Source organism: Oreochromis aureus, linkage group 12 (genome assembly GCF_013358895.1).
Source record: "Oreochromis aureus strain Israel breed Guangdong linkage group 12, ZZ_aureus, whole genome shotgun sequence".
Lineage (NCBI taxonomy): Eukaryota > Metazoa > Chordata > Actinopteri > Cichliformes > Cichlidae > Oreochromis > Oreochromis aureus.
The window spans coordinates 27,257,192-27,833,907 of NC_052953.1; the positions used below are offsets into that span (position 1 = coordinate 27,257,192).

General features: G+C 41.2%; 15 protein-coding genes and 3 long non-coding RNA genes across 30 annotated transcripts; 8 read left to right on the forward strand and 10 right to left on the reverse strand.

Moving 5' to 3' along the window:
• Positions 1 to 2,048: 2,048 nt before the first annotated feature.
• On the reverse strand, positions 2,049 to 12,205 carry angptl2b (angiopoietin-like 2b). 3 transcript variants are annotated; one of them, XM_031743813.2, is made up of 5 exons: positions 11,594 to 12,205; positions 6,301 to 7,205; positions 4,417 to 4,610; positions 3,190 to 3,460; positions 2,049 to 3,089 (listed from the first exon to the last, which is right to left on the reverse strand). In XM_031743813.2, the coding sequence occupies exons 2-5, from the start codon at positions 7,187 to 7,189 to the stop codon at positions 2,890 to 2,892; spliced, it is 1,554 nt and encodes a 517-aa protein (XP_031599673.1). In that variant the 5' UTR covers positions 7,190 to 7,205; positions 11,594 to 12,205; the 3' UTR covers positions 2,049 to 2,889. The 3 variants fall into 3 exon arrangements, with proteins under 3 accessions (XP_031599673.1, XP_039476222.1, XP_039476223.1); XM_039620288.1 differs by lacking the exon at positions 11,594 to 12,205 and adding an exon at positions 11,272 to 11,416; XM_039620289.1 differs by lacking the exon at positions 11,594 to 12,205 and adding an exon at positions 7,401 to 7,898.
• A 32,141-nt stretch (positions 12,206 to 44,346) lies between these two features.
• On the reverse strand, positions 44,347 to 89,086 carry hmcn2 (hemicentin 2). The gene is made up of 81 exons (XM_039620284.1): positions 88,672 to 89,086; positions 87,050 to 87,120; positions 86,498 to 86,656; positions 85,841 to 85,963; positions 82,272 to 82,443; positions 82,046 to 82,152; positions 81,839 to 81,959; positions 81,482 to 81,745; positions 81,241 to 81,385; positions 80,693 to 80,814; positions 80,253 to 80,525; positions 79,673 to 79,814; positions 79,215 to 79,342; positions 77,822 to 77,935; positions 77,571 to 77,729; positions 77,278 to 77,472; positions 76,202 to 76,297; positions 75,950 to 76,077; positions 75,705 to 75,849; positions 74,893 to 75,005; positions 73,294 to 73,453; positions 73,044 to 73,203; positions 69,761 to 69,888; positions 69,010 to 69,261; positions 67,963 to 68,046; positions 66,022 to 66,213; positions 65,798 to 65,928; positions 65,480 to 65,624; positions 65,231 to 65,357; positions 64,980 to 65,137; positions 64,224 to 64,502; positions 64,006 to 64,148; positions 63,227 to 63,377; positions 62,908 to 63,126; positions 62,708 to 62,821; positions 62,413 to 62,600; positions 62,217 to 62,313; positions 61,976 to 62,137; positions 61,737 to 61,850; positions 61,346 to 61,542; positions 60,964 to 61,045; positions 60,744 to 60,875; positions 60,508 to 60,651; positions 60,269 to 60,428; positions 59,772 to 59,896; positions 59,508 to 59,691; positions 59,311 to 59,408; positions 58,951 to 59,229; positions 58,684 to 58,874; positions 58,351 to 58,432; positions 57,513 to 57,649; positions 57,273 to 57,414; positions 55,457 to 55,601; positions 55,216 to 55,343; positions 54,930 to 55,086; positions 54,700 to 54,821; positions 54,445 to 54,609; positions 54,247 to 54,354; positions 54,023 to 54,157; positions 53,644 to 53,778; positions 53,247 to 53,516; positions 52,986 to 53,176; positions 52,678 to 52,891; positions 52,399 to 52,533; positions 52,109 to 52,299; positions 51,334 to 51,415; positions 50,885 to 51,055; positions 50,151 to 50,303; positions 49,810 to 49,947; positions 49,303 to 49,424; positions 48,926 to 49,166; positions 48,763 to 48,822; positions 48,540 to 48,659; positions 48,281 to 48,415; positions 47,967 to 48,086; positions 47,540 to 47,665; positions 46,650 to 46,778; positions 46,263 to 46,556; positions 46,048 to 46,167; positions 45,835 to 45,961; positions 44,347 to 45,707 (listed from the first exon to the last, which is right to left on the reverse strand). Exons 1-81 carry the CDS (start codon positions 88,928 to 88,930, stop codon positions 45,329 to 45,331), a joined length of 12,606 nt encoding a protein of 4,201 aa, XP_039476218.1. The 5' UTR covers positions 88,931 to 89,086; the 3' UTR covers positions 44,347 to 45,328.
• Positions 89,087 to 90,111: 1,025 nt separating this feature from the next.
• Positions 90,112 to 106,001, reverse strand: LOC116323443 (neuronal calcium sensor 1). Of its 5 annotated transcripts, XM_031743779.2 has the most exons (11): positions 105,737 to 106,000; positions 105,527 to 105,649; positions 104,956 to 105,076; positions 103,787 to 103,929; positions 100,605 to 100,629; positions 95,224 to 95,362; positions 93,371 to 93,449; positions 93,098 to 93,186; positions 92,932 to 93,009; positions 92,246 to 92,353; positions 90,112 to 92,132 (listed from the first exon to the last, which is right to left on the reverse strand). In XM_031743779.2, the coding sequence occupies exons 4-10, from the start codon at positions 103,848 to 103,850 to the stop codon at positions 92,255 to 92,257; spliced, it is 573 nt and encodes a 190-aa protein (XP_031599639.1). In that variant the 5' UTR covers positions 103,851 to 103,929; positions 104,956 to 105,076; positions 105,527 to 105,649; positions 105,737 to 106,000; the 3' UTR covers positions 90,112 to 92,132; positions 92,246 to 92,254. The 5 variants fall into 5 exon arrangements, with proteins under 5 accessions (XP_031599639.1, XP_039476867.1, XP_031599645.1 ...); XM_039620933.1 differs by having other exon boundaries at positions 90,112 to 90,958; positions 105,527 to 106,001; XM_031743785.2 differs by lacking the exon at positions 105,527 to 105,649.
• Positions 106,002 to 112,856: 6,855 nt separating this feature from the next.
• adamts13 (ADAM metallopeptidase with thrombospondin type 1 motif, 13) lies at positions 112,857 to 124,282 on the forward strand. The gene is made up of 29 exons (XM_031743761.2): positions 112,857 to 113,024; positions 113,324 to 113,384; positions 113,508 to 113,641; positions 113,931 to 114,014; positions 114,257 to 114,381; positions 114,477 to 114,623; positions 115,112 to 115,246; positions 115,457 to 115,607; positions 115,707 to 115,811; positions 115,893 to 116,044; positions 116,134 to 116,197; positions 116,528 to 116,654; positions 116,752 to 116,900; positions 116,986 to 117,106; positions 117,347 to 117,427; positions 117,504 to 117,685; positions 117,775 to 117,931; positions 118,676 to 118,805; positions 118,883 to 119,062; positions 119,150 to 119,348; positions 119,428 to 119,530; positions 119,608 to 119,737; positions 119,836 to 120,012; positions 120,100 to 120,304; positions 120,507 to 120,810; positions 120,897 to 121,040; positions 121,130 to 121,309; positions 123,194 to 123,369; positions 123,476 to 124,282. Exons 1-29 carry the CDS (start codon positions 112,944 to 112,946, stop codon positions 123,629 to 123,631), a joined length of 4,140 nt encoding a protein of 1,379 aa, XP_031599621.1. The 5' UTR covers positions 112,857 to 112,943; the 3' UTR covers positions 123,632 to 124,282.
• Positions 124,282 to 129,694, reverse strand: zgc:154046 (uncharacterized protein LOC562075 homolog). Its single transcript, XM_031743769.2, has 14 exons — positions 129,515 to 129,694; positions 128,083 to 128,352; positions 127,777 to 127,895; positions 127,075 to 127,128; positions 126,772 to 126,937; positions 126,470 to 126,644; positions 126,185 to 126,363; positions 125,987 to 126,087; positions 125,780 to 125,899; positions 125,557 to 125,679; positions 125,334 to 125,469; positions 125,184 to 125,246; positions 124,947 to 125,084; positions 124,282 to 124,833 (listed from the first exon to the last, which is right to left on the reverse strand). Exons 1-14 carry the CDS (start codon positions 129,539 to 129,541, stop codon positions 124,618 to 124,620), a joined length of 1,887 nt encoding a protein of 628 aa, XP_031599629.2. The 5' UTR covers positions 129,542 to 129,694; the 3' UTR covers positions 124,282 to 124,617.
• Positions 129,695 to 130,504: 810 nt separating this feature from the next.
• On the reverse strand, positions 130,505 to 131,497 carry LOC116322927 (immediate early response gene 5-like protein). The gene has a single exon (XM_031743149.2). The coding sequence runs from the start codon at positions 131,459 to 131,461 to the stop codon at positions 130,583 to 130,585; it is 879 nt and encodes a 292-aa protein (XP_031599009.1). The 5' UTR covers positions 131,462 to 131,497; the 3' UTR covers positions 130,505 to 130,582.
• A 21,520-nt stretch (positions 131,498 to 153,017) lies between these two features.
• Positions 153,018 to 165,237, reverse strand: asb6 (ankyrin repeat and SOCS box containing 6). 3 transcript variants are annotated; one of them, XM_031743751.2, is made up of 8 exons: positions 165,101 to 165,237; positions 164,779 to 164,860; positions 160,138 to 160,277; positions 159,844 to 160,019; positions 157,184 to 157,290; positions 156,976 to 157,084; positions 156,794 to 156,880; positions 153,018 to 154,285 (listed from the first exon to the last, which is right to left on the reverse strand). In XM_031743751.2, exons 3-8 carry the CDS (start codon positions 160,245 to 160,247, stop codon positions 153,564 to 153,566), a joined length of 1,311 nt encoding a protein of 436 aa, XP_031599611.1. In that variant the 5' UTR covers positions 160,248 to 160,277; positions 164,779 to 164,860; positions 165,101 to 165,237; the 3' UTR covers positions 153,018 to 153,563. The 3 variants fall into 3 exon arrangements, with proteins under 3 accessions (XP_031599611.1, XP_031599581.1, XP_031599594.1); XM_031743721.2 differs by lacking the exons at positions 164,779 to 164,860; positions 165,101 to 165,237 and adding an exon at positions 160,650 to 160,787; XM_031743734.2 differs by lacking the exons at positions 164,779 to 164,860; positions 165,101 to 165,237 and adding an exon at positions 160,594 to 160,612.
• A 7,311-nt stretch (positions 165,238 to 172,548) lies between these two features.
• On the forward strand, positions 172,549 to 307,844 carry si:dkeyp-14d3.1 (transmembrane protein 132C). Its single transcript, XM_039621294.1, has 7 exons — positions 172,549 to 173,357; positions 196,971 to 197,856; positions 240,553 to 240,699; positions 277,873 to 278,059; positions 293,631 to 293,774; positions 301,684 to 301,892; positions 307,691 to 307,844. Exons 1-7 carry the CDS (start codon positions 173,231 to 173,233, stop codon positions 307,842 to 307,844), a joined length of 1,854 nt encoding a protein of 617 aa, XP_039477228.1. The 5' UTR covers positions 172,549 to 173,230.
• Positions 307,845 to 307,910: 66 nt separating this feature from the next.
• LOC120442981 (transmembrane protein 132C-like) lies at positions 307,911 to 317,544 on the forward strand. The gene is made up of 3 exons (XM_039620465.1): positions 307,911 to 308,108; positions 311,723 to 311,914; positions 315,354 to 317,544. Exons 1-3 carry the CDS (start codon positions 307,911 to 307,913, stop codon positions 316,518 to 316,520), a joined length of 1,557 nt encoding a protein of 518 aa, XP_039476399.1. The 3' UTR covers positions 316,521 to 317,544.
• A 5,989-nt stretch (positions 317,545 to 323,533) lies between these two features.
• On the reverse strand, positions 323,534 to 351,855 carry slc15a4 (solute carrier family 15 member 4). Its single transcript, XM_031743696.2, has 9 exons — positions 351,679 to 351,855; positions 350,856 to 351,487; positions 347,557 to 347,849; positions 346,808 to 346,946; positions 346,508 to 346,588; positions 342,881 to 343,061; positions 339,794 to 339,952; positions 335,519 to 335,677; positions 323,534 to 325,321 (listed from the first exon to the last, which is right to left on the reverse strand). The coding sequence occupies exons 2-9, from the start codon at positions 351,432 to 351,434 to the stop codon at positions 325,170 to 325,172; spliced, it is 1,743 nt and encodes a 580-aa protein (XP_031599556.1). The 5' UTR covers positions 351,435 to 351,487; positions 351,679 to 351,855; the 3' UTR covers positions 323,534 to 325,169.
• A 376-nt stretch (positions 351,856 to 352,231) lies between these two features.
• Positions 352,232 to 377,815, forward strand: glt1d1 (glycosyltransferase 1 domain containing 1). Its single transcript, XM_031743706.2, has 12 exons — positions 352,232 to 352,508; positions 352,929 to 353,080; positions 353,224 to 353,329; positions 356,235 to 356,286; positions 357,333 to 357,369; positions 357,805 to 357,861; positions 370,417 to 370,515; positions 372,300 to 372,349; positions 374,468 to 374,511; positions 374,954 to 375,074; positions 375,563 to 375,661; positions 377,387 to 377,815. Exons 1-12 carry the CDS (start codon positions 352,441 to 352,443, stop codon positions 377,531 to 377,533), a joined length of 1,032 nt encoding a protein of 343 aa, XP_031599566.1. The 5' UTR covers positions 352,232 to 352,440; the 3' UTR covers positions 377,534 to 377,815.
• A 706-nt stretch (positions 377,816 to 378,521) lies between these two features.
• Positions 378,522 to 432,130, reverse strand: LOC116323493 (transmembrane protein 132D). 2 transcript variants are annotated; one of them, XM_039620539.1, is made up of 10 exons: positions 432,006 to 432,130; positions 428,548 to 428,623; positions 402,069 to 402,945; positions 393,687 to 393,824; positions 386,640 to 386,832; positions 384,633 to 384,776; positions 381,343 to 381,548; positions 380,810 to 381,074; positions 380,459 to 380,650; positions 378,522 to 380,371 (listed from the first exon to the last, which is right to left on the reverse strand). In XM_039620539.1, the coding sequence occupies exons 2-10, from the start codon at positions 428,573 to 428,575 to the stop codon at positions 379,058 to 379,060; spliced, it is 3,357 nt and encodes a 1,118-aa protein (XP_039476473.1). In that variant the 5' UTR covers positions 428,576 to 428,623; positions 432,006 to 432,130; the 3' UTR covers positions 378,522 to 379,057. The 2 variants fall into 2 exon arrangements, with proteins under 2 accessions (XP_039476473.1, XP_039476472.1); XM_039620538.1 differs by lacking the exons at positions 428,548 to 428,623; positions 432,006 to 432,130 and adding an exon at positions 407,807 to 407,998.
• Positions 397,061 to 399,688, forward strand: LOC120443008. The gene is made up of 3 exons (XR_005615058.1): positions 397,061 to 397,235; positions 398,418 to 398,479; positions 398,672 to 399,688. It is a non-coding gene; the product is annotated as an uncharacterized LOC120443008 (long non-coding RNA).
• On the forward strand, positions 404,086 to 404,902 carry LOC120443009. Its single transcript, XR_005615059.1, has 3 exons — positions 404,086 to 404,149; positions 404,474 to 404,798; positions 404,884 to 404,902. It is a non-coding gene; the product is annotated as an uncharacterized LOC120443009 (long non-coding RNA).
• A 10,540-nt stretch (positions 432,131 to 442,670) lies between the features above and the next one.
• On the forward strand, positions 442,671 to 445,825 carry fzd10 (frizzled class receptor 10). Its single transcript, XM_031743678.2, has one exon. It carries the CDS (start codon positions 443,376 to 443,378, stop codon positions 445,125 to 445,127), a length of 1,752 nt encoding a protein of 583 aa, XP_031599538.1. The 5' UTR covers positions 442,671 to 443,375; the 3' UTR covers positions 445,128 to 445,825.
• Positions 445,826 to 465,122: 19,297 nt separating this feature from the next.
• Positions 465,123 to 465,936, reverse strand: LOC120443104. Of its 2 annotated transcripts, none has more exons than XR_005615142.1 (3): positions 465,713 to 465,936; positions 465,518 to 465,585; positions 465,123 to 465,317 (listed from the first exon to the last, which is right to left on the reverse strand). It is a non-coding gene; the product is annotated as an uncharacterized LOC120443104 (long non-coding RNA). The 2 variants fall into 2 exon arrangements; XR_005615141.1 differs by having other exon boundaries at positions 465,518 to 465,589.
• Positions 465,937 to 466,068: 132 nt separating this feature from the next.
• On the forward strand, positions 466,069 to 476,845 carry piwil1 (piwi-like RNA-mediated gene silencing 1). Its single transcript, XM_031743136.2, has 21 exons — positions 466,069 to 466,208; positions 466,631 to 466,742; positions 469,042 to 469,147; positions 469,448 to 469,576; positions 469,679 to 469,893; positions 470,215 to 470,336; positions 470,566 to 470,646; positions 470,744 to 470,941; positions 471,066 to 471,174; positions 471,425 to 471,551; positions 471,828 to 471,945; positions 472,294 to 472,408; positions 472,488 to 472,675; positions 472,831 to 472,903; positions 473,124 to 473,324; positions 473,689 to 473,792; positions 473,947 to 474,017; positions 474,104 to 474,257; positions 474,546 to 474,671; positions 474,807 to 474,954; positions 476,382 to 476,845. The coding sequence occupies exons 2-21, from the start codon at positions 466,674 to 466,676 to the stop codon at positions 476,496 to 476,498; spliced, it is 2,571 nt and encodes an 856-aa protein (XP_031598996.1). The 5' UTR covers positions 466,069 to 466,208; positions 466,631 to 466,673; the 3' UTR covers positions 476,499 to 476,845.
• A 75-nt stretch (positions 476,846 to 476,920) lies between these two features.
• Positions 476,921 to 555,187, reverse strand: rimbp2 (RIMS binding protein 2). 3 transcript variants are annotated; one of them, XM_039621022.1, is made up of 26 exons: positions 555,081 to 555,187; positions 519,046 to 519,129; positions 512,730 to 512,819; positions 510,303 to 510,425; positions 508,837 to 508,941; positions 507,098 to 507,148; positions 506,662 to 506,682; positions 503,264 to 503,468; positions 501,259 to 501,407; positions 500,452 to 500,531; positions 499,772 to 499,881; positions 498,805 to 499,686; positions 496,294 to 496,445; positions 495,129 to 495,782; positions 494,750 to 494,899; positions 494,278 to 494,439; positions 490,834 to 490,942; positions 490,155 to 490,280; positions 488,630 to 488,811; positions 487,118 to 487,286; positions 486,873 to 486,935; positions 486,437 to 486,540; positions 485,028 to 485,054; positions 484,419 to 484,490; positions 481,520 to 481,654; positions 476,921 to 479,195 (listed from the first exon to the last, which is right to left on the reverse strand). In XM_039621022.1, exons 5-26 carry the CDS (start codon positions 508,936 to 508,938, stop codon positions 478,998 to 479,000), a joined length of 3,903 nt encoding a protein of 1,300 aa, XP_039476956.1. In that variant the 5' UTR covers positions 508,939 to 508,941; positions 510,303 to 510,425; positions 512,730 to 512,819; positions 519,046 to 519,129; positions 555,081 to 555,187; the 3' UTR covers positions 476,921 to 478,997. The 3 variants fall into 3 exon arrangements, with proteins under 3 accessions (XP_039476956.1, XP_039476957.1, XP_039476958.1); XM_039621023.1 differs by lacking the exons at positions 485,028 to 485,054; positions 486,873 to 486,935; positions 490,155 to 490,280; ... (1 more) ...; positions 519,046 to 519,129; positions 555,081 to 555,187 and having other exon boundaries at positions 479,069 to 480,626; positions 510,303 to 510,414; XM_039621024.1 differs by lacking the exons at positions 485,028 to 485,054; positions 486,873 to 486,935; positions 490,155 to 490,280; ... (2 more) ...; positions 519,046 to 519,129; positions 555,081 to 555,187 and having other exon boundaries at positions 479,069 to 480,626; positions 498,820 to 499,686; positions 510,303 to 510,414.
• Between the last annotated feature and the right edge of the window lie 21,529 nt (positions 555,188 to 576,716).

The window sequence follows — 576,716 nt, forward strand, 5'->3', positions numbered from 1 at the left end:
ACAGCCACTGGAAAATGGAAAAAGGATACAGTGGAAAAGTCACCTCCCCTTCACAGTCCTTTCATAATTCTGGATGTCAAAACATTTAACATCCTGAACACAAGTGTTGACATCTTCCGTTCAAGGATGTTTTATGCTCAGAACGTTTGTCACACAGGAGTTCTGATAGAAGAATTTCTTTAAGCCTATAATTCACCTCAATTTGTTCATCATATTTAGTTGAGCTCTAAATAATTAGTGGTTAATTACAACTTATGTGACTTGGACAGTCCCCTTGGTGGACGTGTCTGTTTTGCTCTGAGTAAAAGCATGAAATGTGCATGGTTGATTTCCCCCAGAGAGAAATTTGTTCGGTGGTTTTTATTGGTATGACTACATTAACTCCAACATTGACGTGAAACGGCTGCTGGTGGTGGTGGTGGGGTGGTGGGGTGGGGTGGGGGGGGGGACAGGAAACAAAAAAGTTTTTCAATTGAAAACACAAGGACACTGACTTTTACAGATGTGAAACAACAATGGACGCCAAGTTTGAAGGTTCAGGTTAGAAGGTTCAGGAAATGTGGTTCTTTTTGTGCTGAGCGAGCGCTATGTCAGCTCAAGGTTTTCCATGTTGGTTGAGGAGTTGGGGCCACCCTTACTGAAGGTTTTCCATAGTGGTGAGTCCTCAGACATACCCGGCATCCAAAGAGTCTGTCGTCTGTGTTTATGGAGACGATGAAACACCATCCTGTGTTTTACCACGATTAGGTTAATTGACAAAGCAGATTTAAACTGGTTATAAGATGTAATTGCTGTAAAAAAAATGGTGTTAGTCTAACTGGGAAGACTGGAGGACTTGGTACAGAGTAAAATTTACTGTCCCATCCATCTTTACTAAGTACATAGCTTATAATGTTTCAGTCACTGGGATGAATGCCTTCCTTTGTCCCATCCACAGCCTCTTTGTTATGAAGCAGAAAGCTTTTTAACTTTTGACTTATAAGCCAGATATAACAGCCAATGTTTGTCAGTTTAATGTTGAACAAGTGTCTTGGCTGCTGTCACATATTCATATATCTTTACTTTGGCAGCGCAAAATGCTAACATGGTAAATTTTGAAGTGAGGCAATTTAAACCGCAAATGGCAAAGATTTCCTCCGTAATAATCGGTCTCAATAGACAATCTTCGATTATCTTTGAAGCTGTCAGTCACAGGAATTTAGTTTAAATTGATTTGAAATGCTCTGCGTTCTGTCCAGACCCTTTTCAGCTACAATTTGATCTCAAATATGACATTAATGGAGTTTGGTTCATGTCAGTGTTGAGTCGTTTTTGCTTTGTTTTCCAGCTGTCTTTGGAAATCTCATTGACACATAGCGAGATAAAGGTGGTTTCTGCTGTCAGAGTAAGGGGCTGCTGGATGCATTAGTTTTACGAGCCTGTCACATTCCATTAGTCATATTTGGTACGCTAACTCTTCGTCCTATGCAAATGCTTTCTTGACAGTGTTTGAAGCATCTTGTTTTTAAGCTTTTTAATGATGTTATGCAAGCTGCTGAGTTGTTTTAGAGCAAATTAAAGCAAAACAGAATGTGGTTATTGCAGTAAAAGACATCATAAAAGCAAATTTGTGAAAAGAACTGTATGCTGCAAGGTAGCAATTATGATGAACATAAAATACTGGCACGGTGAGCACAGGACTCAGAAGAAGTTTAAACGAGCAATACTCCACTTATAAGTCAGTTATTGGGGTAATTTGCTTAGAAACCTTTTACGTAGATGAACATTTATCCGCAGTAAAAACACAAAGTATTTTGCACAGCTATTCTAATGAATGTTGCTCAGATTATTAGGTTATATCTTATAAGCCACATTCTTAATGCTTCGGTATAATAAGGAACATCTGATGATTATACACTATGTGATGGTTAAGCTTTTAGAAGTGTCTTAATCATAGAAAGTTGCATTAAAAAGGAAAAAACCTTGTCTTGTTGACTGTACATTATGACTACTCAGTGCCTACTCGCTGACGTTACTGACCCACGAGGCACAAATAACAGAAACATGCACAAGCTGTACATATTTTATTGCAATTACAAGTGTCATGACAATTTTTAATACATTATTTTACAATTTTCATATGTACAAACGCAATTTGTTGGATCTGCTGACATCAACAAACCACGAGATTTATACAGTAAATACAGTGCTTGATTTATACAAGCAAATTTTATGATACCTGCTCAAGCTATTCAAGATTTCAAAATGTATATAAAAAAGAGTTTAACTTAAAAAAATGTTCCATAAAATACTGTCGATCAGGCTTTTGTACTCGCTAACAGTTTAAGGTTTATTTAAAAAATAAAAAACAAGACAGAGACAGAGAGAGAAGAGGAAAAGAGGAGATGAACTGTGCAGTTTTCAAATTGGAAAAGAAAAAAAAACTGGCCAAAAAAATCAAGGCTCTATTACAAGTTAATAAATCTAACTGTTTCTACAAATTGCACTTTTGAAAAATGAATGAAATAAAAAAAAAGATCACTGGATACGTTTCCTGTGTCAACACTATATATTGTAGGGTCCCTAACTTAAAGCTACTCCCTCACATCCTAAAGAGTCACCTAAGGTTCTTGTCTCTATAATAACTTCTGAGCAATGAGCATGCCTTCATTTGTCTCATATTTTACACTCAGAATGTACACACCTCAGAAAAAGCAGGGAGCAAATTTGTAACGTTGTTATGGAGATGAGTATTGCCCTAATGTTGGATATTGCACTTTTATCTCAATTTACCTTGACCTGGTTTTAGTCCCCCCCCCCACCACCAAAAAAAAAAAAAAAAAGAATAATAATGGCCTGTAAATAGTTTGCTTAGGGAGGCATACAGTATAGTATATGTTCCTTGGACGCTCAGTGGAAGGTGTTGGGGTTTGGACGGATCATCATGACTACTTTCTTTAATGAGTAAGCTCCTCCTCTGAACTCTGCCCAGTAGACTCCATCTTGGTAGCGGCTGCGGTAGTGTCCTCCTCTGTACCAAACTCCATTCAGATTAGAATGGGCACAAGAGTTGTACCACCAGCCTCCCTTCTGGTAATGGGCACAATTTCCTTAAAAACATGGAAAATAAACGAGAAACAGTCAAGCTATGCTCGTAAACATGGAAAAATTATTGGAGCTAATCTGCCGGAACGTCACCCAGATTTATACCTGTATACACATCGTGGTCTCTGTCCAGTGTTGTGAACTGTTTGCCGTTGTGCCAGGTCAGCGAGTCTCCAGCATTTCCATGGTAGCGGCCCACCCTCAGCTTGTAGAAATCAGCTTCAGACTCCACCCTGAAGCTGGCATACTCCGCAAACACCTTTCTGCCAGACCAGTCCTCCAGCGTGACCAGCAGTTTGTAGTTTCCCTGGTTAGTCAGCCAGTAGATGTTCTCTAGACCCAGCCAGTACTCGCCGTCAATATTGCCAAAACCTTGCTGTGAAGTGCAGTGATAAGAAAAAAAACATTATCAGTACAATTAGTAAATCCTTTCTGAATGTTGTTTGAAATGCTTTGAACGGTTAGATTGGACGGCCGGGGGGGATGATTCAGGGTCGTTGCTCCTGCTCTGGAGATAATTGTGAGTTTTATCTCTCTTTTCTTTTCTTTTTTTCTTTTTTTTCGTGGTTGTTTATCGTCAAGGAACATTATCATAAATGGACCCTTTGAGTCGAATTTATAGCTTCAGTCAGTTTTCCAGATTTCCACTGTTATTTTGTTATTGAGAATGCAGCAGGATACAGTGCATTTAGTGTGAAAGCCAACATACTTGATCCTGGCTCGCCACTATTTTCTGGCTCTGGTCATATTATAAGTTGGTTTGTGGTGTTTCAAATTGTGGAAACACTTCTTTTGATGAGTGCACAAAGGCAATTTGAGATCTTGTGTGGTTTAGAGGTTTTTTCGCAAAAGTTTCTTTTGTTCCTCTGAGCTAAGATTTAATCAGGAGTCACGGCCTATAAATGTTTACCTATGAACTCCGTCTTCCACTGTAAGAGGTTTCCCATTCAAGAGATAGATTAAATTAGTTCCCCTGGGTAAGTGGTAATGTTCTCCACAGCCCTCCATAGCCATTTATCTGATAGTTCTGATGTAATATTCAAAAAGTATTTTTCCAGAATGTCAGTAATGATAATACAACACACTAACATGACTTCCAAATGCAATCCAGTAGTTTTGTATGTGTGAATTTGTCTCAGAAGACCACTGAATGTTGCTGAAATTAATGAGTTATTAGGCTGTGACGTATGCAGGGGCAATTAGACACATGGAGAGCTTAACAGTCACCTATTCATTGGTCACTGACATCTGGTTAATGTCAAAACACCCTACATAAGTAACCAGCTTCCCTCCAGACCATGAAGTCCTTGATCTTTTGTGAAGTTATCGCACCTTGTATGTCTCCCAGTTCCTGAAAAAGTTGACAGAGCCGTCCACCCTCCTCTGAATCACAGTCCAGCCGCCTGGGTCGTGCCTCTGGTCACACCACACTTGCATAAGTCGGTTGGCATTCTCTGGCTTCACCAGGTACATGCCACTGGTTGCGTGTCCGTCTTCTAGGGCCTGCAGACAGTCTCTAAACGGGCCTAGACAGAAAGATTAAAGCATGATGTGTACACAGCATGTAAAATACACTCAGTTGCAAGTCTTTGCTCAAAGGTTAAGAGTCAGAAAAAGAGAAAAACTCAGAGTGACACAAAGAGTTACTGTACTTTACCACAGGGAATCCCAGTTTTCTGCACAGGCTCTCATTTTAACAGTAGAATTGACTTTGGCTTCTACTATCACAAGGGAAATGGCTGCTGATTGCACAGCCAAAAGAAACACTGGCATGAGGGCAAAGGGAATCCTGACTACTGAGTGATGAAACAATAGCAAAGAAGTTTCAGTCATGTATAACACGTTAGAGTTTCGTGTGTGTTTATATTACCAAGACGTTAATGTTATTGCAGAGGGGAAAGAAACTGCACAGAACAGCCTGAGCAGCATCAAAACTGCATTATTTTTCAGCAGCTGTATCTACCCTAATTTGAACATGTGCCTGTATTTCTTCCAAGCATAGCAAATATGGTAAAAACACTCATCTGCAAAAATGTTAAAATGTATTTAAGTTCTCAAGATTGCATGCTTGAGCGGTTCGCTAACTGGCCCGTGTTACAGTTTTTAAATGCAAAAAGAAAGACAATTATGGGCCGCACGGAGCATTGGAGGTGGTGGATGAGGTCCATCAGTGTTTTACAAGAGGAAAAAAAGGAAGCATATGAAAGAAAGAAGCAAAGAACGTGTTGTTATACACATGTTTCTGGTTTCAAGAAATCACTGTGGATGATATCTGTTTCATAGTCCACTCTTAGCCACCCATTTACTCTCAGGAATGTCTGTGTTGGGCCGATACAAGCCAGAAAGTTGCCCTGCCCTGCCCTTGCTCTGTTCTGCCTGATAAAGTCTGCTTCTTCAGTGGAACATATGACTGATTCTTGCCTGGTTCAGCTGGAACAAATGACATCATTGACTCAGGGTATCTCTTTCTGTTTGTAGTTACACCCTCCTTTTTTTGTGTGTAAGACTTCATCCTCATGTTTTCTGTTTGCCTTTCAAATCCCTGTCTTCCTCTCTTTACTTCTTCATGGTGTGTAGCTTTCTGTTACGGTTTTGAATAACTTTTTGGGGTGTTAGTTGCATGACCGTGGGCAGGAAATTACTTGCCTCCTTTCAAAAATTGATACAAAGGCTACTGTTCACATGCAGCCTGGTGAAAAGTGGCATGCAGTGGCACGAAATGTCAACGGAAAACGCTCCCACTGGAAACGCTGGGAATAGTCCGTTGTTTTTCCACCAAATGAAAGTCTTTTAATAAAAAGGAGTGGCGGTGTACTATTCATTGCAACTGATCCCACCAAATGCCCTTTGCATCAATTCTTAAATCTGCACACACATGTTCAAAAGGACAATGGGCTTAGGGCCAGGTATCCATTTAGGCACACACAGTTAGCCATACTTGTGTTTTTATGCGGGTTAAATCGTGGCAATTTGATGATATGCATCTGAAAAGGCAGAAGACAACAGCGTTTCTGTTCTCACGGCCAGCTCTCTCCTCTAGGAATGTGTGGGACAAATTTAAATTCGCTATGACTACGAAGAATGGGTGTTAATGATTAAGAGGTTCACTCACAAACACCGTCTTTGTTTGCGAAGGCTGTTTGTCATGGCAGCTGGTTTGTTTTGGTACCAATGCATCAAATACAAATGTTTTCTGTTGGACTCTGTTAGACTCACCAGAGGGCTTGTCAGTGGTAGATGGGCTGTGCGTACCAGTGGGCATTGTTGGAAGAACTGGTGGAAGAGACTTTTGGTCACTCTGGATTTCATTGCTGATTGGGTTGTTGATGCGTGGGATTACAGGCGGCTGGTAGGGCTTGTTAATAGGAGGTGAGGGCTGTGGTGGTGGCTGAGGCCGCGGCTGGGGCTGGGGCACGGGAACATGGCGAGGAAGAGTTCGGCTCCGGCACTGCTCCTCCAACACGGCAATGAGAGCCGACTGGTTGGTGGCTAAAGAAGCCAAGTGCTGATATTTGTGCTCGAGATCTTTGTATCGACTGGTGAGCTGTTGCATCTCAGAGGTTTGGTTGAGGATCTTGTTCTCCATCTGTGCCAGTTCTAGCGCATTGTCTCTCTTCCTGATGATCTCGTGGAGCAGCTGCATGTACAGCTGAGTGACCCTGGAGTTCATGTTTCGACTCTCTTTCCTCAGAAGCTTGACCTCGTTGACGATGCCCCCATCCACCTCGACCAACTGCTGCAGGGTCTCGATCTGCCTCTTCTGTTTCTGTAGTTCCACATTAAGCAGCTCTAACTCTTGTTTGTTGACCCGGTTCTCCAGCATGGCCTCTGGCTCCTTGGAGTTGACACAGATGGCTCCAGTCACTTTTTGTTGAGGTACAATGAAAGTGTAGGAACATTTGTCCTGCTGCTGGTCAGCTGGAGCACGTTTGCTCCTTCCTGCGTAGATAAAATCTCTTTCCAGACCCTCCTCGCTGCTCTCAAATTCTTGGGTACTGCCCCTGCCACGGCTGCCGTCTGAGCGACTCCCCAACGTCTGCTGGACTCCACAGGCTAGTCCATAAACTAGAAGGAGCCCTAGCAGGACCACTGAAGGGGGCTCCATGAGTTAGCGTCCAACTCTAAAGAATGCAAGTAAGAAAATGGAAAACATGGAGATGTTTAGGGGGAAACTATCAAACTGTTGAGCAGAAGACTGCTGCTCACACCTATGCTCAATTTGCTACTTCTAGATTTAAAAGCACAAATAGGAATAAACCAAAACCTTATTTTGATACAATATCAAGAGAATCTTGACGTTAACATATGTTCATTACCAGAAAGAGCTTGCCCATCAAGATACACTGGTTTTATCTTCATTAACCGCAAGAAACAAACGGATACAGAAGCAGCATCCATACAGATGAAAGAAAATGGCTCACTTGCCCTGCTGAGTGTCACAGATGCATTATATTCATGCGTAATCCATAAATCTGAGTGTCTCAGTGTCTTTGCTGTTCATATCACTGCTGGCGTGAGCAGACACTGTTGCTTTGCCTCTGGCTTTAAGTGTAATTTACAAAATATGCCGAGCCTGGTTTGTTTAAATTGAAGTCCGAGCTTCAAAACCAATACATGCAAACGTGGTTTGAGAGTTACTAACACACCTCACTGCCCCGAACAATGATGTGCTGATCTCTTTAGTTAATTAAGTCGCTGGTAGGAGCGTGTGCTTAGCTTAGTTTGTCGTTCTGGCTGTGGCTCCGCTTGAGCGACTGCCACCGCTTGTCCCTTACGCACTCCAACATGCATCTGTTCCACTCTGCAGGCCTGGACATCTTTGCTCATGGAAAATTTGAGACACCACCAGATGATGCTATTCAAAGCTCTGTTTAAAGTATTGAGCATGTTGCATCAGTTCTGTGTATATATAGCTCCTACCAAAACTGGGAAATTGGTTGCATTCAGACGATTAATCATAAGTCATGAAGGAAATTCGTCTTAATTTGCAGACTTAAGAAACGCGTCTGTTTCTGCTTTGACCGCGAGACTGAAAGCTTACTTTAGCATTCAGCATGAATATGAATGAATAAAGGTAGCTAATATTATCCTGATCTTTGCTTGATTGAATCTGAGATAAAGTTCAGTTTAGAAAATCATATTTCCTGTGTGTAATTAAGCATTTCCTCAAGGGTTCAGGAGAATTAAAATATCAGCTATTCCTCTAGAATTCATTTATTCTATTAGTAAAATAAATTTTCAGAGTTTTTGAAGATCTGGGGGAATGTGCTACTGGTTGTTAAGGTAAATGTAACTCCTGCATAAGGATAACAAGGCCTGTAACTCCTTGGGCAGCATAATTGAAAGCTGCTGCATATTGGATTACAGAGGGGTCCTGTTTAACACCTCCTCGGAGTCAAAGTGGGCCGGCCTAATCATAAAGCGTTACAGAGAAACCTATATTGGCTGTGTAACCATTGCCAGCCATCAGGACTTCCATTACACATTTGTTATTGCTTATCTTTGTGTAAAGGACCATCTAACATATAACGGTGAGCACAAAATTGGGAAGAGAGCAGAAATGTTTTTGTCTTGTTAATCCGGGCGTGTAGCCAGCGCATTAGATTGGAGACATGGAGAAGAGAAATGCAGCACTGTCCAAGATCATGACCCTTGGCACATTTGACTCTTCTGGCTTTATCTGTCTAGAATCGAATGTGTAAACACTTTCTTACTGGGAAAAAAAAAAGTCATGGAAATGATCTTCTGCACAGTTCATGCTAGTCTTATGTAACCTGTGTTTTTGATGTCATCGTTTACCCAGCCAGAACATTTTTTAAAAAATTACAGTACAAAAGAGCATAAGGTCTCAGAGGTACTTTGGTAATACAATACTTTAAAGCACTCGTCACCTATGCAAAAAAAATAAAAATAAAATAAATATGTGCACAGTTTCTTCTTTAGATAAAGCACGAAACTCTTCTGTCTTTCAGAAAAGCGAATCCATCTGACAAAGCCCGGCTCAGCGAGGGCATCTCTGCAATCGCTGATTGATGCCGAAATTGTAGTGTCAAAATATTTTTCACACTATCAGGTCTGACAGATATAGTCTTAAAGTCTTACAGATCAAAGCCTGAAGAAGTGACTAATAATAGCTTACAAGTAAGCCTGCGGCATGATAATAGAGCAGCTCAGGGCCTGTCCTGCAATGTGCTGATGACTGTATTTGTCCACGGCTCCTGCGGTTTCTCCCCCCCTGGAACATGAGCTCTGTCTCAGAGAAATGCAGTGTGATTTGCCCCTGCTGTGGAGGACTCCCATTTTGGACGTAGTTAGCCTGGAATCTCCTGCTCTAGGCTTCTCTACACTTCAAAGCTGAGGGGAAAATGTTTGCAGCTTGCGGTGAAACGTGTGTTCGCAAGTGTAATGCAGTCTGTGCATGTCTATGAATGTTTTTTTCCCTCGTTAATGTGTTTTCTAATAACAACACTTGCTGGCTTTCAGTATCCCGGGGACAATAGCCAGTCTCATCTGCCCCAGCAGAGGCAGCATGTTATTACCTTATCCATAGGCTGCCAGGGGGATCAGCGGAAAAGCCTATACCTCCTTATATGCTGTTAAAACCCCCATGGACTTTATAGTCCTAAGATCAGTCCACCTAAACAAGCAGCTACTGACCAGCAAACGCTGCAATTATTGAGTGGTGCTTAAAAGTGCCATATCCATACATACTCTGCTCTATGCCTGAAGGCATGTGATTGAATGAAATGAGTGAGCCTTCTCATAGCAGTATGATTGGCAGCTCCTCTTAGGTAATTTCCTCAAGTCTGCTTCACACCAACATGTTTTGGTTTTACTGTTTTCAGGTGGTAAGTCTGTGTTTACACGACTCCTCTTTCTGGATTTTACTCCGTGTTAAATTAAGTGTGATGGGTGGGTGAAGGGGGCGAGGTCACTGTGTCTCTGACCAGCGCCGTGGTCATGCTCAGCACATATTAATTAGAAGGTGGGCTGCCTTGCTCCGGCTGGCCCATGCCTCTCACCCCAGCCCCTCTCATTTCAGAGTGAGCATGGCATTCCAAACATTCTTCGTCACCTCATTAGAGCGAGCCGCCATACTCACACCGAGAGTCAGTGGCAGTGGCGGAACCGAGAGCGCCGGACCCTGTAGATGGAGGACCACTACTACGCCCCCACCGCCCGCCCCTCGTCATCTACCTATAAGACGCTGCTGACCCACTTCATTCATTGTCCTGCTTTCTGTGTGACTGCATCACAATCACACCATCATCATCACCCTCAACAGGAGATCACAACACGGCTACACAGCATCTCATTTGGCAGTTGCCAAAAAACAAGCGGACACTTTGCCGCGTGGCTTTGTGCTGCGTCTTCAAATTAGCGCCATCGCTGCAGAGAACTGGCAGAGTCTCCTGCATGACACCCAATAAGTGTTGGATCAGAGTCAAATTCAATCTGCTCATGGTAATCTGCACTATTGCTTTACCTTGAGGCGAACCTTATTCTTTCCTCAAGCATGTAATCCTTATGAGCGTGTAACATGTCATTTGAGGCATGATTAACCCCAGTTACCAGCTCGGCATTTATTTTTGTAATTTTCACTGTCTACTGAAAAGTGGAGATAAAGTTGTTTTTTTTGAATGTAGGTTTTGTTCCACTCGATGCTCTTTTTTTTCCCCTCTCTTGTGATTTCAGACGGGGAGGCAGGGGGTCTTGGGAATTGTTTCGATAAGTTCCAGCATTCTACCTCAAAGCCCCCTTATCCAAACACCACCCTGGCAACAGAAACAAAGACGAGATTCAACCGCCTGCTTCCCTGTCCTCTTGAGTCCAGGGGAACATCCTGAAGCTGCAGTGTGCTTAACATAGTAAAGTTGTCCTTTTTTTTCTCCCCCCTCTTCATAAATGAGCAGTTATTTATAGATAATAAAAAGAAGTCTTGTGTCCGGCACCATCATAAAGGGCTCTTCATACATAAAACACGTACAGGGCATGTCCCTTCATTTTAAACTTTAAGCCCCCTGTGTTTTGAAAAAAACAGAGGATTTTTTTTCCTAATGAGTAATAAAGAGGTACTTCACTATAGAAGCTCACTCACCAGCATCCCCCTGTGCTGAATTAACCTCGCCTTGGCCAAATCTGTCATAGTCAGCATCAGCCCAGTTAGTCACCATAAAGCATAATTACCTTTTGGCTACAGGCAGTGAGTCAGATGACGGATGCTGCGTGATGACTGCTGAATTCAGGATTGGGCAGAAATCATTAAACCAAGTACAGAAGTCTGACTTCATCCTGCTGTAACAAAGCGAGCTTAACCACACTACTAGAACTAGTTAATGAGTCCACTCACAACTCGCTACCTCACGAAAAGTAATTTGCTTTTCTCTGGAAGATAATGTGTTACACGTAAAAACGAGCAAAGTCATTTTTGAATGAATGCAACACCCTGTTGAAATAAAACAGACCCTAAGGTAACTGCAGATTCATGACAAGGTTACATCATGCTTACGAGATAATTGCACAATACTGGTGAGGCTCCTTCAGTTCCTTTGCCCTCCTGCCAGACTTGTCTGAAGTTTCTTATGGTTGAACGTCATCCCAAGGGTGAAACCTGCACCCCCGCGTAGTCCTCTCTGCGCTCTGCCTGTCTATAGTTACTCAGCCTTTTCTCACCTTGGTCCACTCCACCGGTGGAAAGGTGGCGTTTCAAAGCCTATTGTTGTAATTGTTAAAAAGTTTAAAAAAAAGACTGTCAGTAACAGCCAAACAGAACGTCAAGTTGAAACTAATCTTCAAATATTAAGGAGATTGCTCCCAAATCCACTTTAACAAAAAAAAAAAAAAAAAAGTTGTGAAGAGAAAAAAGCGACAGCTGGTAACGTCAGCCAGGTGGCAGAGGTAGTTTCCTGATCGGCAGTGAGAGTCTGAGGCAGGTTGTGTGCTGCCCGTGGCCCGTTAGGAGAGGACTGTCACTTTCCTGTGGGCTGAATCCATCACTTCTGCCTCACAGCTCTAAGAGGCTGTCTCTCTCCACTGCACCTCTCTCTCTCTCACCCACCCGCTCTCTCTCTCTCTTTCTCTCTCTCGTCTGTGCTTTTAAATGATGAAAAATCCTGTAGTAGTTTCAGTAGTCAGAGCCCCGCACCCCCACCCTCAGCACACACACTTAAAATGAACACATTCTTTTTTTAAAGCAACAGCCTTCTGTCTTCTACCCCTCCCCCCATGGCACAGAAGAGATTCACAATCACGCACAACACAAGCTACACACTCACACACACTCTACTCAGATTTCCAACCCCTGCCCCCTGGCTACTGGTTCACCACCACTACCACCACTATTTCTGGCTTGGATTGCACGGTTCTCCTGGTGTTGGACAGCAGGGCCGTCAGACTGATCACATCCTTACTGAGCGTGAATGAGCGCTCGTCCTGAGAAAGAGCCTGACGGATGGGAAGCAGATCCAGGTGTTTGACTGAAGCCAGGTCTGCTTCACATCGTGGACATGACGTGTTTGAAGCAGGCTGGATTCCTGCATTGTGAACTACATGCTGCTCAGAGATAGTAAAAATGAATTAACTTCAGGAGTGTATCAATCATACGGTGCTAAACATGAGGACATGAAAAACACGATGATGTGCGTGTGGAGAGCGCTGCCAGCAATCTACAAATTCCTCAATTGGTCTCATGTGGCTGGTTGTCTGTTGTTCTTGTGTTGTCTTCCTGTTTTGCATTTTGCCCTGCCAGTAATGTGGGATTCCTGTCTCTACTAAGATTATTGCCATTTCATAATTTTGTATTCAAAGCAAGGACATATCATAGAAACACATACAGCGCCATAATTACAGAGGAATTTATCCTTCTCTTGCTGCTCTTAATCTAATTTCTTCTTCTTCTTAAAACTGTAGTCGGCTATTTAAATTGTTTCAAACCAGCTTGTATTATAAAGACGTGCTAACTGTTAATCTGGCCAATATTCAGGGGTGGTTCATTTTTTAGCATTGGACAATGTGACAGTGAGGTGATCACATCCTATCTAATGACAGGCCAGCGGCAGTCAGCAAAGCCAAAACCGACTTATAGTGATTTATGACTCACATATTGCTGCATCTCTAAACTTGCAGATGGGCTTCATTGTCAATCATCTTCTTTTAACTGTCTTCGAGCCTTTTTTAGGCCTTAGCGAATAAAAAGATGGTATCACTACTGTAAGTATTCATTTTCTCATGCTTTGAATAATTAAATAGTATATGTGCAAACATCATTGTGTTTTTCTGACGCTGTGTTGTCTAAAGTTGTCAGTTCTGCTGCTGGGTTTGTTTTACGGGATGTCTTATTCTCCCTTCTGGAATATAAACCTTAAATATGTTGCAGATGGCGACTACCTTTTATGTGCGTTAACGAACCTGTAAAAGTGTTGGGATGCATATAAAAAGGAAAGAATGGGGAAGAAATTCATGAAGTTTCTGCAACATAGCTTTAATTCAAGAGTTAAGTAGCAGACGAGGACACGTCCAAATGCACTCATTCTAAATAAAGAGGCCACAAGTGGTGTGCAAGTTAATAGCTGAAGTCTTACAGTTATAGGACCCCCCCCCCCTTTTTTTTTTTTGTTCTTAATTATGTATGCAGCTGTTCCAGTAATTGTGTATGCTAAAATCAGCATTTTCCATTGTGTTATTTGGTTATCCATGTTAAGTTCCTTTTAAGCCTGCAGATTTAAACATTGGCTTCAATACACTTCTGAAATCAAGGCTGTTGCACGGTTTTCATTCTCTCCGAGGAATAGGCTAATCATAAAAAAGTCATACCTCAGTTTTGGGAAATGTCTCAGTGCATTATTAAATAACTTCTAGCAAGAAAGGAAAAAAGTTATGCACATCAGGCACTGTTGAACCTTGCTCATGTTTCATGCATTTTTGCAGTTAATAAAAAGAAATTACTGCAAACTGCTGCGTGCTGAAAGTACAACGAGTAACAGAGAAAGAAATCAAGCAAAAGACAACAAATATTTGAATATGTGTAATGGTTAACCTCATCACCACAATAAGCAGCATGGTACTGTTGATATATTTGCTTCACATTCTTCTGTCGGTTTCTTTGCACAGATCACGTGTGGTTCAGTGTTTACAGGCTGACAGATGTTGATTTCAGTTTCTTCCTAAAGTGAATAGAACAGTCTAAATGTTCCTCCTGAGGACACAGTGGGAATGTAAAACTGCGTTTGTGGAGCAAAGTTGCTGGCAAAAGATACTGGACCGGCAACATCCTGGATTAAGCCAGACTGATGGAGTAGTCACTCATTTGACAAAATAATCCCTTAAAGGGATTTGTGATCAAAGAAACTGTGATTCCACTTAGATCTCATGGATCACATGTTACACCGGCATTTTTTTTAATGCCCTCCTTGTTTTCTTCCCTGTCTTATATGACAGCTGCAGCTGAATGTGGTCAGCACATGAATGACAGTGCTTTCAGCGTTTTTGACTGACTCATTGTTGAATCTCATCCAAAACCACCGTGTTGGTGCAGTGATTAGGTCTCTTTCCATCTCTAATCTCTAGCAGGTGGGAGGAAGACTGAAGTCAGTGGGAAAATGTTGCGCCCATGCTGAAATGGTGACCAATCAATGCATTTTAAAGCTGCTACCACATGGGAGAGAGTGCGGAAAGGATCTTCAGTTTGGAAATGTTTCACAGATGGCCTCCTATGTTGGTGAATGAGTTAATAATTTGAAAGCCTGGTTGCTTGCCAATACATCATTTAGGGTTTTTCAGGTTTTGCAGCAAGAAAGTTCCTGTTATTACTAGAAATGGAGTCGAGTTTGACAGTGTCTATTTCTTGATTTAAAGGTAAGTTTTTCTGGTTCTTTTTGCTGACATTTGGTGAATGTTGTAAATAGGTTAACAGCTGTAGCAGGATATGTCCTTCAATGTGCATATCAAACAAATATGCTTTCTTGCATCAGTGATGCTCAAAAGCCGAAAAGCCAGATGATGTATTTATTACTTCTTTTGTCATTATTATCGGGTTGTCCTAAAAGCACCCTGTAAAGTCATCATTTGATGAAAAGAGTATTGACAGGGACGAGAAAGAGAGAGCATTTTTCTCCCATATTAGTTTCTCCTCATTGCCTTACTGTAAATCTAATTTAAAACGCTGCTCCCCACATACATGGTCTTGAATACTCAGGCCCCATCTTATCTTATTGGCTGTATAGTGTCGTATAACCCCAACAGAGCATTGTACTTACAGCGAGCAGGCTTACTTGTGGTTCCTACAGAATGTAAAAGTAAAATAGGAGGCAGAGCCTTCAGCTTTCAGGCCCCTCATTAGAGGAATAAAGAGACAGACCAGCGTCTGCTTTTAAATTAAGCTCAAAGCTTTCCTTTTTGACAAAGAGCCTGGTTGTGCTGGAGGTTTCTTTCTGCTAAAAGGGAGGTTTTCCTTCCCACTGTCGCCAAGTGCTGCTGTATTATTACAGTATCTCTACCTTACAATATAAAGCTCCTTGAGGTGGCTGCTGTTGTTGTGATGTGGTGCTATATAAATAAAATTGAATTGAAGCGAAATGAACTGCTGTATAGAACATTTTGGATCTGTTTAAGATAAAAAATGTAGCTTCTTCTTCTCTTAGACATGTTCCTGCAGCAACTTGGAACACATGTCCACACACATATGAGGAAATGGAAAGAAACAGCTAAAAACAGCTTTTTCATATAAGCAAACTATTCTAGTACCCATGTGTTTCAAATATTACAACATATTGTATTTAAAAGATTTGCGTTGTCCTGACTTGAATGATGATGCTGTTGATTATGAAAGCTTATTGAAAGAGAACTGTAGTCCTCTACTTTGATAGAAATATTACTGGCCAAAATACAAGTGCTACAGTTTTCAATAAAACAGAGCTTCAGGATTACATCAATAGACATGTTTTTTTCCTTTTTTTTCCATTAGCTGATGTTTCATCAACAGCAGTTTCCCTTGAGAACTGGAAGGAAAAGCATGACATCATGTTTTCCCCTCCTTTTTAGTAACTTTGAAGGCAATTAAATCTTATCGCTGTCTCATACAACATAACATGCTGTGGAATCAATTCAGACTTTAAGAGTTTAACATTAGTGGCGCAGTGAGACATTATTAAATGCAAAAGATGTACGAAAAGTGCACATTGACCAAACATGTGACCAAACACTTTGCTCTGGTCGGATCAGAAAACATCGCTACAGAAGCCTTTGTGCAGATGCAGCTTTGTTACCGAACCTGTGCTGCCATGTTCATTTTAGAGAGAAGAGGCTTTCTCACAGCAGCTCTTCCAAATAAGTTGTTTGGCCCTTTTCTAACTGTACTGTCATGAAATTTAACATTTAACTGAGGCCTGTAAAGTCTAGAGTAGAGGGTCATTGACACATAATGACACACTTATGATATTTTTTCCTAATTTTTCCACCGACTAATGACCAGATCATTTGTTATTACATTTTAATATATCTAAAAAAATTAGAATTGGCATACTGTGTACTTTTATGTACTCTGGGTGACCCAGGATGTTTCTCATGACATAGGAAAAAAATCTATAACTAGCGACTCATTTATTTAGATTTGGGTCACACGTCACCTTTATACCCTGTTTGTACTTAATGTTGGGTTTTTGCCTCAAGTTGTGAAAGCATCTTGCACTTTACTTGAAAGTACTTTATTGGAGGTTGTTAAAGTAGTTACTTTTTTAGGAAGCAGACGTGCTCTTGCTCTCAGACATGCCTGGGCTTGTCCCCTTGTTGCATGCACTAGGGAACGTAAACGCATGGTGCTTTCTTAGTTTTAGCTTGCCTGACAACAATTAAAACCCTAGTTAGTACAGTTGTGTTTAGTCAGTTTTCTCTGTTAAACCCTAGCTTCTGCTTCAGGCTCTGTACACGCCCAGATAAAACGGGGCATCTGATGTCTAACTACTGGCTCAGCAATTTTATCAGAGGGAGGAGCAATTAATACAAATAAGGGAAGCACATAATGTTGCAGAGGATTCATAATATTGTCAATATAGTGTTAGGGTCATTACTCAAAAAAAGTAATGCATTACACATTACTTGTAAGATTTCTTAAAAGTAATGCAGTATGTTACTTAATTACTTGCCGGAAAAAGTAATTTGTTATGATACTCTTTACATTTCTTTCGCTTCACTCCATAAAATGACCTCAAATGTATTGTCAAATAATTCATTAGTAATTATTAACAAATTGATATAAATCTGAGGCTTTATTCCTTTAGGGACTTTATCCTAAAGAGTACCCACATGCAATCTTTCCTTTGCTTTGAACATATAAACATGAAGCCACACAATCAGCCCAAAGAGGCTTCAAAGTGATCAGACCAGTGATTATTTTAGAAACTCGAACAGGTAGAAATGGCGGCTGCAGCCTGACTGCTCATCACTTCCTTTATTATCTGTTGACGATCAGGCTCTGGCTGCTGGGTTGTGGTCGGCATGCTGTCAGCATTAAAATAGCTCTGGATTCTTGGCTAGCTTTGTGTTACCATGCTGTCCTTGCAGATAGTTGCAAAGAATCCAAGTTCTGTTAGCACTATAATGCGACTGTATATGTCCTGGATGCAGTTTTCATTTTAACATCACGCTCTTGTTTTTTTTGTGTGATACAAATAAAAGTAATGTCCATATATCACCTCCTCAGATGACCTAGATCACTCTGCCATTTTCCTCCTTCGCAAACTGAAATCAGCTAATTGTAGTACAAATACACAGGAAGACAAAAGCATGTTTGTTTGTTTAGTTAAAATAGTTACAAATTACTATTAAGGTCATGCATTCTTCAATATGTAGTGAAAGTGCAGATATATAACCAGAATGAATTTGATTAAACAAATTACCACAATTTGGTATTTATTTAGGAAAATACCACAATTATGACTCTGAGCCCCCATGAGGATATGAACAAAGGACTATATTTCTACAGGAACCAGATATTTGAACTTTAATGGATAAAATTCTTTGAGGAATTTGAAACATTAAATGATCCCAGGTCTGTACCAGCTCTGCCAGGCTGCTCTGCATGAGAGGTTAGGAATTATAAATAAAGTAGAAAAGACTTACGAAGCTGTTAGGGGCATTGTATTCATGGGGAAAGGCTCCTGTATCTTTTAATGGATATCAACCAGGTTGTTAAACTTATATTGTCTTCTTGATTGTTAAGTTTCAGGGTCGCGGTTTGGTTTAAATTTGAAACCTTAGATATTAATGACTCTAAACTAAAGCTTCACAGGAAGATGTTTCTAGTGCACTTTCATTAATGGATTTTATTACATTGAAGTCAGCAGTTTATTACTCAAACATAAAATGTACGTCAGGTAGTTGTCCCATTTACTTTCATCCTTTTTTGACAAAATATTAATATGTTTTCACAACATGTATCTGTATTTCTTTGCAAATCAGATCATTTAAGTTACTGATTTGTATCTTGGCAGTTAGTGTACGTCCCTAGCAGATGTGTCTCCATAGAGACCTTTGTTTAAACGCAGTCTTGTACAGGCCAGCTTCTCTCCCTGTCTGCCTGGCATGACGGATGGGTCTGTGGTGACCTGCGTCAACCTTGTCACCCCCGGCTTGTTGCTTCTTTGTTATCAGTGTTTGATTGACAAGCTTATTAGAGCCGTGATTTCGCCTTTGTAAACTGCTGCTGTAACAGCCTTTTTTGACACATCTCTCCACTCTAATGAGATGGCACTCCAACAAAGCCATTAAAACATAAATATTCATATTTTCATAAATATGATGTGGTATGGAAAGAGTCTGCTTAATTATTCCATGGCCTTGCTGTGTAGGGCTTACTGTTCCCTGTGGTTGGGCCTACAAGGACCGTTCTGTTGGGAGGAAAACTTTGAGTTTTATGATCCGAGTGGAAAGAATGGGACTGGCTCGGGATTTTGTCGAGCTCACCCCAACTGTTGCACAAAACCGCCAAATGAGACTAGTAAATATTCAACGTGTGAGAATTCAGAGGAACAGGATTTCATTCAGACTTCATTATTCTGACGTTGAAGGAATGAGCAACCTGTGTGGCCCCGTCTGAAATTCACTCGACGTTATTCATGTGGCGATTTAACGGTGTAACGGTCTAACAATGCGTTTACTGCTAATAACATAAAGAGATCTGTCCACATGTGCAGCTTGTGACCAAACTTCAGGAATTCAGAAGTTACTAACTTTGCCTGATCTTCACCTTTTCCCTGTTTCTAAACCCTAAATAATCTCAATAAGCTATAAATACATCTTGTCTCGTGACATTGAATTTAAAGATTGATGTTACCGTATGTATTTTTCCAGAGCATTAAAGATTTGTTGTGTGCTTTCCAGACAAGTCTGGTCTTCCTTACATCACTTGGAAAGAATCCAAAGGAGCACTCAGGTAAAGGCTTTTGCAGGTGCTGTGCCTTGGGATCCATGGATGCAGAGCAGGACAACAAATAAAGATCAAGTTGAAAATATAATTAAGTGTGACCTAATGTGCGGGTGAAAAGCAATCCCACTTGTTTTCTACGGGTGTTATACATGGATAAGTTTTAATAGGCCGTCCCGGTGGCCTGTCAAAAGCTTGACAGGGAATGTGTTTCACACATAACACATATAGCTCTGTCATTAGTGCAGGCTGGCTGTGGTGCAGTTCAGATTTCACAGCTCACTATGAAATTGGTGAGTCTCTGCGTGAATTATGTCAGCAGCATATTTGACCTACTTTTCCAGCTCGATGACCATTATTTCCACAGTTACAGCGAATGCCCCCTAAAACTCACCTGGTAGAACAAATAGTATACTAGGTAATCACTACATACAGTATATATATGCGTGTCTGTGGGTGTATTAGCAATTAAACCAGCCATTAGAGGCCCACAAGCCAGTGCAATCCTATAGTGCTGGTCCCAGGTCTGGATAAATAGGGAGGGTTGTGTCAGAAAGGGCATCTGGCGAAAAATCGTGGCCAAATCAAACATGTGGATCATAAAAAATGAAATTTCCGTGACCAATTGGACAGAGCCCGGGTTAACAACTACTGTCTCTACTGCTGGACAACAGGGTGCAAGTGGAAACTGTGCTACTATTGGCAAAGGAAAATGGGGAGGTATGTTGAGGTCAGGCAGGACTCTCTGTGGACTATGATGTTTGCAGACGACATTATGATGTGTAGTGAGAGTAGGGCGCAGGTGGAAGAGAGCCTGGAGAGCAGGAGGTATTCTCTAAAGGGAAGATGAATTTTCCAGTTTTTTCCGACTGTTGCATTGATCACTGTTTAAATGTTATCTTTTTGTCTTTTTCCAATCTTATTGAACATTTTTAGGACACATTTCTTTTAATAAGCTCGATAAATCCTGGAATCATTGTCTGGTTCCTTCTAGTTTCCTCTAGTTTTGCCTCCTTTATTTGTGAAAACTGTATTCTGCTGCTATATTTTTAGGTTCAGGTCCACTAGACTTAATGGCTGAAGTTCTGGATGAAAAGCAGCCTGAGGAAAGATTGGAAAGGCACCCTGCCGCAGCATGGCCCATAGCTCATTTCATTACTGTTTATGGAAATACTGATGATAGCAGGGCCACCCCCAGAACCCCAGGAGGCCTGGGGGTGCCTTTAAAACTCCATACAACTATGCTATACTGCCTAACACATTAGTAGCAGCACTAGGGAGACATTATGTCAAAGAAGTCAGGAGTTTATGGAGTGTATGGGCATATTCCAATGTAAGGAACTTTGTTGAAAATTTGCAGCCTCCACTTTGTCAGAGAAGTTCTTATTAATAATGTCCTTTGCGCAAAAAATGGTAGGAAGTCTTTTTTAATACCACTTCAAAATAATTCTGCTTTTATGACAAAGACTTACATACTTATTTTGTTACACATCATAAAATATGTGTTTGTCCAAATATTTGATTGTCACTCCACTTTCAGGAACAGTATCAGGCTTTCTACACCTTCATGCTGCACAATGATGATCATCAGTTACCAGTTATTAGTGTTAGTAAGTAGATGGAAAACCAGCATTTTATACTGATACTATCATTATTATGTATACTAAACTATACATTTGCAAGTCAAAATTTTGGCATCACCTGTCAAACACAGGACAGCTCGTTCACTCGAGCTGCAGATGAACTCAGTTTGTGACATAGTAGGCTTCAAGTTTGACATGTTTACATGCGATGTGTAAATAAAAATATTGCATTTGAATTAATGAATAACAATAAAAATATTGGTAAGGCTATTGATTTAATAATTGTGTTCTCCTATAACAGGCTGGTGATAAAAGTTTTAAAAGCTAGTAGACATGTTAAAAAAATGCAAAAGAAGACATTATATGTAGACTATTACATTTAGACAAAATTAAAGAGAAAATTAATTTAGAGAAACAGTAAAGATGAGACTTGATATACAAGTTGTTTTTAAAAGGGAAGAAACAGATGCAGAGTTGCATCAACTACACTTACAGATTTATTGTCATCCCACAAATCAAAGGCAGCTGTAAGCACCAATACTGAATGTATTGAATTCATTGTGATCAGTTTGATGATGATGAATATTGAACAACATGGGATTCATCATTTGACTTTTTTTCCTAACAAAATCTGAAATATTGGAATCTTAGAATATTTAAAATAATGAACAAGCAAAGCACAAAAAATGCAACATTATTCATGGATTATGGCTTTTATTCGTATTTTTATTCTTCTTTTCTTTGTATCGTAAACTTCAGCCTTAATGACGAGATTTCCAAATGAAAGCCATTGACCTGAAAGTCCCAGGGTAGACCTACTCCGGTTTATGTGACTACATTCAGTCAAGCGTGGCCTTTTCCATTCCTTCAGTAGAGTACGTGTGTGTTTGTGTGATTCTCGTAAAAACGTTAACACTGCTGTGAGTATTAAGTTCTTGCTAACCTACTAAATTTAAATCTGTGCTACTAATGAGCTCTAAAGCACTGGTAATTAAAACTTAGTAGATGCTTTTTATGAATTATTTTTATTGTCAGGCCTTTTAAAGTTTGAACTTGCATAACAAATGAAAAAAGTCTCAGTAAAGCGTTCGACCACCAGCCGTCTTCAGAACAGCTGTTACATTTAACATATGTGAAACCTTCTGAGTGCTGAAGGATAATGACCTGAATCTAAACCTGATACCCAAATAAGGTCTTTAGCAAAGTCTACCAGCCGGGATTAATGTCGCCATTAGTTAGCCTGGACAGCTTGTGAAATCGGGAAAGAATGCTAAATACCAGCACTAAATGTTGTAAAATGTAAATTCCAAAATCCCAACTCTTACTATAAAAATAAAGTAATTATGCATTAAACATTGAAGATCAAATCAAATCAAATCAAATCACCTTTATTGTCACATCACATGTGCAGGTACACTGGTACAGTACATGCAGTGAAATTCTTGTGTGTGCAAGCTTCACAAGCAACAGAGTTGTGCAAAATACAATAACGTGCAACAAGCAAAATATAAAAATGGTTAATCTAAAAAGTAATAAATATATGTACCATATATAAAGGTATATACATTACTGAATGTGTGTACTAAATATGTTTTCTCACGTGTGTGTGTGTGTGTGTGTGTGTGAGTGTGTATATACATGTTTTACAAATGAAATAGAGTAAACAATAAAATAAGATATATAAAATATAAAATATACAGAGGTAGGTATGCAAAACAGTGGCATTAATGTACAGTATGGAGTGCATAATGTTGAAGTTCCAGTAGTGAGGGTGAGGTGTCTATGACGTGTTCAGCAGTCTGATGGCCTGGTGGAAAAAGCTGTCTCTCAGTCTGCTGGTACGGGACAGGATGCTGCAGAACCTCCTTCCTGATGGAAGTAGTCTGAAGAGTTTATGGCTGGGGTGACTGGAGTCCTTGATGATCCTCCCGCTTTCCTCAGGCACCGCTTCCTGTAGATGTCTTGGAGGGAGGGAAGCTCACCTCCAATTATCCGTTCAGCACACCGCACTACTCTCTGGAAGCTTTGCGGTTGTAAGCGGTGGTGTTGCCATACCAGGTGGTGATGCATCCAGTGAGGATGCTCTCAATGGCACAGCGATAGAAGGTCCTGAGGATGGGGGGGCTCATGCCGAATCTTTTCAGTCTCCTGAGAAAGAAGAGGCGCTGCTGCGCCTTCTTCACTGTCTTGTTTATGTGTACTGACCACGTAAGATCCTCAGCCAGATGTACACCAAGGAAGCGGAAGCTGCTCATCCACAGCGGCGCCGTTGATGGTGATGGGGTGTGTACTCCTCTGCACCTCCGGAAGTCCACTATCAGCTCCTTTGTCTTTGCGACGTTGAGGGTGAGATGGTTGTCTTGACACCAGTGGGTCAGGCGCTGACCTCCTCCCTGTAGGCTGTCTCATCACCGTTGGTGATAAGACCCACCACTGTAGTGTCGTCCGCAAACTTCACAATGATGTTGGAGTTGTTAGTGGCCGTGCAGTCGTAGGTGTAGAGTGAGTACAGGAGAGGGCTCAGTACACACACCCTGTGGAGCGCCAGTGTTCAGTGTGATGGGGGATGAGGTGGTGCTGCCCAGTCTGACCACTTGGCGTCTGTCAGACAGGAAGTTAAGGATCCAGCTGCAGAGGAGCTGCTCAGTCCTAGATCCTGCAGTTTCCTGTCCAGCTTCGAGGAGCGATGGTGTTGAATGCTGAGCTGTAATCTACAAACAGCATTCTCACATACGTGTCTCTCTTCTCCAGGTGTGACAGGGCAGCATGGAGTGTCAGGGCTATGGCATCATCAGTGGACCTGTTTGGCGGTATGCGAACTGTAGAGGGTCCAGTGAGTCGGGTAGTGCGGAGCAGATGAAGTCCCTGACCAGCTTCTCAAGCATTTGCTCACGATGGGGTCAGGGCTACAGGTCGCCAGTCGTTCAATGATGAGATGGTGGAGGATTTGGGTACAGGGACGATGGTGGCCATTTTGAAGCAGGCTGGGACTACAGACAGAGAGAGGAAAGGTTGAAGATATGTGTAAACACTCCAGCCAGCTGAGCGCGCATGACTTGAGGACGCGGCCGGGAATCCCGTCCGGATGCGTGGGTTCACTCTCCTGAAGTACATCCTCCTCAGACACAGTGTGCGCACTGAGCGTCATCATGGTGCGCACACTGTCCGGTCTCCTGGTGTTCGCTGTGTCGAAAAGTATAATTTAGATTTCAATTTTGTATTTGGTTTAAATAATATGTGAGCCAGTGTAATGAATAACAACATGCCTGGGCTGCTAAAACGAATGAATAGTGGATTTAATGCCTGACCATTTACACCTTCATTTAGCTTTATTAACATTAGATGCGATTTAACATCACATCTATTGCTAGACTGCCTGAATGCTAATACCTGGGAATCATAACATGGTCATATAATAATATCAGATGTAACAGTTTGATGGGTTTGACATAAACACAGCATTAAAAAAGTGGCTGGCTGTGGATCTTCCATTAGAAAGAGTTGCACAGATTACAGTGACATCTGAAGGGGAAGCAACAAAAGGAAACTGTTCATTTTTAACCACATGTTGCAATCTCAGTGGTTCTTGTGTTGATTAAACAATGGTCAGCACTTCCTGGCAACCTCCAGTTGCTAGGGAGAAATGTGTATTTCCTCACCAGGAGGCGGGAGGTTGATGGAAGATGCCGATTGCCACCTGTAGGTTGTGTGAAAGATTCCTGTTTGTCTGCAAACACTTACTTTTGTAACAGAGTACATGACACTGAAGTATCAGGTTGATGACAAAATGAACATAAGATGTAGAAGTAAATCAAAAGAATTGGGATTTATGATTAATTTAAAAAGAACGTATTATTAAAGTTACTAATCGCTGTAACTGTGACAATGTGCAAAGTTTTGTTCAAATTGAGCCACTCATTAAAGGGAGATAGAGTACATACACATATATACACTACAGGGTGGGCCATTTATATGGATATACCGTAATAAAATGGGAATGGTTGGTGATATTAAAGTCCTGTTTGTGGCACATTAGTATATGTGAGGGGGCAAACTCCTCAAGATGGGTGGTGACCATGGTGGCCATTTAGAAGTCGGCCATCTTGGATACAACTTTTGTTTTTTCAATAGGAAGAGGGCCATGTGACACATCAAACTTATTGGTAATGTCACAAGAAAAACAATGGTGTGCTTGGTTTCAACGTAACTTTATTCTTTCATGAGTTATTTACAAGTTTCTGACCACTTATAACATGTGTTCAATGTGCTGCCCATTGTGTTGGATTGTCAATGCAACCCTCTTCTCCCACTCTTCACACACTGATAGCAACACCGCAGGAGAAATGCCAGCACAGGCATCCAGTATCCGTAGTTTCAGGTGCTGCACATCTCGTATCTTCACACCATAGACAACTGCCTTCAGATGACCCCAAAGATAAAAGTCTAAGGGGGTCAGATCAGGAGACCTTGGGGGCCATTCAACTGGCCCACGACAACCAATCCACTTTCCAGGAAACTGTTCATCTAGGAATGCTCAGACCTGGCACCCATAATGTGGTGGTGCACCATCTTGCTGGAAAAAATGGTAAATGGCCTGTATTTATATAGTGCTTTAATAGTCCCTAAGGACCCCAAAGCGCTTTACATATCCAGTCATCCACCCATTCACGCACTGGTGATGGCAAGCTACATTGTAGCCACAGCCACCCTGGGGCGCACTGACAGAGGCGAGGCTGCCGGACACTGGCGCCACCGGGCCCTCTGACCACCACCAGTAGGCAACAGGTGAAGTGTCTTGCCCAAGGACACAACGACCGAGACTGTCCAAGGCAGGGGCTCGAACCGGCAACCTTCCGATTACAAGGCGAACTCCCAACTCTTGAGCCACGATCGCCCAGAAACTCAGGGAACGTGCCAGCTTCAGTGCATAAAGAGGGAAACACATCATCATGTAGCAATTTCAAATATCCAGTGGCCTTGAGGTTTCCATTGATGAAGAATGGACCCACTATCGTTGTACCCCATATGCCACACCAAACCATCACTTTTGTTGTTCCAACAGTCTTGGGGGGATCCATCCAATGTGGGTTATTGTCAGACCAATAGCGGTGGTTTTGTTTGTTAACTTCACCATTCACATAAAAGTTTGCCTCATCACTGAACAAAATCTTCTGCGTGAACTGAGGGTCCTGTTCCAATTTTTGTTTTGCCCATTCTGCAAATTCTGTGCGCCGATCTGGGTCATCCTCGTTGAGATGCTGCAGTAGCTGGAGTTTGAAAGGGTGCCATTTGTGAGTAGCTAATATCCGCCGAAGGGATATTCGACTAATGCCACTCTCCAGTGACATGCGGCGAGTGCTACGCTGTGGGCTCTTGCTGAATGAAGCTAGGACAGCCACTGATGTTTCATCATTAGTGACAGTTTTCTTGCGTCCACATTTTGGCAAATCCAACACTGAACCAGTTTCACGAAACTTAGCAAGCAGTTTGCTAACTGTAGCATGGGAGATGGGTGGTCTCGTAGGGTGATTGCATTGAAATCTGCTGCAATGACCCGGCTACTGCATTCACCAGATATCAACACAATTTCGATCCGGTCCTCACGTGTTAACCTCTTCGACATGTCAATGGCTATGAACAAAGAGAAACTTGTAAATAACTCATGAAAGAATAAAGTTACGTTGAAACCAAGCACGCCATTGTTTTTCTTGTGACATTACCAATAAGTTTGATGTGTCACATGGCCCTCTTCCTATTGAAAAAACAAAAGTTGTATCCAAGATGGCCGACTTCTAAATGGCCACCATGGTCACCCCCCATCTTGAGGAGTTTGCCCCCTCACATATACTAATGTGCCACAAACAGGACTTTAATATCACCAACCATTTAGATTTTATTACGGTGTATCTATATAAATGGCCCACCCTGTACAGTCATTACAGTAAAATAAAGCAATGCTCAAATTTCTTTTTAATTAATTAGTTAATTAGGTTAAAACTGCACTTGAGGCGACTTTTGTTGTGATTTGGTGCTATATAAATAAAATTGAATTGAATTGAATTGAGGCAGCACGGTGGCACGGTGGTTAGCACTGTTGCCGCACAGCAAGAAGGTCCTGAGTTTAATTCCACCATCAGGCCAGGGTCTTTCTGTGTGGAGTTTGCATGTTCTCCCCGTGTTTGCGTGGGTTCCCTCCGGGTACTCCGGCTTCCTCCCACCATCCAAAGACATGCAGCTTGTGGGGATAGGTTAATTGGATAATCGAAATTGTCACTAGGTGTGAATGTGAGTGTGAATGGTTGTCTGTCCCTGTGTGTTGGCCCTGCGACAGACTGGCGACCTGTCCAGGGTGTACCCCGCCTCTCGCCCTATGACAGCTGGGATAGGCTCCAGCGCCCCCCGCGACCCTGAAAAGGATAAGCGGAAGCGAATGGATGGATGGATGAATTGAACTGAACTTAATTAAATTAGAAAAAAGACCATTTTTTCTTGCACATGAAATTTCATTTATTTGTTCAATTTACTCACGCACGATAGGCATTTGTTTATAAAATGTTCAAAAACAACAGAAAGACATTTCTATCTAATAGAGTAACATAAAATGATTGCCTTGTCTGTGTGGAGACTGGTTATGGTTTCAAGCATAGTCACCTCCCCCAGAAGTCGACTCTGAACCAGGAAAAGGTACCACAGAGAGAAGCCCAACAGTTTGCCCATGAGCCGGCACTTCAATCATGAGGAAAAACATCCTTTTAAATAAAAGAAACCTTTGTAAGAACCAGATTCGGGGTGGGCCATCCACCTTGATCAGTTGGGGTTAGAGCCATGTCCCCCACCACAAGGTAAGGAAGCATGTTTCTCCCAAATACTGACTTTTGTAGTAACAGACACCCCTCATAGAGAAATGTGGCTCAAGAGGTACAACCGGATAGTCAACTAATCAAAAGGTTGGCGGTTTGTTCCCCGGGGCTCCTCCAGTCAACTAAAAACATCAAAAAGAGTGACATACATGGGGCAGACTATTTTACTCAAATTTCTTTAAACACTGTCAAATCATAGAACTTACACAATCAGCCTGTGTGACCTGACAGTTTTCTATACTCAGCACTTAAGAGCTTAATATGAGACTCTGTGACTGAATGTCCCTCTGAGCAGAACTCACAGGCAAAAACCGTTCAGTTATCATCCCCTGTTGTGACACTGACTCAGATAATCAGCTGTGTGTGATCAGACTTTTCTTGCACCTACTTTCATTGAAGCAGGTCTGCTAGAATTGCACTCTTGCGAGTTTTAGTGCATCCCTTTGCATGCAGGTTTTCATCACACATCACCACTCTTTAATTCCACTAGGACCTTGACTGTGGCATGTCCACAAACATTCAAACTATTCAGTAATTATGTAAAGGCATCAAGCATAAGAGTGTTTGGCTTCTCGCTGATTTGTACATATTTTGATTTCTCAGTGGCCTTACCTTTCCACGAGGTATTTTCCGCAATACAACCCAGCAGGAAGTAAAAGTGGATTAGATTTTCTGTTTACTGTCCCCGTGGTGATTTTTTGTTAGACAGCGTACAAATCATTTGTTATGGTTTCCTCTGTGAAAACAGTAGTTAATCAGTAGCCGGAAAGCTTTGGCTCTCTCGATGTCAAAAACAGAAGGGAGTCATTTCGCTTTGAAGGAAGCGCTACTTGCTCCACTTGTTTTGATGACTTCTCCATGTGTGAAGTGCAAGTATTCGATTGAACATGGGAAGCTTTCCACACAGGGCAACGAAACCTCATGACACGTCAGTGTCATCTATTAGGACTCTGCTGGCGGGAGGTATAAGAGTCACCTGAAAGCTCAAAGTTCAATGAACGTTTTAAATGGTCTGGGTGAGCACATCTTAGTTTAGTACAGACTAATATAACCATTACCTGAGGGTTTTTCTTTGCTGTTCCTGCCATTCTGCATAATGTGCGGGCCAATACAAAAGCCCACTTTAGAGGAAGATGGAAAAAGAGTAGCGGAGGATGGGGGCCAAGCGGTTTGCTGTGGTGAGGTAAAATTGCAGACGAAAGCATATCTCCTAATCACGCAGCCCAGAGGATGGAAGAGGAGGAATCCTCTTACTGTTATTGTTTCCCATGTTCTTCCATCCCCAGTAATATTTTCCAGATTAAAGCATGCTCTTTGCCCTCGCTGAAAAGACGGACCCAAATTTCACAGGAGAAAACCAAAGGAACCGCAAAAAACGACCGGGAGAACCCATGTCTGCTCGAGACTTAATACTTTTATACGATAAAGTCCTACAGATGAGCTTCTGGCATAGAAACGGCCGTATTCTTCTTTAATTTATTGGATTCAACAGCTCACACTGATGTAATGTGATTTCAAGCTTTATAGTTACAGTAATGAGTAGATGCCTTCGGAAAGATTTTATAAGACTCTTACACCACGGGTCTTACAGCTCAGAGAAATCTGGATACAAAATGTTTACTAGTATAACCTAAACGTGGCTCGAGTGGAACAGTGAGGCATTTCCTGGACCACATCAGAAAACGAGACAAGCTTAATTACCACACGCTTCTGAACAAACACATGTATACACTTAGTTCCCCATTCAGCACAGACTGCTTTCAGAGGCCAGTGTTGAGCTCATAATTTGGCTGAGTGTCTGCAAGCTTTTTTGTCTCGTTCGTTCAGACTACCTCATAAGAACAGTCTTCCAATCCCGCTTTGGACATGCATGTTTAGTTTGGAAGTTTAGCTTGGGAATCATTTCTGAACATGCAAAGTCAAGTCCTTTCAGCTCTGCCTCTTCGTCATTGCAGCTATGATCAGGAAAGAGGTTTGATTTTGGTTAGCTGAACAGGCAGATCTCAAGGACAAAGTTTCATCTCTGTAAGCTGAAACTTTTCCTTTGAAAATTTTCTGAAGTGCGAAGTGTTTACTAGTGAAATGCCACCGGCTTCCTGCACATGAATGTGCACAGGGCACACTTGACTGCGACAAGTGTTTAATTTCCGGCGAGCGGCGGAGCTCGTTGCCATAATTACTGTCCATTTGACAGGTCGTTGTAAATGTCGCATGTCATTCCCGAGGACCTGATGCCGTGACATAAAACGCCTGCTGAAACTACTCAAAAGTTACATTCATCCAGCAACAGCAATCAAATGAAACTTTTTATTACTCGTACTTTCCCTTCACAGCACTGGCAGTCGGTTTCACTGTGGAACAATAGGGTGCCTGTCGATCGAATTGTCTCAAAAGGAAAACTTTATAACGTTTGCTGTTCCTCCAGAGCCATGCAGCAAATTTCTTTTCCAAGAGCTCTGTTCGTATAACCTTACTTGGATGACCTTAAGGTACCGGATTGCAATGTACTCAGTCGAAAAAACTCCATGGCTTTTGTTTCAACCGTTGCTCTAGTCAGACACTTAATCAGCCCTAAACTCTCATTTGCACGGCTATTTGTAGCAGATGCTGTACTTGATTACTCCCCAATTTGTGGACTAGAAGAATAAAGTAGAGTAATTCATGGTCTGTTCATTTGCAAAAACATAGCTGGTAGCCTGCTGCATAAAGATTATTTTAAATGCGGATCATTATGCTTGTGTTATGTTACCTCTGTCTTAATACCTTAAATTGAAGGTGCTTAACCACAGTTACCTAATGTTTGTCTGTCGTGGCTTCCCTGAGCCAGCCTTAACAACTTAGCCAATATTTAGTCAGCTATTTCCACTGGTCAGGCAGTGCATAGCCATTAAAAAGACTGGAGCCCCAGACAGACAGTATTACACCAGTGTGTCTGTTCAGGCAACATCCTCAGATTATGTAAACACTGTACGTTGTAGTGCTGAGTCTCCTGTCAGCATAGAAGTCTGCTTCTGCCATCTGTGACAAAGACTGTTATCTACTATGTGTGCTTCACAAAACCAATATCAGAGTATTTAAATTTACTTAGTGTACTTTTTACTGCCAGCTTTTCAGCAGCCTGATTTAACATTCTCAAACCCAATTTCCCTTTTAAATCTTTTAATTGTGTGCATGTGTGCATTAAACATTTAATTAAGCTGTGAATCAGCCCTCGTTATGCAATCCATCATTTGTAGTTTTAGGTAATCGCAGCTATCAGTGGTTGTTTGCCTCCTATACAACATGCGGAAGTGGTTAGAGGGAGTCAACAGGAGACAGCTGTCTGCTCATTCAGCTAAATAATTCTTTGATATTTCTTTGTATTGTAGATTTTCCTTATTGCTAGCTTTCTTTATTCTTCTCTGAGAGAGACAGACTAACAGTACTGTGCACAAGTCTTGAGCCACCCTTTCTTTCTGTTTAGCTTCTTGTCATTCTTAAAGTGGAAAACAATAGTTGAGCAATAGTTCTCCAGGATTTCTGATGGTCTTCTTCTTTTTCTTTGTACTTCTTTGTACATTGGCTGCTTTCACACTCGTTTTCAGTCCAGACTTTGTACTTGACCATTTTTAAAAAAATAAGAGTTTTGTGTTAAGCCACTTTACAGTCATTTAAGCATAAAAAAGGCACCTAAGTTAAGGGATGGTTGTGTCTACACACAACAGGCAATGAAACAATCTAAAATTGCATCTTTAAGCAATTTGTTACAAGCAGCCTGTCATCAAAAGAAATAATTTTTTCTAATCTCTTTGGTTAAATCTATGAGAATTGTATGGAAGCCTGTTTCTGCACACATATATATATATATATATATATATATATATATATATATATATATATATATATATATATATATATATATATATATATATATATATATATATATATATATATATATATCCATAACTCGAAATTTTGAGAAAAGTAACTCGAAATTTCGAGTTTGCACTGCCACTGAGTAATCTACGTGAATTATGTAATTTCCTTGTTACCCGGAAGCTGTAGCCCTCAGCTACAAATGCTACAGCTAAGCTACCAGTATTACAGCCAGTCATGAATGCACTAATTGCTGAGTATTTTCAGCGTGGCTTCACAAATGATGAAATCCTTGTGTTATTAGCTGAATCACATGACGTTACTATCAGCAAACGTACTCTCGAAAGCGCCAATTTGTTGCTATACATTGGTAGCTCACAATCAGGTTTTAAGTGCTCATTCCTCTGCTCCATATCCTTCCAGGTACCAAGAAAATGAGATAATTCAAGTAATTTCCAGTTACTTTTCTCAAAATTTCAAGTTAATAAGTCGAAATTTCAGGAAAATAACTCGGAATTTTGACTTATTAACTCGAAATTTCGAGAACGATAACTCCAAATTTCAAGTTATGGATACTTTTGTTTTGATTCCCAAGAATCTATTAAAACTAGACATAAGTCAGCAACTGGATAAGTGAAGGCCAAAACACTGAGCATCAGGCCTCCAAACATAAATAAATAAATAAACAACAACAACAAAAATCTACAGCAGATTATCCTCAAGAAATAGGGGAAAAAATCCAACAAAGTCCTGACCCAGGACCTGAGCGATGTATTTGGCCCTTCAGCTGATCCATGAAGTGACCTCAGTGGAAGAGTGGCTGTCAGGAAACCTAAAGGATGGGAAACAGGGAGAAAAGACTGAAGTATAGCAAATTACACAAGAACTAGACTGAATGACTAGACTGTTTTGAACACAAGTACCAAGGAGTTAGGAGCCAGTGGTTGAAAAATGGTTGAAATTATGAAAGCAGAAAAGCATGGTCAGATTTTCATCCACCGTGCAAGACAATCTAGAAAGCATCTGATTGGCAACAGCTTCCTCTTTCAGCATGACAATGATCCCAAACATATGGCCAATGCACTAAAAGCACACGTGGACAGCAAAAACGCAATTGAACACTATCAGTCATGGATCATGGATCAGTCATGCATCAAGATTATTGGAGCAGTGTGGGATCAGACAGAGAACAGAACAAAAGGCAGAAACATCCAAAGAAGTGCTTTGAATATATTTCAAGAAGTCTGGAGAACTATTACCGAAGACTGCTTAAAGAAATAAGAAGAAAGCATGCCAGAGTTCAGCCTGTGTTAAAAAATAAAGGTGGTCATACCAAATACTGACTTTCAGGCTTGTTAGAATTGTTCAAACTCCAATGTTTTCCTTATATACTGTATTTCTATGTGTGTGTTTGCACATGTTTGCACAAGTCACTGTGCCTGTTTCTCAATTTCTGAGCAATCTATTTGAGGTAAAGCTAGCTGGATTGTCAACATTTTTTTCTTCCACAAGCTATTTGCCATTCCATAACAGCAAAGCAAGGATGTCCTTGTTATGGAACTTCCAGAGACACTACTGAGAGTAAAGACAGCAGCTTCTCCCTCAGCAGCAGGTATTCAGCTCAGCCATGCTGGAATGCCAGCGTGGTTGGCATGCTGGTCATGCTGTAGAATGAAGTTTGGACCAATAATCATCTACTTCCTGACTGTATTGCGTGAAGGATAATAATCTAAACGTCTAAAGTGCCTAAGACCTTTGCCCTGTACTGTATATTCACCATGTGCTATGTTCTAGTTTAATTTAAATAATTACAGGAAACAGTGTTTGCAGGTTTTTAAATTCTTTCCTGTGGTTGAAGAACCACTTGGCTTAAGCGTGGCCTTTGGACATCTGAAACCCGACCTGTCCCCGTGCATGTACACCAAAACACTGCAAACCAAAATTAAACTTTTAGCTAACTCAGGTGTAAAGTTAGACTTTAGCCACTATAAAGTTGCAACACTTTGAGACGGGAGAGTTTATCCCTCAGCAGTTAAAGTCATTACAACCTCTTTGCTACAGGTTGGAACTTTAGCCCCGAACAATGAACCTGGAGAGCTGATGGAAAAGCCATCTCTACTGAGACTGGTTTTATTGCTTTCCAGGCCTGCTTTCCCCCCTATGAGGTAATTTTGGAGGAATGTCCCAGAGAGTAAAGTAAAAGTCAGGTCAGAGTACTTGACCTGTTTGTTTTGAGCCTAACTCTTGCAACTTTCCTTTTTTTGGAAACAAAGCTAAGAAGCTTAAATTTCTTGACTCCTGACTTTACTAGTGCGCTAACATCGAGCTTGTAAAAGAACAGTGCTTGTGTCAGCACCCAGGGTGTGTATCAAATGAATGTAAGACCTGTCTTGGGGGAAGCCTTCATTGAGGTTGTAAAATTGAGTCACTGACTTGTAGGTGAGGGTACTGTAAGCATTGGCTAAAATCGCTCAGTTTCGTATTTTACACACTGACAAGGTTCATAGTAGTGTGTGAAATATAACAGCTTAGCCTTGTGATAATATACCTAGAAATAAATCCTCCCCAGTTAACAGTTTGGTTTAATTCCTGGCAATAAATAAAATAGAGAACATGTATCTCTAGAGTCTTAAAACAAGTCCACAGAAGAAGTGCAAACTGCTTCTGCTGATATCACAGAGAGTGGGTTTTACAGTAGTTTGGCCTGGGACATTTTCACCAACTGTGGGCAGTGCGCAGTGTAGCTGTTTTTCATTAAATTTAAGTCGGATCGTTTGTCATAAACTCAACGGCGCAACATATTTGCAAAAAGGATGGCAAGGCATAAGGAAAAGCTGTGTTAATACTTCATGTTGTTAACCAGATGTGATCAAAGAGGCAAACAGTACATGCTGTAACAGCCTAATTCTGATAAGTCAGTCTGGTATAGGTGCTGCTGTTTATTCAAAAGGGGCATTGCATATTAATTCACATAAGTACTTAAATGCATCATGTAAATGTGCTAGATTTTGCCACACAAGCTAAATTTCAGTCTAAGGAGCTTGGAAAGAAAAGCGTCTGGACTTCTTTAAGTTGCTTGAAAAAGCAACTTTTTTTCAAGCAACTTAAAGAAGTCCAGACGCTTTTCTTTCCAAGCTCCTTAGACTACAATGACCTGGATGACTGAGAACCTTCACAGACAAGCTACATTTCACATTTTCATATCTAAAATAAAAGACATACCTACATAACACTGTTACACCTCACTATGACAAAAACATAAGATTTATTAAATTGCGGCCGTACCATGAAGAATTTTATACCCATTTTATCAAATGCTGTAATATGCAGTTGGTACCGCTCACCGAGGCGCTGCTCTTTTTTTGGCCTCTTCATCTTTGATTTGTGTTGCTGTTTACTATAAAAGCTCGCGTGATCACTGGCCGTCCGTTTATATTTACTGTAGCAACGGATAAGCTCGATCCTGACTGTCAACGTCTGAAAGTCTGAACACGATGTTGTCTCCGGTCGTTGTATGTTTTCATGTTTATAGAGAGGAGGACAGTTGTAATCATTCGGGGCAGAAGTTTTTAAAATGAGTCAGCTGTTTATCCAAGTATTTGGATAAAGTTCAGCTGTCTGATCACTAATGACATTGGCCGGTTTTGACTTTATTTACTAAATACTCCTAGAAAAATGTTGCGCCTCTACCTCAGTGCATTTCTGAAGCGAGGAGTAATGTGTTATGGAAACAAAGATCACTTCCATTTAAACTCGTGACATCACGTGTCAAAGGATTTCAGCTTCTTATGGCGTCTGTCTTCATTTGTAGGTACAGCAGAGCTCTAAACTTACACTGTGATTCTTTGAATAGTTAAGTGATTTCCTAAACTTGGGATGTGAGACGTGGCAAAAACAAATATTAAAATTAAGCTGTTTAGTCAAATATGCCACAAAGAGTTTCTCCATTTTCTGGGGATATTGTGTGTGGCGCTTACAAGTGCTAACCGTGCTATATGATAAGGTTGATGAAATATTTTAGGCTTTAGATTGGTAACTTCTTTTCTTTTTTTTAAGAAATTACAACATAATTACCCGAATGTGCTGATTTATTGTCCACAGCTGACTTCTATTTGTCATTCTTTTTTGGTTGTTTATCTCTCTGGTCACTCGCTGCTACGTGTCATTTGCAACAACAAAGAAACAGCAGAGCGGTTGCAGTTCGTTGCCATGGACAGGATTTCATGCAACACCCATGAACGGTTATGTCTCATACTAGAGCCATGAGTCTTTGTTGGCTCTGTCCGTGTTGTAAAATGTGGAGAGGACAAGCTAAATATAAACGTGTATTGGATTTCAAGAAGCACGAAATGGACGGTGCTGAGAGGAAAGCCGGAGAGCACACCGTGGCTGGTCCCATGGCACCGTCTGTGATGGATGGCTGTCAGCCCCTTCAGTGCCACCCCATTTCCTGGGTCACACCACTGGAGGTCACGTCTCTCTGGAAGTCAGCCACCAGAACTCTCAGCTCCATGACGGGAAAAGCTCGGATACATCTTTGAAACTCATAAACTGTTGAATAGAGCCAAAGCAACAAAATGTAAATGTTGCACTAAATGGCTGCCAAGACAAACAGTGTTTGTACTGCGGGATGGTGTCTTCGTGGTTTTCTCCAAGACTTCTTCTTGAAAAATATACAACACTGACTGACTCTCAGATGTGGTATAGTGTGTCTTTATTGGAACCATATAAGGCCCATTCTTTTCTTATGAGGTAATTCTGTTTGCAGCTATATAGGGGGGGTGTATCCAGTGATGTCACCCCGTAATTTACTCTATGCTGTCTTCACAGATTTGCTGATGGTCTATGTAGTGTCTGACTTCTCATCAGAGGCAGGAAATGACCAGTTATGGCTGCAACTGTTGCTGCTGCTTATGAAGAGTCCTTAAAGACTTCATTAGTTCTTTTTAAAGCACGGCGACACATGTTCAGCTCGTACTTAACTAAATGATTTAAAAGCAGTGTTAGTACCGTCTAAAATATGAGAGTAGCTTTTTCAAATCATTATGCAACCGGTTGTTCAGAGTCATAACCGCTTTTTCCCCGTAGACGCTGAACGGAAGACTCTTGGCTTATCCTGAACCTCTTTGTTGCAAAGCTATTTATAATGTTGATATTTCCATTTCGTCCCGTTCCAGGCTGTAGATGAAATGAATGGAGTGTCGCACTCTGCCAGCTGCTGCTTGCTGGTGTTGATTGCACTGAATATGTGTAATAAAGTCAACTCTGAAGTTGGAAAGCACCAAGTGTCTGCAGATTGGGGACCAGATGTCAAAAAGACCTAAAATGAACAGCATGACCTTTGAAAAAGTCATTTCACAAGTGTGTGATTACAGGCGTGGAGCAGAGGGGCATCTGGTTGATAGCGAGGGAGTTTTTCCTCCCCACTGTCTCCAAGCGCCTGCTCACAGAGGGTCATCTGATTGCTGGGGCTTCTTTCTAATATTGTAGCATCTTTGCCTTTATGATATAAAGGTCGCCAAGGCAACTGTTGTTGTGATTTGGTGCAATATAAGTAAAACTGAATTGAAATGGCCTATGCTCATATTGGTAAAGTAGCTTATATATTATAACAATATGGAATACACTTTGTAAAATTAACAAAACGTATGTGTTATGTCTTACTCAGGGAGTAAATCTTGATTTGCAGTCACACGTCTAAGCAACTATATTTCTGTAACCAAAACACCAAAACTTGCAATGTAGCATGTGACTTGTTGCAAGGGTGGGGCTGACGGGGGGTTGAAGATGGCTTCTATAGCCTCGGGGGTTCATCTCAGCATTACTGCCTCTGGCTTTGGGCTGTAAAGCACTTCTTTAGTATCAGTCCAACACAGCATGGGGTGTGTCTAAAAGTCATCGCTGGAGCAAGATTGACAATTACCTATCCTGTCAGGGCTGTAGATCTAAGCAGAGTGATTATGTAACAACTGTGGGTCTGACCTCACTAATGGTGCAGACACAAAATATCCTGAGGGAGCAAAGAGTGCTTGTGCCGCCAACTATTTAAACTGGTGGGGGTTGCAAGTTGTTTAGTTGGCGGATAAAATAAAAGTCTTTTTATCTGGAGCTTTAAACTAGATATCTACACACAGCAGAGCCTTTTCTCTCTGCTCACTATCGAGGGGCATACCTGGCTATCTAAGTACTGGATTTATCATGACAAGAGTTCAGTTGCTGAAAAGTCTTATTGTTGCCTGCTGTTGCTGAATGTGGCATTAATGAGAGTAGTGCGGTTGAGCTGGAACAGCTGAGCTGAAAGGCTGTAGAGAATAGCACAGAGGGCTCATAATTATCACTGGATTTCTCACAGTGAGTTAAGGCAGTTACATCATTTATTACTATATTGATTATAGCAGCTTTATAAGTCTCACTGTCTTTGTGTAATTCTCTATAATTATGTAGTTATAGCGGTTACTGAATTATGCGCAATTAAAACAACAAAATTCAGTTCATGCACGTTACTACTCTTAGTGGTGTGCTGCGTTGCTTTATTTTGCTTGGACCTCTTTGTGCAAGTGGTTATATAAGAGTTTTATTCAATTGAGCCTGGAAAGTCTTTTTTCTAGGAAGAAATGTGAATGTGAGGAAGAAGAAAATCTGGCGTCTGATGTCCTGCTATAATGCCAGGACTGATGTGAATGACATTAAATGTCGAATCGAACCCAAAACAGTAGCTTTGAGACTTTTGTGTAAGAGTGTGTATGTGGTGGTCTTTATACCTATTTCCTTCTGTAGCAACAAAATGTTTGATTTGGTACAACGCCCTCCCACTCCCGCTCCCATCTGCAGTCCCGTGGAGTAATGGAAGGAAGCAGGGCTTGGCTGGCAGATTGGGTAGCAGGATGGATGGAACTACTGTGGTGAACTCTGTGGGGATGAAGTCAGTGTCTGGCTCGCATTAAATCTCTACCAGACACATTCAGTCAACCAACAGCTAGATTCCAGCCAACATGCTTAGAACACATGAAGGTGTTAGCCTAGATCAAGACAAGCTGATGTCTCTGTTGCATGTGTTGGAGGAGCGCTGTGGGTGGCTGGAAGAGCGTCCCAGTAATGATATCACTGGCTATTCTACAGAGAGCCACGTGATGTCTTATACAGCGCTGTAAAAGGTAAAGACCAGTTCAAAACTTATTAATGTTCTTGGCAAGCTGCTCACTGACGTGTGCAGGAAATATTGTCAAGCTAGTTGAAAAGAATGATGTCAATGAATATGCCACACAGCGTTTGTTTTATTGCCCCGGTGAGAGGAGAGATGGCTTTGAGGGCTTCACTGGTGCAGACTTTGTAAGCTCGTGGACACGTCTGACACGTCTGCCCGAGATATCAGCCTCTGATCACGATTAGCCCTTTTTCCATGCAAAAAAAAAAAAAAAAAATTAAATAAATAAATAAATCAACATTTTATCCTTTCTAACAACTGCCTTAGTGACAGAAAGTTCACTTAGCACCACAAAAATTAAGCTAAAATATGTGAGTGCACGTGCATTATAAATAACCTTTTAAATACAAAATTACCCAAATTATTATTTATGGACCATGTCTGCATTATTCCACACTTACCTATTTTCCTCTGGCTTACTTTTATGAAGATTTTCTTTTTTTATGTATGTATGCTCATCTGCTGCTATGGCAACAAGTAAATATTGCCATGTCATGCTTTTCATCTGTGCACAAGTGGTTTCCAGGAGGGCACAGGGTAATGTTCTGGTTAATACTATACTGCGTATGTATGTTGATTATCACATTTATTGGCAGTACAGCTATATGGAGCAAGAAACTTAAAATGTCATCTGGAAAATAGATTTCAATTTCATAAATTGGTCTCCACACTTGAGTGCTATGCTGACAAAGTATGTGCTAACAAAATGCATTAATGGCTCTCAAGCATGTTGCCAGCATCTTTATATTCACACAGTTACTGCAGTGTGCAGCATGATTACATTTGCATTAGTTGGGCTTTCGGTGACCCTCATCCTCTGTTTCAACTTCATGCAGCGATTCGGTGCCAGACAATCTGATCTAAACTTTACATTTTAAGATGTCTAACAATAATGATGTATATGCAAGCAATACTCACTGTTTGGTGAATTAGCTCAGACTACACTTTTGCTCATGGACATCCTCCATTGCGCTTTTACCAGTAGTTCAGTCGCCACTTCATAGTATTACTCAGTCTCTCCACAGATGCTGGTGACCATATGAATGTGGGACATTAGTCATATTCCTTACTGGTTTGGATTCCAGTTGTGTCTGATGTTAAATAAAAGGGTGTCATTGAAAAACGCAAAAAAAAAAAAAATGTCTGGAAAACTTCTTGCACCAACTTTTATGGATACAGGCTCTTTCAACGCACACAGAATCAGCCATGCTTTTCTTGCAAATTCTTGAGTTTTTCCTTCAATTGCCAATGTTAAAAAATTCAAAGTTACTTTAAAGGTATAATTAGCAGTCTTTTGAGGTTATTCAAAAGCAAAAATAATATCGTGCAAGGATTAAATGTATAAATGTAGAATTTTGTGCACCCCATCCCCCTTACTTTAGTGTTCCCGGTCAGTTTTAACAGCTCATAAATTGACATAACAAACATTTTTCACCAACAAATTCAGTTCAGTGGTCATTCAATGGTCGTTCAGTGGGTTATTCATTTATTTGGTCATTCACTGGGCCATTCAGGGGGTCAGAGGCCAAAGGGAGTGGGGTTGGGGGGGCTGGATTCCCATTCAATTCCTATGGCGGTCACTTTTGACTGGGAACGCCACAGATGTGACAAAGTTGATTAAAACACTCAAAATTCAATGAAAGATGTGCTCATAACTTTTTTATGTTCAAGTTCATAGTGTGGAGGATGTCATAAGGCCTTGAGGCAATCAGATGTAAAACACAATATTTATGAGTGTTTTAATTTGTAAATCGCTCAGATTTGACCTGAACACAACAGGAAGGTTTTAAGAATACACAGGAACAAATTTGTGGAAACCGAGATGTTGTCCCATCATCTTGAACCCAGTGGCCGAGATGGACAGGGCCGTTTCACCTAAGTGCGTATTAAGTTTGTGGCGAGGGAACGGCCACATATGCGGTAACCTGAAAAAGAAAACAAGACAAGGAAATAACTCACAGGTAAGAAAACAGAGCTCAGTTGACTGCAATCTGTTATCTACTGCCATCTAGTGGTGAGATTTTACAAGCTCTGCCTTTAATTATGAATGTTAGACTATTCAAGGCTACATGAATTGCATTAAATTTAAGTTTGAATCGTGAAGCTGCTCACGGATTAAACACAAAATCATCTGAATACAAAACAGCAATTTTGTAAGTCGTTAACTTTGCTTACAAAGCCAAACATTAAGCAAGTTCAACAATACAAGACATATACCGGCCAGCCTCTTCTGTTATTCCCTAATATCACTTTTCCGAGTCTCTGTCTGCTCACAAAAGGAGGACCAAGTTGAAAAGCTGAATCTGGCAAGTTTTTATTGAGCCAAGTTTTGGTCAGAAGAAAGCAACAATTCCTTATCTGCTTTCAGTCTTAGCCAGAGAAGGTCTAATTTATTGTCCATGGAGCTAAAGCTGGCTCAGTCAGTGTACCATAAAAAGTACTGTGAGTGTAATATTTGGAGGTAAAATGGTAACATATTATTGCCTTAACTCTTTTGTTGCCATTTCTGGACAGTTGAACTAGATATAAAAACACAGCATTGACACATTATCAGCTTATAAAAAAATGTATTATCAAACCAGCGCTTGCTCGCACACCCTACGGATGGCGAGCAACTTTTACTTTCATACGGCGTGAAGTTTGAAATATTAAAACCACTTGTCTAACATTGTGTAGCGCTCCCTCATCCCTACAAAACAGCTCTTTTACCACCGGTGCACTGACGAGGAACCTCCTGGTGTGTCCTGTGGTGTCTGGAGCCGTTCCTGAGCACTTTGTTTTATAGCAAATTGGAGTTTATTTCGGTGGTACACATATGAGTAACATCCACAAGAAATCCAGAGATACTGCCCTATAAGAAGATGATCAATGTTCCTTTTCTCATGTCAGTGGTTTTAATATCTGACATTCATCCTCCCATTAACTGCGTTTTTTATTCCACTGACTTCTGAGAAAATCTCTTTATCTGCTAAATATTCCAGTGTGTTCACCAGATGCTAACTTTCTCAGTATACTGATGCTCGACAGGTAGTTTGAAATACATTTATCGTTATATTTTTTTGAATAAAACCAGCTGCCTGCATCTGGAAAAGAGAGCTTAAAGACTCAAAAGAAAAGCTCTGCAGGGAGCTTGAGAGTTGAATAATAATTCTTTGTGAGTTCATCATGAGCTAAACCCTTCATATTACACACTGTCATTTTTGTTTAAAATATGGACTAGTTCAGCCCTTTTTTTGGTCTTTTTAAATATTTTTCAGGATGTGAAAGTTTTCTGAGTGATTAAACAGCGGCTGATTTGTGCGTGAAGCAAAATCTAGGACAAAGTGAAATGTTTGACAAGAGTTTGACTCGAAGAATTCTTTTGTTTGCAGGTTTAATTTGTTAATTATGGTTATGCTCCGAGCTTCATTGCTTATACCTACTAATAGGCAGCAGTGTTGTGCTCATTAGCGAGTGGAGCACAGCAAGTCCCCATTTCTCCTGACATCCTGACTGTGTAAAGCAGTAGGGGAGATGGTACTGGTAGCCATCGCTCAGCCTTAAGCATTCATTCCCACTAATACTTTGTGTTTTATAGAAAAAGGGAAAACTGCCTTCAGTCTGCCTTACAGCGCTTTTTTTTTTTTTTTTTTTTTTTTAACATGTGTTACAGGGAATTAGTGATACTTAATGAAGGATAAGCTTCCAAGTTTGTGTGCAGTCCTGCTGTTTTTTTCTCTGAAAGAAATGGGAGAAGGAAACGTAATTTTTCCTCATTTCAATGCTATTTTTAATTATTTGCTACCACTGCTCGTTCTATTTACACATATCTGTTAAAAATTCCAGTGGTAGCACTGCTTTAGTTATTGCCCATGCTTCAGAAATATTAAAGACTCGGCACAGATGGTTTTAATTAGCCTTGCATGCACCATAGTCAAAAAGAATGAAGTTTAATGCCTGTTTGTTTAGAAACTCATGCAGCATGGAACATAATGGGACAGTATTCACAGGACTGCGTTTTTAAAAAAAGGAAACATTTTTACATAATAGTAATGTTAGTATTGCTACATGACAGATTTTGGCTTTAACAGACTCCAACATTATTTCGTCAGATCAATTCTCTTGTAAATGTTGCAACAAGTACTAAATCTTCACAAACGACATCAGCTTTGTACTCACTAGTTATTCCTAACATGCAGTCACGGCTAATGAGCACATCATAGAAAACAACCTGAGGCAACTGCACACACACACAACACTGAAGCATCAACAAACACGCTTCCCCCGGTACAGCTCAGGCCAGCTTTCCTTGACCTTCTCTATTACTCATTTCGGGGAAATGAACAGCAAAGAAATGGGCTCTGTATTCCAGATGAGCACATCATAGGTTTCAGGAGAAACCGTGTACGATGTGGGAGGGCTAATATAAACATCTCTCCTGTAAACTTCGAGCTGCCCAGTGCGATTTGGGTTTTGTCATTTATGACCAGCAGCTCAACATCTGAGATTAATGACGGCCAAGAGAGCACCGTTACCCAGCAGCGAGGACTTTAGAGATGATCCGCGAGTGGATCTTTTTAAAACGGGCTAAATCCTGCTCCATCTACAGAGCAGCTGAGGTATTACCTCAGGCAAAGGCTATTTACTGGAGATTTCCTGTTTTCCAAAGTGAAGAATCTATGATTCATATGACTTCCTTGTTTTGATTACAGTGCTGAAAGATTCTTGATTTAAAGCATATTTTGTCCAAAGCAAATTTTATGTTGCAGATGGGGGACAAATTAAAAGAACAAAAAAAAGCAGGAAGTTTCTTGGTGTTGGGCCATCACGTGGTGTTAGAACAGCTTTACTGTATTGGCATTGACTCTACTGGAGGGATGGTTGAGATCTGGCCACTGTGAAGCTGATGAGCTAAATCATGACCCATCATGGCCTGTAGATGGGGATATTATCATTCTGGAAAAGATCACTCTCATCAGTACAGAAGTATTGTTTTGCAACAATATAATAATTTTGATTAATTTTGTATTGGTCGGACTCTGTTATCCCTGAGTATATCCTGTTAGATTTGACCCCTTCCTGATTGACATATAAAACTGCTTTTTTAATGTAAAAAATCCAGGTTAAATAAAGGTCTGGACTGAGATCACCAAAAAGTAATAATGATATAACAAGATTAAGCTCAAACACTCAAAGTTCAATGGAAGATCTAGAAAGCTGAATTCTTCTTGCCTCATTAAAGGGAGGATTTTCTCAGTATGCTCCCCACAGTTGAAGTTTGTTTTTGAGTTCTAGGATGATTTTTTCTTCCTCAACAGAAGATAATTAAAACTATGGTGGTACGGCAGTAAGATAGACAAAAACAAAATTGTGGTCCATTTTATTTCTGTGAATATTTGACATTCATTTACAGCAACAGGGACATACTGTACTTAAACTGCACTTTATGGTTTTCAGGTTACGTTCCTTTTCAGATTTGTACAACAGCGGCACATATTTGACTACTGAACACCATCGATAACTTTCAATACAGTGCTCTGTGGCGTGAAAGCAGGAGAGGCATGCTAGTTTGTAGCGCCACGCTGGAGAAAATGTAAGTGCAGTCCAACTGTGCTTCATTATTGTTAATAACTATATTACCTTTGTAAAATCAGCACCAATTACATCACTTGTAATGGTATCGCCAAAATACATTCAGAATAGCACCTTTACAATTTACGTGACAACAAAACGTAAGAAAAGAGTACAAAAATATTAAGATAGATGAAAGACTGTTGTTAGCTAGTTACAATGTGCCGTTACAATGCCAGTAGATCCTTAATAAGTCAAACTCTCTGTGACAGGAAGTTTTATTAACCAGTGATGTGTTCAAATTCCTTAAATAAATTAAAATAATAGGGGTAACATTGTACAGTTTCGTAGCTGTGATAGTAGCTTAGCAGCAGGCTTGTATTTCCAAGTACATGCTGCAAACAAGTTTTTATATGAAAAGGAATTTCTCCCAGTAATAGAAATGCAACACTTTAAACTAACATACAAAATGTTTGATAGCAGAACATAAAAAAAGTTCCTGGTAGTTCCTGATACATTCTGAATTTTCAGATGTGAATTAGATAGATGCGCTCTCTGCATTTTTTAACCCCAAAGTGGGTGCAGGGTAATGAAATGAACTTCAGATGTCTTCCGAACAGGATGTTCTGCTCTGTGATCAAAAGATCCCACAGAAGCCAAGATTTGGAACAGGACGTTTCCTGCTATGATTCAGTCGCAAGTCAAGATACACAATAATTATCCACTTGCTAACATCCTGGGGGGGGCAGAGTCATGTGGAAAGCAGCATGGACGATCAGTAGGGGTAGGGTGAGACGGAAATGTAGATGATAAAGATGCTCTGGTAGGTAATGCGGCCTTGCAGCGATATAGTGGTGGCCTGCACCTTGAGCCTCACTAGTCCCGGTCTGTCCAGAACCTGCAGGGTGTAGATGATCCCTCTGCCGGCCTCGTCTCTGATACCGAACACCTGGCCCAGCCCGCCTGCCTCCGGTTCTTGCTCAAGTATGGTAAAGGATGTGCGCTCCTGCAGGATGCCAGACTCTGAGAAAGCTGACAGTCGTACCACGTTGTGATTGGCTGGAATGCCGGAGGGAAGAGTGAGCAGCTTATACTGCAGGAGCAGAGGAGAGCCTCCTGTGGCACAATCCAGCGAGCAAGGCCTGTAACAGGTCCTTTAAAAGTTGGCCAAAAAAAAAAATATATATTATTAATTCATATAATGAACTTAATTTTGCATTTGTGTGGCATCTATAACTTAATTAATAACCCTGTATAACACTTATTAATGTTGCAAATTACCCGGGTCTTCTTCCACTCTGGTAGGATGCAGGGCAGGGTGTATCCAGACACTGGTAACCTCCTCGGGTGTTAAAACACATCTGGTTGCGTCCACACTGGATGCCTTGTTCTACACACTCATCAATGTCTAAGAGAAAGAGAGGGGATAAGAATATAGCTGTAATAATTTGAGGGGAAGGTGGAAGCTTTAAAACAGTTTAAGGAGACATTTACCTTTACAGCTTCGGCCGTTGGGTAGCAGCTGGTATCCTGGGGGACACACGCACTGGAAACTGCCAATCGTATTTCGGCACTCATGTTGGCACGGTTTCCTGAGCAGACACTCGTCCACATCTGTAAGTGGAAAACAACAGAACATCGTCAGGGCTCATATTGTAAGATTCCTTTGTTATTTTACATCTTTTAAAGTCTTTTTGATTTCAACTTACCAACACACTTGCCGTCTCTGTTGGTGTGCCCGACAGGACAGCTCTGCCTGGTGATGCGAGATACTCCATGGGAACGGGAGAGGATTGGCCTGCCGAGGGATGACACCAGCTGTGGGACGAGTCTCGCCCTGACTCTGGTTCCGTTTGTGAAGGTGTGCCCTCTCTCAAGCCCTGCGCAGGAGCGCCCATCGCCGAGTAGCACGGTCCCAGGGGGGCACAGACACCTGAAGCTGCCCGGAACATTGCGGCACTGATATGCGCAGGGATTCGGCGTTTGCAGACACTCGTCGATGTCTGGAAATGAAAAACAAAAGTTAAGTAGTGATTTGTGCTTCCGTTGGGTGTGATGTTTAGGGGTTTTTTTTGTTAAACAAACGTAATAATCACCCAAACATGGAAGCCCAACTCCCTGGGATTGATAGCCTCTGGGACACACGCATCCATAACCTCCGACTGTGTTGCGACAGATCTGAGTGTAGCGACACATGTGACTTCCATCCTGGCATTCGTCAATATCTGAAAAATGTCCAGATCAAAAAAGGATGATATTCACACAGGCATATCCAGCTATACCTTAATGATAGATTAAGGTTAATGGTTATATTGACAAAACCGATAACTTTAGTTTGCTTTTCCTCACTTTGGCTAAATAAATGTTGATTTTAGCCTGGATTATGTGTCTTGTTCTTCTTGTATTTTTCCTGAAATTATAATTTTCTCTTTATTAAAAAAACAAAAGTCCATCTACACACGTCTGTGTTTAGTGATTGCTCCTACACAGCAAACACTGCCTCTTTTACATGAGTGCACTCAGCTAGATTGGGATGACCTGAGCTAATATGCGTGTTAATGCTGACTGCGATTGCTGACGTAAAGCCAAATAATGAGAAGACATCCTGAGTACATTAAAGCTGCTGTGTAGTAGTGTCTACCATAAACTCTGTTGCATTTTGCTACAGAAGAAGGTTTTGTTTTTGCAGCAGTGGATTTACAGTTCATAAAATCATTTGCTCTCTATTTGGCCTCTTTTGACCAGTGATCAGTGGTTTTTTTGGCTTTCAAAAGAATTACAGGGGGTTTCATTTCCACTTATTAGGAAAACCATTTTAGCAAATTCACGATACAGTGTTGAAGGGTTGGAGGTAGAAGCCAAATCTGAGTTTTTCAAGGCATAAATGAGTTCATGCTGTCAGTAAATAGATTAAGCAGTGATTAATGAACAGGAACTGTTAAATGCAGCAATGTCTAAATAAATAAAGTGGATAAAAGCTGCTTACCCACGCAGGCCCCATTCTCTGCTTTGGTCATTCCAGCTGGGCAGCTGTCGAAACACTGGTATCCTCCTTCTGTGTTACGGCACTGCTGGTGAGCCGGGCATACGTTCCTCGTGCATTCATTGATGTCTGCAAATATCGGAGCTGTTAGTAAATATTCTGCAGGGCCTGCATCACTGCAGATGCTGTACCAATGGAAAATACATCCAAGGGGAATAAACAGGCTTTCCAACAGTATAAGTATAAGAAGCAGCATTACAACAAAGAAATAACTGAACACAAACTTCCTTACTTTTTGTGCTAAGTTTGTATATTAAAAAATGCAGTTGGGCATAGTCTTATCTTTTGAAATCTTCTCTAGCATAACTCAATAAGAATTCAAATAATTTAAGGTAGGCAGGTAGTTTCCGTTCTTTTTATCTCAACTGACCAATGCAGTGACGTCCTGACAGCTGGTATCCAGGGTGGCAAACACAGCGGTAGGAACCCAGAGTATTGAGGCACTGGTGCTGGCACGGGGAGACAGCGGACTCTTGGCACTCATCTACATCTAAAAGACCAATTTGACACATACAGCGCGGCTTTATCGCTGCTTAACATGTAAACTGCTTGGCAAGAAATTAGATTTTTATTATTGTTGCAGGTGCAAATATAATAAAATATTACATAAACAGGAAAATAATGAGACGTTTATGCCTCCATATGAAATGCTGGACATTTTAACAGTGATTAACAGCTGCTTGCCTTCACAGCTGGTTCCTGTGATGCTGGCCTTAAATCCTGGTCCACACTTGGCCTGGCAGCGATACGTTCCCACTGTGTTGACACACTGCTGGTTGTAGTGGCACATGTGTGAGCCTTGGGAACACTCATCGATATCTGCATGAGGGAAAGAGTGAGATCATTTTAGATTTACTTAAGTAGGACATTATCTCTGTGCACTGTGTATTGTAATATTGTATATTGCAATGCTTAATCACCCAGCAGGTTTTCTTTGTCTTACCTTGGCATACATTGGTGTCTGCAGAAATGGTGAAGCCAGACGGGCAGGTACAGGAAAAGCCTCCCATAATGTTGTTACACGAATGAGAGCAGGGAGACTGGAGTGCACACTCATCTTCATCTAATAAGAATGCATTTGATCATAATAATAAAATAGAACAGTCCCATGTTCAAATAAATGGTGTTAAAAAATGATTGAGGTATTAAAAAAAAGTGCAGCATACCAGCACAGTAGGAGGTGGTGTCAAGAGCGAAACCTTTAGGGCATGCGTCTTCATAACCATCTGCAAACACAGAGTCCATGCAGTGTTAGGCTTTCCAACAGATCCTGGATTTCATATAAAGTCGGGTTTAAATTGCTGGAATTTGTTTTGTATTTTTGCAGACCTGGTACGTGTAGGCTGGCAGTAATATGGAAGTCCAAAGTGAGCGTAAACATGTTGTAGGCACTATTCATCCCAGAAACCTTGAGCAGTTGGAGCACAGGACCCTGGCGCTCTTCCTGGCCCTCGTAAATAATTGTGTGATTACAACGCAGCACCATGGGGCTTCCTCCTCTCTGGTGGGTTTGCGATGACCACGAGTACAGCTGCCCTTGGCCCGTCTGCACATATGACTCATCGAACTCCTGCGGGGCAGGAGTGAAATCGGGTCACACAAACTGAAGAGGATCGGAGGTGTGAAACTAAAGTGGCATGTCTTTAAGTCAGGATTTGATCTGAAAGATCTTTAAATACACATTGCGATGAAAGCTGTGAACACACCTGAAGGCTCATGTGAGATGATGATAATGAAGGAGGAACAAATCCGTTAATTACTATGTCAATTAGCAAAACACCCTCTGAATCCAGACCTCGGGCAACATGAGTCAAACGTAGGATTTCCCCTGTTAGAAGAGATTAAAAAACCAAAAACCAAAACACTGTAAATCCACTTAAAACCACAAGGGAGCGTGCTGTAACTGCTTAGAAGCACAAGCCTTCATGTTCAGTGTATGTGACTGCTAGTAAGTGCTGCCATCTACTGGCTGTTTTACAAAAGAGCGCATAATGGACATGAAAAACTCCACATTTGTTGTTGTTCCTGTAAAATCACACCACAGCTTACAGGAAAATACACAAAAATAAAAAGAGTTGAACAAAACTTAAGCCGAGTATTTTCATCTATTAAATATGCAGTGCATTATCTTAAATGAACAAATCAAAAGCTTTAAATATTAACTGGCATATGCACGGAAAACAAAGCAAAAATGTGTAGAAGGCAAAGCTCACCAGTCTCGAACTCCAGCTGAGACTCCTGTCTGAACTGGCCCTGAGTGAAAGCGTAGCCATTTCTGGCTGCTCCATTCTGCAGCACGGTGGTCCAGTAGATGGGTGCAAACACAGACACCAGCACCCGCAGCAAGGGACCTACAACAAGACAGCATTAGCTCTGTGCTTCTGCTGCTCTGCTACACATCAACATGTGATTTGAACAAGATTGGGAATGCATCCCCAAGAATTCAACTCTTTCTAGTAAAATTCAGCGTGACCCCTGTTTAATGAAGCGGTAACTGTATGAGGCTGAGGTCAACAGCAACCAATGGTACACTATGGAACATGTCATCACTCACCCACAGTGGGAGGAATATTGTCAAGGCGTGCCTGCACAGTGCTGCTCCCCTCGTCATCGTTGTCTGTAATGTTGGCCTCCAGGTAGGACACACCAAACTCTCTGTCATTGACCATTCCTATCAGGCTGCCTCTAGTCCTGCGTGGAACCTCACCTGTCAGCACCAAAATACGTTTAAATAAGCTACATTAACTGTAATTCATTAATATCAGGTTGTGCTAAACGCTCCCTGAAAGTGTTTAAAGTTACTGACATGGACTGGAAAGAGAGAGCATACTTCTGTGTTTAGACACCACTCCTCATTTAATTATTACTTATTATTAATCTCTGGCTCTCTTCCATATTGCGTCTCTTGTCCTGTCTTCCTCCCCTCACCCCCAACTGGTCACAACAGATGACTGCCCCTCCTTGAGCCTGGTTGTGCTGGAGGTTTCTACCTGTTAAAAGGGAGTTTTTCCTTCCCACTGTCACCAAGTGCTTGTTTTTCTCTGTATTATTTTTAGTTCTTATGGTACTGAGCTAACTTGAGGCGACTGATGTTGTGATCTGGCGCTGTATATATAAAATTGAATTGAAGGGTTGAATAATGAAATATTTTGCAGTTATTGGCAACAGCCAAGATTGCAAATACTGAGATAATATATTTTAATTTTCAAATTTCCTCAAGCATTACACAGACATATTTTTTTTGGAGGCATCAAAATGAATTGAAATGAATAACAAAGAAACTGGTACCTGGACACAAGCCGACCTGACATTTTCTAGAGTCGATACTGGGGCCGCTGCATGATCGGCCACCATTAGCTGGTTCTGGGTTGTTGCATAGTCTGATTCGCTCTTGGAAGCCTTGGCCACAGGTGCTACTGCATGGTCCCCACTCCTGCCAGCTAGAGTAGCCTCCATTGACTAAGAGAGGAAGAGAAGAAAAGAATTTTCAACAGTGGGTCCTCAGGAAGTTCATTTGCACAAGTTATGTTGTGCAAACTTGTTGTTGTCCAAAGGAAGGGAGCACTTGCAGCACATGAAAGCAACAGACATGAATAAGTGAACACGGGGGGAAACTAACATTTTAAAGTCGTTCTTAAAAGTGGATTGGAGGCAGTTTGGGAAGTACATTATGGTACAAACTTGTTTGAATTTTTTATTTCATAACCCGTTAAATAAATCATATAGACAGAACTCACTCTGAACCTTGAGGGTTATGGTCCTCTCAGCTGTTCCAGCCTCACTTTCAGCCACGCACTGATACTCCCCTTCATCTGCAGCCTGTAGATCAACCAGGTAGAGATTTAGCTGATTATCTAATTATCTAAGGAACAGTTATCCTTTAATAGGACTACAAACCTTCAAGACAAACATATCTCTAAATTGGGTACAGTTTTACAGTTTAGGGAAATTACCATACAAGCAAACAAAATCTGACATTTCAATGGGGCAGTTGACTTTATTCCGTTGAGTTGTTTGTCATAATTAATATTACAGGGACAGAGAGAGGAAATTTCATAATAAGAGCACTCTGCGGGAAGGACAGTCATCTGTCTGTGAGAAAGTCTCAGCTGCAGGCTGTGCAATTACAGCAGCAGTTAGAGACCATAATAAGGTTAGAGGCTACGGAAAGAGGGGCAGAGTCTGGGAACATACAGCATTCTGTTTGTTTCTTCCCTCTGTTCCTAATGCTGTTAGCCTCTCCGGCTGAACTGAATCTGATTTAGATGGAAGCAGGACACTACAGGACAGTCACACGCTGTTCCTCTACCCAAGGGGATTGTAGATGAAGCTCAGATGGGATGAATAAAGCGGCGCTGTTCTACTCAGACTGCGTGATGGAGCCTTCTTGCGCAGACTACATCGGAAAATGTTTCATGCCAGAGTGAGCTAGGCTTGACAAAACTTGTTTAGAAGCAGGATTACTGCTTAAAAGAATAGAAATAGGAGGAGAAAAGAAACTGTTATATTTACAGTGGTGCTGTAAATGACCAGAGATCCGTTGTGGAGGGTTTGCATTCGGAGGAAGCGAGGTAGCGGTTTTCCATTTCTGAGCCAGCGGAGGACAGGGCTGGGGTCTCCGTGGACGGGACAGTCAAGCACAGCAGAGCCACCCTGAATGACTGTCTGAGACATGTGGGCTTCACCCTTCAACACCGGAGGCTCTGGAAACACATAGCATGTGTATTTTCAGATAAAATGTGTCATAATGTAAATATCTATAGAAAGTTCAGTGAGTGGGAATCCTCGAGGATAAATCTCACCTCTGATACGGACGAACGAGAGCGCTCTAATGGAACCCACGCTGTTTGCTGCTATGCACACGTAGGTCCCAGCATCACTCCGAGTCACATTCTCAATGATGATGGAGCTCCTGCCTGCCTCATCTACAGTGGCACCTGCAACAGTTTTGCAGTTTTACACCACAGTTTTATTTTAAATTAGGCTTTTTTTTAACTGAATGCATTACACATGATTACAAATACAGTAACCTGTGTAGCAATTATGAGCTGTTTAACTGAAGAAAAAAAGGAAAACACTACCTGCATAGGGACTGTTGTTGACAGTCCAGGAGATAGTAGGAGAAGGCGTTCCCTGAGCATGGCACGATAAGGCAAGAGTCTGCCCTTTGTTTAACGTTGCATCGCCTGGCAGCTCCTTGAATGCAGGCCTCATATTGATGGTCAGTCGGGTGTCTTGCCTCGCAGAGCCTGCTGCGTTGGTGGCTACGCATGTAAACACACCAGTGTCTCCTGACTGTTGAAGGAAAGAAGCAGCAGCTGAGTGTTGCACTCAGAACTACAGAGAGATGCATAATAAAGTGCAGAGAAAGCATGACATAGAGGCTAACCTCAGCCCTCTCAATGATCAGCTCTCCTGATCGTAGGACGGTGAATTTGCCGGGGAGGTTGGGCACCACGCTGCCATCCTTCTCCCATGACACCTTGGGCTCTGGTGAACCCTGAGCAGCACAGGGCAGCAGAGCCTGAAATCCTTGGATAACTGACAGTTGAGTCTGTGTAGGAGCAATCAAGGGTGGGACTGAAAAGAGACACCACTATTAACACAAACATGTTACGACACAGCGCAGCTTGTAAAGTGCTTCACTCACCTTGAATGAGCAGCCTCATATCATGGCTGGCTCTGCCGGCGGGGTTTTTAGCAGTACACGTGTAAAGACCCGCGTCACTGCGCTGGGTAGAAATAATAGCCAGAGTTCCATTGGAGAAGACGCGCACATGAGCGCCATCAAGCACAGGCCTCCTCTCTTTGTGCCAGGTGACTTCAGGCAGAGGCTGCCCATCAGCTATGCACTCCAGGCTGACTGGCTGGCCTAGCACAGCCATGTACTCGACATGAGGCACGCTCAACACTGGTGGAACTGCAGAAACATAAGATGAGCAGATATTTATTTGCAAATTTCCTAAAATTTGGGGGGGAATTAGGGATAACAACTTGAGACATTACATAATGTTAATCCCGCTGGTGAAAGCAAAACTCTGCATTACCTTGAAGGACTAATTTTGTCCGGCCCACAGCTACACCAGCTTCATTCTTTGCCAGGCACTGATAGGTCCCCGCATCACCAAGCGTCACACGGGAAAACTTCAGAGCTCCGTTCGGGAGCACAGCCAGCCTGTGACCTAGACACACAGTCACATGAAAATTAATGGCCCACATGAGACAGGTCAAATTAAACCGACTGCATGATGACATTGCTGTCCTATCTGTAAAAAGTAAAAACAAATAGATTCCTGTTGGAGTACGGCTTAGTTGCTGTTAAATGTGTTGGATTCTAATATATGAAAACTGTGCAGAATTACAGCAATGTTTATCTATCTGTCTCTTTACAAATAAGGATTTTGCTCATATTTTTTGTACCGTTACCTGTTGCTATGGGAACTCCCTCTCTTTGCCAGGTGATTGATGGTCTGGGGAAGCCCTGAACCTCACAGGGGAGAACAGTCCCGTGATTCAGCACTACTTGTACCTCTTCTGCCATTGGCCTGATCTCTGGCAGCTCTGTGTGTGGAAGACCGAACACTGTGTCATATGGTTTCATACATTTTAACATAAACATGATAAGATAACATTTGTCCTTGGAGGCCTACCATGCACCGAGAGAGAGATGTGTTTGTGAGCCACTCCAGCTGGGTTTCTGGCTGAGCATGTATATTTGCCAGCATGACTGGGCAAAGCAGCAGTTATCTCCAACTCTCCTGCATTAAAGTGAGTACAAAGAACATGTGTTTACAGAGGACCGTGATGTATGAAAATGTAAGGAAACAGCAACTGGTGTGCTGCTTTACCAGTGGGAAGGACGCGGTAGCTTCCTCCTCTGGAGCTCAGTTTGGCTCCACCCTTCGTCCAGGTGACAGTGGGCATTGGCCGTCCTTGTATGTGACAAGGCAACACGACAGGAGACATTTTCACAGCTTTAACTGCCGTGACATCATCTTCAATAGATGGAGGGACTACGGGAGAGAACAGCAAATTTGTGGGCTGAATTATGTGAACCGGCATTCTACAGGCGGCTGATTTTCACAAAACTTTAAAATCAATACCTTGCAGGATGACCTCGATGACTCTGCGCTCCTCTCCAACATCATTGACTGCAGTGCACTCAAAATAACCTTCATCCTCATTGGCTGGGGACAAAAGAACCAGAGACCCTGAGGACAGTAACCTGAACAGATAAGCAGAACTGCATCAGCTTTGAAGTTTTTATAGCTGTACGAGTTGCACTGCATACCAATTGTGTATTTGAAGCGTACAGGCATAGCTTTGTCTATACCTGTATGCACCAGGCTGCTGGCTGATATCCAGGGGAGTGCCATTCCTCTTCCAGGATACTTTAGGAGAAGGTATACCTGCAGCCTCACAGCTAAGCAGGGCTCTCATACCAGTGGTTACTGTCACGTTGAATGGACCCGGACTGATTGAGGGACCCACTAATAAGACACAGAAGACCCTCAGCTCAATAGAAATGCTGTTTTAACAATAACAAATTGTGCTAAAAGCTAAATCTGCTGGCATCCCCAAAATCTTCACGAGCTAAGTACTGCTTATACTGTCTTTACCAAATACACGAAGATCCACTCCTCGGTGATCCGAGCCAGCCTGGTTGGACACAGTGCAGTAGTAGCGACCTGCGTTATTCAGCTGAGCTGCATGTACGCGCAACGAGCCCTCTGATAATATGGTGTATCTGAAATGCACGAAAGATGAATGAATTGGGGATACACCGTGTCTGTGTTTGACAGATACAGTCGAGTGTGACTTATACAATTACAGACGCCTACGAGAAATCTCAGGACGTACTTATTGTTATCTTGACGCACGGGGAAGCCGTCTTTCCTCCACATGACCACAGGTGAGGAGTCGCCTTCGACTTCACAGGGTAAAACTGCATCCTGGCCAATATGTACAGTCACCACTGAGCTGCTCTCCCTTATTACAGGTGGTACTGGAAGTAAAGAGACAGAATCTTGTTGTGTTTAGCATATAAAACTCTTTTTTTTTCTCCCCAGACATGAATGTTGAACGACACACCAAACACTTATTTCCCTTAAAACCACCCTGAACTCACAAACAGTGGTTTCAGTTGACACTTGCTTGAGTAGGTGGCTCTTTTTAAGCCTCTCTTCAAATGATGCCATGTAACTTGTTACTACATATTACTTCTAATTCTTTACTCAGCCTCCTAAATAAACTTCTTGAACTTTGCTCCAGCTACCCACCTACAGTCAACCTTAAAAAAGTGGCAGCATTAAAAGTTGAAATAGGACGGGGGAATTTCTCTTTCATCTCTATTAGTCCTCACACATATAAATATTTAGGAATCTGGATCACGTGCAAGTACAAAGTTACTTCCCACCTTTCTAAATTAATACAACACAGAGATTTGATTGCTTCCTCACAAAGTGATTGCACATGTCACCCAAACTTTGTGCAAACAGTTGCAGTCTGTTGCAGACAGGTTGCCAACAGTCTGACCGAGTCTTTGTTAATGAGCAAAACTCAAGGGGACTCAACTCAACTGACTGCCAGTTGGTTGTATTTTAGTTTTATTCCTATAGAGCAGGAATGCTGCTGAGGTCAAATATGTCATCTTTATTCCAGAGTTATCCCAGTTGATTGCTGTATTATCAGCTATAATAGTAAATATAACAGAAACATTTATGGCAGGTTTCAGTAGCAGTGTTGGTATATTTGACAACCTCATTATCCAGCAGGAAAAGTGAATTGAGAAAACCTTATCTTATTGGATAAAAAAGTTTAACTTTGATAACATGATTAGCAGATGAAAAAGGGGATAAATCACAATATATGTGCAATATTCAACACTCAGCATATCACAATAGTATTGCATTGTGAAGAATTGTGATAATATCATACTGTGGGGTGTCTGGGGTTTCCACCTCAAACAATGAATTAGGCTTCTGTTCTATTGTACTGCAGAGCCTCAGCTACAACTAGCTACTCTTTGCATGTATCTATGACCTTCTTATGTAAGTTCAAAATGAGTTGTGATAATGTATTAAAGTGACAGCTCATTTAGCTCTTTTAAACATTTGTTTGTTTTTTCTAACAGGCATTTCAGAAACTAGTGGCTCCATGGTGTAGTGGTTAACACATTTGTCTTACATGTAGATCCCCGGTTTGAGACCAGGAGGAGATAGAAACCCAGCCTCAGGGGCTCACGAGGTATCGTACTTGCATTTGTCTTATTCCAAGACTGGATCAATAAGAGGGTTACACCACAAAGGTCATCCACTGTTTGGTTATGTTTGGGGGTTTTTTAATCTGTGACAAATCAAAGCATCCAGATTTATTCACTGTGGCAACCCCTGATAAATATGGGAGCAGCTCAGCGCGCCAGTCATTCATAGCTCACTAACACTTTTACTGCAAAACATTTTTAGAAGCAGCTCCATTGTCTGCAGTGTTTGGCATGGCCCCAAAGAATGGCCCACATGCTGGTACTTTGGTCTTTCACTGTCTCCTTGATAACTTGGACTGGTTACTAACTGCAGTAACTGGCAACTTGCTGAGTTAAATATTTGGTTGTCATGTGTTTATGTCTACGGTTCAAAAGTTCAACAGTTTAAAAACAAGATATGACAAGTAGACTTACAGAGAATTTCCACAGTGAAGAAGAGACTGCTGCTTCCAGCTATGTTGGTAACCACACAGCTATACTGGCCGCTATCCTCAGACCTGACTTCCTGTATCTCCAGGTACTGACCCCCTGCCAGCTGCTGGATACGACCACCCAGCTGATACAACAGAAGGAAAGGAAAGATAGAATACGCAAGTCAAAGAGCAGATCAATACTTTTAATAGTTGATGACTTTTCTGAGTTCACATTCTGTACCTGCAGTTTGGTTTCACCCTTGTACCACTCTATGTCTGGAGGAGGGTCGCTGTCAGCCAGGCACTCCAGAGTGAGGTGACCGTTAACCGGCACTGTCAATGTCCTCACATCACCGGAGCCAAGGAGTGTCGGTGGTACTGGAACACAACCACTGACCATTAAGATTTATGTGATCCACAATAACAGCAAAAAAAAGGAAAGTAAAAGAAAAAAAAAAGTGCTGTGAGCCTGAAGTGCTCCTTCAGGAAGAGCTCGGTAAAGTTATGAGGCCGTGTGGAACAGATGAAGTCAGAATGTAGATCGGGGACAGATATAAAAAGCATGTGTTTTCACTTAAAAAAAGACATTACTAAAAAAAAGTGCTATAAAAATGTGTGCCACACAGTTTTGAATCATCTAGAAGAGTATGTCTTAATTATAGGAAAGGGGAAAAGAAACACCATGAATTTGGGAAAACACTGATCTAAGCAGTCTGGCAGGTCTTAACTGCATTGTGTATGATTATATTTATAGAAGCATCATTTTACTCGAATATTAACAAGTGGAATAAATGGTGAGTAGTGCACACTCATAAATTAAAGTCAGGCCATCAATAAAAACCCAAGAAAATGCACCCTGCGCTGCATGCATGTCATATTGCGTGCAAAAGAGCGGGGATGATATACAAGCGGTGCAAGTCTGTTTTTCACTTGTGTAAAAATCCAGACTTTTATTCCTGATCGCACACAGAGCTTTATTCATGCAGTACCAGGTGCAAAGAGAGGAGGAAGTTAAGTGAAAAGGGGGGCATGACATATTTCTCCCATGCTGAATAATCTCCAAGAACAGCTTGTGTCACCTTGGACCCGGACCCAGTGGTTTTTTCCATCCTCTCCGGCTAGGCTGCTGGCCAAGCAGGTGTACAGACCTGCATCCTCGACCTTTAAGGAGACAATATCAATCAGCTTGAGTGGTTCTTGCATGACAATGCTTTATTTAAAATTCACACTCAACTAAAGTGACAACTAAGGTTTAAAAAAATGGGTATGTTTTTCTGTTTGTTTGTTTTTTTAACAGGACTGATTGCTTAGAAAAAGTCTTAGCGACATACATTGTCTTAAATAAAGTTTTACCCCTTAAATTGCCAATCTCAGGAGAACATGTGCTCGCACGGTCAGTCTGTAATTTATACCTGAACTTTGCTAATCCTGATAAAGTTTCCGTCCTGCTGAACGATATCAGATCTCTCCATGGGCCGACCATCCTTGAGCCAGCTGAGGGTAGGAGGTGGGACTCCCACAGCAGAGCACTCCAGCTCAAGTGGACTATTAACTGCTATGGTGAGCTCTTCTGGTGAGTTGGAGCTGGCTATCTTTGGAGGCTCTGCATTAAAAAGCAAAATGTGTTAGCTTATTTTCTTTAATACAGATAAAAATAAATGAAAAGAGGGTGATCGTACCAAGCACGGTGAGGTTGAAGCTCTTGGTACTGCTTCCAGCCTGGTTACTAGCCACGCAGCTGTAAAAGCCCGCATCTGAGGGGGCCACGTCAGGAAGCTGCAGTCTTGTCTCCTGTCCATCCAGCAGCAGGTTGCGGTGAAGGGACAGCGGCTGTCCGTCTTTCATCCACGTTAGCGTCGGAGGGGGGACGCCACGTGCTTCACAGGATAAAGTCACCAAGGATCCCTGGATTACTGAAACTGGCTCCACCGGTTCGACGTGATTCACACCAGGGGGCACTGCAGACCATAAACACAGAGTGTGAAACCCCTCCGACCCAGCATGTTCTGTTTTCATGTTATCTACTGTTGGGATTGTACCTTGGACTTGGACATCATAGCTGAGCTCTGCAAGACCAGCTTGACTGCGTGCCACACACGTGTAAACTCCAGAATCAGACAGCTGCACAGGAGAAATCCTTTTTTTTTTTTTTAATGAAGAAAGAGAACACTTAGAATGACCTCATCCACCAACCTGTAATCTTTTTACAACACAGTCTGTAATCATCTTAACTGACCTCAGCAAAGAGTCACCGGAGAGGAGGCGAGCGCGTGGAGAGAGGAGCAGCGGATGCCCATTCTTCAGCCAGCTGATCTGAGGCGGGGGGTTTCCTGCTGCCTGACACTCCAGCATCAAGGCGCTGTCCTGCGTGACCTGCACCTCTCTGGGGATGGTGGTCTCACCAGAAATAGATGGCGGTACTGCCACAGATGAAATAGACTGTGAAGAAATCGCTCAGAAACTTAACGCAGATAAACAAAGCGAAGGGTGAAAAACCAACCTAGCGCAAAGACGGTGTAGATTTTGCTCTCCTGGCCGGCCGAATTCACAGCCAGGCAGGTGTACGTCCCAGAATCCTCAGGACTCAGGCGCAGCAAAGTCAGTGTGCTGCCATCGGAGGTCACGCTGCCAGAGAACAAGCACGCTTTGTTTTCACATCCATTTTTCTCTATTATTTGTCCACATTTGAACTCCTCATTATCACCCACATCCCACAGTTTTCTCACAGTCGCATGCAGATACATAAACACAGTCGCTTTCTGTCTGATGACCACATAAGCTGGCGAACAGCTGTGAAGCAGCTGCTGTTACAGTTTTTCATGATCTAACCGGGCAAGAGACTATAAACCGTTTGTTCGTCGTGCACATCATTCTCTGTGTTTCTGATTAACGGTGACACTTTCCCAAACCCTTAATGAAGGCTGCTCATCGATTCAAATATTTACCATTGTTATGATTACTTCACACTTCACAGAGCGGGGCCTGAGAATGACTTACGCAATGTGACGGGCATCCGATCCCTCCAGAGTCACTCCATCTTTCAGCCAGCTGAGGCGAGGTGTGGGGATTCCATTTGCTCTGCACTCCAGGATCAGCTCCTCTCCTCTGGGTGCACTCACTTCAGCTGGGAGGTCAGAGTCCAGGATGGTTGGGGAGACTGAGTGGGGCAGAGATTACTGTTAAACACCTCTTGAAATCATTTCTCTCATAACACACGCTTTAAGAAACCTTGTTACCCTGCACGGTGACTGTGTACTCTTTTCGTGTTTCTCCCTCGCTGTTCTTGGCCACACAAGTGTATGTTCCGGCGTGAGACAGGCTGAGAGGCCCCAGCTCCAGCCTGGTGCCTCGAACAGACCACTGCCACTGCAGGCTGCTTTCTGGAAACCACACAGATCCACTTAATCTAGCTGTGACACCCTTTGGCATGTCTGCATTTCTCCACATTTCCATGTCACTCCCTCCCACTTACCAATAGGGGTTCCATCTTTAAGCCAAGAGATGCTGGGAACGGGTACGCCTGTGGCCTCACATAGCAGAGCCACGTGGGAGCCCAGGCTATAATTTAGAGACTCTCGAAGAGGTCCATCCAGGACAGGTGGAACTGTCAATATATATTTATGACAATTTAGTCCATTAAAGACATTTGTCTATAGCAATTTTGTTCCAAAATACTACAGAGTGATTTTTACCATGAACCGTCAGCCTAAAGGTCCTGTCTGCCTGTCCAGCCACATTGGACACTTTGCAAGTGTACGTGCCAATATCTCCCATCTAGTAACCACAAAGGAAAAAATTGTGAGTTGTGTTTTCTTTTACAAGTTATAATCCAAAGGGATTCATGATTATTTTATTTTGGGAACACCGGCTTCAAATGCATTCAGATGGGTGATCTCAGCTCCAGCCTGTTAGAATTAGTCAGAATTATCTCAGGGGTTTTAAATGCACCAGATAAAGGAACAGTGAGTGCAGTGAAAATATGTATACATTACACATCAGCACGCTGTTGAAAACCCCTTAAAATCCTTTTTTATGTTTTGTTTGCAGTCATAAAAAATGTGTGATGAGTCTGACCTGGACTCCTATTATCTCCAGCTGGTACCGATCCATCTTTAGTCCGTTGCCTGCAGCCAACTGTAGCCCATTCTTGTACCACGTGACTTCAGGCTCGGGGAAGCCGTGGGCTTCGCATCGCAAGGTGACTGAGGAGCCAACCTGAGGGGTCACCGAGTCCGACTCAGCATCGTGCCGGGGCTTCAGGGTGGGCACCACTGTTGGTTTGCACATTCAGAGAGGACATGATCTCAGTTTGATTCATTCAGAATTCGAATGAGTCACTCCTGAACTCTTCTCAGTCACAGCTGGCTTGAGATAAACAGATTTTTTTTGCCAGGCAGTGTTTTGGGATTTGATCATCTGTATATGTGGCTGAATTGTGCAGATGGGTCACAGTGTGTTTGCTCACCATAAACACTGAGGAGAATACTCTTCTGGTCTTGCCCTGCTGAGTTGGTGGCTGTGCAAACATATTGCCCTGCATCTTCCAGTCTGGCCCGGGGCAACTGTAGCATCTGGCCACCTATTACATATATATAGGCAATATATCAAATAATGATATGAAATATCAGTGCAAGAATTAGATTCTACCTAATATAATGCTTCTGATTGAAGGATTTGGGTATTGAAGATGGCCCAGGGGCTAACCTGGCAGAATGTGAATGCTGGTGCTGAAATGGAGGACTTGCCCATCTTTGGTCCAGGTAATCTCTGGAGGAGGGTATGCTTGGACGTCACACAGCAAAGACGCCATGTGGCCCTCTGTCACACTAACCTCCTCCTCTTTAGGGCCAGTTATTCTAGGAGGGACTGGAAGAAGAGAAGAGAGTTTCATTTCACAATATCACAGTAAAGACTTTTTGGGGGTTTGTTAGTTTATTTTTTTTACCTTGAACAGTCAGACTGAAGAGCTTCTCAACTGTTCCGACCTTGTTCTCCGCTACACACGAATACCCAGCCATGTCTGAAACCTGGACACTGAGAAGCTGTAAGTTAGGACACAAGCGTTATTCTTCGCTACAGAACGTTACGGTCGGATCTGTCTATTTGCTGGCAACAGTGCACAAAGGTCAGCGATAACTAACTTGAAGCTGAGTCCCATCCTCGCTGATGTGGTGCTGTGAGTCCGTGTGCACCGGCTGCCCTTCTCTCAGCCAGGAGACGACTGGAGCTGGGTGTCCAATCACGTCGCAGTGTAGAACCACGGTGCTGTTAACCACTGCTCCCATCTCCTCCATAAACTCCTTTGATGCTCCAGTAATAACAGGAGGGACTATGGAAGTTAAACACAACTGAAATTATTAAGTTACATCTCTATAATCACAGATTTTATTGCAAACATTTTAATTACAAATAACTTAGGTATATGTACTCACTTACCTAGAATCTCCAGATCAAAGTGCATGCGATCCTCCCCTGCCTCATTAACAGCCAGACATGTATACCTTCCAGCATCCTCCTTCTGCACTCGGGCAATTTGTAGCACTTGTCCCCCTGTCATACATTAAAAATGACTCCTCAGTTACACATAACAACTGCACTAATGGTTTTACATGAGGTTTTACAGAGTTTTCCCTGACCTGGAAGGAGCACCACTCCATCTGCAGAGGTTAACTTTTTCCCATCTCTATACCAGCTGAGCTTGGGAGGGGGAATGGCATTGCTCTCACAGGACAGGCTGATTTGATGCCCTAGCACAACTTCCCGCTTCTCCACCACGTTCTCATCATTAAAGTCGTCTTCGTGTCCCAAACCCCAGGATGCTTCCCTGTTATTCACCCGGTGGAAAATCGGAGGGACTAGAGAGACAGCGGCACATTAGAGCTGGATCGCTTTCTATACAAAGGTTTAAAATGAAGTGTTTTTCTAGCTCTTATATACTGAATTAACCAAACACACCTTGAATAGTTACACGAAAGTCTCTCTTGTCCTCTCCTGCAGAGTTGGTGACCACACAGGTGTACTGACCCTCGTGGGATAGCATGGCATTCTCTATGTGCAGGAAGTGGCCGCTCTCTTTAATGCCAGCGTGGATGTTTCCAGTCAGCAGCTAAAAACACAAAGAAAATACACAGTTAATGTGAAGTATTGCTCGCAGGAACCTGTGGGTTGATGAATAAATAAAACAGACTATCTCTGATACTTTACACTGTTCAAAAGTGCTCTTTAAGCTCGATGGAGCCTCCTTAAGATTTGTTGCTTCTTTGAACTACTGTGTCAAGAAAATATTTAGCAGATCTTTAAATGTGGCTTAAAAACACCCAAGACATACAGAGCTTCCACCCACACTCAGAAAGAAAATCATATTTTACATCATCTTTAATCCAATTCCTGCTTCTCATATTGTAGGCCCTGCAGAATATTCATACACGCACACTCGCATACTGAACAGAATAAAGGACACAGCACATCAAAACACAGTAGGTCAAGAAAGAAACAAAAAAAGAAATCGCACAGTGTTTTATGTCTTGAGGTTTAATCACTGGATTCTTCCTCTATGTCTATAATTAACTGGCTTACTCATCACACTAAATAAGGCGAGTGGAGGTGGGTTGTGCAAGAGGGTTGCTGTAATTCATACCAGTTGCCAATAGAGGCTGGCAGAGGTTAGAACTTGTTCCACTGAAAACACATTTTGATTTTAGGAAGCACAGCTTTTAACGGTGACACACACGGACCTGTCCGTCTTTGAACCACTGGACTTTGGGCTCGGGGAAACCTTTGGCGAGGCAGGACAGAGTTAAGCTCCCGTTGATCCGCACTTTCTGTTCCTGACCGCCAAATGTTAGGGAGGTAGAGTCTCCTTCTATCTGCGGTGGGACTGAAGAGATGAAAACGTTAAAAATCAAATCCCTCCTTGACTTTTCACCGTGTTAGAGATGCACACGTCTCTTACCCAGAACACTGAGTGAATAGTGCTTGATGGCAGTGCCAGCTGGATTTGTAGCCCTGCAGGTGTAGAGGCCGCTGCTGTCTCCCTGTGCCGAACCCAGCCGCAGGGCCTGCCCACCGCGGGTGTATGTCAGCTGGGGAGTGGACACGATGGGGTGATTGTCCTTGAGCCAGGTGATGCTGGGTGTGGGCGAGCCCTCGACGTCGCAGGGGAGGACTGCAGGGAAACCCAGCACCACTGACACCTCTGATGTCTCAGTAGTCCCCTTAATAGTGGGAGGGGCTGGAGTAAAAACAGAGAACACATTCATGTTTAACAGCCAAATCATTTTTTACTGGTACACAGTACAGAATAAACAGAGCAACAGGCGAATGCTGTGTTTTTGTGTAGGAAACCTTCTAAAAGAGAAATGCAGCGTGTGGTACTCTGGGCTATTACAGCACCTGACAGAGAAATGTCCACATAAAGAGATTCAATATGTGCACATCGACCACATGGCTAAATACAATGTTAACTTATGTTACTATAGAGGCTGGGCATTCACATGAGTTATATATGATGCCTCGCAATTCTCTTTCTCAGAGTGTTGCCATAACAGCAGCAATTTAGGGAAAAATGCCAGACTAATATCCTGAATCTATACAACTGTTTTGCTTTTTGTTTTGTTTTTTCTTAGGTGTTAAATCAATAAGTGATGTTGAATTCAGGTGAGTGTAGTTGGAGGTTTACATTTTGTTAAAAAAAAATGTTCAAAACAACCTTGGACGTTGAGTCTGAATTGGCGCATCTGAGTTCCTGCGTCGTTACTGGCCAGACACTGGTAAAGGCCCTGGTCTCTCGGTCTTACTGACTTCACCTTCAGCACCTGGCCATCTTCCAGAAACTCCACATGAGGGTCTCCGTCGCGGGACAGAACCCTGGAGAAAGAACGGAAAGGATGATCGAATCAATTCAGTGCATCCTGCATCCTGTGTACGCTGCTGAATGTCACGTCGATAAGAGCTTCTTACTCTCCGTCGCGGCTCCATTCCACTCTTGGCGCTGGTTTTCCACTAACCCGACACTGAAACTCCACCTCCTGGCCCAGTACCACAGTTAACTCCTGCATTCGAGACGTTCCTGAGATCACAGGTGGAGCTGGCAAAAAACACCACATACTCAGTGACTAGTTTGCATTAGGAATGAATGCTGAATGTGTATCTTATCACAGATCCCCAAACTGATCTCTCTTGCCTATACCTTCCTCTTAAATAGCTCACCTTGCACCACTATGATATATTGTCTTTGGGTCTCTCCTGCTGAGTTTTGAGCTGTGCAGGCAAACTGTCCTGCATGTTCAGGCTGAACTCTGTAGATTCTGAGCAGCCTATTTCCGTTCTGAAGATACACCCCAGGGCTGTCCACCTGCACATACACAAATCAGCTTGAGTGCATCCACACTGTTTAAATGTTATTGAAATAATTGCCACTTGGTGGCATTGTACTGCTAGAGATGGACAAGATAGCATTTACAGTAAAAATATGTAACCTGGCTTTTAGATTTTTCTGTAAATGGGAATCCAGGATGACACACTCACAGCTTTGCCATCTTTAGTCCAGGTGATTGTTGGAGAGGGGATCCCAAAGGCGTCACATCCCAGCGTGAGAGGCTGCTTCAAGGTGACAGTGAGGTTCAGCGGTTGGCCATTATCTTGAATTTCAGGGGGAACTAAGACAGCACAGAAAGAAAGGTTTATGGACCATCAATATGTGCAAAATATAGTTTTAACAGCAGGAAAATAGTCATAACATAAGTTCTCACCATTCACTTTTAGCCTGGTCTTTCTCTCCACAGAGCCTGCCTCATTAACTGCCACACACTTGAAGTCCCCACTGTGGCTGGCAGACGCTGCGCTAATTACAAGAGCTCCATCCCTCGCCACGGAAAAGTCGGGCTGTTCGGGGTGTATCTCCAGGCCATTCTTGAACCAGCGTACTTTGGGATTAGGCGAACCTGCAGGTGCAGCGACAAGAAAAGCGAGTGAGGATAAAATGAGCTTTATTGATCATATCGGACAGAAAGAAAAGTTACTTCCATCTCTTCTTTTGTGCAGGATAACCTAACGGGCAAGCAGCCCAGACTACAAAAAAAAGCCAGCTCTCTACATTTATCTGTTGGACAGCAGGACAGCAGGGAGTGGATGCCAAAATGGTTAGAGTCCTTGTCGCCTGCAGGCTTAAGATTTCAAGGTCAAAGTCACATAAAAAAAGTAAAACACTGCATAGAGGAGTAACGGAGGATGTAATATTTAAAATGCAGACATAAAGATTTATTGCTAAACACTGGGATGAGTGTGAGTAGAGAGAGTAAGAGCAGTAAGAAAGGGAGTGGTTGAACAAGTGGTTCAAAGACACTGGCGTGTTTCCTCAGGAGCCTTAAAAACACATGTGTTTGGTGGATTATTGGGTGGAAATAGAGCTAGAAATGCCCGACAGAAGAAAACTGGATCAGGGACAAGGTGGAGAATTTTAAAAAGCTTTGTACCCCCAAAAATCCCCACAACAGATTCCCTAACAGACTAACAGAGCAGCACAGAGCCACACTCCCTCGATTTACAGAGGTGTCACATACACAAACACCACTTGAAAAATCAACCGCAGCACCCTTCCTTCTCGATCCCCCAAAAAGCCGGAGGAGACGCAGCACAACCAAAGGTGATGTTACTGTCTGTTTCCTCTCAGAACACGTGTTTACAGTTAAGGAGCTCTGAAGCAAATTCATTATCTCATTGCTGCGGGAAATGCATACAGATGTTGTGTTTTAGATGTTAACAGATCTCATTAGCAGGCTCTGAATTTATTTGCCGGGGCTGACGAAGTCGGAGATTATCTCTTCCATGTGTTTCTCCAATAATTACCTCTATCAAATGCAATGTGCTCGTTGGTGAATTAATAATTTCCTTCTGGCAGAGACTGTGCTTTTTTCCCCTCGTGCAGATAGATCTCAAAGAAAAAAAAGGACCAAAGAAAGTGGGCATCCTCGTTTGGTGCTGCAGGCTGACTGCCTCTCCGGCCCGTCAAGAGCATCAAGCATTTCTGTATTTCTGTGCTTGGTACTGTCAACCCGTCCGTATGACTCGGAAGAAAGGCGAGGCCAGCGAGGCTTCGTCTTTCTCTTCCTGTGCTTCATGGCGCACCTCAGACATCTCTGTCCTTTATTTGCCAGAAGCAGCCTGTAATTAGGATTCCGCTCCCAGCAGGCCCGACACACAGGAAAGCAGATGTGGCTCACAGAGGCAGGAGGCAGACTGATGTTCCAGCTGTTGCTCCACATTAGACGCAGTCCTCACCTCCTCTCATTGAGCTGGTTACCATGGCACAGCTCCACACAAACAATACCTGTTTGCGCGGGCTGCCACTGAGTAGTCGTCAGTGCAGATGGAGACGCGACACCGACGCTTGCCGCGTTTTGATAAAGCAGCAGGTCCTCCACATCCCTACAGAATGCCTCTCGTTCGCAAATGGACGTTGGGAAACAGAGACAACGGCATGCCTCTGGGTGCTGCAGAGAAAAGAAGCTTCTCCTTTTAAGATGGCAACTAGGAGTCTGTGGTGACAGTGAAACATTCTTTTGATTGTGCACAAAAACACATCACTGTCCTACATATAACATTGATTTCTCTCTTTTTTTTCTCCTTTCTGTGTTACAGAAACAAACCTGAAAGATGACAGAGTTCAGACTCATCTGTGAATCATTCCATACCTTTAGCGGGGCAAGGGATGATGACCTTGCTGTTTGCGACTTTCTCCATGATAACATCTCCAGGTTCGGCAAAGGATGGGGCTTCTGTGGGTACAGAATATAATGTTAAGTGCTAGTTCAAAGTGCAAGGGCAGCTAATAAATAAGAGGTGAAATGACAATTAGTTTTTAGGTTTCTGAGTAAGAAGAAGCCTCAATAGGATCTAAATAGGATTTGAAAAACCGAACAGATTCTCCCCAATGACCAGAGCGTGCATCATGCTTTGACAGCATGAGCCAGGCTGACCTCTTTTTCTTATCTCTTTAATCAGACAGTCACATTGAGATCGAGATCATTTTTTAAGACAGACCCCAAAAAATGCAACACAAAGTGACAGGACCACACAAACGGCACATGCAAGTCAAACTGAAACCAACAAGTCAAGCGTGAAATAGAGAGAATCAAAGCAATTACAGGGGTTACTGCAGAAAGAAACAACAGCTGTTAAAGCCTGAACATCTGTAAGAAGAATGGAAAAATCCAGTTTTTTGCTTTTAAAAGATGAGTTTTGGTTTAGGAGAAGTTAGAATGTCCCTGTGCGCTTGATCTCCTTGATGTTGAAAATGAGTAAATGATTAAGTAGGGAAGCTGGGAAAGCATCAAAGGCAGACTGCAGATGAGTAAGAGCGTGTGTCAGAGAGGAACAAGGGCATGGAAATATAAAAGGGGACTGATCGGGAAGAATAATATTATTTATATATCACGTAAATAACAACAAGAAGGCTTGATTCAGTACAAATGGACACGAGTCTGAGTTCTTAACCCAAAGTCATCTCCCTTTGTGAATGTTTGTCAGACGGTCAAATAGCTCACTGTTTGGCAGTTTGTATGGTCCATGTGCACCTAAAGTGAATGTGCCTCTAAACAAATGCACCATTAGTGAACCTTCATATGACCAGTGATAGTGAATAGTTATTCAGATTTATCATAGAAAACAACCATGAGTCACGATTTAACAGTTCTTCAAGTGAACAAGCAGGTCTGAGGAATTGAACTCGTGACATTCACCAAGAATTTCCAGCTTGATCTCCAAGGTCTCCTGTCCTGCACTGTTCGAGGCCACACACCGGTAGGCGCCCTGGTCGGCGAGGCTGACCTGCTGGATCCTCAGGGGTGTAACATTCTTGACCCCAACAGGTGATCCATTGCGAAACCAGCTGATCTCAGGGCTCGGCTCTCCTTGCACTACACATGGTAGAGTCACTGTTTGGCCGAGCAGGGCTTTCAGGAGGGAGGGTGCTGGCTGAATCCTGGGTTTAGCTGAGGACAAAACAAATATCCTAAATATTAGGTCCACATAGTTTTGAACATTGACACAAACTTTATCATATTCAAGTTACAGGCTGTCCAGATGCTGTAGCTTTGAATAATCTCCAGTCCCTTTTTCCTGCTTAATTTATGAAGAAATAACAAAGGGATGGCCCACAACTACCCATGAACAACTGATTTTGCATCAACTGTCAAACCTGAAATGAAAAAAACATAGAAAAATGAATGAAATTCCCCAGCTGTTAATGCAATATTCAAGCTCTTAAAAAACCCACAGCAGCTTTCAGCCCATCATAAAACCGTAACTTGAATATGTTATGGCAAATGGCTTAAAAGTAGCAAAAATCTGTGTGCAAAAATATTTGGAAGTGTATTTATACACACGTCTCACATATAAGTGATATATTCACACAGAAACTTAAAAGATTTTGGCTGAACAAACAAAAAGTTTCCACAAACTCCAACTTTTACTGAAACCCTGTGGAGTTACCTTGAATGTGTAAATTGTAGCTTAGGGACGTGTTGCCTGCTGGGTTTTCTGCAGTGCAGGTGTACAGTTTACTATCAATCAGGCGCACATCAGTGATCCTCAGAGAGCCTGAAGGCAAAACAGTGAACCTGGGGAGTGGTTAGGGGTCAAGGGCAAAGACATGGAGAAAACACAGAACTTTATGAGTCACTGAAAATCTACAGCCGCTGTGTTCTGATAAAATAGGTGTGCCTGTTTTCTCTTTCTCTCCTATATCCCCTACATTTCGAAGCATGCATATACAAATAAAAATATAAATAAATAACTGCTGGGACAGGGATAACAAACAACATGGGCTCAGGGAAACTTCCAGAAATCGCTATCTATGAATACAGTTCACAGTGGCATCCACAAATGCAGGTCGAAGCTCTTTCATGCAAAGAAGAAGCCGTATGTGAGCATGATCCAGAAACACCGCCACCTCCTGCGGGCCAGAACTCCTTTAAAACTGACTGAGGAAAAGTGGAAAACTGTTCAGTGTTCAGATGAATCAAGACTTTAAATTCTTTTTTGGAGAAAATGGACACTAAAATCTCTGCAGTGAAAAAGAGGGGGGGCGTCTGGCTTGTTATCAGCACTCAGTTCAGAATCCTGCAGGGGGGTGCAATAGTAAAAGTGGCAGCTTGCACATCTGGAAAGCTAGAATCAATGCTGAAAGATTTCAGAGAAACTTTGTACCAGATGATGTCTTTTTCAGGGATGGTCTTGCACATTTCAGCAAAACAATACTAAACTGCACACTGCATCTATTACAATGACTTCATAGCAGAAGAGTCTGGGTGTTGAACTGCAATCCAAAACATTTACCAACTGGAAACATCTGGCATTATGAAGTGAGAAACATGACAAAGAAGATCTAGGACTGCTGAGCAGCTAGAATCCTATATCAGATAAGAATGAGGCAACATTCCTCTCCAAAAAGTCCCACAGCTGGTCTCTTCAGCTCCCAGATGTTTATGGACTGCTGTTAAAAGAAGAGGGAATGCTACACAGTGGTAAACATGGCCCTGCTCCAATTTTTCTAGATTTGTTGCTGCCATTAAATTCAGAATTAGCTCATATTTTGTCAGAGTTTAAACATTTGATATGTTTTCTGTGCTGTATTGTAAATAAAATGTGGGTTTATGAGAGATGCAAATCATTATGTTCTGTTTGACATTTTATACAGCGTCCAAACTTTTTTTTTTTTTGGTATTTGGGTTGTACAACAAGTATCAGAGCGTTTGACAGGTATACATAAATTGAATTATGCTGTCAAACACTTAGTGGTCCTTATTCAATTATGTTGTTTTGTTGAAATGGAAAAAGAAAATGTGTGAGGGTTAGAGTTAGAAAAGAGCAAATACTAGCCGGAGTCTGAACCTCATCCAGAGCTAAGTACTCCCCCAATGAGTTGCTGTTTTCACGTTTACGATTGTCTGGGATAATTACAATGTGAAAGGGTCAGCAGTGTTTGACCTGATGATATCACCATGGGAAAGGTTGTAGGTTCAAAAAGATCAATGCGGATTTTTCTGTTTGCGTGTGCAGCTATTGTGCGTTTACGAGCGCGGGGTCAGGAAATACAGATAAAGTGAAAATCAAAAGGTTGACTTAATGGTGGAGCTCGAATGAAAGGTCGCACAGGTCTCCAAAGTCAAAGCGTCATCCTTCCTGGGACCAACTAGGTTCAAAGCAACGTTTTGGCCCAACTTGCCATTTGTTTTTTTGATGTTTGTCAAAGTCAAACAAGTGGACAGATGGTGGTCATCACATACACTCCAGTACACAACCTCAACTCCAAAGTCAGGCCTTGCTGCAAACCGCCACCACCCCCAAAAAAACAACAGCAGAAGCAACTGTAGGTTAAAGGAGTTAAATGTGGGTCAGCAACTTTAAAGGAGGGTGTGGTAACCTGAAATGCTCCAGAAGCTATCCAGCTGTACAAATGTATAATATACAGCAATGTAAACACACCTCTGCGATTTATCTTTGAGAAGTGTGTCTGCTAAGCAACCAAATTCTAACAATAACACGCCCGTCTAAGTGGAAACGGGCTAGAAGCACAAAGAGCTCTGTATTTTAGACGCACATATGGTGTAATGTCTTTCACCCACCCCCCACCTCCCCAAACAGCCGTAGGAGAGACGACAGCATCCAGCTCGAAAACCGAAAGGCGGCCTCTGCGGTGGTCGATCTGAGCTCAGGCTACAGCGGTGCTGCTCCGCGTGACATGAACCGCCCCTCTCGCTCATCCATCACTCCCCACATTGGTGTCATCTGTGTACACAGTGCGACTGGCCAAAGACTAACTGGGACAAATTGGCCTCATCAGGATCAGGTCTCCTGTGACCAAATCTTCTGACTCAGTATTGAAAAAAGGAAAGAGAAAAACAAAAAACTCCCTGCCTGGTACTAGTCTAAATACATGGATACGAGATAAATATCATCTCCCACTGTTTAAGTTATTTTAAAAATCAGCACCCCTCAGTTATTTCCTCCGAACCGCAGAGTGTAGCTTAAAGGAGTTAATGTTCCTTTACAGACCCTGCTCCTTCCATAGGTCCCTGCGTATGCAAAGCATGACGCTGGGTTTGTTCACAGGGATGTGTTATTCTCATCAGACAGGACGAGTAAAGAGTCAGCATGTTGTTTTACTGCCGAAACACCCCGGGGAATCTGAACATCAGACAGACACAGCTTGTATCTCTTCCACTGTCAGTTCACTTTCCGCCCCTCTTCCTGGCACCCCCTCCCTCCAACGCCACCCCCCACCATTTCCTTCTTCCTGACCCCACACAAGTCATACTGTATCTGAGTCACCACGGCTTTCAACTCCCTCTGTCATTCTTCTATCTGCGCTAAATGATTCGGCCTGGTGTCTGGCCCAAAGAGTCTGTCTGTCATCCATCCAGCTCGTGTCTCGGGGCAGCCTGCCTGCTTGCCTGTCTGCGCCCAGAGTGACCACACATGAAAGCCAGGAATCAGGCAGCCATGTGGGACCAGATGTTCCTCCTCGGTTTAGCCAACTGGTGATGCCCGCACACAGCTCTCTGGTCTCTGCTGCCTCTGCCTGGCCGCTCTTCCAGAGGCATTACGACATGTTAGCAGAAGCTTTGAACAACAGCCAGAGCTCTTTGTAAAAGCTGACTCAGGTGTTAGTTAAGTCAGAGGTAAAGTATGGTTAGTGCTTTTGGATTATGTCAGCTTATATTTGAGACGTTTTACTGCATGATTGTCGGGGTGAGGTAAGGCTTCCTCTTACCCAGCTGTGACGGGGGGGATGGGATGCCCATTTCGGCTCCATGTGACTAACGGGGAAGGACTCCCTTCAGCCTCACACGGGAGAACAACCTCTGCCCCCACCTCTGCAGCCATGTTTACTGTGTTGTCGTGACCAGTCACGCCCATTATCTTTGGCACAGCTTGAACACAACAAAAGAACTTGTTAGACGACCACACAGGCACTTCCTTTACAATTCCAAACGCAAACTGTTTGCCTCCGTTCGCCTTACTATTGACACTCAGCTGGATCTCGCGGCTAGCATAGCCCACAGGACTGGTGGCAGTGCAGATGTAGATGCCTGCGTCTTCGGCGGAGGGGTTGGGGATGTGGAGGTGTCCCTCAGAGTCAGACTGAAGAGCGGAGCTGTCCCTTGGCAGGGGCTGCCTCCCCTGGCAGAATAAGATCAGACAGAACATATTATATTAGAAAAGTCCTCCACACAAGCATGCGCATGGATGTTAAGATTAGTTCAAGGTTTACAACCCAACCTTTGATGTCTAATGGAATTACTGGCCACCCCTTTGGATTGCTCTCTATCTGCAGCGTGCACACACAAGAATCGAGGCAGCTGCGCATCCACTCGCTCTGAACATTAAAGCGCTTTAACAGATACACTTTTATCTGACAAGAAGGTAAATTTACTTGACTCTAGAGTAACATTTTGAAAATGTTAGGGGAAAGGCCGGGTGGAATATAAATCCGGCTCAGTTCAGCAACATGTAGACAACAACAGCATGCTGACCTCACTCAGCAGTACGGGGTATGTAATAGTGGCAGGGTATTTCATCGGCCATGTTTTTGTTGCCTTTAAAGAAAAGATGATATCACTGCAGTTCCTAATTTCAGTGGTGGAAGAGAAACAGATGCATTAACAGTATACAAACTGCCGCTTCTGCTTCACTACACGTCAAAGATAAATGTACACTTTTTACCGGGCAATATTTATCTCACAGCTTTAGCAACATTACAAATTATTAATCAGTTATATTGCAGCGGCTGTCAAAGGCAACGCTGCAGTACCGCACAAGCTGTAATAAGATCTGTTTTTGCATTCTGGATGGATCGAGAGCGTCGGCTTAGCACCGCCTGGTTGCACATAAACTTTTGTGTTTTCTTCTTGTGATATGATGAAGTGTTGTACTAGGAGGGGATGCGGGAAAGTCTTTAAATAGCTTCCTAAGGTACAATAAAAACAGAGTGATTTCCACCAGTCAAGCAGCAATATAGTAAAGTTGCCATGGTTACTTCCCTCCCTGGTCAGGTTAATCAAGTCTTGATTGCAGTGGAAACTGTTTTTGTTGGTGGTGTTTTGTTTTGTTTTGTTTTTTTGCGTTCTGACAAATCAAAGAAAAGGCCAGGAGGGGAAAAAAAGAAAACTGTTTGAATAAGCCAAAAAAATGTAATTGTATTTATGTAAATGTAATCACAGTAAGTGAAGGCGATTTGAAGTGCCACAGATGTTTGTGTAAAATTAAAAAAAATATCCCGAGTAACTCACTGTGCCTCAAAATGAATTCAGAATTAAAAACCTTTTTCATTATCAGTCATTTCACACTGATTTGATTCTGTTTTTATTAATATCGTTATGCTTGTATTGACTGGCACGGTCCAAGATTGCACTCTTATGGATAATCTAGATCCCATCACCGCTGGGTATTGATCTTTGCCGTTGCCTGATAGTGATAATTATTTCCAAAGTGCTAATAATGACTCATTGTAAGCTGAACTGATACAAAGGGGTGACCTTGGACTAGACGGTGCTGTGGAAGAACGAGCCAGCTAGTCACGCTTGATTTACTGAGCTGAAGCCAAAGGTTGCGAGTGTTACCTTGGACCAGACAACATCTGGTTTGGGAACGCCGGTGGCTTCGCATGATAGCCTGATGGCTACACCCTCATTGGCTATGTAGTGGTACGGACCAGCGCTGATCTCTGGGGGCACTGTGGAAGAATAAGGTCATAAAACACAGCTGTCTGACTGAGCGTGAAGAAGCGATCCGCTGCTGCATTATCACCGGCCTCAGCTGACCAGCAGCATCAGCGTTTGAGGCATTTCTTCATTACAAACTGATGATGAACCATGATCCTGGCTGTCTGTCATTACATGCTCATGACCCCATTTATCAAAGCATGCAATAAAGCAGGCCCTCTCTCTGTGATGACAACAGGTGGTTGATTCATTCAAAAATTGTTTTCCATGCTGAGTTGGCACATTTTTGGCTTAATTGTCCAATTATATGGCCTGTGGTTGCAAACTTTGCACTGAGAAAGTGTATTCAGTGAGCGAAAGGGTCTACTTTTAGATTAGGTTCATATATTTTCTTGCTGATATTTCATTAGTGCACATTAAATATGACGATAGAACCAGATGTAGGAGATGTAAATTTAGTTTAGCTTGGATTATGGAAGATTAGTATAAAGACTTGAAGAAGTGGGAAACAACTAACCTGGCTGTGCCAAAAATGTAAATTACACACACAATTTGGGATTTTTCAGGGGGTTATTTACTACAATAATTTGAGTCAATTACTTTCTGGAGTATCTCCAAGACTATAAGCCTATCTTAGCTGCTTGTGCTTATTGTCTGCTGGCTTTGATTTTATTGGTAATGTGAGTGTTACTATTCCTTTACTCTCCTACCGTGAACCTCCAGGCTGACTGTGATGTTGGCGGAGCCTGCCACATTAACCGCAGTGCACACATAAATCCCAGTGTCCTCTGGGATGGCTCTTTCGATGTACAAACTGCCATCGCTCCTCAAGAACATCCTTCTGTTCAGCTGGAACTGTGCAAACGAAAAAAATAAAAATATTCCTGTCACACACAAACGCAGATATGATCCATGGGAGAGGCAGATTTGAGTTTGATGGTTTTGCCAGCCTTACAGGTTTTCCATTCTTGGACCAGTGTCTTTCTGGAAGAGGAATTCCATCCAACAACATGCAAGGAATACTAAGTGACTGACCGCTCCCGGTGGTGATCACTGGGGCAACTTGGGCCAAGAGAGGTGGCTCTGCAAGAAAAAGGATTTGAAAAGATTACTAAACAACAAGAGCAGGAATATATGTCTTACAGCCACAGTGTCCTACTGTGTGTTTCTGCTGAAATACATATATGGGATCACAAAAAGAGCCTACCCAGTCCAGTGACACTAACTCTGGCCTCAGATTTGATGGTTCCAAACTGGTTCTTGGCCTCGCAGATGTATAGGCCTTCATCATCCAGCCAGACACCTACAGTCAAACACACATCATTGAAAAATGCACCCCGCTGCACATTACAATACATCTGAGAGTCATCACACTTACCAAGAAAGAAAACAGTCTATCTAAAAAAAACAAAATAAGTTCATCCTAATAGCAGCTAAGACCCCTACTCAGTAACAAGTGGTATTATTGGCCTGACAGTGCTGTAATTAGGAGCTAAAAATAGAAAATAACAGGATTAATGGGTTTGGCTCAGCTGCTATCCTGCTGTCTCACTCAGTAAATTCTCTTGAGATCACATCTTGGAAGATCAACATATGTTTCAATTCTTCTGTTCTAGCAAATATTGAAGGATGCCAGGATAAAGCATTGAGGGTAACCTGTGAGGAGCACGATTCAAGGAGATACTGGCGTTTGAGCACTACGCAATATGAACAGAAACATTTCTGAAACTGCAGGTAAAAAAAAAAAATAAAGCCATCTGTAGCAGATGGAGCCAATCAGGTCAGAGGGCAGCCGCAAATGGAAACAGTGACAGAAACGGCCCATGTAAATATGTCTGTTCCTGTCCAATATTATATTTCACACTATAAACATTTAGTCTCAGGAGCACAAAGCATCACGGTATGTGGCTAAGAATAGTCATGTTTCAGGCTGAAATATCCTCCAGAGCTCACAGCTTTGATCCCCCTGGCCTGATGAGGACAAAGAGAGACGCCTTCTCTTGCCAAATAATTAACAGCATTTTAAGGAGTCTTTTCACAGAGCAGAGATAATGCTTTTAGCAGGATGGATATTCGAGAGGCATCGGTTTACTGTAACTTTACCGATGGCAATGACATCCCGCCTCTCCCGCCTCTTAAGAAAATGTTAGCTGAATTTAATATGATACTCTTCTATATATACTTGCAAAATTTGAGTCATGCCAGTTAGAGCAGGGAAACCGTGAGGCTGCCGCACAGCACACCAAAGCTCTTTGCTGTGATAGTGTTTCGTGGATAACTCACTCTGGATTAGAAGATGCCCGTTCTCCAGCTGCATTGCTTTACTGTGGCTGTCTGTCCGCATGAGAATCTGTCTGCCATCCTGTCTGCGCCAGGTCACCGTCGGCTGCGGGAATCCCCGGGCAGTGCAGGGGAGGGTGATATTCTCCCCGACATTGGCTGTCACGTCAGCCGGTGCCTCGGAAAACAATGGACCCGCTGTGGAAGGAAGAGTGGTGCCAGATGGATGTTTTTTTCCTTTGTATAAATGTGAGAGAAATACAAGTTTTATGTGGAAAACTGTAGTGTGGTCTCACCTCCAACCACCAGACTAACAGTGCCAGAGGAGGTTCCAGCAGAGCTGCTCGCCACACAGCTGTACTGACCAGCGTCGACCTCCTGCACCCCACGAATGTGCAGCGTCCCGCGATGTATGTCCTGCTCAACAAAAGGGGCAGAGCCCACCTCGAGCTCACCTGGAAGTACAAGCAATATAAGCCTGTTGTCCTCTAACAGAGACATCACCACAGTCATTTTAATAAAAGCAGTGTGTATGGAGTTAACTCACCTTTGAACCAGTGGACAAGAGGGGATGGAAAGCCTGTGGCCTGACACTCGAGAGTTGCATCACCACCAGCAGTCACCAGCACAACCTGCTGTACCACTGTTATTCTTGGTGCCTCTGCAGAAGAAAAAAATCAGTGGGATGTACTTTTTATTCCAGGGATGTCAAACTCATTTTACATCATAGGCCTCGGGACTTTGATTTTAAACGGGCCAGACCAGTGAAAATCCCCTTTCTATCAGTGCAAAGGAGTTTAACTGCACATTTAATCCCTGCGATATCTCAATGTAAGAAAAAAAAGTGCAATTTCAACAGTGCGTCTCAGTTTTTCCACGTGATAAAGAAATGCTGCTATAGTAAAATAAAGAAATTTGTCAGCACGACTTTTTGGACTTAAACTGTAACAAATAAATGTGTACAGTTACAGAAGTACTGATAGTTTGTGGCCCAGATTGTCCTGTGGTTTTAAAGTGGGGTATTTTTGTTAAGTCACAGAAAATTTTCTACTTTATTCATTTGTTTATTTAATGGTTTAATTGTAATTAACTGCTTAATTGTTTATCTATTACTGCATTACTTTGGTTTAGTATGAATGGCTGTCAGGGAGGTCTATCAGTAGGACAAGCTGTGATATTTATGGAAATACAGCTTAAAGTCCAAAATTTATGCCCTCCTTCTAAAGATGTCTGGTGGGCCGGATTTGTTGGGCCAATTCTGCCCCCCGGGCCTTATGTTAGGCCCCCCTGTTTTTAGTTTATAGCAATGCACCGGCCTTTCATGCAGCAGGACTGTATGTAAACAGTAATGTGCTGTTTGTTTATACCAGCAAGGCCATCAGAAAAACCCTGATGTGAATGTAAAAATGATGCTTATACTTTAGACCCAGGCAGCTGAGCTGAAAGGATGAGATGATCTACTGTGTTATAAGGTTTTCACTGATTTGACAGATCAGTGTTGTTAAAAATGACATTCAGAGACAAGTGCGTATAATACCAGCAAGCCCCAGGAAAATGCTGCCATAATCCATCAGTGTTACGGTTTCTGTCAAGCACTAACTGACAGCCGTGAGTGAAACTTCAGGCCCACAACTGTCAGCGCTCACCAAACAAGGAGAGAAACATCACGTCGTGTGAGACAGAGCTGTATGTGGCCACGCTCGCTTGCTGTATGCTCGACTCTATCCTGCTGAATATCATTAAAAGAAATGCGCCTTAAAAACAGTCAACACGGGCAAAAATGCGTCGTGTCACTGGAAGTTAAAAATGAAGTCAGAAGAGAAGCAATTATTCAGAACAGAAACTTTAACAACTCCGAATGACGAAAGGCTAATTCCAGCAACAATATATCTTGGCGCTGGCATCCTCAACCAGACATCTGTCGGGATGTGTTGACTTACCCGCATAACTAAGTGACACAGACTGAGAGGCAGTCCCAGCCTCGTTGCTTGCCAGACATGTGTAGTTCCCAGCATCCTCTGGGAGGGCCCCTTTAATGGTTAGAACTCCATGCTGGTTCAGACTGAACCTGTAGCGTACAGTGGACAGGATTCATGTTTGTTGATACTTTTTGTTGATTACAAGCGCAGATGTAAAACAGAGATCCATCTCTCTGAATCTTTATGCTGCTGTTTGGTGTCACAGGAGAAATTCGTGTGTGTGCAAATGTATATTTCACTGCTGACATATAAAATACTTGTGGTTTGGAAAAAAAAAAAGTTTCGACATGAATAGATGTAAATTTCCAAAGCGATGCAAACAAGATGTGGCGATGGCTCATGTAGGTCAAGTGGAACGTAATGACTCTCTGAGTCTTTTGTGCCAGAGGTGCCGAGTGGGCTGAGAGTTCCCCTCTTACCTCGGCCGATTAGTTAGGAACACGTTGCCTTGGCTCCAGAAGAGCCGGGGAGGGGGGGAGCCGGACGCCGAGCAGACCAGGCGGATCTCATCGCCTCGGGAGAAAGCCAGGGACTGCGGGTGCACTACCACAGAAGGAGCCTCTGCAGTTGAAATCAAAGGAAGGCAAAAAATTAAAAAAAAAATAAAAAGCAGACGATGACTCAGGGCCTTGTCACAGGCTGCATGATGTCATTTATAGCTATCACAAGCTTAACAAGAGCAAACTTGATGCTGTGGGCTGCAAAGCAATTACAAAAACACTCCATGTCTGACTTCATAACTACAGGATATTCTTGAAGACATATTTATTTGCCTGTTTGTTGAAATCATTGCAAATATCTGAGTGCATTCCCTCAGTACAAGCCACACTTTTCAACACGCATAAGTCTTTGCTGATGAGAAAAGGAAGTGGCTTAATCTGATTGCAAGGAGGTCGAGGCAATAATGGAAAACAGATGACGGGGGCCCGCGAGGATCCGTTAAGCCCCGCCGCGTTAAATGTTTAAGCAGATGAGCCGCCGGGTATTGGGCTATCATACCTGGGACGTGGAGCCACACGGCGATTCTGCTGTCTCCGTAGGCGTTGGTTGCCACGCAGCGGTACTCCCCGGCATCCTGAGCCCGCACCTCGCTGATCTGCAGGAAAGAATTGGGCAGCAGCTTCACCCTCCCTGCCCGTGCCCGGATAGCATGGCCCCCTCGGTGCCAGGTCAAATTGTGGCGCATGTTTCCCTCCACCTGACAGGACAGCACAGCCACGCCTCCCACAGAAGATGTCACATTCACCGGGGGCTTCAAGACCGGAGGAGGATCTGTTTTAGTGAGTGCAGACAATGTTTAAAACAAATATTTGTGCAGACATGCTTTTTACCTGGTTTATGTCTAAAAGATAAAGCAGAGCTTTGTATCTAAATGGCTGGAACGCACCCACGTCCAACTGAAGGGGAGTGTGCGCTTGCATTGTTGTTGTATGACATACCTCTAACAGTTAACTGTGTTACAGCCCACCCCTGCCCTGCGCTGCTCTGCGCCATACACTCATACGGGCCTTCGTCCTCGGCTGATGCCTTTGGAATTTCCCATGATGCAACGGCAGAATACCTGAAGCAAAGACACGTTTGGTTTATTGGCCAGCACATTTACCTCTTTTTTTATGTCACACCCAGTGGCTCTTTGGCACATCCACGCACTGGAAATAATTTTCATCAAAAGTCAGCTGCACTTCATGAAAGTAATTCAAGCCAGAGCGTCAACACCAAGAAGAAATAGTTGCTTTGTTAAATTGAGTATGTGATGTTTATAAAATCAACTGTGTATATATCCACTTGTTGACGGATGAACCAATAAAATGCAAGAGTGAGGGAGCACTAATGCTTTACAGGCATGCCCACTAGTAAGAGTAGGGAGTGACTTAATTAATGCTTTTAAATGAGGTAATAGGCGCGCGAAGCTTCGGGGATCTGAGGGAATCGGAAGGAAGGCGAGCCAAATGTTATGGAGTGCTGAGCAAATAGAGAAGAGACTCACTGAAAGAACCTCTCCTCTCCCAGTGTAATTCCACTTCTGGTGAATCTTAGTCTGTAGGGAATGTCACTCTTTACAGAGCAGCCAATCACAGCTGGCTGCATATAAACGCCCTTCACTACAGTAGGCATGCTCACAGCTGGAGGATCTGCACAAGGGAGGAAACAAAGGTTAAAGGCTATAAAGAGATTGATGAGGTATGGGAGACACTGCAGTGTGGCTTTGGTGAAGAGGGATGTCTTGCCTGGAACGATGTTGGTGTAGGAGACGCTGGACAGCCTCTGGAAGCGGTAGCCCTCTTCGTCTTTGCCCGTTACCTTGATGAAGAAGCTCTGGGAAGGGGTGCGGAATTCTGGGAGACTCCACAGGCCTTGTTTTCCAAGGTCAGAGGGCAGCGGTACAGGGATCGTTCGCAAGGAGCGGCCTGAGCCTGACACGAGCTCCACATGGCTCAGATGACCTGGAGGCTTCAGGCCAGTGCATTTCAGTAAAACATGGGATGGGAGTCCTGAAGGACAAAGGAAGATCAGCATGAGGTAATTTTCCGCACATGGTCTCGGTCAAATCAAAGGCAAAGAGCTAACAGACACATGCCAGACACCTTTTATCGGCCTCTCTCTCGTGTGGTTGAACTCTGTAACAGGTACGCTGGAGAAGCCTGCACGGAAGTCGAGACTGCTGACTCCTGTAACCCTCAGAGTGTGACGCCCACTACAGCTTATCTTTAGAGCGAAACGTGTGAAGTAAACTCAGCATCATAAAAAAGTCAGACAAAACACATTTGCGATTTATTCACCAAAATAAATACCTTCAGTTTCCAGGCCCCGGGTCTAGGAAACTTGAGGTTTATGACACGAGCTGAGTTGGGAATATTCAAGAGTTCTTTAAGGCCCTGCTCTACACCAACTACCCGACCTTGGAAAAGGAGACAAAAACAGACGTTATTTCAAAGAAAAACATGACTTTCTTTAAAAGCACTGATAATGCTAGGAGTAGATAAGAATAAATAGAAAAAGCAGGAATGAGTTTTCTACCCAAAGGATCGCTGAGCTGGATTTCTGGTGCTGGTCCACTGAGTGACACCGTGACCTCTCTGAGGCTCGGGTCAAAGGGTACTTCCCAGTTGTTTTCCTGGGCACTGTCATGATTGGAGGACAGAAGGTGGACCTTCATGGCCTGAACTGTTTCCTCTACCCACTTTAAAACCTGGCAGAAGGCAAAACACAGCATTTGCAGGAGCACAACCAAGCAAGATATTCCTGAGTGCATTAATCAAACTGTCAGAGAGGCAAACTTCAAAAGGCAGGAGAGGGACAGGAAGGACGCACTGGCCTTAACTCCGAAAGCCCCCACCAAGCCCTTGCCTTTCCCTGTTCTTCGTCTTTCGGACTATTCTTTCATCACAAAACTATTCCTGAGACGGATTTTGCCTAAACAAAGGAAAAGTGAAGCAGCTCAGCTGTCAAACTGATAACATACAGTTTTCTGCACTCTCAAGCACGGATTCCCAGAAAAAGTGTCTCTCACAGTGGAAGCCTGTCAGGCAGCAGTACCGCTGCAGCGGCGCAGGTTTTATTAATCATAAAGCTTGTTCCTCAGAAAGCAAAGCGGAAGCGGTGGATCGGGTTGTGGGAACCGCCGTGGTTTTGAATTAAACTTAAGCATTAAACTGAATCAGCCTGACAAAAATGGGAAAGATCATTCATGGTCAGAGGCCATTTCACACTTTTCTGCTGAAAGGTTTAAGCTGAAGAAGTCTGATGAGGTCAGACTGTGACTCTCTTCTTAGTCATTCCACCACTTTGAGCAAAGATTACAGAAAGGTTGAGCAAGCTGATTGTACATAATGGTAAAAACAGTCATTACTTAGACTTTAATTTCCCTCAGCAGCTCTCCACAGGAATCTGTGATGTTACAGGATTTCAGCTTTGACAGGTGCTTGACCCTCTGGGTGTAATCATCAGTGAGGTACTGATTAAAAATACAGTTTCTCTTTTGTTTTCTCTCAAATCAAAACAGAAGCACAGCAAAAGCCCACTGACTTTTCACAGAGTCCTATTTCAGCGGTCACAGCAAACTAAATGTCGTCCATCTTCCAAACGCTTAACAAGCAGCTGCTGTCTAATATTTGTTTTCACCTCGTATTGAGAGGCATCACAGTTTAACTGTGCCTGTAATGAAGCCAAATGAAAACATTTCCTCGGCAGGCCCTTCAGAGATGAGGCCAACACCAACACGTTTTACGACACAGACGTAAAAATGAAACAGGGAAAGCCTTTGATAATTTAATTATCAGCCCTCGACTTCTCCTCTATCGGGTCTGCAAGGTCCTGACAGCAGCTGGTTCCTCTTGCCATTTTACAACTGGAAACAGCTGTAATGTCTGCCACATGTGCAGTCATCACAGTCAGAGCAGGAAACTGCTTAGAAGTGACCTACATCTATGTCTGTGTCTTATGCGGTAGAGCAAAGAGGAGTGGGCATTTCTCTGCCCTCGGACCTCAGATGAAAGAGAAGAAGAGCCCAGAGGTGGTGTCGGCTCACTGTCTGGGCTGGCCTGCGGGGTCTAGAAGAGCATGCCGAGCGCCGTAGCCTCTCCCTGGCTCTACCACTGGGAATGCAAAGGACCTTAAGTCCCCGTGAAACCTCATCCAGCGTGTCTCAGATGAACAGGCTTACAGGGCTGTAACAGGAAAGACCCCCTGCTGCTATTCATAGAAGCATGACAGATGGGCCAGAGAAGAAGTGTTTCCTAAAGCTGGGGTGATGGCGTATTCCCCACACCGATTCAGGTACATTACCTGAAGAAGAAAATGCATGACCACGCCGCTGTTAGGTAGAACAGCTTGCCTCCAGACCTCCCAGCGGACTAGAGGTCAGCGCTGTCTTTACGCTGGTATAAACACAGCATTTACCGGATATTTGCATGAAGATGGCCCGCTCCAAATCAAGGTTATTAAAGTAAACGAGACCCAGACAAATCCCCTGCTCCTTGTGGGAGTTTCCACATAGAGAGGCTCAGCTACACGATAAGCAGTGCTTTTGTTTAGCCGGACTGTGGGTAAAAGTTACCTAGATTTTATGCCTGGCAACCATTACCATTGCCATTTCCCTTAACTGGCTGCAGCACCCATAATCAGAAAAGACCCCGAGGCTAATCTTATAAACAACTCATCAAGGTGCTCGAGTTATCCATGTGTGCATCACATCACATCACCCAGTATCTGGAAGATAAAACATCACATTCCTCATTGTTCTTCAGCACTTTAGGGCAGCATCAACTGGAAGAACGCAGATATTTTTAAATGTTCAACACTTTAAAGACAGCGGTTCTCATTGCCTGTGCTCCGTGTCACCATTTTCACTCACTGATCATAACCAATCAAAATTTAAAGCGCGTAAAGAGCGCGTTACACAGAGCTGACAATAAGCTGTTGTGCGAGGACCTGGAGCCAATTCCACTGGGCAGCTGTGTTGGAAGAAGGGAAACCATGAAAGATCACATCCGGGGATTAGAGAGTAAAATAAGCAGTCTGTTTTCTCTCCGCTGGCCCCCCTGGAGACCACAAAAAGACATTGTATATTTCATTTGGCTGCACATTATTAAACTGCTATTAATGGCGAATATTTTGGTTAGATTTGTACTACTTCTGAGGATTTTTAAGGGATTAAAGGATTTGCATTAATTTGGTAAAAGCATGCCACCCAGGAGCTAAAAAAATCATACAGGTTAAAAAAAGAGAAGCGACTGACAGACACTCAGCGTAAATCCAAGAAGGAAAAAAAAAGCATGTTTATATGACAATGTACACAAAGACTATGTTCAAAATAATAGGGCTACATTAGCACAAAGCCATCTGGTGTTGAGGTATAAGGTCTAGACTGCATTTGGTCCCCTGTTCCCTTAATACGACAACACTAAAATGACTTTTAAGCACTCCTTAAACAGCTGGTAGGATTATGGAGTGATAATGAAACGAGCTGACACACACACACACACACACACACACACACACACACACACACACACACTGTATGTCTAGCTATATGCAAGCATGACTTGACAGGAAACAGACCCCCCCCCATACACACACAAAGACCCACACAAACACATCTGAGTTCAGAGGTTCAGTGGGCCACCAGTGTGCAGAGCTGTTGGCTCCAGCTCAGCGCTGCCCAGCCATCTCCTGTGTTGACATGTAGGATACCAGTGTCTCTTCCAGAGGAAACTCTGGCTTCTTTTACGTCTGCTTGGGAAGTGAGCCCCGCTGTCTTTGGCTTCTGAGACTCGGCTCCTGTTACATGCTGCTTCCGATATAAAGGAACCACCAGCCCGTATCGTATGACCAGGAAGTTTAATATCAGCACTGGAATCATTTGATTACGCTAAATGAATTCCTCATTATCATCTATTATCGGTGGGTCAGATGGGAGTTGATGTTGTTCTGCTCCTGCTCTCCTCTGTTATTAGAAAATATCACCCCTTTCATATTCAAATACACTAGAGAGTTCCAATTTAGGGGCTAATTCATTATGTGTGAGGGCTTAATGGGGGTTCGGTGGCCAGTCGTCAGAGCGCACGTTTACTCTGTCTTGCTCTCACCTCGTTGACCTGCTGCTTATCCAAGTGAAAGATTTGCCCAGAGGAGGTGGCGGCGATCTCCTCGTACGCCCTGTAACCAGGCTGAGAGCGGTCTCCACAGTCCCCGGTCAACACAAATACTACCTGGGAACGAAGAGGACAGAGGAGTTAAGAGGATTACATTTGTTGAGTGTTTGCTTTCTGCTGAGTCGCTTTCACTTTGCTCCAAATGCTCACTGTCATGCATCATGTAGGGGCTGAGACGGAGCAACTTTCCTGCACTCAGCTGATCCCGGGAACTTCTTTGGAATGCAGATGGGTTTTATTTACAGCATTGCTGTTGTATCCCTTTTGTGACAGCGTGCAATAAATGCGGAGACTCTAAAGACAGTGTGGGCTGGGGCTCGTGCTTGTAGGCTCAACAGTGTTCCAGATAACATCAGTTAAATGGCATCTTGATCATTATGGGAGTATTCAGCACCAGTGAATACAAATGAGATGCTTGTGGGCATGTTGTTATTTTCTTTTAATCAGTTTGCATACCATAGATTTGATCAAAGAGGAGCCTGCATCTATTGGATGTTTGACATTAAATAAAGAGCACACATTGGAATGATTTAGTATGTATCAGTTTTGTCCTGATGTATAAGAGGATTGTTTAAATTTCCTGCCTTGTACCTGTGATTGACGGAGTTGCACCAGTTGCAGAACATCTCTCTTCAGGCGGTAGTCTTTGGCCCTGGCATCAGTAAACACATAGATAAAGGATCCAGGCAGGGAAACCTCCAATGCTTTCTTTATGGCTCCGATACTCATTTCAGGGCAGTCGCCTCCACCCTGTGTGATAGAATCATATTTGCTTAAAAACCCCAGAAAAAAATCATATATTTATATTTTTTAAATGTTCATTCAGATATCGTGTTGTTGAACACATCCATTTTTGGGAGAGACACATCAAATGTTGCTTAAATACGTTTAAATCACTACCCATGAAAGCAGCAATAATTTACTTTTGAAAGAAGAAAGAACCAGTCCCATAAACGATGTGCTTTATATGAGTAAACATTTGAATAACTGTTCAATTCAGTACAATCTGGGGTTCTTAACCTTCTACAGATGTGCTACTTATCATAATTACAGTTTTAGGGGCTGGCAATCCACATACTGTTCACCATAATCTAAAGTGTTCATTCGTACAGAATGATTAATTCATGCAATCTGTGTCCGAACCTGGACAAACAGCTCTTGCAGATCCTGCTGGAACTTCTTTGGGTCGGTGGTGATGGACACGGGGCCGATATCTGTCAGATTAAAAATATACATCAAAAAAAAATCCCTTTCTGTGAAGAAAATCAAACCCAGTCAGCCGGTTCTGTTCTGATTTCTGACGAGTGTATGCCTATACAGAACAGGATAATCATCGCAACCACAAAACGCCTATGGTCTGGAATTTTTAGAAGGGAGAGCGTTTGTTTGTTTCCTCTTAGCAGCTTTGCCCTTATGAGCAGCGGAAAAGCATACAGCATCAAAAACCCTATTAAGCCAAAGCACATTTTATCAAGGCCAGAATGATGCCCCACAGCCTTTGTGCACCACATGAATATCAATCACACATCACAGGGCACAAGAGAGGCCGTGCTGACAAAATTACAGCGTAACATTTTGTTTTACACAAATCACTAAAAATCTGGCGACAGTTTGCACGATGACGGAATAATCATTTTCCAGACCTAAACATGATGGATAAAAGCCTGTCAGGGCCTGACACTTATTTGGATGTCTTCTGGGGCCAAACTACAGAACAGTAAACATTAACCAGTGCAGAGGGAATGCATTGTGTTGCTGCCCTCCATAAACACGAGCACTTCATCACAGTTATTACAGAAAAAGACCCTCATCCAGTCTTGTATACCTCATGATTTTGGTGTGTCATTGCTCCTTATTCCAACTGTCAAATATAATTTTGAAGTATCTTTGTGAGACTAATGATACAGAGTTTGCAGACATGTGTCAGGGCCATGACATTTCTAATTCATTCGCGGCGTTTTCTCCAGCTGCTTTCAAGTGCTTGTCGACCTCTCACGGGTGCCTGAGAGGAAACACCGACGGCACTGTCACGCCTCTTCGTCAGCCACAGAGGGCTTCTCTGGGATCTTGGAAGTTTACATGGTCCCAAAGGGCAGAGGCGCATTAAACACAGACAAAATGTGTGGCGTTAGGGTAGGCAACCCCCACAACTCCCCCCCCCGGCTGGCCAGTGGGGGGGCTGCGAGGCAGAAGAGGGAGGAGAGACAGGAGTGGGGTGGGGTGAGTGTGGGGTGGCGATTGGGGTAATTACACACAAGCAGACAGCATATGCTTCCCATCAGCGCACAAACACCCTCCCCCCATTGGAGCACTCTTATTTTCAAGCTGCAGCTTTCCCGTATAGAAAGGGAGATGCTGGGGGGTGGGATGAAGAGCCTTACCTGTCCCCAAGACCCACTGGGAGCTCACATATCTCCCCCTGCTTGACGTCTTGCATCAGTTTCACTTCTCTCTACAAGTGGGCTTCCACTGAAGCCGCTATGCAGCAGCACACGTTCTGAGATGCGTTGCAAGTAAAAGTGTGTAAATGGCAGATATAAATAGCAAATCAGTGCAAGGCGCGGAAACTATAAAAATACCACGCTCTCTTTGTAGTAATGCAAGAAAATATTTTCTTTTGAAGTCAGATGCTCCAATAAATTATAATCATATTCATGAATCAACGAACACATACGCATTCCATACTTCCACTTTCACGAAAAAAAGTTTCTTAAGTTATGGCTCCTTAGTTAAAGAACAAACTTGTGTTATAGGTGAAAAAGTACCTGGGTCGTGGAAGGGGACCAGGACAAAGTTTTTAATGGGTCTGGTCCTCCGGCTGAGCGTCTTCTCCAGGATCCGTGAGGCGCCCTCTATCACCTGTTTCAGATCGTCGTACATGGAGCCGGTAACATCGAACACAAAGGCCAGGGTAGAGGCGCTGTCATCGGATTCATCACCCGTCTCAACGCGGGGGTCTGCCAAAAGTCTGTGCGCGCTCACTGAGAGCGCCAAGACTAAGCACTTTAATAAGGCACCGGCCATTTTCCAAATTTACTGCATCTGTCTTTTGGAATAAGGCAAGTCATATATTTAAAAAAGTATCACAAAGTTTTAAAAAGTTTTGATTTCGAAGCCGCCCAAATGACTCTGGCACTGCTTCTAGTAGATTTAGAACAACGCGGCTCAGCTGAAACACTTCAAAATCCAGTGCTGAATACTTCCACGGGAGTACATCCGTGCGTAAAGTTTGGAGGAGCATGTGGACTGGCTCTGCGTTGGAGAGCCCCAGGAGAGCTGGTGCTCTGACGCTTCAAACGGGGGCGGAGATGGGTATTAAAAAGTTCCCGGGACCCAACCTGTTTTTTTTCTCCTTTCCTTCGTGTGTTTGTGTGAAAGAGTGTGTGTGTAACTCGACCCCACTGTGACTTCCAGGCTTCTTTAACCCTATTCAACATTTCCCGTCAGTTTATTTTTCTCTTCAATCGCGGTGGGCCCCTGGAGACGCACTTTTTAACAGCTTTCCCCGTGTTACCAGCGGGGCCTGGCGTCTTTATTTTGGACGTGTCGAGAACATTGTCTCAGTAACAGCCTCGTTTTTATAAATAGCCATAGTTTATATTCAGCTGACACCAACCTAATTTTATACATAGCCCACCCTGACAAATATCTCCTTGACATATGAATGAAGCGCAATGTCACTGTGCTTCTTTTCTTTTTTGCTGATGTGGCTGAAATGTTATTGATCATTAAAAGTGTTATCCTCATAGACTTCGTGCCCAGCTATGATACATCTTGTTTAATGTGATCAGACGTCACAGAGGAAGCCACCACCCACCCCCTGACCTTACAAATGCAAATATGTCAGCTCCTTCTTCCAAAGTAAGCTGCCTAAAACCAGAACATTTCTTTTAAGACAAGAAACTGATTGTTCACATAAAAACACACTCGTGTTTTACTGCACTTAAGTTACACATGCTACATTTGAAACTTAGGCTGAATAAAAAAAAAAAATGAATCAAACATATACCCAACAGAAAGAAACAGTTTCAGGTCAAGGCCCCAGACCCTTCCTCCTCTTGAATACACCTGCATCTGTCCTTCATGAAAAGGGGGGGAATAAAAGACTAGAAAAGAAAGAAAGAAAGCGGGTCTGAGCAGGCCCGGCAACCCAGCAACTTTAAAAGACACGAGCCCCACCCATTAAACCCATCAATGCCAAGACATCAGAGTTTTATGCACTTCATTGTTCATCACATAACTACACAGTGCAGGCTTATACCACAGAGCAAGCTGGCATGTTAGAATCTGTGTTATAGAGCATTACAGGCACTAAAGCTTGACATGACACCTTCCCTTAACAGTGGTACAGCAGTGCAGAACTGGACTGATAATAAATTACATTTTAATCACAAAGCATCAGGGTCTGTGCAAACTTGGGTTACTTCTTGAGAGTTGATTAAGATTTGTAAAGTTTAAAATATTACAAATAAACACATGAGCAACAGTCATTCTACAAAGCAGCCCCTTAAAGTTATTAAAAGCTGTTATATATATATATATATATATATATATTAAAAAATGAAAGTTTTCTATCCATTACAAACTAAGGATACAGTAATAGAAAAGATAGCCACTTAAATGCATTTTATTCTGTGCTCTTATACTGTTAATCAACAGAAAAATGACATTTAGAATTAAGTAAATTATCATTTGCATAAGGCATAAAAATCAGTGAAGCTGAAAAACATCTTAATGCCCAAAATAAAACAATCCAATGGAGAAAAAAAAGGCATCAATACATGCGCAGGTCTCACACAGAACAAATACCAAGCAGACAACTGCGACCACAGAGCTCACAAAAGCTTCACAGTCAGAAATGATGTCTGTTTGTGCCTCTCAGTGACCACGGCTTTGTGTTGCTGAGGGTGCTCTTCAAAGAAATACTGAGCTTCAATTCGGCTGCCGTAAGAACCGGGCTGGGCTGCTTGGCCGGGCCATTCGAGAGGCGGGGGTATCTCTGCAGCAGCGCGAACAACAGCAGGGAAACTGAACCACGATGGGATGCACGAGCTGCAAACACAGCAAAATAATCCATAGAAAACTCTGTGCTACTTCAAAATTCCTCCTCACATGAAAAAACAAAACAAAACCCCTGCTCTCTCGAGAAAAGGAAACCTCGGGGCGTGACAAAAATGAGAATCGGGCAACAATAATGAAAAATACAGTGCAATACATTTCAACAACCTTTGATTTAAAAATAAAACTTCATTCCATATTTATGAGGAAATTCCCATAAATGCAGCAAAAAAAAAAGCAGAAAATAAATTACCATTATATTTACATTATATAATACACACTATACTGCTTTGTATCTTTAAGTTAGTGTTCACATTATCACAAAAGTAACACTTTCTTCCCCCCCGACAGATTCTCCTGTGGTTTAGAGTCTCTCTGTGTGGTGATGAAGCAGCAGCAGCACAGTTCCTCTGAGTGAGCCGTTCACTTTGCATCTGCCGCTTTACAGCGTGTGAACAAGATGCACATGAACATTTCCACAGGAATTTAGTTCCTTGGACTACATAATACTCCAAAGTCAACAATTACTCAAGCGTGTAACGCAGTACCGCGTAGCTGCAGAAGCACGCACAAATGACGGAGGGTTTTGCCGACAGGTTTGGATTCGCTATAACATCAGACGATATATTTGTTCACAGTCCGCTATTGGAAACGCAGACGGGCAGATACTTGGGAGTAGAAAAGTTTGCAATCCGCTTCTGGGTGATCGACTTAAAATGTGGCTTCCTCCCATTACTGGTGTGATGGTGCTGCACTGGTGTGTAACGGGCAGTGGGGGGAAGCTGAGTGGGATCCATCTGAGGTGTAAGAGGGATGTGAATGGAGCAGTTGTGCTATGATACCAGGTTGTGTTCAGAGCATGCTGGGTAATCACTAACAGAGCTGCTGTGTTACTAAAAAAAAAAAAAAAAAAGTCTTCACAAGCTCACTTCACAGTTGACAAAACGCTGAGCAGGATGTCAGCAACAATTGGCAGCGGCCAGTGCATTACATTAGCCAGTGAGAGGAGGCCCCGTCTCGCTCTTCGTTCAGCGCTGCAAGAATATTTGATTGCCAGTAAACAAATGAGCCAGATGAATAATTCATAAGAACAAATTCAAGAGCAGAAAGTGGCTTCTTCACTTTGGTTTCAACCCGCAGACTGAAGTTCCTTTCTGTATTCTTTGCTCTGAAGAAATAGGAATTACACAGCATTACTGTGAGGCTAAAGCATGACCGGGGATTGAAAAATCACCCATGCGGGTAGGTATGCAGGTAGCAACTGATTAATACCCCACTCACCTTACATTCCTACACAAGTCCATCATAGAGTGACAATGCCTGAACAATAGAGGGATCTGCCTTTGATCCTTCCTGAAACTCCTGCAGAGTCAGCTTCCCGTCTGCATTCTGCAACACCACACAAAAACAAAAAAATATATCAAGCTGAAGCCCTGTGATGCTTTTACACACACCTTCCAGCAGGGGGCAAAAAAGCATCTCAGGCCATGTCATGTTGCCCCTATTCTATGCTGTTGGGACTGATGTTTGGTTCACTGCACTTGGACAGTCGCCACTCTCAGCTAATACAAATCACTAAGTGCTGCTGTGCTGCACAGTTACTCCTATGGGCTGATCTTGGCAGTAGTGAGCTGACAAGCACGCCCATGCAGGCTGCATCTCATCTTTCACTAAAGCTGAGTAGATTCTTGGAGCTGACAGAGCGGGCACTAGCACTGAGGGCTAGAGGTGGAGGAGAATATATATATATATATATGTTTATAGACTGCAGGCGGTGTTAGTGACACTGTGATGAATACACCTAACACCTCTAAACTTAACAGCATCCATATCAAAGCCCCGAGGGTGGCAACAAAGGTAGACGAAGGCCCTATTAAAGTTAAACTCATGACTATATCAATGTCAGTCTCAATGAATATCAGATATTGCTCTATCACTATTTACATCGCTAGTACTCAAACACTGACCTTATCCATCATTGCAAAAATACGGTCCACACGTTTCTCTGGTGTGTTTTCTTCCTCTGGCAACTCCACAGTGTTCCCCTACGACATCAGCAACATCACAATGCTTCATATGGTGTTTGCATTTGAACAAGTCAGGATTAGATCTCTAATGTTCGGGAAAACTTACCACCATCTGATATATGGCATCTACAATGTTCAACATCTCGTCTCGGGTTATGTAGCCATCATTGTCGAGATCATATAATTTAAAAGCCCCTGTACAAAGACAAGAAGTTAAAATATGTGAGCTTCATGTGGGTGAAGAGGAGGATAAATATGGTCACACTTTGTCACAGGTTTAAAAAGTAAGTCCAGGTTTTATTTGCCGTTTTTCTCTCTAGAAGTCTGTGCTCCTGTCATTTAAATGTTAACAAGTAGAGAGGAGATTCCATCTTCTTACATCGCAGCTTTTCATCTAGAGTCCCCCGGGAAGTCACTGACAAGGCCTGGATGAACTCGGAGAACTCGATGCGTCCATCCTGCAGAGCGACCGAGAGAGGGGAGAGAAAGAGAGTGATGGGAAATGGCCCAGAGACAAGACGAGGCTCTCACTTCACACTTGCAGTGGCTGTACTTTCACAAACTCTGTCCTGTTCTTTTCATGATGTCCTTGCTGGATTCTTCTGAAAATGGGGCCAGACGTTTGCTCCAAGTCAGATGCTATTTTTTGCCTCGCACCTGGCTCTCTCCTGAGGTAGAAATATGTCACCTCTGGTCATTAGTAAGAAGAATGCTACTGGCTCAAAGTCTAAAAATTACAGCACGCAAACATACGACCACAACATACGGGGAGCAAAGACGCCTCGCATTTTCCAGTCATTTCACATCATGAATGGACGTGAGTGATCATTCTGTCCAACGGGGTAGGAACTGTTCCACTCTGAAATTTAGTTTTCTCTAAGCGTTGTTAAAATGTGATTCGCTGAGCTCAAAAAAAAAAAGAAAGACCAATTACACTTTTAAATCTGTGGCCACTCTTTGTGCACCAAAGAGAGATCTGCTGACTTGATTCTAAATCATAAAAACACAACTCAAAGTTTCTCAGATGCCATTAACTCAAACCAATCCATCAAGTTATGACTTCCTGTCTCAAGCAGCTGACGGAGTCTGTCGTCTTCCTACATTCTGCTAAGTCAGCTGCCCACTGCGAGTTTAGCCACAGTATTCTTTCAATCGGGGAAAAAAAGCCTGGTGTTTTCGTGCCCCTCAGGGTCAGCTAATACCATCTTTACCAGACAGCTGACTAGACAGAAAATGCTAAAGTCATGTATTGCAGACCACACAAGTCCCAAAAACTGCTAGGATCAATGCATTCTCTAACTACGGGGTGCGTAATGCTAATGAAGGTCACAGATAAACATCAGATGAAGGCGATTGTGTGATCTTCCTGACACAAAGCCTCTTAACTCAAGTCAATACACCTCCGGGGGGCTCAGCAGCTTCCTGCGAGCTGCTCTTCTACAGTCTGTGTCCCCAAACACAATCACAATGATCATGTACAGCTACAGTGAGGTGGATTACTTCAGACAAATGTATCTATCTTGTCGGCTTTGCCAATATATCCTCCAACCCTCACCCCATAAAGAGAACAGCACATTCTCTGGGTTACAATTATAGGTTATTATAGACACAAGGACTCCTCTGCAGCTCGTTGCATAGTGCTCCTTTTCAGCAAAAAGAAGGGGTACCTAGTGTTTTGTTAATAATATCTTTAACTAAGTGTAAAATATATCAAATTTCTTTTTTTACTAATGTTGCCAGAAATACACAATGGGAGCATATCTGCAGAATATCTGCACTGGCACTGCTAGACTCTTCAGTTGTATGTAATGTACACGTCCCTATGAGGGAATAATTTAATTACATTTTTGCCTATAATTTTTATGACAATGCCCAAAACAAACAGCTCTCATTCAAAAACTGTGTGTATACAGATGTGAGAGACTACAGCTCTAAGGGGGGGAAAAATACAACAATGATGGCACTGGAATAATAATTAAAACAAAAAAGATTACAACGCTTCTCTTTTATTCTGCTCAGTAGTCCCCAGATGTTCACAAAGAAAGAGATGCTGTTCTCACAAACTGACATGATCTGAACAAAAACCTCCAGATTAGCTCTCTCCTCAGACTCCTTTTATCTAACGGCAATGCCAGCCCCAAATGATCATATTACTGTGAACTAGCAAGGGTATTTTAATATTTCCCGACGCTCCCTAAAAGGCTAATAAAACACATGAATTTATTTACAAACCTTATTTTCATCAAACACATTGAAGACAAAGGAGGCAAACTTTGTGGGATCTCCAAAAGGGAAAAACTGCTTGTATATCTTCTGAAAACCCACAGCATCCAACTGCCCACTCGGGCAATCTTTGATGAAACCTTTGTACCTAAAAAGAAAAACAGAGCGCACTGTGAGATGATTTTAAAAAGTAATACAGTCTTATGCAATGCAACCATATGAAACGAGAATTCATAATCAAGACTAGAACGGACAGCAGCAGTAGACTGAAGTCACCTCCTCACTCTTACCATAGGCATTACTGATTCAGTCTGAAAGAGTGCGCTAGATCAAAAAGGTAAAGTGCAAAGCTATTCGTCTCATTCACAGATAAGACGATCGCCTTAATCCAATAGCAAGCCCAGGGTGGTTAACTCTAATCAAATTACTCTCTGCTCCTCTTTTGATAATATGCGTGGCTGATAGATAAGTCTGAGAGCTTCCTCTTGCCCTCTGGAAATACCATATCTGGAGAGCGACTTAACATCTCTATTAGCCTAAATATAGAAGCATTTCATAAGCAATTTCAAGCGCAATCACTCAAAGGTAGGCAGTTTTCTTGTATGTCTTCATAAGGGAAGTCTGCATCCACAGAGTCTAACTACACAGGAACAGGTTAGGGAGCAAGTAAGCGAGATTTAGTCTTTACAAAAATAAATCTTAGATGAATAGTAGGAGGAGGAGGACATGACAGGGAAATAATAACACTCTAGTTATAAAAAGCATTGCAAAAAGCTTTTCCTCTTAATCAACGGCATAAATGACGCAAGTTCACACAAGGGAGCACTGCGTGTTCGTCTCTGCTTCAGCTCTGGCTGTTCGTAATAAGACTGGGCTATAATTAAGGCCAGAGAAAGCGCGTTCTGATGAAGAATGAAGGCCAGGGCCGATCTTTTCCACTCACACTCTGACTCCTCACTCCTCTTAAACTCTTTTACTTTTAATCTGCCCGGGAGATAATGAAGCCAGCTCCTTACAGTCAAAGAAATAGGCAAGGAGCTTTGAGGAGCAGCTGGGAAAAAGTTCAGCGAGAAGAAAAGCGAGAAGAGAGCGGAACCACGAAATTCTCATATATGAATTATCTGGAGTTATATGCAGGGAAAAAAAAAGAAAGCCTAGCTTAACTATGCAGGCTATAACCTAATTGGTATTCAAAGAACCGAACGCGCAATACATATCGTAATCCACAGCCGACCTATTTCACCTGAATTCTTTTGTCATTTTTAATGCTTGACGGGGGAATATCAAAGAAAAGACTGAAGACAATGTAATGTGCACTATCATACTGTACATACAGTGCACATGTTCAAGCACAGAGCATTACAAGTACAAAAACTATATACGGTAGTACATTTGCATTCAAATTCTCCGTTTACTGCTTTCAGGCACTGAAGACTGTATCATAGGTACACCCACAGTGAGAGAAAATATGAATTCATTAAATCACATCTAAAATAAATATTTTTATTCTGTCAATATCATATCTAGTTTGCTCTTTTTTTTTTAATAATGCCAGATCAGGAGGGTCAAATATCAGCAAATTTTAGCTCATCGCAAACAAGCAAAAATAAATTAGCACTCTCATATTGATGCATGCGCTTAAAGATGCGCTGGCATCTGTTTTCTAATAAGTAACAAGACACTGCATGGCAAAAATCACAGTTTGGAAATGTGTGGAGAATCGTGGCAGAAAGGCTGTTTTATATCCTTCTCTGTCCAGAGGATAAATGAATTCACTGAGATGAATTCGAAGATAAGCAAAAATTATGTCATCCAGACACTTTGTTGCTCTGCGTTTTGAGCCATTATGCACGGCAAAAAGAAGGCTTTTAGAAGGGCAACCCATCAATTTTACACACAAAGGTTCAGTTCCCCCATCAGGAGCATTTCTCGGTCTATGAAAGAACATCTTCGGTGGTTTAAAAGGAACTTTATAGAAAAAAAGAACTGAGTGACTGATGATGTAGTTTGGGTTTTCTCGACTTTAGCTCGAGCCTTAAAATTTAACAAAAAGCCTGTGTTGCAAGCAGGAGGTATGGCATTTAAGAGGAGAAAGCATTTAAGACGCAAGTGCAGTCTAATGGAAGGTGATTTTCTGTTGGGAAATGGATGAAAGGATAGGTCGGACTCGGCTGCTTTAATTTTGAACACTTTTTAAATTTTTTCCTCTTTCAGATGACTCAATCTTTTTTTAATGCAATGCTAAAATCACTTGAGTACCTCAGTGTTGCGTAAATAAGGATTTTTCCCCCCCTTTTTGCAAATCATAAGGAATTACCGTCTTAGAAAAGCATCTTCCAGTAATTTAGCACATCTACAACATTTTCAAGGTTTCAAAATGTGAGAACACCTGACTACAGTGTCTATAGTAGTATTTCCTCAGACCTGTAAATATACCTGCATGCAAAACTAATCCAGTGACCTTTAAGCAGTTAATGGCAACAGGCCAACAATTAAAAAATAATTTCTTACACATGATAAAATAAAAGAGCTCTAATGATGCAGTACTGCATTTCATCTTATGATTATTATTACAGCTCCATAGTGTTTCAGTTTTAATGGCTGAATATTTAAATAATTAACTATTTAATTCAAGTGCAATCAGTTGTGCATCAACCAGACAGCCACTTAACTGTAACATTAACATAACAACGGCAAGAATAAGTCAGACTACTAAGCCTGCACCTTTTTTTGTTAAACATTTTGCTAGCATCAAATTAAAAGAAAAATCATCATAAAACAACTTGAAACGCTGTCTTTGCACAATTTCCATAAAAAGCAGGCTTTAAACAGTGAAGTGCACCTTTACTGACGTTTTGCACAGCATCCCAAACTTTGGGAAACACATCAACTATACAACAGCTAATTTACAAATGCACCGTACACTCATAAACTGTAGATACAGTGGATACAGTAAGCACCGCACCAATGTGTAAACATGTTTGCAGTGTCAGCTGCTCATAATACGAATCACTTTCATTTGCCAAGAACACGTCATGTACAAGAGATCCTACTTGGTGACATTAGTGCTAAGACACACACACGTTCAGCCTGTACTTGAAGCGGTGTAATAGTGTAACTACGCGCTGTACTTGTGGGGACGTGACATTGTGGATCAGACCACTCTCGGGTGCTGGGACGAAGATAAGATATTTATTTCCTGGCACTGGTTGCGTTCTTTGGCATCTACCACGGTGGCTTGGTACTGTGCAGGATGTTTCTTTTGCTCCTGCCTAGCTGGCAGGGAACATCACTGAGCTATGGCATTTAGTTATTGATTTCAGGTAGGCCGCGGGCATACTAATGATGTTCCCTTAGAGGAGAATTAGAAAGGAGAATAAATTTAATGCACAACACAGGCATTTATCTAACCTTGCTAATTCTTCTGTGTCTGTGCTTGTGCTCTAATTACACGCCATCTGGCATTCCCCCTGGTAAAATTCCCTCTCATCCCTCACACTCAGCCGTGTTGATTGCTACTGATCTTCAAGTGAGGGCTCGTGCAAACTTTCCTGTGAAAGACAGCGAGAGCGATGGCGAGCTAGCTGGCTGCACAGCCGGCGGGGTGGAGGTTTGGGGAGGGGAGGGTTTCCGCCCCAGTGCACTCAGGCAGCCCTAGAGACAGGCCAGCTCGAAGGCTCTGGACCTGCCAATGTCCAGTGATATCTAATGCCGCTGTACTACTGCTGTGTGCTGTGGCTCCCTTTCCCCCTGCGAAAAAACTCCCCAACAGGAAACATGAAGAGCAACTAGCTCTAAAGGCAAAGCTCTTTTCATGCATGTGGAATTAGGTCATGAAATGCAAACGCAAAAAGGAGGAGAACTAAAATGTGAACATGGAAGAGTCGTCACTTCATTACGGAGCTCTTTCTTCCGATTTACGGTCTACTTTGATTCGGATTTTCAAAGAAATAATAGCCCAATAGCACCATGCGGCAAACAAAAGAGATGACTGTGCTCACGCTTGAATCATCTCCGCTAATGAAGAAAGCATTGTTTCTTATCCATCTGCCAGCGGCTGTCAAATTGTCCCTTCACAAAAACATCCATAAATTCACACCTTAACAATAAAAGCAGATTGCTCTGGGCCCACTTTTATTCGATATCCTGGCTTAAAGTGTCTTTGTTTTATGAATTTGCTTCGTTTTGACACATTGAGGTGCATGTTTTAACGCTGTTAACACAGACTGGGATCAGACAAAGGCTAGACCTCTATGAGCCCATCTTGGCTCAGGTCACAGTGACTAATAGGGACAGAATCTGACAGGAAGGATTACTAATGAGCAACCTTGTGTAGGTTTTGTGGCCAAGTAGTCATGACCGCCTGAAAGTGAAACAACCTTGCACCCCTGCCATTCCTCTGTTATCAGACATCCCTTTTGCAAACAGAGCAAAAAGGTTGTGGAGGAATGCATCATGGAAATGTTTGTATCAGTATTATCAGCCTTCAAAGTCATTCTGTCTCAGTTAGGCTTCAAAGTCAATCTATTTTCAGAACTCATCTGTCTTCAGGGAAGTGTGAGGGAGATGGCTCCAAATCGACTTTCAAAGCAAATCCAGCAACACTGTTTGCTGACTCAAGAAAACGAATCCTGAGAAGGGATACATCGAAAAGGGGGTTTTCCAGCTGGGTCAAGGTAAGACTTCCTGACCCTTTTGAGACCTGGGACATGCAACGATGCCGACCTCGTCAATCTGTCAAAGTCACTGTGTTTACCTGATCGTGATGCACACCTTTCACTTTACGTGCCAAAGAATTGTTTCCCTCATGACGACGACAGCTCTCAACATTTCTCAACATCGACTCTAATTGAGTGTGACTGCATTTGTAAATATCTTTCTCCAGTGTGTATTTGTCTGTTTGTGTATGCTGCACGTCACTGCCCCTGCCCCTCGCACAAAGGCTGAGAGAGATAGAGAGTGCGGATGGTCTAAATAAGGAGCGCATCATAGGTAAATGCCTTTTGCAAATTAGAAACACGGCCAGCAAGATGCTATTATTTCTCACATTATTGCAATTAAAGGCATTCTCCAAAGACAACCATGCTATCAGTGAGCCCCGCAATTCATGAAGAGACACTTTGAGTCAAAATTTTGTGCCTGCCAATCTGTTAATACAGCTTGCAGTTTGGATTTGTGGTGTGTTAAAATGACACAGTATCTTTTATATAAAAAACATGAAACCAGCACATTCAGATGCTGTCAGATTAATGCGAAGGAGTAAACCCGAAAGGAGCGCCTAACTCCTGCGAGCTTTGTCACTGAAGACGCTGCTAAATGCTAATATTTGACTAGCCCCACATCAACAAAGGAAAAAAAAAATCTCATTAAAAATGCATGCACACACTTACCACTGCTGCACCTCCTTCTCTGTAACTGTAAGAGAAATAAAGAGTGACATTAGCGAGATACAAAACTTAGCAACACAATAGAGGAGCCTGGTAGCCAACCATATTGGTATTGGGCTTTCAAACATGTTTTATGCAACAACAACATAAAAAACATTAAGTTTCAACATGCAATTATTGGAATACAGCTTTTGTTTTGCTGGAAGTAGAATTCATTAATTCTAGTATATCCTGTATAGCGGTAGACAAGTGGGAGTAAACCCTAGAGAGCCACAAAAAGACGAGGAAAGCAGAGGGAATGAAGGTCAGCCACTGATTTAAGAAGAAGAACTGTTTATGTGGCAGGATGTGTTATCATGCCCACACAAGCACTACTATCTGCCAGTATCTAATCAACCATTCCCACATGCCTTTCCCTTGTCTCTTTACTTTCTCTCAAGTAACCAAAGTAATTTTCAGCCTCTTGGCTCCTGGGATTACTAATGAAAAAAAGGGCTGGAAATCAATAGCATTAGTTTAACCAGGTGGTCTTTTGAGAGGCACTCTGAACTCATGTTGCTGCTGCTGCAGCAAGCTGACAATAGATGCTGTCTACCGCCACTTCTGTTTGGCCCGGGGGAAAGTAAAAGGCTTTTAAAGACAACAAAACGACAGTAACTTAATCGCTATTTTCATCTACTGTAATGTTTAACCTTGAGCAGCTCATAGCCATGGTTACTAGCCAGGTAAAACACAGAGAGGGTAAAAAGCATTGAGTAAGCAAGGCTACATTCTCCTGTAAACAAAAACTAAAAAATTACATTATCCAGCAGTCTCACAGGAGACAGAGAAATTTAAAAAAATCTTCACAACAAATCTGGGAAAAAAGAAAGGAAACACCTGAAACACAAAACATGAAATTTACCCAATGTTTGTGATAATGCGACTACCTCAGATCAAGAGCAAAACAATACAGGGACTACTGATAAGGAGGTCTGCATATATCTCCATCTCAATTTGTTCTGCTCAGCATTTTAACCGAGAAACTCATCCTGTGACCATTTTCTGGTCAATAAATGACAGGGTCAATCTCACTACTTTTAGCCAAGCCAAGCTAGCATTAAATTGGCCTCAAAAGCCATTGCTGCAGTCAGAAATTGAGGCAATTTACCATGGCTGCGATTTAATAAAAAACCATGTTACATAACTCAGTCAGCGGCAATGGGCAATAATGCAATCAGCCAGTTGCAGGAGGGTGCGGGGCCCACTCAGTCGTTGGCCCTGCAGGGTCTAGCTAGAACACATTCAGCTTGTGCCTCCATCGCTATGAGTGTCATCGTCTCTTTTCACTTCAAAAAAAGAAAAAGAAAAAAAATCTTCATGCTGATACATGGGCCTATGCTACATCCTGCAGACATTTTAATAGGATAGCTGGTCCTTCCATGTAATGCCAGAACAGTCATTCAGGGAAGCATTTATGGGGAGAAGCAAGTTTGCAACTATTCCCTACTGTTTTCCACTAAAGAGCAGAAAAATCACTCACTAGTGAGAGCTGTTGCACAGCCTACTATTGTCTCTGAAATTGTTTTACCGACAATAACAAAAAAATTCCAAAAATGTGCTCATAAGAAATTTTCTAAAATACAATAAAGCCAGATGTCAGCATTTATTCCTTTAAATAAATAGGCCTCAATTCTGGCCTTGCCTTGCTGTATACCTTTTAACACAAATTATTTTCTGTGCAAAACATCCTGCATCTTTTACCAGACACACACACAAACAGAAACACAAACAGAGGGGCACAGGGAAATTTACTGAGTCCCCAATCTGTCAAGGACCAAAGGAAAGCATTGACTAAAATGGCAGACTACGCTTCTCATGGGAGCGCAAGAGAAAGAGGCAACAGGATGAAGGAAAGCAGAAACGATAGTCTCAAGTCAAGCAACAACAGTAGCAACAAGAGAACGATCACGCTGGGAGAGAAAAGCTCAGAGCCCCTCTCAGCGATGCTAACCAGATAAGATCCTAATTATACTATTCCATTCCCTGCTCAAAGAGGGCGGTTAGGGGGAAAAGCAAAAGAGACAGGGTGAAAGGTTAAGAGAGAATGAGAAAGCCAGTCAGAGAGGGGGAGAGAGCGAGAGAGAGAAAGGGACAGCAGCAAGCAGTCCAGCCCAGCATGAAGTCTAATCTTCCTCCACAGCAATTTCCTGCTACAACAGCCTTCCTTGGTTCTGCTGTGGAGAGACCCACCACACAAATAACACTGTCATTAAGCAGCCAGGGGATGTCAACTCCCACCCACACCTGCACACCACGGTGCTCAAATAATAATAATAATAATAATAATAGCAATGCTGTGCTCCAAAAATAACACACAAGTGGTTAATATAGTGGATACCAAGCAGACATTGCTGGTGGTAATTAGAAATGTGATCCAAAGTGATAGCTGAGCAGACATTGGTAAGCAACGGCTGGTAAGATGGTAGAAATACAGTCAATTTGCACCCTAATGCATCAACGGGAACAACAATAGAAGATATAATTACAAAGTCACACCTTCACTACAGTTTTTGATTGGAGGGTCAGTCCCCTTTCTGTGAGCCCACCCCATCCATCGATCTTGATGCAGGAATGCAATTTATAAGTGTAGCAGCACAAGCACGGCGTGAATTGATTTACCCTTTGTATGTTTAAATTTATCAATGTCTGTCACATTAGAAGTAGAAAATACAGCATGTTTACAAGCGCAACACATAAAACCACACGCTCATCTGTAAAGAAAAGCTATCATTGCAGCTGCCGCAAACTCTACTATGTCCTCAGCGTAACTTAAAGACGCCGGTTGCAACTTTTTACTCAGCCTTAGCTGAGTAATGTCTGCGATACATTCAAAAATCTGAAATTTGAAACAAATGAGGAGATCGTTCGCAACTGACATCTGCTCTGTCAGTGGTGAAAAATGTATAGCATCCCAAAGCATCCCAGCAGGCAGCATTATTTACTGTTAAGCCTGTGTGGTGCACAGTGGGTGGAAAATGAGATTAGCAAACCGCAGCAATAAACTCTGTATTATGTATTCCTATTGCAAGCTGTATGTTCTTTAACCTCAGGCCAACAGGCTATGACAAGCTCACAGAAAAAGTTTCTGCAAAGTTTTTCTTTGTAAGAACAAGCAAAAAACAAACACACTTTCAGTTACTCACAGTAGGTTTTCCTTGTCAACTCCTCTACCACCTCTGGCTTGAGCTTGCTGTTGGATTTACCCATGATCTTCAGCTCTCTTCGACGCCTCCAAATCCACGCTGGCACGTATCACCTGTTACTACGTCCTCGGCAGTCTGCTCCTCTGCCAAAACACGCAAGAGAAGTGGGGCCAGTTTAGGTGCGAAGACACGGGTGAGATAGGAGAAAGACACTTTTATTTGAGTTTGCTTTGACAGAAAAAGAAATAAAACACTCCCATTCACGCTAATCGTTCTGTGTATATCACTCTAGCTGTGGTCATGATCTGCTCAGCCATCAGCACTCCACACAGACGAGTCAAACCCCAGGGGACCACGTGAAGAGGACCCAGCAGGTTGTTGAGTCTATACGAGCGCTGCGGAGCGCCTATGTGTCCGCCTCATTTCTTCACAGCAGCCCGTGGGCGAAGAGTGGCGTTTGGACGCGTTGCTACCTTCGTCCTTGGATACAAGAGTCACTCAGTGGCTGGGTTAAGCACGCTCGCTCCCTCACAGTCATTCTCTGTTCTTCTCACTCCTCCCACCCCTCCTTTCCCACCACTATCTCTATTGCTCAGGGTAAGTTACTGTAGAAAAAGAGTCCTCCCTCTTGACAGCTGAGATAAGGAGGTGTGTAAACTAAAATACAATGAACAGAGCTCGACTTGGATGCCCCCCGCTGCACTTTGCGCTCACTCTAAAACGTTAGCTCTAATCCTTGGAATTTACACAGACACCACAGTGAAAAGAAACAGTTTTAAAAGGATTCAGTAATAATTTCTAGGGGGGAAAAAAAGAAGATACCAGAAAGACGCCAAGTCTGTTCACGGTTCTACAGCTCTGATGCCAACTGAACAGCACAAAAGAGATCCGGTGCTGCTCTTAAAATAAGCATGTGAGCTGTCTACCAAGTTTAGATGTGTATTTGAAGAGTGACAGTTTTCTTTTTTTTCTCCTCCATTCTGACTCATAATTCTCCCTCCTTTTCTGGCCTCATGACAACACGGCATGGTGATTTCTTCCTCTCTGTCACAGAGATGGGGATAATGGAATTTCTTTGTACCGTGGGCCGGGCGTTGGCATGCACTGACGGTTAACCACAGCAGCTGTCTGAGCCACAGAATTAGAAGACTACTGTACGCACTATGCACCTTCACTGCAAACATCTGTACTCTGCGTCCACGGCCAGCGATGTCTTTGCGAGGGATGCCACGCTGGTAATCACCATTTTGCGTTTGCTCAAGCCTTCTGGTCCTGGATATTACACAGACACTATGAAAATAAACAAACAGACAGCAGTTACAAAGGGAATGACAGGCATGTGCTGTGTTTCATGAGAAATGGACTGGACTGTCACCTAGAGCCACAGACACATGGGCACTTGACTGGAAAAACACTCAAAACAAGACGACCTTTCTAGTGTCTGCCTAAGCTGCTGAGTGTAGCCAGCAGGCATCAGACAATATGCAGCTAGAAGAGTGCTGTCAATTTAACTGTAGAGGCTGCTATTAAAGTATTCTGCGTTAAATCAGCACAGCCTAAACGAGCAGAAAATGAAGTCACGTTGTTAAATGACTGATTCAAACAGCTGGCTAAGACAAAACAGCACAACTAAAATACATACATTCTCAACAAACGTATAGCCTGGTTAAAACCCTCGAAAAGCGCTTTGTTTTTATTAATTTCAACGTGTTTTGATTGACAGCAGCGAGAAATACATACAGTCGCGGCAGCAGCAGGTGGGATGTTGCCTGGCAGTACCATAGCAACCCTCAGTTTATGGCTACAGTGCGGGAAGCTAGTCATTGTACTCGAAACGTTTGGTACCCATGCTGTTCCGTGTAGCTAGTTGACAAGGAAAAAAAAAACAGAAAACACACCTTTAAATGAATAAAGAAAAAAACGTTCCCATATAAAGCGGCTTCTGGTTACCTTAGCCACAAAAGCGGAAAGTCGCGGTGAAAAGAAATAATTTGCCCCACAGCAGAAAGCCGCTGTCCGACGCCGTCTTCCTTCGCCGAGTTCCGGAGCGAGCGACTCGCTGCTGCGCGGATGGCCGTCCGTGCTGCTCTGATGCCGCCGTCAGGGAGTGACGTTGCTGCCTCTGCTGCATGGCCCCGACCAACTCAGCTCAGTGCCAGAGACACTGACGTCGCGGTACCACTGGACACACACTGACTCTTTGTGTGCTTTGAGAGCCTTTACACGTGTCACCGGGCACACAGCGAGAGGTTAACTTTTCGACTCACATTCACATTATATGTAACGTTGTTTACAGGTCAGTCTGCCTGCCCAGTTTTACACACAAAAAAATAAATAAAGAAAAGGTAGAAAGTGGTGGCGGGGTGTCTTGTTTTTCTTTATAACACTCAAATTAGCCACTTACCCTTTTTTAATGCCTAATCACTGCACTGGATTCAAAGTTAGTGTTTGTAACTTGTGAAATCTGAGTTTGTTGTTCAAACGGACAAAAATTAATTGTGGCAAAGGGTTGTATTAAAAAGGAATAAGTTAGATTTTTAACATAAATATCAAAGTTCCTTAAGTAAAGGGGCTAAAACGATTCGGAATAATCTAACTTTTAGTCCTTCGTCGAGGTCAGTCAAGGTTGAGCAACACTACAATTCCCACAATGCCATTGGCAGTCCTGCGTTTGAGGTAAAATTCCAAATTTACATGATATCTGATTTACAGCGTTTGGCCCAAGTAACTACCGTTAATAATATCGGTTTGTATAAAGATCACTTTTTTAATGTGAAGTAAAGAAAAGTTTATTTATTCATTTATTTATTTATTTATTGCTATGTTTAAAAATAGCTACAAAGTAATCCACTTCCATATCTGCACTTGTTTAAACTTTTCAGTATTCTCACACCAAACTAAATAACACAGAAATGATTAGCATTTGTTAATGGCGTTTCTCATTATCACATCATACATATTCAATGACTCATTTAAAAAAAACACCTAAAATCAATGGCATTTTAAATGCAAGCTATTTTCAATCATTTCAAATGTCAGCAGCAGAGCAGCCCATACTCAAAAAAAGATCACCTGCCTCTTTTGCTCTCTCTGTTCTCTCTCTTTCCTCCATTAACAGTGAATTGTCAGACTTAATGTTAATGGTTGATAACACGGCAGGTAGCCAAGTTACACACTGAAATAGTTTTTGTGTTTCGTGATATGTTTGGTTTAGTTTTTTAAAGCTTGGTTACAAAACGAAAACATCAAGTCATGTTTGGAGAGACTGATCTGCTAGCTTGTTAAAAAGCCCATCTACAGTCTCAAAGCCTCCCTAGGGCAGCAAGCCGTTCAAACAATGGGGTGTGAATAAATGATGTGTGTAAGTGGGTCGTTACATTTTCAGCAAAAGGCTGCTGAATCACTGCTGAGTATGAACTTTAACACTCACAGGCCTTTGGTCAAAATTAAAATAACTTCACCAGAGGGCTTCAGCATAATGACAACACGAGTTAAAGCGTGACCACCATGGAAACGTGAGAGGGAATATTCTGAGGTCCCCCTGTTGGTGAAGCGGCTACTGATGCCATAGTCTGCTGCTTGATAGGTATGCAGGTGCACACATTCTCTAAACATAACACCATACATGCTATTACATATATGGTTTTATGTTATGTTCTTGAGAAGACAAATGTGTGTGCTCACTGCTTTTCACTTGCTTTCTCATCAGGACCCAGACTATCCAATAACTGTTCAGTGAATCCAAGTACTCTTATATTTATCCATCCATGCATCTTCTCTCGCTTACCCAATTCAAGGTCGCAGTGGAGCCTTTCCCAGTGAGAAGTGGAGTACACACTGTACTGATGCAGACCGGTATTGTTATTTATTCCTTTCATATCTTAACTGTGAAATGTGTTAAGGGCCACTTACAGAACATTATTTAACTTTTGCCAGGTTCTATAGGGCTTTGTAATGAGTTTCACATAAGCAGACACACACATACACACACTCGGCCGTGGAGCTGGAATGCAAGGAGCAAGTTAGTTCAGTGTCCTCCCCAAAAACACTACTAGTGTGGAGGGCTCAGGCATCAGAAGTTTATCAAAGCTTATACATAGCTGAATACATGTATATCACTTATGAGTGAGTTATTTTTAGTAACATAAAATGTTGACAGTCTGATTCAACCATAGTTAAAAAAAATATTGTGGTCACTGCGAAGAAAAATACTGTTACTACTGAAAATACGTTCGTAAGGTACTATATTAACTTTGTAAGGTAGGGTCAAGTTTTTGACCTTCACAGAGAAAGTCTGGGTTCAAAATACAGCGAATTATGCTTAATAAGGTTTGCTAAAAATACAAATTTCAGGGCAAAAGGAAAATGTGACTGCAGACAACTTTCTCCAACACATGTATCTCCCACAGAGAGGCTCGCCCGACTTGTCTGCTTTTCTCCGCAGCACAGTTTTGAAGCTGAATACAGACTGGGATGTTTTTTATTGCACATCTTCATATCTGACTGTGCACACACAAGCTCTAATGACAGATTTGCAGGTCTTGTACACGTCCACAAAAATTAAGAGACATTTACAAATTTGACTAGAGAGAGATTGGGAGACATCTGTGCACAGGTTTGCAAATAAAGGTGGTAGAGTAAAAGCCTCATTATTCATCAGTTGTTTAGGGAGTAAAGTTTGTTAGCCTTGGGGGTAGGGATGTGCATGATTTCTAATATTAGTCACTGAGCTACAAAAAAAGAAAAGGTTATCTTTTTTTGGGGGTTATAATATGATGGATGGTCTTGGAAGAATGCCCATCCCTTCTTGGCAACCACGCTTATATGGTGGTGCAGTTGCTGCTGGTGTCAACATAGACTGTATTTAAAAAGTGGGCTTGGTTTCCGGGTCTGAAAAATGACACGTAAAAAGTGAAAGGGGGGTGGGGGGGTCGTTTTGTTACCAAAACAAGAAAGATTTCAGTAATCTCTGTGGGAAATACAAACCTTCAGTTGCTTGATCTATGAGCCCAGCGAATACTTTCCTAATGAGTTTTATGGTCTCAGTGGCTAGTTTATTAAACACAGCATGATGTTCATTCTAGAAATGATGCTCCCTGTTAAAACACAGCAATAAAGCAGCATTTGCCTTGGGGCAGGCCTACCTTGTGATTGGTAATTTCTTACCCTACGAGTGGGCCTGTTTTTGGCCACACCCAACTACGACTGGTTTCAAAATGCTAAGATGTTATCTATCACCTCAGCCCTTGAGATGAAATTTTACTAAGCAATGGGTGAATTCTCAGTGGTTGCATACATCTCTTATGTACAGTCTGTGTGTGCAACTCATTTATGTTATTAAAACAAACTGCACAATCCACCCCATTTTTTAAAGATTGTTCCTTCTTTTCCCAAAATTCATGAAACTATATCTTCTGTTAAATTACATGCATAATCTAACCAAAAGACAAACAATCCACAGTAGAAGGTCTGTGGCAGAAGTAAATAAAACTGAAAGCTTGAGAGTGGGATTGTAAATTGAGACACCATACCAGCAAACTTCAGGTAAGGTGTATCCAAACATAGGCTACTATAATTACTGATCTGGAGATTGCAGGGCCCTGCTGGGAAAGAGAACAAGATGGGAATAAGGGAAAATGATTTCAGATACATTACTTGCTAAAAGATGGGGAAAGGAATTTTAATTGGTCTGAAGAAAAAAGATTAATGCGCTGCAGTTTTCATTTATTGATTTTTATACTGAAGGACGCGAGGACGAGTCATGTAACCAGAAGGCTCATTTGTATTTTTGCTCCCGATTCCTCTTACTCATGCTCGAGTCCAAACTTTGCAGTCAGACATCTCCATGCGTAGCTTATTAAAATTCAACTCCCCCGAGCGTCGTGTAAACAGATGTTCAGCTATTGGATTTGTTCATTAACAACTGCCACGCCATCATTCTATAGCCCGATAGGAGCTTTCTGTTAATTCATGGGAGGGTTGGATCAAAATGTAGGCTGTCTGACTTGGCCATCTTAGTATTCAGTATCCTTCCCCGCAGTTCCTTATTGCAGTCAACTGCAGTTACAGTAGCCCCGTAGGAATAGAGAGAACAAGGCTGAGAAATAGAGAAAGAGGCCATGACAAAAATGGGGCAAATTGCTCTAAGATTTTTTTGCTCTTTCTGGATCGTTTAGAACTTTAGAAGCCTTGTTGAGTTTACTAAACTAAAGTCTGCATCTTGTATCAAGTTCAGTCTAAATGCTGTCTTATGTTTGTCTAATTTTAGATCACTATGTTGAAGTTAACTTCAGTAGGTATTGCAGCAGGTAATAAGGTAAGGTTTGCATTGTCTGGATCTGTTTGAAAGGCAATTGCATTACCATTGCACCACCCAGCTGTATGCTTATACATACAGTATCTGCTTTGTGATATCACAGACTTTTAAACTAGTGTTTTTGCTGCTGCTGTCGGCCTTGTGTGATAATTCTTTTTTTGTCCATATCTGTGATGCCACACATTTTAGGTAATAAAACAGTCATGGCGTAGAAAACTCGACTGCCAGAGTGAGACATGAAAATTCTGCTCCTATAGTCATTTACCTTCCAAACAGGACAACATAACAGAATAATGCATTCATCAAACACTGCTTCACTTCACATCACGCCATTATTGAAACACATATTACAAAAGCACCTCCCCTGAAAATGATTGTTCATAATCACTTGCAGATTATAGCCGTTTATCAGAAACCACACACCACGATCATTAAGGCATCACCATCAGCAGCACAGTGGCATCATTAAATGCTGGCGCAACGTCGGCATCCCTGTGATATGCTGACATATGCTAAAACAGCTGGGGGGCTCCTGGAAGAAATGCCACGGCCAGGCAAATGACTGCACATTTCGAGTTTCAGCACCCTCCGTACTGCCTTGCAAATGCTGGAAAACTATCATATCGGGGCTGACAGTATAGCATCAACGCAACATTTGTCTTAATTAGCAGATGGAACACTAAAAGGGAGGAGAAACTCCACCAGCAGGAGGAAATATTCTTAGGTTTACAGATTTTCCAGAGAGAGAGAGAGAGACACCCATGCATAAATTGAGGACATAAATGTTCAGAGGAACGTCAATATGTTTGAAAAACAGATGTTACAGGGCCATTCTGCTGGTACTTTTATGCATGAAGGTAACTTTGATTCAGCATCTGATACATCACTGTGACAATTTTATAAATAGTCCAGTACTTAAGTCTGAACAGAAATGCAGCTTTACTGAGACATGAAAGGTGTGCTATATTTATGCCAGGACGTTACAGCTGATAACTTGCAGAAAAAAGTCAGGCCAGAAGATTCTGTTCAATCAGCCACTAAAACTAACATACTTGATCTGCCATCGGTGCTTTTCCTCAACATAAAATTTTGGTGATGGACTGTCATAAAGAGGCAGGTGAACATTTCTGTTGTTGTTGTTGTCGTTGCACACACGAATCTTTGCGACTCTGTGACAGATGGATGGAATGACAAAGAGCAGCAGATGAGCGACAATCCTTTTATGCACAAGCCAGAGCCACTCTACTTAAATGCATCTCAAAATTAAACACTGCGAGGCTGGACTTCACAGTGAAAAACCCCCAGTTTACCAAATGTCTTTCCAAAATGTCGTAATGCGTGACATGCAGTTTAACATGACTTTAATATAGTTTCTAGCAATAAGATAACTACAAGTGGGGCACAAAAAAAGTGATCTAACAGAGATTACTTTCTATGAACATTTTTCAAGCCATAAACAGCTTCCTCCTTCCTCAGTAATTACAACCAAACAAAATTTTCCTGAGGCTTCATCTGCTGTGCCCACTTGTGTATCCCATATGGCTAGATATATATAATTTAGGACATCATGAATATACAATTCATGCCCTCCTCAGAGTGAGCAGGCATGAGAATCTGACGACGCTCATCACAGTCTGTTGTGCTCGGCAAATCTAGCATGGCATTGAGGTTTTAGTGGAGCAGCGACGCTGGTGTAATGCTTGTGACACCCAGCTGTTAATTCAGACTGACAACAGGCAGATATCTGGCCGACTAATGGCAGATGGGGCTTGAATCCTAGTTTTGCAGAGATAAACTATACCCCCAGAGGAAGGAAGGGGATGGAGAGGAACAGAGAGAGAGAGTGAGAGAGGAAGGGGGTCAAATGCTATTTCCACAACATTTCGGAGTTTATGTAAGGAGTGGAATACATTCTGCTTATACTTGAATCTTTTTCATAGCAGGATGAGAAACATTAATCAGCAGAGGAAACCAGCGTTGTGTTAAAAGTCAGATGAAATCTGATAAGTTCATTGTTACTGTATTCATGTCATCAAAGGAATGTCAAAGCATAAAGTTATATTTAAAATGGCTTTCCTCCACCAAGTGTTAAAAAAAGCGCTAAAAATAGTTGGAGAGAAGAAAGTCTTTCTTCTGACCCAATTTAAACTGTAAAGGAAATTAATTATAGCCACAGACCAAAGTTAATAGATTGTCTAGTGTTGCTTAAATTGAGCTGTTTTATTGCTTACACTGTGAATCTTCGGCCCTCACAAATAAGCAGCTTAACGCTGGTTTTATCTCTGTGGTGAACATGAGGGATGTTAGTTTGTTACACTCTTGTGGAGTAGCCCTTATGCTCCTGCTCCCTCCCAGTTACTTTCATTTTATCCACAGGATCATGTGTGCCCTCTAATGGCTACAACAGGTAACAAACTTCACAATTACTTGTAATAAATGCAGCACAATTCATTTATTGTCTGGGAAAGGCCTATAAATATGGTGGGGTGTCTAAAGGTGGACATTTGGTTGCTAAATAAAGCGAGGAAGCTGCCATCACTGCAAATACAAAAACTCTCGGTGGGTTGTCATAGCTTTTATCACTCAGTGACAAAAGGCAAGAAATGACACATATTAGTCATAGCACACACTGAGAGAGCCAACCAATAAGAGCTGTCCTCTTGGTCTCCAACCCAAAAAAAAAAAAACAGCAAATGACGCGTGACGCTCATCAACTTTGTCCCTACTGTTTACATAAACACATACTCACAGACTCTTGGCTCTGTCCTGGCTGAGTAGGAGGATCACATATTGTCCTGGTGTTAAAGCGGAGCAGGTAGACACACAGGAAGAGGGAGAAACATGGTTTTTATGACTCTGTTCTGTCTGCTGCTGCTGCTGCGGCCTGGCTTAAGCGCACTAATGATTTCTCCATTGGAAAAGGTAGGTGGAAAGCTGCGGGTGAACAGGAGCACTGCGGTTAGTCATTCCACTGCTCGGAACTTCTGCAAAGTACATTGAACTCTTCAACTTTAAGCTGTTTATCATCCTGCGAAAAACCCACAAGCTACAGAGTCATAACTATGGTTTACTGGATTTACATGCTGACTGCTAACAAGCAAAAGTGTCTTTAAAGTATTTTCATGGTTTTTTTTTTTGGTGTTTGACCCACATGTCTAAATTTAGTTACACAGCATTAATTTAACTACTAGATGTGAACAAAGTTTTGTTCCTTTCAAAAGCCTTTTCATCACTCGACCAGTCCAGGAGCACTTTCCTATCCAGGTTCTTCTCATTCCACAGGTATGTGTGTCAATGGAAGCTTGAATATACACATGGCAACAAAATGAGAAAAACTATATACACAACCACTGGCACACAGACAGGTTATGATTCTGTGTCTGCACTGTTTTCTTCTCATCTCAGTAAGTGAGCGACTGCGTCGGGCAGCTGTGGTGCCTGATATCACCCATCTGGAGCTACTGGTAGTGGTCGGGCCTGATGTCCAGCAGGTCCACAGGCAGGACACAGAAAGATACATCCTCACCAACCTCAACATTGTAAGCCTGATCACACACATGCAAAAGACATTAGAGCTAGTGGATGGGAATGTTTACTGGAATAATCTGTAAATGGAGCTGTGAGGATGATATAGGGAGGAATCAGCAGATAATGAAAGAGGTGTTAAAAGCAACAAGTCAAAGACAGTAATGTGTTCTGAAGTTGTACCTTATCTACTGAATTCTTTCCATAGTCTGGCCTGGTGTAAGTGCTCTGCAATTCTATAGTCCCAATACACTGAAAGTGATGAAATATAATAATTGGACTTACATTTCAATTTCCACCCAGGCCTCAGAGCTGTTGAGAGACATGACCCTGGGCGCCAACATGAGGGTGCACCTGGTCCGCATGATCATCCTGTCAGAGCCAGAGGTAAGAGGCTTTCTGTTATGACTCCAGCTCATTATAGTTAAGTCACAAACGACCAAATATTAGATATAGCTTTTTAGCACAATAATCTGAAGTTCTACAATGTTTGTGTAAGTTATTGTCACATCTATAGCTTCTTAAGCTGCTGCTGCTGTTATCCATAGTGACTCTGAATGTGAGCAACATGATTAAAAGTTTCAGTGCAAAGTACTTTAATTCTCTTGTTACATTTGGCCATGTTTTAGCCAGAGATCCAGCTGTCTACCAACATCACTTCTTCTCTCAGAAGTGTGTGTGACTGGGGCAGAAGGATTAACCCTTCAAATGACACGGACCCGCTACACGCAGATCTTCTACTGTACATTACAAGGTATGTTAACTGTCTGTATCTGGTTATAAAAGGATGTTTTATTATCTTGCAGATGAGCAAAGTGATATTTTTTTTTGCTTTACCATCACAATCAGGTATGACCTGGTGTTGCCTGATGGAAACAAGCAGGTCAGGGGAGTAACACAGCTCGGTGGGGCTTGCTCCAGTGAATGGAGCTGTGTGATTACAGAGGACACTGGCTTTGACCTGGGAATCACCATCGCTCATGAAATTGGCCACAGGTAAAATGGATAATCCACGGGACCTAAAATGTATTTTTTAGTTTGTAGCTGTGTCTAATTTGGGCCATTCCTTATTATTTCTGTCATTTTGAAATTATCAAACAGTATAATTCAGTTTAATTGCTTTTCCCCCCCTTAAGTTCAGTCAGAGATAAATTTTTGTCTTTCCAGGAAATGTTTTCAATGTTTCCAAGAAATTCTGCACAAATCACAGACCCATAAAAAAAGCTTTAATGGTACTGTGCAGTTTAATTCAGCTCATAACACTCACTATAGTCACCATACTGGACTGTGATTGACAGTTTAAATGGTGCTTTACATGCTTCAAGACTGTTTTACCATAATTGTTTGCTCTGGTATTCTTGGCAATTTAAAATACCTTTAAATGTCACCAGCCGGGGAATGTCATCTTTTCACAACCGCATGCTAACAGCATCCTACACTATGGTTACTTTAACATCTTTTATGCTTGATTGTATTTCACCCAGCTTTGGAATCAACCATGACGGAGTAGCAAACACCTGCAGCAGGAGTGGGTTCATGATGGCCTCTGACGGAGGCTACAACAGTGTGGATTTGACCTGGTCTCCCTGCAGCAGACAGCAGCTTCTTACATTCTTCAGGTGGGCCAACCCGTTCAGAGCAGCTGTGCAAGAAATGCCTTTCATTTATCATGCACATCTGGCACTACTGAATATGGTATTTAATCTTGAAGTCGTGTCTTTATATCTGCCACAGAGGTTGGTCCTTAAAACTTAATTTATGAAGTCTTCAGTCTTTCAGCGTGATATAATGTCAGCACGTTGGGTTTTCTCATCCGTTGGTATTCCCAGTGAAGGGAAGGCGGAGTGTGTAAAAGATCTCCCTGCAATGGAAGGATCCCTGCAAGACTGGAAGCCTGGGCTCTACTATGGCGTGGATGACCAGTGTCGTATAGCTTTTGGTAGCACTGCGAAAGCCTGCTCTTTCACCAATAATGACCTGGTATGTCACCAGCTTCATGGCACAGGATGGGATTTCACATCGGAAATCGACATTACCACATTTTCAGTTTGTTAACAACATTTTTCTCCTTTCCATCAGCCAGCTTGTCGTTTTCTGTCTTGCCACGTCAATCTAGACGACAATAGCTCCTGCAAACGGCTCTTAGTGCCACTTCTGGATGGGACAGAGTGCGGTCCTAATCAGGTATAGCTCTGCAGGCACCAGAGAGTCATCACTTTCCCAAACAGTAGCGTGTTTTTCACGGGACGCAATCCTCTCTTCTAGTGGTGTCTAAAGGGGCGCTGTGTGTCTCCAGATGATCTCAGCTCCCCTGATGTGGTTCACGGCTCCTGGTCCGGCTGGTCTGAGTTTTCTTCCTGCTCGAGGACGTGTGGTGGCGGAGTCGCACTTCGTACGCGGCAATGTAACAACCCAAGGTTAACAAATGGATGCGTCAGTAAAAACATTGTGCTGAACTTCTTCTTAAGAACATGTGTGACTTCGGTGTGTCGTGTTTAATTTTCAGACCTGCATTTGGAGGGAATGATTGTGAGGGCCCAGATATTGAGGCTGAACTTTGTAACCAGCAAGTAAGTACTTACCGGCTATGTTTACATTGGGCCTCCATACAGTAGGTCAATATTGTTTAATCAATGGAACACTGCACCCAAAATCATTCTCAGCTTTGAATGAGCTTTTCTTAGTAGTTTGCAGCTCATAACTTCAACAGAAATGATTAAATGTCTTAGAATGATGGGAAAATAAGTCATGCACATGTGAAAATAAGAGCATGGGACAAATCAGCTATTCTTCAAATTCAGCTTACTGCCAGAATATCCTTACTGTAATTTGGGCTTGGCGGTGCAAACTTGAATTATTAGGAGAAAATAACACTTTTCTTACCATCTACCTTATTGCAGCCTTGTGAGCGCACTCAACTTAATTTCATGGCAGAGCAGTGCTCCCAGACAGATAACCATCCCCTCTACCTGCCACCAAACAGTGCTTCCTTCTACACATGGATCCCTGCATTAGGCTTCACACAGGGTAGGTCTAAGCAAACTTGATTTGTTTTTTCTTTAGAGCAAAATGTGGAAAAATGTGTACACCTAACATTTCCTATTCTTATTCTTATCCTAACCAGGGGATGAACAGTGCAGATATATGTGCCAGTCAGATGGAGAAAACTTCATAGTGAGCCGTGGCTCTCAGTTTGTGGATGGTACTCGCTGTGAGACAGACAGCCCCCTTCCCTTCGGCGCTACAGCAGCTTGTTTGAGAGGCAGATGCCAGGTAGGGATGGGTTAATGAGGCTAAATATATCAGGGATCAAATGCCATATTCCTCTTTCTGTGCTCTTTCTTTAATGTCTGATCAGCTATTTGGCTGTGACGGTGTCCTGCACTCTGGAAAAGTAAGGGATATCTGTGGGGTGTGTGGTGGAAATGGGTCATCCTGCAGGCTGATATCTGACTCCTACAGTGGTGGTCAGGCCAGAGGTAACAAACCAAGTGCCATTCATTTAAGTTATTTGTAAAGCAAATATGTTTTCCTGCTTTTTGAAATCTTACATAACAGCAAATTTAATGCCTTTGGGGTGTGAAAGGTTTTTTTTTTTCTTTACCAGTTTGAACCAGACGATTAAATGCAAGAGTGATAAAAAAAAAAGAATTAATGGCATTAATAACTGCTGTATTATCGTGCATCAGTTATAAATCAGCGTTTTGTTTTTGTTTCAGAGTACATCACCTTTGTCTCGGTGCCAGTAAATGCCACACAGGTTCATATTGTCAACAGGGCACCTCTCTTCACTCATATGGGTGAGTGGCATCACTGGACAGGAGATTTACATTTCTATAAGACCACCTTAACAGGATTAAAACTTTGCATCCACAGCTGTAAAGGCTGGGGAGAAGTACATTGTGTCTGGAATGGGCAGCATGGCTCTGAATATGACCCACCCTTCCCCGCTGGATGAAAACCGCCTGGAGTACCGAATCCATCTAACACCTGACCTTTTGCCTGAGATGGAGGAGCTGCTCGTGCCTGGGCCTCTGCAACAGCAGATAAAAGTACAGGTCAGGAGAGGAAACGTTACTAAACTGTTCACGCGGCTTTGTGCAACTGTCATAGTGATTTTTTTTGGGGGGGGGGGTTCTCACTGTAGATCTATCGCAAATATGGAAAAGAATACGGAGAAAAAACAAATCCGAACATTAGCTACCAGTTCTATGTGCCTACCAGAAACAGCAGCCAAATGGATGTCTTACCCAAAGGCAAATGGTCTGTTTTCACAACACCCTGCTCTGTGTCTTGTGGATCAGGTAAGTAACTTAACGAAGAAAGTGACAAAAGAAATACTGTTGTAGACGGGGATCATTTGAGACCTTGAGAGACTGTGTAGTGTTTGCTTTTTTGTTTGGGAAACAGATGTCTTTTGCAAGTAAGATGCCATATTGAAAGCATTTGTATAATAGTATTTAGCAGTGGCTGTCAAACTCTGGTGTGCGCTCCCTACTGAGAGCTTAGATGATTAGGGAAAACAATGAAGTGGAACTAAGTTGAATGAAAATCATTTAGTTGGCAACATAAATAAAAAGGTTGCTAACGCTATCATAGTAATCTTTACTTGACTAAAGTTCATATTTTTTTGCTAAAGAGTGACAAAAGGTGTACCAGTCTCTGGTGCAATGTTAACAGAACATCCCAATTCTTCTACATGATAAAGAGATGATGCTGTAGTAAATGAAAGAATACAGGCCCAGACTGTCTTGTTAATTTACAGATAATGTCCTACTTGTTTATTTTACTGTGAATTTTTCTGTCATTTAATTGTTTATCTGTTATTTCACTACTTTGGTGTAGCATGAAGGCTGTGGGGGAGGTCTTTATAAGTAGGAAAAGTTGTAAAATTCATGAAAATACAGTTAGAAGTGCATAATTTACACCCTGGATGAATTGGGGTCTTTGCCTTATGTTTGACACCTGATGTAGACTATAGGAGGCTACAACTGTTAAATCCAAGGTCTTGTAAACGTTTGCCTCTTCCACCTTTCACCCCTCAACAGGTGTTCGGAGGCATGTTTATATTTGTGCAGATGAAGAGACCAGCAAACCTTTGGAGGAACATGACTGTTTAACACCCCGTCCAACCACACCGCTCTACACAACCTGTCATCTTGCACCCTGTCCCCCCAGGTTGGGTTCATACTCAGCTTCTTTTGACATAGAGTGCTCAGCACAAACTAGCACATGTAAAATGTACTATTTTACAGATGGACTGCAGGGACGTTTGGGCCTTGTAGCGCCTCCTGTGGTGGGGGAGAAAGAGTGCGTCCTGTAAGGTGTGTTCAGAAACATGGATCTGATGTGGTGAAGGTTCCAGATTCCAAATGTTCACCTGATACAGCTCCGCACGCTATTGAAAAATGTAACCTGCAGCACTGTCCTGCCAGGTATGACATCTGCATTGTAATGCTGATTATTAGAGTCACAGAGTGTGAACAGTTAACACTGTAAATCTTCTGTCTGTGCGTTTACAGATGGCACGCGTCAGAGCCAGGGAATTGTTCGGCAATCTGCGGGCCAGGAGAAGCAAAACGGATCGTATTGTGTGTCCGACCTGAAGGTGGCGTGGATGTTGAAGTCGATCAAAGTTTTTGTTCAAAGCAGATTAAACCTCCCGATTCTGTGCCCTGCGTGGTAGACGTGTGTCCCATTGGGTGGGAATCAGACCGAGAGGTAAAATCAACGATAACTTGAACTCCAGTGTCTTTAAAGAATGTGAAACATCTCTACAATTGTTGTCTTTCTTGACCAGGAACAACCCAGTCTAAAGTCTGGTTTGTTACCACGCTCTAGTCAGCCTCGTGTGTATGTGTGGAGCCCTGTTATTAGCCCGTGTTCAAAGACCTGCGGCAATGGTAAGTCCTCCTTTAGTCAGAAACAGCGCTGTCTACTCAGATGTAGTAACTCAAAGTCCACTGATTATGTGCTGTAGGAACTTTGCAGGTGTGGTTTTCTTGTGTGGACCATCAAACCACACTGGGAGTGCCTGACTTCCACTGTGATGCCTCTACTAAACCTCATCCCAAGTCTGAGATATGCAGCACCTTACCCTGCCCTCCTGTGTGAGATACTGTAGTAACCATAGAGATGTGTAGAAAGTAGGATGCAGATTTGAAATAAATGTTTTAAAATTACAGGATATTTTTCTTATAACAACCAGGTGGCGCTCTAAGCAAGGAGTCTGCAGTGTTACGTGTGGAGGAGGGGTAGCAAACAGGGTGCTGTACTGTGCCCGGGAAGCAGAAGGGGAGGAGGTGGTTGTGGAAGATTCAGAGTGCAGTAACTTTCCCAAGCCCACAGCAGTGGTATCATGTAACACTCACAGCTGCCCAGCAAGGTGAAGATCACACAAAATGCAAACCTGAAATCGATTTTTGCAACAGCAAAAAAAATAATCAGCTCCCCACCACTGTCACTTGTCCAGGTGGAAGGTATTCAGGACGTTACCCTGCTCAGTCTCCTGTGACCTAGGTGTAGCTCAGAGGGTTGTGTCTTGTGTCCAGTTTATCCACGGCAAGGAGAGTGTGGTGGCAGAGGGAAACTGCCATGCAGCTGTCAAACCAGCCATCACAGTGCCCTGCTTGGCACAAGTCTGCACCTTTAGGTGGGAGGTGAAGCCGTGGAGCCAGGTACGTCACAAGATGAGGATGGCTAATAGATAGAAATGGGATGAAATAATCTCTTTTGAACCTGTTTTTTTTCTCCCCTGTCCACTGCTTCGCTGAATACCGAGCACTATATTGATGTCTCATTATGGGTGATATTGCTAACATTGTGAAATTTCCTTGTCATAAGTGTTGTGTTTCTCTCAAGTGTTGTGTTTCTCTCAAGTGTTCAGTATCCTGTGGCTATGGTATCCAATCCAGAGCTGTGTCCTGCATGGGCCCCTCTAAGCCAGAGCCCCTCAGCCCCCTGATTTGCATGCACATGCCCAAGCCAATCACCATCCAGGGCTGCTACACGGGCAGCTGCAGAGATGTGCCATCCACATCAGCCACTCCTCTGCATTCCACTCCAAGCCCTAAAAACATATCACAGCACCGCATACGCCAACTATCTCCTAGTCCAACAGAGGCCTTCACCATCCCAGTGACCCCAGTGGCTACCACAACACTCACTCCAACCCATAAATCAAGTCAGTAGGCATAAATACTTTAAGAGCTCACGAAGAACTGAAGGCAAAGCACTATTATTAATATTATAACATCTGCTCCTGTCTAGGTGCATGTGGACAGCTACTGCTGGAGGAATCAGGCACAGTGGATTTGACTGATGTGACAGATCGCTGTGTGGTATCCATAGGCCGACCCTTGGATGAGGTCATTCACATTAAAGTGGTGTCCAGCTCCCTGGACTGCAGAAAAAGTTGGTTCTATTAATAAGACTAATACTGCTACTTTCTGTGCAAAGGCTGCTGCAGCAAAGTAAATGCAACTCTGCGTGCGTGTTTACAGAGGAGTATGTGGCATTTTTCGACCGACTGGCATTTATGAGGAAGTGCGCGCATGTGGGAGGTACTGAACTGACCACCAGAACAAATGTCCTGCTGGTGCGTCAAAATCTGCTCACGCCAGGGAGCGGGGTTGTGTTTACGTACAGTTCACAGAAAAATAAGAAGAGGAGCCACCATCAAGGTAAGACGGTGCTTGAACAGAACTAGGAATTTTTTGCAGAAGGAATTTTTTGCAGACGGATTGTCAAATATCATGAAAGATAGGATTGTGATTAATGAAAGAGCATCCTTCATTTGCTGTTTGAATGGATGCAGCAACAAGTGAATTGAAACTTATTCACTTAAACTGAATTAACAGAGATTTGCAAGCCTGTACACAAGTCTTAAGCCACCCCTCACTACGTCTGCCAAGAAGGTTGTTGTTTGGTAGCGTTTGCATGTGTGTCACTCTCTTTCTACAGGGGGGCACAGCGGGTCATGTTAGCAATCCATTAAAAATTTATGTTACATCCACCAAGATCGTCAACTGAAGTTAAAGTTAATAATTTGGTTGAAAATTGACAAAAAGCCATACAACTTAGAAACTATGATTCTTTGGTGGTTTACGTTGTCGACATATAGAAAGTACCATACTAAGATTAAAAATATAATGTCTCATTTGACCTCTCCTTAAAGCTTGATAGATTGATTTGAAGGTCAAAATGATTTAAAACTGCCGTATATTTCTTACTGCCTTTGTTTACATTGACAACATACGGGCAAATAGGGAATGACATGTGGGAATTTTCAATATCATGTTACTTTGGACCGCTGACCTCTTCTTCAAGGTCAAATGAGGTCAAACTCTCCAGTCATTAACAAATCAATACCTATTATCCATTACCTACTCCTAAATAACAAAAGCCTGCACTTTGCACTTGTTTTTACTTGAATACATTTTTAGTGCAATATGTTTAAAAAGAAGAAAGAAAACTAAATTAATACATACAAAATTCATTTACTATTTCCTTAGAAGTAAATACTGAGAGTGAGCTGCCATGATTGAGGTTTGCACTCTTATTTTCCTTCCAAAGAGTCGGATGTATGTGTAATTTTCAAAAGTCATCATGAGGAAAAACTGGAGGAAAGTGGAATCTACTGTTCACTGAAGCCTCATTAGAAATGCTCTCAGTGGAAGACTGGCTTTCAAGAAGCCATTCTTAAGGAAGGGAAACATGGAGACAATTTTGAGCTATGCCAACTTATACAAGAAATGGACTGATGATCAGTGCCAGCAGGTCTGAATCTAAACCAGAACTATTTAGTTCAAATTATTGTCAGCATGTCAGAGGTCAGCAGAGAGGTGCAACAGTGAATCGTGGCTTCACCTCCCCAGAGCTGGGACCCTCAACATTATTGAAGCAGTGTGGAATTATCCTGGCAAACAACAGATCAAAACATCCAAAGAAGGGCTCTGAATCTCCTTCAAGAAGCCTGAAGAACTATTCCTGAAGACTACTTTAAACTGAAAGAAAGCTTGCCTAAGAGGGTGTGGAAAAATAAAAGTAATAATACCAAACCTAATTAGAAATGTACAGGCACTGTTTTATACCTTATATAATGTATATATTACATGCGTGCATGTTTGCACATCTTCAGTAAATTTCTGCACCTATTTCCCATTTTTCCCAACAAAATATCAAGGAGTGAGGTTTGGCTCAAGACTTTTGCACAGTACTGTATGACGCAGTGAGAATACTTCCACAGTCTAACGCAACCAGAAACAAAAACCCTGCAATACATAATGTCAGATGAGAATACTGTAACTTTTTTTTTGCTTTTGCCTTCGATAGAGTGAGACTGTTTTAAGATTTCCAGCTATATGTGCTGTTTTGTTCATATCCTTTCCATCCACCATGCAGGTGGGAAGGATGTGATATTCTAGCTATGAACAATTAATTCACAGCTATAATATTCTTTGTTAGACAACTGTAAATTTTATTGCAATTGCACTAAACTGCACACAGTCTGTAGTGATGATAAGTTGTTAACCAACGATCCAATGCGCTTCATATTTGCCCCTCAGATTGCGACATTCAGCTGTTCTCCCCCAGCGGTGTGTTTGAGAATCCAATAACGTCCAGCACTAACCACACCTGTCGAGTGCTCATCAACGCCCCTCCCTCAGTGAAGATCAGAATCCAAGCACTACACATAGGATTAGTATTCAACACCACAAACTCCCAGTCTACATACATTACGGTGCGAACAAGCTCTCTAACATGTGTTGGTTCAATATGCTGCGTATCTTACACGGACAAAAAGCGCACGAGTATAACTACTGCAATATTCTTGTTGTGTTGTTCAGATCCGGGACATGGATGTCTTAAAGACCAACGTGTTTAAAGGTAACCAGCTGTTTCAGTGGCACTCATCAGGAAATATGGCTGAGGTTGAATTTCACGGAGACTACCTGCATTCTGAAGGAAGCTTCAGAGCTCGATATTCATTTGTGCGCCTTTGATACCAGATACTGTTTTTAACAATGTTCACTTTTGCTGTGTTGAGAAGAAAGAGTTAAAGGTATAATATGCAGCAGTCATCAGTTATGTATTTTCTATAAACTGAACACAACATTTATATTTGGCCCCTCCTCTCTGGCTCCACAAAGCGAGAGGGAGCAGCGGTGCTCACGTGAGCTGAAAAAGGTGAAAGATGAAAAGGAGCGGTGTTAACAAGAACGAAGCTGTGACTCAAATAGCTGTGAAATGAAATGTTATCTGTGATAACGTGATTGTTTCGCAGCACTTTTCATTCTAAATCGCAACTGTGAAGGGAGGTGCTGCATTGCTGGGTTTTGTGGGAATGCACCTGAAGCGCATGCTCCATGATGGCTGCTGTTGCCTCTGGCTCCGCTCAGACCCACCGAACAGAAGGACCTCTGCGGCTTTTTATGACACAGACAGCGGAGAAGACAGACAGTGACAGTAATGCCCCTCGTTCTACATTTTTACTTACTTATTTACTTACCACCGTACAGTTCTTGTGGTTCATAACTGCATATTATATCTTCAAGTGAAAGTGAAATGAAAAAGGATCTTTAAGTAGATCCTTTTTCATTAACTGTTATAACTATATGCAATTTTGACCTTAAATAAACAATAAACAAACCAAAGCACTCAAAATCTTTAACTTAAGCAAGGACAAAGTCATTTGAAAGATAGCACACAGAACTGCTGAAGTATAAAAAAGGAGAGCATACTTATACTATTACAGTTAGTGAATAATGCTCATCTAAAGTTCACACACACACGCCTATATATATCTCTATCTCAAAGGCAGTACACTGATAGTCACACGGTAAACTTCCCATAATCCCTTTGAAAACTGGTTTCCTCATAGCTCCAACACACTCAGTCCATTGCACGCCTGTGTCAGTGTGGCATTGTTCCAGGTTCAGCCACAGCCCGGCGGGGGCACAAAAACACCGTGCCAGGTTCCTGTGTGGGATCACTGCTTGGCTGTAGCTGTGTCTTCCAAGAGAGCTCTCATGTCCAACAGTGCTTCCTCTACAGCCTGGGCAAAGTTGGCAGCATTTGTCTCCTCGCAGCTGTTAAAGGCTGTGATGGCGATGTTGATGTGCTCATCCATGGGATTGTAACACACTCCATAGCCATCTGGCACCATTGGACCAAAGCACATCACACAGTCTGTCTTGGAGCCAACCTGGACATCAAGACGGGAGAGATGAGGGCAAACACGCAAGTAAACAAATATTACAACACATTATGCTTTGCTCAGCAGTAACAGACTGTGGCTTTTCTTAGATGCAAATATACCTGGCTGGTGGAGAGATTAAAATGATTAGCCACAGCATAAGAGGTGTCCATAAATATCTCAGGTATAGAGGTCAGGTCTTCTATGCTCTGCCTCTTGAGCCCAAGGAGGTGTCTGTCAATGGCCTGCCCATGAATTGCCTGAAAAAGCAATGGTGAGCATGTTAAAGTGATATTTATCAAGTAGTTAAAAAGTGGTTGTTTTGGGGATTTTTTAAACTGATAAACTCCAGCACTCACGTTGTACGTGTTTTCTTTATGTGTCTGAATGGCCTTCTGCAGCAGTGCCAGCTTCTCTGAGCTCTGTTTGAACATTTACTGCTCAGTTTTAACCATCACATGTTTTAAAAGTTACATCGCTAATGAGATCCCAATCATTTTTACTAGTACCTGTTTAGCTGGGTCTTGCATTGCCTGGACAAATTCAAGTGAGTCTGCAGTAGTTGAGCGGATTGCATCTGTTCGCCCATATTTGAACATTCTTAAGGAAGCACTCTCATAGGTAGAGCAGCAAATATTATAGATCCTGGATTGGGGGGGGAAAAAGTATATCATCATCAAACAGTATATCCCACGTGACTTTTTCCCCCTTTCAAGAGAGCGGACGTCTCACCTGAAGTACGCCAGCTGAAGAGCCATTTGCACAAAGGCATCTGGACTGAGCTTATGCTTCTTTGGCACATTTTTTCCAAAGTGAGAAAACAGAAGCACTTTCACATCCAAGTCTTGTACCATTCTGACAAAAATAAGAAAAGAGGGAGTCAAAGAAAATGTCTGACATCATAGCCCAAATGACAACAACAAAAACTACATTCTGACTGCACAGCATGACATACATGTTCATATTTTGTTTGGCCTTCTCAATATCTCTCTTGACCTCGGGCGTAATGTTAAAACGCAGCTTCTGGGGCATGGGCAGGGGAATCATGGGAGCGCGACGGAACTGAGTCCTCTGCCTGTTGAGAAAAACGTGACCCGCCGAATCAGTGTGAGCTCATCATAAACACGAAGAAACACTAGTCTAAAATCTGAAATAAACTTACATGTATTTAATAACGTAATCGATGAGAAACACAATGGGTGGACCCTCAGCAGGTGCATGTTCATACACCAGTCCACATGCACCGTCTTCACCAACAATGAACTGAGGACGATTTGCAGGTACATTCAAATTCTCAACCATTGCCAGAATCCTGTTTATTACTTTGGATCCGTGAGTCATTGCGCTCTCTTAAACTGACCTGTAACGTCTTATCAAACCAGCGGTTGCCACTGTTCCAACGAGCACCTCCTCCATGCAGAATCTGGGCAGCCACGCGGCTCAGATACAAGTCATCAGACACCCGCAGCATTGGAGCATCCAAACAAACTGTAAAAATACTTTTCTGGATGGCACGGACTGAGTCTTTATTCGTCCTATCTGAGAAGAAAAAAAAGGGGAAAAGGAACTTGTGAATCATAAGATTCTGAAAAAAATGCTTTCTAGCTATAGAGTACATCTAGCTGATACTGTGGCTTGTCCTCACCCTTAATCAGGTTATTATAGGCTTTTCCCCAAGTGTTGCGGTGCTGTGATGTGAGGATGCCAATCGGTTCTTTGTTAGTCTGCAAAGAGGAGTTCCAGATCTTCTCCAGCTGCATGTAAATCTGATCCACTGTTAGTGGAGTGCCATCACTGTTGTACACATCTAGGACAAAAAACTAGAAGAGAAGCCAGGTTCATTCAGTAACAGATTTAGTTTATTACTCCTTTTCTTCATAATGACTATAAAAAAAAAAATCAGGATCTTTATAAATGAAGAAAGAACAGCAGTGCCATCTAGAGTACCTGAAAGTTGTGGACCACAGTGATGTGAGTCGGAGGTGTTTTTCCTCTGGTGTGATTTACAACGGTATCTCTCTTTGGTCCAGGAATACGACAGGAAGACAGGATCTGGTAATACTGGTCCATACAAAGAGGCTTCCCACTCAAATACTCTACAGGCAGAGTCTGACTACAACACAGTAACTAATATTATTCATTTGCAGTTTTGAAAAAAACAAACCAAACAAAAGACAGCTGCAGGCCATGGTGATAATGAGCTTATTGCTACAGCAGTGCAATGTTTGTATTGATTTCAGGCAAACTCACGTGTCAATCATTTTTTTAAAGTCCAAAACTCCTGCAATTAATTTGGCAGCAAACCTGCAAAAAATAATAATAAAAAAAATAATAAGACATATTATAAATTACTACACATAATGATCAGTGTATGCTTTGTTTTGCATCAATGCTCCAAAAGCCAGCGCTCATAAACAGTGTTCACAGATGGAACAAAATCAGTCATGAACTATGAATGGAGACGAACACAGTTAAATTCTTAGAAGCTAAAAGTAAAAACAAAACAAAAACAAGCCCTGGCTTGTTTACCACAGTCTAATATGTTTGGCACATATATTCTTATCATCTTCATTGTTATTTTTGCATTACATCTCCATGGTGCCCGTATGTTCACTGCATATCCCATGGGTCACAGCATTCAAAAACAGCTGAGCAATGGTATGAGAAGCCCTGGGGCTTTAAATAGCCAGCATGTGGAGGGAAGACTGTGCAAAGGTCAGCTTAAAATGAGCTTGTACTGTAACTTCAACACAAAGTAAATCACTTTTTAACACTTTTTAACAGCTTAATGGCTGCGCTTATATTCAGACAATTAAACTTTATAACCGGTACTGCTGGAGCCCCGAAAATTTACTGCACGCATTACAAGTGCTGTTTTTTTTTTAGTGTTTGTGGGCCTGTGATTATTAAGATAAGCAGTTTGGATACTGTGAGTGCATGATGGTTTCTCACCTCATTTGACCTTGACGATCATGAAAGTGCATCTGGGGCAGGACTACTCCAGGGCTGGTGTAAACTGCCACCGGCATACGGCAATCCAGGTAGGCCGACTGCATCCACCATTCTGTTAACTACACAAAGACAGCTGTAGTCAGACCAGGGCGAAAAAAGAATTACTTTAATTTCTTAAACAGCCAAATTAAACATGTATTTAGTGTATGTAATTACAAAAGACATAGATTATTCTATCAAAAGACTGCTTTTACACTCATGATGTCTACGCTGATACATAAAAGTTAAATAAATCCAATTATCTACCCAGTTGTCCGTCTTGCGTGCCCGCCTTTCCAGTCCCTTTTGAAGCCTTTCTCCTACGCCACCCTTAAGGAACTCCTGCACCACCTTCCTGGTGTGATCCATCTCCTCGTCACTGACGAGGGGCTCCAAAACTGCGAGGTAGCGCTCACACGTTTGCTTCAAGGGTGGCACAGGAAGCTTAGGCAAACCCTCTTGGTGTGTCAGGGGCCTTGCAAGGATCTGCGTTACGGGTCTGACTAGGTGACATGTCTTCACCATACCTGGCCGCATCTATAAGATAATATCTTGTTAAGTTAAAAACTCTTCTGTTTTTTCTGCTATTACACATTAAATTGGAAAAGTATTAGAAATGGATTTAGAAAGTCTAGAAAGTTGAAGGTGTCATCGCTATTTGAAGTGGCTCAGTATTGTAGCCCAACAGACAGTTAAATATATAAATAGCCCAGTACATTGATACATGAGTGTGAATACTGAAATGTAATCTTACTGATAATCTCACTGGGGCTTGTTAAACCTGCAGATTAATTGAATCTCTTTAACCTCAAGTGTCAACATGTTGTTAAGTGCATGCAATCTAAGACTGCAGACATTAATGAGTCGCTGCAAACAGGTTTAAGCAAGAACCAGCTTCAGGGGTTGTGAACAACGGTAAATAACTTAAACAGGCTCGTGCTTTACAGTGAGATGGTGATTTGGTGCATGAAAACGGACACCAAAACAACCGACAGAAGCAGCTATACTATTCGGACTAACTGGTGTTAGTCTCTGCCAGCTTATAAATAGGTTGACACAGTTGAACCTTCGGATGGGAGCTACGACAAAAACAAATCAATATAAAGTCGTTATGCGATGTATTGACCAAAATTAAGAAGATACAGTCATATGAGATCCCATTTGATTTAATATTACTCCAAATAAGGTTAAAAAAAATGTACGCATATTTACGTCAAGCTGGAACACGACAATGAACTTCCGGTTAGCGATATCAAAATAAAGTTATTGCTAAATATTTTAGTGTATTTATTGCACGCCACGACAGAAAAGATGCAAGAATGTGGATAATACTGGGGGGATGACTCTGAGTCGACTAAAACTGCCGTCACATTGCTGTTTCCCATGTCACGCACTAAGCTAACGCTAAGTTATTCTATGCTACGCTAAGCTAACGCTATGCAAAATGTTAGCTAACCCCCTCCCCCCCCAAAAATATAAATACTCCGTTATATTCCTTAACGCACAATTTAAATGCACACGTCGGGTGGACGTAAGTTACATTTTAACCTAATGTTGCCACATTGTTGCTATTCTGCACAGCGCCCCTCCCTCTTCACTCACTCACTTGACCTGATGTCGTAAAATCAAACATAACGTTACTGCACTTTTTTAACACGCACTTAAAACACACGCAAAGGGGAGACAAAGGAGGACTCACCGCGGCTCTGACAAAAACACCCAGCATCTTGTCAGACGGACGCGCTAAAAACTTGGACTGTCCCGGGAATATAGATGGGGAAACCCTCGGGCAGACATGTCTCAAGGACAAGCACTCTGCGCTCAGCTGTCCGCCCCCCGTCGGATACAGCAAGCAAAACAAGCGCTCTCTCTCTACGAAAAGTCGTGTTTTTCTAGGTGGAGTTTGGCACACGTGAGACTGCTGTTTCAAAACAAATAATTACACTAAACCTCTTCCCGCATGAAAGCTTCCTCAGCTCATTGTTTTATTCATTTTTAGGGAAAAATTGATTCAAATGCTCCATGAGAGCTGCTAATAAGCATTTGTCTTTTGCTACTTCTGGTTATTGTGTTCAGAAATTGCATATTAATACCTCCAAGTTCAGTGAAATGATGGCACATTTACTACTACTACTGATAATAATAACTGTAATAATAATAATACTAAGAAGAAGAAGAAGAAGAACAAAAATACAAGATCTGTCTGTATTGCTGACGGCTGTGCTCTCTTTCCATGTAATCGGGATCAGAAAGTACAATTTCAAGTCAATGCATTTGTGTTTTTAGACTGTTTGTTTTATTGATTAATCAAAGCAGGCCCTGATATAAATATATATTTACATAATAATAAGAAGAATAAGAATTCTCGTTGAACTGTTGCACGAAGCTGCACAGATCTTCTCTGGCCACATGGTGGTAGTCGTCCAACATCTTTCCAAGGAGAAAACAGCATTCACTTATTTCTCCAGGAAATACAAACCAATGACTCCGGTTTCCCCGCAGAAAAAAATAATAATAAAAAATCACCACCACAAAATAATATTTAAATAAAGGTTACAGTTTAGTCATGCTGTGTAGAAATTATTCGGACTAGCACAGGAAATGTCAATGTGCAAAAAGTAATGGAAATGCATATGACCATTCTGTATAATTTCAGCACTGTTTATGTATAAAAAGTCCAAGAGAGAACTGCAGTCGTGTCATGATTTATTTAAAAGCAGCAAAATAAAACGATACAAAGAAATTAAAAAACACACAGTCATACATATCAAAATGCTTCGATTGCTCTGGTCCAGCCGCTGCCTGTTAACAGCGTGTGTTTTAAACAAATTGTTTGAGTGGCGAATATTTGCTCAAGGTCCGTTTGCTGCCAACTCACAAACTCAGATAGCCCACCTGAGCCCAGCACCGAGATCAGGTTGGAGATATTTGTGCTGTCCAACTGGTCAGAGTCTGAATGTGAATCATCATCACTCCTCATTCTTTTACACGGCACTGGCGCAAAGTCTGGCAAATAAAACTCTGGATCAACGATATGATAACTTATGTCAATCTTTCGCTTTTTTGTGTAGCACTGCGCGCCCTGCGGCTGTTTGGGCTGCGCGCAACAGTCTGTGTGGAAGTATCCGTTCGTGACAGTAGTCACCACATGGGTGTCCAAGTCCAGGACAGTCTTTTGGTTGGCTTGCGTGTTCGGGATAGATAACTCCCAGGAGGATTTGTCCGCACAGCTCCAACAGGCGTCCGAAACCATGAGGTCAGAGTCACTCGGTGAATCCATTGCGCAGGCAGATGCGCCTTGGTGCGCCACCTCTGCAGGCTGACCGTTGGGCTGGTGCGCTCCGCAGTGCCAAGTGTCCGACTCAACCCCAGTAAAGTTGCAGTAGAAGTCATCAGCCAACTCCGTGAAGCTCCCCGTCCATTCGAGGTATTCTTGCCTTTCTCGGACTACGGTTACATCCTCGTACGGATTCGTCCTCTGCATCTGCGACAAGTTTTTGCTCATGTAGAACTGCCTGGCGTTTCTCAGTACGTACGTTACCAGTAAGTTCTTGTGGAGCTTGATGCCTCCTCTCTGCGTCCTGGAGCTTTGGATTTTCCTCAAAGAAATGGAGATCAGATTCTGTGCTTCAAATGCACACTCCATCCTCAGTCGGGCCACCCTTTCTTTGCTCTCGGTCTCTCAAATCGTTTGTTTCCAAACTAGAGAAATAGTGATGCCTTTAGTTGAGATTCCTATCAGATTCGTGTAGACTGTGTCCATAGCGCTCCATGTCTTCCCAGTAAGGGCATGGATTTGCAACTCTCATCTTTCCTTGCCACGCCCTCCCGTACACATTGTCCAATGGGAGGGAGGAGGTGCTTCTGTTATACGCAAATATCACTACTAGCCTCATTCAAAATGCACGTAGGAGCAGGCAAGCTGGATTTCACTAAATATGATCTTTTTAAATCTCAGTGCAGACAAATAAGAGACTTTAGAGTCCGCACTATAACAAAAAGCAGTGGAAGGTGGAAGAACAAGCAGAGCCGAATGTAGCAGGGTAGTACAATAGAGTGAGATAGTGTAATGGGATGTAATTTATCTATAAATATAACATGTAATAACATGTAATAACAAATAAGAAAAATATTAGATGATGTAGATGTAGAATATAAGTAGAGAGTATGAACATTAAAACAGGGTTAAGCTTGGATTTTTTTATATCAACATTTTCTACTTTACTCAGATTCTTGGATGACTGTTCCATTTATCTTATTATTTTCCAAAACAGTTTATTACTTTATCATTTTATATACTGAGGATTCTTTGTCTACTATATTGTTACATTTTATATTACCATGTGCTACCACAGTACAACACTATACTATACTACATTTTATGGCTGCTTGATGGCAAAAATCACAATTACACTTAACAGGATCCAAGCTGAGATTATCACGATTGAACCCAATAGATAAAAAACTGATGCTATTATTTATTTAACTGTCTTTTAAACACCTGATTTATGAGAACTTAATTCAAGAAACTGCCCTAATTCCACAAAATCAACTAAATAAATACAATTTAAGAAATAATAAGGTGAACTTAGGAAGTTTGGGATGGAACAATATCACTATATTATATGGTATACTGCAATATAATATGATATGACACTATAAAACATGGTACTATGTCACGCTATACTACATTATACTATAGTAATCCAAAGTTAGCTCCAAAGCTTTTTGGACAAAGATGCCACTTTTATGATTTTGCCTCTGTACATCACCATGATGAATTTTAAATTAAACAATCAAGATTCAGATTTTCAGCTTTGATTCAATACGTTTAACAAAAGTATTACATTAACTGTTAAGGAATTAAAACCATTTTCATATATACATATATTTAGTCCCCCATTTTTAGACGTGCAAAAGTAAATGGACAAACCAAGAAGATTTGTTTTAATATTTGGATGAAAATCATTTGCAATCAATGACTGCCCGAATCCTAGAACACATGGATACACCCAAAATGCTGTGTTTCCTCCTTTGAGATGTTCTGCCAGGTCTTTACTGAAGCTGCCATCAGTTGCTACTTGTTTGTGGCTCTTTCTGCCTTCAGTTTTATATTTAACAACTGAAAAGCATGCTCTACTGGGTCCGGATCAAGTGACTGACTTGCTCAGTGAAGTATATCCCATTTCTTTGTCTTCAGAAACTCTTGGGTTTCTTTTGCAGTTTCCTTTGGCTCATTATCCAGTGTTGTCTGATCAGTTTTGAAGCATTTGGTTGTATCCAGCAGTAAGTATAGCCCTGTACACTTCAGAGTACTTCAGTACACTTCATAATACTACTTTTATAAGCAGTCTACTTCAATCAATAAACACTAGTTACTCGGTTCAATTGGCAGCCATGTCCATGGCATAATAATGCTTTTCCTAACCTTTCCATTTCCATATTTTTCTTTCCCCATCATTCTGGTACAAGTTAATCTTGGTTCATTTTTAAAATAACTTATTTTTTCCAGAACTGTGCAAGTTTTTTTTAAATGTCTTCTGGTAAAGTCTGTCCCTCTTGCCCTTGAGTGTAACCAAGTGGTTTGCATCATCTTGTAAATCCTCTGTATTTGTATTCACGAAGGTCTGCCTTGATTGTAGACACTGAGAATGATGCACTTACCTTCTCAAGACTAATCGTGATGACGTTAGATGGCTGTAATTCTTAAACAGTTAATGTAAAATGTTTGTTAAACCCTTTGAATTAAAGTTGAAAATCTGTGTAGCGTATGGTTTCTCTCCATTTATGCTCTATAAAAATCACCTCTACAATTTATTTATTTAATTATTTATTTATGTATATCTTTTATTCTGACATTTTCCCCACTAGCATTTCACTCATATTGCCATTGAGCTATATGTTACTGTATTGAGTTTACTTGTCTCATTTTTTCTTTGATTGTAACACATAAAGCCCCTCTGCACATTTAGTTTGCCTGCTTTTTGTGTTAGTATATTAATTACAAATGTGCTCGGTGATTTTGTTTTGAAAAAAAGTACTTTCTTTGTTAGAGACTCACAGTTACAGTTACAGGTATCCGATCTCCCAGTTTTCCCTAAAGCCACTTTTACTCTGTCTTTCAATACACTAGAATATGCTGCCCATTATAAAGTAAGCTGTAGTTTACAGGATTATTCTTATTTCACATTAATATAATAAACCTATTATCTGTGCTCTGATTAAACCAAGGCACTTTAACAGTCTAGGATCTATGTTTTATATTCTATGTTACTTGATGATGATGAAAAGGTTGGGTATGGGAACATGACTATATTCTATGTAACTGTATGAAGAACGTAATGTAACAAGTCACTGTACCAAATTCAAGAATGATATAAATATGTTGTTACTTGTGTTACAAGGTTCTTCACTCCTCTGTGCACATGGCGGAAAGAAAAGAAAGAAACAAATCATTTTTTTGATTTGGTTTCAGTTTCTGTGCAGGAGGAGGGCCATGGTGGAGTGGTACAGCGATACAGGTTGTGATGAGTGGAGCCATGGACATTACTTTTATGGTTTTTTGCACAAAAGGATGAAACCATGATGGTAAAGTTGAAGCTGCATCCAGGACATAAACAATCACATTATAGTGCTTACAAAACTTCAGCTCTTTGCATGCATCTGCACAGACAGCATGCAAACACAAAGATAGCCAAGAAGCCAGATTGATTTTAATGCTGAGTGCATGCTGACCCCAGCCCAGCAGCCAGAGCCTGATCTTCAACAGGTAAAAAAAAGCAGTGATGAGCAGTCCGGCTTGAAGTCTGTGTTTCTATCTGTTCATGTTTCTAAACTAGGACCACTCTCTTTGGGCTGGTTTTTACCTTTTCTTTCTGTTGTTACCTTTTTGATCAAACATAAGCCTAAAAGAAAGATGTTATGAGAAAGTCTTGTAACGAGCAGTCTAACTACTTTAATTTTTTTTTTTTTTAAAGTAATGTGTAATACATTACTTCCGATTCTGCTTCCTAAGGGTCTGCTCCATTTTCTCCTCCTGCCACATCTCTGCCAGTTGAGCTTATTTTTTGCGATTCTATCTTGATGCTAGATTCCACCTGCAAGTAATTTCAGTGGTATGGGTGGGTGGCTCCTTCACTAAGTCTAAGCCCCATCTAACGCTACCAGTCTTGCTCTGTTTTAATCAGGTCACCCATTCCCTTCGCAGTCTTATAGATTTCAGTTCCAAGAAAGCTTAATGCACATAGAAGTAGCCAAACAACTAGCCGTCCCGTTCATTCCACTGCAACCTCCCATTCCTGCCACTGCTCTCAAGAATCAAGTTTTTGCTCTGATCACTCATGAGACAGAACCAGTCCACTTAATCTAATCCGGTAATCATTTGAAGACTCTTTCATTCTACATTTTTGCTTCCCCAGAGACCCCTCTGATCCTTGGTTATCCATGGCTAAAGAAACACAACCCCCATATAGACTGGTCTGGTGATAAGATTGCAAGCTTTTCTGTCTTGCCAACTGCCTAAAATCGGCGCTACCTTCCGGTTCACACAAACGTCCCTCACCAATCATTCCATCCCCCATATCTGTCCTCCAACCCTAAAGAGTACCATAACCTCCAAGAAGTTTTTAATAAAGACAAAGCCTTGTCACTTCCCTCTCACAGGCCCTACGATTGTGCCACTGACCTTCTCCCCGGGGCTCTGTTACCCTCTAGCTGCCTCAACAACCTGTCTCAGTGAGGCAATGGAAAAATATATTTGTGCGTCATTGGCTGCCAGCATCATCCATCCTTCCTCCTCCCTGGTAGGAGCTGACTTCTTCTTCATTGCCAAGAAAGGTAAGACGCCTGTATTTATTATAGGGGATTAAAAAACATTACAGTTAAAAACAAGTGTCCATTACCACTCATCAGCGCCGCTTTTGAACCCGTCCACAGGGCCACTATTTTCGCCAAACTAGACCCTGAAACATTTATCACTTCGTTCAAATGAGGGAAGAGGATACATGAAAGACTGAATTTAATATGCCATTGGGACATTTTGAGTACTTGGTGATGCATTTGTAAATGATGTGTTGAGGTATTTTTTTGAACATTTTTGTCTTTGTATATTTAAATTACTTTTTTTATTTTTTCCATGTCGCTTGAGGAATATCGGATCCATGTTCATAGTGTCCTACAACGTCTCCTGGAGAACTGCCTGTACGTCACGGCAGAGAAGTGTGAATTTCACTCTTCCTTGATCTCTTTTCTGGGTTATATCTTGGCAGGAGGACAGACCCCATGAAGATACGGCGGAAAAAAAAAAAAGTCCCACTCCCACGTCTCTAAACCATCTTCAGCGTTTTCTTGGATTTGCCAACTTCTACCACCATTTTATCAGGAACTACAGTCAGGTAGCCACAGCTCTTACTCATCTCAACTCTACCAAAATCCCCTTTGTTTGGTCCCCAGAAAGTTGAGGCAGCTTTGTCAAACCGAAACAACTCTTCACCTCTGTACCCGTCCTTGTCCACCCAGATATCGTGAAGCAGTTTATTGTGGAGGTGGACGCCTCCGATTCAGGTGCTGAGGCTGTGCTCTCTCAGCAGTCTGGGCCTCAAGGTAAGCTGCAGCCTTGTGCTTTTTTCTCTCACTGACTAACACCCACAGAACAAAATTATGATGTGCGAGATCGTGAGTTACTCGCTGTCAAGTTAGCCTTAGAGGAATTGCCACGTTGGCTGGGAGGAACCGAACAACTGTTTATTATTTGGACCAACCATAACTTACCCTAAAGCCACCAAGAGGCTCAATGCTCACCAGACTCACTGGTCCTTGTTTTCTGGCCTCTTCAATTTCTCAGTGTCTTATCATCCAGGTTCCAGAAATATAAAATCCACCGCACTAGCCCTTCGATTCTCTTCCAACAACAACCAGTCAGAACCTGAGAACATCCTCCCATCATCATGCAGAGTGAGCTCCCTCACCCGGGGAATCGAGGAGACAATTCACCAGGCTCTTCTGGATGAACCAGACCCGGGTTTCAGCCCTCCCAATAGACACTATGTTCTCACATCTGCCCGCTCCGCCATCATTAATTGGATCAACGACCCTCTGGCCTTCTCCAACCATTCGCCATCCCTTGGATCAGCAGCATCACAGTGCTGACCGCCGCCAGATGCCTGCTTCCAGGTTTGAACCCGGACGGAAGGCATAGTTCACCACATACTCCCGTCTCACCATTGTTTATTCTTGTGATTACAATAAAACATGTGAAAACCTTACACTGCTGCCAGATACTTTTTCCTCGGTTCTCAGGAGGATATAACAGGAGAGTTAAAGACCCAAAAAGCTCATGTCATGGGCTTTCTTGCTTCCGCTTGCAAAGACCATAAAAAGGTTTAAAAAAGAAGAAGCAATGCAACATGATTAATATACAAATGAAGTAGAATAAAAATACACATAAAGTGTCTGATCATTACCAAATCAGTGGCTAATATGAAACCAAATATATAATAATTTATATAAGGTACTGCCATTTAATTTTTTTTTTTATAGTGGAACAGAAATCTGGGGTTAGGGACTCTTTACACTTTGACACTGTCACCAGTGTTATAAACTGTTTTTTGTAACCCCAAATCCATGCAGAGAGGTGGCAAACGTAAGATGTATAATGCATTAACGATATTTCTATGTGCAAAATTAGGATAATTGTTTAAGAAAAAAGACGTGAATCAAACTCGGTACTGTAAAATACAACATAATACTCTTCTGTTAAACTAAATTCCTGAGCCAGCACACGCGCCAATTTGCACTTTACAGTATTAACAGAGCATGATACCCATAATAGTGACTGTCATCCTGATCCACCTATTTGGCAGGAAATCAAAGTCACATCCAGGTGTTGAGCATGATGTAAGCCATCTGTGTCTATGTGTACATACAAACAGATGTGGGGCACAGATGTCAGATAATTTCTCTACAAAGAGCTTTTAGACACATCAGAGTTAATTCACACTAGACCTGCTGTTAGAGGCAATCCTAATAATATAACTGTTAGTGTCAGACTGTACATTCACAATTTACTGAGTGCAAAGCCACTCTAAATCCACGGTGTATCTGGTCACACTAAGTTGGCTTTTAAAGAATTGTATTAGCACAAGCTACTATAGCACAGCATACTAACCCAAATGTACACAGTTCACATTTTCTTTGTTATTTATTCTGTTAAGTTAAATTACTGTAAGCAGGGAAATTTCTTGAATTAAATTCAAGGAATGCCACTGATAAACGTTCACTGAGCAACTGGGTTAAATTATTGTTCTTTCAGTTCTGACCATAATAATTGTTATTGTTATATTTGCCATAATCAGGCAGCCACAAAGTATAGTATAGTATAGCTTTAGGGAATATACGGTGGCTGTGGCTCAGGAGGTAGAGCAGGTCATCTAGTCATCGGAAGGCTGGTGGTTTGATCCTTGGCTGGTACGGTCAGGATGCCAAAGTATCCTTGAGCAGGATGCAGAAGATGCTTCTGATGTGTTCATTTTAGTGTGAATGCAAGATAGAAAGCACTTAGATGCAGAAAAGAAATAAATGGATTAATTTACCAAATTTAATATACAGTTAGCTCCATGAGGTTTCCCCACATTGGAATTTAAATCAAACAATCAATATGTGACTAAAGTACAGACTTTCAAATTTAATTCAAGGGGTTAAACAAAAATTTGTCATAAACTGATTAGAAATTGCAATTATTGTTATAGACAATCCCTCAGTCTGAGAGGCTGAAAAGAACCTGGATAACTGACTGACAGTTTCATGGTCCCTTGTTATTTCATGTCAAATAAAGCAGATTTAATATCTGAAGATTATTCAGAGTTTGTATTTCATAGCTTTGCAGTGTAGGAAAAACTTAAGAAGTGTTCAAATAACCAATCTAGTACATTCTTAAAAAAGAAGGAATGCACTGGCCAGCTCAGCAACACCAAAAGTCCTGAAAGACCACAGAAGACATTGAAAGTGCTTGATGACAGACTTATGTCCACGGTTAAGAAAGACAACTTTTCACCAGCTAACCAAGTCAAGAACACTCAGTGCTTATATTTAAACTTCTGTTTGTTTTTGCAATTACTTTTGAGCCTTTGAAAATAAGGGACTCTTTATAAAAATAGGCATAATTGCTAAGCAGTTAATGCTAAGTTTTTGTAAAACCCTTAGAATTAAAGCTGAAACTCTTCACTTCAATCACATTTTAGTTGTGTGAATTAAAATCCATTGTGCTGGTGTCCAAAGGCAAAACTGTAAAAATTGTGTCTTTGTCCAACATTTTTATATGTATATATGTACAATATATGCATAGTGATATTGGAACTAACTGCAGAATATAACGACATAATTTATAAATCTATTCATACAGATCCCATAGACCACCTACAGTTGATAAAATGTCATTACTATGCAGTAGGTTAAATAGTTGAAAACTGAGCTACTGAATTTGATACAAAAGTGTGAAAGAGAAGGCACACATTTATGTTTGGAAAATTTTTAATCACAGCAAATATTCCTGGACATTTTCAAACTATTTCTAGAGACATTGTGAGGCTCTTTTATTTATCAGTGGTTTGTCGTTACTTCATACAGCTACAATTTGACTACCACTGAGACCAAAAGATAGATATGAGTTCATCTTCTGTTTTTACAAAAAATTTTGTACTTCTGTTTGTAAAATTTTCAATAACTTTAAGCATAAAGTTATTGAATAAATATGTAAAATCCATGCAGATACTTTGAACATGGATTTTTTGTACTGTAACAGTAACAATCTGATATTTTTATCCCAGATTTCCCCTTAATGTTGACAAAATACTATAAACACTGGCTATACAATGTCAAGTAACACAGACACACTACGAATTACCGCTTAAAAAGCTATCACAGAGCTGAGTTGACATGAATACAGTAAACATAAACAAACCTTTAAAAGTAAGTGAAACCAAAGTTTAAAAAGTGCTGTAAGCATTACTTCCAGCTTTCCATTAGACAAGCATTTTTGTGTTTCCAGTTAACACTTAAAAAATAACTAATAATGTATTATTATAGTGCACGCTTTAAGTGATAAATTTTAAATAATATTCAGTATGAAGTAGTAAACCTCACTCAAACATTTTGTTGACGGGCCATTCTGATGTTAGGGTTATATGGATTCATTTCATTTTTCACCTCAAGATTCTACCAAAAACAATACGCCATAATCAGAAAAGTGAAAAAAAATTGCTTGAAATTCTTGCAAATAAAACATGTACACAAGTATTTACTGCCTTTGCCATGAAACTTGAAATTGAGCTGTTTCCTGTTTTCAATGATCATTTGTCAGATGTTTGATTGGAGTCCACCTGTGGTTAATTTCAGTTTATTGGACATGATTTGAAAAGGCAGACACCTGTCTATATAAGGTCTGATATTTCACAGTGCACGAACCAAGCCATGAATTCCAAGGAATTCTCTGTAGATCTACAAAACAGTATGACATATACAGCACTTGCTGCCTGGCCCATCTAAGCACCTGAGATAGAAGGTCCTTAGTAACCAAGAACCCGATGGTCACTCTGACACCGGTCCAATGTTCATCTGTAGAGATAGGACAACCTTTCGAAGGAGAACCATTTCTGCAGCACTCCACCAGTCAGGCCTGTGTGGTCAAGAGGTGTGACAGAAGCCACTCCTCAGTGAAAGGCACATGACAGCCCACCTGGAGATTGCCAAAAGGCACCTGAAACACTCTCAGATCATGAGAAACAAAATTGTCTGGTCTGATGAAACAAAGATTGAACTCTCTGACCTGAATGACAAGCGTCATATTTGGAGGAAACCAGGCACCACTCATCTCCTGGCCAGTACCATCCCTACAGAAATGGTAGTGGCAGCATCATGCTATGTTTTAGGAACTGGGAGTCAAGTCAGGGTTTAGTGAAAATGAATGCAGCAATGTACAGAGACATCCTCGATGATAACCTGCTCTAGAGCGCTCTGGACCTCGGACTGGGAAGAAGCTTCATCTTCCAGCATGACAATGACTCTGAGGGCACAGCCAAGATATCCAAGGAGTGGCTTTGGGACCACTATGTTTATGTCCTTGAGTGGCCCAGCCAGAGCCCAGACTTGAACCCAACTGAACATCTCCGATGAAGAAACTGACCCAAAATAGTTGTTTCAAGCTTGTAGCATTATACTCAAAAAGACTCGAGACTGTAATTGTCACCAAAGCTGCTTCAAAGTAATTAGCAAACATCTATGAATTGTCATGTACACATCATATTTTTTATCGTTATTAAATTTGCAAACTTTTTCCACTTGTCATTATGGGGATATTGTGTGTAGAATTTTGAGGTGAAAAATAAATTTAGTCCATTTTTAAATAAAGTTATAATATGGAACAAGTGAAGCACTGTAAACACACAGAAGATGAAAGTTCTTGGTAAAATTGTCATGCATTAGTTCTCTATTCTATTAAAAGATGATTTTAAATTTCACAAACTGTGGACTCCACACCCCACACATAACTAATCTTAAAATTAGACAGATATAGGAGTGAGCTTGAAGTGTTTTGCTTATCGATAAACAGTTAGTTGTTGAGTTGGGCTCAAACAGCAAAGAATCACTAGTAAACAAAGAGAATTCACTCTCTCCACAGTGCTTCTTCTTAAACTCTAAGCTGAGATGTGCAGCTCTGTAGAAGATGCACACAATTACTTCAGAGGCGGGGTGCATTATTTACATATGCAATATGCATAAGCAAGGTTACTGTGAGGGTGAAATAACCGCGAGATAGAGGGAGGGAAACGAGGAGGGGTTTTGTGTGTGTGTACTTGCTTGTGTGGGGTGGTGATGGAGAGAAGGTGTGTGGGGTAAGGGGAGGGAGGGAGGGGGGGGAGGCAGAAAATTGGTGTTATCAATATTTAACCAAGCCTTCCAGCATATTTATGGCAGACAATAGAGCAGACATGCAACTGTCTCATATGAGTGGAAGTATATTTATTACAGACTGAAATAGAGGCTGTAAATAGGATGTTCATTGATATAAATCCTTTGCCACACTTTCACGAAACCATCGAGGATCCCATCACTTGGTACACTAGGCTTACAGTGGATTTTTACTAAAACTATTAATGCACTCCTATGAAAAAGTATTTGCGTCCTTCCTAATTTATTTTTTGTTGTGTTTCAGACCATCAAACATATTTAAATATTAGACAAAGAAAACCTGTTTAGATATAAAATTAAGTTTTTAAATGGTGATGTCATTCATTGATAGAAAAAAGTTATCAAACCTACCCGGCCCTATCTGAAAAAGTAATTGCCCCCTAAATCTAATAACTGGTTCTGCCACCACTGACAGCAAGAATTGCAACCAAGCTTGGCAATGAGTCTTTCACATTGCTGTGGAGGAATTTTAGCCCAATCTCCTTTGCAGAATTGTTTCAATTCAGACACGTTAGAGGGTTTTCAAGCAAGAACAGCAATGTTTAAGGCTAAAGCATCTTAATTGGATTGAAGTCGTTTTGAGCCATTCAGAGGTGGACTTGCTGGTGTGTTTTGGATCATTGTCCTGCTGCACAACCCAAGTGTGCTTAAGCTTCAGGGCATGAACTGAAGGCCGGACATTAACTAGTAAAGAGCAGAATTCATGGTTCCATCAATAATGGCAAGGCGTCCAGATCCTGGAGCAGCAAAGCAGCTTCAGACCATCACACTACCACTGAAATGCTGTGGTAGTTTTTCTCCAGATGCAACAGGATTCAAACCTTCCAAAGAGTTTAACTTGTGTTTCATCAGTCCAGAGAATATTTCCCCCAAAGTCTTGGGGTTCATCAAGATGTTTTTTTTGGCAAATTTAAGATGAGCCTTTGTGTTCTTTTTGATCAGCAGTGGTTTTCACATTGGAGCTCTCCCATTGATGCCATTTTTGCTCAGTTTCTTTCTTATTATTGAACTCTGACCTTTACCAGGACAAATGAGGTTTGTAATTCTTTAGATGTTGTTCTGGGTCCTGTTGTGACCTCCTGGATGAGTCGATGCACTCTTTGAGTTCTTTTGGTAGCCCTGCAACTCTTGTGAACAACTGTTCCAAGTTTTCTCCATTTGTGTATAATGGGTCTCTCCATGGTTGACTAGAGTCCAAAAGCCTTAGAAATGGCTTTCCAACCATTTCCAGACTGATAGGTGTCACTGACTTTGTTTCTCAGCTTTTTTTCAGATCATGGCATGATGCGTTGCTTTTTGAGATCTTTTAGCCTGCTTCACTTTGTCAGACTGATTGTATTTCAGTGATTTCTTGAATCAGCAGGTCTGGCAGTAATCAGGCCTTGGTGTGGCTAGCTTTCAAAAAAAAAAAAAGTGGTTAATCACAGTTAATTTATGATTTAAAGGGAGTAACTACTTTTTCACATAGGCTCAGGTAGTTTTAGATAACTTAACCCTAAACTTAACCCTTAATAAATGAAATCATCATTTAAAAACTGCATTTGTATTTATTTGGGTTATCTTTATCTAATATTAAAACATGTAAGTGTGACAAATATCCAAATATCTAATTGCACATCATGATTATCAAATGCAATACAAATATTCATTAGGAAGTTTCTTTCTACATGTGGCAAACAGATGTATGTAATTCAATCAGTTTGAGGGAGAAAAAAAAGATCTAAAAAAGCTATGAAAAGAGGGAGAAGAAATAAAATGTCTGGAGCTTTTCTTTTTTTTTTTTTTTTCACAGACCCATGGCCTCTCAGAAAATGTTTCCATGTGTTGTGTCTGAGCACACTGAGAGCAAAGAAGGAAAACATTCTCTCCTCCAAACCACATGCAACAGATTCTTTCTGAAGCCAAATAAATCAACCCTTCGCTTCAGATCATGTGACACTTTTTGTGCTTTGTGTTATTCCCAACATATCCTGTTTCACCCCCCCACCCCCACGCACCCACCCACCTCAAGCAGCACACACACATACACCATCAGAGTTTCCATTTCCTGTGCGTAAGATCACCTGTACAGACAGAATGGCGTGCTTCAATGCGACATGCTCAGGCAGGAAAACAGGAAAGGGAGTTCAAGGGTGTCCAACATGAAATACTCGCAGAGTTAGGGGAAACCCAGCGCTCATGGCAGCACTCCAGTTTCTGGAGACAGTAAGTAAAGTTTCATCAGTTTTTTTGTTTTTTTTTGCTTTAGCACTGCCATCATGTGCTCTACTTCTGCTTGTGCAAGAGTGCTGTAGAAGCATGATCTGCCTGTTCCAAAACAATACATACTGTATATTTCAGTGTAAGTTAATGGGATCACAAGGCAATACAGAATACAGTCCGACATTTTACATTTTGCCCTTTCCATTACTTACATGTAAGATCTCTATCACTCTATAGTGTGAATGATAAATTTGTATGTTCCTATGCCTAACAGATGGTTAGCTTAGCTTAGCATAAGTTTTAGAAATAAATGAAAAGCCTGCCTGTCTAAAGGTAAAGATTGTTGCTTTATTGCAAGACTGTACTGAAGCACAGCTGTAATCCTGCTCTAATGCTAACAAAGATGATGCTACATTGTAATCTAGGAAGTGTGATAGGTCTTTCTCCACCTGATTTTTAATTAGTTGACTGATTAATACCACCTGCATATTATTGCGTTCCCGTGACACATAAACAACTGTGTTATGTTTGGGCATAAATCTACAGTGGATCATTTGGATACTGTGGGTTGTGAATTTAATTGTATCTATAATTCAGTTTTATTTATATAGTGCCAACTTTCTACAACAGTCACCTCATGGCACTTTAAATTGTAAGGTAAAACCCTACTATAACAGAGAGTAAACTCTGACAACTCAACAACAATGAGACAACCCCCTTTGAGCAAGCAATTGGTGACAGTGGAAAGGAAAAACTCCCTTTTAAGAGGAAGAAACCTCCAACAAAACCAGGCTCAGGGAGGGGCAGTCATCTGCTGAGATTAATAATAACTAATGATTAAATGCAAAGTGGGTCATAAACACAGAGAGTGAAAACAGGTAAGTGAAGAAGGAATGCTCAGTGGATGATGGGAACCCCCCAGCAGCAGGCCTATTGCAGAATAACTCAAGGAAGGTTCAGGGTCATCTGATACAGCCTAACTATATCTGTTATCAAAAAGGAAAGTTTTAAGTCTAATCCTAAAAGCATAGTCTGTCTCCCGAATCCAAACTGGGAGCTGGTTCCACAGAAGAGGGGCCTGAACACTGAAGGCTTTGTGTCCCATACTGCTTTTAAATACACTGGGAACTAAAATGAAGCCCGCAGTCTGAGAGTGAAGTGGTCTTTTGGTTTATTAATAAAGACTGTCTATATGAGGAGGAGGACTTTAAATTTGATTCTGGATTCAGCAGGGAGCCCATGAAGAGAAGCTAATATGGGGGAACTACAGTCTTTCTGTGAATGGCTCATGGGATTGGGATCTGTTGGGTTTGGAAAACGAGACAATGTCTTCAGGTCTTTTTCATGATCCTTGAGCCATTCCTGAGCAGGTTTTACAGTATTGCAGGGCATGTTGCCCTATGCTAATGCTGTCAGAGTGTGCTTGTTCTGTAACAATGCTGAAGTCAATACCAGGAACCAAGGTTTCCCAGCAGAACACTGTAAAGTAATTTTAATATTATGAATGATTACGATTACTGTCACCTGTTTGAATTCTGACTTTGAACCTGCATATTGTGCTCTCAAAAATTCCCCAATGGATTTTTTTTTTAAATTCCAAGTTATGAATACGTCAGTAGGACACACTTGTGTGAGGTAATAATATGGTGTATGGTGATTCAAAGTACAAACGATTTTTTTGAACCACAAAGCTCAAACTGAAACCACCAATACATTTAAAATGTCCAACCAACAGCCCTGTCACAGGGTAACCTGGTATGTCTCTAGAGGACTAAGGCTACATATAGCCCACAAAATGCTAGAATGGCAATTTCTATTGTTTTATTACATCTTGTCGGCAAAATAGAGTTATTGTTTTAGTTGTGAATGTGATGCTAATGCGGCTGTAGACCATTCCTTCTTCAGGTGTGTTTGAAGTCCTAAGTAGGTGAAATAAAATGAGTATTTCTGGTAATCCTCCTAAGCATTTCCTAAGTCATCATTTCATACTATAAAATAATTACACAATGGGCCCATGTATTTAGAATAATTTATTGCAAAGTTGGCTTATCAGTATTACCAGAATGCTTTAAGGTTGCTCTGTTTTATGTTGCCACCATCTTTGAGGTCCAGACTGCCATACAGGAAATAGTCTCTTTATACTAGGAGGGAATTAGGATCTTACTAAGTAGTTAGAAACACAGGAGAGTTTGATAGTCTTTTAATCACTGTCAATAAACTTCTGTATTTGTGATTTTTGTATAGAAGCCTCAGAAGTGATAAACAGAATATCTTTGTCATGTTTTGGGTAAGAGTGTATAGTATAAGCTAACTGATTAATGCTTTTTTAACAGTTTTAAGTTTGTTTGTAGAAGCTCCTTTTTGGTTGTTCGTACCACCAACCTGTCCTGGCTATCAGTATTTCTTTTTTTATAAATAAATCACATGCGGGTGAAGAGAATCCTTGACTCCAACTGTGCTTCCTCCACCGCATTTGCAACCCAAAGCTCTAAATTAAAAGAATGATGAAATTTAAAAAAACTGAAATAGGAAAAAGATAAAATGTTGAATGATACACAAACAACAAAGTAATTAATTGCACATTTTCTCAAAATGTTGTCATATTTTTCCATGTCTAAATCTATCCAAATTCAATGTAGTAACATCATTTTTTTTTTCTTTTAAGTATGTAATATAAAAATGTGAATTTCTTTAAAAATATATTTAAAACAGGTCTTATGGCAATGAGAGTCATAAAACCTGTCCAGCTCCTCGACATTTAGAGGAGCTGGACTTCGATAAACCTGCTTCTTGAGCAGTGAAAATGTACCTCCTTGCAAAGTCTGCCTTTGTCTGCCTTTAGATGTGTTTGGCTGTTTAGTAAGTCAGAGTTAAAAACTTAATAATCAACCACAACAGAGAACAATGCCTCAACCAATCACAGTGTCCCTCCGTTTTATCCAGTCTACCACCAACAAATGGATGTTCACTTCAGCGGTTCTAAAATGCAATGTTCCATGTTTTGTAGATGCAAAAGGAGCTGAGGGTAATGACACACAGTGACAATGATGTTGTTTTCTTGCTAAGTTTTTGCTAAAGCTCTGCAAGTATAAAGCTTGAAATGGCACGGTTAGCTTAGCATAAAAAATTATCCTAGCCATGTTCTGATTAAATATAAAAAAGTAAATGTGATTACAAGCAAGTCTAAATTTCACTAATTAATACATTTTATTTAGTTTAGTGAATGTTGAACTATTTTGTAAACCCCCCCCCAAATCCCATTTATAAGTTTAACTTAGCGTGCAAAATTGTAACCTTGTAGTTCTTGCTATATGCGACATGCCATACTGATCAATCGTCCCTGTTCTTTGTACGGTAGCACACAGCTCCCCTGTGAATCTGACAGCCATCCCTAGCCCATTTACTGTCAAATGGGGTCTGCTCGCATTGCCTGAGCTCAGATGCAGATTTATGCCAGAGCAATGCCGGTTCTTGCATATTAGATGAAAGCCTTGTTTGCATATACCCGCTCTCGCCCTCCCCTCTCCTCCTACCCTCATCCCCCCTCTTTCTCGCTCTTCCTTTTTTCTGAGGCGTCACTTTAATATGTATGCAAATGGGCTGCGCTCCACGGGCAGATATGTGTGGAGTCCTGTCCTGCAGTCAGGAGGTGTAGGAGAGATTGTGTTTGTATTTATGAGGCATGGGCCCTGCCGCTCTTGGGAGAGAAAACGTTGCGAGTAGTGTGGTGGAGGCTCTGCAGTGCAGGCAGAATGCAGATATGCCAATAACAGAGGTCATGGTTGTCACTAATGATAAGAAGAGACAATTAGACAATAGCGTAGCTGTAATGCAACCTCCCCTTACACACTCTTATATGCACACACAAACAAACAAACACCTAGGCTTAGACATTGCCTTCTCTGGTAGGAGGCAAGCTCGCAGACCCTTCTTGAATGTTCGGTACATTGCAGCAGCTCTCCTCCGCCTCGGCGTTGCCTGAGCTGGATTGGGGAGAGATCTGGGTATTTGGTGTGGGTAAAAGACCAATCTATTGATCATGTGCATCCCTCAAGGGGTCAGGGATCACTGTTGGGGGCTGAGGCAGAGGGAGACAAGGTCAGGTCACCTGTGAGGGAGGCACCTCTGACCATTTCATCAGCCCCATGCTTCTCAGACAGGCCTCAACAGAAGACGATCAATAAAGTCTCAGCAGACGCGGAAATAAGTGTGTGTTGTCTAAAATTTCCTGTTGCACGTGTGCCCCGCGAAATCAGAAGAAAGATCTGGTTTCAAAGAAAAAGAATCTCATATCAGGCGAGAGTTGTAAATTGCAGGAAAAAAAAAACTGAATGAAAATAACAGTGAATGCCCAGTGTTGAAGACATAATAATATCTTGGCTTGGTGCCAATCAGTGATCTACTAAGGCACACACACACACACACACACACACACACACACACACACACGACTGTGTGCAAATCAAATGTCGGTTTCCCCTCTCTCTCTCTCCCTCACACACACACACTCTCTCTCTCACACACACACCCTTCCTCCATCATGAATAAACCATACTGTGTCTATGAGTCATATACCACCCCCACATCCCTCTCTAACCCACTCCCCCTATTCGCTGCTGCAAGAGTAAAAAACGCTAATTAACGTGATGGCTAGCTCCAGCTCCTGTCAGCAGCTTGTGGGGGCCTCTCAACCAGCAGCCAGGCTCTGCTGGCCTCTGGTTTTAGCTGCTCTCTCCCCAGCCGCCATCTCTGGAGAACCAGGGGCCCCTCATTCATATTCAGACCCAGTCTCAGGCACCTGGAAGCTGCCAGCACCACCACCACCAGCACCACACAACCAACCCCCATAGTGTCTATCACCAACCCCCTCTAGCCCAGCTCCTGTCAATACTGGATCAGCCCCCCCCCATACTGTTGTTAGAAGACACCCACAGAATCCACCGACTGGCCCCACCCTTCCCAGATATATAGGCACACCATTTATTATTATTAATATTATATATATGCATTTTTTTCTTTTAATTAAAGAAGAATCAAATTGGAACAGGAGCACAAACCGAGCAACTCCCATTTAGGAGAAGTGAGGGCTACAAACTCCATCTAGGAGATGACACAACCCAACTGATGGGTTGAATCACCCAACAGTGGAGAGAAAGAGAGAGAGAGAGGGAGAGCAGTGGCGAACGAGCTCGGTTACCATGACAACGGAGCCGGGAGAGCAAGAAACAGGAACATACAGAATCTGTTTCTGCTGAGACTTGCACATGTGGCACAGAGCTGCCTTTCCTCTGAGAAGAAGTGAAGGGGAGGTGTGTGTGTGTGTGTGTGTGTGTGCGCGCCCTTATGAAACATGCATGCCTGCCTCTCTGCAACTAAACTCACTTTTCTGCCCTAGTCGCAGAGTGACTCACAAAATACAAGCCATTATGGCGAAACTGAAGCACACAACCCAGTGTTTAGTGGCAGGTTTTTCTTTTTTTATTTATTCCCATCTGCTGAACAGTGCGAGGAAAAAGCTGCTAAGCAGTTAAGATACGATATAAAATATATACAGGCAAGTAAAGGCAACATTTTCCCCTCTATTTTCCTTTCCCTGTGCCTCTCCGCCGCTCCCCTTCTGCCTTTCTTTTCTCTTTCCCTCTTGCTCCCTCTTTCTACAGGCTCAGTCTAACCTCCCCCTCCCCTTTCCTCAAGGGAATAAAGGTCGTAACGCAAATGATTACTCAAACCCGAGTTGCCATAGAAACGCAGTCATGTGACTGGAGCAGGCATGCATAGACCACAACAAAGAGGTGGATCAGGAACCAAGCGCTGGAAAGAGCTGGAGCTCGCCTTACTGGTGCCTCAGTGCATTTCACTCAAATTCGAGCCCCTTTAAAAATAATAGTGATAAATAAATAAATAAAAATGAAACGCACAGAGGGAGAAAAACGGCACTAAAAAGAACTAGCAGCTAAAGGCTGCAGTGAATCTGGGCTGTAACACCGCAGTGTGCCATATATCGTACCATTCACTAGAATACCAAGGGTGTGTCCTATTCATCATGTCCTTCTTGGAGGCTGAGCTCAGGCGCCAGTAGTCTGGAATTTCTGTGAAATGGCGTCAGTTGTTGTAGAAATGCAGAGGGTGGTGGACTGGAGAGCTTCTAAAATAGGAGCTGGATTGTGAGGCTGAAAAGTTGTCCGCGTTATACACTTTCAATAACGGCTCTCCCTCAAAGAGGAAAACAAGTTTTGTGTCAGTGCTGCTCTGGTTACATGTCTGAGTTACTCTATTTCCAAAGAGGAGGCTTTAAAAACCCTACTGGTGCACAAACAGATTTTGGAACAGTATCTATGAAAAAAAAGGGGGGGGGGGATCCATGGTAAAAGCTGAAAATAGATAAAATATTTGTTCATGATGGAAGGACACAAGTCAGACTGTGCCGCTGTAAAGCAGGAACCAGCACCTGGAGCACAATGAGGAAGGTGGCTTGCCCCAACAGGATTCAGCTGTCCTACATCCAATCAAGCCCCATTGAGATTAAGTCCCACCAGCTCGATATGAACCCCATGGCCTGCAACCATCTCTCTCTCTCTCGCTCTGACCAACCAGCAGCCCCCTCCCCTCCATAAGAGTATGTGCACAAACACACGCACACAACATCCCAGCACCGAGTCAAAGCTACACGCTCAAGAGTCTTGTGTGGAGGCAAGAGATAAAGTATATACAGTCTGGAAGGCAGCGTGATTGCAAGAAATACGTTGGTATCCAAATTCGTCTTGGTGTTAGCAGCCATTAATTTCAGTGCACTTCAGCAGAGCGAGAAGAAGGGGTACATGTTTGTCTGATGAAGTCACCACATCTGTGGGTATGAGCACTGTGTGTTTCGATGTCTACGCTCTCTTTCCCTCTCCCACACTCTTCTTCTCACCAATTAAACACACACACAATATGAAGATGCCTGGGCAAAAAGATAAATAAAGCCAAAACAAAACACACAAACACCCAATCTAAAGGGGTGTGACTGCACGGTGTGAAACCCCCTCCAGCTCCCAACCCCTTCACTGACTGCTGGCCATTTCCCTCCAAAGTCCACCTCAACTCCCATGAGGCTTCAGGCAGCAGCTGAGTGTTCAGTGATGTCTGCAATTATCCCGCGTCTAGACATTGTCTAGTGGAAGACAAGGAGATCCTGCACAGGCTGCTCTCCACAGAGGAAAAGGCCCCGGATAGACCGGAACGTCTCTCAGCCGGTGACGTAGTGGTTAATGAAAAGGTTAAGGGCAAGCTGGGAACTCAGCCAGGGAGCACAGACATGAAGGGAAATATAAAGTCATATATGTAATTTTGATCACAATACCTTTATGTGGTCCTTACAGGCAAAAAAGAGTTTGTTCAGAAAATGCGCCTTTATATGAATAAAATTAATTACTTGAAGATTTCTGACATTTCCTTTCCTGGCATCAGATATTCAGGTATCCCTGTGTCCTTTAGTGTTCTGTTAAAGAGTTCAAAAGAAACTGATGGGGTCAGTGACTGTTTAAGGCTAAAAGAAATAAAGAATTGCAAAAGCAATTAGCAAAAATTTTTATCTTTGCATAAATATGTCAACATCCCAAGCATGAAATAAGAGAATTCAGATTTTTCTTTATTCCAACATGCTGTGAGTCACTTTTTTTTAAATTTATAAAACATGCAGCTCTAATGGCACCAGCCCTCATAAATCCATTCTGATATTGAACTCTGTAGAATTGTTTTGGAAGCTCTTGTCTCTCAGACAGAGTGGTCTGAAGTGAATAAAGGAACTACAAAACAAGCAAAAACACGCAGCAGTTCGCAGCAGAGGTTGAAGGATATAATGAGCTGTGGTGAAAGAAGGCTATGAGAGAATGAGCAGGTGTGGTGGGGAAAGACCCATGGGCTTCAGGGAGAGAATAGATCAATAACTAATTTCAGTACAGAGCTTCACTCGCACCGTTTTCCAATAAATGCTGGATGGAGAATGCTGCCTTAGCCCTCTCCCTCCCTGCCCCCTACTATCTCTATTCTATCACCTTCTACAAGCAAAAGGATTGGACTCTATGGAAGAAGCCTGTTCCTTTTATTTTATTTTTTTTTAAACTCCCCCGCCACCACTGTTGTCATTTTTGGTTGGGCGGATTATGTCCCTGCTGCCAGTGTATAGTATAAATTCAGCCTAATATTACCATTTCCATGTGTCCTCCATGACGACCGCTCTCACAACCATTCCACATATGGCGTCTCTGTATCTTTAATGTCTTTTTTTTCCCTCCACTGTTCTGCCTCCTGCATCTCCCTCCCACTCTTCCCCTCATTCGACCAGGGCCAGTGTTGAGGTTTTGTCAAGAGTGTGCAGGGAGATTCAGACAGACAGGAGAGTGAAGCGTGTGTCATGCAGGGCTGCTGCTGCAGCTCTTCTCCTCAGAGGCTGTGACCTAGATAACCAAGAGGAGCTGGAGCGCCTGCAAGCCTTGGAGCCACTCCAGCTTCAGCAATGTCAGGAAGGGGTTAGTTGTATAACACAATGTCCTATTTAGTTTGCTACTCACACACACGCATGGATGCATACACATATGTAAGCAACGGTTCCCTGTACCATCATCGCTTGCTTCTTTACAGACTGTTTGCCTGTTACCAAAGCCATGGGTGGAAAGAATGGGTTTAGCACAAGTGCGACAGTGTAAAGGGGGGTATACTGGGCCCTCAATTCATCAGAATTTAACCATAAGCATTCAAAAAAAAAAAAAAAAGCCAGGTAAAACTTTCCACCTCAGCAGCCACCAAAGCTACATTATGTCACATACACATCTAGGGGCGCGCTCCTTCTGCTGTGCCTTATTTTAGCATCCACTCGAATGATGCTTGCGGTTTGAGTGCATCCATGAGGAAAACGTGTACCACCAATTATCCTGTTATTTACCGGTACACTGTCACAGTCACATTCAGAGCTGCACTGCCACTACCTGGGCAATTAAAGGCACTAACGTGTAAACAAATGCAAAACAAAAACTGCTACACAAAGCAATCAGGTCGCAGCTGGTGGAAGGTTTTTTTTTTATTGTTATTATTGTTGTCATTACATCTTCATATTAAGCTTGAAATTACACAAATTCTACAGTATATCACCGTCACGTTGAAGATCTAAAATATAGATGGACCCTACTGTGCTGGAACAACTTCAATAGGTTGCACTGTGAATAGTTAAATCTTCCAAAGTCTGAGCTAACTTTGAAAATGCAGGAGCAACACTGCCATCTGGTGGCTTTCATATTGTGCTGCATTTTCTTTTTTTATAAACGCATCTATGTTTCTCCTCTACAGTATTTCCCTGTGGCAGTGACAACTCAAAGACTAATCTGTACAAATGCAACATTGTAAATAAAGTAAACATATACACAATTTTGTCTGTAAATCTGGCACAGGCAACACAGATTTGGAAATTAAACAAAGGCCTCAATGATATGTTAGACTTCGCTTCACTTATCACATCCTAAAATATTTTACACAAATTATTACAGAGTTTGTTCAGTCTTTCACTTCAGATTTTAAGCAACACAAATAGTAGTAAGCAGTTTATACCGTCAGCGCTGGCTCTGCTGGGGCTTGAAGCAGTCCCAGCCAGACTTTGGAGTGTACGTGTGCTCGGGAAGAAGAAAGTATTTGAGTCTGTCTGGTAGTGGTAAGGCTTTGACTCTGTCTTCCAGCGGCCAGGGCTTCAGGCGGTCCCTTATAAATACCCTACAGAGGCATCGCAGAGCAGGGGGGCTTGCTTCACGCTCTGCTACGTGCTTGTGCAGGTCTAGTAGAGCCTGAGCGTACGGGTGAGACTCCTGACCAGGCATGGGGAGCTGCAGCCCGCAAGAGAGATGCAGCGTGGGGCTGTGAACCTTCACCAGGTCGAGCAACATCTCTGCCTGCTCCAGGAGCTCGGCCGCGTGAGTTTGATCAGAGCACTGCTGCAGGGCTGTTTGGAGCCTCTGGAAAAGAAGGCTATAACCTGACCAACAGGAGTCACTGTGATTGGAGCAAACCAAAGACGCGCCGCTCTGAATTAAGAGCACAGCCAAGGGGAAGAGCAGGTCAAAGTACTCCAGGCTCGTCTGCGTCAGGGAGGGCTCTCCATCCTCATTCAGACAGCAGCTGGGGTCCACGCCGTGAGCCAGCAGTAGCTGTGTGGTTTTCAGGCAGAAGTTACCAATCTGAGCAGCATCCTCCACCGAAGCCTCCAGCGCCTCCTTCACCAGAAACACCAATGACGACTCAACTGTTTCACCGTCTACAGTCGCAGCACGAACGTCAGCACCTTCGGAAAAGGAAGCATCTCTCAGCACTTATCCAGATTACAACACAGGCTTAAATTTGTAACACTTCTGAAACTGAGACAACTCAGTATTTACTGGTTAATTTAGGGGTTATTTGAAAAGTCTTAGTAGAGTACTTCCTGTTATATCTATTTGCGCATGTTTAAAAAAAACGTATTCTCATTTTTAGGCTTAGGCTCCAAAAACTAATCCCACATCTATTATCATGCAAATTGCCAGCATCAGATACAGGCCCTCCCTGGTGTTCAGAACGGTTTCAGATATCTTGAGAATCAAACAAAAAACATGAGCTGGCCTCTTTTGCTGTCTGTATTTGCACAGTTTCTCTTGCTGTGTAAATACCGTTTGGCTTTTGATCTTTATCCCTCCATTATTTGCAAATACGACTTTGCTCTTCCAGTGTTTAATAAGTGACAACAGGGCTTATGTTAACCTTGTGCAGCCAAAAAACTGACATCCTAATTTAGATCTTTCTCATGTGACTCTTCCAAAGTAACAGCTGATCTTTTAAATTAGCAACATTTTTAATAAAGGCTGAATACATTCTTAATTCAACTATATGTAAATAAATAAATCTACTCAGAATGATTCTGATAATAACAATATTCTAATATATTATTATTATCAACATCATCATCATCATATTTTGATGTAAAATAAAAAGCAATGCGTGTCGAGTTTCCTAGTAACATTTACTGTTTACACACATTTTTTATATGAAGGCTGTTTTATGATGACCCAGAGCTATACAGGGGACTGTGGTTAGATAAAAGATGAACAATGACTGCAGGGCTGAATGGGCCAGGGTGGGATACTGAGATGTGGAGCAGCAGAGAACCGTAGCTGAGTGAACAGAGTCCAGAGTGTGGAGAACTAATCCAAGCAAATAAAGAGTGAAATCTGGAGCAGAGCAGCTGAAACGTGTGGGTATCATGGCCCGGAGAGCAGAGCTGATGAGGTGAAAGGCTGCAGAGTTGAGACGGAGCAGTGTGGACGATGGATGAGAGAGAGACCGCAGGATGGGTGGAAGAGGAGGCTGAGGTGGACGGTGTGATAAACTTTGCTCTACTTTTACAAATTCTTAAAATAAAAATGACTCTCTTATTTTGTTCTGGACAGCAGTGTGGTTAATTTTAAAATGTAGGCAATCCATTTCGCAGTGAGCGGTCTGTCTTTTATACCTTCTTTATTTTAGCATAATAATACCAATACTGTATCTGAAATTCATTTTTAACTTTTCCATATTGTTTAGCCCTGCGACAGACTGGAGACCTGCCCCGTTCTCCTATGACAGCTGCGATTTAAACACAGCGCAACTCTGAATTAGACAAGTGGAAGAAAACGGATGGATGCTTGGATTATGTTCTTCTTCTATAGTCATTAATTTATTTAGATGTCATAGGTATTGTCGTATCCTTTGTTTATTACATTATATGTATTTTACCCTTACAATTGTTTAAAGAACTAATAAACCCCCTGCAATGTAATCTTAAATAATAAATTCGTGAGATCTTATAATTAAAAAAATTAGATGGAAAATAACAATTTCACCTTTTCAAGAAATGACTGCTTTTCCAATACTGATATTACTGCATGACAAAGAGACATGAAAAGGACAGACAGAGGCTAAACACTCGGTTTCATGTGCAACTCTTTGTATGTTAGAACTTCGCTCTTCTCTGCAGCTGACTGATGGACCAATAACATCACCAGCAATAGTGGCTCACTGCAGGCAGACGGACCATGCCTGGACTGGAGTGGACAGACACTACCTCTGCTGGACCATAAAAGAAGCTTTAGTGTTGATGTTGATGACTATGCATCCTGGAATGCTGGAAATTCCCATTTGTCTTTGAGAAGTAGATATCTAAAATCCACTCTTGAATTACACTTAAAGGAAAAAACGCTAAAACAGAATTGGCCACAGTGAAAATGTCAGTAATAGCTGGGGGCCACTTTAGAGCAAAAAAAAGCAAACAAAAAAAACCCAAAACATTCTCATGTGTAGGTTTTTTATATAATATAAAATTCATTGGTTTACACAAAAATGTCCAAGCCTTGTTTGGCCTTTTGGAGGACAAACTTAAGTGTTTATTACACCCGCTTCCAAACACCTGAACCAGACGAGATCAAAAAAGAGAAAAGAGAAAAGTCCCAACCCTATAGTCACTGTGCACATGAAAATACTTGTAAGTGTGTGAAGTTTAATGATAAATTTAAGCCTCGGCCTACAGAAGATGAAACCTTTTATGGCTAAAAAAAGTCACTAGTCAGTTGCTTCATGCTGGGATCTCAGCACAAGCTCTGCTCCACTTTCAATTTTCTGTTAAGAATCAGATCCACGGTTTATTCCAGGTTCAAAATGAGCGCAGGTGGCAAAAAGCCTGTATGCAGCGTTTTAGCTGTGATGCTGCTTGAGGAAGAATTTGAATGACCAAAAGCAGATGAGAAGGAAAAGTGTTGCCTGGAGTGCGTTTTAGAGTCAGTACCTCTCTCAAGTAGCAGCTGGATGTTCTCCGTGTTGTGCACGGTGATTCCATCGCTGCTCGCCAAAGCATGGAGCAGAGGTGTTTTCCCTTTGAAGACAAGATCAAAGCAATCGCCTTTCAGAATGACTGAATAAGGGAATGAATGGAAATTTTACAATTAAGGTTGGCCATCGTAAACTCACCGTGTTTATCCCTTGCATTCACATCAGCACCCAGGTCCAGCAAGGCGAGCAGGCAGGGCAGTCTCTCTGACTCCTCACTGGCAAGGTCCAAGGGACTGCTCTCATGGATCTACAGAAATAACACACAGTTTACAGAGAATCCATCTACTGATAAAAAAAAAAAGACCGAATCAATCAAAAGAGAAGTCATGGATTCCTGTTTACTCACTCTGTCCCTCTTTTCAATGTCTGCTCCGTGCCCGGCCAGCAGCTTCACCATGTTTGGCCTGTTCCTCAAAACTGCTATGTGTAGTGGATTGTAGTATGAAACTGGGTCTTGAGAAATGAAAACAAATATTTTTGTGTATAAAACAAAGTCTTCATTACAGAGATGAAAAGTACCAGACAGGCGAGGATTTGACAATATAGCACTGTTCCTAAATGAGTGTGGGCAAAGCTATAAAAGTTACTGTACACTTACACACATATAGAGTATAAAACCGAACACAGAGAGCATGAGCAATAAAAGAAAAACTGTAACAGACAAGCAAAATGAGAGATCACAAAAAGACATGAAGAGACAGGAGTAAACACTTGAAAAACAGCTAAATGTGAGGCATACTGCACAGTATGTGGGAGCATTTGTTGCTGGCGAGAGGACTTTATGAAATGTGAGAGGTGAATGAAGCAGCCTCTGCAAGAATTCCCTAATTATACCCCTGGGAAAAACACATGCTTGAAACCAGCAGAGGTCACCACAGCATAGTTAGGCTTAGTCTGGAAGGTTTAATCACAGTAGAAAAACATGCTGCACTTCCCACTAGTATATAGACGATAACTGGCTCATTATGCATGTGTTACTTGTTACGTGTAGAAGAATGGCAGTGGTCTCATGTTTGTATAAGTCATTAAACGTAATCTGTAATGAACTATCCCAGGAGGGAATGAGATGAATATTAGAAAGCCAAAAACAGTATTCAGCACTTTGAATATCATTTGCGACAGCTTGCAAAATTTCAGTTGCAAGAAACAAATGTGCTATTGGGCCGGGGGGGGGGGGCTGGCCACTCCCCAAAATTTGCATATTTGTTTTTCATATTCACCCATTTTCAGGGATAACAACTTTAATAGCAGGAAATTACGTAGGCATATAATTCTTTTCTTTATCTCTTTTTTGCCATATTTTTCAAGTATCCAATATTTAACAACAGCATAATAAAAAAAAACGGGAAATTGTGTGTTTAGTGTGCCACCCATATGGCCATTCCTATGAAAGAATTTTTAAGGCGTCCCTGTCATTAATAACGTGATACAAATATGTTTGAAGGCAAATAACTGGCTATAGTTCATTGCCTAACAAACATTTCTGTTGCTTACCGGCACATTGGGAGTGTTGGATTTGGTTATTTTGTGTCAGCAACCAAATCAGTAGCACAGAAATGACACACACACACTTTTTTTCCAGGCTTTTGAAAACAGAAGGTAAACTATCCAGAGCAGTGGAGACTGCTGCAAAAATGCAGTGCTGCCAGCATCGTGACCTGGAGCTTGAACCACAGAGGCTGCTGCTAATGACAGCTGCCATCTCCTAGTGATGTCCCTTCCTGCAGTCTGGGCCTACATCAGCTCACTTATGATGCTTGAACACACATCTTAGTAATACGCTCACTGACAAAAGACTGAGCGGACCTGAATCTGATGTTCTGAAGTACACGTATCATGATATGACATATCATGATCACTGAACGACACAGGAAATCATTCCTGCCCATGGCCATCTCCCTGTATAACTCCTCCATCTAATACACTGTAAACACTGCAACAGTTACATTCTTTTTGCACACGCTCTTTCTACTCTGTAATATTCCTGTCAACATTTGTGATATTTATTTATAATCACCTCTGTCAATCCTTGATTTTTATTATTTAGTGATTTGTATATATTGTGCTATTTCTTAAATCCGTAACATACCGTATTGTTAAATAGTCTAGTCTGTTTCTGTTATTTATACTGGAGCAACTGTAACCCATATAATTTCCTTAGGGATTAATAAAGTATACAGATTCTGATATTGGAACTGCTGCGGAAAATTTTGCTAGAATGGCAAGACACTGAATGAACTCCAAACTGCCAAGAAAACTATTCCAATTTGTTTTCTCATCCTACAGAGTTTGTATTGTAGCAGCTTGCTTGCTCTTGTTGGTACATACGCTTGATTAGAGCCGGACCAACATAGGATTTTTAAGACCGATATTGATATACGATGATTTATGATGACAATGCACTCATTGTTGTGTCTGTAGTGCTCTAAAAATGAAGTTGCAGAGTGCCCTCTGGTGGATAAGTGATTCAAAATCAACAATCACACCTTGGTTGAAGAGTGTTTCTTTCATCTCTGCTTTTTTAAATTTTTATTTATCAGCCATCATTATTGGCAATAAAGATACATGTGCAAATAGCCAACATCAGGCTTGTGTTTACTATCGTACTGTCTTTGTGCCAATGAATGTGGAATCCTGTTTAAATGCACAATTCTCTAGCCTATAGCCAGCATAGATGTTATGATATTTTTGGGTAACCAGAATTTCACTGTGGTATGGGTGCTGGTAAAGTTGGGTTTTCGGGGGGGAAAAGCCATGAATCAGTCTCTCTCTGCCTTGCTCATTAAGTTGCATGTTGCTAAAATGCATGAGCAACTGTCACTTAAATGTTGTATGAACCAGACTGGCAACAAGACTACTGGATCATAGGAGGAAAAAAAATGACATTAAGCACAGTCATAAAATGATCTCTCTCTCTCTTTGGCAAGGTTTAATAAACAAATGTGTATACAGTGTCAAGTTAAAAACATTCACATCATCTAAAACACACCCCAAACTGTTACTAACCTTCAAAGTTGAGATCAGCTCCGTAGCGTAGGAGGATTTTTGCTGGCTGCACCAGACCCCGCTCTGCCATTTTGAACAAGGCATAGCTGATCCCCTCCACAAACACCTCTGACTGGGATTCTTGCTCCAGAAGCTCCACCAGAGACCTAGAAATTGCGGATTCTTCCTCAGAACTCCTGACAGGAGGAGAAAGAAGCACCTTATATGTAATGTGTTGTGTGTTATCTGATACACAATTAATTACGGCAGTGTAGCACTGCCAAAAGAGGACTGTAACCGAATAGCCAGGTTTACCTTTCCTCGCCAATGTCATCTCGTTCTTCCAGTCCAATAACACACATGACAGCATCTACCAGCGGCTGATACTCATAAATTATCCTGCGAAATCCATGGAGGAAAGGCATGGCTCTGCCTCGGTGATCCTAGGTTAGCTCCTAAAAGCATAAAAGAAATGCTGTGTGCTGAGGGTGTGTCAGTCTAACAGAGAACGCAACGCAGATATCAAAGTTTATCTCCTGAGTACAGCTGACAAACGTATTCATATCGTGGGTGACACGTCACAGTAACAGGCTAACGCAGTGGTTTTAAAATCCTTCATATAAAATAATATTTACTCCTAATACCGATTAGTTAGCTGGACCCGTGCAGTTAACGTTAGCTGACCGTTTGTCTAACATACGCTAACCGCAACGACAGTTATGTTATAAAAATGGCGACAAAAGTGTCGCAGTCAATGGCAGCATGACTTCCCAAATGTATCACTTCCTAACTTGCTAAATTATAAATAAATGTCTTAGCGAAATTACTTTTAAAAGAGAGGAAAGTCACTCAGAGCAGACTCCCTTCAAAACAGGAAGCTTTCCTCACGCCAGCATCCGTCCGACGCTGTTTTCATTCCCATTTAAAATACAAGCCTAAACAAGGTTCCTCTTTCGAGTCCGTGTCCTTCAATCAAAAATGAGTAACTAAGCAAACACACTGCACCACTTCAGTTATTGAAACATAGACATTTATTGAGAATTTAAATGCCAAATAGTGATTTCGGGTATTTAAAGGTTAATTAGTGTATAATCAGGCCTTCCCGCAATCTGAGGCGTTTTCATTATAATCAATTATAACTACATAGGAGCAGGCGCTGGTTTCTGGAAACCATCCATCTTTAATACAGCTGCAGACACGGACATGGCTTTTCCACCTAATAGCTTTTTATGTATGTGGCTAAAGATCAACCACATACATAGTATGTCTTATAAGTCACTTTTAAGTCACTTTTAATTTGATAATCACAAACTGTGTGATTTCAAACTGTGTATGATTATTTAACATTTATATTTTGCACATCTCCTCATTTATATTTTCCTCATCTCCTTATTATTGTCATTGTTTCTTCCACCATGCACCCTCATTTTTAATTCATCCTTTTCCTCCTCACCTCAAGCCTCATCTCCTGATATGGTTGCAATTACTTATTGTCAGCAGATTAGACATGCAACCCACCTGTCTCAGGACAAGCTGACTAAACAGTAAGAACAGCTGGTTAGCAATGTTCGAGCTATGGTTAGGCTTGAGTGTACTAAAAATCACAACTTTCCCTCTTATTATTAACAGCTTGATTAAATACTGACAGCATATAATCACTATAGATGTAACTGTAGCAAGTATTAAGCACTTGAACTTTGAGGGGTAAGAAAACAGAATTCAATTGACTGCAGTCTCCAACATACTGACATCTATTGGTGATGATTTACACATTGTAGCTTTAAGTAAAATGCTTTTGTTGTTGACTTATGATCTGTCAAATATATTTTTCAAGAATGATATTGAGTTATTTTGTGGTAGAAATAACATTCCTGTCACAGGTAGAAACTGTAGATTTTTTTATGCCAATTTATCCGGTGTTATTGACATTAAAAATATTCTTTTCAAAAGGTATCTCGTGAAGAGGGCAACAAATACAACCAGTTACCACCAGTGGTATAAAACAATCAGCAAGTGCAAAAAATAAAAACATACAAGTATGACTGTAAGGAAGTCTGCTGGAAAACTAACAGAGATATTGGAAGGGAAAGACAGGCCGCTCAGTCCTAAAGAGAAAACTCTTGCACCAGCAGCCATTGTGACTGAAGCAGAACTTCCAAGAGGGACCTTCTTACTTTGGGTCAATATTAGCAACATTTTTTAATTAACTGTAACGGATCCAAAAATGTTTTTGTATCCCGGTGACTATTGTAATTATTTTGAATAATTCTTCAAAACTTTAGGGTCACTGCCAAGTAATGAGACTTTAAAAGTACCTCGTCTATGAGCTCTGATAAGCCACAGGCTCGGTTTTTGATTGTAGATTTAATTGATTGCAGCATGATGTTGATTTCTATTATCATTATTATTATTGTTATTTTCAATTATGGCTCCAAGTAGAATCAAAATGAGGATAAAGCATGCTGTGTTTTAGTGCAGACCTACCTTGTGATTGACAAGCCTGTATCATACGGACATGCACCTTCCTGCCATTTCTCAGTCAGTTAAACCCCTGCTTTTTAAAACACAATACTGGCAGTGCCCAAAATGCTCAGTTCATTAATTAATGAGTGATGGTGCATGGTGACTGTGTACACTTTTTTTTATACACACCCTTAAGAGTCTGATAATAAACTTTAACTTTAGCAAAGGTTTACTTGGAAAGCTGCACAATTTCCTTTTTTTAACTCCTTTCCAAACAGACAATACTATCGGGAAAGATTCCAGGATTTTCCTCAAACATGTGTGTCCAGTTCAGTCTATTTGTTTATTATTTTATGTCACAAATCAGTCTTTGTTTCTGATGGTAACTGTCATGTATTTATCAAACCATACCAACTTCCATCCAACGATCAAGTGCCTGATTAGCATTAGCGTGTTTCCTTTGATATTCTTACTGACCAACATAATATTTCTCCCACCAACACGAGCAGTTCTAAAACACTTTCTTTTGTCCATATGGCACATTACTCCAGGACGGCAGCTTTCGCATTTGTGACAATTTCTCCATTATGCCGACAGCATCTGGTTGTTAACAGTTGCCTTTGTCCTGTTTAGCAAACAACCCCCTGCTGAGTCGGAGTTTGTTGACAGATGGCTCACTTTGAGAACCACAGAGGAAAGCCTTCTCTCTCACAGGATGTCATTTTTAGCGCATGTGTTTGTGTGTCTGACTTTAAACATCACCCGTCCCAACGACTGCACGCATGTTAATCCAGTTTTTGTTGCTGACACACTGTCTCAAACCATTACAAAATGGTGCAAAAAATGCTGAGGAAGACAAATTAGCTATACAAGCATATTCTTTTTGTAGTTTTAAATAAATAAAAAAAACAGGGAAAGTAAATTTTTTTGATTAATATGTTAAAATTAGTGAACAAATACACAGCTAAAAGAAATTAAATGAACAGTTTGAAATCACATTAGATCTCAGTGGGAAACAAATCATGCTGGATAGCTATACTGACATTGACTGGGTAGTCTGTTAGCGTTTGAGGGAAATGAAAATGATCAACCTACAGAGGGCTGAACTCAAACACAACCCAAAAAAACCCAAAGCGAAAATTTCATTTTGCTGAATTTCATTGCAGCAACTCAAAATGGTACTCAGTAGTTTTTATGGCCCTCACATGCTTGCATGCTTGGCAACATCTGAGCATGCTTCTAAAGAGATTGTGGATTGTGTCCTGGGGGATCTCCTCCCAGATCTGGACCAGATCATCACTGAGCTCCTGAACAGTCTGAGGTTCAACCTGGCAGTGTCAGATGGACCTAGTATGAGAGGTGTTGTATGAGAGGTGTGACAGCCAGTCAGTGGTATCAGTTCCTTCATCCTCCAGAATATGCCTGCATACTCTTGTCACATGAGTCTGGGCATTGTCATGCACCAGGAGGAACCCAAGGCGCATTGCACCAATGCAGGGTCTGACAATGAGCCCAATCATGCTGAACGATGTCACAGGCAGCATAATGCTTTCCACAGCTTTTCCAGACCCTTACACATCTGTCACATGTGCTTAGGATGACACCGGTGGACCTGCCAGCTGGGCACCAGAGTTCCAGAAAATTGAGCACAGGGCCCACCAGAGGATGTCGAGATCTCAGGCCAACCTACATAAAGTCTGTTTCTGATTGTCTGGTAAGAGACATTCATAACACCGGACTTTTGGAGGTCATTTTGTAGCTCTGGCAGTGCTCTTCCTGCTCCTCCTTGCACAAAGCAGCACATACTGCTCCTGCTGATGGGTTAAGGACCTTCTATGACCCTGTCCAGCGCTCCCAGAGTAATAGCCTGTCTCCTGGAATATTCTCCACGCTCTCAATACTGTGCTGGGAGACACAGCAAACATTCTGGCAGTGGCATGTATTGATGTGCCACCCTGGAGGAGTTGGACCTCTGTAGGGTCCAGGTATCGCCTTGTGTTATCAATAGTGACACTGATCCTCACCAAATGCAAAATTAGTGAAAAAACAGGCAGAAAAGATGAGAAGAGAAAAAATGTCCCTGACATCATCAGTAAAACTACTCATTTTTGGGGGGATGGTTCATTGTTGTCCTAGTGCACCTGGTATTAATTTCATTAACACTAAAGCGGCTGAAACTGATTAACAACCCCCTATGCTACTTAACTGACCAGATCAATATCCCAGCAGTTTAACTGACTCAATGCTTTACTCTGATTAAAAAGCGGTCCTTTCATTTTTTGAGCATTGTACATAACTCAAGGGTGACTTTATTATTTTGAAGATGTTTAGGTTTAGAGTACTGTTTGATTGCTGTCTAAATAACTGTTGATACAAATTCTGCCTTTAGGTGGCAGCAGAGCAGCATCGGCACACAAACTGCACCCTAGACCTGTTATTATACATCACATGCATGAGTGAATGGTTTTAAATGCGCATGAAAGCAAACACAACCTATCATGTAGATGTGGACTTGAGCAGAATCTCAAACAAGCATCACAGGGAGACTCTCTCCGGCATCCGGCGGGCTTGTCCTCTAGAGCGGAAACAGAATGCAATAGTTTAATCAAAGTTTGATTAATTCTAATTTTGTCACTTTCAAGACAATTACTGTTTTCACATCCAAGTAACCCGATCAATAAGGCGTTGTTCCCTGAACGGATGGCAGCCTGTTCATAATCTCTCTAATGAGGGTGAAGTCTCTTTTGCTGTTTTCCAGCCACACTTAATTTACTCTGGATTTTCAAGGCGTGCGCTCATGAATAAACTTCCTTACCTTTCCTTTCACAAAACTGCCGCTGACAAGTTAAGTCTTTGTGCGCACACCTGTCAGAGCTCCCCGGTGAAGCAGACAAGCTATTTTTCCAACTCTCACCATGTGGTCACGGGAGCATACTGCTTCTTGTTAGACGACAGTACAGGCAGGTGGCACAACGCACATCACGCATTAGACCGTGAAAAAAAAGTGTTTTTCAAACGCAGGACCCCCCTCCCAGGTATCAGGCTCAGCATTAATGCATGTTCTTGAGGAAGTTTACAAACCTCACTACGGCACCACCGATGTCACTGTTGTTCTCAAAGCACGGCATGTCAGGTCCCCACAGGTATCAACACATGACACTTGAAATAGCTTTAGGAGAACAGCTCTGAGCCACTTTCACAAGAACGCCGTAGGAGAAAAAATGAATTTGCAAAACACTCATTCACAGTGATACAGTCATTTAAGCGCCCACGGTCCCGTGTGTGATGAAACGCCTCAGTGGGATTCCAGGTACTGAAGAGTAATGATCGTAGTTAAGAGCAAAGCTTTGTCAAAAATATCATCCTTTGTGCTGTTTGTCCTTTTCTTGACGTCTAATTTTGAGCTGGATTGGAGGGCGTGAGGCAAACCGGGAGGAAGAAAAGAGGGGAGATAACTGCAGTTCCATTCCTATACGAGTAAATTGGCTCTATATTAAATTTTGGCCTCATCTATCAAAACAAAGAACGGTATCGAAATTACTTTGTTGGCCACAAATCGTTGGCAGCAGATTGAGCCTCTCTTGAAACAAGGCCATCATTTATCTGGTTCGCATTTCCTCTTGAGGTGAAAGGAAGCGGGACACAATAAGACTTTTATTTGTTCCCCGGGTGATAGATGTGACCCCCCTTGAACCCGTGATTACGAGATTACCGAGAGTAGAATAAGAATCTATTAAACATTTAGACCTGTTGGTTCCCTTTAGGTACACTTTCTTTTCATCAAATAGTGCTGTCAGGGGAGCTGTAGACAGGGGAGTCTCCCAACACTGAGGAGATTTACACAGCTACAGCATTCTGGGCTACGCCAAGCATTGTAATTTGTCCCCGGAGGGTGATACATAAAGGAAAAGTTAATTAGCATGGATGCAAAGTACTTTTAAGATGTAATAAAACCGAGCGCGCACAGAATTCCTCCAGAAAAAGTTGCACGCTCTGAGTTGAAAGGTGAGAGAATACCAGAGGTGAAGGTGACGATGAAGGCAGTGAAATGATAATAGAGTGGCAAAGCATTGTGGGTTTGGTTCCCTCTGTGCCACTGTGAGAGCTGGAATTATCAGACCAGCAGGTCTGGGCCTAATATCCTTTTGTGCTGGCAGCGTATTGCTGAGTGAAGATTGTGGGTAGAAATAATCAGCCCTTTTAAAGGTCAGAGGAAGTTAAGCGCACCCAAAGTAGACCATGACACATTCTGGCTGATAAGAAATGACTGTGTGTTAAGAAGAATGAGAGGAGTTCACCTTGTCTCATTTATGCTATCGTGATTGCTCAGCTGTCAGTCAAATATAATGGCACATTTGCAGCTAACCCAACAGCAACAATAGGAGCTGCTTAGCTCGGGCCAATGTACTTTGAGGCAAACAGTGTAATTCACTGAGGTATTAACGGTGGTGGTCACTACAGTTCAAAAGCACTGTAACTTTTGTCTTTTAGGTGTTACAGCATGACATTTAAAAACTTCAAAGCAGGTGGCGATAACGACAACACTTCATTTAAAGGTACAGTGCGTAAAATATCACCACAAGATGTCACTAAATTGCAAATTGCAGTCAGATGAATTCTGTATTCTTACTCCAATTCAATTCAATTTAATTAAATTTAGTGTAATTTTTATAGCACCAAATCACAACAGCAGCCTTTACTGTAAAGTAAAAGGCTTGCAATAGTACAGAGAAAACTCCAATAATCAAATGCCTCCATCTGGGCAAACACTTGGCTCTTGAAAAAGTCCTTTTAACAGGATGAAACCGCCAGCAGAACCAGGCTCACTGAGGGGTCATCTGTTGGTCATCTGTTGTGACCTGTTGGGGGTGAGGGGAGGAAGACAGGACAAAAGATGCTGTGGAGCAGAGCCAGAGATTAAAAATAAGAAAATATTAAATCCAGACAGGTATATAAACGCATAGTGAGTGACAAAAGTAAGTGAAGAAGAAACACTCAGTGCATCATTGGAAGACCCCAGCAGCCTAGACCTACAGCAGAAAAACTCAAGGGAGGATTCAGGGACACCTGATCCAGCCGGACTATAAGCTTTATCAAAAAGGAAAATTTCAAGCCTAATCTTAAAAGTAGAGAGGGTGTCTACCTCCTACATCCAAACAGGAAGCTGGTTCCACAGAGTATTTAGTTTTAAATACTCTAAGAACCAAAAGTAAGCCAGTGGTCTGAGAGTGATGTGCTCAGTCTGGGTGACATGCTACTATGAGGTCTTTAAGATAAGACTGGGCCTGGTTTTTCAAGACCTTATATCTGAGGAGAAAGATTTTAAATTCGATTTTGGATTTAACAGTGAGACAGTGAAGAATGCCAAAATGGGGGAAACATGATCTCTCTTTCTAGTTCCTGTCAGTACTCTCTCTGCAGCATTTTGGATTGAATGAAGGCTTTTCGGGGAGCTTTTAGGACAACCTGATAATAATGAATTACAAAATTCAAGCGCATAATCCTTCCTACGGTGGCTGCTGTAGGACAAACAACTCATTCATCTGTAGTGAGTGTATGCTCTCAGAATGTAATCAAACTGTTTATCGGAGGGAAAGTGTGATTTTAAGATACTTGAGCCTAACATTAGCTGGCACAGTGTTAGCTTATAACCAGCTGTTGTTAGCTGGCTCATTGTCAGCTGCAGAAACGGGAGGGTTGGATGTCTAATTTTCTAACAGTTGCAACAGTATCAGATATAAGTACACACGTTTATCTAAGTTTTGGTGTGTTAAAGCCTTGACTTCAGGCTAGGAGGAAGAGGATGAAAACACAGAAATGTCAAATGTCTACATATTGCTTGAAAGAGCTATTTGTGATTATTAAATTAAAAGTTACTTATAAGGCATAGTACATATGCTGCTGGTTTCTCAGCATAAAATTAGATGGAATGACGATGCTCATTTAGGCCACTGTATTTAAGATAGCAGGGCAACATGGTACCTTGCACAAACCGGTACCTGCTCCTATGTAATTTTAATAGACTAATGATGTGACTGAGAACCCCGGCACACTGAACTCTTTTATGATGACTTGGTAGGACAGAGGATAGCCTGTTTTATTGTTTTGTTGTGTTTTTTTAATACCAGTTGGCCTTATAATTCACAAAAAGAATACTGCGTTATATTAAATAAAACTTTAAACTAATGATTGAGACAGTAAAGTGCTTGGATAAGTATTTACTGAGGCTTTAAATAAAGTGAGAGGTCAGACAGACTTCTGTTCAGTCTCTGGAATATATATAGATTATTTTTCTGTGAATTCAAAGCTTTTCAATGGAAAAAAACAAAATGAGATCCACTCAGCCAAAACAGTAAAGTTCTGGCCCCCAAAATCAAATCATGCATTCACAGAAATAATTAAAATAAATGCTGTGACGTTTTTGACAGCCGGCCACCCAGACTTAAACTACTTCCCAGGAAGCAGTGTGGCACATAACCCCTGTAGTGTTTTAGTTTTTACACGTTCAAAGAGCAAGACATAAAACATTAGTGAGCTTTAAAGCTAATTGCAGGTAGATTTCTGAAGACACAACCATGCTTGCTGTATACCCATTATTTGCCATTCTTTGCAATCAGCAAGCCAGCAGAGCATGCACATATGAGTGGGATCAATAACGCTTCATTAGAAAGCAAATATGTCTATTACCTAAGCGTACAAGTGTAAAACTACTATAAATCTAAGTAATGTACATGAGAGGCATAAGGTTTTGTCTTCTTTGTTCTGTTTCCACTTACTGAATTCTTGAATTTATGTTATTGTGAGGCACAAACGTTGCTTTCAGGAGAGTTTAGGCAGCAAAATAAAGGACAAATGAGGCTAGTGACCTATTCAGGACTGAAGGTCACTCTTTGCCTTCCCTTTGGGCATCAGTCTTGAAAACAGAGTGACAGCCCCAGAGAGGCTGATAAGTAAATACAGTTTTAATGGTCTGTGAATGGCTGGTGGTAATCTGTGCAGGCCACGAGTGGGCAAGGCACAGAGGGCGATGGGGCATTCTGCAGCGGTTATTATAAATGCTATCATAGATCAGATAGGCCAGAGGAGGAGAATGAAAGGTGGTGATGAATTTGGGCCTTCTGTCGACCAAATGACTAGAGGACAAGCTGCTGAGGTAGGTTAAGGTCATGAATGAAGGATATCACCCAAAAAGAAGACACAACGGACAATTCATTATGTATAATGCAGAGGACAGAATAGTACATATCTCAGGGGACCGGCTGCAGGTCACAGGGTGACAATGTCAAAAAAAGAAAAGGAAAAAAAGGACACAGTCTGCTTCAACTTGTCCATTTGGTACAGTCCGCAAAAGTTTTAAGCACCGAAAGCAAAATGAGTCTACTATAATTAGTTTTATGTGTCAATTAAGTTAAAAGGAAGTGCTGCAGATAGAAAAAAACTGAAGGCAACCATTTGCCTTTAAAGCAGTTCTAGGTAAAGGTTTATGGTACTTGGCAGGAAGGTTTTTCTGCAGTTCTTCTGTGGATTTTGAGCTGTTTAATTTGCTTCTTTTTTGTGTGATTCCAGACTGACTTCATGACGTTATGGAGGTCATGCAATCTGTAATAAGCTTTTCCTTCTACTTCTTGCCTCACAACGATGGTTGTTTATGAATCTGGTGGTATTTTTGGGCCGTCATGCTGCAGAATGAATCTTATAGTGAGACTTGAATTGTATTGAGTGATGGATTAGAATATAAAATGTTTGCACAGTGCTGTATATTATATAGCCACAAGTATTTTTTTCCCCTTCTTCTTGGCAGAAAAGCCGTGCCATTACAGGAAACAAAACTGCTTAACATTCCAAAGTCAAATGCGTTGATAGGTAACTGAAAGTGGAAATATAGTTTGTTGTATCTAAACGTGTCTGGCATTTCAGTCTTGGGTCTATTTCCAAGGCATGAAAGCTTACAGATCTTTTTCAAGACATCAAAGGGTTGAGACCTTTTTGCAGACATCAAAGTCTTAAGACCTGTCCTCGGAGAGGTCTAAACGGCACATCTGTCAAGACAAAATCGCTCGTATTTTTGCCTCTTAGACATCTCTTTAAACAATGCCTGCAATAGCACTGCCTTGTTTGAAAACTCCAGTTTTCCAAATCAAATGTGCCTTATCGACTTTTGGAAAGAGATGGATAGTATGTGAGCTTTCACAGCAGTCAATGTTTTGGTCATTTTAGCTCAGGAAATGGACTTACCATGTGCAGAACCGAGAGGGGCTCTGCTTATTTAATGACTTGCACAGCTATATACGATGTAACCAAAGCCAGTCGGGGTCTGTCTGGTGCGCCCTGTGATTTCCAGCCGTCGAACATTTAAGTGAGTGTCAGGTCCTAGAAGGGGGTTACTTTTGGACAGCTACCAGCATTTGTGTGAGTGCTTTTCCAGCCCACCATTACAGCTACAGCTAGGGAAGTGACTGTTCTACATCAACACTTTTGTTCCCTGTACCTCTAATGCTTTTTGCAGCTGTACCAGAGTGAACTTTTTTCCCAGCATCAAATTGCATGCATTAAGAAGGAAGTAAAGTCTCAGTTCCTTAAGCAAAAATGGAATTTGAAGTGAACCAGAACGGGCGACTTAATACAGAAGCTTTAACGATGATTTAGTGCTGAAAGATGTTTCAAACTCTCTGGTACCTGCACAGAACACTCACAGCACTGAACCAGAATAACCAGGACTACAATAGGTATATGCTGTGTGTGAATGGAGGTATTGTGTAGTTTTCTTGTGCATTTAGACCTTGAACTTTAGACCTCAACTTAGTAGTTAACCTGAAATAAGTGGAGCTGAGATACAATGTCATAAACTTTAAAGTAAACTGCACCCGAGTAATGTTAGAGTTGACTGAATAATAAGTGTTGGTTCTCTTTGTTTCTTAAAAAAATGCCAAAACTACGCTTTTCCCACAGTCGAAATGAAAACCAGTGTTATAGGTGATACTTTACAGCGATCACAGCACTTACAGGCAGGGACAGTGATGAAACGCATCTTGTGGAAACGAATGACTGCACTGTTGGTGAGTCATCTCATACATCTCTATTTAGTCTTCATGGATTTTTCTTTATCTTTCCTTCACAACACCGTCTAATCTGCTTAGAGAGGGAGGGAAAAAACTGCTGTGGGGTTCATGGTTTAATCAATTACCAGATTACAGTAATAATCCATATTTTAGTTCATTTTCTGGGTTGCAATTATGATGAATTCACTGGCAGCCGCAATTATGTCCCTATCAATGGAAGTGGAACAAAAGCAATGTCAAATAACACCAGCACTGTATACTGCTAAGTCAAATTGCATTGGAACTGATATGTCAACGCCGGCTTGTTTGCTGGACTGCTTGCAGGGAAATATATATATATATATATGTATATATATATATATATATATATATATATATATATATATATATATATATATAAATTTCTAATCTTTATTATATTAGATGGCTCTGCAGAAAAGGGCCATTTGTGGTAGAGCGGAATACATGTTCCTCGTGGCCCTGAATGGGAATAAGTATGGAAAATGGAATGAATAAATGAATGGAGATGGCTCAGTGGAAATTGTGTGAAAATGCAACAAAGGAGCGAGAAACTCGGTGAGCACTGCAGCCATATCTGAACCTACTGCGGTGATTGAGTGCATCTCTCTCAGGATGCAGACACCATACCACGAATGATGTCATCAGACTGGTGCTTTTTACTTTTCTTCACCCACTGTCATTTCTTTTTTCCCTAATTGTATTTAAATATTAATTACCCGCAGCGTTAAATGTTTGCGTTACCAAACACGAGCGGCACAAGTTTTTCAGTTCACTCGTCGTGCCGCACAGGGTCGCTGGTGCCTGACAAGTGGCGCAATCGTGCAATAAATTCGAAATGTCCGATGACAACTTTTAAAATAATTGTTTTTGCACGCGAAGGGCAGCGACGTCACCAGAGGGGGACGTGTTGGTTATTTAACACAACTGTCTGATTTTGATTTAAAACGGACAGGGTGGACAGTTTAGTTTTTTTTCGTTGTTGTTGTTGTTGTTATTTTTAGGAAGATGCTTTAATGCAAACTCAGCTGGTCAAAAGTAATGAATTAAAATATGTTTACTCCCGGCATCAATGGGATATGATGTTCCTGGAGCGCCAAACGCCCCCGCTCTGTGTCTGTTATGTCTTTCCTTCTGGTCCCCTCGACGCGCATTGGACGGGGTGACAATGCGTAAGCTCCACAAACTGCAGTCTGTCTGCATAAACACAGAAGAACGATGACTTGAATCCGGACTTTCGCTGAATATACGAATCACCTGGTGCCAAAGTATCATTAGAAGTGGAAGCTGAAGGCTGAATACGGACCTCTTGCGCGCTCTCCTCTGGCTCATGTTGCGTGCAGCTGGAGTTGCGCTCAGGACTTCACGAAAGGCCGTCTGGGTGTGGATGTACGCTGATCTATGCCGGGACTTGAACTTTTGTACTTTTAGATAATTCGCCATAACACGAGGATGGACGGAAAGTATCGGACTTTACGCACTACAGCCAGCTTCAGGAGCCCGGTGATGCAGAAAGAAGGGAGCAGGAAAAACTGACCGGCTGAGGACAGAGGATTTCTGCGCTTCTTGGGATTAAAAAAAAAAAATCGCTATAAAACAAACACAAAATCGTTGTGAAAATGTGTCACAACTGGTCTTTCGCCAGTAATCTAAGCGTTATCTCTTCTAAAAAGAAAAATGCTGGAGAGACCGAACCAAAGCTGAAGTTCCTTCTCTTCAGTTCTTGAATTTTCCTGACAAAAACAAGTACATCAGACTTTGAAAACTGCTCACTCGAACTATGATTGTTCAGCGTTTGGAAACTACCGATTGCAGCATGAAAAGACGTGTTTTCATTCTTCATTTTTAGAAACCACGCTGCACGTAGGATGCTCTTCTTTGAACTAACACGCATCGGCTTGCGCACTAATTTTGAGGGGAATTCGTGTTTTTTAACGGCTCAGAGAAACATGTTGCACATCCTTGCGCTTCAGTCGGTGGTGTTACTTTTGGGAGGTAAGCATTTTAAACCTTTTAGCCTATGTGTTTTGAAGCCCACTGTGCCGACTGAGGAGCCAGGCTTTAGTTAAACAAAGATTTCAAGTAAGTTTAATACGAACTGAGCCACGTAGCATGATTTTTGTCACACAGGGGACCGCGTGAGATACACGGGGATGCAGGGTAGCGAACATCCTGCTTGTCTCATCTGCGTGTACGCTTACATTCCCCAACAAGAATTATAGTTCAGATGTGTTCAGTCATATATTATGGATTCCGAAGACCTCGCTGCAGTGGCTCTGCACCTGTACGATGAACCCAGAGCAGCTCTGGCTTTAAATAACACTTATCTCATCAATATTTCAACATGACAAGGATTATCTTGTGCAACAGAAGCACTGGGGTTGTATTGACTCTTGACTTAAGTTATTACATAAAATTCATCTCCAAGCCCATATTTATTTCATGGGAAAACTTAGGAGAGTTGCACTGGCGAGAAATCTTCATATAGCTTCAAAGCACAACATCAGTCCCAATCTCTTTGAGGTGTCACTTAATATGTTTTTAGTAGGAATTTCTGCGTTTTATATGGATTCTCGGTGGGGGGGAGAAAAAGGTGATTTAAATGTCATTTTCCACATTGCATCAGTCAATTAGTGCCACTGGGAGGAGAACAGCAGCATCCTTTTTGACTGCCTGGCGGCCAGGATATACAGATCTGAAGGCAGCTGGTGGTCTGGCTAATGAATCCCTTCTGTCTTGTGGGAAAAGGGTTTAAACTAAAATGCGATCTGGAAATTTTAACCGGTCCTCCAATGGGACTTTTTCTCCAGATGATGCCTGGCTCTAGCAGCTTTCCAGCATACCCAAAAGAATAGTTTTTCACGGCATGTCTTTAATTAAAAGCAAAACTTTTTTTCCTCCCTTTTTTTTCTTGTGCAAATGAAAGAAACAACAACACATTTTTCAGTGAATGAATATGCAATCCTTGTTCACTGCAGTGAGACCTAGAATCACAATCTTATTGTAATTACATAGAATCTGCAGCCGGCAGTGTATCTGTTATGGTCTAAGAAACACTTGCGCTGATTCCCTGCAGAATTAAAGGTCATAGTTTCCAGAAACAATCTTTCCAAAATTGCATCTTACAAGTCCATTGTGCATGTGCGCCTCGGTGATACATCTTGGAGCTCATGAGGATTATTCTTATGTAACAGCACCTCTCTTTCCAGTGCTGGCTCACTGGCTTGAAGTATACTGTAATGATATTTGCCATGTGCTAAGGCCTTACACAGTGTGATCCTAATTGAGGATTGTGTGTCATAAACCTGCAGGACACAGCTTCTTACTGCGAATAGTGATGAAAATTGATAACACACTCCAGGAAATGAGAGGATCAGATCCGTGCTAGAAAAATGCCTGCGCAGCATAATAAGCCACGATTAGGGATGGAAACCTGGTGTTCTAGTGTGACTGTGATAAAAAAACCTTTGTTTCAACAACTGCAAATGATATCAGGGTATAGAGTTTCCTGGCCCTAAAATATTCAAAGCAAATCTGCGGAATAAAATGTTATTATGATAAAAGGATGGAGACTTAACATTTTTTGTATGTTTTGCGAATATAAAAAACATACAAAACAAGTGTCCTGTCCTCTAATTGAAGCCACCAGGTGCGTTCCAGTGGGACATCTCAGTGGGATTCCCGAGAAGAATTTTCAATCTTCCCTCCTTTCGTTTTATCCTTGAGCTTAACAAGATCCAAAAGGAGATCAAGCAAGGATAGCCTTCGGTCTACATCCTTAAGCACTAAGCACACAGCCCATGCTGTCTCTTGTTGCTGCCATGTGTCTGTCCTCATGCCTCGGCATCTCCATCAAGAGGATTGAAGTCGTCCTGTAGAAATTTTATTTCAGAACATTTACTTACCCAGCCGAGATTCTTAAACTCTCTCTCAGTGGAGAGTTTTTATCTGTGATTGTCTTCAGAAACATCCACTGCTGTGGTTCCTCGCCCCAGTGCTGTGGCACACATCCAGCTCTACTTCTTTTGCCCCTGGCAGTCCTGTAAACCCTGCAATTCATGTCCTCGATCAAGAAAAAAAATGAGCCAGAGAGGTGAAATACAGTCTTTATGGAGAACAATTTTTAGCATTCGCGGTTTGATTGATGGACTGATTATGTTTGTCTTTAAGCTGTACCGCTAAATTGTGAGTGGCATGTGTTTGTCTGGATCCTTTCATGTGTCTGCGTCTCATTTCGTTAGGCTCAACACTGTCTGATTGAAATTCAGCTGGAGTTTTGACGTGGAATTGAACACATTGTCCACTCAAGCAAAAGGTTTGATTTCATCAACAATCGGGTGGATATTTTCAAGTCAGCTTCGATTCCACTGCACTGAAAATTTTTTAGTTTTAGATCTTTGACAGCTTTTTAATTATATTTGTAACCAAAGCATATTGAAGTAAATGAGTCTGAGTCTTAAGTGGCCATGTGCTGGATAAACCCCCTAATGTCATTTCTTTTTCTTTTTTTGTTGCCATTCATCAGTTATGGTGTTGATTTAGAGATCAGAAAGAAATGAAAGGAACAGTAGTGGCTTTTTTAATTTCTAATTTTTTGTATTTATTTTTTTATCAAGCCTATCTGTGCATCGCTTTCACTGTGGTGCACAAAGTCGGTTGAATTTTACAACAGAGGACACTGATAAAAAAAAGCCGTCGCCCCCCAGCCCCCCACCCCTTCTCTCAAATCCAATTTGGCTTGGGTGCTTTCCGTGGTTTCCCTTCATGGAAGGAGAAAGGAAAAGAAAATCACAGTAGTAGTTTGGCATGAGATGTGTTTAAACTCCGCCGTGGTTTTCATTTCCAGCACTCGCAAGTGATTTATACCATACGTTTGTGTGTCAAAATCTGCACCTTTGTTTGCTTAATGACTGTTTTATGAAGCACGCTGAGTAGGTGGACTGTCATCTAAATCCCTCGTACTGTTCTTTTACGCTCATTATACTTAAAGTGCGTGTGGGAGGCATGCAGCTTTCCAATCACTGAGTCGAAAGAGGGTGTTTGCCCCTGCAAGTTCAAAAACATCAGTCTAATGTCCTGTAATGTTTCCACAAAGCACATCTGCCCTCCTTAATTGGCTCTTTGTAACTGCTGTGATCTCGCATTCAATCAATTTTCATAATTTGGGGAGGCGAATGGTGGAAACCTGTGTAAAAGCTTTTAAAAAGAGGGGATGTGAATGTGCGATGAACACGCTGATGCAGGGTTTGTTTTCTTTCATCGGTGAATAGTTGAATAGTGTCTCTGTTGGCTGAGGTCACGGTGAGACCGTGTGCTCGACACTAAGAGTGGTGAAAACGAGGGGAAACTGCAAACCGTTCCACTTATTTTTATTGTAAATAAAAGAATTTGTCATTATTGACGGGCTAAAGCTGCATCGGTAACTAATTTAGGATTGAGCTCGTTGACATGCACATGACCTCGCTGACCCTTTGGGCTAAATGCTAACATTGGCATTTTGATAGCTCGCAGTGACAACAACTTTTGCACCAGTATATCAATGTGGATGTTGAGATATTTGACTGGGAAAGTATAAACTTTCTCCTCTTGCTAAAGGCGTTCTTGTATACTACTAAATCCAGAGGGTCATTAAATTCATCGGGATTCCTCCACTGGGATGTATCGTCATGCATTTGTTTATAGAATGCCGCTGTAATCCATCCTCTAGACATATCAATCAAAGGGATTACGACCAGTTCATTAAGTACACCTTTTCAACTGCTTGTTAATGCAGCTACCTAATCAGCCAATCACATGAAAGCAACTCAGTGCATTAAGGTATGTAGATATGCGAAAGAGGACCTGCTGAAGTTCAAACCGAGCATCGGAATCGGGGAAGAAAAGTAATTTAAGTGGTTAGTCTGAGTATTTCAGAAACTGCTGATCTACAGGGATTTTCCCACACAACCGTGTCTAGGGGTTTATAGAAAGTGGTCTTGAAAAGAGAAAACGTCTAGCATTTCTCTGGGTGAAAATGCCTTCTTGATGCCTGAGGTCAGAGGGGAATAGCCAGACTGCTTCGAGCAGATAGTGAGGCACAGGAACTCAAACAGCCACTCATTAGAAGCAGGGTATACAGAAGAGCATCTCTGAACACAGATAGGCTACAGCAACAGAAGAATGCACCAGGTGTCGGTCATGACGGCTGAGAACAGAAAACTGAGGCTACAATTCACACAAGATCACCAAAGTTGGACAGTCCGGTCCGACAGGTCTCGATTTCTATTGCGACGTTTGGATGGTAGGGTCAGAATTTGGTGTAAATATCACGAACGCCTGGATCCGTCTTGTTTTCTATCAGCAGTTTAAGCTGCTGGTGGTGTAATGGTGTGGGGGATATTTTTGTTGCACACATCGGATCCCTTAATACCAACAGATCATTGTGTAAATGCCACAGCCTACCTGAGTATTGTTGTTGACCATGTATGACCACAGTGTACCTGTCTTCTGGTAATGGCAATGTATTATAACAAAAATCAAACAATCTGAAACTGGTTTCTTGAACTTGACTCTGAGTTTAAGAGCACTCAGTCTCCACAGTCACCAGATCTCAATCCGATACAGCACCTTTGGGATGTGGTGGAACAGGAGACTCTTATCATGGAATCTGCAGCAACTGTGTGATGCTTTCACCTCAATATGGACCAAAATCTCTGAGGAATGTTTCCAGCACCTCGTTGAATCTGTGTCGTTAAGAAATAAGGAAGCTCTGAAGGCAAAAGGGAGTCCAACCTGGCATTAGCAAGGTGTAGCTAAGAGGCTGGTGAGTGCAGTCTCTATCCCTCCAAGAAGATACTTAACACATCCTCTAAAAATTTTCATTCATTTGCTTGGAAAAAGAAGAATTCAGTTCCTCTGTTCTCTAAAATGTTGTAAACAACAGCAAACATATGTCTTGATGTTGTAGGTTTACTCAGTGGGCTTTAATGCAAATGCAACAGGGTAATGTTACAAAACATTTTTAAACAATTTATGACTCTAAGGGTGCGAAGAAACTCCCCCACAAGGTCTGCTCGAGCATCTTAACACTGTCGTGATAGGACGTTTTATTCCTTGCAGATACCATCCCTTAAAATTCACAGTCCATTTTCATTTTTCTACCGTAGCCCTGTCTCCTTACTGCAAATGTTGTTGCATCCTTTCATTGTAGGTGCATATTTTTATTCTACATGAAAGGGAAGGGGGAGAAAAAAACCCCATTTGCACTATGTACGGTTATGTGAAAGCTCCTGAATCATGAGATATTCCGACACACCAGACCAAGAAGCAGATTATGCTATTATATTCAATGCATTAATAAAATTCCATCAGCCCAGGAGCTTTTGGGGGGAGACAGCATGACACAATATTAGATATTTGTGTAATATATCCTGCATTAAGGCTTAAACAATATGGACGAGTTCGACAACTTCTTTGCAAGTGCAAATGTGAAAATGGGGAAAAAAGCAGAGATTTGTTCAGTCACAAACTCAATATATATATTTTCTATTATATTTCAATCCACCAGACATTTATTATATGTACTTTTTACTGTATCTTTTTTTCTTTGTCTGTGTAAAAACACTTCTATAACTCTGGTTGGTTATTCATATTTGATTTGAATGCTCTCGGGCAGGTGGTGGGACAAAAGCCTGTCACCATGTCTGAGAGACTCTGGCTCTCGGTTGTACGCTGGGATGTCGCCGCCTATCAGACGCACCAGACCTTAATGCATTAGAGGCAATGATCTGACAGGTACATATTGTCAGGGCCCATTGACTTCTTTGTGGCGTGGCTGATTGATTGCTGAGATTATGTTAAAATAGGAGCCGGTGCGACTCTTTGTGATTCAGAGCGGTGCGCTCATGCAGCAGAATGCCGAACGGCGCTTTCCAAACTACCACAGAATTTTAATTTTAAAACATATTAGTTTTGTCCCTTGAGCAGTTTGTTCTGTTTTTGTATAATCACCGTAGTCTGTAGATATAACAACACACGGCAGCGAGTTTGTTGTGCGCTCTCATCTGTGACACAAAACCAATATAAAGCTGCATGATGAATGAATTATGGTGGGTGACAGCACCTTTCTTAATTTCAAACAAAAAGCCTAATATGAGCCTTTCTTTGGATAAATAACAAAATAAAAAAAATAAATCAGCATATTTATTATCTGTGAAGTTGTTCCTGTTCCTCCTTTTCTCTTTAGCGTGACATTGGAGTGCAGCTCCATGGTGACTGACTTTGACTAAAATTTGTTTCTGTTCAAAATAATGATACCGACAGCACGGCTGTGACTCAAAGTTGCGCATATTTTCCTGTTTTTCGTTCTCATTACCGACAGTAGTGACTTATAGTTGCTAAATGGTTATTTATTGGCACAAAGGCGCTGTCGAGGGACTAAAAATGAGAAAATGCAGTTCAGAAATGTTAGAGACAGTAGCTCAATTACAAAGTCACCCACTAGAGAAATATTACATAAACAGTGTTCATAGTGTGCATTCAAATTGGGGCAACTGGGGTGAAAGAGAGTTTAAAGTCACTTTTAAATGTGTGGTGCTCATTAAATAAGTTGAATTTTTTTTTTTGCTGCTTTTGATTTTGAAGACAATCTTTCCACACCGAAAAAAAAGAAAATTGCTCCACAGAATAATCATTTGTTCATGCACTGCAACTCAGTTAAATGCAAATGACTTGAAGTACACTTTGACCATTGCCTAGATGGTACTTGGTGTAATTGGAATGCCAACGTATGTGTGCGTCCCCAATCAGTCTTGACACAATCACTGCTTCCTAATCAGTGAAAAAGTAATGGCCACCTCGGAGTACAATCAGTGTACAAGTTAGTCTGGCAGGAGTGGCTGTAACTTAATGAAGCCCCTTGAGTGAACTGAGTCAGTGGAAGACAAGGAAAAGAAAAATTCCTCGACTTTATGGCTCTGGCAACGATATTGATGTTCAGAGGCAGATGTAGCAAAGATGTATTTTCACGTGACGGATTTCTCTTGCTGTCCAGAAGCCTGAGGTCTTCGTTTTTTGTCAGCCTAGGGCGTTCATGAGTGGACAGTGAGCTGATGACGGGTGAGGGTTAGAGATGTCCAGTCACGGCGTAGAATTTGTGGCAATAGTGAGTCATTGTTCCTTGTGGCGCTCTGTGATGTCACCGCGGCCAACAGGGGCAAGGCTGGCTGTTGGCACATCCTGCAACGTGCTATCTGTGCCTGCAGATTCTCCTCTTAACCCCAAAGCCCTCAATTTCACACAAATTGGAAAGAGCCACACCAAGTGGAGACAGAATGACCCCAATGATAACGAAGGATTAGCCTATTTTCTTTTCAGTTTAATTCAAATTGGGAATACAACTGTATAGATTTATTAACGGACGACTGAATGCTGACTTTTCCAGCCGCTCGGAATTTTGATTAGTTGTCATATTATTTTATTAACCCTGCATTGCTTTATGGATGGCAGTGTTGGCTGAACTGAAATATCTCGCCACATTGTTGAACAGACATTTATGTTGCGCTTATGACTGGACTTTCCATCTAACACCCACAGCAGGTCACACTCTTTTTCTTGTTTGCTGAAACACAATTAGGTCCACAAGTATTTGGACAGATGTGACTGAAGTGCAGAGGGGTTGAACAAAAATTTTCCATTAACTGTGTAGGAATTACAGACATGAATCTCTATGATATAGATTTTTTAGAGACTTAAAACTAATCGGATACTTGCATGGTGTTGCAGTTTCATGCCCATCCATGTGAGGCTTGTTCCCTTCAGTGTTTTCATTTGCAGGTATTTACTGGAATTTTATAAGCTGCAACCATATTGGGAGCGATTTGCTTGCAAGCTAACAGCTATAGGTAACCCTTACTACCAGGTCGTATGCCAAGCACTGGTATTTTTCTAGAAGTTACACAATGCCATTAAGTGGGTGAAGCAAGAATAACTTAAAGTTTCCTCCCTAAGAGACTTAGAGGTGAATTATGGTATGTGTAATGGGTTAGAAGTTTAAAAATGTAAGCTGGAGGCGCATTATTGACTGTGCTGAAGGTGAATAAAACTTTAGAATTGACCCTAAACTTTATTGGCAGGCCATGTAGAGAGGCTAATATTAGCTGTCTTTACCTCCTTTAAAAGCCCAGCAGCACTTTCTTTCTTTCTTTTTCTTTTTTTTACAGCAGTATAAGGATAAGTGTAACATGGATTTTAATTTATAACACCATCATGCCACCACAAATCTCCCCACCATTATGTGTGATCATTTTACAATGATCTTTTCAGTTTCTTGTGTTACAACAGTAGCAAGCAGCTGCCCTCTCACTTCAACCTCCTCCACTTCCTGGCTCTGATCCACTGACAGTGATGCAGGCCTTGATATGATTCGTTCTGAGGACATGCTCACTATTGCTTTGTATGAGCCAGAGATAAGTGCGAACAAGCACTTTGCAAGTGTTTTTTTTCCCCCTGCTGGGCTGCATTTGATTACTATTGCCACCTTGTTTCATGCTGTTTTTGTGCATCCTCGCTGAACCTTGAAGATTGTAGTGTGAAGGCCCTGTAATTAGATGTTCTGGGAGTATGGCAACTGCTAAAATTCAGAGTGATGTAATCTGCACTCCATACTTAATTGCTCATGCCATGTGTAGGATGGTTTGTTTAACCGGCAACAGTAAAGGAACCGCATGTTTTCTTTGCCAACGGATGCTTTCCAAAATCGGTCTAAATATGGAATTTCACTGTCTGGTTGTATTTCTTACAGAACGCCTGTACCTAACACTTATATTGCTGTTACAGAATAAATGTATGTTATTCTATGAAGTGTGTTAGCCTACTGGAAGCAGCATTGCCTCTTCAATTATATGCATGCCAAAAAATTTATTGTAGATGATGTGGGCCCCTTTTAATTATGTGGTGGGAGTCTCTCATCATGCTTTACTGTGTGCACCATCAACTTATAGCAGAGAAAACTAATATTACAAGTACTCTTTGTTTAATATAGCAAAGGGATCTTGTTGACAAGTTGCGGGACAGTGGAGCAGGAGATTTACAGATTGGTGCTGGTCTGTTGTGTTGAAGAGAGAGCTGAGTGTAAAGGTAAGCTTCAGATTTACTTCTGGATTTATGTTCCTATCTTCACCTATGTGCAACAGCTGTGGGTAGTGACCGAAAGAAGAAGATTGGGAATTAGTGTAGCAGAAATGAGCTTCCTTCAAAGGGTATGTCGGGTCAGTTATAGAGATAGGGTGAGGAGTCCGACCTTTCGGGATCGGCTTGGAGTAGAGTCGCTGCTCCTCAGCATCAAAAGGAGCGAGGTGATGTGGCTCGGGCATCTGTCTTCAAAGCCTCTTGGATACATCCAAAACACCTAGTAGGTGAGGTCCATTTACTACTGGGAGAGACAATACATCTGGGCTACCTTGTGAATACCTTGGTATTCCCTCTTGGATGAGCTGGAGGAAGTGGTTGGGGAAAGGGAAATTTGGGCTTCTTTTGCCAATGACATTACACACAGTACCGATTGGTGGCCGACATGAATAAAGTGGATAAAATGGGTTTCAAATGGAAACAGCCATAGCTAGAAGTAACCATCAGATGATGGGTAGACTGTGGTCATAAAGGGATGGAGATGGTCAGCAGCAATACTCAGGTACTGGTGGTTAATCAATACTCAGTTGGTAGTAAAAAGGACCCAAAATGTGCCAAGAAAATATTTTTCACTCCAGTACCAGCATGAACCATTGATACAAGATGGATCCGTGCTTCTATGTCGCTCATCCTATCATCATTGATCATCATCAATGTCGTAACAAAACTCGAGACTCATCACAGCAGGCAGATTTTTCTAATCTTCTACTGTGCAGTTTTGGTGAGCTGATGTGCATTGGAGCCTTCGTTTCCTGACAGGAGTGGCACCCACTGTGTTCTTCTGCCGCTTCAAGGTTTGACATGTTGTGCATCCAGAGACGCTTTGCTACCTTGGCTGTAACGAGTGTTTTTTTTCCTGTCGGCTGAAAGTCTGACCAGTCTCCTCGGATCTCTGGCATCAACAATCCCTCCCGCTTACTCGATATTTTGTCTTTTTGGACCATCCTCTGTAAACCGTAGAGATGGTTTTGTGGGAAGATCCCAGCAGATCGATAGTTTCTGAAATACTGAGACCAGCCTGGCCTCTTGCAAAACCACTTAAATCACTTTTCTGTCGGCTTCTCATGCTTGAGTTGATCTTCAGCAGGTAGTCTTGGCCATGTCTATTTGCCTGATGCATTGAGCTGCTGCCATATGATTGGTTGATTATTTCATTACACCAATGGGGAGTTGAAAAGGTGTACCTAATGAAGGTACGTCTGGGTGTATGTGCCATGATGGTTCGCCATCTTGACGGCAACCAGGTAGTTTTGAAACAAAAGTAAAAAGTAGCTGGAAAAGTACAACATAAAACAGCTGCACACGGCAGGTCTTGTACTATCTAGCTTTTTTTTTTTCATAGCTGGAAACCAACGTCAAAAGAAATTTTCAGGATATGGCCTGCAGATCGACAAAGGCAAGTCGAGTGAGAAATATGTCAGAAAGTATATGGTGAGCTGACCAGCAGATAGGTGGGCTGATCTCTGAGACATAAGCCTCTTGTGAATAAAGATAGATGAGAACTGAAGAATCATTCTGTCTTGCTGCAATATAACACAGTAAACTAAGCCCTAAGACAAACACTAAGAAAGTGAAAAGCTAAGTCGAGCTCCTTTCTCACTCAAAAGCATACACAGGACATAAAACCTGAAAGCATAAGGAGAATTCCATCAATTATTTGATAAGGGATCTAGAGTCGCAGACAATTTCACAGAAGAAACTGGGAAGTGAACTTGTGATTTATTTTTGCTATATCGCTTCATGTTCTAAGAAATAGAGCCATGCTCTAACGACTGGATGGCGGCAATACATAAAGCACCAGGAACCCAGTGCAGAAGCTGGGTTTAATCATATTAATGGCATTGGTATGACCGAATCAAGTGTGCACGTTTACACACACCCTGGTTAGGGATTCTCCTACATGTCTGCTTTTATCTGCTGATAGCACTCTTTCCTGAATCCACAATAAAAGCAGCGACATCCCAGCCTGCTCTGAGGCTGCCGTCTATTTAATTAGGTAATAATCATTTTGTTTGAACGAGACCCAGCATAACAATTACAACTACAGGTGAAACCAAGTCTTGATTCATTATTCGACAAACCGAGTCATGATGTACAGTATGAACAACTTAATGAAAAACAACACAAAACCTCAAAAAAAGGCCACAGCACGCCAGCACAACACCATTGTTCCAAAACCAATATTTGCTTGTGGTGTTTTGATTGCCCAGATTGTTTTACTCCTATAGTGATCTGGCAACCGCGAAAGCCAGAAAATAACCCAGTCAGTTTGTTAGCCAGGGGACTGTTGCTTACGTTCCATTCGGGGCTTTGTTTTGCTTTGTTTTCTTTCCTTTGCGTTCGCTCTCTGCTTGTTGCTCAAGAAAGGTTTGTGGTTAGGGGTAAAATATAGCCCTTCACAACCTTAAACCTGCAAGTTAAAAAAATTACACTCACCTAAGGGATTTAAATTCAATGCCAAGGGACTCTTTACTTCCTGATAAAACCTGTGCACAGCAGCGCTGCTAAATAGCATGTTTTTTGGTTGGTTTTTTAAGTGAACAACTTAATTCATGAAGGGGAAACAGGTGTGTCAAAAGGATGCAGTTAGACAGCCTGTTTTAGCCCTGCAAGTGCTCTAACCTCAACTGTCTTATAGTAGATGAGCGACTCAGGAGAAGTAACCCAGAAAGTTGATAAGGAATAGGTGATAACATGCTCCTCTACTTCCAAAGAGGATGCAGCTTGTGAAATGCTGTTTATGCATTTTCTATGTCACAATGAATCACAGGTATGATATTTCTGTTTATATATATATACAAATGCATCCTGGTTAATTCTGAGCTTAATGAGTCAGCCAGCTGTCCAGAGCCAAAGGACAAAACGTTCAGAGCGCATGTTGGCTTAATGACAAATCTAAATGGCACAGAAAGGTCTCTTTAGAGAATATGGTCACATTGTAGATGACTGCCATTCTCATGCATGATTCATTGCCCCAAAAGAATAGCTTGGATGAACTAGATAAGTAAAGTATGTGTAATAATTTCGAGGATTAATTGAATATGCTGAGGGCCACCTTTTGCTTTACGTTCCTTGTTTCAGTAACAGTGTTTCATAAAATGCTGGCTGCCTAACAATGAAAAAACCCCATAAAATAAAATAAATAACAACAACAAAAAGCGGCACTTTTGCTCAGACCATTGAGGATTAATTCAAAGCGACTTTTAGTTTTGCCTCTAGAGCAACTCTGCATCCGAGAAATGTTTGTAGAATTAAAATTATAATTAGTTTCTATTTCTCCGACACATTAGAAAGCCCACTTTTTTTGTAGCTGGCTTAAGAGGAATCGTCTAGTCTTCCTGGATTCCTGCACACTAGCCGGGAGGTGCAGACTGGGTTGATGTCAATCACTGAAATAAAGTTTAGCTTGGCAGCTCTACGGGGAGGCTTTGAAAACAAAATGTACCCCGTGTTGCTGATTTCGAAATATTTCTTTAAAACAAACAGATTTTTTTTCCCACTGGTGTGAAAACCCTCCGCTTTTCCCTCTGATCTTGTCTGAAATAGAAACATTTCTCTCTCCCCCCCAGTCACTTTAATGGCTTTCTTTCCCTGGTCCCAAATAGAGCAATTTGTTCATGGAGTTAGTTCCTGTTTTGACAGGTTTTAGGTTAAACTGCAGATTTAAAGCCAGTCCATCTGAGGCTGCAATAAAAGCTCTTTTGAAAAGGGAATGAGGCAGTTTGGGGTGAATGGACACTTCTTATAAAGAAAAAAAGAGAACATGGATTAACAGTTTCAGAGCTAATGCAATATAACACACTCTAGCACTGACCTTGCTGTATGTATAGTACAGCAATTTGCACACTTCACTGCATAGGAAAAAAAAGTGATATTCAGAGAAATATAACAGAGGTGTAAATGAAGGAAGTGTACTTACCGCCATAATTCATTGTTATTTAGGTGGCTTTGTCTCTGACCCTCCGTATGGCTTAACATAGCTTGTGCAGCACTGAGATAGGCAGAAACGAGGGACCTTGAGCAGTTTCCAGAGGTGGAAAGGCAAAGATAGAGAGTCACATGGCATCTGTGCAGAGTGGAGCATGAACCACTGCTGCAGCTGTGCCATCCTGAACTAACCAGGACAGATGATTAGTCATCACTGCATCGCATACGTTTCTCTGGGTTAAACACTCACAAGTCAGAATAAATATGTAGAGTAACTGTTCAGCAGTTAAAACAAACATTGGATTTTTCTGTGCTGTATCTGTGTAGTCGTTTAATGGACAGCGACGTGACGTTGGAGCTAGGCTGTGTTTTCAGCATAGCGTTAGTTCTTGGCCTCGGAATCAGTTTCAGGCAGCAATCTAGGCAGATCAGCTGATCTGAAAGCCAGCCAGCATCATTTGAGGGCTCAGCTGATATACCTTTGCTCATCCTGCCATATGGTAGGATGAACTGCTTCTGCCTCGGTGTGTTGGCCATCACCCATGCTGGTTTTTGAAGGCAAAAGTCATCATATTTGGAAGAGAGAGTGGGAGTTAACCAGTTAGTTAGCTGCAATCACAAACTCTACAGGTGCAGCACACATCGCTGCTAATTAATATTAAGATAAAAAATGATAGATAAAAGATAAAGTAATCCAATTTCACTAAAACAGAAGTAAATATCTCGTGGTCAGAGGTCCAGTTAAATTGCTTGAATTAGCTGAAGTGACGTCTAGGACAAAGTGACTGGTTTCAGTATCCCAGCAGCTGGACACTTATTTTAAATCTTACTAGTGTGCAAATGAGAGCCAGTACTGTGCAAAAGTCTTGACTCACCCTTCATTTCTTTATGTTTTGATAGGAAATTTGGAAGGAGATGTAGTGATTTATTGAAGCATGCAAACATACATGGAAATACAGTAAACAAAGCAAAAAGAGAGTTTGTACAGTTCTAACAAGCTCAAAAGTCAGTATTTGTCATGACCACATTCCTTCTTCAACACAGCCTGAAGTCTCTTAGGCAGCTTTCTTGTATAGATGTTTCTGCTTTTTGTTCCATTCTGTTAGCACTACCTGGTTTGGTAGAACAAAAAAAACAACTGTTTTCTATATTCAAACAAATTTAGAGTGTTTCATTGTGGCTGGATTTTCTTTTAAATAAATGCAACCTTGTCGGAAAATCTAAATGTACTATTTTTCAAGTTTGAGAGGAAGCTGTGTTGTATGAGGAGAAACCTAAACATTCACAGGCGCTAGGCTATGAAACTCTTTCAATGAAGGGATTTTGGAAGAAAACCTTCTGTCTGTATTGATTTAATTAACTTATGGATTTTCGTATCATCTTTAGGTTCCTGAGCAAACATTTAAAGCCCTGAGGTTTTGGCTTCAACAAATTTTAAGTATCAACAGTTCACCGTGAGATCTTTTTGCAGTGGACCGTGGTTGAGCTTTAAAGTTATGCTTGCTGGGTTTTTTAAACTTTTTATTGATATATCTTAACCCTGAGAGCTGAAAAGTGTGTTTTGGCTTGATTCTCACCAACGTTCATTTTCCTTTTTTTTAAACAGAGGCAGCCTCTCATTCCTCCCACTCATCAAAGAGGCATAGTACTTCATTTTCATACTGCAGTATCACAGACAGGCGTCAACACCCATAATCAATCACCGTTGCTTGTGTGGAAAATTCCATTAATTGGCTTTTCTTTGGTCTCCTGATTTGGTGCAGTGTTAACATGATCACACTTTGAGAGGAAATTCTGCCTAGAGTACAAAACTCGCTCGGCTAATTGTGCCCAGTCCTATTTGCTGTGTAATTGCTGTATCACTTTTACCCTCGCTGTGCTATCTTCAGTTGGTGGCCAGAAAGTCTTTGTTGGATTTGTGTCCGCTTGTTTTTCTACCTCAACATTACACGTTCCTCCGCACTTACAAAGAGGCCGACTGACTCTTCCCTGTGAGTGCCTCTGTAGTTAGCCTGATTTACGATATCGCTCCGCAATAAAGGCCCGTGTGAGGGGGAAAGATTCATTAAGGAGCCCAGTTTATGTTTCGGAGAACTCCGGAGGGACCGTGGGAATACTGATTGGCACACAGATGTGCGCTTGTCTCATCCTACCAACCAAAGCCAAAAGCTCTCAGCCCCTTTCCCCTTGCACCGTGTGCACTGGATTGCACAAAGGAGGTGCTGTTTGCTGCCTGCAGGATGCCTGGGATACTCAGAGTTCTTGCCACTCAAATTTGCACTCTCCTGCTGTGATAAGACTATTCCAGACGTATCAGACCTGCTCGCAGCACCTGCAGGCCTTTCTCAGCATCCTTTAATGACATCCCCACTGACCTTCCCAGCCACTAGCAGCACGACCTATTTGGGTTCATCTCTTCCATCCACAACTTTACCAAATAGGCCAGCGGGCACGGCATTGCAGTGTTTACTCTTCATCGGTCAATACTCTTTAATCCCCAAGATGAGGCTTTCTCTCATGAACTCAAAATAGCTCATCCTCCTCCCCAGTGAAGCCACAGGCCCATTACTCTTTATTAGCTCTTAGCGTCTTAAATGTGGCCATCCATTAGAGGAGTGGCAACAAACATCCCCAACTGATCAAGCTCAGTAAGCTGGCAGGACACACACAGACCGATACGCATTCGCTAATTTAAACTGACCCTTAATCAGGAATAATTATTGTGGAATGAAACAGCTTGTGTCCGAGATAAAGAAGACTCACCTGCACAGCATCGTCCCTGTGAAGATTCCCAAACTTTCCGCGGTCTCCATACCTCCCTCCCCCATGACTCTTGCTTACCAGCTCGGCAGTCTCCACAGACCTCTGCCTGAATGATTTCTTTTCTATGGAGGCTGACATGGAGTAATACCATACTGTGTCATATATTGATTCTTCTTCCAGTCCCTCTTTCTTGAATTTCTTAGCGGCTCAAAAGCATAAATCATCTGCAAATGATCCTCGAAGGAAATATTGTATTTATTATTCTTGACACATGGTCACAAATTCAATAAGCCTTATTAATTGAACATGGTGAGAAATATGATGTGGGTAATTCAATGGGACCAGAGAGCTTTCTCTCATCCCTCATATTTAAGACTGTCCTGTTTGGCATTCAGGGCAAAGTCCAGGAATGATTCAGGGTCACGGCGAGGGTCAGGGAGAGTGTAATCGTAAGCCTCGACAACCGCTCGTTTTCGCGATGTGATTGACTGTTTTTTGTTTGTTTGTTTTTTCGTGGAAAACCACATAAAGGCCACCAGCACCAGAAACCCTTTTGTATTTCACTCTTGTGTGAGGGATGATTAAAACGCAAGCGCAGTAACACCAACCTCTCTGTTGCTCTATTCACTGTTGTTCAGTATTTCTGAAGCTTTCTGTCCTTGCTTCTTATTTCTTTTTCTTCTTGACATGTTTGACGAAGCCGAAATACAAGCAAGGCCAGGCAACCAGGCAGCCATTCACTGCTATGTCCACCCATATTATTACAGCCAGAAGTGGGCAGCAGGGACGTGGCCTCACCTTTTCTGGGGCCCTCTATTGTGGCTCTTCATTTTCTCAGTCTCTGTGAGTGTGAAAGCTGCTCTCCGCTCCGCTTCTCCTATTCCAGCTCTACATATCCTAGCATGAGCCCCAGTGGAAGGATGAGTGAGTTTGTATGAGGCTAGGTGTAGGCAGGGTGCTGCTTGGCTAGTTAGAGCTCATCTGGGACCTGGCTTTCTTACCTCTGCACAGCCATGCAGAAAGAAAAACCCTTTCCACCGGTCACCTTAGAAACTAGAAACGTAAGGTGACTGTACGTGCAAGAGTGGCATCAGATAAGTGACAGCCAAAGCAACTGGAACTAAAGGTTTTTTGGAAAGCTACCACATGCTGCATGTCGCACACTGCTTCAGAAACTAGTTTGTACAGGAAGTAGACCAGTTCAAAGATGATTAATCATTTTCCTACGAGTGAATTAAGGATTTTCTTCCAACATTAAGTTTATACCAAGCTTATTTATAGGATTCATTAATTAAATAAATAAATCTTCAATTTTATGGACTTTTAGTTGCATTTTACCCAAAATTATTGCTAAAGTTTGTTTTTAAAAATCCAGGCAGGATGAAAGAGGTTAACTAACTCACATACAGAGGAGGATTGTCATCACCTCGCGTGGCTTAGAAATGAATCACCTACTTACGAGCAGACAAAAGGCGCTTTTATAATTTCCAATTAAAAACTCGAAGAGAAAAAAGTGATTCAGACATGTGAATTTCGAAGGCACTCTGTCTCAGCATAATGTGGGCAATCCTTTTACAATTTAATGCCACACAATGGGGAAATTTAATTATAAATGATGTGGATCATGAAGTGTGTGCTGAAATAGACATTTTTCTCAGTTGAATTATCTTGATTTGTCTTTGTCTTTGCATTTTTTCCACCCGCTGAAACTTCTCTCTCTTACCCCCAACCTGGAGAAAGAAGAAAGAAAGATGATTTGCCAATTTTATGCCTTTAACTTTCTGCATTGACATAACAATTCCAGGAGCGCAGTTACAGTACTGATACTCTAATAGCGAGAGCACGCTGTAATTAATGTGTGAAGCTTTTACTGTAATGTTTTACAACATTATTTTCATTCAGTTTTTTTTTTCTTCTGACCAAAAGCTGGAAAATGTGGAAATTGCTCTTTCTGTGGCCTACGCACCGAGTCAGGATTATAGTATTACTCCGCCTCATGACATAAAAACAATTAAAGAAGACCTCACTGGAATCTTCTTTTTTAAAGGTTTATTAAAGTTCATTTGTAGTGCTTCCTGAGACTGTCACAAAATAGAGGAAGAATAATAGAAGTTTTAAAAGCTGAAGCCAGAATCCAGCGGGGGAATTAAACTTCTAAAAAAAACCCTAAGATATTAATCCTGCTGTCACGTCAACACTGATTTCCTGTCCTTAATAGAGGGAGAATTAAGTTTTCTGATGCTGCTTAAGGGTTTATTTCCATCAGCAAAACTCATCAAAACAGTGAGGAAAACCAATCATTTTTTTAAAAGTTACTTGAGAATGATTGCGCATGATAAGCATCTTAAAATTGTAATATTGTGCAATTCTTATTTTGCGTAGCGTTGAAAATAACGGTTGCACTTTATGAGCTCGGCTGGTCTGAAATGTTGGTGATGAACCTCCAATTCATGGTCAGCATTTACCAGCAAGCTAAATGGTTACACTTGTCCGTTAGAAGCGTCTCTTTTAAATGAGCTGATTACTGCAAAGTTAGCTCGACATCCTCACAATCAACATCAGTGTAGTTTGACACTTATGGACTGTTTTCATCTGTGTGACTGCAAAAGTGGACTGAGCCATTAACCTTTGAAAGGCAGCAGGCTGTTAGATACAACCAGCTCAGTTATGCAGTTGTCTTTTCAGTAAAAGTTGGCATGCTGTTCTAATAATTATGAATGATTTTTAAATTAAAGGGTTTTTGAAGCTCCTGCTCTTGAAGGGGTCTCCGAGATTTAGCTGATAAAAAGTTTGCTAAAAGATTTCCTCTGAATTTTGAATGTGGAACGTTTACTCCACTGGAACTGCAGTACCTGCTACGCTATATATTGCTGTATCAAGTCTAGCCTCTGTTGCAAAGTGGGGGAAATAGTGGGTGGAAAGTTGGTGACAGAAGGAGCTGCAGCTTGGAGAGGGCCCACACAGACTCCAAAAGAATTACTTTGTTTAAAAGGCAGTGCCTTAAGCAATGTTCTCTCAGGGTCCAGATATCTGAGTCAAATCCCTGCTGCACAAAACAGCAAAGCACTACTAGAGTTAGTAGGGTTGTACTCTGTTCAATTTCTCCTCCCTGGAACAAAGGAGCGAGTGATTCATCTTAAAATAGCTTTGTATGATTTATTAATTCCGATCCATGACACAGGCTTGCTGATTCTCATTATTTTGGATTTGGGTTAGAGATTTACAGACTTTATTTGGCTTGAGGTAGAATTATTTTCCAGTTTATGAATTCATTGTCAGTTTTCAGGCACCGGTCCTAAACAAGGTTTGCATGCTTATGTTTACACAGGGTGAAATAGCATAAGCACTGCAAACAGTCGTGGTTTAACAAAGAAGTTACCCTACATGTGGCACGCAGCTGATCTCGAGTGTTTGATGCAGATATACAAAGGTCTGAGATTTTATTACATTTCCATATTTTTTGTCCTATTTCATCCTCCCCACCAGACTAACTAATTTAGTTAAGGAGAAGTCTTTGTTTTTAATCATGCAGAATACTTGGTAAGCTTGCTCAGCTTTCTTTTTTAAAGCATTATATCATTTTATTCAGAAGCTCCTTTACTTGTAATTTGCTTGTAATAATGATCCATCTTGTCTGGTTCTTGTATTACCAAGAGCAGCCTTACTGAAGATTAACTGAATCACTTAACCTTTAGTACCCTTTTTCCCAAAAGACCTGCAGTGCTATATTAAATGTAAATAAAACCAAATTCAATATTTTTCAAATGAAACCCTGTATTTAACTAAAATAAAAGAAGAACAAAGAAAATAGATCAATTTTTGAAACTGGGACATTTTATTGTCACGCTTTAAAGAAAGTCGACCCTTTTTCAAATGTCTTTTTTATGTATCAGGAAATTTAAAAAACAAACAAACAAAGAAAAAACAATCTGGTGCTTTTTTGAAATAGGTAAAGACAATCTCAGAAGAACAACACACACTTACTGCTTCCATATGAATTAAGAGGGGAAGTAGCATCCAGACTCTGATGAATGCACTTAATTAACAAGCATGAATATTGATTAGTTAAAGTTTTGACATTTTGCTGATCTGAAGCGTTCAGGTGTGTGTTAAAACAGTCCCAAGACGGAAAGACTTCAGCAGCAATTGTTGCTGCCCATCAATTTGGGAACTGTTTTAAGGCCATTTCCAAACACAGCATATCGGCATAAACACCTCATAGCAGCTGTCAGCACTGTGGTGGGGGGGTGATGATCAGCCACCAGGCCCGGGCAGCTCGCAGTCATTGAGTTGACCATGTAATCGTCTGTATACCAAAGTATTCTAGAGCCAAATGCGAGGCCATATGTTTGACAACTAACATTTGAGGAGATTTGGATGTTATTGTAGAAACACAATAAAGATTTCTGGCACAACTTCACCTACCTCCAAGGGGCATAGAGAAGAGTCAATGTCTAAAGAAGCTCCAGCAACACTTGTGGTATGAAGAAGAACAAGGTTATTACTTGATAAATTAGTTTTAACCAACAGTCCTGATCAGAGCCATCACCATAATCAGACATGAGACAGAACAACGATCCCAGCACAGCAGCAAATCTACACCAAAATGACTGGAACATAAAATAATTAAGGTTAGAAGTCAACACAGTTGAAATGCTGTTGGAGGACTTTAAGAGAGCTGTGCATAAATGCCTGCAAACGTCAATGAGCTGAAGTAAGGTTGTAAAGAAGAGTGGACGGAGACGTCTGTATAATCATATGAGAGACTGACTGAGGTCGTTCAGAAAGCAAACGCTTCGAGTGAAGTTTCTAAATGTAGTTCTACAAGCAATTGAATCATGGGGTGTACAGTCACGGCCAACAGTCATTTTTTTATTTATATGGCAATAAAAGTTTTTGAAGCATATGAAGTCCTTATCATTGCTCTTCATTGATAGAAGTAAAAATGTATAATTTAATTAAAAACTGAACTCATGACTGTGCTTAGGTTCTCACACACTGCCTCTGCATTTTGACTTAGGTTTAAAGTAATATTGTTGTTCATCTGGGCTGTATGTAATATTTTTATTATGTGGTGTAAACCCATGTGTAACAGACCCGATGACATTACAATGCTTTTCAGCATATTTTATGTACACTTATCACACGGTTGCTGTATACATACAACTCAGTCGGCTGCAGCTCACAGCCCAACAGGACAGGACCCAGTACAGATTTTAAAGCCGGCGGGGCATGATTGCGGATGCCGTGCAGGTGCATCCGCCCTCCCCGCTGACCCCGCCACACCACCTTGAATCTAACAGGTACATCTTCTTTTGACTATGACTGGGTGGCTGTTGCAGAATAACTTTTGCTGCTATTAAGATGATGACTTTTCCAGAGAACGCCGTGCTTATTTCAGCATTCAAAAATTAAAAGGGGGTTAGGGGGACTACCCAGCTCCTAAACCTCATAAAAGAAGAAATAATGCAAGATATGATTATAAAATGATCATTTTAAAAAATGAAGTAGACAAAAACATCAAATCTTTCCACATTTGAGGCTTTATTTTGTATTTAATACAGTTTATACAGCATGTTTTGGAAAATTTTAAATGAATGTAAATTTCTGGCTGGAAATAGTTTCTGAATAATGGACCACTATTGTTATTATTATTATTATTATTTAACTTGCTTGAAGACAGATTTTTTTTCTTCATTCGTATATAAAAGCACACACATGAGTCGCCTGCATTTCTTTGTGCCAACAGTGAAAGCATTAAGTCACATTTCAACATGGTGCGAGGAGAGGTGCTCAATGCAGAGAGCTCTTTGCTCTCACCTTCTCTGACACATGAGGGCTCAGTCAGGAGAGTGAGAGTAATGTTGCTTCCCAGGAACCAGAGAATGAATCGGTCACTGACTGGGCTATAAAGCTTTTCTTCTGCCAGCAGTGTGATGGCACGTATACAACAACGCTTCATGCCAGCAGTTGACACAAAGCTCCCGCTTGGTCAGGAAAAACACAAATTGCTCAATGTTGTTCTGCAGCTCAGAAATCTGTGTTTCCTGCTGTAAAGACCAAGTTTTTACAAAGTGATTCTTTAAGTGGGACCATTTCTGCACGCTTTGAGGTTTGGACACTGCCTGCTTCTCTCCATCCCACGGTAGGAGAGCAGCATTAAGGCCGACAGGAGCACCGTGAAGTCCAAATCCTTGTCTGATTTGTAACCTGCTGGGACGTTTGATTTACAAGGGTGATCAGAGGAAAGAAATCCTCCAGCAGCCAGCATGAGGATGAAAGTGTGCTAAGGAAGTGTAATCATGTAGCCGATTGCTCTGGAGAAGAAGGTCAAAGCACACGCTTGTTGTCATTAAAACCTTCTTTATGTGTTCTGTGAAGTTCCTCGGGTTATAAGAATAGTATTGTCAGTCTCTATGGACTTCTTGTGATTTAGAAAGCTGGTTTTAATTGTAATTATAATTACTTTTTAACTGATTTTATATTGAACCTCATAGGCTATGGTATACTGATAAATGGATAATTCGATGCTGCACATTCCTAATTAAAGCGCACAGATAATGTGGGGTTTCTAGTGGTATAATTGCAGCAAAATTCAGGAATATAAATATATAAATGTAGTGCATACATTTAGAGGTTGGGGGCCAGAATGGTATACTTATTAATTAACTGCAAAAATTGTGCCTCATTATTATTTCTCATTACTGGTTAATTGCTTCATTGTTTCACCACTAATTCTAACATGTTGCAGAGAAAATCTGTCTCGATAATCTTCTCAGATGTCTAAATCTCCTTGTCCTTTTTCAGGCTTTTTAAAATACAATTACAGCACACAAGCATTTAATTCTTACAGCAATCTAAAGTCATTCCACTGCCAAATGCCAACAATACACACTAGGGAGACGACTGAGAGACTTTAAATGGCACGAAAACTCACGCTCGGTCATACAAAAAATACGGCACTGTAAAACACAGAAATTCAATTAAGTCATCTTTTCGTATTAATCTAAATCTGTTTTTATTCATATAAAAGCCTTTTCTCTTTAAATGCCCGTTCAGAGGATTCAGACCCTTTAAAACATGTGAATATGAACCACCCACGAGTCTTTAGAGTCAAAATAATGAATCTAATGAAATAAATGTGAAGATTTCTTACACCTCACTAAATGAACAGTACTCCTAGCGTCCATTTTTTTCTATCAAAACTCTCCTGAGACATCCTTGCTTTATAGTATGAAGAAAATATTTAGAGTCTTAGCTTACAGTGAGGATTTTATACGTATTAAGTGTACTAAAAACAAGGAAAAGAAACATGTAAGGAGGTAACTGATGCTGTCCTTTTACAATAAATGCATTCATTCAGTGTCTGCTGCCCGTGATACATGCTCTTTGTGTCAGTCGAAGAATCAACAGCTCTGACTTATTTAGTAGAAAGAAACACATCTTTTTTTAATTTCACTGAAATTCACTTATTCAGCTGATTCATGTTTTCAGAAGTCAAATAACAATACTGGACTAATGAGTCGATCAAGCTTCATTCATTCAGAAGACCTTGAATCCTTACATGACTTAGTGTATGTGATCTATCAGAGATATGTGTAGTTACAACACTTTTCTTGCACGTTCAAAATGCTCCTTCTAGTTTCTGCTTTTGCTTTATTTGTGTCTTTCTACATCATCTTGGCAAAATAGGTTATGAAATCAGTTCTATTATAAGGCTACACTGACTGGCTTCTCTCTTCTGTCTTTTAGTAACCGACTGTCGAGTCTTAGACGGGTTGCAGAGATATTCCTCTATCCCCACGTACCTGCCTGTCAACTATCAGCTCCTCAATGCTGACTTGGGATTTTTCCTGAAGGAGGCCAACCAGGACTTCATGAGGAACTCTAGCCTGGTGTCTCGGACCGAGCCCTTCTTCATCTACCAGGCCAGAAGTTTGCCCTCTGTGAACGCCAGCTATGGGCCCCTCTCTGTGGAGCAGCCTGTCCCCTTAGAGCTCCTGCAGAGCCCGGGGACCTTTCCTGCCTCTTCTCTTTTTACCTTTAACTGGAAGGTGCAGACCTTTATCATGAATTCCCGAATTCACTTGACCAAGCCCAAAGTCCAGGTGTTGTTCTATGTCGCAGGCAGGGACTGGGATGACTACAGTGCCATCGACAAGCTGCCCTGTGTGCACATGTTTGCTTTCCATGAAACCCAGGAGGTACGTGGTACTTGCCAGCTGAGGGGGGAGCTGGGACTGTGTGTGGCTGAGCTGGAGCCACTGGCCAGCTGGTTCAGCCCACCTAGCGTCGTGCCAGGACGCCAGAGGAATCACGAAGTGTCCGAGGGCACCCCAGTGGAGCTCTACTACGTGCTGCAGTCCACAGACGCAGGGTGCCACTCAGATGAATCCAGAAAGGACAATTTCATCCGCACAAGTCAGGAAGGGCTGTTTGGTTCCTATACTTCAACGCCTTTGAGGAGGATTGGCGGTGTGAGGCTCTACCAGAACCCCACTGAGCCACCTCTTGCTGAACACAGGCTGGATAATAACTTTATGGTCTTGGTGCCAGCCACACCCATGAGGCAGAGGGAAACTGGCTCTGCTTTTATCACCGTGTCAGCCTACTCTCCTGTGGAGATGTTTACTCTCAGGTAAGAACATATTTCTTTCTGTTGTTCAATAAAATGTCTTACTGAAGAGTTTTTTCTGTCAGTCTCAGATAGTGGGGTTCTGCAGCCAGTGTCTCCTGACTCCCGTGTTATTCTTTCAGTATATTCCTTCTTAAAAATGTGGACATTATTCTTAAAAAACATTAATAAGGCCTGGTGTCACCTCACTGAAACCCTGGAACAGCTGGAACATAGCAGAATCGGTTTTCCTTTCTCCTCCCTCCCTGCTCGTTTCATCTGTTCTTCTCGCCCTCCACGGTCACCCGTGTCGGGTTTCATTGCAATATAGCTGTTCTCCATTTTTTGTAATTTTCTTAAGTCAAAAATAAAATAATGATTGATCTCAGCTTATCAACGCCACCTGTTAACCGAGGTAAGCAGTAATTGCTCTGCTGCTGTACTCAACTGATCAAATCATTATTGATTGCGAAGTCAGCTGGCAACATTAATGTAGCACACAGCCTAATGACGACGACTTCATTTCGTGATTGGCTGCACTGGGATACAGAATAAATGACTGGAAAGAGTTTGAGGAGAGTTGTCCTCTTTCATGAAGGTATTTTTGCAAGAAAAAGTGTCAGGTAGCTAACAGCTCCTTGACATTTGTGGTAAAATGATTTCATTGACCGTTTTTTGTGGCCATGTAAGAAATGTAATGTAATTTAACCCTTTTGGGGGTGAAACCTGTCACCAAGAAAACCAAAGGAGTTTGTGGTCCACGCCAGGAAACAAGCGATACCAGGCTGTCACGTTACGTTTTTTATTGTTGTTTTTTTTTACCGTGACTAGACGAATTCATGCTTACATTGTTACTCAAACTTAATGTAATTATTACACATTGTTCATTATTTTTCCTTAAAATAAACCATTACATTGCTTAATTCACTCCCAGAGCAGCTCACTACACTACTCCTTATTATTTTTGCATTGCTCTGTAAAATGACCTGAAATGCAGTCACATAATTGTCAACAATATAAACTTGAGGCTACAGTCCCAAATGCCGACACATAATCCTATCCTAATGAGGGCATACATACAGTCTTTTTTTTAATGTTTATGCATGAACACCAAAAACAACGTAAAGCAAAGATGAAATCAGGACCAAAGAGACTTTAAGGTCATCGTACAATGATTGCACGTCAGTGCTGCAAGTCAGACTGCTCATCATAGCTTTTGTTACTGCTGAAGATCAGGATCTGGGTGCTGAGCTGGGGTCAGCTTTAGCATCACTCTGGGTTGTTGGCTAGCTTTGTGTTAGCATGTTGTCTAACACAAGACATTATCTTCAGCATTAATGTGTGTTCGTCTGATGAATATTGTCAGGATCAGTATGTTGTCTTGTCCATAATTTTTGTTGCCTTTTCTTTTTCTTTTAAACGATCAAACAGTAAAATATCGTCTGTAAACATTAGATGGACCAAACTTCATAGCAGGGATACACGATACCAGAAATAATATAATATTAACAGACGTAGATTTACAGAATTCTCAGTTCCTTTGTTAAAAAGTTGTTTTAACTACCGACATGCTGTTTATTAAAAATGTTTACATTTTATTTTGTTGAGAGCTCACAGACCAAAATGTTAGCATGGTTGTTGATTGCACATTACTGTTACTATAAGGCATAAGTTTAATTTTGTGCTAGTATTTTTTCAATGTTAGTCATTACAAACTTTTTTGCCCATGAAACATGGCTGATTTTTGGCAGTGCCAGCTTTCACAAAAAGTATATTTTTAGGTAACATGTAATTTAGGACATAATGAGGTGGATAATTTATAACGATACTGCTTCATGAAGAACAGATTTGGATGCTGGTCTTTTAGGTGCTTTGCTGAATTTAATCCCTTGGTCTGAAAACCACGACAGCATTGCTTGCATATCACCTCAATTTATCAATGATCATCCCTTGGTCACCCACATCATCCCTCCATGCCTGACTCTGCCTTTCTTACCCACGTCAAGGACAGAGCTACTGCGAGAGTTGACTAGAATGGACTAGAAAACTTGTAGGTGTATGCTGTCTCTCCCTGTTCAGAAGAATTGTAACCTTCACTGCCTACAGTACTAAAAAACACAAGTGCCATTGTGTTTTCAGAATTCTGATTTTTTTAAAAAGTTAAATTAAGGTAAATACCAGTTCTGGTGACATCCCAATTCATCGTGGTGTCATCTAAATTTCTTCAAGAAAGCAAAAAAAGTTTATTTCCTAAAATGTTTTTCACATTTGTTGTGAGTCTGTGTGAGTAAACTGACATGTTGCTGCAACACAATACCAGACTTGTTATATACAGTGCCCTTCCAGAGCAGACTGAAATTTTAGCTGCGGAAAGCTTTGAGATCAAATCGAGACAATGAGGCCCTCTCTGAGCTGTCGTTTCAAGATATTTATATGAGAACAGCACATAAACCAAACTGAAAAGAAAGCAAGCAAAAACAGTTGTGTGTTAGCGTACCTTTAGACTGTGCACTTCATAGCCTATACAAGGTATAAATTATATGCTTTGTAAAATTGACTTCTATGTTATAATAACTATATTATAGCTGTTTTTATTTCGCCTTCCACAACCTCATAACTTTTTTCTAGCTAGCCACATATATCTTCAGTAAGTACAGGAAGAGCCGGGTTATCTCTCAGAAATGCAGTGATTCAGTGAAGCTGCTGATAGGTACTAATTACAGTGAACAGATGAGACAAAATGATTTAGATAATTAACATGTGATGCAAATGAGGATGCCATTAATTAAAATGCATGTCCATTAGTGTAATGACTGAAGGCGATCTTAATCACACTGGTTTAGAACATTTATAAACCTCCAGAGATGCTCTAACAAGGGGTCAAACCAATTCATCAAACTATGTAAAAAGGAAAACTAACTAGGTGTAACGCAATATTAAAATGAAGCGTACCGATCCTTATATCAAGCTGTAGCACTCTTAGTGTGCACTAATAAAAAAAACAATTTCCCAAGCTTATAACAAAAATGCACAGAACATGTTTTAGGGACAGAATTGGAGCTGAGGTAAACAAGTTAACGGAGCTTGTATTGTTTAGTTTTAACAAGCCAAAGAAAATTTCCAGACTTGCCCTTCTCGTGCTTCGTTTAATCGCCTACTAGTTGTCCCGAAGTGATAAGCATTGATAACTTTCTTTTTCCAAACTGCGAAAGTCTGAATGAGTTCTTTCATCAGTCAAATGAACAGGCCAGGCTGGCCGCAGAGGCAGTGCCTGTGGTGTTTTTTTTATTTGGCAGCGTTACGCATGGCAGGCGCAGGTTGGCCATCTGAGAGCGACAGATATGAAAAGGCCTCTGTGTGGTCCTAGGTGATAAGGCTGTCCTCATACATGCATTTGTTAGGACACTTAATCACCAGAGCGAGAAGACTTTGATCTCTATATTCACAACATCATTATCATTTGTGTACTACGCACTTCTATGTCAGCCATTGTTGGCTGTATCCGCGAATGCAGAATGATCGTGTGAAATCAGTCAAACAGACCCTCGGCTCTATGTTAGTTTAAAATGTTTATTAGATCCCTGCTCTTTAAAAGCAAAATCCGGGGGTTAGTTCTGCATGCTCATAAATTTATGCACACTATTTGCACAAAAATCCTCTTCTTCTCAATGGACATGATGAAAAAGATCAAATTTAAATGAAAGTTGAAATGGTCATTGAGCCCTTCAGTCATTCTTTCCTCTTCTCCAATTCAGTTTTCACCTTACTGTGCTCCATTATGCTGAAAGGTTCACGCTGTGATAGATATTATGCAATGAAAGCTAATTTGGAATATTCTTAATAGCCAATCATCCGGCCAATTTATTGCATTGTGAATGCACAGCAGGGTATGGCTTGCTGGGGCATTTCTCTGTTGACATGCTACTTTTAATTTGATGGGTTCTGATTTGATTCGACCTCCTCTGTGTTAATAGGCTCTGTCACTCAGGAACTGGAAAGTTTTGCTTATTTTTATTGTAGCTTACTTTCCTCAAACGCGGACAGATTTTGGTGTGGAGCATATCGTCGCTGCTTGTAGTTACTATCATCAGTCATCCTGACATGAGCACATTTCTATTTCCTGTCCCCTCTCCCTTTGATAAGCCATCATCCACTGGAAAAAAACAAAATGGTTTAAATGTCAAATGAAAGAGAAAATGGCCTGAATTATTCTAGAAAAAGACCATTATAGCTAACATTTTAAAACCCATTACCACCATCTTACATGCACAAGGTGGAGGTATCTAGTTTGGAGGGCACCATGTTTAAAATATTCCAGGGGCAGTGCAATTTACTTTGGAATAGAAGAGTCTTTACCAAATGCTCCTTTTAATTTGATGAACTGTTGAATTATTGAAAACATGCATCATCCGAGGAAAAAAAGAAATGGAAAAATTGGAAACTACCCGTCCTTGGACAGCCGACATTTTTGTGAAAATATTTAACCACATAAGGTTCAGTTAGTACCATACAAGTGCTCCTTTTAAAATTCGAGTAATGTACAAGAGACTTGAAAAAAGGATGTTAAAGCAGAGGAAGCACAAAACTGCAGTTTTGTTGTGGCCACTTGAACCAGGCTCCAAATGCATGTCAGCGCCCATAGACTCCCATGTTAAAATGCCCAAATTTAGTGCCTTAAAATCATGTTTACAGTCTATTGTTTCGATCTCATGACATTTACGAGGGATGAATTTTTAATTTATAGCTCATCCACCTGGATACTAGAGGTAGGGGCATGGCCACTTTAATTAACAGTTCCTCTAGATGTCTCCTAGACCCCAACCGTCATGTAATGCAGAGATTGGGGTGGTGTGGAGGCACGCTTAAACAACAAAAAAAACAGCCCTTTATTAGATGTCCAAAACATAAATCAGCCTGTAAAACCCAAACTATTAAAAAAACAAACACGAGGTGAAGCAACAGGATGAAAGATTAACATACCCTGAGATACTGAACAAAGGAACAACAGGACTATATAAACTCGCACACTGAGGGCTAATTGGGTTTACACACAGCCGGGGGAAACAAGACACAGTGGCATCATCTCAATCACAGGGGAGGAAGTAAAAGTAGATACAAGACACAGGAGACAACTAACCAGCAGTTAGTTAAACAGGAAGCAAGAAATGATAACTATCAGGGAAACTCAGACAGAAAAGTCAACTTAAAAAGGGACAAAAACATAAAGAAAACACAGATGGGAAAAACAAAATGAAGGAAGGACCCCCAATAAATGAAGGTACTGAACATAATATTTCTGACATATTTGTAATGTTGATGCATTTTTATTTGAGTCATCCAACAAACATATTTAACTGTGGGCTGTGTGGTGCAAGTTTGGTGAAATTTCAGTATGTTATCAAACAGTTATTTAGCTCTAATGTGTGTTAGCAGACATGTGCATCTCTGCTGAGCACCAATACGGTTTATGGATGCAACTTGCTAGCTAAGCGTGCTCATCCAAATGTTGTAAACTGTGGCACCGAACAGCTAACATGACAGTGGCAAAAATGCTTAAAATGTTGGGTCCAAAACAGTGGGTGACATCACAGTGGCTACAATCTCCTCTTAAAAGTTTATATAGTGTACACAAATTTAAATGAAATTTAAACATCTCAAACCACATCAGTTCTCCCAGCTCGGTTTCAAAATATTGAAATACTCCCTGGTGAAATTTTCTGTCTGTAGTACGATTTTTGGGAGAATAATAAAGAAGAAGAAGCAACAGCGGCTAAAACAAAGACTACCTACTTAATTGTTAACATGCTTCAAAAAACATTTTGAATGTCAATATTTTAGAGGTGCTTTAATATAGATAAATGGCATAAGACATGTAGCTGACACAGCATTAACTTTATTGTGTTCAAACAAAGATTGAGGTAAAAAAAAATGTAATTGAAAGTAATAGGCAGTAATTAGAGACCGCGGAAAGAAATCTGACAAAAGAAAGTAGAAGCACTATAAACACAATTACAGGGCGACAGGTCTGACTGCTGCTGAACAGTTTTCTGGGTGAAACTCTAAGTGGCAGTCGTGCTGCTGTATCTCATCAGACGTTGTAAGTCGTCATCCAGCAGAAAGCTATTATTCCACAAACGCATTCGAGTAAGTGTTAGATTGCTTTTTCATTACACCATAAACCATTATTTACACCAAGCTTAAAAGTTTACTCTACATGCAGCTACTTCATTACCAGATGATATAAAGGTAGAGATTTTAAACTCCTCAACGGGGTTTAAGATGTGTTGTGGATGTTAATTGATATAATCAAAGAATAGGTTGTTGTGAACAAAGCTGGATTAAGCAGGATTAACTATTTGATTGCTGTGGATTGCATAGCTGTACGCCTGCTTTAGCGCGCCCCCACTTTGTTAGGTTTGGGAGAGAAACTGTTTCAAATCATATTCCTTTCTCATGAGGCTGTTTTATCATGAACAGCAGTCGCTCTTTGCAGTGTCTTAAAGACATTTGTGCAAACTAGCAGCCTTTTGCAAAGGAGAGCCAAATGAAAGAAAAGACATTGAAAAGGCACTTTAAACTCATTAAATTTAACATGCCAGTAATGTATAAGATGAAGTCATTATCATAATATGTTTTCTGGCATCACTGTGCAAGCTACTTAGTTTGTTAGGTGTCACTGATAATTCATCATTATCTCCCAGTATTATATGCTTCATATGCAAATCAAATGCAATGAAGGAAATTATTTTAAAGGATATTTTCCTGCTGCAGTCTCCAGCGATATAAAGTGAGAACCCAGAGCACAAAAGGAAATTGCTCTATTTTCTGTCTTGGTGCAATGCTGCCGTGCAGCATGAGTCACTGTATGGTGAGGGCTATTACATGTACATCGTCCTGCCTGCTGGACTTTGCTATTATTTTACCAAAAGATTTCGTCTATTTAAGTGACACATTTCCTGAGAGCAGAGCTTCTTCGGCACATATACACTCATTCTCATTTCTTTCCATGTAGACAGACAAAAAGTAACATACTGCTGTAATTCGGGAACAAAGGATCACACACAGACACAACTGGTGATGGATTGGAGATGTATTATTAACACCGGAGTGGAGATTGGGGCTTGTCTGCTCATTTCGTGCAGCGTTTACTGCAAAGTAAGCAACGACTGAGCGTGACTGCATGTTGACCAATGCAAGACGTAGCCTCACTTCTTCCGAAAGTAACAACTGCCATTTTTCTTCTCCTTCTCAAACTTGCAGTCTTCAACCTCCGCTGACATAGAGTCAAGCGGATCGAGGCACTCACTTGAGGCAATTATAAAATTTTTAGTGCACCTTTCTCCGGGCTTTGTACAACTTTTTTTCAAACAGGCACTAGTACTTCATAACACGTGTAAGATGTGTAAAATGGGGAGAAGTTCCCATTTAATACAAAGAGAAAAACACCTATTTCATGAATATCTAAAAATAAAACAGCAGTGGTACAATGTGGTTTGAAATTAATATTTAAAGGAGGCAAAGAGTTCAGAAGGGCGTGCCTCACATAAAATCTTAGCTTGATAGATGAACTATATTTTTCATGGAGACACCACAGAAGAAATCAGACAGGAATTAGTGTGATAGCAAATTTATTAGACACCACGCAGACAACTGACGCTGAGTGTAGACTTTAAATAATCAAAGATAAGCAAATGTTACTAGTTTGTTCTAAGAGAATCACATCATTATTACAGTTTTGTCCAATCAAGAACTTAAATCTGTCAAAGTTAATATGAAATGTTTCAACTTGAGGAAGAGGTTCCCCTAAAAACTGATACCCAAAAACCTCCTTTGGGTATCGATGCTGTTAAATTGGCAGAGACTTGTGCAAAACCAGTAGATGAGACACGAATTGTCATCTGTGCAACCACAAATATTGTTGCATTTGTTACATTTGTTACCCGTGCTTTCTCTGCGTGGCAGCTGGACTACAAAAGGGTGTTGTGGCTGCTTCGTGTGCGCCTGTGCGTGTTGCACAGATGTGCAGGTGTGTACACTTGACTGAGTACACACGGCTGAATGTCTCAGCTGTGTGCCAGGCAGATAAACACCGCTGATCTTCTGCATGCAGTTTGTTTAATAGTGTGCCTCCCGTGGAGAACATCCTACCAAACATTTGTTTTCGAACAGATTTCAATAAAGCTGTCAGCGAATTTGCAATAACACTGGGCATCCATTTGTGCGTCTGTGTGTGAACAGGAGTGCCTCGGTGCGCGTTTGTGCTAGTAGGCGAGTGCTCGTGCCTGCAGAGACGTGTTTGCGCGCGAGCACCCTGCTATGCTCGCACCCTCCTATGCTCGCACCGTTAATACCGAAAGCTCCACGAGTGGCTGTGATGGAATCAATTTGCATCTTCTTTAAAAGGCAGTGCATCAGTGAACAAATTACCTACCATCACGCTTCATTATGTGTACTGATGGACAACAGTGACTAATGTATGCAAGAACCAGTGGCCTAAAATATCAGCTGTGGTGGGATTGAGTGTACAAAATCATTATGCCAAAAAGGGTTAAAAACCTGACCTGAGGTAGGCTATTATCCAAAATACTATCTTTGAAAGAGTGGAAGGTAGGATTTAATTTTCCAAAAGGCACAGTTTCCTTGTATTACATTGTCTACTACAAAATTTTAAGAGTAAGCGCAATCTTTCTGGAAATAAAAGAGAAACATGCAGTACAAGTCCAGTAAGTCGCACACAATTAATCAGTCAGAAATAAGGCCCCAAAACAGCCCATGAGATACATAAACATAATAAAGCTATGAAGAAGTGATAAGAACAAAGACAATATGGCAAAAGACAGTCACATATTACACATATTATTACGTTATTATGCATATTATTATTATTTGGTCAATATGACTGGAGAACAGCTATGGTATTAATAAAGGTTAGACTATTTGAAACATTTGAAAGCTGGAAAAATGTCAACTGTGCCATTAAGATATGGGAGAATGTGATGGATTATTCTGCAATGAGTGCTTTTTCTTCGCTCTCCTCTTTTCACTCTCTGTGTTTACTCTGCATTTAATAATTAGTTATTAATCTCTGTTCCACAGTGTGTGTTTTGTCCCATCTCCCTACACTCACACCAGTCTGATGACTTGCTGAGCCTGGTTCTGCTGGAGGTTTCTTCCTGTGAAAAGGGAGTTTTTCCTTCCCACTGTCGCCAAGTGCTTGTTCGTAGGGGCTTGTCTGATTGTCGAGTTTTCTCCATATTATTATATTACAGTATAAAGCACCTTGAGGCGACTGTTGCTGTTACTTATATAAATAACACTGAATTGAAATCATTCATTCTTTCAGCCGTAGTGGCCTTTAATGATCTGAGAGCAAGTACAGAAGAAATATGAAAATAGAATTCAAATACAGGCTTAGATTAGGCTCAGTGTGAATTTGATATGAAGCCCACAAGTACAAAAATTTGATCTGTTTTAGGATCATATTGAAGCTTTGAAGAATAATAAAGTTATAAAACTGTAACCAACAGGAAACAAGAAATCAAAGAATGAGGTCATGTACAGGAGTCTGCCTTTATTACTGATGCTCACTGGGGGAAACACAAGGACGTTATTAAAAACTTTATGCCCTCTTACTTATCTTCCAGGAATAGTGACACTGTTGAGATGTGATGCTCACAGTGTTGTCTGTGATGTGATATGCGATGACCCCGATGGAGGTCGCGGGCTAAAATGAGTGTCTCGAGGAATAAAGTTGTTCTTTATAATACAAGTACTGCTGTAGCTTTAACCTCTTTGGGCCACAACTACTGTCAGAACTAAGACGCAAAGCATTGTTTCTAATTACGATTTTGTATTTCAATTATTGCACCAGTTATTTTTCCAGTGAATTTCTTCAGATTGTTAGAGCGTTAAAAACAGTTTCAAAAACATCACAATTTCTGAAATCCCAAGGTTTGCATCTAAGAAAAACTGTCTCTCATATTAATTTACAAGGATATAAAAAGTGAAAAAAGAAGCAGTCGCTAATACTTGAGGGGCCGGGACCATGGAAATTAATTTTCTGTAAGCCCGCCTTCACTTTATCAAGCGGTTCACATGGGACAAAAGTGTCAGGATATTTGCTTCTAAATGTCTCTGTATATTAATTTGCACATTAACAGAGTCACTGATTCTCTTAAATCTTCATACTACAAACAATGCACTCTGGAGTAAAGACAGATCGAATCGCAAGTCAGGTCCTCTTAAATCATGCTGTATCAGCTCCAGGCTTGTAGCTGCAGACCACTAATGGCTGAAGAGAAAAGTCTCAATAAAACAGAAATAAATGAGCCTTTACTGAGGTTGAGAAATAAAAAAGCAGCGGGAGGCCTCCCTCTTTTCGCATAAGACCCCAACGTGCAGACCAAGGCACTGGTCACATCCTCATATCAGATTCATTATAGTCCAATCTCATTTGAAAGCCATCATCCCCAGCTATAAACAGGCACTGAATCAGCAGCTGCTGGGGTGCTTCTGCAGGGGAGAGCATGTGATGAAAGAATAAGAAAATGCCTTGTCATTTGTTGGCAGGCATTGAAGCCGTAAGCCATTTTCCTAAAACAGCTTATCCATTTGAAAGTGGAAGAAAGAATTACTCTGGGGAACAGATATAGATGATTAAGACGAAACGTATCTGAGAAAAGGACTTCAAACATGCATTAAATAAATCTTGTCAGACGTCTCCGCGTTGTTATGAGTAATTTCTTTGTAGTTTGTTTATATTTAGCCTGTGAGAGGTTTCGGTGTGATTTGGCAGCCGACTACAGGTAACGTTCGCGTTTCCAGTCGGCTAATAGCATCAGCAGCAGAGTCCTCGTTGGAGGCGATGATACGCGAAAAAAGTAGAAATAAAATAAATAAAGAATGTTAACAAAAAAAAGAATAAACTACCCCGGTGTACAGCTCTTGTGAATTTAAAAGAGCTGATTTCTTTTTATGTAGTAAAGAGTCTCCTCGTGTGTTCAGTATGCGTCGCGGCGGGTGCTACAAGGTGTCAAACATCGCCCCATCTTGTGCTGAGTTTGCTGATTTTAAATTTGGCTCATTAAGTTTGTTAGATTTTTATTAGCTTGTAGAGAGTCTGGCCTTGGCTCGGTGAGGTTCTGTTAACAAACACAGCTGCCAAAAGCTGGGTACACCGAGAGGCAGCAGCAGAGCAGAGGGATACTAAACTCCAGCATATACACCCCATTGTTCCCACACTGCTCCGTGGGGGGGCTCCTATTATCTGTCTGGGATCCTTGTGATAGCTCCCTTAGTGAAAATACAGGGTTGTAAACCCACGAATGGCTTTCATATATTGACCGTATACCACTGGATGTGTGATGGGATTACATCATATAGTTTTTTTTACACTGCATGTGTTTATTGCCCAGTAAAACTTGTTTAGAAGGAAACATAAATGTATAGTAAAGAAACAGCAGCTTTTTTAAAGACACAGTATTTATAAGCTCTAAGCTATAGAAATCTATACAGCATCTTCTCTGCCGGCGTGCGCACAGTTCCACTTTCAACCTTATAGTGTCCTCTGTGGACAAATCCGTGGCCAGCACAGGTCCGGATGGAAGAAAGGAGTTTCTCTCGATTTATCATTATCTGATTGTTGGTATATTTTGCGAGGAGGTAGCGGTTATTGGGTTGGGAGTCACATAATCCAACAACCTGTTTTTTCCACAGGGAGCATCAATCCTGTGTAGCTGCGTGTGGCCAGACAAATACTCTGAGACTGCGTAATTGCAGGGCTTTGCTGGTTGCCTCGGGTGTTTGTGGAGCCCATGCAAGAATCATATAATGGGCTTTGAGATGTCTCTCCGGTGTGCATTCGAGATCCTATCACAACATAAGCCTCGATATGCTGCTGCCTGTACTATAGACAGTCATTGCCGGCTATAAAATAAGCAAATTTGTCTTGTTTAGTTACATTTGTCCTAATAAAAGTAGGGCAAATATAGCGAATAAACAGAAGAAAGAACCAAAGGATTCAGGAAATAGCCTACTGACAATTAAGACATAAATATCACACCCTAGACTTTATGTTAGACTCTGTTAGCGAATAATTTTATGCTTGTGTCTCTTTCTGTTCAAATCAGTGGTTACATTTGTAACCGCCTTGTACAAATGTTACTCATAAGACTAGCATGTTATTTGGATGTCGATGAATACGAAATACATTAAACCTCACAGTAAAATATCCTGCTGGAAGGCTAATAGAGGCCAAGCTCTCACTACTGATGAATATATTGACAAGAACAGAGCCTCAGAGATCACAATACATTTCCCGCTCCCTACATTATACATGCAGCGGTAATTATGTCTTTGTAGAATGACTGAATTAAATTACAATTATTCCTTCTATCTGTTATTCAGTCCTAATTAACTGGTAGGTTTTATTCAATCCACTGCCTTTTACTTAGACTTTCCTTTGCCCCTCACACTTTTATTCCCTTCTAAGCGCAAACATGATCAAAGCAGTTTTCTTATAATTAATTACAGTCTCTAAGCTAGGGCCCCACTTTAGCCTGTAGTTTCATGTTTAATTTAGGGTCAGTAATTCGTAGATTCTTCCAAGCGCACAGTAACAGTTATCTATATTCAATTCTGACTTTAATCTTGTTGTAAACTAAATTATATTGATATTATTAAGAAGGATTTAAATGGCATCGAGAGGCACACTCACCTCTGACCACATCCCTTACATAGCACACTTATTGTAATAAGATTCGACTAAAAGATCGTGCATTCATTGCCCTCATGATGACCCGAGAAATATAGCATATAACACCCAAACCTTATCTCTTTGGCTCAGTTTGACTGTATTGTCCATTAAATTGTGAATGATGCTCAGCTTATTAGCGGTCGGGAAGTACAGAGATATGATTTAATGCTGTTTCTTGGAGGGAACACAATAAGACTAAATTGAATGGTTTCCTTATTCACTTTCACGGACTTTAATGTGCCCTTAAAACTCTATAATTGGCACTGTAACTGGTCATATTATATCCTCCCTGACACTTGTAGCCACTTGTTCGTTGACAGTGGCTAATTATCTCACATAGTTGCATTCTGGAGGTTGTGGGATGTAAATAAAAAGTAGTCAGCAGTTAAAAACATGGTGATTCTCAAGGGCTGTCTCACTCCTCTGTAGTTCAGACTTCCAGATAAGAAGAGACACCAGTAAAATTATAGGACTATCCTTCCACTGTGTATAAGGAGTAATTTAATCACTATTAGTAGTCAGAAATTGGAAAGACTTAAGGCCATATTTTTGTGTGTGGATAAATTATTTAAAAGCCTTAATTCGAAATAGCCCCATGACAGTATTTTCTTAAAGGATTTTTTAAAGTAAGTGAGATGAGAAGATCAATAAGACTTTCATCTCTTTACACCAAATCTGATGCCAGATATCTTAGCTTAGCTCAGCACGGGTGGAAAGTGTTAGCTCATCTCTGCTCAGAGATAACAAAACACTTGAGCTCATTAATTAGGAGAGTATCCTGTTCATGTAATCCTCATAAAAACAACACATTGTGTTTCAAGCATCGTCCTGTATATCACTATATCCATGGTCTGCATCGAGTCTTGCTTTGGGCTTTTATTTAATCATTATCTTCACAGATGACCTTGAGTTCAGGTTCAGTGGTTTAAGCATTGAACTGATGACACTTTACAACAGATTTATGTATTGCAATGGTGTTACTCCTCAAGCTGCAAACTGAGCATTTTGTACACCCTAATGTGCAAAACTATCCTAAGAAAAACACAGAACCAAATGTCCCAAACAATGCAAGTAATTTTAAAGCTAACTCTTAGAATCAGCTTAAGAGACAAATGTACCCAATTGCACGGTTTAGATTTCTTTGTCATGGATGGCCTGTTGTATAAATTCTTAGTGATTTGGCCTTTTGGGAGGCATCATGCTGTGCAATGTATGAAAAGCCCAAGGACACTAGCTCTTCTGGGACTGAAATAATCAGCGTCTGCTGGGTTTTTTTTTGTTGTTTTTTTGATGTGTTAATTTAAATTCCAGAAAGCACTTGAAGTCCAGCCAAAAGGCAAACAGGGACACTTTACATTTATTTTGTGTTGATTTTTCTATACTTGTGACAGTAAAACCTGCACCGTTTTTGCTGCCTGCTGCATTTTATTGTAAAACTTTGCATGACTTACCTGGTTTTATCTAGCTCGGGCAGAAGCGTCGCGGTATTTAGGGTGGATGTGCCTCCATTACCCTTTTTATGATCTTCATATTGGATTTCTTTAGGTCAAAAAAAATAAAAAATGTGGTTTGCACATAATGTCTGTCCCAATTCTGATGACTGCTGTGCAAAATCGTGCTGCCGGAAAGCACTTCATATGTATTATTTACACAGTTCGCCCCCACAATGTGCCGTAATTAGTGTGTATCTGGTTGATCCAGAGATCAGGAAAGTCAAATGTAGCAGCAGCTCTGCTCTGTACAGATAGAAGCGCAGCCCCCTGTGATCACAACCCCCTGTCACAGGGCACGGGCCCTCCTCCTCAGATCCGCATCAAATCAATGGTGTCAGACACAGTGCCATTATACTTCCATACAGTAGACAGATTTTCCCCTCTTCCTTTCTTGCTTATAGCTGCTTTGCAGTGGGAGTACCAAGCATGTTCTGAATGCCTAATACTAATGTGTCCTGACATTCAAATTATAAGATCAGTTTCTATATGTATGCGTGTGCTATACAACACCATGCAGTTGTTCTGACACCATGCACTCAAACCACCACTCAGACTCATGCACTGTAGTCCTGTCTTAATTAGGATGCCAGAAACCCTTTGTGTTAAAATGCAGTTCACATGTTTTAATTAAAAATGAATCAGAAACACTTGCAAATCCAGACTAATTGTCTAGTTTTTCCATGTTTCCATAGCTACCAAGTCTTCTCCAACCAGGAAGTCAAATGGAATTCAGAGCTATTCTTTTTTTTGTGACCACTGACTAACCCATTCGTTCAAAAAGCAGCTCCACAATGAAAGTGAATAAAGAACATATTCAGGTAAAATTACCTGTAAGCACAATGCCACCCACATTCATTGCAACAGTTAGCAAACCCCCCATCCGGCGGATATGTGAGCATCCTGGGATTTGTGCTCATCTTTTCATTCATGTTGTATATTTCAACTATTTCTCCTAAATATATATTTGTCACAAATCTGTTGCTAAAATTAGAGACTGTGTCTCAAAATTCTGCTCATTTTCACTTCAAAAGGGCGAATAGACCAGATAAAACCTTCAGCCTCTTGTTGAGCCTGACTTGAAAGAATCTGGAGTATATCAAATGTCAGGAGGGGGGCACGAACGTCTGAATAAAATGTCAGAACAATCCTTCCAAATCTTGTTGAGACGTTTCATTGTAGTATCCCTCCATAGAGCCATGACTGTACTGTAGAATGACTTCAATTATTTCTTCTGCTCCAATATTAGTGAAGGAATTGGTCCCCATCATGGGAAGCTCCGTGCTGACTTATTTTAAACGTGACAAAGCTCCTGCTCAGAGGGCCACATCAGCTGCATGATAAAGGAAATCTGCAATACGTCTTTACCTCCTCAAATCAACAGCAGTGTTGCTGGAGAGCAGCGGTGACTGAAAAAAAATGTCATCAAGGAAGACGAGTGTTCATACAGGCTGCCTCAGTGATTAAAATGACAATCTGTTTGTGCTCACAGCTTGATTGCTGGCAGTCTGTAGCTTCAGGGAGCTTCGCCCAATCTTTAGTTATCTGTGAATTCTCCACAGTGAAATTTGTCATCAAGTCTATATTTCATTAGAACAGCTCAGGTCCTTAAAAGGCCTTACATTTAAATTGTCATTCTTGTTTTGCTGTTGTTAATTTGTCAGGTAAAGCTGGGTTTGTGACCTTGCATTATGTGCTTAATATGCTTAATTTACTATAAAGCTTGGTAACATTTACAATAATAATTCTTAATAAATGGTAGGTGCATAGTTAATAACATTTTATTCTTAACAATCAATTTGTTATAGAAGTTAGCTGGTTTGTAAACCACTCTATAAATATGATTTAGTTGTTATTATAAACTTAAAACTGATATTTTTAAGACTTTGCAAATGGTTAATAAATTGATGCAGTGCATCTATAAGCAGGATGTGAACTATATGTTATATGGGTGTGTGGGTATGGGTATGTGTTTTATCTAACATATCCTTCCGTCTCCTGGAATTATGCTCACATGCGTCCTGTATCTTTGGCTTTGTTGATTAATTTTAATATACCATCAAGCTGCCAGGGATTCCAGATGAAATGTAGTCTCTGTGACTAAATTTACATGCAGCATCCCTTTTAAATCAGCATAAACATAAAATGATCAGTAATCACTGACAAGTAATTACCAGATATGGTATATAAGATGTGATGTGTGATATAGCTCAGAAACATTAGCATTAATATTAATTATTTAGTAAACATTGGCAAAATTGTTTACAATAAAATAACTATTTAATAGTTTATGTAACGTGATCTTCAGACCTTGTTTGCTGTTTCTGGAGGACATGAAGTTTCAGACTTTGTAGGAGGCAGATTACATGACATCCAGTAACGAAAAACAAGGCGGATGTCCATCCATCCATTGTCTTACATTTGTCCTTATCTAGGTTGTGGGGTGGGTGGACTGGAGCTCAGGAGGCAGAGCCGGTCATCTACTGATCGGAAGGTTGGTGGTTCGATTCCTGGCTCCTCCAGCATGCATATAAATATGCTGGCATATAAATATGCACACTGTGTAAATACATCCCAAATATCCCTGGGAAAGATACTAACCCAAGTTACTCTCTGATGAAAAGAGCAGGCAGATGAATGTGTGTGAATGCTTAAATAGAAGGCACTTTTTTAAAAAAGCATAGAAGAAAGTGTGAAAGAAAGAATAGGTAATAAGGTAATGATAAGGCAATAAGAATCAGTCCATTTACCATACGCCAGTGAGAGGTGGGATACACCCTGGACACGTTGCCAGTCTATCACAGGGCTACCACAGAGAGACAGACAACAATTCACACCTATGGGCAATTTAGAATCAGCAATTAACCTAATCCCACCAATTGCATGTCTTTGGACTGTGGGAGAAAGCCAGAGTGCCTGGAGAGAACCCACGCAAACACAGGGAGAACATGCAAACTCCACACAGAAAGGCCCGGCCAGTTGATGGAGTCGAACTCAGGACCTTCTTGCAATGAGGCAAACCACTAGTGCCAACCACCACGATAAATTGCATTGCCACAAAACTGTTGCTTCACATCCTGCTTACTTGACTAACTTCTAATCTGAGTTTATATACAGGTGGTTATTATAAAGTCTTATCCACTTACAAAGGAGATGTAAGTGTGTGTGTGTATGTGTGTGTCAAATATACTATTTTAATCAGCCATTTCCTCATTCGCTCACTCCCCTGATGGAAATGGAGCAGAAATCTACATTATCAAAATGCAAGCTCCCTTCCTTACATTTCATCCTCTTCCTCCTGTAATAACCTTTGGAAGAAACTGTTATTAACCTGAAGAGCCCCTGTTCTTGTAAAAGGAATATGGAGGTAGAATGTGAAATGACTTAAAGATTAGATATGCCAGGAAGTCACACAGGGATAATGTAATATTTGGCTTGAACTTGCAGTGTAGTGCTTGGGCTTCTTGTTTAAATGAGTGATTTGATGGAGATGTTGTGCCTCGCCTTTGCTGAACAGTATATCTTGATAATGCAAACATGCTTCCCGAGTATAAATTAAATGCTCTTCTTCTTGCATCTCAGTGCGCTGGATCTACATCTGCCTCGGTGTTTACAGCCTCTACCCCAACACCTCGGGATTTGACCACTCAGATGCTGAACTCTGGCATTTTACATGCACTTCTAGATTTGGTTATGTTATTCAACTGTCTGGCATTTCCAAAGGTCACAACCTTTACTTGTTCATTTGGTGCTTTTGATGTCAATGTTTCTGTGTTCAACATGAGTTTTCCCGGGACAGATGTCAGAGGTCTGGGCCTTGTTAGGGCAGCAGAAGGGGCTGATCGGTACGATTGATCAATCCTCAGCAGGTCCTGTGTGATCTTTTCTGCCTCTCACTCCCTCCTTTAACTGCCAAGCCTAATCAATGCACCAGTGGTTCATCCAAGACAGAAGTAGAGAATTAAAGGTCCAACTGTGGCAAGATGTGCAAATCAGGGGCCATAAGAAGAGAAAACACCAAATCCCTGATCCCAGTCTTCTCCCTCAAAAATTCAAAATTCTGCGCCTCGGATCTTTACACCGTACGCTACAATGTGCGCCTTTCCTATAGAGAGCAGACCTGTCCTGTATGGTGTGTATTTTCCATAGAGAGACACTGAGAATATGACAGGTCCTCCTGTAGCATTAGGCATTATCTGACAGTGGGGAAAGAAAAGCAGAGCAAAGTGGTTGGTCTGAGTGGCTAAAGACTGAGAGTGATGAACCGCGGTGGCCTCTTTCTCTCCTGTGAAAGGAGGCTGGGCTCATCCTGCAGCAGGAAGGTTAAGGATTTATCATTGACCAGAAAATTCAAGTGTGTGTGTGATCAGGGTGGCTGGCCCAGCTCTGGGCTAAATGGAAGACTAATGGATAGAGGGAGCGAGCCTGACGGGCTCTGAGGAGCCCTGTTCGCTCTCCCTCCACCTGTCATCCATCACATTTCCAGCTGATACTGGGAGATAGCTGTGCCACACTGGTGGTGGGGGGGGGGCAAAAAGAGCAGGCAGAATGAGGGACAGCACCAGCTGGACGAGGACAGGGACACAGATGTGGCTACTACATGTCTTTAGGAGCAGTCGGTGTTTAGCAGCCATTTTCATCCCCAGATGGAGGAAGAGAGAAGCCTGTCTGTTTGGGGAAGGATGATACCACAGGCTGTGCTCAAACTACAAGTACTCTAACAAGACTAAGTTGACAATCAGTGCACTCAAACAGCATTCAGAGTACATCTTCAGGGCTAATTAGATTTTCCAAAATATCAATGAGCTGTTTGTATTATCCCGCAACACCTAAATGGATGAAAGAGGCTAAAATGAATGGGAGAGAAGGAGGCGAATGGCTTAGTGACTATTAGTATTGAAGCTTATGTAAGTAAATTAGAGCTCTTTGTGTTTTTATCAGTAAAAAGGATATAATGCCATTCATACAACGGGGTCAAGGTTCAGCTGTTTTCTCCCAGCGAGGAAGCTTTATAGGAACCTTTTCACATATCACTGGCTGTCCTTTCTCTTTGGGAGACAGTGACACACACGTGCACACACACACACACACACGCACACAAAAGCCAGTGAAATGGCTTTTTAAAGTCCTTTTATATCAGCTCAGATTAGAGTTCTTTTAAAACAGATGTCACCTTGAGGGCAAAGAAAAGAGATTATAAATTATTTGATCACCTCTCTACCACGAATCTTTTACCATGGTCGTGCCACAGTCCTTAGATTTAACGTCAGAAATAGTATCCCTTCAAAGTTAATGCTTAGCTTGGCTTTTCAAATAAAACGGGGAACAAGTGATTAAAAATCTAGATCAAAAGGAAATGATTTGATCATGAAATGCAGTCCCATTGTGCAGTGGACTGGAAACTAAAGCATTCTATTGTTTGGTAATTTAAGAGAATGGTATCTGCCACCGAGCACAAATCAGGGAATGTCCATCCATACATGCATCCATTTTCTTCCACTTATCCAATTCTGGGTTGTAGGGAGGCTGAAGCCTAGCCTGGCTGCTATTGGGCCATGGGCAGGATATACCCTCGACTGGTCACACTCACACCTACGGGCAATTTAGAATAATCAGTTAACGTACATCAGAGTACACAAAAAGAACAAGCTCACACAGAAATGCTTCGGCTAGATGGTAGATTCATGCCCATGACCTTCTTGCTGTAATACAACTGTGCGACCCTACCATGGCATGTGCTGGTTTTTATTGTATAATATATTTAGTTAGGTGATCTAGCTGTCCATAAAAGTTTCAAAAGCTATGGCAGAATTTCTATAGGCAATCCAGATGATTTTTTATATCTTTACCTGCTTCTTAAAATACAGTTTTCTCCTCTCCTTAAAAACAGAAACTTTGCTCCTCCTCCTTGTGAGTCTTTTGGGAATTTAATCAAGCCTGATTAATTTGGAGGAGCAGGTCTGACTGGTTCTTCATCCAATCAGAAAATCTACATATTTTCACATCAAAGGCTGCTATGACAACACACAAGTGTCGGGTTAATTAGGTTAATTAGCCCAACACTTCAGGTTGATTATTGGTCTCACCTTTGATACCTTGACTAGGCAATCAAAGGAGAATCCGAAATCCTCAAAATGAAGCAATTTCTATATGCAGTCTGAATATAAATCCAGACTAATGCTTGTAATTTAGAGACTGACATTTATCAAGTCTTCTGTGCACTTTCAGCTTATTGCACAATTAAAAAAAATATTTCAGAAAATCTGTGGGGAAAAAAAATAAAACATAATTATTGTCTATTTTTGGTTTTGCTTCAAGTACAGCTTCAGCAGACTCTGATGAGAAAAGGAAGTTGAAGAGCTGATGTAAAACTGCCAACTCAGATATTAAAAATGTTTCTTCATGTAATTTCTGCCGCCCACCGGTTTGGACCAAAGTCAGTCTCCCTTCTCGTATTCTCTCCCTCACCTTTTCTGGTTTTTAGTGTATCATCTTGTATGGCGGTGGCTCTTGACACTTTTGTGTACTGTGGCTGTTAAAATGCAAATTTCACAGGATTCAGCTTTCCTGTTCTGTCGGCAATTTACAGTATGACGTCCCCATCTCCTTGCCGCTGAGCAGAGATGTGAGTGTCAGCTATATCCATCCTCCTGAGCCTCTGTAAAATACCTTTTTGCACAGACTGCAGCACTGTTCCTTTCAGGCTCTGAGGCACGGCGACCAGCGCTTGTTACAAGCACCTTACTCTTGGGTCTCGAATGTTTTAGGCCCTGACATTGTTTGCACATCTGCTGTATGTGTTTTAAGGTGATGGTAGTTCAGGGAAAACCTTAAGCTGTGCTGTTTCCTAGATGCATTCAGATAGCTGTGATAGCTCATCTCCTGTGTAAACACTGGGAGACTTCAAGACCCTTTACAGCAAGAATAAATCTCAGACAAAACAAGCCCCTGAAAGACAGTGGCATGATAGTATATTCACGTCACACTCTTTTGTAATGCCAAAATGAACATTATGCAGGGCACCTTGCCACCTTTAGAGTGCATACAACAAGGGCAGGGCGCTATCTGGCTGATGTAAAGTTTTTAATGCGGACCTGCTGCATTTATTAGACGTGTGGTGATCGGAGACATGTCTGCCCATTGCAGATGTTCTGATAGAATTGGTCCTTTCCCAAGAGGAAAGTGTCTCCTCAGCGGTAGTTTGTTATTTGCGGCGCTAAAATATGCACAGAAGCGCTAAGAATACATCTCTTTCTTTGTGGAGTTCCCTGTTGCCGCTGTGTAGAGTTTCATCAAAGATGCTGGAACAACATTGGCATTTTGTAAACACGTGGGATTAATTGTCACAGTCTCATTAACTCACAGTATGTAGAGTAAACAGCCTTAGCTAAGGTGAAATGAAGCGTACTGCAAATAATGTGCACTTAGCAAGTGGAAACACTGTGCATCTGTGTGTGTGTGTGGGTGGGGGGGCGCCGGCTGGCTCAAGGTTGCTTACAGATAATAAGTGGAAATGACAATTGAATGTCAGGAACAGGACAGGATTAACAATTTAGAGACTGAGAGGAACACTTCCTTTTCTCTCCTTTCAGCCCTATCGTGACACCGACTCATACAGATGAAAGAATGAAATAACTAGCCATGAAATAAATATCAATGCATGTGCATCCCTACGTCTCATAGAGTATCAGGTTGTTACACATTCTTGACAACCTTGTGCATTAAATCGTCTCTTCAGTAAGTACAAGAAGGTGTAGCTGTGTTTCAGCATATGCAGCTTATCTGGATAGCTTTTTGGTTATCTCTCCCACATGCTCCACCCTTTTCTGTCCTCTGCCACGTCGGACTACAGATTGTGTCTTTAATATGAGCCGAGCAAAGGCACTGAATAATTCATGCTTCATATTGTCACCTCATACTAATGTGTGTATGGTGTAGTAATGAGAAGGGAAATTGTAGCACTTACAAGTCGATAAACACGGCTTCTTTTTAAGTACTCTAAGCGTAGCCCAGCATTGCAATAGCCACTTCTTTTTAACTTCCTCTTGCTGAGGTCTTCAGAGCCACTGAAGCTGTGTTGTACCATTCATTTTTATTCAAAGCCATAAGAGATACTTTATTTCCATCAGAGAGTTAGATAAGAAAACCCAAGATTGGAGACTGATCCATTGTGATCAGCGCTGTTTGTCCCGAGTGGTCGTTGTTGTTGTCAGCGTCACATCGCTGAGGTTCTTACAATGCTACTCGGGCTTCTCTCAGGCTCACGGATGAACAATCGCCGTGCCACTTTTTGGTGTGCTTAGGGATTTCATTGTGAGTTATGCTGACATGCTTTGACATGTAATTTACTTCAACCTGCAATAACTGATTGTATTTTAGCCAACTGGGGGCTGTGGAAACAAGCTGAGCAGAGCACTGATGTATTACCCTAGAAAGTTAATATGGCAAAATTGTTAGCAAACAGCTGTTTAGTTACACATTCAGCAGTTACAGAGCAGCATTAGCATTTATTCAGGATTCCTGTTTCTGGTCACCGGAAAAATCCTATTATTCACTGTCTGTCTGTTTTCCGTCTCCTCTCGCTCCTGAGAAATGTCTGATACTTTAGCTTCTAATGGTCCATGAGCTACACACCAAATTTGACTGTCTGCTGTTTTCAAGCAGTCACAGTTCCTCTTTAGTAAGAAAACTAAGACTGATCCAACGTAGTAATGCTAATGCCCATATAACCAAATCAGTGAGCTGAAAGATGCTGAAAGACTGCGCAGAGATGAGAGGAGCTGTAGAGGCTGGCGATAATTATCCACGGGTTCATCACTGCAAGCAGCGCCTCATTTGAGTCTGTGCTTATGCAAAAATATTGATTATAGCGGCTTTAACAATAAGTACTTTGATGTAGTCTGTGTATTATCTGTCATGATGATTTGTCTGGAGTCTTTTCAGACAGTGTTGCCAAAATGCCTCGCAAAAAAACCAACAACCCTCTAATCTCTTAAGAAAAGTAGAGCACATGCACATTCCTGAAAAGTGTTCCAGGGCCTCTGCTGTTGGAAAAGAAACTGGTCTAAGTCTGTCTCAGCCCCTTTCATGGTGAAATTCTCTGTGTACGGGCCTAGCAGAAGCTCTTGTTCTTTGATTCTGTCAGGCTTTTATGTAAAATATGTGAGATCTTAAATGCTTGGGGGAAGATGTTCCTTTTAAAGGCATTCAAAAACCAGGAAACCGTTATTATCTTTGTCTCAGCTGTAGCTTTCAAGACTTGTGCTGTTTGCTTCAGTCAGTTCAAACAAAGCTGGTGTGGATGCACGTCAGCAGTGCTGATTTTGATGTCAAAACCTGATGTTTGCACGCGCAGGTGAAACACACCGGTAAACACGAGAGGTTCGTCGCCTATCTTTCGATATCGTTGCGTGTGTGTTTGTGTGCGTGTGTGAGTCAGAGTGAGAATCCTGAAGGACACTCATCTGCCCCGGTGGGGTGGGAGAGAGCTTTTGTGCCTTAAGCGCTTTAAGGGCTGCTGCTCTGTCAGGTGAGTCTATCGGGTGTCCTCAGCTGTCGACCACATACACAGGACAAGGACACAAGCGTTGCTGCCCACTTCAACGCAGCTCCTCCTGGGTTTGTCATAGGCTTTGTCACCTGTCAGTCACGGCTGTGTAATATATTGTCAAGTGCACAGGGCAAGGGCACAGCAAGCTGTGCTTATAATTAACTCTGCAGAAGACCTTTGAGTCATATAATGGGGGTCAGCACACCCCACTGTAATTTTGGCATTGGCGAAGAATTGTCCTCCATGTGGAGCCGTGTGATTAAAATGACATACTGTGGGTTTCCAGGCAGCAGCGGTGGAGGGGGTGGAGCGAGGTGTTCCATCACCACTTATTAGGAAAGGTCATCTAGAATAGCTGTTTGTGATTTGGGAAAATAGCCCAAAATTGCAAACTGAGAGGACGTTTTGGATGTCCCATTTGGAAAGCTTTGTGGTCCTGGTGTTGACCCAACGTGCCTGCACAGTCAGAATCACATGCGCTACAATAAAGTCGGAAAACTGAATGGTTATCGCTAGGCGACTAAGTGGGACACATTGTGACTGTATTAGTGTGTATATGTCACCATGGCATTTTTATTTTTGGTCGTCATCATGTGTAGAAAAGTCTAAGCTACAACGAGGATGAAGACAACAGTGAAAACTAGAAAGGACAGAGTGCTGGGGTTCCTTCTGAAGCCAAAAGTGAACACACTATTGCTCCTTCACATCTTCAAATACAGCTCAAGTGGCCGAAGTGATTATGATTACTTTGATAACCCGGGGGCCAAGTGGGTAATATTTCAGCATTAAGCTATATTCATCTCCATGACAACTGATCAAGTGTCCCCTGATGAAACCACAATATGTCATTACAAGCTTCAGGAATAATTAATAAATGGGGCAAATAAGGATAAAAATGAGTTAAAGTGAGTTATATCAACTACATATGATGTGGCACTGTAGTGTCACTCTTAAGTAAAAGAGAATTTCACCAAACTTGGGACGTTTTCCTGAGTGATTTTATTGCCTCGTCGCTGTTTTCGCTTTATGGCCGGTGACTTTACTACAGCTGCAGCAGGTAGCTACTTAAATTCATAGAAAGGAAAGAAAAATTCAGTTTAACCCGATGTATGATATAAGGGCTATTGGGGCATCAAAGCTGTTTTTTTTATTACTTTTGAGGTGAGGATATTTAGTAGCGTCTTTCTTTATGTTTTAAGCCTTTTTCAGTTTTGATGATTATGGCTTATAGCTTATGAAAATCAGAACCCATATTTCCTTAGATTCATGTTTTTAATAAAGGGATTTACAGTACAGAAACGTGTGTTCATTTCTACACTCATTACTTGGTTGGAGCTCCTTTACCATGAACTACCTACGCCATCACAGTGATGTGGCTGCAATTAGGTCGTGGCACACCCGAGGTGCTGCTGAAGCCCAGGTTGCGCTCATAGTGGCCTTCAGCTCATCTGTGTTGTTGGGTCAGGTGTTTCTCATCTTCTTCTTGACAGTCCCCATGGATCCTCCTTTCGGGTGAAATCAGGCGAGCTGGCTGTCCAATCAAGTAGTGCAATAACATGGTCAGCAAACCAGTTGGTTTTGGCGCTGTGGGCAGGTGCTAAGTCCTGTTAGAAACTGATGAAGGGCATTAAAACCTCCTAGTGTACAGCTGTGTTGACTTTGGACATGATAAAACACACTGAACCAACCACCACCACCACAACCAGCAGATGACAGGGCAACCCAAATCCTCATAGACTGAGGCAGCCTCACACTGGACTTCAAACACCTTGGATTATGTACTTGTCTGCTCTAGGACTTTGATTTCCCAGTGCAGTAAAAAATTTACTTTCATATGAAAAGTATGGACTTGAACCGCTGCGTAACAGTCCAGTTCTTTTTTTCTCTTTCCTGAGCCCAGGTAAGACACGTCTGACATTGTCTCTGGCTCAGGAGTGGTTGATATTAGGAATGTGGCAGCTGCAGCCCTTTTCCCGAAGACGTCTGTGAGCGGTGATTCTTGATGCACTGACACCAGCCTCGGTCCTTTCCTTTGAAGCTCTCTCCCTTTTCCTATCACACTTTTCCCTTCCAGCCAACTTTCTATTAATATGCTTCAATAGAGCACTCGGCGAACAGCCGGCCTTTGCAGCCCTGACCTTCTGTGGCTTATATATCAACAATGGATCCTCGTGAATGGCTGATCGTCACCTGGACAACTGTCAAGTCAGCAGTGCTCCCCGTGATTGTGGTTGCCTGTACTGTTCTAGACTGAGACATAAACAGCATTTATACTGTCTGAATTATAGTTATAACTCAAATATGAAATGAAATAGTCTAATAAATTAAGATATTGGATTTTTGATCTTCTTGAGCTAAAAGCCATAATCATTAAAATTATAACAAAAAAGCCCTATTTCAGTTTGCATGTCATGAAGGTCTAGATACCCATTTGGCAAAGAAAGAAAAAAATATAGCATTCTTATTAACCTTCCTAGACATTTTTCTCATGCGACATTAATCAAATTAAGCATATGAATATATAATAGAAAATAAATAATGAAGGAAAAATTTAAAAAATTTTAAATTAAATAAAAAAATCCATATGATATAGAGATCTGACAGCAAAATGTGATGTCGTGTCTAAAGTGTTTTGCTCACACAGGTAACTTCCTGGTGGCAAGAGTAGTCAGCTTACACTGCATGGACTAGTAGCAGTTGGATGACAGCGATACAGCAGCTTAGGTGCCAACTGTGCAGTATGAATTGAGTCTTTAATAGACTGCAATGCCTTCTCTCCGTGGTGTAGTATGCTGTTAGTGGCTCTGTCGTTTTGCATGATTTGAAAAGTTCTGTCGTTACATTAGCGGCCAGTGTCTCCTTCTAATCCCATTTGCGTGGTGGTAACAAACAAGGCGCCGGCAGAGCTGCTCAGCTGAAAGAACAGGGAATCCATGCTTTATACGAAGCACCCCTAATTCAATTGACATTACTGGCTGGCTTTAATGGATTTTACCTGGTGAGCCCGAAAATTGAATATTTTAAAGCATATCAACTCCTTTGGAGTAACTGAAGAGAAGAAGTGCAATTTTCATTTTGTGAGCATTCGGTAATGAGAGGGCGACATAACTGAGATTGTAATCTATTCCTCAGGTTTGATTTGATTCATTTGATTTGTCTTCTGTAATGCGGTGTCCCTCTCACCTGCAGTTTGGGCTTTTATCTCCCTCAAGTCATTTGATGTTTTTCACCACTGCGTTTTATCCCCGGAGCACAGCCTTACACAGACACAAAGATAAATACTTACCGCATGCACAGCACTCCAACCTTTTGTACACCTCGGCTCTAGCTTCAGTCACGTCTTTCCGTGATGAGTCAAACTTTTTTTTTTCGGTGTCATCTCATTGAGCGTCTGAGGTTGTTATTGTTTTGTCTCTCACTGTGTTGATCTCTGTGTGAGGTGGGCGGCCGTCCTTCCCCTGCTCTCTCTGTAAAGGTCAGTGAGCTGTAGATGAAGTTGTGTCGATCAGATGAGTGTCATAGGCTGACAGCTAATTTTCATCAAAGCAACTATGGGTGAGGCAGGTGAATCACAAAGTCTGTTGTCTCTCTCTAAGGATTCTCCACTACTTATCAAGCTTACTGACTCACTGTGTGGTCCTGCATCTGCTCACATCTTCAGTTTATTGCCCCTATAAAAGGTTGTAATGCACCTGTAACACCACTTTATAGGCGATAGAGGCTACAGAGGAAGCAGGAAAGGAAATGGAAATTTTTCATTTCTAGAGCAACCTTGTCTGATAATCTGCACACTCCAGCCTTTGTTCCTCTCTGTGGTTTTTTTTGCTCTCTTTCCTCTTCTCTTCCTCTTTGCTTGTTCTCCAAACATAGTTTGCATTGATTTATTCTCTTTCACCAATTAAAAGCAATTTTGCAAGCATTAGAGTAAGCCATGCCGGGGGCCGTTTACTGCGGCAGGCTGTTCATTACCTCATTGTGTGTGTGCCTGTCTGCTCCTCTGTGAAAACTCCTGGGTGCCTCTGTTATGCTTATTCACTCGCTGAATGTGTCTGCACAAGCATTAGCCTACAAGTGTGTGAGTGCAAACATGTGCACTTGCATGCGTGTTTAGCTCTACATGAGCAGATGGGTGCAGGTTCGTATCAGAGATTCCCTGCACGCGCGGGGCATTAGCTTTCTGCTTGCAGGCTAAATCCTCATGTTGTTGAAGCGGTGTCAGTTGCCTCTGCCGCAACACAAAGCTTATCTTTTACCAACTCCCGTACCCCTTGGGAAGGGGAGACCTGGCGACAGGGTGGGGAATCAGGGAATATGAGAAAGCGGGCAGGAAGCCACGGGTTGGTGTAAATAACCCCGGGCTCTAGGGGAAGGTTAAGGAGCTGACTCTATGCTGAATACTAAGCATTAGCCCTGAAGGACCGAGTGCCCCTGCACCTCTCCTGTCTTCTTCACGCTGACAGAGCTCTGTACCACCATGCCAGTCATCAAATCACTGTGTCACTGCGTACAGGTTTAATTTGAAGTGCCGCACAATCTGGTGTCACTGCCTCGATGGTGTTCCTGCTGCATAATAAGTGGCGCTGCTCCAGGGTCATCATGCAACTGATCAATTACATTTTAGTGATGTCATAGCTTTGTGACCCCATTCAGGTGAATTCTGCTCTCATTCCCTTTCTTCCAGTTAATATTCTTTGCCTGGTCGTTCACACATGCACGGTTGGCTTTTTTAGAGGACAGCACACGAGTGTGTTTCCATACACTGTACATTAGCTGTATTCCCGCAATCCCTCCCTCTGCAAAGCCAAAGAGCTATGCAAATGGACATCAATGACTCCCACATTACCCCTGTGAGGATTTTGTTACTCTACCCTGTAACTACCCTCCCCGATTTTCTCCCAGAACGGCTGCCAAAGGCCAGCAAACGTCTCCCGCTACTCTTTGTATTTTCCCTCAAGTCACAAAGCTGTCACATCACAGCTACATAATTGTCAGCTGCAGTGTTGGTCCTGGAGCGACATCAATTCTGGTGTTGTTGAAATAACTCCAGCATGGCAATATCAGATCAACTGCCAGTAACCCTTTTGGAGGACATTTGCAGTTTTACCACATTGGTGTACCTGTGTTTTTTGTTTGTGTTTTTAAACGAAATTCTGCGTTTCTCAGTGTGCTCGTCCAGTTGTGAAGACAAAACAATTTTTTGGACCAATTCAGTTAATTTTGTCGCTCTTTGGCTTTAGATATACTTTGCCTTGTTCAGCACTTGATCATTTGCAGGATGAAAAATTTAGTAGCACTTGCGAAATAAATGGTTGCTACACTAAAATAGGACACACGCGCACACACACACACAAAAATGCAGTGCCAGGATATGATACTAATTTCTGTTCTTAATCACAATCTTAATTTTCTCAGCCAGACTTCAGCAGCTGGAGTTCATAAGAGCTGCTTGACTTTACTTATCATGCACTTAGGTGTGCACACATACTTGGAAATAAAGTATGCATATCTATTTTGAAATTAGTTTTTAGCAGTCGGTACAACGCTGGAGCCAAGTAACAAGTCTGAGTGATAAACTGTGAGCTTTTCTAAGGTACCTTTGGAAGTCTGCCATGTTTTCTTGTATTTAGCACTGACATAAATGTGCACCTACAGTTGCAGCTTGTTTAGGGCTATTGTCCAAAAAGACAGAAGTAATTTTCTTGACGACTCACACACTTTGCATAGTGAGTTTCAGTTTCTTCCTACATTCTGGTCCCAAAGTGCAGAACAACAAGATTTAAAAACAACTCCAGCGGCCATCACTCAGATGAACAAATTATAGCTTTGTTACATTGTGGGTTTTATGACGCTCAAAATTATTACTTGTTCTTCTTTAGTTTGTACTTTGCTTATTTGTCATCTGTTGTGTCTGTATTCAGAGTGTAAATGTCAGGATCACGACTGTAGAAGGCGTGACTGCTGTATCTACAGGTACAAATAATTGGAAATAAAGTATCTGAATTTCACGACCTCACCTCCAAACACGCTCCTTCCAGTTCTTTTCTATATATGATCCCCCAGTTCTACAAGCTGTTCATTCTTGTTTATGTGCCCCACCCTCCCTCCCCTTTTCAGTTCTTTTGCTGCTTCACTTCTGTTTAGGACATGGGGATCTGCCAGGCCCAGGAGCCGCTGCCAGTCCCCTTTGAGGCCTTCCCCAAACCGTAGCTCATTTCATGTTTAAGCCATTCACCTTTATCTACTAAAACACTGTCAAACCTAAAATGAGGACGTGGCCCCAGCAAGTGAAAGTAAGCTGAACATGAACCTGATCTGAAAGATCTAAAATCTACTTACGTAAACCAAAGTTAGGATCCTTACCCTTATGTCTGATTTAGACTTCTGTCTTTATATACTTGTATAAATAAGTATTATAAATAAGTAGCCGATGTTATTGTCCACATTTATGCTTGTGTGTGGTTACGTTTTATTACCGTGTGGTCATGTACTGATTTGTCATGTACTTTGTTGTATTCATGTTTTGTCAGAGGCTGACATATTTGTCCCTCATGTCTGTGTAGGTTCTCAGTCATCCAGGGCCATGGTAATCTAAGAAGCTTGGAAAGAAAAGCGACTGAACTTCTTTAAGTTTCTTGAAGATGTTTCACCTCTCCTCCGAGAAGCTTTTTCAATTCTAAGGCCAAATGGTGGAGAGTCCCAGGTATTTAAGCCCTAGTGGGAGTTGTCCCTTAAGAGAGTCGTTGCCCCACTATTGATCATGTGTCTCGTCAGAGCCAAGCTGTGAAAGAGGGTGTTTGCCATTATCAGCAGAGGTTTTGGGTGAAACTACTGTGAGACCTTGCCTCACCCGATCATGTGACTTATTAGCCCTATCTTGACTTATTGAGATTCAACTGACGCAAGATGCGAGTGGGTGTTAAGGCGTCTGGGAAGGGATCTCAAAACTGGACTGTAGGTGGAAGACAGCTGGTGCCATAAGCTGCCACCTACAGTCCAAGGATGGTCGTTCACAGCGACATACATGGCTTTTTTCACTCCTCTTTCAAACCATCAGTCTTCTCTGTCTGACAAGTGAACACTGGCATCCTCGAAAGAGTGACCTTGATCCTATAGATGCAGATGTACAGCTGAGTCTTGTCCTCTCAAGTTTTTCCACTTCTTCGTACATTCCCTTATGTCCATTTTGTTAGTTACAACAATCTCCCTCAAGATATCTGCTGACATTTTCATTTAGGTTATAATTGGTATTCTTTATGCTGAGATGATGACCGTTACTCTCTCAGCGATGAATTCAAAAACTGAGGTGAAAAATTGGTTCGAAACACGCAGGAGGAATCAACTGGCCAATCACAATAGTTGCGGGCTCCTATGACGTGACGTGTAATTACATTTCTCAGTTATGTGAAAGGTTACGGCTTAGGGTTAAAAGGGGTTTCGGGTTACATCATAAGTTACGGCGCAGGTTTCCTTCTGAAGCATAAATCAGGCATTACTCATCCTTTGGACCGTTTGGCTCTCTCCCATCTGCTGCATGAAGCCAGAGGTGAGACATCAATATGTGAGCAACAGAGCCCATAACCATCAGTACTGCTTCCCATTTACTAGTCGTGTGTGGGCATTGTTCTTTTTATTTCCCCAATTTTTTAAAACTGGAAATAAAATGAAAATGAGCTAAAAAGGTAAAAAGTGTGCAGTTCGGTCTCTTGCCAAGGGTACCACTGTGATTATCTCTTTGTCACAGGCCCGGCCTGTGAGTGTGCACACGTTCAAGCCATACACGCATGAGTACACGTGTGCTCGTGTGCACGCACGTTTTCAGTGCCAATCTTGCTTTTTTGCTCAAAATGAAAGGCATCATGTTTGTCTACACGCGTTCATCTGCAGATTAGCCCGTGGCTGCCTGCTTGGCCCCATGCAGGAGAGAGTGGAAATACACACTTTCCAGCAGCCTTTGTTGTGCCAACTACCGGCTCGCAAAAACATCAACCCCTCTACCTTAATATTTTTCAACAAGGGGATGATACTCCAATTCACAGAGCTGTTTCACAAGCTTTCAGGCTGAGTCAAGCGATATTATTGAATGAGATTAGTTCCAATTTATTCTGGCTTTATAGAAAACCTTGTATCCAATGAAACCGGAGGAAAATGTGTGCAAATATAAGTCCTAAAGTATCTGAGTAAACACATCCAAGTATTTTTGAATCTATTGCTCCGTTCTGCTTTTTCCCCCCCTGCATGTGTTTTTTTTTCTCTTGCTGTGCACTTGGATGTCATGAAAATCCAATTAGGTGGACTCATTCTGTGAGAACACCACAAAACCACACTCCATGATGGCCATCATATGAATTCTTCATATGGGATTTTAGATGCTCCCCTCTCTTTGCACACACCGTGTCTACACAAAAGATAGAGTAATTGGCAAACAGATCTCCATACAAAATGCTTTTCCCCTCTCCTTTATGGGCTCTCAGCATAACAATGGGCACTTCTGTAATCTCTGCTGTGTGATTCTGAAATGAAAAACCAATCAAATGTGTCTCCTGTTGGGCGAATACTACTGTATGTAGAGCAGGTTGCAGGCATTTAGTGGCTCCCCCATTGACACATGAGCCAAAGAAACATAATAGTCTAATGTATTTGATTGTTTTAGACTTTTTAGAGGTTTTTTTTCAGCCTTTTGTTTACAGTCCTTTTGTAAATCAAATAAAAGCTCAAATATTTCTTGTACGTTCATTGGCCACTTTATTATGTATGCCCATTCAACTGTGATTGTTTCAGCCAATCACATGGCAGCAAGTCAGTGCATTTCTGCACGGAGACATGTTCACGACAACCCGCTGGAGCATCAAACTAAGCATCAGAAAAAGGGTGATTTAAGTTTTGGTACTAGATGGGCTGATCTCAGTATTTCAAAAACCAGTGATTTACTGGGATTTTCTGCACAACCATCTCTAGAGTTTACAGAGAATGGTTTGAAAAAGGGAAAATAATCCAGTGAACGGCAGATCTTTGGACCAAAAGGTCTTGTTGATGTGACTACTCATTACAACAAAGGTGTGCAGAAGAGCATCATGGGCAACAGCAGCAGAAGACCACACCATGTGTAACTGAGGCTACAATGAAAGCACAGATCCATCCAGCCTTGTATCAACACTCCAGGTAATGGTGTGGGGGTTATTTTCTTGGCCCACTTTGAAGACTTTAGTACCGGTTGAGCATTGTTTAACCACCACAGTCTACATGGGTACTGTGGTTGGTCATGTCCATCGCTTTATGTTAGCTAGATAGCAGACAGAGAAAAGTGCTTGTATGAATGTGTGTGTGAATGGATGACTGAGACATGTTGTATAAAGTACTTTAAGTGCTTATAACCACAGTTTTCCCATCTTCTGAGGGCTGCTTCAAGCAAACTGGTTTCTTGAACATGACATTGGGTTGCGGTCAAAAGGCCTCCACAGTCGCCAGATCTCAACCCAGTAGTGCACATTTTGGGATACAGTGCATCATGGATGTGGTGCTATCAAATCTGCAGCAACTGTGATGCTATCGTGTCAATATGGACCCAAATGAATGAGCACAGCGCATTGTTTTAACAATACCATGAAGAACTTCGGAGTTCTGAAGCCAATCCAGGTGTAACTAATGTGTGTGTGTGTGTGTATGTTCCTCGGAGGGGGCTCTCTGCACCGGGGCTGTGATCGACCGTGGCTGCTGGGGCTCTGTGGGTCTTCTCAGCCTGGCTGGGGGGCTTCTTTGCCTCCCTCCTGCTGTGTGCCCAGCCTGGAGGCTGCGGTCTGTGACCGGCTCCTGGTGCAGACGGCTCCCTGTGATAGTGTTTCCTCACCTGGCTATGTGTGTGGGGGGGGAGGAATGTGTGTATTCATGATCGTTTATGTTAATGAGAGTGGGGGGAGTGAGTGGGGGGGGAGGAGCTGCTTTTAACCATGTAAAGCACTTTGCGCTACATTTTTTTTTTTTTTGTATGAAAAGTGCTTTATAAATAAAGATTGATTGATTGATTGATTATTGATGGGGAATCCTTTTGTGCTGACATTATGGTGCTCTCAAGAAGAGCAAAGTAATTGTTCTTATTATATTTTTATTGACTTAAAAAAAGGTTGACAGTGAGAGTTAAGGTCTGTGTCATTAAATTAGTTATGAACATTTTGGTTTTATCACTGTCAATCTCTGAGTCTGCGTACATCACAGGACATTTTCAATAACGCGTGTTAGGATTATTTGTAATCCACGCTATCAGAAGATCTTTTTTCTTTGCTGTTGAGAAGCCAGGAGCAGCGCCACGGGATAGTGCAGTCATGCTCTGTGGCTTCTGATGTATTGACTCAGTCGCTCTGCTGCTTCTTTTACCCTTTATCTTTGTCACTGTTTTTGTACTTACCCAAACAGTGTTTCTTTCCTTGAAGAGTGAATTAAAAGAAACAAGACTCAAAGTCTATACAACAAAACTCTGTGATGTTGCACAGCGGCGCTTTGACTTTAAAAGAACCAGTCCATCCTCCTGAATACCCCTGACCGACGCCCCCTTTTCAAAGATCTGGGAGAACTCATCTAAAAATCTGAAAACATTTCTACTTAAAGATGATTGTACAAATTGTTTTAAAAAATGAAGACAAAATTCAATTTTTCTGTTAAATATACCCAACTCTTTGAAGGAGCTAGCTAAGAAGCTAACATTAGCGTGCTAAAATGCTAAAAATCACAGTATTATCATAAAGATGCTAACCAGAGCCCTGCAATATAAAGCAAGTTCAGCACACCCAGAATATCTTTCTGTTGCCTTGCTTCTCTGATCCTAACACTGACAGTCAGGATATGCAGTCACACAAAGCTGGTTATGAACTTCCTAAGTTTATCCAGGATTTGGATGCAGCGTGTTTCCATGAAATTCCATCACAATTACTGGTAAGTATACTGGTAACAGAGTGACTGATTTTATACAGGAACATTAAACTACATGATAGGGTGGGGCAAGGTCTAACAATGAGTTCACCTGAAACCTTGGCTAATTGTGACCCTCACCTGTTTTCACACCTTGGCTCGTGTGATTAGGCAGAGGATCAATAGGAGGTCCATGACGCTCTTAGGGACACTCCTAATAGGGCTTAAAAATCTGGGACTCTTCACCAGTCGCTCTTAAAAGTGAAGAAGCTTCTCGGATGAGACGTGAAAAACCTCCAAGAAACTTAAAGAAAACCAGATGCTGTTCTTTCCAAGCTCCTTAGCAAGTTTTGTCATAATGTTGCCAGTTTTTGGACCCAAGCAGCAGACTCAGACCCCTACTAAAAATGTTTAATTACAGTGGGCAAATGATTAAAGCCAGTAATTAAGGTTATTTGGTGGAGAGTAGGCAGACAGGTGAGGTACAGGCAAATCTGTAGATCCCCAGAGAATGGTTTGCTACATGAATAGCGAAGGCTGGTGAATGGCCATGAGCGCTTGACTCTCCACAGAAACATAGATAGCCTACAGAGTGAACTCCAGATGAGGAACTTGGAGACAAACAGGGGCCCAAGGTCATTGGACAAATTTCTTAGAAATAAGCGCTAAACCATGGTGGATTGCGGAGAATTGTAGCCACAGACCAGTCTGCCTCTCCATCTGAGACAATAGAAAGTGAAAGAGCCCCCAGACCCTGAAAGGTTAAATATGTAATACGTACTTAAAGAAACACTGCTGCTGCAGACAAAGCAGGGGGATGTGTGTGTGTGTGAGAGGAACAGTACTGTAGACTAGAACAGCACCCAAGTGTGCAGCTTTAACAGCTTTGGTCAGTGAGATTGGGAACAAGCAGACTGTGTAAGTTAACAGTATCAAAATATCACAACTCTATCATTAAGCAACGGGAGAATCTGCTGTACTGTAATCAAGTAATTCATTAATTTAACATTTAAACGACAGTTTTTGTTTTTAAACTCTCAGCTGCAGCCTCGGTGATGTTTAACAGTCAGAAGGCACCTGCTGATCTCTAACCTGGAAGTTACCATAGCGATATACCCAGGTAAGATGTGAACCACAGTGGTAGTACAGACAACCCAGAGGTAACCCTGAAGTTACCTGGATAAGACAACAATGAGCCTGGTTGTGATGGAGGTTTGTTATTTAAAAAGGGAGTTTTTCTTCCCACTGTTGCCAGGTGTTTGCTCAAAGGGGGTCATTTGATTTTTGGGATTTTCTCTGTATTTCTCTTTAGAGTCTTTACCTTATGATATAAAGCACATTAAGGCATCTGCTGTTGTGATTTGGAGTTATATAAATAACATTTAGTTAAATTGATACTTGGACTTGGTTTGCTGTGCTTGCTGAGCTAGACAAATATAGCCTGTGTCCTCTTCTCCATGCTAACAATAAAGTTCTCAACAAACACAGGACAGGGGCTTTCCTCAGAGCAACTTGGGCACATTGCATAGCAAACATGATTCTGCATGGCAGTCTATCTGATAGCTGCTAAGATATTTTGCAGAATAAGTAAAAACTCTGACCTGATGGCTAAACAAAAGGCCTCTAGGTGTCTTGGTAGTCTTGAGCAATCCGTTCATTGGATGCCAAGCTAGCTATTATGACATAAAAGGATGGTAGCTAACATCAATAAGCAAAGCAAACTAACAGAGGGAGAGGTTCTGATGTTAATTCCACTATATAAGCATTTACACTACATGACCCCTACATGAACTCTGTGTCACATACGCAAACAAAAAATCAGCAAAAAGCATAAAAATAAAAACCATTTTTTTTGTTTTTGCTAAGAATCAGCAAAAGTTTTAAAGCCTTACTGTGTCTTTGTGAAACAGAATCCGTGTGTTTCGATATGTCGCTTTGGGATTTACGTGTGGGTGTTTGGCCTGATTTTTCTTTTTTTTTTTTGCATTATTATTATCATTGTTTTAGTTTTGGTTTTTCAATTCCTTGGCATGTCGTATATGCGTGTGTGTTCGTTCCGATCTCTGCTCTTGCAGCAGTTATGTTCTACGAAGTAGCAAACTCATAGATGAGGCAACGCTTTTTACTGTTCAACCATTACAAAGTACTGTCCTCCTGCTGTCTCTCTGCCATTCCCTCACACTGCAGCTTCCCTCTTTTCTATATTTCCCACTGAGCTCTTGCATTCCCTCCACACTGTTTATGTAGGCGGGATGGCACAATAAAACAGGGAAAGCTTCCTTGGGGAGCTGCTGATTGCGGATGCATATGGTTCTCAGAGGAGTCAGTGGAGTGAAATGGTCAGAATAGGTCACCAAGCCCTGTGATGCAAGTGAGCCAAGAGCAGCCCAGCAGAGACTGATGGAAACAGGCCACGGAGGTAAGAGGAGTGCAGCCTCAGTTGTGGGACACAGAACGCTGCATAGGGACTATCGTCAGTCTCAACCTTATTGGATTTCCCCCGGAAATGTTTATTTCTCTCACTGCCCTGCTGAGAAGTAGCTCTCCTACTTAGCTCATCACTATTTATTAAAGGAGCCCCTGAGGAGTCTGAGCATATAATCAGGTCTGAGGGAAAATGGCTGGCAGAGAGAGCAACGGATTCTAGGCAGAAATAAGAGGCTAGAATTTACAGTACCTGCAGCTCCTTCGCTTTATCTGAGAAAGAGTGATGATTGTATGTGTGTCGGAAAGGAATGAGTCACAACTCACAGCGTTAACTAATTAGATTACAGGTTAAATGTAAACTTTAATCCTTTATAATGTTTACAAAGAGGTTACATCAAACATTGTTTGGTAAAAAAATATATAGTCGAGCATTTATTCTGTTGCTTACAGGAAAGGTTAAAAATGTCTGAATTGTCATTTTACACTTTTCACTGCAAGCACAAATAGTTTGAATAGTTCTCTGTTCTCTCATAAAAGGATTGGTTTCTAAAATCTCAAAAGGACTTAAATTCACACCGTCGCAGTGCTTTCTTTGACCGATCATATAGTTATCGAAGTAACTGAGAGACAGACAGCATTTTCAAAGCGCTCATGTTTTACTCCCTCTGCCAGTCTTCCATAGTCAGGTGAATGATTGCACCACAGACAGTATTAAACATAGGTGTGTTGTTTTCAAGTCATAAATAGTAAGCCAATGTGGAAGTACCTTAAACCTGCGTTCTGTGTGAAGGCCATCAGATGGCGATAGCTGTGGTTAAAAAAAAAGAAAATTTTTAGCTCATATTGAACAAAAAATAAAAAGTATTTTTGAAACCTTGGCTGTGTGTTTCAAAGTGGAGGGCTATTTGTGCCACGACATGCGTTGTTAGCCAATCTGTGTGTGGATATCTTGCAGCCAAAATGGTCACGGTGGAAACGCTCATTCATAAGTCTTTAAAACATGACTTCAGAAACCAGTGGGTGGTGTCACGCTAGCTACATCCATCTTTTATGCTGTGTGTGGATTTGACAGATATAGCTAACAACATAAGGTCAGTATGTCCCTCTGCTTGATCAAATCTAGCCTCAAACTTGTCATATATTCTCATATTTCCTGACAGTGCCAATCAGCAAAGCCTTCGGGATGAGGCTTGGGTTGAAAAGCGCCTCTTAGCTGATTTGATTTTTTTTTTTCTTCCTTTTTGAATTTGCACTCACTCATCTGCCATTTAAATCAGTGCCTACAGTCAACAGACTACCTAATGTGTGGCTGCTTGACTCTCAGCTGTATTTTTGGCTTTTTCTGGTTTAAATATGTGTTTTAGGACTTTTCGGCTTTACTGCCCATTTCAAAAGTGGTAAAAAAATAGTAAATTACAATCATTTTTTCATCACTAGCTTGATGAAAAAATGTAAATACCTTACTTATAGCTATGTTACTTATTTCCTTTTTACAGCATAAATAGAAGGCTGTGATTTGAAAACTACAAATCACAGCCTGCATCCATTACTCTCATTACTCAGTCCTTTTGGCTCTGACTTACAGTACTGTGGTATAAATGAAGACTTGTCAGGGTCTCTTAGAGTCGCTGACACTTTGAAGAAGTTGCATCTTACGTCACTTTAAACTGCCAGCTAAACGCTCTTTTCCTCTGTTCTCTTTCTTCCCACTGTGGGCTGTTGTCTCTTTCCTCCCCCTGTAGTTGTGTAATATTTAATATTCAGAACATTCAGTCACAGTTCAGTGCTGTGGCTGCACAGGAGACATATTTAGTGACTGAGGAGAGCCCAGATGCATTGATATAAAGTGTTCTCTCCTTCACTTTTGAGGGGAGTGTCAGCTTGTCAAACTTTGAGAAGGATTGCTTTCTGACTTGTACTTCATTCTTTACTGGAGTCCTGTCATACAGCTGTGTGATTAAGTTTAGCTTGAAATTTGTAATGCAAGCAAAAAAACACATAAAAAATAACGCAAGCATAAAGATGACTCATGCATTTTTACAGCAGCCTATATATATATTAGTGTTTATTTTCAACTATGTTTATGTCACCGCTCTGTAGGGATGGGAATATTGCTGCATGGATTTTTAAACTCTTTTCATGCCAACTTATGTTGCAATTTCCTGACTGTTCCTCTAATATCCACTGCAGAATCACGCTCTGGACTTTTCTGAGATGACTTGACAAGTATTGAATGGATTAACATGGCATTTTAGTATTGATTTCCATGTATTTCTATTTTGATTTTATTTCCTGCATTACAATTAGCAGATTAGAACACCCACACCTAGTAAACAACGAACTGGCACCAATTCTTTACACCACATCTGACTTTGGCTGTAGCATAAGTTTGGTATGTTTATAATTGTCCTGCCATAATGAAACTATCCTGTACTGTTCTTTCTTTTAGTTTAAATTAGTAATGTTAGCATTATGTTTTTTAAAAAAGTGCATTTTGATGAGGATTATTTACATGGAGAATGCCTGACTGAGGTTTCAGCATAAATCCAGAAGTCACTAAGATTGAATGTGAGCTATTTAACCTGCAGGTGACTCTTACACTGACTGGTTCAAGCCCAAAGTGATCATTAAGTCAATAAAAGACACTTCAACCGCACTCCAACAACTGCTCTGTGAGCTCGGATATGGTCTGCGGAGTAATGACTGGTTCCCCTCTGGGACTGAAAACATTGTGAGACCTCACTAGAAGCCACTGATAGACATCCTGATCACTCAAGTGTAAAGAAACCAGATACAAGACCCTGCTGCACCCACTGGGACCTGTGGAGGACTGTACACGAGCTTTTTGTGTTGTGTTACCACTGCCTGAAAGTTTTACCACAGCATTGTCTTTCTCTCTGGTCTAAGCAGTGAATCTAGTTTTAATGGGAAAAAAACCTAGTGTATGATTAATCCTTTAAGAGCGGCATCAAGCTTTTATTTTGGGATGTTCTCTGTGATTGCATAACAACATGCAGTGGTAAATCTTTTTTTTTTTGATGTAGCTACTTTCCCTCCATCTGTGATTTCACACTGTTTCCGAGTATTTCAACAACCGGGATCTTTTTGTATTCCCTCAAAGGAAATACATAATAGCCTTGTAGCCAACATTGTGGACAAATATATTGTATCATGGCCACTTTTTGTTATGAGCTATTACTCACTCTTACTGCAGTGGTACACAAACATGAGTATGAATTTTATTATTCTACAAAAGCCTGATGATAATATAACAAGCAGCAGAGCTGGTACCGTAGGGCCAGTACAGTTTGTATTTATCTATTTTTTGTGCAGTTTGTAGCTTGAACGCCTGCAAGTAAAATAAATACTGTGAGAATTACATTCCTCACCGGATTTCTGAGAAGAGCAGCACTTTTCAGGGGCACCTTGGTGATTTTTAGTGCTGAATCGATCTCTGCCAGTTTACAGATTTAACAAATAATGTTCAAATCAATTAGGGGCAAAAATATCCAGAAGAAAAAGGATTCTTAGGCTTTTCTTTCTTGTCAGTGTTGCCAGTTTCTCACAGAGGATGCCACACAACTGCTGTAAACAGGCTGATTATTAAAGTTTCACTAGTTTTCCTTTAAATGTAAGTGCATTAGAGTAGCCTTATGCTCCTATTTAGAGTATTGGTATTCCTGTAGTATTAATTCACTAATCTTCAGTCGTCTTTCCTTTGCTTGATAAAGGCTGCAGAGCATCAGCTGAATAATGGCGTGACACCAACACATGCATTTTGTCAACGTGTTGCATCCTATTAAGATGACCCACAGGAGACTGCTCCTCATGTATGGATGCTCACTAAAATGCTACACAACAATCACTAAAACAATGGAGAAGTTGAAATCACAAAACAATAAGAGAAAATAATTAAAAATATAGAACTTGATTAAAACATAATTCTAAATATCTAAAGCTAACATCTTATACTCTTGACAGAATGACACTGGTGAAAAGGCTAAAGAGCAAAGGTGAGCTTTGAAAGCTATTAGAGAAGCAAACAACCTGACCTGAAGTGTTTTAGTGTTTCAGAGCTGCAGCTGCGAGGGGCTGACTGGCTGTAGAAACCAGTCTGGGACCATTAACAGCTGCTGATCAGCTGGTCTAAGTATTCAACAAGGGGTATAAAACTGTAATTTCTCTGCAAATACTCAAGGAAAAGCCTATGCAAGCATTTATATGTGAACAAAAGGCATTTAAAGTGAATCCTTTACCTCACAGGTAGCCAAAATAGGCAAAATATATGTTTGCCAGATACTTAGGAGTTCACTCTGTTGCAGCTGACTGTGCAACGACTGCCTTTTATTCACAAACCTGCAATTTGTCGGCGGATCTCACGATTCACTGTACTCTGAGCACGGTCTGAAAGATGGCAACCTATCACTGCATCGTCCAAAAATTGGATAGTCTGATCGAGACTAAACATGCGACTTTGTAGAAAACGCTATAAATGTTCTATATGATCTCATCTATATGCGCACATCTCAAAAGGGAAGCAGCTGGCAGAAAGACATCAAATTATCTTGGAAACACAGCGACACAAAGAAATATTATTTCACACACGCGCGCACAAACACACGGAGTATGCGCACTCTCACAGAGCTGCCTTAAGTGTGTTTATCTTTGTTCCTATAGAGAGTTGAAGAATACCATCTGTCATATTACCCATTTCACTTCTCACATATAACCGCTCTCACAACATGAGACGATATTACATCAAAGAAAGAGGCTTGACTTAGGAGGGCCGCTATATTCATTGGCATGGAGACATGCAATTGCATTTTAAAGTGCAGTAACAAATTCAGGATGAAAGCAAAGCCCTATCTTTGGTCTCATCTGCCAACCTGGTATGGATTGGATGGGGAAAGTGATTGGACCTTCTGTTATAATTTAGTCTTCTCTTCAATCTTGGAACTTTGCTGCCACTATCCGATAAAATCGTACGGGGCCGGGGCCATGTTATTGATTGAAACATTAGCCTAAACATATTTTATGTCAGCACTTTTACCTTTAAATCAGTCTCTGTTCAGAGGATGTGCTTTATAATCTGGGTTATGTTCAACAAAGACTTTGATTTATTTTATGTTCTTTTATTTCCTTTGGACTTTTTTTTTTGTTCTTTGTAGCCCGCTAAGCCAAGGACATTGATGCTGTAATTTTGCCACAGTCAAAAAAACCTTTTTATAAATTTTCTTTCAGACTGCAAGGGAGTGAATCTATTACTGATGGAGGCGAGGAACGGAGAGGAATAGCATAATGATACAGTCACATCCCACTTGATGTCATGGCAAACAGCACATTTACCACAGATGGCACATCCCGGCGAGGCTTTGCTTTGTTCGTTTTGATACATTTTCAATCAAATCCTGGTGAGAGTGTAGAAAAACGCGCACACGAAGGATGCACAAATATGAAATAACACACATTTTTACAACCAGCTGAAGGCACACTGGTGATGAACAGAACAGAATGACCAAAAAAAAGATTCATCCTGTAACTCGTAGATGTACAACAACATATGCAATCACTGTGCATGTTTTTCTTTGCTTTCTCCACAGAGTGAAGTTAAAAGAAGGCGTGGCATTCCTCGGCGCTCGCCCCAGCAACCCCACTCAGTGGATAGTCAGTCAAGATGTGAGGAGCGAAGGCCACCGAGTGGTGACTCTCCACTGCCGCAGGAAGGAGTCCAGCTATGATCAGCAAAGGTCAGCCCATAAAGTGCTTTTCTTTGAATGACTATATCGAGTTTGGGAGAACGGCCTCTTACTGACTTGTAAACATCTTCATGACCTTCAATTACAAGACGTTAAAGTAAGTTCCTCACTGACGACAGCTTTCAGTATGTGTGTTTTTTTTTTTTAATGTGTTCATAACTACTGAAATCAACAGCCTGACTTCACATTAGCCGCTAAAAAGGTAGTTGTCACTTTTCGGATGTGCACAATTTGAGTTGGTAGCATCAGTTAGATGGCTTCAGTGGGCTTATCTCCAGAGTGATTTTTACTGTCGAATTAAAAAGTTGCTGATCATTCACATTTGGAAGGAGACACACACGCACTCACAGGCACCGTGTGAATGGTTATTTAAGCGATGTTCTCTTTGCTCAAATGACACACTTGACTTGACATAAAGGCCACGTCTGTTGACACAACTGTGGAGAGAGAAAAGTTAATCGACTATTGCAGCATCCCCTCCTCCGTCTCTCTCTCTCGTTCCCTCGTGCTGTCGTTTTTATTTGCGTACTTACTTTCTCCACTAGCAGGCCTCAAAGTTGTTTTGGTCATTTCCCATCTGCATTCACATCCTTAAACTAATCTGGCAGATAGGAACGTGATCGCCAGCACAAGAGGAGGGGGGGTAGAAAAAAGGTTGCCGCGTTAATTAAGTGCTGATTGAAGGCCTTTGTGCGTTTTAATGGTTTTTCCTTCTCGGATCAGGAAGTAGTTTTAATAAATCTAACTTTCTAGTGACAGGTGTAATTTTATGGATTAGAGGCAGATGTGAAGCTGGGGAAGGCTTACTTATTCGCTCTTAAGCTTTCGTTCCACTTAGCAAATTCTAAACCACTCCCTTAAGAAAACAAGACTCCTGACATTGCAACTGCAACTTTATAATCAAAGTTGTGCAGGGGTTATTTAAGTGTAGAGCAGCCTGTGAAACATGTGTAATTTAAAGCTGCTGGTCCAGTGATTTTTTTTTAGACATGTTACTATTAGTGGATCATTACAAGGAGTGATTGTAGGCTAACTGCAGTGTTACAGCACATAAAACAAAGACAGCTGCGCGTGCCGTTGAATAGCTGCGCGTCTAAAATTAGTGGCATCTAATAAATATTTTCTTTAATAGATGTGTCGTTGTGAATCTGCACAGCCACATATAGGCCAGGAGCTGAGTCATGCTGTGTCTGTTGCAGATGCTTATGCTCAGATTTCAGTGGCCTTTTTATGTGAGGATTTAATATTTTTACTTCTCAGAACAGACAGTACATTTTTGGACTTTATTAACAGCCAGTTTCAAACATGAACTGCCCCGAGAACTCAAAGTCGCCTCCGCACTGAAAAAAACTTTTCAGACGCTCCATTCAGTCGCATAATAAGGTTTGACAGCTCAGTCTTATCATTATGTTTGCGTCTGTCTCTTCCAGCCTATTTTTACTCACATAGAAATAATGGTGAAAATATCTTAGGCTAACATGTTTGTTATCATGACCGAATAAGATATTAAATGCACTTTGAGGCAGCCGAAAGCTGAAATTGATTTCTGTTTGGGAAGTTTTTTGCTGCTATAAAGCTTGTGAGATTTTAAAGGACTAGAGTTGATCTTATATCGTATTTTGCTACAAACCTGAATACTAAAATGCATTTTGGATCTCTGTAGTACAGTTGTGATCAGACGTTTACATATGCTCATCACAGGCATCAGTGCTTTGCTAATTTGGGGCTTTTAATGATTTTTTTGAACTGTTTTTTTTTCATACATCTTCAGTGACTTTAAAAATCAAGAATTAGGTGGAACCATTAAGAATTTGTTTTGAATTTTCTCTGATCCACACAGGATGTGGTTAAATGTCCTTTCCTAAGTTGCAACTCAACCACCACCACGCTTAGGCTTAAAATCCTCACCTTTACTACTTTAAACATACCTCTTGTCATTGTCTTGTCTGACCATAAAACTTATCACTAAAAGACATTTGGCTTCCCCATGTGTGGAAAGCTATAAGTTTCAGTCGAGCTTCAAGGTGTCAGTTTAGGAGTAGATGCCTCCTTCTTGGTTGGCCTCTCTCATTCTACTGTGACTGGCTTCACTGTGGACAGTGATGCTGTTGTCCAACATGGTAGGCTTGAGCCTTGATGGTTATTCGTGAACACTCTAACCAATTTCCTCTCATCAGAGGGGTCTTCTTCACGACCTTGGCAAAGTACTTTACCTTCAGTTTTTTGAAAGGATGTGTTGGAATCAGAAGTCATTCAGAAATAGATTCCAGATGGTTTGTGTAAATCTATGATTCTCCTTCTTAGATCTTCACTGAGGTTTTTGGACTTTTCCATTGTTCTGAGTATCAGTCAATCCTGTCAAAGCGCTGTCAAACAAATCCTTTATGTGCCGGCAGAGAGAAACTATGAGCTGTAGTCAATCATGATTGCTAATGAGAAGCTAAGATTTAAATGAGTTTGAGTATGCGTTTGTCCCTGTGCAGAAAAGAGAAAATTCAAAATAAAGTCAAACATGCGAACATATAGATTTGTTTTCTGCTCTTGGCTCTGCTTGATGAGCATGAGAGCAAATATCCTTAATATGGTAACATGTGAGCACAGAGGCCCACCAAGCTAGTGTTCAAATCTTCTGTTTGGAAGGGGCAACCAATCAGAGTAAAGTTGGCTTGATGCGTCTTCTTTCATATGGTGGATGAACGGAGCGACTTCACCAGTCAGTATAAGAAAAGCAAGGATTATTTTGAACTTTGACTCATACAAAGCTACTTTAGAAGTCTCCAAGAATAAGGAAGCTTTTAAAGGTAGCATGGGTACCAGATGAAACTCGGAGGTCATGTTTCATTTGTTTTAGCTGAATTCATCTGGACTCCTTCCAGTTTATACAAATGTCCTCACAGCACTGCCTACAGATGCCACATGTTTTTTAAGATGACTTTTTATAGGTCTAATTATTGTAGGTCCAGTAAGCATTTTGGTCTAAGACTGTGGATGACACCCTTTAGAAGTCAAAACTGACCTGAGAGCTTGCACGCTAATCTGCATTTGTGCATTTGTCTCGTCATATGAGGCTAGCTCAAAGGTGTTTTCCTTCAAGGTCACTTCTCAACTTGAATTTCAACAATTCTGTCAAAGTTTATCCAACTGCATGCTTCGCCTTAGAAACTTATATTTTCATGCACCATATATACTTTGCTTTACTTATGGGTCTAAGCAGAGCTACAACAACAGCCTAAGTAGGACTGAGCAGCAACACTTGGCAGCTGGCTCCTCCTTCCCTCCGGAGCTATTTTCCTCCTTTATGCAGGTTTCATTCTCTCCACACTATTCCGCGACCTCACCGTCTCTCTCACCCACACATACACATGCTCCATTACAGTAGTAAAATCATGTTTTATTGATTTACTAAGTGAAGAAGCCAGAGACAAGAGTGAGCATATCTAGTCTAATCCCAGCTGTTTGGGCCATGTACATTGGGCTGCTCCTTAATCTCCACAGCTGTCAAAGTCACTTCACAGAGAAGACCAAAGAGGCCCCATGATGGCTATACAATGCACAATGCTCCAATTTTTCTTTCGTCTGGTCCTCCCCGCTCAGAGTGTTTTCAATGAAGCTCTTTTAAAAGGGGATTAAACATTGCTATCTCATCTGTTGAGCTGTCATTCAGTCTGCTTTGGTCTCTCCTCCGCTGCTTCCGTGCGGAGGGGAGGATGAGGGATGTGAATGGTACAGGTCAAACAAGTGAGGATCCCATTTGCATTTTAAAGTTGTTTTTGAACAACAGGATGTATACACCATTATCCAAATATGAGTTAAGCACTCACTTGAGCATTTAGTTATACTTCTTCACTGCGACTCTGGAAAGCCTTTCTTCTGTAAGAATAGAGTCTGTTTTCAATTGAAAGTTTTCCTCATCTTTTAAAAGAAAATGTCCGTATCCCTGCGTAGGTTACAGTTAACGATGGAGCAAATTAGACCCGTACTAATCAAAAATATGTTCCATTTACTACCAAAGTGCTTAGACCAGTCTTACATCTCAAAAGTGTGGATTTCATTGTACCCACAAGTTCACTGTACATGTACAATTACAATAAAGGGTCATTCTATTCTATTTTATTCTATTCTGTTTTTGTTTGCTACTACGTTATACTGCTGCACACTCAAAAGTCAGCAGAACAGTGTCCTGTGCAATTTCCTGGACATTTTGAGTCATTTCTCTTTCCTGTACCTTGTGTCTGATTACACGTGTTCTTTAACCATTAGGATGCAGCCCTGAAGTCACGTTTCTCATGACGATGTGTGGAAAACAGAATCATTTCTGAATAGAAGATAAATCTGAAAAAAATCTAATGATTGGCCAATTACTATGTTTGTGCACTCTCAAACATTTATGACAAGCATTCAAATTTTCCATTGAATATAAAGGATTTATTTAGAAATTTAGAAGAGTGTGCTCACCTGGCTCTGCAGCTCTTATTTAAATCAGTGCATTATGCTAACAAATACACAAGTTGTTAGTAAAATGCTCTCATGATTTTACCAATGTCGGGTTGTTGACTTCACAAACAGGCTGCAAAGGGACAAGGCAGGAACACAGACTTTTAATCATCGTTTTACATGCCATTTTTACAAATGAATAATTTGCACTGTCACTCTACCTTGGACTGCTTCCTAGACTTGAGTGTCTTTGAATAACGTCCGTGGAGCTGCTAATTGAAGCCTGTACATATGTTTGCCGTGACGGGGGTCCAGTTTCGATGCGTGCATGAAAGCACGACATTACAGACGGTGTGTCAGGTGTACACTATGTGCCGGTTCAGCCACTCGCTTTAAGCGGCTCGCCCTGGCCAGCTGAGTCCCTACTTTGTACACGTTCCCACCTGATGCTCTGACCACACCTGACTCCCTGTGACTACACGTGTAGCAAATACATGAAAAAGACTGCTTTCGCTCAACCTTCATTTTTTTGTATCACCATCTGATTTACAACTACAAATCTAATTTAAAATAGATAGATAATATGATTTTTGAACTTCTTCTCCTAAGCTCAGACATGGGTTTACTGGTTTACACACTAATAAGCCCAATAAATTATCCCTAGTTTGATCCCGGGAGGAGGCGTAAATCCCTTCGGGGGTTGTGTCAAGAAGGGCATCTGGTGCAAAAATCTGCCAAATCAAATCTGCAGGGTTACCTGCTGTGGTGAACCCTTGTGAATAAGGGAGCAGCTGAAAGTAGCTATTCTTCTTAGAAGTTGTTGAATTTGATCAAGATGAACAGCTGAATCTGTTCCTCAGCTTTGCAGACTGAATTTTCCTATGGAAATGCAAACCTGTGCACTTTTCCCTGATCGGCAGCATCTCCACCAATAAAAGCAATAGCGAGGTGACAGCTGTTCATCAAGGGTTGCTACAGTGAGAAGATGCGGTGTGCTTTTAACTGGAAACAACGGAGCTGAATTCTCCCTAAAGCCACCAAAGGAAAAGCTGACGGCAGGTCTTTCCAATTCAATGCACAGAAACAAAAACAACAAAAACACCACACAGTGATTCTTGAGAGAAGGGACAAAACAGGTTTTAATTTTCTAAAATATATTTTTTGATTTTTCAAAAACACATTTATATATAATTGTTACACAAAGTTTTGGCTGTCTCACCATGTTTTGGTACAATCTCCCAGGTGTAACATTTTTTAATAATTTATGTTTTTGCTGGAGAAGTGCAAGGTTTTTGTCAACACCGTCAGACACAAAGAAATGCAAAAATATATATTTTAAATTAAATTGTTTCAGCTATTTTGACTATTAGCAGCTTCTCTATTCTATTCTTTATGCACATATGTTTTCAAAGTAATTATACCACATTTAAAAGTAAGATTGTTTTGGCTTTTTATTATTAGAGTTACAGTCATACATATTTTCAGAAGCTTGTATTTAATCTGTATAAGAAACAATCATATTAAGCAGAATGCAAATTACACGTTTATTGAGAAAATTACATGTTTTTATTGGAAGATCATGAGGGAGGAAAATATATGGTTCTCCAAAAGAGAAAAATAAACAAAAACTCCATATTATGGAGTTGACAAGGTGCTGACGGTGTTGACACACTAGTAGAAAACAAGATATTATTTCTTTCAAAATGACCATTAAACCTTAACAACCTTTGTAATATCACAAGACACATTATAACAATTCTGTTTTTGCACATGTCAAGTTCTACATCTTAATAGTTCACCAGCAAATAGCTGCCTGCTACTCCTTGATTCCTAAAGTACTCTGTGGTTGTGTGTTTAGACCCTGCTGTACTTATTCTCCTTTTGTTTCTCTGTGCTTTCTTCCAAAACCTTCTCTTCTGCCTTTTTTCTCTTTCTTTCAGATCACTGATGTTCTTTATTTTTCTCTTTTTCACTCTTTCTCCATCTTTCCTTTATGAGAAACTCTTTCTTCAACTCAGGCTGGCTGTTAATTTTTCTCTCCTTCTTTTTTAATCCTCCCTGTTCCTTCTCTTTCGTTCCTCTACTGACAGGTTCCTCTTTGCTATTCTAGCCTGAAATGTACCATTTTGTAATTACTATAGTTTTTCTGAACCTGATGCTTTTTTACAGATTAAGAATGAATATTCACAACACAATTATGCATTAAGCAATAGAGATGCTATCCGGTCTTTAAGTCTGATGTCATTAGCCGTTTCCAGGTCCAAACTCCGCTGCAGATCCCAAAGTCAAAGGAACTCTGCGGCATCACTGAGCGTTACAAACTGTCCAAGTTCTTTCATCTTTAATAAAATGATCAGTGTGGCTGCTCTACCAGGTGTAACATCCAGGCATCCATGAAAACAGAATATATGAACTTCCAACATAAATGAAGACAGAAAACTAAACAGCAGTGACTATTGTCAGGTTACTGAAGTTGGGCTAGCTCCTATATTTTGATGTGCTACATGATCGCTAGCGACACAGCTATGTTAGCATAATATAAACACAGTGAAGCTGGAGGATGAATGCTAACTTTTTTCCACTTGATAAAAGTTAACGTGAGGGTTCGCGATGGTTAGGCTGACAGTGATCACTGACTGTTTTTAGGGGCTTGTTTAGATGTAATAGAACAAGATAAAAAGCATTAAAACATTTTAACAGCACAACAGGCTTAATAAACACAGAGTAGTTTAGGCCCGGAAGCAGGATTCATACATCATCACTTAAAGACCAGCTCTCGGGGCACAGCTAGCTCAGTAGATGCCACATGATCGGAAGGTTGGGCGTTCAAATCCAACGAACAGCGCATATCCTGGATTTGTAGCTGCCCACTGCATCACTGAGTGAATGGGTTAAATGCAGAGGACTAAGCATTTTCCTACAGGATTAATAATGTATACATAAACAATGAGATTCAAGATGAGGCAAATTTGATAATATTTGACAGATCTGTAAAGCAGAAATATCAGTAAAATACACAGGAAGTAATATATCTGAAATATTAGTTAAAAAAAAATAACTTAATATAAATATAGCGCACTTTTGTGGCATTTGTCAACACCATTAGAAAAAGGGTCAACACCGTCAGACAAAAATCCTGATGGTGTTGACGTCTGATGGTGTTGACAAAATACCCTACTTTCTCTCATAACACATGTTTTTCTGACAGAAGCCATCTTGTTTTTCATCATTTGCTTATGGCTTCTACAATCTACCTAAATTAAGCTCTTTTTACAAAAAAAATAATTAAGTCTTGCATTACATCGACTTTGGTGTTGACGCACTATGGTTGTGACACAGAGTTTTATCAGAAAGGTATGCAATAAATGAAATAAAAATAAAAAAAATTATCACAGCAGTGACCTTATGGCATGTGTATCAAACAGGAAGTGGTAAAGGGGTCCTCAGAGTGTAAGCTACCCACAATAATTCCTGATTTTTTTGTACTTTTAAAAAAATCTGATGGTGTTGACAAAAACTCTGGACATGATTTTAATCACTTAAAAAATATGTAAAAATAAATTTTCAATTGCATATTTTGATATTATATAAGGTACTGACTTAAATACTTAGTGACGAGAGCCATGATGTTTAATTTTACATTACTTTTAATGTTTTTTTCTGTATTTTAATATTATCACACCAGCTTCTGGACAATGGATTTTTAAGGTACAGGTAATGTATTATACCATTTAAAATAAATATATATGTATAAAAAATGCAAAATCATCTTTTGTTGTATAAAAATTGCCTTGGTTTGTCTTTTAGGCAGTTGGGTTTACACTTGTATGCATATTTTTAACCACAAAATTGGGTTTTATCTGCCGGACATGTTTTGTCCCTTATCTCAAGAATCACTGCACAGTGAGATAAGAGCTGTTCACATTATTGTTATGAAAAAAGTCAAATCAGATCTGCCCCAGCTGTGCTGTGTCACATAACACATTACCTTATAACTCAGTTCCTAAAGAGTTTGTACGTTAGTGGTTTTCTATTTCTATGGTTGCTATTTTGAAGCCAACAAAAAAGCAAAAGGGTAAAAAAAAATGAATGAACTCGCCTTGTCATAGTCAAGACTTCAGCTATCAAAACCAATGTATTTTGACCTGAAATGAGAAGCGTGCTTTTTCTCTCTGCACAAAGACAAGGATGCAAATTTTTGGGGTAGAAAAATATGTCACTTTTCTCTCTGCATACCTTCGATGTGCCAAGCAGCAGCACCAAGAACAGGCTTGGCCCCTTTTCCATATTTCTCTGCTCTTTGTTGTTTGTCATCCTGTGTTCTTAATGAATAATTGATATACTGTAAGAAGAATGATTTTTCTCTTATAGACACTTCCTGTTGTGTTTATGTGATGGGAGATGACAGTCTTGGATCTTAAGTGGGCATTTATGGCCTCATTTATATGTAAATTATTATTTAACCTTACATCCACCGCCCTTTCTCTGACAGGTTGAGATTCTTAGTGATGGGGCTACAAAGACAAAAATGCCCATGTGGAGTGCACATGTTACTGGGTGAAATGCACTAGATTGAAAGCTTTCCTTTGTCTTCATTAAAGGTGAGCTCATTCAAAACGAAAGCAGTCCTGCTTCTTCAGCATGTCACAAGGCATAAGTGGAGACCTCGGTAAAAGTGCCATGTCCAGCCCTTGGTTGTTCATTATGACTGTCTGGGTGCAGATGTAGCTCTCTTGAGAGCCACCACTTCATTAATCGCCCACACCACACCCAGTCGAGGGTCGGCAGGCAGTTCACTCATTACAGCCATTTCACGAGGGAGCCAGTCCAAGTAGGAGGCGGGGAGGGGGATATAGTATATATCTAAAAATCTTGTTTAATTTAATAACGGTCTCATCGCAGCCTGTTTTATATTGTCTGAATCACATTTGCATAGAGTTTGGATTAATATAATTACATTCGGCATTCATCCATTTTGCTATAAAGACACGTGACTTTTCCACTAAAGCAGCAGCTTGTAAATCTCATCAGTGTGAATACTTAGGATCCCAGAAGGAAAGAAATCACACAGCTGTGTAATAACGGGTGAGATTTTGTAGCGCCCCCACAATTTATCTCCATTTCAAAGTTTAGAAAACCTTTAAAACAGGATTATTTATTGTTTGTGTCATTTATTGCAAAACTGAAATGAAACAAAGGCCTCGAGATAGCTGTTATAGTCTTCAAGGCCCCCTGGAAGAACATTAAGCATGTGTGGTCCTTGTCATACTTGGGGCTTCAAAGAAATTCATACTTATATGTGTGTGTTTAGATAGATAGATAGATAGATAGATAGATAGATAGATAGATAGATAGATAGATAGATAGATAGATAGATAGATAGATAGATAGATAGATAGATAGATAGATAGATAGATAGATAGATAGATAGATAGATAGATTATCTATCTATCTGACTTACATATGAAAGAATTGTCTGAACAAATGAAGTTTTGTTAGGGTTCAGCAGTCCTGAGAATGAGCCACATGTTGTAGACTTTATGCTGTATAATACTGCATAAATCGAGGCTGAAATGAAATTGCCTAATTACATTAGGGGCAAACGGGAACTTGACAGTCCTTATGCTAACACCCTTAATAATGACTCAGCCCCGTTCTCAGTGGCTTCCATTTACCATAAATATACTCCGTCACTGAAGCCTCATTGATAGCATTTACCAAAATACACTAGTCCAAATTTTGGTTAATCTCTTAATTATATAATTGGCATGTGATCAGTACTCATCTGTGTCAGCCAAATTGGGATTTTTTTAATGAGTCCTTTTTTTTATTTTACTGTAAGACTGGTGGAGAAACATTCAAAATGCTTTTAGTGGGAGACGTGGTTTCCTTTATCAGTACTGGAGCAGAGATTTGGCGTATACTATGCCCCCTCCCTCCCGACACACAACCACACACACACACACACACACACACACACCGGGACAGCCAGATGATTACAATAGACAGCCTAGATTACATTTGACTGTTCGTGCTGGCCCCCTGCTCAACTGCTAGGGAAACAATATTGGGAAAGTATGCCCCTATGTGCCTCATTGCACTTTCTCCTAGTTCACCAATAGCCAGTAATAAAACTCAGCGGAGAACATTTTGTCAGCACTGCATACATCTACACCAAATGGCCATGAAACTTTTCAGGTAAGCTTTGTGAAAATATGAAACTTCTTCATCCAGTACATTTCACTGGCTTTATGTGGAATCATGAAAAGCTTTAGAGAAGTGTGGGAATGCAGCTTGGTAGTTCAGATTCACTCATGTCATGCCACAGTGCATGCCACCTATCAAAATGTTTTTGGCCAGCACCATGTGGTAGACTGTGTACATGCAGACAAGAGAGAGATTGAGGTTTGTATTTGAGAATTATGAAGGTTTATCAGTGGATATCCTGCTCTTAGAGATTAATCCCCAGGAGGATTAGAATGTGGTCTCTAGTATTTGGAGGGTTGCATCACTTTTTTTTCTTGCTGTGGTTATGTGGATTAAAGCTATTAATAATGCTTTCTTAATATAACAAGCAAAAGTACCTTTTTAATGGAGATAAACACATTTTTATTATTTTCACTTTTTCCAGCGCTTTTTCAAATTAATAGAAATTTGTACTGGAAATGTAACTGTTTTGGTCAACTTTTTCTTTATTTTTTAATTGTTCGTGTTTCCCTATTAAAATAAACAGCTGCACATTGCCTGATTACTTTCAGATTTCCATTATTCCTTTATTTTGTTCAAAAGATTTGGCTAAGCCAGAAAATAGGGTTTTTCACAACACAATTTTTTTTTTAAAAAAAGGTTGAAAAAAATCAGGAACATACCACGCAGCATGAGATTGCTTATAAAAATGCATCATCATCATTATTATCATTATTATTATTATTAACAATAATAATAATAACAATAATAATAATAAAATGTGTGCAGCTCTATGATGCTTTTTATTTACCAGTGATTCACGGGGTTGGTCAACATGACAATCAGAGAGAATAGGGATTATTCTAATTATAATAAATGAAAGCATGTGTGACGATGTTCATGCAAAGTTTCAGATTCACCCACCCGTTAAGGAGATAGAGTAGCTACAGACCTTATAGTAAGATTCACTCAAGATACAACACTATGCGGTATTCCACCTTAATTTGCGTACTTTATTCTAAAGACTATATGACAATAAATTACATTTTATTAATAAATCATTTTAAAGCCATAAATAAACGGAGATCTCACACACACACAAGTTTATACCATAGGCGGTAGAAAATAGCTAGCTTCTGGGTCGGAAAAATTAGGGCAATGGACAAGTGTTTAAGATACTGAAGACCACCAGATGGCGGTCTAAATCGCTCGTTTTGGTCATGAATTAAAACATTTTTATAAATCTTGATCATATCGTGTTTCCAAATTTTCAACGAGCTGTCAGTGTGTCATTAGCCACAGTCGCCCCTCCTCCCCACATCCATTGTTTTGCTACCTTTTTGCAGCGACAGTAGAAATCCTCAACTCAAGGCTTTAAAATAGGGCAGATCGCCTCCTTTGCATTTAACCCCCCCCCCCCCATAATCTATTAAGACCTTTCATCTTTGTTTTCAGTGTGAAACAAAGACCAGAAACAAGCACGCTTTTATTGTGTAAGTGATGATGCTTTTCATTCATTTGCATATGGCTTTAAAATGATTTAGTAATTAAATTTGACAAAATATCTTAAAGTCTAACGTTCCCAAATTCCACTCAGATTCAGGAAAGACAATCTGTGGGAGGGAGGCCGAATGGCTAGTCTGTAATCAGATTGTGGTCTGTAAAACATTGTCCCCTGATCTAAGAGCAGTTATAATGGCATCCCCCTCCTAGCTATTAATGCACTTCAAAGCTGAAGAGCATCACTTTGGAGAATAGAAAGTATATCATTATGCATGACTCTGGTGTTTGAGCATTTAAATAGTACCCCAATCCTCAGAGCATTTCTCACTTTTTTAACCCAAAAGCAGCCTTTGCCTGTGAAGAAGACGGCTGGCTTATGCAGACGTAACCTTGTGGAGGGGAAAGTCAGCCATCATGGGAACTTGCAGCCTGGTGCACAGTCTCTGACACTCTGCACAATGATAAAGATGCTGGTGGTTGGCCTCTCACCCACAGGGGATCCAGCATTTGCATTGTATCCCAGAAAAGACCCTTTTCGGGGCAAGATGATGTAGCTGTTCATCAAAGTCTTAAATATTCAATAATATGAATGAATATTTTGCATCCAGCACAACTGGGTGCATGGGCTCCAGACCAGGTTGGATACTGTGGTGTGGGCGGCAGCATACATGGATGAGATCATCTATCCAGTTGAATTCTGCATTGAGTACAGCTGGTGGAATCAGATGTTCTTCCTCCATAAACATATTTATGCTGATTACATTTTCTGGGCACGCAGGCACCGTTTTGGCAAAATTAAACCTGTGGTGAGATTGAAACTGTTGCTGGTGTTGCAGTGCTCACTTCAGTAGCACTCAGCCAGGGAGACAAAGTGAGCTAAGGTGTAAACATGTAATTGTCTACAAACTCACTAACAAACACACTGGTTGCTTCTCTTCTAATTACATCTCTGTAGTGTCTGCTGAAGAAGTACTAAGTTTGGACTGAATTGCAATGAGATTTAGCTCATTCAGCACTCCGGCTCTGTTGAACAGCAGCTGAGTGCGGAGAATAAGTCCACTTGTCTTTAATATTTCCATTCAGATTTAACTCAAAAACTCCCTCCCTACAAACGTGTCTAACTGAACGGGCAAAAGAAACCCTGGCCCACAGTTGGCTCTAATTAACCTCAGTTTATCTTGGCCTTCAAAATGACTGGCTTTACACTGAAACCCATTTCATTTAAAGAAATGCCTGGCCCGGCACCAACACTGTCTCATTTATCTAACCTGCACAGGAAAAATATTTAAATGAGCCCATTAAAAGAGGCCCTGAGCTGTTGAGAAAGGTATAGAAATGGTATTTGAAAAAACAATGACCAAAGTTCCACGTGTGTGTGTGTGGGGGGGGGACAGGGAAGAGAAATGGGCAGCGAAACAAACAGAAAAGGTACCAGTCACATCCTCTCATCTGCACTACAGCACTTGCGGTGCTAACACTGACAAGCAATCTTTTGCTGTCCTCTGTTATCATTCCCGGTTTAACAGGTTGAAAGCAGAGCTCTGTCTTAAGGATAACATGCAGGGAAAAGTAAAATGTCACTAAAGGCACTCCCTTCCTGCAGCCTTAGTGCCAGTTTAGCAGGACTGACCACCCCTGACATGTAATCAGGCAGCGTGTACAGCTGAGTGCTAGGGCTGGACAACACATACATTTGGAATTGAAGCTGTAATTTATTTAACTCAGCACAGTTATCGCTTTTAAAATAGCTGATCTGGAATTTGTATCTCAGTATTTTGACGAGATCTCGCGTGGTAAAGATTTGTCATGACTGCACGTCTTAGAAAATGACAACACAAATAGAATTTGCCACAAAAACAATCAAAATGTGACTTTTTTTTACCAAACTCTTCATTCTTATTCAGTGAGCAAATCAAAGCTGGACCAGCGAACACGTTCATGCCACGCTCTGTGCGTGTCACCTCTTCCCACATAAACACTCAGCACAGTTTTAGGAGTGCAGATTTTCCCACTTTCTCACAAAGGCAGACTCACGAGTGCTGTTGGAGTGATTCGAGTTGTAACCTCAGGTGATGATGAAGCATCTAAAGCGGTCCTTGACTTGTGGGAAGAGACACTGAAAAGACACCCACAAAAGCTCCTCGGCAAAGTGATGACTTCACTACATAACTTCACTACATCGACGGCCACTTGTGCTCAGAACAAATGCATAATTCACAATTATTAGAACACCTTGACAGGTGTCTGCACGCCTTTCACTGATGCTCCTGTTAGCGGTGGCAAAAAACCCCCACAATCTCAGTCTGATGCCGATGCAGTCAGATGTTTCCTGTGCGATCTAACTCAACTCTTCACAGCCTCTGGATCAGTCCTCCATCTCTCACAGGCCATAAGTCAGCGAGCAGCACTGAATCACTATGTTGAATATGTAAATGGATGCCATTAAAGCTCTCTTTCTTTAATTAGTCTTTTGATTTCATGACTGAGTGCTTCCAATTATGGATCAATGTCTCATTTCTGCGCACGGACCCCTGAGTGTGCGGAGGCACTTTTTTCCGTTACAAAATGCTTTATAATTTCTTCTCTGCCAACACGGCCGTTCACATCACACTTCCCGACTGCTGATCAATGAAAAATCTTGCTGCTGTAAGCCCGCTGATATATGTGCACCAGTAATATTTTTTTATAAACAGGATCAAATTTCAACATATTAATGGAATGGCCAAAATTTGTGCTGTGAGTGGGAAATGTAGGGGGTACGTCCGTGTACTTACTCTGGTAGTAATTTTGCACCAAGCACTTTAAGTGGTACATAAGAGGGGCCTGAATAGAGCGTAATATCGAATTTCTGACTGGGAGCCGCGAGTACGCTTAGGAAGAGGTGCTGACGTAGCATTTTCAAACGGTATCGTGCTACTCGTGTTCTGCAAAAATAGCGTGTAGGTGAATGGATTGGAGCAGATGTTAGCTACTCAAGGGTTTTATCAATCTAAAAAGATAGACATCTCACAGTATGTGTGCTATACTAATGCGTGCGTATGCTGGGAACATTATTTCCGATATAGGTGGGCTTTTGAGAGTCTTTCTTTTAAAGCCTAAAGCATACAAGATCATTTTTCTTTTCTTTTTTTCTTTTTTTATATACAGAATGAAATATAGAAACGCATCCTCTTCATTTAGTCTGCATTAGTTAGGTGGGAAGTAACAAAATTACCTTAAAATTACCTTAACATTACTATACTTGTGTATTTAGTTTTTACTTTTAACACAAATATCGGTACTTTCTACTCCTCACATTTTCAGTCTCGTTAGGGAAATTATTCAATCCCAGCAATGCGCAGCTTATGACATCAAAGTGAGTTGAGCCTAAATGGAGAGACTAACAACACACAACACAGGCTTATTGCATACAAATGATGAAAAAGGCAAAAAGCACAGAATTTATGTAGCATTATATGTACCTTCATAGTATTATACTTAAGTAGGAGGAGAAGGAGTTAAAGCAGGATGGAATCATCCAGAACATTCTTTTTTTTCTGGTGCAGATGTCCATAAGTTGTGGTTTCAGTTATTAGTTGGTGATGCTGCAAATTTTGGTATTGATCCAATATTAAATATATATAGGGCCGGTATTGCCAATGCCAATATCAATACTCATACTTTTAACTTATAAAGGCAGCTTGTGTCATGATTCATCAAAAGAATCATCATCAATCTGCAATTTCTGAACACATTTAAATGACAACTAAATTACTTTTATTTTTACTTTCCACAATAATTAGTTAATCTAACAAAGCACACCACCCAGTTTTTCATTTATTTAGAAATTGGGTTTTTTGGAGACCTGAAATGTAAATGTGTGCTTTTAGGTGATTTTCTGTTTGTTAACCCTTATCCACCTGCCTAGTCACACGATAGGCCTTAACTCCTTTTTCTTTTTAGGTGTGAAGGCAAAGTAAAAACAAAATACAGTTTGTATTTTCATGTACTGATATTTTGTTATTATCATATTAATATAGTGCAAGGTTCAGTTAGCTTTGCAACTTTTTAGACCCTCTACTGTATCACTTTTACTTCAGTACAGAAGTACTTTTGCTTTTGCCTCTGGTTATAACAATTAAATATAGCAATTTCATTTTTTATTGAAATCCTCGTTACATCCTTCAAAGCAGGCCCAAACTGACCTTTTTCGATCAGTGGGGGGGCCTGTCCACACGCACAACACAGATTTATTGACGTACATAATCAATTATTGATTTGCAGTAAAAATCTGAGGGGAGCATTTGTTTGAAACTCGTGTTTGAGCACCAGTCCGAATGCCATATGTACACAGAAGCTAATGTATGCTAAAAGGAAATTGATTTTAGTTTAACAAGAACAATCTGCCCTTTGCAGGTAGAGTAACAATTTGTTTCCTTCCTGTGTTTCCTCGACATTCCCTTGACCCCTAAAACCTCTGATTCTCTGATTCTGAAGCCCAGCTAATCTCCGGTGCTTTTATGCTAAGTCTCACTTAATCTCTCTCGAGACTCTCTTCCTGTCCCCATAAGAAATTTTCTTCTACATTTCACATTTAAGTCACAGAAAACATTAAAATTAAGTCCCATACCCCGATCCCTGCTGGCAAAAAGCTTTCGCCTGTTAGCACATGGACATGCGACCTGAGCCTAATCTCATATTAATGGATAAGTAGACTGATGATTTATATCGTTTTTTATTTGTATACGTGACTGAGCTTCAAAAAAAAGTTAGTAGTTAGTTTAGTAGTAGGATGTGAAACAGTGCAGTCAGTAAGTGGGTGTCAAGATTATACCAGCCTCCGAATTAAAATTGAGCTCTCGTGGACTTTTGAGACGGGTGGCTATGCGCAGAACTTGACTCTTCATCACTAACTCTGACCTCCCAGATCCATTAGACACTACATTAAGACTTGAAGGCAATCACGCTCACGCAGCCTCCGCATCACTTCCTCAGCGACACTGTAATTATCGCAAACAAAGCAGTTCAGTTTACACATTTATGTTTGTGTTTCTGCAACTTGTACATTTAAGCAAGCATGTCCTTGTGCACACAAGTATTCGCGGATTAGTTAATGCGACTAGGCCTGTGCGTTTTCAATGTTTGTCCACATGCATAATTCTTTGCATAGATTTTAAAGGTCTCGTCTGTAGATCAGCGGCGTTGAAATCCCCTCCATTTGGATCTATTTTTTTCATAAGATGCTGGCACTTATCTCGCTCTGCTGTTACAGCAAATTCAACATCTGGCCCTGCTGTCCTTATCTACCGCTGACCTGTTTGCAAAACACATGCTGCGATATGATATTGAGCCGATTCTTTCCGCGGCTCTTTCTCTGACACACTTTTTCATGTTTCACAGAGCGGGAGCTTAACCTTGTGCAGACAAGCCTCGGGGCTGCAGGGCTAGGGGGTGTGCCTGTGTGTGTGTGTGTGTGTGTGTGTGTGGAGGGGGTGATGCCTAGGTTGCAATAGGGTATCATTGATCTGATAGTCTGGGCCTCTCTGGTCAATGACTCTTGTGTGCTCTCCAGGTTCTGTTGCCATGCCAACAGTGGCAGAGCTAAAAGGTTTGGTGGGTTTTTAAGGACTTTCCCGAGAAGGACAGGCACCGTCAGTGTCGGAGCACCTGCAGGTGCTGGTGCAGGCCCGCACGGTCACATGATGTCGCCCACAGATCAACCAGGGGAAGCCTGTAAGGGGGGGGAGGTTTCAGTTTATCTGCACAAACACTTGTATCAGCACCCCAGGGCACAGTGTCTGCTGCCCCCTAGTGTGTGTGTGTGTATGTATGCGTGTGTTTGTGTGTTTCTAAGAGCTGTCAGGAGCTTTGGTGGTCGTTCCCAGTGGCTAATGTCTGTTGAGACGAGCGTTTAGATGTGGGGAAAATTGAGTTTGACTATCAGGACAAGTAGCAATTTATTATATTGCAATTTGCCATTTAGATAGCTTTCCCACGAATTAGACAGATATAGAGTGTAACTGACTGAGAACTGATGCCTGATGCAATAAGGTCTGAGGTCACCGGTGGTGATGAGTGCCATCATTAGGGATCCATTACACTACGGAGCCTACTTCAGCTGATGGACTCTAATGATGCTGCAGTGCAGAAAAGCATTTGGTTTTGATTAGACATCGGTGGAATGGTGCATTTCATTAACTCCAGGATGAGCTTTTGTTGTCTGGGAGTTGATATGCCACTGTTTGAGCTCAGGCTAACGCGCCGACTGTGCTCATGGAGCAATTTAAGAAACAAATGTAATGAAAGAGTATTTCCCTCCTAACAGTCTAATGCCTTTCACATACACTGTCCTTCCTCTATTTATGCCACCCAAAACAAACTGATTAGGCCTCACCTGGCCCTAACTTTCTTGACACGATATTGTTGCGCTATTAAAATGCTTATGTGTAAAATGTGTCTTTGTACCTTTGGAATCTAAAAGACAAACGTTCCCACATGATTTAAGCAACCAAAAAACCCTCGTGTGTCCAAATAAAGGCCACAAATGGCAGTTAGGTACGGTGCAAGCCGAATCCCTAATTTTTACATCTTGTGTCTCACAGTTTGCATGACTTACAGACGCAGCTTAGCAAGCACAGAAAGAAAGCGTTGAGTGAGTGAGTGTGTGTGTGGGAGTTGAATTTTTTAGCAGCTGAATGCAGCAGAACACTGTTAAGATAATTAGAAATATGATCCCCTTATTGGGTTTGATGCACACAAGCCAGAAGCCCTCAGTTTGCGTCTATGCTTCATTATAATTGTATAATTAATAGTACTCAGCCCTTTTGTCTGTGTCGATGTTAGAAAGGGCTAAAGAATAAGCGATTAAATTAAAGGGAATCTGATGCTTAGTAAAAGTGGGTTTTAATTTAAGCACTGTAGGTTGTTTGAAATATAACAGCCCGATCTTTTTGTATGCACCCCGTGAGAATACAATCAATGGAAAGTACATTTCCAGAAGTATTTCTTTCCTGTCGGCTAGAACAACATGAGCATACATGTAGTACTTTCGGTTAGCCTTTTAAGCCTTTACTGGATAGTTCAAAGAGGAGCGATAGCGGGAAGTGGCATGCAAGCGTTGCAGACAGATGTGAACCAGCGACACTGGACTTCATGTTTAGTGGCCTAAATCCGAGGCCATCTGGGCACCCCACTGAACACTAAGCAGTCGAGAAGCAGTATTAAGAAAATTGAAAATGGAAATAAGTGCAAAATGTAAAAAAATTAAACACTTAAGTTTACTTACTTAACTTGGATGCATTTATATGTTTCCAGAGAGCGGTGGGGGATACATAGAATTTGATGAACAACCTAAACCATGTCATTAGGATGAGCATGCACTCACAAATCTGAAAGCAAAAATCTTGCATGTGTAGTTTGTTAGTTGCTGCTAACATGACACACTGAATGCCTGAATCTCAGGTGCACTGTGGTGAAACTACAATGGGCCAAAGATGCAGTACAAAAAACAATATCTTTCATCCTTTTGCCTGTGTGTTCTGTGTAAATCAGGGCGATCGTGGCTCAAGAGTTGGGAGTTCGCCTCGCAATCGGAAGGTTGCCGGTTCAAGCCCCGGCTCGGACACTCTCGGTCGTTGTGTCCTTGGGCAAGACACTTCACCCGTTGCCTACTGGTGGTGGTCAGAGGGCCCGGTGGCGCCAGTGTCCGGCAGCCTCGCCTCTGTCAGTGCGCCCCAGGGTGGCTGTGGCTACACTGTAGCTTGCCATCACCAGTGTGTGAATGGGTGGATGACTGGATATGTAAAGCGCTTTGGGGTCCTTAGGGACTAGTAAAGCGCTATATAAATACAGGCCGTTTACCATTTAAAAGCAAACCGAGAATAACATTTTTTTTAAAATGAAGGGAAAAAATGGTTGTATTGAGACTGGTCACTATGCATTGAAGTCATTCATTCCTTCTGCTGAGGAGATCATGTAGATTCTAACTTTCGCCTTTCTTAGCGCGCAGGCTTTCAGCGTCTTTCATTGAAGTAAGATTAATTAAAGACTGGTAATGCAGCAACACTTAAATAAGGACACAGCTAATGCAACAAGGTTAGCCTCACCGTGATTATCCATGGTCGTCACGTAGATAATTCCAGGTCACTTCATTTAGTTAAGGACCTTCCTGAGCAATAGGAGACTATTGAGCCTTTACCGCAGAGGAAACTAACAGCAGGAGTGTTCAAAGAGTGTGTTTAATAAGACAGTAACTCTGGTTGTACATTGAAGAAAGAGGCCAGCATATTCACAGTGAGACTGCCAATTTTTACGCAATTTAATTTAAAAAGATGTGAAAAAGCTGAATGCGGGGGTGCATTTACCTCTTTTTTTTAATGTTTTTTGTTTTAATTTCCAGGTTCATTTCCTAAAAATAATTGTCAAACAGATAAGATGGTTGTTTTTACCATAGAGGAAAAGCTTTCTGTAATTTATTTTAGCATCCATGTCTTCTTAGCAAAGCAAATTATTTTATGGCATGACTGTGTGGATTGTACTCAAGAGGAATTCGTGTGCCAAAACAGAGACGTGTCAAAGGATTTATGCTTCCTGCCGTCAATTTTTATAAGACTATTACCAGCATGTTGTATTTATTCCATATCCCCTAACAACCCTTAAAACAGAGACTTTCTTATAACAGCCCCAGCTCGGTATTTCCTCTATTTTTGTTCTGCCAGTATAGAGAGGTATAAATGAATGTCAGTTGACGCACCATAAATCAAAGCTATTGGTTTAGTATCTTGGAGGAAATTATAGCAACATGAGTGATGCTCCGACTCGTGTGATTGTATCGCCAGCCATTCATTGCAGCCTCGGTGTAGGAGGCACTTCGACATGGTTGAGACGGAGGAATCTCGGCGGCGCGCGCATGCAAATACGCGCACGAGCGCATCCTTACGCAGGCGCAAGTGTCCCGCAGATATCCAAACGTTCAGTGAAGCTCGGTGTTAAAAAATGTTTTTTATCACATGTAGAACTGGAAATATTTTGAATGTCATATTGACGAGTTAATGTTGGGTACCAGGGGTTCCTGTCAGCAGCCACTCAGTACAGATGGATTTTTATAGCTCAAGTCGTGGTGATGATGGAACGAGCACTCACCAACTGGAGAAAAGTTTCTGTCAGGTAAAAGGAAAGAAAGGCTCTTTGAATTTGATGTTCTTTTCTTGATTTTTTTTAAAATGACTCATAGCAAACGTAACAGTTTGTTCACCTTTTCACACATAAACCACTTTTCACTTTCATGGAATGTGCAGATTTCTCAAAAAAAATAAATCAGAGGAAGCGATAAAGTATGTTTATTGTTTTTTTCCCGCACATTTGCATTAAATCATCACATAAATGCACTTTATTTGGTACTCTATATCTTCTATCGTCTATATTCTTGTACTATTATATCCTCTTCTAACTGAATTTAATGCTCTTGTGGCCACCGCATACAATATGTCACTGCATAACCATGAACCTCCAAAGCCAGAGAGGCAGCTACACCTTGGTGACATTTATCACTATTATAGTCATTCTTATCTTCCCTTTATTTGACAGTGTTTTGGGGGGAGTTTACACCTTTTTCTCCTCCTGTCACTATCTCTCTTTTCTAGTCTGGACGAGGCTGAATTGAAAAGGTCTGCTGGGTATAACGTCTGAGGATGCTTTCTCCTACACCTCTTCCCCTCTTCCTGCCCTCAAACACATCGTGTATTTGACTGGGGGGGAATAAAAGATATATCTGTATTATAGAATTCAAAACTTTAGCATTCCTTGTATTTGTTGTTATTAGTAAACCTTTAGTAAGTATTTATGTTGCATCCCTTATATGCTACCGGGTTTATTATCAGTAGCCAAGTTGTGCCACACTGTGTACTCTAGTTATCTGGTCTGTTATGTTATTGGTGTTCTTCTGTGTAACTGTGTTGACAATGTTATTTCAGTCCTTAAATACTACAGTACATCTTATTAGCCCTTGTTTTAGCCATCTAGGGCCATTTTATACTGAAATAAGGTGTCTGACCAGAAGATGAATTGCTAAATATTTCTTAAAGTCAACTGGGTTGAATTAAAAACAAATCTAGAAATACTGTGGGTTTGTCGAAAAATTAGAATGAAAAACCCAAGAGAGGATCATTATTTTGTAACCAGACTCTGTATACATTCTCCCAGCTAGTCTGGAAGCACCTGAGGGAGCAATTTGAGCAAGTTGCTCTGGAAATGTCATCTGGTCTGCTCGGCTCTATCTTTTCATACCCCAGCAGTATGGTATGGTTCGTGGTATGAAACTATTTACTGTCAAGATTGCACACATTTACTAAATGGGGATTATAAAAATGAAAAATTTCTTTTTGCAAGAAATGTTATTAAAAGCCATTTTAGCACTAAAGTTATTGCATTTTCCAATGAGAATAAGACTATTTATTCTTCCCGTTTTCACAGAAAGAAGCGTGACCATCGTGTGACATGAACACAATTTAATCAGAAAAAGAAAAAAAAATCTAGACCGTTATTTTCAAGCCTCATTTTGGGAAAAAAACCCCATATTTTTTACACCGTGATCCAGTTTAGCCTTAGCACGTGTTTAATGTGAGACTGAGCTGTTCCTTCAGTGTAGCCTTCTAGCTCTACGCTCAAACTCTAATAATAAATATTACATTAATAATAAGTATCCATGGAGACTCCGGTTCATAGACACTGTTTGTTCTCTTAACTTCCCAAATTGAAGCTGTGTAGTTTTAAGCTTTTGTCTGCGCTGACATTTGCCTTTTGAATGTATCCATGACTACAGTACATTCAGGCACGGAGTAATTTGCTTTGATTGCAGAGAGGCTAATCAGAGGGCAGCGAAAATGTGACTGGGCTCCGGTTAGGGCTCCCTCGGCAGAGAGATTACGCTTCATGCTGGGATCATCGGAGTCCTTTCTCAGAAATCAGGCCTTAAAAGAGGCTCTGACCTCTGAGGTGAATGCTCGTTGGAATTAGCCTGCGGTAAATCACTTCTAATGGGCTTCCCGCAGACTAATAAATTAAATTCACCTACAGCTTAAAGAAATTAGACAGTTGTGTGTCTTCCTATTTATGTGCTATTATTGCTGGAAAACCAAATATTTGTGCGTCTTCCCATTGTTTTTACTCCCATGTGTTTTGCATATTTTATGCAGCCAGTGTAATGAGCAAAATCACCAACTTAATACAAAATAAATGTTGAAAACAATGATTTTAAAGCATTTTTTGGTCGCATAGCCAACCTACAGTTATGTGATAAAGAAAGTTTTCACAGGACTCTGTGCAGTCATGTAAAAAACTACTTGAAACGCCTTTTGATTCAGTAGCATGCAGAGCCACCTTTAGAAGCAATAACTTGAAGTAATCATTTTCTGTAGGACTTTTCAATTTTTCAAATAGTTGAGGAGGAATTTCGGCCCGCTCTTCTTTACAACGTTGCTTCAATTCATTGAGGTTTGTGGGTATTCGTTCATGCACAGCTCTCTTAAGATTCCACCAAAGCATTTCAGTCAGGTTGAGGTCTGGACTGGGTCGTTGGAGAGCCTTGACTCTTTTCTTTTTTGCTGTTGAAGATTTGCTAGTGTGCCTTTTCACATGACTGTATATATATTCTTCAACAGCAGCAACAGTTTTACATGCATAAATAACAAGTGTACTACATGCATCATAATAATGCAGAAAATCAAGCAGTCCACAAAATCTGGTCGTAGCAATTTGATTAATCAATCGACAGAAAAATAATCTGTTTGAATTTGGCTCCTTTTTCCTTTCTTCTCATGGGCTAACCCTCACAGAGAGATGATTTTAAGAGCAGGTAGGTGGTGTTTCTGGACTTAGAGCCAGAGCTGTGTGCCGGAAACGACCGTGTTAGGGATACCCACTCTCTCTCTCTCTGACATCATGAAGAGCTTAGAGAAGATAAGTCTGGAAGGATTACTTTTACGTTCCCTCATCTCATCATTTGAAACACTTTAATATGACCGTCAACAAATGATAGACAATAAGAAAATCCATAATCAGTGATTGGGGTGCACAGTGGTGCAGCGTGCAGTGTTGTCAGGCTCCTAGTTGGGTGCAGGACCAGAGAGGCCTGCTTGGGATCTCCTCAGAGTGCTCGAGTTTCCTCCCACAGTCCATGGTTGGAGTATTAGCGTACGGTAGTTTAACTGTTATTTCTGAACTGGATATAGATGTGGATGTGAGATTGTGTTGTTGTTGTCTGTCTCTCTCTGTTAGCCCTGTGAGCAACTGGTGACCAGTTCAGGGTATACTCTTGCCCTCCAGCAGTTAGACAGACTCCTGCTCCCTGCAACCCTAATATGGGTAAGGACAGCAGAGTGTATGCTTAAGTCCCCTTGAATCAACAAATTCTGCACTCCCAGCTTCTCATTTGGGTGTTTTTTATTTGTAAAGACAAAATTTTACATTTGCACTAATCTTGTATCATTGATCTTGATCTATCTTGATTATCTTGATCAGATAAATAAGATATCTGAAGACACATCACAGTTTCATTAATAATGGCTAGAACTTGTAAGTTACAGCACTGAAGTCAAGCTCTGTTAAAAGACATTCATTTTTAACTATATTTTTTGCCTTTTAAAGAGGCAAGGGACTCCTTGGAGCAGACGGTCGTAATTATTATTTCTAATTTTTTTTGTTAACTCAGTAGTGTTTAAAATAAACAGATTAATGCAGTCTTCAGTGAACACACTGTAGTTTTTGCCTGTCGCAGAAGCTTATGTGAAAATGTAAACACATAGCAGATTATTAAATATTAGATCCTGGGACAATAGTAAAGAATGTGTGCTGCATACTGTAGTTGTATACGGTATGTTTAGATTTAGATGTTTGGCTTTAGGGAATTAATCTCATACAGATTGGTAGTTGAACTAGAGCAATGATGCTGGAGAGGACTAGCTGTTAGCCTCTGTGTTTACCTGTGCTGTTAGACAAGCAGAAGGAGAATAATCTCAAGAATAAAACTGGGTCAGATTTCATTTTAAGCACACTACCACACTTCCTGTATGCTTTGTGTGTACATCAGAGTTAGCTAATCACCCCACATTGTTTAGGATTGAATAAATATTCCCCAGTGGTTTTTCCATATTTGGCTTTGGTTATATGAAAAGCAGGGAAAGCACTTTGAAATAAAAATGCTAAAACACACTTTTGAGATACATACACTACCCGTCAAAAGTTTTAGAACAGCACAATTTATCCTTTTAAAAACAAAAAATGATGCAGTCTGTCTCTTTGCACTCTGAAATGAAAGCATAGTACAAGGAGTTAAAAAAAGAAATCACAGAATTAATTTATAGACCAAGTGTTTTCTACATTTTTGACTCATCAAATTAGCCACCTTTGGCAGATATAACAGCTGAACCCGCACGTGGCTTTCTTTCTACAATCGAAATCAATGTTGTTCCCATATCTGTTGCAAAAGTTCCAATAAATGTGTAGCACTTGTAGTTTGCTTTACTTTCACTCTTCTGTCCAGTACATCCCAAACCAGCTCGATGGAGTTTATGTCTGGAGACGGTGCTGGCCACTCTATGATTTCAAGTTTACCATTTTGTTCTTTTTTCCTGAAGTCTTTCTGGCATAGCTTGGACCTGTGTTTTGGGTCATGCTGTAGGATCGCTGCAGAATGCTGTGGTAGCCATTTCGGTCCATAATGCCTTTTTCCAGTCTTCAGTAGTCCAGTGGCTGTGTGTGTTTCATGGCCCGGACAAGCCTCCTTTGTCTCATCCTGTCAAACCTGTAGCTCTAAGTCTTCTCTTCACAGTTGAAATTGAGACTTGCTTACTACGAACACTATGAAGCTGTAGCCAAAATGCCAAAATATACACTAGATGACAAGCTCTCTTTTCATTGTTCTTGCTAGAATCTTACCAAATAGACATTAAGCCTTGGTTGCTAATTAACCAAATGCTATTATACCTGAATTAATTTAGCATAGCATTAGTAAAACTTTCCGAAGATCATGAAATGATCCATGCTCCTTGTTTTGTGAAAATTCTGTAACTTATTTGAAACAATTATGTGTCTGAGTTTGACAAACGCAGTGAAAATCTTTGAAGTCTTAGTGTTCCCCTGGGTGTTGACACAGACCATGTGGCCCTACTGAGCTGCAGCAGAGGATCAATAACACATGAATTTTATACAGTATGTAATATATACCTTATATGCAGTATTTTATTTATTTTTTGTTTGTTTTGTTTTGTTTTTTGAACTACATTAGATCAAATCAAAATAGTGTTTTCAAAATGGACAGTAGTGTGGTTATTTTTGTTATTTGTGTCGTAATCTTTAATTTGAAAAAAAAAAACCAAAGTGTGAAGACCCAAGTTTGTGAATGCAACAACTCCAGAATGAGGCAACGTACAATTTTCGAATCAATACCACGGTTGCATCTATTAAAAATCTCAGTTAAGTTTAAATCTCAGTGACCTTGACTTCAAGATCAGAGGTTAACTATTCTGAAAATCAGAGGATCTTCACATTTATACCACAGGTGTGTCTACTAGGAGGCTGAAGAGAAACAAGAACTATATTTTTGAAGAATTACAAGTGGCACCCCTGTAGGAAGCTCCACAGCTACCAGCCCCAGAGACCACATGTCAATTGCGTCATTATATGGAATATGAAGCATAACTTCGGGTGCCCTGTACCAAATGGTCTGCACACAGGTACCAGGAATCACTGCAGACACGGGACATGCGAGGCCAAAGTCAATAGCTTTTGACTTTGATGGGAGACTGTTGGCGGTTCACAACCATTATGTTTCCAGGTTTGAGATCAGCATGCACTATTCCCAGGGAACTCAGGTGGAAAAGAGCATTTGCTAATTGTTGTATAATTGGCCTCAGTTCTCTTATGGGGAGATCCTGGTGATTCCGATCCTCTATGTAGTCCCACAAACTTTGATCAAGCAGTTCAAAATTTATGCAGATACGCTCTCCATCTAGGAAATAGCCATTCCACTTAATAATGTTGCAGGTATCTGCATCCACACGTCGCAGTTTCTCTAGGATGAAAATTTCTAATTTTGCCTGTTGCAAAATTTCAGGTTTGCTCTTATTGATTTTGATAGCCATGGCTTTTTTGTTTTTTGACATTTGGTTACAACACCAAAGGTGCCTTCTCCAAGGAAAGCCTCAACCTTGTGGTCTTTTCCCAAAATGCTCCCAACAAATATTTCACATGACATGGTGGAATGTGTTTATTTGCTCATAAATTGGTGAGAAACGTTTTAAAATAGTTTTGGTTGCTGTTGTAAAATTCTCGCTGTCAGGTCAAAGTTTTTTAAGCACTAAACTACATCAGATCTAGGTTCCACTTTATGGACTCCCCATCAAAGCAAGGTTAGTGTGTGTGTGTGTGTGTGTGTGTGTGTGTGTGTGTGTGTGTGTGTGTGTGTGTGTGTGTGTGTGTGTGTGTGTGTGTGTGTGTGTGTGTGTGTGTGTGTTATTGTTCAAAGTAAATTTGACTCCTGTCAATTTATAATGAGTCAATCAAAGAATACGTTGGTTTTGGAGAATTAGTTAATTATGAAACTGACAATTATGAAACTTTTTGTTTGTTTATTTCTTTTTTCTTTTGCATAGCCTTTTTAAGCTTTCCTGTACATAGTCATGTCCTAGATTTTGGAGGAAAAAAAGAAATCTATTAAAATGTTCTATTTTATTTTAACAATCACCAACTTCATATGTTTATATTTATACAAGCAGTGTTTATAATTGTGTGTGTGTGTGTGTGTGTGTGTGTGTGTGTGTGTGTGTGTGTGTGTGTGTGTGTGTGTGTGTGTGTGTGTGTGTGTGTGTGTGTGTGTGTGTCAAGCGACAGATTCCCACACTGATGCACCGGTGCAGAGCATGTATTGTGTTTGCACATACTTACACGGACAACTATTTGTGTGTGTGTATGTGTGTGTGTCTGTGTGGGGGTACGTGTGTGTCCTAGCTCCATTCTGCTGACTGGTTTATTGCAGTTCCAGGTGACGGAGCATGAGAACAGCAGAGATTCAGGGTGCTGTTTTCAAGCACCACTGAAGCCACAAATTTCATTATTTTCACCCACAAGAAGTTTGGTGTTCCATGCATGAGCCCCCCCCCCCAAACACACACACACACACACACACACACACACAGACGCTGTCTTAGAGCGTTCTGGACAGCATCTCCTCTGGTCCCATCAGCCTGCATTATGCATATTCATTTTGACATTCTGTTCAACAGCCCTTGTTGCATGTATCCGCAATGTTTCTTCAGTTTCTCTGCTGCTGTTTATTGTGAGCCTTTGTAGTGTCGTTTACACCTTATCCTGCGCATCCCATGGCATACAGTTAGAAAAGACGAGTCTTGCTTTAACTACAGATGTGCAGCTGGGCGTGAGGATGTTATTCTACTATAACTATAATATGACGAGATGTCTAAGAATACTTGACCTACAAGTTGAAGAAATGAAGAAATTGGACCTGAAAATGTCACTTTACTTATTCTACAAAAGCTCCCTGTCTATCTCCCTCTCTTATTCTCCAAATCCCACGAGGCAGTGGACACAATGATCCTATCACATCAGAGGGAGATTAAACAAGGAGTGTCACAATGACACAGTGAGTTTGATAATGGCACAATAGAAGCACTTTCAATTATAGCTCCTTCTCTGGAGATGTCTGCTAAAAAGGAAATTCTTCCAATAACTTTGTCCTGTGTCTTTTTATTCATTTTGACATTTAAATCTATCTTTCTTTAACCTTCTCGCAGCCTCAATTCAATAGCTCTCTAGTATGCTGCTAACAAGATAAGATTGAGCTGAATAACCTGTGCAAGGCGCTTTTTAGACTGTGTAATTAGTGAAGACAGAAGTTTGAGTTTGTTGATAATGTGCTTTTGAAAGGGCATATGGAAGAATATTAGCTAAATATACTAGGGTATTTGTTTTAACCTTAAACCTACGTGCTGCACCTTTGGTAATTTGTTCTTTTTATATTTGCAAAACAGAGTTGACAATACGAGCTAATTAACTTATTTCACTGGCAAAACCCCCCCCAAGAATCAGGTACTTTTGGATTCACGCTTTTTGTCATCCAAAGCATTTTTTTAAAGAAATAAAAAACAATTCTCAGTCGTGCTTCCTTTTCAGTGTGATACATGGCAGTAAGCTGAACACACTCTTTTAAGAGTGTTTACAGGCCATTTTAGATGCTTGTTGCTTTTTAGATTGCAGCATGTGCTTGAGAATGTGAAAAAAATGCTTTTTATCTTAGAGTTATGTGAAGGCTGATATTACTCCTTTATTTGTCTGTTAAATGTAATGGAATAGACAGCAGCTCTTTGTCTAGACTCAGCAGTGAGTCACCAAACTCCACCAACCCACATTCCTAATGTGCTTAAATAATACAGAAAATAAAGAGGTATTTTTTTTACAGTTGGCTTCTAACTCTAACTGGGAGTTAACTGTCTCCTAGCCGAATGTGTTCAGCTACTGGATACTGTGGATTTAGGCATTTATAAAACATTTTTAAAAGTCCCCTCCTAAGACATGCAAGCCTGTGTCTTAGGAGGGGGTTTGCAGGTGTGAACATGAGCATGAGTTGCTGTCTTTAAGTGTCAGCTCAGTGAGTGACTGGTGATGAGCCTGCCTGAGGTGTACCCTGCCTCTAACCCAATGTAAGCTGGAATCAGTTCTAGCACTCCATGACAGTCTAAAGGATAAGCCGATATATGGGTGGGTACGACGGAGCTGATGGATGGTATATAGCACACGGCAGTGGAAAACTTTAGAAAAGTAAAGGCAGTCTGCATTTCTTTAACCTGTAGGGATACCAGCGCGCATGCAAATCCTGTGAAAGGGTCCCGTTATCATAATCACATCCGTTAACGGCAATGATTGACTTTACATTGTCATTTTGATGCATTCCCAAGCTTCATATAGCATTTTAAACACATTATGATGATAGGGTGTTCACTTATGTTTCATTGTGCGTGTCTGACAGATCTGCTGGTGTCATTGTGATTTATGGGCAACCTGAATGCGACCAAACACCATCCTCTCAGAGATCTCTGTGCTATTCTCAGTGAGTTGGTTGTCAGCCGTCACCGACAGCACCTTGTCAAGTCTGATTTCCTCTCCAGTCCGGTCCCTAAAACCAAAGGGCCAGCTGCTTCCAACTTTTGGGCCTGTTATCTCTCTCTTGCCTTTGGCTGCCCTCTGGTCGTTTGTCTGCTCTCAGATTTAGTCAAACCATGGCTAGCTTACAGATAATTATCAGACCGAGCCAGCTGTGTGGCAAGCATCCACAGCCCCCTTTTGTTGCTAATTGAATTAGACCCCATGCTGGAAGTGACAGAGAAATGAACAGTTTCCCCCAGCGAGCCATGTGATTAGCAGACTTGCAGAAAAGAGGTCAACTCAGGATGGCATGCTGGTGTATATGGTTGATGTCACTGACTCAACAACTGTGACCACAGTCAGCCTCACACCGATGTTTCTGTCAGGTTTCATTTTATGATGTGTGTCAATGGGGGTCAAGTACAGAGGACAGTCAGTGGAGCGGTGCCAGGGCTGCTATGTGACTTTAAGAGGCTGGAACGTGTCGTTGTATTTCTTCTTTTTGCCATCTGTTTTTCACTTTATTGGTTGGCAATTCATGCTTTGGTTTTTAAGTGTCATTATTTTAAAAAAGAAGTTTAGTCAGACACGGGCAATTACAGATGTTTGATTTTTGCAATCGCATGCACAAATGCATTATAAATTAGCCATTTGTCAAATGTTGAGAGTCATTCACATATTAATGTAAATATTTTTTTACCCATTCTTTCTCGCAGGTCACTTTATTATGTTCATGTAAGCATAAGCATACCACTTCTCAGAGATATTCAGCAATGCCCAGGAGACAGTGAGAGCTACTCTTAAAGCTTTTAGTTTATTCTGGAGGTGTCCTTTGGATCATTGTTGCCTATTGTTGTACAAACTTTCTTTCAGTGTCACTAAAGCATCCATTCTTCCTTTAATGTAAGCGGACAACAGATGTTAGGGTGTGCAGGTCCAAACATTTTTAATATGTAATTTTCCGTTACATTTTGTTGAATATAAGAGACAGTTCATTTTATTACATACATAAATGCGGCTATCTGTCAATTAATCATTTTCCCAGTTGCAAGTATTCATAAGTAATCCTTAAGTAGTTTTGAATCTACAGTGCATTTAGATATGGAATGCAATGCTTCTGCCATAAGGTGGTGCTAAGTGTGGCACGTTTTTAGGCAGAAGTGGCAGAAGAAGAACTGAGTTTAATATGTGCTGTCAGCACAAGCTAGGTTTTCGGGGCACCAGAGGAAGCTCTGGGCAGATTGGGAGCCAGTAATGTTGCTTTAATGTGCGGATTTAAATGATGATGGAAAAGCCTCACAGCAGTACATATTGATCCCCACAGAGCTTTGACATTCTTATTTTTGTCAAAGCAAAATCTCCTAAAAATATGTGTGCAGTCAAAAACTCAGTTTAACTTTTTAATTCAGTTGTTCATGTCATTGTTTCCAAAATGAGTGTAGCTTATCAAAATGTCTCCTAGCATACGTTAGATATTGTAATTACTGTAACGTCTCCTTAAGATGTCTCTTCCCTACAGATCCTGCCTGGGCATCAATGCTGTTAATAGGACTAGCACATTATTTGTCCCTTGTTAATCTTTCCTGTAGGTCTCAAACTACAAACTCTGGAGCTGAAAAATGAATTGAGTGAAAAAAAAAATGGATTTCCTTACATCCAAAGGTCAATCCCTGTGGACTCGCACGTAAAAAGGTCGAACGTTTCCAACAAAGAGCAGGCAGTTTACAGCCTCGTGCAACAAAATGATTGTGATCCCTGCAGCTATATTTCTCCATTATAACAACTCTCTGGGCTGAATTTTCTTTATAACTAAGCCTTTCAGGGTGTTTTTAAACCTTAAAGTTTCAGTTTTTAAGGATATCGCAATAACTGATAGCTGGTTGCTAACTAGACTGATAGATTTGTGCTAGGACTTACCTCGATATTCTGAACTAGATCACTCGACCATGTTTGTTTCATTTATGTTTTTTTTTTTTTTTTATAGCACATTTAATTACAACAGCAACACTGACCAAAGTGCTGTACAGAAATACAAAATAACTTGTATTAAATAACTTATAATATTAGTACCAAATACCAAATAACTCTCATACTGTATTAAAAGCCTGTGAATACAAATGTGTTTTAGATGAGATTTAAAAAGGAGCCTGTCTGATGTGTAGGGGTAGATTATTCCACAGTTTAGGCGCTACGACTCTAAATGCTCGATCCCCTCTGTGAACCAGCCTAGACCTTGGTATGGCTAAAAGATCATTTGATCTAAGAGATCTAGAGAGCGCATAAGGCTGCAAGAGGTCAGGCAAATACCCGGGAGCCTGTCCATCCAGTGCTTTGTAAGTCAACAATAAAAATTTAAAACCAATTCTGGAGTGATCAGGGAGCCAGTGAAGACAGACAAGCACCGGGGAAATATGTTCAGAAGACGAGCTGCAGCATTCTGGACCAACTGCAGTCTTGCAAGGCTGGTCCGACAAAACTCCAACATATAAGGAGTTACAATAGTCCAGCTGGGATGTAATAAAAGTATGGATTGCCTGTTTTTAAAACATAAAAATGATTTCACCTTAGATAAAAGCCTCAGTTTGAAAAAAGACCGCTGTAGAACTGAGCTAATCCGTTTTTCAAAGGTGAAATTGGTGTCAAATTTAACCCCTGAATTTTTGCGTGTGACTTAATAAAAGTCTCAAGGCTGTGCAGGTTTAAATGAGAAGTGCTGGGATTGCCACTTGGTCCTAACATTATCACTTCAGTTTTGTTCTCATTAAAGTTAAGGAAGTTAGAGGCCATCCAGGATTTAACTTCACCAAGACACTAAGGCCATGTCCACACTAATACATCTTCGCTTGAAAACGCATCTTTTTGTCTCCGTTTTGGCCTCCCGTCCACACTGAGACGGCGTTTTCGTTCAAGGAAAACGCAGCATTTTCAAAACGCTCTCCAAAGCGGATACATTTGCGTCGCAGTGTGGACAGCGAACCTGGAGACTTTTCGAAAACTATGACACATTTTAGTCATGTGATGCAGTCATGTGACCAGTTAACCTAAGATAGTGGAGGGCATTACACAGCAGTTGTTCTGTTTGCTCTCAATTTTGACAGCCCTATTAAAGATGAATATCAGTCTGTACATGCTCTCTTTTTTTCAAATTCTTTAATTCTCACTCGCTTTCGCAACCTTATACTTTTGTGTTACTCGCAGCAACAACTCCACCTCATTGTTAGTCCATTTAAAAAACTCGGTGCTTTTCCTCAACATTTTCTCCTCAACACAACGTTTCAAAGAGCCGGAAAGTAAATAAACGGCAGACAGAAATGAGGCAGGTCGAATCTTCTTGCGTTTCACGCATGCGCAGTACAGGAACGTAAGCGTTTTCGTCCGTTTCAATGTGGACGCACAACTCTGTGAAAACAACTGAAAATGCTAGTGTGGACGCGGAGCATTTTCAGGCGAAAACGCCGTTTTCAAATCTATCCGGGCTAGTGTGGACGTAACCTAAAGTAAGAGTTCTAGTGGAGCAGGACAGCTTCTCTTCAGTTTGTGGTGTCGGACGACTATTTTAGTCCAATTACTTGACAAAAGAGATGACCAGTGTGATATTTTGTACTAACAGCTTATCTAAAAAGCTGGTGCTCAGGTGTGTTTGAATGATATTCTAGCTTGTTACTTAGGATTAATTAGCAGGCATCAGTGTCTTTGTGATGTACCGCTATTGTCTATGGACACAGCTTTCTAGCAAAATTTACTGGCATTAGCTGGCAGCTTTGCAGTCCACTCTCTCGCATATGGTCACTTCTGGCTCAAGGAAAACCAAAATGGCAGTGGCCAGAATGCTAAAACAATGGCTTCAAATGCGACTTCCACAATTTCATTAAACTTCAAAAGGAAGCTGTCCTTTAAAGTTCAGGAAACTGAACAAGTGGAGGACAAAGAAGAAGTGGCTGTGCTAAAAGTGAACTATAGCAAGTGAGTATCTGAAGGTCATGTCCTCAAGAAATAGGGGGGGGGAAATCCAGCAAATATCTGACACAGGACCTGAGAGAGGCACCTGCCCCTTCAGTTTATCCATCTACTGTTCACTGAAGCCTCATCAGAAATGGTCTCAGTGGAAAGGTGGCTGTCAAGAAGCCACTCTTAAGGAAGGGAAATAGGGGGGAAAGTCTGAGGTATGCCAGATTACACAAAATCTCTACTGAAAGTCAGTGACAACATGTGTTCTCAAGTGATGCATCCAAATTTGACATTTTTAGTTTAAGTAGTCATTATTATGTATGGGGAAAGTCAACAATGAATGTCTACGGCCATCATCAAACATTTTGGAGGGTGTGTCATGGTTTAGGGTTGTATTTCAGCCAGTGGTGTTGGTCTCATCAAAATTTATGGAATTATGAATGCACCAAAGTACAGTCAGATTGTGACCCACCATGTATCATCTGGAAAGCATCTGATTGTCAACAGCTTCTTTATTCCTAAAGGCAATGATCCCAAAACATGAAACTGTGAAAACCATACCCAGATAGAAAAACATACAATGGCACAGTCGTGGACTGGCCTCCTCAGATCTCAACCCTCAACATTATTGAAGCAGTGCAGGATCATCTGACAGAGAACAGACCAAAAAGCAGCCAACATCCAAAGATCTTTGAATGTCCCTCAAGAATCCTGAGGAACTATTCCTTAAAACTACTGAAAGAAATGACAGGAAAGTTTGCCTAAGAGAGTTCAGGCTGTGCTGAAGAATAAAGGTGATCAAACCAAATACTGACTTTTAAGCTCATTAGAATTATACAGATCTTATATACTCTATTCCCTTGCGTGTTTTGCACATGTTTCCAATTTCACTGGTAAAATATTGGGTAATCTTATAGCTCACAATTTTTTTGTACCGTACTGAATTCCAGACCTTTGCATAGAGCTGCGTTTGTCACACTCTAACTTATTCCCATTAGTCCCCAGCAAAGGTGAGGTCAAATAAACACCAAGCAATGACTAACATTGTGCATTCTCATGTCTGTGTTTATCCTTCTCTTGCACTTGTTATTATATTGCTGTCATATGCTGTCTGCTTTTGAAGGAAATGCATTTCTCTCACAAAACTGCAAAATTAGCAGCATGTCTGCATCCTAAAATGAGAGTCCTGTTTGTACACTGTACAATCTCATAACCTCAACATTTTGTTGACACTGTTATTATAAGGAGAAATAGGGTAACCTCATAAAAGTCGTAGCATTTACGGCAGCTATTAAACTCTGCCAAGTGGATCACGCAAGGAGGGAAATAATTGACATGTTTCAAGGAGAGAGGGGGGAAAAAACTAATAATACATTGTGTCTGTCTTTTCTGGAGGCCCTTTGACTTTCCCATACTTGGCAGTGTATGTTAAGTATAATCAAACCTTTCTGCTGTGCAGTCGCTTTCATTCTTTTGCCTGTCTTTCTTGTTGGCTGCCTAAAATGTGTGATGTTTTTCCAGAACAACCCTTTTAAAAAAGAAGAGAAAAAGCCTGTTCTAAGAAAAGTAGGCCATTTGGACAGATGACTGACACGGGTTTTGTGTGACACTGAAGCACTTTATTTCGGGACGTTTAGTGCATCATCTGTTGAATTTCTTCGCCTGCTGAAATTTGTGACTTTGCTCGTCTTTAAATGATTATTAGTATCTGTGTTTTTTCCACAGCGATGTGGAGCGGTTATGTAAGTCCACGCTGTCGTTCTGTGTTTTCAGCGAGTCGTACACTCTGATTAGAACAATAATATGAAATGTGACACAAGTTGTTTGGTTGTCATCTTAATTATTTATACACACCTCTGTTGGATGTGAAAATTGGGTTGTTGTGCTCTGCTGCGTGACAAATCTTTCATTCTTTCAGTGTCAGACGCAAGAATATGAGACCGATGTGAAAGATGTGTCCTCTCTGAATATTTCTATTATTTATTTTGCCGCTGTTTTTAGTCTTCTATTTATAATTTAGGATGTTATACATGTGCGTGTGCTGTCTTTCCACGAGTTAAATTTATCCTCTCTCCTCCTGGCATTGTATTATTTGCTTTTTTTCTGCTTCATGCCTGACACTATTCCCCACATGTTGTATACACACAGGCTCTTCTCTCCAAACAAAGAACCATGTGACTTTCTTCACCCCTGCTTTGCTCTGTCTCTCCCCCACACCATGCTCAAATTACATGATGCTGTTTTGCGCCGGTGTGCCACAGAGACCGTGCATGAAATTTATTGGGCCCGAGTCCTGCCATTTGACACGCAAGATGTGGCTAACAGATCTTGTGCCATTTCCCATCTCCTCCGGCTCCCGTGTAATGCTGACCTTTCCTGCCTCGGGGCTATATTTAAACCGTGAGCACCGGAGACTTATGGCGGCATGGGAAATTTTATTATCGACGCTCTCCATTTGTCTGACTTAATTCAGGCCTACTGTAGATCGAGCTGAGGCATGCCGTATATTTATACTCCTGCAAGGCAAACAAGGGCACCGGTGACAAACCCAGCCATCAACAACTTAGTGGGGGTTACTCTTGGTGAAATATTCCTTTGAATTGCTCTTTGGAGTGTCGGGGAGATTATGCCGTAGGTTGTGTTTACATTGCACATCACCTACTGTAAAGTGTGAGAGGAATATAGAGCGGGCGGGATGATATTCCACAAAGCAGAGAGTTGAACAGAGAGTCATACACAGAGGGACTTGGCATTTTGGAGAATCTCAGCTGGTAAAATGTCATAGATATCAACCTCAGACACATTCATCAGCCTTTACCGTTTGTCGTCATTAGACCAGAAACCGGGTTGAATGAACTCACCGACACACATGAGTCACGACATCCGCACACGCTCTTTTTTTTTTCAAGCCACCTGCTTAACCATTCACTCACGCTCTCTTTTTTTCCTGCACGCTGATAGGCCTGAGGTGGGAGTTCAGAGGGTGCTCCAGGTGGATCTGAAAATGGAAAGCTTCCCAGAGCCGATGGGCAGCCGCTGGATGGCCTGGCAGGTGGAATACCCGGCCAGTCGCGCCACCACTCAAGAGGTGGAGACAGAGATCCGCCTGGCTCAGGAGGACGTGGCGGGCATCGTGCCCCTGGCCATGGTGAGTGATGCCACTTCCAGCTCAGTGCAGTGCCCAAAACATATAAATGGCTGGACTCATTACCCTGGATGGGTGTAGTAGATGCTGCTAATATGGAGCACCATATTGTAAATTCACACCAAGAATCAACATTTGCATGTGTTTGCACGAAAAGAAAGAAATGCATTGCAAAGACTTTTTGCTCTATTAGTTATAACCAGGATATCAGTATAATTATGATTGGGTCAGATTTAAAAAAAAAAAAAAGATTGGATTCAAAGTATTAATAAAAGATTGGTGCAGCAAGGAGAATGCATTCGCATTATACAGAGTGACATTAATTTAGCTGATGCTGAAAAATCTTTGATAATAGTATGTTTATATCAGTGATGCCATCCCAGGGGGAAGAGCACGTGAAATTATTCAAAATCTTTTCTCTGTCCAGTCTGTTGCTGTCAGACATGACAGAATTTAATTTTAACATGAGAGTTTGCTTAAATTCAGCTTTTGAGGAATGGCCTTCCTCTCATCTCAGTGCGATCCCTATTTAAGATCCTAAAAAATACTCATTTTCTCTCACTGCTCCCTCACTCTTTATTTGACTGTCATAATCAGCTTTTGAGATAACAGTGAGAACGAAAGGAAAACTTGATTGGTTTATAAATGGGCTTGTGAAATGTAAGAACTTTGTTTCATTGATCCAAATTGAGGCTTTACCTCCCTGTTTTTCTTGTGCTTCTCCTGTTTTTTTCATCAAACTGGACAGGATGATTAATCCTGGACTGATTTCATTCGTTTTGCTCTTTATTTCTCCAAAGGGGAAGCTTGGGAGAAACAGTTTAGAAATTAGTAATCTCCATATATATGAAGATGATTTGTTTTGTAATGAGACAGAAAAACCAGGCTATAGTGAGCAGGATTTTTTCTTTTTCCTCTGGGATGCTTCGAATAATGCGTCACAGACAGTTGCTCCTCAACTGGGGTGGAAATTAACAGTATTATTGAAGCATTTTATTTTCCTTTTCCAGCTTTATATTTGACGCTTCATTACATTTCACAGAGAATTATTACGCTTTCTAATCAACTGCATGTATCCGACAACAGTAGCTTAGTTCTCTGTTTCAGGTTTTTGTATATACAAAAAGTTAAACACATGTTTCAATAAAAAACCTTTATATTTAATAAGCTATTAAGCTATTCTGCATAATAGGCACTTTAACTTTTAATTCTTTAAATATATTTTAGTGATAATACAGATAACTGCATTTACTCGATTCTGTTTTTTAACTTTTTCTTTGTAGTGTACCTGCTTTAACTTTGCTAAAGGACTTCTAAACTTCTTCCATGACTGTTGTTTTGACAGAGAAAGCAGAGGCAATGATGTTTGCTCTGTGCTCACAAAGTGTGTTTAGGAGCAGGGCAAGAAGAGAGCATCTGTAGCTCCCAGCAGGCCTCAGTTGGAGTCTCGAGGCTGGCTCTGGCCCGAGGGTTCGCCCGGAGCTGTGTGTCTCCCTCAGCGAGGCGCAGGTAGTCGGCTGTGTTGCTCCTCCCTCGTCGAGGTTCGTGCAAGGAGCATTTCGTGCATCTTTGTAGCTTTGTTCAGCGACCCGGAGAACACGGTTTCTGATTTAGATCAAGAGCGTTCAAGTGAATAAATGAGTGAAATCAGTTGTGTTGACAAAAGAGAAAGACATAGTGTCACAACGGTGCTGATTACTAAAGCAGAGATTGCGTTTGTTTCTGATTCGGTGCTTCTGATCTGCATGATACAGACCTGACTGCTTTGTCATTGTTATTCTGTAAGTATTGCCTGTAGCTGCGTAGATGATAGATGCCTGTGGGTGGCTGTTCCAAGATTCAGAGGAATTCGAGGCATCCTCACTCCCAGATCCAGTCTTGGGATAATTGAAGTTATGTTTTTAATGCTTCAGTATTGCTAGAGTTCCCTCTCTCGCGCCCTTTTTTCATGTCGCTGATGCATGAACAGTGCATCTTCCTTACTCTAGGAAAACATGACTTCTAGTGACATAAACTACAAAGATGATTTGCATGATTACTTTGCAAAAGCCTGTGCTTGTAAAAAAAGAGACCCAAGCAGAGATTTTGCACCCGCTAGCTCGGTGAACGCACTGTAAATAAAATCTTTATTTGTATTATCTGATTGTATTTAGCTGTTGTGCAAGGTCGTATTCTTGGCAGCATTGCCTTTATTGTTTTTGTAAAATGAAGTATGTGAATGAGTGCACAAGCCTGCAGACACATCCCTGCATTTTCACTCCACCCATTGCACACAGAGGAAGGTTTTCACTGCTAAGTATAAATCACACAACATTTTATCACCGTGACAAAATGCATCTCAATTAACCAAATATTGCAATTATTTGCTGAACTTATAGACCGAAGCCTTAAAGATCGCTAAGATGTTATGTGTCCCATAAAAAAGATGATGCACTGTCTCTTCATTTGTGTGTGTGTGGCCTGTATGCACTGAAAGGCTTGATTTTCGTTTTCCTTACCTTGATTTTCTAATCTGCTCAGAGGGCTTGTCAGTGAGTCAGTGAAGCAGCTGCTATCATGTGTGAGTGTGTGGATACAGTATATAAAAAAGGACTGGGTTCACTGATCAGCCTATACCTTTGATACTAACATTTCTAACATTTTCATCATCAGAAATTAATTTTAAAATTTCTTTTGGGGACTTTTTTTTTTCTTCAAAATTTCATTTTATTTGGGTTCAGCACAAGACTGCACACATATTCTCTTTGCTTTGCTATTTCATTTTCCTCCATGACAACAGCCAAAGGTGCACACTGACTCCAGCCACCCCAGTGGTGCAGTACTTAACACATAACGCAAATAGATGGAGATACATTCAGAACTCATTAACTCTCATTAACTATATTTCTCTGTCCCCCTTTTTTCCTCCACCTGCACACCCACACATACACACAGGCACGTAAGGCTTTTTGCAATCTGCATGCACCAGTATGAGAAAAGCACACAAGCGAGAAAGAGGAAGGCTGAATTAGATTACTTGGGATCACTGTGGCATGAAAAAGCCCAGAGATAAGTTCCTCACCCTCCTCCCTGCTACACTCTTCGCTGATAGAAAAGAGGAAGCAAGGTAATGTAAGAGCAATGCCGTCAAGCCCCCTTTACACACGCACACACCTGCAGGTGTGTCACCATCACCATTTTGCCTCCGAAAGGGAAAACAAAATCTAATATCAAAACAAAACTGGTCTCTGCACATGGAACTGAAGTTGCCATTTTCACAAAAATGGAAAACGTGGAGCAGAAGTAGACTTTAATGGTATGTGGGCTGCCCTAATGCTGCCAAAGCAGCATGGGCAAGGAATATCTGAGAGGGTATTATGATGTTCAGGAGGCCTCTATGGATTATGCCTAATTCTGGGGCTTTCCGCTCCTTTCCAATCTACTGCCCACTACCCCTCTGCTTGATCCCGAGTTTTCAGCTGCTAGCCGGCTGCCTGCTAGCTTGCTCTCTAATCTAGCCAACCAACACCCCATGTGTTAGGTTCGGTCTGCTTCATCTTTAGCCAGGTACTCCTAAGCTACTCTTAGTACTAGCCACATCCACCCTTTCACACACACTTTTATTCTGTGCCTTGAAGTGTGTGTTTGTGTGTGTGTTTTTCCTAACACTTGTGCATGCACTCAGACTCACACTGCATCTGGGGCAATTTGGGGTTCAGTACTCGACTGGTAGATGACCTCCTCTACCTCCTGACCCACAGCTGGGCCTTACTTTTTCATCTCAGATTCCTGGGAGTCATATTTTTTGGGACTGAGCTTACTTTCAAGATGATTTCTCAATAAAAAGTAAATGTCAGAACTCTCTTTGCCAGAAGTAAGATCGGCTTCCTGGTCTTACTTCTGGTCAGAAACACAGAACAGTTTGTTTGATCACCTTTATGGATGACATTCCTAGATCAGCTGATGCCAAGTTGAGCCTGAGTTACTCACTACTATCTCTGTTGCTAATCTTCTTCCTGGTTCAGTCAATGTCTCTTCTGTTCATTCACTGTTCTTTCCTGTCTCTTCCTGGTTTGGGTGAAACCTGTTTTTTGACTGATGTCACATATAGTCCCAAGTCTTTATTCAGGTCAGTCAATCCAGCCTTCTTTAGGCTCATGTTAAAACTGTCCTGTGTGTACAGGTCTGTTGGCCCTGCCAGTCTGACCTCTTCCGTTGCTTCTTACTATAATAGTGATACAGAAGCTCTTCTAAGAATTGGGACCACAGGGTGCAGTTTTGCTCGATAAAAACATCCATAATCCCACCAGTTATCCTTCTGTTGACTGCTTTTATTAAGCCGCAGCATCTCAGGAACATCACACTGTTTTGCAGATGTTCTGATCCAGTCACCTAGCCATCACAATTTGTAACTTGTCCAATTTGCAACCTTTCCAAGTCACTTTAATCTCTATTGGCTTGCCCGGTTTTCTTCCTTCCAAGAACTGACTGTTATTGCCCAAAATATCCCATGTACTGTCTTCTGTTCTGACATTAAATTGTTCTTTTCTCCTTCTCTGAGCACACAGCATCAACTAAAGGATACTTGGGTGAATGTATCAAGGAGTTTAACAGTTTAAATTATCTAACAGAAAGATTATGGTAGGCTTATTCAGTTTCTCATTGTCTCAAAACTAATTGTTAATGTTTATACACTTACATGCTCTTACATCTATCAGAAACACTGATACTCCTTCACAGTACAAACCTGACAACTGACCAAATTTTATATATAGTTGCGTTTTTAAAGGCTCAGCCAGAAATTTTTTTTAGGTTATTTAATAGAAAATGCAAGCTGTACAAAAATATACATAGAATAATGTTTCATTACATCTTCCAATAAACTGATGCATTCTCATAAACCCATAATTAATCTATTAAAAATACACAGAAGATTGTTTGCTGTTTGTGTAAGCTGCCATGATCCCCCACCATATTTGAGTACAGGACTTCTCCGTGATCACATTTATAATACGTCAAAGACAAAGAAAAAAAAAGTCGTAGGCTTCCACGTGCTGCAAAGGGATATTTATATTCATGCCAGTCTTAACATATGAAGGATCATACTGTGCTTTTGTTTTATCATCACAGAAGGGGTTCGCTTCACCAAAGAAGCTAAAATCCAAAGGAAAGCAACGATGCCACTGGCATCTTAGTAAAATATCATCCACTTCCTCCCCACTTAGGACCTCATCTGTTAAACTGAAATTATGACTCTAACACACAAAAACATACATAAACATGCTAATTTATTCCTGTTTTTGCCGCAGTTACCTGTCGTGTCCCTGTCATCACAAAAAGAGCTGGCTATACAACAACACCTGAACATAAGCTAGCATTATGCTAGCTTATGTAGGCTAAAAAAAATCTGACTTTTCCTTCTACAAACAGTTTGATTACATTCTCACACTGTTTGAGAGTTTATTTGCTAAGCATCACAGTCTAGCGCTAGACTGTGGGTGCAATGGCGCACTTTAAAGAAAGTTTTACTAATGCTGGCAAACACCCGCTAACAGAGGCTAACAGTAGCTAACGGCACAAAAACAGCAGCATTTGCCAACAGTTGAGCATCTCCTCAACTGAACTGAAATGAGCTTCTCCTACTCACTGACTCATATCGGACTCCTTTCACAGAGTCTTACAGTCTCTTCCAGAATAAATAAAAGTGGGTGCTTTTCACCTGGCATTGACAGCTGGGATAAACAGTGGACTGACAGCCGTCCACTGATAGGGAAAAGCTCCAGGACGGATCCAGATCCCAGCCAACAGTAGTAGAAACACGCCTGTCAACTTATAAACTACATTCTAAAATTAACTTTTTTTATACTCTTGGGTGATTTAAACATGTTTTTCCTATACCAGCCATTGTTGCTATGGTATGCACTTGATTATGCAACTGGGAGAACTAAGCAAACAGAACTCAGTTGACTGCAGTGAAAATTTTAGACCCTGCAAATTTAGGGTATATAAAATTTTGTGTCACAGAAATATAAAAATGTGACTTGCTGGAGCTCCAGGTAGCCAAACCACTAGCTTTTTATTCACTCATTTATTTGCATTTGTCTTTCTCTATTATGGCTATTGTTGTAATTTGTTTAAGGTAATCGTGCTTAATGATCAGTAATGTTGACATGGCATCAAAGTTATAGGTAATATGGAAAAAATGGAAAAACAACTGCATAGAAGAGCAGAAGCAGCGGATGGTAGACAAACGCAATCACAGAGGGCAATTTTCCAAACTTCATAGAGCATGCTGAAGGCATCTGTTGACACAACAGCTTCTCTAGAAAGTGTTTTTCATCTGTAATTAGCTCTAATTAGTCTAATAAGCTAGAGTGAATTTTGTCACTCGTACTTTAAAAACTGCTCTAATTGTGTTTTGAGCAGAAATCTCATAAACTCAATGCAGATCCATAACTGACCACGTCTCTAAAGGTTATAACGTAATAAAGCTAATGAGTATTAGTAATGGGAAGCTGATTTTTGGTTTGATCGCATTTATGGTCTATTACTCCAGCGGCTCCTCAGACCCATTCCCTCCCCATTTACGGCGTGTTCTAAATTATTGCGCCCTTGCTTGAAGTGATTATTATAAAAAGCTCCTTTTATTTCATTACCCCAGCCAAGTGAATGGCTCTGCTATGGGTGACGCTTCTGGGAAAGCACTGACATCGTTTTGAAAGATGAGCGCTCCTTTTTCTGCTCTCTTTGAAGAGGGCTCCTCCTGTGTGTTGTCACAGATCCACCTGCACTGGGAGGGCTTAGAGCGCTGCTCTCCACTTTGTCACCAATTTCAAACCGTGAAGCAGGAGTTCTGCAAATGCAGCAATTATTTCAAAAGACGAAAATGAAAAGAGTACTCAAAAGTTTCCGTCAGTTTAGAGCGAGGGAAGGCTTCTGAACTCCCTCTGTCGACTGTAATACCACTGTGGCTGTCCTAGCTTGTCTCCTCTCCCCCTACTTTTAGATGCTTTCTTCTTTTTTGAGACCTCTTTCCACTCTGTATTTTTCTCCTGTTTGCTCCAGATGAGCATAAATTTATTTAATAACAATGCAGATTAATTGCCTCCCTTCTCAACCTCCGCCTCCTTAATGCGGGCATCCTCCATTTCAGTAAAAGTGTGAAAAAGCTTTGTGGTTTTTTTTCTGTCATCTTGAGATGGATTTTAAGGGCAGTAATTGGATGCCTGAGCAGATTCCCCTGCACAGTAGGAGGCTGGTCCATTATCTTTTACCATCGTAAAGTAATGTGCTCCTGTCCAGGCTACCCTCATCATCATTACCCATGCTGTGGATGCCCGGTGATGGAGAGGGAGCGGGAGGACAGGGCATACATCATATCTGGACTCATCAGTCTTCCTATTCCAGCCGAGACACCAAACTGTGCTCACTCACACGAGCATTCTCAGGCATAGAGATGAGGAGAAATGAAAGAAGCCGTTAGCATTCACGTACTGCTTCGATGTATTGTTAACCAATACATCATCACCCCGGCCCTCTCTGGCCACTTCTGCTCTCGCATGATAAAGTCATCTATCAGCATCTTCCAACCAATGTTTTATTTTACTCCTTTCTATTCCATTCCCTCTGTTGCAATGCATATCTTTTCTCTACCAGGCAAGTGAAATCTGGAGTGCCATTCATCAAACATATAGTTAGACATAGAGACATGAGCACTTACATCCCAGCTAATCCTGCAGAAACGCATCAAGGGCACTGGTAAAATCATGCAAGCTGTGTATTACACAATCATGCATTGTACAGTTTTCACAACCACCTTCCCTCAAAACCCATCCCACCTCCCAAAAATCTGATTTTGGTCTACTTAGCAACTTTATTCCACTACAGCCAAGCCTGTGTTGGATACCCCTGCTGTTTTAATGAAACATTGCATTTTTTACCCCATCTCATGAGTCATGCAGTTTGCAATAAAGAGCTGATGGATGGATGCACCCCAAGCAAACAGTCCATTAGCATCTACTACAGCTTAGAGGCTGATGATGAAGTGGTAGCACTAATTGAGGCTGCTGCCGTATGCACGTGGCATACTACATGTAATGCTAATTAGGACGGACGATTGTGACAAATGCTTTTCTAAACCACAACATGATCTGAGTACTCGAGACTGCGTGCCTAAACATTTTCTACGTGCCTTTGCTCCTTTGTCATCGCAGGATGTAAAATGCTCTCGGAAGGGATTGACACCCCATAACTGCACTTACGGCGAGAAGTGAGTGGGTGAACAATCACCTTTTCACTGCACCACTGCACACAAACGAGCACACACACTGAGGTTTTTATGGCAAAGCCATTGTCACTTGGATAGACTTTAAACTCTTTTTATTAAACAGAGAACAAACATTATAGGTGAACAGGATGATACCTCTCAAAGCTTGCTCATTACAGTAACATTTGCAAATTAGCGGGTCACCATTAAGACAGCTAACCTTTCCGCTGCGGTTTGGAAAGCTTCTCTACAAGTCAGGTCAGAGGACTTGTTTACTGTGCCACTGCAGATCTCGGAAGATGGCCTCCGAAGCGTTGCATAATTCATGCATAAAACACCGCATTTGTGCACAGCCTTATTTTCCAGCACCTACAGAAAATGGCCAGGACCTGCACCGCCCTGTGGAACCACTTATAGTTCTGTTTTTCTAATAGATTGCGCTGAACCTAAATCGCTTCCGCTGCAGACCTCTCTATCCTGACTTTGCCAAGTTGAGCTGAAAAAAAAAAGTTTGTTCAGCTCAAAAAAGAAGAAACGCAGGGATGACGCGAAGGGCAGGATGCAGACTGACAGATCAATTTCAGAGTGACATGTGTCCATATCTCACATCTCCCCATGATTGTTAACATCCTACTTCACATTCCGGTCCAGTTCTATTCACTCTGACTTTAAATCCTTACCCACTGAGGTTTGAAAGGAATGTGTGTATTTTTTTAGCAGTAATGGACTCTCCAATAGAGCTGACCTTTGTGCCTGTTGAGAGAGGTCTGTGTCCAGAGGGCAGCTAAGCCAGGCTAAGCCAAGCTAAGCTGGCAGTATGGATCTCGATCAGAGACGGGTGAAGAAATCAGACAGAGATCAAGAGGTCATCCCCCTACAGGCATGGCTGGCCGTTGCTGAAGAACTCTTCATCGATCGGCTGTGTGTGATAGATATCGGGCTGAAATTGAGCAGACTGGCGCAGGCGGGGTTGTTTCCCTGCCTTCTGGCCTCTGGGCTCTTGCACAATGGGCAAACAGCAGGGGCACGCACGAGGTGTACCGGAGCCAGCATCACTCAAAGCACCCACCGGCTACCTCCCCTGAGCCCCTGCAGCTTTCGCGCTCATCTCTAGGCGAGCTCAGAGCTGATTGTGTCCATGGTGGCTGACCTTGATTCTGGGTTCTGACTGTTATGGAAATTCGCCAGGGACGTCTTCGCCTCCCTTCTGACCCACTGATCTAGATGTATTATAGGTATAGTATTCATGAGAACTGCAAGAGGATTCGTCCCATAAACTTAAAATGCAGAGCTTCTGCAGGCAGCCATGTTTTATTCACAAGCTCCCTTTCTCAGCAAGGGTGGCAATTCGGGGCCAACGGGCTCTTGAGGATGGCTCCGTCCTTTTAGGAGCCGTCCTCAATTATCCATGTATATTTAATTTTGCAAGCACAGACACTAATAAGTCTGTTAATGTATTTTCATGGACAGGCAGGTTTACAGATTGCCTGAAGATGAATAGATGCAGCACAGAGTTTTATAATTGAATGCCCGTTCACTATGTCGTATTAAACTTAAAATGTCTCCCTTTGTAATGCGTTTGTGTAATTTTGTTTTCTTCTTTAGATCTTATGACATTAACCAAAGCACACGCACTGCAGACAGTTATTTATATTGTTAATAATCCACACAGGCTAAGGAATGAGGCACAAATAAAGCAATCATCTGTGGAGAGATTTAGCCTGTCTACAGCATGTCATTGTGACACTTCCACATCGTCAGAGTTTACCCATAACTTATGTGCACTCATAAATAATTTACATTTGAGAGCAAGTCAGCGTGACTAAAAGATCAATACTGTCCATAAATGGTTGTGCGAATCCTCTTGCATAACTGTGCAAGCAGATTAAACGAGAGGAGTTCTTCATACATCACTGGTTGCCCTTCTTTTGAAGGGTGTGAGGGCAAAAAGACAATAAAGAACAGAAGGAAGATGATTTATTCTTTTACTTCACTAAGAGGCACCTCAGTCAAGGACCCGACTATCTAAATGGTTATATAGTCAGATTTAGACGGAAGAGGCTCAGAGGGACTTCAAAGAGTCGGAGCAGCAACAAGGATTCAGCTGAAGAATTCACCAAATAATGAATATTTTAATAACTTGAAATGGCTTTATTCACTGTATAGTCAATTATCACAATCAGTTTATTTTTTTGACAGTACATATGAAACATAAGAAACTGCGGCCATTAAAGGCTCACCACAGTATAAAAAGTGTAATAGTGGGTAAAGAGTAGCATTATTTACCATTTTCGAAAATGTCCACAACAGACCAGAACTTAATTTCTTATTTTCCTGATTTTAAATGATTAAACCAAAAAGCACGTAACTTGTTTTCATTGTGGTATTTGATAAATGGTAAACTTTTGCTGTAATCGGTGCATACAGCACATCTTAGTTCTCCCATGATGTTGTGAAGGGGGTAGAAATGGAATGGATGTACTGTATATAAGCAGAATAAAGCTGTTACCTTACCAAAGCTGCATATGAAAATGCAAAAATGCATTCAGAGAGCCTACTAGACCCCTGGTACCAGCTGCATCTATGTTAGAATAGCCCCGGTAAGCATATGGAGTATCGTATTTCCACTAGTGAGAATGTGCCGTTGTGCTACACTGTGCAGAGAGCAACAGCAGACAGTGTCCTGACTTGATTCTGCCGACATAGTTCAGAGTTCATGTGTGAAAACAGCTTAAAAGCTTAAAAACGCTGGACTGTAATGCTTATATTGTACAACTGTTTGAATATTACTAGGCAATAATTAGTCAGCTGCTAGAGAAACAGCTGACTAATTATGGATGTTCACAGTGATTATGAAGTACATATGAAACAGCTGATGCTAATCAGTTGCCTCTTTTCCTACCGAGGCAGTGACGGTGCATTTTAAAGGGAAAAAACGGCACAAGCCCCAGTATACACTCTTGCACGCATTGACACCTTTCATGGCTTATTTCTATTCTGTACTTTAAAAGGGAAAAAGGTACCCTTTCTTTGATGTCTCTTAATTATTGACTGAGGTATCTACAAAAGTGGCCCCCTTAACAGTACATTTTATTCTGAGGTGCCAGTTCATCCATGTCCATGTCCTCATTACATCTCCTTTTAAGCTGAACAGATCAAGTATCAAAGCAGCCATCAAGTTAATCTTCTCTCTGCCAGCCACAGCCCACAGTAATGAGCAGATCAGATCTCTGACCGGCATGTACCCCAGACAGGGCACTGCTACTGAAAGGCGGTTAGATGTCTTTTAGGAGGCAGTGAGGGTTGACCGCCAAGCAGAGATGGGCTGCGTAGCGCAGCCACCTTTATCCCATCAGCTGGGAGGAGACAAGGAAGAGGGGGAAATGAAGGCAGGAGAGTAACTTGTTCTTACTTGGAGAAGTAAAAGTGGGATGAAAAGAGAACGATGCAAGGGAGAAAGAGAGAGAGAGAGAGAGAGACCCTCATTAAAAGGCACTGTGTTGGCTTCACAATCATCCCACCACTTCAATGCGCTGTCATGCAGTGATGTATCGCTCTGCATGGCGCTACCAAGGCCTTTATTCCCACTCTCCTCCATGTTTCTCTCTTCTAGCCAATTAAACGCCCACTAGAATGGAGGGGAGGAAGTGCCACATTGAGCATTGCACAATGTGGAGAGAGAAAGCTGATGAAAGGACATGTCTCTTTTAGTCTGCTTAATAGCTCCAGGACACTGTCTGAGTGGCGTTTAATGTCTACAGCATATTCGCCGTTCCTGTTGTCCCATTTCAGTTTCCTCACACGTACGTATACTTTATCACCAAGGGATGAAAATGTTTATCACAACTATGAATATTTCATTCACTGTAGTTAAGCTGACTATTGGCAGGCATCACAGCTGTCTTAATGCACCTGCTCTTGAAATGACATGAAAGATCATAAAGAGGCTCACGTCCAATGATGAGTCATCAGTCAAACCAAAACACCAGATTAGGTGTTTTGGCTCGTAGGATTTTTCAATGCTGATGTCTTTTTCTTTCTTTTATTTGCCTTTTTGTTTTATCTTGGCATCCTGCTGGCTTCAGGACAGCCACACTGACGTGGGGGTTGACACAAACAGGTGCACACGCTAAGCATTTACACTGTATTTACCACACTCTCCTCTGTCTGCCGCGCTATGAATAATGCAGGCCCTAAAATCCTCAACTCGACAATGTGTTTGACCTGTTCATTTGTAGCTGCAGCGCGGATGGCGGGGTCAGAATATGGATGTGTTAGCGCCGGGCTGAAGCAGAAGTTAATCGCAACACCGGGACGGGACGGGCTTTGCTGCTTCTCATGCTGCCTGTGTCACTCAGGCTGACACCATAAATCTCACTTATTTTCAGATCCAAGTGAGACACGGGCAGAAATTACGGCCCAGAGCACATTACCAGCCTCAGCTGCGTGCTGAATGCTAACAGAGAGATCCTTGATAAAGCAGACAGGCAGTTCTCCTGCACCTTATTGGACAAAAAAGAATCCCATGTATTAGACTTGAGGGGCCAGACTGGCTCGCAAGTAAAGCACAAACACCGGCGTCAACAGGTGAGATGCAAACTAACATTCAACCCACATACTTAGAGGGGTCTGTAAAGGTATCGGCTGAAAATCTATATAATGCACACAGAGGTGAAGGACACCACCGTTCAAACCCGAGAACATCTCGATTGGTACAACAGTTTCGGGCCAGTTCTCATTTTTATTACTGCTTCGCATGAAGGAATAAAAAGTACTCCGTTTTTATTACATGTGTGTGTCATTTTCAGATGCATGCTGCACATCACTGTTCTAAGCCAATGTTCACTGGAGATGGTGTTTCAGGTGTGACTAAGCTATAGCATCTTTGCCTGGCTGTCATCATGAGGATCTGTTTTGTTAAGGGTCTTTATAAGAAAGCCTAGTATCTTTTCTTTCTCCCCGTAAGGCCGCCTAAAGAAATAATATCATCTGATAAAGATAATGCCTACTCTCCATTTAAAGGCGACACTGACATATGACATATAAACACAGAATATCCTTAACTGTACGTTTTGATCACAAGTCAGTAGCCGTGCTGAGGACGTTGCAGTTACTGTATGTCACATATCGTTCTCTGCATGGCGCGTCATTTCTCCCGATAAAAACATTGTTTGTCACGGCTCATCTTAGGCCTTGTTATTCTTGTAACAACAGATCATAAATCGTAAATAATTTAAAAGATAACATAGTGGCAATACTGCATTTTGACGTGATGTGTTAATTTGTTAGAGTTGTAATCTGCTGCATTCAGTACAAAGGAAGCTCGCTTCATGACACAACACAGAAACCAATTATTTTATAGCGTGTCTTATCTCCTGTTCAGCCAATTTCACATTAAATGCAATACGTATTTGGTCCTATCAAAGGCTGCTGTTTTCTCCCGCTGTTTCTGATACGACGCAGAGGAGGCCTTCGGAAAAATCTTTACATGCTAAAAGTAGCACTGGTATTATAAATGGCACATTAAGAACTATCAAAATAAAGCTTGCATCTCAAAGACCAGCCTGATCTATAGTAAGAACACGTGCATTTTTTTTCTAGTTTCACAGGCCCATATTTCATGGTGTCTTCAGTCACACTTTTTTAACCTGCTGATGTTCACCACTGGTCTCTATTATGTGTTTAATTGCGCTGTCTATGTCCGAGCGCGCGGACCGCTGATGCATCACTGTGCGATCCCGCTGTGGCTTATTACTGCCAGGCTTCGCTCTCTACAGCTCTCGGCCCGCTGGGTCATATCCAGCTGCTGTAATCTAACATTAGCGCCAGCTTTCACCAGGTCCCCACCATTTACCCTATCATATATTATAGATGACCCTCTGAAAATGGAGGAATCCCAGCAGACGTGGAATTAATTTACAGCATTCCTCGGTTTTAAGACGAATTGAATCAAAGTCAGTGGCACAGCAAGAGAAGGGTTTATATTGCTATATAACACTGTCACAGTCTATAAAATTGTAATGAAATGCCATTTGAAGATTAAGTGGGGTTTTTTGTGATTCATCGGTATCTCTTGGCTCAGCTAATAATCATTTCACTCCAAAGCTGAATGATGCTACAAATGACCAGCCTTACAAACGACGAGCTTTCTTTCAATCAAACTTAATCCTCCTTTTCTTTTCTTTTTTTCTTTTTCTTTGAATGAGTTCCATTGGAAAGCTCACAAACAAGTCTTTGGAAAGCGAGTGCACGGCTCTTGTGTACTTCCCCGGTGACTGTGGAATACATATGAATATGGACAGGAAGTCAGACACTGTAGATTGGTCCTGTCTGTGGCTGTCAGGTTTAGCAATAAAACACTAAACAAATGTGACGTTTAATTCAACAGGCATCACTCCAGAGGAAGATTTCTCTGTTAAAAGGGGGGGAAAAAATAGTAGGAAAACATCTTCAGTGCTGGCAAAGCTTCAATACAGAGGGGACAGAAAAAGATGCCTTGGGGTTCTCGCCTATTGAAATCAAGGAAATCTGAGCTTTTGTGAGGATGTCTCTTTAGCAGAATGAAAACATCTTGAAAATAGAGACTTTTGTCATGCTTCACAATTAGCTGAAGTCCCCTCAGTTCACCAGGCGCAATATATGCGTGCTGTACACTATAACTATTGAAAAGTACACTTTGACCTTAGTAGCGGCTATTTACTGTGGCGCCCAGGGTTCTGTAGCAATTTGTATAATTGAAGTGCAATTTCTTTGGGCTGAATAGGCAGAAGAGACAATCCAATGTGCTTTGGTGACTTCAGAGAGAAAAAAGTTAACTCAGACTTATCTTAATTGGTCCCGATTATCTTCTGTGACAATGCTGGTGTGTGTATGTGTGTATGTGTGACTGCGTGCGTCTGTGTGTGTCTGTAATGAAAGGTTAAGATTTCTGTTCAGAGTAATGAAGCTGTGCCAGTGGACTTAAAGGACCAGGGCTGTCTGATCACTGAGGTCATTTACTGGAACGATCTCTACTGCAGTCCAGGGGCAAATTGGAGCATTTGGTATTTCTTTTTTTCACATAGACTCTAGTTAAGTGAGATTGGGCAGTAAGTGCCAATTTATACATAATGGAACTGACTAGTGTTGGCAGGTTAAGTTTCACTTTGACTTTTATGAAAAACATTGTAGGTAAGGCAAGGTAAAGATAAAGGATAAGATAAGATAAGATAAGATGTCCATCAGTTATTAGTCTGAAGGTTTATCCACAAATGATTAACTTTCATTTCTAAGCTGTTACTTTCTAACCGTTTCTTTGCTTTGATCTCTGTCTTCCTTTTATATCTTCAGGACTCTGAGATTCTGAACACCGCTGTATTGACTGGAAAGACGGTGGCTGTTCCTGTAAAGGTGGTGACTGTTGGAACTGACGCCTCTGTTACTGACATCTCTGAAGCGGTGACATGTCGCTCAACAGACGAAGACGTGGTCAAGGTCAGTAAGATCAACTTCTGAAAAGAGGGGGGGAAAAAAGACTCCCGCAATCTCTGCTCTCGCATAAACACCGTGGCATCGCATGCTTCAGATAGGTTTCTGTTGATGTTTTTCAAAGAGTGACATTTTATTTATTTATTTTTACATGAGCTGCTACAGCGCAGTGCAGTACCAAGGTGATGCCCTGTGCAAATATGACTTTAGATATATAGGCGCAGTACTAGTATGTAAAGAGTTTAGATTCTTAAGTAATGTTGTGTATGTGTCAACTCTTCGGTTTTAGTTCAGTTTGGTTTCATTTAGTTTCCAGAGTGGGTTTTATTGGTTCAGTTTGGTTTTTACTGTTTGAAAAAGTGTAGTTTTCTTTAGTTTTCATTATTTTCTGTGTTAGTTTTACTATTTTATTATTATTTTATGAAAGGCATATGTCAAAAGCAAGATTTACAATAAAAACACAGAACTTGCTGAAAGCAGTTGACTCCCGGTCTTGTAGACATCCATCAAAGTCTCATTAGGCAAGCTGTAATAAAATATTTTATGAAACTAACAATTTGGGCATATTTTATTTTATTTTATTTTTGTTAGGTTTTCAACTTAACAACATCATTTTTTGTAGTTCTTTACTTTTAGGACTAGTTTTTATTTTTATATTAGTTAACAAGATTTTGTTTTTCAAATTTTATTTTATTTTAGTTATCTATAATATAACCTTTATGTGTGGATATACCGGCAAAATATGTTTAAATGATTAATAGTTGATCTGTTAAATGTGAACAGCATGTAATCTAAATTAACCCACATATGAGCCCGTGTAATTATATTAAAGATAAGGTAGGTAGTGCATTTTTTATAGGAAGTGTTGAAATGATGTTTAGTACATTTAGCACACATGCACCCTGAAGAAAATAAAAACAAACACTGGAAAACAACATGAAAGAGCATGTTTGATATGCAGTGACTACTGACAACTTTTTCTTTATACGGTCCCTTTTAAACCTGCAGCGTGAGACCAAAAAACAAAAAAGTGTAAAAGTGGCTTTGCTACGCAAACAAAGGAAGTCACTCTGAGACAGGATCCAAGAGACTCAATGCAAACCCAAAGAAGAAACAGTCACATCAGTCAGCACCCCCACGGCTCATTTGGATGAGTGTGCAGGCCCGTGTACAGAAGCTTTGGCCCTTCCTGCAGTGTCTTGGTTAGATTCTGCCTGAGGCTCTTTGCTGCATGTCATCTCTCCTTTAATTGTCCCACTATTTTTTCTGCCTCCACTGGCTCTATCCAAAAAGCCCCACAATGAAAAGGCCTTTGGTCTGTTTCCATTTCTAAATGGCTGTGATGTTAGTTTATATCAAAAAAACACCACATTGCTGGGTCATGTTTCCTGTTAAATGCTGTCACGATTCACCTTGAAGATTAGGGGAATCGACTAATGTAAGTACGCTGAAAAGCAACAATGAGACAAAAATCAAAAGCTATAGTAGAGGAGAACATTTACCACAATTGATCATCTTAAATTGTCTTAAGTGTGTCCTGGAGGATGATTAGGTGGAGAAGGATGCTTCTTCTTTAAAAACAAAAAGGCCCACCTGCAGCATACTTACTGTTGCTCACTCAGGAAGGCTTTTTTGCTAATCATAGCCTGTGATCGTATACATAAAGGTGACAGATTGTGACCTGGACGATTAGGATTAAATAAACACAGAGTGACATTAACATAGAACAGTGAATCACATCACATGAAATGGTGCTTCCACTTACTCCAGCCTCCTAAATTACAGTAAATTATAAAGAAATACCAGCTTACGTGCTTTTTCTTTAAACCTCTTTGGGAATTTGTGCAGTTTACACTAATTTGGTCTGTGTAGGAAGAAATAAGGCTGTGTCTGTGCTTATTCTGGATTATCATGTTGACAGCTACATTTAAGGCTCATGCAAAGCTCACCATATGAGCTGCATTTACTGTGTGTGAATGTATGGGAAGCCAGTATGGACCTTTTCTACTTCATACCTGCTCTGCTCCATGTAGCCACAGTCATTAAAATGTTTTTGGCCAGAGAGCAAGCTCTTCTATTGGCTGTGTTGTCAGATTGAGGCAATTTTGATATCTCATTTGTGTCATTGTCCTCTTTTTTCACTTAGTTTGCCTACATCACCTTATACATGTTCACACAATCCAAAACAAGTGTCTTGTGACCTCTGGCTCAGATCCAGCACTCTTCCAAAGAAAGCCAAGTTTCTTGTAGAAGGCATATTTTTGTTTTCCAGTTGCCTCCTTAGCTCATATTCACCTTCCAACCAAAGCCATAGGAGTGATAGCTTCTGCAATAATGTTGATTAACAAGTTCTTCTTTCTTCAGGTTGCCTCCACTGGCTGTGGTTACCCATGGTTTACTTCATAAATCCATATCCATGTAAAAGATTTCATTTTTCTCTTAGTGCCAATCACAGCCTTTGATGTGTCACATTTTCATAAATATCACCCCTGGGCAACTGTGCAAGTTCATTGGATGTCCCTTTGACAAAAGCTTTTTAAGGGTATAGAACTTACCTCTGTGTGAAGAAAGTACTGATACAGCAAAACAACAATTCATTCATAACATTCGTAACATTAATAACTTGGAGCTCTCTCTTCTCAGCGTTAAACAATTTCTTGTTTCAGAACTGACCTCTGATTTCTAGTCAGAAAAGATGTGCGGTATTTCAGCGGCTCGCACAGATGGAAGAGTAGTTGAAATAACAACAACAACACACACATTCATGAAATTGCAGGGAAAATCTTCCATCTTCACATTAGCCATGAAGGTCGTGTTATGAGCGAGCTCCTGCAACTCCTGCTATCGACGCGCAGCATAGTCATTAGAAACCTCGCTATGTGCAAACTCTTTCCTTGCACTGAAGTGAGCGCTGAATCTTATGCAGAGAAGTCTGAGCAGCTTAATTGCTTCTGTCAAACCGGCTCTGTGTACAAGCCAGAGACAGACTCATCCTACCTTCATGCTCCCTACTCCCATCGCTCATATCTGCCTTGGATTGTGTCTGTCTGGTGAGTAGTTAATTTCCTGGGCTAGATCCAGAGACAGCCTTAATGTCCTCTGTAAGTATTCTCCCGTTAGCTGCCTAATGCGCCTGATTAATGTGGCGGTGGATCCTCCTGGACGTTTATGATACTTTGTAAAGAAGAATGACAGAGAGCGTGCAACTTGCAGAGGCAGTTCCACCCTCGGCGTGGCGCGATGCATACCCAGTGGAGGAGGGTGGAGGAGGGGTTAAAGGGCCTGCTGATTAAGTGGCAGTGTCCCCTTATGTCGCAATATTGATTTAAGTCTATTCTGGCCAATAAGAGCACACAGCAGGGCGGTATAAGCGCGCCTGTGTAATTGGTCGGGACAGCACGATGTCAGCTGCCATGTTTTCTGTAATTGTTTCTCCCTAGGTTACTGGGGTGTTGATCAAATTCCTAGCAGGCAGTTACAGTAATTTCCCTGTCATTAAGAATACCGTAGCAGAGCTGTAGGTTAATAATACCAGATGTTTACAAATTCTTTTATTAATTTAAATTTTGTAGGCTAATAAACTCTCCTGTACTGTTTTTTCATTTAGCTACTAGATATGGTCAGTGAGGCCTGCACGTCGTTCGGTCAGGCATCGCATAGCCTGCAATTCGCTGCTCATGCAGCTAAGTTGCTTCACACCAACTAAGCAGAGTCAGAGATGAAGAGACTGTCAAAAGCACTTCAGTCTCAGCAGACTGAGTGTGGTGAGAGAAAAAGAGGCTAACAATGAGAGCTGATAAAGAGCAGGGACTCCTCTGACATCTTTATCTGTTCAAACACACTCCCACATCGGGAGCGCTGAGTCCAATCTGCTCCATGACTGACTGTAACCAGGGGAGGGACGCCACGCTCGTACAGACGTTTAAAAGCTTCTTTAAGCCGTCGGTCTGTGTTTCGGTGTGCTGTATTACAAGGTACCACTTTGTACGTTCTCTGTATTTGGCGTAATAAGACAGAGGAAATATCCACTCATCCTGCATGTGTCCACTTGAAAATGCAAGGCCTGTGCAGTCCTTAACAGAAGTTCTCTGATGGTTAGATGTAGCCTTGAAGGATGCCCTACAGCGTGCTTTTCATCTTTCTCACAGGGGCTTTCAGAGCTTTTTGGTCTCTGGTCATAAAGTCCACTGCCTTTGATAGCTCGCTGCTGTGCGGGAGACTTTTTAACAGTTTAAGAATGGCTGGTGTAAAAACAAATGTCCACACAGAAACTGACACGAAAACAATATTTGCTAAGTAATTTTTGTTAAATGAAAAGCAATGAGAGGAAATTGAGGCTGTATTTATTTTCAGCCGCAACAATGCCACCTGTGTCTGTGTTTGGTTGAGTGTGTGAATATTTGGTGCTTTGTCACGATGTTGTTGTAGTGGTAGTTTTATTGGTACAATAACGTTGAGGCAGACACAGTAAACTGTTTGTTATATCACCTTATTTTCAACAGCTGAACAATGGCCCACAACAAAGGGTGAACTGTCCCAGAATTAAATGGAATTTCAATGTATTTTATTTGAAATGAACATGTAATTACGTTTACCTACAAACACGTAGCAGTAGATACGCTATAAATAAGGGGTAGCAATTCAAGTTTGTACAAAGAAAAAATAAATAATTATGCCATGAGTCATTTTAAGCAGTGTGCAATCAGTTCAGTTACAGCATTACTTAAAGTTACTTACAGTATAATTGTTTCTTCTTCTGTATAAAAATAATAATTATTACTCTTTTACTCAAGTGTATCTATTAGTAGATGTTTGTAAGTAAGTTTAATTACATTGTAATGCTGCAGAATTACACCCTTAGTCACAGGCAGTATTCATACATGCCAACCCTCCCGATTTTTCCGGGAGAATCACGAATTTCATTGCCCATCCCGAAAATCTCCCGGAGCCACCATTCTCCCGAATTTCTCCCGATTTTCCACCCGGACAACAAAATTGAAAAACCATATTGCAGAATTCATAGCGCGGCCCAGCCAATTCCAGTTTCCAACAATGACGGCAGCTACTTAGTTTTAATATTACTCTTATTTCTCTTTCTGGGTCGCAAAAAAACTTTTAACATATTTTCAGGCGAGAATGCAGCTGTGTAAACTTCAAATATCTGAGCCGGCGAGAACAGCGAACTCCCAGCACATCGTTTTCAAACCCCCACGGTCTTTCGCTACTCGGGTTAAACATGATATATAAGTCACTTTGATAACTTAAAAATGTTATTGTTTGGCTTTTTCAGTGTTTTATTTGTTCGTGAGTAAATCGGTTTGGCTGAGATTAAAGTTATTAGATTAGATTAGATTAAATGTAACTTTATTAATCCCTCGGGAGGGTTCCTCCGGGGTTTTCACACAGCTGAATAAACATCAAACAAAAAACTGATTAAACAGAAGTGTGAGATGATCAAGAATTTACGCCAGCGTCTGGTTATATTTTAGATAGCAAGGAGCAGACGGCAGAGTTTCACTCCACCGAGAGAGCTCGTGACGTAATTCTGAAGGCTAGACCGTCCAATTTCACAGTCGCTCATTTCCGGCCTACCCAGCTTTCTTTAGACGATGAAGGCCGGATCCTCAGGTGGAAGTAGCCTCTGAATTTGGACACCCTTGCTGTTTCCGGCCAGCCAATAATAACGGTGACATTTGACTTATTTTATCAGATAAATAAACACTGTAAAATGTATCCCCCCCCCCCCAACAGCCCTTTTGAATGTCTCCCTAATTCTGAGGTCTCAAGGTTGGCAAGTATGGCCGTATTATAAAGTGCTACTGAAGTTCCCAATGATTTGGCTAGTGAGATTCCATCCCTGCGTAAATTAGAGTAAAATTCAAGCATAACAGCAAGTTGGATTCCATAGTACGTGCTTCAGAAACACTTAAAATAAGATAAAAACTTTTTAATTTGGCTAATGTTGGCTGATGTTGTCCCCTTCAAGATCCTCTCCTTGTGCAACTCTGCACTATTTCCAGTGCTGTTACTCTAACAAATGTGTGAGTTTGTGATGCATGCTGAATTTCATGCACTGCATCCAAAAAGTGATTTTAAGCTCCACAGTTCAGGCCATTTGTTCTGAATATTCATATATAAAAAAACAATCATAAGTGCTTATGATGCTCGCCACATGTGCCACCTCTTGGCTTGGTCACTGCGAGATCTTCCGCTAAAGACTGCTGTTGTAGCCGGAGACCCGGCTCACCTCTGATCCCTGATATGAAGGTTTGGTCACTTTGACTCTGAAGTTTTCTGCACAAATGCACAAGCAGTCAGAGGGATAAGCGGTTTACCAGTGGAGAAGGAGACAACCTTACAGAGAAAAGCAGCTTAATTCAGATCAGATTTGGGGGAACTTTGTGAAACTTGTGTAAAGTATAAACTTGTATCATAATCACTACCATGTCGTCTTGTTGACAAAAGAGAGAAAGAATCACCTCTCTGCACTGCCGACCTGCTGTCAAACTCAGGAAGGCAAAGAGAAAAGAAAGAAATGAGCAAATGTGCACATGTGGACTACAGATATGTCCAAAATAGTTTTATACAAAAACTGAATAAGAAGACAAAGTACCGAAATAGTGTTGAAGGTATGTATTTTCTTGCACAAAAACTGTACATTGCAAACACTACTATGCATTTCATTTCAAAGCAGATTTTGCATGTACATGTTATTGCATCAAATTGTTCTTTCAGTTCTTTCCTGACTTTGAAGCTGCGTGTTTATATCCATATGTCAAGATGAATGGAAGCAAAAGAAATCAGCTGGAAGGTCTCTCATGATGCTGTTTTGATGTTCTGTTGTTTTGATCAGGCGTACACCAAGTGGGGCTATACTTGCAATCCACATACCAGTTCTTGAGGAATGCCACTAGTTCAGCCTGCAAGCTCAGTGGTGCAGACAGAAAAAAGAAATAAATAAAATAAAAAAAATCGATGCAGCAACTCTCCAAATATCTGCTTTTATTTATACAAAACAGCCACATTTACTTTCCACGGTACCACACAGACTCCACAGCTAGCTTCATGCTGAAGGTGAAGTGAACAGAACACATTCTGTCACACACAATTTTTTTTTCCTCCTTTGGTCTCAGAGGATATCCTGCCACAGCTTCATGATAAATGGTTGTTTATGGTTTTATCTCGCTGTAGAGAAATAACTTGGAAGAAGAAGAAGCGAGGAAAAAAAAGATATTTTTCCCAGACCATCGAATTCCATCTGGTACCAGCCATGGCAGTCTGTTACATGATGAGATTAATATGTACGATTGAGAAAACGCCCAGAGGAATAAAAAAATGTGTTTCTACATTCAAGATATACTAAATAATTACCTATTAAGTGCTTAGACTTAAAGAGATAATTGTGTGTGTCTGTAAATCCTCACAATCAATAATCAAGGAGTAACCCTCTGACGGTTACATGTTTCTAAAGCACAAAACTGGCTCACTTATTCTTTCTATGACATAATTTACAAAACCACTAGCTTCAACTTTGGTCATTTTTATCAGCTCTCATCTTACTAGTGTCCATCTGCTGGTTCCTCTTTCAGCTGCAGGCTGAACAACAATAAAACAGCAGACCACGCTGTGCTTTCCCTCAGGTTCAAAGATGTCCTCGCTGTCCTCCCCCCTCTTCTCCTGAGAGTCGAGCAGATCGAGGACCTTTCATCTTGTTCAAAGTAGTTACAGGAATGCTATATCAGAGGAGTGCTCAGAAGTGTAAAGCCTTATAATCAACTGGCAGGGCCGGGGCCAACATGGTACTCTGTACAGTATATTGCACTGTGTAATTTGCTGTGTAGTCATCTAGCGCAGCTGTCAGAAGAGCTCAACTTAAATGCTGTCTTTTTTAATCCTTCCCCCTCCTCGCACGCAGGTGTCTGACAGGTGTGACTACGTTTTTGTGAACGGCAAGGAGATGAAGGGCAAGGCGAAGATGATGGTGAACTTCACCCACGGATACCTAAGTGCTCAGCTGGAGCTCAACGTGTGGATCCCCCGTCTCCCCCTCCAGATTGAGGTGTCAGACACGGAGCTGAGCCAGATCAAAGGGTGGAGGGTGCCAATAACGGCCACCAATCAGAGGTACTGCGGCGCGTGCATCTGTTGCTAAAGGGGCTTTGCGACTGTGTGTTCTGCTCTCTTATTTTTTCAGGGAGACATTTGTTTTACTAATTGGATGGAATATAACGTGATCTTTATAATTAATGTTTAGTCATTTTCTCACTTTCGTGTCAGCTCCTGCGCAGCCATTTCCAGGCGTAATTTACAGTTATCCAAGAAAGAACGCCAAGGTTACATCACAACCTTTAGTACAAGTTGTTAAGTTTAATAAAAATAAATTGGTAATTTGTTCACTTTTGCAGCCCCAGTTTCAAGAAAGTACAAGTTCAAGAATAGCCTTTCTCCTCGGTGATGTATTTGATTTCAGTAATGGCAAAGATAAGGTAATGATGTGACATGTGACGAACACCACTCCACCTGTCTCTTCCTGACTTCAGTCCTACTGACAGGTCTTGGCTGATAACAAAATGGCTGACCTGTGCATTACAGCTTGTCATTACGACTGGCTCAGGGTGGCCTGCCATTGCGCCTTGTGCCTGTCAGTTGGAAAGAACATTATTAGAGCTGTCTGGAGGTCAGACTTCTCCCCTGGGGCCTCATCACTACACAGCGCCTCTGCTAACGCTGCTGCGCAGTGTTACTCTGCAACTGTTGAAATCCATCAATTGATGGAGCAGTTATCAGCCACCTACGGTAATTACTTCAGGAAAAGCGTTGAAGTTGGACTTTAAGTCATCCCACGCACCAGTGTGGCTACTCTAATTATCCCTGCTCCCCTCTTATTTTGAGTGACAGCATTCAACTAATACTGTGGCTTGTCCAGGTTGTTGCTTTTCCAGCTGTGTGCTGCTATGCCTTTATCAGCGGAGACAGCCAAGCTGTGTTGTCACTGTTGACGCCAGCACCGGAGCTTTGTTTTTCCCCATCTTCAGCACGTCTTTGTTTATCGGGGGATAACAGGCGTGACCTTGCAAAGAAGCGCTATACCTGTTGATGAGAATAAGCTTTGGTCCACGGTCCGTAAGCACACGGAGGAGTAAGCCAGCGAGCAACAATAGCAAGCGGCACGCCATTCCTCTATCGGGGAAGCTGGCAAGTTGTGGCCACGCTGGGAGGAGAGAGACAGAAATATATAAAAAAAAAAATAAAGACACATTAGGCCTGTTAGTGGGAGAACTGCAAATGTACTCCTCACACAGTTTTGACTGACACTGCCTGTATGGCTCACCTCTTCCCTCCCTAAGCCCTGTCAAAGCACAGACAAGATAAGCCTTCGCAGACAGCAAACCTAAGTGTAGGCGTAGCACTTGAGCATCCACCATCCTTTACCGCTTCTCTCAGGATATGTATGTTGAGATTTTACTTGTTTAATCAAGTTGATCATTTAATATTCAAACTCAAAAAGAAAAAGCAGCCCTCAGTTATCCTATAGAGTGCATACCGAGTGTTTTCTTGCTGCTGTAAAACAAATAGCTGTATTGACATGCCTGCAGCATTCAAATTCGAAAAATATCCACCAGTGTTCTTTCATATAGAAACAACATTCCTGCTATAACGACCTTCATCGTGTCACTGTAGTAGAAAATAAAATGCTAACACAAACACAGCACATGATCCACGGGCACAACAAAAATAAGCATGACACACGCATTAATATGCAGCACCTCCTCTGAAGTCAGAGCTGGGCTTGAAAGTGAACGGAGCGGAAAGAAAAATTGCTTTGTGAAGCGGGTTGTTCTCAGCACCGAGTGTGATTTGTTTATTAGATTAACCTTAGATTAGATTTTGAGATGGTTGCACAAGTATTGGCATATAAGATTTATGCCGAGGCTAAAATGGTCAGACTTCACCATCAGCTTGTTTACTCCTGAATGTGTTACACCTAACTAATAATCACATTTATAAGTGTAACAATTACATGCCGGTTCAGTCTGCATGTCAGCGCATGCTCTCGAACATCAGAGCTGTTTGTCAAATCATTGGCTGTGAATTTCAAGCGTTTACACTCAAAATGATTCAAACAATGCAATTATTGATGAGAAACTTTCAATTACTGCATTGGGAAAATAATATGGCGATGGTTGCTATGGGCCTGGACTTGAACAGGCGATAAAGGCAGGGATGAGCAGTCAGGCTTGTAGTATTTGAAGTTTCATTTCTACCTCTTTGTCTCTTTGAGCTGGTTTTCATCTTTGCTTTGTGTTGCTGATTTGTGATGGTGTGTGGAACAGTAGCCTAATGTTTATATAGTCAACTGGCAATTATGTGACGGTGCATTTCAGGTCATTTCTGAAGTAATGCAAAAGTATTGTAACGAGTAGTGTAACCTCACAATGTACAAGGGACCAGTTCAGCACGTCTCTAGACGCTGGATCACTCTGTGTGTGTCAATCTCCAGCTCCACTTTTCTCTCACCCTGAACACCCTAAAGCTGTTCTCCACTTGAGGCAGCAACTCATACTCAATCTGGAGCAAGCAAACCACCTCTTTCAGGGAGGGAACTGTGACCTCTGAGTTGTAAACTCATACCTGTCAGTTTACACTTGACTGAGCACTGAGACACCAATGTTTGGTGCTGCAGTAGGCATCCAAAACCTCTTTCATGGAGTAAAATAGGGCCCATTCAGACTCGATGTTACAAAGCTCCATCGGAAAACTGTTAAAAGAAGATCTCCCAGACTGCTGTGTCTGCTGTGTGCCAGGTCTGCCCAGAATCCTCCCTGGCCACCCGGCGGGGGGCGATCATTTGAGAGCTGAGCTCCTCTGCTCACCCAGGAGTCTTAAGACTCATGCAAAGCTGATGATATGATTACGAAATCGATCCCCGATCCACTAATTGGAGTTAGCTGGTGCCAAGCGTAATTAAGCTCAAACGTGTTATTCATAATGCAAAAACAGTGATTAGCACAGACATTCAGTAGCAAAACACTACTCAGATTCAGATCATGCCCCTCTAGTTTTCAGTTCCATGTGCTAATGCCAGGCTAAACAGTGTTTCCAAAAAGCCTCTACAGCAACCTTAGTTTTAAGGTGGGGCGTGGTGTTCCTTTTTTTCTGTCTTTGTTTTTTTTAAGTCTAGCCCATCACCTGAAACTAGTTTACCTTAGGATGTCTACCTCATCTGTCACTGAGCGAATGGCAGGGTGTATCCTGGACAGGTCACCAATCTTTCACCAGTGTTGGAGACATTACTCAAATAAAAAAATGCCAAAACAAGTGAATTATTTATATAGCACATTTTCGAAACAGCTGACAGTGACCCAAAGTGCTTTTCAGGCACTTATTATTTTGCAATCTTTGTCTCCAAGAACCCAAAAACAAAGCCTGGAATTCACATAAAAGACAAATATAACAACTAACTTCAAAATATAGTAAAAACACGTAGTAATGTATTACATGTTGTTACTTTTGAAGAAGGTACTGGAGAAAGTATTTCATTTTAAAGTTCCTTGCATTACTTTTACATTACTCCATAACAAGGTCTGAAATCACTGTCACATCATTAGCAGTTAATAATACAGACCTTGAGCTAATGTCCCACACGCTGACATTTAATGAGGACACAAAAGAAATCTTTGTTTTTGTGTTTGCACCTTGAAACTGCTTTATTGCTTTAGCGCTATTTAAATTAAAAATAAATTAAATTGAAGTTTCGATATGAACTCAAACCTAACAACATGTTATGTAAGTAATGTTGAAAATCAACCCAAAGAGACTTTAAAGAGATCTGGGCGGGTTCTGCATACGCTCACCCTGGGTTCTTCGCTAGCTTTGTGTAAACATGCTATCTGTGCAGATGCTCGCAAAGCGTCCATGTTCTGTGAGCAGTATAATGCAGTTGTTTCAGGACATACCTGACATGACAGCGAGATAACCATAACTTTAATGTGATTCTTCAAGTTAATAGAATAGAATAAACCTTTATTATCCCACGGATGAGACATTTTGGTGTTACAGAGCTCTTACAGCAAGGGAAAATAAAATATAAAAGGAAGACATAAGGTGGTCCTATAAACATAAGCAACTGAAGTTCGTACATACAGGTATATACAGGTAACAATGTACAGAATATGTATTGAAAAATTGAAAAATTGTACGGAGATATGTATAAAATGCAGTAAACCTTTAGAATACTGTGTTAATTAAAAATGCAATGTGATTATGTGTTACCTTGTAGCACTTTGTATTCCCAACACTTACATACACAGGGCACATTATGGAAAAAAAATGTATTTGAAAACCAAAATACAGTTAAATTGCAAATGTACTTTTCATAACTGTATGCTGTGACTTAGCTGGATCCCTAGTGATGATGCCACAAATTGTTTCCTTTCAGTGTTACAATATTGACTCCACAGTAATTTCTCCGGTAAAGGCGGTCATTCACTTGCGAATATGAAATCAGTCCCTCCAGCAAAGCTTTTAAGCCCTTAACTTCAAATCTCTCTCTACCCTTGGCTTTCCTCTGGAGAATGCAGCTGACATCTTTATTCCCACAGCTTCGCATGCAGTCCGATTTCTCAGGGGATTCAGACAGAAAGAGACAAGCAGAGCGGATAATCGCAAGAAAAAGAGTTTAAGAGATTAATTTCGGTTTTTTTCTCCCCTTTATCATGATTGCAACCTTTACTAGACTTTATGTGTGTGTGAGAGAGAGAAATAGCGACAAAGGAACAAATGAAGATGATTAGATGAAAAGGAAGGCACAAGTCTATACAGTAGGATATATGATTAGTAGTTGTGTTGACAAAGTGCTTTTCTTCCTTTGCAAGAATCCCAACTGTGCCTCAGTGTAAGCCTGAAGAGCTGTAACAGCATTTATTTCCCCAGAATAACCATTCAAACAATGCTTTGTCAACATTCAAGGCTGATTGTTTTCTTCAAAGGTGTTCGTTAATGCGAAAATGTAAAAAAAAATACAGTTATAAGTAAACTCTAATGATATTGCGGCTGTATTGTAACCATTTAAACCTAGTTTGTCACACTCAAAGCAATTTTCCTAGTGAGAGATAGTTGTGCCTCTGTTGGCTGATTTGTTACCGAAAGTAATAAAATTAGATTTGCTTGCAACAGAGCGATCTGGGAGGCTATTAAGTAAAGCCGTAAGGAGGTGTATGCACATTTACAATCCAGGCCGGGTGCTCCAAAATAGTAAAGGAGAGACATTTAGAAAGAGAAATGATGGCCATTCGCTGGATTGATTCCCCTCTTACTGGTTTAATCAACAACATTGCATCATAGCTTGAGCTTTGTCGGGTGAACATCCCAGTATGAGTTACACCCGTCTGCGTGTTTGTTGTTTACTCCAATTTAAAATGCTACTCAAAATACCACAAACCATACATCAGTACAAAATGAGTTTTTTAAATTCTGCCTTTTCTAGATTGTTGATAGCGATAAACACAAAGAGCACAGCAGCGTTTTGTTTTTTAACATCGTATAACTTTGATTTACTGTACTGTGTAATGTTTTAATCAAGATAACACACAATGAGCATGCATAACAACTGTAGCATGCATATGCATAGCTCATATAATGTTAAGCACCAGATACAAAGGTAACCAATTAGCAACACATGTTGCTAAATGCACTTGTCAGTGCATTTTGGATGTAGGCAAAGTTCTGCAAGAAATCCCGTCTCAGCCTCAATTGTACCAAATTTCATGGCAGCTTATCCAATTTTTTTTCTTGTAGTTTGTAAAGCAGCCAACACTGCTGTCTCTAAAGGCATGCCACTCTCACTGCTAAGAAAAGAAATTCTTTCCACTTTGCACATCAGACTGTTTTATTTTTTATTTTCTTTCTTTCTTTTTAAACAGGTCCACACGGGACAGCGAGGATTTTAAACAGGTCCACCAGCATGCCATGGACAGTCCTGACTCATTTTATAGGATGAAGAAGGCAGACCAGACATGCTGGGCAGCGATTGGCAGGTGGACATTACAGAGCTTGTTTGGGACTTCCTCAAAGTAGAGAATGCACAGGTTGCACAGCTGCTGGACAAGAAGCTTGACACACTCTGACCACTACCAGCATGCCATGGTCAAAGTCCTGACTCATTTTATAGCCGAGTCAGCTGATCCTCGAGGCCAGACCAGCTACATGCTGGGCAGCGATTGGCAGGTGGACATTACGGAGCTTGTTTGGGACTTCCTCAAAGTAGAGAATGCACAGGTTGCACAGCTGCTGGACAAGAAGATACTCGTGGGCCTTGACACAGGCATGACCACTATTCAGGTATAGGAAGAATCTGTATCTGTATCAGTATTTGTTACAACAACAGATTACAGGTGTTGTCTAAAATTACATTTGCTGCAACGAGACAAAATCTGAATGTTAGTCAGGCAGTGGGGGTTTATTAACACATAATAATCATAAAATTATTATCTTTAGTGCACATGCAACCAAAACACAATTTGTACACCGGCTGTTTTGATAAAGTTTAACTTCAAAGCACAGTTAAAATCTTAGTGGGTACGATTGTAACATGCTTGGTGCAATCCTGGGGCCCATGTGAATAAGTTTAGTGGAGTTATATAACGTGTTTTGGAGTGTATATTAGTGAGCACAGTGTTAACATGATAAATAGAAAGAAAAAAAACTGTTAAAAGTGGTGGTTTAAAAAGGGATAAAACTAATACGTTTCGTTTGTGTTAAAGAGTGGGGCGTTTCTTTCAAATTACATTTTATAATTTTAAAATGCATATTTTATCCCTGTTAATGCTCCACTCAGTTGGCTTCTTTCAATTACATTTTCTAAAATGCCCTGATTTAAACCACATGTTCTCTGACCAATGTTGCCTCTGATTTCAAATAGGTACTAGGCATTTATTCTTGTTCTTCCCTGAATACCTGCTTTGTTAACAGCAGTAAGAGATCCAGAAACAGCTCGAGTGAAATGCTGTCATTCAGTGTGCAATTATTCTGCCGTTGCTAGAATCTTTCAAAACTCCAGCTATGTTTGTGTTGGAAGATCAGTGCTTCCTTTTAATCCTCTTTACTCAAGTAATTGTGCAAATCTCAAAATCTGTTGTATAGATGCGCACACACACACACACACACACACACACACACACACACACACACACACACAGTAGTGCAGAAGCTATTTGAGGTTGGCAAAGATTTGTTTTAATATGGAACAGTATAATATTGTGGTTGTTCTAATGAGTCAAAAAAATAAGACTGTAGTGATTTTATTAGTGATTTAACTACAACCAGTTGGGAAATACAGTTCTATGCCTCTGCACTCATCACGGGCGGAGCAGTCATGGTAATTTGGAGCTTTTTATGATTTCTCTGAACTTTAAAAACAATCATTTGGTGCACAGCTTTGAATCAATTTAGGATTTTCTCTAAACCACACAGGGTCATAATTCTACGTACAGGTTCAAATATATACGTACACTCACTTAAATCTTCTATTAAGGTGCTGAAGGTGTCGAGGTCTGGAAGAAAGAAACCCCAAACTGTCACCCTCAGATGAGAGAAAGATGAGAAACATTATGCTAATGTTTTGCTCCTGGTACTGGTACATTGCACAAAGTGGATGGAGTAATGAAGAAGTATTTCTGCCTCTAAATTCTTCAACTTTAGGTCAGTTCAACAGCTAGTTGGACACAACTGGGAGTACCAGCAGGACAATGATCCCAAACAACCATGGAAACTAGTTTTGGAATGAATGAAGCAGGCGAAATCTAAGCTTCTAGAAAGTCCTTCACAAACCCCAAAATTGTGGACTTTCCTTAAGAACTTTGTCCATGCCAGAAAACAAACGAATTTAAATGAACTCTACCAATTCTTCCAAGAAGAGTGATTAAAAATATCCAATTGGAAGCTTGTTGATGTCTACCAAAAGCATCTGGCTGAGGTGCAACTTGCTAAGATACATTTAATCATATATTAGTGTGACGTGTGAATATATTTGAGCCTGTACGTACACTTTATCCCTTTGTTGGTTAGACAAAATCCCAAATAGCTTCAAACTTGTGCATCCAATTTGGTTTTTTTTTAAATCATTTAAGATATATTCAGTATAATCATTCAACCCTGGAAGAGGAACAGTACTAAGAAATCATTAAAAGCCCCAAATTACCATGACATTCATGCCTGTAATGAGCTTAAACTTCTGACCACAACTGTATGAGTTTGGGTGTAGCATTCATCCATCCCATCAGCATACACGAAACATCTTAGGGAAACTTCTTTTTATAACTTTGTGGTCAACTCTGAAGTCTCTTTGCCTGGCCAGAACTCAAGAGTTTATGCACTAATTAGGAAAAACATTGCAATAAATTTCAGAATAAATGTTAAATTGGTAACCTTTTATATTTAACAAGTTAATGGTGAAATTTGGTGCCATAACTCAGGAACAGATGAGCATTGGTGGTTCTTTGGTGGTTCTGTCAATCTGCCAGGCTAAAAATGTGCTTGAAGCATTCATGTTTTAACATTTTTTGCTTCTCTGTAGCAACAGCCATGACTGCTGTCATGGTTACAGCTCTGTACTCTGTCAGAATCTTTAAACATAATTACATTTAGTATGTTGTACTACAAATCCTTAGATGTGAATGTGTTCACAGCCAGACAACAACATGGTTGCATTTCTAGGTATATCTAGGAATATCTTAAACTCTAATTAGAGTTTACCTAGCTTAACATTACATTATTCTCTCTAGAGAAAAACATGTCAGAATAACACGCTGTGGAAACATGTTGCTTATCCCGGGGACAGTAACAATTGTGAATGTTGCTGCTGCAGTTTGACTAGTACCTCCCTTTGACCAGAGCAGACAGGTGATTACTGGTGTGTCACAGCCTGTACTTCAGGCTCTCTGTAGTGAGTGGGTCCTCTCCCCTCAGCCCTATGCTTTGTCAGGCTCTTCACACTAACTGGATGAATATCAGCCTCCTAATGACATCTGTGAGAGTGGGATCTGTTTCCTGGCTCTGAGTACTCATCCGTCTGTTTCTGTGCAGAGATGTGTTCAATCCCCAAACACCCCAAACCTGAAAATACAAGCACCAACCGGAAAACACGACAAGTACGAGGGTCTGACAGCTGACTGCCTGTGCCACGCATCATGCTGATGAGAGATACACGGATGAGGATAAGCATGCGGAGGAAGTCTTCCTCTGCATGCTTCGTTCTTCTGTTTTGGGGTTAAAGTGTGCCTCTTTTTTAGATTACCAGTATTAGTCAAAGGGAATGGATTCATACCTACATGAGGTACGAGGGTTGGATGGCATCCAAGTTGAGTTGTTTTTTGATCCACCCAGCCTGAGTAGCGAGAGATAAAATAAAAAAAAGTGTGTTTTGTGTATCGTTTTGCATATTGCGGAGGAGCATGCAAGTCTTTTATGTTAGATGAAAACCCTTGGAAAGACATTTTCTCTGCTTCACCTATAACTCACAGTAATCCCTCCCTTCTTTTTCTCAAATCAGTGACATCTTCACAGCCAAATGCTCATTGATGTGTTGTTTTTGCATTTCACTTGCCAGAAATCACTTGTCAGTCAAACAATGTGACCAGTGTGGATTTTCCGTTAATGAAGTTTTTTGCTGTTTTCTTTCCGCTCCATTCATTTCTGTTTGCTGTTGCTGCTGATTTCTCTTGGGAAAGACCTCCCAGGCCTCAGTGTTTAGAGCAGGAACAGGCTATACACTAGGTTGAGTCACTGCTGTGGAGTAGCGTCTGTAATTGTTCGTACCAAATGTGACAGGTTACTGTGTGACGGGCGTGTATTCGTGAGGAATACCGTCAAAGAAAAATGTAATTATTTGCCTTTTTTACTTTAACGTCTCCATGGTAATCTGTCATCTCTCTCCTCGTTTTTCTTCCCTTTTTCAGGTGTTGTCTCCTTTATCAGACTCAATCCTGGCAGAGAAGACTATCACAGTGGTGGATGACAAAGTGACCATCACAGAGTTGGGGGTCCAGTTGGTAACAGGCCTTTCCATGAGCCTGCAGCTCAGTCCGGGAAGTAACCGGGCCATCCTGGCTACTACAACCACACAGGAAGTCCTGCGGAGCCCCAAACAGGTCAGGATGCTGTAAGAAATTAAAAGCAACAAAACTACATTAAATATGCTTAAGGGTTATTGGCTCACAAGTTTGAGAATATATTGTCTAATTGAATTAGCAAATTCATCTAAATTTATACACTCACCTGCCATTTTATTAGGTATATCTTGTTAATACTGGGCTGGACCTCCTTTTTGCCTCAGAACTGCACAATTTTTCATGGCATGGATTCAGTAAGGTGCTAGGAAACATTCCTCTGAGATTGTGGTCCATATTAACATGACAGCATCACACAGTCGCTGCAGATTTGTCAGCTGCACATCCTTGATCCAAATCTGCTGTTCCACCAAATCCCAAAAAAGCTCTCTTAGATTGAGATCTGGTGACTGTGAAGAGCATGAGAGTACAGTGAACTCACCGTCATGTTCAAGAACCAGTTTGGATTTATTTGAGTTTTGGTGTGTTATCCTGCGGGAAGCAGCCATCAGAAGATGGACACGTTGTGGTCATAAATGGACATGGTCAGCAGTAATACTCAAGTAGGCTGCTGTGTTTAAGTGATGCTCAGTTGGTACTTAGGAGCCCAAAATGTGCCCAGAAAATATCCCCCATTCCAATATAACACCAGCAGCCTGAATTGTTAACAAAAGGCATGATGGATTTATTCGCTCATATTGTTTATCCAAATTCTGACACTAACAGCAGAAATTGAGACTCATCAGTACAGGCAACATTTTTCCAGCCTTCTATTGCCCAGTTTTGGCAAGCCAGAGTGAATTATGTGAAAAATGTTCAGATGGCTCTACAGGGAAAGGAGAAAATCTGAAAACCTGATTGTAAAACGTCGTAAAGATAGGAAAAGATAGTTTAGTTGACTGATGACCAAAGAAAACATCGCTTGAAACACATTCTGCTGCAATCAGGGGGAACATAAAGAGCCACATGCAACTCATCAGATCTGTAGTGGCCACTGTCCTAATATGACACAGTGGACATTGCAATACTTGCACAAAAAACAGACAAGTGCTTCAAAGATGGAGGTTGGGGTGGGGTTATCAACTGGAATTTGAGCTTTTGCGGCAGCTCAGACAATGTGAAATAGATTGCATAATGTCAACAGGTATGGAAAGAGTCCAGTTTAAAAATCATTGCTCCTTGGCACAAAATATTATATGCAGTTCTATATAATTACATTCATTTAAACTGTTTAAATACCCTACTATTCAACTTGGACGTAATGTAGTTACTGGAAGTGATTAAGTTTTGACATTTACAGTATCTTTGCTGCATACAGTGGAGGTGTTTTAATAAGATAATTGCTCAGTAAAAGCAACGGGTAATCCTTAATCAACTGTGATTTTCTATTAATCATGTTATCAGTTATCCATCAAAATCAAATATTTGATAGTTGAAGCTCCTCAAATCTAATTTTCTTTGTCATACGTAATATCTTATTATCGCCTTTCCATTTCCTTAAGCTGCAGAAAATTATAGTCAACACTTTCATGTGTTTTAATAGATAAAATGATTAATGGATAAAATGAGTGGATAATTAGCAGGTTAGCAGAAAAAGAAGATAATAATTTGGTGCAGACCCACATATAAGAGACTTCAATGTGATTTTGCTTAACAGCTCATTTCTCCTCAGAGCCTCCTTTACAAAAGTGAGCGCTGATTCTTTTCTACTAGATGAAAATTATTCACAGACCATTTAGACAGATCTGATTAAGGCAGATAATTATGTTCATTTGTTTTACAATGGCAATTATTATCACCTAGAATATTAAATTACTCTTAATTAGATGAAATAATTTTTTACATAAATATCAGCTGAAGCCAAAAGTGCTCAATCGCCAACTCAAATACTTTTAGGGTCTCTATAATGTTTTGGTTTTTTTTGCATTACACTATCCCTAACTGTCTAAATGTGCAAAAGAAAAAGAAAATAAGTGTGAGATTATAAAAAGTCTACATGAGGAGCGCTGCTTTGAGGCAAGCTGGATGTCTTAGGACAGCGGTCTCCAACCTTTTTTGCGCCACGGACCGGTTTATGTCCAACAATATTTTCACGGACCGGCCTTTAAGGTGTCGCGGATAAATACAACAAAATAAAACCCGCACTGGCACCAAAAAACAGAAGATTTATTTATAACACACGGGAAAAGACCCAGGGAAACCAAGTTAATGATAAAAACTATTAAAAAATAACAATAAAAATTGATAAAACCCCTGAAAATTCACACCCGAGCGGCCCGGTACCAAACGACTCAGTCTGTGGCCGCGAGAGTTGGGGACCGCTGTTTTAGGATAATCAGAAACTTCAGCAGAGTCTTATTGTCATGGCTTCCAAAGCTTGTGAGCCTGAGGGCTAGCAGTCCATTGGCATAGCTTCACTTAACATTTAAGCTGGTGGGCAAGCCCATAGCTTCAGCCTGGCAGCTTGATCCTTTAATGAATAGCAAAAACAATACAAAAATGGAAAAATGCTAAGCTAAAAAGCTTTTTTCATTTACTTCTATTTGTAGTTCCTCTTTTTTAATTAATTTTGTTCTATTATTTACTTTCCTGAATAGATGTACATTTTTTCTTCTATGTCTTGGCTGGTCTGTTCTTTTTACGGCACTCATATATTAACTCGAAGGCTTGAAAGCATGTAACGCAGCGCTTCTCTTTGGTTATCTAATGGAAACAGAAGTTTAATCTCAGAGCAAGCTCAAGCAACACCACAGTACTGTACAAAATTTTGACTTAAAATCCGAACTTTGCAATTCTGTCATGTTTGCTTTTCTTTATAATTTGCTGCAGCTACTCTCGCTGTGGCTTCTTTGATCAAGCTCTCCAGTGAGCTCTCCGAGCTGCCCCGCACTATTCCACTTCACCCTTTTTTCTGACTGAGGGCATGAAGGCTATTTATCAGCTCTATCTTCTTACATAGAGTGTGGGGATGAGCAGGCAGCACTGCGCTTGCAAGACCTCTGGTGTTACTAATATAAGGAGCATTGACAGACCACTGTGGGAATCTATATACTTGTGCGCCTTTGGGGGATTTGTCTCTTGGCGATATTAAAATGCAAATTGTGAAACTGCAGTAGTAGGCGGCTTCACGACACCCATGTATGGCGAAGCCTCAGTGGCATGAACAATATTTAAAGTAACTGTTTGATCTTTTCTGCCCCTTGGCTGAGAGAAAATAGCTGCTGAGGTAGCTTAACCACAACTTAGTGAGCTTGACTAAAGGAACACTGAATCCAAATAATCATTATGCGGCTCATTTTAACAATTCACTATACTCCCATAAGTTAAAGCCGGCAGAAACAAGCAAGGGGAGTTTCAGAGCTAACCTGTTGAAAATGATCCGTTTCCATGAAATTATGCTCTATGCAGTATTTTTACAGCATCATTTCAATCCTTTGTAATGTCTGACGATCCTGCCTCTCTCTCTCTACCTCTTTTGTAGGAGGCCTTGATTAGTGCCTGGCTACAGTTCAGTGATGGCTCTGTGGCTCCACTAGACCTCTACAATCCAGACTTTTTTGTCCTGACGGCCACTTCACTAGACGAGGAAGTCGTGACAGTGCAGCAGGACCCTTCCTGGAAATGGCCTGTCATTGTGACGGAGGCAGAGGGTCAAGGCCTGCTGGTCAGGGTGGAAATGACTGTGAGTGAAGTGTGCCAAAAGTTCAAGCGACGCAGCATTATAGCGGCGGGGAACTGCAACATCAGGGTGAAGTTTGGCCATAGTGACAGCTCAAGAGGAGGGAGCAGCGACTATGGTCCTGATGGAGATGATATGGAGAACAGGGGCAGGCTCTCCTCCCAGGACAGGACCGGCCTCGACACACACTACTATGGCAGTTCGATCTCTGACATGGAGGATGGCGTGCTGAAGAGAGCCACCACAACGAGAAGCGCAATAATCCGCAGACCCAATGGGGATAAACTTTCAGTGGATGGTAGCCAGAGCATACCAATTGACTTTGCTGACTTCCCCGCACAAGTAGATCTGCCCCGTGGTCGCAATGTGGACGACGAACTCATTCAGACTGCCCGAGGACTCACAGACCTAGAAATCGGCATGTACGCCTTGCTCGGGGTCTTCTGCCTCGCCATCCTGGTCTTTCTTATTAACTGCATTTCCTATACGCTCAAATACCGTCACAAGGAGCTCTCCATCGAGGGCCAGGAGAACATGAACCATGCTCACGACTGGGTGTGGCTGGGGAACGAGGCCGAGCTGCTGGAGAGCCAAATCAGCCTTTCGCCTCAGCAGGAGGAACAGACCTCCATGATAGACTCAAGCAGCGGCCTCGAGGAGGGCAGCCACTTGCTGAACGGAGGCTCTACCCAGAAGAGCGTGCCGAGCCAAGTGCATCGGGCGGCGGACACAGGCTGCATAGCCAAGGACAGCAAAGGAGACTCCCCCACCACCAAGAGAAAGCGAGTTAAGTTTACCACGTTCACCACTATCCCCTCGGACAATAGCTACCCCACTGTTAGCACACTGACTGGAAGCCACAGCCATGACATTAAGTGGGTGTGTCAAGACGTGCAGCTCGGAGACTCCAAGGAGTTGCGCAGTTACATGGAAAGATTAAATGACAGTGCTTTAAAAGAGGTGGCATAATGTACTGTGTGCACTTGTGACAAACTCACCCATATGCCTTCCAGCCAGCGGAGAGTGGGTCTCAACAGAAACCAGATCCACAGTTGGTGATCGAGGAGTAAATTTACTTCAGAATCAACCCAAACTGCCAAAGGGTCATTAAATTTTGCGAGAAATGTCATGATTCCACATGTGACTGATGATAAATCACTGACGAAAAAGATGAGGTGGTTCTTTTGTTTGTCAGATGGTTGCCACTTAAACATCATTTTATTATTACAGGATTTAGAATCGTGCAAGGATCCCAGGACTGATCTGCAGCAAAGCATATAGAGTTTAAAACGAACAGTGACGTGACTAGATAGATATTCCGAGTGTGTGTGTGTGCACATTAAATGGCTTTGGAAGTTCTGTATCAATTTTGGATTTCTTACATGAGAGTTCTGGAAAGGCCAAAGCAAGTCAAGACAAATCTGCATGTTGTTGGGGGGGAAAAGAAAAGAAAAACAAGAATGGCACAACTTTCCGGTTCATTCTCATCCTCCTTAGCAAGGCATAAGACCTGTTATGTATATACTGAACAACCTCCAAAGCATTGTACTGTTGCTCTGTATATTGTATTTTCATAACATTTAAGGAATACACAGTAATGTCAAGAGTGTGCATCAGCTTTTATTGACTGCAGCATTGTGAGACACTGAGTCTTTAGATTTACTGAAGTAGGTGGTGGAGAAGGTGGAGCCAATTACACACTGACCTTTGTATCAAAGACTATTTATAAGATGTAATTTACCCACAAGCAACAACACAATCTAATCCCGTTTAATGCTGGCCAGTGAAGAAAGCATCAATACTCTCATCTTGTCCATTACAATCCAGTACCCTGTCACCTCAGTCGGTATAAGTGAAGGAGCTTTTAAACCAAATGGCTGACCATCATGATAATGTGACATTTCTCAATACCGCCCTCTCAGTTAAAAGTTTTTCAAGGTTTGAAGAAAATACCAATTAACGCCTCTGTCCCATAATTACAAGCAAGGTAGGAAATATTTCCTTTTTTTGGAAGTGGATCTTTTATTATTCAGATAATTGCACAAATAATAATCTTCTCTGAAAACTTCCTAAACAAGAGCAGTCGGCTGAAAAATTGCATTTTGCTCAGTGAACGTTATTATCATCACAGTGGTGTTGGGGAATTGTGAGTGTGTGTGTGTCGGTGTTATTATTTTCCATCAAGCAGAGAAATGTTCACATTATGTTAACTGTTGCCGCAGTATGAATCAGGTTGTTAATCAGTGGCATTGTCAATATTATTCGTTTCAGCAAATAGTGGCGCTACCTTGAGTAGAATTGGGGATGTCGTTTAGAATAGCTCACTTCTGTCAGCGTTCAGCACTAAATGGAGCCCCACCAGATACCTACACGGAAGTTTAGCAGCTTTTCCGGCTATTTTTCTGCCTATTTCCCTTGCCGTGTGTCAGCTGAGAAGGTTTATACCATTCTCATGCTTGCACATTAGCTTAAATATCACACTACAGAGGCCCCAGTCAGAGAAGACCCCCTAGCAACCTTTAGTTGCTAAGGGAAAATGTGTTTCCCCCAACTGGTCGGTCAGTCATTGCTGACTGTTGGACCGAAAACCTACTCACGATTGCTTTGGTCACTAGCAAATTGCCGCAATCAACTGTAGTTTGCACATAAGACACCAGCTCGTCTGTAAAGACTTGCTAACTACTAGCAGAGCGGTAGTAGACTTAGGTTGTGCCTCACTGCTGCATCTGACACGTTTCAAAAGGTCAAATTTTTACTTTGAAGACTAACACTCTCTGTTTTCACTACCGCTTAGCGAGTAGTTGGTGAGCGTTAGCAGACAAGTTAGCCTCTTTCATGCAATCTATGCGCAATTGTAGCAATCTGCTAGCAAAAAAACGCAATGGCATCAAGTTTTTGTTGCAGCTAACTGGCAGTAAATGCTACTACACAAACATACAGGTGACATTAATTTTCTTAGCTAACCCTTATCAAAGAAGAATATGTAATAATATGCATTATGTTTTCAATGTATAACTAATGTTTTCTGGTGTTGCAGTGTTGTAAGTGCTGATATTTCTAAACTGGGGTAATTCAAGTAGGAAAAAATGAAGACATCTATGAGCAATGTAACACGCACACACACCGTGATACACACAAACAATTATGCTCTGTCACCATGTCGTGATCTGCTTCATTTTGTGGGGTTTTCCCGCTTCTGTGGCTTTAGCGTTATCTCCAGGGGGCTGAAGCGGGGGTCCGTGTGTATGGTGCGCCGGGGCCATAGCTGCTGCGCTCGGTCGGTGGACCGTGAAGGGCGAGGAATGCCTGTGTAGATATGGGAGGGATTTAACTGCCAGCCACAAGGGTAATGATTGATGGAGGGCCCCGGTTAATTAAAACACCACTGCAACTCTCTTTCTGCGACCACTGTTGGTGGCTTCAGCCTCTTCAAGTAGAAGCAATACAACCCATTAAAGGCACACCACATTCGCCCCCTTGGGCTCCAGTTGTGGATGTGCTCATACCTGCTGGGATGTAGCACAGGAAATATAATGGCTGTATTCACTTCGGTTCATGGAGCATGTTAACTCAAGTCTCATTTTTGTTGGCCTTGAAGTCTTGACTTCATGAAAAGGGAAAGGAGAAAAAAAAAGCTTCCCCAGGCCTCCATCTTAAATGGATTTTTAATTAAATTGATGATGTGAGACCAACAAACTCTCACTAATGGTTGGCTGTGCTCCCTGTGGTCCTAATGTGCCGAGCCCGTATTTGCAATTTCCAAATGATTATTCGCTGTTTGATTTATGTTGCTTCATCTGAATTCATTTTACCGTCAGTTCACAGCAGGTTCACGACGGCTAAACGTACACAAACACCCCACTGGAGAGGAGTGAAGAAACAGCCGACGAGGTCGGCTTGACATTCCGGTCCGACCGATTCTTACAGATGGAGTCGCAGGGAACTAGAGGCAACATTGTTTACAACGCCCCTGTGCCAAATCTGTCTCCTGTAAACACAATCTCCCACCTGACCAGCAGACCACATTGGGAATATAAACACCACAGCACACATGAACAAATGTTCCCTTGTCTTACCATCTTTGTAAGGGCTCTCAGGCAAAGTCCTTACCCACAAGATGTAAAGCTCTAACGGAAATAAACAAAAAGGTCATAAATATGTATGTTTTTTTCAAATAAAAGTAAGTAAATTGTGCATCTGTTAGAGACTTGTTCAGCTGCACACTTAGTAAGCGAATGAGTGAGTACATCATGAAATAATTTGTGTTGGAGTGCTTCAAAACAACCAAGAGTGCGCGTGTTTCTTATAATGAAGACATCACCCAGTGCAGCAGCGCATGTTTATCCTTTTGGACAAAAGAGGGACTCTGTGGCACAGAAAAAATGTGCTAGTGTGTTAGTTGTGGAGATTATTCATTTGTAGTCAGTTAATTAGTTTTTGTCTTTTTTATGGGATTTCTTGAAAGTACGAAATAAACAACCTTGTGCAGCTATTTTTGGCCTCCAGAACCAACAAAGTGATGTCAGCACAAGCTCACAGGTACAAACAGAGTATCAGCGATAACTCCAAACTCCAGCAGCTGTAAACAACTACAGTAGCTGGCGAAAGGCTTCAGCAGCATGACTCGAGCACCCAGCCATGTCATTTAGATGTATTGGCCCACTAGTAAGGGCACCGTGCACAGGGGAGCGACATATCAGGTAGTGCTCTCAGACAGGCTGAGGAATTTTTCTGCCTGCTGAAGAACAACAGAAGGTCAGAGGGCTACCAAGATACACCTGGCACAAATGGTACTCCTCAGAGTGGCTAAAAAAGATTTATCTTGATACCTGTACTGTTTTATGGGAGTCAAGTCCCATTCTGTACAAATAAGATACTCTAAACCACGGGGCATGCACATAATAACTAAGGCTGATGCCGTAAATCCAGATGGATGTACGCTGTTAAAGCGTTTTTACGGTTGCTTATTTCACACATCATCTGTCTGAATGAACATCCTCACCTGCCGCCTTGCTCGGTCCTACAGAAATCAGTCTTACAAGCAACAAGACAAGCACATTTTCTGGAACAAGAGATTGGGAGAGGTTATGTTATCCTCAGCACGACTTCTTCGTTGGTGTGGCATTTCAGAAACATATCAGACACGAGTTTAACAATCCGCCCCTCGTCCCACTTGGATTCCCCGGACTCCAGGATGCCGCGTGATTAGTTCGAGGTAAATGCTGATGATGAGTACTTAGAGATGAGTGATTTGTCTGCTTGGCTGTTTTCTTAAACGTTGTGTCTGCATTAGCTTATCCTAATTAACATGCAGCGATACCTCCTAATCCTCCAATTACTGGAGCAACATCTTAGGGAGCATCTGATGGCCGCTCATTACACAGGTAAGACTCTGTAATACAATTAAAAGCAGCTTAACATTCTGTAGATTAGCCCGCCGTGTGCCCCTGAAAAATCATTGACATACAGCACGCATGGTGGTCTTAATTGAGAAATATGGAGACGCGCAGAGCAGAATTCACAAATGAAAACTCTTTATGGGATTAAACTTTTTTTTCTTTTTTTTTCAAGGAAATACTGTTTGATACATGTCTGCTTAGTACTAAAGATACTTGGAGTAATAGTGCCTCTAATTAAAACTTACAGTCATAATTTAATCTTTAATTTCTGGAAGTCTTTCGTCTTTTACTTGATCTTTTATCACAACTGTGTTGCACAGACTGCAGACAGAACATCCATATTGTTTGTAAAGTCCTGTTTTAAAGCCTTCATTTTAGTGTCTTGGCCAACTGTTGCCAATTTGGGTTTTTTGGGGCCACACATTATCATTCGGTGTTGTCGTAAGCTAACGCTAACTTTTGTCCTTTAATTAAAAGGGGTGAGTTCAAAGGAAATCTACTCCCGTGGAGCTGTCCTACAGGTGGAGATATAGAGAGCAAGACTCCACTTTGTCCCAGAATATATGGTAAAGTCAGGCGTTGCATCACATCACAAATCAGAACATTTTCTGGACAACCGTCTCTAAGATACATAAACATTTTATGGCCCAAAGTTTGAACACATATTATGGTTACTGTGAAATTTTAGCTTGAGTTAAAGAATACTTTTCAAAATATATACACATCTATTGACCCACATTCAGACCATTTTTGGCACATTGAAATCTGAAGCAAGATTGGATCCTGAATATCTAAGTAACTATTAAAAATGATAATACTGAATGAAAACGTGGATGATTTTGATGCAAAGGGCCAGAAAATGGATGAACGCATCATTTTCAAAAAACGATATCTTGCAAAGTATTTAATATATGAAGCTAGAATTTCACAGGAATCATTATATATTTCCAAACTTTGTACCATACATTTTTTATGCAAATTGGATCCAGTCGAGCAGAAGGCCCGCATTGATTTTAAATGGAATGACCCATATGGGAGTCTGACTCTGACAGTCTCAAGTGTACCCTGAAGGGTTTTGGCACTTCTGTTTGGTGTGTAGTTTCAAAACCAAGGCAGACTTTAAAAAAAGACTACACCTAGTACTAAGTACTCATCCAATCATGTAATAAAGCAATGACTTGTGTGCAGGTGGAGTATTTTTGTATTAGCTGTAGCTGATGTGAAACCACTGCAAGACTCTCACTTTAACATAATGATCGCTAAAGGCAGAAAAACAAATGGAGTTTCCATTATAGACTGCATATAAAAGATGGTCGTAGCCAAGGTGCGATTTGTGACACCACCCTAGAGAAAAAAGAGAGATCTTAAATATTTATTATGTTACCGCTGTGAATGTAATGTAATGTTAAGAGAAGAGTCTGAACTTGAACATATCACAAGGACATTTACAAGAATAGTGTGTTTTTTGTTGTTGTTGTTTTTTAATGGCATGAATATGTGCAGTCTTCTCGATCTAAAGTGATCCATCCACCCACTATCAAACACAACAATACAAATGGTTTAACATGTCAGAATTAAATCCCCCTGCCTTCCCAGTAACTTGGATATAGGCTCACTCTCGGTTAGTGAGGTCCACTTATAAAGCCTCAATCTCAGCATTTCGGTCGTTGCTATTTTGACAGTTTGCAACCACAAGCGAGCAGCTGACTGAAAACTGAGAGGCACTGCACGCTCACGTGCTAGAAACTTGTTGTCACAAAGTAGCATTTGATTTGCAGAACTATTGACTTAGGAATTGTATAAACGTTGGAGGCTATGAATTCGATGAAAAATAAAGAGCATTCAGAAGGTTCTCTGAGGAACTGTTGTTTACTCGCACCATCATCCATAAAATACGAGGAGCCCAGCGTTAAAACTACATCTATGTGTTTTTTTCCCCAGTTCTGCTTCCACAACCACCATGATGTGTCAGAAATTCCTCTGTACATGTGAAACAAGCCGCCACGCTAGAATTATGACCTCAAGGCATTGTGTTGGTTTTGAAACATCAAGCTGTCTGCTCAGTCACTGCTTCGTGTGCGCTCTGACCAAATTAAACAGGAAATGGCCCTCCCCGAGCCTCACGGCTGGCAGGCCTTACCATTAAAAAATGATCTGCGATGACGCTGATTTCAATGATGAAACTAAGAAGAAATATGCTGCTTTCACCCCCAACGGGAATGCAAAATGAGGCTTTACACCTCTGTGTTAGCAACCTTTTCCCCCTACAGCAAGCCACAGGGCGTGTTTTTTGTAATATAAATAATTCAGGCACTCCACTTTGAGTTTGCCTTAAGACCAACAAACCATGACCCTAATCATGAAAGCAGGCTGTTAAAAGCACGATCCGTGATTCACATGTCAACAACGGTGTCGCCATGCTGCCTGCATTTAAAACACAGGACTGGAACGTGTCCTTCCTGTCTTATCAATAAAACATTTGTGTCTCGTGTAATAAATTTACAGATCTGGAAGTTGTGCAACAAAGCTGTGTTTGCATGCGTGGAAACTACCCAGTACAGTGATGTGACAGACAACTTTGTTAGCTTTAAAAGTTCTTCTTTATTTAGGCACTGGCTGAAAATGACAAAGAAAAGTCTCAAAATAATACACTTCATTAATGGGAACACATAACACTAGAAAACATTATCTCAGTTCTGTACCATACTGAAATGTAACAGGACTTTTTTTTCGATGTGACTGAGATGACAACATAATTACACATACAGTAAGCAATAGAACAAAAACACATAATTATCTGATCAAATAAACGCAAACAGAAAAAAAAAAATCACTTGAAGAGGTGTTTCATACTGTCAGTGAGATAGAATCTAGCTTTCTTTATACAACAACGCAAACGTAACTTCATTTAGTTCGGATCATAAATGACAACGACTGTTCTGAGCTCCCGAAGGCAGGTTTACGTTTCCAGGAGCTTTATGTCACATGACACTATTCCTAGAGAGCCCTGAGAGTTTTCTTCCTTCATGTGTTCGGTTTAATTCTGACGATTGAAAACGCACAGACGCGTGTGCACACACACGCTTTATAGTATAAAAGTAAAACAAATGCATCACAGTCTTATAAATATAACAAAACAAAAAAGAATTTCTGGTAAAGCTGCAAACACAGTTTCTGACAGCAAATGATGTGAAATAATGTAAATAATGTCACAAATGTTATGAACGTCTCAGTACTGAGATGGCATCACTGTGAATGGGTTACATTTTTTAACTGTTATGCATCCATTTCACTGTGATCCGAGCATTAATGCCACAAGTCTAAATATAGATAGATTAACAGAACCCATAAAAAAACCCCATCTAACACTGAAGATATTCGATTTTGCAGCTTGACCAGAAATTTAAAACCGAAGTGTCACAGGAGTTGTGGAGTATACATGAGGAGGTATGTATGTATGTATGAGTCATGTAGAGTGCTATCTGAGAATTTACAGGGTAGATTAAAGTGGCTTTGCAGTGACTGATCAAACATAAAAATGTGTGTTTGTTTGAAATCTTCTCCAACAATCTGAATCTCGAACAGCAATAATTTAAGGGACTGTTTCAAAATTACCCTGTGCATCCAAACCAATTCCCCTTTTGGTGCGATCTCTTCCATGATACTGCGTGAGTGCGAATGAAATAGTGCCGATTCTCGAGAACATTTAATACACGAATACCCGAGATTAAAGTTACGGACCTAAATGATTTTAATACTGATGTGTCGTACCAGAATAAGTGAAATAAACTGTCTCTGTTAGATAACACAAACACAAATATCGAACTGTAAAACAACTTTGAAAATATTCAAAGGGATCACATTTTATGGCACCGTTTCCTAAGTGCAAATGATCAAAGAAAGGCAACAGGAGCAGACACGCACACAGAAGTAAGCAAGTACAGTATGAATGGTTCATCTCTGTACTGTAAGTGGTATTGCTGCAGTCACCCGGTGATTTCAAACCCATTACCAGTAAATCTGGAAATTACTGGATATCCAAAGCACTTTAAAACTAAATCTTGCATAAGTGTGTAGTTATGACAGTTACAACTTCTTCTGAAATGGGTCACTCAAACTGCCGTATTATAATTAGTAAGGGGTTCTTAGAGCACTGAGCGATCTGACGAGGGGGTGACGGTAGTGGGCTGCAAGTTTATGAATGTGGAGTCGTGTGGGGTCAAGAGGAAGCGCGTCTCTGCTGCTGAAGCCCTGCTTTGGCTTTCTGCTTGTCGTACTTGACCGAGATAATAAGGAAGACCAGCAATGTGACGCCCTGGATCCCCGCCAAGAGGAAGAAGTAGTAATGCAGAGAGCAGTCATTGATATTACCTGCAAGAGAGCAAAATAAGGACATGTTATTAATAGAATATGTAAGAGTTTAGCCGAGAGTGTGCACGATGAAACTGGCATTCATGTAACTCTTAAAAAGTTGGGAGCTGCACGAAGAAAAAGAAAAAAAAAAAAAGAAGAAGACAAATATGGAAATCTGGAGAACAAAAGCATTGCAACATATTCGGAGGGTGACAGCAGGAGGGTTCTTTGTCACAAAGTACTACTCCACGTTAAAAGAATACCAAAGGCAAAGGTAAATGGCCACGAGCTTGCAACTGTGTCAGGTTGCTGTGTATTCAGCAGACATAAAAGGGGTGCTTGAAGTGAGCATGTTAGGGAAACACGATTCTGTCAGGAATTAGGATGGAGCGGGTGAGTGGGGGGGCTGAGGGCTTGTTACTTCTCATTTCACCATTGTGAAATCTTGTGAAAGTGAAGACAATTGACCCCACACTTCAGCGCTGATAAAGGAAAGCGGTATTGAAGCAACAGAGCAATGCAAGCCCTCAGCTATGATTCCAGCCCAGGAGTCTTTCATCGGCATTAAAGGGATTTTTGTTCCTAGTGGGACTGGGATGTGATTAAAGAAAAAAAAAAAAGATAGGTGGAAAAAATAAACTGATGCTTCCACTGTGATCTGTGGGACTTTCTTTTCTATTTTAGAGACAGGAAGAGAAGACAAAAAGACCGAGCAGAGGGTTGCAGAAGACGAAGAGGAAGCAGTGATGGTATTTGCCGACATTCCCTGCCCATTTATTCCTAATGGATTTGGCGAATCCAGCCCGACATCGGCCAACTTTGACTGTCTTAGCATTTGCTACACTGTTGGCTGAAGTGGCCGTTCTCATTCAGCGACAAAGCTCGAGAGGACAGCTTAAAACAAATCCTGTTTTGGTCATGCTAGGGGTTTACATGAAGGGCAAAGCCGATACAGTTGGTTTCGCTGGTCAAGTACGGTGACAATTGGATTGGCATTAAAGCAGCTTTTTGTACAAATGACCGTGCGAGACAGATCAATTGACTTTCAGCCAACAGCATGAGACGATGCTATGAACTACTCTGCTGGACACGGAGGGATTTTTAGGCTATTTAAGGTGCCTCGATGAGAGGAGAGGAACATCTTTGCTAAACATCTTTGCTTCATTTAATAGTACACCTTTTATTATTAATACTATTATTATCATCATCTATAAATGAGGAAATGTGAAGCCCCAGAGTAATCTGACAGAGAAGCAGGCTTGATTCTAATTAGATGAGCGTCTGAATTAAGTCAAGTTCTGTGTACTCACGTGGAGTCTAATTATACCAGTTTAAAGTTAACAGGCCCCTAGGTTAAGGTAGTATATGGTATATAACACATGGTCTAAGATTTTTCATTTATTTCATTCTTTTACTTTTCTAACGACTTCACTGAGCGATTAAGAAACATGAATAGTGTGCTGCAGGCATGCACTCGCTTACTAAATCACTGAGCTTTACATTTAAAGTCAACAGTTCTAACAGATAGTGAGGTTGAGCCTTTAGTCTAAACACAAACAACAACACAAACAAACACAGGCAATACAGAATGTGCAGTTCACAGTATGTAGCTTCAAACTGCCTTTTGTACAATATTAGGATGATGACTGAAAATAAGAAGAAATGTAACGTGGACCTTTAAGCACGTGAGGTTCATTCGAATGTTAAACACAGACATAGCAAACATAACAAAAACAGGACTTTTAGGTAAATCTAATTTTAATACCACACAAATATTTGACTTTTTAATCAATTATTGAAAATGTCATTCTCCTACTACCTTAGCTATCATAAATGTCAGGGACTTTGGCCATAACCACTTGCATGTGTGCTCTGTGATATTACCACGGACCTCAAATATCAACGTGTGTCAAACCGACCAGACTTCTGTGTTGAAAATCATCACTGGATATGAGAGCTGGGTTTAAGACTGTGACCCAGACACCAAACCAGAGTTTTCAGTTGAAGAGTTAACAATTTCCACGGCTGTCACAGTCAGAGGTTTGCCTTTTCTTTTTCTCTATCACTCATATCGTTGCCCCATGAATTCAGCCGCCCCGTTGAGGTTGACGTATTGTGGCATCTGAGGGAAGATATTAAGCGGAAAGAAACCTAACTGTGGTGCATGCCACTGTAAGACAGCTCACAATGCTTTGTTTACCCATTCTACTTGCTAGATTCACAGACTCCCTGTGACTCCACTCCACAAATTGAAATTCAAGTTGAAGGTTGCACTGGAGGAGATCCAGCGCACGTTACCAAGGCACAAGTGCAAGACGACAGAACAGAACTTACAAACGGTGATCTCCAAAGAACAGCTACGCTGAAGGCAGTCCAGAGACACTCAGCGAGTAAGCTGCCAAATTTAAATCAGGTGAGGTTTTAAGATTTTTATGGGCGGATCGCACAGTGCGTTCCAGGCGACTGAGTGACTGCTGAATGTTCTACACCAACTAAAATGCTGTCGTGCTTGCACAGCCAGTTAAATGGCTGTATAACTTAACTTTTCTAGAAATCATTGAAAATTAGCACTCTTCCTTTAAGGATGTTCAGTGATTTCAGCCTGGCCTCAAGTCTTAGATCAACTGCCATCACAGTGTTTTAGATTGAGGTCCTTACTGCTCACTAAAAATGTAAAAAAAATAAAAAAAAATAAATCAAAGACGGGATTATGGAGGACAGGCAGGCAAACACATTGGTGCTTTGAGAATACTGGAGGGCAAGATGACTTAACAAATGTACACATAAATATGTCCATCTGACCCTCCATAATTTATAAATAATAATGAACAAATGAACAGCTGTGACTTACAAAAAAATGCCAGTTTTACATAAAAAGGTTTTTACATAAAAGCCACAACTCACTGCAGAGGTGCGATCCACAGCTTCAAGTTCCTTCTAATCAAAGAGCAGAATTTGTGGCAGAGCTCATCAGATCACACCGTGCACATTGTGCAAATACAGATGGCCATATTCCCACTCGCTGTGCTGTATGCACGTTCTTGTGGATAATTAGACATTAAGGCGAACAAAGCGGCACTGCTACGATAGGATACATCCCTCAGGAGCGACTCCTCGTCAATGCCCTGTGCACTGGGCTGTTTCTATAGCTTGGAACCTTTGATCAAGGAACAAAGAGGCAGCTGATGACTTTGACCCCAGCTGAAGTTTTAGCTTATTTTGTGATGTCATCTTAATCTGGTCAAGGGTGTAAATTGTGAGAAATAGATCAAAAACCAAGACAGTGTTTAAATAATTCATGAAGATGAAAAAACAATGTGTTTGACAGCAGGGCATGAAAGGAGAGGGGTTAGCGCGGTGAAGGTACTTAGATTTTCAATCGATAATTCACAGATGGTAAACCAAGAAGAGTCTGCTGCGGTAGTCTTAATTCACAAAGCAGTATCACATAAAGGAAGTAATACAGCATACAAATGATGTATGGAAACACATATACATGCTCAATAGTAATAACAAGAGTGTTTACTAAAATATGACCCATTTAATGTAGGATATAGACCATACAAAAATAAGTGCAAGATCTACAGAAACGTATTCAACAACATCTGAGTTTGAAAGTTTCCTTCAATTTAAAGTTAAAAAAAAAAAAAGGAAGAAGAAGAAGAAGAAGAAGAAGAAAAAGAAGATGAAGAAGAAAAAACTCAAAGTAGCTTTAATAATATTCTAACAGATGACTGGATCACAAACTTTGTTCTAGTTTTGCAAATCTACCACTACCAGAATGAAAACTGATGCTGGTAAAAAAGTAACATCCAATTTTTTGAGCAGTACTGAAAACAGTGCAAGGTTTTCAAACAGTATCAGTGCCAGTATGATACGACCTATTGCTTTCGAACATATGTTTACGGTTTTCAAAGTATTTAATCGATTGTTGGGAGAAAAAATACGCCCAAAAGTTCTCAGATTTAAATGGATGGGAGAGCTAGAATGTACCAACAGAATGACAGCTTGAAAGAAGCTGCAAAATTCTTAAAATGTGCTTTAACCATTAATTTATCACCAAACTGAAGTGAACTCTGTTTTCTTTTAAATGATATCTTCTTTATACCCAATACAGTATTTTTATCTGTAGGCATCTGAGTAAGAGGATTGCCAACTACTTGCCCACTAAAGGTCAATCATAATTTTTCATCTTTTGTCTCACTCCTCTGAGCACATTTTTAACACTATGAAAAAAAAATCAAGTACAACTTCATCCAAGGAGACTGCTATCCTATTTTTACCCTAGTGTGACTGAACCACAGCATGAGGGCACAGGTGTGTGTTGGCTTTTAAAATAAAAGCCCTTGGATTATTACTGGAAATGCAGTATGCTTTAAAATCTGCTAAATTTTCAATATAAAAGCACTCACTGGTCAACAAGCATTTTCTACTGCGATTTTCTCATGTTTACTTCAACAAATTTCACTTGCTGACTCCAAATCTGAAAAAATGTTTTGATCTCAAACATCACATTTTGTTTTGTTTTTTTAAGTTATAGTTTTCTAAATGTTGGACAACTAAGATTAACGGACAGAAACGGCGATGCATTTCAGCATTTAAGAACAAACTGATCTCCAGAAAAGTGAAGCCAAAATTAAGGAAGGTGTTTTTGTTGGTCTTGAAATCCGTGAAACTGATGCTTGACAACGACTTCCAAAAGAAACTGTAGCAGCACAATGGGAATCATTCACACAGGCTATCCAGAGTTTTCTTGGAAATTAAAGAGCAGAGAATTATGCTGAGGTTGTGGAAACATGCTGAAAGTACACCAGTTAAAAAATGTCACTGAAGATGCACATTCTCATCTCGACTTTTCCCCCCCAAATCAGGGAGATGTCAGCGATGAAAACTGGGAAAGATTTTATCAAGATCTAAAAAGTGACGGAAAATCTGTATCAAGGAAAATTTAATCTAAGCACCACGTGTGACCACTGTTGTTTCTTGGATGTGCAGCACAAGTGCAAAAGCAAGTGCCTCAAACATTTTTGAGCTGGTCTTGTTTTATTTTGAGCTGCCAGAAATATGCTTAGACGCAGATCTGGTATCATTCATTTATCGTCAAGACAGTTTTGGTGGGAAATAGTTCAAATTCCAAACATTGTGTTGATTTATTATTATTATTCAAAAGTGATGAAATGTCAATGATGGGTATCTCAAAAACTTGAAGTGCAAGATTAAATCGGATCTCATATAATATCAGTGTAATAAATAGATAAACTGGTATAAAGTTCCTAGTAGCAAACAAAAAATGTGTTTTGTAGTATTTATAGTAAGATGACGAAAGCCTAAGTCTTGTGGTAATTATAGGCATAAAAACATCCAATTACTTACTGGCAAACGCTTTGATCCTTCAGCTTTTTTTTGCCAATCTTTTAAGCTACAAGCACCAATCAGCAAAGTCTGACAGCCAGCGACACTAAAGACTCTTGGTGTGTCTAACGGGAACCATCAGTTTCTTAATGGAGGAAGGAAAAAAAAACCTTAAACCCTAACCTGCACCACACAATGCAACAGAACAGGCAGGAGCAACAACCCCACTTCATAAAAATCCCATCGTTTAGCTAAATCTTAAATTACATTCAAGCTCCTTGTTTCAGTCTCCACCCCTCTCCAGGGCCCACTTGGCTGCAAAGCACTTTTGAAAAATATGGAAAACTAATTACAGCAGCACAAGACCAAACAAGGACATACTTAGAAAAAGCACGGATTAATAAAGCTGATAAACATTTGACAGACGTAATTAAATTAAATTCAAAGCGAGGTAGAGGGGGGAGCAAAAAGAGTAGTACTGTTGATACACTTGTTACTAAAATGTTGCCATGTTTAGAGGATCTGTTTGGCAGCTCTGAGTTAGTAAATTTCAAGGTTGTGATTAGGCTGAATGCTGCAAACCGGAGGGGTCACCCATCCAATATTGGAGCGTTGTAAACTTGTGGGATAATTTACCTGCAAGTGGGCTTGAGGAGACCATGTGAGTCGAGATGAAATGGGTCAATATCAATTTAATGTTTGAAAATGGATCAATTGATCCAGACCTTCGGTATTATAACCCAACATTTTAATGCTCCAGTGACTTCAATGCCATCCTCAGCCCGAGAATGAAATCGGGAGAGAGAATCGATGCATGTTTGCTTCAGCAATAAATATTATTTTCTGCAGCTCTCTGCCGGCTTGGAAGACTTCATGATTGATGCTGAAGTTTTTAAATTGCTACAACAGGCTAGCCATATGTATGCGCCCCCTATTACCTCTGGCGTGTATACAGACCTATACAGTCCTTTCAGACAGAGTTTATGTTAAATTCGTCAGATCTGACACTAGAGGCTTCCATTAACACCCTGACATTTCACGCAGTGCGGCCCAACAGGATGTGCGAATGTCAGCTCGCTGTGAATATCTGAACACGTGCCAGACATCTGACATAACATCAGCCCGGAGTTGAATGCTGGTAAAAGAAAAGGCCATTTCTTGTCACGTGACTACAGAAATTCACAAAAACCATTCACTAACAGTGAATAAAACCTACACAACAGGGAAGGCGAATTAAATGCAAGCGCCATTATCTGAAGACAAAAGCCTTCTCTTGTGTAAAGGATAATATTGCATAGAGCGTAAAGGCTGATGCTTGACTGACTTAGCCTGAGAATAAAAGTAGCTGCAGTGTTGTTATACCAGGCCTATAAAAATACCAATGAGAGAATGTGATGGATGACTACTCAACCAGATGTAACCACGGTGGAATACAATTTGTTGTGAGATTTAAGGGATCAATAATTTCAACATGAGCTTGAAATGTTTCAAGTTTGAGAACTAAAACGTTGCACAAAGCGCTCTGCGGACCACTGCCGTGTCCTTCAGTTGCGCACACACAGGGCCATACACCCCAAGAACAAGAGGTCTTCTACCTATCTAAATATACCAGACACACAGATTATCACATAGACGAAGTGTCAGGAAACAAACAAGCAAAGAAGAACATCTAAAAAACTCAAGACTCATCTGCAGTGGCATTGACGTTTGAGCTGCACAAGTGAAGAGAAGCTCACTCAGCAAAATAGGTCATAACTGGGCAGAAAATTAAAAAGATAATAGAAAATGTTCAATGACTGGCTCTTTGCTGACTCTGTCCAAGTGAGGCAGGCTCCGTGAGGAAAAATGTTGCCCATCCCAGTGTTGGAGCATGCACAAGACTGCAGATTCCTTCTTAAGATGAGCAATAGAATGACTTGTGTATCATTTAAGCCATTTAAATCTTGGACGAGTGCTATTACTGTCTCTGTGATGCAGAAAATTACTGGAAATAAAAAAGGGAACTACGCCACTATTCAAAAAACAAATATAATTTTTAATTTTTTACACCATACGTTTACAGTGTTGTCAGAAAGTCCTGTGTAAACACATTTTACTTGCTAATTGTGTTTTAGTGTGTTTTCTAAGACTTTTAAACAATACACTGATAACTGACCAGTAAATGGACTGGTTTATATATAGTGCCTTTCTACTCAAGTTGACCCCTTCCCACTACAAGTCTTATTTACCCTTAAACATTTATTCATACAGTGCTATGGCTAGGTGCACTGTCCATCATTCACACTCACACAAATCAGGCATCAGGTGCAAGTTGGGGTTCAATATCTTGCCCGAGAATGTCCTGATCGGTGAGTGGTAGTCGACCCCTTCTAACATCTGAGCCACGGGCACCTCTGGTAACACTAGTAGCTGGGCTAAACACATTCTGGCCTGATGACCACTATCCATGTTCAGTGCAATTACCGCTTAAACAAAACATTTTCGGGATCACAGCTTACACATTTACTTTGTAGCACACATTGCCAAAATCGCAAGAAGTCCCTGATGACATAAAAGACAATCACCCGGGAAGGGTTACAAAGCAATTTATGAGGCTCTCAAACTCCACAGGTCAACGATCCACAGCAGCAAAGATTACTGGAACAAGAGTGAACAGCAGGAATTGCCAAACTTCCCAAGAGCAAGTCTCAAAAGATGCAAGAAATGACAAGTCTCTCTCCTTAAGAAATGTCTATTTCTGACTCCACTAACCAAAACACACTGGGCAAAAATGATGCTCTTGTGCTTACAGAAATATTGTGATGGCACATCACAACCAAAAGCAATAATTGGATTTCACAAATGCTTCTATAATATGTTTCAAACCTATTTCAATGTGAGAATTAAGGAGTTGCAAACAGATATGCTTTAACCACAGTTACAAGTAACATTCTGAGTACCACAGTCTTTCTGTTTCAGTCTGCTGATGGTAACAGGGGTGCACAATGAGATTTAGGTGCAAGTTTGTGAACTTTTTGTCACAATGCAAATGTGTCCAAACATTCATACTGGATACACTATTTTTCTGGCATGCTTTCTCACATAAGAACCTGTGTTTACGCAGGTTTTTACATTTAAAAAACCAACAAACAAAAAAAACATGTGATACAGTTTAGTTTAGGGGGAAAAAAAGTAGTAAGTATGAGGTTGAATACTTTGTTATGCTACTGCCATGTGCAGTTATATTACAGCCACTGTACCTTCTTAGTTAAAGCTTTAAGTGCCTAATTAATGGTTATCTAAGGTTTTGGTACCTTCTTTGATCTGATCTTTTAAAAATATGAAAACACAAATCAGCCATGATCTTCCCTGACGTCTTTACTAAACCGAGAGTTTGAGTCTCGAAAACAAGGAGAAAGTTGAATTCTCTCTGTGACATTTTACCTACACTGACTAACAGAGGTTTGTGCAGAGTAGGGGGATGATAGAGCTACAGCATGACAGGAGGGCTGAGCATCTACCAGTGTGATGCCAAACTAGCAGCGCCGTCTCCATGTAATGCTCGAGGGACAGCTTTACTTAAGAGGAACAGGCCTATGTAATCAGACCCCCAGCCTGTGATTAATGCAGCTGTCTGTCTTCAGGCCTGTGCAGGTCAGCACAGCTCGGCACAGCTCACCCAAGACGCTGTTTACCGCACGCCATGTTGCCCGCAGCCATGGAAATAAGCTGAATCTTTTCCACGTAGAGAGCCAGGAGATGTGGAAAAAAAGCTAGCATCCAACAAAATGTGAAAAACAGCCACAATAACAAACTGCATAAACCCCGACTGTATGTAATGCCTAAGCTTTGTGCCGTATGTCTTTAATCAGTGGCCAGGAGGATGTTTTGTTCCATTTCTGCAGTTCACCTTCTTTTTTTGGAAAGCAAAGGAAGTCTTACGGGCAGAACAACTTTAGCTTACCTTCCCCTCGAGTGATGCACGGCTGAGCAAAGGATGGATATATGAGGCATGCCAAGCATCGTCTAGTGCTAACATCATCAGAAGTACCTCCCTACCTGTCGGTACACTGTATTAATGAGCTATTAGGTGTTTGTGGATAAACAATTTACAGTGTTGGCTTATTTACCGCATGCTCAGGGAAAAGTGCATCTGGGTTGGTAGGCTCTACTCGCTAGGGAGTCCATCCATCTGCTGCCACCACCACGCTATTCATTCTAGCACTCGGACAGATTTACACAAACCTTTTGTCGTTAGTCTGACATGCCTATTTATAATGTGAAACACTCTTAAAACAAGAGACCTGTGCAGGGTGTTGCCCCCCTCCTTTCTGTGTATAATTTACAAAGTCTTTAAGTGGATTTTAAATCAGCTCAAGCTTTTGAACATTCTTAAGGTATGTTCCTGGAAGATTAATTTCAGGCAGTCTGAATCGATGCCTCTCTTGTGGTTTTATACCTAAAGTCGATGTGGGAATACAATAGTATGTGGTCTAGCACTGAGCACCAAACAGGATGCTTGGCAAAAGAGGTGACAGGTGACTTACGGATAGCGCTGAGAATCACGTCACTACTGTGTGTTTTGATAATGATGAAGTGATGAGAACAGGTTGAAAAGAAAACCAGCTTTTATTTCCAGTTTAAGCACAAGTGCTTGAAGTCTTCGCCTTTGTGGTAGCTTCACCTACACCAGATGGTTCCAGGACCACATTTTGCAATGACACAAACACACGCACAGACATATGTGTGCGCTTACACTTGCACAAACATACAGGTGCACCCACACACGTGCTATCAGCTTCTGTCGACTTCTCTACCTCTTGATCACGGTACGTGTGACATACCTGCCAAATTGGAATTATCATAAGCTAAAATATCTCTTACCAAAGTCTCTATGGGATGACATCCAGCCAATTGACTTGAGGGAGACAATAGCCAGCAATCCGGAGCCCACAAAGGATCCAATCCCAGAGAAGAAAAAGAAGAGCCCCATGATGGCACTCTGCATGGACTTGGGGGCTGCAGAATAGGCAAACTCCAGGCCTGCAATAAAGATGAAAACACATACATAGAAATATATTTAATTAAATCTTAATGTAACGCAGCTTTATAGTTTATATGGTACAACATGTAATGAAATATGACAAAAGCTGCATTGATGATGTAATGTAACTTGGAATTCACTGCTACTTAGACACAGGATTTACCTAAGCAAGTTCTGAATAAATCCAAGTCTGAGATACTGGAGCAACAAGGTAACATAATTTACTTGGATATGAGCGGTGTGATAAATAATAATATGTGGAAATCTAAGTCTTTCCTGACTAAAATTAATGCTTCTTCACTTTGGATGTCATCTTCAGATGCATCTCTGGACCACTTTAAATTACATTTGGGGAAATGGGCAAACTTGCATGGAAGCAAATATGGCAAGCAGGATTGGTAGAGAAAACAATATCGTGTTGGCATGTCTAACAAAAAAACTGCTCTTTTTAAAAGATAGTCCCCAGATTTCAGATCATTTCAATTAAATGTCCTTCCTCAGAGACCCCAGAATATTGCACAGTTTGTGCAAAACCCAGAGGCAGCCTCTTGGTTTTAGACACACGGTTTTCTGGATTGTAAACTTTGGTAACGCCACTGATATAACAGCTTATCTGGCTCACGATCTATTACAATTTACATGTTATTGCCCATAAAAGTAACCAGTACCCACTAGGTGATCACTGCGTTTAGGTTTAATCAAAGATCAATACTGTAGAAAGAGTAGTGATTTTTGTTACTTCTAGTGGACAGACAACTAAAAACATCAGGCATGCTGGTGTACATTTTATGGGCGGAGTAACATTTCAATCCCAACTCTTCGTGTATTTATCCATCTGTGTAAAATAATTTTGTTTTTTGGGCGGGTTTTGTTGACTATTCACTTGTTAATTGCAAAAGAATTCCTTGGCAGCTCATTTCCTATGGTGGCACTGGACTGTGGTGTTTGTAAGTACTAAATAATTTGTGGAAGACAAATTATTCAGTATTTACTGTGTGATGGAAAAAAAAACAGACTGGAGGGAAAAAAAGAGCAAGAAACTTTTGAGAAAGAGGAGTATGGGGAGAAATCTGTGTGTCCTTTGCCTAAAACATTCTGTCTTGCTGCAAGCTGACATTGATAATTTCATGGCACCTCAAACATAGGAGGCCCTATAGCTACATCTGTCAGAAGAGATTAGGGAGTTGTGCTTATGTGTGGCTTTTAACATCCTTAGAGGGTAATATTGTGCAAATTAACGTGATGAACAGTTTCTTGACAGATACCTGCGATAGTTCTAAGAAAGAAAGAAAGACTGCAGAGGGATCCTTTTAGAATAAAAAGGCAGAGATTGATGTGGCAAACATTATCACTGGTATGCATGAAAATAACCTATATAACCTAAATGCCTCACTTGCTTTCAGGGAGTGTCGAATGACAAGTTTAATTTTAATAAGGAACAAAAAAACACTCAGAAGGGGAATACATATGTACACATCTAACATATACATTGTTTTCTATTCCCAAGGTCAAGGTTTTTTTTATGGTTTAGAAAGTAACATAAGCCGTCTACTATTTTCATAAGAAAAAAACATGTTTAAAAATACTGCGGGCACTATTTTCTTTTCTTTTACGAGAGGGTTTTGCATTTTCTTGCCACCTTAAAGCAGACGAACTTGAGTGGCATATGTGGAAAGCATTACCCACTGTCGTACAAGACTGGGGACTGCAGTCAGGAAGTTTGATAGCACCAGAGGTTTTACACAGATTTATTCAAACAGAAGATGACTAAGGGGAAATATTCCTCTTTACCAGACACATGCCACAATTCTGTCAGACATTTTGTCTTGAACTAAGCCCTGTGGGATGGAGAGAGAGGGGAGAGCAAGTTTATTTTAAGGATCCCTATAGCTTTGTTAAATCTCGGATTTGACTTTCATAGGGACTCTCTTTACGGAAGTTCCAGTGTTTTATAGAAGCCTTATGGATTTCCGCTCAAGGGTTGTATAATACCCAAGCTCATTAAACAAATTTAAGTCTCCAGAGATTTTTAAAGATGACAAATGTTTTCTGAGGGAACTGGACTGGCCAGATATTCCTTCAAGTCCTAAATATTAATGGTCTCATTTTCACTCTTAAGTAAGAAATAAAGAATGTACTACACCGGAGACCACACAATATGTTGTAGGACATTTCATAGTAGTAGGAGAATGACTCAATCATGCCTGGAGGGATTAACAAGTTGAATCACTAAGATAATTTGATGCCCGAGGCCATGACTGCAAGAGAAAGAAGGCAAAAAAATAAAGATTCCAATTAGATAGATAAGCTGAATGCGAGGTATATTTGCCTATTTTGTATGTCTGCATGCTAAAGGATAAAAATGACCCACAGCTGCTACTGCGTTCAACGCAAAACAACTTCATACAGAATTTCACATTTAGTGCATTTCTTACAAACACAAACAGCATTAAAGCAATTCCCCACTTTGCCACGTTATTGTATTACTGGGGCAATATGCTCTCCCCAAAGCTGTTAATGAAAAGGCATTTACTCTTCACGCCAGGGCTCGCAAGAAATGAAATGACTCTCATTTCTCGCGAGTTTCTTACCGAGCAGTTTTGAGCCGATACCTGGAAAATGATCACGAACAAGACTGTAGCTGTTGTTTGAACCAAGAGCTACTCTGACCCGCCTTGATCCAATGCAATTCTTTTCTTTTTCATCGCTTTTGCAAACATAAATGACAGGAAATGTATTTCTCTGAGAAAAATAAATAAATAAATGAAACACTTGAAATTTGAACCAAAGAATGTTGCGGGGAGAAAAACAACGGTTGAATTGTTTTCTTAGAATCGTCTTGTCTCGACTAAATAATGTTCACAAAGAATCTCAGCCATTGTAACATTTTCTACGCTGACAAAGAGGAATGTCATTACAAAGCCTTACCAGTATTAGTTTAAGGTATTTGCTGCTTCTAACTGGACAAATGTTAGAGCTGGATGAAAAATTAGGAGCCTATTCAAAATATTACAAATTAGAGGTGCAAATATTACTCTGATTTAATGTGAAAAGCAATCCACGCTACAGATACTACACGACAGACCCAGTGAGATGTTTTTTATTGCTATAGAGCCACCTGTTATACTATGTCATGTTAAATGTAAATGAATGTAAATCTGCAGTACAATGCTTCTAAAAGTGCAATTTGATAAGAAGAAATCTTAATAGGATGTTTAAGACCCGTTTTCTGCTTCTTTGGTGTATATACGCAGATGTAAATGTCAGATCTATCAAACTGCTGGACTGATAATTAAACTTTCATTGGCTATGGTGTAACACGTCCTTATTAACAGTGTGTCAGCTGTGAAAGCTAACTAAGTGAATATGTGGCAGTGCAATTTGTTAGTATTATCTCTCTTGAGCCGTCCCTTGTTTGTGGAAGGAAAAAGGCCCAATGTAAGAGTCATTGCATATGATGGCACATATCTAAAAATGTCAGCTCACCAAGCTATTAAACATTAAAGGTAAAAGCTTTATATCACGCTCAGCCTTGCACCGCAATTACAAATATAACCTTGGGGCTAATCGTGTATATACAGTATCTGTACATTTATGCATCTCGCCATCTCCTCTATCTGTTTCAAGAGCACTGGACGTAAAATGAAAGCTTTGCTTTTTCCTCCCTGTTTGTTAAAAAACGGTTACTGTATCCACACCTTATTTGGAAAATGCCCCATTACTTAACAATGTCTTGCAGTAGTGTGATAAAATCGGGATAATCAATTATCAATTGATGTTGTGGGCTATTTACTCTGGAGTATGGACTGCAACCCACAAACACATTAAGCTGGTGCAGGATGGCAATAAATCAAACAAAGTGTTCAAAAAGGATTTACACATTAGTCTTCACTGCATTGTGCTTACAGGAATAGGCACAATGGGTTTTAGCCCCCAATCTATTCTGAATGTTCAAAGGGAAAAGCTGACCAACTCAAAGTACAAGTCTCTTACTCTGGAGAAGGATGTGACATTTTACCGTTTGTCTGAGTCATCATGTTTACCTGATCGCACTATTAAATGAGAGCGTTTAGCATTTATTTGAAAACTTCACAGAGGATGTCAACTGGCTGTACCTGCAATGCTGGCAAATATTTCGCTGATTCCAATCAGCACATACTGAGGGATCTGCCACCATATGGCCAAATCTGCCGCGTGGTAGATGACGCTCCCAAGCATCTGGTCAATGGTACCATTGGATTTGACGATCTCCAAGCGCTTTGTCTCCAAAATACCTGATGGGGTGGACACAGAAAACAGTACAAGGAAGAACAATTAACTAAGGGGAAAGCAAAAAAAAAAAGACCTAAAATTTATTACACACACCATATATATTTAGCATGGGTAATTTGAAAAGGCTTACATTTTTTGGAAAGGATACTTTAAAGTCCATGACACCAACATACAGCAAAAAGCTGCCTGACTTAGAGTTTAACATTGAACAGTCCATTAAGGATTTAGCTAATTTTAAGGCTAGCCTACACTTCATTAAGATCACATCTGCACGCTTCTATATTCTGGCAGTTGGTAATGGGACGGTGCAGATGATTCAATAATAAGAACCAGGCAGTTGTCATCAACTGCCGCTGCTTCCTAAAAGCTTTATTCGATAGCTATTATCATGTAACCAGCGGCTATTTCCAGATAACTCCCAGAGACAGCCTCCTATCATAACTGCACTTAATGCTATATTTGAGAGGAGTTGTAGCCTTGTAATCCGGATATCCTATAATACCAGCTGTCCATCTCGAACAGCACGGCCACTGAGCTGCCCCGAGCAAGTCGCACACTATAAACGCACACATCTCTGCTCCCCCCCACCCACCCTAACTAAATATCACACAACAGACAACCCAGCGTGATCCCTGGAAACTCTGCTCTAGCTTTTCTGAAAAAAAAAAAAAAAAAAGGAAAAGAGGGCAAGAAAGAGTGAGAGAGCAACAGCAAGAGAGAGAGAAATGCTTTGGGTGCAATAGCCATTGAGCTTTAACCAAATGAGATCAGACAAAGTGAGAAAAGTGAGACAGCATGCTAAAAAACAAACAAACAAAAAAACAACAGAAAAAACAATGTCAGCATAGTTTTTGAGAGCTGGTCAGCATGTGGCCAAATTCTGGGAGTGTTGTAGAGAAATGATCAGAAACAGTCTACTGTCTGCTTAGCAGCATGCCTTCAGTAGTCCCTTTTCACTGCATGGGTAGCCCACCTGTCCTCGTACCACGTGTGTCAGCACAAACAGCTTCACCGTGTAAAATACTGCTGCACCAATCCAGACAAATACACAACAAGATGAAAGAGATGCTACCACCGAGGAGCAGCGGTGTGGCGTGCCGACGGTGTCATGTGTGACAACTATCTAGTCTGTGGATAAAAGATGCCACACTTGGACATTCACAGCTATCCATCTGTCAGTCTTTGAACTTCATGATTTTAGCTTGTGGACAGCTACAGATAAGCACCGAGTAAAGTCAACTTAGAATGCAGCTCGAAATGTAATAACAGTGTTAAGGCAGCACCCAGGAGTCAGTGTGCGTAACTGAACCAATGTGAATGGAGTCAGTTCTGGGGATAAACGGTGCACAGGCTCTGCAAATTACTGCTGTCTGAATAATTATTCAAATAAGCTGCAGATGCAATATCATTATACTGCATCTCAGTAATTCACTTTACAAAGCATATTACTGTAAAACTTTGACAGAGTCCTCCAATTTGTCTCCTGGAATCCAGGTCAGAAATTTGTCGCACACGAGTTGTGTACTCATCCGTCCAATTCCCACACTACCGCTGCACCATAAACACATTCTCTCCACTCCCAGAACTCAAAACGGCCTTCTGCAATATTCAGAGTTTACTTTGCCTGAATTTAAATGCAAGTGTTGCACTTTATTTCAGTAAGTCGAATGAAAAAGCAAACGAAAATGAAAATATTAGAAGGACCTTTATTTGTCAGAAACCTCATATCCTCTGATATTTAAATAAACACTGCAGATTTGGTTAATAATCATTCTACCGCATCAGGTTGATTGAAAAAGAGTCGTTTGATGGTCTTACTCTGCCAATCAAGACTAGAACATTTGAGGACTCTACAATCTTCTCTTTACACTCACTGTTTTGACGAGGTGAGCTTTAATATATTAAGTTGCTAGGTTTGTGTTTTTTTTGTGTTTTTTACACATTCTGCTATCAGATGACCATAAAGGAACAAGAATGAACAAGTTTATCATATACGTGGAGATAAGATCAGTTTGTAAAAAATACCATAAAATAATCGTGACCTAATGTCATGACACTTCAGTTTTGTTTTGTTGAACACTGTAGATTCGGCTTGCTTGAGCTATATAAGAATACGAACTCAAAAATGAAATGAAAGAATGGCCAGTTCTGCAGAGATTCCCTCACACTTATCCCCAACAACTGCTGTTTATTTTCATTGAGTGCATTATTCTCCATCTATAAAACCAAACTAGTCAATATCTAAGGATCACTAATAGTAAAATATGTTCATATTGCACATTTGCATTTCTGTGTAAGAAAAAGCGGAGCGTTTGTGGAATACAATGTAGACTGATTCTCAGGAGTGTTGCTGATTGGCTTTCTTCCTGCCTTCATGCTCGAAACATTTTAGCCTGGATGCATCAGTGCAGCAGCAACCACTGACAGGCCTGGCTGAAGCTTTATTTCGAAAACAATCTACAGACTGGAAAAGAACACGACTGAGCACGGCTGGTGCAGTCACACAGGACTAAAAAGTTAGATGCCACAGCGCTCTCTATAAGCTAGTGAGTGAGGGGGGACAATATCTGCTGCTTTTCCTTTGCCAGATGGAAAGTCATGGGGTTTTTCGGCATCGACTATAAATCTGTGACAAACCATCTTTCGAGTCCCACATAAAGCAACACCAGAATAGCAATGTAAAAAAAAAAAAAAACCCCTCACTCAGTGACCATATTTAAGTCATGTCGGTGAAGCTGCTTTGTAATAGAGCCATGTTACCAAAAGTAATAAAAATATAGATGAAGTAGCTGTATTGCTTGTTGCCCTGGAACTGCTGATTGTATGTTCCATCTACCACAGAAAATAAGCCCAACTTTGCCTTTTTTCCTTTGTTGTGTTTGTCCTACTTAAGTGACATGTACAGAGAACTCGGCTGCGGGTGCACTCACCCGCTGCCACGGCCGAGCACATGACAAAGAACATCCCTACTGCGATCCTTTTCAGGGAGGAGGGCAGCAGGCCGCGCCGTTTCAGGATTGGGTCCACCACTTTGTCCTTCAGGGGAATCAGCATGATAATGAGCACTGCGTCAAACATGGTGAGCCAGGCAGGCGGGAAGCGGAACGTCAACTGGGGAATCCAGGGGGAGAAACATGGGATGAAAGAGAACAAAAAGCAACAAAGTATGAAAACTACACAGTTCGACAAATGTTTGCATTCACTCGAGTCTGTGCATCGTTCAGACTTGATACTGCTCTGGCACCCCCAGGTGGTCGAAAGCAAAACATAAAGCAATTAAAAAAAAACCAAAAAAACCAAAACATAAATAGCATCTATAGTAATGCAAGCAGGCAGTCAATACCGAATAAATATTAAGCCTATTATTCACAGCCGTAGCAGCAGCAGCACTAGTATTAATAGGATTCATAAGTTCTCTTTTTTACATTCTAATCTATTAAAGCTTAAATGTGAGACAAAATTGACAAAGCTGATTCTGAATTATTACGATAAAGCGTAATCTTTGGAAGGAATAATTGTGCTGTGTAAACAGACTGGATGACATATCAATCAAACAGAAAATCCACTATAAGCATACAAAGTATTTACAAGTTGAGGCAATATCTCACTGACTGAGCAGTGTAACAGTGCAAACTGCTGGAGCAGAGGTTTTGGTTTTTTTTGTTTTGTTTTGTGCAATTCAAATTCCAAGTGCCATCTGAGCTCCTGATGTGTCTCTGGTTTAACACTTCTGATAGGATCATTTATTCTCAAATTGAATTTCCATTTCTTAGAGCGACCGCTGGCAATCTGTACGCAGCTCCTTAGAGAGTGTTTTTCTCTCTTGTTTGTACATTATCATATTCAAAATGATAGGAAGTGCTAAATGAGACTTCTTCTTTGCCAAGGCAAGGCTGGCATGAATGACTGAGGTGTCTCAGCAGGCCCAAATCTCACAAATCTCAGTGTTTTTTTGTTTTCTTCCCCACTTCCCCAAATGAAAACCACACATACACACTGTATACTGATTTAGCAGTTTGGGAAATGATAAGGACTTATTGCAAGATTTATATTTTCTGCTGCTCTTTATCTTGAGAAAATTGGATAGTGCTACCATTTAGGGATCAAAAAGTATCCCATAAAAATATGGTTGCACATGGCAGGTTGTGAGCATTTTAGCCATTATTTCCCTAGATCACCTTTAGATCAGCGTGAAAGAAGAGTTATTGAAGCATGCTTTTAATATATGCAATAATATTACATTTGTAGTATGTGTTCATTTTTGTCTGTTAAAAGGTAAAAGTTGGCTTGGGGTTAATGTGGGAGTCACGAAAGCAGTAAAATTACACTATTAGGTGTTTGTGAACACATTACATCCAACTATAATTTCAATAAGAATGCTCTGTTTTTCAGCTACAAGTACTGTTACACTTAAGGAGAGGAAGATAAATGATAGTATAGGATTCTTTTATCACATGCTGTCATGAGGCGCAGTAGATACAGAACGTGACTGTTTCTGAGAGCGCACAATTGTGTGAATTGCAATGGCCATTCAGTTTGGGAGAAGCCACCACACGCTTCCAGCAAATGTTTGCAGCCTCTTGTGTGTACTCTACACAGTTCTGCATTTTCAAACATTAGTAGATGCACAGAAAAACACTCCTCTCAGTAGTAGTACTAACCCAGTGTTTTTGTTTACATTTGGACTGGGAATTGACCAAAAAAAAAAAAAAAATCTATTTGCTGTAAAACATCATGCATGGCTGATCATTATCAAATTTCAGGCTTCAACTGGCTTTCACATGAATCCAATTTTGAGATTCAAGTTTTCAGACTTGCAACAATGATCTTGTGCGCATAAGCTCAAGGAACACTTGTGAATGTGTGACTCAAATTTCAGCATCTGAGCATTACGATCGTTTGCAAATATCACTGAATTTTCTTACCCCTTTAAGATCAGAGCAAGGTTTGTACATAAGCCTCGTTTACTATTGAAATATTGAGAGATTTTAAAAACAAGTTTTTAAGAAATAATAAAAAAAATGTTAAAAGCAGAAGAGCAATGGAACAAATAATTTTAGATCACTGCAAAGCATTTCTGAGATAACTGCAGAAACATTTACTTGATTACTATGTCCAAGTTGGTGTGAGACATTGGGGGGATTTCTAAACCATGTCATGAAGTTTCCTGCAGCTTCACTGCTCTAACCCTTATAATCTATTGTAACAGATTAGAGAAAAAAGCTTATATAAATATGTAATCTCTGCAGACGAATAATAAATTGTTTATCCTCTGAATGAGTAACAGGGCATGAAGTATTGAATGTATTGTGGGTTACCATGAAAACAGTTTTAATTTTAAAATGTGATTTTCAAATTAAAGTAGTTTTGTTTTCAAATTGCCAATCAAACCCAAAAATAAAGCAACTAGTCAAACAATTACTATAAATTCATAAATTTTAACCTCATAGTAGTAGTAATAGTAGTATGGGTGCCGTTTCTCCAAAGAGACAGTTTTTGTTCAGGTTGGCCACTGAAATGTGTCAGGTGAGACGAGACATCTATTCTCACTTCCCTTTTGATAATGACAAATGTCGAGGCCGGTAGCAGGAAGGGCCTAGTTCAATTTTTTCGTACCAGATAAACGGTGCACTTAGGCAAACTTTAAAATGTAGTTCTTACACACAGTTGTAAACATGTTACACGAGTAAACAAAGTCATGTCACATAGTTTCACGGTGTTCTAAGTCGAGTATTACTGTGGCTTTTCAACAGCACTAACTCAGACTGCGAGGTTTACCGACAAGTGTTTCACTTCACATTTCTGTGAAGTCGGTACACTTCACAATCACCTCAAGCATGCCTGTTCAGAAATATGAACAGACTTACTGCACTACGCAAGCTGCTGTTACTACTCAAGTTAATTTCATTGCTTTTGAACCTTTTGATTTTCAGTCATCAAAGCGCCGCAGCGCTCAACATCTAATCTGCTAGGGGTGTCCTGATAGACAAGTACTGGGCGTGTATCACATAGGCACAAATGCCTGAACACCGAGTCCTCCATTCCTTGCTGAACCATTTACTGCATGTCACTCCACTGGTCCTTCCCCGCCACCCAATTTTCTCTATTTTCTGCTGCCACTATAAAACGAAAACTTAAATTTGCCAAAACGAAAATAGACTCAGGCAAAGTGAGAGACAGGTATACCAGCAAAATTTGCCAAACAGAAACAGGTGGAGGCGCTGCTGTGGTGAGATACAATGCCAGCCAGGTTGCTAATCTGTGAGGTATTAGTCTATGAAGTTCTCACTTAATCCCCGTTGCATTATCAGCCTTTGCTGCTGCCTCCAGCTGTTGTGTGTCAGTGACCTACTGACTCCTTTAGTTTCAGCAGTAAAAAATATAGATCAAAACCACTTGTGAGAAAGCAGGCTAGAGCTCCACGCTGTTATGTTTAACTACAGAGAATTAGAGAACAGTTAAAGTACCACAGCACAAATCAAGTCAGAGCACACTGGCACTAAAACTGTTAATTAAACGGGAAAGAGGTGCAGGAGAGCGTCTCCACTTCAGTTTACCTTAGAGAAGTCAGAAGTGCTGTTTGGGGTCGTATCAGGAATCTTCAGATGGAGGCTCTGCAGGACGTACGTTGTCTGCATCTGTAATGCGAAAAGGAGATTAGAGTCTCAGCGTGAAGTCGTTCTCCACTTTCTGATCACCAGGGTGTCTGGTGCACACCATTCTTCTCCAGTTTTGACACAAACAATGCTTTACCTGATAATGTGTGCACATTATCTCTTGTGTTCTCACTTTGCATTTCTCATCATGCGCAATACTGTTTTAATGTTTGGATCTAACTTTATATCGGCTGATCTTACCTGAAAGTATACAGTCCAGTACGGAATAAGAGCAAAGAAAACCGGAAGGACCTTCACCAGTGCTTTGACTTCCTCTACTTTCTCTTCAGGAAATTTTCCTCCATAAGTCACTTTGGCACTGTCCAGTAGTGCCGGTTTGCTGTTTCACAGGAAAAATTTAATAAACATAAACCTGATTGAAATAGTTTAAAAATACAGTGTAATTAATGGCATAAAGCAAAAATAAATCTAGAATAAACTAGAATTGGTCTGTGCCCTTTAAGTGGGAAATTAATCAGCCTTTTATGTGAATCTCTCGGCCTTTAACAACAGCACTTCTAGAGATATGAAAGAAACTTTTTTTCTAAAGCCTATAATCCCCATCTCTGGAGAAAATGTCTTAATAAGAAATTCTTGAAAGGCAGCAGGACTGCCCAACTTAAAATATTCAATGTCAAGTTTATGAGCTAATAGTGCTACTTTGGTTCAAAGTCAAGTATCCGCACTTCAGAATAACTTAACCACATGGAACGAAGATGAATGCCTGAACCAATGGGGGAAAAAAAGAATTATACAGGTGGATCAAAGGAGGCTTTAACATAAAGCTCTACCAATAAAATAGAGCCATTTTATTCCACTGGTTCACAGTCACCATCCAACTAACGTCACTACACTACTTTAGGAAGCTGTCCCACTGAGACTGATCTGGGTGTGCTTTGTGTGGTTTGTTTGTACATGTATTTAATTACTGTATGAAATGCCACTCTTACCGGAGCAGGTTTGGCTCCACTGGTTTCTGTGAACAGCAGGCAAAAGCCAGGATCTTGAACATGTCAGTAAAGGCACTTCCATCGGCGGGCTTGGTGATGAAAACCATACGTCCCAGGAGAAAGACCAGGAAAGAGATACCAAGGCACACAGTAGGAAGGATGTAGCCAACCTCAAAGCTAACGTTTTGCTGGATGTAGGCCACACCTCCCAGTGACAGGATGGCACCCAAGTTAATAGACCAGTAGAACCAGTTGAAAAATCTGCGTGTGGCCTCTGGTCCTCTGTCTTTGACCTGCGAGCACACAAAGCACAGGGTGACGTATGTACGCAAGCAATTTTTTTTTTTCTTTAATCCAAACATAAAGAGCGTGTAAAAAGAGTAAGTGTACTCTGAACTTTGCAACAGTGGTTTGTCATGAGTTTGTAAGTTAACTACCAGCATCTGATTGTTATAAAAAAATAAGTGAAGTCACAAGTCCTCTGATATAAAAGATTAAGATTTCAAAGCCAGGAAACAGGGTTTAAATTGATTTAAACTGTGGCTGCATGACTCAAAGCTATAACATATAGTACAAAGTACAGTTTGTAAAAACCTAAACTGATCAAAAACACAACAGTGAACTGTCAATAACAAAGAGAAACAGTGATCACAAGCTGAACACCAATTTGCATGAGTCAACACATTTGCCACATTTATAGTAAAATATACATAGCAATACTGTGCAAACTTTATAATATCCTTATCTTTTTATCATCTCAGCTGAGTGAAATGAGCAGAAAAACAATAGAAGCAACTTTTTCTTTATTCTTTATCTGCTTATTGTAGCTTTTAGCATTCTTTAAAAGGTTGCAATTAAAGGTTATAATATTGGCTTAGTAACGCTGCAATAGCTGTCTATGCAAACACATAATATTATCATCTGATCCATCCCACATACAGTTATTCTTTTGAGTGAAAAGATTTTCTCAATTCCTGATGGATATGTTGCTTATATACAAGCACAAAAGATGCACTGGTACAGCTAAAATGACCAACCTAATGTACTGAACATAAGGTCAATACATTCAGCATAAATCTTTCTGGGGTTCATCAGTGCATTTGTGCAGAGTCAGTTATGAAAGTAATTCCATCATGGCATAGCTGGAGAAATAAATTCTTGTCAGCTATCTGAAATTACTGGGATTTCTGCAATGATTACTCATAAAATGTTGTCCAAGCTTCATAAAGGTCACAATTATAGTAAACACAACTTAACTAAACTCGCAACTCTGTTTGAACCTCAGTGGTATCCAATTAAGAAAATGAGACTGGATGGTTGTTGGGGTGCCTTTATATAAATAAAGGCAAAAAAGTCTGAGTTTCGATTGGTTGACATAAACGATGAACACCTTCCTCGTGATTGTAAAAGCATTTAGCGATATATGAAGCTATAAGCTAGAAAAAAGCTATAAGCTTATAGCTTTTTTCTAAAAGCTATAAGCTATAAGCTTTTTTCTAAAGAGCTGGAGCAAGACTATAGTTACAAAAACATTTAAGTTACCTGAAATAAAAACTACACTTAACACAAGAACTAGGAAAACTAACTTAAATCATATTGTGGGTTTCCAAAACTACAAGAGGAAATATGTTTTAGTCTTTGTCAGCGCAACAAACATTAGAATGTTTTGGTGAATAAGACTAGTGTGCATACATGACACAGAAATTGTGTTTTTATAGTAATATTTATTCTAAATTTCTTGAATATTTCCCTGACAAATACCCCTACATAATGAAAATTCAACCAGATATGAATAAAGTCTAACACAAACTAAAACTAATTAAATATATACAATTAAAATACATCTGTCTCTGAGTGGTGACACCTGTAGATATTTCCACAACTGGACACTAACACTGTCAGAAAAATAATAATGGCAGTGGAAAAAAAAATGTGTTAAAGGGAAAACACACTACTAGCAAAACAACCAGATCCAGCCATTAGTTGGAAAGCTTGGAAGATCTACAGATTTTTAATGAGATTTCTAGATCAGTGATGCGTGAAGAGATTTATCAAAAGGTGGACAACTCCATCATCCCAACTTTAAAGTCTGGTGGAGCCAAAATCACGTATGGATAGCTTGTTATCACTGAATTAAAGAGCAGCTGTCTGTGTTTTAAAGGAAAGGTTAGGTGAACTAGCAAGCAAACATTAAATCATTTTATGAGCAGCTACCGGAAACAGCCCCATTTGAAAGCTGTAGCTGCTATAGGAGGTTCAACAACAAGTTGCTACAAACAATAAACTAATATAAATCCAACTTTTTGTGCTATATGTTCAGTCAGATTGTGTTTCTTTACAATTGTCACCGAAGATCAGACCAAGTATCATGACTGACAAAACTGCAAGTCCAAGTTTGGTAATTCCAAAGAGGTCACAAACTTTTTTTTTTTCATGCAAATGCACTGTGCTTAAAAGGGGGAAATCACAACAATCAGTATGATAATTTTTTTACGCTGTGAGAGGGTGTCGTTATTAGGAATGAGGCCAATTTTAACAGGGACTCTTCTGTTTCTCTTAAATATTCAAATCTCCCACGCACCAAGGACTTTCACTTTTTGGAGGATCACTAATGGGAAAATTTTGTCTGTATGAGGTAAAAATTTCAGTTTCAGTACGCAGGAAAAAGTAACCTCATGGTGCATTTCGTTTGCTTTAACATTAGCGGACTTTTACAAAAAAGAAAAAAAAAAGCGGTCTCTCTTGTGTGTTGTGTATGTGAACATAACATTGCACTAATCATATTCGTTCTGCCAGCTCCCTTTGAAACATTTTATCCTCTCCTGATTAGATTACTCTGAGAAACAATGACCCCATTGATGAACTTTCCCACTTCCATGATTGCGTGTTGTGGAGGGTCCTCTAGATAATTTTGATACTAAACTGACAGATGTGTGTTTCACTTCTTATTACCAACTAAGAGCAATTGAAGAAGTGTTTTTAAGTGTTTCAGTTTGTACATGTGTTCCAGAGAGATGTATTGTCTATTCTACAAGATGCTTCAAAATGTTTAGTTTTTAATGGTAAGAGCCATAAGTAGCCATGACAATCAAGAGGATGTATGTCTCAGTGAAATGTCATGGCGCAGCTAAAGCCCCATGACATGTCTGACTTCATTGATGTCCCCACTACACATTTTATACAGGCCAATTCCAGAAAGCTAATGGTTCAGGTTATGGCCTTCTTGCAACACGAAGCTCCAGGTATTTCCTAATTAATACAAACTTTAATAACTCATAGTAGTGCTGTTTATACTTTACCTGATCTGCTCCAAATGGAGTGATGTTAGACTTCACAGTACCCACACCTAAGGCAATTAAGAAAAGTCCACCATAGACTGCTGGGCCACAATATGGGGCACGAATGGGGCATGTAACGTTTTTTGGAGTGGTAACGTTTGTGTTCAGACACTCAGCAGGCTGCACAGGAAATGCCATTTCTTCCCCGCACAGGTGTATCCTGGTGCCCTCGTTTGAAATAAAAGGGAAAAACAGCATGCCAAAAATGTACAGAACCAAACTTGCGGCAATGGTCAAGAATTTTCCGAGGTATGCATCGGCCAACCAGCCTCCAAATGGTGAAATCAGGTAAGTTACTCCCATGAACATGAGTGGTGCCTGGCTCGCCTGAGTGCCCTCCCAATAAAAAGGACTACCATTGAGAAAAAGAACCAGGTTGGACGTTATGCCATAGAAAGCAATCCTCTCTAATGACTCGGCCAGCAGGATGGCCGCACATGCCAATCTTCTTCCTTCGAAGACTGACGGTGGTGAAGGTCTGCTCTCAGTGTCTGAGTCCAAAAGAGGGGTGCTCTCATTGGCGTCCCTGTTGTAAGCCATTCTCGCCCAACTTAGTGGAATAGAGTTTCTTCCTTATTTTTAAGAGTTCAAACCTGAAAATAAAACACAGATATAAACCAAACGGTGACACCGCAGCACAAACACAAACAAATGTACATTTACAACATCTAAATTGCCAAAGGAGAGCCCATTTTCTTGTCATATAGGTTTTTAGCTTAGTACAAACCTGAAGTAAGCTAGCTTAAACACCACAACAGCTTGTTAAAGTTTTTCATTACCTTACCTTTAATGACAAAAACACGTCCCAGGGGTCTTCGGTTGTCTCCATCAATCTAGACCATGCTAACCGCTCAAATGTTTCGTTTGTACTGTCTAAAAGCTGAACTTTATGAAAAGAGAACTGGGTGTCAACAGAAAAACAGTGTCACAGTCCTGTCGCGTGACACATAGCTCAGTCAAAAGCTGTCACTCTTGCGTTGCTGTGGAGACGATCTGCAAATGAAACTTACGCAACGGGTACAGCGAATCGAGGCGCGCAACACCATCCGTGTGATATAGGGATTTGTTCCGCTTACGCAGAGCTAAGCAAGGAGAGAAGGAAGTGGCTCTGCAGTGCATTTTAATCTTTTTTTCTTTTCTTTTCTTTTTGGTTACGGCTGATTCTGTCATTATATAACATGAACCAACAGGATTTGTGGTTTTGGGGTGGGCATGACAAAAAAAAAAAAAAAAAGGAAGAAGAAAAAGAAGTGAAATGGGCTAGCAGCACTCTGCTGCTTACACTCATGTTTCCAGGGGGCCGTATAGAAGGCGGACTTGTAAACATTACAAGCATGGTGCACTACCGTAGGCGGTCTGTGTGCAACCTTAAGATGAGCTAGCCTTGCTCTTAGGTGCTGCTACGTGTTAAGTTACGGACAAGGAAATGTAATTGGAGCTCAGCTAAGAGAGCTCATTGAAACGCAGATGTCGGTGCCGTCAGCTTTTCGCGAATATTTCGCGTTAAGTAGCTAATTAGCACGTCAGCCCTGCTTTCAGTGGAGATATGAAATTACTTTTCCTTGCCTGTCTCAGCCCCAAAACTGGGAACCATACTACAGCTGAGAGAATAAGGTAACAAACATAGCCGCTAAGTGTAGCTGGTTCTTATAGCTGGTATGATTCATTAATTAACGCGTGACACTATGAGGCAATAACAGCGTATTTAACTTCATCAGGGCAAGTGTCGTTGGTAAAATCGCCTACTTCACTGTGAAATAAGTGTAACAAGTTGGCTCTAAATACAAACCTTATCGTGTAATGAGACACCTTAAAATGAGTAGCAGTAAACACGGGTGTTGCCGGTGACCTTGGCTTCTGTTCTTATCAGGAACTGAGCTTAATTTAATGTGATTGGTAACACTTGTCCGTCTACTGTTTCATGTTAAAATGCCTCCACGGAAAACGTTTCCTAGCTTTAACCATTATGGATTTGCTCGAACACTCCGTCTTCCTTCCTGCCTTCCATAAGCAAATGTTAATTTTATGTTTTAGGTCCTACATTGAGTCAGCAGGACACACTTGCGAGCTCAGAGACGCAGGAGAGTTTCAGTCTCCTGCTGATGTGGTAAATCTGGTCTCTGAACATCCTAAGTTTGAAGCTGCACTGGCTATTCATCTTTTCAAAGCGGGCAGACTTCTCATGGGTAAACTGACTTGCTGCTATATCATCTACTTATCAGCTGTACACTTTAAATCAGTTTCCTTTTTTGCTGTCAGAATAATGGGTCTGCAGACGTACAGCTTTCAGTCCCACACTACCTTTTTTTATGTCTATTCTTTACAACAGATATTGAAATACCCTTTGGCGTAATCTTTGGCGGCACAGACATAAATGAAGATGTGAAAGTGGAGCAGAAGCGTGTGGTTATGGAACAGGTGCTACTGAAAGCCAGGTGATGTTGTACTGTTGCAAATTCCTATTTTAAAACTTCCGGATGGCTCCAAAACTAGTACATGAACTTTAGTCCTTCATATCACACATATTCCATACCATTTATCAAATGATTTTGGAAGTTTCATTTAAAATAACTGAAGAGTCACAATTTGCAAAAGAGTCTACACTATAAATAATGTGATTTCTGCCTCATCTGTTGGCTTTGTTAATTAGACTAAGAGGCTGCATCTACAGCACATTTGTTAGCATCTTACGATAGGACAAGGAGCACAGATGCATTAGAGGTGGAAATGGAAAAACAGTTCGAGCTGAGAAATTCAAATTGTCCAGTTTAGCAGAAGCTTATCAGTTCTTGCGTTTATTACATTTGTGCATTGCAAAGCACTGAGGTCAAACTCAATGCAGGGAAGCTTTTGCACAACCAACTCTGATGCAAGCCTTTCTTTCTGCTCTGTTTCTACAGTGCGTTACGTCTCTGAGAAGATTTTTAAAAGTGCATTGCAGTCAATAAAATCTCATCAATATCCATTCCTACACATGCCGTTAATCATGTATGCATTATATTTTTGGAGTGTCATTTCAAGAGGACTGCTCATTACAGGAAATACCCAGTAACATGTCTCCCATGAGAAGGAGCTGCTGATTATATCAAATTTGGCAGTTATCATTAATCATGACTTTATCCATGATTAATATCTAGTATGTTAGTAATGTGTCATATCATATTTTTTGCCAACTTCCTTTTTATAAAGGTTTGATTCAGATGTCTCCAACCTGAAGTGCGAGCAGGAAGTAAATGTCACCACTTTCATATCTTTTATTAAAATTATTCACATGAAATCAGAAAGCTTCTAATCCACTAATCATGTGATTTTTATGTATTTTTTTCAGTCTTGGATATAACAACAAATCACAAATAACACTGCCGTCTCAATAAAAGCTTAAAATATTTTTTTCCCTCAATACATAAATTCCAGGTTTTCACTGGGGGTAAACCCCCAAAAAAAACTCTGGATCTGTACAAGATCTTCTGGCCCCTGGGGCATGAAGAATCATAGACTGTATATAAAGGATGGACGTAGCTTCAAGTCAGAATTCATTCTATCTAATGATCAGGAGGGGGCGAGACAGCTGTTTGCATGGATTAGTGGTGTGTAGATTGATACTGAAACATTGATTCCATATTAAAATATCAATATTTTTGCAATTTGGAGTGAATTTGTAGTTTATGAGTCACAAGAACAAAATAGACAGTAATTATATTATTGGGATCGCCTAAATCGTCGTCTACGTGTAGCACTTTGCTAAATTTTGGAAAGTGACTTACGTCTAGGCTTTGTGTTGATGTTTAAATGGTGGGAATAAAACTATGAAATCCCATTTATTAGAATTGTAGAGCATTTAAAATGGATTATATTGGGAAGGTGTCATTAAATATACAGTCTACTTGCAGTAAAACAGACATTGTAGGCTTTAAAAAATAACAAATTCAACTCAAAATATTTCTTAGGTAAGTAGATAGATAATAGGTAGGTAGGTAGATAATAACGTATCAATAAAATGTTCCTCAGCTTTATTATTATTATTGTTAATCAGTCACATTCATTTTTGATTGTTAATTGAATATTTTATAATGTAGGTGTTGACTTTTCAGGTTTTTTATTGTATGATAATTCTTCATAATTAAACAATAAGAACAAGTAGTCTGATGTCTTGTATTCATTTTAAAGGTATAATTGGAAATACACTACTTTTCGTTTTGATTTTCCAAACACATTAAGTTTATTATTGTTATTTAGTATCGGAATTTTACTTGGTATCGAAGAGAGAATCAGTGGTATCGCACATCATTAGAGTAGACCCTCGAACCTCTCGATCTAAATCTTTTTATCTTGTTTTTTTAATTAATGTAAAACAATTTAATTAATACAATTAAAAGTAAAAATAATTAAAAGGTAAACAGTTTGCTGGTTATAGTCTCAGTTGCTAGTTTAAAATCTTACTGGAAACTACATGACGTTGATTTTGCAAATTATTCCCAATTAAAGTCAAACAAGAGGATAAAGCAGCGTATGTCCTACAGGCATAGCTACCTTATGGCTGAGAAGTTCCTCCTGAATCGTTGTGCAGCGTCCTTTGGTTTATCAGTCAGGTCCACGCCTCCCTCATCATGTCCAGGTTCAAAATACCAAAATGACTTCAAAGCACGACCTCGCAAACTACTGAGTTACATCACTGTGACTACGTCCATCTTTAATAAACAATCTATAGAAAGAATGAGACTGAAAGAATTCAAGCTAACCACTAGTTTAGCAGGCTAATGGCTAATCTGGCTAATCTAAATCTTGCGCCCTAATCCAAGCCGACATCACGCTGAAGTGTCTCAGTTTTCTAGCTGATTAAAGTAGATGGCAATAAATCTAGAAAAAGACCTTCTAGAGGAACGTGCGAGAGCCTGTTTTCCAAAGCTTCAAACATCTCAATCCACCCGCCTCCCACTATTAGTGCCATCTCACCCCAACCTTGATCACAAAGTTCCATCACCACCCAGGGCTTGTTTGCCCATTTAATATTGCACACTTACAAATGAAAATTAGTATCTTCTTTCAGTTTTTTTGTTTCTTTGCTCTACATTCCCTTCATTTTCCTGGTTGTATTCTTTCTCTTTTTGTACTGAAATCCTTTCGCTTCGAGCTACAAGCAGTTTTTCTGCTCTCATTCTGCTCTGCCTGCAGATTTCTGTGTTTTAGTGTTGTTAGCACAGCTTTTTTTCCCCTTTTATTGTTGTCAAAATCGTTATTACTTGTAAAAGGCTGTAATTTACTGCCTATAGTGAAAATTCTTGTTTTGCTGAAATGCCTCGCACAGCAGTGATAATGAAGTGTTTCTTTGTTCCCAATCAGGTTTGCTGTTGCATTTACTGACAAACTGAAAGAAGAGGCAGAGTTATTTTTGGTATGATTATGCGCTTATGTTTTTTGATACACTGACTGAAGTAATTCGTAGTTCAGTTGAGTCGAGCACATTTTAGGCAATCTCTCTGAGGATCGCTGATAGTGCTGCATTGGGTTGAACACATGAAATTTAGTGACAAAAGGGAGAGAAGAAGAATTACTCTTTTCCCTCATCTCTGCACATCTAACCAGAAGTTGTAAATTTTGGATTGATAGTTGCAGAAGTTACAAAAAAAATGCCCCCCTCCCCCAATGAGAGGAGGACTGGGCTTTCAGGAGGGGCTGTCCAGTCATTTGACATGCAGTTTAAACTTTGATGCATGATGGTTACACATGCAGATGTCTCTTTTTTTTTTTTACACATGCCCTATGTTTGCCCACAGTTTCATCTATTTAAATTCACCCAGATCCTTACTCTGTCTGCTTAATTGCAGCTTATAATAAGAGAGAAAGTTTTTGTTTACATTTTTACAGCACATCTGCAGACGGCAGGAGCCTGACAGCGTCAATAAATACAGCAGAAGGGCTCTGACTATACAAACACAATATCCTGCCCTGTCCCGTAATAGTCTGGCATTAAAACAATATTACAGTGTTTTATTTTCAGATTAGATTCCAGCCATAGGCTGCAGATTGAGGCAAGTGGAGTGCTTTATCTCTGCCATTTAGTGCTGACAGCTGGTAGACAGGACAGGCACTGAGAGGCATCGCCAAGCTTTTTATTGTGACAGAAAACACACATAGCGGATGGATCTGGTGTGATAACATCCAGTCAATTTCTTTCCCGTCCCCTCTGATTTATTTTTCGGCACCCGCATTATCTTAGCGACTGCTTTCCTGAGTCTCTTTTTAAAGTTTGTACTCTGTTTAAATATGCTTAGAACACAAAGAGCTTTAAATGGCTGTCTCTATTGTTGGCCATAAAAAAAGAGAGAAGCACAGTTGGTGATAATCAAATGTAATTTCTATAAACAAACGCTGCCAATAATTGCTGATTGCGTTCTGTTAGTTGTTTTAACCACTTCTTTTTCATTTTTTTCCCTGAAGGTGTCCCAAAGCAGCAAAATCTACGTCCAGCCTCAAGGTAAATTCTGCAGGATGGACATCCTCGCCTGATGCTGTGCATCCCTGACTCACCATTGAAGTGTTGCACTAATCAGCTTTGACATTTTTCCCTCCGTTATCATACTGTCTGCAGTACAGAGTTGTGTTTGCTCTTGCCATTGGCCACCGTAGCATGTAGGACAGCCCAAATCACTCTTCCATGTTGTTTACCACCGGTATCCTTGTTTGGCAAATAGTGTCCCTTCATAGATTAGACGAGAGCCCCCGGGCCAGCTGCATGGCTGAGCCCCAACCAGTGAAAGCTTAATTTTCAGGCTTGTCCCCAGAGAGTGATCATGCTGAAGTGCTTTTTACACAGACCACAAAAATTGTATTTTGGATCACTGTTAATTTTGAGCACTGTGCACTATTTTTTATGAAGCTCACTATGGCTGTTTCTGTGTTTATATTACAGGCATCCAGACAGACGTTACTGAGAAATTCTGCTGGACTGAATTCCTGAGGAGCTCAGGTACTATTAGTGCTTCAGGTTGTCATCATTCCAGGTACACTTTCCAAATTGTGTAATCAACAGTGGAAAATTTGATTTTAGATGGTCTTTTTTTGTTTGATGATGGTGGAAAATCAGTTATTTATCCAAAGTGATAAAAAATATTGCTATTTGTTGTACTGACCCCTTAATGGAAGGCCTTAAAGAAAATATTGAAATTATGTTCACAGTGCTGTGCAGAAGTCTTGAGCTACCTCTCATTTCTTTAGGAAAATGAGAAGTAGGTGCAGCAATTTATTAATATGTGCATAGTTGGAAACATTATAATATACAGTAAAGTATAAAGAAGTTACAGAGTTTATACAATTCATATGAGCTTGAAAGTCGGTGTTTGGTGTCACTACTTTTATTCTTCAAGTCCAAACTGTCTCAAGCTTTCTTGTAATTTCTGTAAGTAGTCTTCAGGATTGTTATCCAGGCCTCTTGAAGGACATTCAAAGCTCTTCTTTGGATGTTTCTGCTGTTTGTTTTGTTTGTTACAAATATGATCCCACGCTGCTTCAATAATGTTGGGGGTCGAGGCTCTGGGGAGGCCAATCCAGTGAGTTTTTTCTATCCAGGATCCTTTTAATGCTTTGGCAGTCTGTCTTCATAATTCCATCGATTTTAAGGAGATCCCCAACCCCTCTGGGTGAAATGCAGCCGCAAACAATGCCAGAGCCTCCACTGTGTTATACAGATGGCTGTAGACACTCACTGTTGTACGCTGCCTCTCTCCATTATATTGACAATAATGAATCAAAAATGTCATATTTGAGTTTATCACTCCTATAGACCCTTTGCCATTGATTTTCAGTTGCGTTCTTGTGTAATTTTCTCCTTGTTTCCATTCCTTAAAAATGGCATCTTGACAGCCAGCCTTCCACTGGCACCATTTCTGATGAGGCTTCAGTGAACAGTAAATATCCAGATGCATCTCTCAGGTCATACCTCCGGTCTTTGCTGGATTTTTTAAAAGTGTCTTTTTGAAAGCTAAACATCTGCTGAAGATTGTTTTTTAGGTCTGCCACTTGTTCTTTTGTCTTCCACTTGTCCAGTTTCCTCAAATTGTTCAAGGACACTGCAAACCATACTGAGATATGCCGAGTTGTCTGCTAACAGTGCAAATCACATTGTTGGTGCAAAAACAGTATTTTATGCCTGTCAAACTGTGTTGTCTTTGACATGTAGATTCAGCTAAAGAAAAGTTAGCAAATTATATGTTTTTGCGATAGTTTGCTGTAAACAGAAAGGTTAAAGATTCAATTTAAAATTTGTCTAAGCTAAGTTATCTGTTATGTGCAGAAACAACACTGTTTTATCCCTTGAGTTAGGTACCTTTTTTATGCTTGAGTGATTCATAAGTTGGGGTTAAGTGGCTTAACAATTTCCAAAGGAAAACTTCAGAAAGCCTGGAGAGCTATTGCTGAAAAGCACTTTAAAAAATTACAAGTCTGGTTTCTTGGAAGCAAAATATAAAGGACTGAGGGATAACTTGCAACTTTTCCACAGTACTGTGTTTTTCTGCTGTGTTTAACTTTCTATTGTATTTATTCTTTTTTTGTTGGTGTTTTTATATTGGATGCTTATTCACAAAAGTGTTACTATGCCTGCTTTATAAACCAGGTTTAGTGGTGTTGTTTTCACCATCTATACATAAGCGTGTAATATTTTGCAAGCGTTTGCAACATATACAAGCGATAACCTACATTATTTTTTCTCACTCCAGTTGAGCAACTACACAGACCACGATAGGACCAAAATGACCATAGTGGTGGTTGTCTCAGAAACCAGAGTCTGTCATTGAATATTTTCCTTTTCCCTTCTCTCCACCAGCCTTCCAACTCCCATTTCAATTGCTCAGTAACTATGTACTGTTACTCGGAGCCTCATCCAGACTTTAAATTGCACATTGTAACATGATGTCCATCCCAAGTACATTAGTGCTCAGGGAGAACCCCATTGAGTACAGAGAGGAACAGTTGATTAATAGCATTCAAGCCCAGGGCCATTTATCACCACGTTTCCCATCCATACCAAGTAATACACATTTTCCACAGTCGTTTTTCCATTTATTATACTTGAAATGAGAGTCGGCTCTAGTGTGCCTTTTCAGAAGCGATGAAAGCACTGTAATCTGACTCATAGTTGTTTTTAGAGATGTAAAAAATTTAGCAGTTTCTTCATCCTTGCTATTTTATCATGGGGATTTGTTAGTATTTTATTTATTTATTACTTTTTGTTTGTTTGTCTGCGGTGGATGTGGGACGGCTACATTTCAAATGATTAAGAATAATTTTTTAAAATTATAAATTTTTTTTGCCAACAGTTTCACGATTGCTTTGATAAAATAAATCACACACACGTGGTTTTAACTTGTGTTTGATCAGGACTAAAACGAGAATCTCATTCAGACAAACTGACCCTGTAGTCTTTGCTGTATTAGAAATGTGCCTTTGTTAGGTTAACATTGCTTAAGAAGTCATTAGGCGTTGTTTTTTTTTAGTTATCACTGGGTGTGCTCGGCTTTCTGCTGTCTAAAAGATTAGATTTTCCATATCCTGCTTTTGAACAATGATTTTCAAAAGGAAATGATTTTGTTATCCTTAAACAGAAGAACGCAGTCTGACAGAAGTAACTCCTGCAGCAACCTGTTTTCTCTCCCACCAGTTTTCATCCTACCGTTGTCCTCACATACACTCCCAGCACTGCAGAGGGCACCATCCCATGTGTTCATTCACTCCTGCCAGATCCTGCTGCATATTGATTTACTTATTCATTCCCTCCATCTTGTCTGACATGAATTAATTCTTATTAAATTGTGAAATCTACAGTAATTTATATATAGGCAAGCTCAACACGAATGGAAGTTTGGGCATGGCCGTATTTTTTGTGGCCACGTACTGCAGTGTAGAAAAAAAACCTTCAACTAGTGGACATAAAAGAGCCAAAGCATCCCTCCTGTCTGATTGAAGATAGACGACTAGTCTGTACGTGTCTCTGTTTTACCCTTTGGATGTCATAGCCTCCAAAGGAACAGGCTTGAGCACTGAATTTCAGAGTCTTTCTCTCGATGAAAGTCACTTTGTGTGTGTGTACATGTCTGTGTAGGTTGTTTTGGGCCCATGCTGTGTGCCTGGCGAGATGGGGTTAAGGGGATAGATGAAGTCCAGCACTATAGAGTGATATTTTCAGTCACTAAAGGATGATGGGAAACGAGCAGGGAGTTTGCTGTTTTACAGTTACAGGGCTCTCGAAGAGCACGATTATTAAACAGGTTCTACAGGAAGCGTTCAGTGAAGTTAATGTAAGTAAAAATCAGAGGATAAGCAATAATTAACAGTAGTTAATATAGTCATAGTGATGTTTTTAGCTCCTTTCAGACATGCACTCCTCTTTGTTACTCTGATGGCATATGAATGCGTCCGTTTCATGTGTGAATGTGTAACCTGGCACACTCCAGCACCAGTGTAACATTTTGGTATTACTACAAAAAATGCACAGATGAGTAGTAAAACGGCCACTCTGAGTGCCTGTTGGCACATAATGTGCGTGATCTCATTGCTCAGGTGACTTAAAGCCATAAACCCTTAAACAGCAATAAAATGAGGAACAAAATCTTTGCATGATCAGCCCAGTCTCATGTTAGTGCGTGTAATAGTCATGAAAAAACCAAAATCAGCTTTCATCCACACAAATAGTTGGTGTGTTTCTGTCTGTTTATATTTTTATAGTATATTCTCTGTTGAATGCATGAGTGCATAAAATATACTTCCTGCTACTTTCATAAAACATAGCATGTATTTTGTGTAGAGAAAGCATGAAGTGGTCACCATGGTAACAAAAGTTTTTTTTAGGACATGTAAGCTGTTGTATTTTAACCCGACCCATCGTCCTTTTCCAAACCTAACCCAGGAGTTTGTAATCCCTCGACATAACCAAGCAACACATTTTTTAATAAATGGTTGATTTAAAAATGATACAAGTGATTTGTGAAAATCCGTGACTTGCGTGACTCTGGCGTGAGGGGCAACATGAATTTGTCCACTGCCACAAACAGTTTTAAAAAGTCATGTTCAAGAACCAAAAAATAAAGTAGGGAATTTCGTGTTGGGAAATATATATGTATTAAGTAACGTAAAGTTAAGGTTGAGCAACACAAATCAACAGATTAAGTCTTGATTATTCATCAAACTCCCATAACAGCAGATTTGTGAGACACTCGCTGTCAGTCGCTTTTCACTGAACTCTCTAATCTGCTCGGGGATGTTAAACACTTTTTTATTCTGCACAGAAGACAGTTTAAAAATAAGGATTTTTATTTTTAATTTAATTTTTTTAATTTCAGCACTAACAGTGGTTTATTAACAGTTATATAGAGCAATGAGAGTTTTTATATAGAGTGTATTTCTTTCATTAATTGCTATGAATCCTTTTTATCAGAGAGGCCACAAAAAGTGCAGTGTAATATGGATCTTTCTGGCATAATAGTAAGTGGTACAGAGCCCGGCCAAGGATTCGTTAGTTCACCTTTTTGTTTGCTCTGTATACAAATGACTGTGCTCACTCCCAGCATAACCAGTATGTTATAAAAGTTTAAGGTGTCACTGTTGTTTTTACCTAACCTAGCTACACCCCTGAAGAATTTACTGTAGATCCCAGATCAGCAGGAGGTCATCCCTCGAGTATCACACTTTTCCCAGACATTAGACAGGTCCCTGCAGGGTCCATGTTGATAGTGCACTCACTTGACACAGACATGTGGAAAATGTTTGTGTGAAAATTCATCAACATTTACATTTTTGCTTATTTCTTTTAATTTTTTTGCTTGAACAAAACAGCATGCAGAACAGATAACGTCTCTGTACGTGAGCTCAATAGAGGGGAAAAAAGGTTGGAGCTGGCGGGGGTCTGAGTATGTTATCAAGATGAGGCAGTCTGTTTTTAGTCTGTCGTTTATCAAACATGATATGAAATAAACTCCAAAATTATGTATCCAAGTAAGCATAATAAAGTAGATTTAAATAAAATAGCTGGAACAAAATGTGAACAGGGTAAGTGAGCTAATCTACAGACATGGTTGGTAAAGAATTTAACATAATCAATAAAAGAATTGAACTTTTGAAAAATAAATCAGAGCTCCCTTCCATCTTTATTTTATGAGTGTTTGGTGTCTGCAGTAATATTACCGTATTTTTCAGACCATTTCACTGTCGTTGAACGGGTCTGTTTTCATACATAAGGTGCACCGGTTTATAAGGCGCATTAAGCGAAACAAAACAGTCAGATAAGTCAAACTTTACTCACATCATTCTTCTTTATTCTTTCACTTCCGTACCATTGATTCATTGATGTAGAATTCTCTCACAGCTGCTCTATTCCTATGTTGTTTCAGTATATTAATGACTAACCTCGTATTGTGGAAGGATTATCTCAATTGTTCTCCTGACTGAGGTTTGGTCCATTTGCAGCATCCTGCCATGTGATTGCATTTGTCCCTAACCATTGGAAACCCTCGTGTTAACTTTTATCGAGTGGAAAAAAGTTAGCGTTCATCTTCCAGCTTCACTGTGTTTGTGTTGTGCTAACATAGCTGTGTCGCTAGCGATCACGTAGCACATCATTATATACCAGCTAGTCCAACTTCAGTAACCCTACAAACGTCACTGCTGTTTAGTTTCCTGTCTTCATTTATGTTGGAAGTGATAGCAGAGCTGTACGTTTTAATTTTTTCAGAAGTCTCTCAGTCAGAACACGCTATATCATGTTTAGGTGGAAACTAGCGAGCTAACTTCCTGCTAACTTCTAACTCCGTTAAATTTAATACATTCTATTTTCATGGATGCCTGGATGTTATTTAATTGTTACTTAATTGTTACACCTGGTAAAGCAGCAACGCGGATCATTTTATTAAAGATGATTTTATTAAAGACAGTTTTTAACTCTCAGCGATGCTGCAAAAAAAAATCAGTTCAAGGTCAGTAAGCACAACCAGAATTTATAGATGAGGCGCACTGTTGATTTTTGAGAAAATTAAAGGATTTTAAGTGTGCCTTATAGTCCGAAAGATGCGGTATATAATTGTTTTATAACACTGCTATGGAGTCCTATCTTATGTTGGTTTGGAAACCCTATACTCGAGTCTAAAGCTCCAATTTAAAATGTGTTTAAGAGGGCAGGAAAGATCATGGGAACAGAAACAGTGACTGTTCACCAAGACATTTTTGAACACTGTTTGCATGCATGAATCTCTGGCAGGAGATTTACAGAATTCCTTTGTAATGGTAAATGGACTGATTCTTATATAGCGCTTTTCTACTCTCCCGGAGTACTCAAAGCGCTGCATACAACATGCCTCATTCACCCATTCACACCCACTCATGCAAGCACTTCTAAACGCAAGTGCAAACTATAACTACATTCACACACATTCACACTCCGATGAATGCATCGGAGGGCAATTTGGGGTTAGTATCTTGCCCAAGGATACTTGACATGCAGACTGGGGAAGCCTAGGATCGAACCACCAACCTTCCGATCAGTAACTGATCTGCTCTACCACCTGAGCCACAGCCACTTGTGTATGCAGAAGCAACATTTATTTGCCCCTCTGTCTGTTAGCGGATAAATGAACAGCTCATCTTGGACAGAAAGAAAAGTAGAGAGGCTTTGATGAGGCGTCATTAATTAGTCATCTGTTTGTATATTTACTTTAAGGCCTGCATTTCCTCAAATTTGCCCATTTAAGGTTTTATTGTGATGTTTGTTGTTTTTTGATCAAGCAGCTGCCTAATCCTGGACGACTTTCTCCTGTGGGTGACAATAAAGGGATCTTATCTTTACATTTACTACAGATTGAAATGTTTACAAGTACAACTTGACAGTAAAGTCTTTACCACTATGAAGACAAGTCTTTGACAGGTCAGATTAACGAGGCTCATGGGTAAAGACTCTAATCCAGGAGCGATAGAGTCCCCCGCATTCAAACACGTGCCACAGCGGCAGTGACCTCATTACTTATAATAAATGATCTGCCATATTTAGACGGTATCGATCAGGATGTGACAGTAGATGACACTGGGCACTTCAGATAACTAAGCTGTCACACAGTGTCACAGTTTGAGTGATACAGTAATGGCCTGAGTCATTCAGGTTTTTCAAAGTCTGTACGGATGCCTTCTCATAACTACATGAAGGATGTGGCCTCTTTAATTATCAAATTAACTATTAAGGTATTGGCACTAGATTAAGAAAACAATATCTTAATGAGCAAAATGTACTGTCAGAGCCTTTGGTTAGTATTTTATAATGAGAGGGTAATGTGGCTTGCTGTATGAAAATAATCAACATTGAGCTTCAGTATAATTATATCATGTTTATTGGTTTAAGAATTACCGGATAAAACATTTTTTTAAAGTGCATTTTATGTAAACTTCCGAGGCGAAAGGTGGGATTGGGGGTTGATCAAAACAAGTTACAGCATATGAACAAAGATCATTTTGCCTGCATTTTCCCATCTGCCAAGCTGGTACAAAAACTCAGGTGATTCTGTGAAGAGGTCAGGTGGGAAGCCTTAATTGATTTTTTTGATATTGTTTGATTTTACTGTTTTTGTGGGGGGTTTTGTCTTTGTACTCTCATAACTAGCTTTCAGACTGATGTTTTGGTATTGAAAGAACAGTGATGGACACAAATGGTCCACGACATACCTTCTGCTCCTTCGTTTTAAACACATTTGTACAGAATAATAATTATTATAACAAAAAAAGAGATTTTTAGAATTGCTGCAAATGCTGTTTGAGAGTTCAGGTTATTTGTGGATTTGTAGCAGTGTTCCCACATTTATAGTCCCAGTCTTAAGCCAGGTCAGTTGCTCCGTGGTTGGATTGACTCTAGCATGTTATAAGACGTCAAGTATAATTAATTTTAACTGACCATAATGCAGGTCCTGTCACAGCTCGTGTGTGCGGTTCTCATGTGGTGTGTGAAATTGCTTATCACACATTCGTCACATTTCATCTGTAGTTTGGGCAAAATCTTCTCAGCTACCTCAAAGCATAAGATGTACAGTGGAAGTGCTAATTATTGGAATTTTTCAAATTAAAAGTTTTTAAATAAATGCAGTTTTTCATACCTGAGTTTTTCAATTATATCATTTTTTTGTCTAGTCCAAAAAAACCATCCCGTGCCGCTCAGCAGATGAAAGCGGAGCTGTTCAGACAGATATGTTCTCTTCCAGCAATGCAGAGGCATGCGCATGCACACATGCTGATTAAAGTGTTACAGGGGTTGTTACCCTTCTGAAATCAAAGGCAAACAAACAAAAACTATGATTTGCATAGATCTCACAGAACTACACAGACAGAGAAAGAATATTGCTTCTGGCACGTCATATGATTTGTACAATTTGTTTAGTTTTATTCCCAGAGGGAAAATGAATTTTGTCTTAGATTCCCAAAAATATATATTTTTTTTCCTCACTGGGTTTTTTCATTTTGACAGGTCTGTGCTAAGACATGATTCCAGCTCCTGTATTATTTTCCTGCAGCTTGTTCGGAGGCACTGACAGGATGTTTAACTTCGCTGGCACGTTTTCAGATCGTGTGAATCAATGCGAGGAAGTTTGATACATCCCACAGATCCAAAAGCTTTTTTTTTTTTCTCCTAGGATCGAGGTCAGTGCCCAGTCTCCAGGCTGTCATTTTAAGATGCTCTTTAATAGCATTAAAGAGCTGCTTCAGCCTTCTGATCTGGACTTATCTGGCAGCAGGGGATTTCACTCGAGTGTCACTGTGCTGCAACCACAGGCTTGGTGCTCTGTGGTTTGATTTCTGAAATGGTTTGTTTTTTAGCATTTCGCTTTTTTTTTTTTTGTTGTTTCTTTAAACTTGGACAGAGTTTCTAAAAAAAATTTAAAGATTTGGCTTGAATTGGTAGCACCATTGCCAAAAAGGTTTTCGCAGCAGTGATTTTGCATTTTGGGTCGTTTCAAACACTGGATATAAGGATTAAAAATGATTTTTCTGACAATTTTCTGTGGCCAACTATACCATTATTTACCACTGATTGCAGAAAGTAATGTAATTTTATTTATTCGTTCGACTTCAGCCTTAAAGTATTGCTGTTGTACTGGCTTTGCTTTAAATTTGCATAAAACCAGTCTTCTCTGACATAAAGGCTCAAAAATCAATGTCGATAAAGTCTAAATCTTCTTTTCACAAGGCTTTCTGCTCTGCATTTGGCAGTCCAACCAGCTTTTGGATAGATTTCCCCGCAGTTGTGTGTATATAGTCATGGTCCCCAGAGCATCAAACCTACTTTAATAATCTATGAATTCTTTTTGTGTAACCAGCAGGTCAAAATTTGCACTTTCTGCTGGAAAATATGCCAACATCTATTTGATGGATTGGTAAAAAATGCAGACATTCAGGGTTCTCTTACACATCCTAATGATTTTGGCAGACTTCTGACTCTCCATCTATCCTCTAAAGTAGAGAATGTATTCAAAGTCACAAACGTCAACAAGGTTGACACAGATGTTAGCATTCCTCTCAGGATAAACTGTAATTTTTTACGAATGCTTAACATTAAATTTGTTGCAACAATCAGTTAAAAATTTGACATTGTCCAACACTTTTTTTTAAAGATCAAATGCGTGATGAACAAATACTCTTCAAAGGGTCATCTCCCTGGTTGAAGCTAGTCGCAGTGCATACACTGAGCCATAGATGGATGTTTCTGCAGTCAGATCATTGCTTACAAAGGGAGCTTTGTTGTATTTTAAACAGTAATCTGCTTAGTATGTGGCTGTGACGGACAGCCACTTAACATCTTCTCCTCACAGACTAGAATTGGATATGGATGCCATAAATCTGATTCTGTTCATCTGGATGTTTTGTTTTCAGTGGGTTCATCACTCACTCACTCATCCAAGTGACATCTGCAGTCTCAGCTGACTGCAGGTTTCCCCAAACTTATAAACAGTGCATAGTGACTGAAACTAGCTCCACTGACTAACAATGGGCTGTGAGGACTTTTTCATATCAGTCCCATTAACATAGAGTTGGGGAATAGCAACAATCACAGCACGGTGAGATGGTGAAAGATATATCCATAAGCCCTCTCCTCAGTTCAGAGGAGGATGGACCTCCCTGCCTCTCTTATAGTTGGGGAAACTGCAGTTAGCTGAAGTCACTGAAGAAGTCATTTGTGTGAGCGATGAAATGTACTGAAAGCGTTACGTCCAGATGAACAGAATCAACTTTCTGGGATTTAGTAACCTGCATGATTGAGCATGCATCGAGACAACTGAGTGTGACGTCAGTTACCTCAGTAAGCTAAAAATGATTTGAAAGTGTAAACTCACGAGTTTGAGTCGTCCTTGAGCTCCATTTTGTTCTGTCAAGAATGTTTTGTTCATTTTGTTTTATTCTAGTCAATAAAGAGACTAAAACAGGAAACAATCCTTGAACACAATACAAAGTCTAGCGAGGACATCCAAGAAGTACCTAGCAGTGATGTTAAGGAAACATCCATAATGTTGGTTCAAGTTTAATTTTGGAACTGCTTTGTTTCCTGGGTTTGACTATATATGCAGTAGAAGTAGGTACACCCTTGTGCAATCGCTTAATTCATTGCACAGTCTAGCTGTATTACTTGTTGTTGAACTGTATGGTATTTTGCCCTTGTGCAAAATTAAAAACTAAAAATACAGGGTCACAGTTAGAATGCAGTTCAGTCGCAGTAAAGCCCAGCACAAATTCTGCAGTGAAGATTTAAGTTTTTTCAGCATTTTGTATTTCTAACTTTGATTTTTATGACAAATACTCAATTCTCAAACTTCTACACTTAGTCTTTTTTTTGTGTTCAGCTTTTTTTTATTTTTGCTCGAGGGGATCTGCTTCTCTACAGTCCTTTTCAAACAGATGAGCGATAGAAATACTCGCCAGGATTTTGGTGTAACTCTTGGCATTTGTGTTGTCATGTATAAATGGCGTCTTTCCAATATGGTCTGGTCTACATTAATAAATAACCCCAGTGCCAAGTCTGTCGCTATGCAAGTGGATGACTGTACAAGCACCGCTCGGTGCATGACGGCATATTAGGAAGATCATTAGTCACCAGTCTTAGTGTGTCATTTCACACCTTTGTGCCATCTCACAGTCACATTTTTCAGTTCCCCATGCGTGACAGACTTCATGCAGTTAACAGGAATAACAGGAAATCACAGATCAGTCATTACAGGCTTGTGTGTCTCTCGATCAGTACTCACTTTTGTTGTACTGTGCTTGTACTGCTTTGTTGTAACATTTTCAGTAATGTTTTTTAAGTGCAAATTGAAGTGCTATTGCTTACTGATGTTGTATACTACGTTCCCTTTTCTATAAAGCTTATAGTTAGGGCTGGATCAGGTGACCCTGAACTGTCCCTTAAATGCGCTGCAATAGGTCTAGGCTGCTGGGGACCTCTTTTACAATCTATGTGTTTATACACCACTATTAACAACCATTAATCATGGGTTATTATGAATCTCTGACCTTGCTTCATACTGTGTCTTTTGTCCTGTCTCTCTGCTCTCTTCTCTTTCCCTCATAGATGGCTGCCCCTCCATGTTTCTCTGGTTCAGACAGATGTTTCTTCCTGTTAAAGGGGAGTTTTTCCTCCCCATTGTCTCCTGCTCATAGGTCATCTGATTGATGGGGTTTTATCTGTATTATTGTAGGATCTATATCTTGTGCCTTGAGGTGATTGTTTTTATGATTTGGTGCTATATGAAAACAAAAAATGAATTTAGTTGTATATGTGAATGCCCCACACTAAGACTAACTGTGTAACATTATAGTACATTCTTCTGTTATTTCCACTGTCATTTTGACATGTCATCTATTACACACTAAGCAGTTGTGACAGTAATTCTGGTTCGCCTCGACTTGAAGGCGAGTACAGTGTAGTTGTACTTTTGAAGTGAAGGGTCTGTTGACTAATGTGAGGTCTGAGACTGACAGGCTAGGTCGTGTGTTGCCTTTATGATGGGGTGGTGTATTAGGGTCAGGACTTTTAGCTGTTGTCTTTGCCAGGTCAGGTGCACTAGAGTAGCTGCTGGCATTGTGCACGTTTGTGTGCCTGCCAGTTTCTGATAATCTCTGGATTGAATGTGATAGCCGGATGATATTTGAGAGGAGCAGATTCCACAGCATTGCAGTTAAAGCCTAATTCTCCAGATGTTTGATGTTAGCTCGATATTGGCCCGGCTAATTTTTTTTTTATTTAGAGCTGATCAGTGAGCAAATTGTCACCCAAATATTCAAAGTACACACTGGTCGCACACTGATTAGGGTGCGACCTTCCAGTGTTTTCAGCAGACTATTTCCCTGCTGATCAGAGAATTGTGCGAGCACATTAGTCACCGCTGTCTTATTTTCTTCGTGACCTTGGTTGATGTATTGCTTTCATTATCTGCTGATGTACTTGGGATGTTCATTATGCAGTGTTTTGATATTGTGGCGCTGTCTTTCTGTTTGTCTGGCTTCTCTCCAGGTGTAAGGACTGAGCATGTGGATGAGCTGCGTGTCTTCCTATTGGTCTGTGGCCTCAGAAGAGTCAAAGACCCCCTCTATTTGGTGGAGGTTTTTTCAAGTATGCTGTGATTTTATTCATTATGTTATATTGTTGAATTTATTTCATTGTATTTGCTATGAAATGCATGTCCATAACATGATCTGGCAATGAGATCAAGCCTATCAGCACTCAGACCCAACCTGTTATTGAAACTAGAAATAAATACCAGTAAATATGATTATGTAAGCTGCATGAAAAATTGCTTATGCTGTCTGTGGGAACTAAGGTACCAAAAAAAAGTACTGTCGAATTTTGAGATTGAAAAGTATTTTAGGCATCAGTCCTGGTGAAATCCTAAATGTTCACCAAATACAGAGAACATATGAAATGAAAAATAACTGAACTCTCTTAGGTAAGCTGTCAGTTGTCTTCCAACAGAGAGACATTCAAAATACTTTTGTTCCGTTGTCTGCAAAAATGATCCCACACTGCTTCAGTAAGGTCTGGGGAGGCCAATCCATGACTGATAGTGATCAATCATCGTGTGTTTGGGATCATTGTCATGTCGAAAAAAACTGGCTTTCAGTCCAGTTGTTGCGTAATTTCGCATACCTGAGCCTTTTCTTTCAGTTTGCAGCCTTCCACCTACATCATTTCTGATGACATTTCAGTGATTAACTTAAGGGCCAGGTTCGTGTGAGGTCTTTGCTGGGTTTTTTGCTATTTCCTAAACCCATGATTTTCAGATGTTGTTGATCTGCAGCCAGACTACAACTCTGTTGTCTCAGGCTGCAACTTGCAGCAGTAAACAAGCTATTACACGTGGATTTAATGGCATCTTTTTGCTTGCAGCCTCGTTGACTCATATGATCAATATCTCCACCTGCTGCAGATTCTGGTTGGAGTGACCCTTCAGCTCGTAGCAGATATTATGGAGAACAGAGCAGGGAGTGCTGTCGTCATCTCCAGTCAGAGTGGAATAGAGTTGATCCACCTACAGAATAAGAGAGTACCTGGATAAAAAGCTAAATGACATCCAGGATCAATACAACAGTGACCTGGCCATCATCCAGACAGGGAAACACAAGACTGGATAGACAAGAGCAAACTGGTTAGCAACAGGAATATTGCAAGTGGTGAATTAGCCAAGTATATTGGTGCATACTGTGCCCCTCATCAAAACCTTTGTGAATCTCATCTTCTGAGATCCCTACCAAAGTACTAAAATGATCTTTATGGTAGTTGCGCTGCAGGAGGTGCCACCATGGTCACATTTTGCTATGATGACATGTAAATACAGTGAGGGGTGGCCCTATTAACCAGCTTAACCTTAATGCCTTTCTTAATGTATCTGCTGTTGTAGAGGCCATGTCCCAATCAATTAGATGTCAAACGTTGAGTTCCATCTAATTGAAAGTGTTTGTATAAGTGCAGCGGGGCAGCTCGTTCTCATTTTGTCAGGTCTTGCCTTCATGGTTTTTATGGTTTTTCTTTCTTTGATGGATATCCTGAATGTCTTATTAGGTACCTAATATTTTGCCTCTAATTAACACGAGTGGTTTCTTTTTCAAACCCCCCATATATACTGTGACTTTCACAGCACGCAGTTATTGTAATGAGACATCACTAGAGGGCGTCAACATTGTATATTAATGTTGAGGAGAGCTACACGGTTTAAGTTTCACATGCACGTCCTTAGAATTAACACGTACTGTCCACGAGTGTCGTGCGTTAAACAAGCTTGTGGGAATCTGTGCAAGAACAGCCTCACTTCTTTTGAAAACTTGCTCATTTAAAACCCCACAAAAAAACAAACTGCAGTGTTGTTGTTTACATCACCAGTTATATTTAATGTTTTTCAGAGTGGCATTGTGAGAATCTGCTGAATGTGTTAGTCATTATTGGGCCCAAGGTAAGTAAACAGTCCTTATGCACTAGGTTTTGTTTTGTTTGTTTCTTTGTTTGTATGCTTTTGTTTTTGTTTTTTCCCTTTTCTGCCATGTGCCTCTGTACTGTCACTCTGTGTACTGCTGAAATTACCTAGAAACATCCCCCGGGAATTCAGGCAGCCTCTAATTGGATAGAGCAGACATACAGGCTTTAGTTGTTATGCTGGAATTAACGGACAGTGCTGGAAGGAAATGTCTTCTGAATACTGGGGAAGGGTCAGCTGTAGTGGTGGTTTGTTGTTTTGTTTTGGGGTTTTTTTGGCATTACCTGCTTCACATTAGCAACTTGCCTTTTACTAATGACCTGTGTGGGGGTGGAGCAAACTCATTTTAATCCTCATAATATGTATCTGCACGTGTACGGCGAGCACAAGTTACAGGTTTTGCCGCCCTGTCACATGTAATCATGTTTCTGTGCTGTGTGTCTCCCTGAAAACATTAAGTGCTCAGGTACAAGCTGTGTGTCTTCATGTCAAACAGTGCAAATAAATAAGTGGAAAATAGCAATTGAACTCTCAAACCCTGTCGTGAGTAACCTCATGCATCAATCAACTAGTCAGTCACACAATCAAATTAGAGTTTTTTTATTTATTTATGTTGATTTTTTTTTTTTTTTTTTAAAAAAATCAGGTTGGAGTTTTATGTTAAAATTCTTGTCATATCCCAGAGAACAGCAGCAGCCTCTGTTCTTTGTTTTTTTCTGTTTCATTTCCAATCTCTCACCCATTGTTTTCTGTTTGCATGTCTTCATCTTCTCTTCTCTCCCCCCCACCCGACTCGCTTTGATACGGCATCAATGTACAGTACTTTAGCATCTGTTCTTTCTTTCAAACAGTGGTCTCAGGCAAAAGGTACGTTCTGCTTTAGCTTTGCACAGAAACAACTCAATTAGGCATGGCCACGGGCTTGTATGCACCGTCTTACTGCCGCTTCTTGCTTTTTTCGCGAGGCTTTGCTGCTGCTGCTGTTTGATGAAACGGTTCAGTCGAAGCAGAAACATGTGATTCATCGTGACACGTCTGAATCACAGGCATGTTTGTTCAAGAAATGGAAAGATATTAATTTTATACTAAAAATGTTTTCGTGTGACAGCCAGATTTCAGCTGTGTTAATTTAAGGATTATATTTTTTGTGGAACAGTGTTGAACAGATTAAACGAAGTGAAGGGAAAAAGATCCAAAAATGCAAAGAGGAGGTGGAATGAGACATCCCTCGCTCAGGCTGTCATGACATCACAGAAATCAGTATCGCTACTTCATTCAAGTAATAAGCGCTGTGGCTTTGCAGCATCTGTCATTAAGAGGAAAATTCAGGTCAGTTTGTCAGCGATGACACATCTGACTTCTCTGTAAATGGGCTTTAAATTACCGAGTAAAATAAATCTGGACAATTCCAAAAAGGGAACGTTATCTCTCGTAACGATAGCAGGCTTTCACCTTATTTATTTGCTGAGAGCGAAAATGAAATCTAAATATATCTCTCTCAAACATCAGTAAAGGTATGACAGAATTATTGGAATGAACAGGAACACTGAAGCTTTCGCCGTATGACGTAGCTTTGTTTTTTTGGCTCACTATAAAACAGCGCCAGTTGGGCTTAAACCGTGTATTTTTGCCAGTATCTTCATCATCTTGATCCGACCCCTGCTCGTGTTATAATTCCTGCAGAATCCCAGATCGCTCCAGGATGTAAAACTGCATTTCTTTTTTAATAGATCTTAAAAAATAATTTGATGAAGGCATTTTATGAGCTATAAAATAAAATGAGAAAAATGTAGCAGCTTGCTTAGTAGCATCTTTGACCCGCATTGCTATGCTTTGACTTTTCTGTGGACAGGCTAATGCACATAAATCCCACATTGCAATTAATCAGATTGGCCACCCTGCCCACCCTGACCCCAATCTCTGAAAATGCAGGATTTTCCTGAGAATGATTTTCTCCTGATAGAAGTTCTTAATTGTGTCATTCGTTATTTTATATCCCAGTGATTAGGGCACTGCAGGTATCCTTAATAAAAAAGGAAAAACAGAAATTTTGTTGCACATGTTTCGGTCATTTTTGTTTTGCCTCTTATTTTTCAGATTGATCCCGTTCTTACTGCTGAAGTAGAAACGGTTGTTAAAAGGTAGGCCTTCAGCTTCCTTTGTGTTCAAACTGTCAGTTTTGTCTGTTTAATTGCCGCAATGTTCCATCTTTTCAGACTTGCCTGCCTTTGTGCTTATTTCATGCGGTGCGTTGAAAAACAAATGCAGCTCACACGTATCGTAACATAATGTGAACAGAATGCAAAGTAGAGCCGAGCGCCAAGGTCCTCTTTTTATTATCTGTCCTCCCACACTCGAGTCTCCGCCGATCTTTCAGTTTTTCGCCACAGGGCCTCACCACAACAGAGATCTTTGCGGCAGGAAGCTGCCCTCTCTGCTTAAGACTTTACCTGGATGCTCCGTTCATGTCACACATAGTGCAGCTGTGTTTCCTTGCCTGAGCTTGTCACTGCTGTTCAGCATCATTCACGCCTCTGTGAGCCCTGAGTCACACAGAACTGAGTTTTGCCACTGCTTTTACAGAACAGCAGGGGTGTTCTTGGCCCAGGAGAGGTGCCAACAGGAGCTTCATGCTGCCATGAAAAGGTGCTTCGCTGTGGTCAACAGCTCTGTTTCAGAGGGCATGTCAGCAGCCATCTTGGAGGTAAACATCTTCGAGGATGGTGGGTAATTGGACGGCAGGGCAGCACGATGTTCCGACATTGGCAAGAATAACAGTTTATTTATTTATCCAGGCATCTTACAGAGGAGCTTTTGTTTTTTAATCTAAGCAACGTGAATCTTCTGCACTGTTTGTTGTTCAGCTACAATGCTATCTGGACACTTCTGGGACAATTACCCAAATTAATTGCTTGACTCCAATCTTCCCATTCCTGAGTGAGCAAATCCTCTTAATCTTTTTTAAACACAGGCAATTAAGACAATCCACAGTAGGCTTAAAGTGTTATTAGTTTGTTAGCATGTTTCACTTAACAAGGTATTAGCTTGCACAGATTGTTAATTCTTTAAGTGAACCGACGCGCAGAATGGCGGCGCTGTACACCATCGGAAATGCTCAAGTGATTGCTTCTTAACAATGACAGGATAAACAAGAAACTTTTGCCTTTGACTTGTGCTTTCTGTCTTCACCAGGCCATGGATCTCGGGGTACCTGTGCTGGCTAGAAACATTCCAGGAAATGCAGCTGTGGTGCAGCATGAGGTCACCGGCCTTCTGTATTCTTCGCCTCAGGTATATATTGGCTGACCAGCTCTGTAGTTAAGCTAAGCGCCGTAGTCCATAAACATAATGACTGTGTTTATGGACTACAGAGAGGATAAACTGTTGCCAGGGCTACAGGGACTCCTTTCACCTCAGCTGACCAGAAAAGTACACAACCGCATTAAGTAGCACCGGCACACTGACTGAGAACAACTGGAGGGTTTTATGTCCTCTCCTTGCATAACTGGATAAAATAACAAGTCTCACAGTTTTAATCAGAAACTTTTGACATCATTTTGTAAACTTTGTAGCGGTTTTATCACAAGTCCAATCTGAGCAGGTAAAATATAACAAAAGGCCGCTCCTTGTGTTATATTTTATTTTATGTTTCCTCAGGTGCTTGGATTAGAATCAAAAGAAGTGCACCCTTTAGGGAGAGAACAAAGATACCATATTACCACATAGTGATGCAACAATTAGCAGTAAGGTGGAAAGTAAGTAATCCCCCATGAGAACTGCTCAGTCTGATATTCAATGAGGTTTAATGCAATGGGAGATAACAAAGGATAAGGCCAATTGGCAGGGCTTAAGCGTTGTATTGTCAAGACCATGCTGTAGCGTGATGTTGTTGTAATGGTGGGGATAATTCCTCCCTGCACGTGTGCTCCACTGAGCTGCTGGTAGGAAGCTCACACAGATGGTTGCAGCAACTTGGGCCGGATAAACGAGGACCTCGGCCAGGACCGACGGGCAGCGAGTGCTAGTCTTTGAGCCGCCTTTGCAGTACCTCCCGTGCAGGACTTCTCGCGCACGCTAAAGTCTTTCCTTAGTTTTTCCACTGACAGTATTTCTTGTTCTTCAAGATGGAATTACATGAGGAGTGTGGGTATTAAGAAATGTGTCGAGCAAAGTAAACACAAAAGCACTCACGAGCTTTAAAGAGGAAAAATGGCCTGTCCTGTCGGGCTCTGTAATTTGCACCAAGAGTGAAGTGAATATAAGCGCTCCTCTCATAAGTTGAGCTTTAATCCTTTTGCTGTGAGGATTTATAGCCCTCATATGTCCATACAGAAGAGCCGTTTCCCACCAAGAGCCTCTCCAGACATAATCACATCACTTGAAGTGAAGTAAAGCAAAATGGCCTGCTGACTGGCAGTGGCTAAAACTTTGTGTGCCCATTGGCTCAGTGCTGCAGTGAATGTTGGCTGTCATGTTGCAAGAACACTTCAAGGCACTTTGACTTCATTTTGTTGGAGGCTTCTGACAGCCTGCTGGGCCAGCAGATGAGCAAACTAGGATTCTGAATGCTGAGTGGATGGACCTCATTTCTATGAATACGTGATGGTGTTATTACTCCTTTTTTTTTTAAACTGTTGCTCTTTTATCCTTGTCTTTTCTTCGCCATGTTCCCAACACGGCTGGTTGTACAGTATCGTTTTTTTTCTAACTGTATCGCTTTGTTTGTTTTTCTCTTTTTACATAAGCAAATGAGAGGTGGCAGCTATTAGGTTAGAAAAAGGGGGTCTGTTGGGCATCCATATTTAGATATGGAGCCACAAATATCTCCATCCTTTGGCTATGTAAAGACACTTTTGAAGTATTTGCTAATCAGTGCACAGGCTTCTATCTGAGTTCTGTTCTTGTGCTTTGGATTATCGTTTATGCTTTAAAAAAATATCTCCAGGCACCTTCACTGGCAAGCTTCGAGTGGCATTTGGCAGTGAATGAGACTAATTTTGCCTTTATCCTTGCCAGGAATTTGTGCGTCAATCTCAGAGGCTGTTGTCAGATCACGAGCTGAGAGAGAGAGTGGTGAGGAATGGAAAACTCTACGTGGAAGAGCATCATGGCGTGAAACAGGAGAGAGAAACTTACCAGCGACTGGTGGACACTTTGCACTGAGCACATTTAATTGCAATCTGTAAACTTTCTCAGGGGCTTCAGCAGGAGAGAAGAAGAGCGCGACACTAGTCTCTCTTTGTTGCACAGGTATAATTATGCCCGTTTGCATAACAATGCGGTTTTATCTGTACTACCTGACTGAAGAATTATGACGAAGAGTGCTTTAAACCAAAGACATGTGACATTTATGATGGACTCTTATTTATGGTTTAATTATGATAAAGGCATGGATACTGTGATTATTCATTCTGCATATTAAATGGTTATTGTTCTAAAAAATTATTATGTTTCTCTTTATCAGACTTTTCCAAATGAAGTCCAAGATTTTTCCAGGTTATGCTACCCCTTTCTGTTTTTTTTAATGCTGCAATAACTGGGTTACACAAAGAGAATGAACCAGTATAACTTTGTTTAAAAGATAGAATGGCACAAAAGTCATTTTGATTGCTGTTACAAAGGTTGATTATGATGTCGTACCACACCAGTGTAAGCACTGTAACAAAGACCTGTAAAATCAAGAACTGCATTAGTTCAGGCAGGCCACAAAGACGAGCTCGGCCACGATCCCAGCATGACGGTGAGTCCCAGCGCTAGCCTACTTCAGCTAACTGCTCAGTTGATGGTCTTCTATACATCCAGCTGACAAATCCCATGTAGGAAGCACTGTTTAAGCTGCTTCAGCCTGCACACACTTGCTGCACATCTTCAAGTCGCTTTGCAAACGACCTTCACCCCAGCTCCCGTGTGTCTTTCTTCTTCCTGATGTGTTTTTTCTGTGTTGGGTCTCGATGCTGCTCTCCCCACCTCATGCTGTCCACATATCCACGTAGAAATCTGTGAGGGGTCCCGAAACAGAGCCACTTTTCCGAATGTAAAGTACTGCAGATGGAAATAACCTTCATCTCTGAATTAAGCAAAGAAAAAACTGCAGCAGATGACCAACTCAAGTGGCTGGTGCTTAACATAGGAAATCAATTAATAGGCAATATTGAAGATTAGTCCGTTTTAATTTTAAAAAAGCAACTGAAAATTAACCCAACTTAAAATTACAAATACATCTTTTATGTTGCATAATAGAAAACACCCCTTTTGGTTCTTATTATTTTAATCAAAGCCGTATGTCTAGTGAAATCAGTGTCAGATTATGCTCTGTATTACAACTGATATGGGATATATTTGCAATTTGGAGACACTTTCTCTGGGTGTCTTTGTACTGTATGCATCGGCATGTGAGTGCAACCATTTAGAAGTAGATATCCACATGCAGCTTTAATATTTGGTGGCTTTGTGTGAAAAGGGAGTCCGTCTGAATTGGCCGTCTCAAACACGATCACACACATCTAACTCTCCAATATTAACAATAATATACAGTACATGTACATGTAAAAGGCCTTGATAGGTAATGAAATGTAGAGGAGGGCAATTCCAAAATCACAAATTCTCGACAGTTTTCAGAGTTGACAAAGGCATTGAGGTGATCAAAGCCACATCTGCTGTACATGTGAGGTCTGATCAGGTTCTCTATTATAACTGGTCCCCAGGCTCTGTGATGGGCACTTGAGGTTCCTCCCCACAGCTGTCCTCCTTTCCAACCCAATGGATGCCATGGCCGTTCTCTCTGGGTGGGAGATGTGGTGAATGCTGGCGCTCTAGTGTGGAGAAGGTTGTGAACTGGACTCTCTTTCTCTTGCTGGTGGGCGAGTGGAGGGACTCTGTGGGCATCGGTTTGCCTCTGAGGGAGCCTACGCAACTGAGGGGAGAATCTGTGACGGAGGCCAGACAACTGGGCCTCCTCGAAAGAGAGCCAGTCTTATCAGGCCCAATGTCTATCACAGTGGTTGTAGTTTGGGAGTCTTGCTGGACCGGGCTGCCCGGCACACTCATCACCAGCTCAGCATCTGTGCCCAGCCATACCCAGTCGTGCCTGTGGCCTGTGGGTTCCTGGCCGTGAGAGGGCGGTTTCTTGTGCCTGAACTTAACAACATATGAGACACAGTTTACCAGAAAAACCAGGATGGCCAGGCAAAAGACACCCAACAGAGCATACATGCCAATCTCCAAGTCTGTTAGAGGCCTGTTTGCCAAAACTTCTTCACCACCAACTTCTATTTCTGTCGTCCCCTGCCCAGGGGTTTCAACCTTGGTGGGGAAGTTGTTGGAGTTTACCAGATTCCTAGGAACTTTCACCGTGCTGGTGAAGCTAACACTGCTCATATCCTCCACTATCATGTTGTCTGACCCGTATCCTTTGCTGTTCTCACCAGGGCTGCTCATTAGGCTGACATTAGCCACAGTAGTAGGACTACCAGGGTTTCCTGAATTACTGGTCTTACCCACTCCTCCGAGGCTACCGCTGGTTATCAGGGTTCTTTCTGTAGATTTGATGGTGGTCGTGATCTTCTGCATGGCGCTTTCTTCTCTGTCTAAGTTCGGCATGCGTGGTGAAGCATCCTGGGATGGCTTTCTCTGCTTCCTCTGACGCTCCACTTCTTCCCCATCGTTCCCATAGTCAGTTTCCTTGTTGCTAACAGTACTGCTGTCGAATATTCCATCTGATCGCCTAGTGTTCGCTTGAAATTTGACCTTGAGGGTGCCGTTGCCTACTGCAAAAGTACTTTTGCGTTTGGACTTCTGACAGGCCTCACAGATGGACATCTCTACTCTGACCAAGACTCCCTCGCCCTCTCCTTCTGCCACCACAGCTGGCGGCGTGCCCTGCACCGACACCACTCCCTGATCTAGAGAGGTCACCGTCACACGGAAAAAGGATTGATCATAAATGTCAAGAGGTGTCTGATTGCCATCATTGAACTGTATCCAGGCACTGACCAAAGCTTCCTAAGAGAACAAAGAAATTGTAAAAAGATTGTACTTTGATCTTTGAATCTAAAATCTTTACATTTAAAAAATGATAAAGGATGTTACCTGTTTGGGACTCTGTAGCACCTCCTGTGTGGTTGTGGTAGCCAATATGGCCCTGTTGCTTCCTGCACTGAGCTGTAATGTCATGGAGAGCCCTGTAACCAGCTGAACCCCCAGCTCTGTGATGGTCACTTTGTCATCCACAACTCTGATAGTTGTTTTAGCCAAGATGGCATCAGATAGTGGAGAAAACACCTGTCAACATCAGGTAAAGTCATTTTTTTAGGCTGCTTCAGATTTGATCTTATTTTTAACTCTTTGCCTCAGACAGAAACGGTTCAATTCAGAAAAAGAGTTAATCTATGAAAAGGCAGCAAGTTAGAGCTGGCTCACAAGACTAATCCAGTTTATTACCTGGATGGCAGTGGTCCCAAAGTCTTTCCCCGACAGCACTCTTCCTGCCTGTAGCCTTGCCACTCGAGTGTCCTCCACCTTCATGAAGTATCGAACCAACCTTGTGACATCCACCTGCCAATCAGACCCCAGGAAATAGGCCTTTGGATCCCGGGGGTCTTCTTGCTCTGCCATGAAATGGGTTAGCACCCTCACAAGGGCATGCTGAAACTGCAGCATACAGCCCTTCCCCTTCCGGTCGTCTTCATCACTGGTCCAGCCAGTCCTGGGATATGAGCACAAAAACATACAGGCAGGTCAGGCCTATCAAACAGTACATGCTTTCACCTCTATATCAATCACTCAGCCCTGTCTGTCTCTTTATTTGATTGGATCACATTGAATTATTGCAGTACATTACGTAATGGAATCTAACCTCTAAATCCTCAGAGAGATATGATTTAAATTTGTATGAGTAAAAAAAAATGGCCCTGGAAATCACACCTACTGTAGAAATCAAGCAAAGGGATTTTGTTTTGTTAGTGGTTTCCTACCTTTTTGAGGTGAGGATGGGTACCCTCCAGCTTTTGATCTGGCTCAGCTCTGTGTCTGACACCTCAATCTGGAGAGGAAGCCGGGGCATCCACACATTCAGTTCGAGCTGAGCATTCAGGTAGCTGTAGGTGAAGTTTACCGTCATCTTTATCTTCCCCTTAACCTCTTTTCCATTTACGAAAACATAGTCACACCTGTCGGACACCTGCAGAGGTAAAGATAAAATGGAAACAGTCCGCCGGCACGTGAGCATCTTATCATTTTTTGTCTAAGATGATTATGTAAACAATCTACATCAAACTCGGGATTAAACTTGTTAATGAAGGCGATATTAGTCTTCCTACCAATGACAAAAAATAATCAAGAGTTCTCATGAAAGTCACCATTTTAACACATCGGCCATTCCTGCAACAACAAATAGCCGTGAAGCAGTTTTGCACTGGATGTGTCACCGCAGTAATGTCAGCTGGCTTTAATAAACTACTGTGATGATCACCGGTGTGAGGCGTTGGGAAGAGGCAGCATTGCAGTTTTATGTTAATCTAAATATCATGTGGTGCACGCTGAACATCAGTCCTTCACAACCAAGTGCATTCATTACAACGGAATTTCAAAGGTGACCTTTGCAAGTTTGGGCAGCTGCTTCAACATCATTTTGCGTCACGTCAGGAGGTTTTACTTGGTCGTCTTTGGACAATACGATAATTAACAAATCACTGAACTCTAGTGACTGAAAACACCCAGGGGAATAAAAGGAAATACACTGACGTTGACAGATGGCTAAAGGATGAATACATAAGTTACATCTGGAAGCAGCGTGGACCCAAGACTTAGGAGATGTGCTGTCACCGGGTCGTGCAATTTTTTTTTTTTTTAGAGGATCCTTTGTCATCATTGCATCATGGAACTGCATCCCGTGGATGTGGCACATCTTTAGAATAACCCCATAACTCATCATGTCAGCCCTGCTGCTAACTCAGATGCAGTTTCTGTTTTCATACCTAACAGCATATTTCTAAGAAGTGGCACAAAATCTTTCAAATAGATGTCAGGGAAAAAATGTCCATGCAAATACAGAAGAACAGAGAAGGGCTCGTTTATTTTCAGTGCAGTTGTGTTGAATCTTCATGTATTTAATGCAGTGTGTGGGAAGTCAGCTGGTCAGCCATGATTTAAGGCAATTTGCTAATTTTCTAACTTTCCAGGACCTCCACCGTCTGCTGTGTTCAAATAATATTCCGAAGAATAAGTTAAAAGGGAATGTCATTTTAAATGTGCCATCCGCCAACTCATTCCAGTCATAATCTCATCCTTTGTCCAAGAATATCCCTCACCGTTTTTGGTATCGCAAAGATATTTATGTTAAAATAGGATTTGGCTTTCATCACTGGGTACAGTATTACAGGCAGAAATTAAAAAAGCTGAAATGCACGCTTCACTGACGCAACTCTGCACATGCACATAGAGTTTTACTGAATGTGCACAATTAAAATATCCATATTCCAAGAGGTACTCAAGAGTTCCCACTTGATGTAAATTTTTTTGGTTAAACTGCTATATCACCTAATAAAAAGTTCTGGTTAATAACATCTGCTCAAAAGAAAACATAAAGGAACCCTTTGAAAACACATCAGATCTCAATGGGTCAAAAATCATGCTGGATATCTATACTGGTATGGACTGGGTAATGTGTTAGGAACGAAATGCAAATCAAAATGATCAGCCTACCAAGAGCTGGAATCAAAGACGCCCTGAAACTCAAAGTGAAAAAATGATGCGGAAGGCTAGTCCATTTTGCTGAATTTTCATTGCAACAGCTCAAAATGGTACTCAGCAGTTTGTGTGGCCCCCACATACATGTATGCATGCTTGACAACATTGTGTTCCTGACATGGTGGACGGTGTCCTGTGGGATCTCCTCCCAGATGTAGAGCAGGACATCACTGAGGTTGTGGACAGTCTGAGGTGCAATCTGGTGGTGTTGGATGGACAGAAACATAAAGTCCCAGAGGAGTTCTGTTGGATTTAGGTCAAGCAAGCGTGGGGGCTTGTTAGTAGTATCTATTCCTTCATCTTCCAGGAATAATGTCGTACACCAGGAGGAGCCCAGGATCCACTGCACCAGCATAGCACCAAAGCAGCTGAAACTGAGCTCACAACCCCGACTGATACCTAACTGACCAGATCAAGATGTTAAAATGTTAAATGTTCACATGTAAATCCTTCATACCTTAAGATATTTCCATAATTCTCTCTGTATCATTTCTACACGTTTGCGATTCGCTACCACCAAAGAACAGGGAGTTGTTTTTTTGTTTGGGTTTTTTTTTTCGGGGTCATGTGAGCTATAAATTCCAGATAAATCCTTCCCCATCTATCACTAGCAGATTTGATCTTCAGGCAAAATAGAGGAGAAAATATATCTGAGTCAAGCTGTTAGACTAAGAAGATTAAAGGGAATATTTGTGACTGAATCTGCTATCTGGTCAGCAAACATACAACATGGCTATAGTCAAGGTTGAAAAAGAATATTTTAGTCCACATTCGTCCTGTTGACTGTTCCGAATAAATCTGTTTTTCTATAACCCGCACCTATCTGTGCTTGATACAGGTACACTTACTGCCCGTGATCTCGTCATACAGCAAGTGCATTTATTTATTAGCTGGGACAGCTTCCGTTGGATAAACCTACAAAATTCGATTGCGCCAGAGAACTGGAGCCTACTGCATGTCTATTTCTTCTTTTAATCTTGGGTAAATATATCAAGAGCCTTTGACCTCGAAGGCTAGGCACCTGACTTTCAATTTCCTCAGTAAACAAAGCCGGCTTTTTGGCAGTCAGTCGTGCTCACTTATACAGGATAAAAGGGACAAGTCGCGGGATGGAAGCACAGTGGTAGACTGAGAGGTCATGTTGTGAGCAATTTAGCACAGTAGCTGTTCATTGTCGGGGAGATTGATGGGAAATGTTGTCAAAGTCTCACTAATAGTTTGTTTTACCATGTGGAAAAGAGGGAGAGAGCAAAAGTGACTTTGGGGCAACTTCTTTGTGTTCAGCTGTCCTTCCCTTGACACATAAAACTAACCTTGTCCATGTGGATTATTAAAAAGAAACAACTCAACTTTCTTCTGCCTCTCAACATTAGGACAGGGAAGCAAGATACAAACATGAAGCACTTTATTGTTGTTGATGGACATACGACTGAAGTTCACATCCTTTGTTCTGTCATTGTTCTTGGAACGTTTAAAACCAAAGAGATGGGGAATAAAGTAAAGTAAGTAATCCTACCTTGAGAACATCTTCATCGGTGGAGCTACAGTCTGTGTAATCAGACACATCCGTGACTACTCCATCTTCCTCCACAGCTACCGTCCTCACAGGCATCACCACCTTCTTTCCCGTCAGCACAGCGGTGTTCAGAATCTCCGTGTCCTGCAGAGAGAGCGAAGGGAAATGACTTTCATATTCCAGTTCAGTTTTAGAGTTTGTGTGGTGGTGCTACTGTCACAGTGATGATGATTTTTAATTTATTTATTTTTTAATAAGAGTGGCATGGGATGCAGTTAAAGGAGGTAGGCAGGAGACACGAGCGATGAAGCGTGACTCAGCGACTCAGCAGCGGTGGCGAGGTAAGAAGGCCAATCCCCCTTTGGGAAGCAAGTGGGGGAGTAGAGTTAAGGCTGGGTGATGGCCCGGTCACCACATGGAAGTAAGAGCTAATCTTGGATTTTTTACTGCACAGGCATGTCCCTCAGAGGGATGCTGTATCACTTCACACATGGGCAAATAACCGGAAACGTGGACTAAAAATAGTCTTTATTACACACAGAGCCCGCCTGCGATGCACGGTGCATTGTTAATCATAAATGTCACGGAAATGAGAGCACTCGTCTGGTTCTGGAAGAGTTGGTGGTTCGATTCCTGGTTCCTTTTGTCTCATTGTCTTTTTGCATAGATTGGTTGGGCTAGGGCCTTGTTTGATCAATAGCTTCCCTTGGTCTTTGAGTACGGGTTAGGTGACTAAGAGGTGAGCTCTAAAGCACTTTATTCCACAAATGAAGGCTATTTACGTAACACTATAAATGCGAGGTGCCTTGTTAAAATGAACTGATAGCTATTTGTAGGAATCCTTGGATAATCAAAGCATGAAAGTGAAGCAGATGGGTAAGTGTTGTTCTCTATGAAAAACAGAAAAAACAACAGAAAACAGATTGCTTTAAATGAAGCTGAATTAATCGAATATTATAAGCTGAAGTGCAGTGCAGTTCTGTGACTGAACAAATCAAATATAAAGAGACATTTGGCCACTCCAAGTATGAAAATGAAGCAGATGGAAACGTGTCCCCTCGAGAGTAAAACCGCTTTAAATTAGGCAGAAATAAATAAACGTGCAACTGAAAACTGATGTGAAGGTAGTATCAGTGAAGCTTTTTTCTTTCCTCCCCCCTCCTATAGAAGTAGTGAGCAGCAGCACTAGCGGAGTTCATGGAGCAAGGCCAAGAGTGATCAGTCAGCGCTAATGTCCCCTCGAGCCAACCATCAAATCTCCTCCTGTTTGGCCTGAGGTCAGCTTCTAATCCACCAGCGAGATGAGCCATGTCAAATTTACAAATCGGGATACTGTAGCTTTTCCACATAGCTTTGAGCACTTCAGCACCTTTAAGATGGAAATGAAGCATATAGCCTGCATAATCTTACCAAAGCCTTCATTAAAAGTATAGCAATTATCTTTTATTTGTATAAATTACATATTTCAGTTATATGTAGTCGAACAAATGTGAAAGTTATCCCTCCAAACAGTGTTGTAGTTAGGAGCTGGCCCCGGTGACAGATAACTCAGATTCAGTACGGTAATTAAATGTGCTATAATGTTTCTCATTGAGTAGAGGAGATTATATCACGGGTTAATAATAGAGGTAGCACAATAAAAGAGGCCTGCGGCACCAAAATAGAAGCACATGAAGCAGCTGTTAGCAGGAGAGAATGACCACATAATGCACGCTAGAACAGAGCCGAACAACACAGAGGAGACATCAGCTAGTTGACAGTCAACAACACAAGGTCACACTCTGCTCAAAATAGAAGCCATTTACTAAACAGTCCAAAGCATATCCAGCCTTCTGTGTATGCAAACCAGACAGGAACAGATCAGAGCAAAGTGCATTTTATGATATTTTCATGCACCGACGCTCAAAGGATGCAATCTTAGCATTATTGGAAACGCTGCTGTCGGCAACATCGATCCTGGTGTTTTACTCTGATTAGGTGTGACACGAGAGATGACAGCTAACTCACCATTACGAGAGGAGCTAGGCCGACAAAGTCTCTCTGAGTGGTATAGATCCTCATGGCTCCTTCAGTCTTGACTCCATTTTTGGATGTGGATGGTAGCTCCAGCTTCCATATGATTACCTGGCTGTCTAGAGGGCTGCTCAATTCCTCAACTTCAAAATCCATTTGAAGTACCTCCAGCAAACTGCTTTCAAGCCTGAGTGGTAAGCAAAGAGCTGTGTTAATTTGACAGATGAAGTATGCATTATATACACGTGAAATCACACCTGCTTTATAATTTCAGTACAACACATCTTGTGTTAAAATGAAGATAATCAGACTCTTGTTAGTGCAGCTTCATGTTGCCTCGTGTGCTCTTCGTTTCAAGCAATAATGTAGCTTTTAATGTTTCTATAGAGACCTGTGTATCTTTAATGTTTCACTCTGCACTTTCAGTTCAATTATAGAGACCTGGGGCCAAGCATTGTACCTCTGAGGTTGGTTTGTCTTTTACATATTATGGGTCAGAGTGATTAAATCACACACACAGCTTTACAATGACTAGTTTACAGATGGCCAAAACAACAAACAAAACACACTGGAAATAAAAGAACTAACTTACCTAGTGAGTCAACCCCAAAAGAAAAATACAAACCTCTAAAGAAAAAAAAAAGGTTGTAAAAGAAATGGCGCACTCTGCTACTTTCAGATTCAATTCACTGTTTTTTGTAGCTGTAACACAAAACTGGAAACAGGAAGTAGGAGGAGAACACAAGTCCCTCTTCCACCAATGGTCAGCTCCACCTGGAAACTTGCATAACACAGACAAAATACAAAAAGCCCCCCTGTTAGAGAGTAAAAACTGCAACAAACTGGGGCCTAAAAGCATTAAGAGATGCTGCAATGGTGCATCGGCCACAATATTATCAGGAGAAAACAATGTTAAAGTCCTTTCAACAGGACCAAGTAGGCGCCTCAGGCAGAACCCAAGCTCAACAAGGGGCACACCTTGACGCTAGAGTCTCCTTCTCAATTGTACTGTAATTCATCTGATGCTTATTGAACTTTTTTGAGAAGTAGCACACTGGGTGATCAATTCCCCGGTCATCCTCCTGCAAAAGTACAGCACCTGCTGGATGCCAGATGAGGGAATGGTGGTAATCCCAGGATTCTGAAGAAGGGAGTCCCATGGTGGACACCTGTGGTGGTAATTCAATCGACAGTGCCAAGAGAGAGAGGAAAAGGAAGGCAGAGAGAAACGGGACATAAAGATGTTCTGTGGTTTGTCTTTTACATATTATGGGTCAGATTTACTAAAGCGCTGCCTCAGTGCAAAGTGGGTTTTAGCATAAAACAGTAGTGTCAGTGTTTGCAAAGACAATGCAGTGATAATATTATGTGTACGAGGTGGCAACTAAGAGAATTTTGCAACTGACCCCCTTCCTTTCTCAGAATAGAGAATATTTAAATCAAGCGCTCTGATAGATTTACTAACGTTTGCGACATGCAATTTACTGCTAATTGCTAATTGCTACTGCTAACTGCTAACTCTAATTGGACTGATATTTAACACAGAAAATGAGCATGTCCTAATTTTTTCACTTGATATTTAAATAAACTGTGTTTAATTCAATTCAGTCTTATTTATATAGTGCCAACAATAAATAAATCCTGTGGAACAATGGCCCACTGCTACGGGCCAAAGAAAATTGTGCTCGGTGGGTGATGGGCTCCGCCAGGGCTGCCCTTATTTTGCAAATCACTAGGATGGCTTCAAAAAAGCACCTCCCCCACACAGGTTCAAGCCGGTATCTCGGCTGTCTTGTTCGGACGCCAGTGATGGAGAAGAGGAGCTGGAGTCGACAGTTTACCGATTGTTCGTCTGCTATAAGCCCCATGCTGCATGAGCTTCCTATATGAGCACTATTTGGCAATTGTGCTTACAGGCCCTACAGTGAGGCTACAGCAACGCTATCAGCTCCAAAAGGCCAAGGCACAGCAAGGCTTCAGACAAAAATCAGCATGTTATCATGCTGGCCTGGGAACGCGCTTTTGGTGTTCCCCGGATGAGCTGGAGGAGGTGGCTGGGGAGAGGGAGGTCTGGGCTTCTCTGCTTAGGCTGCTGCCCCCGCGAACATACTTCGGATAAAGCGGATGAGGATGGATGGATGGATGGATGGATGGATGGGTTAGTTCTTTGTCCACCCCTTCCTTTCTCAGAATAGAGAATATTTAAATCAAGCGCTCTGATTTACTAACGTTATGCGACATGCAATTTACTGCTAATTGCTAATTGCTACTGCTGAATGTCTGCATAAAATCTTCAATCTCAGTCTTTTCAGTGATTCTTGAAACATTTTTGCTGGAGCCAAAAATTGTAGCTGATGACGCTGTGTGTGGAAACATGCTTCTAGTGTGGAAACCCGTGTGTACATGTTCTTTGGGCTTATTGCATTTTTCTGTTTCTTCATGATTCATAAAGTTATAGATGCTAGTTTCAGCTGTCCCCTCATTCACAAGGGGTTAAGATCTTTTTTTTCTAACCAGAGTTATAGAGATGTGTCATTGTTATTGTGGCACAACGGCAGAATCACAGTCTCCAGCTATTGCACTGTATAGTAAATGAAGCCTGTGTATTATTGTTGTATTTTTGTAGGCTCTCTAATTTACAATACAAAATGCCTTGAGGTGACTCCTGTCGTATGAATTTAGTCTTTAATTTCAACTATCAAGTAAAAACCTAACATCATTATTATTATTACTATTATTTTAATGAATTAATTAGTTGATTTTTTTTAAGGAAATTTCAATTCAGAGTGGGTTTGCTCTTTTCAGTACGAGGAAGAAGTAAAAGCAGTTGAGATTGAGCCTGGAGTTTTAGAGATATTCATCTTAAAATTCATAGTGACATGTTACGAATTTGGCCCCATGGATAGAAGTGTAGCAAAAAAAATTTTTTTTCAGAGAGCGATGTGATCCTAGTGGTTGTGACAAGACAGTCTTTCTCTTTTTTAGCCGTGGAGTGGGCTTTGCATCTCTAGGCTTCTTCACAAGCTAAACTAGAAAAGAGCAGAGCTGAATTTCTCTTTGCTGACACTCCCCTCGAGTTGCTGGTCGCGTTAAATGGGTGTAGAATAAAAGGTGGTCTGAGGACAGCGGCATCCTGAATACAAAACAAAGTATGAGCCTGTGTAACTTATAATAGGCTCTCAGTGATGACAGCTGCAAGAGAGCGTCCTAGCCACGGATTCAATTTTCTGCCACGGGCCTGTAGTAGTTAGTACCCTGGGTTTATTTGCGGGCATTGTATGGAGCTGCAGAAAAGATGTATTGCTGGACAAAAACGCAATAAGCATAAGCACATGGGCGTTATCAGTCTCACTGCATCTGTGTGTCCATGTTATAAATCTGTGTCTGACTCGTGTGGAGGCACAGCATGAAAATGACCTCTAAAAAGGCTGCACACCAGCCGCCTTTTGTTGCTCTGAAGTAACAACTGGAGAAACTGAAAGTAGTTTTTTATTATTCCTTCATTAAGTTCCGAGCGCAGCAACAAGGCACACAAAAAGCTGCCTCTGTTTGCTTCTCTCACTCATAGCTGTCATCATTAGGAGCGAGACAGAGATTGAGTGTAATTTAATCATTTTAGGCTATCGCTCAAAGACCCAGGAATAAGATAATCGCATGCTGGTCAACTGTCAAAACAAGATATGTTTAATTCAGATAAACATGCCTATGTGGTATGAAGTCTGTATTAACACACACATCCAACAATATGGGGGCTGTTTTGTGTGTGTGTGTTATTTACACCCCCTGTAATTTATTGTGGAGCTTACAGGGAATGGATGCTTCAGCATCTTGTTTACAGATGGCAGTCTGCCTGAGAATAGCAGTGGTTAAATATTAAGATCCACACCAAGCCCTTTGCAACTGAGGATAAAAATAAATAAATAAAGCTTAAATGTATAAATACAGCAAATACTTTCGGTGTTTGCAAAAGCCAGCTAAGCAAAAAGTCCAAAAAGTCCCCATAGTGGTGTGACAGTAGACGCTCCCAGCAGGGGCTCCGTTAGTTTCATGACATTTTAGAGAGGATTAGCAAAAAGACTGGGTAAATAAATATTTTAACCCATAAAGAAGTTGTAATAAACAATGTCATAATCCACGGCAAATGGGGAAAACAACATAATGAGGTCAAACCTATAATGACAATAAATTCAGTGTTGTTTCTCAGATTACGGCAAGCTGTCTAATGTTGTATGAAATCTGACAAAGTAATCTTCCACAAAAGCACGCTTAGCTTTACCATTTTTGAATGAAGCGCTATAGTGGGTCTATATATATACATACATATATATATGTATGTATTCACACAGAGATCAAAATTTTGTTTCACAAACATTTCTTTAAAATTGCTCAAGAAGCAGAATCTAACTCTTAGAAATGACATTTTTGGGTCCATCTTAAATCTAAAGTGTATATGTTGAGCTGGAAGAGTTCTAAAGGTACCTGCATATGTTTTTCACCACCATGCAAAACATTTATTCAGTGGAAATAAATAAATAAAGCATCCAGATTCTCTTTCCGTGACATTCTTCGTATAATGCCATTTGTATTAGGGCGCATGGTAATGCACAAAGGCCTATAAATCGTGTCCACTGTATTCTAAGCCCATTTTCAGTGCTTTATTCATTTCTGATTGAATTTTCTGATTTCCCATGGGCCCCACCCTGACCGTTTCAGGTTCACCCATGAGTCACTACATTTTAAACATCTTGGAATGACCCTTGCCATCCAGAGGTTAACATCTGTGCTGCCTGTAATGGAAATGTTTCTGGTGATTGGATGAAAGGTATTTTATGCGCTCCAAAAGAATTGCAAGAAAACCAGTCATCCTCTGCTTTTGTGGCATTTACATAGAGTCTGAATAAAAAGCTTTTTAGCACAGTCTTTGTTACTATGTTGTCATTTTGATTCAGAAAGCTGCTAGCATAGCGCTAATGCACTTTTGCCTATATAATTTAATAATAATACAAATTTCAATATAATAATTGTCTTCGAACAAAGTCGATCCTTTATTTAATTATGATACAATTTTGAGATTTCCCATGGGCCCCCAGACTGTGGCGCTGTCAAATGTATTAGTTGAGGAAATGTAGGCAGGTCAGTGACAAACTTTACTGGAACTTTCTGAAACAAACTCAGGTGGCGTGTGAAGAGACCCGAGGGCTGTGCAATTAGCCTGAATTAGTGTTAAATGGTACAGAAAATGGTGAGTGCTGGCACCAGGTGATCCATCACAAACATGGACGGGTGTAGAGCTGCATATATCACACTAGAGCAAACTCTAAGCCCGTGGATACCAAGTGCACTCTTGCTAACTTTTTCTGCAGCCCGGAAGTGCCACGAGAAAATAATGTTCCACTGCGCTGTTTTATTTTTTTTCATCCAGCGTTTGTGCCGATTGGTGCAGCCATAACCACAGAGGAAACCTTGCCCCCATCGATAAGCCACAGGTAGATCTGACTGTCATCGTGACTGCATTTTCCATCAAATTCGTGTGTTGCTTGTGGTGTTTAAGACCGTTTTAGCCTTATTCTTTCAGCTGCAACCCTGGTGGGGTAAACGCTCTGGGGACCAAGTAAAGAACAAGTATTAATAAAAAACAATTCCAACTGGTTACTACACTTTGCAAATCTTCTGTAAAGGTCAGCGAGTAGTCTACTAGGCTTTAGTTGTCTGCTTTAGGATTAGGTCCTCAAATGAAGGCCAATGAAATCGCCTGGAATTGTTTGCTGCCAGCAGAGAAAAATGAAGCATTGAATATTTGTGTTTGTCAGGAAAACTGAAAGGCTTTACATGATTTCTAAAAATCAGAGTCTCTATCGCTTCTCATTCACCAAGCTCCAAGGGATCATCCAGGAATGGTGATGCTGGACAGTTAGAGATGCAGTTTAAATTACCCTTCTTTTATAGTATTTGGGACTCATTAAGTTACAGCCATTAAGTTAGAGTTTCTCCTGAGATTGCCTAGATAAAGAGAGTTGACTCACTTCATGGCACAGCCCTCAGTATAACAGCGGAAGCAAAACAGAGACACAAATAGAGGCTGCACAGTCAAACTGTCACTTAAGGACCAAAAAATCACTTCCGTATGCAATTAATACCTGATAACCACACATTACAAATAGGCAGTGGAGTTTTTAACACATCCCTGTGGCAACTCCACTGTAAGCAGTAGCAGAAAGGTACAGTAATAAGCAAACCTGAGCGACAGACCATGGCATAACATTTTTCCCCTGCCTTGCCTTGTCCTTTAAAAAACAAAGCAGAAAAAAAACAGGTGTCTTTTAATCTCAGGAGGCACGGGCCACGCTTATCGGACTTAACTCTTAATTGTACTCAGCTCATTGCAGTTAAGCGAAATGAAGCTGCACTTGGCTGAACTTTAAGGGACATCTGAGAAAGGCTGGTTGTCAGGGAATGGTTGTAGTCCTGTTTAATGAGATTATGGAGCAAGTTAAGTACTTCTTAGAAACCCAAAGAGCTGACTGATCAGACCAACCTGCAGATGTCTTGGAAATAGTTTTAGCATCAAGGCTCAGGATGCACTCTGTAGCTTGCACTTTTTAGGTTAAAATAAAGCAGGGTACTACATGCTAGAAATGCCTGAATGTTCACAGTTAGTGAATGTCTTGAAATAATTAAAGTGCAGACAGAAAGTGGGACTTAAAGGAGCGTAAAAAGCATACCTCCTTACAAGGACTTTCTTTACAAGAATACCTGCAGTCAGCCAGTGGTTAGAGAGTATATCCCCTCTGGACAATATGCAATGAACCACATACATGCAGACATGTACAGTACAGACTGTTTGTGATTTGCTTTTCTAATGCAGACACACCTCCGCTTTAAACAGCTGGAGGTACCGGCAGCCCACAGTGCATTAAAATTCCCTTTTTAGCTCTGCAGTCTAAATATATCAGTGGTGATAGATTTCCCAGCAACAAAAAAACAGACATACATGAATAGTCTACAGTGACATATAAAGTAATGTGAAGAGAACAGACTTGCCTTTTCCCAGGTATGGGAGCCTTTCTCTGACAAATAACAGCGATGGCTCCATCCGCACTCAAATCCAGAGTGATGTCCCACAGTAAAGAGTTACTGGGTGTTACTGTTCGAAAGGTCACACCTTTCCTTACTGTTGCTCTGTGAAAAGTCGAAAATGAAAAGGTCAAGAATGCAATAAATTTTTACATTATTTCTGGCTTTTTCTTTTTTCACGAGTTTTGGAATTTGCTTGTGAAAAAAATGTGTTAAATATAGTTCCCTCATGTACAATAGATTTAAACTTCCACCTTAAAATTCATTTATAGGTGAATTTAATTAATGCTTTTAATCTTGTCTGGTTTCTCACGATAAATCCATTTCAGTAATAAGAAGGAAGCTACATAAAATTGATATTCAGGCCTGGGGACTAACCGAATAGATAGAGCATTAATTAAATTAATTATAAAGGAGGTAACTTTATTCCATTTTAAAATAAAGAACAGTATTGGTAACTCACAGGGTTTTTGTCCGGTTATAGTTTTTGTCTCACACTGCCTCAACAATCTCATGACAAAATAAGAAGAAGCCTCAAATCTGACCGGTGCAGTAATTTAATGTACAAACATTAATGGAAATACAGTGTGTAAGGCAAAAATAGAGATTTTAGGATTCATTCAAATTTGAAAGTCAATATTTGGTATGACCATCTTCTTCGGCACTACCTGAACTCTCTTAGGAAAGGTTTCTGTACTTTCTTTAAGTAGTCTTCAGGAATAGTTCTCCAGCCTTCTTGAAGGACATTTAAAACCACTCTTTGGATGTTGGCTGCCTTTTTTCTCTGTTTAGATGATCCCACACTTGTTGAGGTCTGGGGAGGCCAGTGCTTTTCGATCCAGGTATGCTTTTACCACAGTGGCAGTGTGTTTGGTATCATTGCCAATCATTGCTTTCCAGATGGTACTGCATGGTGGATTAAAATCTGACAAGCCCCCAAACACCACTGGCTGAAATGCAGCCACAAACCATGACAGAGCCTTCACTCTCTTTTTCAGATGGCTGTAGACACTCACCGTTGCTCCTCTCTCCTGATGTCTTCCATATACACTGATGATGATTTAAAGCAGAACTTTACATCTGGATTTTCTTCCCATTTCCCTCCCTTAAAGAATGGTAATCTTTCCACTGAAACCATTTCCAATGATGCACATTCATCATCTGGTTCAGTCAGGTATTTGCTGGATTTTTTCCCATTTCGGTCACTGGGCTTTTCAGATACTGTTTATCTGCTGTAGATAGTTTTTTTTTTTAGGCCCACTACTTGTTCTTTTGTCCTCCACTTGTACCATTTTACTATTTTTGTTTGGTAAACTGTGTTGTCTTTCATAGATTCAGCTGAAGAAGACAGACAAATTATGCGTATTGTGACAGCCTGCTAGCTAAAAAAAAAAAAACATACACAAAAAACCAAAACCAAGGACTGTTGGGAAAATCGTAGTGAAAGTGAGTGAAAAAGCAGCCAAGACCTTTAGAAAGTCTGAATAACAAATATAAGCCGAGTGTTAAAAGCACATCAGCCGGAGAGTACCTTTAGTTTGTTGCTTCAAGCTGTTTGTAGGAATCTTTCTCTCTTGTCTCGAGCTATATCAGGACATTTTATTCATATTTTTCCAGACTTTTTTATTAAAATGTGTTAAAGTTAAAAAAAATGGTATCTAATTATCAAAGTGAACACCCAATTATGGCAAGAGGTAGCCAGATAACTATAAAAACACATGATACTGTACCATGGGTCACCTATTAATCATTGCACATCACTAATGGGAAAACAGTTTCTCCTGATATAACTTACTAGTTATACAAATATTAATTACATTTATAACACATAATTGGAACAAGTTACCTCTCAACCCTGATATTGCATAGAACATCAATCAAAGGCAATATTTATTAGACTCTGTACATACATTTAGCAGTTTAAAAGAAAATGTAGAGAAAATTGTAAGAGAGAGAAAATGCAAAAACACAAATCTGTGATATACATATTTATCCTTATCCCAACCTGTAATTACCATCACCTCTGTGCAATTAAAGGTGCAAAGAAAACATTGTTCTTTCTATTTATATTCATGTGCTCTCATTATTCAAAATGTACTAATGGAGTATTAGTTTTCTTGGCCTCTAATTTGTAAATGGTGTGCATTATGCAGCCGAACAGACCTTCCCTGTGGGGCTTTCCCAGCATAAGCAGCTTGCAGTAGGTCAAATGTTAATGAGATACTCTTCTGGAAGAATTGTGGAGGCCAGGAGGAGCACACATGTAAATATGCCAGACTTGCTGAATATGCAGCAACAAGACAGAGAAGTTGTATCCGAATGTTCAGAAAAACATCCTCGTGTGATTCTTTGTTTTTCATCTGCATGCAAAGCTGTGTGGTTTATCTCTGAGATAAACACAACTGTTGAGCGCATTATGAGTCTCAGAGGAGGTGTAATTTTTGATAGGAGCAACAGCAATCTGAGCGCTTCTCTTTCTTTGGCTTTGCTGTTGTATTTCAAAAGCAGGCAAAAGAAGAGAAGACGTTACTCCCTTGTTGTGCGCGGTGACAGGAGAGCAGCCTAAGCATGCATCATCTCTTAATTGAAAAGCGTTACTCGTGTGCACATTTTTTACATTTGTACAACATATCTGAGCCACTCTTTGTAACAACATCTGCACAGCAAACATGTAATCTGGAAAGAAACATCTTTGGCAAAACCGCTTGAGACCTTCGCTCCAGATTACATGCAAAATATAATCGGGAGGGAAGGTCTCAAGTGGCTACTGATTTTAGCGCTGAAGTTTCTGCTGTGGAGCCGCATTTCCCTGTAATCACTCGCTGTCTTAATGGCTGGGATGTGAGACAGAAATATCGCCCTCATTCCTTTTCAGAATGAATAAATCTGGCTCCTGTTGCAGCAACGGTGACACTGTTAAAAATATAAAATGGACACAGAGCTTACGGGTTAAAGGTCGTAATTAAAAAGGACTGAACGGTATCATTTTCAACAGTTTAATCTTGCGCCGTCATGACCCTGAAGCAGCTGATTTCCATTCCAGCTGCTCAGTTCAGAAGCTCATTTGTCTGATTAATACAGGTTCCTACATGGAGCAGAGGGCTAAAGGGTGAAATCATCTAGTGGTGTAACTTGTGACGATTGCACACAGCTCAAAGCCACCTTTTTAGAAACAGGTTAATCGCTTTAATATTTATTCTGTTATACACTGCTATAATATTCATTTCTTCAGTAGCAATCTGGGTAGCTGAATTCAGCATTCAATTGAAGCTTCTATTATTGCCATCGTTCCCAGTTTTACTACAGAGGTTGCTATGGTGAACGCGAGTCAGAAATGTAAGTCAACTTACAGACTGGAAACTAATTAAATCAGCTCTAGCTCTTAACACTTCTCATCACATAAAGCAAAAGGAAGAGTGAGATTCTGTTGCTGGTGTATGGCTTCTCTGGTGGTATATCAGCTGGCAGATGAGAGCGGAGCAAAGAGGAACCTGCAAGTCCCTGATTAGGATGAAGGTAAGGAGATAACAAGAAGGAAGGTGCAACTAAGGTAATGATAATTATTTTTTGTCTCCAAATTTCTTATCAAACGTAATCTGTGTAAAAAATAACAATGCTCCCACTGAAAACTTTATTTCAGTGTTTAACTAAAACACATATACTGTATTTTTCGGACCATAAGGTGCACCGGATTGTAAGGCGCACTATTGTTGAACGGGTCTGTTTTCATACATAAGGCAGACTGGATTATGCGGCGCATTAAGCTAAACAAACCTTAGCATTCATCCTCCAGCTTCACTGTTTATGTTATGCTAACATAGCTGTGTCGCTAGCCATCGCGTAGCACATCATTATATACCAGCTAGCCCAACTTCAGTAACCCTACAAAAGTCACTGCTGTTTAGTTTCCTGTCTTCATTTATGTTGGAAGTGATAGCAGAGCGGTATATTTAAATTTTTCAGAAATTTCTCAGTCAGAACACGCTATATCATGTTTAAGTGGAAATTAGCGAGCTAACTTCCTGCTAACTTCTAATTCGGTTAAATTTAATAAATTCTGTTTTCATGGATGCCTGGATGTTAAACTTAATTGTTACACCTGGTCAAGCAGCACTGATCATTTTATTAAAGATGAAAGAATTTAGTTATAAACTCTCAGTGATGCTGCAGTGTTCGTTTGAACTTGGGACCTGAAGCGGACGGAGTTTTGGACCCAGATTACTCAGCGAGGCTCCTGACTACGGTAGCTGTAATACTCCGACAATCCATCAAGCAGTGCGACTTCGTAGCTTACCAAAGTCGTACTAAAGCATTTTTTGACAGATTTTTGAGCTCCGTGTATCACATAAAATCGGTTCGAGGTCAGTAAGCACAACCAGAATTTATTCACCGGATTATAAGGCGCACTGTCGATTTTTGAGAAAATTTAAGGATTTTAAGTGCGCCTTATAGTCTGAAAAATAGGGTACCTTATAAGAATAGGTGTTATACTTATAGCAAAGTGTGATTCTTCTTTTAAGGGCATTAAAATTCAAAGCATGAAACACAATCTACACGCATTGCATCAAACTACCACATGCAATATTGAACGGAAATCTGCAATATGATTTCTTTTTCTATTTTCAGTATCGCACTGCATATCTGAGCTTTGGTTGAACATTATATTTACTTCTTTTCTTTTATCTTTCCTTTCAACAGTGCTTACTTAGATTGTGAAGTTTACTTTCAGTGGGCCAAAACTTTAATCCACTGTGAGTGAGGTAAGCAGGATTGCATGTTCGGTGTATTAATGAGAGCACCTTGGAGGGCTGTTAATCTAGTAATGGCCTCTGAATAACGTGCCCGCCGATGAAACACCTCTGTGTATTGAGCTGAGTGGAGCAGGGTTTAACTAATAAAAAGTGACAGTAACAAGAAGACTTATCTAAAGCCCCTTTTTTTCTGTCTCTCAGCTCCCTTGCATCAAAAAAAAGAATCCCCTGCGACTCGAGGAGGCGTATTTCTTCTGAGCGGCTGGGAACATGAACCAGTGTCCATAGCTTCAGTTAGCAGGGCCTGAGGAGGCGGCGGGCAGGGAGAGGCACTGAGGCAGAGAAGATGGATGGCTGTGGAGACCGAAGCTGGCACTGTGTGAGAAAAGCAGCTCTCAGGTGCTGCACCTGCCATCCATCTCACTTCTGACCAGGCAAGGCATGAGTGGCACTGTTGTTTCACCTTTTGCATACTCTTCATCCACTTAAGGTGCGCATGCACGCACTTAAAAACACTAACGCACATGACAATGCCAGCAAGAGAACTGGCCCCAATAGTAGACATCCACACTTTCAAATACACTCAATGCGAGCCTTGATTGCCCTCGGCCTTCTTTAGCCACCTCCTTTTCCTTATTTATTGTTTGCACTGCAGTGTTCTTTAGACTTATATTGATTGATCACAGACACATGGCCAACAGAGCAACAATCGAAACAGCGCACATGCAACGCAAAAGAACAGAGGCTGAGCTTGATCAAAGACCTAGAAGATATCCTCCAGCTCGCCCAGATGCATTCCATCATCAAAGCTGCTATCGAGATGCTACATAGGGTTTGTAATTACTTCGCTGATATAATTTGTGTTCCCATCTTTAGCTTTGTGAGTGCATCACTGCGGGGCCACAGCACCACAGTGAACCCCAGTGCAATCGGAAACAGATGCAATCGTTAATTATGCAGGCAAATGTCCACCGTTTAGCCAGTCTGATGGCCAGCCATCGGCAACGTGCTTATCGTACTTATGGAGCAGTTTAGGGAGTTGGGGAGATGTTCATGCCAACACTCCTGCCAGATGGCAGGGACCGCAGCACTAAAATAGATGTAAAAGCCCTATTTGTCACCGAGTTGAATGATTAGACCCGTGGTTGAAAAGCTCACTGACGCGGTGTCCTGTAGATACAGAAACTCACTGTTAATTTATTGCCTCAATGCTACTTTTAAATAAAGCCATTAGAATGGGGGAGCTGGGGGTACTACTGAGTCTGATTACTGAATTTAAATAGATGTTGAGACAAAAATGGAAAAATACACTCATACTTGCTCATACTTCATTCCACTCAACTGGGTAAAAGGATAATCTAATTGCCCTTCCTGTGGGTAGCCTGATGACGGCAGTACAACACTTTATCTGTGACCTTTACAAAAGCCTCGCTGAGAATGACAGGTTCGTTTTTGCCGTGACGGACGGACAGGTGTGGCTTGTCTTTTCTCAATCAACCTCGAATTTGTATTTCCCTTGACTGGAGCTATAGCCATCAAAAACAGGTTTATCATGCTGATGAGAGAGTATTAAGTAAAGCTTAATGGAACATTCAGACAGTGATAAAGCACACAGACAGCTGTTGAGGACTGGATGCACAGCGCTTCTTAATGTGCTGATAAGCTGGGGGAGGGCTGTGCTGTGGAACTGAGTATGGAACTTAAAGATACAGTCAATATTTTAAGTTAATGGTCTAAAAAAAACCATGGATGTAGTCACCAACACGTACAGAAGAGACTTCATTTTCCTTTCTAACGATGTTGCCAGAGAACAGAAGAGTAGAAGAAAGGAAAGAAGTGAGGCAGCATTAATGCTTTCCTTTTGGGTCATTTGTGTATGACTGGGTAAATGAATTAAAGCAGGAATGATTAAAAGTGACACAATAAAGAGAGGAAGCAGGGATTGGTTTTTTGGCTCCGTTGCCTAAGCTAAAAAAACAAACAGGAAACCAAATAATGAAATTAAGCACATGGTCTAATCTTAAAAAGCAACAACAACAAACAAACGTGAAGCTATTTCATAATACTTCTGGAAATCCAGCGACAGCTGAAATATTTGATAAACCACCTTCAGACTCAAGTTTGCATGTTTCTTTTTGCAAAAGAGCCGAGTACCTGAGAGAAATGTTGCTTCCTGACAAGGAGGACAAGTGCACCCATGCACAGCTGTCAGCTCGGATAATATGGTCCTTTTCCAGCATTCACAATTGAATTAAAAAAGGGGAATTAATAATCCATGACTGTCTGCTCACCCACTCACCTTCAGTGAAGCACGCATGAGCAAGTCGAGGCGGAAGTCACTTTTAAAGTGTTTGAGGTATTGATTTGACTCTGTGAGTGCAGACTGTACAGGAACCGGCACTTCTGCACTTCGGTGCTGCCTTTAAGGCCGGTTCTTAAGTCAGGACACCTTCCTGGACTTCACTCAGCAACAGATTTATGACACTCTCAAACAAAGCCAATTAATAAGTGAGTCTTGTATGGAAAATGCATTTCACGCCTCCTGTCAGACAATAATTCACTGACTTGGAAGAAAGCTGATAGTGTCTTGAATAACAATTTGTAAAACCTGCCTCTAATCGGGTCAACGTAAATCTCTGCTTGTCTGCGCTGACAGCCAACCTCGACAAATGTAGCTTTGCCGCCGCGTGCTTCTGTTTGATCTTCGCCTGGATGATGATAACAAAAGGCTGCAGATGACCGTGAAAGCCATCAATGAAACGGTGAGTGCGGGTTGGAAGCATTTAATTTAAATCCAGTTTTGAGGTGCCAATCTCACCGCGTTGCATCATTTCACCTGTAAAAGGGAAGTAACAGACTGACGTCTTGAGAGACAGCCGTGAGATTAGGCTAAGGATAATTAGTCAGCTGGTTGAGGCATTGGTTCTTGGGAAATATGGAAGGCTGTTTTTTGAAACGTGTCTGTATAAATTTAGCCTTCATTACCAAGTATGTCAGAGGTCTCCAGAGGAATTACAGTCTTTTTAAGATGGTTCTACAAGTGCTCTCATCTCTATTCAAAAGCATTCTGCATTGCAAAGTGAGACGGAGCCATGCTACTAATCTCCGCGATCTGCATACACTCTACAGCACTGTGCACTGATCCTGAGCATACCCTTTAAATAAAGGAAATAATGAGGTATATGGCACACATAGTATTATTTGCTCCGTGTTAACCTTGATGACTCCTGCTGTTAAAACTGCTCTTAATGTCTTCAGGCTTTGCTGCTCAAATAATCCATCCCGTTTCCAGGAAAGATGGTTAACAGCTATGATATTTTCAGAGAAATGTCATAATCCATACCAAATCTCATTTCGTTCAATATTCGCTTATATTTGATGGCAAAGGATTTGGGTAAGAATTAGGGAAGATGACTAATACTATTAGTGAGCGGTTCCCCATTCTGAGGTTTTGCTGACCAGATGATTTCAACTTTGCTGAAATAACAGGCCCATGTAAATCGGGGACAGAGTTTCTCTTATAATACTGGAAGCATGTGGTCAGCCGTGATATTGCTGACCACTGCAAACTGCAGGGTGGCAAAAAATGCAGTTTTACCTGAGAGTGAAGTTAGTCAGCTGAGCAGAGCTGGCCATGAGTATGTAGAAGGTGGCGATGTCAGTCTTCTTTAGAGGTTTGGAAGATGTCCGTATGACGATGGCATTGCCGAGCTTGAGGCGCGAAAGCGTTGCCATCCCCTTAGGCACCTGCAGAAGACGCACGCTTGCAATCCTCTGCATGGGAGTGACAGGAATAAACTCTGCCTGCTGCTGTGAACCCCCCCACCGACTTCCATCCACAGAATTGCACTTCCCTCTGACTTTTGGCTGAGCCTGGTAGTACAGCTCCACAGGGTTCCCAGCAGATGGATCCTGCCTCTCTCTACTGGTGCCCTCTGACCCTGGAGCAAACCAGCCAGGTGTAGGAACCAGCTCGGCCATGCAGGTCCCCCTCTCACCTCCTATGGCACAGGAACCCCTCACCTCCTGGGTTTGCCAGAACGCATACACCGTCACACATGGTAGCTCATCCAGAGCGCCTTCCCCTCTGTTCCAATCCCTGCCTGCAACATAGAAGAGCACCCTGACTTTGGGCTTGGAGGAGAAAACCCGAGGCGTCAGGACAAAGGCCTGGATTTTCCAGTTAAAGGTAAAGACCTCTGGTGCATTGAAGAGCTTCACAGACTGGACCATATCTAGAGGCACGAGTTTCTCTGCAGACATGGTGCGATAGCTGGCGTTGACCGCCGGCTGGCGGCTGGCTCGTAAAATAACAAAGGGCTGGATGTGACTCTGCATGCTGGAGTTCCTCATGAAGTCCTGCCCAGCCTCTTTTAGGAAGAGGTAGTCGGCATCCTTTACTTCGTAGCTGACCGGCAAGAAGACGGGGAAAGGCACTGGGCTCTTGTTGTCGGTCAGTTCTTTACTGCTCAAATCTGAAAGAGGAAAATCGAAAATTACACTACTGTTGCAGGACAAAACGTTTACGCTACTTCTGAATAAATCTACACAAACTGGACTGAAGGATTTCACTTTTTGTCATGTTTGAAGACCAGCAGTGTCCCCGAAACACACGAATATCAAAGTCATACAAGGCCAACTGATCAACTGAGTGGGACTTTAAAATATTAGACTAAAAGGCCTCTGGCCTTAATCTTAAAAGTCCTATAGCAGAGGTGGAGCAGATGTTAAACTCTTTGGCTTTGTCACCAAATTATTGGAATTGTAAAAGGTTACGAACTGTGTTTGTTTTATGAAAAAATACAACATTCCCAGTGTCCTGGTGTCACATCAGATTGCTTGATGTGGCCTTAAAATACATTAACAGAGAAAATATGAAATAAAATATGAAGTCAGGATGAGACCAAGTAAAAGATGCTGCTTTCCCCAAAAGTCAGATCAGCCTGTTATTAGCCGAATTGTAACAATTCAACGCCCATTTGCTGACTAAAGCCTTTTTCTCTGCACAGTAATTGTTTCCAGGTAGTTAATCAGGTTGCAGACAGATAGTGTAATAACAAATATAGACTTTTATGGAAATTATTTTCCAAAATCGAAATGCTCTTTAAAAAATGTCGCCTGCTGTGTTGTCATGTTCAAAAGTGTCTCTGTTTTCCCTCCATAGCATGAGAAGGTACAATCTGATACATCTGGCACAAAGTGGAAATAAGCCATCAAACACTGGGATTAAAATGGCTTTTCAGATTGTCTCTAGGCAGGGGGAATAAGTAGTGACAAACAGGGCTGTGCATCATTATATCAAATGAAAGAAAGTAGATTTGATGTAATAGACCAGCATGCACCTGAAAAAAATGGTAACTGGATAAGGTACGCGTTTGTACACCAGCTGGTCTGTGTCGGTGTGTTTTGTACAGCGGTAACAGGAGAGTTACAGGAGTACTGTAAATACTAATCCCAAGTGTAAAGAATGACCTTTTTGCAATCGCTGTGTCAAATCAATCGAACAGCATAAATGTCCCCTGATCTGATTTCATGGCGAGTGTTTACCGCGCTGGAAATCAGCAGAGGTCACTCATGCGTCATGTGTCCTCATTAAGTGTCCATTTTGACAGAATTATGAAGATTATAGCTGCTGACCCGGGTGTGCACTTTTGATCTGGTGGCTAATTGCCCTACTTGGTGAGTTATGAACACAAAAAAACAGAAACACTCATGTTTACTATAACAATCTGGATGAGGCTGCTGTGAACATAGCAGCAAACCCAAACTCAGAGTGTCTTAAAACAGAGATCAGATCTACATCTACTGACTTATGTATATTCATGAGAGAGTGAATGCCGCATTGAATGCTATCTGCCATTGAATTATTAATCATTATTTATCAAATGAGGAAGGTTTGAAGTTTTTCCGTGTCAAATTTGTTCCACGTGTCCCTCATGGCTGCCGGCTCTTGATGGGTCCGTCTATCACGACCGCTTCTGCTTTTCATCCTCCCTCATCGAGCCTGTCGAGCTGGCCTGACACTTCACACGCAGCGACTGTACTGTACATGTCACTATCATGTCAGCCCAGCAGCCCTCAGAGGACGACAACAGCGTTTATTTCCTCCCCTTCCACACACAGAAAATAGTGTCAGTCATGTTCACTGAGTGGGTGACACACTGCATGAGGCAGAAACTGGAGCTAGGATCTAGGCTATCCTGGCTTAGCCTTCCAGTGGGCACTGACAGATGTGCTATTTAATACCAGAGCTGGCAGCACCTCCAGTTGGAGTGAATATAAACTGGCTCGCTGTGTTCCAGGAGGGAGCATTCATCGCCGCTGTAAAGTACGTCACATGCAAGCTCACATCTTTATGTTTGAGTTTAATGTACACTTCTTGTCATTTCACATCTTTTTTTTCTTGATAATAGAGTTTCAGTTGGAGCACGCAATCTATCTTCAGACTCCAGAGGCTGCTTTGCTTACGATTGGCTAGAAGGTTCGTCCTTCTGCTTTGCCAATATTTAAGATATTTATCAAGTAGCCAGTGCAAGCAAACTTCTCCCATGATGAGAGTCCAGCCCTGAATGGATAAACACGAGAGCAAATCTGGCACACCAGCTGTTCCAGCCTCTCAAATCACTCACTTTGAAGACACTGAGCTTCCCGTCCTCCTTGGCTGAATCAGAGAGCACAAGTGTTACCATGCAGATGTTCACGCCACCAAAAACTGTCGTAAAAACTGCAGCAGGGAACATATTCAGTGGCTTCCACCTTAGTGGTGTACAGTATGTAGGTTAAGTGCTTTCTGTGTGCGGGGGAAGAAAAAAATGCTCCTTTTTTGTGCCAATGTTTTGTTGATAATCAAATCTTTGTTCATCCCTCTCTGTGTCCAAATGAAAATGCTCCCTGCATGAAATTAGATTTACAAGCACTACCACTGAATGTTAGCAGAAAATTAACTTCAGGTAGGATTTCTTACCGAAATGAAAATGAGACAATACAAAAACTGAGCTTTCCATGTGTGTCATACCGCTTTTTCTTTTTTTTATTTTACTTCAATCATTTGTTCAAAGATACCTAATAAGAGCTTTACTGCCATGCATCAATATGGTCGTGTTCACTTCTTGCAGTACTTTAACCTAAGAAGTTGGTTTGCTCTGTTGTGCGTGTAAGAAACAACAGTCTGCTTATTTAACAGCTTCGAGACTTCATTCATCGAAGGCATGTTGATTTCAAAATAATGTTTCCCCATCGCCGGCTTTAATAAAAACACTTGTGTCTAATGAGCTGCATTTTGCCCCGCAGTTTGTCTCGTGGCTTTGTATGAAAGGCTTTTCATTTGCACGTCAGCTAACTGCTTTTCAGTGTGCTTTTCTTTTAGCGCTATTTCTTCACTTGTAATCAATCTTTGTATTATTCTAATAAAATGCAAAAAGCCCTAGCATCCATTGTGAATTCTAATGCGCACTAATGGCTTGTACCATATGTGCAAAACAGCTTGCAGAAGTGAGTCGATTCCCAGTAGCATCACGGAAGACAAACGGATGTCTGCGCTGGAATTAGTAATTGAGAGAATGAAAGATGTGTTCATTTGTGGCTCAAAAGTTTCTCTTTCACGCTGCCGTGAAAGGTTTCTTTCCTCTTTTTTCATTTTTTATCAGATATCGGTCGCATATACAGAAATGTGCTGTTTATAAATAGAAAGTGTTGGCAGTGGCTCAGATGCTAGCGGTACTAATTATGCACCTGTATTTTCTTAATCTAATGTTAGCGCTGTGTGTGTTTATCCTTTGACTGGCTAACCTCTCCAATGCATCTAAGTTTAATAGAACATTATAGGTTCTCATTAGGATCTGACAGGGACACTTAGGAGTCCACTTGGGAGATAAACAGCAGCGTGCAACAGAGGGAAGAAAAGCTGTTAGTACATCCATGAATTTTTTAAAAAGTTGTGGAAAGTTAAAGTACCTTTCAGCAATGCAGTTAATTAACAAAGCGCAAATAGAAAGTGGGAAAAGGGGCAAAAGTTTGGTCCAGCAAGAGGTGGAAGACGTGTAGGAGCACAAGCACTGCAATGTGGTGTCTGCTGGAGCAGGGTGCTAACAGGGTGCTAATGAAATGCAAATTTACAAAGATCTGAGTTTGCTTACATCTGCCCATAACTCTTTAGGGTGTTAGAGCGTGTATTCAGTTTAAACAAAACTATAATTGAAAAGAAATCATGTTTAAAACCTTTTATGGGTAGTTTCTGATTAACAATAAAGATTGGATTGCAAACATTGGAACTGTAATCTAATAACAGCAAAACTACAAGACCAAGCATGGTTGTACACACTTTTAAGTAGAAAAGTTACCAGCCTGCATAATCTAGTCAAAGCATCATACCCTCATCTTAAATGCATTATGAGGGGTTTTATGATGTACGAAAACACTCTGATAAATGCACTAGTGATCATATGGCATGTAATGCTCTGAGTTGCTGTTGGAAAGAGGGGAGAAAATAAAGGAGAGGAGGGAGGGGGAAGAGAGAGAGCGAGAGAGAGAGAGATCTAGGGAGGCTTAAGCTTATGCAGTGATTGGTAGGGATTGCAATGTCCAATGAGACTCTTAAAGCGGCTTTAAAAATCTGTTTTATCACAATTTCTCAATTTTTATCGTTTTATCCCCACAAATCAGCCTGCCTTCATTCCCTGGAAATGGTCATCTAAGGCAGTTATAGGCTTTACACAAATGCCTTTGTGATGTGCTTTTTCTTCTTCATTATCAAGTTGGAAATCTAGATTGCCTGCTTCTTGTTTGCCTCACTGTACATGAAAATTGGGTCCCCCAATTTTTTTTAGCAGAAAGCCAAAAGAGAAAGTAATACTTCCACCATGACAAGAAAGCCACTGAGCATTAAAGCACTGCTCACGTTGTAATATAAACCCATCAAGTCCTTTACCCCTCACTGATTTAATCCTAAATGTTTAATAGGCTATTTTACTCACTGCTGTGACACCCTCTCCTGCAAGTAAGACACATGTGCTCGTGTTACCCTCACTGGATCGCTGTATCACTGTGGAATAAGATGTAAGTCACAAATGAGGACATTTATGTATTATTTAGGTTTTTAGAAGATGCGTTAATCTTTAACGGCATTGCTGAGAGTAGGCCCACCTCCATTCAGTAATATGTACACAGGATGGAGAGTTCAGTCTAATAATTTGTTTTCAGCTGTTACAGTGAAAGCCAAAGGTTCTTTATGTTAATTCATTGCACTTTGACATGCGCTAATCTTGAACTCATTTCTCACGTTCCTTCTTTTTTTAAAAATTTAAAAACAAGCAAACTAACCACTTCGTTTTCACCTACCTTGTGTAATGACTGCTGTAATTGTTGCAAAGACTATCTGTAAGATCCTCCAGCTCTGCCAGTGCGTGCTCATTTTGGCACCCGGCGCTGCACGCTTTTCCAGGCAAGTTCCCTGCGTCCGTGCGGTTGGGTTTTGCTTCAGTAGGTTATGAAGGGGGTCCTTTCATCCATTCCTGCAGTTCGGAGGCTTTCCATAATCACACCTGTGCGAGTATACGTGGTAGTGTAATCCGTATTGCTGGTAAGATGGAAAGCGCATCGAGGTCTGTTCAAGTCCCGGCTGTGCGTAAAAGTTGTGCGTAACGATCCTTGCGGGGCTCTTAGTGTCCGATCACAAGACGTGGGGCTCTTGAGGTGAAACCGTGTGACTGAGAAAGCTACGTTTGGATCATTAATACCCTTCTAAACGAATTATCTCGACAAGTCGCTCAGATTGAGTCGGTCTCCCAGTCTGCCGTCGCGGCTGGGACTCTGCGGTGTTAAACGGTTGAAAGCAGATCACTGACTGTCTTGTGCGCAATCCTCAGGGTACTAAACTCATCATCTGTCACTGTTCACTCGCTCAGGAAGCCACGTCCAGTACGCAGCTGGTAGGATTAACCCTGCCTTGCGTTTGATTGTAATGTCAGAAATGATCATAGGTGCCGGATTTCTGATCACTTAATCTGCTTCAGTCCATGATGACCCACGCTCAACATTCAGTAAAGCTACTACAGTCTGTTTGTGTTTTGGAAGCTAACTGTCCAAATCTCATTAGTGAAAATAAACAAACACAAGGGATACATGGGAATTCACGTGGACCAGTATTTGATTTGAATTCTTTTTTTTCTTTAATAATTGTTCTCCTTCGATTGAAGTGGTTATTTATATTTGTGTTTTTTTCCCTTAAATTAAATATTCATTGTTAGTTATTATAAAATATAAATGCTGAAGTAGAAAAGTAACCTTGGCCTCAATCGCGATTTTAAAAAAAATATCCACAGCGCAATTTCACTCAATTGTCTGCCATGTGTTACAAACGTACTGAAATCAGCAAAGTTGTTTCTTCTTTACTCTCCAAATCAAGGATGATTTTCTATACAGTGTCTGAAGGCATCGCAACCTTTTCAGACATCGGCTGGTTGAGTGCAGGTTATAATCAGTTTAAACTCTGCCAGGATGTAGCCGACTCATTAGGACCTGACTTCATCACACTTATGTCATTATTATTGTTCTTTTAAAGTGTAGAGAGGAAAGTTCTCTGATTCTCAGTGTGAAACTTGGAAACTTTCACTGCTTTTTTTTTTTTTTAATATTGTCCATCAAGAGCATAATAAATTCCAATAGTCATCAAACTCATCAGGTGGATTTTTAGTGCCCTCTTATGGTAAAGATGAGCTTCTCTGTAAGTAATCAAAGGTGAGGCACTAGCTATAGCTTGCAGCCCAGTTGCATCAGAAATGAGCAGGTTTTCCACTTATTTTACTTCATTTATTCATCGGGTGACCTGATGAACAGAAGACCAGAATGCATGTATCCAGTGGCTTTAAATGCAAATGCTCCACCAGAGTGACATTAACAGTTGTGTAGGGCTCTTGTTTTTGCACAAACCAAGATTACAATAGCTGTTAGTCATCTTTCAGAAACACAAGCATGAACATACATTAATACCGCTGCAGTAGAACTCAGAGCACACTGACTTATTTTAAGAAAAAAAGTTACTTGTTTGTGTCTTGTAGTTAGAGCCTACAGACTTGTTTAGCTAAGTGTAATAGGGCTTTATTGACTAATAAAGAGGATTAACCAACATATCAACACACAGAGTGTGTGACCAAAGCTCACGGTATCTGGAGACAGGAGGAAGTTGCCACGAGCTACTGCTGCGAGCATATTTGAGCTCCTCCCTAGCACTGCAGCACTGTGATAAGCAGCAACAGCAGCAGCAGCATCTGTATGTTGGGGTTGCTCCAGTACGCTGTAGCGCTGCCAGAGGATAATTTAGATCCTTTCCCATTTACCTGCTCCTCACACACAGAGACATAGCAGCTACACTATGTTTTGTATTGAGAAAGACTGAGAAGAAGTATGCCCTCCCCCAAGCGCAGTGCACGTTCAAACACACACAAATGCAGGACTGGAAATTGTATGAAAATTAATAATTGTCATAAATCCATGCAAATGTTTCATCAGGTTGAACAGACCTTAATAGCTGCAAGTAAACAGAATTTTGCCTGCTATGTAAATTAGATATTTTGATTCGAGGTACTGGCAGCTAAATGGTTGAGTAATTTCCCAGGCAAATTTTAATTAAAATAGCAGACGCTTGCTGTTATAAGGAAACAGCCGTCTTTGTCACCTGATGTTGCGCGGAAGGCCAATCACTTGACACACACGCGTGTCACACACTCGCCCGTCATTTTACATGACGTTAAGCTGCGAAACAATAAATAAATAAATAAAAACTGTGACCTTGTGGACTTCCGCAAGAGATTCTAGGAAGGCTCCAAGGGGTGTTTTAAGATGCAGAAAGAACATATGGTGAAACCTGTCAAGAATATGGTATGAACACTTACAGGACAGAGAAACATCACAGGCCCCCGGATATGCAAGTTAGGAGATTGACATAGATGGATGTCGCGGAAGAAATATGCTAGAGTGGGGAGAGTGGCCATAAGCTTATGATAGATGTGAGTGCCACAAGGAAGGGAATGTGTTTTCAATGTACATCATCCTTCTGCTTGACAGATAGAGGTAACGTCTGCCGAGGTGCATTTAGCCACACATAACGCTCTAATGTTCCCATTCTCATTTTCACTGTGAACACAGAGTGTGCGCTAGAATTTACATATCGTTACAATAACATTTTTTGCGAAACATTAAAGGTTGAACATGTGCAGTCACATGGAACTTTTCTGCGTCTGTGGACTGTAGACCTTTCTGCTGGACTGGGTTTTTTTTGCACATTAATAGCTTATACTTTGTCATTTTTTTGATAATAATATATTTGTGGAAGTTGATAATCCTTCAATGAATATTCATGTGCTTTTTTTCTGGCTTTTTAACAGTTTTACTGGTGTTGTGGTTAAAGGGGTTTTTGCACAATTTTCGGTAATTCATACCGCCACTGGCCACTTCGTTATTGCAGCTATTTAATTATTTGTTAAGGAAAATATCTAATCAGGCAATTACATGGCAGCAACTTAATACATTTAAGCTTGCAAGCATGGTCCAAAAAGGAAAAAAATGTACAGTGAGCATCAGTTCTCTGGGAGGAAATACTTAATTCAAGCTGATAAGAAAGCAGCAGTTACTCAAATACCACTTGTTACAACAAAAGTATGCAGAAGAGCATCTCTGAATGCACACCTTGAACCTTGAAGGAGATAAGCTACAGCAGCAGAAGACCACACCAGATGACACTCGCGCCAGCTCAGAACAGGAAACTGAGGCTGCAATTCAAATAGGCTCACCAAAATTGGACAGCAAGAGGCTGGAAAAACATCGCCTAGTCTGACAAGCCTCAATTTCTTCAGCAACATTCAGATGGTAGGATCACAATTTGGTGTAAACAACACAAAAGCACAAATCCATCCTGCCTTGTATCAAGAGTTCAGGCCGCTGGTGTAATGGTGTGGAGCATATACAGTATATTGAAGACACACCTGGGGCCCCTTAGTATCAACTGACCATTGCTGAAACAACGCACCTACCTGAGTATTGTTGCTGACCATGTCCGTCCTTTATGACCTCAGTGCATCCATCTGCTGAGGGTTGCTTCCAGCAGGATAGTGCGCCGTGTCACGAAGCTCAAATCATCTCAAACTGGTTTCTTAAACATGACAATGTTGGGTCCAGTGATGATTTCTCAAATGGCTTCCACAGGCCCATTAAAGGGTGGCTGTGGCTCAGGTGGTAGAGCTGGTCGCCTACCAATCGGAAGGTGGATCGATCCCGGCTCCTCCTGTCCATGTGTTGAAAAATCATTGGGCAAGATATTGAACCATGAGTGGGGGCCTCAATGTCTTGTGCGAGTGTGTGAGTAATAGATAAAACCACTGTATGATTATGTGTGTGACTGAGTAGTAGAAAGAGCTTTGAGTGCTCAAATTGAGCAGAACGGTGCTGTATGCATACCAGTCCATTTACCATTTACTACATTCAGCACATCTCAATCCAACAAAGCACCTTTGGGATGTAGCGGAACAGGCGTTTTCATCGTGGATGTGCAGCCGACAAATCTGCAGCAGCTGTGTGATGCTGTCATGTCAGCATGGACCAAATTTGTGAGGAGTGTTTCCTTGCACTTTGTTGAATCTGTGCCAAAATTAAGGACCTTGTGAAAGGTCCACTCGGGTACTGGCAAGGTTGTAGCTAATAAAATGACTGGTGAGTGAATATTTGTCTTGTTAGTTAATAACGGTTAACATTGGCCGATTTAAGTGCAGTCATTGTGATGCAGCGGAAATACTAGGCAACCACAGGTGTTCCTAATGACATCCTGTCCTTTAAGGTGTAAAGCCATAATTAATGTGATTAGTAACACCTCAGTTGACATAGTTTGAGTGAAAAAGGAAACTGTGAAGAGGATTTATTGACACCACTTGCATATCTGTTAACAAACTTCAAATGTAAACAACTGTGGCCCAGTTTCAGCTTCCATACACATAAACAAAAATAAATCAATAATAATAATAATATTAAATAATTAATATATTGTATTCAACAGGTGCATTATCAAACAATATGTATAGGTTATTTTCTTCCAGAAACACAAAAGTAGCAAAAAAGACAAGCCAAGTGTTAAGATGAGAACTCAGACATGTTTTATAGATGCCAGCTCTATAAAACATCCACGAATTGCTTTGCTGCTTTCAATAAAGGATTTCTAAACACTTCATAATATTGGCCTTGTGAGAAACTTATTAAAGCTTCTCTGCAATTGAGAGACTTTAACACCTTTGTAAAGAAATTCCATCCAGAGAAGAAGAAGTTATAACTCTGAGAGAGCTGAGTACTAACGCTGTGCCAGTGTTCCCTCGTGCTGGGGACTGGGACTGATCTCCATATTTATCCTGAAGTTATCTTGGCCACAACTAGCTTCAAAGTTGGCTTTCATGCAAGCTCTGCGGTGTTGATAGGTTTTGACTAATTGACAGTTATTTTGAGTTAACAAGTGTTGACATTTCTCACATTTCTCATCCGATAAATCAACACCTTTGCAGACAGAGCTCGTTATTCAATCTGCTGAGGTGTTTAATTAGTCCAAAGAAAACTGGCAACATGTTGATTTTTAATAACTCATTATTTATTTCATTTTTTTTAGATGTAGAAAAGAGATCATTTTCCTACTCAGCAGGAAGCAGGTTAGGGGCTGTTCAGCAGAGACCTTGGGCTTTTTGCAGGTGGCTGTGGCTATAACTGAACACAGGAACAAGCAGCTCTCTAAAATGTCAGTGTAATTTGACTAAGAGCAGGAATGAAAATCTGACAAGTCAAACTACACCCTCCTATGCTTCAGTCTTCTTAAAACTGTGTCACTCACGTCATCGCTTCACGTGACTACAGTTAGGGGTACTCCCACACAGAGTGGGTTCTGTAAAGCCACACTTTTTCATCCTATACAGCAAACCTTCAAAACCTGCAGTGACTAACAACAACTAAAGCACACGTTCCCATTATATTCAACAATGGATTTTATTTTTTATAAAAACCCACAGGCAAATCCTTAATTTGCCGGAGGCTTTGTCCTATTAAATGACAACAAAAATGGCATCTGCATGTCCTTAACAGACGGGAGATGACTGGAGGCTTTTTTTGTTGTGACATGCATGTATAGTTTCCGCTGCACTCCCACACAAGCTGCGTCTCTCCAAACATTAATGACAAATGTGTAAAAGTTATGAGGTACAACGCAGAGACCTGAGCAAACACAAGCTCAGATGTGCTCAAATACGCCCAGGAGCCTGATCTTTCGTCAACCCCCAGGGTCCTAGAGGCACACAGTTTAGCTCTGCAGTGTCACCCAGAGGTAGCTGGAAAAACATGGCTATGCAAATGATTATTCAGCTTTAATGACAGCAACACAAATATGAATGGCCTGCCAATGGTCTTGAATAGATTTGTGATTTGCAATTTTATATTTGGACCACTGCTTTATTTGAACAGTACACATCAGTGCGGATTGGGTTTTTTTCTCAAAGTCTTTTGCAAGGGAAATGCTGTCTGCAGCTTCCTAATCTAGCCCAAACTGGGCCATGAGAGACAGCTCTCCATGTTTGGGTTGAATACCCCCAGGCAGCCGAAGACGAGTTTGTTCAGCCTAATCTCTGCTGTGTGATGTGTGACTTCTTCCTCTGCTGTCGTACTCATGTAATCTGCTGTTTGTGCCGCTTTAAGTCCGGGGAGTAGCAACGGGTTGAAGCGGGAAGACTACATGATGGGAACTGTCATCTCTGCCCCATCGATGGGTGCTGCCAGTATCCTGCTAATCCCTGGAGTAATCCCACCACCACAACAGAGAAATCAAGCGCACCAAGGCAGGCAGGCAGGACAGGGCACTGCAATATTCCAAACAGCCAGTGCATGCTTTAGCACTCACACACACACACACAATGTGCACATATGCAAACAGTGTTAACACAGTGACAGCAGGCGCTTTACATAAAAATTGGCTGTCACGCTTGACGATTGGATCGATGTTTTCATGTCTCAGCTAATAACAAACAAAAAAAAGAAGTGTATGAAGCAGCTAAGGACTGTTTGCTGTTTGACTGAAACAGACTCACATCCCTGTTAGGAAAAAAAATGACTCGACTGTATGATTGAGATCTGTGGCACATTTCTACGCTGCCATATTGTTTCCTGACCTCCTGAAGTGATCCAAAGGGAGAAATCCCGTCACAGTCATCGGAAATGATTCAAGCACAAACACTCTGAACGATCAAACTGTCTTTTTCAGTTTTCATTTTGTTTTCAAGCTCGTGGCGGTGGTTCTGTGAAAGCAGAGGATCACGAGGATCACTCAACCGAGACAAAAAAAAAAAAAAACTGATGTCACTTTCCCGTGCCATCTCACAGCTGTCTAAAACAGCACAGAACCCAGATGTTTGGCTGCTTCTCACTGCGATGCAAACATTTCTTCCTTGTTATATTTGCTTTGCTCCTTCTCTAATGAGGGGACTTTGATGTCTTTGCTGGAGGCCATCTTAGCAGGTCTCAGAGAGATGTCTTAGCGATAACAACATAAAGCGACCATAAAGCCTTGACTTCTAAAGGTTTGCTTCCCTGTTAAAGGCGAAAGAAGACGCATTTTAAGCAAATATCACACAGCTACAAAGTTCATTAGTTGGAAACTATTTGTCTTTTAGTAATGGGATCATTTGTTTCCTGTTTAGTAACGGAGTAAGCAAGGAGGTTGTTGAGTAAATAAAAATCACTGATGCAATAATCGGGCCTTTAATTAAGCTGCCTACCTCATAAAAGATACATCAGCATCCACTCTTTTGTCTCATTCATCTATCATTTATTTTCATTTTTTGCAGCACGGCTCCATAAACTGTGCCAGGTCATTTTCTAGTACAATTCATGCTCCCAAAACTAGCTGTATGGGAAGTTTTTTTTGGATAATCTTCGATATTTTGTGAAACAATGAAATTGATATTTGCTTTTGAATGTGTTGCTGTTTAGACTGAACTACTGTCCTACTGTGATTTCTCCTCCAGCAGTGTCACAGGGGCAATTCAAAGGTGGCAGTACTTTGATGTCTGAGTTACTGCTATATATTAACACAGAAACTTAGTAAATTAAACTTTAATGTTGAACACAGACATTTCTGCCAGCATCATTAAATATACCATTTTTTATTTGATTGTTTTTTCTGGGGGGAAAACAGAGTTGCTGTCCTCGGAGCGTCATTGTAAATTTAACTGTATAATGTTAAATAATTTAAAATGAAACTGAATGCTCTTGTGCATTTGTAGATGCAAAACAATAGATTTTTAGATTTAGAAAAATGGGCTCACCCTCATACGCCTCAAAGTGGTTTGGTCCATTTCTTAACCTTACTTTGCAAACTCTGCAGAGAGGAATGTAAAGCAAAGCACATGCGGGACATTGTTTTCTTTTTCTTTGTTTGATTTTAACTTCTACCACTTACATAATAAAACTTATTTATGGTTGTAACCAGATTGCATTTTGTTAGCACCATTATCTCCCAGTTGAATCATGTGCTTCAATGCAGCCGCCACATTGTTACCGGGGCAGCAACATCTGCCGTTGCATTGTTTATGTTTATAGCAAGCTGAATTAAGCCAATTTTCAAGTGGTCTGGTATTTTATCCTCTCCTCTCGCACATTTTTCTTGGTTCCTCTGTGCCTGTTGTGCCAAAAATACAAACAATACTGACACATTTATAATACAGAAATGCCTGGAAAGACCTTTTCAGTGTTTTCAGATGTAAAGGAAAACTTCCAAGAATAATATAATGGATTATAAAGGAACGGGGTTGTTCTTTATGGCAGCATCACCGGCTCCATGACAGCTCCAGTGGATTAAATAGTCACTACAATACAGTTTGTGTGACAGCTGTAGAGGTCAGACAAGGGGACTAGACAGACTCTTCTATCTGATGCTGGCAGGCTGAGAGGGCCTTGACCTAAATTTAATATGTTTGCCAAAAGGACATGTACATACTCAGTATGAGGAGGTTGTTGGCTGTGCACTTTAACAGTAAAAGAGAAGCAAAACTTGATGATAAAGTGATGCCTGTAATGGTAAGAGTGAACGAAAGGGCAAACATGACAGGTTATATAGGTGCAAGGACAATTAAGTACAACGCAGGTGTGCTGCAAAGATATTAATCCAGCTGGAGAGTGGCCCATAAATGCCACCCAAAGGACCGATGAGGCTGATGAGGTTGATGGAGGGGTCAACGTGACTGAACTGCAACACCCCATTGGTTGAACATTAAGGTCATGAGGTGGACCTTCAGAGAATCAGATTGTCAAGGATGAGAAGTGCCGGAGGCAACGTTCAATAAAACATGAGAGCAATCTTCTCACCACGAGTAAAAGTACTCAGCTGTTCAACTCCGGCCAGCCCAAACAGATTTCCCCTGTGGGCCAAAAGCACTGCAGCTGCTCGTTCACCACGGCTGGCAATCCACGCTGCCATCAAATCGACAGCCATTGGCAGAAATAGTGCTGGAAATTGGTCAAACTATCACACAGTATCTGACCTCTGACAAAGCTTATCTTGCACATGAAAACGTATGGAGCTGGAATCATAGTGTCTGTCTGCTCCAGCTCCTCTTTCTGCCTCATTAGTTGCTGATATTGGATAGGTTATCTCAGCTTCCAGCACATTTTAGGGTTGCAGCTGGCTCACCTTATCCTGAAACTGCAGCAGTGGAAAGGTTACATTTTTGTGGCAATATCACACCCCAAACTTTTTTTTTCTTTTTTGAATATCAGGATTAGATATGCGCTCACTGCTTCTCCTGAAAGTTTCCTGTGTAGCAATTAAGGTGTGTCAGTGATGGCTACATCCTGAGATGGTTCCATAGTGAAGGCTGCCTGCTACAGGGCATGAAATGAGGAGGAGACAGATGATAAGCTTCTCTCTCATGCTCTGGGGAGCACAGTCAGTCATGATGGGATGAATCATGATGGGCAGGAGTCTCTGAGTAAGAAAGTATGTTTTACAACCACAATATGGTCAGACACGCTCATTGGGTTCTTGGAGTACTGGAAGCAAGAAAATCCTCAGAAATGATCTGTGACTAAAGTACAGATGCAGTTTGTTTTCCTTTTCTGAACAATACCCCTTAATTAGATCTGAGATGTACACATGTATTTGTTTCAGTTTAGATTTAATTCACTGACGTAAACGGGCATAGCTGCCTAAAATCAGTACAAGTACAGCAGACTGTAAATATCGAACTTACAAGTCTTCCCTTCAGCATTCTTAAAGACACTCTGAAAGACCAGAGGGGGCTGCACATCTTAAGCCCAATTTCCTTTCACTGATAGAGTGCCAGGTTCTAGGAATTACCTGGCAAAGCGTGATCAGGTCCAGAGGATTAGCAAGAATATTCTCTTCCAGAAGTCAGAGAACTTTTTTCATCTCCAGAGGGTGGTTTAGGAAAAGGCCAACGAGTGGATGTCGGAGCTCAACTTTAATTTATGTATATTTCTTTTCAAGCAAACTCACAACAGCATGACATGCAGTCTGAGCAGTTAGTCAGCCATGTTATTAGATTTTTTCTTCTTCTTCTTCCTGGAGACGATGGTGTGCACATGAGAAGTTCTAGAACAGGCAACATGTCAATTTAACAGGAAGTGAACGAGGAGATACGACATTCTGGGATATTTAATCATGCTGTGTCATACAAATGATCAGGTGAAATGCGTGAATGACTAAATATTCAATCAGAAAAGCTGCTGCGGTGCAGCTGTGCTGCCATCTAGTGCTTCGATGCTGCAACTCGCTGCTTGGTGCCGGGTGGGCTTGCAGCGGGGACATAAAGCTGGACTGCAGTCCTTTATCTCTTATTATGAATGTGTGTGAGTGCCTGTCACTGAGGATTGGGCAGATATGTGCTTTTTTACTCAAAGCATCTTCTAGTGTCAAGGAGCTGCACATGTCTCTAGCAAGGAGAATCCCAGAGAGAATCCACATTTCCACACTCCATATTTAACTCCACAGAGTGTCTGTGTAGGACTTGAAATTTTATTCCACCTCCCTAATATATTAAAATTACAGTTACATGAACATTTACAGTGGAAGTACTCTCTACCAAGAAAAGATCGATAAAAATACTGATCATATAGAAAGGTTCACTGATGAAAAAGCTAAATAAGATGAGAAATGGTCTTTTTGACTTTCTTGCAGTGACTGATGCTACCGCGAGTTAGCATAGCTTAACTTAAGACTGCAGACCGGGAAAATAGATATCCTGGTTCAGTCTAAAGCTGACTACAACTATAACACAAAATCTAAATAAATTAACCAACAGGAGATTAAATAATAATGGATGTGCAGTTGTTTGGAAAAGTCATGTTCTAAGGTCTTCTAGTTATGTGAGGCGAGAGTAAGTGTGCTTTGCACAGATAAAACAGTTCAGCTCTGGGAAACCCTCAGGGCGCCTCGGGTTAAAATTTCAGTCATGAAGCACAATATCTCCTTCTTGTGCCCAGACAGAGGCCTTCATCTTCATCTACTAGAGCTATCTACAAATAAAACTTGAATGGCTGCAATTAACGTAAGACACCTCAAATGTGAAAAGAATTTGAAATCATATTTTGCCTGTTAATTTGTCAGTAAATATGACCTCTACAAACCGCATTCACTGCTGCTGTAGGCTTCAGACATCAGCAGGAGCCTGCATATGATAAAAGTCATCATTAGCCCCTAACTTTGCCTTAAGGTAACAACCTTCCATAATTGAACAGTGTGTACTCTCTGAGAATCACACAATTTGAATCTCTTTCTAGGTCACATAACAAGCTACCAAAGAAAACTACACATGCTCAGTTACAGTGCCAAAAGTGGAAGCAATCCTTTTGGACCTAGAGTCGGAATTTCTTTCATCACTTCAGGTGATACAGATGTCACCTTGAGTTTTGTTATTGCTCTGCTGTCCTCCACGGGCGGCCGTTGTACTGTGGCTCCACTCCGTGATTGACTGTGTATGCACCAGACGAGCCGCACCAGGACAGAGCCACTTATCACTCCGGGAGCAATGGATGACCCGGGAACAGAGATGCAGCCCGGACCACGCACTGTGTCATCTGTCTGCCAGCTGCCTGGGTGAACCAGAGGATGAGGAGATGAGCGGAACTGAGATTTAGAGCCGGCCCTTCCTCACATTATCTCCCTCACACCATTGCTCATGATGCTACATTTCCTGGAGCTAAGAGCCACTGGAAGAGACTTTACAACTGGGGGATAATGGGGCAGCTGAAAGATGAGGAGAGCCGTGTAACACCATCGGGTCCGTGCTGTTATCGGTGTATTTCTAATTAAAATTAGACTCCCGCTTTGCATATTTGTCAAGCTCAATAAGTTTGCTCGGAATTGGTCTTGTCAGCACTGACGCAAGGGCATATCGACAGCTGTGCACCACTGCCAGCTTGATAAATGTCAGAACATTTATTCTCAAGGAAAGGAGATTACAGTTTGATCATAAACGTTCCCTTCACCCTTATCCTCAACCTCTTCTGTTCCACAGTGTAAGATTATTAAAGCTGTGAGTGCATCGATGGATGACCATGCCAGGGGATTAAATCATTTGCCACGAAATAAATGTACATCTGATCAAACAAGGAAAACTCAGCTACAGCATTTGTACATAAAATACGAGCTCTTTCCATAATTGTCTGCGTGTGCGGTTCAGTCAGCTGTTCAGTCTGCTGTTTGTGAGGCAGCGAGCCACACAGAGAGACACATCTTTGCATCCAGGGAGAGCACAGGGAGAAATGGTACATTCAGTGGAGCTGACAGGTACCTACCTCTGATTCAGTGTGATTTATTTCCACATAGAGCCCGGACGTGGCCAGTGCATCGGCAGGTCAATTTGGTTTGGGTAGAAGAAGAGTTCTCTGATTGATAGAGAGAGGGCCAGCCATGTTCTCTACGCTTGGCTCCCCCTCCATCAGGGCCCCTGCTATGGCCGATTAATCCTAAACACACAGAGTAGAGGCTCAGGCAGGGATTTTGTGTGCATTTGTGTGAGCCTCCATCTCCAACCTAACACTGGCTTTTCCTGGAATTAAACTGTTTCATGGTAGGTTTTGGAACTGGACTTTTACAGACAAATATTTCTGGTATTTACATTACCCGCATTAGTTGCAGAAATTATAATTATCCAGATACTGGTGTCGCCACTAGATGGCAACATCTGCTTAATTAAAATTGTGTTTCTATTACTGTAAAACAGATGAGTTAAACCAATATTATCTTAATGAGTTATTTGGTATGTCAGAAAGTCCTAATCATAATTAAACATAAACCAGCCTTTCACTTGAGGACTATTTTAAATGTCTAATTTCCCATCAAATCACTGTTGCCCAACTCTTTCAGGAAACCTTCATTTGCCTTAATTCATATAGGCTACTTCTACATGGAAACCACATCAGATAATTGAACGTTATCAAACCTTTATTGTTTGAAATCGCTACCCTTCCATTAACCTTTAGCAGCTAACACCATGAAATACTATCTTAGCAGTTTTACCCACATTAAGGTCACAATTCTTTACATTTTTATATGTTTTTTTCTAACTCTTTCCAGCATATATTCATTACCTTTATCTCTTCTTTTTAAGCAGCTGCCCATTGCTTTTATCAACGAGTTTAGCATGCCATTTAACCGTTTTAGCTAGCTATTGCTGCTAACCAGCAATAGCTTTTAGCTATTAGCCTCTTTAAAAGTTTTCTTACATATTCATACAAATTCCTCCATTGTTTTTTAATACCTTTATTGAGTGCCTCTCTGCTCACTTTAAAGCTTTTCACTTGTGTATTGTCAAAACATGATCTTCAGTCATATTTTGGCTAGCTTATATAGATATGTTCTTAAAGTGCACTCCACCATCTTTTCCCTGTAAGAAGCACAGTATGGCCTACCCTTGTTTGTTTACATTTCCAATTTCATGTGGCTTTCATATATGCAATCAATAAAACAAAATCATTTCCTTTTTTCCCCACCAGACTACTCTGTAGTCTCAAACGCAGGCAAACGAAGGAGAGCAAATTGCCGCTGACTCTCCTCTTTATCAGTCAAAACAGCATAGCCAGGCTGCTCCCTGTAGTTCACTTCAATCCCTCTCTCTTGGTGCCTCCTCTCAGTGCACACCCTAAGCCTGGGTGTGTTGGATGAGACTTAACAGACCCTACGCCCCTCACAACTTCAAGGCGCAGTATGGTCAAAGTGCTGCCTGATGTCCCACTGACCCAGCCCACCTCTGAGTATCCGTCCAAGGTCTCTCTTTTTGTGTGACTCCCCCCAACCTGCCCGCTTTTTATCCCTTTATCCAGGCATGAGATCAGAATTCCAGATCAGGATTAGGGTCAGCGTCGGGATCAGTTGTATCATATATCTACTGAAGCATCTCTCTTTCTCCTCTCTGGCTTTGCTCATCCACCAAAAGATGTTTTATCTTGTGTTCTCCTCTCTCCTGGAGATGAGTGACACATCAGAGATAGCCTTCAACTAATCCTATCCTTTATGCTCTATGAAAGGAAGTTGCGAGCATGTAGCCCTTTCACACTTTATTTGTTGTCATTTGAAATCATGCTTAATGTCATGCTCAGCTTCAGATGGGGAGCTCTGTGCCTTTTTAAATTTCACTCAGTCTGTGATGCACCGCTCAGAAACAGGGGAAACTTAAACATCAAAGCGAAACAAGAATTCTTCCAGTCAAACTGTTGGTTATTGTTGGAGCTGCTCCAGGAAAATAGCTGATGATGTGTTGGCTGCGTGCCCTTCAAAGCCCACATTGTCTTTGGTTGGGGAATTTTAAGTCTCATCATTAAAAAAAAACTGGAATCAGACAAATCATAATATATAACAGGCAGTGATCACCTTTTTTCTTTTCTATTGACATAAAGAATGATATACCTGTGTCTGGGTACTGATACATTTCTTTAGTTAAATGTAAGTCATCTTAACTGAAACTGTAGTCACTAAAATCCTGCACTTGTCAGCTGTGTGTGCCCATTTCTCCAGCAGGTGGTGCTGCAGAGCTGGCAATCCCACTGAAAGCAGCTCAGGTGAAGTTTTAGACTGTAAGACCCATCCCCAGACCTTTACCTGACCTCCCCTTCCTCTCTCCTGCACACACCTTGTCAGCAGGCTGGGCCTTATCTCTCTCTGACTGAACTAAGCCATTGAGTGCACACTTGACCTTGTCATTATCTTGTACCTGGCTTTGTTTCCACTCTCATTTCTCCCTTTTGTGTGCCCACTGTCTTTCCCTTTCCGCACTATTTGAACAAAGATAAGAGCAGAGTCTATTTACTAGCTCAACAACCCCTCCCGTATACACCCAGACACATTTTGTTTATGAAAGAAGCCTTGTGATATTTCAAAGAGAGGCACTGACCATGACCTTGTGTGGTGGTTTGAGGTTACCAGTCAGCACCACTAAGTCGTTTTCCTCTCATTTGCAATGCAGAGGAAGGAGAGAAGATCAAACTTTTTATGTGAAGTACAAAGAGTATTTAATACTGTAAATGGGCGCTCTTCCTGTTAAATGTTAAACACAAACTTCACAGAGTGAATTAACTCGGGCTATAAAGAAAGGAAGGAAGAGGAAGAAGACTTAGGCCATTAATCTTGACATTTATGTGCAAAATGAAGCCTAAATAATAAGAAAAACATAATTTGCAGGGGACAGTAACAGCCCCTGCTTCGTCATCAAAGCCTCCAATGTCCCTATGTCCTCACAAAATGTCAGTACTGTGCAAAACTACAAAGGAAACTCCAGCAACAAGTGTTTACTGCTGTTAACCTTAATTCAAATGCACTATGCTTTACCAGTGTCCAATAGTCAATATAAGACAGCTGGAATAAACTAAGATTCACCTAAATGACATAGCATTTAGGGGTTTTTCTGTTAATAACATTGTAACCTGTAACCATACTCTGAGTCAGTTTTACTTATATCACAACAACAGTCGGCTAAGATGTGATTCAGCCAATGGGTGGCTCCTTGGCTTACTTCATCTATGTCAGTATGAAGCTGTTAAATCACTTACCGTACAGTATGTCTAAAGGAGCATGACATTTTAGAAAATAGACTTAACCATTTTCTTTCTAAGAGTTAAATCAGACAATAGCACTACTGTATTTGTCTTTCTCATACGGGGGAAATTGTTTAATTTTAATGGAGAGAGACAGAATGTCAACCAACAAAAACCCAAAAACAAATTACTTAAAAGTTAAAAACTGTTTTCCGTTTAAGTGAGTGAAATAAGTATTTGATCTCCAAGCAAAACATGACTTAGTCCTTAGTACCCTAGTTGTACGTTTCTTGTAGTTGGTCACCAGTTGGGCCATTCCTCTTTACAGAAACTCTGTAAATCCTTTAGGTTTGCGACTGTGCAACTGGAAGATTCAGCTCCCACCACAGATTTTCAAAAGGAATAGGGTCCGCAGGCCACTCCATGACCTCAGTGTGCTTCTTCTTTATCTTTTCTTTCGCTGCCTTGCCGATAGGTTTAGAGTCACTGTTGTTCTGTAAAACCAATCCACAACCCGTCTTCAGCGTTCTGGCTGAGGGAAGGAGGTTCTCATCTGAGATTGTACAGTACATCGCCCCGTCCACCGGACCCTCAATATCCTGAAGTTGTCCTGTACCGTTAGCAGAAACACAGCCCCAAAGCATAATGTTTCCTCTCCTGTGTTTGACTGTTGGGTTGATGATCCCAGGGCAAACTAAGCTTTTCTCTTCCTCTAAACACGGCGAGTCGAGTTGATGCCAAAACGCTCCATTTTAGTTTTATCTGACCACTTCACATTCCCCATTCTCATTTACATGTTCACTGGTAAACTGAAGACACCTGACTGAGAGCAGTTGATGATCATTTTATATTTCTTCTATTTCTGTACAATTACACCATGAGTTGTCACCTTCTCACCAAGCTTCTTGTTGATGTCTTGGAGCCTGTTCTAGCATTGTGCAGGTCTACAATCTTTATCTTGATGTTCTCTGACAGCTCTTTGGTCCTGTCCATGGTGATGAAGATGGAATGGAAGAAACTGATTCTATGGACTTTTTAATAGGTAGCATTATTCTTGTGGGAATACTACATGATGATTTAGAAACACAGAAATAATATAAGTGGTTATAAATTTAAAAAACAATGGTCTTGTTTCATATTCCTTTAGTGTTATATATGTGTTTATCATACATTTTCCCCTAGTAGCTACAAAATCCTGAGCACCAAGGATGAAATACACATGTAGAAGACAATTAACAGACTGTAACTGTATCAGACAGACAGTCTTATGTTAAGGTAAAGGTAAGTTTAACACACTGAGCAGTAGATATTGTCTACTTTTGTCACATAATGTCTTCACTGTATTATTCTTACAAGGAATAAAATGATGGAAAACTGTGATCATCGTCAAATAGCTCATTCTGACCAAAACTGACTGATGTGGTCGAGTTTCAAAGTCGCCTTCAGAATTATAATACATATGCTATCCATAGAACAAGCCTTAATATATCTGTCCATCAAAAAGTTCACTGACAGCATGAGGAGAGATGGTGCTCGCCTTTGATTCTAATGCTAAGAGCATAATTTATGTAAGATGTTTGAATGGCTTTTTGAGTAAGAATAGATTAAAGGAAGTTTCATGTTTGAGGAGCCAAAAAAAAAAGTGCCTGCAAAGCAGTGTTTTTAAAACTCCTGGGGCTGCAAGGGGGTTGATGAATGAGCCGGGTGCAAACGGTGATTAACTCAAGCCATTTCTAACATCTCTTACAATACAGTTTGCCAATCACAGCTATCCCTTGAGTTTTCCTCTTTTCTGTAAATATGAAAGACCTTGTCCTGACAGTGACTTCAAACGTGGCAGCAGCGGGCCCCATACCAGGCCATGGTGACTCCTTCAGCCCTTCCTCTCCACACATCAAACCCCAGCTGACAAAAGCAGCTCTAGGTGGCATAATGAGACGCACTGCTCCTTTCAACTATGTGTGAAGTGTGACATTCTCTGTCTTCTTGTATCGTGTGTTGACACTGCAGCCTGTGTGTGAGGAGCTGACCGGATGGTACAGAGAGCCTTCCACCTTTTAGACCCCAGCTGCTGAGTGCCGCATCGCAGATCACCGAGTTCCTTAGGTCAACAGCCAGAGTCGCGCACACAAGGACGCGCCTGACACAAAAGCGGAGGAGAGATGCTTTGGTGTGGCCCTTCCCACTCCAGCTTCCTCAAGATTGTTTCATCTGCGTCCAGAGGAAGGTCTGCAGACTAAAACATCAACTCATAAGTTGTGTTCTCAGTGTTCACAAAGCCTTTTAGGAGAGGCGGCACTGGTGACCTGTAAAACAGTTTTATGCACATGTGCACCCTATCACCCTGCCTTGTGACTGACTCTCCAGTATTTTTTGGAGGCGATGAAGGCTATTATCGGTGGATTAGCAGAAACTAAGATGGTAGGGGCGTGCTCACAGTATTGGAACATGCCGGCCTCATTCTCCCTCAGCTATATCCTGTGTATTACCCTTCTCCACTGGGCAGTAGATAAGGTCCAATGGAGAAACAGAAGCTCTGCAATCGAAATCAAAACTGCACCTCTCATGTGACTGCTATGCTAGAGCCAAAGGTACTTAGCAGGTTTAGTAACCTGAAAGAGCCCTGCATGCTTCCATCCAGGAGGGAAACCTGGGGCTCTGGATCTAAATACATAAAGCAGCAACATGTCACAGCACAGCCAAAAAAACAAGAACTGGTTTCTGCTCCCTAGAGGAAACCGCACAACAGCTGCATTCACATCCATCCACCATTAATCCCAATTCATAGCATAATACATTTGGACAGGTGGATTGATAATCTAACATGTCTTCCCTTTTTTTTTCACGATTATTATTCTGTTCCTCTCACTTTTCAAATAGTTTACTTTAAGCCCGAGGGTGTGAGCCATCGTGTTTTCTATGGCTGCCGAATTACCTCAGAGCGCGCATTGCCTAGCTCGCTGCCAGAGAGGGAGGCGAGTATTGTTTTCATGACAGAGATCAATGGGTGGGTGAATGTGCTTTAATTCTGCAGGAGCTCCTCTCCCAGGCTAATAAATGCAAGCCTCCCCGCTGACTGAGCTGTCGTGCTGAGCCCAGCGGGGGTCAGCCTTTTTGTGTTCCTGTGCCCAAATTATGGAACCATCAATACACTCCCTGGAACCAGTCAATAGAAACCCGCTTTGTGGCCGAGGGGAGACCAACTTCAAGGCCGATAAAAAAAAGAAGAAGAAGAAGAGAAAAAACTAAGCTCTGACAGATTTAAATAAGATCAGGATGAGAACTTGATATGTTATACTTTTAAAATTTTGGAGTTACTTGTGCAACAGTTAATGGATTCATCCGGCTAAACCTGTTTGCGTGCTGAACATTTTCTTAAATGCTTGTTTACATTCCGCGAGTTCTTTAGTCGTCTGAGGTGGGCAGTTCACCCTGTCCATAAAAATCATTTTAGTTGTTTTTCTGCAGATCTGTGTGGGAGTAAAGTGGAAGACATAGTGTTTCAAATTGATATAAGTTATAAAAAGGAAGCTAAGACTTAGTGTTTCTAAAACACTTGTGACTTTTTACAGGGAACAATTAAAATTTCTTTCGATGCTTTTCAGGATCTGTGAAACACGACTCCTCAACACACACACACACACACACACACACACACACACACACACACACACACACACACACACACACACACAAACTACATCGCTGTTTCCTGAACCAGAGGTTGTGACACACTTTTTCTCGACAACACATAGGCAGTGAAATCTGTTGTCATGCATGAGTGTGTTTCCATACTGCCTTACTGCTGCTTGTAGCATCAAGTGAATTATTAAGTACCTAGCTTCAAAAAGCTTGTAAAACTCTGTCCTCTTCCAAATCTGAAACTTTTTTTTTCTTCCCTTCTCCTCTTTTTCTCTCCTTCTCTTATTTTTGTCAGCTTCTCAAACATCAAGTTGTCTCCGGGTTTTCAAACGGGCTGAAAAATAAGAGTTTCCCCAGCTTGCAAGCGCATTCAAAGGGCGCGTTCTTCAGATGTGCCACCTTGCAGCGTGGTGGTGGCTGTGCAGGAACAGGATCATTCAGATATGCTAATGGATCAGCGGGGTAGCTCCAAGCGCGGCTTACCCCGCTTTAAAAGACAGCTGCCTTCTCCCTTTCTTTTCATGCCCTACTCTCAGCCTGCCTCTCTCTTTCCCACTCTACATTGATAGCAGGTTGAAATTTAATAACCATTAAATTTCGACTAATTAGACAGATAGAGCAATTAGCTGGGTGCATGTAAATCCAGGTCGGGAAATATGTCGGACAAAGAAGAGTTCAGAGGATGAGTTTGGCCAGTCGCTGAACGCAGCTGAGGTTAGAGTCGGCACAGTGTAGGCTAATGATATCATGCTCAATGCAGAGAGCTGCAGATAATAGAGCAAGTGCCCAGTGGCCCTCCCCTTGGTAAAGTGGCCCTCTGTGTCAGTGCCTGTGTGTTAGCCGTTGGCTGTGCCGCCGTCCCACACTCTCCTGGGCTATCTATTCTCTCCAGCCAGAGTCATGCTGCGCAGGAATCCTGGGTGATTGGGTTTCTTTCAGGGGCCTTATAGTCAGTCATAAATCGGAGGGGATCCTGCCCGGCCCCTCTCTCTCGCCCCTAACCCTGGCTCCAGCTGGCAGGGGACGATTGTTGGAGAGCCGAGGTCATTGGAGGGTCGCTCTCTATGGCGCTTCTTAACTCCCTTTGCCTATTTTTTTGTACCCCCTCCACTTTACTATCCCCCCCTCCCCTTTTCTGTGTCTCCCAGCTGAGGTTGCTAGGGTTTGGTATTTGCTTTTTAAGACCATGTTGTAATTACAGAGGAGCTCTACTCCCCTTGCCGCCTCTGGCTCACTCGTCTCTCTCTCTTTTTTTTTTATCACTGCTGATTGGTGGTAAGAAGCTATACTGGGGCCATCTCACCGCTCCACAACAGGATTTTGTACTGTCTCTCCCCCTGAGCACACACAGAACTGATTCATTCACATCTTCTGACCTTTTCTGCAGCAGAAAGAGGGCGGCATCCTCACTCCAGACAGACAGCGAACAAACGTGAAGACCTCTCTGCACACCTACAGAGAGGAAATGAGTACAAATTTTTGTTAGCATTTGCATGCAGTCGCTGCAAAACAAACTGAAGGGGAAAAAAGTACTTTGATAAAAGTGCAACTGTTGCATGTCAGGAAAATTTCTCAAGTTGGACAACAAATCAATGTGCTATACGCTCAGGTCACATTTCTATCTGCTATAAGCCAGCGGCTGCTCGCTGTTTTAGGAAGAAGAGTCTGTTTTTGCTGTTAAAGCAGCAATGCCACCACAGAGAACAGCAGACACAGCCCTGAACTGTCTTTTCTGTGGGATTGCACCCCTCCGCCAACATCTGGGACCATAAACCAGATCAAAAAGTGACAGCAAAAACAATACCTCAGTGACAACAAACAATCATTGTACCACTGGACAAGACGTGGAGGAGGAGTCGCCTTGAACAGCAGTTTGGCCACGGGGGGAAAGGTTTTCACAAGCAAGATGAGGGCAGTCGTTAAATTATCTGGGTTCTCAAGTGCTGTCTTGAGCTCAATTTGTATTATAGGAAAAGAAAGCTAGAGTTAATTCTAACCAAAATCCTGTAAACTGCAAAATAATACAGGAACAGGGGCTGCCTTTTAGAGCTTTTAGTGCAGCTGCTGCACAAACCTGACTGCTATAGATGTCTGTGATGCAGCAGCTAGTCATAAATATGCTGTACGAATAACTCATTAAAATACAGGCTGTAACTAAACGATTATCTCCGCATCACAAATCCTTTAGAGTGAGTGAAGCATTTGATGCTATGCAGAGGCTTGTCTTTCCCCCCTAACACACTTCAAAGCGAACAGAACCAAAATATCACAGAAATGTGTACAGTGTATCACTACACAAGCATGGCCAGTCTTTCATCTGAATGGAAAAGTGCCACAAACTAAGCATTGTTGCTTATGAAATAGGATACAGGCTGGGGAAAGCTATTGTTCTATTTCAGTTTGCTTGAATCTCCTGTGTTGCTTGCTGACTCGCCGCTTCACCATCCTGACTTCTGACAAACAGCATCTGCACCAGGGACGCCATTTCTTCCCACGAGGCAGATGGGAACAAACCCAGGATAATCGCTTAAAAAATAACAAAAAAACAGGACGCCATTAATTGTTTGCCCCGATTGAAGTATGTCCCTTGGTACCCGACAGGAATTTTATTAATCATTTTAGTGGTTTGACTTATTGGGTGCCAATGAGCACAGATGAATCGTCTGGCGAGGAACAAATCGTTGGTAGAAGCCCACATTACTCTGCATAAGCCAGACCTATTCATAACTATAGACAGGGAATCCATAGTGGACACCACTGCTGCGAGTGTATGAAGAGCCAGAGTAAAACCAGACCAGGGCTCCTGGACTCTGCTCAAGAAACCTAATTCACAATCATATTGAAATTTGTATCTAATTTTAACAACTTCCAGCTGGTGAACATAAGAATATTATTGGATATGGGTTTCTCTTTATTTCTAGATATAGACCAGACACTCAGTGGACCTAAAGAAACATCACTCCCCATTAAGCCCAGACCACTGAAGCTTAAATGTTACCAGCTTGACAAAATAGACATGTTTGTGGGCAGCTGGAGGGGCTCAGGCTTGTTCAGACATGTCTGAACAGACAAGGTGACATTATAAGAAAGCAAGGATGATATCTCAAGCAGTTCTCCATTCAAAAGTAGTGCAAAAAATGAGGTGGAAAACTATATCGAACATGTGAGTTATAAAGAAAATGGTACTTGTTATGCAGACATTCATGAGGGACTGCACTAATTGAAAGAATCTAATTGGACAGAGGCTTACACTTCAACACTCTCTGCTTTTTGTGAACATGCCTTCGAGGTAAATCAGTACAAGAAACTGTACTTTAGGGCGCCAACAATATCTCTGAGCTAAAACAACAGTATCATACATCACATCTCACAACAGACTGCGCTGAGGAGTGACATTTGTACAAGATATCATAAACACATATCAAACATCAACACTGAGCTGAATGTCAACAAGCTTAAACTCACACCTCCAGACAACAGAGCAAACAATTACTGAGTCAGAGTCTGTGCAGAACTGAGGACTTCCTCCCCGTGTTGTCGGAGCTGTCTGCTTTAGCGTTGTTAGAGCACCAGTTTAACAGCCTGGCTGTGGCCAGATCACAAGGGCTGTAACTCCTGGATGAAAGGGCTTCACCAAAAGGTGCTAATGGAAACGTCCTGAACCTGAAACCCTAGCCTCTCTGTCAAAACCGCAGAGGGGAAGGGGGCGAGAGAGCGAAGTCGAAGCAGACGCTGAAATCTAGAGAGGCTGTGGTTATTTCTCCCAAGTGAGAGGGTCATGGTGGTGACAGCGTGTCTTTGCAGTCGTTGCTTGTGGATGGGGGACAAGGGTGGCAGTCATCACAAGAAAGAGGAGTTGTGGGAGGGGATTGGGGGGTGAGGATACCAAACAGTATGTGTCAGCATGCAAAGGACACGAGGCTCTCTGAGCAGGTGTTTGTGGACCATCGGCTGTCGGCCCGGTTGACAGTTAAAAGTCTGCTTACACTGAAGGCAGACTGTCAACAGCACTTGACACTTAAGACAGCACTTAAGGCACGAACATTTTGTTTAGCCTCCTTTTGGCCTCCCTCTCACGCGATTGAAGGTACGCATCTTCTCAACATCTGTAGTGAAGATGAAACGGAATAATAATTGCACACACCCATTAAAAAGGCCTCTGTTTTTCTTGCGAGCTTCAGACACAGACTTCGTTGTCGAAAGAAAGAAGTTCAGTGGGTTGTTACATTAAGGCCGAAGTTAAAACATGCACACAAATGCATAGCAATTTTTGTCAAATTACAACTAGATGCAGTATGTTTGCCAAGTTCCAATTAAGATTTAAGAGGTGTTGAGATCAAACACAAAGAAAACACAAAGAAAACTTTAAAAGGCACAGTGTTTATGCACACAGACTGGCTCTGGAGGATACAAACTGAAGCTAATACTAACACAAATCAAAGTGACTTTCAAATAGTTCAGCTTCATTTAAAAAAAAAATAGCATGTTTTTTGTTATAAAAAAGGATTTCAAGCTCGTGTCATACAAAACTTAAATCATGTGCATTTAGAGTTTCAAAAAATAGTACCAGAGCCAGACTTATGTCAGTTTTACTGACTTTTATTCATTAGTTGGGAAATGGTGTTAAAACTATTTTCACTAACTTTAGTCTAATTGTCATCATATTCATATTCAATCATTTAAAAATATGACTAAATATCCAAAGAACTGTTTACTTAGCTCAGTTAAGTCGAGGATATAAAAGCGCACATTATAATCCATCTCTGACTTTCCTAAACCAAAGTAGTTTTTGCCGATTTAAACTACAGAAATGGCGAGTGAATAGTAAACTTACTTTTTATGATTTATTTATGACACCAAGAGATGAAAATGCATTAAAAATGATTCTGATCTTTAAAGCAAACGAAGAAAGAGATTTGATCCAAATAATAAGTACCAGCAGCACTTTACTGGGTTTCTTTCTTTATGCTAAGCTAGGCTAACAGTTACAGTTAGCCTAGCTTAGCCTAAAGATGAAAAGTGGGACAATAGCATGGCTGTATCAAAAGGTAAACACTTACCTCTAAAGTTCACTCGCCTTCTCTTGTTTTTAGATCAATACAAAAGCAGTTTTACTCAACATTATGTATCATGGTCTTTTGTTCCCAAGCGCAATGACCATATTTTTTGCTTTTGTGCTTTTTGGTTAAGCTAACATGGCCTTGTCTGTAGTTTTATATGCATAGGGCAGATATAAGTGTCTCATTTGTGTCATTTGAAATTTGTCAACAAACCAAATAAGCTCAAACTCTGTACAGTCACAATAAATGTAACAAAACACCGACACTAAGGCTGAACCAGGTGTAATGTAGTGACTTCCGCTTTCTATGCTAATTTAGTAAATTGGTTAAGGAACATTCTAGTCATACTTCCCCAAAATAGTTTTTTATGTACTCAAAAATCATAAATTCTTCTCAGCTGACCTACCATGTTTGTAATGAAATAATTTATGTAAATGAAAAACAAAACAAGAATGACTTTGAAAGGAAGATAAAAACCTGCTTCAAGCTAAGAATCACCGCGCTTTGCTCTTAGTAATGATCTTAAGAGCTCAAACCTGGCATGGGTCTGTCACATCCAATCTGCACTGATAATTTTATTAAACTGTTATAACAACAATCTTTAAACATTCACTCTGCTCCTTTTTTATCCCCCTCAAGTCACTGGCTTCTTATCAGAGTCAATAAGACTCTTTTCAAAGCCCAAGTCAACATCTTTTTCCATAACAAGGAGAAGCAACTGCCTTGTTTGTAGGGGCTGTGTAGCATCAAGAAGAATGTGTGCATTTGCATGCATGTGAGATAGATAACCCTGAATCCATATAGATTCATGTGTTGTTTAATCATAGGAAAAAACAAGCCTTCCCCAAGATGCCATCTACCATACTTTGGAGATAAAAACTGAAGCATATCAAACAGGATGTATGAAGCTTGCATGTCAAACAGCTCCGAACAGGACGACTTTTAACCAAACGTAGCAGTGGCTTCTTTTTTAACGGAGCTGGATCTATCGCAGGTTCCCCGGTCGATCACTCCGGAGGCACTGAGACAGCGATGTGAAATGAAATCACTCGGTATAAAGTTTGATAATAATGTCTGGGACATCTCTTGAACACCGCACACGTAAAAGTTAAACAGCCATTGCACTTTTTCAGAGTGGAAAAAGGAATAAAGCCCAGAGGCGCATTCCATAACTGGGTTACCAACAGCTGTCACAAGAGCTGAATGTGTGAAAACAAGACATTTTTACCACTTCTATAATTCAGTTTCTGGATCATTTCACCACATTCCACGTTGTACATTTAAGTTCACTTCATAGCACTGCTTCTTTTGTTACATCTAATTTGCAGGTTACAGAAATCCTAGTCCTGCCTTTCATCTGCATATATTTATGATGTTATGACCTTTAAACTTAAGAGGATATACCATCAGAGGGTAAATCTTCCCCCAAAATATGGACCATCATGCTGCAGCATCTATATTCTGGGAAATGTGACTGACAGGTTATTTAGTGCTGTTTTGATATTTGAGCCTGAGGAATGCCTACAGATACAGTGATCCCTCTGTCTGAGAAGGAAGCTTCATAGATGAGGTAAGACTGCTTACAGCTATGAAACAAAATCTGAAACAGATTAAAAGACATTTTCCTCAACTTGATTCATGTTTCTTTCAGCTCGCCCAGGTGTTACACCTCAAAACAGAGAGCGGCGCAGACAGCAGGAAGGAAGGATGTGCATATACACTCATGCATATGTTTGGAAGAAATGCAAAACACTTTTTTTTTCTTTTTGTCAGTGCTTTGAGAGCTGCAGTGTCAACATTTTGGCTTCCTAACATCTTTGCCACATTGCTTCATGTTAGTCTCTGCAGACATCCAACATGAGAATTACATCAGAATGAGAATGGTCTTGTACTGTGTGTAGATCATAGGCTGTACATTGCAACAACAACAAAATGCTGCAACTACAGTGACATCCCCTGTTACTTTTGGACGCTGCTTTTTGAAGCATCAGCATTAGCATTCTGGCAGCCTTCCTGTTAGATCTGTGGAGCCAGAAGCTAACGTATAAGGATTAGAGGTACTAAATACTAAATTATCGGTTAATGCAAGCAAGCTTGGTTAGTAAGCAGCATTCCTAAACTGTTGGGCTGCACAGACACAGATACCTCATAAATAATGCTAAGTAACAGATTAATAAACTGAGATCATTTAAATCATCAAAACTAAAATACACACATATTAGATGGGCTACACATCACAGCAAATAATATTATTTGTTGGATTATTTCATTAAAATGATAAAAGGCAAAAAAGTGATAGCAGCAATATTGAGGTGAGTTCTTGAAGCTATCCTTCATTTTTAAGTCAGTAAGCACTGCTGGTTTTGACATCTTTACCTGCTGTTAGCCTCTGTTAGCTGCTGTTAGCCTCTGTTAGCTGCTGTTAGCCTCTGTTAGCTGCTGTTAGCCCAAGTTAGTGAAACATGTGGATCTAATATGAGAATGTAATCAAACTGTTTATAAGAGGGAAAGTGTGATTTTTGAGCATAACAAGCCTAACCTTAGCAGGCATAATGTTAGCTTATAACTAGTTGTTGTTGTTTAGCCGACTCGGCAGCTCTCTGGAGACAGGAGCACTGCATGCCTTATCTACTGACAGTAACTGCGACAACAATGGGACTAAATAAACATGTTTTTGCATGTTATTTTGTATTTTCTCAATTCTAAACAGGGTCAGAAATACACATTCACCCACACTAACATTTGGTTAAATGTTTGGATGCAAGTTGATGTTTACCTGATGCTTTTGGTAGCCATCAAGAAGTTTCTGGTATAATTCTGGCAAGATAGTCTTAAGGTCCTTTTCACAAAGGACATGGCACCTGCAGCCCTGTACTCTGAAACACATTCATTTCTATTGATTGCATCGTGCAGTAACGGTTTCCACCTGCACTGAGCAAGTGCAAACTCAACCCAGTTCAACTTTAACTGCTGCGTGTTGTGACGTACCTTTGCGCGACCAATAGAGTTGCATTAAGTTCAACCACACGATGAAGGAAAACATTCTATTCATATGTGAGTTCGGTGAACTTTCTGACACAAGTTTACGTGCATATATTGGCAATTTAAACAGGTGAGCTATATGAATGTTCGCCCTTCCCCAAGAAGGTCAGAATTGGATTTTGTTTTTGTATTATGCATTAAAAATATTCATCTGTGATGTAAAATTTGGCAACAAGAGGATTTATCGGGATGTATTTCTGTGCCACCCTCAAGTGGCTATTCAGGAAACTGCAGTTATTGGCACTTGTCTTCATTGACTGCGCTGGCTTCATTTTTCAGCCCCGGAGGTTGCTGCTTGTTACAGACACTGATTGTTCCAGCTTGTCTTCATACCTGCTCAGGTTTCACTGCAAGGCTTGTCAATCCCTCCCCAGGACTTCAAACACAGCACTGAATCTTTCACCTGCACCTTCACTCATCCCTTCACACCTTGCAGCAGCAAGATGGTAAATTACCCATAATTACTTTGGTTTGAGCCTAACAAAGACATTTTGTTTGCCGTTGTATTATTATTGGAACGTTACATTCAAACCAGTTCTGTCTCTAATTAAAGCTGACGTCTTTCCAATGCGTAGATATCTGCTGTGCGGCAAGAAGAAAACTTCAGCTGTGCCTGACTTTTTTTGCACTAACGCTGAACATGAAAGCAAATAGAAATAGCCAGAGAAACGTCTGCGAAAGACACTCTTCAGTGTTCTTGCGAATCTAAATAAACTTTAGAGAAAAAGACTCCACATGTGGCTCCTTAAAAAAAAAAGAAAGAAAGAGGCCCATGCACCAGATGAAAAGACAATGACAAAACTTTGCTCTACACGCCTTCTTCTGGCAAGAGAATCACAGCTAATAACAGCACAAGACAATGCCATTCCTATGCTCGCGCTTCATGCCTCTTGCTATTAGACGGTCTCATTATTTTTCCTTTTGTCTTAATGCAAAGTGAAAACAGATTTGGAAAGCAATGAAAAGTTGCCCAATCACTTAGATCTCACGCACTCTGTGAAGTCCGTTTATCCCTGATCATTATGACAGTGTTTTTCTGTCTGTATCGATAGTCATTTCCTTTCTCCCTGCAGCAGCCTTAGAGTCTCCAATGCTGGCGCTGAGCACAGCACAGCCAGCACAGTCCCACGGAGTGCAAGCAAAGGAGGAAATCAATAGAGAAAATATCGCTGCAGGCTCACACATTTTTATCTTGCTTTGAACGAGTCAGCTTTAATTTTGCTTTGATCTCAATTTGCTGCTTTTGGGATAGCTTGGCTGCACATTGAACCAGGAGGAATAAGCTTCCACCAGGGCTTTCTTACAAAAGACCCTTTCAACTGAGGCCTTTATTTTGCCTATATGCGTCAGTGTCCATTACTGGTTTACAAGGAATAGAGATACAAGGAATCAAAACAACTAATACTGGAGGACTCGGACACACGGGTGCACATCTTGTGCAGAGCGTTCGCCAAGTGAATTTTATCTATTCTAGTCAGGGAGGATTTACGGCCGAGCAGAGCAAATGCTGGACAATGTTAGCGAGGGGGCACAATAAAGAGATCCTTAGTGTTGCTGTCAGTGTTTTTGTGGGGTAACAGGTTGACATGATGCACAGCTGGCGTTGTTCTCACTGCTCTGCCAACCGCACTGCCAGACCTCTGTTCTCCCCCCCAACACATCATTAGAGCTGACACACCAAAGGGTCGGTGATATTATAGCATCACCTAAGGTCTGCTAAAGATGTCTGCCCTTCCCTCATCCTTTTCCAAACCAGTGAATTCTTAGGCGGGGAGTTGTTTGGGAATTTGTTTCTCTTTTATGAAGCAGAGACAAAAGGGCTAGGATAAATGACCAGGCAGAGAAAAGACCAGCGCCTTGCTGGGGAGAAAGGGAAGGGTCTAATCTAATTTGGTTAGAGGAGGATGTGCGTTTGTGTGGGTTTGTGCACATGGGTGTGCGCGCACATGCATGGCAGCTCTGCACAGTGTGAGGGGACTGTGGGAATGGGACAGGAGGGCTACACTATTGAATGGAGCCTCCAGAGCCAGAAGCAGTGGGGAGTCTCCCCAGACGTGCTGATTCCAGGCCGGCCACTCAAAGAGGGATTAGACCAGAGAAGCCCTTCCTGATTAGCAATTCACACTCAAGTGCCCCCACAAGGACCTTGGGTAATAATATTGCCATCAGTGTCCTTCACCGATGCACCCAAGAAAATGTTTACCCTCATTTTGACTTATTTTTTTTCCCCCTTCCTCTTTCATCCAGAGCGTCTGTTAATCACTTTTGTGTTTCTAAGAACTTGACAGAAAAAGTCGACCGAGTCTCGCAAACGTCTCCGCTGGGTCTGATGTGACTTTCTTAAATATAAATGCATTTTGCAAGCATTTATATTTGAATCTGTTTTGGTTCACTACTTCATCTCAAGCTGCCAGACTCCACCAGCAACCCCCACCCCTTTCCTCTTCTATCCACTACTACTTCCTCCCTTCCGCTTCTCTTTGCGGTTAAACGACCACCACATAAAAGGGTATGATGTAAGAACAGCCCACTAAACTAATACTGCCGTCTCAAAGCAGCCTCGGCGCAGATGTTATTAAGATTCAAAACAAACCAAATTCATTACAACAACTCTGTTTATTGCAGATTGGCTGACAGCTTCTCCCAGTCATATTGCTAATTTACCCTCTAAACACTTGGGAAGGTTATAATTATGCAATGACGTCCTCTTATCAACCAGAATACACAAACAATGAGGTCAGAGGGTTAACCTTCAACTGGTTTGGCTCTGCCCATAAATGACAGCAGTGAAACAAAGCAGGTTTTAATTGAGCAAAGCAAAATAAAATAAAAAAAAGCGCAAAACAAATTAGTCCTCATTAATAAGTTACTTTATCAGACTATTTAAACCATATGAGCAAAGAATACTGGAGGCTTTGATGTTGACAGGGATCTTCAATAATTAATTGTTTGATTCATATGCGTTTCCTCAAAACGTCTGACCCTTTACAGAAACTCGTGCTCTCAGTAAAGCTCCAGCATTTTAAACAGGACAGAAACACCATGTATATTATTACACACATTATCTCTGCGAGCAGTTTTGCAAGCAGAAGATGTTTTTAACGGAGATTTTGCTTTGATATTCAAACACTGCTTTCTTTTTTAATTTAATTTTTTACTACTGTCTTTGCTTAGATGCTTCAGCTTTCCCATCATTTTTCTTTTCTTTCTTTTTTCTTTTTTTGGTTTTTGGCACCAGCCTCTTCACACATTGTTAAGTGGCAATAAGAGAGAAAATAACAGATTATGTTGATAAATAGGATCATCCTGAGCTAAATGCTGAATGTGTGCGATCAGGAGGGAGAACAGGATCCTTGGACAATGTGCAGGGCATGTGGACAAATAGTCTCACCTCCAACTGAGTGTGTTGTTTCTTCTTATTGTGCCCTCTGAAAGAGCAGAGGAGGGCCTTGGTTAAGAAGATTATAGGGCTACCCCACCCGTACGTTTAATCAACATGCCCTTTCAACGCCGCCAACAATGCCAAACATGTCTAAAACGTCCCCCCATCTCTCCCATAGCATACCTCACATGTTGGAACAGCATGCCAGTCATCTAAGCGCGGCAATTAACCGAAATACTGTGATTGCTCTTGCTGATAGTGAGTCAGCTTTGGGCACACTCTCATCAGAGAGGTGATGGCCTCAGTTTCAGAAATGTCACCGCTGTAGTTGGGTGTTTTATCTCATTTGAAGCCACGCAAGCAAAAAAAAAGAAGAGGCACGAGGTACAACTCATTTTTACTGATCAAAATTCTCTTAAGAGCCCAAGGAGCTTTGCTTCCTCGCCCTTCATTTCTTTCATCCGTGGTTAAATATGTAAATAAAATGTCTAAAGTCATTCTTCAAAGGGGAACAAAAGAAAAAAGGGGGCTGAGGGAAAAGACAGCCATAAAATTCCTCCGATTCTCCATAACATTAGCCAGAGGGGGGCCAGCTTCCAGCCAGAGCCTAGCAGCAGGGGAGCGAGCTCGCTCCATAGAATCACACATCTCAAATCCCACACACAAAAAATAAAATATCTTTTCAGCTTCAGCCATCAAAGGGCCCTCCCTTTCACTTTATTAGTTACAGAATTATCTCACAGTTGCTGATTTCTCAGAGATGGAGCAGCGCCGCTTTTCTTCGTCGCACTGTTGTGGTTGCAGAGATGAGATAAAGTTGCTGTGTGTGTGTGTGTGAGAGAGAGAGTGAGAAATAGACTGTGCTTTTTGCACATGTGTGAGTAGGAATGAGCTATAGGAGGGGGTATATAAAAAAAAAAAGGTAGGGGGATGCTGAGGGAGAGGAGGATCATAAAAGAGACAGTGGTAACTACTGATGCGACAGATGCTAAAGACTGAACGGGTCTGATTCCTTCCCTTTTTCTTCCCGTTTTCAAAGAGATATCATCATGACCAGCAAAACAATCATTAAAGAGAGGGAGGCAGGAGGAAAGACAGGGACGAGAACAGAACAAAGGCGATGAATTACAACAAGCCAGCAGACTGTGTCTTCTTATTAGACTATGTGACAATTTTATCTTGTCTGCTTCATTACACCAAAGGCAGTGGTAATAAGGGCAGATATTTGCTTTCAAAAATGCCAGACAAGGTTTCCTAAAAGCCAGATGATCAGTAAATGGTGAGCAGAACAGGCCCAGCCAGCGAGCTGATATTACATTATTCTTCACATTAAAGCCGTCAACTCTTTTTGCTTTACGTCTGCGCATCAGCAGCATAATAGAGCTCTAGTTGGGCGGGAGGGGTAGAGCAGGAAGGTCAGCTGTTGTCCTTATCTTTGCGAGGGGTCCGAATATTAAAAAGAAAAGAGGTTGGGGGACTGCTGCTGCATTACAAAGGAAAATGGTTTCCATTATTATTCTTCGTTTCCTGCCAGAATGACTTTAACTAAAGATTTCCCCTTTGAAAATATTATATCTGTCAGGAAATGAAACTAGCGTAAGCAGCTAAAGGCTGTGGACACATCACAAGGCGCACATATAAGCAGTGTGTGAAGTGAACATCAAGTATTTTATACTCACATTTAGGACCGGAGCACCTAAAATGTTAACAGCTGGATACGTGAAATCTGAGGAGCACATGTGCTGCATAGGAGGAGGGTATTGTGTCCATAAGTGTATTCATACCCCATATTTATGCTCTCGCTCCTCACGCTGAGCACTAACAGCTGAAGTGCCACCACTAAGATATGCTGGGCTTAAGCCATTTAGGCACGCTGGTGCCGGGTTACTCTTGCTCGGACACATTTCTGAAATACTTCTAAAAGCACTTGTAAAGTGCTAGTGACTTGTAAAAATGCACTAAAAGCACTCCTGTTTACTTGTGATCAGCATTTCACCCGCAGTGGAGACCATAGCCAGGCCTCAGTATAAATCTTACCACTACAAACTTTTTACAAGGTAATGTGAGCAAGGCCTGGAGGATCTCTCTCTCTCTCTCACACACACACACACACACACACACACACACACACACACACACACACACACACACACACACAAAACAGGCAGAAAGTCCCTTATGCCATCACATCCTGCCATATAGCACCACTAAAGTTAAACAAATAGTTTAGAGAACAAGCCTACATAATGAAAAGAATATAAAGTGTGATCAATCCTCTCTCCACTTGTACTGCTCTGAATCACAGGGAGTTGGAGCTTAACAAGCATAAGAGCTAGGGTGAAAACTGAACAGATCATCAGTGTATTTGTATTTGTAGAAAAAGTGGTCAGTTCAGCCAATCCACATGTCTTAAGAGTGGGAGGAAACCGGTGCACCTGCAGGAAACCATCAAAGACAGGAAGAACAAGCAAAGTGCACAGAAGTTGAAACGCCCAGTGGTTTATCCATACCAAATTATTTTCAGATATTTGTCTGGGACAGCAACCTAATATTTACTCTTTAACATTTCAATTTTGCTTGCATTGAAACCTGATGGAAGAAATTAGCATCCAAAAAAAAGGTTTTTTTAAAAAAAGCTGAAATTGACCTGATCTGGTGAGAATGCAAGTGCCGCTGTAGGAGAGGTTAAACAGCAAATTTATTTACTGATGCAAGTGTACCTCTGTGAGCCTGACAATAGAACAATGGCACCACTTTAGGACCACAGATTCAAAAGGAATTTGACCTTCTTATTTGTTTGCAGAATGGCTTCCTTCATTGAAAAAAGGCAGGAAATGTCTGCGAGGTATTGTTGAATTATGCGTTTGCAGTGTTGGCCAGAGCACGCAGATTCTTGTACTGCTGAATCCTAAACAGATCCTAAAACTGGACGCACTTTTACCATCATCCTTGTGTGTTTTGGCTTTTCTTCATGAGTGTTTTGTTGTTTGTTAAAGACTGCCCAGAGATGATTGCGACACAATGCAGTCAGATTCCTTTCTTTCACAGTTAAAAGAATATGTCTGTAACATTTTGGTTGGTTTGTTCTGTTCTTCATGTTGCTGGTTTGGAAACTTGGCTCTAAAAACCGAGAGGATTCTGATTTAATCCCTATGTACTCTGAATTTATACGGAGTTGAAAAAGGCCTAATAGTACTTTAAATGAATACTTTAAAATAAATGTGAGGCCACTGTGCTCTCCGCTAACGTGTAGTACTTTGGAACAGATAAAATATGATACCCTTTGAGTGTAAAAGTCATATAAAACAGTACAGTTAGATCACTTTGGAAAAGCTGCAATATTAAAATGCAGCTTAAATTTAAATATTAATAACTCAGACTCTCTAAATTGACTACAGCTTACTTAGCCTGTGATTTGCTGTACTTGGTTGCATGGTTGTACTACAACCATAGGATAATCTACTACCTTATTATTTAATAGATTTGAGAGCATGACTGCAATTGCCTAGATTACATCAAACACTTATTAAAAAACATCTGTTGATGTTTGATATCTGATTGAGACTTTTAGATTTATAGTATAGAATTATATTGAAACTTTAAAAAGTCTTAAATGGTGATAAATAAATATAAACTTTTCCCATTGTTTATCAAAATTGATATATATTGTAAATATTTGCAAAGGAAAAGAATTAAATGCGAAAAAGGTTAAAGGAAAACATTATCTACACTTGCATTTAATTTTTCTTTTTAACTAAATGCAGTTGGAATATGAACTGTGGCTGCTTTTGGTGGACCAGAGCGGCCGTGAGCCATATTGCGCAATATTTTTGGAGATTCTCTTAAAATGCGTCTCGAAGTTTGTGGCTGAGCACAAACAAACAGAGAGAAGGAAGTTTGCTGCGAGCCTTTGAAAGCGCTGTAATGAACAAGCTGTTCCGCACGATCTGAAAATAATCCGCGTGTCAGTGTCAGCTTTCTTATGCAAATTAGCTGTCTTTGAAGGCGGATCTTTTGGCAGGTTAGACCGGGACGGAGGCTCCGACCAGCTCAGACGAGCACTGCCACCAAAAGCATCAACTGCCTACTTACGGAGGGAGCATAATCCTGCGTTTCTGGGACACATTTATAGACACCGATATTTGTTCGACTTGTTTTGCTGACTGATTATTTGTCCCCGTTGCCTTGCGAGCAGCCATGACCGTCGGATAAAGAGCTGGAGGGAGATTGTTTGTTTTTGTTTTTTAAAGTTGTCACACAATGACTGAAATCTGCCACAGAAAGAGAGACTCTCGGAAAGTGCCATGGAGCGTAAAGGCGAGCCGGTGAGACTTTTGGAAACAAAAGGGGAACACATCGGGGCACAAAGCAATTCTCTTTTACGCACAGCAGACTGATATTTGCAGCGCAGGAGACGGAACAAGTAGCTGCTGCACCGAAGCCGCAAACTGAAAGCATGGACCAGACGGCACACTTCCAGCGAGGAACCATGTTCGGACCGTCGCGGGATTTATCTTTTATCTTTTAAATCTGCAGTTTTTAAAGTGAGGAAGAGATGGTCCTGCTACGGAGAGCTGAGTAAGTTTCTCCACATTGATCCAATAACCGCCATCGCCAGCCTGGATTCATCGCTCACTTTTTTAATGAAAGAAACTTGTGTGTCTGAGGTTTTGGTGAACATTTAGCTGTTTTTTTTTTTTGCCTCTATTAAAACAACACAATGTGTTCAGCTGTTAAAGTGAGCCTTATCTATGCGCTGGTGCTGCTGCTGTTGAGCAGTAGAGGCTCAGCCATAAGCTCAATAGATCCTGACTGGTCAGGAGAGGGGAGATGTCAGCACATCACCATCCCTCAGTGTAAAGACATTGGCTACAACATGACTCGCATGCCAAATCTGATGGGCCACGATGACCAAAAAGAGGCAGCGATAAAGCTGCAGGAGTTTGCCACCCTCATACAGTTTGGATGTCACAGCCACCTCAGATTTTTCCTCTGCTCACTCTATGCTCCCATGTGCACGGAGCAGGTGTCAAACCCCATTCCAGCGTGTAGAGTTATGTGTGAGCAGGTCAAGCTGAAATGTTCTCCCATCCTGGAACATTTTAACTTCCCCTGGCCGGAGTCTCTGGACTGCTCACGTCTGCCTACCAAAAATGACCCAAACAACCTCTGCATGGAGGCGCCCAACAATGGCTCGGACGAACCTCCCAAAGTCTCCCACACCCAGCCTCCGGATTTCAGGCTGCAGCGGCCTCTGAGTGGGCAGGACCTTCACCCTAAAGACAGTGGCAGCAAGCAGATGTGCAGCAACCCAGGCAAGTTCCACTTTGTGGAGAAGAGTGAGTCCTGTGCCCCCAAATGCTACCCAAAAGTGGATGTGTACTGGAGTCAGGGAGACAAGCAGTTTTCTCTGGTGTGGATGGCCATCTGGTCCATCCTGTGCTTTGTCTCAAGCGCCTTCACAGTGCTCACTTTCCTCATTGACCCACAGCGTTTCAAATACCCCGAAAGACCAATCATCTTCCTCTCCATGTCCTACTGTGTTTACTCTGTGGGCTACCTCATTCGGCTCTTTGTGGGAGCTGACAGAATAGCCTGCGACAGAGACAACGGGGTCCAATATATTATCCAGGAGGGTCTGGAGAGCACAGGCTGCACTATTGTGTTCCTCATTCTGTATTATTTTGGCATGGCCAGCTCCCTCTGGTGGGTTATCCTGACCCTCACGTGGTTCTTGGCTGCTGGGAAGAAATGGGGTCACGAGGCCATCGAAGCAAACAGCAGCTACTTCCATCTGGCAGCGTGGGCCATCCCTGCCATAAAGACAATCATGATACTGGTGATGAGGAAGGTGGCCGGAGACGAGCTGACAGGCGTCTGCTACGTGGGCAGCATGGATGTCAAAGCTCTCACGGGTTTTGTGCTCATTCCTCTCTCCTGCTATCTCATTATCGGCACTTCATTTCTGCTGTCCGGCTTTGTCGCACTATTCCACATCCGCAAGATTATGAAAACCGAGGGAGAGAACACAGACAAGCTTGAGAAGCTGATGGTTCGCATCGGCGTCTTCTCCGTCCTCTACACTGTCCCAGCCACCTGCGTCATCGCCTGCTATTTCTACGAGAGGCTCAACATGGACTACTGGCGCATCCTCGCAGGGGAGCAGAAATGCAGCAGCAGCGGGCTAGAGTCCGACGACTGCATCATGAAGGCTTCTATCCCCGCTGTCGAGATCTTCATGGTGAAGATCTTCATGCTGCTGGTGGTGGGCATCACCAGCGGCATGTGGATCTGGACCTCAAAGACACTGCAGTCATGGCAGAACGTGTTCAGCAGGAAGATAAAGAAGAGGACGAGGCGGAAGGCTGCCAGTGTGTTCACCAGCAGCAGGCCTTACATTAAACCTCACCCATCTCTCAAAGGGCACAACACTAAATACGAGCCCACGCGCCCCCCTCCAACATGTGTATGAGCTGACTCTCTTTGTGCGAACCCCCAAAATACTTTTAAAGCCCTAAACAAGACTTCTAATGATCAGTGCCATCAAATGAATCAAGCTTCATGTTTTATTTATGCAATATGCATCGAAGGTAATACAACATGGGGTTTTTGTTCAGTCTTGAGCCATGTCACACAACAAGAGCTGCCTTTGTTTGAGAAAAATCTGCTACTCCTGGATTCACTTATCCTAGAGGGGAAAAAAGTTATTGTTCCAGAGACAAAAAGAGTGGAATAAACCATTTGGATGTGCAGTGGGGTTACTTGAATAATGTGCAATAGATGTTTTTCATTACAGCCAAAACAACACTTGTACTGTTGTTGACAGATTACAGACAATGCATGATGAACCCCATAGACATTAATGGCAAATAGTCATAGAGATGACTGGTGTGTTTGGAGGCTTTTTTTGTTAATGGAAATCAATGCAGTGCCATATATGTTTAAACTGGACCGAGAGCAGCTGCTGAAAGGCGCTCGAGACCTTCCGAACTGCCCCATTGTGAGGCAAATCCATGCCATAAATTAATCAAGCACTCAGTACTGAGAAAAGTTATTTGTACACGCTGTTTTTTTTCTTTGCTGTTTTATAGCACAAGGGAACATTTGTATATATTTCTGAAAAGTTGAGATTTTATAGAAAAGTAATAAAACGTTCTAGTTTTAAATGTTTGTAAAGCTGGAATTTTGTGTTGCTGCTGTGCTGTTTTTCTCTCTGTTGACGTGAGATGTGAGATTTTTTTTTTGTTGTTTTTTTTACCCCCACTATCACATACAGGGAGTAATTTTAATGCATACTAAAAATGTAAATCATTAACCTTAATTTATATATGTGCTTAAGAGCTAGGTTTTGACTATTCTATCTGGAATGTTTATAAGAATATAAAATTAAGCAAAAATATATATCTATGGTTCTTTATTAGCAGGTTAGTAGCTTATGGGAGGTCCACATTAATTCATAAATCATGCGCATGCATTCGATCTTGCTTATGGAAAATATATATTTACACGTCTAAAAAAAGGTAAATTAATAAGTGTGGGAACAGGAGAAGTGGTGCACAAGTCGAGTGGAAATGAGTCGCTGTGTCCCGATTCTTGTTTTTAAACGTTCTTGAGGAAACAGTTGAAATGTGTTTGCTTCACTGTGGCTAAAGATGACTAACAGCAGAAAAAACCCCACAGTCAGTGTCATAAAAACATTACAGTTAGGCAGCACTGTCACTATTTATTCAGTGTTTTCAATATTTTTGTCCCAGAGATATCATTAATATTGTGTCCTCAGAACTGATGTGGTGGCTTTAGATGTTGTCATTGGGATTGAAATTGTGTTTACATTTGTAACTGTTAGTGGGCATTATAGCTTTCTTTAAAGATGAAAAGTGAAAGCGGGTGCAGCCAAGCGGTTTAACCTCCGTGTTTATTGGACCAAATATCAGAGGTTTGAATCAGCGCTTTGATTGCAGTGTTAATGATTTTCTACACTCCTCACTGTCTTTATGCCGCATGCTTACGTAAGCCCGGTTCTTCAGCCACAGCTGAAGTGAATATAGAACTTTATTTTAGTCTTCCTTCTTCATCTCTCTCTCTCTGTCTCACTTTCTCGCTGCGTGCATGTGTCGGTGCGCATCAATGAAAGGGTTATACAATAATCCAGCTCTCATTCAGGACAGGATTAGACTGTTTGAAGGGTTTGACTTTGAAAAGAGGACCGCTGCAAACCAAAATACAGAATATCTGTCATCTCTTCTCTTCTTATCAGCAGGGCACGGTGACGTTTCTAAAGACACATCTGGTCGGGATTTGAAGTAGTTACATATTGACTGAGGCGATTTTTTTTCTTTAAAGCGTGAGCAAACTGAATACATTGTCGTATACTGAGATGTTTAGTGTCCTTCCATTGTCAAAATATTAAGGTGCATGCACAAGTCTAGTCTTGAATCTCAGATTCATGTTTTCCCATTGCTGTGGTAGCAATGGGAAAACATGAATCTGAGAGATGATGGCAACAAATAAGGGTAAAGCTATAGTTATGAGTATAAAACCATTTCCACTTTTTTCAGTCCCACTTTCAACCCTTTTTTTTTAGATTTTTTTTTTTTTTGTGACTGTACCATAGAAGAAAAAAATAGTTTAAAACCTATGGTAGAGGGCCCTCTCTGGTCTAATAAAGTTTTAGAAGTGTATTAATGCTTTATCCCTCAGGGCATTCAAGTTCCAGCGTCAACCCAACCCGTTTTAACAGTCAAAAGCACATGACTCACAAAGTCTATGTGGCTGAATCAAAGTCAGCCGGTGTCTATTGATACTCTGAGTTGCGAAAAAGGTGTGAGTGCTTCTGAGAGCTTCAACAGAGGCCACCTGGATAACAGCCCCGGAGGTGTCTGGGAAGGCTGTAAATAAAAATGACAGTTACCACCCCCCTCCGGGGCTTCTTCAGCCAAGCAGGCTTCGCTTCTCTTCTTTTGCTCTCTTCAAAGGGGAAAAAAAAATCCTGCTCAGAGCAAGGGCATAGTAATGCTGGCAAGAAATTTCTTGAAATCACACTCAACTGTATTAATGTTTTTAAAAGTCTCATTCCATCACATCACAGGCAGTCTCTTGCCAAAGTGAAACAACTGATGTCTCATGGTGTGCTTTAGTGAATGCTTGCTTCTTGCAAGGATGCGTTTTATTTGACCAAGCGGGGAATCCCGCCACAGCCACATGACTAAAGCTGATGAATCTCAGACCCGCGTATCTTAAAATTCCACCAGGATGAATCCCGTCACCCACATACTCCATCCGTTTCCTGTTCCGTATTCTCTCTGCTGTGCTGTGCAGGCGATAGCAGCAGGCATGCGTTTATGATGTGTTGACAAAAAAAGGGGGGGAAAGGGGGGCTTTTGCTTGTGATCAGTGTTGTTGAAATGGCATCAAACCTTTGATAATTATTTGATTTAATTTAATCTGACTGGTTTGCCAGCAAGCCAGGATTTTCAGCTTTTCACACTCGGTAATTGAGCTGATGTTAGGTGTCTTTGCGGAACAGAGCGGTATTACGGAAATAAAGTCGAAATGACAGGACAATTAAGCGTCCTCTGCGTGTCAACGGCAGATTCAGCTTCAGAGGGAAAGTGGCAAGGAAACATCACCAGTCAAAACCTGAAGCCTATGCTTTTGTTTAATAAGTGGCGACGCCTTCTACTCTGTGCTGTAGCTGTATGAAAGGCCACAGAGGAACCTATGCGCTATTATCCGCTGTTTTTTCAAGCACTCATAAAGTACTCTGACACAGTGGCATAAATCAAGTTGCTGGGATGACTGGCGGCTCAGGCAACTTCTCTTTGATCAAGGCTTCATGGAGACGCCCCATGTCTTCATCCTCAGCTGCTCCGGCAGCACCTGTTTACTAGTTCAGGCCTGTCTATTTGGAAAGCAATGTTTAGCCTCTCAGTGTCCTAGACGCATACATGACACACACGCGTGCAACATACACACAAAGGAATTCGGCTGCTTCTGAGAGGAGAATGGGTTTCCACCATCACGTCTGCTCCCAGTGCCCCAAACCCACGCTGACTCAAGGCCCTTGTTTCTCTTATTAGAAAGCCACTTTAGATATAAATCTGTCTCTTTTTGGAGGGTTCTGACTCCTTTGGCTATACCAGAATATTTTTGAAAAAAGTTGACAAATGAAACAGCTTTGTTTCTTCTTGAAGAAGAAACTCAGAGGGTTACTGAATTAAACAAAACAAAAGGAAAAATGCACAGAGAAAGACAGACAGAGCTGCAAGTTTCAAAGACCAAAGCATTATCATAGCATGCAATGAAAGCTCTCTATCATCCCTCAAGTTCTTGTAGTACAAAAATCCAGAGTTCTAAGGGCTTTGGTTTGGAGGAAGTGTGGGTGAGCTTCATGTTCTGAGTTGATCTATACAGCAAAGAAACTAGGGCAATGTAGAGTACAGCATATAAGGCCAATCTGCAACAAAGAGCAGCACTAATAGCTCTCTCACACACACACATACATCCCAGTCTTATTTCCAGGCCGCGACTGAAGGTGAGAGTAATTACATAAAAACCTGGCAACAATGTGTTCTCTCCTTGTAAGGCGGGGGCAGGGCCCTTTTTCTTCAAATGCATAATGAACTGCCTCAAAAGCCCTCTGCTGATCAAACAAGTGCTTGATAACAGCTTTGGTTTGAAAGAGGACTGAATATGTTTATTTGCATGTGGAGAAGTGAGTGACTTTGAGGTGGAAATCAGGCAGATTAGTGTTAACTGACAGAGACCTGTGCAAACAGACACTCCCCCCGCGTGCAAGCAGGGCAGTGGCGAACTTCCTCTGAGGACCAGAGTGTGGCAACTCGGGGCTCTTTTTCAATTGTCCTGCTTTGTATGCCAGCTTCCTCCCTTAAGTTTGAGTCTATTTTTTTCCAGAGACTTTGGCTTGTTTGCTTGTTGCATGTGAAAGCATGCACAATGATATCTGGCAAACAATATAAGGGATGGGAAATCCAATAACTTGCAGCTATTCATCAAAAATTCCCTCAGAACCGCATTCACAGCGAGACTCACTTTTGTTTCACGAGAGCGAAAGCATTCATCTGGAACTATTATACACTAAAAGCAGTGTGAAAAATATGGAAATTGGATAACAGTTGCATAGGGATTTTTGATCGATATTGGCGGTGGCAATCGCCTCATTGAACTCTCAGCTAGAATCTGAAAAAGCCTAATGCGCAAATTGCTTTAACCGAGAAGTGACCAGTCATATCTTTGTGTTTTGGCAAGTTGAATAGATGCACTTGTTCTCTGCTATGGCAACAACGGATATGCAACATTCGACACAAAACAATCAGATGAAAGCGAGCTGCTTCACGAGCGCGGTGACACCCATGGGCTTGCAACGTGACTGAGAAGGCAAGAGTCTGGTGTCAGCTGGAAGCAAAGTTTTTGCCACGGTGTCTTAGCAGCAGACTCTAATCTGCCACCTTCGTAATCCACGCTGCTACCAGCTCAGATAACTCTAAAACACAGCAAAACATCAGAAGTGGGGCCGGCTCTCCTTCGTACGAGGTCACTGCTATATTTCTTTGCAACTATGTATATATAACCATGTGTGCATTCATCACATGTAGGGGCATTTTTCAGAGATGTTATGATGGCAGTGACAGGATTGATGGAGGAGTAGAGAGAGCAGGCACAACGGGAGGCTGCCGACATGTGTATGTATTTACGTGCGCGCGAGTTTACAGACAGTATAGGAGCTATAGAGGGAGAGGCAGAGGGAGAAGGATGATGATGGATCTGGCAGGGCTCATGAACACCGCTGAGAGAAAATGCCTGTGGTTCAAAGACACTCTCAGCAAACTTAACAAAGAAAGATGGCACAGAGGGGGAGAACATGAAAGCAAACCACACAATCAACTGTCACATAAACTGGGAAATAATATCCCGGTCCTGTTGGCGGAATATTCTTCAGGCAGGCATGTGACTATTTTAACATTAACTCCATGCAAAAGATGGCAACAAGGCGAGATGTAGTTTGGTGTTTAATGCAGATCAAACAGCAGAGTAGCAATAGTTTGATTTGGCTTACTGATAAAGTTAAAGGCCATACTGCAAATTCCACAAGTACCTCAATATTATTGTACCCCGACCACTTGACAATAAGGGCTGCCTGTTTTAACTGATGAGTGAAAATGAATTATACGCTGTTTTTCACATTCATCTGTGTACATCTCAGTGCCCTTAAATCATGTAAATGTCAGCTGACATGCGGATTTGATCCATGTAGAAGTAGATGTTTTACTGGGGTAAACCTAGTCTAAAAACACTCTATTGTAGAGCTACGATGGCAATCTTAAAGATAGAGATGTATACGAGAAAAATGTATCAAAAAGCAGTTTATATGAGTGGTGCTGTTTATTGGGTTGTTGCTTTATTAAACATCCTTTTTGACGCTCTTCAAATATATTTCTATTAGCATAGCCTGACTAAATACATCAGAATTACACTGAACTGTATAAGTAATGCTATGCTAACTTAGTTACACTCCACCAGACAAGAAGCTGCTCTGGACTTCATAATCTATGAATGCACAACGACAACAGGAAGACATAAACAAAACGTTTTTCATGGAATTTTGCACCCACTGATTTGCAATTCAAAGTATTAAACTACGGGAGAGCGCGGCTGTGCTGTTTGTTAGCTTGCTTGTGTTTTGTTTTTTGTTTTTTTCTGTTCAGGTTTTTGCCCAAGTTTTCTTTGCTCTGACCAAAAATCCCTTTTTCTTCTTGGGGCATCAAGTTAATATGAATGGGCATGCACAACGCATAACATGTGTTGGTCTACGGCTTTCCAAAGCAACGTCCCATTTTGCTCCCAGCTTGCTTTACGCAGTGACAGGACTGGAAGCAATTTGGGATAAGTACCGAGGAACAGTTGAGGAGATGATAAATGACTTTATTGTTGGTTATTGCAACTGTATCTGATACCGGTACATGTGTTCCTTTGAGCAATCAAGCCGTAGCATGGCAACAGAATCTTGGGTTTCCTGGACACTGGTTGCGGGCCAGATTGTCTGGTCCTGATAATAGTAATGAGAGTGATGGCTGCAGCAGCTAATGTACCCAGAGAAGAGGTCAGGACCCACTTATCAGGCTTAAGTTGAAAATAATGACCCTCTTAAGAGGCTAATCTGTATGTTGCAACTTGTTTAAAACACTGCTGACCCCCTGCTGTCTTTGTTGATATCATGACTTTATGACTTAAGATTTTTTTCATACCTAAAATGTATTTTCTGACCTTTTAAAGTTAGACTTGAGGATGCTCAAGCTTTGTTTATATCAATAAACTTGTCAACACTTGAATAAAATGTGCTTGTATTTTTAGGTACACTGGGATAGAAGGATTTCCAAAAAGGATCCATTCTTCATGTCAGAGTGTTTAAGAGCAGATGTGAGCAAAGCCAACATTTCCATGGCCAAATAAAAAGCTGACTCTAGCCCATAAAACAGCTGTCAGGAGACAGGCTCCAGCACAAACCATCTCACGCTGTGGTAAACTGGTTTGACAAATGCATGGAAACTATGTGTCTGCATATTTACTGCACGACACCTGCCCGGCCTGTTTACTATCGTTCACAACGCAGTGCACAAAGAAATGAAGAACTAAATTCAGTTCTCTGTTTGATCATTGCCTCACGTCACAAACGACATGGCTAGTACAAAAGACAAGCTTCTGTTCTTCTGTCCTTCAAGACAGAAAAGGGAGCAGTGTGGAAGACAACAATGTGTTCTGTTAAACAGAAAATGCACAACTAGCTGTAGATTGACACTATGGGTGCGGCTGCTGTAGTAACCCTGCTTTGAATTTGCCCATGTACTCTGAAAACTGCTTTTGTTTGCATAAGCTGTCCACTGACAAAATGATTTCCTCTGGCTCTGCTGTGTCCGATGACTTCTGTCTGATCCGCCCACTCAATTCTATCCGATGAGCTCAAGCACCCGTACCCTATCCATCATGTCTTTTTTAATAATAACTGAACATGGATGTTAATGAATACAAGATAGAACCACATATTATGTATGTGTGTGTATATTTATGTTGGGGGATGGGGAGTGGTATGTGTGTGATCCTCAACCTCGGGTCCTATGCCAGTGCCCGGGGGCGGGGGGGCAGGGCGGGGGGTTCTGCACAGTATCTTAGCTGTTTCTGGGAATACACTCTTCTGGACAACGACCTCCAATGTTGTGTCTGGAATCTGCTGGAGTTACTCTTCCAGTTTGGCTTTTATAGCTCCTAATGCTCCTGTAACCACTGGGACCATTTTGGACTTTATCTTCCACATCTGTTCCAGTTGTTCCTTCAGCCCCTGGTACTTCTCATGGTCCTTGTTCCTGGTGTTGCTGTCTGCTGGGATTGCCACATCTATCACAGCTGCACTCTTCTGCTCCTTGTCAACCTCCATCATGTCTGGTTGGCTGGCCAACGGCTGCTTATCTGTCTGAAGCTCAAAGACCCACCGGATCTTTGCCCTGCTGTTCTCAACCACCTTTGGTCATGTTTCCCATTGGGACTTGATGACTTCTCGTCCATATGTGGCACAGATGTTCCTGTACACTGTCCCAACCACTTGGTTAGGGCTCTCAGTTAACACGGTTCCAGCTTGCATCTTACATATTGCTACTATGTGCTGGATCGTCTCTGGGGCACCCTTTGCACAGTCTGCAACTTGGGTTCTGCCTGCTATGGTAGACTCCTGCCTCTATGGATCTGGTGCTTGGAGCTTGTTCTTGTGCTGCCATCTATAGAGCCTCTGTGCTGTCCTTTAAGCCAGCCTTTACTGTTGTGTAGGGCGCAATGATAAGCTTGGTGTCCAGCTTTTTAGCGACATAAGAGCCCCAGTTTCTCATGTGGCCATTTAGGAAAATTAATTTCCCACTCTTTTGTTTACGACTTCTAGATAGATTTTACACTATAGTTTTCATTTCAACCAAAATTCAGTTTTTCCTTACTTTTTTGGGCTTTTTCCGCTTTATTTGATAGACACGGTGAAGATAAGACAGGAAAGCAAGGGCAGAGAGAGAAGGAGGAAGACATGCAGCAAAGGGCCGCAGTTCAAACTCGAACGCAGGCTGGCCGTTCTCAGCCATATGGCACGTGTTCGCCTACTCAACGCACTGAGCTAACATTTTAAACCTCCAGTACATAATTTTAGTTTTTTTCTTAAACTAATAGTAATCATACGCACACTTTTAATGGTGAGGTTTCTTTTGTTTTTCTTGGATGTTTGGCTTTTTCTGCCATAGTTTCATAGTTTAGCCGCTTCTATGGTTTTGGTTGTTAACCCCTAGCTCAGGTAACCCAGTCATTACTGGTTGATATGAAACATTGCCATCATGTCACTGACAGTAACTTCACCATAGATGGAACTTTAATGCTTTTTTATTGCAAAAACACAAAGTGATTTAGAGCCTAGCTGGTGCCTACAGAGTTCATCGACAACCTGACAACACCTTAGGCAACAAAGTAACAGATGTTCATAGATGTTCCTGTACGGTCATGTAGCAAAAGAAAAGCTTTCACAGAATCACATGCAGTCCTGTGAAAAACTAAGTACACTCCATGATTTAGTAGCTTATCGAACCACTTTCAGCATCAATCACTTTAATTAATCATTTTCTGTTTGTTTTTATCAGTGTGTCACATCTCAGTGATTCGGTTCACTCAGGTTTGCAGTCATTTGTTTATCCACAGCTCTTTTAAGTTTCTTTCACAGCATTTCAGTCTGGTTAAAGTCTGAACTTTGACGCGGGTGTGGCTGCTGTAAAACAAGCCTGAATCATCACCCCGCTACCACCATGCTTGGGTTTTTTCCAGTTTCTTTGATCACCTTGATGCTGGTGTGACTTTGCTGACACGTTTACACCTGGGAAGATTAGCAGCTGTCTTGAATGTTTTTCCACTTTCTCACTGTAGAATGATGAACTTCAGGTTGTTTGGAAATTGTCTTATTTAACACTTCCCAGATTGATGGGTGGCAACAATTGCTTCTCTAAGGCTACGTCCACACTAGCCCTCATAAATTTGAAAACGGCGTATACGTCTGAAAACGCTCCGCGTCCACACTATCGTTTTCAGTCGTTTTCACGGAGTTGTGTGTCATCATTGAAAAGGCCGAAAACGCTTACGTTCCTGTACTGCGCATGCGTGAAACGCAAGAAGATTCGACCTGCCTCATTTCTGTCTGCTGTTTATTTACTTTCCGGCTCTTTGAAATGTTGCGGCGACATGTTGAGGAAAAGAACCGAGTTTTTTAAATGGACTAACAATGAGGTGGAGTTGTTGCTGCGAGTAACACAAAAGTAGAACGTTGCAAAAGCCAGTGAGAATGAAAGAGTTTAGAAGATATCTGGAGCATGTACAAACTGATATTAACCTTTAATAGGGCTGTCAAAATTGAGCGCAAACAAAACAACTGCTGTGTAATGCCCTCCGCTACTTGAGTTTAATTGGTCATATGACTGCATCACATGACTAAAATGTGTCATCGTTTTCGAAAAGGCTCCGGGTTTGCTGTCCACACTGCGACACAAAAACGGCGTTTTCAAATTTATCCACTTTGGAGAGCGTTTTCAAAATGCTGTGTTTTCAATGACTGAAAATGCCATCTCAGTGTGGACGGGAGGCCAAAACGGAGACAAAAAGATGCATTTTCAAACAAAACGTATCAGTGTGGACGTAGCCAAAGATCATTGCTGAATAATTCTGGTTGCTTTTAGTGAACCATTCGAACATTTCTTCACACTTACAATCTTCTACTGTGTAATCAGTGTTTATAAGCCAGAGTTAATTAATATAAATATAGTTTTAAATAAATATATTCACTGTTAATGCTGAAATTAGTTATTTTAGCACATATTTTCTATATAGCATTAAGCTACAGAGGCAATTTCATTGCCAGTTACTGGTTGGGAATCATTACTCTAGCAGACTAGAAATAAACTGGAAGCAGCAATGCACGTGTGTGTTGATTAAGTGTTGTTTAACCCTGTGGTGTAAGTGTGAATGCAGCAAGAGGCTGGAAGCAGGTCAGGAGAGGTCAGAGAGGACAGCGAGAGCTTCTTATGTGAACTGGACAGTTTTGAGGACCACTACAAGGGGCACGGAGTCAGTTCATTGATATTCAAGCATTTGACCCGCTGACAACAGGGATGTCACCGGGGTTAAGACAGCCGTGCCTCTCCGTATTGTACTGGCCCGAAAAGCCAGGGGTCCCCCGGCCCTCCGCCTCCACTCTGCATGGTTGTCATGGTGAGCAAATGAGTCCAGCAGCACTATGTCACACTCATGTGGGCACTTTCTCGCCTTCTTCCTCGCTTTCCTTTCTTTTCCTTGACTTTCTGTGCTGTTTCACCGAGGGGGCTGCCAAAGAGGGCTTTCTGTACGCTGACAACGCCCGGCATGTCATAGACATCCGCATACATATACAGTGCAAAGAAGAGCAGGCAGCGAAAATTCACGGGCGTCTTTTCCCATAACTCAACAGAAACAGCACATTTCCCTTTTGTGTGGGATCCAGTTCAGAATTTTAGATGCAGTTTATCAGCTGCTGGAGTAAAGGATTGTAGTTCCACGACAAGCTAGATGATGCGATGTGCTTTATTTCCTCTATTATTGTATCTTTTGTTTAATTAACATCAATGGATCAATGAGAAGAGCAAAAACCAGTAACTAATCTGGCTTGCTGAATATGCTTTCTCTACATTCTGTCAGTGATTCGAGCCCACTTATGTTTGGCAGGAGGTCTGTGCAGTGTCTTGTTGTCACACAAATATGTTTCTAGAGCCAGCGTCAGGGAGATTAGGTTGAAGGGAAAATTGCAGCTGTATTTTGCTGCAGAACTAGCAAGTTGCTGCTCTCAGGTGATGGGGCATGTCTGTGCCTCACCCCACCCGAACCTGACGGCTGCTGCGGTTTGCACTGTAATTAGACATAAATCACCGAGCAAGAGGTGGGGTGGGGGTGGGGGGGTTGGGAAGAGTGGGGTGAAGAGAAAGTGAAGAGAGAGATTGCTGGCCTCAGGGCCGGTGAAGGCCCTGACACCCAGAAGCACACTGTTCCCTCCTAAATGCTCCCCGCAGTCTCCTCTTTCTCTTTCTTTTATTTTTTTTTTCTTCCGCTGAAAAACACAAACACGCTGTTGCAGTTTGTCACTAAAGCTTCTCCTCCTAGCTGTGGTTGTGGTAGCTGGACTATACTGGGTGCTTTACTGGTCCTCTGGGTACACTTTAAAAGCAGTAAGCAACATACTTCCAGAAACAATGGTTGTTTCCACTGCTGATGTGGGCAGATGTCATTATTCTTGTTTCCATTTTCCTCAGAATTTAAGATTCTCTTCAAAATGTGCCACAACTATCATCACAGCACTATTAACAAGCCACTGTGTATGCTGCGGACTACTGTGGTGTTGTAAGTGGTCTTGAAGAGTAGTCGGCACATTTGTTTTATTGGTCAGATAATTTTATATAACTTAAAACTGCCACTTATGCCAATAGTCGTTATATCTAAATGCCTCATTACAATTCCCATTTCGGAAAAGTAGTCAGTGAGTCATTTTAACTTCATTTTGAATGTGGATAGCTGAAAGATGACAGGGAATGTATGACAAAAGGGGGGGGGGGGGTCTTGTGCATTAAAGAGCTCAGCAAGAGTCAAGTGGAACAGGGAGGATTGCAGTGTATAGTATCAAAGCATCAGTTCTCACCGTGATTCATCACTGTTATTATTTATGACACTTCATTAATTCAACTTAATTAAACAGTCTAACGCTCAGTTAAATTATTACAGTAGGATTATTAATCTTTACTAATTGGTTAATAATTGAAGTTTATCAGATTATTGTAGCAAGCTGAAACCGGTGTTTAAAAAACTCTGTAAGAGGTTAAGATGCATTTGGATGGCTGTCATAAAAATGAGTCTAATGTTTATAATACTTGCTTAAAAAAAAGTGTGCAAGTAAAAAAAAAAGTGGGCTAAAACGAACACAGTTTCTCAATGTTTAGGTTTTGGGTTATGCCATTACTACCCTAATCCTGCACATGGACAAATTATGTTATGAGTAGCCCGTGTGCTAAAATGTGACACCAGGGTCCTGTCCAAGCACCCATGTGTGAGGAGCAGGAGGAAAGGGTCTCTCTATCACTGCACTAATTTAACACCCTTAGAAAGAGCAGCAATTCAACTTTTATTATTAAATCGCTGCCACATTTAATCATCATTAACAAATACATAAAATAGCATTATATCGATCATAAACTAATATCAAAATCAATAATCAATCAATAAACATAATGATTGGTTTCAATTCTCTGTTTCTTGTTTAACAATGATGATTCTTTTAAATTGTTACTTTTTTAATCTAGTTGGAAAGTTTCAAATGACTGGTCAACATCACAGGCTCAGCAGCAGGTATATCTTTTTAGTCCCTGTCCAAAAATCAAAATGCAAGCTCGTTCCTTCATTTTCCACAGTTTCCCATGGTGATCAGTCAATGAGGCCCTTCGTCGGGGTTTAGGTAACATCCCTTTAGGGCCACAAAAGACATTAGAGAACAGCTTTGAGTTCTTCTGCTCATGCAGCACGTGCAACGAGGTTAAAAAGAACCGACGTGTCAGCAGGAAGTGCCAAACAAACAGCACCACACTGCTTCTTCTTTTGCTCCCTGCAGAGAAAAATTACAATTTCTATGCCTGAGAGAAGGTTTTTGTGTCTTAAACATAAGCATATGTTATTCAGAGGCATTTACTGAAACAACTGATGAGCACCTCTTTCCTGGAATTCACAGTGAACGATGAAAAAATATTAGCTGCTGAGGGGAAAAATACAATGTATACATGTTTATATGTAGCAAGCGTAGCAGGCATGTGATTGTAAAGGGAAAGAGAAGAAGAGAATCCCATTAATGTAGCAAAAATTTTAAAAACAAATCTCACAAACTGCAAATATCACTGATTCTTGAATGTCACAAGTCCTGAACCATTTAAGTGACTTTCAAAAGCAAGAACTGGGTGCACAAGTTTGAATTCATTTAAGATTTTCTCTAATCTACACACACACACACACATATATATATATATATATATATATATATATATATATATATATATATATATATATATATATATATATATATATATATATATATATATATATATATATATATATATATATATATATACATGCACGCACACTTATATTTGGTTAAATGTCCTTTGCACCTCAACCTGATACTTCTGGTAGCTTTTAGCATAATTCTCATAGCATAGTTCCTTGGACTTTCCCATAGTTCTGATTGTTCTGCCCATGATGAGTGAATGTAAACTTCTGACCACAGCCATAAATATTCAGCCTGAGTCACTGTCCTTTCTGCACCGAGGCTCGGTCCTTACCACAGCGGCTATGGTTTGATTCCACTCTAGGTTCCCTGCTGCACGTCCTCCCCCCTATCTCTCTGCCCTTCCTGTCTTTCTTCAGCTGTCCCCAAAATAAATCTATACAAACAAAATAAACAATATAGAGTAAAAAGTTAGCTGCCGAATAACAGAAAGTCCGCCAAGATTTCGGAGCAGTCAGCTGTGCACTTCCCCTAAATAATCAAATCATGCACCACCCGTCTGTTTAGCGAGACATGTGTTATGCGGGAAAATCTAAAGACTATCACTGCAAAATCCACTGCATCTGAATAATTTCCTCCTTTGAACTGTGAAATAGAGTGAAATGTGGAAACTCCAGCAGCTGAATTAGGACATATGGAAATGAACACATCTTAGCTGATATGTGCTCCATCCATATCAGGCAAAGATGTAGGCACAGCACTCAAGGTCAGTGGGGGGGTTTTTTTCCATGTAAAGACAGTGTTACTAAAAAGACAATCAACACTTCTTATTGTGTTTTGAGCCAAAGACCATAATATGACTTCCACTGATCCATAAACTCATTACCAAGAAGCTTTTAACAGGTTCCAAGGACCACGGCTTACTTTTTAAATAAAATATAAACAAGGGAAAATATCAAACCCATTAATCTTTCATTAAGCTCGCCGGATAAAAAAGAATCGCTTAAAGTATCATTCGTTACCATCACTGCGAGTGCAAAAGCCCCCTGCTAACATCAAAGGCTTCTCAAAGAAACAGAGCGGGAGAGAGTCAGTTAGCTGAATTTGGCTGAGAACCAGCTTCTGGTTGGGTTTTAATTTTGACTGACTCATAATGGCGCTGAAGAGAAAATAGGGACCTGATCTATAATGGTTCTTGTGGCATGAAGGCCTTTTTTTTCTGCGCAAACACTCACATAAACAATGCACTGCGGTTAGTGAAAAAAGCAACGCATTCAGGGTGGATGTTGACAAAGGTTGGGAGCTCATCCTCCTCTTGCACAAGTCTTTGTGCCAGTAAAAGATCAGAGGCTTCCCATGGCCAAAGAATGGGGTGACTCCATTTCAAATACATACACTACACACATGCATGCATGCATACTTGTGCAGCAGAAGGAGGAGTGGCTGTCATGTTTGTGAGGACTGTGTGACAGCACTCTGTAAGAACAGACTGGCCTGGCTTTATGTGTTTGGGTGGGGCTTCCTGCAAATATTTAGCAGCTCTTCAGAGGATCAGAGAATATATTCCAAACCTCATCTGCAGCAATTTGAAATATCTTTGATAAACTACTCTGTGGTTAAAAACCCAAGGCAGTGTACACTATGTGTTTTGAGAACTGGCCACTGACAGACAGGCACTGCTTAGCTCAAAGAAACAATGCTTTTATTTACATCCCTGTCTCATCCGTTAGCTCTGTTGCATTTATCCTAATGCACTAAAACATCCTGGCAGTGATGCCAAGTAGGTTAATAATATGCAGTGGATTACGGTTTTAGCACAGCTCCGCATTGCTGCTATGCTATAGAACTGATTTAGCAGGGTATAAAATAAACCTATCGCGACATATTTCCTTGACTCGCAAGCCTGCGCTGTGCTGTGCTGAGGTACATTCATTTCTGTCTCTGGCACACAAAGCAAGTGAAGCAGCCTGCGATTGACTTCAGAGGCCCAGTATATTACATGAGTTAGTCATGGCTCATACTGAATTAAACATGGGAAGAAGAGTTTCTTTTTATCTACAGCCAAAGTGCTAAATCTGACCACTGCAACCGATACTCGCCCACTTCAAATCCTCCCTTTGATAGTGAAAGGGTAGGAGTTTCAAATGTATCAGTTTCTCCTCATTTTTTTTTTTTTTTGATGTTTCCGTCGCAAACACTGGTTGATGTTTGCAGCTGAAAACAAAATCATACAAAAACAGAAAAAAACAAAACGGATTTTTTTGTTCCCCTGCAGAGGGAATGCATCACGCTACACTTTGGTTTCTCTTTCATATGTGCGTTTAGTTTTTGTTTGCTGCACAGGTAGATTTAATCAGCCAACAGCAGGGTGACAGTTTCCTGCCAAATTATCTCTGATTGGTGCACTAATAATTACGGTGGACATGAATAGACCGGCTTCTGTGATCTCCCGCAGTTCCTTTGGAGTTGGATGATAGTCAGATAATGCTCTGTTCAGCTCCGAGGATTTACGGACGTGTGTTTTGGTTTGTGGGACTCATCATTGCTGGTGCGGAGTTGTGATATTTATGGACAAGTAGGGATGAAAGCCTGGGGTCCTGTGGCTAATGAGATGCCGAGGCAGTGGGAATGATGGTTTTAATTACTGCCCAGGACTGGTCTAAAGGGGGCAATTGCTGAAGAGCATGCTGAGTGTCCTAGGTTGGGAGTTCAGACTGATGCCAGTCATGCTGTGCCTGGCTGCCTTTGATGCTCACTCCCCTCTGCTTTATTCCCACATTGTGCTTATTAGATTCTTTGCTGCTGATGCTTCACTGCACCTTTGTTCAAACCAATGCTCCGGACTACGGAGAAGCATAACCACTGAGATTTTAACTTGAAATCCTCAGAAAGTTTCAGTGATGCTGAAGGCGACTTAATCTTAGCTCGAAATTAAATCCACCGTGTGTCCATTGTGCAGTGGCTTTTGCCGCACACGGGGAGTTTGCTTGGAAAAGACGAGGTGATGGAGTCCAGCATGCATGGAAACTAAAATGGGCGCTAAAACTGAATTGGGGAAGATTCCACCCTGCTGTCTGCTCACATTTCACGGAGGAAGAATACAGTAGATTCCCATGCAGGCCCCGAGTCCTCCCTTTGCTCGGCTGCTCTCAGTAGGAGGGTGTTGCTACGTGTCTGCTCTCTGTTCTCCTGCGGCCCAGCTGTGGACCAACCCTTGTTGACTTTTCAGAGATCACATGGGATCCTCACTGAGGCCAGCACCAAGGGAGGGGGGTTCAGCCTCTGCAGGAGTCTGCTATGGTCAGCAAAGGCCTCCTCCTGCCAACCCCCTGCCTCTCCCAAAAAAAAGGGAGAAAAAAGGTTGGGCTGGGTAGGGTTTGAACATGTCAGGTATATTCATAAACACAGTATTAAAAACAAGCTCACAGCTATCACTTCCTCATAGCAAACTCACAAAAAAGATTGACAGTTTTTCACCTTTACAGTATTCAGTGGATACATCAGGGCCTATTTCTTTTTCTCTACCCAGATGTCCCGTATCTATGTACACAAATAATCTCTAACAAGTCAAGGCCGCCACAAGCCAGAGGCTTTTTTTTTTTAATCAAATGAACAGGAAACAGTATTTGCCAAGTACTAAAGGAAAAAAAAGCTTGAATAGGGTATGTCCTTGGAGCTCATGCTTGCAGGAAGTGTGGATAAGGAGAAGGATCACTTATGAAAAAAGGGTTTTGTATATTCACGACAAGTAAATGTTTTGGTTTAAACAGTTCGACAATTCAGCCGTGCTTTGCGGTTTTTAAAGTATTATTTATATAGTTGTCGGCTTTGCTCGAAAGTGTGGCGCGGACAATGATTGTAAGTCAGATGTAAAATCCTCGACATCCGAAGCGCACACAATAAAATTAAGCCACTGTTAAGGCTCGCTTTGTCCAGTAAGATCCTGTCTCTCTCCCCCACCAGACGCTTAGTTGCCCAGAGAAACAACTTCAACATTAAAAAAACAGGGAAGCTCAATTCAGTTCAGTTTTGTTTATATAGCGCCATATCACAATAACAGTCTCCTCAAGGCGCTTAATGTTATAAGACTCTGCAGTAATATGGAAAAACCCAACAATCGAGCGACCCCTGATGAGCAGGCACTTGGCGACAGTGGGAAGGAAAAACCTCCCTTTTAACTGAGGGAAACGTTAGGCAGAAGGAGGCTCAGTGAGCGCAAGCAAGCAACTACAATAAGCTACTTTAAAGTAATGTTAAGTTTCACAGTACATAGACAATTCATCCAGTCATCAACCAGTGTCTGGGTCTATTCACACAGCCAGTAACTTCACATGAGATGCAGGCACTGTAGGAACATGCACACTCCTGGTAACTACACCAGGGCTTCAAACTGCATGAATATCAACTACTAGACTCTGATTATGATAATTTAAACATTCCATTATCCAAGTTAAGGTTAAGGAGTACTGAGTGCATCTCAGCTGACACTGGGAAAAATGTGGTTTACACCCTGAACAGCTCACGCTTCCCTCACAGAGCTAACGCAGAGCAGCACATTGAGTTTTCTCAGCCGTCTTCATTCTTCATTTCACTGTTAATACCAGTGTGTATTCAAAATATCCAACGTTATTCAGTTAAAACATCAAATAGGAGAATCTTGTGACTTAAATATTCGATACTGTTTGTTTATCTCAGTGTGCAGATCCACACGGTTGGATATGAAACTGATAAAGGATGGCAGCGTTTTCACAGATTGCATGCTGGAATATGTGCAAAGCTATTACTCTGGTTTAATGTCTTTTCCAATAAGTGGATGTGCTTTATAATATTTTCTCCTCTTCTTTTTTTTCATATTGTGTTTAAGTTTGATAGAGTACAATTTATAGCTTATTAATGATTTAAGGTGGTACAGCGTAATCTAGAAATGTAGCAAAAGCTCAAATGTATTGATGAAGAAAAGCGTTCTCCCTTGGCATTTTTCGACTGCTTGGAAATTATCTTCTCCTTGTTCCGGAGGACTGCTTGTTGGTATTGAACCTCAGCGATTCTGACAACACCAGCTGTGCGGCATCACTAACAAAGCCGGAAACTGTTTTCCGTCTTCATTATAAATAGACCAACACAGTTTGTTTTAGATTTTACAAACTATGTGTCTGCTTTGACTGCTTCTTCTGCATGGGCTTTGGATACCCGTGGTGAAAAATAACTCTTTTTTTTTTTTACCACTGTGATGCAGTGCATGGCTGCATCATTTTAAGCAGCCATGCATCATGAAATGCAAAGTCATTTTACTGCACCCCCCGCCCCCCCCCCCGACCCCAATCTTTTTCTGTTTTGTTTCATGCCGTGAAGTACATCTCTATCCCCGACCTCAACCCCTAAGGCCACAAAAAAGCTTAAAATGCGTAGACATGACATGCAGAATATGCCTGTAGTGTCGTGCCGCTTGTATGAAATCTCATGATTGTTTTAAAGGGGAACACGCTGATGCGGAGCAGATTAGGTTCCATGGCAGGGAAGAGAATAATCTAATTTTCCTAACCCGCTTACTGACATTGTGGCACGGTAGATCCTTAATATGCAGAATCCCCTCTTGTTCTGGTTTGTGCAATCAGGGGTTCGAGCTTAATGGAGCCACTGCGATTTATGTTGAAGGAAAGCTTTGATGCTGTTTGGCTTTTTTTTTTAAATGACAAAGGCAGGAAATTAGGTTGAAAACTATGAATATCAATATGAAGACACGTTGTTGACGGCAATGACGATGTTCTCGGCTGTGTTGATGATACATGGAGGAGTGTGTGTTTGTGACTGTGCAGCCAGTTTTGATAGCCTAACTGTGTTGCGTGTTTCCTTTCATCAGCTTCGGGGCCGTAGCATCTCGCAGAGCATGATTAGCGTAAGCGTGGAATCCGCACCGCTGGGGGCTGCAGGGCGAGCTTGAAGCCTGAAGCGCATTCATCAACGTCCCTGGCAGGGTGCACCTTTCTCAGCCTCACACCACTCAGCTTGCAGTCCTCTCTCTGGCCCCGTTTTCTTCTTTTTCTTTCATTTTTTCCACCGGTTTTTCTTTTTTCAGTGGCCTTTGTTGTTTTTTTAAGAGATAGGGTGGTTTTTGAACATTTTTTTCTCCTCCTTTATCAAAGCTTTTACAGTACTGGAACGTTTTTGGAAGGTGCATGTTGTTTGGAAACCTAATATTGATGTGTGAGTAATGCTGAATTGCATCTGTAGCTGTTAATGAGCTTACAGAGACATACATCATAGTGGAGGTTTGCTTTTTGGGTTTTTTTTTTTTTTTTTATTAGATTGTTACATCCTTTCCTGTTTTTTACCAAACAATTTGACTTGATGACACTGATGTCTCTGCCTTTAGCTCCCTTCAGTCTCCTTCCAGCAGGTAAACAGTGACTAAAGCAGGTCCTCGCAGATTCATCCCTCAGGTCTGAATATGTAATCACTCTTAGATCTCAGACATGAAAGACTTGCGTATATCTTCCTAAAAAATGCCCTCTGAGGTGCCAAGTTGTGTTTTAAATGGTGGGATGTTGAGAAGAGAGGCAAAGTCTGTGAGGAAATAATGGCTCATGATTAGGTAGGTCTTGAAAGAAACTGCTGACTTTGTGTAAGCCATTTAACACATTTCTGGATTAACATTTCTGTCATCATGGTGATAAGTTTACATTTGCACAGAAACTGAATGACACAAAGCCTTCATTGCCTTGGAAAAATGCCCTTATCTATATAGTCATGAAAAGATCACTCACCGTTATCACTTGACTTTCATTCAGTGAGGTGTACAGCCCTCTTTTGTTCACCTTCATTCGGTTTAATACTAGCTAAAAGAACTGATAGGTTATTTTTAAGAAGATAGTCTTTTATAGATTATGTTATATAGTGTACACACTCTAAGTCATCCGTGTCAAGGTGAAATTTTAGGAAACATTCTTGCTCTTACTGACCTGTCGGGTGAAATCTCAGGCCAACAACCAGCAACCATATGTTTAAGGCCGGCATCTGAGGCTGGATGAACTGTGTTAGCGGCCATCCTGAGTCTGTAAATTTTATTATACAGCTTTGCTGACATCTAGTGGCCAAAATTGAAATCACACTGTTTTAAAAAAAAATGCACACACAACCACCGTATCAGGTTAAATCACTCCGCTTAAAAACATAGTTCGGGGGGGGGGTTGTGCATTTTGTAATTCCAAGTATCCCGTCATGGTCGTGTCCGTTTTGCCCGGATATAATTATAATATATGGATGATATGTGGATTAAATACATTATTTAATCTCAAGACGTTTGTTGAGAAAGTCGATGAAACTCAGTAGCGTATTAATTTTTTCAGTGATGCGGCCTATAAGTAAATTGTGCACATTTCATTTTCCTCTTTGATCGGCACACCTCCTGTAAGGGAAAGTTAGGACGGTTCATAATAAGCAAGAAAATAATACAAAGTGAGTATTCTTAGTTAATATCATACAACATGTGTTGAAAACGACATAAATATTGAGAGTGACTCTTAAAGTTGATATTGAAATCGATTAACGATAGCCTTACTGTTAATGGGCTGATGTTAATTAGCTAACGCTTTGGTCTGTATTTATTTGACAAAAAACGCTACAACTTAAAGTCAAAATCTTGGATAACGCATGTAATTAACGTGCTAACAAGAATGCCACGTTTTATTCTGTAAAACAAACGCACACTAAAATCAGATTTTTCGTTAGCATGTGGTCATTAGCTAGCATCAGGTTTAACGATGCTACTTGATCACAAAATGGCGGCGGGGTAAAAGTAGAGCGCTTTGATGTTTTTGCAAGGGTATATTTTGGTTGGCAAAAAATAAGTAGTTTTTTTTTTATCGCTGAAAATTTAGAGTGTCGCTTTTCATCAGCCGCTAAAATTGAGAGGAGGCTAAAATGACTGGCAGAGCACGAGCAAGATCGAGAGGAAGAGCGCGTGGGCAGGAGACTGCAGCACCTGGAGCGGTAAGGACACCTTTGAATTTACAGTTAAATAATCCTTTAAAAAGAATCATTCCCATTACATGCTGGATAACTACTTTGATTCAGCAGGAGTAGAAAGACAACAGGCTTAATTTTACTGTGCCAAACCTTATATTACCCAGTGGTCTGTATCTGTAATGTCAACAAGTTATTATGGGCTTTTTGTTTGTTTGTTTTTTGTACCCCTCACCCGGAAAAGGCTGATAGGCTGTCCTCACACCGCTGGGCAAGCGTCCTGGACTAAGTTTGTGAATTCAATAACTCGAGAAGGAAATCATCTAAGCTTTTCAAATTGATACCATATGAGTATCTGTTAAAATGTTGAGGGATGGCAGTGCCGACTAGAGCTGGGCGATATATCGATATATTTTTATATGAGATATAAGATGTGACAATATCCTTTATATCGATATAGTCTATGTTACGTTATAATTATAGTTGCGGAGCCGCAAGTTTGCCTCTCTTTCGTCCACTTTTGTCTTTACGCAACGTTACTCGACCTCGCCTCTCCTTCACTGAACACAACTCCCCCTCCTCCCCCATCGCTTCACCTGCAGGCAGCGACAAGATGGACACGACAAATCTCCGTTAATGAGTTACTGCGCATCGCCCCGTGCGTGGGGCTGGACGGCGTCAACGTGTTAACGAGCTAGCCACGCTAACGAGCTAGCCACGCTAACGCCATGCACGGCCTGAAATCCTTTCATTTTCTCAAAAGTTGACTGCGCGCCTTTTGTATGAATTCTGGTTGTGCTTGATGACCGCGAACCGATTTTATGTGATACACAGCGCTCAGCAATCTGTCAAAAAATGTTTTAGTTCGACTTTGGTAAGCTACGGAGCTGAACGGCTTGATGGATTGTTGGAGCATTAGGGCTACCGAGGAGCCTCGCGGAGTGATACGTACTGTGATTCAACGTAATATTACCGTATTGTGTGTGTATAAGGACCATAAATGGCTCCTGTTCAGAGACATGGTTACGAAGCGGATTTCAAACTCCAGGCTGTCAGTCACACAGTAGAAGTTGGGAACAGAGCAGCTGTGAAATCTGTCTATGTTATTATGCTCAGCGTCTTTTAGTTTACATTTTGACTGCACAATTGTGAGCTCTTTGTTATGCACAAAACAACAGTTTTCTTTTATTTATAGAGCATCATTATTTAATAAATGCTCATTTATTTTTGAGTAGTTTTTTTCATGTACATCTATGCTGTATGCTAATAAAAGTGCCTGTGTGACATCTGGGACACAGCTTTGACTAAGAACTCTCTTTTTGTTCTTACTTTATGGCTTTAAAAAAATATCGAGCTATATATCTTATATCGCCATCCAGCTAAAAAAATATATATGAATTATAATATATATATATATATATATGTGTGTGTGTGTGTGTGTGTGTGTATATATATATATATATATATATATATATATATATATATATATATATATATATATAAAATATGAATTATAATATATATTCATATGAATATATATGAATTTTGGGTCATATCGCCCAGCTCTAGTGCCGACTGCCAGTATTTTTCCCCTCTATACTGAAATTTGCCTCAAACACTCAGCAGCAGGGTCGCTCCATTTGTTTTTGTGCTTGTATTATCAAGATCTACCTTACTATATAAAATGCCTTGAAATAATTTGTTGTTAACCCATGCTGTATAAATAAAATAGAAGTGAATGTTGTGAAATTAAGAAAAATTATGTGTCAGGAGTGCATTTCTGCATATGTTTGTCACAGTTCGAATTTGCAAATGTCTCCTCTCTATTATCCACAGGACTCACTGTTGTCATTGCCCATACTCCTTTGAAAAAGAAATGTACTGCATAGAACATGCTCAGCATTTCATTTACAGAACGTAATTGTTCTCCTCACCTGTTAAAAGTGAAATGGTACACATTGGCAGTCATTTCCACATTTCTAAAGTTGGACTTCTGAAAATCTGAATTTTTCCAGATTAAAATGATTTTACATAATTTTGTCTCACCCTGTTGCATAAAATACAGAAACAAGCCAAGGTGTGGAAAACTTTCTTTTCCAAGCTTAATTCTTTATTTATTACAGGAAATACTGAGAACTTAGGGCATTAATATGCTGTGGAAAATGTAAAGGGAAAACATTCTCTCTGGTATATTTATCTCATTCTCGGATGCGCACATTAAAAGTAATTGTCAAAAATGTGTCTGCAAAGTTAAGTTCCTTCTTGTGAAAAGAATGAACATGCTTAAAGCTACTTCTCCAACTTTTTTTTTTTTTCTTTCTTCAAGAGTCAGGCCCAAGAGCCGGCACCAGCAGCTGCCCCTCCCCCAGAGGCGGGGGACCTGGGTGGTAGAGGGAGGCAGAAAGGTGCTCCAGGACCCTTCAGTGCAGAAGGTGCAGTCAAACAAAAAGTCAAGCTACATTTCTTTTGTTAAATATCTTTATTTTTCCTTTCTTTACTCCATTTATGAGTAAAGTTTAAAATGTAAACTGACGAGGACTGCACTGCAGGGGAAACTATCTCTTCTAATTGTGGAAAGAAATAAGGCACTCTGATTCGATAACACTTTCTGTGCATTGCTAGAAATGTAAAATGCAGAATATGTATTTGTAGACCGACACTATTGCCTTCTTGTTTTTTACATTCATATTAGTGCATGTGGACTGCTAACAGTCTTCATTTGTTTTCATTAGCTCTTCTACAGATCTCAGCTGGATTTCAGCAGGTGAAGCTTGGAGAAAGAGGTGGACGCCGCCGGGATTTTCATGATGCAGGCGTTAACACGAGGCAGGCAATGGAGCATGTGAAGGAATCCAAATGCGGTCAGTAGTTTTAAATCGAAACGATGCCAAATGTAACTTTCTATAATCTGTGTCGAGGTTTGAAAGTTACTACTAAAATTCTTTGTGTGTTCACTTCCACAGGAGTAACTGGTAATCCCATTCAGCTGACTGCAAACTTCTTTCGCATCTTGTCCCGCCCTCAGTGGGTTCTGTATCAGTACCATGTGGACTTCAAACCACAAATGGAGTCGCGACGCCTGAGATCTGCGCTCCTCTTCCAGCATGAGGAAACACTTGGCTCAGCACGGAGCTTCGATGGAGCTCTGCTTTTTCTGCCGAACAGATTGCACAGCAAGGTACTGTGATGCTCCAAAGGTCGCGTGTTATGAAGAACGTGTTTGTGCACGCAGATGGAATTGCCTGTTCGTTATCATTGTAAAAAGTTGGTTTCCATAAAATCAGTCAGCCTGTATGATCAGTTAGTGTTAAACTCTTGAGAGACTGGAGTTATTATTTGATTGCAAAAGACTGAATTCCTGTAATTCTTTCAAATTAGCAGTTGTTAAATTATAAATGGCACAGGAGTTGACAAAGGCGTTGCTTGGTGGCTTGGAAAGTTGTGGTCTTTTGACAAACCGGGATTTTCCTCTTATCGAGTGTCTAACCCTCGTGTTTAGGAGACAGTGGTCCATAGCGAGACCAGAAATGGCGAGAAGGTTCAGATAACAATCACCCTGACGAATGAACTGCCACCCTCTTCACCAGTGTGCATTCAGTTTTACAATATCATATTCCGAAGGTAAGCTTTCCACCTTTCAGAGCTTCTTTTTAAAAAGTGATTTGCAGCAATATTTTTTTTAATGCATCTGCCAATTTAATGAAGTGATTTGCAACTGATTCGTAGTTTATGATTGTTGATCGTTACAGTAAACAGTTGCATTTAATTGCAAACATTTTGACATCGGTACAACTCACCAAAGTATTTTTGATGACTGGACGCTTTAATGTCTTGTGTTTAATTTCTACAGGATTTTGAGAATTCTCAACATGCAGCAGATTGGACGCAACTACTACAGCCCCAGTGATCCCCTTAACATCCCACAGCACAAGTATAGTTCTTTTGTTTTTTTTCTTATACTAAAATTTAAGGCCTATCATGCAGCACACGTTTGGTATTATTTTTATTTATTTAAAATTTTATGCTAGGTTGACCATCTGGCCAGGGTACACCACCAACATCTTGCAATACGAGTCATCTATCATGATGTGCACTGACGTGAGCCACAAGGTGCTGCGCAGTGAGACAGTCCTTGACTTTATGGTCAGCTTGAGGCAGCAATGTGCAAGTCAACGCTTCACTGAGATCTGTGAGAAGGAGCTTATCGGGCTCATAGTCCTCACCAAGTAAGATTTGCATTTAGCGTCTTATTTTTGTACTTGTGATGTGTATCACTCTAATGCATTTGTTTCACAGTACTTATGTGTAATCATACGTGACTTAATACTTGTGCTTATTTCCAATGTTTAGGTACAACAACAAAACCTACAGGATTGATGGTATTGCTTGGGATCACACTCCCAGCAACACATTCAAGAGGGGAGATGCTGACATTTCCTTTAAGAACTACTACAAGAGTGTGAGTACTACACACTCAACATTAAAGAAAACCCCTCAGGTTCTCATTACATGGACAACGACTGGCAAAAGCAAATATAAGAAATGCAGCAGATTATAAGGGGCTAAAATTCAGATTGCGCAAAATTTAAGAAAGAATTTACATTTAGTGTGACTGGTGCAAAGTTTTTTAAAGTGCTACAAGTAGTAACTTCATGGTAAATTGCCTCACCTTCAGTCCACACTCAAATATTTATACTTCCTGTTCTTAGCAATATGGCCTGGACATCACTGATGAAAACCAGGTGCTGCTGATCAGCTATGTGAAGAAGATGGGTCCTGCTGGAGCGCCACCTCCTGGTCCAGCCATGCTTATCCCAGAACTGTGCTACCTAACAGGTTTAACCTTATTCTGTGCCTTTTGGCCCTTTTCGGATAAACATGCCTCTCTGTTCATCAGTTGTTTTATTATAATTATAACTTTTTATAGGAATTGGATATTTTACATTTTGACTGCCACAGTCATCTGGTCACAAGACTATAGTCAAGAGTGTGGAATATGTATACAGGCTCTGAAATACTTAAGTGGCTATTGATAGCAAGGAGTTTTTAATCTGTTTGTTCAGAAAACATCTGTGGTAAGTCATTATTAATGTAACTGGTTGTGTTTAACAGGGTTGACTGATAAGATGCGGGCTGATTTCAGCATCATGAAGGACTTGAGTACCCACACCAGACTGACCCCAGAGCAGAGGGAGGGACGCCTCAACAGATTTATCACTAATATACAAAGGTAGGTGACAGTCACTAATGAAATAGAAATAAACAGATTGTTTTGCGTTATTGCCTAGGTGGTCTTTAATAGCAGGCAATAATATATAAAACATGAATGTAGTGTTAACACTGGACTTGTCACATCTATAGTCTGCTTACTTAAAAGGAGAGGTGATTTTTGAGGTATATATTTTCAATTGATCTTGACGATTAAAGCTCTGAATTTTTTTCCCTAGAAGTTGTCTTCATCTCAGACACACTTTGGGTGTTCTGATAATATACACACAAGTTGACTGCAAATTTTTTTGTCATTATGTTCTGTCTGTAAGATTCCTGGCTTTGATTTACAGCTTAAATTATTTCACAGGAACGCTGACGCACAGGCCGAGTTGGATAAGTGGGGACTGAGCTTTGATAAGCAACTTCTAAATCTGGCTGGCAGAGTCCTCCCTGTGGAGAGGATTTACCAGGGGTCAAGATCGGTATAATTTCTTCTTCTCAGTTAATTAAACAGATACATTTAAAGGCTCATTTAATATGTTTAATATAATTATCACATAGTATGACTACAACCCCTGGGCCGCTGACTGGGCCAAAGAGATGCGTGGATTAGCTGTGATCAGCGCTCCTCCGTTGAGCAACTGGCTCTTTTTTCACACCCGTCGTAACAGCAATGAAGCCAGTTCTCTTCTACAGACCCTCAGCAGAGTCTCAGGCCCACTGGGAATCTCCATGGGAAAACCTGTCATGTGAGTTTAGCATTTTTAAGTATTTCTGCAACACATTGTTTTATCACAATGCACTGTCATTTATGTAAAGTGAATTTTTGACTGTAACACTTGTAGTCTTTTTTTCTTGTCTTTTTAATTCATAAATGCTATCGTGCTTCCTCGTTTTTCTGTAGGATACAGTATGAAGATCATCAGGAGTCTCTCCTCGCAGCCCTGCGGCACAATGTTGGACCCCAGATAGAGATGGTTGGTGATGTGTGAAGTGCACATCTCAGTTTTCAGGTCTAAAATAGTTTTTGTGAACCACATTTGCATTTAAATGCTCGAATTGTAGAAATTTTTGTAACTGACAGTAACTGCAGGTCAGTGTATTGTAGTTATGTCACAATGCATTTTTGTCATCAGGGATCTTAATTTTGACATTTACCAAAGTGATATCAGACCTCAGGGTGTTTCTGTTTTTTAGGTGGTGGTAGTCCTCCCCAACAACAGGAAGGATAAGTATGACAGCATTAAGAAGTTCCTTTGTGTGGACTGCCCCACTCCCAGCCAGTGTGTGTTGGCCCGTACCCTCAGCCGACCTCAGGCACTCATGACTGTAGCTACCAAGATTGCGCTGCAGATGGCTTGCAAGATGGGAGGAGAACTCTGGAGTGTGGAAATCCCTGTAAGTCCCACATGAACTAAATAGTTTAAATGTCAGAGATTAAAATTTAAGGTGTTTTGGAAAGCAAAGAGTAGTAGCTTTAGAAGCTTTTGAATTGATTAAACTTTCTGGTGCTTTAGATAAGAATATTTTTTTTTTTTCTCCTTTGATCCAAAACTGGTTTGATTGGGTTCACAAGGCCTCTGACTGTCCCTGGGATGACTTCTTAAAAATAGATCCCCAGTTTGATCTCTGGAGGTGACATGGATCCATTTATGGTTCTGTGGCTGTCCAACATTAAGAAAAAGAAAGAAAATCTGCTAAGTCATACAATCTGGAGCTACCTGCTGTGGCAGCCCCTTGTGATATTGTCATGTTTGTACAGCTCAAACAGCTGATGATCGTGGGCATCGACTGCTACCATGACACCGCTGCTGGGAAAAGGTCTATTGGTGCTCTAGTGGCCAGTCTCAACCAAAGCATGAGCAGGTGGGAATTCACACTGTGAGCAGTGCAATGCTCTCGGTTATGTTCAACATGTGCAAAACTGGACCTCACTTGGCTTTTTTTGTGTGTGTGTGTGTGTGTGGTTTCCCAGCCTTTGAATGCAATAGTACAGTTAATGATTCAAATGTTTTTCAAGGTGGTTCTCAAAGTGTGTGCTGCAGCACAAAGGTCAGGAGATCATGGACGGGCTGAAGAAGACTTTGACTGGCAAGTTTCTTTTGTCATTTCAAAAACTTTTATTTTGAAATACACAGAGCATCTCAGAGAAACTGTCTTAACACTTTGTTTTCCAGCTGCCCTGAAAGAGTATTTGAGGTTCAACGGCTGTCTGCCTTCACGTGTCATCGTTTACCGAGATGGAGTGGGGGATGGGCAGTTGCACAGTGTGGTGAACTATGAGGTTCAGCAGATCATGGACTCCATCACGTCAATGGGGCAAGACTACAAGTGAGTTTTTCCATCTCCAACGGTTATGTTGTTTTTTTAAATCTCTAAAAACCGTTGCCCTCAGAGGCAGTTAAATTTGCACTGTGGGGTTATTGATAACACAAATGGTCATACATGATTCCTTCCTTTGATTTGAGAATTGTAAGGACAGTAAAGTGAAATGACTGTTTGGAACATGGACCTTTTTGTAGTGCTGTTAGCTTTTGTTCCTGAGCATCAAAAGAACAAAGTTGACACTATTCAGTAGAAGTGTCAGGCTTTCCCAGAGCCTCTGTCCTTTTGTTGTAGCCCAAAGCTGAGTGTGGTGGTGGTGAAGAAGCGCATAAGCAGCAGGTTTTTCGCCCACATAAATGGAAAGGTGTCCAATCCTCCTCCTGGTACCATCGTTGACTCAGAGGTCACCCGGCCAGAGTGGTACGTTTTGTTTTGGGTTCTTTTTTTTTTTCTTTTTCTTTTTCACCTTTTCTTGGTTTTAGTTGTTAACTGTCTTTTGATATTTACATAGTAGCAGTTGTATTGTGACAGTACTGTTGCACCTTTGTTTTCTAGGTATGACTTCTATATTGTGAGCCAGGCTGTTCGCAGTGGGAGTGTCTCACCAACCCACTACAATGTCGTGTATGACACCAGTGGACTCAAGCCAGATCACATGCAGCGGCTCACCTACAAGCTGTGCCACATGTACTACAACTGGCAGGTAGGCTGGCATCAGTGACCTTTTTAAGTAGAAATTTTTTTTTAATTTTTGTACACTGAAAATGTTGTCTTCATCTAACCTGGTCATAACCCGGCTTCTTTCTCCTCAATGTTTTTAAGGAGTTTTTATTAAATTATGACATTTTTGAATAATCGACTCCAATTTAAAAATTTACAAAGCAATACAATTTCATTTTAATGGAGAGAGAATATAAGTCAAAAATCAATGAGTGATATAATTATTTGATCCTCTACAACCCAGCCAGAATTCTGACTCAAATTGGCAGATTACAATCAATTAATGAGTTCAAGAGTGTCTAATTATGTGTATAAAGCACACCTGTCTACAGAATCAATTTCTTCAATACCAACCTCTCCACCACCATAATTGAAAAAGAGCTGTCAAAGGACAACAGGGACAAGGCTGGAAAGGGATGTAAGAAGGTGACAATTATTGGTGCAATTGTTTGGAAATACAAAATGGCCATCAGTTGCCCTCGGTTTGGAGCTCCACATACGATCTTGCCTCATGGGGTGCACAAGAAAAGTGGTCATCAGCACAAAACTACACGCCAGGAGCTTGTTAGAGATCTGAAGGCAGCTGGGACCACTGACACCAAGAAGGCACATGGCACACCCATCTTAAGTTTGCCAGTGAACAACTAAATGATTTAGAGAAGGCTTTGAAAGTGCTGTGGTCAGATGAAACCAAAATTGAGCTCTTTGGCAGCTCAACCCGCTGTGTTTGTAGGACAAGAAATGCAGAGTATGACCCAAAGAACATGATCTCTGCAGTCAAACATGAAGGTGGAAACTTTGTACTTTGGAGGTGTTTTTCTGATAAGAGCACAGAAGACTAAAGGCGGGTCCGAATCAGTCTTCTAGCATGATGATGACCTAAAACATACCGGCCAGGCAACAGATAAGTGGCTAAAGAAGTTGTACATTAAGGTCATTGAGTGACCTAATCAGTTTCCAGACCTCAATTTTATAGAAAACCCTGTGGAGGGAGCTTAAGCTTTGAGTTCCCAAGTGGCAACTGAGAAACCTAAAGTATTTAGTTTCTGTAAAAAGGACAAAGCCCAAATCACTCCGGAGATGTGTGCAAACCTGGTGACAGACTATACGGCTGTACTTGCCAAGAGATCCTTCACCAAGTGCTAACTTGTGTTTTACTTGTGTATCAAATACTTATTTCACTCAGTGACATGTGAATCCATTCATAACTCTGTTATGTTTTTTTGTTTTGTTTTGTTTTTTCTGTATTCGTTAAAATGAAACTGCCATTAAAAATTACTGTTCATTTCTGTGTAAGTGAGCAAACGTATAAATTCAGCAGGGGATCAAATAATTTTCCCCGACTGTGTGAATGTCACTGACCTTTGACATTATGTTGGTCATGTCTGATTGTTTTTCTTTGTGCTTTAGGGGATCATCAGAGTGCCCGCTCCCTGCCAGTACGCCCACAAGTTGGCTTTCCTTGTGGGTCAGAGCATCCACAGAGAGCCCAGTATGAAACTGGATGACCAGCTTTTCTACCTTTAAGGATAAAAAGGCTTTGAAGTTTGCATAGAAAAGAATCTTATTTACTCATTTTTGTTGTTTGAGCTTAATTGTTTCGGATCAAATTGAATCCGATAGTTCAGTGTTAACCCTGTTTCACAGCAAACAGTTTGATCTGTTATAGTTTGAGGATCTGTTTGGGTCTAAGTGATGGCAAAAGTCTGTATTTGTTGGCAGATGACAATCTATAATCTTTGGTTTTGTTATATTTGAGCCTTTTATTGATTTGTGAGTAAATCAATGCAGAAAGTTAAAGCAAATGAGACCGCATCTAGGTCTAAGTCTTGTTGTTGTGCTGCAAATGATGAAAATAAATCTTAAGTTTGTAATTCCTGGCATTTCAAAGCAAGTCAGTCCAATATTACATTACAAAATATCAAATTTATTTAATTTTTTTATATAAAAGATTGCACATGCACACCCACACAATAATTTGTAACCATCAATATAGGCTGATAATTCTTATCATAAAGCTAGCACACAGTTGCAGACTTTTAAACAATATGGTCTTCAAGACACCATGGGGAAAGCTTAAACTGTTTGATTATAAATTTAAATGTACAAAAAAGGCAGTCTGAAAATCAAGTATAAACATTTAAAAACAATTTTACAAATGGACAAAGTACAAAAAGAGCAACAGTCACTCAAAATGAAGAGAAGCAATGTCTGAGGAAGTGGTCCGTAAATAGGAAAACAGTGTTCATCAGTTTACTGTAGGTGAAGATGGCTGTTTGGCCGCGAATTGTACAGAAAGCATCAGAATGTTTTGCATACATTCTTGGGTTTGTTTTTTTCCTTTGTTTTTGGCAGTTTCAGTTCAACTCTTGTGTATAGAAAATAGTCTAGATTTAAACGGCGTGGGAGGATGAAATGGGAAACTGAACGATAGGAGGTGGTGGACTGTTCAATTTCACACACAAGGATGGACATCTGCACAATCCCTTTGGGCAGCTTTGAAAATACATTGGCCTTCAATTCATTGTACATTCACTACTCTACATTAAGGTGTAGATATATATAGATATATATCGATATACAGTACTTGTATCCTGCACCAACATAAAGTGGGACACTGAACAGGCATCACTGACGGGTTGGCTTGAAGAAAAGTATTTCAGATCGAATATATTTTGGGTTAGGAGGACAGAAGGGGCAGCATAGAGGTAGCCTTGTGTCTCACTGTTTACTACTGTGAAGTCGTCAAACCTATAGCATTTAGTGAAGCTCAGAAGTGTTGCATGTTAGAAATCCACCGCAGTACGATGGCTGATTTGATCTGCTGATGCCATATCACACAGTAACAACTATTTCTTTAATGCAACAGTGAAGTCTGTTTCTACTGTAAAGTCATGTTTTAATTTGGGAGTATAGTGTGAACTTTAAAAAAGAATCTCCATACATATAAATTTCTTATAAGGGGAGAATTTTCAAAAGTTTTTCTAGGATTACAAAAATGTTTATTTTTGAGAGGTTTAACGATGAGTGGACGACATCAACACTGGACACTTGAATAGTTCTACGTAAGCTCTGTCTGGTTGTATGGAAACACAACAGACACACAATACCCTGCATGTCACAAGTTGGGATCGACATTTGCGAACAGCTTTTATGAAGTAACATAAATGAATAGTAGGCATGAAACTGCATGCTCTACTGGACAAAGTACTACCCATTGTGCAATTATAAGGCAAATACATGGAGGTTGGATATACTAGGCATTGTCATTTAGGCTGATTTGACTGCAAAGACCCTGTAGTAAATACAGTATGTGCTTGTTGCTGACACGTCTCTAGGGAGGGAAATATGCCTATATCACAGCTGTTGAAGTAGGGCAGAAGAGAAGGAGTTAATTCTGCTGATTTGTCAATGTTTACTGCACAGTATGTCAGCTATGCTGCATTAAAGTACTGCATGCGCTAGGTTCCACACTGACCCCGTTGCATTGTATGCGATCTGAAGGGGCCAGGAGGGAATGTGCTGAAGTAAAGCATGCAAACCTTGTGTACGGTTTATGACTGGCTGTTGGACTAGCTCAAGTAAAGACACTCAAATCCATCTTCACATCAAATTCAAACTGGACTCCAAGGTTTAAGTGAGCCCTCAGTATTTGAATGACATTCTGGGTTCTGTGTACAACACACTTGACTCATGATGTCTCTTAAGTGTCGCACTTGACCAAGTGGAAAATGGAAATTGCTGCAGGCCCCGTCTTTCCTTTCTACAGCAAAATCTCATCAGCCAGAGAGTTGGAGGTAAGATCACTACATCGTCCGACATGAGGTCTTGGGACCGTAATATGAAATGTGTTTTTGAAAATATGTAGTGGATACTGTTCGACAAAGTACAAATATTCTAGTGTACAACAGATGTAAAAGAATAAAGCATTTGCTAAGCTCACAAATGCCACCTGTCCACTGTATTTGGATTTTTTTTTTAAACACTACAAGGATATGGCTGACACTCTCCAAGTATGTCAAGAAATTATTTTACAGCGCCAAGTCTTTGCAATAGTTTCTTCCCTTTGGAGAGCAGTCCCTTTTTCTTTTTGGAGGAGTACATGTCCATTGGGGCCCTGATGGGACTGCCGGGCCCCACGGTGGCGGGGCCAGAGCCAGGGATGTGTGGACGCACTGTGGAAGAGGCTGCTCTTCTGGGCGGACCCGATTTTTCCAATGGAACCTAATGGGAGACCCGTAAGGGACAGTTGAGGGTGTTAAAAAGCCAACCGTCTCTAACACCTCTGTCACTACTCCCCTCCTTCTCTTAAGTCCTTTCTGTCTCAGCTGGGCCAGCATAGCTCTGAAGTCTACTGCCCTCCCTGGATGTTGACCCCACCCCACCCACTCTGTCAGGTAGAAACAGTGTCTGTACATATAGCTTTTTTTTTTTTTAATGAAGCTGATATGAATAAACTACAGGAACATGGAATTTTAGACTTGACATTGACTAACTTCCACATCAGTTTAAGGTGACAACATTTCCCAACACTGACTGTCAAAGGCGGGGCAGTTCCTCTCACATAAAAAGATACATTTGCATTTTGGGACAGATCTACATCACATTCACCTTCCTCCCTCTTACATACACATATTTACTGATACAACTGGGTTACAGAGAAACTACCAGCCACTATTCCTTTTCTGTAATCATGAGCTAAAAGGCTCCTTTAAATTGCACTTTGGGAAGACACAGGACAAAAGATCACATTTGTACGAAGTTGCATTTATATATAGATGTGTCAACACAGTAATTTACACATGGGTAAAAATGAAGTGTGATTTTAAAAGCTAGACTACGTGACCTTTGAGAGAAAACTGTTTGTCCAATTACAAGTCAAAGCACAAAATAAAATGCACCACTGCGCATTTTAGCTAAAGGATAATACAGCTGTTTTGCACGGCACCTTCAGTGCCGGTTGCAGTGGTCGCTGTGCAGCAAAAGTTGCATAGTCTCGCTTGAATTAAGAACCAGTTGTTGGTCGTCAACTAGCTAATCTTGGTTCACAGGATTAGGTTTGATTTGAAAACCAGATCACAAACAAGAAAGAAGAAAATAAAATAAAAAACATCCTAAATTTAGCTACAGGAAGAAGAAAAAATGTGACAATTTGAAGTGTAAAACCAAACAAGCTTGTTTAAAATGTTCATTTTTTGTGAATGTGGTTTTGCATAGAATTGCTCGATTTTCTGCTTTTCCTTTATTTTACTGTATATCTAATTTGAACTGTTATTTTCCAGATTTGAGGGTCGCTGTGCAACAATGGCCTTTTAGCTTACCATGACTTACAGCAGGAGACTTGCTTCAGGAGACGGACATTGTCATGTACAACACTCAGAGAAACAACTGAAGATACCACACCTTTTTTTGTCTAATGCATTGGCTAGGGTTTCTATGTCCTACCAACAAACAGCATCAAGTTTTTTGGTAACACAGAGAAGTTTCCTAAAACAACCTACAGGAATGTCATACAAAGTATACATGTTGCATACCAGAAACTAAGGGTACCCATGACATCTGCATTAGACGAGGGGAGCGTAATCTTGGTATCCTCAGTTGCTCACTTACGTGACGGAAACAGAGCCTTTAAGGTGTGAAATGAACACTCTTCTTCTGTTTTGCCAAGCAGGTGAGGAAAAGAAATAAAACAAAAAAATATGGTGATGGCATTTCAATAGTTTGCACTATGACAATGGCAAATTAGAACACGAGGAAGGAAATATCTAATGACACCTATTAATATATTCTTTTTTAACAATTGCATTATTTGTTAAAACACAAAAATAACATCACATATTTACATTTAGTAAAGAGTTACTTCTGAAATGATTCTCTGATGGCAACATAGGCTAAGTGACCTTTGCGTGCTACTTTACAAGAAAGCAATTTACAAAACAAGGTGTTCAGGAGCAGATACAAAAAGTTGAACTACACTAGACTCATCTTTATATAAAATGATCAAGAGTTCATGCATCTGGACTATATACCATGCTGAGCTACACACTACATAGTTCATCTTTCAGTACAACAAAACTATTTACTCTATTAGAAATGACTTAAGATCAAACACAGAATATATTCATAAAGCATCTGTCAGAATGCTAAATACACATGTGCAAAAAAAGGTGTTAACGGATCTTTTCCCAGACATGACATGACAAGTAAAAAGTCACAGGAGCTTCTTGCCCTTTAATTTTACTCTCATTGAGAATGCTTTATGAATACAATATATCCATGTATTATACAATGCACAACTCCCACTCCCACCCACAGCAGTGAACATGAAAAATAAAATACCTCTGTCAAGTATTAGTCTTAAAATTTCATTTTTTTTTCTTTTCAGCGATTTCTTAGACATCTATTTATTTACAGTGTAATGCTATAAAGTCAGAAATCCCTTTTTGCTCAATGAGACACACACGCACAGACACAAAACTAAAGGAGATAGAGGGAACTGAAAACAGTAAATGGATGACAGAGGGCTAGTACTGCGAAGGAGCATGTACCCTTTTGGTCTTTATCCGTGCTGGAGTGTCCTGGGGGTACCGAGATGGTGAGTCAGTGAGAAAAACCTCTACATCATCAGGCACTTCTTCTAGAAAGTTGGAAGGAACAAGTCCCTTGTGTCCATTGAGCTCACCCTGTGGAGTACATGAGGACAGCGAGACTCACTGTGGTGTATTTAACTTTCAATTTTTACCTCGTGCTTTAAACCTTTCTCCGCGACGGAGGGATGGAGAATTTCAGCGGCAGTAAAACCGAGAAACTTGAGGAACACTCGCCAGCCACTTTATTAGTTACACCTGTTCAGCTGCTCATCAGCAGCTGAAACAAATATCTAATATCCAATCATTTGACAGCAGCTCAATGCATTTAGGCATGTAGATGGGGTCAAGACGAGCTTCGGAGGTTGAGGACAAAAAGACATTTAAGTGATTTTGAACGTGCCATGGTTGTTGATACCAGAGGGGCTGGTCTGAGGATTTCAAACAATTGCTGATCTACTAGGATTTCTCCAACAACCATCTCTAGGGTTTAAAGAGAACGATCTGAAAAGGAGAAAATATCCAGTGGGCAGCAGTTCTCTGGGGGAAAATGCCCGTTGATGCCAGGAGTCAGAGGAAAATCACCAGACTGCTTTCGGCTGATGAGGAAAGCAACAGCTGGTTATGACCAGCGAATGCAGAAGAGCATCTCTGGATGCACAACATGTCCATCCTTGAACCAGATGGGCTTCAAAAACCCAAGACCACACTGGCTGCCAGGAAACTGAGACTATAATTCACACAGCCTCACCAAAATTGACCAACAGAAGATTATAAATATGTTGTCTGGTCTGATGAGTCTCAATGTCTGCTGCAACATTTGATGGTAGAGTCGGAATTTGGCAGAAACAACATGAAAGCATGGATCAAACCTGCCTTGTATCAACGCTTCAAATTGGTGGTGGTGTAATGGTGTCGCTTAGCATCAGGTCACCATCATTTAAACACCACAGTCTACCTGAGTAGTGTTGCAGACCATCCTAATCCCCTTATGAACACAGTGTACCCATCTTCTGATGGCTGCTTCCAGTGACATAATGCATCGTGTCAGAAAGCTCAAATCATCTCAAACTGGTTTCTTGAACACGACAATGAGTTCACTGAACCCAAATGACCTCCAGAGTCAGCAGACATCAATCCATCACAGCACCTTTGGGATGTGGTGCACGACATGGATGTACAGCCAACACATCTGCAGCAACTGTGCGATGCTGTCATGTCAATATGGACCAAAATCTCTAAGGAACATTTCCAGAATCGTCTTGAATCTGTGCCACAAAGAACTAAAGCAGAGGAAAAAGAGGGTCCAACATGATACAGGAAGGTGTACCTAATAAAGTGGTTGATGGTTGTTTTCCTCACTATTAATTTCCTTCTCTGCCAAGCCTGTTCTTGTGTTGCAGTTTTAGGCCAGTTAATCCTTCATTATATTTCTTCATTCTCACATAACCATCTTTAGATACGTATTATCATTTTCCTTTGACAGCAGGAGAACCGTCCTGTGTTTGGATCTTGGTATCATATGTTCTTTCACAAGACAACAATGTTATGATTGATTGATTTGATCATTTGCATAACTGTATCAGGGAGAAATCTGATCACTGACACCTAAAGAAGCATCTTCAGCTGTGAGAAATCTGGCCAAGATCTCAATGCCTGGCTTCAGTCTGGTTTACATGAAGACAGAACCTAAATCCGCCATGAAAAACTGTAATTGCAAATTGGTTCCTGTAGACAAAAGGTAGTCTGCTACAGTAAAGTATATTCTATACAGTATTTTTCAGACTATAAGGCGCACTTAAAATCCTTTAATTTTCTCAAAAATCGACAGTGCGCCTTATGTATGAATTCGAACCGCCATGCACCACATAAAATCGAACCGATTTTATGTGGTGCATGGCGCTGTCAAAAAAAGTTTTAGTACGACTTTGGTAAGCTACGAAGCCGCACCGCTTGATGGATTGTCGGAGCATTACAGCTACCATAGTCAGGAGCCTCGCTGAGTAATCTGGGTCCAAAACTCCGTCCTCTTCAGGTCCCAAAGTCAAACGAACACTGCAGCATCACTGAGAGTGAAAAACTGTCTAAATTCTTTCATCTTTAATAAAATGATCAGAGTTGCTGCTTTACCAGGTGTAACAATTAAGTAACAATTAAATAACATCCAGGCATCCATGAAAACAGAATTTATTAAATTTAACGGAGTTAGAAGTTAGCAGGAAGTTAGCTCGCTAGTTTCCACCTAAGCATGATATAGCGTGTTCTGACTGAGAGACTTCTGAAAAATTAAAACGTACAGCTCTGCTATCACTTCCAACATAAATGAAGACAGAAAACTAAACAGCAGTGACGTTTGTAGGGTTACTGAAGTTGGACTAGCTGGTATATAATGATGTGCTACGTGATCGCTAGCGACACAGCTATGTTAGCATAACATAAACAGTGAAGCTGGAGGATGAACGCTAACTTTTTTCCACTCGATAAAAGTCGCATAGCAGGATGCTGTAAATGGACCAAACTTCAGTCAGGAGAACAACTGACATAATTCATCCACAATACCAAGTTAGTCATTAATATACTGCAACAACATGGGAATAGAGCAGCTGCAAGAGAATTCAACATTAAGGAGTTAATGGTACGGAAGTGGAGGAAGCAAGAAGAATGAGTTGAGTAAAGTTTGACTTATCTAACTCTTTTGATTCGCTTAATGCGCCCTATAATCCAGTGCGCCTTATGGTCCGAAAAATACGGTAAATGAATTTATAAAGTGCCCCAAAACCTTTAGCTGAATCGCTTTTTTGTCCATAAACCTTGTATCGCTTTGTCCTCTGGTCAGCTCATGTGAATTCTGTGTACTTACATAGTAAAATCCATCTTCATCTATTTCACCAAAAACTGTGATGACATCACCGGCACAGAATGTCAGTTCAGTCTGTCAAAGAAGAAGAAGAAAAAAAAAAACAGCATTACGACATGTTTAGCCCGTCTCTGTCCGTCACAGCAAGCGAGCACTCTCCAAAACATCCAGTTCTAGGGCAGTGTCATGAGTTTGAAATGCTTTTGCTTCCTTCTCCAAATCACTGTGATGCATCTTAAACACTAGTGTCAATTCAGTCTCAGCACTCAGGACTGTTGCAACTGTTAATGCATCAAATGTTGTAACTTTGAAGACAGGATTGCAGCACACTGGGCACATCTCTTTTATGGGATTCTGGAGAACACATAAACCAAACAGCGCATGTGCACAATATGTAGGAGAGCGGTCGACACAAAAGACCAAACCAAGGAGGGGAGATGCTGGCTCAGGCAATGCATGTGAGGGGCTTTAATTCATGATCATCGAGGAGAGGACAGAGGGCCGTGGCCTGGCATCCGAAGCCCACCTCCTCTTTTGCACTCCAACAAACGGGTGGGGGGGAAGAAACACACACAGAGCAGACAATACCGTACCCTCCTAACCCTCACTCACCTCCTCATTCAGTCTGTTGCCTTCATACTGTGTCGGTGGCAGTGCCAATAGAAAGGTGAGAGTAAGTGAAATGGGGGGAGGGGCCGGAAAAAAAAAAAGACAGCACAAGCTAACACAGCGCTAACCGTAACTCCTCAGTTAACCTCACCTGTGCACATATTATCCATGATCCAATGTAAAGGAATAATTCCACTTTGTCTTAAAGAGTTTAACAAGAAGATTAATACAACTTCATCTGTCTGTTAAATAAGACCAGGGCGCCAGGTGAGCAGTGGTCTCCAGGGCTGAAATATGAAGCCAATCCACAAATAGGTAGTTTCACATTTTTTAATGGAAGAACAGTGGTTGAAGACCACAGGATGAGTAAAATTATGGCGACTGAACACGATGAACTTGCAAACTTGTTTCCATTTAAATGGCTGCTTCGAATACAGGCACCAGGTTTCACTTGCAGTCAGCTGACGTCTTGAAAAGCAACTCAGGCGCATCAATAAGGCAATAAAATGGCAATGAGACCGAGTCAGTCTGCTGTCAATTTCCCCCTGAATAGGGTGAAGCTGGCTAATGCATCCAATCTGTTTGTAATAATACGGCAATTAACTGTGATCTGCACCCAAAGAAACTCAAACTGAAATACACATAAACTAGGCAGCTGCTTTACGACTGAAAGGGGTTGTTGTTGGTGGGCGACCAGTTGGTTGCCACCAACTACTTGTGATCGGTTTCCAGCAGCAAAAAAATTAAATGCAATAACTAAACATATTAAGGGTTACAGTTCTGCATGATTAAGGGCTTATCTGCATCGACTGAACGCAGCTGTCTGTCAGGGATTACCTAAGCTAACTGAAGCCGAAGAAATGGACCTTTCATGCCTTTAACGCAATTATCTGACAAATAACAGCCTGCTACACAGTGAACTGGATATCCAAGGAATCTCTTCTTCATTTTTTTAGGAACCTGTTGAAAAGTTACCTCCGAAATTTAGCACCTCACCCTCTCATTCAAGTGTGGTTGTGAAGCTCCTAAAAGCCAAGATGGTGGTAAACCTAAACTCATGAGCATACTTAACGTAACCTAACATAACGTAATAAAGGTCAACACGGATTTGTTTTTAAACCAGAAATATTTGGATCCCTCCCTGCAGCCTCATGTCTGTTCATTTTTAACAGACAGACATGACGGTGGAATCAATCTTCTCATGCAACTCTTCAACACAGTGAGCGTCTCTCAAATTATCAAAATATTTCTTTAAATGCTAACCTTGGAAAAAAATACTAGCATTAATAGTAGAATATAATCTCTCATTGCCTGCATGACTCAAAATATTTGGTGCTTTTTCTGCTTTTACGCCTCTGTGACAAACAATGATTGAGACAAAGGGGAAAGCTGGAGCTGCGGGGGGACGGTACCTCGACGTCAACGTTAGGGGAGCTCTCTCGGGGGTCGTAGTCATACAGAGCCACCATTCTTCGCGTGGACATCGGATGCTGACGCCCGCTTCGCCTGTTTCTTTCTAAGAAGGAGAAAAGCAGAATACAGATAGAGAGACGAGAATAATCATTGGTAAGAATGTAAAAACGGAACTGGGTGTGATGACCAATGACCATACATAATGCTCGTGTAAGACCATGTGCTTTCAGTCTAAAGTGTGTCCATGTTAGAATGACAGAAAATATAATACATGTATTCAAAATCATTATCTCTGGAAAACCCCTTGAGACATACCATCTCATTTTCAAGAGGGGTACAAAAATTTAGCCCACAGATGAATAAAGATGGTGAGGAGTGAAAAACAAGCAGTAAAGATGAAGCGGAGAGCTTAAGAGCATCTCGCTGCACACAGACCTCTTTTGGACTTTCTGGACCTGCGATTTATTGAGCGGCCATCTTTGAAACGGTCACAGTTCACTTCACAGGAAAGCAGAAAAACATAATTAAGCGGGGAGAGTAGAGGAAAGGAGAAGCGAGTCAGTAAAAGACAGTCCAGTGTATCATTAAGTTGGCTAGATAGACACAAAGGTTATCAGGGCAAAAGGAAGAAGAAAAAAAGTCAGATGGTTGTTTAGGAGGAAAAGAAAAACATGTCTCACCTAACTTCTCCACAGGAGTGTTAAGTGGGAGGAAGCCCTGTTTAAGGAGCTGGTCCATCATTTCATCGTCTTCTGTTTGGATCTCGGAGACCATGTTACAGGGGATCAGACCCACTCGGTCTCGGATCTCTGCCCTGTAGAAACCATCCGTGTCTTTGTTCCCAAACACCTAAAAGAACAAGTATCAGAGTCAAAGGGCAGACACCATGAAACTGACAGAGTACGAGCGGACAGCTTATCCGGTCTTTAAGTCTGACGTCATTTGCCATGTCTGGGCCCAAAACTCCGCTGCCGGTCCCTAAGTGAAACGATTACTGCGGCACCACAGAGTTAAAAACTGTCTAAATTCTTTCATCTCTAATAAAATGATCAGTGTTGCTGCTCTACCACGTGTAACAATTAAGTTTAATATCCAGGCATCCATGAAAACCGAGGTTATTAAATTTAACAGTTAGAAGTTAGCAGGAAGTTAGCTCGCTAGTTTCCAACAAAATACAATATAATATGTTAAGACTGAGAGATTTCTGAAACAAATTCAAACATACAGCTCTGCTATCACTTTCGACATAAATGAAGACAGAAAACTAAACAGCAGTGACTTTTGTAAGGTTACTGAAGTTGGACTAGCTGGTATATAATGATGTCCTACGTAATCGCTAGCAAAACAGCTACGTTAGCATTACATTAGCACAGTGAAGCTGAAAGATGAACGCTAACTTTTTTCCACTCGATAAAAGTTAACGTGAGGGTTCCCGATGGTTAGGGACAAATGCAATTGCATGGCAGGATGCTATAAACGGACCAAACTTTAGTCAGGAGAACAAATGAGATAATCCATCCACAACACGAGGTTAGTCATTAATATACTGCTGCATTGCCTGGGCTGTAGTTACATCGTAAGGTTTTAAAAACTTAGCTTTAAATTCAATAGCAGTAATAAAAACCAAGAGAGGCCGACAGTGATCACTGACTGTTTTTAGGAGATTAAATAGAACAAGATACAAAGCCTTAAAATATGTTAAAAACACATCAGCCTTATTAAACGCAGAGTAGTTTGGACCCGGAAGCAGGATTCATCACATCATCACTTAAAGCCCGGATTGCTATTTGAAGGCAACAACATTTAAAGATGGGTGAATTTAATAAGAAAAAATTGGGGGGTATGAAGCTAAAGGATGACCGATATAGGATTTTTTAAAGACGCATACCAATATTTGGTGATTTTAAAATCCAATATACTGATAGATGCTGATCCTTTTTTCTTTCAGACAGCCTTCCTTGGTTGTTGTGTTGCCAAAGGGGAGTGCCCTCTGGTGGACAAACTATGCAACTTCATCACTCAACACATGGCTGAAGGGTGTTTCTCCCATTTCTTCATTGATTTTTTAATTTTCATTCATTAGCTGTTATAAATGCTGATATTGATAGATTAGCCATTAACTAATATCGGCCAATAATACTGCCCCACCATGTCTGTATGGTATGCAAGTATTTAAAGAGACAGTCTACCACCTTGATGATCTGGCCTTCCTTGAACGGCAGCTCCTCATCAGCAGCGTCGGGGTTAGGAGACATGGACAGGGGGTCATAGTCAAAGAGAGCCACAAACACACGGGTCATCTCCTCCGGCTCGGACTCCTCGTAGTAATCCGGGGAGCGCCGTCCCCGCCCGTGCCTGCGCCCACCATAGCCGTCTGAAACATAGAGGAGGCCTCTGCTGCTACTACCAGCCTTATACAGCCACGTTGGCTGTAGAGGCAATGAGAGCAGAAGATGTCTCTTTGTTAGAGCTGACAGGGGAGCGGGCGATGAGATGCATGTGTGAAAAAGGAGCCAGGGGTTTAATGCGATAAATACAATTTTACCTCGGTTATAATATTAACTAGGAAAACAATCAGGCCCTTTTTTTTAACGAAATGATCGTAACACACCGGGGTTCTTTGTTCACACATCTCTGCTTGCTGGCGTGTCAGTTACCAAACGTCACACAACAACACAACACAGGCAGGAAACGCGTGTCAGGCAGTTTTGGGAGGGTGCAAGGGAAGCTGAACGACTGTACACACCAGGAGGACACAAGTAACACTGCACTGTTGCTCATTGCTGTTTCACTGCCTTATCTCGCAGAGGCTGATTAGCATGCATGCTTTCACGGGTTCACACACAATGAGGAGGGCGTTCCCACAACAACACAGGTTAGGTAATGTCATGCTCTGAGGCCAGATCTGGAAACAATGCGCAGAGGAAAAGGGCAAAGGAGGCACGTTCACATGGGTGATAACACATCAAATGCCCCAGCAGCTCCTGGCAGCATAGATATCAGGGACAGTGAGGGGGAAAGGATGAACCTGATATCAGTTCCTCATGCTTCTCATGGATCACCATGTTAAATGTTACAATGGCAGATTGTAAGTCTTTATAATGGCTTGGAGATATTGCAACAACTTCCCCGCTAAGCAACTGAAATATGCCATTTGGGAGGTGTAAAATGTGCTTCAACAGTCAGAAGTAATGAATGTGCACCTGAGTGATACCGACAAAGCAGGAATGCATTAATTCATCCAGTAGTGTGTCTGTCTTTCTCACTGTACTGTAAACAGCTCATGCAAAAACGAACAAAAGGGGCTACAGTCTCATAAAGGCAGGGAGAGGGAAAAGAGGAGGTCGAGGAAAGAATAAGGTGGGAGGGGAAGGAAAAGAGGAAGGCATTGCTAAGTTGCAGCAGGTTGGAGAGTGGGCTGGACATGGAAGGTAGATGGGAAGACAGGGTAGGTGGGTTGGGGTTTCTTGGGGTTTAAGGCATTAGGAGTACATACAGGGAAGGGATTTTCATTCTCCAGCAACAGGAAAAAGTGGCCAGTCTTGTCTTCCCCCGTCAGCTTTTTTCAGCTAAGCTAAACTAAACCAAACAAAGCGGCTGTCCAGCACAGAACAAAGACCACCGTGACATCACTGCATGTGTTCAAACAACAGCGCTTGGGATTTTCTGGCATGGTCAAGGTTAATTGTCATCTTGGAGAGAAGCTGCACCACATACCATATTGATCCTCTGAGGACATAGATCGCCATATCCTGCGCCGAGCTACACTGCCATAGTAAACATCCTCCTTGACGGGTGAGAGGTTCCCCTCACTCCCCTCACTGTTACTGTCCATGGTGATCTCTACAGAAGACACCAATCACAACGGTCAGAGATCCCCCCTCACACACACTCTGCTCTACCCCATGGCCCATTCACTCATGCTGAGACACTAGGATGATGAGGTTACCCTGAGGTGGGGGTGGGTGGGTGGGTGGGGTTAGGGGTGCACAAGGCAACAGGTTTTCACTCTGGAGTCACTGGATGTAAAACAGCAATGCTTGCACTGTTTGCGAGGAGGTCGGATTGGCTCGGTTATGGAAACATGTTAACCCACAGTAAACACAGGGACAGTGGGGGCGTGTCTGAGGTGAACTTTCCTGCAAAACTGCATGTGAACATTTGGCAAATCCAGCTCATGAGGATGGACAGCTACAGGGTGTGCAAACACCACCACCCCCCTCAAAAAAAACAAAAAAAAACAACAACAAAAAAACACGGGGGGGTCTACATGGTTGTTTAAGCTCTATGGGAGAGATGTACAGCTCGGCTCATATGGGTAAGACATGGTATAAATCACAAGCACAAACATCAGTGGCCCTGCAGGTGGAGATCCTCATGTGGTGACCTCACTAACCAATGGATGGGATAGGTCGTCGCTGAGGGGGGGTGCCGATGTGAACCGGCCTCCTCCCTGAATGGTCCAGACGATCGGCGCTTCCATGTGACGGCGAGTTCCCAATGATCTTAGGAGTGAAAAACAACAGAGAAGAAGTTAGCCCTGCAAATCTACCTACAATCTGCAGGCAAGTAAACATTTAAAATAATATTTCAAAAAGAAATCCCACAATCCTGTTAAAACAACTAAAAACAAAAACATAAGAGCAAATGATGTGGTTTCCATTTGTCCTTAGGAAGGCAAAATAATAGGAAAAATAATAATAATGGTAAAGAAACCGAACGAACCATCAAAAGAAAAGTAAATCAAATCAACCCCCAACACAACAACATGGACAGGGGTTCAGGAAAGGTCAGATGTTAAGCTAAAGACCATTTGTTTGTTTTGTTTTGTTCTGTGCATGTCAGCACCTTGATGAGAAAAGGAAGCAAATGATGGCACAAAGAGACAGAAATCATGGTGAAAGAACAGAGAGAGCAAGAGTGGGAAGAGAACGAGTATGAGTTTGGAAAGCTGTGGTCAAATGAGCAAAAGATACTAACGCCTTTAGCCTGTGGCTTCGGATCACATCAGCTGAAACATTTAACGACGTGGAAAGTCGTGATGAAGAAGAATTTTAAGACAGAGATGAAGGCTTAAATGAATCCCAACAGGCTAAAAGTCTTGAATTGGCCTCCTTTTTTGTATGTGAAGTGATGGAAAGCAGGAGATGGTTGGAGCTCTAGAGGGTGAGACATGGAGAGCAACGTATGAAGTCTGCAGCTGGCAGAGAGAAGAAGGCACAGGCGGGGGGAGAGCAGAGGAGCAGCATGTCCCCATGCACTGCACAGAGACTTTCCTTTACATGGAGCCTTTCCCCTCAAAGACATGAGAAGTCAAAACTTTGTTAAATGGCCTTTAGGTAATTTGAAAGCTTTACTTTATAAAATCCACCTAACACTCGAAATATAAGCAAAGTAATTCACACAAAATAAAACATCAAATGAGACCAACCATGACCATGTGATAAACTGTCAAGAATGGAGGAAAACAGAAAGTCAAACGAAAGAAAGGGGGTTCTCTTAAAAAGAAAACAAAAAAAAATATCAAAAAAACAAACACACAACATTAAGAAAACAGAATGGCTGCAGCTTGCTGATGGAAAGTACATCAGAAAGTCTGAATCACACACCAGCGCCTGGTCCCGGTTGAGCCTGGACAAAGACTGGGCCCTAGCCTCCCTGTGGGGGCTGTAATAGACCCTGTCCAGCTCGTTCAGCCTGCCCTCGCTTAGGGCCCCTTCCCTGGAGTAGTTTCGCGGCCCAGCATCCCGACCGGGCCCAAAGTGCTCCCTGTTCCTAAAATCACCCGTGTGTACCGACTTGGCCGCGGTCACTGGGACATCGGAGAACTCCTCCTCCACGCTGCACTGCCGTGTGAGAGTCCTTTTACGGCCCATGGCCAGCGCCCGCCTCTCTACGGGGCCTTCACAGTGAATGATGCGCACAGGTCCTCGCATGGGGCTCCCGTGAGCGTAGTACCCTCGATGGCCTCGCCCTAGAGAGCCTTCTTCTTCGCTGCCGCAGTCTAAACCGCTGTCAGGGCTCTTGGTGTTCTGGCGGTTGGGTCGTCCCAAGCTGCGGTCGTCGGCGCTATAGCAGTACCGGCTGTCGGTGAAGCGAGGGGAAGAGCGTTGGCGTTGAAGGCGGGTGCTCTTGCTGGGGGTGAGATGGTTGCGCACGTGAGCGTCTTGGGGGTACATCCTCCGCTGAGTGTGTGGCGTTCCCGGTCGCCCCCCGTCTTCGAAGGACAGACGCTGACCCATGCTGTCCACGCTGTCCGACTCTTCCTCGGCCACCTCGGGGATGCTGTGGAGACGCTTGCTGCGGAGCGACTTCTGCTTCACCACCTCCCTCTGGAGGTCCCAGCAGTCTCTTTCCTCAGCTAAGTCCTGACGCTTGTAATATGCCTTCAGTCACGACCGAGGTTGGGGGTAGGGGGGGTTCAACGTCCCACAATTTCACAGTTCAGTTCGAGTCAGTTCAAGCAAACGGTTCAGTTTATATTTTTGCGAGGGAGGGGGGGTTTGTAAAGTTTTTCGAAGGTTTTAGAACAGGCAGGAAACAACACAGTGTGTGAATAGAACAAATGGGGGGGAAAGACAAAATAAAGACAGAATTAGTTATTTGTGGCTATGTGGTAAGACATGCAGTCTCATTCCGTGAGGAGGAAATGGCATGCTCTGAACAGGAATCTGTCAGCTTTAAGATGGAGCGGTAAATCGTAAAAAGTGGACACAGAGTTCAAACATGGAAAACATTTAAACGAAAGAAAGTATTGGACGCTGTGAGTGTTACAGGTGAGGGCGGTGGGAACATTTATGAGGATGAAATGAGTAGATGAAGTTTTTAAAAAGCCAAAAAAAGAAGAAAACAAAAGAACAATGCCGAGCTGAGTGGACGCACTCCTCCTGCGTATTCACAGTTGCTTTACAACATCTAAACATTTAAAGAGAATGAAAAATGTGCAGCAGAGATTTACACATAGATGTGATGACAGAAAGGAGATGAAGAACTGGTGTACAGACACCAGTATATACCCCTCATTAACACCCCATTGATGTACGGGTTTTACTGGACAAAATCAGCGGTATGCTAACCAAACCTGTAGTGATTTTCTGCTATCATACAAAGAAAAGATCAGCCAATACAGTACAGGTAGCTCTCGCTCTTATAATAATGCTTTTCTTTCATGATATCAAGTTCTCTTCCACACATCCCCACTGACAGACCAAATGAAGACGGGATCATGTGCCAACAATAACAATAACATTCAAATTAAACATTAGGACATGACAGACATAAACAAAAGTGGATATTTCCATTTAAGTACTCACTTAAATGAGATTCCCATGTGCACTTGATATGCCATGACCCTTTGATACAGTACAGTATATTAATAGTTGCATTTCAAGTTCACAGTCTTAACATTTTGACTTTCAACACTTGTAAAACTAGTCTGGTGCAGTAAATCGAGCATCCATATGCAATGCAAACCGTAAAAGAAAACACTGTTTTTTGGTGTTTTTTAAGTTTACACCCTTCCCTTCTCACATGCAACTTGTACAGGTTATGTATACACAGCCGTACCCATATGATCAGCCTGGGAAGAATAAAGCAGAGCTGGAGGGGCAGGGGTGGAGGAGCAGGTTAGGGTGGGGAGGCTGATTCGGCTAACGCAGCTAACAGGCACGGGAGATTAGCCAGGCAAAGCCAGGACGGGCCTGGTTGTAGAGCTTGTGAAAGATAGCGGGTATCTCCAGAGGTGGCAGAGCCCTTCTTCCCTATATCTTTATTTCTCCCCACCTTCCTGTGTCCTCCCTCCAGGCCACTGTAGAGTGAAGGCGTGCAGGTAAATATGTACCTTGAGAGTGTTGTGAGAGTTGATGCTGCGTCTGCGGCCTTCCTCCAGCTGCATCTCAGAGTAAAGATCCTCCTCGTCCTCCTCTAGGATGTCAGACAGGTCAGATCCTCGGCTGCTCTCTGTGTAGTACTCCTCACTGTGGCTGTAGTGGTGATGATGGTGCTGAGGGAAATGAATGAGAGAAAGCAAGCTGATTGTTTGGTAAGTAATAAAAGCTCTGAATTCAGGTCTTTTATTTTCAGCAACTGTGTGATGCTGTCAGCCTGAAACCTGCTGAATCTGTCCCTTTAAGAGTTAAGGAAGTTCTGAATGCAAGATGTATCTTATAAAGTGTCCAGATTATAAGCCTACAGTACAGATTATAATACACACATTAAGATGGGACTCAGTTTGATTTCAGACTGATTTGATTTGATCCAGCAAACCGATTCTCCTGACAGGCTGAGCACAGCTTGTGTTTTCTGTAAAGTACCTGTCTGCCTAACTCGGAGCCTCTAAGGAATTCATCCACCGAGGCGCCTCTCCTCCTGGCGTGAGGCGAGTCGTAGCCATCCTCCTCCTCATCAGAGTTGACAGGATGCAAAGCATTACCTCGCTCACTGAAGATATTCCTTTTCTCGACCTGACAGGGGAAAAGTCAAACTTTTAGATGGAAAAAGGAGAGAAGAATAAAGAAAGAAGAAAGACAAACAAGTTGCTTACTATCTTAGTATATTTTCACAAATCTAATGATTCCCTCCAAAGCACTGCTTGTTTACAAAGCAGCCTAAAAGATATTACCATTAGCTTTTTGGCTGAGAGCTCTCTCATCACATGCTGTGAAACGATTTAAGAGTGAAATCCTCACACACCCGGTTACCCTCAGCAAACACTCTCTGGGCAGCTTCCCTGGCCATGGCCTTGGCGATGGTGTTGGGGATGGGGACTCCCTGAGGCTGCGGCAGGATCCTCTGAGGAGATGGAGATCGCTGTGGCTGGAAGGGCGGTGGCTCCAGGTTGGGACCTCGCATGGGAGGCAGCGGAGATGGGGAACGTTCCCAGGGCTGGGCTGGCCGCAGGCCCACCTCATGCTCTTTGGTTTCTGGCTCTCTGGCACTTACTAATGGTTTGGATTTGGGCATGGAGTTGCGGTGAAAATGAGGCTGCGGATAGGGAGGAGGGGGGCGGATGGGCTGCGAGTGAGGCTGTGCGTGGGGCAGCGTGTGGGGCTGGGGTCGAGGCAGAGGCTGCACCTGGGGCTGAGGGTGGTTCGGGGGGTACGTCGATGGGTAAGGAGGGTGGGTTTGTGAGTGAACCGGGTGGGGCGTGGGATGGGAAGGTGCGGTGGTTCTGTGGGAAAGGCGTGGAGAGCCCAAGAGATTGTGCGGTATGATGGCCACAGGCGAGTCCTGGGACTCTCCTTGTGTTGATAACGTCCTTACAATGACTTCCCTCGCCTCCAGACCCTGAATCCTGGTTAAGTCCACAGTCACATAGTCTGCTGTGGGGTACAAGACCTCTGCTATCTGCATTCACAAAGAAACCAGAGTCTTTACCAAAGGGCAATTCAGAATGTCCTTATACACAAACATACACGTATCAACATGCATTTGTAGCTTTTACATCTTGGTTGTCGTAAAATATCAGTTCTACGAGACAGTTACCATAATTTAAAAACTCACTACAGGCAGATTTGAAGCCACAGCACCATTTTTAAACTTCACACTCACTTCACACCTCTCAGGGAACGGTCAAATACTTAATAAATAAAGCATATATCTGGCATTTAGTTCAAAATAAGATAACGTAGTTATTGGATATATACGTGTGCATAACAAAAATAGCCTGTAGAAAAAGGGACCCAGGGCAAACCTGTTTATTTCTCATGCCTCAGGGCTGCATATGAACATTAAAGACTTCCTCCAGCAGATGGCAACAGAGTGCTACTGACAAGTTACAACTCAGGAAGGCAGAGGCTACCCATTTTAAGATCTGCAGTGTAAGACTCAAAAAAAAAAAAGATTTGTTGTTTGTTACCTTTTGTCCCTTTGTGCACACGGCGTAGCCTATCACACTGGCTCCGTTGGAGGTTCCTGAAGGCGTCAGGGGCGGCGGCTTCCATCTCACTTGCAGGACCCCGGGTGTTTGACCACACTGGACCTGCACCTCCTGGGGAGGGAGAGGGGGGCCTGCGGAGAACAGTGCACATTTATCAGACAAGGAGAGAGGAAATAAAGACAGACTGCCTGTTCCTGCCATCCCTGCCTGTTTGATCAAAAATGAATGAGCTGACCTTTGTACTGTGGACCGCTGGCGTTCAATATCCACTTCACTGTGGGATGGAATAAGTATGTTCTCGATCTGGAGGATTTGTAGCACACGTCTTGCATTTAAACCCTATTTCACTTAGATGAATAGCTGGTATATCGTGTGATAACATCAGTCGGGGACGGCTGAATAGCAATATGTACTCGTAGGATGATTTTTCTTTCTATCTATAAACAGGTTTATGTCGGGGCACTGGCAACATCTGCCAACATTGGCTATATGTATAGCAATATCATGCTCTTGCTGACAATATTCTTTAGAGCATCAAAAAAAACAAGTTTGCTATTTTCTCAATCTGTCCATCCTGCATGCATACTAAACAACATGCCCATCTGTGCACCGCCGCCGTTCACCTGCAGCCACACAGCGAGCAAGAAGGAGTCAGTCAGTCAGCAGAATCTCCGAGCCGTGACGTGCAGCTGCGCGAGCGTCCGGGAATCTACATCAGAGCAATCTTAATCACATTTCTAAGACTGACTGTTGGGAGAAAACGCAGTCTCCGAATAGCAGCAGTAGCTGTTTGGAGATTTCATTTCCTCTTGTCATTTTTAAACGGCCCCCGTCACAAACAACGCGCTCTCCTCTGAGAGCCGAAACGAGTGTTTAAATGAATATCTCAGTGGAGCCACTTTCATTAGTAGTGGACACAAACAGCAGACGCTGATTTCCAGGGAGCGAACTGCTAGCCGCTCTGTGCGACTAATATTAAAAATGCATCACTAAGCACTAATGAAGCAACTTGTTTGAAGAACACACGCTGAGTGCAGAAGCCTAATATAGCACTTCCAGATACTGCCGTCGTCACTGACAGCGGCTGTCTGCCACCACTATTCAGACAATTTTAGACGCCTCTAATTAACATATTCAATAGATGGATCGTTTAATGAACTCTCAGCATGCGGGCTTGTCAGCTGCCAACACAAAATGTCAATTCAAACTTCAGCCTCAATCTCCGTCTTTCCCCCCTTTCCCTCTCTTTTTTTACTTCTTGACGTCATAACTCTCTGTCATCTCCCATTTGGCTCCACTCCTCTCAGTGACTGCCATAATAATTGGAAGTGTCTCCTTCCATGGTAAATGGAAGGTGTCACACATTAAACATCCCTCCGAGTGCATATAAAAAGCAATAATATGAACCATATTCAATCTATAGGCAACAACGGGCTGACTAGTTTTACCTGTCCTTGGCTTTTCTCGCTTGACAGCAGGGCCGTGAGACCCAAGTTAACACTGGCAACAGTCAAGCAACAAAGAGCCTCCTGGGAGAAGAAATCCCAAAGATGCATGCTTAATATTTACACCCTTGTTTTCAGAATACTTCTTAAGCTGTTTTTCACGTTACAGCTTTATCAGAACGTCTTTTTTCTTGTTTGTTCGTGTTTCTACCCTATACGTCTTATCACAAAAGCACACTCACAGATCCTCGAGGGCAATATAGAGGTAGCTGGGGAGAAATCAAAATGACTAAAATGTTTGTAAGTGTAATGACCTTGATGTGTGTGCCTGATTAAACACGATGACTGGTACTTCAGATGGAAAATTTTCAGGCTTTTATTTATTGTGAAATCAAAGCTTTTTATGCAGAACAAAGTCTATAAGAGCACCGTTCAGACTGGGATAAAAAGAAGGCCGTGTTAGCCTTTTATCCAAAGCATTTTGTACCTGCCTTGGTGCATTTGCAAACAACAAGACTTTGCTTCACACCGAGAGTCTGATCAACCTTATTTTCGCATGCAGCAGGCAGCTGTTTGCAGTTTGTATCGGCACCAAACAGCAGATAAGGTTAAGGACTAAGTGAGATATAGGAAGGGAAGTATGTTGCTACATATTTTTCTCAGACGCTGCTGTGTCAGTTGGATGTGTAAACATTCAACATTCACCTCAACAACTTTATACTGCCCCCAAGTGGGCAAAAGAAAAAACAGATAGACAAGCCAAGGCAACATGTATTTTAAGCACAACACAAACCTTGAGCAGTAGTAACAGTATTATGTGTCTAAAGCCACACCACCAAGGCTTTTGTGAAGCTTTACTTCAGTAAGATGGACCGATCAACCAACCAACCAACCAACCAAGAGACTGACATTGATATCTCTTGTCATGCTAGCATGGCATCCCAGCATTTCTAGCCACGGCCATGCAACCATGCACCATGCAGAGGAAAATTCCTCCACTGCTGTGATTCACAAAACCAACTATTTCTGCACTGGGGTGACTTACGTTTTAAGGACTGACCTGCAGGCTGAGTGCAGAACTCCACAGAGATTTCCCTCTTTTCCCTTTGATCCACTGGAAGCTGCCAAGGCACCTGATGTGGCTGCGCGACAACCTTCACCTTGTAAACTGTCATCGGCTTCAAGTTGAAAAACTTGTACTTATAGCCCCCGGCCTTGACCATGTCATACTCTGTACCGTTGAGGAAGATGGTGTGACTGTAGTTGCTGTTGCTGGGCATCCAAGACAGCTCAGCAGAGACCTGCGTGATGCTGTCCACCCGCAGGTAGTAAGGTGCCACCACCACGTCCTTACCCACGAGAAGAGTGCACCGAAGTTCGTCTGACAGGCCCCTGTCAGTGATGCTCTGCACTGAGATGCGGTAGGTGTTTGTGGCCAGATTGAGCTTTTCAATAAGAGACTTTGTCCTGCCCCCGTAGGGGACACTCATACGAACCTCCTTATCCACCAAGACATTGTAGCCACTAATGGAGCCCCAGCCCGGTGGGAACACCGGAGGATCCCAGCCAATAATCACACTTTTGGCCAGTTGCTTAATCAGGTTGATGCGGCGGGGATAAGGCACAATGTCTTCACCGACCTCGTCAATGCTGACATCCAAGGTTCCCGTGCCATTGGTGGAGGAGCTCAGGAGGTCCATGCCCAAGCTGCTGGTGCTTAGACAGTCTAATTTACTGTCAGACAGCAGGCTGCTTATGCCTGTTCCTGTGCCGACCCCAGGTCTTTGAGGCCTCAGGCTACTGTGGTTGAGGTAGCCAGGTTCTTTAGTTAATATATCCCTGTGCTGGACAGAGGGCGCCTCCTCATCTTGGACAAAATCTACAAAATTGGATGGGACGAGTCCTCTCTGTCCATCCAGCAGCTCTCCTGAGGAGACAAAAAGGATGCAGCTGGTACTTTGGTGACGTGGTAAAGTGCAAGAAGTGATAATTTTTTTTAAAAAAGGTCTGACCTTCATAAAAGCCATCCTCGTCCATTGTTCCGTAAATGTAAAGGTACTTCCCAGCCACCAGGGGGAGCTCTGCCTCAGGATGCTCATTGGGTCCATCATAAGGATTGTAACTACAGTAAATTGAAAACAAATTAATTAGCTTCCAAAGTGCACACTTTTTTGTTGCAATTGTTCTCCATCTGGGTTTGTTTTATATCAAACACCACAAACATAATATGTACGTTGAGGAAAAACGATTTGCTGATCGCTGCTTTGAAAATACAAAGTTTGTTTTCTGTTCTATTATATTTGGCTGTTTGCAAATATGAGAGGGTTGAAGAGAGTGTGGGTTGAAAGCTTTGGCCCTGTTTCACAAATCTGTGTGCTTGAGGATTCCAATTATTTTCTGTGCTGACAGGTTATTTTCTTTAGCAACCGAAACACTGAGTCACATTTAAGACCACAGCGCTGCGAGAGAAAGCAAATAACAGAATAAGAGTTGTGCGAGAGATTTTCCACCACCTCCGTTTTAAATGATCACAATGGTTTCACTTTGGTTTAGGGGTAGTGGTGTAACGTAAGCACAAAGGCCTGTAGGTTTGAAATGATAACCTCATGAGGATCAAACTTTTTTTTTCCATTTATTTATTTTACAAATACAGCAGTGGGTGAAATGGTAATTGTGTGTTTTGTGTGCGTACCTGTAGCGAGCAACACACAGACGGACCTTCCCTGTGAACCGTGGTTTGGATCTGGTGGTGGAGCTGAGATCTTTGTCCATCTGGAGAAGGAAGCATTCACAGATTTTCACAGTTTCAACACCGAATGCTTGTTAATGTTTGCACTTTTCGCCTGTACACAGTGGCAGGGCCTGCTCAGATGTTTTAATACAGTAAAGAGGGAGAAGCTCAGAGGTTTTCAAACACAGCGAAAAAGAAAAATTCTGCTCCTCCTTTCGCAGCTCTTTCTTGAATTTTGAACATTTTTAAAGCTCATAAACATGTATGACATTCCCTTTGGTTCAATGTTTTAGCTTGTGTCAACTAAATATATTTGATCAATCCCAAATAATCTGCATGAGTAACACAGAGAAGCCTCCTGGATTCCCGCTGTGTGGATTTTCTCGTGTTCAGCCCAAAGACATTATTTAGATTAAAATGAATCAGCATTTTCCCAAATGTGCCGTCTACGTAAGGGATCACAGAGGTATGAGCGAGGGAATGGATCTAATACTGGTGAGTTCAGCTTAAAAAAATGATAATAAAAAGCTTTTTCACAGAAACTATTAGAGCTCCACTGACCTGAGTGACAACAGAAATGCTTTTGGGTCAAATATGTGGAGCAAACGATTGAAATTATTGGGAATTCTCCCACGCTGTATCTCAACGGTGTCGTTTGGGATTTTTAGACCGTCTTTCCGCAGTTTATTCCATTTGTTTGAGATGTATCGAATTGATCTGATTTCGGACGGGTAAAAAGATAGAGTACAAATGGACACTATAATATACCTCAGAGAGTAAAGCCCGCGCTGGACTGCTGGCTCGACCGCGAGTGAGGAATGTTGGCTTGACAGAGAGGAGCTCAGGCTTGTCTCCGCTGACTTGGAGTGGTCGAATGAACTCCGATATCAAAGATCTGCTTGTTGGGGCCTCATTGCCTGTGGAACAAAAGCAACATAGCTCCACGCATCACAATATCTAAATGAACTATCTAAAAACTAATATCAAAGTGCAAACCGTTACTCTCATTTTAAAAAGACTCTCCAGAATTTTCATCTTGTATTTGATTGCATGCTGTCCTTTAAAAAGGTTGCGACTTAATTCAATTTGATTTCATGATTTTTTTGTTAAGCAGGATGATTCATGTGGCTCTATCAGAGTACTTTTTTGCTTTGGTTTTATTTGTCCATCACTTCTTTGGTGAATCTCTTTCACCTTTTTTCATCATTTACTGAATTAGCTCTGTCTGTATTTATAGTCCTGTGCTTCTCCTTGTTGTCTGTGTGATCATCTGCGTGTACTCTGTGTTCCCCGGCTGTTCCATCCTGGCTCTTAATGTTTTTGGATCATTTCATATCATTAATCTGTGGACTGTGTGCTTGTTTCTGCCTGAACTCTGCTGTTGCTGTCTTCTTCCTTTTGGTTTGATTTGACTTATTCTTAGTTCTTCAACCTAACAGCATCCATGTGCTCTGTGATCTCTGTGTGGGTAACCTGAATTTAGTACAAACTGAATAAAAGTGGCCCAATGGATGCTGATTTTTAGGGGTGACGAAGGAAAGTGGCATCCACAATGAGATTCAGTCAGCGCTGACATCATGCATCTCCACTGCTCGGCTCACTGTTACATCACAGGCACTGTTGCACAGTGTCCCTGCCAGTGTCTGTCCTTATCCTGGGTGAGGTCAAGCCAGGTCCTGAATCAACTGCTCCTGTTTCTCAGCCTGCTCCTGAGAGTGGGGTTGCTCCTTGAGTCACTCGCTAAAGTTTTGATTGTTTCTGTGTCAGGCAACTGTTCCTGAGTCTGAGTCAGCTGACACATAACCAATTACTAAGACTGTCTCAGAGTCGGCTGCAGTTTTCTAGCCAAAGTCGGCTAAAGTCTTAATGGCCAGTACAGAGACTTGATTGATACTCAGACAGTAACTTAAACTCCTGGCTCGACTAAAGTAAAAAGATATTTTTACTCCACCTCTGACTCCTGAGTCGACCTACGTCACACCTGCCCAAAAGCCTAAACAGCCCTCTCTCTGACGACCTACAACCAGTTCCTGAGTCATTCTACTTGCTGGCTCCCAGTGGCTACAGTGGGAGGATAGATGATATCTATTAACTCCCACCCTGAGGGAAAACCGGTCTGCTGATACCCAGCTGGAGTACCAAGATTCAGCCTCCCGCATCATTCCCTGAACTTATTCAGTTTCCCCACCTTTCATGGTGGCATCCTCCACCAGAGAGGGATTCTGTCCTCAACACTGTCCTTTCCCACAAATAGATCCCGCCTTCACCGGGACACTCCTTCCTGTCTGCTCAGCACCTGTGCTGCCCTCCTTAGTAACACAGCCACTTTGCTATTCCACCTGTTCTTCAGCCACCACGCGTTACCTTACTTTTGTCTTTGGATCCTTTAAAATTAATTTTTAAAATAGCACATAACTATAGTTTGTAAATGTGCAAAATTACATAGCAACAACAACCTAAACTACACGTTTTGCTGTAATTAGTGATTAATTTATGCATTGATTTAAAAAGTTGAACATACTAGAGGCCATTTAAACAGTTTACAGGTGACACAGCTCTCTTTGACTTAATATTTCTAAACGTTTAGTTAATTTTACCTCTTATGAGGGAAGTCCTGATAAATGGTCATGATGGGATTTACTACTAATAGCTCCTATAAGACTGGAATGATACATCTTAATTAACTTTACACTTGAATACAGGTGATCTACAGTAGCAGCGTAACATTTATCTGCTGAAAGCATGAGCTTTAATGCTAACAAATGGCCTTTACCTTTCTCTGTGGGGGCAGCCAGTCCATTAAGGAGCTGTGACAGGGATTTGTTCGGAGACCCAGGAGATTCACACACAGTTAAGGGTTCAGTGCTGAGGATATCAAACTTCCCAGCCTGGAGCCGAAACTTCTCCAGCTCTTTAGACAGGAGGTTGAACTGCTCACTCTGAGTCCGACATTTCTCCTCCAGCTCGCGGACTTTGGCCTGATGGCGGGGAGGGAGGAGACGCATTGAGACAGAAGCGAGCGACAGAGGAGGAGAGAAAAAAAAACCAGATAAGGATGGGAAAGGGAGAGAGACGGAATGGAGACAAAGAAGAAAAATAATGATAAAGACACAGAAAGAGTTCACGCATCTAAAACAGGTGACGCTTTGTTGAACTGTCTACACGTGAACAAGAAAACAGACATTTACTGTAGGACTAATAACACTGATCAGTCATTACAAAGAAAAGAAACCTTGAAATGACTTCTTGACCACTACTGACGGTACAATAAACAAATCGCATGCACAACCATCCTACAGTTCATAATAACACTACTCCAAATAAAAACATATAAAACTTATTTCAAAGCATACCCAAACCGTCTTAAAGGATGAGGACGGTGATATTATATATTTTTGTTATTGTTGTCTAAGACCTTAAAAAGACCAAAAACAGGAAGCTTTAAGAGAATTAAGGCAAACAGTGTTGAAAGCAGACTGCAGCAGAGGGTAACGTGTTTCTGAAACTGTGATGAGCATGAGTAGTGCAGTTTATTTTAAGTCTATCCCACACACTGCACACCATCCATGGAGTATGCACTGGTGCTCCACTAACTGGGTCTGTATTTATCCGAAGCTGAGAATAGTCACCATAAAACGCACTATTTACTTCAGTTTGCGTAATCTCTGCTGGAAATGCAGAATAGCCCTTTTTTTATATTTGTCACACTTACATTTTTTCAGATCATCAAACAGATTTTAATATTAAATTAAATAATAAATATGACCCCAGTAAATACAAAATGCAGTTTTTAAATGATGATTTTGATTCATCAAGGGGGAAAAAGCTATCCAGACCTACCTGGCCCTGTGTGAACAAAGTAATTTCCCCTCTTGTTAAATCATGAATAAACTTTGATTAACCAAATTTATTTGGAACGCTGATTTTAGCTTAGTTCTGATTACTGCCAGACCTGTTGAATCAAGAAATCAGTCAAATAGAGCTTGTCTGAAAAAGTGAAGTAGGCTAAAAGAGCTCAAAACGTCAATCTGAAAAAACAGCCGAGAAACAAAGTCGTTGACATCTATCGGTCTGGAAATGGTTACAAAGACAGTGAACCACAGTGAGAGCTGTTCTCTCCAAATGGAGCAGATGTGGCTGGAATAGTGGTGAATTTAACAAAATGACTCCAGAAGCGCATCGATGGCGGTCACAAAAAACCCAGAAGAACATCTAAAAGACTGCAAGCCTCACAGTTAAGGTCAGAGTTCATGAGTCAACAATAAGAAAGAGAGTGGGCAAAAATGGCATCAATTAGAGAGTCCAAGGAAAAATCCACTGCTGACACAAAGGCTCGCCTCACATTTGCTGAAAGACGTTTTTATGATCGCTTTTGGGAAATATTCTGTGGACTGATGACACAAAAAACACAAAAGCTGAACTTTTTGGAAGGTTTTTTTCTTTTTTTCCTGGTGTGAAAGTAACACAGCATTTCCACAAAAAGAGGATTGCACCAGCAGTCAAACATGGTGGTGGCAGAGTGATCATCTGTGGCTGCTTTTAGAGAAAATCCTGAAGGAGAACGTCCATTCATGACCTGAAGCTCAAGAACATTTGGATTGTGCAACAGGACAGCGGTCCAAAAAGATCAGCAAGTCCAACTCTGAATGACTCAAAAAAACAAAACAAAAAGCAAAATGAGCCGAGTTAAGGTCCAGATTCAGATTGACTTGCTTTGGCATGACCGTAAACACGCTGATTATGCTTCAAAACCCTCCAATGTGTCTGAATTAAAACAATTATGAGAAGAAGAGTGGGTCAAAATTCCTCCACAGTGGAAGATTCACTGCCAGTTATCACAAAAACCTTGATTGCAGTTCACAACCAGTTATTAGATTTAGGGCACAATTACTTTTTTCACACAGGGGCCGCTAAGTTTGGATAACTTTTTTCCCTTAATAAATTAAATCATAATTGAATCATCATGTATTTTGTGTTTACTGGGATTATCTTTGTGCTGGACATTTCAGATGAGAGCCACACACAAGGTACGGAGGTCTGCTTGCTGTTGGTACCGGTCTTTCTGTAAGATTTCAACAATAACAAAAATTTTGCATAACATCATCCGTACACGTTGAGAGCAGACTAACACGGACAAACTGAACATGACCGCTTGGGCAGGTTCAATAGAAAATTCCAGGTGCTGCAGCATGGTTTCCCATGTAAAATGATGCAATGCATTAGCAATCACTTCTCGGTCCGAAACCGAGCGCAGTCCGAGAGGCTGTGGAAGATACTGAAGCGACCGTGGAATTATATAGCGCCGCCCAAAATCACAGCAATGCCCGCCGCATCAGTATTTCTGTTAAAACAGCGTTTCATGCAGGCAGGTTGCTGCTGGATATAACATGCTGCTGGCAGACTGACGACAAATATATTCCTGCATTTATGAAACAGAATTAGTAAATTAGGAGACACTAGTTTGAGCAGCATCATACAGTTAGTTGTATGGCAAGTAGACGGTTTTTAAAACACATGCTGCATAAACACACATGCAACGCTACAAAGGAAAAAGGATCACATTCATCACCGTCTGGTACTGTATCCTCTACTAGAAATGCAGTTTGTTCTTTTTAAGCTGCTACATATTATAATGAAGAGAGAATATTATACTCTGGAAAAACTTACTTATTTTAGCCTGAGAGTTTTGTTTGCTCACATGTAAATATACTTTTAACATATCTGATGCGAATACATGTCGATACAAGTGATTTATATTGAATTAAAGTGTATTTTGTTACTTGGTTTTCTGATTCTTTTCATCAATGTTTCTTTATGATCAGGCCAGAAAGACCTCCGTGTTATCTATTAGTCATGTTTCACCCTTTCAAAGAGTCCACTCCTGAGTCTTGCCTTGTGAAACGAGCTGAAAGGGCTGTATGAAGAGATCGATGTGAAAAATTGCTCTGAAAAGCCAAAAGGCATGACGGCACGTTAAATCAGCTCATAACTGCATTTTTTATGTTGTCTCTTTAGCCAGATAAATGTTGATCTTAATTCACAATGTGGTGTTACTTGGCCCCATGGGACAAACTACATACCGGGCTGCTGTATATCCCGCTAATGGCAAAGGCGTAAAAATATATATACTTATATATATCAAGTAAATAAATAAAAGCAATTCTGAAATACCTGCATGCTGTCCAAGTGGTTCTGTATAAGCATAAACACACATCCATACAATGAAAAGAGATGTAGGAAAGAAATAAAGCACAATTACACACATGTGATCACTCATACACATCTCTAAAATCACAATCTTTTCAACACACACGCATACATATCGCCGTATTACAATGCCAATACAAAGACTAAATATAGATTTTTACGTGCTTTATGATTCATTTACCTGAAAAGCAACTCTCTATACCAAAAGTCATTTTTAAAGATACTGTGGAAAAAAGCAGTATACTTTGACCAAGATTGTTTTAAAACAAGAAGACTTTAAAGAAACAAAAGAAACAAAAAAATTCAGGAAGTGAGGTCACGGAAAGCAGGAAACGGCTCGAGCAGCATACACAAAAACACACAGCAAAGCCCCCAAGACCCCCAGAGTCCAGACGCTCACCTCTAACAGATGGACAGCGCCCTCATGTTCCTTTTTAGCCTCAACCTGAGCCTGAGAAACACAAGGTGCAGTTCACTTACATTGCAGTTTATGCTGTGCTTTAGTTTCTGTTTAAAACACCGACGAGAGATCCTCACAAAGAGCATCTCTCAAAGGCATTCATTGGTGCGCGAGGTGAAAATGGTTGAAAAGACGGCACGCACTCCCGTCCGCATTCACGTTTGCCAGCAGTCGCTTGATTCGATAAGATATCGTCAAATGCTTAAGGAATATCGCGTCTTTTCTCAAACCATTTTCGCCTCTCCTGTTTTATGTTTTGTTAAGCATGTTTGTCACTTATCATTCGGAGAGCTGTGCAACATGACAGCATTACGTCCATGCAAGAAACTGAATATAATCAAGCAACTGCAAGCTGAAGAACACCTGCACAAGAGTCTCCGACTACCAGCCCAGGGGTTAGATGCACACATGATTTTATTGCTTCTATTATGGTTTCCCTCAACACAGAAATCATAGTAAGGCTCCTCCTTCAGATATAACATCAGCTACAGAGGTGAAAGTGACATAAATGCTCACGCATTGTCAACAACACAGGAGCAAGGCAGAGTACACAGCTGTATATTTTTGCAAAGCTAACAGGAACTGCTGATCGTGGTTGGAGCACAGCCATTTTTAAGAGAGGACGACTTCCTTCCATCTATGGGCAAAAAACCTAAGTTTGAGCGTGCCCATGTGTCTATAGATAAAAAATACTGCAGCGTTTACTCTGGCTGTGGCTTTTTTTCTTTTCGTTACACGGCATGTAAATGGCCGTTTCAGACAGTGAACATCTTGCCGGGGTGTTTGTTTAAATAGTTGTTTTTGGGCTACATCAAAAGGTGTAGATTTATGATCTGATTTTTTACGCTAGCACGCTCCAGAAAAATGGGGGTTTACATTCTAAAAGACTAGGAGTGTACGGAAACACGGCATCGTACGCGTCATTTTTCTTATGAAAACGAGAAACATCTGTTGAGAAAAAAAAAATAAAGCGTTCCACATAAATACGAGAGCATCTGCGGGGCTTTACGATTTCATAAATCTACTTTGCAGGCAATTAATTTAGAACACAGAGAGCAGTGAGTGTCTGCAGGAAGATAAGGCAGTAATGAGCTTCTGTTAATGAGAGAAAAAAGCTGAGAACGACTGCCTGTGAAGGGCTGACTGTGAAGTCAGAACACTGCAGCAACGGCAACACGAGGGCGCGCACAGTGTTGCCAGAGAAGGCATTGGTGACAATTCCTATCATGTTCACACTATCAGCAATCTCAGCCATTGCTTTCACATTACAGTCAGCTTCAGTGCACAGTGGAGGAAGGCCAACCATCAAATGGCCAGCGCGAGCCTCTTTTGTTTCCTTTATTAAAGCGTGTCTAAAAAGTGTCGTGTCTACTTTGGATTGTGAAAGTCTGATTTGCTCGCTTGTGACAAACAAGAGTGCTCTGGGTTTGATAAACAGCTGCAGGACGGGGATGCGGCTGAGACGCTCGTGCGAAACTAGTGCCGGTTCTGAAAATGACGAGAAAAAGCATAGAGAAAATCAAGCACTCCTTAACTTCTGTTTCATTTCTGTTGACTTTCACCTTTGTTGCGCTGTATGTTTCACACGGGTGTTCAACAAAAAGCTCTTTCACCCGTGACACAGGCCAAAAGCTGGGCAAACAAAAGCCCATCCCCACTGGTGCTGGGAGTTCTCTTACCTTCTGGAGAATGTCAATCTCCTGCTGCTTTGCATTGAGTACAGCCAAGGCCTGCTCATGCTCCAACTCTAGCTGCTGCCTCCGCTCCGCAGCCTCTCGCATATGCTGTCCACAAGGGGTGTAGGGATGGAGAGCCGGAGGGGAAAATCGTGGAAGGAAGGGGGATGGGGATGGGGTGGGGGGCATAGAGAGGGCTGCTGTTAGTGGTACTAATACCCAAAGGCACGGAGCCAACACAAAATGCATCTGCAGTCTTTAACTCCACATTCAGAAGTGTTACATGTGCACACATTACGCATACAGAGGCTGGTTAACAGTGTACTGACCTTTAAACCCTTAAAAAAAATGTGAAAAAAATCAAGAAAGACATAAACTATGCCACAGCACCACGTGAGGACATGTTTATGTCGAACGATCCGTGGGAAAGATCAGATCTCATCTTGCGCAAAGGTGCTTATGGATGAGGACTAGGGATGCTTTGGTGTGTGAACGAGAAACTTCCATCGATCGGCAGTGAGGTTTGCTGCCCCCTTTAGGTAACACGAGACCCGTTTCGTCTCGGTTACTTTGAAAAGCCGTCCTCTGATCTCGTCTTCGCGTGATCAATGCGAGGTTTCGTGTTACGTGAAAAGGGCGAGCAAACTCTCTGACGTGCTCACTCGTCTGTGGTCATCCATAACAACAAAACAAGCCATACAGTACGGGGGCGACTGAATGCTCGGCTCTTCCTAACACAGTGTGCCCGTGTCATCCAGTCACATCACTGCTCCCACTACATGTGAATATTTGCAGCGCTGTAAGGTGAAAGAAGCAAATGACATTTACATGCCAGTAAACATCTAAGATAGGTAATGTCATCGGACGTGTAGGTGACATTATCATCTAGTCTTCCTCCCCCTCCCGTCATCGTAAAGCCAAACTCTTTGTCCCGCCTCATGCATAAATCACATTCAGCAGTGCTGTGGTCGTATAGCCACGTGATCATTCGTATGTCTGGCAGCCCGCGGATAAAGGGAGGGATAAGCACAGCCACTGAGGTTGACAGAAAGCATTCAGAATGGGCTTCTCCCCAACAGATGGACATAGCAGTGATACCTTATAAATCTAGCAGGGGCAGAGGGGGCAGGGGGAAAGAAGGAAGGGACAGATCAAGTCGGGTAGGAAACGTGAAAAGGTGAAATAGGAAAGGGAAGAGGGCAGACTGTTCCGAGCTTCTACTCTTTCACAGCTCCTGGTCAGACCTCCCAACACGACACTGGAAGGCAACAGACATGTCGAGGCCATTAGACAGTATAGCGGAAAATAACCAGATGGAGGCAGTGTAGCACAGATAGGAGAAAGGGGTACTGGCAAAAGGGTTAGGCTCCATAAATGAAAAGGAATCCCAGGACAGATGAATTACTAGAAATGGAAATGCACACAGTATTGACACATGCGGCGTCTGTTCTAAGAGCCAGCTTCCTCACCTTGAGCACCTGCTCTAGGTTCTCCAGTTTGGCTTGGAGCTGGTTCCTCTCCCACAGGGCTAAGTCTCTCTCCTGTGTCACAGCACCAAGGGTCTCTTTGAGCTGGGCATACTCAGACTTCACCTGTGCACAAGGGAAAAGCAAGGTCCAGCGTTTTGATGAGTTGCATTACAGTATACAATCGTCACTCATTTTTAGCATTTTTGGAACACAAAAATTGATTCATGTCATTCTTATGTGATATGGGTGAATACCCTTTCAAGTTCCTTCACCTGCCCCTGTCCTCCTGCAGCCCTAAAGTTTAATGATGCAAACGATGGAGCATGATGGCTGTTTTAAAGTTGAAACTAGCGACCAAAAATTTGAATTGAGTTTGTACATGAGATAAGGAGGAGGATAACTTCCCATACACCTCTATATGGTGGCCTTAAGCCTGGACTTTTAGCACATCAGGCTTACGGCACTTGTCCAGTGGCTTCACTTTTCAGACGCAGAGGCTACATGAATCACAAGCCTATGAGTCTATGAGAGAAAATATCTAACAATGAGTCAGCGACAGGGATGTTTTTGAACACTGCAACTCTTTCACAACTGATGCAACACAACGCTACATGTATTTGAATGATAACGGTACAAAGTGGCCTCTTCAGCAGCTGTGCTTAGCATTAAAAATGACTCTGGTTCCTTTATATAACAGACATGGTGCTGGTGCAGGGGTCTCCGGAGCAGAAGAGCTTAAATAGTCCGTCACAGCCGTTTCCAAGAGTCTGCAGCATTAGTCCAAATTCTTTTTTTTCCTTTTTTTTGAAAGTGCACAGAAACTCTGTTCGGTAATCCAGTCCATTAAGACAGCAGCATCCCAATATCATTTGTATAAATACATATCAGTCAGTCAGTGACTGATACAACCCATATGGAAAAGATATATATAAATCTTATAAAGTTTGTATCTGTCTTGTGTGAAACTTGTATTATAAGCATACAAGAGTGAAAACAGATATAAGATCCCTTGAAAAATTATATAAATGAAACTTGTATGTTTTGGATACTTACTAAAACAATATATGAAAGTAATAGGAAAGTGGCCACTTTCATGTGTAAATCATATAAGCCTTAAATGATTCACTATATGAAGTAGGCCACATCTTATGCAAGTCTTTTATAAGTTTTTACTATTTCTTTTCCATATGGGAATCTTTATGCAAGCTGAATATAACGTGCTAGATGAAGGTTAGAGTTGCTGCTTTGGAATGAATGAAGCTGTACAGCTTTTGCCGTAGTATAAAATGTGATGCGGTTGAATGGCACGCAAAGCATATAAAACAGGCAGAAACTGGTCGGGTAAGAGAACTGCCTGGTTTCTCTGCTAAAACTATATAATTGTTATTAACACAAGAGTAATATAATTGACTCACTCCCATTGCTATGAACCAAAATATAAATACATTATTCATGTTTCCTTGTTAGCCAAGCACCAAGCATCTGACTGAACCAAGCGTTGTGACTATTTCCAACACTACATATTCTTCATAATTTGTCTTCCACAGATCATTTGTATTGGTACTTAAGAGGCAGCTTTTTATAAAGGCTCCTAATTGAAAGTGAGATGACCAGCTCCTGTGGCTGTAATGTGGCAAACTCCCTTCCTCAGGGCGACCGTGAATGACTAATGATTCCTCAAGGAGGGCGTTTCGAGCGACATCAGCAAAGCGAAACACACACCGAACCCAGCGAGTCTGTCTCCTCTGAACGGCCCACATCCACACATTACAAACTATCTGGAGGGGGGTGCCACGCCTAATGCAGACAAACTGAACAACTACACTGGATCCAGCAGAAGCAGGTCAATAGTCTATTAAGGGTAGAGGGAGGCTCTCTCAGTAGCCCCTCCTAGTTCATTCAGAGATAACAGGCATCAGAACACAGGGTTGCAAGCCAGGGCTAGTATCTGTGCTACCCTGCAGAGAGCTACTCTCATATCTGTCAGTCTGATAACAGCTGAGATCACTGCTGCAAGAGCCACCCATGTCCTGATAAGACACCAGTAACAAGCATCCCACCCTTCTTCAGCACCAACAGTAAATACCTGCCAGTCAGCTGCTTCACAAAATTGCTTTCCCATTCATAGAGGCCTGCGGCTCCTTGTTGGTCTACTTGGACCAACTACTTTTGTTATCAGCTCCAAATGCCTTTGAAGTCTTGGGACTAAAACTGAAGGGATAGTGTGTGTAGGATTGTAAGTCTTGTAGATTTCATTGATAATGGGCTCCACTGATCCAGTATAAAAGGACATATAATCTGTTTGTGTTATGGTTTGACCCAGAAACTCTTCAGATTGTGTCAAGATGGAGAGGCAGTGACAAGTTAGCAGCTATTAGTGTGTACTTATGTACAGCAGGCTTTCTACACGTAGCTTTCACCTCTTACCTCCTCATAGTCAGATGCCTTGTGGCTGTTGCTGAACAACTGTAGATTCAAGTGCTTGTTCTCGTGGAGAAAGTCTTGAAGCTCATTCTCCTAGGCAAAAGAGGCAGAAAGGAAACTGTTTAAAATCCACAAGTCACAAAGATTAGACCAGAGCACAGCACTCAAGCCCAGTATGTTGTTAGCAATAGCCCATGCATTATTCATCCGAGAAGACTGCTTGAGTTTCTCTTGTACGCTCTAGAAAGCATCGCTGAAAGAAGCTGCCACTTCAGCTGCTACAGCAGAACAATAAGAATGTCATAATAGTTTTCTGTGTTAGCATCTCAGATACAAAGCAATGAACAGAACAAGAAACTCAGAGAATGTTGTTTTTCACTGCTGCGAGCGTGTGGAAGCAAACATGTATTCAAATACCACACACACACACACACACATACACACACACACACAATGATCTTTCCTACCAAGTGCTTCAAGCTGGGAGTAAAAAAAATCCCTTCATTGCAGAGAAGGAAAACTTAATTACATTCAATCAACAGTCGCGTGCCGTGCCGTGAATGCAATTTGCAGTGCCAACTTGAGACTTCCCTGAGATGTGCAATTTATAGCAGCAGCAGCAGCAGCAGCAGCATGTAGGCCAAGGGTTCTTCTTGTCTAGAGCTAAGAAGCTAAATGGCTCATGCATGATGCATTTACTGTAAATACAGTGCATCCTAATGGCCTGTGATGGAGCGTCTGCTCCTTTATGTTTTACTTATGAAGAATGTTTCATAAAAATGACCCAAGAGGTAAACTTGGAAAACTAACATTAATGCACACTAATGCACAGCCTGCGTGACGTTTGTGTTACATGCACACCAAAACACAGAGAGACACATTTTCTTTCACGATCACATGGTTTTCTATTTATATCTTATACAGAAATGGCAAAAATAACAATAGCCAACACCGAAACTAATTTTTGTATTTGTTTATTCCCTTTTTTGTTATTAATGTCTTGACTTTGAGCCAAGGAAACAGGGAAGCTCTACAGTCTTTTAGCTTTTATGCTACAGCATAGTATTGCCATATTTTGTAGATTATATAATATCAATACAGGGAGAGCAAATATTTATATCTTACTATATAAAATAAAAACAAATGGAACTTTTTAGTGCTGGAATAATAAAATCAATTCTTTTTCAGTTCGCCACACAGTCTTGTTGATGTTTTTTTGTTTTAAATGACATCAGCATATTTGATATTTAGTGTGAGAGTGGAAGTTGTTAAAATTAAGATTAAGATATTGTAGAAAGAATCCAAAAAGCACAATGTGCATTCATATCAAATGTGTCCTGGATTTTTTTTTTCAGAAGTATAGGACAAAGCAGATGGATATAGCACATTTGCAAGGATAGTCATCCATCCCTCTTCTTCAGGGTCATCTTAGCTGCCGCACAGACACCCTTTCACACTCACATTCACACCTATGGGCAATTTAGAATCACCAGTTAAGCTAATCCCACTAACCGCACCAACTGTGTTTGGAGTTTGGTGGGAGGAAGCCGGGGAGAACCTACGCAGACATGGGGAGAACATGCAAACTCCACACAGAAAGGCGCTTTTCAGATGATGAATTCAACCCAGGCCCGTCTCACGGTGAGGTAACCACCACGCCACCGTGCTGGCCCAATGAGTGCATATGAAAGTAAAATATTCTGGGACTACTACGAACATGAAGGCTCATCTCACGTGCCGCCATTCTGAAAACAGCGAATATTAAATCAGCTAAACTGAAAAAGCAGCCGACAGTGGGCGCATTTATCTTGACAAAGCTACCTCTCGATTCAAAGGGAGCTAAGAAAATGACACGATCCATCACCCAGTTTATTTACAAAGACCTGAATCCACATAGTTGTTGTAGAAAACAAGGGTTTGGAGTCCATGTGACAGCATTGTGATATCATAGGCGCCGCCATACCCAGGCTACAGAGAAGTTAAACATAAAGCTGGGGAAAGTTTGAGTACAGCAGAAAGGCGTGCATCAACTTGTGACACTGAAAAAAGATACATCGCAATATATGCTACTGCAATACTCAGCATGTCACAAAATGTTTAAAAGTGCAAAAATATTGTATCATAGGTTAAGTATCACATCGTTGGACCCCCGCCTCTAACTGCTACTACTCTCTACACCTACTTATAACAATACTAGCGTGACATCTGATACACGGTATAAATTAAAATGAAATATCTAAGACCATAGCAGAGAAAACACTGTCAAGGACAAGCAGAGTAAACAACAGCCTGAAGACAGTACAAGAGCTGAGAGTGAGATTTGCTGCTTTTTCATTCATTTATGTCACAAAAGAAGAGAAAAAGATTCCACTTGCATCGATTGTGTCCAGTCAATTTTAATGCTTCCCGAACAAGCAGTAGATTGCATTGGCAATCCTATTCATATCCATTGATCTTTCAATTCGGTGCTAATATGGGCTGGCTGAGCCTCCAGGTGTTCCCGCTGAAGGACAAACAGCTACAGAAAAAAAAGCAAAAGCTGACATTTTGCCGTGCATACGCTGAAAGAACAATATACTGAAGTGCTTTAGACATCCTGGTTTGTTGTTGATTTAAGCATTTCAATATGACTGCCATCCTCATTTAAAATCTTTTTTTTAGGATGGGGAATTTGGACGTGACAGCACACACGCATAACGATGCAAACCAAATTGTCTCAAACACAGAGAATCAGCTGTGACTTTGTCCTATATTGTTGACGTGTTAATGCTTTAAACAGATCAGCGCACGTCATAATCCCTTGGCAAGACACATTTTTACGGAGAGCCCGTGAGCCAAGCCGTGGAAGCATTTCAATGCAGAAAACAGCGTGGCCTACACTGAGCCGTCCTCGGCGTTATTCAGCTGAAAACCTCAGATTTCTGCTGAGGTGAGATTTTCTTGCACACCAACACAGACACGCACACAAAGAACAGTAAGTTTAACTGAAAGGAGGTATTACAAAAAAACAGACAGAGAACAAAGAGACTGAATTATAGGAAAAGCGACTGCCACACCTGACCACAGCAATAAGAGGGGAAAAAATGAATGAATGCGTTCTACTTGATCTTGATAGGAGAGCTAGGACAGTTTCATGAATGATACGCAGTGGAAAAATATAATTAGGCCTTGGGGGCAGAGTACCCGGCTACTCCTACTCCAAATGTGCATTTGGTCCAGACATGCTCTGACTCAGCTTCGTGTGCCGCAGCAACGTGTTAAGTTTTGACAAGGCTGACAGATGAATCAACTCGGCCATTTAACTCGCAAGCAATGCAAACATTTCACCCGCTTACCCTGTATTCACCAGCCTCTGTTCAATGTGGATGAAAGCATCTTATTCCTCTTGTTCAGAATAGGTAATTGCCAGCTGTCTAGATGTGCAGGAAAAGGACAAAACATATACTGAAAACTGGTTCCTCATGACTTCTGTAATCTCTAATATTATTAGGAGGTGGCAGTAGGTATTGAGTTGTATACATAAACTCAATTATAGTGTCAGAAATGTGCCTAAAATATCATCTAACGGTGTAGAACTGTGAAGATGACCGACTTTAAACAGTTGGTCAGCTTCACAGTTAGACTTTTCCTTTTTTCCCCCCTTACACTTGAGTCTCTACAACACTTTAACACACCAGGATTCCACGGACACGACGCAAAAAGCAAAATGAGCCACTTTCTGTACTATATAAAAAAGAGAAGAAACATAGTCCATCTTCAAATTCATTTTTGGCACCTAGAGTGCGTGCCATGTGTCCAAGGCAACATGACATCCCAATCGCACCTTTAACAGAAGGTGTTTGTGTTTACAAACGGCTCCTTAATGATAACAAAGCCAACCACAAAGACGCCCTGGAGATAAATTTCGGCACTGCTATAAAGACCCTGGACTTATCGAGCCTTCCCGCCGTCTCCCTCAGTACTGATCTTCGATGATCGCGGACGCATATTCGAGCAACGCTGATACAGCTAATGCTTGTCGCCATGGTAACAGGCTTTAAATGCTCGCGGAGGCACGCTCTGCTGATGGTCTGTAGCTGTACACCCGATACCCAGGAAAGTAGAGGTGCCAGATGGCTGTGACAGTGTTTACTGTCACTCACACACTCAGTCAGATGATGTGTTTATATACACGGCCGCTGAACTCACGATGAGGGGGGACATTAATGAAAATGTGCAATTTCAACACTGGGTCAAAAAAAAAAAGAAAGAAGAAGAAGTATCAGTGTGTATTCCTATTGAGACAGTTAAAAATTCGCCAACAGCGCAGGTAATCCTGCACGTTTGCTCTTCTTTTTAACATGAGATGTAGAGGAAACAGAGGAGAGAGAGGGAGTTGGTTTAGACCAAACAGGAAGTGACATTACTGTCAACCCGCCATCCCCTCACAATAAAATTCCCTGGTCTTGTCTGTGTTTGCGTTGCTGTTCTTGAAGCTTGGTGGAGCAGGGGGAGACGAGAGCTGTACCGCCGTCTGTGGAGACCAGCCTGCCATTTCTGCTCGCCATTTGGGGACAGTTTTTTCCTTTGGGTAGCTTCCCCTGGACTCAGCAGGCTAATAATGGGCGAGGAGGGAAGTGCTGCTGTGGGCAGGGACGGCGAGAGGAGGGCAGCAAAGAAAACTGTCCTAATGTAGTGTTTATTTAGGGCAGAAAGCCACACACAAAGACGGCTCGTCTAAAGAGGGGGGGCTCGGGGGTATGACGAAATGAATTCAAATGGTCCAGGACCAGACAGTGCCATTTAAATTACTGCAGAGTCCCTCGAGCTCCTACCTTTCATAGAGAAAAAAATTCAATTTCAGGCCATCTGCACTAGTCTTTTACTACTCTCTTTCAAACACGTATACTTTTATTGTGGTGCCAAACTTCAACTTTTTATAAAGAGACTTTGATGTCTACAGTTTTTTCCCCCAGCTCTCAAACTACAGAGCGGAAGAATAAGGCTTTATCTACTCTCACTATCACACATACTCTAAAATTCTTTAGCTGAGCGTTTTGCCTCAGAGTGCATGGGTAACCAGCTTTACCGAGCACCACTGGAACATCATAGCAGAAAAACTCAAACTCAACTTTAATGGACAGAAGCATCTCCAGCTTTGGCACACTGTGAAATAAACTGATTAGTCATTCTGGCTTGGAACCATCAACTCGTCTACACGTCCTTGCTGCGAGAAGCCGTGAGAACTCCTCCTGCCTCAGGTACAGAATGTTTCTCCAGTTAAATAAATAAAATATAGCAGGGTAATTATTGCCTTTGCTGGTCACTGGTTATTTTATCACATTTGGCATTTAGCCTCAATGGCAAATCGCACCACTCCCACCTCTCCCAACACCATCAAACAGTAAAATTAAAAACACTGTCTTGTGTGATCTGCCTCACCCTGCAACACTGCAGACAGTCAAAGGAATTCGACTCACTTTTCTCCGACAGAGTGGCTCTTAACAGAAAAAAAGGAAATATTTAACCTTCAAGACTTCATTTAAGACATCAGCACCACATTCGAATGCCAGCATTGCTAAAGTAAAGGTAAACTGTTTGTTTTAATAGAAAGCCTCTATATATAACTTCTACTAACCAACAAAGCTGACTTATTCTGTCATATCATGAGATTAAAATAAGATGAATCCAGTATAATAAGATTAAATGTGTGGCTTTTTCGTTTGTTTGGTTTTTTAATAATCAGCAGGGCCCTTCTGTTTCCCCTTTTCTTCTCTTTACCTTTTGTCCTGAGTCAAGGCCACTCCAGCGGGAAGGAGAGTGACATTTCTGGGGCATTATGAGAAAATGTCCTTAAAGAACCACCAAGTGAAAAAGAGTTGTGTAACATATCTCTGACCTTTCGCAGTTGTGACCACACACACACAGCGCTGTGTACCTCTGTGCGTTTACATCACAGCCATGTTGTACCGAGCGACTGCGTGTACAAAAGAAGCCACAGCGTGAAGACACTACTGCACAAGTTGCGCAGCATTTCTTCGGTTTGTGCACGATCACTCACAACAAGTAATTACTACGGCAATGTGCATCGCTCATTCTCAAATGTGGTCCCCATGCCAACAAAACCCAACCCACAGATACTGCACCCTGCAATTAATTGTTCCAATTTTTTTTTCCTTTTTCATTTCAGTCACTGCCAGGGAACCATGCTATCACTGCCACTCGTTTTCTCAAGGGAGGCTTGTGTGTGATGATAGAAGGCAAAGCTCTCAGGGTACAAATCAATTTTAGCCTCCATCCTTTTCATTCAGAGGCCAAAGTATATTCTTGGGGCACTTACCAAAGTCTGACATGTTTGATTCTTTTTCTTCACCTCTGCATCAAGCGCTTCACACTCCTTCCTTCTGGTGCTGATCTCAGTCTCCTGGGGAGATGGGGAAAAAAAGCAGAGGACAGCTGCTTTGGTTTGTCAGGAACAGAAGCTTCCTGAGAGGACTCAGTGAAACTAAACAGGAAGAGACTGAGCTGAGGCTTTTCAGCATTTAGGTGTGCGAGTGCATGTGTCGGGGGTTTGTGTGTATATGAATTGTACATGGGTGAGATTTGCAGAGATTATCTGCTAGAGATTACAAATGTTTCAATGTCAGGGAAACGGGCTGAAATGCTTCGAAATGAGCGGTTCAAAAAATGTGGATAGAAGGAGTGTGGCCCCTAATGAATACTATCGTGAAAAAGATCAAACCAAAATCTGCTTAAAACTTCTGCAAATAAAAGCGGGGTTAGACCTTCCTACACCTATGAGAAGCTGCACACAGAGGTGCTTTAAACTAAATGTCAGCACAGTCTCAATGGCGATGCTTGGGTCGCCATTTGTATTTGATTTTACGTGTCATATTCAACAGACATAAGTTAACGATCTGCGACGGGATTTTGTTCGCCTCATTGCTAAATATGGAATGAAGATTTTGAAAACGTGTAGTGAAGTGTTTAATGTAAAGGCTTGAAGTGGTTTTATCTAATGGTGGAGTGAAATACCAAGAAAACAACTCCTAACAACTCCTATCAGCTTAAAAAGAAAGCAACTAAATTCACCGTCCATCCACGAGGCTTATTCAGGTCTAAAACATAAAGGTGAAGAGTCTGAGGTATTTTAACCCTAGTGGCGGTTGTCCTTCAAACATCTGGTCATTGACCCACTGTTAACTATGTGCTTGGGTCATTACCACCAGAGGTTTTGGGTGAAACCACTGTGAGACTTTGCCCCACCCTATGATGTGAAGTACTGAGGTCACCTGATGCGAGGGACAACCCCTTCTAAGGTTTAAATACCTGGGACTCTCCACCCTTTGGTTTTAGAACTACAAAGAAGAAGCCTCCTGGATAAGAGGTGAAATGCCTTAAACTTAAAGAAGTCCAGCCGCTTTCTTTTTAAGCTCCTAAGACTATCCTGACCTGGATCAACAAGACAGCAAGCAAGCTCTTTATTCCAGCTCTTTTCTGAACTGAGCTGGTTCTGTCATACTTCAGGTCTGCCTATAGAACAAAATGAGCAGCTGTGGGTTAGACGTTGAAGCAACCCTTGGAAAAACCCAGAAGGTCGTCAAACCAGGTGTTTATCGATATGCGCTGAAGTGTCAAAAGCCATCATCAATGGTACAGAAATGAGACCTGTCTTTGAGACAGGCAGGAGCTAAAGCAGACTGTGACTCTATAAGCCATTATATTTTTTCCTATTTTTTAAATATTGGTAATTGTTGAGTCTATTGACCAGCTTTACAGCAGAAGCTTCTGCGTACCACAGCAGAATCAGAACAGGTGTAACTAATAACTATAATGAGTGCTGTGTTGTGCTTCAGGGTCTCAGCGGACCCCTAAACACACCACAGCATGCACAGCACAGCCCGTCTGCAGAGCGGCGTTGCTGACCTTCCTTCGCAGGATAAACACAGGTGTAATTGGTAACATTACTTACGGCCATGTTCCGTTTAGACGGCCCTGCTATTGTGAGTGCTGGTTTAACTAAGACAAAACAGACGTGACAATATGTAGGAAATCCAGATTAACCTTTAAGGAGAGGGCAACCTTCTGTTCATGCAATATCCTTTTTTTTCCCAATATGAATTTTCTGACATACTCAGGTTTACTAAAGAAATAAGGAGACTTTTGGAAAAAGGCCCTGCTGTGATCTGGCACTGAGACTTGCACTGAAATTCAGCCCCAATTATTGCAATTAAACACTGTATACCTGTATGGTAGACTGCATCCCCTGTTTGATCGGGGAAATAAAAGGTTGAACATGTTTTCAACTAATGCCTAATATTTTCTCCAAATGACCCGAGTGCTTGTTGTGTTTCCATTAGGCTGAGAGCCGAACAGTACATTAGCTTTAATTACAATGAAAAGAAATTCAACTTTCTTCACAATGTGCAATTTGAGCCAAAACATGACTAAAGTCTGGCGCAGTCAATTACTCAGACTAACAGTGTTGTTCAGAGAACTCCGCTCGCTTCTCAGTAGGGGCACAGAGAGAAACGGGATATCCCTATCAAGGCTGCCGGTGTGTTTAGTCTCATTTGTGTGCCTTCACTCCAACACCATGGCGAGCTTAGCTGGGAAGCTTGGATGCCTTCTATAGTCACGAGAGTAACCACAGTATTTTTTAATGGATATCAGTGTAATGCATAGCTACTCTTACGGTCCAAAATGCACGGCAGCTTTACGTCTTTGAATGAGGAACGTCCCTGCTGTGGATGGATGTGTGCGACCACACCGAGGTCATTATTGTTAACTAAAATAAGGTAAACACCAAAATAAGAAAACATTTTAGTTACCTAAAAAATAAAAACTATACTTGTGAGAAAGAAAGAGAGAAAATAAAACAGCATCTGCTGTTTAAGTGGAAATTTTACCTTGAATAATGAGGCATTGGTGGGCGTGTTTGAGTCAACAGTTTTCAAAAAGTTCTGTGTTTTTATTGTAATACCTGTGCTTATTTTCCTAAATCTTGCCTCTCACATATCCTCGCCATAGATTAATAACCAGAAAGACCAAAGGTAACACCGAAACTAATGAAAAGTAAACTAAAACTAAACTGAATTAAAAACAAAAGGTCAGAATGAAATAAAATAAAAACTGATCAGAACATGCAAAATTATCATAGCTCTATATCACACGCTCACACATCACACGCCTCTGAGCGAGACTAAAATGTGAGAATGCACGAATGTTTGCTTCATCATAGCACAGCTCACAGGCTGCTTTGAGCTTGAATATATCCATTGAAGGCATTTTTGTTACTGCTGCCCTCCTGACCTGCTGTCGTTCTGACTGTATTTAATAAGACAGTGAGCAACAGGGTCAGGGAACAAGATGAGGAGGAGGATGAACAAGCTCTGATCCTTTTGTAACCTATAACCTTGTGGCATTTCACCCCAGGAAAGCATCAGGTTACTGGTTAAATCTTAGACCACTTATCTGTGATGGTGGGTCCAATAGCTGAAGTCAGCAAGCAAGTGTGCACCCAGGATTTCAAACGATTCAGCAGTTGTGTGAATGGAAAGAAATGGAAGATGAAGCCCATTTCAAGCATAGAGTTCATGATTAAGTCCTAAATAAGGAGAAGATAGGAGCTAAAATAAATGTATGGCTGTGGTTATGAGTCTGTTGTCAGCTTGTTTTTAAGTTTGACTAATGATTCGTGGCTGAGAATAAAAGGGGCAACAGTATGATTAGGTTGCCAACTCTTCACTAACAGCTACATTTTACTCAATCAAATGTGATGTGTATTGATTCCAGATAGGGGGAAATACTGCTGATCTTTAAAATAAAAACAACAGAAAGTAGTTTCATTCACTTGTTCAGGTGGGATTGATTATCTGGGACTTTAAGGCCCTAAAACTCCAGAGTTCTTCTACGCACTTCTTTTATACTCTAGAAATGATTCCCTGTGAGTGAATCACACACAGTTTCTACAGACAGCTCGCCATCTCCCATGTGGGCTGGTATCTAATGTGTACACTTTGCAGAACCAGACGGCTACGGCGTTGCGCAAACTCGCCCGATGAATATTTCACTCGCACGCATACAAACACACAGCTCGCAGGCTCGCTGAAGCCCATTTGTTTGGAGCACATTTGCCAGTGTTCAATTAAAAATCCCTCTGATAAAAGATTCAAATGGCTGCCACTGTGAGTAATGAGCTCCTGTATAAGTGAAGAGGCGTTTACTGCACAGCAGATGAAGATAGATGAGAAAGACCATTCCCTTAGGCTGTGTCTAGCATTTGTGCCTCAGTGGCACTAATGCAAATGCATGCACAAAAGAGGTGCATTCACTGCTCGACGTGTGTCGGATATACTACAATTCAAATTTTAAGCTTTTTGCATACAAAATCAGGTAAATACAACCTCAGATGAATTATAAAACATGCAAAACAAACATTACGCCACAGTGCAGAAGCAGTGAGTAAAAAACTAAGTACACCCTTACTGCTTCCGGAGGAATTAAGAGGATAAGGAGCAGCCAGGTGCTGATAATCAAATACAGTTGAGTAACTGATGATCAGCAAGTGTGAGCACCTCTATAAAAGCATAAGTTTTGGCAGCTTGCTGGTCTGGAGCATTCAGGTGTGTGTAAACATAATGAAAAAGAGGAAAGAGGTCCACAAGTGTGGGAAGGATTATAAGGGAAAATGGTTTGAATGCCATCAGTCTACAGGAAGCAAGATTATTCACTGGTGTAAAACATTTAAGACACTTCCTGGTTTTCCTAGGAGCGGACATCCCCCAACAACCCAAGAGCTATATCTCTGACTCTACAGGCCTCAGTTAGCATGTTAAATGCCAAAGTTCATGACAGTACAATTAGATAAAGACTGACAATGTGTGGCTTGTTTGGAAAGGTTTCAGGAGAAAGCTTCTTCTCTCTAAAAACAACAACTTAGCTGTGCAAAGCTACAACTGAACAAACCAAAAGACCTCTGGAACAGCGTGTTTTGGATAGACAAGACCAAAGTGGAGACTTTTGGCACTACATTTGATATGTGCTAAGGTTGGGCAATATGTAATCAGTCCAATAATCAGCGATGGGCGATATATTCACACATGCGTAGACTTTTGGATTGGCGGAGCAATGTAATCATGCACGGACTGATTTGCGTGTTTACAACACAGAAGAAGTCCAAACGTGGACGAACTAATTTCCCCAAAAATTAGGGCTTTCAGCGTTAACACGTTAATGCGGCGTTAACGTGGTTATCACGATTAACGCAATTAAAATTTTTAACGCGCTCAACCCATCTGGAGCAGAGAATGAACAAACTTTGGACAAACTCCCGAAATGTGTTGAGAGAGACATTTCAGGGATTTTTAATCAGTCTGCGATCCAGATGGGTTCATTGTTAATCACGTTAGTCGTGATGACGGCGCGTTAACGCTGACAGCACTAAAAAATATAAAGTCGCCAATTTGGGATTTATACAATACAATACACAACTTTATTTATAGAGCACATTTAAAAACCAACGGTATACCAAAGTGCTTCACATAAAAGACAGAAAATAAGACATAAATATTATAAATAATATATTATAGGACCATAACAAAGTACCAAGTATTCTAACAGGTCAGTGTCACTAATACACAGGAATAGCATAAAATGCATATCAAGTAAAACATGTTAAAAGCACAAAGCCATAAAAGATATGTATAAAAGGTAAAATAGAGTAAGTCTAGGGATCAGATAAAGGCATTAACGAGCAGGAAAGGCGAGGTTAAATAAATAGGTTTTTAACCGTGATTTAAATGATTGGACAGAATCAGAGACGTGGATAGCAATGGGAAGGTTATTCCATAAATCAGGTGCAGCCAAGGCAAACGCACGGTCGCCTCTAGACTTCAGCCGAGATCTTGGCTGCACCAGGAGTAACTGAGTAGACGATCTTAGTGCTCTAGCAGGAATGTACGATCTAAGGAGTTCGATAAGGTAGCTCGGGGCTGTGTTGTTGATAATTTTAAAAGTAAGCAGCAGTATTTTAAATTGGATGCGGTATTTAATGGGTAGCCAGTGCAGGTCAGCTAGAACAGGGGTAATAGAGGCAAACCTCCCAGTTCCAGTCAGAAGGCGTGCCGCCGCATTATGAACAGTTTGCAGTCTATGAAGAAGGGCAGAATGAAGACCGAAATAAAGGGAGTTGCAGTAATCCAGCCTAAAGGTCACAAAGGCGTGAACAAGCTTTTCAAGGTCCTTATGCGGAACATAATGCCTAGCCTTAGAAATGAGACGCAGTTGGTAGAAACTAGATCTGACTACAGCGGACACTTGTTTATCAAATTTAAAAGAGCGATCCAGCAACACGCCGGGAGGGAGCTGGCAAGGGAACCAAAGACATCACGAAGTTGTTCGTGAGGAATATTACTATCAAATACAACGATTTCAGTTTTCTTATCATTTAAGATAAGAGAGTTTCCTAAGAGCCATTCTTTGACGTCACACATGCACTCTTGAAAGTATTGCAGAGACAGCAGGATCATTAGCTAGTTCAAAGTAGATCTGTATATCGTCAGCATAACAGTGAAAAGCGATATTGTATTTGTCGAAGATTGCGTCTAGAGGGAGCATATAAGTTTGGCTTTAAACCAGATAAAAAGAGGTAAGCCTAAGGATGTAACCAAAGCAGCGTGCAGCTTGGGCAGACATAAAGTGCGGGCAAAGTACTCAAACACGACTAACTTGCATGAGCATGTACGTGTCCACCAGTGAGTATGCTAGGCTATCACCAGCTTCTGCAGCTCCACCAACAAGCATTTGGGCGCACTCAGAGGAGGGTGCATTTGCTTGCAGATGAAAGAGGGTGCTGTTAAAACAGCGCTATTTTTTGTTTTGGTTTTTTCTGTCGACTGCTTCTATTAGCTCCATCATTATTAGCAAACTTACTCATGGGCAAATAAATAAATAAATGAATCGCCCTTGTAAAAATGATTGATAGTCGATGTATTTGTCCAATCGGCCAACCCTAATATTTGCTGATATGCTGTGTGTTTAAAAATTACACAGCATATCATCTAAAGTTTGGTTTAAACTGGGTCATGCAACACAACAATGATCACAAGCACAGCAGCAAATCTACAACAGAATGGCTGAAAAAGAAAAGGATGAACGTGCAGACCTCAACCTCAACGTAAGACAGCTGTGTATAAAGTGAACTTAAGTGTGACTGATAAAGCAAATCAATAGAAAATTAATCAGCCACAACTGTCCAGCTTCTCAGATGTGATCATCTTTTATTTCAGACTCTCCTCACTGAGTTTGACAAAGTCACACCCTTCCACTGTAGGTATGTGCAGCTTGTGTGCATTTTTTGTTAACTTCAACCAATTTAAAGGGAAAAACAAAAACAAATCAGCGGCACAGTAACCAGGACTGAAGTTAATCATTACACGCATATCTTGATTATATGAAATTACATTAGATTTACTTCTATGATACACTGCATGGCTTTTAGACACGTTGTACTGGATGGTTTGTGATCCCCAGAGAAAGAACAATATTGATCTTCTGTTTTTTCCTCTACTCTCACCAACTTTAAGGTTAATCCATACAATTTTCAAGCATATATTATGGATTATCACAGAAATTTGTACAGTATTCAATCTTCCCGGCCAGCGAAGCCTAAAGTCTTCTGCGATCACAAGGTCTCAGTAACATTAAATGGACTGTGATGAAATGTGAAAAAGACCTTCATGTTTCCTTCCTTCATTTAAATTAGGTCTACTGACTGTGAATGCATCACGGCACCGCCTGTTTCTATTATATCAGATTATAACAACATTATAACAATAGTAACAAAACTGCTATATTAATGCTAATTAGCAAATAGGACAGTAAACATTAGAAATGTTTCATTGTTGATATTAGAAATGTATATTAAGAGCACCTTCACATGCTCTCATTAGCATTTAGTACAGTCTCTACTGCCAGCCCTGAATACAGCAGTCTGTGCTCAGCACCATGAAGAGTTCCCCCCGGGCCGACACAACCGCAGCATGTGGCTTATATACTATAACTATTTCATTTCTTTTGCTGCTGACTCCACTCCACTGCACTGCACAGTAACATCTCCACAAAATAAGGCTCACATGCTACCGTATTATTCCTGAAATGACTAATTAACACAGGAGGCTTCCCCCATCCTGTTCTCTGTGTTTCGTCTTCTGATCTTCGGAGCTGGGAAAGCTCTGCGTATAATCTCTAGTGAGCAGAGGTAACCTCATTACTTTCTCTTTTTCCCTCTCTCGCTTTCCCTTTCATGCCTTGCCTTGTGTTGAATAACGATATGTAAAAGGGGTGAAAATCGACTTAAACTTATCCCTAACCGTGAGGTTTGCAGTGTACCCTTTGATTATGAAATGTCCTTGTTTGAGTACGCTCCAAAACACTTACTGTCAGAGGTCTGTCTGTGTGTACATTAACACGCTCCTGGAACAGAAACCTTAGAGCACAAGCTCCACTTGCAGCATTTCGGTAGTGCACCTGGGAAATTGCATGCTTGAAGAGTTAGCCTTGAAATCTGAGCACAGTGTGCTGATTTAGTCAAATTTTATTAAGTAAATACAAGTCCCATGTGTCCCCAGGTCATGTATCTACCAAACATTTTAGTGCACTCGCGTGAGGTGAAAAAAAGTGGAAAGATTTGGTTCCATCTAAGAAAATTCCCAGGGATGTCCCTGTGTCTGTGCAGCAACACATCTGCTTTGTATGTCCACATTGTGTCCACAGTCCACAGTCGGACACACAGACATCAAAAAACAACTTCCCGGTTTGAATCCAAGTCCACTGGTGCTCCCCAAGCTTGTTTCAGGAAGAGGCACGAGTGACAGAGGACGGCACAGCACATGCAGCTGACAGCTGGGCATCCAACATCCACAATGAGATAATCTTCTGCATGTAGTGATCACTTTAAATAAAGCTGAAATCACAGCAAAGCCATCATCTTTAACTTACGAGGTGGTGCACAGGCATTAAATCTCAGTCATCGTAGGTTCTTGTTATGACACGTTTTTTGTTTTTGTTTTTTCACAGACAAACCGAGCTGCAGCCAAAAGTCAGGCCATCAAGGAAGCAGGAGGAATGCCGAGGTCTTTAAGAGAGGATTCCCCTCTGTTACCCGATACGCAAACACAACTTTTACTTAGCATCATTTAGTACACGACTATACTGCACTTACTCCTGGCCCAGAACACGGTAATCTAGTCCAGCACAGCAAGGACTTGTGATTTTAAATCATTTGAAATGACAGAGTAAGTTACATAACCCCTGCAGCTTAAGTCTGTGTGTGCAGGCACAGATGCTTGCATTCCACTAATACTGTACTCATCTGGCACCTGCAAGTGTGTATCGCTGTGTATGTTTGTTTGTGTGCAGTAAAATGCAGACAATGCTGAATCACAGATTTACAGGAAAAACAAGAGTAGCTCCCGGAGGTCAACAAGAACATGCCAACATGCGCACACACTTGCAAAACACACACGTGGACGTGCACACATGCTCACAGGGCAAAAGAAATTGGACCCAGACCAGGGAGGTAGAGTGAAAAGTGAGATGAAAGGGAATCAGAATTCCTGCCTCACAGCGGTGAGTCTCTGCCATCAGGTCAAGTTTTAGTTTACGTCTGTCCAGACTTGACCTTTGGCCTTCTGGATATCATCATTTAATCCTTTATTATTATTAGTCTGTGAAAGAAATGCTGCTGTTATTACCATATGAAAGTTAGTGAAGGTCACATTAACAAAAACAAAAAAAAGACGTACGGATGGACACGACTGTAAAGATTTAAGTGAAACATGGACATAAAATAGCAACACTCTAAACAACCACATGAATTTAGGTGGCAATGTGCAGAGTACAGGCAATGAGGCCTACATATAAATGTGAATGTGAGGGGAATATGGGCAAAATGAAAAATAGAATTGAGGCACCTCAGCTAGGCTACTGCTATCAGGCATATTAAACACCTATGCAGCAGCGTCGGGAGCAGTACGCTGGTCTAAATTCCACTTTCTTTCCTTCCCATTCTCTCTTTTTTTTCAACTCACCACCATGAAACACAAGCCTTGGGGTGCCGGAGAATCAGAAATGAAGCTGCCGCTTTCACCGGGGTCTGACCTCGCTGAGCCACCAATCGCTACCTTACCTGCCTGCTGATATCTAGCATGCAAACACAACGAGCAAAAAACGGGGAAGACGGAGAGTTGAAGGTGAAATAATGCAAGCAAGGCAGGAGAATGAATCATAAGGAATGAAAAAAGCAAGAAGATGAATTGAGAGTGCAGATGAGAGCCGAGCGAGAGGAACAAAAAGGATAAAATAGGATCTGTTAAGGTGAGGTAACTGGCACACGAGGCTAATTTGACAAAAAACAGGCTCTGTGTGTATAAGAGGCTCCGAGAGAAGACTGCAAAATCTGATAATCCCACAGCATGAACAAAAACATGTCAGATGAGACTTCTGTCTTAATGGAAACTAAACAATGACTCATGCATACACAACACACTCCTACGTAGATAATGGAGGGTCCTATCAGGTGTTCCGATATCTATTCATTTCCCATGTGACCATGCTGGATTTAATAATCCATTCTTTTTTTTTTAAAACTACTGCATTATGGGAAAATAAACAGGTTTTATTTTTTAATGTTTTGGCAGCTGAGGCAGTCTCGATGACTTAAAGGCCACAGAGAACATCTGATGATCTGACGAGCACTGCTGCAACCAAACAAACGCTAGATGCCCATTGCTGTTGCCCACTCAGACACGGAGGCTTACTCATACCCAGCTGGATTTGCTGGACAATTTCTGCAGACTGTCATTCAGTTCACATGATAACCTTCATCACTCATGACAGAGCTTTAAACTCCATATAACAAAAGACATTTATCTTAAATTGCATGGAGAAATTACACAGAGAAGACTGCGCTGACACATCATACAGTGTTATTTGTGAGCAGGAAGGTATTTTCTTTATATGGACTTGGGGACCCTGCACTACAAAGACAGAGCTGTGTGTTGTTATTCTATTCTCTTTTATTAGATTCCAGTACACTTTGAAGAGATCCATGGGAATCAATGCAAATGCTTACAGCCGGCTTAGTCACATAGATACACAGGGGCTAAATGCTCAAAAACAAGGACTCAACAAACAATGCTTGTATAGCTAGTTCTGGTTATTGTAAAGACTTACACCCATTTTCAGTTCAATATTTTGCTGCTAGAAGATGGAACAATTGTTTTAAAGTCATTCTGCAACTCCATAACTGTACCAACACATTGCTCAAGATGAAGATGCAGGAAGATGCATAAATAAGCAAATGAACAACAGCGTCATGGCCGTCTCAGTCAAATTAGAGTAGCCAGTAACCGTGCAGGTAGATTAGCTGCTGTGATGATGGACTGTTGGCTGAGAGGTCCAGACAAGCATTAAAGCCTCGGGAGGCAGTGTCAACATCGAAAACTGAGCAGGGGAACAAACACAGGCTACAAATAAACCATGAATCAAGGCACACTAATACGTGCAACTGTGCACACGGGAACTCCAGGTATTATCGAGGCGCAGCTAACACATTATCCACAGCAGAGGGCTCTCTTCATTCATTTTAGCCATTATTATCTAAAAAGAAGAAAAAGGAAAAGGTCATTGGCTGCTGGAAAATCAAACAACAAAAAATACCTATGTTCAAATAAAGTAGCAAACAAATTTCAACAGCTATAAAGTGGATCAAAAAGGTACAAAAAGGCGAACGAGAGCAGCACCACCAAACATACCAAAAAACCTTATCTCTGTGTAAAAGAAAAAGAGGTAAAAAGAGGCTACTGCCCTTTCCTTCATGCTGTCATGACTATGTCAGAATCACTCACTCCCTTTCTAAGGGGAGCTGTGCTCTTACATCTGCGCCCCTCTCAGTCAGAAGCCGACAGAGAACGAGAATCTCACAAAACCTGCCATGATCAAATTAATTCACATCGAACCAAGCTGCCTGTTTGTCTGCACACTTGGGCCCCGACCAGATAAGCTGATTATAACACAAAATATTACATGCTGTCCTATTTGTTCTGATCCACTGTTATCCTAGTGTCCCTGGTAATACAAAATCACTGACCTATGAAATGTCAAGGTACACTTAGATGGATAATTACAAGGTATGTGATCCTTCAGCTCTAAAACCTGCGCACAAATAGGAGCGTTTATCATCAGTGGTGACAATTATGTCTAATAATTTTATGTGCTGAAATGACCGAGGAGTCACAGGGCCACAGGGCCTCCCTCTTCCACCCACTGGATTACGACATGTGCTCTGCGTTATCAGACTGCAGTAACACTGTGTGGATGCTGTTGTGATACTGTGAATCACAGCATTAGGGCAGCAGACTTTGAACAACACCCCGCGCTGACCAGCACGGGCTCGGATGGCGCATCCCCTTTTGTTTGGCTCAGTTTAAAGGTCACTTCAACAGAATGTAGTGATAAACTCTTAAATGATGCTTCTACACTGGTTTCCGCTAATTTAACTGTCTCCCTGCCCCGCAAAATTAGAGCTCACATAGTTATGGGCAAAAGGGCTGTCACCAGCTGAGGTGCCTTTGATCCTGTGCCAGAGACACAGACATATGCTGTTCCATCCTGCAGGGAGGAGCTGTACTGGATGCAGGGTACAGCTCTTCATTGCCTTTCCATTCATTAACCACATTTCAACAGCTGGCAACCAATTAGTTTGCTCTCCAAACTCCAAAACCAATATAATGAGTACAACTTCACTTTTGTATCCTTTGTTAAGGGGAAACAAACTTGTGTTTGTGTTGGCAAAATAAAGTTTATACAGTGCGCATGCATGCCTTCTAGTCATGAGAAGGCATGCATCCTCTAACACTTGTTTCCATTTGTCAGAGCGCTTTTTCTAACAGCAGCAGACTTTGACATATCTCATTCAGCTTACCGTCAAAGTTCATCAGTAGCTTGTGAACCCACAGTTGTTCATTAATGTGTCTTTAACGCTAAAAAAAAAAGAACAACATAGATTGAGAGGGACAAGGTCATCCAGGTTTGATGTAGAAAACCATCTCCTTTTGAACGCACGTATCAAAAAGAACTGACTTTCTGCTGAAGTGATTACTGTGAGGTGTCTGACTTGGCTTTTGGCCTCAGCATAACCGTGCTGACTCTCTGATGTGAGGAGTTTTTGCATTAGGTTGTGGCTGAGATCCTGTGTGCAGTAATAGGAGACAGGTGGTGCCCAGGAGGAGATAAAGAGTGAGGTTCTCACCCCACAGGATTCTGGCACAATCGCAGCAGAAACAGACGCTCTTGCCTCCCCATTTGGGGGACAATTTCTAACCATCACGCGCCAGAATACAGGGCACCCAATTACTCGTCAAACCTGAGTAGCAAACACGGGGACCTGCTGCCTACAGCGTTCAAGTGCCAAACACAGTGGTCACATGCAGAAACTGGATAATGCATGCACTGGCCAGATACTATACTCAATTCAGTTCAGTTGCTAGTCGCTTTACTTTTGCAGACTAATTATGTAAGTTAAGCTTTAAGAAAGTGAGCAGGTGAGAAGTTAAAGAAAAAGACTAAAGAGATCAAGTAGATTAGTAAAAGTACTGTGTGTGTGTAAAAGCAACGTTAGCTGTGCTGTGAAGCTGTATCAAATTGTATCAAATATCGAATCAACTTTATTATCTGCGTGCGTTAGCACTCCTAACTGCTGGTTAGCACCAATTAGCAAGTACAAGTAAGGCTGGAAATGTCACTGAGAATGTGATTAGTGCTGTAGACGTGTGCTCTAAGAACTAAGATTTACATATATACATCATGCTCCTTTGATCTTTTGTTCTTTGTAATAAATGAATAAATCAAAACAGCAATAGTTAGCCAGCAATCTGAGTCATTTTTGAGAATACAAAAATTATCATGTCAGTGGTGCCTTTAATTAAGCAGCTCATTAAAAAAACAAAAAACAACCTCACGCTTGTATCCAGAGCACGAAGCAGACAAAATGTTACCCGCAGTAAGAAGATCGATAAATCAAGCTTTGTTCGCAGAGCGCAAGGAAAAATACTTCATCACAAATAAACAATGTGATAAATAAAAAAATGCAAGGCTCAACAAAAGGAAAGCGGGTTATCCAGCAGTGGCCTCTGAGGACACGCAGGGTTTTCTAAACCATTTCAGCTCGAGAACTGAGGTTAAAGGTTTTGAGCGACTTATGATACACCAGCTTTTTACAGTGGATTATGGATAAAACTATCTAAACTACTGATAGACCTCAAAAGTTTGCAAAAACTACCTGAAGAGCAAAGTCACAGTGCTCAACGTCACTTGACCTCAATCCCTGTGAACATTAATCAGCATTTCTTTTTATCTATGTATGTTTTGGCCTTTTCATTCTTGTTGATAGGAGAGTGTAGAGAAGACAGGAAAACTGGGAGAAAGACATGTAGTAAACCTTCTCAGGGCAGATTTGAACCCAGCCACTCTGCATTAGTCTTATGGCATAGAAGTGACCAGCTCTGCTAAGTAAGCTATACTGGCACCGCCTCTGAACATTTATGACATCACCAACAAATGAAAACAAACCATGATGTGTCAAATAGATATGCAAGTAATTTGTCAGTGTGGAGGGAAATTTGTTTTGCGTCACAGTAGCGTGACATTTTACCCACACTGCAGCCCTTTGATGATTACAATGGTCGTTCCTATTGCAATGGTGATCAAGCTAAGCTTTCATCAGAAACACAGGCTCCATATAGTAAGATGGAAGAGATTCTAAACTAATGCATAAAGGCTGGAAAAATAGCCTTCATCATTATATTGCTCTGCATTTTTTCCTTGGTATCGAAGTCAAAATCCATGTATCTGCATTTAATCTTCAGTTATTCATAATCTCTGGCTCTCTTCTACAGCTTATCTTTTGTCCCGTCTGTCTTCCTGATACTGGTTGGCTAATTCTGCAGCAGGTTTCTTCCTGTTAAAAGGAAGTTTTTCCTTCCCACTGTCTCCAATTGCTTGCTGAAAGGGTTTGATTATTGGGGTTTTCTTTGTATTGTTGTGGGATCTTTACCTTAAAATACAAAACCCCTTGAGGTGACGGTTATTGTGATTTGGCACTATATAAATAACATCAAATAGAAAATGCATTCACATACAGTACCAGTGTGATACACTTGAAAAATATATACATTTCTTTATCTTTAACTTTCTTGGTGCTTTTATTACAGGTACATCCCCACCTCCACCATCACCTCCCACTTTCCTGTTTTCAGCTCCATCTTTAACTTCACTCTTGCCCTCACATGTCCAAAACAACTCACCTCTCCTACTGTGTCCTATCTCGTCCATCCTCGTCACTTCCGATGCAGCTGTCAGTGTGTTTAAATCAGCTGCCTGCAGCTTCACTTCCTATATAGCAGAGCTCGTCTCACTACCATTCTGTAAAACCTTTGCTTTCACTGTTGCCCTTCTGTCGCATATCACTCCTGGCATCCTTTTTCACCCTGCCTGCACTCCCATCTACACCTCTCCGTCACACCTTTCTGTCATATTCACTACTAATTAAAACAGAGTATGGGTTTAGAGAACATGCATTAATAAAATCAGCGTAAGAAGGAATATTACTTTCATCAACACAAATTCAATATATTTCTTCCTCTTTACATATTACACAGTGATTTTTCTCTTAGATAAGGCATGTGTGTTAAATTAACCTTATATGGTAAATTATGTTTAATTTATTAATATGTGCACATTTTTGAAAATGCAAGAATTCTGAGGTGACATGTGTGTCCCTAACTTGTTTTCATTTTTACATTTTATAATGAGAAAAATCTTCTGGGATTTTTTTTTTTTTTTTTTTTAATGAACCAACAGAAACATGGGCGTATGTTAAAAAGAAGTAAACAACTTAATTCCTCCTACATTTGCAGACGCTGTGGTCACACAGTCATAGTAGCTTGGAACAAATGAGAAGGCGTCCCTGCTCAGGCTCAATTTAGGAAAAAATAGAAGAGAATAACTAAAGCAGGGAGCTCTGTAAATCCACCATTTATGGGGACTACACTTCCCAAACTAATTTTGTTGTTTGTTGTTGATGTCCTAGACAATAAAAAAAACAAAACAACGTCATCACAGTTGATGTTTCTGTCAAACTGAATAGTAGTGTAGAGTGATGTAAAGCCTGCTGTGCACAACCAACAGCTTAACAGAAAACAAGCCTCTTGTGTGAGTCCAGCATTAGCATATAAACAAGAGCCTGGAGTAGATGGCTGCTGCTGCTGCTGCACAAGGCTCAATTGTCAATATGTTCGCTGGGCCTCATCCAGGGATCAGAGGGGGGCTGTCAGGACTTTGATTCCTTCACACAGGGGACAGAATAAACAGCAGAAAAACAACACTCCAACCTGTCAATCACAAGACTCTCCATTTCTATCACAATAAACTCCAATTTGAGTATTCAGCTAAACAAAAAAGGCTCCAATGTAGCTATTTGTGTTGGGAAAGTTGTCTACACCACTTAAGATGGTCCAAAATAGACAAGTGGGTAACGGCGCTAATCTAGTACCATTCTCCCTGAAAGGAGCTTCCCTTTTCTCCTTCACTCCATTGCAATGAAGTTTTAGTAGGAGTGAGGTTAATTCTGTTATCTATTACACACAGTTTAATAATGCTGCCAACATTAGTAAAGATACATAACCTTCCATAACCTGCCATTGAGCTACAAGAATGCCTTAAAAAAAAGCAGTTTTAACACATCTCTGTCTACATTTACTGCCTTAGAGTCAGCTAAAAGTCAAGGTTTTCACACGTTTGTACGATTGCTATGAATAGCTGGGAGCCCACAGTAACAATTAATACAGTGTGTGGTGTTTGATGGTTGCTTCCATCAAAGTGCAGTCCAGAACAATCAGTGAGTACACAAAATTACCCATACTGTATCCTTTGTATAACACAGGATATCTCTCCTCTGAGAACACTTGAGCAAATGTTAAACTGCTTTCAGCAGTTACCATGGCATTTGTGCTGCCAGGGCATTTTTTTTTGTTTGAAACTGGAGTGAAGCAGCTTTGCAAAAGCTGCTCACACATACAAGTTTATTCAGAACTTAGCTGTGTATCTTACTACTCCACAAATTTTCTGTGGAGTCTGAAATGGCACAGAAACGTCTCCATCTGATATTAAATTGAAGCAAGAGAAGGCGTATGAAAAGTGTGTGTGTGCCTGTGTGTGTGTATGAGGAGATATAAAGGAGAGTCTGATAGGGTCAACAGTTCTCTGATATCTCTGTTCATTTAATTAATACTTTGAACTACTTCAAATATATTTCCAAGGCTCATTTACCACCTTAGTCTCAGCGAAATGTTGACATTTGAGGTTCAGAAGTCAAATCAGACACACTCAGTCACTAATGCATTTTTAATTTGAGAAACACAATTTCTGTTCAAATCCCATGTTCTTACGATGTGCTCTAATTTTCAGCCAATTAAACAGAAAGTTTAGTTGGTATTTACTTACTGTTCTAACAACTTTAAGGGAAACTGGGACTGTTTGCAAATTAAGCTTACAATCTTTGCATTTGTGCTGATGAGAAGATAGAGATACTCATTTCTCTTTGTTAAATACAAAGTTGCAACCAGCAGCTTTATATCTGTTTTTTTCACACCATTTTGATACACAAATATAAGCTAATGCTAATGCATACTTGTCTGCACGCTAAATTTAAAGCTAGAACCATCTGCTGGTTAAGTATTTAGAAACTATTGCTATAATGTTGAAATGCTAAAAGTTAAACCAATAACTTCACTTTGTGAACTAACTTAAAGACCTTTATGTAGCTAATTCAAACCCTGTCTCATTTAAATGTAGCTTTGATTAGCACAAAAGTTGAAAACAGAGAAATACGGTTCTTTTTATTTTTTGTTTGGATTCAATGACAAAAATTAGCTTGAAGAGCTGCTAGTACATTTGTAGTAGCAGTTTGTTTTTGCTCTTTTTTAAAAACAAATTTTGGACAAAACCAATCGACTGTATATTTTCGGTTATTTTAACACTAGTCTTTTTGCTAAGCTAATCTCTTTTACACGTGTACAGGCTATATTTGAAGCAAGAAGTGTTAGCTGGTTAAGCATTTTAAAACTACAGGTGGACATGCGCCTTAACATTAATGAGGTTATAATTATTCTGGAAATACATAAAATTCTGAAATACAGACTCAATTACCTCCTTAGTTGAAGCTAAATGTGTATATCTGAGTAGCCCATTAGCTTTGATTAGCATAAACTAGGAGCTGCTGTAACTCCAGAAACTGTTACTGTTATGGTGTCTGTATGTATTAAATAAAAAATGTATAATTTGTGAGCTTTTAAGCTGCTGGTGTAGCAACAGTAGTAATGCTGTTTGGAGTTTTCTTTTCCCCATTGTGTCAGTCTTTGCAAAAGCTATTATCTGTCATTTTATATGAAAATAAACTATATTTTTAGTTAACTGCTGCTACGATGTTGCCAAGACTTTACTGTTACAATAATATATCTTTAGCAATAATATTCTTATCCACATACTCTTGATTTTTGCTTACTTACTTCTTTGACAACCGTGTTCGCCTTTGCAATATTCTTTTATATTGTATATGCAACACACCAATATTGCAATAGTAAACATACAACATAGTTTTGTACTTAAAGAATCTTGTTTGCTTCACACAGGCATACCATGAAACAGGCCTTGTTAACAGTTAATTTCAAATTAAAGTGCATCTTATATATGAACTAATTAATTACAGCCTTATACTACATACATTTTAGTAGACGGCATATTAAGAATTCAAGGCATATTCAAAGCTCTGTTAAACCTGCCAAGAGCACTGGGCAATATGGCATATTAAACAATAAGTGCAATGTTGCCAGCTCTCTCTATTCAGAAGTGGGATGCCTTTGTAAATACAGCCCTCTTGGAATGAAAATGAGGTAGAGCACACAGAAAACCCTCTGACAACAGAGGACAGATCATCCTTTCTTCTTCCGCTGGCCCTCGCTGACCTGCCCTCACCCTCCCGTGAACAAAGAGAGAGAGACAGAGAAAAAAAAGCTGCACATTTACACCTTTAACCGACTCTTTAAAAGCTGCTCCGGTTTGGTATGCAGGAAGGCTGCTGCAATTTGGTGTGCAAACAAACCAGTGCACCATGCATTCTTGGAAATGCTTAGTGACTTGGAAAAGTCACTATCAATATGAATTAAGATTAAGAAAAAGGGGTCAAGGTAAAGGCAAAGAAAAGGGGAAAGGTAAGATGAGAGGGAGAGTGATTGGTAGCTGGCTGCCATTCTGGCCCGGTGGCCCTGCGGCTGATGCACGGGGTTGCGTAATGGTTCTGCATGCAATGTGAAACACAGTAAACAGGACTTCAGCACATGAAGCTGAAGAGACCACTCAAGCCTTCTGGGGAAGGGAAGTTATTTCAGTGAACCCATACATACACAGGATGAGACAGCCATGTTTTGACACAGTGCACTAAAAATAGCACATTCTTAATAGAAAAAAACTGAGTGCCATGCAAATCTAGGCTCGCACATGAGGGGAGCGATAAAACGTTTCCTCCAAAGAGAGACCAACTAGGGGGCATGGTAAATAAGAGAAAGAGTGACCCGTTGCAGGGTAAACTACTCAGAATATAAAATCATTCATAACTCACCATGACAGGGATCCCACCTGACAACCACGCATCGCAGAACCACATTTACATACAACAAAAGAGCCGAAGCAATTAAGGATCAGAATGAGCAACTTTGCAGATCTGTTATGTAATTCCCAGCCTGTGGGACCATGTGTTAGAAAATGGCGGCAGGCAAGCATGTTTTGTGCTGCACATATATGGTTGTTAATCACGCTCGGTCTCTTTGCTCTCTTTCCATTTCCAGAGAAGTAGAAGCCTGACGGCAGCCAACCTGCGGCGCCGCAGCACGTGCAGGCTGGACTTCAGCATCGCTGCGAATGTCACACAATGTTAACTTGCACACTGGAGGCCAGCCTACGGTTAGAGGATCACGAGGACAACCTATAAATGGCGCCTTTTCACGCAACTCTGGATGAAAAGTTTACAGCATTGATTGGATTTCATGGTTTTACATTTCATTTTATTTTTATAGATATCAAATGCATCGGGTGAATGTAAATGAAAGGTTGCAGATCAGAGAGTAAGTTGCTCAAATACATGTCAAATAGACTTAGAGGTGCAAAAACGTGCAGCTCCTTTAGGAAACCAGTGGGAATACTGATGAGTACAGGTATTTTTCCGAGCACACAGACAGAGCAGGTAGCACACATGAAGAGATGAACAGGTACTCTGTTGGAGCCACATAAAGGAACACATCTCTCTCTTTTCTCTCTCTTGTTCTCTCTCTCTCGCTGTCGGTAGCATGAGAGAAGATTTCTGCAGGGCGTGTTGGAGTGTGAGTCATCATCATTGCAGAGAGAGAGAGAAAGAGGGGAGAGGCATTCTTTAAGTCGAAGACAGAGCTTATGGCAGCAATGCAGCATGGAAACACCAAACGCATCGGCCTTTATCAGGGTTAAAAACCTCTACACATACCAAACAACCGCATTTAAGTGAGTCCCACGACAGCATCCCAGCACAGGAAGGAAATGCCATCTTGTTGTTATACAACAACAGGCCAGAACTGAAGCTTCAGTGAAACCTACTGACTCACAACATAATCCAGAGAGTTAGTGTAAAAGCCTGAATAATTATGGCTACATTCACACTGCAGGCGAAAGCGCATCAAATCCGATTTTTTTGACCCTATGCGGCCCATATCCGATCATGGTATGACAGTCTGAACGGCACAAATCTGATATTTTCAAATCCGATCTGGGTCACTTTCGTATGTGGTACTGAATCCGATACATATCCGATGTTTTAGAAAGCGACTGCTGTTTGAACAGTCATGTCGCATTAAATCCGTCTTTTACGTCACTGACACAAGACAGACGCCAACTATCAGCGCCGGAGAAGCGCCCGAGAAGACATCGCGAACGCTTCCTGGCCATCCAGTGTAGATGTTAGTAAAACTGTTGGGAAGACAACGTGAACATTTTATTTGTACTGTATAATCTTCAGATTCTGACAGAAATCTGCAACTATCCTTTGAAGCACCGCTCCTCTAAAACTGCAATAAGGATCATTATTAGGTTATTTACATTATTATGTAAATAACAAAATAATTTAAAGCAAAAATTGGGAAACGTAAAGTCCGAAGTCTTTATATTAAGGGCCATCAGTCAAACAATATTGTTTGCTCTGGGTCTAAACAGAGCGCGTTGTGTGTGACGTCTTCCTTTGCGCATGCGGGCCGCTTTGAGCATTCACACTAGAGCGCGTTTGCTGTCACATTTTATTTGTAGTGTGAACAAGCAGACAAAAAAATCGGATTTGATCAAAAAATCGGAATTGAGCATTAAGACCTGCAGTGTGAACGTAGCCTATGAGTGAGTTTCCATTGTGGCCATGTTACTATAATGAACACAGACGTGGACACGCCACTGTAGTTCGATAAGCTGGAAATCAGAAAATCAGAAAATCAGTCAAATAACTGCACAACAAGTATTTTAGGTTATTTAATAGAAAAAAATAATGTACTCATATATATATATTGATTAGTGTTTAATTACTTCCAATAGATTGATGCAGGATGCTAAACTTAGAATTAATCCATTAAAAATACATAGGAGCAGGCACCGGTTTTTGGAAGCCACCATGTCGCCATCTTTAATACAGTGGCCATCGCCATTATGCCCAATCGTTTCATTCAATCTATGACCATTTTAACATTTTTAATCATCTCTTTCTCATCATGCCTTTCTCCTCTGCTCTGTCTCCTCCTTTATTTCCCCCTCATCCTTTTCTTCATCACCTAAAGCTTCATTTTCTGAACTGAAGTCAACTAACACATTGAAATGTGCAAATGCATGTTTATTCATTCCCGATATTCAATATATTCACTCTACAATAACAAAAAGAAAAAACCCCAACAATCAGATCACCTTATATGAGCAAGAACTTGGTGACAGTGGGAAGGAAAAACTCCATTTTAACAGGAAGAAACCTCTGGCAGAACAAGATTTAGGGAGGGGCAGCCATCTGCCATGACCTGTTGGGGTTGGAGGGCACAATTACTCACAATTGTCACACTTAGTATTCTTAGCACATTAGACATGTGTCCTTCCTGTCCATGGACAGATGCCAACAAGCTAAAGAACAACAACAACAGTTGGTTATAAGCCAACACTGTGACAGCTAAGGTTAGACTCAAGTCCCCCAGAAATCACACTTTCCTTCAGATAAACAATAAGCTTACGTTCTCACATCACACAAGAGATTTTATTTGCTGTGAATCCAAGTCCAAGAATGTTAGATCCGAATCAAAGAAAGGTTCACTTACACCGGCTAACAGCAGCAAAAACAGCAGCAGTTGACTGCAATCTATCACTGGTGATATTATATGATATATAATGGTGATATTTTACATACTCTAGCTTTAAATTGTTATTTGCAGCCCAACAATCATTAGCAACAATTTTAATAAATCTTAAAGTTAAAACTCAAAATATTATCTGGTTGCAGCTTCTCCAATATAGGCATGTGTTTGTTTTCTTTATATTAAATAACTGGCAACAAGTTTATTAATAAATCTGACTGTTGCCAAATTAGGTATAATATAAAATAAAACACTTTAAATAGGAGTTAGTTATGGTTAATATTCATTGTACTTTAAAGACTAGATGATGACAATATTAAAAAGCCATTAGTAATAATTGCTATTACTTATAGCAATGGTTGTTTGGTTAAAATATAAAACATTTATGAAATATGATCAAAGCCAGAAAGCGGTGTTATCTTATTCTGTGAAAGACAAACAAAATATTGCGAGTTTAGGAGAAAGCTGCCCGTCTGTGACATATTTTGTAACAAAGAGACGTTGACTATTTCTAGAAACTTCCAGCAATATTAGGAACCTTCCAGAAGGAGCTATCTGACACAGTGCAGGCAGAATTTCTCAAAAAGTTAAGACTGACAGTTAACACATGACTAGTTTCCCCATTAAATAGACAACTACATTACCCATAACCAAATCTGGAAAAAAAAGGACAATTAAGCACACGTTCCTGAAGTCAGACAGACACATACAGGCTGATGCTCTCATTAAGACAGCATCAAAAAGAAAATTTCAATCATTGCCTGATATTTCCCTTGACCTCCCAGATATTCTCACCCACACTGTAATATTTCAATTCCCAAATCATGCTCTCTAGCCTGGCCTTACCTTCTCCCACACAGAGACAGTGCAAGCCTTGAAGACTAGTTCCCTCATATCCAGACTGCAATCAGGCAGGAACCTGTGGTACGTTTTCTTCTCCCCAAGTCTGCCTGGATTGTCATGAAGACGACGTGACAGACAGACCTCTAGTCACAGAACTCTAAAAGCTGCTGCATAAGACTGCAACCTGATCCTGAAGTTCAGCTAAGTCCGTGCTGCTATTCAACCTGACAGATTAAATTACTGACTGTGGCCAGTGTTACACCAGCCTGATATTACCCCGTCACAGACTCTAAATTAATATGAACCTAAGGCCACTGTATAAACTGCATCTGGTAAAAGACAGTGTGTTAACAGAGCAGCTGTAAAATTACAAATCCTTTAAAAAGTCATTAGTTGTTTAAATATAGTTATATATATTCTCGCAGCACTCGCTGGCATGCTTTCTAAATAAAAAATAAAAATATTAATCTATGCAACAACATGATGATGATGAAAGAAGTTGAAACCTTAGCTTAGTTGGGCTCGATGAAATGCCCACTGTACCTGAAAGAAAACACTGAAATATGACTGAAATATTTCATAGCAGGGAGTATTATTTCTCAGCTAAAAAACAGCCTAAAAACAGGCTGCCTGACTTATTATTCCAACCAATCAATAAGCCAGCCGGGCATTATGTAGTTCAAATAAGTCACAGTTCAAAACCACTACATTACATGCAGTTATCTTTAAGCTCAAAAATATGCTCCTATTATTCTGTTGCTAATAACTAAGGACCTGGAAAAGTCAGTCTGGACTCCACCAATACACACTCAAACAGAGTGTGCACAAAAGATTGCCGTTTAAATTTGTTAACCTCCCCAAAAGAAGTCAAGCAACAAAAAAACAGTAATAATCTGCGAGGTCAAACAGGAACCCAGGGTAACGTTAGGTAACTAAAAACCTCTCTCACTTTGTCCACAAACCAGGAGAACACTGAAGAACAATGAGCATGTGCACGGCATGGCTGCAAGGAGAAAGCAAACACTCTCTAAAAACAACAAAGCGGCCCATCTGCAGTTTGCTAAAGATCACAATGACAAGCCAGAAGCCCAGTTTGAGTAATATTAACTGTGTTATGTTTGGAGAAAGGGCAATACTGCATTCCAGCATAAGAAGATTATCCCATCGGTGGTGCCTGCAATGGTTTGGTCCTGTTTCACTACGTTACAGTCAGGATGGATTTCCATTTTTGATTAAACAATGAATTCTGAATTATCCTGGTAAAGTCTAAATGAAAATGTCAGGACATCTGTCCATGAACTGAATCTTAAGAAAAGGTTGGTCATGCAGGAAGACAATGCCCCTAAGCACACGAGACGCTCTACTGAAAGAAAGAAAATGGTAGAAGAAAAAGTTAATGTTGTGAAATAGCCAAGTCAAAGTCTTGACCTTAATCTAACAGAAACGTTGTGGAATGGCCTGAAGCAAATAGTTCATGTGAGGAAATCCACCAAGATTCCCACATAGGAAGCAGAGCAACGAGCTGAAATTCCTCCAAGCCAACATGCAGGATCGATTAACAGATAAACATTTAAAATGCGCCAGCATGGAATCATGTTTTCACTCAGTAAATAAATGACTTTTTATTCTTTTCTGTCTTTTCTACTTTTGCAGCTGATAATCTGTTGATATTTCAGCTTCATGTGTGGAAATACATAAAAGAAATTAGGATTCAGCCTAATCAAGTTCAACTGACATGTCCCTGCGATGCGTTGCTTTCTCTTCCAGTCCCAAAGAGTCCAAGTAAAACCATAAAAACAATGTTCAGCTTTAAGTTTGAGAAATACGGTCACATGCAGCTTGTGGATTGCGGGATGCTGATAAAATACAAAACATAGTGAACATTTATTCACACCAATTCTGTCAAAGAACAACACTCGCAGGAGTTTCCCTAGCCGGCTCTTATTTCCCTGGCAAGCTGTGCGATACCCAAGACATCAACTGAAAAGGAGTAAAAGAGCAAGATGGAAAGGAAGAGAGGTGCAATCTAGGCAAATGACCCAGAAAAAACCTTTTTCATGTGAACAAAAAGTCATGTCAGTAGTGTGAGTCACACCAAGTCAGCCTGTCAGTACCACTTGCTGCGCACACTTATCCCAAAGTACATAGCTACCAAGAACAAAACCTCAAAGAGGGCAGCATCTTAAATGCAGCAAGAGGCAGGAGTCTGAATGTAACAGCTGATAACAAGGTCAGAGAAAAAAGCACCATAACAAGCATTCCCGTCTGAGGCAGACGAGCACTCGAGACACGGCTCATCGCAACTGTTCTGACACTGCGAGAGACCAGCTTATCAGTCAGCTCCACTATCTACACAAGAAATGCTGTTAGCCATCACTGGCCTTTAGTTTTACCCGAGCACCAATTAAGAGGCACTAGACTGAACACAAGCACCCATTTCTGATGTTGTACAACTGTAAATATGTAGTGAATAGGTAGTGAGAAACTTTAAAGAAAATTAAAGGGTAGGCAGCAAGTATCTGCCAAAATGTAAACTTCAATGAGAACTACAAATATCGACAGTATCAGTATCAGGTCAATACTAGCACAATAGGATCGATACTTGTGAAGTGAAAACTACAATATATACCTCACACATGCACTAGGTTTTGTTGTTTTAACTAATTATTGTGTATCATTAAAATGTGTTCAGAATTGATGATGATTCATGTTATAAGTATTAGTATTGGTATTGGTATCTCCAATAGTGGTGATTTACTTGGTATCAGATCGCAGTATAGCACAGCACTAATGATAACCTCCGCTTATGATTTCCAGTTACTGGTTATTTCTAAACTGAGTGAAGTTGAACTCTGTAAATACTGACAAAAGGTGCTTTTACAGTATAAGCTTCTTTAGTAGATGATACACTGGATCATCCTTTAGGAAAGGAGACTGCATAACTAAAGACTGCCGCCGATTGTTAAATGTTAATTATAAGTGTGTTTTTTGTTTTGTGCTAAAATTTGTTGATATATTTTTAACAACTGAGTTTTAAAACTACTATAACTAGATCCTCCAAAATTCTCCTTCACACTTTTCCTTGACTGACTGTCTTCAGTAATGTGCATAATAGTGTTTTTGTAGGACATTATGACGTCTCAGTAAAGCTGACCTTTGATCTTTCGATAGAAAATGTTATCCCTTGATTATTCTATTCTAGCTGACACATCTTTTCCCACACAATTAGAGAGAAGGGGGGTGCATGGATTTGTGCAACCACACAAAAGGAAGCTACAAGGAAGGATGGAAGCCAAAGAAGTTTTCTTAAATAAATCAATAAATGATACCATATTGAACAAGTATATGTTGTGCTAATGCACTCACTCAAGTTGTGAAATATTCCTCAGTCGACTGTTAGTGGTATTGTAACAAAGTGATTGGGAACAATGGCAATTTGACCGCACACCAGTGCACAAAGCAAGGTCCATAATGACATGGACGAGTGGGTTTGGTGTGGGATAACTTGACTGGCCTGCACAGAGTCCTGACCTCAACCTGACAGTCTTTCTCATCCAACATCAGTGTCTGAGCTCACAAATGCACCTCTGGAAGAATGCTCAAAAATTCCAATAAACTTATGTGTGAATACGTGTGAATGCAGACAAGAGAACAGTTTTGGCTAAATAGTATTGATACAGTATAGATACAGCACGTACCATCAAGCTACAATGGTTTGAATCTGGCAAAAAGAGTTTTCCACTGCAAACTTTTGTAATATAGGCAGGAAATAAACATAATTAGAATAAACAAATGAAAACACTTTGGAGAGAATACAGTATGCATTATTAGTAGTAGTTAGCACCCCACCCCCACTACCCTGATAAGGATAAATGGAAGAGCAGCAGTAGTAGTAGTAGTATTGCTCTTATTAACTGCTGTAAGAAATTATTTTCCCAAATATCAGTTAAAATAATTTCTTATTCTTCATTTTATTTAATATAACCTTGCAGGTTAGAAAATTATACTTCTGAACTCCTGTTTTGAGGAATTGATTTGGCTCTTGGCCGTTGCCATGTTGGTATTTTAAGACTAAATACTGGGATGAATTTGACAGACAAACTGAGGAAACTGCACACTCAGAGAATGAACTTGCGAACACAGGGTGGCTATTCCACTTTCATCATGTAGTTTACTCAAAACAGGCCCATATTCAAACAAATGAAGATGATTCTGTATTATTGAAATAAATGGTAAAGTGTTTTATTGAATTTACAAGTCTAAAAAGTGGCAGGCTCCTTTTCTCACTGACTGTTACATATGCTAAAAAAAACAACAACGCAGGTTTAAAGTATTACCAAACTGAGTTTCACTTTTCAGAGATTACATGCATCCTTTATGTGCAGTCTCTGTGCTGGAGAATAAACCAGGGTGTTACCAAAGTCAGGAGTCAGGTTTCCTCCTCAGCAGGCTAACAACAGCTCGACCACGTCATCGGTGCCACTCACGTCCAACTGTGGTTGGAAAGTTACAAAAAAACAAAAAAACAACATAGATTGACTAATCAACTGAAAAAAAACCAATCAACATAAATATGAATGAAGGGGTAAACACTATTTTGGGTTTATGAAGTGTCCCTTTAAACTGTTCTTTCACTTGACAGTGCAGCTTGGGGATTTCAGTAACAGGCATTGTAATTAGCCACCACATAATAGGAATGACCTTATTAAGCTGCTGCTGGGTCACGAGCAGATTTAGGTTATCAAAACACACACTCTACAAAGTATTCTTTTATTTAAAGTACTGTCATTTTATTATTATTATTTTTTAAACCCAGCTGGCACTCGACTGCACAAACACACACAATGCCTGATCTTTCTTTAGGAGTATCAATATTTATGCAGTGGCTGAGTCCATATATACCAGCGGTGAGTCCAAAAATCAATGCATGCCTGCTACATATTTTAATCTCCCTATGAAGGTCACATTATCCACCAATGCCTGAGAGGACAAACACACACACACAGAGAAAGCAGCTAGCAGTGTTTGCATTCACGCCACCCTGACCCTTTTACTAGTACAACTAATGTCACTGAAGCACACACAGTTTTAAAGACTAGAAAAAGAGACGGCGCTCATCAGCCCCAAAAAGATTTATGTAAACCATGACGTTGAAGGCGCTTCATCTGAAAAGGCTGCGTTTTCATGGTTTAGCTCGGTGTAACTCGTGTACATTATAGATGAGGCACAAGAGAATAGGAGTGTTCAGTGGAGCCCTATCGCTTACCAAAAGGCCAATCTAAATCTCCTATATCATGACTAACCGCTACTTCAGAGCCATGGGGGTAACACAGAAACAACCTCAGCCTTCCCTGAAGGCTGCCGTAAACTTCAGCACAACAATCCAAGCCAACAAGGAGCTGCAGCGAAAAAAAAATAAAATAAAATAGATTTTCACAGCGCTTCAAAGCTAAAACTGAGGAACTGCCAAAGAGATTCCTGCCATCATATGAATATGTCACTTTGCTAACAGAGCTTATGAAAATTAGATGAACATTTTACGATCTTGTTAAAACCGGTTACATTATTAAAAGGGCACATTCATCCTGCGAGGTGAGGAAAGAGAGCCCGTAGCAGATTGAAAATTTAATAAGCTCAATGCAGTGGCGAGAGATTGAGAAACTTGGCAGAGGTTTAACTTTAAAATCCTGAACATGGGCGTGCGATGATTTAACCTCATTGTAGAGTATCATGCATGCACTCAGGCGGGTCAGAAGACAGGGGATTCTGCAAACCTGTCATAAACCCATTAAACGGCTTAGCTTCAGACACTTCCACCAGCATTTAATCTCTCACATTAAGCATTGTTTCTGTCATCTCTGTTGTTTTTAAATGTGGTCACATGCTGTTATCTCATATGTTTCGCAGCAAATGGTGTTTTTTTTTTTTTGTCTTCATGGTACCACACCTTCACTGAATAAAGAAAGAGAGTAGTGTGATGCTAATGCCCACGGCTATCATAAGAGGCCAGGCTGTAGAAGTAGGTGGCTGTTGTCAGCAGGCTGCGAATCATCTCTTCTGTCTGCTGATGAGGCTGTGATTAACGTTGTCTGTGCATCAGAGGTGTAGTATTATCTGGTTGGGCAAAAACCAAACCACTGACTACATGAAGTGCAGCATATGTATGTCTGTGTATGTGTACCCTTGTCTCCGTGCATGCTGGCAACAGACACCCTGTGTGCTAAATCCCACCGTACATCATGCCAGGTCCTTGCAGACCCGTTACAGCACAGAGGCAATGGGCCCAGTTCCAACAGCAACACTGTCTAACAGTTTACATTCAAAGGTTTGCTTTTCAGTCAGGAAATAACAGAGAAGAAACAACCATTCCTCTTTGGAATGACAGCAAATTTCAATTACAGTCTGAAGCAATTTATTGCTGTTTTTTCTCTTTTGGCGACCGATTGCAAGTAAATGCGGCAACCAACTGGTTGCCCATAGGTTCAACAATTTATCACAGTTAATTGTTGTATTGTTACAAAACAGACTGCTAAAATTATCAACTTGACCCAATTCAATTGCAAAGTGATATCAGAATTACTCAGACTTATTGCCGTTTTGACACACCAAAGCCTTTATGAGTGTAGCAACAGACTGCTGGTGGTCACAGACTCGGTCCCCGTCTTCAAAACAACCATTTCAAAGACAATAATATCACAGGTTCACTGCACACGATAATTTTGGCCATGCCATGGTCTCCAACCCTTGTTTTCGCTAGTATGACTTCAATATATATCAACAAAATCATTCAACATCAGTTTTACCAGTACTTTGAATGTTAATATTTTAGTCTAGTTTCTGCTAGGTTATACAATTGATTACTTATTGGCTCATTTAAGGCATAAACTGCAAATATGCTACGTGTCTTAATCAAAAAATGAAACATAATGCACCAGGGTGGATGCATATGCATGCATATATGAAAGTTATCGTTAAAAAACAAAAAGCTGTAAAATAGGTCTAAATAAAACCTGTGTAATGGTCCTTTAAAAATTGCAGTTTAGTTTTGAATGTAATGCAGGAGGAGACACATGCTGAATGCTAATTTGTTAATCCATAATAGCACATAGGACATAATTCCATAGGATATCAGATAATCTATTTTGAAAGAGGAGATTGTACATGTGTTGGCTCATTTTTTCCTTTTTCATACAGTCTGTTGTTATGATCTGTGGATCATAATGGGGAAAAAACACCAGTCAAGAACAGTATTTATCTGGATATCTCAGCATTTGATAGTTTTTTGTCTTTTAACATTATCTTTGAAAAACAATCACAGTATCCAGATGTTTACTGGAGATCCGGTAAGAACCGATGCAATACTCAGGATTGGTCAGTGCTCCACATGTAAACTCTGCTGCTACAACCATAAAAAAATATATACTGGTGTCAGGATGACCCTAACCAGTTATTCCACTGGAGAAGCAAAAAGAGCTGCAGAGTGAATGGTGTGTAGCAAAAACAGCGTGCGGTCCAGGGTCAGCCAGCAGCATCTGAGCGTTAATAAGGGGAGTAATTGAATTAGAGGATCAGTGGACGCCTGTAGTGTGGGCGCCACGCGGCTCTAATTTCATTACAAGTGATGTAAACATGAGGTTGGCCCCCAGCGCAAGGGCCTCCAACATCAATACATGCACAAATGATTAAAAAAAAAATCACATAACTACATATCCACACCTGTTTGTCTCATATAACATTCTGTCCCCAAGCACATGGATATTTTTTGTGGGTGTTGTGAGCTAATAAACACTCATCATAAGGGGAAAATCAGGGTCATGCAGTCCAAAAACAAACAGAAAAACAGGGCCCAAGTAGCATTGTCTACTCACGATGAAGTATTTAAAGTGTCATTCAATCTGGGGCAGAACAGTTGCTCCGTGGTTAGCGCTGTCATATCGTGGCAAGAGAGGGACAGATTCTCAGCACTTTCTGTGAGATGTTCTGAATATCAATGTGCATGAATAAATGATAAATCTCACATCGATGGTGGAGTGCACAAGACGTTAAGTTGACGCGACAGAATATTTTTAGTTAGGTTTGTTTAGAAGTGATGCTCTAGTACATCTACGCTGCAAAGTCACTGCAATTTATCCAATCTATCTGATCTGATCAGCAGTCTAATATCCCTTGGCCCCGATGAGTCACTTGACCATTAAACCAAGCATAGCTGAAATAAACCTGAAAGTCTGACTGTAGGCCTTCTGACAGTCATGAATAAAGGCAGTTAACCAAGAGGAAAATGTTCACATGCCAATACGTCTTGCCCCTTTTCATCTCAGATGTGACAATGAGACACTCCCAGAGGCAGATCACTTATCAATATAGCTGCAAGCGGCATTAAGGGGGGCCACACAGATCAGCGGGGCACAGTTGCCATGGCAACTTGATCCGATCTGATGTTAAACATACGATTGTGAGCAAAGCCCTTCTAGAATTAAGACCTTCCACTTCAAAGCTATCTCGGCAACATGTTTGGGCAGTTAGAATGGACCAGGTGAGAGCATCAACATCAGCCTGTATGGACACGGTGACATAAAAACCGCACAAAATCAACAGTAAAATATGAAAATCTACTGAAAAGGTTTTGTTACGTTTTTTTTCCAAAAATAAGAGAAAAAGTTTTTGGGTCCATGATCCGTGTATCAGCACTGAAGACAGAAACACTATAGGTATTAAATATGCAAGTGATATATTCCAGACCACAGATTAAAAACAACGGATACGGAGACATAAATAGCTCTTTTTTTGGTTGTTGTGCTGAAGGAATTGTATTGCCTAAGTCCCTGCCAAAAGGATTACACATCAAATTACTTCATCGGGCAGCAAACCAGTAAATTTTCTCCATTTCAAAGAGCAAATCTGTTCATGTAACCCACATCTATCACATGCTCGGTGCTAAAAATGCTTGCTTGGACCAATCCTTTGTTTTATGACACCTTTGAAAACAATTTCATTACCTTAAAGCTTTGCAAATGAGAAAAGCATAGGTGAGCACACACTTATATAGAAGACAGACTTCCCTCCTCTAAGGTCAATCCAGAAGGTTTGAGCAATACACGAGCAACCGAATTCGCAATTCGTATGAATTGCTCTGGCAAAGAAAAAAATGTTTTTTCATGTCAACTTTTGCAGAATGACAATCGCAACCCAAAGATTTCTCCTTCAGCACAAATCAAGCCTAAAAGGATGACACGGAACAAAGTTTGATCAAATTCAATGAGGTTTGCCAACAAGCAAAAGCATAACCCACAGATAGAAACGTCTAACGGCTGAAGACAGCCGCTCAACCAGGAAGACACCTTTGCTAGAGTGCACTTGCAGTCTTGTTGATTACATCTCCGTCAGAGATGATAACAGAGCTCCGGGCTAATGAAGCTCACTGCAGAAGTGCCTCGCGTCGTGTCAGTTATTCATTGCATCACTCGGTCTTACGTAGAGCCGTGCAGTATTAGTAATTACTGACGCTACTTCAATCTTTCAAGATTCATAATCAGCTCTTTTTCCGCTTGAGGAAACCAGCAACACTGCTTCAAACCCACCCACCCTTTTACCAATACGCCTGTCACTCCCAGTCCATTTTTCTGTTGACTGAGCAGTGGAAAACACCATCTAATGACAAGATAGGATGTGTGTCAACTTTAAAAGCATTTGTTTCCCAGCAACCACCGTGGAAAAGATTTTGTGTGACCGTACCTCACTCAAGGATGTTGTCAAGGTTGTAATTAGTACTAAAAGAAGGCCACCTGCCAAGTAATCGCATAAACTCAGCACTCCACATTAAGCATTTTGTCTGCTACGAGTTAAACGCAGGCACGGGAAGATGCACTAATAACTGTCCTTCACACTGATTTGCAGGAATACCTCCAGGCACAAATTAATAATTCATTTATATCACTTTTCTTTAAAAAGAATTCATGTTTGGTTGCTTTGCAAATAATACTGTGTGTGACTGAAATGGCAGATCAGCACTTAAGAAATGTTGTTAATTAACAAGCAGTCCTGTCACAAGCAGGCAGATAGGTTAAAAAAAATAAAGTTCACACTATCCTCATTTTGGATAAAATCACAGTCAGCAGTGCTAACCTCGCACCCCTATAGACTAGAAGTATGGACTTTAACACCAGAACGCCGCACTCTCAGTATGTGAGACGAGAAGGTGTTTCTGTATTTTTGGAGATTGTCTCCTCACAAAACCAACAAAATGTGGCAGGAGAAATTAAATAGAGACAACACCTTCGCTAGTTCCTTATGTTACCGTTAGTGCCAGCGTTATTCTTATCGCTAGGAAAATCAGGACATCAGTTAGATTGTTCATCAACGCGCAACAGAAAAGCTGTTAATAACAAAGCTTCAGTTTATGGTTCAACCAAAAGATGTCACCCATAACATCACCCTCTGTGAAAACAACAGTCTGGTAAGTGCTGAGGAGACACAGACGAGAAAGCCAGCAGTCCCATGCACACACATAGACACGTACATATACGCACGCACACACGCATTCCCTTTGCACAGGCACCACACTGAGATCTAATCGATGGAGCTCATTCATATTGAACCACAGACGTCAGGGGAAGCCGGGGGAATTACAAGCAGCCTCCGCTGTGAGATCGCAGCCTGGAGGAAGCCGGAGGAAGACAGCTCTGCTCTGGTAACCTCCAGTTTACCGTCCACTGGATTTTCAGCAACATGGTTATGGGGTGTCCTAACGCCCCGAGAAAGTACAGTCAGCAGGTTCACTGCACTTAAATTGTACTGTTAAATAGAAGTATGTGTGTATGTATATAAAACGTTACTTTAAGTCCAAAAAAATTACCTTAACCAATTTCCACCACCTTGTAGTAGCACTAATATACAACCTCAATGTCATAGTAGCTCACAGTTCACCAGTTATTGCCTGTAAATGTGACCTTGACCTTAAGGCTGATTTGAATGATGACCCATTAGGTAATCATTGCATGCAGGTTTGAGTAAATGCTGACTTGGGAATCGTAGACAAATACTTCACCACAGCAAAACTTCATCACTAATTTAGCCGCATTAGCTAAAAATAAATAAATAAATAAATCACAAGGCTCTCTCAAATGTCAGTAAAAACAGGATCAAATGATTAGATTTATTACAGCTGTACAAACACGACAGATCAAATGCTAAAACTAAAAGTTTTTTTAATAATCCTTTTTTTAATTTCATAAAAATAGTCTAATATAATAAAAGTTGTTTTCCAGCTGTGCTGCATCATCTCTTCTTTTAACACTCATAAGCATTTGGGAGGTGATGGGACAAACTGCCATTAAAGTGCTCACCAGTTCAGGACCTTTTTCAGAAATACCTTTCATAGTGTAACAAATGGGTGACAGGTCTGGAATAGATTGCTTGTGGTTCCAAAACATGTATATATTGTTCACCATTAATATGGCCTTCAGAAATATTATTGAGTGGGCCATGTGCCCCAATGGCCCACACAATAACATCTTGGATGCTGGCTTTTGAACAGAGCTCTGATGACAAGCCGAACGGTCCTACTTCTCTTAAACCCAGAAGATGTGGCATTCATGGCTTCCAAAGACTGCTTCAAATTTTCAGTCCAACTTAAATGAAGCCCAGAGAAAACCTGTGAGATCTTGTTTTCTCTTTGGATCGTAGAGATTTCACTTCACTTTTCTGATGCAGTGACAAACTCTGTTGACTGACAGTGTTTTTCAGGAGTTCTTAAACCCATCCTGAGATTTCTACCATAGACTTGTGTCTGTTTTTACTGCAGTGCCATAAGAGCTTGGCTTTTGTCCTTGAATGACGAGCCCCTCTTATCTTTACATCTAAAACATTCAGGCTCTCTGGGATGCTCTTTTTATATGTAATGCTGGTACTAATTAACCTCATTAGTTGTGAGATGTTCCACCAGGTGTTTTTTCATGACGCAACCTTTAAATTGTTTTAATATCCCTGACCCAATCAATAAATCAACATTTCTCAGCTTCGGCGTCTGAAACAGATAGGTAATCTACAATAAACAATATATAAACCAAGCAATTAAAATAAAAATGTCACAAGTGCCTGGAAAAGGCCTTATACTATGAGGTAGTGCTGGAATTTATATATTTACAAAAGTGATAAAAACAGTAAAATGTAAGACTGACACTATATAAGAGAGAAGTGCAAATTGCATTAATAAATACAATGTACACTATAAATCTAAGAAAACCAGCAGTATGAAGGCGTAATGCACAAATATGCTTGTGACAGGTGTGTTCACCTGTGACAGAATGAAGAGTTGTTTTACAGGTTTATAGATAATGGCAGGAATGAGTTCCTGAAGTTTTTTATGGCAACGAGCTGAATCAGTCTGAGGGAGAAGGAGCTCTGCTCCCTCAGAAGTGTGTAGTGAAGCGGGGGTGATGGGTTGTCCATGATGGAGACCAGTTTGTTCAGTGACCTCTGACCCTCGCTGACTCAAACGCCTCCAAATTCTGACCAATGATAGTTCCAGCCTTGCAGATTAGTTTGCTGATCCTGCTGGCATCTCTGGCACTGATGCTGGCAAATTATACTAATTTCAGTTAAATTATTCGCAAATCATTGCATTCTGTTTTTCCTGATATCTTTCAAAGCATCCTACATTTTTGGGGCTACCAACATCTTCCTGTAGGTTTGGTATAATTATTAGACAGGAAAGAGGTGAAGGCCTAAGTTTATTCACATGGTCAGTAAAGAAACTGCCACTTTGACCCCAATTAGGCTCGACGATGGCTCTAAATGAACACAAACAGATGTGTTTTCACAGCTCATTTAAAATTAAACCAACAACTGGGAGGAAAAGCATGGTTCACAACTTGACAGTCGAAAGCAGGGAGAAGGACAGGAAAGCCAAAAAGCGCCGAAAGCAAACGCCCTGACAGCGGTCTTCAGCCGGCCTTAATGGCCCATGAAAAGTTCAGCATTAACGAGACTTTATCTCCCTCACACACAGAGAACTCACCAGTAACTTCTGCTGTAGCCTTTGGTGGCTCAGGGTCTCTGGGTTAAGTCGCCGAGCTCGGCTGTAGTCCTCTAGAAGACAAAGCTCGTCCAAAAGGTGGAGGGGAAAAGCTTCATTTCTCTGCAGTGGGGGACAGGGAAGGTGGGGGAGTTATTTGTCACAATAGCAATGGGAGGTTTATGTGCAGCTTTTTTGTTGGGATTTGCTGTATTCCAAATAACCTTTCACTACTGTTGCTGAGTCCCACTGGTGATGAAATCTGTTACCACTCGATCTGTAAGTGTAGGTGACTGGCTGCTCACAGCCAGCAGGAGTTCTGAGTGGGAAAGCAGCTCTAACAGCTCTAACAGATACACTAACACAGTGCAAGCAGAATGTGTGTTCTCTCTTTATTGATCATCACGGATTCAGTCTGACAGCAAAGCATGCTCAACTACCTGCCCACCTGCTGCTTTTAGCAAACTCCAACAACTGCATTTAACTAAACATTCAACATATGGGGAATAGACACGGGTGTGAAATTCAGATCTTTTTAAAGATCACATATCACAAACACATCACAAAAAAAAAAAAAAAAAAATATATATATATATATATATATATATATATATATATATATATATATTCCATAATAGTATATAATAACCCCCCCCACCAAGAGATATACCGTATATATAAGAGCTATACTTCTTATACTTGTTAAATTATATTCAATATATATCAAAGTATTTCAAAGCAGCTCATTTTACATAGTCTCTCAAATCTGCAAAGAAACAAGCAACATGCTAATGTCGTGTATCATTGAAAAATATCTCTTAAGCATTAACAAACCCACATAAGTATAAGATGTCACACTCAAAAAAGTCAACTAAGGCACTTGTTTTATTATTTAGATATAAAAATGCTTGATTACTTTAAATATATTATGTATATAGTTATTAAATGATTCCTTCTTGTTGGTGTACACTAGATCTATATGTCTTCACCCAATGAGAAGAACAGTGACTCTTTCATTGCTAACGATTGCCCGTGCTCCATACCACGGAAAAAGTTCAAATCAACACAAGCGGGAACAAATGTTGGAAGGTTGCTAAGCTAACACATCTTCAGAGCTACCAGTTACAGAACTACTTTTATAAGTTTGTAGTTAACAAAGCTAGCTCATCCTATACTGCCTTGTTTTGTTTCCTAGTATACTCCAGGCACATTTTGCTGTCTCAAAGTGATCATAGACACAGAGACTGACTTTGTGTGGAAATCTGTTTGTGCTCTATTGTTAGCCAGGCTACTGTTAGCTCTGTGCTATAACTGAGACTTGGTAGGGAGTGTTACAGTCTAGCTTCATTTAGCAGAAGTTAGCCTGTCCTCAGTGCCCAAAGACAACTGTTAGCAGGTTAAATTCATCCAAGAGACAGCGTCTTTCCATCATCACAATATAGCTCATTTCAGAAGCTGGAAATTAGCTATATTGATAAAAGATGGCTGCAGCTTCTGGGTCTGTAAAATGAAGTCTCTTACGTGTGTTGTAAAAATACTTCTGGTCCTGTAGAAGTCTACTTTGCTATTGCATTTATGGTCTCAGTCACTCATTTCAGGTCATACTGAATAAAAATTGAAATCCATTTTACAAATGTTGATCATATTATGTTTCAGCAAGGAGAATCATCTGGGATATCATTGGCTAAGTATAGCAAAGAAAAATAAAATTAGTGTCTGGTACAATACAGTATACGGGTTTAATGAGACACTGAGTCAAAGATTGATTTCACCTGGTTGTTTCAACAGAGCTTTCCAAATGGAGTTAGTGAAATCTGACTTTGACAAACGTAACATTTTTCCACAGTTTTTGTTTGCTCACAAACTGTGAAATTTCATGTTTAAATCCAATTCACCCCTTCTAGCACTTAAATTCACCCCTCCACAGAACAATGGAAACAACCAGGTGTTTTGCTTTACCAACATGTATCGTCTGCACAAACCTACGACAGTACTAAACATCCTCACCACAAAATGACCCTTAATTAATTCTGCGGTTCATGAGAATCTACACAGCAGCTGAAGAAAGTTTAGAATAAAAAATAAGGAAATGGCTTGAAAGAGGTGTTAGAGGAAGAACTAGCTATAACGATAATGTTGGATCCTGTTAACAGCAGCCAATTATAGAAAATAATGTCAACAACAAGACTGATATTTGTAATATTTTCTAATCATGTATTAGTTCATTCAACTATGGAAATGTGGTGGCATGATGAAATTACATCCATTCAACAGATTTTTCTTTTTGAGTGCAACAGGCTAAAATAACATCCTCTCTCCATGTTCTCCACTTAGCCAGCAACAGTGATAGCACTACCTAAACTTCTTGTTATTGCCAGGCTAGTGGAGCTGGCTGGAATAATAATGCCCCCTGTTAAATTATTCATGGCTCCAGTCAGGTGGAACCAGATGCTACTGTTGTGTCATAAAGGAAGAGCTGTAACTCAACTCAAGCATGGAAGGCTGTTGCTGCACGGAGGGAAAGACTTCATGGAACCAGCATGGATGCTGCTGGGCTACAAACAAAAACACGAGATGTCATGACACTCGCTTGGCTCTTTCCAAGTGACATTTTCCTGCGAGTGTTCAAACAGAGGACAATGGTTCACTAGGTTGATCCATACGGGGGTAAAGCCTAAGGTGCTGTTTGCTGCTCACCACCCTGTGTTGGTATTGCTGTATACCCCACCCTGACATTTGTGGCCATGCCCAGAAGATGACCTTTTTTGTCCATGTCATGTTTTAGTGCTGAATACTAATGCTATGGTGCTGTGTGCCCGCCACTCATGGGAACAAGCAGTGCTATTTTTAGCCACATGTCCCCAGCTGCACATCTCCAACCCGGGGCCAATGGGCAATTAGTGTTTGTCTCTCATGGAAGGAGGCAGTGCTAGAAACTCCATAACACAAACAGACATCTGGACACAGGCTGTCTCTGTCCTGCCCCGCACCCATGCCACAGGGCACAACTCTTAAAGCCATGCACTCCCTCCCTCCATCCGTCTCACCGCCCATAAGTGCTCAGTCACTCGGAAGCTCCTCTCTCTAATCTAATTCACACACATTTGTGTGTCTTCACTTCATAGACGTTTGTGAAAAAATTACAATTTGTGTTTACATCCGGCACTTTGTTGAGTCCACGCAAATGCTTGTTCCTTAAAGGGGCCATATACTACAGTAGCCATAGAGAGAAAATATACCATATTTTTTGGACTACAAGGCGCACTTAAAATCCTTTAATTTTCTCAAAAATGAGAAAATTAAATGCGCTTTATAATTCAGTGCGCCTTATGTATGAATTCTGGATGTGCTTACTGACCTCGAACCGATTTTATGTGATACATGGTGCTCAAAAATCTGTCAAAAAATGCTTTACTACGACTTTGGTAAGCTGCACTGCTTGATGGATTGTCGGAGTAATCTGGGTCCAAACTCCGCTTCAGGTCCCAAAGTCAAAGGAACACTGCGGCATCACTGAGAGTTAAAAACTATCTAAATTCTTTCATCTTTAATAAAATGATCAGTTTTGCTGCTTTACCAGGTGTAACAATTAAGTTTAACATCCAGGCATCCATGAAAACAGAATTTATTAAATTTAATGGAGTTAGAAGTCAGCAGGAAGTTAGCTCGCTAGTTTCTATCTAAACATGATATACCATGCTCTGACTGAGAGATGTCTGAAAAAATTAAAACGTACAGCTCTGCTATCACTTCCAACAGAAATGAAGACAGAAAACTAAACAGCAGTGACGTTTGTAGGGTTACTGAAGTTGGGCTAGCTGGTATATAATGATGTGCTTCGCTAGCGACACAGCTATGTTAGCAAAGCTGGAGGATGAACGCTAACTTTTTTCCACTCAATAAAAATTAACGTGAGGGTTCCCGATGGTTAGGGACAAATGCAATCGCATGGCAGGATGCTGTAAACGGACCAAACTTCAGTCAGTAATATACTGCAACAACATGGGAATAGAGCAGCTGCAAGAGAATTCAACATTAATGAATCAATGGTACGGAAGTGGAGGAAGCAAGAAGAATGAGTAAAGTTTGACTTATCTGACTGTTTGTTTCGCTTAATGCACCTTATAATCCGGTGCCCCTTATGGTCCGAAAAGTACAGTATATATAGAAGCCAACCGCCACACAAAATGGTTTCACATCAACTTGTCAGATGTCACTGGCAACTCCGGGATGTGCTCAGGGTGTGCTTTGGTGCAGTTGGCACCAGCCATAACATCATCAGACACACGAGATTACAGTTCGCTTTTGAAGCACAAAGTCCTCAACAGGAGGCTGAAGAGCTGGTGTGATAGAGCTAGTGAGCCCGCAACCATAGTTCCAGTCTTATATTTTGTTTTGGTTTTTATGTGATGAAATGTTTCTTTAACAACTGCTTTTTACTTTTTCTTATGTGGTTAGGCACCAAAACTAAATGGTTAGCGAAGCTTACAGTTCCCTGACATAGTCTGGAATTCTGGCATGAGGCGTTTTCTATTGGTAAAGTAGACTCATTTTATTAATTGCATTTGATTAAACTGCAAAGAATAGGCTGTTTGCTTTGTCTTAATATTGGTGTGATCTTTTCGACTAAACTTGGCAATCGTGAATCAACATCTGCTGTTTAAAGTCAAATGTAGAATCAGGTGTTTAAAGGTGGAAAGAGTATCAGTTGCCCTTCACATCTTTTAAAGTTTAGCACAAACTGCAGTTTCTAGCTCAGGAAACTGAATAATGCATTTTCCTGCCTTCTGGATCAAACTTTCACATTAACTTGTAGAATCATGAAATGGATCACAATTGGACACCATAATGTTCACCCATTTGGCTTGTAGCCTACTCACTATACTATATTTTTAGCATTGTACCACCAAAGTAGGACATGTAGGGAATGTCTCTCCCTTACTATATGAACACACAGATGCAGCAATGCTTTTGAGATAAAAACAGAGGGACGTTTATCTTATAGTCTTTATTTTTACTTTGAAAATTGGAATGTAATTATAAGCTCATGCAGCTACTCAATTGCTGAAATTGTAATTATCCTCACCACACACATACAGTATTGTGATTTCAGTATTCGGTGGCCTCACGGCATCTCCTCCACTCAATACTGACTTTGTGAAAGTTGAGAAACATTTGACTCAACATGACAGAGATCTGGTTAGCAGGTTAGTTAGAAGATTCCTGGGCCAGGCCTTTTCTGTCTGGAGTTTCCATGATCTCCCTGTGCTAGACTTGTAGTCAAGACCGCCTAATCCGAGACCAAGACAAGACCAAGACCAGAGGGTATCGAGACCAAGACAAGACCAAGACCAGAGGGTATCGAGACCAAGACTAGACCAAGACCAAGACCAAGTTGAGACGAGACCAAGACCGAGACCGAGTCGAGACAAGACCAAGACCAAGACCGAGACAAAAAAGTCTTTAAACTGCAGCCAGATGCTGCTTCGTTTACAGGTGTCAGGCATACAGTATTTATGTGTTTTTGCGTTCGCACAGCCCTCTTCACCGCTGTCTACTGTCTCACTCACTTACTGAGAGGACAGATGCACGCTCCACTTGACTGTCGCGTCTCTCACCCTCTCTGTTTTTCACATAATGATATTATCCTATATCCTCGCATGTGATTGGCCACAATATGGAGGGATTGGAGCATAACTGAGCCACTGTGTGAGAGCTGAGCAGCGAAAGGAAATTAAGTGAGGGTAGAAATGACAGAAAGATTATTAGGCTCTGTTTTGAGTTTTGTTCAAAAAAGAATGACTTCATATATATATATATATGTGTATATATATATATGTATGTATATATATGTGTATATATATATATATATATATATATATATATATATATATATATATATATATATATATATATATATATATATATATATATATATATATATATATATACATAATGTATATTTCAACATTTATTTATCTAAAACAAAAATTTACTCTAAATTGATGTTTAACAGTAAAAAAAAGTTTTTATGTTTTCTCCCTAAAGTGTATGTAAACATGAATATACTGCTGTGTATTGAAATTCCTCTTGTTTTGCATAGAAATATACTGAACAACATCCAAAGCATAATATATAAAATAACATCTACCTGAGTTTTTTCTTTGAAAGAAGCTCCTTATGTCCATTGTTGTGTTCATCAGTACACAATTGAAACCGATTTAGAGAGTTTGTTTAGCCGTGGAGGGTAACAACTGAAAACATGAAATGTAAGCTAAGACTCTCTAAAAAATCAGCATTGTTGTTCGGTTTTTTATTTATCCATTTGTTGATTCACTCGAGGAGCAAGTAACACAACCAAGTGATCAGTTTGATATCAATCTTTTGTGATACACCGTCATATTTACATTATTAGTTCAGTACGAATGATTTGCTTTGGTACCTGGTCAAACTTAAGCTGTCCTCTGTCTGCAGCAAACTCGCAGGCAGCAGCTTCTCCCGACTCGCTCACATGGGTGCTGTGCTCAGTCGCCCAGTGTCTGAGCTCAGATCATACCAAAATTAGGGGGAATTTACGACGGTGCGCTCTGTGTGTTGCTTTTGTTTTATACAGTTGTCAGTCAGGCATCTAACTAACAAATTACACTCCAAAAGACCCCATGCTTCTGAAAAAATGACCTTGGCTTAAGCCCAGTAAGCCACCCCCCCGCTCCGCTGATGGTTGACTCCAAATCTCCCGAACACTATGTCGATTTGAGAACGCAAGACCGAGACCAAGACCGAGACCAAGACAAAAGTCCGTCGAGACCAAGACTGAGACCAAGACCACGTAAAAGTGGTCTCGAGACGTCCAACTCTACCCTGTGCCTGCTAGGTACTCTGGCTTTCTTCCACAATGCAATGCTTGTTAGGTTAACTGGGGATTCTAAATTGGCCTTAGGTGTAAAGATAAAAGACTGTGGTTGTTTGTCTCTGTGTTTGCACTGAGCCAGACTGCTAAACTGCCTTTTACTGTATGTCAGATGTATGAGTTGGATAAGTGGATGGGGAAATAAATAGATGGCATAAAATCCTCACACAATAAGAAACTGGGACTTCTTGTTTAAGTGATTTCCTCAAAAAAGCTGACAGATAATTTTCTGACAATATGATCATATAATTTTTGTAGCCATAAATAGAAGCCTGACTACATTTAGTAACATTAAAAAACCAAACATTATTATCAGTGTGCAAATGTCAAGTCTGGCAAAGCAGAAAGAAAAATCAACATTTCTTTACCATCACGATTGCCACTGAACTTTGTTTTCATCTTTCTGTTATGAATGTTGCTTTCAAACATTGCTAATTAAACTAATTGAATCCTGACAATTATTCCAGTGTACAGGCATTTGGGTCGTAATCCTAGATTCCCAGTGTCTCTAAGTTAACACAGCATATTATGATATATTTGGTTGAGCAGGTGTAATGAGTCTGTTAAGGAGTCTGCATGTCATGATGACCTCTTTAATTCATTTTAGTCAGGGCAAAGCTAATTCAATCCACCTTATTACAGCTTCTTTATGCAATTATCCCATGCCCCCGTTCACTGATGGGCCAGCATAGAGGCAGTGGATTGGACAGCAAGCTTACTAACCCATAGAGACCTATAACATAAAACAATGCAGAGTAACTTCTCATAAAGTTAACAAACTGGAATGGCAAAAAGGAAATGACTGTGTGGCAAAACATACTCCAGAGACAAGCTTTTTTTTCCCCCCTCAAGTAATCTGCTGTGAAATTTCACTTGATCAGTACATCAGAATCAATTACATCCTCATATAAACAACAGCATTAACTCTGGAGCACATTAGCATCCCATTAATCACTCTCAACTTTAAAAGTGGTCGAGAAACAGCTAGTGTACCTTGAAGTGACTGGCACAGCGTATCCATGGTGCTGCCTGCCAATAATATGTTATCAAAGAGCGCGCAATTAACCTCCAGCATGGTGGACAATACACAGAGTAGAACATGTCCACATAAAGGACACACTGGACTCGATCTCTTTAAAAGCCACTTCAGACATTACAAAATCCTGCTTTTGTCGCCTGCTGTTTTAACTATAAAGCAAATATATCACATAAAGCAGGCCTTGAATAGCTCCCAGCGGAAAAAAATCTGATTGTGTAAGTTTGGATAAATTAACCTGTAACATCTGAGTGCAGTGTGGGCGAAGCAGACGCAGTAAGCACAAAGGTAGAGACAGAGATAAAGACTGAGATGAACCTGTGGAGATAAGCTTTTTTATTACAAAGCAAATCCCAACGAATAATCATCACTGCCTGTGGATTTTGGCAAGATCCGAATAATCATTCCCAACCCCCAACCTCAGGCACGATCATCTACCTTTGAGAACAGCTCCAAATAGCCCTCACTCTCACCGAGCTGACCACCAGCACAGACTTGCTGAAAGGTCAGAGAGGGACACAAACATCTCTTTAAACTCTTTCTCACCTTATGCACTTTTCTGCAATACGCGAGTAATTTCCCACTTCACCAGCACCAAAGCCCACCGATAATGAATGATTTCAATCATCTGTAAAACTTCTAATAGTATTGTTATGATGGTATTAACAAGTGCTTTAAGACCACATTGCACTTTGTAACTAGTCATGTAGAAGTCTCTAGAATTTGCCATAAGGCCAAACTGAGCAATAAGATAATTGATCAGGTGTGAGACTAGGAACCCACCTGTCACTCCAAAACTGCTTCCGAACTCCTCTGCAGAGATGCGAGCCAAAGGAAAGACTATCCAAGAAGCACTATGTCAATCAGCGCTGTGTCTTTGAGTGCATAGATTGGAACCGCTCAAAGTAAAAGCCACATAGCAATCTGATTGGTGTTTGTAAAAGACTCTGAAACATGGTGGTGGCAGCACTGTGTATGTGATGAAGGGACAAGGAGACAGAAGGATATTTCCCTGTATTTAACTCTTGGGCAGATTTGTCCAAGAATGGAGCAACACAAGATTAAGGCAATGGTTCACCAAACCCTATAGAACATCTGTGAATACAACTGAAGATGTCAAGCAATGACAGTTGCTTCAAAGTGCTGTATATTGTAAGGTAAAGACTTTTACTTTTATAGATACAGAGAAAACCCCAACAATCGGATGACGGCCTATGAGCAAGCACTTAAATGTTAAAGAAATCTGAAGACATGTTTTCAGTTTGTCATTATCATTGGTTGAAATTGAATATACAATGCTATATGTGCGCAATAAGAGAAAAGATCTGGATACTGGTTACATCCCAGTAACTCGGATCTAGAGATCAGTTAATGATCCACACTTGGGAAAACTCTGTATCCCTCGACTGGTTAGCGAGTGGCTGCTAGAGGTTGCTTACTGTTGCTTGGTGAAAATGGTAAAACTGGTTGAAAGCAGTACACAGTAATGCACCGAAAACATCCGTGTGATTGCTTTGGTCACAGATTGCCTATAATTTGTATGGAAGGCGCCAACTTGTCTAAAAACACTCGCCAAGTATTCACTAAGTGGTAGCTGAACTGTGAAGAGTGTGACACAAACTGGAAACTGAGAATGAGTACAAGTCAGGATCTTCTATTGGCAACTACAAGCTTGAGTAGACAACTACAGCCAGCCAGCAGGGGAATAGATATTTTTCTGTAATGGCTGGAGGTTCGCTAGTGTTTCACGACGAACCTCTAGGCCTCTGTTACTGAAACCTAAGTAATCCTACTTGGTGTGCTACCCCCAGCTGGACTTGATGTCCGACTTATAGAAACTACATACAAAAATAAAGCAAACATTCTGGTACGCAGTGGGGTGTTTTATATAACCTTTAATGAAGTATGCACATTTCACGTACATTGCAAAAGTGGCATTTTATATTGGTGTTTTTTTAAATAAAGCTTTTTTCTAATTCAACAGTTTGTTCTGTATTTGCAAAATACTTGAATTGCTTTTTAAGTTGCATCAGTTAAGCAAACTAGATTTTACCCCTAGAGTGGCTTTGTTATAGGTCAGCTTCTCCAGGGTAAAGCAGCTGGTAGTTTGCAAAGCTCTCAGATTGGTTTTGCCAACACTGTTTGTTTGGACTATGCATGATTTCACCAGTAATTGTTTTTGCGATTTATATAATTGATGTCATTTCTATGTATGTTTGAGAAAGTTCTACATAGATTCATAATCTATGTCATCAGCTTAAGCTTTGTTTAGGCCCTACAGGTTTGTCAGTCCTCTGTCAAACATGTAAATTAGAGGCAAAAGAAAATAGCATCGCCCTAACAGCCAATCATTAGAGCTAACTTCTGTGGGATCTACTCTCATGGTGTTTACACTACAGCAGTGTTGTTCAACTGAGTGAGTGGACTGCCCTGATCAGCTGCAGAAACAATCAATTATGAATGCAGGCAGATTCCTCAGATAATTGCATGTGGCTCCCTTTTGACCTCCAGCGATGTCAGCAGCCAGTCCCCACCACAGCAAACTGCCTCCGTGATGACAGCTGGCACAATCTACTTACATTACATTTGAGCTGCAGGAGCCATGGCGTGACACAATCATGTTCACTATGTAAGCATAAACATAGATATATGTAAAACCTCACATGTAAAGGCATACGTAAGTCGATACATACATTTAGAGACAAGCTCGTGAACACAAATACACTGAGCATGTGCACACGGTGGATCTGTCCTGAGGCTTATAAAGCTAAAAAAAAAGCAGCATAGATGTGAAATGAAATACCCCGAGGACACATGTTTGCTTTGTCATGCACGGGACAATCAGAGCAAGCGATGTAGTTGTAGACAATGATGATGCACTTTCACTCTGCTGTCACAGAGTCTCCCGGAGCCATCTTTACAGAGATTTCCCAGTGAAGATAGTGTTATGTAACAGCGGCCGTGGACCCTGCTGTTCATATTACTAATGCCTCACACTGTGGCGGGGTCACGTGCCTTATCCAGGCCACATCCAGACGCCAACAGCAGCCGTGTTCCAGCTGTTACTATAGCCTATAGCTTTAGTCACTCAGGACCATGCTGAACCATGCTCCTCTCACAATCCTACATCCCAAGCGTTAAGCACGTTAAGCACCTTAGACCATTTCTATCTATGTTTTTCTCCAATACCACCACCGGAGACAATTCTTCATATTAATAATGCTATTGGGCTTATCCACAAAACACCAGTTGTAAAATGATACACAAAATTCACAAATTTCAGTTTACATGGTTTCAAGCACTCAGTTTTAGCTCCTGTGTCCTTAAGTTCCCTCTTCTGCAAAGAGGCTGCCATTGGTCAGTTGGATCAACAGAAATGCTGGTTATGTACTACAACTCCAGTGCTAAGAGGTGCAAGATTATTGGGTTAGTGAGTTATCTCAAGCTTAAAGTCAGAGTATTCAGTATCACAAATACTCTTTTTACCTGACTAAATCACAGTGGTAACTTATGCTGAGCATAATGTCCTCAGGAGCAGGTTATGTTCAGAGCTTTGGTTTGAAATCAGCCGGAAATGCCACATCACTGATTCTTTTATTTACAGCACGTTTTTAAGGGTGATATATGTTCTCGGCTGAATGAATACATATGCAACTTGTTAAGCCATACCTTACCAGCCCAAACTGGGTCTCTCTGGAATGTATTTAATAGGTGATGCAGAAAAATACAGAAATGTTTTTAGATTTAAAAGTCAAAATTTATGCAGTCCATCATATTATTCAAAGCTGCTCATTGGGCTTGGAATCTTTGGTAGGTGGATTCTGGCCCCCGGGCCTTATGTTTGAGACCACTGAACTAGAAGTTAGGTAATAGCATACCTTTTGTTAAAGAAAAAAAAACACAGACCAAACCATTTGAATATGACTCCAGCCACACACACCTCACCCTATCATTCCAAAGCATTGGTTAGTAATGTTCTACGATGCTTTTAAACACTAGCTACAAACCACAAGCTAGCTTTTATATGTTATTAGCCTACTTTTGTTAACATAAACAGCCACAGAGTTAGCAAAACAGAAGGAAATTTAAAACCAGACATATGTCATGACTTAACATTGCTTTATTCCATCACTCAGCCAATATCCCACCACTTGTGTTCCATAATTACAGTAAACTAAATCATTCAACGCTCTCTTTCTACACAACCAGCAGTGAAGGCGTGCTTCGTCCAAAGCGGTGAGAGTTGAACCTAGATGGTATCAAACGTGGATAAACCGTCCAGAAAAATTAAGCCTGTGCAGAAATGCCTTAAACGTGCATTCTGTTTGAAGGCCACCAGATGGCGATAATTGTGGTTGCAAAAGCATTCTGGTCCAGTTTATATGGAAAATATGTTCCAGACTTGACATCTGTAAACATCTGCTTAATGAGTTCATGGGCTCAGTCACTCATTTTGGGTGATATTCAATACAAAACTGATGTCTTTCACACATTTCAAAAAGTAGGATTATCTGTGCTCACTGGCTAACAGGTGTCAAACACGTCATTAGCCAGTGAGCTAACAGCTGACAGTCAGTCCTCCAGTTGTTTGAAACCAAGATGCAGATGCTGAAAACTTTCATTTCAAGTGGTTGACATTACAATAGCTATGTCCGCTTCTTATACTGACTATGAGTCTATGTCAAACAGCTGTCCTTACTTTGGCACACAGTATGCGGCACTGTGGGTGGACAGTGCTGTGTTACCCTCTGGCACCACAGGGAACAACAACTTTTCTGGTGGAGATAAAGTTTTGCATTTTTAATCCTTCACAAACAGCTGATAATGTTGATTCTCTTCCCCCCTAAGCAGTTATTAATTTTACATTTGACTTGCTACAGTTGAATTTTATTGTATTTTTTTTTGTATTTGATTATATAATTAATGCTAGTTTAATTGTTAGCCTTACAAAGTGTACAAATGTGTTACCTGGTAAGATAAAGGAAAAAAGTAGAATTCAATCAGGCAGCAATATTTTCTTAAGAAGAGAATAAATCTCTTTGCCATGAGCTTTTTAACTTTGCAGACCTTTTGCATGCAATAAAATGCTTTAAAACACCCTAAAGGAAAGAGAAAATCCCACACAGCTTAATCTGTGTACTTTAATGGATCGAAAGTGCATTTGTATGCAAAACCCACAACTCAGAACTTTATTGTTTTCATTTATTCTCTGTCCTCTCACCAAAAGACTCTTTATATGTATGTAGCAGATTGAATACAGATTCGCTTATGAGGATCCTGACACATTAGTAAAGCAGCAAAGCAAGTAAATATTGTCCCCGGTATAATTAAAATATAATTTTAATGAATTACTGTTTAGTAATTCATTAAAATTATATTTAGTACTTGAAGTGTTTTCATTTAAAAAACAGTCATTACATCACTACTAAACTCATTAAACTGCTCTTCGGTTTTATTCATGTGCCATTAAGGCAAGCACCAAATTAATTTTTCTAATTCAAATTCAATATTCTCTCTGAGCCAAAATAAGTAAAAATGTCTGAACCCCTAGCATGTTACACCACACCCATTTGCTGCGTATGCAAATATTATCTGACCCTGGGGCTAGGTTTAAAGAAAAAGAAAAAAAGTACACTTCCTCCCACCACCAGCAGCACCCTACCGCCGCTCCTCTAGGAATCTGCTCCGTGGACAGCACGCAAATTTTTGGTTTGAAATATGAAAACTTGCCTCCGGTGCATAGTGAGGATAAAAGTCCCTCTGCTGCCAGCGAAAGGATCGCCAGCGAAATGATGAATGGCCATGTCTGCTTGTCGAGGTGGACAGGAGGAGCTACGGTACGGATGGGAGTTTGGCGTCAGAGTACTCTCTCATATCCAAGGTGTGAATCGAGACTGACAGTTCTAATTCTGGAAACACTGCAAATGAGTGACCTTGGGAGGCACTCGTGCATTCATGCACAGACACACATAAAATATTTTCTCCCAATAAAAATCACAATACATCCCTGTGTGTCCGCTGCCAATGCTGCGATCTGCTACAACCAATGCAATATGCAGAAACAGTTTTACCCCTTACATATTTACACTGTACCCATTTATAATGGACAAACATACACATCGTATCATCTTTCAGCTATGAAACACACACACGCAGCCACACAGACAGTATACACTGTTATCATAACGAAAACAATGGATAATCTGAGCAAATATTTGGTAAAACCCATTCAAGCAAATGCATCCATTTCAGTTGAGTGCTTTTTCCAATTAGTATTCCTATCTCCACTTCACTGACATAAGTTCAGCAATCCTACTAGTTTCCTTAACCTAAAGCTAAACACATCTCCTCTGCATATACAGTCTACAGAAACATCTCCTGACAGGCATGGCAGTGACAGCCGGAACCAACGTCAAGCCCAAAAACCATGTTATATCACACACACTGACCATAAACACACTGCTCCAGCTATGCTAAGGTAAGTGTACCCTTTAAACATGTTTCCCCATCAGGACACAAACAACACAGAAAAAAATAAGCATGAATCCCCAATGCATGCAAATGATGCTTAATGTCCTCTGGCTCTTCACCGTGCTGTCAAACCTGCACTCCTGTGCAGAGCAGCTCAAAACATGCTGATCCATCTCCAAGACATGCATAAGGAGGTAGACGGTTATGAGTGTGTAAGAGATAGTGGGTTGCATTTCAATTATGTTTGCCACTAAGGGATATTATGATCATCCTTATCCTTCCACCAGCAGCAGCAGCAGCAGCAGCAGCATAGGAAGCCTGCAGCAGAGTCAGTGCAACAATCCGCGGCTTGGAAAAACATACACAGCTTGACAGCCAACAGTAGATTGGTACACTACCTTAGCAGAAAGGACCGACGAGGAAATGGCAGGTGTCTCCTACTGTGTCGAAAGGAAAGAGAAGCAGCCGGCAGCAAGACCAGGACGATGTAGCATAAAATGGTTCATCAATGCTCGGCAGAAAGAGGCACAGCCAGCCAGCGCAGGCAGAGAGAGAGAGAGAGGGACAGCCAGCGAGCATCATTCAGTTCACACTACCGTGGCTGTGCAGCAGAGCACACACATCAACACGCCCCCTTCCTCTCTCTCCCTCTCTCGCTCTCTCTCACTTTCTCTCACACACACACACGCACGCTTAGTCACACAGACACACGCACGCAGGGGTGCAGAGGCAGTGCAGTGTGCAGTGGCACCGAGCAGTGCACCTTCTCCAGGATGTCTTTGGTCCTCTTTAAGCAGGACCGTCTCTGTCCTGTTCTCTGCAGTCACAGACAATTCTGTCAATAAACGCTGCCAGCGGCGTGCTGTATCCTACTGCCCGCTCACCTAACCAGCCACTGATGAGTAGCCATGATTGAAGCTGGCAAGGTCATGCAAGGTTCTCTGACATCCCCAGCTCCAGTGCTCCCAGCTTTGTGGCACTACCTCCCAGCTACTGTATTTCTTTTGCAAGCTAATACAGGAGCACCGCCTTCCCTCATCATGGGTCATCATGCCACAGAGGCTGCCCGGCGGCTCGACAAACCCTCACTCGCTGTCAAGTTGGGCAAGACCAATCAGCTGTCACAAACAGCAGCAATACCGCGGCTGTCCAATCGCAGATCGGGAAATCAAGTGCACAGGGGTATTAAAGGGGATTATTTGGGTCATCCTGGGTTTTTTCACTACAGGGAGATGTGGAGGATAGCAGCACAGCATGTGTGGTGTGGCTGCCCTCTGTGGCTGACAGTGGTGCTGCACTCTGTTATGGGAAAAGGAGAAGCGGGAAGAGCAGGGCCCAAAACGACTTCCCTCAACATTGATGCTTAGCAACTAAACAGGTTCTTACCTCCTGTCTTGGGGCCTCCCTCCCCCTACGGCGGGACCCTCGCTGCAATCCCAATCGACAGACTATTTATCACAGCATCTGTTTAAGACTCAAGGCAACCAGGACACAAGCAACTGTCAACCGCTCCCCGCACGTGTCCTCTACCTGTGTGTAAACACTAAATGGGGAGGTGCTTAGTTCTGATAATAAGCAGGAAGTACTGTTCAGTATAGCACACCTTTATAGGTAACTGTAGATCTCACCAAAGTAGGACTTCTAAGTGTGATTTTACCCTGGTTTTCCACAGATGTAAATGCTACAAATACATTTAAAATGTCTGTCTCCATCACACCGAAGCTCTACAGGTAGACACAGCATTTAAATAAAACCATTAACTGTTACGGACTAGAGGTAAACTGTGTCTATTAAACTATTTGGAATCACAGTATTTTCTCAGCCCCGGGGAGGGCAAAGCTGTACAGGGTACATCATCTTGTTCGCTTATTTTATTCTTGAAATAATGATTCAGTGGATGCCTGCCTACCTTAGAATGTTAAAGAGAACCAAACCTGGGCAGACAGCTGTCAAAAGCTGTCAGAAGGCAGAACAGCAGCTCCAGGCCTGCCTGCGCCCAGCTTACTGAGACACATTCAGAGGTGTGAACAACTGTTTTGACATTCCCTTTGTGAAGAGTTCGGAATATTATTCAAAAACTGTGCAACAAATAGAACACCGAGAGCTCAGCTTTTGCACGGAGATGATCTGGATACGCCGATGGAGTCAAACAATATTTACCAGAAAATAACTCATAACGCGCATATGACACAGAGGTAGAGGTCAGATTGCAGTTATTTCTTCGGCATTTCAAAGGGGGAGGATAAATACAGGTTTCAGTTGCAACAGGCTACTACACTGACTTCAGTCATATTAAAGTGCTCCAGGTCCTGCCCTGCCTCCTGCCGTTTGCCTGTAGCACGAACCACCCTGATGCTATCTACGTCACCCTCCTCTGAACACTTGCATTGCTCTTGTTATCATGTCAGACCCTTATGTAAACATTTCAGACATTTTCAAAAGAACTGTCCATGTATGGATTGTGGGTTTCCTTTTGAGGCTTGTAGACAATGGCTGTGAATACAAACCCCTACAAGGTCCTCTGCAGGTGCCTGAATGAGCTTGCCATTCTCATCTCTTATTACCTCTATAAGTAAATTACTGCACCTGCAGGGTGCAGTTAGGCTATTTGCTTTAATCAAGCAAATAGCCTAACTTTGTGAACACCAGTCATGTTACACGCTGAGGAGATCGTGTGCTGACGATAGAAGTGTCACAACACAGTTCTCATCAGATGTTACCACTTTGCTTTTTTAAGCTATGTGATCTGCCTGTTAATTTACATCATTCACCTGCCACAGGTTCCAGCAGCTGGAAGTAGAAGATGGTTTGAGTATATCGCTATCACTAACAGTTACCACCACAATAGTTTCTTTCCAAGTGTGTCGTTTTTACTTATTCCAGCAAGACCGATACAGAAGCACAAACACAGGCAGGAGTTTCAGAGGTTTTCCTGGTTTAGAGGGAGCTTTTCTGGGTAACAATAAGCACAGGAGAACAGGTGATGTAAGCTAAACTTTTTTTAACACAAGCCTCAGTATTTCATATATTTCTGAGCATTTAATGATCACAAACTATTGAAATTGGCATGCCAAATACAATAACTATTTAAAAAATATTTTACTAGAATGATTTTCCTTTGGCTCCTGGTAAAAGCTTTGAGGGCCCATAAAATTCCTCTATACAGGAAAAATCTGCCATGTGATAACACAGAGTTTAGTGTGATTAGGGTCAAAGTACAAAACACAAAAAATAACTTTTCTGTCTCTGCGTTTAACTTGTGCTAGACTAATAATATGTCCCAAGTCTACTGCACTTCAGCCTAATCTCATCATCACACTCCTGTCCCTCTGCAAGCCCGACTGGGTGATGGCTTATAGTGACACTAGAGTAAAAACAGGACAGCAACCTCTTTTGAGATTTGGAAAAGCGGTGGTAATTGTATTCAATATTTTCATTCAGCAGCCTATTGCAAGTATTTGAGTATGAAACGTCCTCAACTACTGGGCAACCAATCGCAAGGGGACTGCAGAGGTCACCTGGTTCGAGGCAACCAATAATAGTTTTTGATATGCTGCAAACCTCCCTAGCATGACTGTAACATAAAGCTCCAGTGTAGATGGCCCCTGGTAACCACGGGTCAGTAAGGAAAAATTGTATTACTAATCGAATGGCAAGTGTTTGCTAGAGGTAGCTTACTTTTGCTAGCTGACCAGTTTGACCTAGCGACAGTTTCTGCTGCACCAAAGATCTTGTGATTGCTTTGGTTACGAGCAGATTGCTGCAGTCACCTGTAGTTTGAATGGAAGATACCAACTTGTCTGCAAATACTCACCAACTACTTGCTAAGGAGCAGTGAAACTGAACCAGGTTGGTTGTCACTGTAAAGCACGAGTTTTCTTTTAACTTTTCTTTAAAGGTGAACCATGCAAATATGGGCAACTAGTGACGACCAACAACCTCCAGCAGTCACTCACCAACCACGCAAGGAATACATATTATTCTGCAAACTAGCTCTAGGCCTGTGTGACAGAAGTCTAAATGCTGGAAAATTACTTTAGCCTTCATTTCGTATCATCTAATTTAAAGCGTCTATGAATCTATATGCTTAACTGATTATCTAATTCAGGGCAGCAGGAGTGCTGCAACCTATCCCAATCTATCTGGGCAAGAGGGAAGGCACACTCTGGATTGTCAGTTTATCGCAGCAAAAGCAACTGACTACCCAACACTGAAAATGTTGAAAGTGACAATATGTACTTTTTAAAAAATATATATGTTTATTTTGAATTGAATGTCAGCAATTATAGCACAAACAGCTGAAAAGACTGTACATATCTTGTATTGGGATTTGTCCTCAGAAGTAAAGATGGGAAGACATTCTGCAGACAGTCCAGGTGCTAAACTGATTTGCCAGCAGTCCAGGCTTTTCACTATTCAAAACATGTGGTGCATTTTGAAAAGAAAATTAAAAGGGAGCCTGAAACAGACAGAAAAATCAGAAAACATTTTACTTTTCCCAACTGAACCCATCAGAGAGACACTAAAAACTTTAGGAGTGGCCAAATCAACAATCCGTAGATTCTTAAAGAGAATGAACTCACTGGCCAACCATAAAGAAAGAGCACCAAAGAAAACTAAAGTACGTGATGCTGTTTAGAAAAACCCTTCACAACAACTAACAGCGTCAAGAACACTCTCTCAAAAACATAGTCATGCCACTGTCAAAGTCCAGAGGGCCTACAACAAGGTGAAAACCAACGGTTCCACTCAAGAACAGGACGGACACATTAGACTTTGCCAAAAAAAAAAAAGAAACACATGAATGCAGCTGTACAGTTGTGGAAAAAATCTTCAGACAGAAGAATCTAAGATGAACTTGTACCAAAATGGTGGGAAGAGAAAAGTATGGAGAAGGACAGAAACAGCTCATATTATCTGCCAAACATGGTGGAGGCAGCGTTATGATATGGGTACATGTGGCTGCCAGTGGAACTGGCTCAGTAGTGTTTACTGACGATGTGACTGCTGATAGAAGAAACAGGATGACTTCTGAAGTGTACATGGCTTCAAAATCAGTGTTTCAAAATCAAATGGATAATGAGCCAGAGCATACTGGAAAGAAACCCGAGAGTTTCTCAAGCCAAAGAAATGGGATATAGTGCTAGTTCACCTGACTGCAGAGCAATAAAGGGTGATTTAAAAAACAACAACATATAAGCAGCAACTTAAGATGGCTTCACTAAAAACATGACAGAGCATCTCAAGTAAGGAAAACAGCGTTTGTGATGTCCATGGGTTCTAGACTTCAGGCAATCACTGGCTGAAAAACATATACAAAATAAATAAAAATGGTTTTAATTCTAAAGTAGTCGATGTAATACTTTTGTTAAACCCCCTGAATTAAAGCTGAAAGTCTGCAATTCAATTCCATTCACATAACATTGAGTTAAAAGCTATGTGGTGGTGTACAAAACAAATGTGTCCAAATATTAACTGTAGCTATCCGTTTTAAGTCTATTTAATGAGCAGCAATGACTACTTACGCTGTTATGTTAATAATTTAATAGCTAACTATATGAGGCAAAACAATTATTAAGAGGTGCATGTGGCTGAGTTTGTTAATAATAACCTCAGTGGCAGTCAAGAATCTTGTTTGAGGAGCGCGGGATGAGGTCAGATTATGGCTGCAGGCATCAACAAATTCTGATCCACCCAGTGTCCAGACACTGTTAAATCTTATTCACTGAAAGCTTAGCAACCAGCACACACTCAAACAGCACGCCACACTCACTTTATCCGTGCCTCTCATCCAGCTGTTCTTCTTTGCTGTGGCTAGCGTTTGTCTCTGGCTCCACACTACTTCCCGTTGAGACTGTCTCAGGAGTTTCTCCACCTTGCAAGTCTTATGGCAACCCATCGTCCCCTGGCACATGGAAAAATAGATGTCAAGTAAAGCCTTGCATCAGTCACATTTCATCTCTTGCTTGGTGCAAGCAATAACCTACCATGACAGAACAGTTTGCATGCTTCCCCAAGTGCTTGTCATGGTCAGCAGCGACGGATGATGATCTCCAGCATGTTCAGATTATAAATATCTGTATTCAACGGAGTTACATAATAATGGATTTGGATTATTGTTAGTACACACAGACAGAAAAGATGACACAGCTGCCACAGGAAATGCAAAATGCATAAAACTACACCTCTGTAATTGAAAACAGTCATGAGTCAATATATTTATATGTATTTCTTCTTATTATATGCACATAGAAAGTGTTAAAGGCTTTAAATATCAACTGTGGAAATCATAAAATATATTAAACTCAGTTTTATTTTATAGTGTATGCTGCATTAGGCTACAGTTTAAAATTCATGCTTTTCTCAAACTAAAATTGTGATTTACAGCAGCTGTGAGCCTTAATGCGACTCCAGACTAAGTACACCCTGAAGTCTAATGGTCATGAGTTACAGCACAGTTTCCACTGTGTCATCTAGACCAGCGTGTTCCAAACCCAGAGTAGACTTATTAGCCGAGGACTTTTTCTTCCCTGACAGCTCCAATTCCAGTTAGACTCTAATATACTGAACTACAGCGCTGTGCAAAAGACTTGAGCCACCTTTGATTTCTTTATTTTTTCCAGGAAAATGGGAAATAGGTGCAGTGATTTATTCAAACATGTGCGAACATACATGGAAATACAATATATAAGACGAAAACAGAATTTCCATAATTCTAATGAGCTTGAAAAATCAATATTTGGTATGAACACCTTTATTCTTCAGCACAGCCTGAACTCAGGCAGGTTTTGCAGTACATTCAAAGCTCTTCTTTGGGTGTTTCTGCCTTTTTTTTTTGTTCTTTATCAAGATGATCCCACACTGCTTTAATAATGTTGAAGTGCAGGCTCTGGGGAGGCCAATCCATGGCTGATAGTGTTACATTGTGTGTTTGTCTATCCAGGTATGCTTTTACCGCATTGGCAGAGTGTTTGGGGCATATTGTATGGTCCATTTAAATCTGACCGTACTGTTATATCTTCATAATTCCATTAATTTTGACTACATCCCCAACACCACTGGCTGAAACGCAGTCCTAATTGATGACAGCACCTCCACCCTGGCTGTAGACACTCACTGTCACTCACCTCTCGCCTGATCTCCTCTGTACATTTTGATTTGAACTAAAATTTGGATGAATCACTCCATAAGACCTCTTGCCACTGACTTTGGTTCTTGTGTA

Excerpts from the sequence above, each read along its gene's own strand:
- fzd10 (XM_031743678.2), top strand. The coding sequence starts at position 443,376 with ATGTGTTCAGCTGTTAAAGTGAGCCTTATCTATGCGCTGGTGCTGCTG.
- piwil1 (XM_031743136.2), top strand. The coding sequence starts at position 466,674 with ATGACTGGCAGAGCACGAGCAAGATCGAGAGGAAGAGCGCGTGGGCAG. Across the intron at positions 472,676-472,830 it reads TCCATGGGAAAACCTGTCAT|GATACAGTATGAAGATCATC; the intron begins GTGAGTTTAGCA and ends GTTTTTCTGTAG. Across the intron at positions 474,672-474,806 it reads GAGGTCACCCGGCCAGAGTG|GTATGACTTCTATATTGTGA; the intron begins GTACGTTTTGTT and ends TTTGTTTTCTAG.
- LOC116322927 (XM_031743149.2), bottom strand. The coding sequence starts at position 131,461 with ATGGAGTGTGCATTTGAAGCACAGAATCTGATCTCCATTTCTTTGAGG.
- LOC120442981 (XM_039620465.1), top strand. The coding sequence starts at position 307,911 with ATGGTCAAAGTCCTGACTCATTTTATAGCCGAGTCAGCTGATCCTCGA. Across the intron at positions 308,109-311,722 it reads CAGGCATGACCACTATTCAG|GTGTTGTCTCCTTTATCAGA; the intron begins GTATAGGAAGAA and ends TCCCTTTTTCAG. Across the intron at positions 311,915-315,353 it reads TCCTGCGGAGCCCCAAACAG|GAGGCCTTGATTAGTGCCTG; the intron begins GTCAGGATGCTG and ends CCTCTTTTGTAG.
- LOC116323493 (XM_039620538.1), bottom strand. The coding sequence starts at position 407,879 with ATGAGCACGCACTGGCAGAGCTGGAGGATCTTACAGATAGTCTTTGCA. Across the intron at positions 402,946-407,806 it reads TACAGCAGTCATTACACAAG|ATTTGAGCAGTAAAGAACTG; the intron begins GTAGGTGAAAAC and ends TTCCTCTTTCAG. Across the intron at positions 393,825-402,068 it reads CTGACTAACTTCACTCTCAG|AGCAACAGTAAGGAAAGGTG; the intron begins GTAAAACTGCAT and ends GACTTTTCACAG.
- adamts13 (XM_031743761.2), top strand. The coding sequence starts at position 112,944 with ATGGTTTTTATGACTCTGTTCTGTCTGCTGCTGCTGCTGCGGCCTGGC. Across the intron at positions 113,642-113,930 it reads TCCTCACCAACCTCAACATT|GCCTCAGAGCTGTTGAGAGA; the intron begins GTAAGCCTGATC and ends ATTTCCACCCAG. Across the intron at positions 120,013-120,099 it reads ACTCACAGCTGCCCAGCAAG|GTGGAAGGTATTCAGGACGT; the intron begins GTGAAGATCACA and ends TCACTTGTCCAG.
- slc15a4 (XM_031743696.2), bottom strand. The coding sequence starts at position 351,434 with ATGGCTTACAACAGGGACGCCAATGAGAGCACCCCTCTTTTGGACTCA. Across the intron at positions 347,850-350,855 it reads CTCCATTTGGAGCAGATCAG|GTCAAAGACAGAGGACCAGA; the intron begins GTAAAGTATAAA and ends GTGTGCTCGCAG. Across the intron at positions 335,678-339,793 it reads AATATTTGCCAGCATTGCAG|GCCTGGAGTTTGCCTATTCT; the intron begins GTACAGCCAGTT and ends TCTTTATTGCAG.
- rimbp2 (XM_039621022.1), bottom strand. The coding sequence starts at position 508,938 with ATGCGAGAGGCTGCGGAGCGGAGGCAGCAGCTAGAGTTGGAGCATGAG. Across the intron at positions 490,281-490,833 it reads ACGACCTATCCCATCCATTG|AGATCACCATGGACAGTAAC; the intron begins GTTAGTGAGGTC and ends TGTCTTCTGTAG. Across the intron at positions 486,541-486,872 it reads GTCCAGAAAGTCCAAAAGAG|AAAGAAACAGGCGAAGCGGG; the intron begins GTCTGTGTGCAG and ends TCTCCTTCTTAG.
- si:dkeyp-14d3.1 (XM_039621294.1), top strand. The coding sequence starts at position 173,231 with ATGCTCTTCTTTGAACTAACACGCATCGGCTTGCGCACTAATTTTGAG. Across the intron at positions 278,060-293,630 it reads GCATCGTGCCCCTGGCCATG|GACTCTGAGATTCTGAACAC; the intron begins GTGAGTGATGCC and ends TTATATCTTCAG. Across the intron at positions 301,893-307,690 it reads ATAACGGCCACCAATCAGAG|GTCCACACGGGACAGCGAGG; the intron begins GTACTGCGGCGC and ends CTTTTTAAACAG.
- hmcn2 (XM_039620284.1), bottom strand. The coding sequence starts at position 88,930 with ATGGCCGGTGCCTTATTAAAGTGCTTAGTCTTGGCGCTCTCAGTGAGC. Across the intron at positions 82,153-82,271 it reads CCAGCTCAGCGATCCTTTGG|GTCGGGTAGTTGGTGTAGAG; the intron begins GTAGAAAACTCA and ends TCCTTTTCCAAG. Across the intron at positions 53,517-53,643 it reads GACAAAATTAGTCCTTCAAG|TTCCACCAGTGTTGAGCGTG; the intron begins GTAATGCAGAGT and ends ATGTTTCTGCAG.
- angptl2b (XM_031743813.2), bottom strand. The coding sequence starts at position 7,189 with ATGGAGCCCCCTTCAGTGGTCCTGCTAGGGCTCCTTCTAGTTTATGGA. Across the intron at positions 4,611-6,300 it reads TACCACTGACAAGCCCTCTG|GCCCGTTTAGAGACTGTCTG; the intron begins GTGAGTCTAACA and ends CTTTCTGTCTAG. Across the intron at positions 3,461-4,416 it reads GGAACTGGGAGACATACAAG|CAAGGTTTTGGCAATATTGA; the intron begins GTGCGATAACTT and ends TGCACTTCACAG.
- glt1d1 (XM_031743706.2), top strand. The coding sequence starts at position 352,441 with ATGAAATTACTTTTCCTTGCCTGTCTCAGCCCCAAAACTGGGAACCAT. Across the intron at positions 353,330-356,234 it reads CAGGTGCTACTGAAAGCCAG|GTTTGCTGTTGCATTTACTG; the intron begins GTGATGTTGTAC and ends GTTCCCAATCAG. Across the intron at positions 375,662-377,386 it reads TTCTGTATTCTTCGCCTCAG|GAATTTGTGCGTCAATCTCA; the intron begins GTATATATTGGC and ends TATCCTTGCCAG.
- asb6 (XM_031743751.2), bottom strand. The coding sequence starts at position 160,247 with ATGCCTTTCCTCCATGGATTTCGCAGGATAATTTATGAGTATCAGCCG. Across the intron at positions 157,291-159,843 it reads AGCTGATCTCAACTTTGAAG|ACCCAGTTTCATACTACAAT; the intron begins GTTAGTAACAGT and ends TCATTTCTCAAG. Across the intron at positions 157,085-157,183 it reads ACATTGAAAAGAGGGACAGA|ATCCATGAGAGCAGTCCCTT; the intron begins GTGAGTAAACAG and ends TTATTTCTGTAG.
- zgc:154046 (XM_031743769.2), bottom strand. The coding sequence starts at position 129,541 with ATGCTGGGTGTTTTTGTCAGAGCCGCG. Across the intron at positions 125,680-125,779 it reads GCCAAACAAAATATGAACAT|AATGGTACAAGACTTGGATG; the intron begins GTATGTCATGCT and ends TATTTTTGTCAG. Across the intron at positions 125,470-125,556 it reads CTTCAGCTGGCGTACTTCAG|GATCTATAATATTTGCTGCT; the intron begins GTGAGACGTCCG and ends CCCCCAATCCAG.
- LOC116323443 (XM_039620933.1), bottom strand. The coding sequence starts at position 103,850 with ATGGGTAAATCCAACAGCAAGCTCAAGCCAGAGGTGGTAGAGGAGTTG. Across the intron at positions 100,630-103,786 it reads GTTGACAAGGAAAACCTACT|TTACAGAGAAGGAGGTGCAG; the intron begins GTGAGTAACTGA and ends TTTCTCTTACAG. Across the intron at positions 93,187-93,370 it reads TCTAGATGAAAAGCTGCGAT|GGGCTTTTAAATTATATGAT; the intron begins GTAAGAAGATGG and ends GTCTTTGTACAG.